Source organism: Mobula hypostoma, chromosome 26 (assembly GCF_963921235.1).
Source record: "Mobula hypostoma chromosome 26, sMobHyp1.1, whole genome shotgun sequence".
Lineage (NCBI taxonomy): Eukaryota > Metazoa > Chordata > Chondrichthyes > Myliobatiformes > Myliobatidae > Mobula > Mobula hypostoma.
Genome location: NC_086122.1, coordinates 32,200,329 through 32,687,915, shown reverse-complemented (window position 1 = coordinate 32,687,915; position 487,587 = coordinate 32,200,329). Strand labels below are relative to the sequence as shown.

The 487,587-nt window shown below is 42.5% G+C and overlaps 10 protein-coding genes and 1 non-coding gene across 23 annotated transcripts; 8 read left to right on the top strand and 3 right to left on the bottom strand.

Annotated features, from left to right (window-relative positions):
• Window positions 1-467: 467 nt before the first annotated feature.
• Window positions 468-21,990, top strand: pdia6 (protein disulfide isomerase family A, member 6). The gene is made up of 13 exons (XM_063033628.1): window positions 468-696; window positions 2,237-2,375; window positions 8,148-8,205; window positions 8,769-8,895; window positions 9,721-9,824; window positions 12,214-12,344; window positions 14,217-14,331; window positions 14,826-14,969; window positions 16,594-16,678; window positions 17,564-17,636; window positions 18,322-18,480; window positions 19,156-19,252; window positions 20,102-21,990. Exons 1-13 carry the CDS (start codon window positions 654-656, stop codon window positions 20,168-20,170), a joined length of 1,344 nt encoding a protein of 447 aa, XP_062889698.1. The 5' UTR covers window positions 468-653; the 3' UTR covers window positions 20,171-21,990.
• Window positions 21,991-27,388: 5,398 nt separating this feature from the next.
• pabpc4 (poly(A) binding protein, cytoplasmic 4 (inducible form)) lies at window positions 27,389-68,671 on the top strand. Of its 6 annotated transcripts, XM_063033898.1 has the most exons (17): window positions 27,861-27,999; window positions 30,475-30,654; window positions 36,606-36,667; window positions 37,106-37,299; window positions 37,754-37,869; window positions 40,480-40,619; window positions 42,331-42,425; window positions 47,072-47,209; window positions 53,022-53,117; window positions 53,621-53,893; window positions 59,976-60,066; window positions 62,988-63,104; window positions 63,714-63,856; window positions 65,112-65,205; window positions 65,546-65,676; window positions 66,070-66,179; window positions 68,086-68,671. In XM_063033898.1, exons 3-16 carry the CDS (start codon window positions 36,658-36,660, stop codon window positions 66,154-66,156), a joined length of 1,725 nt encoding a protein of 574 aa, XP_062889968.1. In that variant the 5' UTR covers window positions 27,861-27,999; window positions 30,475-30,654; window positions 36,606-36,657; the 3' UTR covers window positions 66,157-66,179; window positions 68,086-68,671. The 6 variants fall into 6 exon arrangements, 4 of the variants coding, with proteins under 4 accessions (XP_062889967.1, XP_062889968.1, XP_062889970.1 ...); XR_010016172.1 differs by lacking the exons at window positions 30,475-30,654; window positions 36,606-36,667 and adding an exon at window positions 66,733-66,838 and having other exon boundaries at window positions 27,389-27,999; XM_063033900.1 differs by lacking the exon at window positions 36,606-36,667.
• On the top strand, window positions 50,672-50,803 carry LOC134338307 (small nucleolar RNA SNORA55). The gene has a single exon (XR_010016204.1). It is a non-coding gene; the product is annotated as a small nucleolar RNA SNORA55 (small nucleolar RNA).
• Window positions 68,672-74,933: 6,262 nt separating the features above from the next.
• Window positions 74,934-91,188, top strand: ppie (peptidylprolyl isomerase E (cyclophilin E)). The gene is made up of 10 exons (XM_063033837.1): window positions 74,934-74,981; window positions 79,391-79,489; window positions 79,844-79,887; window positions 81,397-81,423; window positions 82,059-82,140; window positions 84,506-84,609; window positions 85,185-85,308; window positions 88,179-88,364; window positions 89,585-89,727; window positions 91,000-91,188. Exons 1-10 carry the CDS (start codon window positions 74,951-74,953, stop codon window positions 91,066-91,068), a joined length of 909 nt encoding a protein of 302 aa, XP_062889907.1. The 5' UTR covers window positions 74,934-74,950; the 3' UTR covers window positions 91,069-91,188.
• On the bottom strand, window positions 85,778-159,680 carry LOC134338189 (homeobox-containing protein 1-like). 6 transcript variants are annotated; one of them, XR_010016164.1, is made up of 12 exons: window positions 159,557-159,680; window positions 135,403-135,485; window positions 132,671-133,127; window positions 132,174-132,259; window positions 128,931-129,041; window positions 125,242-125,389; window positions 122,465-122,547; window positions 118,139-118,234; window positions 116,964-117,058; window positions 104,940-105,082; window positions 86,495-86,572; window positions 85,778-86,371 (listed from the first exon to the last, which is right to left on the bottom strand). XR_010016164.1 is itself a non-coding variant. In XM_063033831.1 (10 exons), exons 3-10 carry the CDS (start codon window positions 133,117-133,119, stop codon window positions 104,942-104,944), a joined length of 1,209 nt encoding a protein of 402 aa, XP_062889901.1. In that variant the 5' UTR covers window positions 133,120-133,127; window positions 135,403-135,485; window positions 159,557-159,680; the 3' UTR covers window positions 91,556-104,941. The 6 variants fall into 6 exon arrangements, 5 of the variants coding, with proteins under 5 accessions (XP_062889901.1, XP_062889902.1, XP_062889904.1 ...); XM_063033831.1 differs by lacking the exons at window positions 85,778-86,371; window positions 86,495-86,572 and having other exon boundaries at window positions 91,556-105,082; XM_063033832.1 differs by lacking the exons at window positions 85,778-86,371; window positions 86,495-86,572 and having other exon boundaries at window positions 91,556-105,082; window positions 116,964-117,055.
• An 8,199-nt stretch (window positions 159,681-167,879) lies between these two features.
• zgc:91910 (Zinc finger protein 706-like) lies at window positions 167,880-178,246 on the top strand. 2 transcript variants are annotated; one of them, XM_063033573.1, is made up of 4 exons: window positions 167,880-168,019; window positions 172,831-172,979; window positions 174,969-175,087; window positions 176,848-178,246. In XM_063033573.1, exons 2-3 carry the CDS (start codon window positions 172,848-172,850, stop codon window positions 175,062-175,064), a joined length of 228 nt encoding a protein of 75 aa, XP_062889643.1. In that variant the 5' UTR covers window positions 167,880-168,019; window positions 172,831-172,847; the 3' UTR covers window positions 175,065-175,087; window positions 176,848-178,246. The 2 variants fall into 2 exon arrangements, with proteins under 2 accessions (XP_062889643.1, XP_062889644.1); XM_063033574.1 differs by lacking the exon at window positions 167,880-168,019 and adding an exon at window positions 168,113-168,261.
• A 5,961-nt stretch (window positions 178,247-184,207) lies between these two features.
• LOC134338276 (14-3-3 protein beta/alpha-A-like) lies at window positions 184,208-210,138 on the top strand. Its single transcript, XM_063034000.1, has 5 exons — window positions 184,208-184,675; window positions 200,866-200,989; window positions 204,261-204,424; window positions 206,970-207,065; window positions 208,480-210,138. The coding sequence occupies exons 1-5, from the start codon at window positions 184,373-184,375 to the stop codon at window positions 208,537-208,539; spliced, it is 747 nt and encodes a 248-aa protein (XP_062890070.1). The 5' UTR covers window positions 184,208-184,372; the 3' UTR covers window positions 208,540-210,138.
• A 7,953-nt stretch (window positions 210,139-218,091) lies between these two features.
• On the top strand, window positions 218,092-230,417 carry pef1 (penta-EF-hand domain containing 1). Its single transcript, XM_063033577.1, has 5 exons — window positions 218,092-218,241; window positions 219,661-220,036; window positions 223,813-223,968; window positions 227,561-227,704; window positions 229,699-230,417. The coding sequence occupies exons 1-5, from the start codon at window positions 218,218-218,220 to the stop codon at window positions 229,926-229,928; spliced, it is 930 nt and encodes a 309-aa protein (XP_062889647.1). The 5' UTR covers window positions 218,092-218,217; the 3' UTR covers window positions 229,929-230,417.
• Window positions 230,418-249,577: 19,160 nt separating this feature from the next.
• Window positions 249,578-265,743, bottom strand: LOC134338156 (CD276 antigen-like). 2 transcript variants are annotated; one of them, XM_063033750.1, is made up of 5 exons: window positions 265,609-265,743; window positions 263,666-263,737; window positions 261,812-262,150; window positions 259,525-259,806; window positions 249,578-249,700 (listed from the first exon to the last, which is right to left on the bottom strand). In XM_063033750.1, exons 2-5 carry the CDS (start codon window positions 263,718-263,720, stop codon window positions 249,585-249,587), a joined length of 792 nt encoding a protein of 263 aa, XP_062889820.1. In that variant the 5' UTR covers window positions 263,721-263,737; window positions 265,609-265,743; the 3' UTR covers window positions 249,578-249,584. The 2 variants fall into 2 exon arrangements, with proteins under 2 accessions (XP_062889820.1, XP_062889819.1); XM_063033749.1 differs by lacking the exon at window positions 249,578-249,700 and adding an exon at window positions 257,817-259,234.
• A 22,576-nt stretch (window positions 265,744-288,319) lies between these two features.
• LOC134338076 (F-box only protein 39-like) lies at window positions 288,320-321,819 on the top strand. The gene is made up of 4 exons (XM_063033608.1): window positions 288,320-288,787; window positions 299,408-299,980; window positions 309,481-309,657; window positions 321,691-321,819. Exons 1-4 carry the CDS (start codon window positions 288,320-288,322, stop codon window positions 321,817-321,819), a joined length of 1,347 nt encoding a protein of 448 aa, XP_062889678.1.
• A 17,945-nt stretch (window positions 321,820-339,764) lies between these two features.
• Window positions 339,765-418,964, bottom strand: mfsd2ab (MFSD2 lysolipid transporter A, lysophospholipid b). Its single transcript, XM_063033914.1, has 14 exons — window positions 415,787-418,964; window positions 408,540-408,665; window positions 405,100-405,224; window positions 378,341-378,473; window positions 375,042-375,120; window positions 371,465-371,631; window positions 371,219-371,309; window positions 362,795-362,916; window positions 359,835-359,918; window positions 351,141-351,224; window positions 345,759-345,871; window positions 343,570-343,713; window positions 341,346-341,522; window positions 339,765-340,109 (listed from the first exon to the last, which is right to left on the bottom strand). Exons 1-14 carry the CDS (start codon window positions 415,877-415,879, stop codon window positions 340,055-340,057), a joined length of 1,593 nt encoding a protein of 530 aa, XP_062889984.1. The 5' UTR covers window positions 415,880-418,964; the 3' UTR covers window positions 339,765-340,054.
• Between the last annotated feature and the right edge of the window lie 68,623 nt (window positions 418,965-487,587).

Below are 487,587 nucleotides of genomic sequence, written 5' to 3'. Positions count from 1 at the left end.
CCCGTTCACTCGACAGGATAATAAATATTACACGGGAGACCACTCCTTGGGGCAGCACCAGCCCCGCTCACTCGGCACGACAGGATAATAAATATTACACGGGAGACCACTCCCTGAGGGAGCACCAGCCCCGCTCACTCGGCACGACAGGATAATAAATATTACACGGGAGACCACTCCTTGGGGCAGCACCAGCCCCGCTCACTCGGCACGACAGGATAATAAATATTACACGGGAGACCACTCCTTGGGGCAGCACCAGCCCCGCTCACTCGGCACGACAGGATAATAAATATTACACGGGAGACCACTCCCTGAGGGAGCACCAGTCCCGCTCACTCGGCAGCGAGTCTGCGCCGCTCGGCCCCACATGGTCGCGGCACCAGCTGCAGCTGACACGTGTCCGTCTCCTGATTGGCTGCCTCGATCCCTGACCCCGGCTTGAGGTCAGCGGGCGGGAAGCAGCCAATCGGCGGCGGCCACGGTACGGGTCAGGGGAGTGGGGCGCTTGTCCTGCGGCGGCGGCGGCGGGGCGAAGCCGAGTGTCACAGTGCCGGAACGGGCGACACGGCCTCGGACACGCGGTTGGCGCTAAGACCGCAGGGCTCCCTCCCTTCGCTCAGTTAAAGTGACACACGGCTGCGGCTGCTAACATGGGACCCGCCAGCGGAAGGACAGAGGTGCTGAGTGTGATTGGTGAGTGGCCCCGTGTGGAGCCTCGCAGCCCCTCCGAGCCTTGAGACGATAACGAGTTTCCCCCACGCTCGTTTGGTTCGGCATCGCGATAAGTATTTAATAATGGCTATCGTGTCCGTATCTTTGCTCCCAGGGTATTGTGAACACTAGCAGAGAAATCACCCTTTCTTCGTTATTTGTATATCCTCTTACCTGAATGTGTAATGATAATTCAAAATATAAAACTATAAATAATCAGATCTGTTAAAACTGGCTGGTAGTAAATATTTTAAGTCCTGAAGAAGGCTCCCGGCCCGAACCGTTGACTATCAGTTCATTTCCATAGATGCTGCCTGACTTGCTGAGTTCCTCCAGCAGTTTGTGTGTGTGTGTCTTGCTTTGGATTTCCAGCATCCGCAGACTTTCTCTTGTGGTTATTATTTATATATTTTGGTTGCACGTTGCATAATTTTTTTTTGTTTAGTCGAAGGAGGTGACAATGATTTAGTTTCCTGAACTTGGGCAGTTTGAGTAGAAACCAGGCAGTATTTTGTACGACATTGTGTGGCTTTGAAACCAATTTCTAATGAAAGGTGGTATGTTCTTAACTGGTGATTTTATTTTTTGTAAAGATAAAGTACATGGTAATTGGTTGTAGATTTGAATACAGCTACTTCCTTCGGTACTCTAAATCGGCTGCAGGTGTGCCATCGGTTTAGTAACTTGCATAGCAAAAGCAGTGTTCTGGCAAAGTTGATAATCCAAAAGGGAAATGTTGTAGTTATTTAATAATTGGTCACAAGGTACGGAAACAGATTCTTTGGTCCATTGTGTCCACACAGACCATCCATGCAAATCCCATGTATACAAATGTAGTCTTCTATGCCTTTTGGTGATTCAAGTGCTTGCCCAGATGCTCTTTAAGTGTTGTGAGAGTATCTTTCTCCATCTCTTTGAGTAGCATTTTTTTCAGATTCCAACTGTGTGTGTGTATAGATTGGAATTCAAATGGTTCACTTTAATATCAGAGAATGTATACAGTATACAACCTGACATTCCTACTCTTCACAGACATCCACGAAACATGAGCCCTATAGAATGCAATGATAGAAACATCAGAATCCCAAAGCCCCCTCCCACATGCAGAAGCATTGACCCTCTTTCTCTCCCCCCCCACGTGTCGACAGAAGCACTGACCCCCGTCATGCAAGCAATAGCAAAAACTCCCAAAGAGACCTTGATCTGGAGTCCATCAAAAACTACAGTCCATGACTCAAGATTCCCTCTTAAACTATTTATTTTACCCCTGAATACCATGCGTTCAACAAAAAATGCTAGAAATGCAGTGTCAATGGACAGATTTAATATTTTAGATCAACAGGGAAAATGTTAACTGTTTCTCCATGGGTCTTGTTTGACTTGAGGTATTTCAAGCACTCAATCGGCCATTGCAAACTTTTTATTTTGTGTGTGTGAGAATTAAAATTAACTCTAACCACTAACATTTGAAATGAACACAGGGTTTTTATTTCAGTTATGCAAATTCTGTTTTGCTTTGCAGGTGTCTTCGGCACGTTGTTAGTCACTGTCAGTGCTCTTTACTCAGCGAGTGATGATGTTGTGGAATTATCCTCAAGTAACTTCAATAGGGAAGTTATTCAAAGCGATGAACTGTGGCTGGTGGAGTTCTATGCACCATGGTGAGTTCAGAAAACAACTAGGTTTTGCTACAACTGGATGGGCAAGGTTCAGTTTTGTAATTCCGTTGTCAATCCACCCATTTGGATTTTAATTTAATAGGTTTCAATAAGTGCATTTAATGTCAGAGAAATGTATACAATACACATTCTTTTTCTTTGCAAACATCCATGAAAACAGAGGAGTGCCCCAAAGAATGACTCCAAATGTTAGAACTACAGAGTAACCCCCTCCCACGCACAAGCAGAAGTAAGGCAATGACCCCCCTCGCCCACCAGCAAAAAAGCATTGCCTCCCTCCACTGAGCACTCAATCATGCAGCAAAGCATCAATGAAGACACAGACTTGCAGTACCCCAAAGACCACTCGTTCACCTGGTTATTCGACATACCACAGGCTCTCTCTCCCTAATAAAGAAAAAAGAGGGGTCCTCGTTTCATAGCGAGAGGGGAAACAAAACAAACAACTCACTGATTTATAATGTTGTGTTGCTTTTTCCTAGCTCTGTGCCCAGAGAGTCCACCCTAGAGCTCATGTCTCTGGACACACAGCTCATAGCAGCTAACCCGCTGCTCCCGATGTTCTGTGTTCTCCCGCTATGCCTTAGTCAGGGGCACCAGCCTTGAATCAGACCATCTCCAGAGGCACGAAAATCCAGCACCCTGAAGGCATGCTAGTCTTCCAGGCCGCATCCTTGGGATATCAAAAAGCAGCCAATCAGGAGGCCCTGAGAGTGGGTCCCATTCCTGCAACGAATCGAAGTCAGAGTGTAACTCCAGGTCAGGGTCTTCAAAAGAAGCTTGGAAAGGGGGGGAAGAAGATATTAAAGACAGACGTGGACACGAAGAATTCTGCAGATGCTGGAAGAGCAACACACATCAAAGTTGCTGGTGAATGCAGCAGGCCAGGCAGCATCTCTAGGAAGAGGTACAGTCGACGTTTCAGGCTGAGACCCTTTGTCAACTGTACCTTTTCCTAGAGATGCTGCCTGGCCTCTCGGCCTGAAACGTCGACTATACCTCTTCCTCGGGATGCTGCCTGGCCTGCTGCGTTCACCAGCAACTTTGAAAGATAGACGTGGAGGTGTTTCTGAAGATGCAAGCAAAGGAGTCTCTGTTTAGCGCCATCGTTACTTTGCTCCACCCCGCCCCGCGATACAAATCTACTTGATGTTGATTTTTTTTTCAAATAAAATGCCTTTTTAAATGAGCCACATTTTTTTTCAAAGTTGTCTTTACAGTTACCTATTTTAAAATGTTGGCTTTAAGATGTTCCAGATTTCTTCATGTCTGACCATCAGCTGCATTTCACAAAAACCTAGAACTGCTGCATTAAAAATTGTATAAAGAGATTAAAATCTTAGTTGTATGATAACATTTAAACCTAGGAAACATGCTTGTTATTATAAGAACAAACTTAATATTTTAATAGGATGTGAAAGACAGCGGTGTTCCACCTGAAACTGGCATCAGTTAAACTGTTCCATTTGGAGAGGAAAGAGAACAGCTAAAAAGAATGTCTAAATCAAGCCAGAAGTAAAGAATTTAGTCATTATTATTGACTCGGAGCTAAATTTCAAAGCACACATTAACCATATTAATAAAACTGCATTCTTTCATTTAAGGAAGATTGCAAGAGTTAATTTCTTACAATATCTGAAGATGCAGAAAAATTGATAAGTGCTTTTGTTTTCAGCCGATTAGACAGCTGCAATGCACTCTTTCCAGGACTTCCTGAGAAAGATAATAAATCGCCTGCAGTTTGTACAAAATGCACTAGCAAGAATCTTAATGGAAAAAAGAAGAAAATCTGATTATATTTCATCAGCTTTGACATCATTATACTGGCTGCCTGTGTCCTTTGGGATCAATTTTTAAATGCTCTTAATTGTATATAAGGCTCTGAATAACCTAGCTGCTCCGTATATATTGAGATGTCTATCCCCTTACATCCTTAATCATAATCTTGGATCCATGAATACTGGTTTGCTTAGTGTTCCTAGAAACAAGGATTCAGAGAAGACTTTTATTATCAAAGTACGTATGCAGTTTACAGCTCTGAGATTCATCTTCCCACAGACAGCCACGAAACAAAGAAAACTATGGAACCCATTCAAAGAGATGCATGAACTCCCTGCGCGCAAAAGAAAACAAATTGCGCAAATGGCAACAAGATCAACCCCCCCATGCAAAAAAAAAGTAAATTGCGCAAACAGCAACAAGAACATCAACCCCTCACATGGGGGGGGAGGGGGAACAAATGGAGCATATAAGAACTTGTGATGTGGCCTTTTCCTCTTGTGCACCAAAAAAACTGGAATACTCTACCGACTGAGATACATCAGACTAGTATCGTGGAACACTTCAAAACACTTAAAATGACTACATTTTTAATGTGGCCTATTTATAGGATTACTTAATGCCTATTAAGTAACATATCATAATTCAGTATGTTTAATTATGTTTTATTCTATGTAATGTTTGTCTTATGATTTTTCATTTTGTCTTGCATTTTTATGACTATATTGATTTGTCTTTACAGTATTTGTAAAGCACCTTGAGCCTGCATCTTAATGTATGAAAGGTGCTGTACAAAAAAAAGTTATTATTACAGGGTAAATTGAGACTGGGAGGAAACTACCAAATTGATGCACCCTGCAGTACCTGTTTAATGTAAAGATGACATCTAAAGAGCAAATTAGATGACCAATGACTATTGTTGCATACTGACAGATGAAAATATCGTGTCATAAGAACATAAGAAATAGGAGCGGGGTCGGCCATCTGACTCATCAAGCCTGCTCTGCCATTCAATAAGATCATGACTGATCCGACCATGGTCTCATCTCCACCCATCTGCCATTTCCCCATAACCCTTAATTCCCCTAAATATGCAAAAATCTATCTGTCCTTGTCTTAAATATATTTACCGAGGTAGCTTACACTGCTTCATTGGGCAGAGAATTCCACAGATTCACCACTGTTTGGGAAAAGCAGATCTTCCTCATCTCCATCCTAAATTTACTCCCCAAATCTGAGGCTATGTCCCTAGTTCTAGTCTCAACTACTGGTGGAAACAATTTTCCTGCCTCTGTCTTATCCCTTTCTTAATTTTGTATGTTTCTATAAGATCTCTCATCCTTGTCTGTCAAGTATTAGTGTAAAAGACAAATTCAGTAATTTACTTTGTCTCATGGATCTGTGAAGGTAAAACTTTCTGTATTTTGTTCCTTATCATTTTCAGGAAGTCCCAATACCTTCTGCAGATGGACGGCGGATTGCTTTAATTATTTCCACTGCCAATCTGCTATTTTTTTTCTTGATTCGGCTGTAGTCTTACATTTTGAAGACTAAAGCCTCTATCTTCCCACAAGCTCCCTATCCTTTCAATCAGTACTCTTCTTATTGGTCACCAGTTTGAGCTGAAGCAATGTCAGCATTATTTTCATTCTTGAACTAAGGCTGGTTGTTTCCATCACAGCAACATACCATTCACCCCTGACCTAACTTTCACTGTTACTGCAACTGTTGTGTATGTTTTGATCACCTTAAAGCCCAGTTCATCTTTTGCCTGTTTGGCTGTCTACAAGCCTTGTTTCAGTATCTGTTCTCAATGATCCTGATCTATATGGAACTTCTTTAAAAACAAGATATTATACTTGTTAATTAATATTTTTTAATCAGAAATAGGTTGTTCACACATTCTAGATGTAGCAACACCACAGTAGCATTGTGGTTAGTGTGACATTATTATAGCTCGAGGTGTTGGAGTTCAATTCTGACATCATCTCCAAGGAGTCTGTACTGTGGAATGCGGGGGTTTTCTCCGGGTGCTCTGGTTCCCTCCCACAGTCCAGAGACATACTGGTTGGAGATTAGATTAATTGGTCATTGTAAATTGTCCTGTGATTAGGCTAGGATTAAATTTGGGATTGCTGGGCGGCACAGTTGGAAGGGCCTACTCTATGCTGTATTTTTTTAATGCAGGGCTGTCATTTCATTAATGCTCATGTATATTTAACATCTGAATGACAGGGAATACTTCAGATACTTTGTTTACATGGAGTAGGTTTTCACTGAGATGTTCATCATTGCTGGCCATGTGGTTTTATGTTGGAGGATGAAAATCTGCAGATCTTGTACTTCCACGTTTGATCGACTGGGGATTTATGTGATGTTTCTGAGCTTGGGTCTAGTGGGACCCATGGACCCCTCGGTTAACAGCAGGAGTCCATGGCATAAGAAGGGTTGGGTTTAAGGGTTACATACAATGAAGAGCATACAGAAATCTGCTCAAGCCTGTGATTATTTTAGGGGATCAGGAATCATCAAACCTGTTCTGTTCAGTAGGAGTGACTGATCTAGTATTAGCTTTCATCACTTTCCCACTTACTACCTCTGCTTAAGTGTTAGGGAATCTGAGAAATATCCCGCTCCCATTTATTGGACTCAATATGCTAAAGCAGATTGATTCATTGTGACAAAACTTGGTAAATTCAAGACTTGTGGATGTTGAATTTCCATTGACTTTATTTCTTGTATCCTTCACATACTGTACATGAGTAAAAATCTTTACGTCTCTGTCTAAATGTGCAATCATAGTAATTTATAGAAAAATAGAGCAGTCAATGTAACATAGAAACACACTCACATCAGTGTGAGTTAATCAGTCTGATGGTCTGGTGCAAGAAGCTGTCCTGGAGCCTGTTGGTCCTGGCTTTTATGCCATTTCCCGGATGGTAGCAGCTGGAATAGATTGTGATTGGGGTGACTCGGGTCCCCAATGATCCTACGGACACTTTTTACACACGTCTTTGTAAATGTCCTGAATCATGTGAAGTTCACAACTACAGATGCACAGGGCTGTCCACACTACTCTGCAGAGTCCTACGTTTGAGGGAGGTACAGTCCCCATACCAGGCAGTGATGCAGCCAGTCAGGATGCTCTCAATTGTGTCCCTGTAGAAAGTTCTTAAGATTTGGGGCCCATACCAAACTACTTCAACACTCTGAGGTGAAAGAGGCGCTGTTGTGCCTTTTTCACCACACAGCTGGTGTGTACAGATCATGTGAGGTCCTCGGTGATGTGTATGCTGAGGAATTTAAAGCTGTTTACCCTCTCAAACCCAGATCCATTGATGTCAATAGGGGTAAGCCTGTCTCTATTCCTCCTGTAATCCACAACCAGCTCCTTTGTTTTTGTGACATTGAGGGAGAGGTTGTTTTCTTGACACCACTGTGTCAGAGAGATGACTTCTTCCTTGTAGGTCACTTCATTATTATTTGAGATAAGGCCAATCAACGTAGTGTTCTCGGCAAATTTAATTGGCAGATTGGAGCTGTGGGTGGTGACACAGTCATGGGTATACAGGGAGTGAAGGAGGGGACTTAGTACGCAGCCCTGAGGGGCTGCTGTATTGGATGTTCTGGGCCTTGTTTCACTTGCATGTGTGTAGGAACTGCTGATGTATACTGGGAACATTCAAACCAAAAGCTAAATGTAGTTATTCCTACTGGTACATAGCTGCTGGAAAATGTGCAAAGTGCAATGATATATACAGGATGAAGAATGCAGTAAGTTTATGTTAATTTTTTTCTGAACACCTCTTTTCTGCCAAAAGTTGTCAAGCTTTATACATTAGGATGGATACATTCAAATTGTGTCAGAGAGTTCTCAGATGTTGCATTTAGGTGTCCTTTTCGAATATTGTAGTATTGGTATATTCTGCATTGTATATATGTAACAAAATTCTTAAAGAATACGTTCTCTTTCAGGTGTGGGCATTGTCAGAGTTTGGCCCCAGAGTGGAAAAAAGCCGCATCAGCTTTGAAGGTTATATTTTTAATTCAACTTTACTTATTTTATTCTTTATATAAAACACTTCTCACTGAGTTTTCCTAATTAAAGATGAATGCTATTTCATCTTTCTTTAAAAAAAACAACACTGCATATTTGGCTTTTTTTTGGAGTAATTGTTGTACATATCAACATGAGGAATTAATAAATTTGAGTAGCTTTAGTTTGACTTTGCTAAAATAAACTTTTCTATCCCCAGTTACTGCCTCTAAGATCATACATGAGTCCTAGTGGTGTGCTAAATATTGAGTATTTATGAATACTCTAGTTTATTTCCTCTGAACTCCATTCACTCTTCATTATCGGGGGAGCATGTTAAGTCGCAGCTCGGGAGATGAAATAAAATTGATTCGGTATGCTGTTGTGTTGTGACCAGCATATGGTGGTGCTTATTGAGGTTTATTAAATTTTGTCATTCATTGATACAAAGCTATTTGTGTTATAGATGAATAAGGATCTTTTCTGCACTGCAGTTTGGATTTTTATTTGCATCCATAATGGGGATTGGTAAAAGAAAACATATCTTTGCTTTACTGCAGGGAATAGTAAAAGTTGGAGGAGTAGATGCAGACAAGCATCAGTCTCTTGGTGGGCAGTATGGTGTTCAAGGATTTCCAACAATAAAGATCTTTGGATTAAACAAAAACAAACCCGATGATTATAATGGTAAGTCATGGGGAAGTCCCCTAGTTTTCATAGATTCTATTGTGCTTTCTCTGTAACTGCCTGCAAAAAAAATGAACCTGTGTGGTATATGGTAACATGTACATACTTTGATAATAAAGTTACTTTGAACTTTGAAATTGAACATACAATGTAGGACCACACATACCAGCAGCTTTGGGAGACCAGCACTGTGGATGAAAATAGACTTGTTAGCTGCTCTGGGTTGGCATGGGGCATTTCTGCATGGCTTTTCTCCCATAAGGGAACCCCCAACCCCCACCAGTCAGACTGGGATGGGGGGGGTTGTCCATTGTCCACCGAACTAGTGAGGCCTTTTTTCTTTTCAGCATCTGTTCACTATCCCATTAAAGCTGTTTCTGTGAACCTCTCCCTATTTTCATTCATTTTTGATCTATGAACAGTTTAGATTGCAAGAGGTTATCAGGAATGGAATCCTGTCAGAATCTGAGGGGTTGTCTGCATATAGAAATAATTTTGGCTTTTGATCGAAGCAAAATCCTATTAATAAAATGATGCAGAAATGGGTTTGTGGATGTACTTCTCCGTTGAATAGTCCACCTATACTGTAAAATTTACAGCTGTAACCAAATAGTTTATCATAAAAAATCAAGAAATGTTAATTTTAATGTCTTTTTAAAGTGATTTGATGAGTATAATTGATTTGACATTTTCTGTGATTTAGCTTGTGGGAAATTTGCAAAAGACCAAAAGATATTACAAAGGCATAAAATTAAAATCCCTTTGGTGAACTGGAATTTCGGATCTGAGAATATCTTCTTTTTCATATGCTGTCATTATGTGCAGGTGCTAGGTCTGCCCAAGGTATCACTGATGCAGCACTTAACACTTTGCGGTCAATTGTCCGGGATAGACTCGGAGGCAAGACTGACTCAAGTTCTGGCAAAAAGGTAAAACCTTTCACTCTTAGAAATGGTCGCAAGGTAGAAATTGAAAACTAGTAGCTAGACTAATGCAAATATGACATGATCTATCAACTATCAGTGGACCAACTGACAAGCATCATTTGTTTGATTTGGCATGTGAGGTGATAATGTAATTTGAAAGGCAGGGCAGATGTAGTGCTGTGATAACTATAGAATGAGCATCAGCGTCGTGTATGCAGTTGTCCTACACAAGCAATAAACAAATGCAAATCAACTTCTGTTGAAATTTGTTCTGCTTCAGGTCAGAAATCCTTTGTCAGAACAAGGATAGAGAAAGATTTAAATTGTAGAGAAGTGGGAAGATGCTAATGGATAGATCAAAGAGTATCTAGCAGGTTAGGGGGCAGTGGCTGTAGGAATAGATTGTTAATAGGGCATTTACAGTAACAAAAATAATCCCCTCCTGGTTTTCATGCAAGAAAACGTAGTCCTTCACTGAGAAGATGAAATACACATTTGTGTTTTATACCCTGTTCCTTCTCCAGCTATTTTCAAAATAATGTGGCATAAAAGGGAGAAAGTGATCTGCAATTAAATATAAAGTAATTGTCTTGGTGGACGAATCTTAACCATGTGTATTAATCATAAATGGTTTTGGTACGATATCAGTGTAGAAACTTGTGGATTTGGATGAAACCAATAAAAATATTTTGAGCAATTACTATTTGCAAAAAAATGCTGTGTCTGATGTGAATTTTTATCTTAAGATGTACAGTGTCACAAAAGAGACTGGAAAATGTTCTGACTTATCTTTAACATTTTGTTAACAAAACCAGATTGCACACAATACTCCAAAAGTGGCATAATCAAAGTTTTGCACGACTACGATATGACTTCTTGATCTATATATTCAACACATCAACCAATGAAGGCAAACACAGCAAACAGTATTCTGCCTTTACCATGCTACCTCCTTATGTTGTCACTTCCAGAGCACTATGGACCTGCACACAAAGATTCCTCTGTAGATCAATGCTCTTTATGATCTTGCTGTTTACTGGATACTTTCCTGTTACATTTCACCTCCCAAAGTGCACCTCACTTGTCCAGATGAAACTGGTCTGTATCCTGATGAATCCTTTGACAAGCTTCCTCACTATCATCAACTACTAATTTATATCTTCTGCAGGCTTTCTAATCAGAATACCTACATTTTTATCCATATATTGATACTGACACTGATCCTTGCTGAACATATCCGTTTATGGATGTCCAGTCAGAATTGAATCCCATCACTACTGCTCTTGCTGAGCCAGTTTTGATTTCAAGTCTCCATGGATCAGCCCAACATGAAGGACTTTGTCAAAAGTTTTAGTAAAGTCCATGGATATGAAATCCACTGCCCTAGCCTCAGCAATCATCTTAATTACTTCCCGGGGGGGGGGGGGGGAGCTCCAAGTTCGCAAGATGTGCCCTCCATGATAACTATCCCCAGTAAGTCTGGAGAAGAAAGTAAGTTCTATACCTAAAAATCTTCAACAATTTTCTTGCAATTGATGTAAAGCTCAAATGTTCTATAACTCCTGGTTTGTCTATTGTCCTTAAAGAGACAACTTTGGCTAATCTCCAGTCCTCTAGGACTAAAGCTGTGACAAAAGTGAATGCAAAGATCTTTGTCAAGGTCCCGGCAATCTCTTGCCCTACTCAATAACTTGGGATAGATTCCATCAGGCCCTGAGGCCTTAACCACCTTAATGCTCTTCGGGAGTCTCAACACGGACACCTTCTTGATATCAAGGTGTCATAGAGTATCAGCATATCAGAAAGCCTCCTTTCTTCCACATCACCCCTCCGTACACACAATTAAATCTTCCTATCTTCCATGTCTGTCTGTCTTGGTGAATACTGGTATGAAGTACTGACTTCGTACCTTGCCCACTTCTGGTTTCAGGCATAAATTTTCTTTGTCCTCGTGTGGTCTTGCCCTCTCCCTACTTGCCAAAGGCACTTCATGGTCCCTTTGAGCCCTCCAGCTTTTTCAAGTTCAAATTTACTGTTGTTCAGCACGATTACCACCGAGCGAGAGACTGTTTCTCAGAACCAAACACAATACATATAACTCACACACACAAAATATCACCGCAAATAATGAGCTGCATTTACAACACAAGGTTAAAAAATAAATTGTATATATAATGCTGCTGGTGCTTCATGCGTGATGAGGCCTGGGCAGTAGCAGGGAGTTCAGTAGTCTCAAGGCCTGCGGGAAGAAGCTAACAGTTCTTGTCCTAGTGCTACAATACTCATAGCCCAGCGTACACAGCACGCTGGATAAATATCTCTAGTAGGTGAAAGGGAGCACTCACTTATCAAGTTTTTGCATATATCAGTTTTAATTATTCTTTGGTTACAGAGCGGTGATAGCAAATCTGGTAAAAAGAATGTGATTACATTGACGGATGATAACTTTGATGAAAATGTGATCGGGAGCAGTGACATTTGGATGGTGGAGTTCTTTGCACCATGGTGTGGGCACTGTAAGAGGTAACTCAACAGCCATAATACACTTGGAAGAAATGCACTTGATGTACTCAGCTTTGAATACTGAATCAGTGAGATTTAATGGAGTTTGAGTTCAGGCGGTAGATTTGTTTTTGATCATTTAGAGTTGGTTGAAGGTGATATTAAAATGAAATCAGTAAGTTGTATGTTTTAAGACCTAATTATTTTAGGTTATTTGAGGCTTTTACTAATAATGTGGACAACTGTTCCATCATTATATATTACTGCCAAGGTCAAACTATTGCGAATTTTTTGTATTAGCTTAGTTCCTTGGGAAGACAGGATTGAGGAGGTGTTTGAGCATAAGAAAGCCAAATACCAGGAGCTGGGAGAACAGAGACAGGTGGAGGGCACGATGCGGGTCTATAGAGGTGGGGTGTAGAGGTTTTATTGGCAGTTCACTGGGTAGAACTGACTCTCTCCTTGGCATTACGGGGGCTACAAAGAAAAGAGCCATTAGGACTGTCCCAGAAGCTGCTGAGTGAGCCTCCAGATGGCTGTGGATCAAGAGCTGCTGGGATACAAGCCAAGGCCTGAATGGGCAAGAATGTCTGATATTGAAAGACCTGAAACACCCAATGACCCCCAGGTTACCTCACTGATGATGTATCCCAGCGCATTCTAGGATGTATCTCAGCTAAGATGTTCTATGCCAGTTGCTGAGCAAGTCTATAGATGACAACAATATTACTGGACAAAATTCTCCAGAGGTTGTTACTGATTTCTACATAATGTTTGTTAGATCGATTGAAGGTAGCCTTTTAATTCTCCTTCCAACTGAACAACCTTCATACAAGATTTTTATCCCAAAAAATATCCACAGGTTAATTATTACAGAGCAACTTGTGTCTATGCAACTAGATTTCAACAAAGAATCAATATACTGACTCAAAGCGATTGGTGAAATGTAAACACGAGGAATTCTGCAGATGCTGAAAATTCAAGCAACACACATCGAAGTTGCTGGTGAACGCAGCAGGCCAGGCAGCATCTCTAGGAAGAGGTACAGTCTTACCTCTTCCTAGAGCTGCTGCCTGGCCTGCTGCGTTCACCAGCAACTTTGATGTGTGTTGTGGTGAAGTGCTGCAGGATAAAAGATAGTTTTTTGTTTTGAAAACAAAGTTAGCAACCTGGCACATGGCAAAGTTAGGCCACTGTAATTTTTAAGTTTTTAAATTTAAAGAGGTCAGATGGCATCTTGTGAGGGAAATCTTGTGCTGGATTAATAGACATGAGAAAGTCTGCAGATGCTGGAAATCCAAAGCAACGCACACAAAATGCTGGAGGAACTCAGCAGGTCAGGTAGCATCTGTGAAAATGAATTGATAATCAATGTTTCGGGCTGAGGCCCTTCTTCAGGACTTAGAACCCATCTTCCCCTTTACTTTCTCAGTCCTGAAGAAAGATCTCGGGCCAAAACATTGTCTGTTTATTAATTTCCATAGTTGCTGCCTGACCTGCTGAATTTCTCCAGCACTTTGTGTTGTTCTGGATTAATATCTGTTCATCAAAATTGAGGAAAGGCTAGGATAAACAAGTTTTGAGATGCAGAAAGAGGATAGGAGGAAGAAAAGAATATAGGGAGAGTGTGAAATGGGGTGGAGGGCCCGAATGGACAAGTGCAATATTTTATATTTGCTAATTAAGTCAATTTTGCATGTACATTAGTGAAATAGATGTATGTGAATTTCTGAAAGATGCTCACTGGATGGTGAAGTACATTTGTATAATTAACACCTTATCACTAATTTTAAATTTGATGCAGTGTTACTTATTTGAATTACTACCTTGCATATCCATTCTGCTCATGGCATATTAGTGAATAATTAACAATATGTATTTTGAATTTCTAAGGTTAGAACCAGAGTGGGCAGAGGCAGCCACTGAGGTCAAAGAGCAGACAGGTGGAAAGGTCAAATTGGCTGCAGTGGATGCCACAACTAGTCAGATGTTGGCCAGTCGGTATGGGGTAAGTAGTTAGAAGCTTTGGATTTACATGCTGTAATACACTTACAAATAAAATTATGAGTGTTAAAATTTTGTTTGAATTTTTTTAAATGTCTTCTGATATCATGTGTATGTATTCCTGTTTACTATGTAATTGAAAATAAGTGATCAGCTGTTCATTATTATTCATATCAAGCATATTTATTATTAATCATATTCATGATTATTCATTGTTCAAGTTTAATTGTCATTATATAAATATAAATATATATATATATATCCATAAATATATATAAATATATATATATAAATATATATAAATATCCATGAATACATGAATTTTATTTGTGTTACAGTTTGCACAAATGTGTGGTCTTTGTAAATTCTCATAAATAAATAGGTACAATTCAAATGGTTTTCTAATCATTTATGCTTGACATGTTGACTTTAGTCTAAAGCAACAAATACTTGTAAGAAATACCATGCAGCAGAAAATATTTTGACATCTGCCTGTAGATTCGTGGATATCCCACCATCAAAATATTTCATAAAGATGAAGATACTCCTGTTGACTATGATGGTGGAAGATCTAAAAGTGATATTGTTGCTCGTGCTCTTGAGTTGTTTGCTGAAAATGCTCCCACTCCAGAAATGAAAGAGGTAAGGAGTGGATGGGAAAGTAAGTACAACCGTCTTTTGCACCTTTTCACACTATTGGTAAGATCTAGCATCTTCCCCTTTCCTTCTCAGTCCTGAAGAAGGTCTCGGCCCAAAACGCCGACTGGTTGCTCTTCTTCATAGATGCTGCCTGACTTGCTGAGTTCCTCCAGAGTATTCTGTATGTTGCTTTGGGTTTCGTGCATCAGCAGACTTCCTCACGTTTGGGACTTGAATTAAGAATGGATATGAAGGAACAATAGATATTTTTCTAATTTGAATGTAAACGCTAAGTGGTCAGAACAAAATGGCAGCAATTGTTCACTCTTGAAGAGAAAATTAAATAAAAACAACTATCTCCAGAGGCAGGGCTCTGATCAAAAGTGCTAATGTTCATTTTTATAGGCTTGTGCTGCTGAATAATTTGAGTTATGACGTGGCTACAAAATTAAATAACATGCTCTGAAATTGAAAGTGGAATTTTGCTTATCAATTCCATTTATTGGTCTGTTGTGCAACGGAAGTTGGATAAATTGCAGAACTAAGCAAAATTTTAAATGCAGACATTTTGGTTCCAAAATGACAGCAAGTCAACGATTTTCAGTGCATTAAGCAAAACTTGCTTTTTATTTAAAAAAAAGTAATCCAAGTACTTCCACAAACAAGAGAAAATCTGCAGATGCTGGAAATCCAAGCAACGCACACAAAATGCTGGAGGAACTTCAGCAGGCCAGGCAGCATCTATGGAAAAGAGTACAGTCGATGTTTTGGGCTGAGACCCTTCAGGACTGGAGAAAAAAAAGATGAGACAGAGTAAGAACGTGGGGGGGAGGGGAGGAAGAAACACAAGGTGACACATGAAACGGGGCGGGGGGGTTGGTGAAGTAAAGTTTGGGAAGTTGATTGGTGAAAGAGGTAAAGGACAGGAGAGGGGGGAATCTGATAGAGGACAGAAGGCCATGGAAGAAAGAAAAAGTGAGAAGCACCAGAGGGAGGTGATGGACAGGTAAGGAGATGAGGTGAGAGGGGGAAATGGGAATGGTGGTGGGGAGGGGGGGGTGAAATAGGCAAATACTGGAAGTTTAAGAAATCAGTGTTGATGTCATCACGTTGGAGGCTACCCAGATGGAATATAAGGTTTTGTTCGTCCAATTACTTACTGCACTGGTGGAAATTAGATCTCAGAATTAATTAGTGATACAGCACAGAATGGGCCCTTCTGGTCCTTTTGAGCCACGTTGTCCCAACAAACCCAGTTAACCTACCCAGTAAGTCTTTGGACTATGGAAGGAAACTGGAGCATCCACACATTCCATGGGGAGGATGTACCGAGATGCGTTACGAGAAGGTGCCAGAATTGAACTCTTGAGCACCCCTGTGCTGTAATAGTGTTGCACTAACTGCTTCGTTACCATGGTGACCTTGATGGTGAAAGCACTTCCTTTTTCTTTACAAGAAATTTTATATTCACCATTAATAACAACCCAAGATATTCTTGGAACAAGCAATTTCACAAGTGTTACCTGTTTTTTTCCCCACAATTATCTCCTGGTCAAAAGTTAGGCAAGGATAAAATCATGCTGAAATAAATTCATGTGGAACAGTGAATTTTCTACTTTTAAAATAGATTACCAATGAGGATGTACTAAAGAAGACATGCGATGACCATCAACTCTGCATTGTTGCTGTATTGCCACACATCTTGGACACTGGTGAGCTTGACTTAATTATACTAGTTCATGGAGTCATACAAAAGTACAGCTCAGAATCATGTCCTTCAGTCTATCTAGTCTGTACTGAGCCATTTAAACTGGCTACTCCCATCGACCTGTACTGGGACTGTAGCCTTCCATACCCCTACCATCCGTGTACCTATCCAAACTTTTAAATGTCGAAATTGAGCTCTCATACACCACTTGCGTTGGCAGCTCATTCCACACTCTCTCAACCCTCTGAGTGAAGTTTCCCCTCGTGTTCCCCTTAAACATTTCACCCTTAACTGATGACCACTAGCTGTAGTCCCACCCAGCCTCAGTGGAAAAAGCCTACTTGCATTTACCCTATCTATACCGCTCCTAATTTTGAATACCTCTGTCAAATCTCCTCTCCTACATTCCAGGGAATGAAGTCCTTAACCTAGTCTACCTTTCATGAAGGATAGGGTGGGGAAAAAAAAGAGTAGAGATGGTTAGTCGCTCTCTGTCATATTGCGATTTAGACACTTGAGTGCCAGCCAAAACTGACACATTACTGATAGGTAGCACCCTATTCTCTGTATCAGAAGATTTTGGGTTCATGTTAAGCATTTAAAAACTAGCTTGATGGCTCCATATAGAGCAACTGCTAAAGTGATAACATTCATTTAAGAAGCTAAGACTTCATAGCACTTTCAAAGAGCAAGGGAATTAGCCTGATATGGGAGCCAATGTTTATCCTTAAATCATATTGATATGTTTATTATCTAATACCATTTACCTCTAACATTTATCATCCATCTATTCATATATAAAAAACCTTTCACCCTTTATAAAACTTTCCAGCGTTGGAGTCCAATAATTGTTTTGTATGTGACTAATTTTTGTTTTATCTGTTCACAGGGGCTTCTGGGAGAAATGATTATTTGGATGTAATGAAGGCTATGGGCAACAAATATAAAAAGAAGTTCTGGGGGTATGTTTGAATTGTGCAGCAGCTATCTAGATAATGAATGCATTGGTATTGTGTAGGTTGGCATGCTAACATAATGCAATGATAGGGGTTCAGTTCCCACTACTGTCTGTCGCTGATGCTCCCCGTCCCCACTTCGATCTCCTCTGGGTCTTCTGATTTCCTTCCACATTTCAAATATGTACGCAGTAGGAAGGGTTGGTGTGTTGTGAGCATGCAATGTTGGTGCCAGAAGCATGATGACACTTGGCAGGCCACCCCCAAGTCAAATTTGCACTGTTGTTGATGCAAATGATGCACTTCACTAGCGGCAGAGTAGCATAGTGGTTAGCGCACCACTTTACAGTAGAGGCGACCTGGGTTCAGTGCCTGATGTCGCCTTTAAGGTGTTCGTATGTTTCTTCCAGCTGATCCAGCTTCCTCCCACAGGCAGAAGACGGCCTGGTTGGTAGGTTACTTGGTCACTGTAAATTGTCCCGTCATTATGCTAGGGTTAAATTGGGGATAGCTGGGTGGCTTTGCTCAAAGGGCTGGAAAGCGGATTCCGTGCGTATCTCGATTAAAAAAAATTTTTAAAAATGTTTTGATGTACAAACATTTGTACATGTGACAAAGCTATATGAATTGTTAAGTTGAACACTTAGTATACTATGATTTTTTTAATAATTAAATTCCTGTTTTTATTCAGTTGGCTATGGACTGAAGCAGGTGCACAGGCAGAGCTCGAAGATTCTTTAGGTATCGGTGGATTTGGTTATCCAGCTATGGCTGCAATTAATGCCAGGAAAATGAAATACGCTCTGCTGAAAGGCTCCTTTAGTGAACAGGGCATCAATGAGTTTTTGAGGTAAATGTTTAAAGTAGCTAAAACCATAATGAAAGTCAATAAATTTCTGTGTGTGTTGACCTGAACTAAATTTTACGGAAGGTTTTAACTATTAATTTGCCAGTCTAAGCAGGAAGGCTTTGATAAAGGGTGATCATTTGCACTTGTGCCAAATTTCTGCCACATTTTGTACAAAGCTGATGATGATACAAACACCCTTCCCTTCCAATATAAGATTCCTTCAGAAATGTTCATTATCATCATATTTAAATATTGGAGTGGTATTTCTTGTGATTTTCCTCAATAATCCATGTTGGTAATCAAGTGTTATCTAATATGTGCTAGTTCTTGGATAATTCTCTAAAGCCCTAAATCTGATCATTCTTAAAATTTGGGAACAGCTTCTTTCCAACTGTGATAAGACTGCTGAACGGATCCTGACCCGGATCTGGGCCGTACCCTCCAAATATCCGGACCTGCCTCTCGGTTTTTTTTACACTACCTTTTCTATTTTCTATTTATGATTTATAATTTAAATTTTTAATATTTACTATCAATTTGTACTCCAGGGAGCGGGAAGTGCAGAATCAAATATCGCTGTGATGATTGTACATTCTAGTATCGATTGTTTGGTGACAATAAAGTATAAATACTTAAGTCAAACAGCATCTGTTTCAACCTTTCTTTTTTCAACAGGGAGTTGTCAGTTGGGAGAGGTTCAACCTCTCTTGTCAAAGGTGCTGCATTCCCCAAAATTAACAATGTAGATCCCTGGGATGGTAAAGATGGTCAGGTAAGTTGATAACTTGGCAAACTGCTTTCAATGAAAGTTTGTTTAATTACTTGTGCTCTTGTGTTTAAAAAGCACATGCTGCACACGAGTAAGGGGCTTTGAGTGCTTTACAAACAAATAACACAGAGGAGTGAAAATCTTTGTGTACCATTGCAAAACAAAGTTTTATAAGACAGCATTAAACTGTAGGAAGTCTTTTTAACCTAGTCTTTCCTCCCCAGCTAAGATTTTGTTTTCGCATCTTTCCCTCTGGGATAATGATATATTCCTTCAAAGATTATGTCTTATTAATCAGTGCTTTTCAAATGGAACTTGTGTGAGAATATGATGGTATAGCAGTCATGATTTCACCTTGTGGGGGTGGCGGGGTGGTGAGTGCAGTGAGAAGGGATCTGACTGGTTTATTGGGATTATTGCATTGTTTGTGAGCAGAGTAGATATAAAAAGTTTCAATTCTCCATTAATATCTTGAATAACGAGAGATTTTAGATAATGGAGTGTTTAATTCTCTTTCTCGTCCATGGGTTTAAAATTGTGAGTGCATATTGAATGTTGTCGTTTTAGGAAGCAAACTTAACTTTTTTTTTTCCCCAAACTTTCATATGCGTTGAGTAAAAGTTCATTGAGGTTCCTGAATGCTGAAAAGTGCACAAGTAGGAGATGCAATTTATTTGGGACAAAGTTAAGTGGCTTGTTATTCTTTAGCTGTACAAGAATGATTTGCCTAGGCACAGTTTGCAAGGGTTCCTTTGGAACTGTTTTTAAAGAGTTATGGGTTTTATTGGAAAATTAGAAGAAATGAAATCTGAAGTAATGTCAAACCCTAAGAATGCATTTAATCTTCCACAGTTGCCAGTCGAAGAAGACATTGATTTAAGTGACGTAGATCTTGATGACTTGGGCAAGGATGAGCTGTGAACTAATGGCGTGGCAGACAGTATCTGAAGCGTTGGACTGATCATCTGTCTGCAGCAAAGCCTTATTTCATCCTTCTGGCTTGATGTATTTCTACTGTAACCTGTAAATAAGTTTCACTGGGTTTTTCTATTAAAAAAAGAAAATTGAATGTTATGTTTCAAATTTTTACATAAACTGATTTAATAGATCAGACAGGTTGCCATTTACTGTACATTGTTACATTTCACTATTTAAATGGTTTCTCAAGTCTCTTCTAGTGGGTGGGATGTGGTGCAAAGCTGCATAATGTATTTTTGACATCTCTGCATGTATTTGAACAATTCTTATTCCAAAGAAGGTGATCTGTCCTACATAGGACAAGTAAGATCTTGATGATTTAGCAATTAATTGGAAGTAAGCATCTGGAACTTTGGAATTTTGCATAGCTGATACATTTTGTTCAGGATGGAATTCACGAAATAAATCTATGTTTCAGCTCTTTGAAACAGGTTTGGTAGTAATGGAAGTATGGTTATTTGGTTTTTATTAATGCTGCATTCTAGAGGTTCGCATCTCCTTTGGAACACAACATGTTAAAACAATTTGCTTTGTTCCTGATACATTCGGTCCTCTTGCTAAACTACAAGTAATTTTAATCTATGTACAGATTAATTGCCACAGGATTTGCTTTGGTATTCAGTCATTGAATTAGTGGAATATTTGTCATTAAGTAGCACTAACTTTCATAGTTTTCAAAATTATGGAAATCTATTTTCTGTTTTGATTTTGAGAAATAACACCACGGTATTAGGTGACTGTGTGTGACATTGAGAGAAGACTGGCCTTGGTTCAGCTAAAACTTAAAATTTTTTTTGTATTGATCTGCATTAAAGGAAGGTTAATGTGCATAAACTGTTTACTACAAGTTCCCAAGATAAAGACCGAAAGAATTCTTGTCTTTGAAATGTGTCTGCTTAATATGACACCAGAGGCTACAATTAGGCTCTCATCCTCCTCCTTATCCCTGTAATTTGTTCTCCTGTCCTTCAACTCCCCTTAGACTCTTTGTCACTCACTTATACTTGGAGATTTGTAAAAGCCAGTTAACCTACCAGCTCACCTTTGTGATAAGACTGGTAGTTATCTGGCACAGACCCACACAGTCATGGGGAGAACATGCAAACTTGAACCATTCAAGGTAGCGACTGAACTGGAGTTTATGGATCTGTAGTGAGCTTTGCCTTGATAAGACATTACTTGTGTCTGCAGCTTTTGGAAAAGTACAAATTGCATTGCAGATTACTTGGGGCTGATCAATTTAAATGCTACAATAGATTCCTAATTTTAAGGATTATCATGGGAGATTTAGACCTTCAACATTCAACAAAATACAATGAATATAAATCATTTGTTTTTTTTTACATTATTTGTGTCTCACTGCACATGGGTACTGGAGCAGAAGCCCCATTTCTAACCTGCAGCTTTCTACTGTTCAAAAATTGCAAATGATGGTAGTAAGTAATTAAGTCAGTAGCATGCATCTATAATAAGGACATGCTCGTCTTATGGAGATGGTGTTGAGATTGATGTTAATGACAATCAAGACCTTAAAAGAAGAGGAATCTACAGCTTACAATAACAATTGGATGCAGATATCTTTGAACAATTCTGTTAGTTTCAAAAACATCTTTTCCAAAACAATTGTATTCACTTGAAAATTTACGTTTCTTTAAATTGCACGTTAACTAAAACCAGATGTATTATTAACGTTGATGCTTCCTGGTGGGGAAAGAATTGCAGGCTTCAGCTATTTCCTCTTAATAAAGTAATTATTTTCTTTAGCCGGACTACTTTGTTCTATTTTGTTGAAAAAAAATTCTCAGTTCATTTAATATTTATATTAACACAAAATGCAGCATCTATGGAGTGGAATAAACAGCTGGTGTTTCAAGCCGAAACCCTTCATCAGGACTGAGCCCGAAACAATATCCTGGTGAAGGGTATTGGCCTGAAACACTGTCTATTCCCCTCCGAAGATGCTGTCTGACTTGCTGAGTTCCTCTAGCGCCATATTTTTTGTTGAAGATTTCCCAGCATCTGCCGAACCTCATGTTTATGTTGGATGCACGTGCCTCCATATTGGGCAAGTTTATGATATAAAAATACTGATAAATAGACAAGTTCCTCAAGTCAAGGCTGCCTTGTCAATCAGTAGAGATTTTGGAAACTTTGCTGTCCTTGGCCTTCTGCAAAAGCATGAACTTTTAATCTCCAACAACTGACTTTTTTTTGCTTTGGCCATCTGTAAATTTTGTAATTGTTATAGAAAATAACATTTTCCTCTTAAAATGTAATTATTTTTAGTTGCTCGTAATCTGACTTACACAGTTGCACAATCATCCATTTAATTTTCCTTTAAGAAGAAATTATTACCAACACACAATCTTTAGCCCTAACGTGCACTCATTGGTGCCTTTTACAACCAGCACTACTTCGTATGCAATACTGGATGTCATTAAAAAGATCTGAAATTCCAAATTGAATGTGGGAAATGGAACTGCCTCCTATTATGACAATTAATGTAAGCACAAAGCTCTTCAAGTAATATTATTGACCCCAATGACAGGGCTGTTCTACCAGCAGAACAGTAACTTTTACTGCATTGATGTGACACCATCTACCCTTTTGTTTCCTGGAGAAGTACAAGCTCTAAATTAAAGATCCACACTGCATTGAGTTCCCACAAACCTCATCTGCCACATGAAACTCCCAAGTCCCAATCAATTAGAAATGACCAATTTTAAAGTAATATTTACTGACGGCTTCTTATGCCACTGGCATTTAGGGCAGGAATGACAGCCTCCCCATCTCTGTCCATACCATTGCATACATATAGGATCCTTTGTTGCTGTTTCTGTAGCAATTTTTTTTTGACTAGTCAGGGTTGTTAGCCCTGAGCTCAACCCGGAGGACCAGTGGACCACTCTTGGTCTGGCCTCTACCCTTTGACCTGTTTGGCAAAGGTGACCCTACTAAGAGCCAAAACCCAGCCAGCATAGCTCTCTGGGTCATCGAGGCATTCAAGCCTCCAAACCCTACTACAAGGTTGTGATCCTCTTGGAGGAAGTGGTATACATTGCACTCAAAAATATGAGTAGTAAAGAGAAACTTAATAACATGTACTAACTGTCCTCTTATAGTTAAATTGTTTTTATTTGCTCTTAATCTGACTGTTACATAGTTGAACAATCAACAGAAATGACATCCATTTAATTATCATTGAAGAAGAAATGATTACCAACACACAATCTTTAGTCCTAATGTGGGATCTTCTGCACACATTGGTGCATTCTACAATTAGCACTATCTTGTACACAATACTGGATCTCATAAAAAGATCTGAAATTGCAAATTGAATGTGGTGGCACTAAGCTGATGGTTAAAATGATGGATTTTGAATTGGTTTTCAAGAATAGAACATTTAAGCTTTTCTATATTCATTAGAATCTGAGATTGTGACAAATGCACTGTACATTTCTTAATAATGGAGAATCATTGTGGCATGCTAAAGATTTGGAATTGGCATATTTTTTCTAATACTCGTGGAGTTGAAACAAAAGAGCACACATGTTAACTAATAGATTAGCATTCCCCAAAGTTTACCACCTCACAAATAATGATACAGTACATAATCATTGACACATTTTTGCTGCATCACACCACTGTCTGTTGTAGAAGGAAGACATCTGAAGACTTATATTAAAGCCAAAGAATCCATTTTTAAAGCAGTTACCTTGCCACTTTCAAAGGTTTGGGTACATAGGTTCAGATCAGCCTCTGCAATTTATGACTTCAAGCTGTGTGATTTTTATACTTTAAGCACTGCCAGCCCTTTAAGTGTTTCTTGCCAATTTAACTGCATCCAATATCACTGTAGTTTCTTACCATGGTGGCAACATCCACTCCAATCCAAACATACTCAGAAGCTTAGGAATGTTCCCTGTCTCTTTCAGATTGCTTTAGTCCTTTTAATAAACTCTTGAATTTATATGTACTTTGTACATATACAAACTTCAATAAATTTATTTTGAACTTTAATGATTACTAAAAAATAGCAGGGTGTTTGCAGAGTCCCTTTAATTGATACTATCCATTCTTTTGCTTTCATTCCTGTTTTAGACTGGTACTGCATGTTCTATTTAATGTTTTGATATTCTGTTATGAACTTCAGCTATAAAGTGTGCCTCACTTTAATGTCTTTAATTTGCAGGATTTAATCTTGTGTTTGGGGGGTGGGAGGCTAATGATTCTTTAATGTGGTTGGGTTTTTTTAGTCCAATATACATGTTAGGGATAAATATTAATATTTACAGGGAATCCTTCCAAATGGGAAGTCAATGGGAATACTTTCAGGGGCTTCTTCCTAATACTTAATAATAAGTATTAATTGTTACAGGGACTTCTTCCTAATGGTAAATCAAGAGATTAGTCTTCAACTTACATTAACTAAAATTTGATCCTGAAATAAGGGGGAAAAAAAAGCATGCAAAGAACATTCTTTGTCAACACTCTATCCACAGAGGGATTGGATAGATCTGATTACATTGGCAGTAATATAATTCTCAATCTGTAAAATTGTCATTTGTGGAGTTTCTGTTTATGAATATATTCTGATAAGTATGATATTTCTCCACTCTCTTCATCATCATCCACTGTAGAATTTTAAGCTCTACTTCATTGTTTTAGCATTTTGATAATTATACTTTCTTTTACCCTTCTGACCCTCAATACAGGTGCCCCTCAGGGCTGTGTCCTAAGCCCCCTCCTTTACTCTCTGTACAGCCTTGACTGTGTGCCACCCACAGCTCCAATCTGCTAATTACTACGTTGACTGGCCTAATCTCAAATAATAATGAGGCAACCTACGGAGAAGAAGTCATCACCCTGACACAGTGGTGTCAAGGAAATAACCTCTCCCTCAATGTCACAAAAACAAAGGAGCTGGTTGTGGACTATGGGAAGAATGGAGTCAGGCTAACCCCTATTGACATCAATGGGTCTGGGGTTGAGAGGGTGAACAGCTTTAAATTCCTTGGCATAAACATAACCGAGGATCTCATGTGGTCTGTACATACCAGCTGTGTGGTGAAAAAAGCACAACAGCATTTCTTTCACCTCAGACGGTTGAAGAAGTTTGGCATAGGCCCCCAAATCCTAAGAATTTTCTATAGGAGCATGTTTGAGAGCATCCTGACCAGCTGCATCACTGCCTGGTATGGGAATTGTACTTCCCTCAATTGCAGGACTCTGCAGAGAGTGGTGTGGACAGCCCAGCACATCTGTAGATATGAACTTCTCACTATCAGGACATTTACAAAGACAAGTGTGTAAAAAGGGGCCCGAAGTATCATTGGGGAACCGAGTCACCCCAGCCACAAACTGTTCCAGCTGCTACCATCCGGGAAACAGCATAAAGCTGAGCCTACTGGGCCTGAACACCTCCCTCTGTGACTGGGTCCTAGACTTCCTGACTGGGAGACCTCAGTCAGTCTGGATTGGAAGCAGCATCTCCAACACCATCACACTGAGCACAGGGGCCCCCCAGGGCTGTGTGCTCAGTCCACTGCTGTTCACTCTGCTAACCCACGACTATGCAGCTCGAACCACATCATCAAGTTTGCCGATGACACAACCGTGGTGAGTCTCATTAGCAAGAGCGATGAGTCAGCATACAGAGAGGAGGTGTAGCGGCTAACAGACTGGTGCAGAGCCAACAACCTGTCTCTGAATGTGAACAAAAGAGATGGTTGTTAACTTCAGGAGGACATGGAGCGACCACTCTCTGCTGAACATTGATGACTCCTCCGTTGAGATCGTTAAGAGCACCAAATTTCTTGGTGTTCACCTGGCGAAGAATCTCACCTGGTCCCTCAACACCAGCTCCATAGCAAAGAAAGCCCAGCAGCGTCTCTACTTTCTGTGAAGGCTGAGAAAAGTCCATCTCCCACCCCCCATCCTCACCACATTCTACAGAGGTTGTATTGAGAGCATCCTGAGCAGCTGCATCACTGCAAACACGAAGAAATCTGCAGATGCTGGAAATTCAAGCAACACACATCAACATTGCTGGTGAACGCAGCAGGCCAGACGGCCCGAAAGGTCAACTGTACCTCTTCCTAGAGATGCTGCCTGCCCTGCTGCGTTCACCAGCAACTTTGATGTGTGCAGCTGCATCACTGCCTGGCTCGGATCGCAAGACCCTGCAGCGGATAGTGAGGTCAGCTGACAAGATCATCAGAGTCTCTCTTCCCGCCATTACAGACATTTACACCACACACTGCATCCGTAAAGCAAACGGCATTATGAAGGACCCCAGGTACCCCTCATATAAACTCTTCTCCCTCCTGCCATCTGGCAAAAGGAACAGAAGTATTCGGGCTCTCACAACCAGACTATGTAATAGTTTCCAGGGCGCAGGCCTGGAGATACTATTTATTGCAAATAACTATAAATTACACATTGCACATTTAGACGAAGAAGTGGTGAACCTGTAGAATTTGTTGTTAGAGGTGGTGGAGGTCAGGTCATTGGCTATGTTTGAGGCAGAGGTTGATAGATTAATCAGGACCTGAAGGGATATGTGGAAAAGGCAGGAGATTGGAGCTGAGATGGAAATGGATCTGTCGTGATGAAATGGCAGAGCAGACTCGATGGGCCAAATGGCCTAATTCTGCTCCTATACCTTATTAAGGCATTTTAACCCACCCTATCAGACATTTGCTTTGTTCTAACCCTTCCTCCCCTATTTAATTTTACTGAAAACACACACAAAATGCTGGAGGAATTCAGTAGTTCAGGCAGTACCAACCTCCACAGATGCTGCCTGACCGGCTGAGTTCCTCCAGCATTTTTGTGTGCAGCTTCAGATTTCCACCATCTGCAGAATCTCTTGTGTTTATGGTTTCCTACTGAAAACTAAGTTGCACCTCTCCGTTTTTCGCAGACTTTCTCTTTCCACAGATGTACACTGCATGAATGCCCTGAACATTTATCACCTTTGGCTCTTGCTTGACTTTCCCGTCTTTGTTTCAGATTTCCAGCGCCTGCGGGATTTTGCTTTGGTTTTGATTGGCCGGCGAGCTCGAGCGGCTTCCGGTCACGCTACCGGAAGTGACGGCGAAGCTAACGGCAGGTATAAAAGGCCGCCGCCGTCCGCCTTCTGCCTCCGTCTCCTGGCCACAGAGTTCAAGTAAAGTGTGAGTGTGGGGAAGCTGGAGCAGCGCACACTCACTTCAAAAAGCGTAAAAAAAACCTAAAAAATCAACAAACAATAAAAAAAGAACGCAACCAAGTTTTAGAAGAGGATAAAAGAATCTCATTAATTTTATTTTTTAAGAAACAGCTCTAGCCAGGCCTCAGCCACGCTCCGGGATTTGATTCGGACAAACCTTACGAAGTTTCTGGAACATAAGTATTGGAAACGGTTGTCTTTTTAAAAAACAAAACCTGGGATCCCACCTAGCTGACAAGTTTGAGCGTCTGATATCGGGGGGAGGGGGGGAGGAAAGCCTCGGCCGGCGCGACCGTTATCTGGAAGCCGCGGCGTTCCGTTGGTGAGAGAACCCTCCCGGTGTTTGAAAGCCGTCGGGTTCTGAAGATGAATCAGACCGGTGCCAGCTACCCTATGGCCTCGCTGTACGTCGGTGACCTCCACCCAGATGTAACGGAGGCCATGTTGTACGAGAAGTTCAGCCCGGCCGGGCCCGTGCTGTCCATCAGGGTGTGCAGGGACATGATAACCAGGAGATCGCTCGGCTACGCCTATGTCAACTTCCAACAGCCTGCCGATGGTGAGCTCCTTTTATTTAAACCCCTCTGCCATCCGGTAACTCCTTTGGTTTTAGGCTGTGAGCGCCGGCGTCTCTTTTAAATAACGGAGGCCTTCATCAACCCAGCGAAGAATTGATCACGTATCAATAACCAGATCAGTGCTCACTTGCAAACATGGGAGTTTTAAAAAAAAATCAATCGATTCCTGGTAACTTTCCACCCTTGGCAGCAACGGTTTTCCAAAAAAAAAATTCCTTGGTGGTGTCTCACCGTCCTAATTTCTCCGATGCAATAATTATCCAATGGAAGGCAGTAACGTGCTGTAGAATAGATCACAATTTAGAAAATGGATTAGTCAAGTCTGTTGAAGGGGTAGGAATCTGATGACCTTGAAGATCCCTGTATGAACATTAATATTGATTTGTCTTTTCAATGTGATAAGTGAATTGATAGTATTTTAGAAGATATTCTGATAAAAGTGCACAGAGGCATGCCAGCAGTTAATATTTAGTGGGTGCAGAAACAGGTAGCAATCTTTTGGGCCCATGGCTTCATTGAAATGTAGAGCAGTCCCATGGATCACTAGAAGGTTGCACCATCAGTTCTGCTACTTGATCAATCAAATTAACGAATTGGGTAGATACCATATGCCTCCCATAGCTTTGCATGAGCATTGTGTTGATCAATATTGTTCAACAAATAAGCATTTGTAAAGAACTGGCATTCCTTTATTGAGAAACAGCACAGAATAGGGCCTTGGAGCAAATCTCCCACCTTAATCCTAGCCTTATTGGAAAATCTACATTGACCTACTAACTGGTACATCTTTGGGCTGTGGAATGAAACCGGGGCACCCAGAGGAAACCCATGTGGTCACGGGGAGAACATACAAATTACTTATAGCAGTGGGAATTGAAGCTGGGTCGCTGGTACTGTAAAGCGTTGTGCTAACAGCTACACCATGCTGCCTCAACTCCGCACCGTTCACACTTAAGGACTGGTCATGAACCCAGGATTTTCATATGTTGTCACTGCTTCCCCATCCAACCCCCACTTCTGTTCATCATTTAAACACCTTCCCCCCCGCCCTCATCTTCGCACCCACCAGCCCTTTTAGTGCAACCAGTCAGTTTGACCTTGCTGCTTTCTGTGCATTGTCTCCAGACCATGTCGTTTTTGACTGCCAGTGCCACCTTTTATTGCCCGAGCAGCAATCCACCTCTGCCTGCCCAATTCTTGGTTGCATTTTCTTCGTCCCCACCCATATTCTGTCCCCATTCCTGCACAATCTCACTGAGCCCAACCCTGACATTGAATTCTCACTGCACTCCCCATTCTCCCCTCCTGGTGTGTTCTTCCTGCTGAGTTCATCCAGTGCATTGAGAGTGTTCTTTCTGCTCTCTTCCCTTTTGCTGTGTTCTCCTGTAGGTTCCCCCCATTCCCTATTCCAACAGCTCGCTCAAATCCCCACGTGATGCTTTGTTCCCTGACCAGCCAACAATCTCCTTCTCTCCTGCTCTTACACTCTCTTTTCCTCTAAACTGCTCAACCCATCTTTTAATCTCTTATTTTGACACCTCCTTGTTTACATGAACCATTATTCCTCCCCCTTCACTCTCTTGTCTCTTTGCCATGACAATGACCAATTTTTGACAATATTAATGGAACTTGAACTTGGGCCATTGATGATCTCCTTTCTCCGTTGTCCAAAGTCACTGGTATGGTTGGCGTTCATCAAAGTTCAACTGTACAGGGAATTGTTCTATACAGCTTCACTAGAGCCCTTGATGGCTGGCTTTGCCCATATCCACCTCTCATAATGAGGACAGAGGTTTAGACTTGAGAAGCAACAGTGTTAATTGAATAGGCTGAGATTTGTTGCTGATGAACATTGGGGGTTAGGTTACTGCTGTGATATTAAGCTTGCAGGTCTCTGGTGCATTTTTCAATCAGAAGTTTAAACTCCCATAAATAAGATTGAGGTTAATTATAGCATCCTCAAATTTACTGGTTGTTTAGTTAATCATTTCAGGTTGTCTATATTACATTAAATGCTTGGAAACATTTTGACCTTTGGTGACATAAACGGTCCATACTATACATTGATTGTAGTATATTATTTTTTTAAAAAAACTAATTCTGTGATCCACTTTAAATGTCTCCTTTTTCCTGGGTGAGTCATGTTTAATGTATTTACATTTATTTTAGGGAGTATGACATTCAGCCATTTCATATTCTACCTTATTTTCTGATAGTGAATTATGAAGGAATCAGCCTCCATCCACAAGAAAATCTAAATGATACTGAGTTTTGTCGTTGAGGTTTAGCCCACATAATAGGGTGAAAGAAGATACTAAACTTGATCAACATTACAAATTTCAACACAATAATGACCACTATGGTGAAATGTGGATAACTATATCCTTCTGATTTCATTGTTGCACTCAGATTATTTGTTTAAATGTTTGTTAAAATGTTTAAAAAATCTTTTTCAGTTGTTGTTCTGTGATCCTCCTGACATCACAGCACCAGCTCTAACACAAAACAATGAAAGGTTCTGATGCTGAGCGAAACTGTGCAACTGTCGTGGGCTTAACCACAGTTCTCAGCCAATCGGAATCCTCCTTTATCTTAATCAGAATTAAATGTTCAACCACCAGCAATCTACACGCATGGTAAGAAGCAACTCAAACATTTACACATTTTCCATAATGAAGTATGAAGCACTATTCTAATATGCTCAACCTCAATCTTCTGGTATCACGTAATTTTTCCCCTGTAGTGAAGACTTTCTTGTCACTTGATTTATGCAAGGTATTTTTTAATGAAATTTGTTTCTGACAAGTGCTATTTAAGGGAATGCTGTTGCCATCACGGATATTCAGCAGGATATTGTGTGCTTGGAAGCCATTTACCACTATTTTTGTTAACATTATTGAAGATTATATTTCTAATATTTTGGAAGTGCCACCGTACAGATTTTTAAAGTCACTGTTGCATTCATGCAATCGTAGTGACAGCAGTGCATATAAGAATCAAATGAGGTAGTGTTGGTGAATTACAGCAGTTTAAACATTGGTCTGATCACTTTAGCTTCATTCGTTTTCCCAATTGTGGCACATGCTTGCTATCAATTTATTACACCAAGCAACTCATCATAAAACTGAAGGACACCTAAAGGATAACTTTAAAATTTGTCCCTTTACACAAGTTATAATTACTGTCAAATTCTCCGGCTTTTTACTGTGGTTGATGTGGTGTGTTACTGATGGATTAGAAAGTTAATTGTTGACTTTGGTTATGACTTTGTACCTTCACTTACAGTTAACCTGCTTTGTTCTTCTCAATATCATTAAGCCATTTCTATTTAGGCATGCCACAGTAAAATGAAACTATGCTGTGTAGGTATTAAAAATAAGTTTGACCCATTGGCATTAAAATGTTTAAATATATAGTGAGTGGTTGAAACTGGATCTGGGCTTTATGCATAAATGAGAAAAAAATAATCAGGGAGTGGAAGAATATGCAGAAAGTAGCAGGAAACAGTGTAATTATCAGAAATTTAGTTAAATGAAATATGCTAGTCAAGTTTTTTTTGTTCAGGTGGGTTGTGGTTATTGTAAATTCTTATCTTATTCACTGTAAGATGACTTCTAGTCTGTTTCATAAAATGACTTTTTTTGGAAATATTATCTTTAAATCCATGTTATACTTCATTCCTGGGAATGATAATCATAATTCCCAATTATTCCTGAGAAAGTAACAATTAGCCAGCAACTTGAATTGCTACTGTCCTCAGTGAAGTATTCCTGTAATGTCATCAGGTCAAGTGTTTCAATATTGTAAAATAAGTGATGGGCAGTGCATTTTTCATAAAGTAAGGGTGGTGTGTGACTTGGAAGTTTGCAGGTAGTGAAATGTCCATGTACCTGTTGTTCTTGGGCTTTGAAGTGATTTAAAGTGTTTCGTTTGCAATTTGATTTTAACTGTAAGCTAACATTTTCTGACAATATGGTTGTGATACACTTAAAATCTTTGAGGCAAAATGTTATAAAGATTGAGGGTGGAGTTGAAACTCAGAAGATTGATGTGTTTCCCTGCACAGAACCATTAAAAATGAAAGTGCAAATTTAGAATGTTTCAAGAATCAGCGAAGTGCCAGAAAAATAAATTAGTGTACTGAATTTGAAAGTCAGAAGCTGATTAAAAGTAGCAATTTTAATAGGCACTTTAAAAAAACTCAATGTATGTGTGCAGGGATTTTAAAAATTGAACAGAATTAAAAGCCACATATTGTAATCATTAAGAAAAAAAGTGTCATTTTCTTTAGGTAAATGCCTCTTGTAAAGGCCAAAATGTCCAAGTGTCCCTGATTCAAAACCAGTTACTGAACTGGTCATCTGTACATTGAGATTTTATTTTGGTTAAACCCCAGGAAAGGAGATAGGCTCATGCCATGTGGCTTGTGTAATGTTGATTCAGCTTTATAGCCAGCACATGCCTTTAAAAGACTACTTGCTAAAAATAGCTGGCAATGAAGTACAAAAGAAGTTATGTGGCCTATTGATGGTGCTTTTGTAAAATGCCTGTGTATCATCCTGTAATGTGGCATTGTAACTTTCACTGGCTTTTAATTGTGTGTAAAATACTGCATAAACTTTACATGTCCCTAAAACTTTCAGAAAATCTACTAAGTTACATGACAGTTAATTAAGACTTTTCAATTGCTGAAAAATACAAGACTGATAATTCCTGAAATATGGAAAGTTGCTATCTGAAACAAAGTTTTGGGAGGTATGCACACAAATAGGAATAAACATTTAGGATTTTGCTTTCATAATTGTAAAATACTTGATAGGGGATGGATAGTACTGATTATCATGCAGGAAAATTATGTACCTGCTAATGGTTATTTGGTAGATTTTAAATATGAGAATTCCAAGGTGTAGAAATTTCAGGGGTCAAAAACTTGAATTCAAAATTTGAGTAGAAAGTCATCTTGATTGCTTGTGTTACACATATAATTTATAGCAGCACTGTGCTCTTGATTTCAAGATTAGGTTGCATTGATTTTTGTGAAGCAAAGTTGTGAATATAGATTCTAATGCATAATCACTATTACATCTCACACGTGCATAAATGAATGAGGAGATTTTTTATGTCTTTTTTGTTGAAGGGAAGCAAGACATCTGGGTCTGATTGAAGCATTTTCAAGGAGTGGAAGCCTCCTTTTATCTCTGCCTCTCTCTTGCCAATGGCAAGCAAATTTTCATGGAAATCTAAAAGTTATTAGCTGAAATTGATGTGGTTACCAAGGATAGCAATAAATGAACTTGATTAGAAGAGATGATTTTTCATCTGCTTAGATTGATTTTCATTGTAATTAATAGATCTTGTAACAAATCTGAAATGTATTTTCTTTGCAATCTTAAATTGTCAAGGCTAATCTGTTTCCTTATGTTGCCAATTCATTTGCAATATTGCATCAATTCCCAGTTGGTGACCTAATCCTATTCAATTAGGAACCTTTACAGAAAGGTGTTTCTGATTAAATATGAAGGTATAAATTAGGTGACTGGTTTCTACCTAACATCTGGAAAGAGTGAAAGTGCAAAGTATTTGATGTCATTCTACAGATAGAGTATTACTGTATTTGTGACTGCATGTTCCATAGTTGCTTTTGATTGTGGGGCACCTTGGCAAGATCGCTCTGGCAATGAATCTCAACAACATTTCTCTGAGCTTCTGGGAGCAGCAATGTACAGACATGAGTAAAACACTGATTTGAATGATTAAATGTAAACCAGCTCTATTTACCCTGCTTTGAAGGCTGCTATCCCCAAAAAACTACTAGGCAGGCTCCAATGGAGTACCTGGTAAGGCTCTGAAAACTTGTGTCAACCAACCGGTGGGAGTATTCAAGGACATTTACAACCTCTCATTGCTATGGGTGAAAGTTCCAAAAGATGCTTCAAGAAGGCCACGATTATACCAGTGCCTAAAGAGTAATGTGAGCTGCCTCAGTGACTATTGCCCAGTAGCACTCATATCTACGGTGAAGAAATGCTTTGAGAGGTTGGTCATGGCTGGAATGAACTCCTGCCTCAGCAAGGACCTGGACCCACTGCAATTTGCCTATTGCCACAATAGGTTCTATGGCTGAAACAATCTCAGTGGCTCTTCACACAGCCTTAGATCACCTGGACAATCCAAACACCTATGTCAGGATGCTGTTCATTGACTATAGCTCTGCATTTAACACCATAATTCCCACAGTCCTGATTGATAAGCTACAGAACCTGGGGCTCTACCTTCCTCTGCAATTGAATCCTTAACTTCCTAACCAGAAGATCACAGTCTATGTTAATTGGTGATAATATCTCCTCGCTGATCAACACTGGCGTGCCCTAAGAGTGTGTGCTTAGCTCACTGCTCTACTCCCTCTATGCCCATGACTGTGTGGCTAGGTATAGCTCAAATGGCATCTGTAAATTTGCTGACGATACAGCCATTGTGGGGAGAATCTCAGATGGAGATGAGAGGGTGTACAGGAGTGAGATGTACTGCTAGTTGAGTGTTGGAGCAACAACCTTGCGGTGTCAGTAAGATGAAAGAGCTGTTTATGGACTTCTGGAAGGGTAAGACAAGGGAACATGAACCAATCCTCATCGAGGGATTGGAAGTGGAGAGAGTGAACAGCTTCAAGTTCCTGTGTGTTAAGATCTCTAAGGATCTAATCTGGTCCCAACATATCGATGCAGTTATAAAGAATGCAAGACAGAGGCTAAATTTCATTCGGAGTTTAAAGAGATTTGGTTTGTCAACTGGTACACAAACTTCTGCAGATATATCATGGAGAGCATTCCGACAGGCTGCATCACTGTCTGGTATGGAGGGGGATGCTATTGCACAGGACTGAAAGAAGTTACAGAAAGTTGTAAAGTTAGTCAACTCCATCTTGGGTACCAGCCTCTGTAGTATGGAAGACATATTTAAGGAGCGGTGCCTCAGAAAGCAACATCCATTACTGGGGACTCCCATCATTCATGGTATGCCCTCTCCTCATTGTTATTGTCAGGAAGGAGGTATTGAAGCATGAAGACAGACATAAACAGCGATTCAGGAACAGCTTCTTCCTCTCTGCCATATGATTCCTAAATGGACATTGAACCCATGAACACCACTACACTTTTTTAATATATATTCTTTCTGTTTTTGCGCTATTTTAATATATTAAATATGTGTGTGTGTGTATATATATACTTACTATAATTGATTGACTTATTTTCTTTTTTTCTTTATACATTATCATGTATTGCAATGTACTGCTGCTGCTATGTTAACAAATTTCATGACACATGCCGGTGATAATGAATCTGATTCTGAAACATTATTAAATTTCCCAGTGTAATTTTTATTAATTCTGCTTTCCACTGAACTGATTGAAAATTTATTTGGTATCGCTGATAAATATTAGAATCAAAATCAGATTTAATACCACTAGCATAGTTATGAAATTTGTTGTTATGTGGCAGCAGTACATATAATATATAAAAACTGTAAATTACAGTAAGAAGTGAGTGTGTGTGTGTTTGTATATATATATGAATAATTGGTACAAAAAGAGAAAAGGCTTTTACAAATAAAGGTTAATGTGCTTTTTTATATATATATATATATATATATATATATATATACATACACACACACACACACAAAAACATATATATATATATATATATAAATAATTGGTACAAAAAGAGAAAAGGCTTTTACAAATAAAGGTTAATGTACTTTTATACACATTAAGCTTTATTTGTGAGGCTTCTACTGAGTATTGGGATAATAGTGTCATAGACAAAGACAGTAGTTCTGCCTACTGTGTCCATTTAAAATGTGTTTACACTAATCTTATTTTTAATTTTTTTATTTTCCCCACATTCTCGTCAACTCTACTCATCTCTCCCCATCCCTATTAAAATTTCTACTGCTCACCTGCACATGATGGGCAATATACAGTGGTCATTTAGTCCTTAACCCACACAGGACAGGAGGCTGGAGCACCTGGGAGGAAACCTCTGTGTATTCACAGAGAGAATGTTGAAACAATACCCAAAGGCAGGATTGAGCCCAGGTCTCTGCCCCACTATGCTGAGCAAAGTGTGGAAATATTTCTTCTGCTGAATTTCACTGACCTTTGATGATTGCAGGAACAGCCATACATATTGCAAATAGCATAGATGAATATTAGCAATGAAGTGATTTATATGAAATATTTTTGGAATATGTAATGTTCTGATTCCTTTTGAAATTTTACTCTACAATGGAATAGTAGAACCGGACCTACACCATGTGGCTTTAAAAATTTTTTTTCTTCCCATATTGATTTTTAGGTGTGAAATGGTATAGGAAAGACCAATATCATGAATGTTTTATATTCACGAAACTTAACATATTATTCTGCATTTTAATAATGTTCTCTAAACATTCTCTTAGATTTCATGTGACAACTAATTTGACAAAGGCAGAAGGTCTGTATGTTACAGAATAAAACTTCTGATTTCTACTTTATTACTCATCATAATTATCAGTTCTTGTCTAAACAGTAATTCCATCCCTTCTGTAGATATTTTCAAGAATAAGAATAAAGACTCAAGGATGGGATTCATTGAATCGTTATGGCATTAAGTAAGGCTATTCTGCTTACCATGTCTGTACTGGCTTTGTCAAGAAATCTTGTACCATAAAAAGATAAAATCTTAACACTTCTTTGTATTATTTTAATTTGGACCATTCAGTGATACTAGTCTGCTGAGAACCCTGTAACTTCTCTTTAGTCCAGATCATGACTAAATATTACTGTTTTTTGTACCCTTGTATAGCGAGCATGTTGTTCAAAGTTACTGAGAAGGAGAGACTTCCACAATTGAAATATGGTAGTTTATCAGTAAGATGCTTTAAATACACTTACTGGGCAGGATCATTCAGCCATCAAGAGAAAGGAGTTTGTCATGGAGGGAGCAGCACAGCACTTTATTAAGCAGTGTAACCAGTTTCTATTTTAAGAGAGACCCTGCTAAATTTAACTTCGATTGGAAAACTATTGAGGTGTTCTTCCTATTGTAGCTGAACGGGCCTTGGATACCATGAACTTTGATGTCATCAAGGGGAGGCCAATCCGCATCATGTGGTCACAGCGTGACCCATCTCTGAGAAAGTCAGGAGTTGGCAATGTATTCATCAAAAATCTGGACAAGTCCATTGACAACAAGGCTCTGTACGACACCTTCTCTGCATTTGGAAACATCTTGTCTTGTAAGGTGGGTTTGCTATCATGACAGTAAAATGTAATCTTATATCTTTCGCTTTCTTATCCGTCCCTGATTCAATACCCTTGCAGCTTTGTCTGTTTAGAAGGTTAGTGACATTGTGAGAAAGCCTCACCAGTCTAGAAGAATTTTGCCCTGGAATACACCAAGGGACTAGATCTTAGTATCAGTATTTTACCAGATCCCTGTTATTTGGTGTTCAGTCAATTAAGTATGAGAAGAAATCTGTGGGGAAAACATCAATCTACAAATCCACACTATGTCATATAATTCTCGGCAAGAAAAATTTTCATTCATCAAAAGCAGATAAACTTCATCAAAGCACTTAACACATCAATTAAGGACAGAACCTCTAGTAAGCCAGAGAATATTTTGTATGTGTTGCTTTGGATTTTTAGCATTGGCAGAATTTCTTGTGTTTGGCATTGGTATTTTGCCTTTTCAGGTGGTATGTGATGAAAATGGTTCCAAGGGATATGCTTTTGTTCACTTTGAAACTCAGGATGCTGCAGATCGAGCAATTGAGAAAATGAATGGCATGTTGCTAAATGATCGGAAAGTGTGAGTACCCTAGTAACATTAAAAAGCCAACTAATAGTTTTCATATCTAGACAAACAAAAATTGGAAAATTAATTGAAAAATATCGTAATATTTTATTGTGTTGATTTGGTCCATTCAGTGTTTATTTTTGTTGCTTTTTTCCCTTCTGTTCCCTACTGTAATCTTTTTAATTCCACTCTTGTTTTTTTTAAGTTTTATCCCCCCAGCTTAAGGTATTCTCTTAGATCTTAGTACCTATTTGATAATTGTGTCTAGCATTTCGTAAACTGAGATAAGTTAAAAAGTCACCATAAAATATTATTTTTGTCCATTCAAGACATAAAAGTAGAAATACAATTGCAAGAATAAGTTCGTGAACCTGGTTTTCTGCATTAATTACTCACGAAATATGGTCTGATCTTCATCTATGTCACAATAATAGGCAAACACAATCTTCCTGAACTAATAACACACAAACAATTGTATCTTTCATGTCTTTATTGAACACATTGTTTAATCATTTGCAGACTAGCCTGGAAAAAGTATGTGAACCCTTATATTTAATAACTGGCAGAACCTCCTTTAGCAGCAATAACCTCCGCCAAACGTTTCCTGTAGCTGCTGATCAGACATGGACAACGGTGAGGAGGAATTTTAGACCAATCCTCCATACAAAACTTCCAGTTCATCAATGTTTCTGGGATACCTTGCTTGAACAGCCCTCTTCAGGTCATGCCACAGCATCTCAATTGGGTTAAAGTCTGGAATCTGACTTGGCCATACCAAAACATGAATTTCCTTTTTAAGCCGTTTTGTTGTTGATTTTCTCTTGTTTCTCATCATTGTCTTGTTGAGTCATCCAACTTCTATTATACTTCAGATGATGGACTGCTACCCTGACATTCTCCCGTAAATTGTTTTGATACAGTTTTGAATTCATTGTTCTCTCAATGATTGCAAGCTGCCCCAAACCATGATGCTCCTTACACCATGCCTTACTATTGGGATGAGGTTTTGCTGTTGGTGCTTTCAGTGTCCTTTTCCCTCCAAACATAGCAGTGCGCATTTCTGCCAAAATGTTCAACTTTTCTCTCATCTGTCCACAGAACATTGTTCCTGAAGCATTGTGGAACATCCAGGTGGTCTTTTGCAAACTCGAGACATGCAGCAATGTTTGTTTTGGAGAGCAGTGGTTTTGTCTGTGGTGTCCTTCCATGAAAACCATTCTTGTTCTGTGTTTTTCATGTGGTGGACACATGAATGGAGACTTTAGCAACCTGTAGAGATTTCTGCGGGTCTTTTGCTGTTACCCTTGGGTTCTTTTTCACCTCCTTCAGCATTGCACATTGTGCTCTTGGTGTGATCTTAGCAGAATGCCTGCTCCTAGGGAGAGCAGTAGCAATACTGAAATTCCTCCATTCATAGGCAATGAACTGTGGACCGATGAACAATAGGCCTAAAGAAATGCTTGCAGCCTTTTCCAGCTTCATGCATCTCTACAATTCTTTAAAGGGTCCTCTGAAAGTTGTTTTGGTCAAGGCACCATGCACATTAACAGATCTTTTTTGAAAAGTGCAGGCTCTGTCAGTAACTTGACTTTGTGTGTCTTTTTTTTAACCACCTGTACAACCCGCACCTCCAATCTCATCTCATTGATTGGAATGCCTGACTCCAAATAGCTATGTAGAAGGCATTACTCCAGGGTTCACATACTTTTATGAACCTGGACTGTGATTGTTTAAATGGTGTGTTTGGTATTGAATAGAAGTAGTACAGTTATGTGTGTGTTATTAGTTTAGGCAGATTGTGTTTGTCTACTGTTGTGACTTAGATGAAGATCAAACCACATTTTATGAGTAATTGTTGCAGAAAACCAAGTAATTGCAAAGTGTTCACAAACTTTTTCTTGCAACTTTAAGTATTGTATTGGAATGTTTTGGAGGGATTGCAGACAAGAACTAGGTGTTGGTGTTTCATGCTGCTTTGCATTACCTGAAGAATCAAATAAGCTTTTAAATTATAATTTTATTAAGAAATTGAGTTAAGGTCATGTGATCAGCTTTAGGGACATAAATATCCATACTCGATGTGTGATACATGAGTCTGCTAAGCTGTTGGGAGAAAGCAAGCCATTCATGCCATGTAGGATTTATTTTTGGGGTACAAAATAGAGATGTAAAAACATTTCTTATTTTGCCCTTTTCATCAGTAAGATACTTCATTGTTTTGATGTTCCTACTGAATATGTGGAGTTTGTTAATATTGAATTGTCTGTTATAAAGACAGACAACTCTGAACTGAAAGTATCTCTAAGTATAAATGTCCATTCTACTAGCCCCTCATTTATTTTTAATCTTAACTGTTTGTTTCTGACTCTGTTTAGTTCTGTTATTAAAGTTTATAGATTACATGAAAAAACATGTAGAAGTGTTTTATCATGGAGAATGAGAAGTATTTACAAAGAAGTTCTGTTGTGATTTAACCTATTAAAATGTTGCATATTAAATTCTTAGTAATTATTACATAAATACTTCTAAAGCGGAAGTGTGACTTCATTTTAACTTTCAATGGATCATAGAACTTGCATGATGTTTGAGGGTCACTAAATACTGCGCAATTGTTTAATTTAGATTTGTTGGCCGTTTTAAGTCTCGTAAAGAGAGAGAGGCTGAACTGGGGGCAAAGGCTAAAGAATTTACTAATGTTTACATAAAGAACTTTGGAGATGATATGGATGATGAACGACTCAAAGAAATGTTTGACAAATTTGGTGAGTGGAATCTGACAGATCTGTGGCTCAAAGTATACTTTTCTAGGGTATGAGAAGGAGAATTCTGGCAACAACATTCTATGATGTTTGTATTGTGGGTACTATGTTCATATTTCCTTTAAACCTAAAGATTTCAGTATAGTACTTGACTATTCTTTCATGCTCTGCCATTTCATCATGGCTAATCCATTTTTCCTCTCAGTCCCAATTCTCTACCTCCTCCCTGTATCCTTTCATGCCCTGATTAATCAAGAATTTGTCAACCTCTGCCTTAAGTGTACTCAATGACCTGGCCTCCACAGCAGCCTGTGGCAAAGAATTCCACAGATTCACCACTCTTTGGCTTAAAAAATACCACCTCATCTCTGTTCTAAAAGTACGCCCTTCTATTCTGAGGCTGTGTCTCCTGATCGTAGACTTCCCCACCATAGGAACCATGCTCTCCACAGTTTAGTGAGAATGGTAAGTTTTTCTGGAAATGGAGAGCAAAGTAAATATTCTATTTATATCTGTAATAGCTCCAAATTTGAAGTGTGAAATATGATTGCCTTTCAGCTCAAATATTATTTTCTTTATTTTGCTCCTCTTATGGCATTCTTACTGTTCATATCTTTACCTGAAAAATAAGTGAAGGTAGATTTTTATCTATCTATTTATTTCTCTCTCTCTCCCTCTCTCCCCCCCATCTCTCTCTCTCCCCCTTCTCCCCCCTCCCTCCCTTCCCCCTCCCCACCCTCACAATAACTCCTTGCCTGCTCTCCATCTTCCTCTGATGCTCCCCTTCTCCATCCTTGTATCCCTTTTGCCAATCAACTTTCCAGCTCTTAGCTTCATCCCTCCCTCTCCTGTTTTTTCCTATCATTGCGGATCTCCCCCTCCCACTTGCAAATCTCTTACTATCTCTTCTTTCAGTTGGTCCTGACGAAGGGTCTCGGCCCGAAACGACGACTGTACTTCTTCCTATAGATGCTGCCTAACCTGCTGCGTTCCATCAGCGTTTTGTGTGTGTTGCTTGAATTTCCAACATCTGCAGATTTCCTCGTGTTTGCAGATTTTAAAAATCTTTCTAAAATATAATTTAAATGCAATTATATTACAGTTTTTCAGTGTACTTTGAAATATTAAAGCAGTTGACTTTCACAATCATGTTATTGCCATCAAAGCAATTATATTGATTCTCTACACACAGGGGTTGATAAATTTCGAAGTATTCAGAGAATTGAGATGTATGGATCAGTGCAGGGAAATGGTGTTGAGGTGAAAGATTGGCAATTATGTTATTGAATGGCAAAGAAGGTGCAACATATCAAATAGTCTGCTCCTTCTGTTTTCTATGTTGTCATGACTATAAAAGTGTTCTATATATATTACTGAAATGAATAGAGCCCATTTAAATTTGCCATAACAGAGGTATCCTACATTTGATAACACATTCAATTTTTTAAGGTGATAGAAATTCATGCTGCTTTTATTTTGAGCATTTCAAAAAAAATTGAATGTCCTTTGTAAGGAGTACAAACCTTGTGCACTCCTACATCATAAGAGAAAAAAAATACTGCAAAATAGAATGCGTGAGCAGAGCAAATTTCTTCCTAGCCCTTAAGGAAGCACTTGTATGCTTCTGTAAAGGAATACTATTTCTACTTGCTGCTTAATTTTTATATCTGCTGATGCTCAACTGTCCTTTCTCTGTTTCTCTCTGCCCTCTTAGGCAAAACTCTCAGTGTCAAAGTCATGACAGATCCAAACGGAAAGTGCAAGGGTTTTGGCTTTGTTAGCTATGAAAAACATGAAGATGCCTCCAAGGTGTGTATAGTCATTCACAGGAACATTTTACTTTTTGTTCCGACATGGATACAAACTTTTTTTGACGTGCACTTAATGTGTAGTTATTTAGAAATCAATTTAAGTCAAAAATTAAATTATTTATACACAGAAATTGATTATCACAAATTCTCAAAGTTTATTTGAGAATATTTAAGTATATTTATTCTATTTTTGATAGTTTTATTAAATATTTTATGATACAGATGAATTGAGAAAATCTTAGAATATATATAGTGAACTTTTATTTGTGTTTTTTTTTTCATTTTTACGGTGCTTTTCTTTTCTTTGATTCAATATTTTTTCCCCTAAAGCCTATAGCGCTTTTCTGCAAAATCTTACTATCCCTGTATACTGTCCTAATGGAGTGTTCTGCTTTTACAATGATGGTGGGTAAGGTGGGAGGCAGTGTATGGTTTGTGATAAGCTCATATTATATGGCTGTTGAACTAAAAGCATTATTCTGGATATTTTAATGCAGCAGTCCCCAACCACTGGGCCGTGAGGAAACGATACGAGTCAGCTGCAGCTTTCCTCATTTCCTGTCACGCACTGTTGAACTTGAACATAGGGTTGCCAACTGTTCCGTATTTGCCGGGACATCCCGTATACTGGGCTAAATTGGGTTGTCCCATACTGGACCGCCCTTGTCCCATATTTCCCTCCATAAGGTAGAGCGTTGCTATGAAACCGTTTGTAAGCCGAAATGGCGTGAAGTGAAGGAGTAAATACCATTAATTTATATGGGAAAAATTTTTGAGCGTTCCTAGACCCAAAGAATAACCTACCAAATCATACCAAATAACACATAAAACCTAAAATAACACTAAAATATAGTAAGAGCAGGAATGATATGATAAATACACAGCCTATATAAAGTAGAAGTAATGTATGTACAGTGTAGTCGGGAAGATTAAGCCAAAACAGATTTGTGGAAAAAAAAAGACACGTACGCGCATGCACACGTCACTCACGCATGCGCACACAGGCACCTGCGCAAGGCTTCATGGTTATGGTAGTCTTTCCCGGGGTAAACATAAGTGTCCTGGGATTTGACTGCTACTTTTGTCCCTTATTTGGGAGTGAGAAAGTTGGCAACCCTAACTGTAAAAGACATGTTGAGGGGAGTTTAACCTTACTTGAACATCCGGTCAGCCGGTCCGCAAGAATATTGTCAATATTAAACCGGTCCGTGGTGCAAAAAAGGTTGGGGACCCCTGTTTTAATGCACACTAAGTACTTCCTGCATTCCCTACCCCCTTCATGTCACTCTTCTTCACCCAAAGTTGATCTTCTATAAACCTGAGATTTCTCCTACTCTATCAAGTTACCGTAGACTAGATTTGCTTTGAACAAAACCATGCGAGCTTTATCCCACATTTGTCAAAGTGACTGGTTATTCTATCCCTGATACTGTTTTTTGAACTTCCCCCAACCAAGGTTAAACTGATTGATCTCTAGTTACTTGGTTTATCCTCACGTGTCTTTTAATTTATAAACAGAAATGTAACATTTCCAATTAATTGTACAGTCAAGAAGTTGTGGCAGAATCTTTATGATTTTTCCCTTCCTGTAGCAACCTGGGTGATTTTTCAAGTACTTCCATTATCAGTTTGTAACCCATCCCGAACCTAAACTTTATACATCTTCTCCCTTAAAGATTGATTCATCATTAACAAACCTTTTTTTTGTTTGTGTGCATTAACATATTTTAAATGTCAATAGACACAGTAACGAGATCTGCGATTATTGAGCTGGATAAGTAGAATAATGACATGAAGTTTTAATCACCTGATTTCTCCAAGCACTTTATTGCTAATGCGGTTGTTAGTGTACAGTCATAGAAATTAAGAAATGACAGACTCAGAATAATCAGGTTCCATCTGGTTCACCAAGTAAATTTTTGGTAGTCACATAATACAAGGCTGTTTGAGATATTGAATGATGAGAGTCATTAAAAAGTTATAAAATTAGGAGAAAACTTTAGATGTTTCCCATTCCAACAATGTGCACCCAAGGTGCTAATTTTCTGAGGGATATCCTGTGTAATTCAGATATTAATAAATCAATACCCGTTCCATTTCATAGAAAACCTGTTCCATTGATTGGCCAATTGCTGTTGAACTTTTTTTCTGCCAGGTGGTCTTAAATTTGCCTTCAAGTGGTTTATGTAATGAACTTGGTGAAATTGCTTGGCATGATCTGCATAATGTAGTCCTTTTAGTTCGTATCCGGAGAATAATAATTGTAACTGTTTTTTCTCTAGAAATGACATGTCCGATAAGTACTATTACATTGCAACGTATGGAGTTAGAACAAAATATAAGTCATTTGTTTTGGTTAGTGGTTAAATTGATGCTTAAAACACCGGGTAAACTTCCTAGCTATTGTTCAAATTGTGCTGGAAGACCTTTTTAAGTGGTAGGTAGATTTTTGGATTTTTTTTATCTGAAAGATTATTTACCTGTCACAGATTCTGCACTGATGTGCCATGCAAGATTGTGTTCTCATATTTCTGGTGATGAAGCTTGACTGGCGATCTCACTATTACAAATGTTACAACCAACAATGGTTGATTAATTGCCCTTCACATTAATTGCACTGTTGATATATGGTGGTGCTAGATTGTGAATCCTGTAGAATTTTCTCTATTTCTGCATAAACTGACCTAAAATGTGATTAGATCTTCATGCAAGTCATAAAACTGGATAGAGAACCCAATTAAATAAATAACCCAAAAATAATACTCATTTATTGAGGAAAAGTAATTCAATATTACATGTATTTGTTGGAAAAAGTTTTGTGAACCTTTGCTTTCAGTTTAACGATAACTGCAACTGATGTTTCCAGCATCTGTTGATCAGTTCTGCGCATCGGATTGGAGGAATTTTAGGCCATTCCTCCTTACAAAACTGCTTCAACTCTGGAATGTTGGTATGAACTGCTTGCTTCAGGTCCTTTCATAACAGTTCTACAGGATTACGATCAGGACTTCGACTTGGCAATTCTAAAACACAAAAATTCTTCTTTTTAAACTAATCTGTTGTTGATTTACTCTTGTTTTTCCGATCATTGTCTTGTTGCATTATCCAACTTCTATTAAGCTTCTGGTGACGGACTTCTATCCTGACATTCTCCTGTAAAATGTCTTGATACAATTTTTAATTTATTGTTCCCTCAATGATTGCAAACTGTCCAGGCGCTGAGACAGCAAAGCAGCCCCAAACCAGGATGCTGCTTCCACCGTGCTTCACAGCTGGGATGAGGTTTCAATGGTGGTGTTCTGTGCGGTGTGCATTTCTGCCAAAAAGTTCAACTTACGTGTTATCTGTCCACAGAACATTGTCCCTGAAGCATTGTAGAATATGCAGGTGTTACTTTGCATACTTGAGGTGTGTAATAATGTTTGTTTCGGAGAGTATGAAACCATTCTTGTTTGGTGTTTTTCTTATAGGGGACATGAACAGACACTAGCAAATTGTGAAGATTTCTGCAGGTCTTTTGCTTTAGGTTCTTTAACCTCAGCATTGCCTGTTCTGCTCTTGGTGTGATCTTTGCAGGATGTCCACTCCTAGGGAGATAAGCAACAGTACTGAGTTTCTTCCATTTGTAGACAGTTTCTCTTACTGTGGACTGATGAACACTCAGATCTTTAGAAATCTTCTGTAGTCTTTACCAGCTTCATGTATCTCTACAGTTCTTCTTCTGAGGTCCTCTGAAAGTTGTTTTGATTGAGGCATGATGCACATAAGAGATTTTTCCTAGAAGAGCAGGCTCTGTCAGTATCCTGACTTCTGTGTGTGTTTCTTTATAGGGCAGGGCACCTCTACAACTTGCACCTCCAATCTCATCTCATTGATTGGAACACCCGACTCCAAATAGCTTTTGTAGAAGGCATTACCCTGGAGATTCACATACTTTTTCCAACAAATACATGTAATATTGGATCATTTTTCTCAATAAATGAAGTATAATTGCTGAAGGGTTGCAGCCCAAAATGTGGACTGTACTTTTTCATAGATGCTGCCTGACGTGCTGAGTTCCTCCAACATTTTGTGTGTGTTGCTTGGATTTCCAGCATCTGCAGATTTTCTCTTGTTTGTAATATTTTTTGTGTTATTTATTTAATTGGGTTCTCTTTATCTAGTTTTAGGACTTGCATGAAGATCTGATCACATTTTAGGTCATATTTATGCAGCAAAAGAGACATCTACAGGGTTCACAAACTGTCTAGCATTGCTGTACCAACATTTTAATAAGAAGAAAGCAGAAAGTTAATGACATTAAATCCCTTCAATGTCACCAAGATCTGTGATTATATGGAAGTACATTTCTGAAAAAAAAAACTATTGATTGCTCTTTGAGTAATATTTTTAGGCTAGATAGTTTTTTTCTCACACAGAGTATAATTGCTAGGAATAAATAAGTTATTTTCTAAGAATGATAATATTTTGTTGTACACTGAAAGATTGTAGGTGCTCAGGTATTCTATGCCTCCAAAGAGCTGATCTGCCATTCTGTGGCATATGACCATAAGAATATTCCTGTCTCACCTGTCAGTGTCATCTGTGATAACCCATATTTATGTCATCTTCAATGTGATCATGTTCATGTATGTTTACATCTAGGCTGTGGAAGAAATGAATGGGAAGGAACTGAATGGAAAGATGCTCTTCGTTGGCCGTGCCCAAAAGAAAGTGGAGCGGCAGGCTGAACTTAAAAGAAAATTTGAACAGTTAAAACAGGAACGAATCAGCAGATACCAGGTGGATATAAAACTACTTTGCTTGGTCCTGAAAATGCGTAATTACTTTCTATAAAATATTTTCTATTACAGTGGTTTTACTATTGATTAATATCAAGCAAGACAAAAACTCGGTTCATACCGAGGTTCCCATCAGGAGATTACGTGTAGCTATTTTCCAGTTGGAAGATGATTAGGGCAATGGAGTGGCTTGCCAATCAAGATTGGTAAGCCACTCTATTACCCTAATTTTGCAAGCAAGATTGATCCCTCATGCTTTTGAGAAGTAAGATTTCGTGCACTTTGTGTTGGTGGCTCAGTGAGGCTGAGCCGGCTTTTCTGAAGAGCCCAGTACACCTGAACTGATGAGTCATGGGTTATCTCTGAATGAAATCCTAATTCTTCCAAGAGGAACTGCAGGCAGAATTTGGATGTGATTGTCCCAATATACACTTTGTGGCTACTTTTATCAGTTACACCTGTACACCCCGATTATGCAAATACCTAATTAGCCAATCGTGTAGCAGCAACTCAATGCATAAAAGCATGAGCCTAATCAAGGGATCCAATTGTTGTTCAGACCAAACGTTAGAATATAGAAGAAATGTGACCTCAGTGACTGGCTGAAATGATTGTGGGTGCTGTGCATTGTGGTTTGAGTGTCTGAGACACTGCTGATCTCCTTAGATTTTGCTCACCAGTCTAGAGTTTGCAGAGAATGATGTGATAAACAGGGAAAAAACATTCATGAGCGGCAGTTCTGTGGGTGAAAATGCCTTGTTAATGAGAGAAGTCAGAGGAGAATGGACAGACTAGGTCAACCTGACAAGACAAAAGTAGCTCAAATAACCAAGTGTTACAACAGTGCTGTGCAGAAGGGCATCTCTGAACACACAGCACACTGAACCGTGAACTGGATGGGCTGCAGCGGAGACCTTTGTACCTAATAAAGTGGCTGCTGAGTGTATTTTATTTCATCTCGTTGACCTTTTATTTGAATGAACATCAAATAATTCCTTAAATAAAACAGCTAATGAATTTCATGTGTACAGTTTAGAAACAAAAATAACCAATAAACTGGCAACTTCTTGGCTAACTTGCTTTGCTACGGTGTTCAGGAAACTAATTTCATTCCTTCATTTAAGAGAAACACTAAATTGTGGACACTAAAATGTAGGGCAAATTTTCTGTTTGTGGAAAGATGTGTGTAGTATAATCCTACACTGAATTTTCAGTTACACTCCAGCATTCATCTTCCCATCAATCCTGAGCAGATTCTCAGTCTCTGCTGCTGAAAAGCATTCCCATTGCATGATTATACCTCTGCCATACTTTACAGTAGGGATGGTGTTGCCTGGCTGATGCACAGTACAGTCGGCCCTCCTTAACCACAAGGGATTGGTTCCAGGACCCCTCGGGGATACCAAAAAACGTGGCTCAAGTCCCTTATTCAACCTGTCTAAATGACCCAGCGGAACCCCGGACCTTATTTAACCTGTCTCAGTGTGGTGGACATTATGACCCGGCGGCGGAGCTCTGAATCCGCAGTGTTTCTGTTCACGAAAATAATCACGATCGCGATTTAAAATAAAGTGGAGAGAATAAAGCGATCGGAAAGAGGTGAAATGCCATCGGTCATTGGAAAAGCGTTAGGCTACAGTCTGTCAACGATCGGAACAATTTTAAAGGATAAAGTGAGAAAAGCCCTGCCCCGATTAAAGCTACAATTGTTACTAAGCAACGCAGTGGTTTAATTATTGGGTTTTGGGTTTTTGATCCTTCACATCAACCCGGCAGGGATGGAGAGTGCGCTCGGGAGCAATCTGTCACCGGATCGAACTCTGGAATTTCCGTTCCCGAGTCCGGCGCTGAAACATACGTTTTATATGCATTAAAAGGTAAAATATATACTATATACTAAGTCAAACGTTTGACTAACTAACGCTAAATAATACCGGATGTACCTGTTCTGACTTACTTAGTAAGAGAACTTCCGGTATTTTTTCGATCCTGATCCACGATAACCTACGCACATCCTCCCGTATTCTTTAAATCATCTCTAGATTACTTATAATACCTAATACAATGTAAATGCTATGTAAAATAGTTGTTATACTGCATTGTTTAGGGAATTATGACAAGAAAAAAAGTCTGTACATGTTCGAACAACAAGTGCTGGAAGAGCACTTTGGGGTTTTCTCGATTCACGGTTGAATTCGCGCATGTGGAACTCGCGGATAAGGAGGGCGGACTGTATTAGATTTACACCACATGTACACTTAGTGTTGAGGCTATAAAGTTCCACTTTAGTCTGAGCACAAGACCATCTTCCACGTCTTTGCAGTATATTCTAAGTGACGCTTTGCAAAGTCTTTACAGGCAAGCATATGCTCTTTTTTTTTAGTTAGGGCTTCTTTCTTGCCACTCTTCCATAAACACCCTTTTTGTGCAAGGCCTTAGAGATGGTGAAGCCATGAACTTCATCTCCAGTTGTGGCCACTGACTTCTGCAGCACACTCAGAGTGACTGTTAGCATCACAGTAGCCTCCCTCAAGTGCCATTCTTCTCCGGCAATTAAATTTAGAGGGGCAGCTTGACCTAGGTAGTGTGGCTGTGGTTTCATAGTTTTTCCACTTCTTCACAATTGACTACATTGAGATCTGAGGTATGTTCAGTGCCTTTGAGATTGTTTTGTACCCTTCCTCAGATTTATGTTTCTCTATTATCATTCTCTGACTTGTCTTGAATGCTGTTTTGTCTTTATTTTGGTTTTGTCTGTTAAATCTACCATACTGTTGGACCTTACTGAGAGAGGGGGTATTCTTGGGAATTCATTGAAAACAGGTGATCCTCTAATTTTCCACATCAACGAATTGGGTGAGTAGGTAGGTAATACACAGTACTGTGCAAAGGGCACTTGTATATAGCTAGGGTGCCTAAGGCTTTTGCACAGTATTGTAGTAATTTTATGTATTGCACTGTACTCCTGCCGCAGAAAACAAATTTCATTAGCTAGTAATTCAAAGGGGATAAATACTTTTTCAGCCTTGCTAATTTGGTTTATAATTTTTAGTAAATTGTCAGGTTTTCAATTTTTTTATTTGACGATGCACAGTGTTTTGTATTTTAGCTCAAAAAATCCTTCAATATATTTTAAATTTTGAAAATGTAGCAGTAAAATGTGAAAATAGTTGTGGGTCTAAATACTTTTTCCAAGGCACTGTATATGTCTACTTGTGCAGTAATTCATGCCAAGATGTACACCAGATTGCCCATCACTGATGTTTTTCCAAAGAACCTCTGGTTACAGATAAGCATGAACCAACAGGAATTTACATGATATTCTGTACCTGCATTTTGGATAATTGCAGCCAAAGGAAATAGATTTCATTATCGTACTGTCATAGAAAGGGCAACAAGAATGAGGGCACAAAGTAAATCTGCTAGCACGTAGTACTGTGTATGTTAGTCTTTATGCAATCTCGCACCTAGTTCCGATAACCAGTCTGATTTTGCAGTGCAGACTCTGGTGGAGCTGTTGTGCCAAAACAATGCTGAGTAAATCCAGATGTGTCTCCTCTAAATTGAGACTTATCTCTACAACTTTGCAACATTACTTTTAAATAGTCTTAAGATATTTTTCTCCTCTTATTGATTAACATAATTGTTGGGCTCCATGTAATCCTGAAGCAGCATCAGGATGCCCTTTATATGTGGGATATTCTACACTTTTGTTGTGGATTGCACTTTGTTCTGACCTGCAAATCATACCAGGAGATATGCTGTTAAGTGCTGTATTTCAGAAGATTGACATGAGTGTCTCTTGAAAGAAGGTTTTATCAATTTTTAAATAAGTTTCTTGAATTTTCATCTGAATAGATAACACTCATTTCAAAAACAGATGAAAAATGTAATGTATTCAGGAATGTACTGAACTCAGGACTAAAACAGTGAAATTCATTTCATGATTTCACTTAGAGAGACTGGCAACTCTTTCTGTATTTAAGCAATGCCAATAAATTAATGCCAGATAACTACAAAAGTAAATGTCAGTTTAAGAGATAAATATACAGTTACAAGAAAAAGTTTGAATCCTTTGCAGTTGCCTGGTTTTCTGCATTAATTGTTCATAAAATGTGGTGTGATCTTCATTTAAGTCACAATAATAGACAGACACAATCTACCTGAACTAATAAACTGCAAAAAATTGTACTACTTCTCGTCAATACTGAGTACACCATTTAAACAATCACAGTCTAGGTTCAGAAGGGTATGTGACCCTTGGGATAATACCTTCTACAAAAGGTATTGGGAGTCAGGTGTTCCAATCAATGAGCTGAGATTGGAGGCGTGTGTTGTAGAGGTACCCTGCCCTATAAAAGGGACACAAAGTCAGGTTACTGATCAGAGTCTGCTCTTCTCAAGAAAGATCTGTTTATCTGCACTGTGCCTCAATCAAAACAACTTTCAGTGGTCCTCAGAAGAAGAATTGTAGAGATGCATGAAGTTGGAAAAAGCTACAAAAGCATTTCTAAAGACCTGAGTGTCCATCGGTCCACAGTAAGAGAAATTGTCTACAAATGGAGGAAATTAAGTGCTATTGTTACTCTCACTCTGAGTGGGTGTCCTACAAAGATCACACCAAGAGCACAACATGCTGAAGGAGGTGAAAAAGAGCCCAAGGGTAACAGTAAAAGAGATTGCTGCACATCTCAAGTTTGCAAAAGAACATCTGGATGTTCCACAATGCTTCTGGGACAATGTTGTTTGGACAGATGAGACAAAAGTTGAACTTTTGGCAGAAATGCACACTGCTATGTTTGGAGGAAAAAGGGCACAGCAGCATACCAACACCAAAGCCCCATCCCAACTGTGAAGCATGGTGCTGTCTCGGTGTGGAGAACTTGCAGTCGTTGAGGGAACAGTGAAATCAAAATTGTATCTAGGACATTTTACAGGAGAATGTCAGGGTAGTGGTCCATCACCTGAAGCTTAATAGAAGTTGGTTGATGTAACAAGACAATGATCCGAAATAAGAGTAAGTCAACAGCAGAATGGTTTAAAAAGAAGAAAATTCATGTTTTGGACAGGCCAAATCAGAGTCCAGACCTTAACCTAACTGAGATACTGTGGCTAACCTGAAGAGGTCATGCAAGGTATCCCAGATATATTGATGAACTGGAACAGTTTTGTATGGAGGAATAGTCTAAAATTCTTCCTTGATACTGTGCAAGTCTGATCAGCAGCTACAGGAAACATTTGGTGGAGGTTATTGCTGCTAAAGGAGGTGCAACCAATTACAAGGGTTCATATTTTTTTGCCAGCCTAGACTGTGAATGATTAAACGATGGGTTCAATAAAGACATGAGAAGTACAATTGTTTGTGTGTTATTAGTTTGGGCAGATTGCATTTATCTATTGTGAATTAGATGAAGATCAGAGCACATTCTCTGAATAATTAATGCAGAAAAGCAGGTAATTGTAAAGAGTTCACAAACTTTCTTGCAAGTGTACTTAATTTTGATTAAATGCTTATAAAAATAATATTTGGTTATTGCCTACTTGTGGACCATAATTTAATGCATATTTTAACATTAGATCTGTCATATTGTTAAATTCAGCATCTTGCACTATAAAAGCCACCCATTTATTTGTAGAGCACTTTTGAATTGGAAATTGCTTTTAGTTTGTGCTTTCTGCAACTATGATTTATTGGGTTAATTTGGAATTATGCATCATTTATATTAGTACATTTGGTAATTAGATGACATCTGTCAATTTTGAGAACATGAATTTGTAAAGAGCACTACTGACAATTATTAAAATGATTTTAGGGTGTGAATCTATACATCAAAAACTTGGATGACACCATCGATGATGAAAAGCTGAGAAAGGAGTTTGCTCCATTTGGTTCAATCACCAGTGCCAAGGTATGTTCATTAAGGTTTTGTCAATGAATTTGGTTGGTTAAAAAAAATAAATGGAGTAATTGCCTTTTAACTTTATCATTTTTGTTTTTAAGAAGTCATACTATCCAGGATTTCATGAAAGGTTGATATCCTTTAGTAAGCCATTCTCACTAGATCCCACTAGAGATGCACTAGAGATCCTACTAGACATTCAGGTACTCGACAGGGTAGATGTAAATTGATATTTTCCCTGGCTGATGTATCCAGAATCAGAGGATGGTGATTCTTTGGGCTCCCAAGAGAGCTCTGCAGGTTCAGATACTTAGTATATTCAAGATAGGGAATTTTTTTAATATATTGTGTTTAATTGAGGAATATACTGCAGATATAGTGCAGGAAAATGACCATGGTAGAAGATTGGCTTTAATATTATTGAATGCTGGAGCAAGCCTGCGAGCCCAAATGGCCTACTTATTTGCAAACTTTAAATGACTTAAATTTGTGATAATTTGTCTTTTTTAAAGGTAATGCTGGAGGATGGCCGAAGCAAAGGTTTTGGTTTTGTCTGCTTCTCCTCTCCCGAAGAAGCCACGAAAGCTGTAACAGAAATGAATGGGCGTATTGTTGGTTCCAAGCCGCTATATGTAGCCCTTGCTCAGAGAAAAGAGGAGCGCAAAGCTCACTTAACTAATCAATATATGCAGCGTATTGCAGGGATGCGTGCCATGCCAGCCAATACAATTATCAACCAGTTTCAGCCAGCCGCTGGAGGCTACTTTATGCCAGCGGTGCCTCAGGTGAGTTCTTGATGATTTGTCATTTGTCTGTGCATCCCAGAAGCAGTGAAAAATTACATGAGCTTTAAAGAGAAGCTGATAAATTAGAAGGAAATAAGTTCTGTCAGATTCTTGCAGTTTTTGACCCAGGTTATATATCACTTTCTAATCTGGATTGAAAGCAAATTCATTAACAATACAAGAAAGGAGAAAGATATCAGGTAATTTTCTAGTCCTGTCAAGCTGAGCAGCCAGCTGCTGGTGTGGCATCCACACCGGACTTCGAGGTGAGATGTCCCGCGGTCGAATCTGCCTGGCTCCTTGCACGTTTTACATCTGTGCTGGGTTGAGCGTCGAGACAGCAACTCGGCCTCGTAAAAAACAGCCAAAAATGCCAAAGAAACGGCAGGGTTGCTGCTTTATGCGTCACAAGGTGCGATAAGGAACAGCAACGTCAATGTCTATTTGGACAGGCGACCTTGATAAGTGATGCTGGCCAAACAGCAAAGTAAACTAATGTAGTTTTTTCAGCTGGAACTTGGGCTTCAGGAGTATTGTGTTCGTTTTTGCTGTTCCACTAAAATCACTATTTACTAGTTTGCTGTTATTTTATAGACCCAGCTCATCCTGAGTTTTGTCAAGGGTTCAGGTGGGAATTGCTGGTGTTCATACACTGTGTATTGAAGCAGGTTAGGTCATTGATTTCCACGTGTAAGCTGTAACAGATTACCAGATCCAGAAAATGAATGGATGCATTTTAAAAATTGTCATTATGTGACATTGAGGAATCTTTTAAAACTGAAGTCAATGGGAAACTGCTCTGCTGTTGGATTCGTACGCAGATTAAGGGAAAATGACTGTGATTATAGGCAATCAATAACTAGATAATAAGAGTTCCTCTGTGCCCAGCCACCTTTAATGTTCATCTATAAATTCTGTCCATCAGAAGGTAAGAAGATACACAATGTTCAATTCCAGCTACACATCCTCAGATAACGACCACATTTAATCGAGATTTGGACAACATTTTGTGAAGTGTCAGTTTGTTTTGTTCAGGTGCCAAGCAATGATGGTCTTTCACTTTCTATACCCAGTGTTCAGCTACCCGCTACTTGCCACTCTGAGGAAGCTACAGAGTACAAGTCATCCAACATTGTCATCACCTTCTCCCTGCCCACACCCTCTACCATCACTCAAGAGCCACGTACATCTGGATGAACGTAGTCCAACAACATATAACTGTTTGGGATGAAACAAATCATTTTCATTGATACCCACTGTAAGCATTCACACAATTGACCTTTAATGCAGAGTTATGCCATTGTCAATTGCCAAGATGTTTTGACAACACTTTCCAGTCTATCTGTAAGGATATTAGGACCAGGTTCATACCAGTTTTTCCCCATGTTGCAAACTATCATGACTTGGAAATATACATTAGCATTCCTTCAAGCCTGGGTCACATTTCCTTACAACGTAGAAAAGGCCATTCAGCCCATTGAGTTTGCTGGCTCATAGAGCAATCCCAATCCCTCACAATTTTCTCTAACTTATTCTCTCTGCATTCCCATTATACTCACCCATATCCTACCATTCACTTGCACACTAAGAGAAATTTGTAGTACCACTTAGTTCCCCTACTTGCTTTAGGGATGTGTGAGGAAATTAGGACACTAGGAATCTTACCACGTCACAGAGAGAGCATGCACACCTCACACACTCAGCACTGAGGTCAGGATTCCACCAGAATTGTTGGTGCTACAAGGTAGTAGCTTTCCTAGCTGCACCACTTGCTGCCCTCCTAACTCTTAAGAGCTCCCTACCTACCAGCTCTCAAATACTGAAGATCGTGAGTTGATCTAATAACTATAATACACACGGTATTGCATGTAAGTTTCTGTAACCTGGATTAAAAGGGGTTAAAATGGCTGGTACTCAACCAATTCAAGAGTGTTGTTCTTAGACAGTTGAACAGAAACCATTCTGACACAAAGCAGAAAAAAAAAACTTGATACCTGAAACCTGCAGACATCCAGTTGTCACAGTTGGGATATCTGGATAAGCAGAAGAAAGGAAGAGTCCTCCTTAATTGTTGTTCATTGCTAACATATTGAACTTTCTCTGAATACAGTCATTAATTGGAAGAAGTGATGTTTTGCAGAGCTGCTCAGGAACTGACACATAAGGGTCAAGGGGTAAACTCATAATAGCAATTATTAGTGCTTGGGTAGATCAATAGAATAATAAACTATCAGCCTTTAAATGGACAAATACATGCACTCAAATACTCTGTAGCTACCTCAAACTGAAAGAAAGTAGCTGAACACAGAGTATAGGTAAGGAGACACTTATTGTCCTTCGTTTCACCCATTAGGAGCCTCTGATAAGTGTATGCTGGCTCCACATATGACATGAATGTGAAAAACTGTATGATTAGAAGGTATAAAAGTCCTGATTCAGGTACCCACTTTGCTGACAAAACAAAGAAGATAGAACATCCCAGGGTAGATTCCATGTTAAATTTGTTTGAACTAACACACCAGAACCCAAATTGAACTGTAATTGTTTTAGTCTTGTTACCTGTCTCTGAAGGTAATGTTTGCTGATTAATCAGGGTTTTTGTGTAATTAGTCCTGGTATTCCAATAACAGAATAGCTATCTCGAGTTCTTTTGATGTTCTGTAATCCATACCTGGTAAAACCTTGCAGCTATTCATAAAGATGTTTTACCATCATCTTCTCAAAGTATATTAAGAATGGACAATTGGTTAACTTGCCCACAGTGCTCATATTTTATTTGTGACTTAATAAAATTATTGGAAATGTCTTCAATAAAACTTTTTTTATTTTAGTACAATATATGTCTTATTAAAGCTTGAAACAGCTTTAGATCAGCCATTCCTTGCAGCACTTGCTAAATTGTTTTAGTTATGAATGGTTCATAGCAGGAACAACAGAACAGTGCATCTACTTATTTTCCATATTTTCCTGTATTTCTGAATGATATTGATTGTACTTTATTGATCTATGCGGACTCTCAGAGCAATCCAGTTAAATCCATTACCCCCACTTATTTTTTTCCTGTGACCTTAGTTTTTCAAATATAGAGATCAACTCCCCTCAGTTCTCCCAACAGCCACCTGCATTGCTGGTAATTTACTGTAGCCAACTAACCTAACAGCCAGCATGTCTATAGCATGTGGAATGAAAGTGGAGCACTTGGGGGTGGGGGGAGGAATCCACTCATTCACAGAGAGTTTGCAACTATCTCACAACTCCAGTGACCAGTTATGTAGGACACCCCGCACTTCCCATTTCTACCTCCTACCCAAGATCCACAAACCTGCCTGTCCTGGCCGACCTATTGTCTCAGCTTGCTCCTGCCCCACCGAACTCGTTTCTGCATACCTCGACACTGTTTTATCACCCCTTGTTCAATCCCTTTCGACCTATGTTCGTGACACTTCTCACACTCTTAAACTTTTCGATGATTTTAAGTTCCCTGGCCCCCACCGCTTTATTTTCACTATGGATGTCCAGTCCTTATATACTTCCATTCCCCATCAGGAAGGTCTCAAAGCTCTACGCTTCTTTTTGGATTCCAGACCTAATCAGTTCCCCTCTACCACCACTCTGCTCCGTCTAGCGGAATTAGTCCTTACTCTTAATAATTTCTCCTTTGGCTCCTCCCATTTCCTCCAAACTAAAGGTGTAGCTATGGGCACCCATATGGGTCCTAGCTATGCCTGCCTTTTTGTTGGGTTTGTGGAACAATCTATGTTCCGTGCCTATTCTGGTATCTGTCCCCCACTTTTCCTTCGCTACATCGACGACTGCATTGGCGCTGCTTCCTGCACGCATGCAGAACTCGTTGACTTTATTAACTTTGCCTCCAACTTTCACCCTGCCCTCAAGTTTACCTGGTCCATTTCCGACACCTCCCTCCCCTTTCTAGATCTTTCTGTCTCTGTCTCTGGAGACACCTTATCCACTGATGTCTACTATAAGCCTACTGACTCTCACAGCTATCTGGACTATTCCTCTTCTCACCCTGTCTCTTGCAAAAAAAAACATCCCCTTCTCGCAATTCCTCCGTCTCCGCCGCATCTGCTCTCAGGATGAGACTTTTCATTCTAGGACGAGGGAGATGTCTTCATTTTTTAAAGAAAGGGGCTTCCCTTCCTCCACTATCAACTCTGCTCTTAAACGCATCTCCCCCATCTCACGTATGTCTGCTCTCACTCCATCCTCCCACCACCCCACTAGGAATAGGGTTCCCCTGGTCCTCACCTACCACTCCACCAGCCTCCGGGTCCAACATATTATTCTCCGTAACTTCCGCCACCTCCAACGGGATCCCACCACTAAGCACATCTTTCCCTCCCCCCCCCTCTGCATTCCGCAGGGATTGCTCCCTACACAACTCCCTTGTCCATTCGTCCCCCCCATCCCTCCCCACTGATCTCCCTCCTGGCACTTATCTGTGTAAGCGGAACAAGTGTTACACATGCCCTTACACTTCCTCCCTTACCACCATTCAGGGCCCCAAACAGTCCTTCCAGGTGAGGCATCACTTCACCTGTGAGTCGACTGGGGTGATATACTGCGTCCGGTGCTCCCGATGTGGCCTTTTATATATTGGTGAGACCCGACGCAGACTGGGAGACCGCTTTGCTGAACATCTACGCTCTGTATCTCAGAGAAAGCAGGATCTCCCAGTGGCCACACATTTTAATTCCACATCCCATTCCCATTCTGACATGTCTATCCACGGCCTCCTCTACTGTAAAGATGAAGCCACACTCGGGTTGGAGGAACAACACCTTATATTCCGTCTGGGTAGCCTCCAACCTGATGGCATGAACATCGACTTCTCTAACTTCCGCTAAGGCCCCACCTCCCCCTCGTACCCCATCTGTTACTCATTTTTATGCACACATTCTTTCTCTCACTCTCCTTTTTCTCCCTCTGTCCCTCTGAATATACCTCTTGCCCATCCTCTGGGTCACCCCTCCCCCCTTGTCTTTCTTCCCGGACCTCCTGTCCCATGATCCTCTCGTATCCCCTTTTGCCTATCACCTGTCCAGCTCTTGGCTCTATCCCTCCCCCTCCTGTCTTCTCCTATCATTTTGCATCTCCCCCTCCCCCTCCAGCTTTCAAATCCCTTACTCACTCTTCCTTCAGTTAGTCCTGACGAAGGGTCTCGGCCTGAAACGTCGACTGTGCCTCTTCCTATAGATGCGCCTGGCCTGCTGCGTTCACCAGCAACTTTGATGTATGTTGTATGTAGGACAGAATTGGCTTGAGTGGCTGGGCTTGTGAAGCAGCTGCAATATATGTTGCCCTTGAGCAGTTAAGTACTTCTTTTCTTTCCTAACTCCTTTCATCCTCAGCACTCACCTCCACGACTTAGACATTGTCATTCCCTGTAGTTTAAGAACATAAGAACACTAAGCATGTTACATGTATTACAGAGTTAATTTATATTCAGGGTACATTTTATATTTTATGCCTTCTCAGAAGGAATATTTTTCATATGTTTCCTTTAGCATTCCATCTGTCAAATTACACAAACTTGTCAATGTGTAAATTGAAACTAGAGGACATAATTTTAAGGTTAGAGATGAAAGGTTTGATAAGAACCTGAGGGGCATCTTGTTTTACACAGCAGGTGGTAGATGGAACTAACTGCCAGATTGAAGTAGGTACATTAGATGTATTTAAGACTGTAAGATATAGGAGCATCGAGCCTGCATACTTTTCAGAAGTATGTGGACAGGTATACGAATGATAGGAATGTAGAGGGAAATGAGATGAACATGAGAGGAACATGAATATACATGGACATATGGGTGAAAGGGTATTATTCTGTTCCTTACAACTGTGTGACTATGCAAGATTATTTTAGAAGGTTTATGTAGTCAAGTCAGCATATCCATTGAAAGTGTTGCACAGATTCAGTATCTGAGCAATTGTTGGAATAACATGTACAGTAATTAAAAGGAGAAACAATGATAGGATTCAATTTGTTAATAGTTATCTTTGAAAGGAATATGTTGCATTAGGGATTGCAAAGGCTAAAATAATCTTTGTTTTATGCTAGGCACAAAGCAGAGCTACCTATTATGCACCAAATCAGATGGCTCAGATGAGACCCAGTACCCGTTGGCAACAGCAACAAACCAGGCCCCAAGGTAGGTCTCATCATTATAGTTAAATGCCTTAAACTTTAACTTAAAAGGATGAGGTTTATGTAAAAAAAAAGATTTTGAATGTTTACAACTCTAAAATGACAAGTACTGATAGGAATGTTTCAAATTGATGTAGTCTACTTGTATTTCTGCAAGGTTTTTGACTGGTTTCCATCAGGTAGGCTTGTCAAAAAATGTACATGAAGTCTTAAGAATGGCAAAGTCAATCCCAAGCAGTCTTATTGGCTAGAAGGAAAGGGTTATTTGGTATTTCTGTGACTTAGAAGCTCCTTTGAGCTTCTATAATTGGGTCAACAGGAAGGGAAGTAGCATAGATGTATATAGATAAGTAGGATAGCTCATTGAGAAGGAGAGGAGAGCTTCGGTCTCTGAAGACACAGGTGGCTAGTCAGTTGGGAAGAAAGTGGCATTTGGAATTTTATCCAGATGTAAGGTCATGCATTTGGAGAAGTGTTACAAGGTAAAGGAATACTCAGTAAATAAGAGGATTTTGAGGGAAGTGGGGAACAAGAAACCTTGATGTGTATATCCACACATTTTAAAAAATATCTTGATAGGTTATTAAGGTAATTTAAAAAAGACAAATAGGATGTTCTTTCTTAATAATGAGGTAAAGAATGTAGGACTACGGAATTCATCCTAGAACTACATACACAACATTAGATAATCGGATTAGACAACAGAATTCTGTCCACCATGCAAAAGAGATGGGTTTTAAGAGATACTGTCAAGGCTGAAAATTTAGGTATGGGGAAAGATTTTAACTGGAACAGTGGAGACTGATTGAGATGTATAAAATGATGAGCATCCTAGCTAGACTAAATAGGAAGGATCTACTGTACATCTTTCTGTGGAGTAGATTTAAGGTAATTAATAAAATAACTAGAAGGTAAAGGAGGAAAGTTCAGTATTTTCCATCCATGAAATAGCAGAAGCTCATATCGCACATGGAGGAATACCTGAATTTATACTTGTAAATTCATGATCTGCTAGACTACTGAAAAGTACTGGTAGGTGGGTTTAAGATTACTCTTCAACCAACACAGTGGTTCATGCAGCTTACTTTTGTGTAGCAAACTTTTCTGTGATTCTATTCTACAGTTCCAGGGAATATAATTGTGGTTTGTGCAATCATTTTTTAACTCTTAAAGTATGGGTATCATCCAAGCTCTTCTCACAGTGATGCAGGTGTTTTAAAATCATTTCTTTGTGTAGCTATTAAATAAATTTTATTCTCTTGTGTTCTAACCTTTAGATGTAAAGACGTGTGTTCTAGCTTTTTAAAACAAAAATATTTCTAGTATCTGCACGGTGTTTAATGATTGATGTATGTAGGCACCTGGTCTCCTTACAAGCTGCTAGTGTTGCTTGTTTTTTTGATGTTTTGGAATAAGACTCTCAGTGGGGCCTAGGAAGATCCCAGGATTGATTTTTTTTTTAATGCCTTAATTCCCTTAATGAGGTCTCGTAGGTTAGCATTTTAGTTTGGAAACAGGAAGGTGTTTCCTGACCCAAGCGATCAATGTGCAAAGTTAAAAAAAGAATAGTTTACTGGTAGCATAACTAGTTAAAAATGTTGTATTGCTTATTGACTGGGGTCTGTCTCGAGTTGGAGTATTTCAAGTATTTATTCTATGTAGCTTCCCTGAGAGTGATTAAATCTGAGAGGAGATGGAAAGAAATATAAATTCATTATATTCATAGTTAAATCATTGGCCTATCCCAGTTATTAGTAAAGGGCATATACAATGAATTGTGCACTTCCCTGACATTTTGTTTTACAATCATTTGAGTTCCAATTATATACCTCTAGTTTGAAGTCATAGGAATGTTCTGAATATAATTGATAATTGCTGGTGTTCAGTAAAATGTCCACTTGAATAATGGATTAGGCTTGTTGAATTGTAATCTGGTTTTGGCACGGTGATAGATTGTGAGTAGAATATGAACTTGTGAATATTAGCTCTGCAACATGCAAGGTGGAGATACATTTTACTTCATTTTTCTAATTTAGTGGAAAACACCTAAGTCCTGACAACAGTCTGTAATATTGTTGCATGTTCACGTAGGTTTTTGACTTGCAAACCTGGAGATGTGACTTGTGCACAAGTACAATGGATCTGTTGACAGCTAATGAAAGTCATAAGTATAAATTTATACTGGTACAATTGCCCAGGTTGTAGGCTAATAAATCAATCATTTAATATCTGTTCCTACAGGTTCAACATTATAGACACCCAACAAATTTTAATATGTAATCTGTGAATTTATTAACAAGTTAGTTAGCTGGCACCATTAATAGTGTAGGTTACCTGTTGTGTGAAGAGAGGTGGCTTACAAACAGTAATGGAAGAAATGATTAAAATCATGGTTGAAACTAAGCTAGAGTATACTTCCGAACGCAGCAGGATGAGGCAGATGAGATATGGAGTTGTAAAGAGTAGGGCCATTAAGCTCTGCCATTGTTAATGGAGAAGGCTGAAAGAAGAGATGTACCAGAACTTGAAAAACTAAACTGCAACAGCAGTTTTGGTAGGGAGAGATATCACTTCTTAAAATAGGTAAATGCTTCTAAAGTAAATGGGAATGCATAGTTTGATGTGGTGTGAGATGATGGGCAAGGAGAATTTTATTTGCGAATGTGAGAGAAATGTTGACAGTGATGTTAAAGCACAGGAGGAGTCTGTTGGACAGGTGAGTCTGTGGGGAAGGAGAATGAATAACCTCATTTCCTACCAAAATTACAAGCTTAAAAAGTTATGAAAGGACATGAGCAGTTTTCTGTAAATTCTAATCTTTGTGCACGTTCCAGACGGTGCTGCGCTGAGCTTCAGAGCACTACGTGTATATATTCGTGGGATGTTAGTTTGATTGTTTTCATTGTCAGTTCTTTTCTTAAACAGGGTTTCAAGCCATGCCAAATACCCTTCGTCAGGGAGGACCTAGGCCTTCTCTTCGTCATCTTACCCCAACAGCAAATGCTCAGGGTTCTCGAGGTATTCCTGGTGCACAAAGAATGGGTGAGTTTAATCATTTTTCTAAACGTACTGTAATCCTTGTGCGGCTCCCATTAGCCTAACAGTGCATAAAGTAATTATACTGTTTACTTTCCAATTACGTGTAGTGGACTACTGATTTAATTACTGAGCTAGAATTTTCAACATTCCCATGGTGACTGTAATTACTTGATAGTGTCAGAAAATTTGGTTCTGATAATTTTCTCTTTCCCTGTTGAAATTTTCATTGGTAACAGTATCAGGCTCTTTAGCAGTATACTGTCAAGCAGCCTTCCTAATTTTAGGATGACGTGTAGCTCTGAGGATTTATTCTGAGAGAAGTTTCCAAACGTTACATGTACTAATCAGCTTGTGTTTGCATCACTGAGTACTTATTGCTTTCTCTATTTTAAAGAAAACCTTAAATTAAATCTTAAAATAACAAGTTTGTTTAATTGAACTTTTTACAAACCTTTTGCCAATTCTTACTTGGGCTTAGAGTGTATCTAAGAAAAGCCAAGGAATTATCCATTATGGACGTTGCTTACCGTTAGGAAGTGAAATGGACAATTCACAATAGATGCTGATCTTTTGTTCCAAGTTTATGGGTTGTAAATGGTTTTGTGATTTCAGGATTATCTGCAACTCAGAATCTGGCGGCACATCGCCCTGGAATAGCTGGCCCAACACCAAGGGCAGTTCCACCTTACAAGTATGCCTCCACAGTCCGGAACCCACAGCAGTCTGTCGTGCAAGCTCAAATGGGTGTACAGCAGGTACAAGAAGTTCATAATGCATCCATTCAAATATTGACTGTGAATATGATAAGAAATATCAATATGTACAATGAATTAATGCAATAGGAATTTGGCTGATCTAAACTTTTTTACATTAGTCACTGTAATATATTTCACCATTTTAGTTATAGAAAAAGCTAATAGATTATCTTTCTGTTTTCATTAAAATTCAGTGATTTTGTCTTAAGTATGAAAGGATCAAAATTCAGAATTAGATGTTGGTTTTACCTTATTGAAGGATATATAAGAAACCAGACCCAATACAGTGTTTCAGAACAAATTACTCTTCATTTTAATAATGAGTTTTAGTTGTAATCTGGAAGCTGTTTCTGATTGCTTGTAGAATCAGAAAAGTATCTGGTAAAGAAAGAGTCCTCCTTGTCTTGGCCAGCTGAATGAGAGTAGTCGAGCCCAATCCCACTTTCCTGGTCTTGGTGCATACCTTTGTTATGACACATTCATCGCTCATCCAAGTACCTTTCCAATTTGCTAAAGGTTTCCGTCTTAACCATCCTTTTAGGTAGATGGATCCTTTCATTACCTGTCTGGGCAAAAAGATTTAACTCAACATTCCACTAATCTTTCTGCCAAGTACTTCAATCTGTCTTCTTTTTGCTAAATTACATTGTTCCTTTCTGCTCACTCTTTGGAGGTCTTTGATCGTTTTATAGACCGAAGAAAATAACTCCAACTTAACTAATTATTGATTATAACTAAAATGTTCCAATTCATAACTATCCTCTATCAGGTTTCCAGCTTGGGATCCATGGACCCCTTGCTTAATGGTACTGGTCCGTGGCATAACAAAGGTTGGGATCCCCTGCTCTACATATTAATGCTGTCATATGGTCCCTGTAATGTGGTGAACTAAATTGTACACAGCACTGTAGTAATAACCCAATTAGTGTTTTATAGAATTCTAGCATGACCTCAATAGTCTTCATATTATTTAAAACACAAATGTGTCACCTGCCTTCAGGGACATGAACATGCTCTTCACAATCCGTCTATTCCTCAGTAACAAACTGTGATGTGTTATTCCAACCCCAATCTGAACTTCACTTTTTTTTTGTGTTCACTGGACCAGTCTTTTGATACAATCTTGTAACCTACATCTTTTCTCCTCGCCGTCAACCATTGTCAGTCTTTTGGGAATGAGTTGTCACTGATAGGTATAGAAGACAGTCACTTTAGTTAACTGGTGACCATAATTTTCCTGCTTTTTCTCTTAAAGCCCTCACAGTCAGCAGTGCTGGTGCAAGGACAAGAACCCCTGACCGCCTCCATGCTTGCTGCAGCTCCTCCTCAGGAACAGAAGCAGATGCTAGGTACATGAATGAAAAAGTACTTGTAATGTTTTTAAATTTAGATATCCTGCCCTTTGAGTAGCAGCAACCCACTGATTTAACCCCAGCCTAATCACGGAACAATTGACAATGACCAATTAACCTACTAACTGATGTATCTTTGTACTGTGGGAGTTCCGGGGAAGGAATGTAACGCTAAACTCTTGACGCCCCAAGTTACAATGGCGTCAATTTGAATTTGCAAATATATACTTTTGTTGGAAATTGTAGACATAGAACCAGATGTGTATATAGAAAGTAATCTTTAACATCTCACCCACTGTTCCTTGTATCATGAAACCTTTTCCTGTTTTTTTTCTAGGTGAACGCCTTTTTCCTTTGATCCAGAGTATGCATCCTTCCCTAGCTGGAAAAATCACCGGAATGCTTCTAGAGATAGATAATTCTGAGTTGCTACATATGTTGGAGTCTCCAGAATCACTACGGTCAAAGGTATGCTGACTCACCATGCTCATTTAATGCATATCCCCTTGTCACCCTCTGTGATTTTACCAACAACAGTGCTGTCATCTGCAAATTCTTGATGGGATTTGGCAAAATATTGTCAATCATATAGAGCCCTGGCAGTTGGACACGATTATGCTGGCGTTAGAAGAGGATCAAAACGTGCCAAAGTTTGCATTCTTGCTTGGGATTAATTGGGTTTGAAAATAATCAACCTGCTAAATACACACAACTGTATTAACTAGTTTGACTTCTGGTGACTTGGCTACTTCATTTGTGGCTTCCAGTAGTTCAACAAAACAAACCCTGTGAGTTTTAGTAAATATGGTGTTGAGACCAGTACAGTGCTTATTACATTTTGGTTCATGTTGAAATCTGTAGGTTGAAGAAGCTGTAGCTGTGCTGCAGGCTCATCAGGCTAAGAAAGAGGCTGCCCAGAAGGCAGCTGTCGTCGTAGCCACATCCTAAAGCAGGACAAAGATATGTTAACGGTGAGCACTTATATACTCACTTTTTCATACTATTAACTGCGTTTAATTAAGGCAGTGGAACCATTGTTTGATTATCCAAATTGACCTGGTAAGAAATTGCTATCAGAGTTCACTGCTGCTATTTGCAATTGGTACTGAAGTTCAATTAATAGTATACAAGCACAAGCATAATTAAGCTTTTCCTTCTAATACTGAGGTAACTGCTTTGTCCATCATTGATTAGAATAGAATAGTGTAGTGCTTCCCATCCTGTGGTGAAGCCAGAGTACTAGTTAGATGCTGGAGGTTGACAGAATTGTTGAGTTTACTTTAAAGGAAGCTATGATCAGCAAACCCTTTTAGCTATATTTTTATTTTCATTTTCAATGAATACCAGAGTTAGGAACTGGTGGGGGGGGGGGGGGGGCGGTAGCAAGACTAAAAATTCTGTAACTGTTATTCAAAGAAAATAGTTATACAAACTGGAACAGATAATTGTACTTTGATTATAGAAAATTGGCTTTCATTGCAGTTCCAAGAAAGGCTCATTATTGATCCCTGATTTGACTTCCAGCTTAGGGGAAGGGTTACTGAAAGCTCACCACAGCTTCCTGAAAAGAACATCATATCTTTTTAATCTGGTTGGATTTACTAAGCAGTTTTTAAGCATGATAATTAAGGTAGGTTGGTGAGATATTTGAATTTTCAAGGAACATTTAACAATATATGTGTGTTTCATGGACTAATCTTGGGTTCAGCAGGGAATTGATTACGTTAAGAATCATGTTTATTATCACTGTCATATGTTGTGCAATTTGTTTTGCAATGCAAGATACAAATAGTACTCTAAATTACAAAATAAAATGGTGTACAAGACAAATACTGAGGTATTCTTCATTCAGAAATGTGAGGGCTGAAGGGAAGAAATTGTTCTTAAAACATTAAGTGTGGGTCTTCAGGGTCCTGTAGCAGCTCTCTGCTGGTAGTAATGCAGAAAAGGCTTGTTCTGGATGGTGAGGGTCTTTAAGGACAGATACTGCCTTTTGAGACAGCACCTCTTGAAGGTGCCTTCAGTCACGGGGAGTTGAACCATGATGGAACTTGCTGAGTCTACAAGCCTCTTGCACACCAGGCTGTGATGTAACCAATCACAAAGCTCTCTGGAAATTTGGTGACGTGCCAATTCTCCTTGAACTCCCAATGAAATAGAGCCACTGGCGGTACCTTCTTTGTGTATGTTCCTGGACTACTAATTTCTTCTGGTAACCAGTGACTGACAAGGTTCTGTATGTTTGCAGTTAGAGTTACCATAAATGAAACTTGTCATAGTGAGAAAAATGTCCACGGTTTCACGGATGATATCTGTGTTAAGGATGTTGATGAGATTTTAATAGTGTTAAGAAAAATACTGTTTATAATACAGTGGCAGGGTGGAGATAGATCTCTACCAAAGGAGGTGTAAGGCACTCCTTCCCTCCACTAGATTTCAGGTCACCCTTTGGGCAAGGAGTAGCACCTACTTAGCACCACCTCCCTCCCCCAAGTGGGTTACGTGAAGCCTTGGGAACAGGTAGTGGATGGTCATATGAGCAGCTGATGCATATTACAAGCCCTCCTTATGCAACCACTGACGCCAAGCGGGCAAACCTTGAAGAGTATTGGTAATGGCTGGGGTCACCCGTCTTGTAAATTCACTGCCCAGAAGAAGGCAATGGCAAACCACTGCTTGCCAAGAACAGTCATGATCAGAGCAAGACCATGATCACCCATGTCATGCGACATGGCACATAATGAATGGATGAAAGAGAAACAATATGCATTTGGTTATGGTTGAAGTGTAACTCAAGTATACCATTCAGAATTCAAAGTAAATACTTTAGCATATGAATTTTTTTTTAAATCATGTTATTTTTTCTTTTCTTTGCAGATTGCCAAGAAACAACAAATCCACAAATTTGGTTCAGATATATTCAGGCTGGATGCGTGGATCGTGCTTAGCTTTAAGGGGAAAAAAAATAACAAAAAAACATTGCAAAATTTCAAATAACCAGATTCCAAAAGATTTTAATGTACTTTAAGTATTTAAAAGAAATATATTTTGATAGATCAAACTATAATATTACAAAGCAGAGCAATACTCTGATTTATAGCTTGCTTTGTTTTAAATATGAATATCTGTGGCCAGGATAGATTTACTCATAAAACCAAATATAGTGGATGCTGAACATGTGAAATAAACCGAAAATGACAGAAATGTTCAAGTCCAGCAGCATCTGCAAAGGGAGAAACAGCATTAGAGTTTTGGGTCGATGACCTATAATTTGGAATTATTTATATTTTTTCCTTCTTTTCGAAAGACAAAGTGAAAGGTACTAGATAAAAGAATGGAGTTAGATTTTAACTTTGCAGTTATATTTTATCAGTTGAGGTGTGTTTTCATTTTAAAACTCAAGTTTTGCCCAAATCTGGAAGTGTGTTTCTGATTGGGGAAGAAAAAAATAAAAATGCTTTGTCTAAAATGTGTCAGTTGTCTTGATTTATTTTGGAGTATAGTTTTGGAATTTAATTTATTAAGTTATGAGAGTAAAGCAAACTTTAATTAAGGATTAACTTTATTCACCACATACATTTAGGAATTTGCTGTGGTGTGTTGGTGTGACGTCCAAGAAAAACAACATTCAAAAATTGTAAGAATAAAGAATTATATGAAAAAAACTTAGAAATTAAAGTATGGGTATGGAATAAAATGTGCATAAATACCAAATATTTACAATGTAAGTGTTAAAAAGTGGCTTAAAGCATCTACAGTGCAGTGACAGGTAAGAGGTAGAGGGAGGTAGGTGTGACTAACTAGAATGATTGATCAACTGCCTGGGGGAAGAAAATTTTCAGATGGCAAAGTTTTTTTTGTTTTACAATCCCTATAGCACTTTGCAGGTGGGTAATGATTTGCAGGCCCGCAATGATTTTTCTTGTCTGCATCTTTGTCCTGGACACATTCCACAACGGTGGCCGACTGCAGCCAGTGGCTTTTTCAGCTGAGCTGACAGTTTGAGTTTGCTGTAGTTTTCATATATTGTGAGAGGATGCTGCACCAGCTCGAGAGGAATTATATGAAAAAAACTTAGAAATTAAAGGCTGATGTGAGGATGCTCTCTCTGATGGGTGTGTAGAATTGCACCAGTATGTTCTGTGTAAGATGGAAATTTACCAACTGCTGCAAGAAGTGCTCTTCTACTGAGTCTTTTTGTTGATGAGGGAGATATGGTCCTCCCACATGAGTTCCTGTGAAATAATGATGCCCAGGATCTTGGAGTTTTAACTGTAGAGTTGTATGAGGAGACACAATTCTCCTGAAGTCGATATGCCTCTCCACAGTTTTGAGGGCAGTCAGCTCCAAGTTGATGTGATTGCACCAGGACAGCAGCTTGTTTCCCTTCCCAGTAGTGCTTCGATTCATCACCTCTGGGGATTAGTCCAAAGACAGTGGTGTCATCTGTAGACTGTATCAGTTTAACAGATGGATCACTGGAGACACAGTCATTGGTGCATACAGAAAATAGGAGAGGCAAGAGAGATCCTCCACCCCCCACCCCCCAACTCATCAGTGCTGACTGAACGGGATGTGGAGATGTGCTTTCCTAGTCTCACATGCTCCCGCCTGTCAGAGAGGACTTTTGTGATTCACCTGCAGATGGGACCTGGTACTTTTTAAGTTTGGAAAGTTTCTCTTGCAGAAGCTCAGAGGTGATGGTGTTGAAGTCTGAAATGAAATCAACAAAGAGAATCCCGACATGTACCGGGGCGTCCAGGTGCTGCAGTATGAAGTTCAGATCAATGTTGACTGAATCATCTGAGGATCCGTCGGTTCTGTGGACAAGCTGCAGAGGTGTAGAAAATTTGGAGTTGTGGATTTGAGAAATGACGAGCTCCACCTTTCAAAAGTCTTCATTGTGACTCATGTGAGTGCAACCGGTCTGTAGTCATTGAGTCCAGTGATTTTTTTTTGAGGGGGGTGGGACTGGAAAAACAGATTTCTTGAAATCTGGAACAGTACATAATTTAAAAGCAAAAAAGAAATTGTCTTCTAAACTCACAAGAGAGCATAGGCCATCAACTTTGATGTTTTGTAGCAGACAATTTCTTTTTTACAAGGTCAAGTTGCTAGCTCGACGCTCGACCCAGCACGGATGGAAAGCGTGCCTGGGGAGCCGGCTGGGTTCGGACCCGGGAGCCTTCGCTCCGAAGTCTGGTGCTGATGCCACTACGCCACCAGCCAGCCAACTTAAAAGACTGAGTAATAATTTCTGTAAAAAAAAGACTGCAGAGAACTGGTTATCACAGTGCTTAAGGATGGCAGGGGCAACAGAGTCGGGGCTGGTAGCCATTTTGATATCTTGCTTCCTGAACAACTATCATGCTTCCTCTTCCTTGACAACAAAGTCTGTGGGACATTGGTGGTGTTCGAGCTGAATGCGCACGGGAGGGGAGATCTTTGAAGTGTGATCTGTGAGTCTAATCTACAGTAATTATCCAAATTGGGAGGAGTGAGTCATCAGGGCAGAGAAGTGCCTTCCTTTTGGACTGAAGGCCTTTCCAGACTGAAGAACTGTCAATTGCAGAAAACTGGTTCTACAGTTTGTCTTAATATTGGTATTTGGCAGCTCTGATTGCCTTCTTCGCGTTGTACCTGGTCTTCTGAATTCCCCTTTATCTCCACTCCTGAAGGCCTCCTCCAGGCGCAGCCATTTAAGCGCTTGTGTTGAAACGATGTTTATTATTGCTGAAGCTTGGTGATTGTTTTATTGAGGATGCAGGTATCTTCACAAAGGCTGGAATGGTATCCACCAATGAGTCCAGGTGCTGCAGTATGAAGTTCAGATCAATGTTAACTGAATCATCTACTGATCCATTGGTTCTGTAGACAAACTGCAGTGGTGTAGAAAATTTGGAGTTGTGGAGTTGAGAAACGACGAGATCCACCTTTCAAAAGTCTTCATTATGACTGATGTGACTGCAGCTACTAGTTCTAAAGATTCTTTAGGTCAAGATACCACCGAATGATTCCTCGGGAGACATCTTCCAGATAGTTTATTATTTCACTTTTTCTACATATTGATATAATATATTAATTCTGCATACATATTTTGATAATAAAGTGAACCACTGAACCAATCAGTGGTGTCAAAACATCTCTGAGGGTTTATCTGACTATATTTTTACAACTTTATTTGTGGGCTTCACCCTTTTCAGTCTTTGCCTTTATGCAAGGATGATCTGAATCATAAATTTGAGAGTAGATCCATAGTGAAAAAGAAAATTGCATAATTGAAAAAAGAACATTATGTTGTCATTAGGTGCTGACATTGTCTTCGCATTTGACTGCTTCATTGCCTTGCATTTTAATGGCAGTGGATTCCAATTAAGAACTCTAGGGTACCACCCTGGTAAAACTCATATAAGTCTTAATTCATTTTCCCTTGCAAAATTGCCATTTCATTCACAACTAGAAATTTATTTTAATTAAAACTTCTCCAAATCATTCCATGTAACATTCTGCAAATGTTCAAAGCTGATGCTTCAAAAGCAATATCCAGAGAGGCTAGTTCTGATCTTGCGCCTCAGGGAAGGTGGTAGGCTTGCTCAATAGAAGTAGTTATTGAATAACTGCACATCCTGGGAATGGCAGAGATTCATCTGGTGCCATCAGCCTGTGCTGTGGGAGATGCATTTGATTTAGCAGAAGAGGAGAACTTTCTGATGGCAGCAGGAAAGATAAAATTAATGTGAAAAAGATGTCTATCACTTTTGATAAGTTTCTAACTTGCTGGTTCGATTAAAAAATGTTTACACTGCTGTCTTTTGGTACATGGTTGGAATCAAATCACTGTCGGATTTTCAGTGTGTGCTTTTCAGCATGCTGCTGTTAGCTGGCTTGTTAAGGCATGCATGAGAAGTCCCCGAGAGAGGTTCAGAACAGTGTTTATCTCTTGATAGGCAGCACAGACAGAGAATTGCCCTATCATACTTGGTGTGCAACTGTAGAACTATCAGAGATATCTTATACAAAATGCTGGAGGGATGCAGCATCCATGTAGAAGAGCAAATAGTTGACGTATCTGGCCGAGATGCTGGGCCTGAAAAGTTGACTGTTTACTCTTTTCCAGAGATTCTGCCTGACCTGCTGAGTTCCTCCAGCATTTTGTATGTGTTGCTTTGGATTTTCAGCATCTGCAGATTTGCTTTTACATTATTGAGTACTTTCTTTACCTTGGCCGAGCCAATAAATGACAGAAAATCTACAGATGCTGGAAATCAATATGCAAAACATGCTGGAGGAACTCAGCAGGCCAGGTAGCATCTATGGAAAAGAGGAAACAGTCGACACTTCAGGCTGAGTCCTAATGAAGGGTCTCGGCCTGAAACACAGACTGTTTCCTCTCTTCCACAGATGTTGCCTGGCCTGCTGAGTTCCTCCAATGACACTATACACGTTTAAAGTTCAATTTAGTCTGAGAGAATGACGGCACAAAAAATTCTGCCTCGTCCCTTCGACCTGCACCTTGACCAGAGCCCTCCATAGTTATCCATTCAGTCCACTTGCCTGATGTTTCACTCAACACCCTAATCACACATTCCTCCTGAGAAATATTGTGACTGAAGGGTACCCATCCACAAAATACTGCAGCACTTTACAAACTTGGGACCTGTAGAGTAATGAAGAACGAGGGCAACAAATTAATGTGAGTGGCACTACTTGCAAATTCCCCTCCACATCGTCGTTATCCTATGAGAGTACTACAAACAGATAACAGCAGTTCAAGGCATTTTCCAATCAATGCTTTGCCATCAATGCCCACAGTCTATAAAATGAATGTCTTCATTATATAATGCAAAGTTTGAGATGTTTTGAATAACCGAAGGAAACAATCTCCCCACACTCATCAATGCTATCCTGAACTACAGAAACAAATCACTGCAGATATTGGGATTAATAAATACTAATTGGAAATACACAGCAAGTCAGACACAACTTGTGAAAATTGGAAGCAGATGTTTCAGGGAAATAATCTGCCATAACCAAACTAAAGAGATAAAATGCGATGGAGGAGGGGAGGAGGGGAGCAGGAAGGAAAAAATCAAGGGTGTGTGATGGTGTAGGAAGCAGGGGAGTTTGAGTAACGAGAGATGATGGTGCTGTGCAAAAGGTCTAACAGGAAAAACAAGCGTAGTGGTTGGCACAACGTTTCACAGCACAGGCAACCGGGGTTCAATTCCCACCGCTGCCTGTAAGGAGTTTGTATGTTGTCCCCACGACCACGTTTGGTAAATTGTAAATTGTCCTGTGATTAGTTTAGGATTAAATTGGGGAATTGCTGGGCAGCTTGGCTCAAAGGACCCATTCCACTCTGAATCTCAATAAATAAATACAATTGTAAAATTAACTAGTGAGTCCTAAAAACTATAGTGTTCTGTTGAAGACGAGTGCTTTTCTTTTACTAGTACTGTTGCGCTATACTGGAATAATGTAGGAAACAAAAGATGCATTCAGAAAGGGGATGAGATAGAGAATTGAAATGACAAGAGATCAGAAGATTGGGTGGCACTTTTGGAGCAGTGTTAACAGCTGGTCACCCGGTCTGTATTTAGTCACCTTGTGTGCAGTCAATATAGTAAGCAAAATTAATTTGTTCAGCTGGGGGTAAATGGAGCCCTGAACAGCACAAGGTGGGAAGTTGCAACATGTGTAGTTTCATTGAATGACATGTCCAAGGGAAGAATTGGTAGTGGTGGAGGAGTACTGATTGAACATGCCATGGATAAAACACAGCAGCAGTATCTGTGGACAGCACATCTGCAAGAAACTCTGCATCCACCATCAAGGGCCCCCAGCATCCAGGCCATGATCTCTCTACACCATTGCCAGCCAGAGGCAGGTACGGGTGCCTTTGGTCCCTCACCAGCGGGTTCAGGAACAGTTCTTACCCTTCATCCATCAGGCACCTGAACTTCACTCCCCTCAACACTGAACTTACTCTACAACCTACAGACTTACTTTCAAGGACTCTACCTCTCGAGTCCCATATTTTTTTTGTTAATTTGCAGTCAGACATTTGCACATTGTCTGTCTTTGCATGTAATTTTCATTGATTCTGTTGTTCTTTTTGTATCTACTGTGAATGCCCACAAGAAAATGAATCCCAAGGTAGTATACAGTGACATATATGTACGCTGATAATAAATTTGAACTTTGAGAGAAACAGTTACAATGCAAGTTGATGGTCTTTTACCATTCTATTATAATCTATGTGCTGTCAGAGATGCATGCAATACCATTGGGCTGATATTAGAGAAAAACCTTGTGGTTTACCCAGAGACAACTAGGATTCACTAATCTGGAGCTGCCAATCACTGCAAGAATGTGAGAGAAGGAGCCTAATACATGTCATTTACAAGGATGGGGAGAGAAGGAGAGAGACGTCATTTACAAGGAAGCTGCCGTTTCCCATCACAACAGTTCTTGTCCTGATGCTCTATGAGGTTTCAATGCAAGCGACAGGAAATTGTCACCCTCGCTTCTCCAACATTGCTCGTTCCAACCTCCGCCCGTCTCCACACACCAATTAAATGTTTTTTCCCCAGTGTTCACACTGGGGGAAAATGCGGATGGTTAAGGAATCCCTTTTCTCCGAGTTGTTACACAAGTGCAGGAGCCAATCAGCGACCTCGCTGTCCCTTTGGCACCGCCCCAGGTCGGAGGTTAGAGTTCAGAGGGGAAGCTCGACCCAAACATGGCGTCGACCAAGCGGGTGCTGTACGTGGGTGAGTGAAAAGAGGCTGAAGCTGCCCCTTCGGGGTAAAAGAGCGGCCGTAGGGGCAGCGGGTTTAACCTGGTGAACGCTCAGATGGGGCGTGAGGTGTCGGTTCCTGACGGGGGGTTTCCTGTTGCGGACGCGGGGGATCGGGAGCATCTCAACGGGGCGAGCAGCGGCTGTGGAGGGAAGCAGCCGAGACCTTTCACCTAGGCAGAGAGCTCGGCCTAACCGGTCTACGCCGACCAAGGTGCCCATCTAAGCCAGTCCCATTTGTCCGCGTTTGGCCCATATCCCGAATAAACCTTTCCTATCCATATCCCCATAAAACCGTAAGACATGGGAGCAGAATTAGGCCACTCGGCCCATCAAGTCTGTTCCATAGTGGCCGATTTGTTAACCCTCTCAACCCCTGGGCCGCAACAGCAACCTGTCACTCGATGTCAGCAAGGCCAAGGAGCTGATTGTTGACTTCTGGAGCAGGAAACCAGAGATCCATAAGCCAGTCCTCATCAAAGGATCAGAGCTGGGGAGGGTCAGCAACTTAAAATTCCTTGGTGCCGTAATTTCAGAGGATTTATCCAGGGCCCAGCACGTAGGCGCAATTACAAAGAAAGCACAGCAGCACTTCTACTTAGGAGTTTGTGAAGATTCAGCATGACATCTAAAACTTCGACAAACTTCTATAGATGTGTGATGGAGAGTGTATTGACTGGCTGCATCACAGCCTGGTATGCAAACACCAATGCCCTTGAATGGAAAGGCCTACAAAGAGTAGTGGATACAGCCCAGTCCATCATGCCCTCCCCAGCAGTGAGCACATCTACATGGAGTGTTGTCGCAGGAAAGCAGCATCCATCATCGGGGAACCCAGCACCCAGGTCATGCTCTCTTCTCACTGCTGCCATCAGGAAGAAGGTACAGGAGCCTCAGCACTCACACCACCAGGTTCAGGAACAGTTATTACCCCTCAACCATCAGGCCCTTATCCCCTTTGTGGATAACTTCACTCAACATCACTTACCCCATCAGTGTCCTCTTCCCACAACCAATGGACTCACTTTCAAGGACTCTTCATCTCATGTTCCCTATATTGTTTGCTTGCTTGCTTATTTATTTCTTTCTTTTTTATTTGCAAGGCGGGTTTTCTTTTGCATACTTGTGGAATGCTCAAGTTGGTGTGGTCTTTCATTGATTTTATTATTCTATTATGTATATATTGAGTATGCCCACCAGAAAATGAATCTCAGGGTTGTATATGGTGACATATATGTACTTTGATAATAAATTTACTTTGAACTTTAATAATAATAAAAAAAGTTGCCCCTAAGTTTTGTTAAATCTTTTCCTTACCGTAAACGTATGCCCTCTGGTTCCAGATTCCCCTCCCTGGGGAAAGGATTGAATGCTGGTTCTCAATTGTTGCATTAATGAAAGGTCGGATTTACACTAATGAAATTTTATAACTACCCCGTTCCCATCAAAACGCCCTGGATTCTGTCACTCACAGTTCAGATTGCTTTGTTTATCACATGTATGTTGGAACATAACAGTGAAATGCATTGATTATGTTAACAACCAGCACACCCAGCTGCCAATAGAGGGAGCTAGCTTCGGTCAGCATGGATCAGTTGGGCCAAATGACTCATTTTGATGCTCTGTGACTTTCTCAGTCTGACTGAACCTGGGGTCAGTTAATGGCAGGGGTCCATGGCATAAAAGAGGTTGGGAGCCCCCGATGGGGAATGGTGTCAACCTGAAATTTATGATAGAGGGGAATTAAACAGGTAAGAGGAAGTAGTTGAGTAAGAGCTGGTGAGCAGGGTGATTTGCAATTGGTGGAGAGGAGAGGAGTTGGGAGATAATGGATGGAAGATGATGGAATCTGACAGGAGAGGGACGTGGAGCATTGAGCTAAATAAGGGAGGAGGGGAAGGGTGATGGGTAGAAGGAGAAGGTGAAGGAGGGGAAGATGGGGAATGGAAAGAGGCAAGAGGAGAATGTGGGCTGGTGAGGGTGGGAAGCTGAGGAGGAGCAAGTAGAAGGACAGAGGTGGGAGCAGCTCGCCTGAAATTGGAGAATTTCCTGCCATAAGATTTTAGATGGCATAGTTCCACCCAGACAGGATATGAAGTGCTCTCTCTCTGTGATGCCCCACCTCCTTCCCTTTCTCCCATGGTTCATTCTCTTCTCATCTCAGATTACTACTTCTTCAGCATTTATCTTTCCCACCTATCACCTCCCAGCTTCTCACTTCATCTCCCCCTCCCCCAACCACCCGCCGTCCCGCTCACCTGGCTTCACCTATCACCTGTCAGCTGGTACTTCTTTCTGTCCCTCGCCGTCCTATTCCGGGTTTTTCCCCCTTCCTAACGAGTCCCGATGAAGGGTCTCGCGAAGCATGGACTGTTTATTCCTCTCCATAAATGCTGCCTGGCCTGCTGAGTTCCTCCCCAAAATGGTGTGTTGATTTGTGTGCTGTCCTGCTTTGTGTTTAACGCTGAGGGAGAGAGGTGGGTGGGGGAAATGGTGAGGTGAATTAAAATGGCTCGCCACTGGGTATTCCTGAAGGCCGTATCGGATGGAGCATAGGTGCTTGGCAAAGCATTTGCTTGTTCCATGCCCTTGGCCTCTTTGATGCAGAGGAGGCCACGTCGAGAGCACCAGATGCATTAAACAAGGTTGAAGGAGATGCAATGTGGGACAAAGCAAGAAGCCTCGCATTCCCAGGGTGAATGTGCAAACTCCATGCAAGTAGCACCAGTGTATCCAGGTCAGTGGTGATATGAGGAAACAGCTTTATTAATGTCCCCCAAAGCCATCCATAACTTGGAATTATTACTGTAATGATTATCAAAGGGCATCCAGATGATAGAATGTCTACCCCAAGAAGGTCTATCTGGTTTTAATGGATGATGCTTTGACCATAATCTTAACACGGTCATACAGCAGCAGCATCACTGCGCTGCTTTCACACTTGAAACTCTGGAGACTGTGAGTCTTGGTGACTTCGTGAATGGATTTCAAACTTTTTAACTGGACTGGGAAACTGGACATCTTGTTATAGAGAGATGTAATGGAGGTTTGTTCTTTAGTCTGAGCATTTGGCTTTAGACTGTTAGGACTCAAGGTTCAAAATACATTTATTATCAAATAATGTATAAATTATACAACCTTGAGAGTCCTGACGAAGGGTCTCAGCCTGAAACGTCGACTGTACCTCTTCCTAGAGATGCTGCCTGGCCTGCTGCGTTCACCAGCAACTTTGATGTGTCTTGCCAACAGCATCTGCAGAATTCCTCGTGTTTGCAACCTTGAAATTTGCCTGCTTGCAGGCAGCCACAAAGCAAGAAACCCGAATAACCCAATTTAAAGAAGAAAGACGATAACCAGATCAGCTTCCCACTTCCCGGAGTAGGCCCAAGCCTCGATCTCAGTTCATCCTATTAGTGGGCCAAAATGCTGCAAATCTGGCAGAGACGACTAAAGACGGAGCAGTTCACGGCCTCGGCACTTCCAGCCTCTCTGTGCTGCTGTTTAAATTGACCCAGCACCGGGTAGTGCCTCGCTCTAGGACCCGGACACTCTTGGGCCTCACGACCTGAAGCCGATCTTGATCTCACCAAATTGGCTCACACTTGGAGTGATATAATCTCGTATCCTGAGGCATCGAAACTCTTCCACCTCAACTCCGCTCCAAATCCCTCACCCCAGTGCCGCCCGCGACCCCTGTCTTGAACACGTTGTCTTTTGGCTTTGCGATGCACCCGCATGGCCCATCCTTTGAATTGGCTTTGCCTTCGCTTCCTTCCTCATTATTTGCGGTGATAGTTTACTGCATTTTACTTCAGAAGAGGTGTTATCACTGATTTTTTTGGTCAGATTCCTTGCCTTTTGAACGACCAGTGGGCTGTCACATGCATCCCGGAGGAAGCTGAGGCACTTCCACAAAAGGATGGAAGATTTTCAGTCATGAAAAAGGGTCTCGGCCTGAAATATCGACTGTTTATTCTTTTCCTTGGACGCTGCCTGACCTGCTGAGTTCCTCCAGCATTTTGTGTGTGTTGCTCTGGATTTCCAGCATTTGCAGGCTTTCTTATGTTTAAGATTTTCAGTCTTAAATGCATTCATCTTCTGTCTTGGCAGGTGAGTTGAAGGTCGTGAATCCTATAGGGGCTACACATGTGGACATTAACACATGCAGATGCTCATGCTCTTGAGAAGAAATAAAATACTGACAATGCAGTTTCCTATCGACGTCTCGGCGCGAAATGTCAACTCTTTATTCATTTCTAAAGATGCTGCCTGACCTGCCGAGTTCCTCCAGCATCTTGTGTGTGTTGCTCTGGATTTCCAGCATCTGCAGAACCTCTTGTGTTTATGCATAAGAAACTGAGGTATGTTTGTCATTTTAAATAGGTGGCCTTGCTGAAGAGGTGGACGAGAAGGTGCTTCATGCTGCTTTCATTCCATTTGGAGATGTCATGGACATTCAAATTCCGCTGGATTATGAGACAGGTAAATGCTCAGATTCACCTCACTGTGCTCTGGTCAGTATCAGAAATGCAACAAATTTAATAAGTATTACTTCCTTTGTAATTTAGAATTTTTTGCTACACTTGAACACTTCTAATGAATGAGTTCTGATGTCTCAGAATTCTTGTCCGAAAACTTAAACCTCTAAATTTAATTTTAAATATATAAAGATCTAAATTTAAAATTTGTAAAAGTAAATTAGCTCTAGATTTTACAGCACACTCTTGTATGTATGATGACAGCTGTTTTCTGTGATACCTGGTGTTCTATATTGGTAAATCTGGTAATAAAGATTGTAAAATAGTTAACAATCTAAATTATGTTATTCCTGTTTAGAGAAACACAGAGGTTTTGCATTTATTGAATTTGAGAATGCCGAGGTGAGTTAGTTATTTTTATATTTCTAATAGCCGAAATCAAACTAGTCTGCCAATCATCAGTATATGCATACTAGAAACTAATTTGAAGACCACTCCGTATTTTATTTTCTAAGTGTCCAGCTGGAAATATTATTGATATTCCATGGGTGAAAGCTATGGATTTCAGCGAGCAAATATTTTTTGACCAAGTTATATAAATTAACTCTTTCTCCATTTCCATGCTCTCAATCTGCCCATCACCCACCTTCTTTGCATGGTCCACGATCTTCTCCAGTCAGATTCCATCTTCTTCATCCTTTTGTCATTTCCACCTATCACCAGCTAAGAGACCATCCCCTCCCTCTCCCACTTTTCAACCCCCTCTCATTTGAACCCGTTGACCGCCTGTCAGTTCTTTCTTCACCCCTTCCCGCCCCCCCACCCCAATCTTTTTGTACTATCTCCCACCCTCCTTTCCAGTCCTGATGAAGGGTCTCAATCTGAAACATTGGACATTTCCCTCCATAGATGCTACCTGACCTGCTGAGTTCCTCCAGCATTTTGTGTTGTTGTAGATTTCCAGCATTTGTGTCAACATAAAAAATGTGTTTACTGTTTGTTTAAGATGGGTAATATTTGTGCATGTTTTCCCCCTAGTTTTCATCTGTAGTTGTGTTGAATGTTGAGACTTGTGCGAAAGTTCTGAGTAACAGGAGGTATGAATAACACTAAGATAACAATGGGAGGGAGGCGGAATAGCTGGAGGTACTGGATATTTGGTATAAAGATGACCTCTGCTTCCTAGTTTCATGTTCCAAGGACACCTGCTTGATATTGTAGATAAAAAAGATTGCAGATTCTGGAATCTAGAGCAGAAAAATAAACTGCTGGGAGAACTCAACAGGTCAAGCAGCCTCTGCAGAGGCAGAAAAATGGATGGCTTTTAAAAACACAAACACGAGGAAATCTGCAGATGCTGGAATTTCAAGCCACAAACATCAAAGTTGCTGGTGAACGCAGCAGGCCAGGCAGCATCTATAGGAAGAGGTACTGTTGACGTTTCGGGCCGAGACCCTTCGTCAGGATGGCTTTTCGGGTCGGCACCCTGCATGGCTCCAGACACTGCTTGACCTGCTGAGTTCCTCCTACAATTTGTCTTTTACTCCTGTGCGATATTGTTACCAGTGGGAACAGGTGTGAAGTGTGGATTGTGAATGAAGACATGGTTGTGTCACCCCACTCCCAAAGTCGTTTGCTCCATCTGTAACAGAAGTACTCTTGATTCAGGAAGAGAAAGACTTTTTATATTTCTAAAAATGTCTGTAAACAGTGAAATGGTCTAGTGCCTTACCGTCTATTGCTTCACATTTAGTTGTATTTTTAAGGCATTTATTTCATCCACCGATGTTATGATCAATAAAATCTTCTCCCTCCAATGCACTGCTGAAATATAATTTTCAGTTAATAAAAGAAAATAGGTTTGGAATGCTGCTTATTGATAGCTTACAACTTTCCACTTATTTTTTCTAGGATGCTGCAGCTGCCATTGATAACATGGTAGGTGGCAAATGGTGTACCTTCTTCGCATTCTTTTATTATAGAGAGCGATATTTTAAAATCATTGTTAATGTAGCGATTACTTGAAAACAAAGCCAAACCCTTTGGACTGATCGAGGGGCTCAACGCTGTGTGACGCGCTTCCAAATAACTCAGCTCCAGGTCAAAGAAAAAACCGTGCAATCCTTTGTTACTAAACCAGCAAAAACGAAAGACCTTACAGCGATATTAGAAATTAGCACATCCAAATTTAGCGAAATAACTAAATAAACGGAATAAGAGTAATTAGTGTTCTAATTAGCGGTCAACAAAAAATATCATCCATGCCCCGGCTGCCTCTAACTAAGCTAACTAACTAGGACAAAGTATGAATACATAACTATACTAATTTGCTTCTAGCACACCCCAACCCGTGCGACAAATTACCATAACCCATAAAACATGTACACAAAATATAATTCAGACAGAGCATAGGTATATAGCTCCTACAGTTAATAATGTAAAATGGTTGCGAACTGATACCCATTAAAGTATCAAGTAACAATGAATGAGGGATATGCCTGAAAGTGAAGAATATTCAAATACACCCTGCATAATATTAGCCTAATTGTCTTTATTTTCATGCCATTTACCAGAATGAGTCTGAACTTTTTGGAAGGACAATCCGAGTAAATCTGGCAAAACCTATGCGAATTAAAGAGGGATCCTCAAGAGCAGGTGAGGAATAAAACTGTATTTTTACATAGAATGAGTATTTTCCTTATTGACAGAACTTAAATAGCTACTACAGGATATACAGTGGATTCTGGTTAATTAGGTCACCTATTAATCGGGGCAGCTGCTTATTAGGGACAAATCTTATAGAGCAGAAACTATTTGCAAAAATAGCTGGGATTCCTTTCACTTATTTAAACTGAGGCAGGAGACTGTTGCCAAACAGCTTCTAACTAGCATACCAGTATGTGGCATTCGACACTACACTGTGCTTAGAGCAAACAGTCTTTAAATAGGGTCAGTTGCATGTACTTGTCTTCAAAAGCAGTGATAATCAGGCCTCAGCCCGAAACGTCGACTGTTTATCCCTCTCCTAGATGCTGCCTGCCTTGCTGAGTTCCTGCAGCATTTTGTGTGTGTTGCTTAGGATTTCCAGCATCGAAGAATCTGTGCTGCTGAGCTGTCCGGGGGGGAGGTGCTGAACTGCAAAGGCTGAGAGATTCAGAGACAGTAATACGCGGTTTATCGCGGTGAGATCCATCATCATTCACGACCTTGCTCAAGATTATTTTGTTGCTAAGAGCAAGCCCGAGCAGCCAGAAAAACAGCCTGGAGAGGTTCAAGCAGCAGCTAACAGGTTCGATGGGGAGAGATTTGGAAATAACTTTGGTAGAGCCTATGAATTGTCAATTAGCAGCTGAGGGAGGCCACTCATTCCTTTGAGCATCTTCTGTCATTCAGCAAGTTTGTGATTTATCTGATTGTAACTTCAACTCTGCATCCAGGCTGCCTGTGATAACCTTTACCTTTCACCCCCCCCAACTCTTTAGAATCTATCCACTTCTGCCTTGAAAATATGCAAAGACTCTGTTTCCACTGCCTTTTGAGTCTTTAAGCTCCAGACTTTCAACCCTCAGAGAAGAAAATTTGACCATAAGACATAGGAGCAGAATTAGGCCGTTTGGCTTATCAAGTCCTCCACGAGGACCACAACCTTGCAGTAGGGTTTGGAGGCTTGTGTGCCTCAATGACATGGAGAGCTGTGTTGTCTGGAGTCAGGGCTTTATGCTTTGGCTCTTGGTAGGGTCACCCCTGCCAAGCAGCTCAAAGGGTAGAGGTCAGACTAAGAGTGGTCCACCGGTCCTCCAGGTTCAGGGATTCAGCTCCGGGCTAACAACCCTGACTGGTAAAACAAAATTGTTATGGAAACAGCAAAGGAAAATCCTTCTGCATCTGAGTGCAATGGTATTCCTGAGTCTCCGTCCAGGACTCCCATGACTGACAGAAGTGAAAAGGAAGAGGAAGCTACTGACATGATGAAAGAAGCCCTGGACACCACCAGAGATGAAGGAGCCTCATTGCTAGCCTAAATTTCAGCGACATGATGGGTAGTAGGCAGTCAAAGGAAGGATATACTGGCATTGTAGAGAGCCCAGAGGAGGTTCACAAGGATGATCCCGGGAATGAAAGGGTTAATTTGTGAGCAGCGTTTGATGGTTCTGAGCCTATACTTGCTGGAGATTAGAAGAATGAGGGGATCTGATTGATATTGAAAGGCTTAGATCAGGGGTTCTCAGTCTGGGGTCCACAAACCCTTCGGTTAATGATAGGGGTACATGGCGTAAAAAAAGGCTGGGAGCCCTTGGCCTTGATAGAGTGGACGTTGAGAAGTTTCCAGTAGTGGGGGAAATCTAGGACCAGAGGGCACAGCCTCAGAATACAGGGATGTCCTTTTAGAAGAGAGAAGAGGAGGAATATCTTTAGTCAGGGGGTAATAAATCTGTAGAATTCATTGCCTGAGACGGCTGTGGAGGCATTGGATATATTTAAAGCAGAGGCTGATAAGTTCTTGATTAGTAAGAGGGTCAAAGGTTATGGGGAGAAAGCAGGAGAATGGGGTTAAAAGGGATAATAAATCAGCCGTGAGGGAATGGTAGAGCAGACTTGATGAGTCATCTGCTATCTATCTACTGCCCGTTACGCCGCTGGCGCTTACGGCAGCAATGAAGGTCCTGCATCTCTGGTGGTGTCCAAGGCTTCCTTCATTGCGTCAGTAGCTCAGTTGTTACTCCAATCAGTCATGCAGGTCTATCCTCTACCCTTTGACCTGTTTGGCATGGGTGACTCTACCAAGAGCCAAAGCATAGAGCCCTGACTCCAGCCAACGTAGCTGTCTGGGTCACTGAGGCACACAAGCCTCCAAATCCAATGACAAGACTGTGGTCCTCTTGGAGGCTTCTTTCTGAGATAAAGCGCTAAAACTGCTCACCATGCCCCAACTGCAATATAAAGCCTCACTGAACTAGAGGCATTAATATAATTGCTGCGCTTTGTAACTGAAATATAAGTGATATTCCTTTCAATCTAGTGTGGTCGGACGACGATTGGTTAAAGAAATTTGCTGGAAAGACGCTGGAGGAAACTGAAGGTGATGAGCGTGGAGGAGACAGTGGAGAAACACAGACGCAGGAGGTGAGGCTTAGTCACCGTGAAACACTTTGGCAAAATAATTCCACATAAAGGAGGTATTGCAGTTGGACCGGCACCATTTAACGGGTTATTTTAGTTCTGGCATGCCCTAATACAAAACTTGGCAAAGGCTGAAGTGGTATCTGGAGAGTGAGATGGATGCAGGCCTGTGGTAAATGACAGAGGAGTCTGTCTTATTGCATTGTATAAGCACCATGTTTAACCAGCTCAGTAATTCACAAACATCTGTGTTAAATGTGCATCTCGTAAGTTATGAAATCCAAGCATTAACTGCCTTCTCTTAAAAATCATGGAATGCTGCTAAGACACAAAGTAGAAATCCACGATTTCTTAGTAAAAATATGCAGATAACATTGATATTTTTGATTGGATTTTCTTAGATGTACAATACAATTAACACAAATGGTATGAAATCAATTGCGCACATGACTTTGGTGAGATCGGGAAAATAGTATTTGATTTTATTATTTTATACAAATGTATGTCAACACTTGAGTATTTGAAAGTACCTTTTTTGTTCATAATTATTTATTCATTAAAAATAATTATTTCTTAAGGGTGAGCCACCAGCCAAAAAATCAAGAGCCAATCCTCAAGTCTACATGGACATCAAAATAGGCAATAAACCTGTTGGTAGAATACGGTTTTTATTGCGAGCTGATGTTGTTCCAATGACTGTAGGTAAGCAGTTATATAACACACACACACACACACACACACACACACGTACGTGTGTCCTTATTATTTGTAACCACCTTGTTAGTTACACTTATTTCCTTTCACCCACCTTGTATCTGAGTCGCCCGAAGCTGCCTGCCAGACTACAGACCATGGGCTGCTCCTGCTAATGATATATTTATGCTCATAGTAGATACTCTCTTGAATTGCCCTTTTTGGAATATGATGGTTTTGGAGGATTTGCTTTCTATTGTATAAAAATCCGAACTGAAATTGCCAAGATCTGTGAATGTGCACAGCTTGAGGTAAAGCAAACATACTGTATGTTCAGTTTTTACACGTGAATCACCTGATTTCTGCCAAATGAGCCTACAAAGGCTGAAGCCTCAGCAGTTCTGCTTCTGAGTGAATTGATGGAAAGGATAGAAGTAGTTGGCAAAGGAGGTGTAAGGCGCTCCTTCCCTCCACTAGTCTGCAGGTCACCCTTGGGCAAGGTGTAGCACCTGCTTACCCTCCCAAACAGGATCATGTGAAGCCATGGGAGCAGGTGGTGGATGGTCGTATGAGCAGCCGGTGCAGATCACAAGTCCTGGTTATGTGACCACTGACGCCAGGCAGACAATCTCTGAAGAGTATTGATAATGGGCAGGGTCACCCATCTTGTAAAGACACTGCCCAGAAGAAGGCAATGGCAAACCACTTCTGTAGAACAATTTGCCAAGAACAATCATGGTCATGGAAAGACCATGATTGCCCATGTTACAAGACACGACACATAATGATGATGAGTTGGCAAAAACCCTGCGATGTTACTCATGGGTTTTAACTACGTAAATAATGAACAGACCAGCTTGTACTAGAGAGAGCAAGAGAGAGTGGGTTTCTTAACAGGATGTAGGATAGTTTTCTGCAAAATTGGCTTGGAATTTTCTGGAAGCCCTGAGTCACAAAGTCAGCATCAATATTGAATAAAAGCTCCGGGGCAATGTCTCTGGTGAGGCTGCGTGTTTGAAGACCTTCCACGTTGGCATCTGTGAAGTCACAGCCAAGGCTGATCCAGCGACCACTGAGTTTAAATGTTCATTATTGTTAAAAGTTAATGAAGAAAGAGAAAACAAATAAAACATGTAATATACTAGAAAAACACAAAAGATTTGAAATTAACTCAATTCAAAAAGATATAGATTACCTGATCCTCGTTAGTGTCTTGCAACCAGTCCTGTCCCCCTGAGTCAGAGCAGCTGTTGAGCCTACAAGTCCCTTGGACCTGTTGGATAAAGTGACAAGCTGAGGCTCCTGCAACCTGGGTCCTCGTCCCTGCTGAACCGCTGTCCAAATCCAGGCCACTCCCTCACCTGCCTCCTGGATCAAACCATCTGTATCTCCCTTCCCTAATGTAAAACAGGGGTTCCCAGCCTCTTTTATGCCATGGACCTCCTACCATTAACCGAGGGGTCTGGGACCCCCTTGTGTAATACAATGTCCGCAGTTGGCACTCCCACTCAACACCTCTTGGGTTGAAGCTTTTCAAGATGCAGAAGCGTTTGCTAGAAATCAGATCTCCAGCAATGCTCGGGTGTTGCAGTTACAACACATCACCTGTCTTGCCATCCCTGTCAAATGTTGTGATTTCATGGAATCAGTTCAAATTTCTGTTTATCTAATCTAGATTATTTTAACTGGTTTATCAGTTGAATGTAATGTGGACTCATGAGTTTTTATCTACACAAGTCTTTCTTAAGTTAAGTAAAACAGCCCAGTTAACATTAAGCATCAGACATCACTGCCTGAAACATCCATAAATCTATTGGAGGCTGTAAAGAGTTTTTCCTTTTCTCACTGATTTGCTGATCACCTTCATTCTGCATCCTGTGGTTCTTAACCACTCCATCAATGGGAACAATTTCCCTCACTTAACAATTAACTAAAACTATTGGGTCAATTTACAACCTCTCGGCTTCTGCAGAGGACAAACCGAGCTTCTCCACATAACTAGAAGTTCTCTGTCATAGAGTTAATACAGCATGGAGACAGGGCGTTCAACCCCAGTTAGCTACACTAATTAAACCATTCAAGGTGCTTGAAGCCATGAGGACAATCCCAGCTTCTCCACATAACTAAAAGTCCTCTCTCATGGAGTTAATACAGCATGGAAACAGGCCTTACAACCCCAGTTAGCCACACTATTTGAACCATACAAGGTTACTAAGTTAGCCCCATTTGTCTGCATTTGGTCCATATCCCTCTAAGCCAAAGGTTCCCAACCTGGAGTCCGCAGACCCCTCGGTTAATGGTATTTGTCCCTGGCATAAAAAAAGGTTGGGAACTCTGCTCTAATATTTTCTGGTCCATGTACTGTACCTGCCTAAATGTCTTTTACATGTTGTTATTGCGCCTGTTTCAAGCACTCCTTCTGGCAGTTCGTTCCATAAATACCTCACTCTCTGCGTAGAAGAAGTTGCCCCTTGGGTCCCAGATTCACACGTCATTAGACTGGAATCTGTCATATGTTTTCTCTTGCTGCATTACTTTGCTCGTTTTTTTCCCGTCATTTAGAGGTCTCTGTTAATTTCCCTACCATGAGGAGAATATACTTAGATTGTAGCTGAGACATCTCTAACTTAAAGGTTTCCAGTTGTTCAATTATGGCTGTGCCTGCCAAGTTTAGTCCCAGTGTTCTTTGGCTAAATCTCTCCTCGTCACATTGGATTTGGCCTTTCTCCAAATGACTGATTTTTATCGCTTGCAGTTATCACAAAGTGTACACAATGGGATGCTTAGGAATCTGATTTTGTAAATGACTAGCATAATTAATATAGAAAGATCTCACAGATTGTCCTTGTGTAAATATTTAAATAAAACATTTTTCCCAGAGAATTTCCGTTGCCTCTGTACACACGAGAAAGGATTTGGATTCAAGGGCAGCAGTTTCCATCGGATTATCCCCCAGTTCATGTGTCAAGCCGGTGACTTCACCAATCACAATGGCACAGGAGGGAAATCCATCTACGGCAGAAAGTTTGATGATGAAAACTTTATTCTGAAACACTCTGGGGCAGGTAATGTGATTTCTACTTTATTTTTGAAAAAACATAGGTAATTCTGTTGGCGTTGAAAGTGATTGATGTAAAGACTGAAGGTCTGACATTCTCTGTAGCTTTGTCATGGCCAGTTTTACTGGCAAACTAAGAGGCTTGCCTTTTGCTGCTGAAGAATAAAAGTAATTAAAAAAATGAACTCATTTAATTGACACGGTTTGTGGTTTGGACTCTGGTTAATGATATGTTCCTGGTTGCTCCATTGTTGCTATTTATTTTGGGAGATTTTAAATTGGGGCGGCCTACAGATAACGAACACTGAGCTAAACTGAATATGCCTGGACTCTTCTGATTTTTGTGTTTTTCGCTCATATTTTTTGTTTGCTGCTGCACGCGTTTTTTTTGTGCATTCTTTTTTGTGCATGGGGGGGGGTTGATGTCTTTCTTACAACGGGTTCCACAGCTCTGTTTGTTTCGTGGCTGTCTGTGGGAAAGATGTGTCAGGGTTGTATACCTCACACATATTTTGTCTAAGCTGCAGCGGGATTCCTTTGGTTCCTTTGCTGTGCCTGCTTGGAGAGAATTGTAGTTGATTTTAGATGAGGAATCTTGGCAGGCAGGTGTAGGGGCATCACAACAGAAGCTAATTCTTCCAGTACCAACTGGATTCAAGAGTAGAACTGTCATTTTCTTCCTTTCCTAATTTCAGAGAATACTGCAGTCACTTGCGACTTCTACCTTTATTCCCACTGAGCAGTTTGGGCAAGAATCCCCCTGGGTGCGCTGGGTGCCTCCACAGTCCAAAGACTGTACTGGTTAGAAGCTTAAATGGACATTGTAAATTCTCCTGTGGTTAGGTTAGTGTTAAATCAGGTTGTCGGGGGTTACCGGGCAGCACAGCTCGAAGGACCAGAGGGGCCTATTTAATAAAATAAAATCCAAGGATTTAACCTGCAAACAGTGTGGTAACGTGCCACATGGGCGCTCAGACATCATCTGGAATTTTTGAAGAAGCCTAAGATTTTGTTTTCAAAAGTAATTTTTTTTGGATGGAATTAATATTTAATTTAATGCCTTGTTGTATGCTGGTTTAATTTCTTGAAGGACATTGTCTTGACAGCTGCAAAAATCATGTAACATTATTTAAGCAGCTTAGGAATAATAGGATCTTGCTCTACTGGGTCAAAACCACTGAATTTTGTACTCTTTAGTTGAGCTGATGATCTCTGCATTTGGTTTAGGTTTACTCTCAATGGCAAACTCAGGAGTAAACACAAATGGATCTCAGTTTTTCATTACCCTCGAAAAGACGGACTGGCTGGATGGAAAGCACGTAGTATTTGGTGAAGTTCTGGAAGGAATGGATATTGTCAAACAGATGGAAGTGAGTATTAAACCCCAGTGTAATTCTACTTTTTATTTTTCCAATTCTATAATCTCTTGTCTTTGATCGTCTTCTAACCTTTATTTCTGCTGTGGACCAATACCATTAAGCAAGGGGTCCGTAAACCCTAGATTGGGAACCTCTGTTGTAACACGTTAGCTGTTGTTTTCTCCAGTACAGTCACAGTCAGTGGAATTGCATATATAGGTGAATAGTGCTGATATTCCCAGTAATTTCTTTTGCTGCAGTGATAGCCAGTGTCTCTTGGGTTGCCTTGAGGTGCACATGTTCACCAAATAAGTGAGAAATGTCGGCCTTGCAGATGGAAAGAAAACTTAAAGCTTAGTTTTTTTAAATGGCGTATTCCTTCTCAGTGAGAATTGATTAAGTTATAACAATGAGTAAATTATATTACTTAAGATGCATCAAGTAGTTGATTTTGTGCATGTTACAAATATAGTATATTTATAAAATTAACACAGATTCTGGTTTCTATGATTTTGAATTATTTTAAGGAAATATAATCATTCACTTGATATTGAAACTATTGAATAACCTCAACTAGTTCCCTCCAATAATTAAATGGCACAATAAAAGGGAGAGAGAGAGGCATTCATTGGTGGTGGGGAAAATCTAGAAAATAGCACCACTTAGACAAGATGGTGGAACAACAAGGTACTGGCACAGCAGTGATGCAAACGAACACAAAACACTTTTTGCAAAAGTCAGGAAAATAGAGACTTGCGTCATAGAGGGAGAGAGGGAGGGAATAATGTTCATTGGCATGTACATAGCAAGGATGGACTGGAGAGAATGTGAACCAAGAGACAGGTTTGACAAACAGCTGAAACTAAACCAAAAGAAAAGCTCATAAAAGTGAAATCTGGAAGAATGAGCTGTTTGAGGTTATTGGTTAACCATACATGGAATGCCTTTAATTTTTATGGTGGTTTTGGTGGTGGGTGGAAAAACCACAGTGACCACATTTTTAAAAGAATAATTGCTTTGAAAATTTAAATATAATTCGGCAGAAGTGAAATGTTGGAGAGGAACTGAAATTTATTCACATGAATGGAAAAAACATTCAATATATTGATTTATAGTCTGGCCGCAGCAAATTTTGTTAATCTTGTGGTCACTACTTCAAAAGGATCAAAATTAATGTGATTTGTCTTTGAAGTGAAATATTTGAATGAACAATTTAGTTTGTTAATAATGTTTAGTTCAAGATTGTTTTTCCTGAAATATCTATAACTGGTGTGTTATTTCCAGGCTCAAGGTACAAAGGATGGAAAGCCTAAACAGAAAGTGATAATTTCAGACTGTGGAGAATACGTGTGATGGCAGCGGCTGTTAGCATCTGTGGATTGCAGTGTTCCCCTGTTTTCACTGTTAATGTGAAAATTTATTGTAAATATATATCAACATTCATAATAAATTAATTTTTAAAAATACATCTTTCTCTTTGCGGAGACAATGAAAATTGTTTGTGTTTTCCCGTTCTTTGTGTGTAAAAACTATCAGGGCCACATTTCTCATTAATTGGAGATTTAAAAGCTTTTGCCACTGCAGGCCTTTTTACAACAGAATTCTACATTTGAACATTCGAGAATCATATGTAACTAGATTTAAACACTAGGCACATTTCTAATTGTCCATGAAAGAATTGTGCTCCATTCTAAATCATCCATTGTATCAAAATAAGCATATATGGAAAAATACTTCTGATTTCTTTCTATCAGTCTTTTTGATAAAGTCAGTGAAATTAACGACTGTACGGACATAATTAAGAATTTCTTTCCAAAGAAAAAGAGGAACTCCATTTGAACATATTTATTGCTTTATTGGGGTAAAGAAAATTTGAGCTAACCAAAAATTCAATAATGAAAATATACAAAAACTATAAATTGGGTTCTATAACAGTCTACTGTCAAAAGGCACTAATCCAGACCATTAACTACAAATTATATACATATGGAAGCATATGTATGAACACAGAATAAAGGATGGGATACACAAGCACAGATACAGCTAAACCAATTTCTTTTACTTTTCCCTTTTCCTTTTATTTCTCATCACTTTCCTGGGGCAGAATATATGGAAAGGCATTTGACTCCACTGATGTGCCACCATGCACTGCATGATCAGCAAGCACTGTGATCCTGTCCCTGTAGTGTCAGATGCTTGGTTTACAGTTCTGTGGTTTTGATCTTTCACCTTCGGTTTAAATTCTAGTGCTCAGCTTGCAGTCAAATCCACAGCCAAGCTGATGACCAACTTCAGTTCTCAGTTCAACCACTAGGTGCAATGCTTTACAGTTACATTAACAAAGGGTAATTAAACTGGTGCTGGCCAACCATGCCAAAAAAGTACACCTCATGGCCAAGTAGAGAGAAGCATAGGCATCATTATAGAAACCTGCTGTTGGCCAACCTACATTTCCAACTGAAGGAGGTAAAAGAACACTACAGGGTTGGGGAGTGTACTTTGAAAAAAAAAGTATGAAACAGAACATGATTACTTTTATAAATTCCACAATATATAGTCACATCAATAGCTGATAGTTCAGTAGGTCAATTTTTGTTGCATATTTTTGTACATATGTAGATACAGTTAACCTCTGGACATAATATTGACACTACCAAGTGCCCTTAAGTGAAAAATAACCTGAACTTTAACTAATATGGCAGTAGATTTGTCAACAAATTAGTAAATACACATTCATAGTTGGCATTGCTGAATTTTAGTACAAGCTTAACAGAAAAAAGTTTCCAAACGTGTTTTGCTACATTAGTTTAATGGTTACTACTAGGTCTATAATTAGAGTTTTTTTTGTAGAATCTTACGTTTAGTTAAACAGATACAAGATGTCCTGTATTTCCTTGGAACTAGATAAAGGAAAAGTTACTTAAATACAGTGCATAAAAATTATTTTTAACAGTAATGATATTACAGTGTACAGTATTTCAAAAAGTTACTTAAAAGTAACTTACATCAAAATTACATATAATGCTTGTAAACTATGCAGAAAAAAAAGATGCTCCCCTAGACATTTTCACAGAAGCCACAATTATACATTTTCTGTTTTGCTTCAAGCTGCACTGAGAAGCTGGTCTAATCCAGTCAATGAGGAGGTCTCCAAGGACATTGCTAATTGTGCTGTGGGCAGTGTAATTACATCCTTTGTATAATTCTCTTAAATATGCAACTGAGCTAGTTTTATACATTAAACATACTGGAGTACAAAAAGTAATTTCTTTTTAAAAAGTGCTTTAAAAAATATTTACAATAATTAGATGTATTTGGACCATTTTTATAGACCTTTAGAAATATGACATTTACACTGGCTAACTGATGAATCAACCCTTCAGACCAAGAAAATGATGTGGGCAGCATTGAGTTTGTATGTGTATATACATATTTATCTTGCTAAACTATAAATTCAAACCTGTCTTTGTTATACATTTAACTGAAGTCTTTCACAGAAATTACTTGCTGGGAGCAACCCAAGTTTGTCTTTTAAATAACTAGACAGTGAAATAGGATACAAAGTCACGTGCAAAACACTGCTCACAGTACAATGAGTTCTCTTAAAATCGGGTAGATTGGATAGAATAATACTGTACCTTTTCTATTGACCAATAGTGCAATTTTTAAAAAAAAATCATGGTTCAACGACTCCAAGTTAGATTTTTCTTAATTGGTTTTTATCTCCACATCAGCCTAATAAATTGTGAATTTTGATGTGGGTTCTATTGTAATCATCCATCTCAATTAGGCGGGACAAAGAAATGAATATGGTAATTATTTGTAAAAATTTCACCTAAAATTTAAAAAAAACTCATACATTAACAAAATAATGAAGCAATTTTGACTATTTGAGAAAAATTTAGATGATTAGCATTAAAATTTCACCACCATCCACAATTTCTTTAAATACATCCACATTGACAGAGCACTACAAACAATTGTCTCTATCTACATTGTTGGTAGTAATTTTACTTTGCCATCCACAGCACTAAAGCTCTTGATTTATTATGACTGGTTACACGAGTCTGGATAAAGATCACATTTTGGTGTCCACAATTTCTACTCCAAAGCATACTTTGTTAATTAATACTGGTAGATCTAAGTCTTGGTTTACATTTGTAAACCACAACTTTTGTTGTAGATACAACCTGCTCATGAATTTGCAATGTTAAAGTTTTATCAGGATCATGAACATTGAATGCATGTCAATAATGCAGTCATTCCACAATGTCTGGATAACTAATATAAAAAGCTATTCTGATAAATGGTAATGGGTATGTCTCTTAAATAAATTATATTCCTGGCTTAAAACTTTAAACCCACCTTTCAAGAAATATAAATGTGATCTTCAAATTACTGTATCCCAGATCTCAAAACAAAAACTTTACCAGAAACAGTCTTTCACAATCTCAGTAAATCCCGAAGTACTTTGGGTCCAAGTAGTAGTTTAGAGAGTTAACCTGGCCCCATTCTTCCTACAGTGCCATTCTGAATTTCTGATGTGACGATATGAAATAGACATACTGTAAAGACTCCCAAAGTGAAGTCAAGTCGTTCAGTCATCACTCCCCTCCTCTTTCCAACCGATCAGAGGTTTTAAATGGATTACTGCCGCCATCTACTATATACAGGTGTATTTCTACAAAGAATAAGTTGCATTTGAAAGAAGTTTCTTTAACTCCAAAACTGGTTTATTGTAACTGAACTGAAGAGTGGGAACAACTGCAGCTTAATAGACTGACAATCATTGTGGTCAACTGGGTAAAAGATCCAGTGTGTAAGTGAAGCACTTGCTCTCCAAAGTGAGCTTACGAGAATAAAGGAGGCACTTTTAGTGGAAAATGCATGTTTCCATTTTTAAGATTCTACCCATAAAGGCAATCCAAAACTCGATTATTTTATCTGTGAAAATCAATAAGCAATTCACAAATTATGGAATTTTTGAGAGGGTAGGGTGTATCAAAATGAACCCGACGGAGCAGCTAAGACAAGGTGCAAAGTCTCACTCACTTACTACAATAATATGCATTTGTCTGGTCACCTAGCCATAGAGAACAAGATGGCAGCAGCTGTAATCTGTATACTTTTGTGAATATATGTGTTTTGGGACAATGGACCGGGATTTGCAGGAAGTTTATAGAAATGAATATAATGAACATATCAACTACAAATAGGGGACCCTGAAGCCCTTTAAAACATTTATGATTACTTAAATGCAACAACTAGGGCTTCCCCAGCTGATCCATCAGAAGTAAAGAGGTATACAAAATTAAGAGGGGTACAGATAGGGTAAAGATGCAAGCAGGCTTTTTCCACTGAGATTGGGTGGGACTACAACCAGAGGTCATGGGTTAGGTGTGATAGGTGAAAAGTTTAAAGGGAACATGAAGGGAATCTTCTTCACTCAGAGGTTGATGGGAGTAGGCAATTCAAATGGTTTGGCACGAACTAGAAGGGCCAAAGAGCCCATTTCTGTGCTGTACTTTCCAATAATTCTAAGTACTGATTCGGAAGAATACTTGTCTCATAGAATCAGTGGACTGGATAGGTTGAGATGAAAGCTGGTTTGTGCTGGAAGGAAAGATATTTTGTTGTTGTCCACACTTGTGCCACAAGTGGAGCAGTAACATTATACTGATGCAAGTCTGATACAAGTTATCTGGGCACATTGAACTAGATGAAAATACCACTGAGGTGTATTTGCACATAGGTGATTATCTTGAGCCAAATATTAAAAGTCTGTGCTGCTGAAGAGCCTAAAGATCCATAAAAGTGTTTTTATTTGAGAGGGCAAGGTGGGGCAGTTGTGCACAATGGACGTATTAGCAAGCAGATTTCCCACAATGGTACAGAGATATTACTTCACCTATCCTAACATCGTCAACACTCAGAAAGGCAACATTTGGGAATGGAAAAAGTGAAGTTGAATTTTTCCTTAAGAAGTGATAAATAGAATAAAACTGAGTTGTTAAAATTGTTTTGCACTCTTCCCCTACAATTCACAAAGTGTAATTCTGTTATACAGTGTATTTATCCCAGTGAAATAAAGTGCCCAAAGCTGAACTGTTGGGGAGTGATAGTTGAAGTACACAGTAGTTTCACAGCGTTCCATCTTCTAAAAAGAGGAATTTTCAAACTTGAAGTTAAGAGTGCTGAGAACTTCTGAGAGAATTAAACCCAACAGAACAGTCAGCCTCCCTAATCTTCCCTGTACTTTCAAGATTTTTTCTTAAATATCTATCCAACCTTAATCAAAAAGAGCAAGACACTGACAATTTTATATCGTTATTTTCAAAATTATGCTGTGTTAAACTTATTTTCCACTTATTATTTAATTGTATCATTTTTCACCTTGTTGGAGTTGCTAAGCTTTTTCTTAGTGCTTGCTAATAATACAACATTGCATAGCAAGCAGAGGCAAGTACTTATACCTTGCAAACATGAAAAAAAAATCGGTAGATGCTGGAACTACAAAGCAACCCACAGAAAATGCTGGAAGAACTCAGCGGTCAGGCAGCATCTATGGAAATGAATAACAGTCAACGTTTTGGGCCGACTGCTTACTCTTTTCCACAGATGCTGCCTGGCCTGCTGAGTTCCCCCGGCATTTTGTGTGTGTTGCTTATACCTCACTCTTGCTGGTACAGGCCTTTAGCCTACTTCTACCAAACCTACTGTTACCCTGTATGAAATTAATTAACTGTACATACACTAATTTATTTCTGTTTTAACTAATTAACTTCACTTTTTAACAAAAACCATTTTCAACTCAACATCAAATATTCCGAGTTTAAAGAGAAGAGTATTTATGAACAGAAACACTATACAACCGTAATTTAGCTAAGTTTTCATGGTTCTGATTGTGCATCTAAATTATTTTAATCATTTAAATAGCATTTCACTGATGCATACAGAATCCTATTAATTTCAGGAAATGTAGAGAGGGCAACGTTAAAATTATCAGATTACGGTGTCATTTTTCTACTTCAACAGTGATGATGACTGGCAGTGTTTTGGAAAGGACTTACCAGCGTCCCTAAAACGTACATTAATTTGAAGAGTTCACTTTGCTTTGCAAGTTAAGGCTCGAAAACACCGATGTCTCAGGTAGTGGCCCTCGTGGAAGCGTCACTTTCACAGGCTACGCAGCCAAAGATTGGGATTAGTATAACAAACATGAGAAGGTCTGCAGACGCTGGAAATCCAAAGCAGCCCACACAGAATGCCGGAGGAACTCAGCAGGCCAGGAAAAGAGTAAACGGTCGACGTTTCAGGCCGAGACCCTTCATCAGGACATCGACTGTTTACCCTTTTCCAGAGATGCTGCCTGCCCTGCTAGGTTCCTTCAGCATTGTGTGTGTGTTGCTCGGGATTGGTAGAAATGTGTCAGCACAAACAGGGTTGGCTGAAGCGCCTGTTTCTGTGCTGTTACGACTCTGTGAAGATGTCGAACTAATAGTTCGCTAATCTAAATGAGATGAAGACCTCCAACTTGATACTTTCTCCTAGGAATGACTGAACTGTGTGTGTGTTTTTTTTAAAAAGAAGGAATGAATCAGGAAGTGGGGAAATGGGAAGATTAGTTTTGATGCTCTGGCAAAAAGCTGGCATAGATCCAACAATTAGTCATCAGTGTCAGATAATATATATGGTTGTTTAAAAGTTTTATATAAAGGTGCTATGAATAGCTCCATTAAGAAACATAACACAATTGCAAGGTGTAAGAATCCACACAAAAGGATGATTATATATGTACTTGCAGAACATACTCTAAGTTCCAGGGAGTGCTGCTGTTCCAGTACGTTTCTTCACTGGAAAGACGAGGTTTACCAGGACGCTGCCTGGATTAGAGGGTATGAGCTAAAAGGAAAGGTTGGACAACTTGGGTTGTTCCCTCTAGAGCAGGGGTTCCCAGCCTGGAGCCCACATAGCCGACGCTTAATGGTATTGGCCCACAGCGTAAAGAAGTTTGGGAACCCCTGCTCTAGAACATCAGAGGTTTAGAGGCAACCTGATAGTGGTTTTTTTAAAAGCATTTTGAGAGGCAAAGACTGTCAGAATCTCTTCCCCAGGGAAGAAATGTCAAACACTGGGGGGCATCTTTTAAGGTTAGAGGGCAGAAGTTTTGTACAGAGAGTGGTAGGTGCCCAGGGGCAGTCTGGTGGAGTTTAAGAGGCTTCTGGATAGACAGATGAATATAAGAAAATTATAAGGCTATGAATGCAACACAGGAGATACTCAGTATAAACTGGCATCACGATCGGCACAATGTGATTGCTGATTGGTCTGTCCAGTGCTGTACTGTTATGTGCAGCCCTGCTGTAGAAGATGCAAAGCTTGACAAAATCAGAGCTAGTGCTAGTGTGGTGCACTGTTGTGTACTGCCATACACCTATCTATATCACTGCAATTATTATCCACCCGACTGAGCAGTAACTCTTCCACTTTCACTCAATGTCACCACAGGCTCTCACTTCAGAGCCTTTAAACCAATCCTGCCCTGCCAGCTCACATAAAAGAACTCACCAGGGTACCTCAACGAAGAAAGTGATGTTATCTTGGTGTCCCTCAGTCAACACCATTAACAATAAATAAACTGGCCATTCATCTCCTCTTGCCTGTGGGATCTTTGCACAAATCTTATGTTTTTACTACTATACAATTGTGATTGCAATTTACTTATTTATTGAGATACAGTGTGGAATTAGCTCCTCCAGCCCTTCGAGCTGAGCCACCCAGCGACCCCAGCCTAATCACGGGACAATTTACAATGATCAATTACCTACTAACCAGTACATCTTTGGACTGTGGGAGGAAACCAGAGTACCTAGAGGAAACCCACACTTTCCTTGGAGAGTTCGCACAAACTCGTTATAGAGGGTGCTGGGACTGAACTCTAACGCCCCGAGTTGTACTAACTGCCACGCTACTGTGACGGCTAATTCAGTAATTATTAAGTCACCGCAACACACTAGGACAGGCCAGGCCAACGCAACTTCCTGAGCAAGAAACATTGACCATTGTCTGGTGCCTGAACAACTGGGTTCCCGTAGCAGTTTGGTTTTGGCTCCAGAATACAGCGTCCACAGTCAATTGCATCTCCTAAATACACTGTTTGTTTGTTTTGTCATTTATAACAGATGCCAGAAACAAAATAATAGTTTTGATATAAAGCTATTAATGCGGTTTCTGGTTCCTTAGTTTCTGCCTTCAGTTATTTCCTGATTTTATTACTGCAGTCGCGATGTCTGGAAATGATTTATTTTTCATTCTCAACATACGTATTATATTTACTAGTTAATAATACTGCATTTCACTCTTAACAGCCAGCTGTCTCATTGGTCCCTGACTAACTCCAATGCAGGGGTTCCCAGTCTGCGGACCCCTCCGTTAATGGTAGGAGCCCATGGCATAAAAAATGTTGGGAACCTCTGCTCTAATAGGTTACAAATTTTTTTTTAAAAAGGCATTTGTAGCTCCAATAACTCCTCCAGCAACCATTCCTAAATATTGGCCAATTTAAACATTCCTATATTCCTAAATGTGGAATCTTACACAATCAAATCTAATTCTAATTTTATATGACATTCCCTAGTAAGCACTTTTTTCATTTAAAGGTACCAACTTTATTTTTGAGGCTGAACTCAAATACTAGATAATCAGAACCCAAATGACTTAAGGGCCCCACGTGAATATGGCACCTTTAAGGATCTGTCCAGATCACATTTTTGTTTAAACATACTTGGACCTTCTCAAGACCAAATACTCTAAGTACACTTAATTCTCCACCCTCAGTCATTTGAGGCAATCTTTAACTTTCTTGTGCTCAGCCGGTAAGGTGATACCTCTAAACAAGTTTCAGTGGCATAAAGCTAATAATCTTGAGTGATTTTGTTGTTTCGTCTGCCTTTGAAAAAGTTGAAAAGAAAATGAATGCATTATTGTCAAGTTCTGTGCAATTACTACACAGCTGCTCACTGGAAAGTTATGGAAGCGTTATTAGTAATTTGTTGATTTTTGCGCATTAGTGTCAAGTAGCTCATGATTTTAAAGTCCCTTCCTGTTTTTGAATGCTGGGAACAGACAGTGACAGGTGAGAGAAAAAGAATTCCATCAGTGGGTCATCAGTAATGAGATCTGTATTAGTGCCAGGCACATGGCACGTAGCAGCACTTATTTAAAGAATACTTTGTTCAGTACTCTGCATTCAAAAACAAATTCTACAAGGTGCAATTCTGCTCAGTATATAATGCTTTAAATCAGAAAGGTATTTTGTCCTAAATTGGAGGAATGAACAGATTTATTCTGTGTGCTGTCTGGAGGTTTGTGTATTAATGAGCATTACAAAAATAACTCGAGTAGTTAATCTAGAAATAACCTTATAAAACTACTTGTACATTTTAACGATGAGCCAGATATTTTTACCCTTTCAGCTATTTTGATGTGGCTTGTTGGAACACAAGATTACAACTGATGTAGATGACTGATAATTCTGATTCAATCAAGAGAACAGTTAATAAAGACAACCATTCAGGTAGTCAACTGCTTCCACAGAATAAATAGCAAATTAAGTCTGAATTTACTCGGTGATCAAAATGCATTATTGCTTAATTTAGTGGTTCACTTAATTTTAAACCAAATACTTCAATAAAACTAAAAATTACTGGAAGTTACTATAGTTCATTGAAAAATCAGTTTTTCCTCATAAACCATCTCTCACCGGATACCGTTCATGGTTTGATATGAGACGTGGAGCTGATTATTGCAGGTTCTTGTTGGTAAATCTTTCAAACTGGTAATACCATTTGCAGCAAAAACTGCTGACTGTAATCACCATCTAGATTTAGAGTTAATACTTATGGTTTTATCACATTAAACAATGCAATAATCCTAAGATATTTTGATGAAAGTATACATGTTCTAGTTTTTAATTCAGAGAACTATAATGAACATTTAGATTTAACTCTGATCTTAATGCTGTTCATATCCCAAGGTACATGCTTCCAGTCTATAAAATATAATTCATGTTATATTTTAACTCTGGGCATTGTTGTCAATTAGTTATTAATGCTTTTGAAGTTATAGAGAAGCTAACTGTTTAAATTACAAATTGCAATTTTCATTAAACTCCATGAGTGAATTTGTATCTTATGAACTGCACAGTCAGAAGTTACAAATCACCCAATCACATTGTGTAAGTTACATCCCACAGATTGATGTGTAGGATTCTGTTTTCAAATATTTTTCTTTTCAATTCTATTTAAGGTGACTTCAAAATTTAGTGTCCCTGAAGATACAAAGTACAATTACAGGTTCTCTCAGCTTACCAACACCCAACTTATGAAGAGCCCAGCAGAATGGATTTTCCAGCTACTCTGGTGCTACAGGTGACGTCTTGACATGAGCTGGAATTTTGCCAATTCGAACCCATGAAAAGTACATTCTAGTCACTACACTGACGTCCATTTTGTGAATCCTATCTCGAGAAGCAACGCCCAGGCCAGCAACAATGTAATTTTTTTAAAACTGTTAGTGATTTGGAAAAGCTTGGCTGTGGTAAATTCTTTTAAGAGGATATCATGAGTAGCCCAAGAGAGGCTGGGGTTAGTACCAACTTTATTCAGTGAGATTTAAAATGGTTCTCTAGACTATCTATTCTGAAGGGGCAACCCGCCTCCAGAAGCATCTTCACCATGTAGGAACTTTGTTTGCCAGCCAGATTTCCAGCTTGTGAACTGTTCGAAAGCCGAACAATCCTCAGGAACAGAACCCTGCTGTAAGCTGTGAGGACCCGTATTAACATATGTATCTGACATCTTCATCCATTAAGACATGAGCTAGAAGCTCTTTTAAAACTTCATGCAAAAGAATGCCATTTGAAGGCATTATTTCTATTATAATAAGGCCAAAAATCATTGTGAGAGTTTGTTTGAAAAGCCAAAAAAAAACTGCAGATGCTGGAAATTTGAAATAAACCCAGAAAATATTGGAATTACTGGTTTAGGCAGGGAGTAATTGTAGAGGGAGAACGGATTCAGAAAACCTTTCTTCTGCAGCTCAAAATGTACTTGTTCACAAACTCCTCCCAGTTCTAATGGAAGGTAATCAATATGAATCAATTTCTCTCTCGCAATGCCCTCCGATGCGTAGATCCAGCATTTCCTGTCACTGTGCTTCAACTCTAAAGTATTAGTTAGAACATGGTAAAGGCAACATAACTAAGTGGTAACTAGATTAACCCATGGCAAACAGTAAACAAAATTGAGACAATCTATAACTGCAATAAATATCTGAAACTGAGTAGGGCCATCATAACAGATTGTCTACATAGTTAAAATTAGTTGAAGCTTTGTTCAGCATTATTCCAAAGGGCAGAAAATCTAGAATACTGACTCTGGTAATAATCAAAATAACACTTCTTTTTCAGTGTTGTAGGTATAACAACCAAGCAAATTCATTTATGCAACACTGAAGCCATTATCCTAGCAGTAACACAGGCTATGTTCGTTTCTCAAACCGGCATCATTATAGACTGGGACTAGACCAGCTTGTTTTGAGATTCCACGCTAACTTAGCAAACCCAAGGAGATAATATTTTTTTACTGAATCACTTCACAGGAAGCAGGATTCGTTTGATTAGCATCTAGAATTGAATCCATGGCTATGATACACATTTTTTAAAAATATCTGCTTCATTTTTCGGAAGCCTTCCTCCGCAACAGAAGCTTTAAAGTGGATAGCAGTTATCCCTTGGGGTGACATAAAGAGTACTGAACTTGAGGTAAGGAAACATTCACAAAACTATAAAAAAGAAACAAAATTTCCCTCAATTTCAACTTTGGAAGATGTGGAAAACCATCACAAACTAAATACAGTGGATTCTGGTTAATTAGGCCATCAGTTAATTAAGGCAGCTGCCTATTCATAAAGAACAAAAATTAATAAGGAAAATAGCCCGTTTTCCCTTCATTTCTTCGGGACACGATGCCACTTAATTGGGACAGGAGACTTGTTGAACAGATTCTAACTAGCATCAGTCATGTACATTTCTGTGGCCGTTAGACGCTATACTCTGCTTAGAGTGAATAGTTTTTTTGTCACCAATAGTTGGTGAGAAATAAGCAGTAAGACAATTCAGAACTGTTTTGTTCATTGCAGTTTCAAGCATTCAGGCTTGAAGATGCCAGAAACACAGGAGTGAAAATGAAACTATTTCACTGCTTCAACAAGTTAGAAGCTACCAAGAACTTGAAGGTATTGACAATCTTGAATGCTACAATGAAAATGGAGATTTAGAGGATATAATTGTTGATAGCATAGTATGAAGGCAGTCCATTATCTGCACTGATTTTGTCTATTGCATACAATGGATGAATTCCTCTGTTGATAAACTATTACGAATTAATGCACAGTTTTATAGTACTGTAGTAGTATTGGTAGAGATCTAATTTGTTCTGTATTTCATTTAAATACGTAATTTGTTACTCTGTTTGTCTTTTTTATACTGTTTTAACTATTTCCATGAGACTTGTCTAATTGGGTCAGCCACTTAATTGGGCCAACATGTACTGGTTCTGATGTGCCCCAAATAACTGGAATCCACTGTACCTGGTTAATCATGTTTTACAACACATTAAAAAGCCAGTCATGAAGTCACTTAGGTTGCTTGCACTGTGGGCAACTAGATTACAAATGAGCACAAAGTCTGAATCTGACAATCAGTATTCAGCTACCTAACCATCCCACTTGCTGTTAACCTCCTTACACCATAGTCCACCTGAGTACAGCAGGGTCACTGGGAACCTCCATTTCTTGGTCAGCATGCCTCAGTCAATGCAACAGAAGATACACTCGGTCTGCATGAACATTCCTGGTATGCTTGGCAATCAAATGTGGCCGCAGCCATCATCTTACTGACCACCAATTTCCAAAAAGCCAGAAGTCTAAGGCTTTAAAAAAGCAATGCTATTTTACATAGTCTTGTTGGATGGTGCTCTAGTATTAGATGTAGCAAAACCTCTATAGCACTGAGAAAAATCTTCTATCCTGGAGGGAGATGTTCAGCAAATAGGCTGTGAACTCATTGCTTAAGCTATCCCTGTGATAAATAAAGCAACATAACGTTTCCTTGCAACAAATTTGATACTGGATTAAAGCTTATAACCATCTATAAACAGAAAAATACTTAAAAATGGTACCGCAGTGATGGTCATTAATTACAGGGAAAATGACTGTTACATTCGAGATCACCACAACAGTGAATATCTTTTAATTGTCATTAATTAGAACCTTACTTCTGGGGAAGTGGAAATTGGCAAAGTTGTCTCTTTTAGGTCTGTCAGATGCAAACATTTTGTTCCTCTAAGTTCTGACGCAAATTCCAAAATGTAACATTTAGTTACTATAAAAACGATCATTTAATCGTGTGCACAAATAGACATGAAGAGGCGGTTGAAAGCTTATCCACTGGATCCAAAGGATGCCTGCAAGCTGAAGTACAACCAAACCTTCTACAGTTAAGTGAACTTTTATTCAAAATGAAAACAGAACGAAAAGGAAATTATTTGACCAAGGAATGGATATATAGCACTTGTCTTATTTTAAAACCAGGCTGAAAAGTAGGGGCCAACGAACAATTAGCAATCTGAAACAGCAGGTTTGAAATCCAGAATGGGAACATATGGAGCCGCACGCTTCTCAGTTTCCAGAAACTGGAGCCTCGAAGAAACTGCACTCTGTGTGTGTTCTGGGCCCTTATAACTTCTGACTGCAGGCCAGTTTAGTCTGGTTTGACTTTTTGTTCGTACCTCCCTAATAAAAAACTAGCTATGTAAAATTTAGAAAATAGAAAATGCTTTTATTTTGCCTTCAGCTAATAATTTCAACTGTATTGAGTAATGTGCAGTAATACATTAAAAAAGTTTCCTTTTTGAATTCACAGTCAGCCGTCAGCAAACCTTAGCTCTAGTCACACCTGACAACTTCTAGTCACTGATATGTTAATATGAGATGATCACATTGGCAGCTATAAAAAAATGAGAACTTTTCTTTCAATTTAACAGACAGCGACAAACAAATGATAAATATACATCTAATAGTCTGTTGCAGAACAGTACATATAACAGGGAAGAAGGTGGCTATAGTCTATAACATTATATAATCCTGATTGCCTTCAGCCTTACGTTCAATCATCGTCGACTGCTTCTGTCTTGATCTCACTTCCACCCTGGCCGGCCAAAGCTAGGACTGAATGATTGACAGCTGCCATTTCGACAGCCAATGAGATGGGATCTTGCTGATGGTCACTATGACAGGTATTTTCATCCTGAGAGGGAAAACACAAACTGCCATATAAGTAGCACAGGAACAAACACAAAAACACAGACACACAATGCTACAGCTAAGAATTAAGGTATGCTGGGTGAATGTATTACACAATGAAGTACCGATTATGCTCTCATCAGCAATCTAAATGACCCAGATACTACACAATCTGTCTAAAATACCCACAAAATAAGTGCTTTCCCCCAAATTATTTTACAAGCATTTCATCTTTTTTTTTTTATATAAGCTCTTGCAAGATGTGGGAGATCTGGGAGACCTCCAGTACATCTCCAGTATCGCTACATCTGTGTGAAGTGCATCTGGGTGCAGCTACTTACCAATAACATTCAGGAACTGGAGCCAAAGCTAGATGATCTTCAGCTCATATGGGAGAATGAGGAGGTGACAGATAGGAGCCACAGGGAAGTAGTCGCTACTACTGTTGGGTGGGGTGAGGCAGGGAAACGTCCTAGCTGGGGAAAGCTGCAGAGGTCTCTGGCGCTGAGTTTGGCTCTACGACTCGGATGGAAGTAGGGGAGAAGGGGAAAGCAGTAGTGATATGGGATTTAATAGTTAGGGGGACAGAGAGGAGATGTTGTGAACATGAAAGGGATTCCCGGATGGTATGTTATCTCCCAGGTGCTAGGGTCAGGGATGTCTCAGATCGGGTCCACCACATTCAAAAGTAGGAGTGTGAGCAGCAGGAGGTGACGCAAGTAGGAAAAGAGATGAGCTCCTGAAGAGTGAATACAGGGAGTTAGGTCGGAAGCTGAGAAGTAGGACCTCAAGGGTTGCTGACAGTGCCATGCAACAGTGAGGGCAAGAATAGGATGATATGGTAGGAAAATTGATGTAGGGGGCAGGGTTTCAGATTTCTGAATCACTGGGTTCTCTTTTGGAGAAGGTATGACCTGTACAAAAGGGACAGGGTACAGCTGAACTCAAGGGGGACCAATATCCTTGTGGGCAGGTTTGCGAAAGCTGTTGGGGAGAATTTAAACTAGATGGGAACTAGAATGATAGGTCAGAGGATGGAGCAATTGGTCTATAGACAGATACAAAGAGGAAGGATAGGCAGTGGATAGAGCTTAAATGTAGTCAGCTGGATGGGTTTAATGTGAGATGTATCAGGAAGAAGGACGATAAACTTAGAGTGTAGATCAGTACATGGAACTACAGTGTTGTGGCCATTACTGGGTCTTGGCTGTCAGAAGAGCAGGAATGGGTGCAGGATATTCCGGGGTCTAAATACTTCACAAGGGACAGGGAGGAAGGTAAAAGAGGTGGGGGTGTGGCATTGCTAATCAGGGATAATATCACAGCTGCAGAAAGGCAAGATATAGAGAGATTGACTACTGAGTCAGCGTGAGTGGAAGACAGAAACAGGAAGGGAGCAATCAGTCTTTTGAGAGTATTCTATAGACCCCTCCCACCAATAGCAGCAGAGACAACGAAGAGCAGATTGAGAAGCAGATTTTTGGAAAGCTGCAAAAATAACAGGGCTGTCGTCACTTACTAATATTGATTGGCTCTTTCTTAGTGCAAAAGGTTTCAAAGGGGTGGAATTTGTTCGGTGTGACCAGGAAGGCTTCCTGACGGGCTGACTATAGGAGAGGCCATACAGGATCTGGTGCTTGGGTCCTAAGTCAGATCTCTCGGTGAGTGAACATTTCAAAGACAGTGAGTGAAGTACCCTGGCTTTTCCCATATTGTCTGCCCCTATCCCTCTCCAAGGCTATGGTAAAGTATTTAATTGAGGGAGAGAGAATTATAATGCTATCAGGTAGGAACTTGGGAGATAAATTGGGAACAGATGTACTCAGGGAACTGCATAACGGAAATATGGATGTTGTTTTGAGGGTTCTGAATGGGTTTGTCCCATTTGTCCCATGGGAGGGATGGTAGGGTGAGCAATATCTAGTGACGAGGAAGGAGGGACCGTACATACGGTTTGGGAAGCAAAGATCAGACAGGGCTCTAGAGGGTTACAAGATAGCCAGGAAGGAGCTTAAGAATGGAGTTAGGAAAGCTGAAAGTGAGCAGGACAATGCCTTGGTGAGTAGGATTAAGGAAAAGCCCGATGTATTCTACACATAATGTGAAGAAGAGAAGGATGACTAGAGTGAGGATAGGTCTGATCAGGGATAAACGTGCTGGAGGTAGGGGAGGTCTGTAACGAATACTTTGCTTCAGTATTCACCAGTGAGAGGGACCTTGAGATTTGAGAGGACAGTGTGAAGCATGCTAAATATGCTGGAACACTTCAATGATGTCAAGAAAGAGGATGCGCTGTAACTTTTGAAAAACATTAGAATAGGCATGTCCCTAGGTTTACTCCAGGAAAAGACTGTGGGAAGTGAGGGAAGAGATTGTTGTGCTGTTTGCATGATCTTTGTGTCCTCACTAGCCATGGAAGCAGTATCAGGATATTGGATGGCAGCAAATGTTATTCCTTTGTTCAAAAAAGGTAGTAGGCACAATCTTGGGAATAATAAACCAGTGAACCTTACATCTGTGGTGGGCAACCATTGGAGAGGATACTTAGAGACAGGATTTATGAGCATTAGAGAAGTATAGTCTCTATCCCAGGGATAGTCAATATGGCTTTGTGAGGGTCAGGTCATGCCTCATGAGCCTGGTTGAATTCTTCAAGGGAGTGACAAAACAAATTGATGAAGGTAGAGCAGTGGATGTGGTGTATATGGATCTTGGTAAGCACCTAACTGCCGATACTGTGCTACACTGTTCTGCATTCATATCACTTCTTGTCATTTTTGAGGATAATTTTGGCTGTGAATACTCAAAGTTTTTTAACACAAATATAAATACTACCAATATTAAATACCTAATACTATTTAAATATTAATAATACCAATTCATAAATATATATACCACCTGGTCCTGAATATAAATACCACCAATTGCTAGTTGAATAAAGAAATGTTAAATATTAAAAATTTGGCTTATCAAAAATATTCTCTGGGTGCTTTGTAATGTTTTGTGGTTAAATCAATGAATGTGTTGTTTTAAAAGGAACAGAAAAATAATCAGCCAAAAGTCTTCTTATAAATGAAATAATACCGTGGGGCGGCAGGTAGCATAGCATTCTAGCACAATGCTTTACAGTTCCAGTGACTCAGGTTCAATTCCCACAGATGTCAGCAATGCATTTGTACGTTCTCCCTGTGACCCCGTGGGTTTCCTCCGGGTGCTGTGGTTTCCTCCCACAGTGCAAGGGTGTACTGATCAGTACGTTAATTGATCATTGTAAATTGTCCCATGATTAAGCTGGGATTAAATCGGGGGTTACTGGACAGTGTGGCTCGAAGGGCCTATTCCACACTGCACGTCAATGAATGAATGACTGAATGAACAAGCAAAAGAATAAATAAATATCTAACAACAGGAATTCTGCAGATGCTGGAAATTCAAGCAACACACATCAAAGTTGCTGGTGAACGCAGCAGGCCAGGCAGCATCTCTAGGAAGAGGTACAGTCGATGTTTCAGGCCGAGACCCTTCATCAGGACTAACTGAAGGATGAGTTAGTAAGAGATTTGAAAGTGGGAGGGGGAGGGGGAGGGGGAGATCCAAAATGATAGGAGGAATGGAATTACTGAAAGGCACCTGAAAATTACAGTTTTCTATGTTAGTAATTACATGTTGTGGGAGACAAGCTTATTTAAGAATGCCAACCAAACCTTAAATATGTTTTTTATATGCAATTTGAGTTTTCAGGCATCCTTGTGCAAATATCTTCATTGATGGCCAATCCGATTCATCAAAACCAAGTACCATGAAAATTGGTTTCTGGCGAGTACCCGGGAGTGGATGTTAAGTTGTAAACAAGTGTTGCAGATTTGATACATACTGTGGTGAAACCATTACAGCTTCCATTTTTTTTAATAATGCTTGCCAGGCGCCTTAAACTATCAAAAGCATACATATTGTTTTCATGCAACACAAATACCAGTGTCTATTGTTGACCCTGCTTTATAACATTTACTCTATTAGAAATCATATTCATAAATTTCTAATAATTTGTAAAAACACAAGTTTTCAAACTGTGCACCTGCAAGTCTCTAATCAGAATCAGGTTTAGTATCACCGACGTATGTCGTGAATTTATTAACTTTGTGGCAGCGGTACAGTGAAATACATAATAATAGAAGAAAAAAACTGAATTACAATATGAACATATATACTAAATAGTTTAATTAAATAAATAGTGCAAAAAAATCAATCTAGATTGATTTTCATTCCAGTATGGTTCTGAACTCCAATCTACTGTAATAGGCTTTGGCTACATCAACAGAAATTTATGAATGGAAAATCATGTTTAACAGATCTGCTAGAGACTGTTATGACTGTAACTAGCAGATTACATAAAGGAGATCCTAAAGGTGTGGATCAGGATTTTCTGAAGGCCTTTGATTTTTTTTGCTTTCTGACAGTATGTTTTTCTGAAATCATAACCATATATAATATTTGAGCTACAGTGTGTGCTATACGCTGTTGGTAATGCTCCTTGGCCCGGAGGAACACCGTCTTGGTTGACTATATTCATGTATGATTGAATCATAATTAAATTTGAACTTGAAAATGCCACACAAGAAGTTGTGAAACAAAATTAGACACATGGGATGGGGGTAACATACAGGCATGGACTGATGATTAGAGAACTGTCAGAAAACACAAAACGAGTCAATTTTGTTTAGAAAAGCAGTGAGTAGTCGGATGCTGGAGCACCAGATGCTCACCATCTCTATCAATGATTTGTACATTCAAAGTTCAAAAGTTCTAAGTAAATTTATTATCAAAGTACATACATGTCACCATACACAACCCTGAGATTCATTTTCAACAAACCCACAATAGAACAATTACCATAATAAGATCAATGAAAGACTGCCCCAACTTGGGCATTCAACCAGTGAGCAAAAGACAACAAACTGCAAATACAAAAAGAAAGAAATACAGACTGTGGACTGTGTATACGGACATCAAGTTGATGCTACAAAGCTGAGCATTGAAAGCTGTGAAATGGGAGGATGCCGAGAGGTTTCAGATGATATGGCCAGGTTAAGCGAATGGGTGGTGATGTGAGAGATGGAATATGATGTGGAAACATGAGAGTTCTCCCACACAATTAGGTAAGATAGAAATACTATTTTGTTTAAAATGGTGGTGTTGCCCGGGGGAGTTACTGAAAGTCAATGAGAAACACTGCAATTAAGACAGCAAATGGTTCATTCCAAGATGTCCTGACAAAGGGTCTCGGCCCGAAACGTCGACTGTACCTCTTCCTAGAGATGCTGCCTGGCCTGCTGCGTTCACCAGCAACTTTGATGTGTGTTGCTTGAAATTCCAGCATCTGCAGAATTCCTCGTGTTTACTCCTACTCTATAGTGTCCTTGAATATCCCATTCTCCCTCCCTAATATGTGATATTCTTAACACAGAGAGTGCAAAGACTTGGGAGTGTGTGTTGTTGGGAATGGTACGTTCACCCTACAAGGCAAGATTAAGCAGATTGGACATGCACTACAAAGTGCATGACAAGTGTTCTTATTGAGACAGTCAGAGGTCAGATGAAACTTGCCTGGGTAGATGCAAGGATAATATTTTCATTAAATGTCTTTCTTCTTCTTTTGACTTTTAATGGAGGTTGGCAGGTCAGCTTAAAGATGTATTACCACCGCCAACTGGAATTGTGGAAAAAAAAACCTTGCTACTTCTCTTTCAAATGAAAGCTAAATTACCCCAAAAAGCCCTGTGATTTTAAGTAAAAAAAGATGATGCTGTCAGTTAAAGACATCCACAATTTAACAAAATTTTAAAATGAAAACCATCAACACCACCTTCCCCCTAGGATTGTAATGAAGCCTGCATTTGATTTCTTTCAACTTTACATGCTTCACATCGTAATAGTATATGTTCAACTGTTTCATAATGATGACAAGACCTACACAACCCAGAGTGATGCTTTCCAACAAGATACAAGGAATAATTAAGCATAGTTGCCCAACGTTAAGTTGTGTCAAATTCCTTCCCTTCATATGGATGTCTTCAGTGAGGATTGCAGCTTCAAAATAAGGGGGTCAGCCTCTCACAGTCCCAAGGCCCCCACAACACCCCATCCCCTCTACCCACCAACAGGATAATGCCTCTTTCTAATTCTCTCCACAACCATGCTGTGGCTTTGTGATACAAGCAACTGTCATTAAAGCCAAACTGGTATGACAGTGGTGTCCACATGTTGACGAAAATTTCAAGGATTCAGGAGCTGATGGTTTTGACTTATTTTCTAAGTCTTCCAGTAAGGTCAGTGAAACTTAACAGCAAGTTGCATTTAACAAATTAGTCAATGTCATTAAACAAAATATTGGACTAAATCATTAAAATAATTATTCATACCATGTGGACAAATTGATATCAAATTAATGATCCATGTTAGCTAAACTGCACAAAAGATCAGGACTGAGAACCCAAAGTGTGAAAAGTGATACAAAAAATGCAGAGTATGACACACCAGCGTGATTAAAGAAATAAAAACATCGGTCAAAGCTGTTAATCACTCAATTAGCAACTCCCCACTTCTCAAAACCGCAAATATTAAATATAGATCTCAGCGAAGAAGTAATCAAGTAAGGTGTTTGTGATTCAACTACACAGATTGAATATAATTGATTTGCGAATGTGATTATCGTAGCAGACTTCAGACTTGGACAAAATCAGTTTACGTGATTATTAACCAAAAGGAGATATTAACATTATTCAAATTTCTAAGTAAACTTTATTATCAAAGTACATTTGTCACCATATACAACGCTGAGATTTGTTTTCTTGTGGGCATTCAGAGTAAATACAAGAATCAAACAGAAAATAAGAAAACCAAGCAAAATAATAATAATAATAAATAAATAAGCAATAAATATTGAGAACATGAGATGAAGAGACCTTGAAAGTGAGTCCATAGGTTGTGGAAATAGTTCAGTGTTGGGGAGAGTGAAGTTATACCCTCTGGTTCAAGAGCCTGATAGATGAGGGGTAATAACTGTTCCTGAACCTGGTGATGTGAGTACCGAGGCTCCTGAGGCTTCTGTACCTCCTTCCTGATGGCAGCAGTGAGAAGAGAACATGGCCTGGATGGAGGGGTCTCTCATGTTGGGTGCTGCTTTTCTGCAAAATGTAGATGTGCCCAATGATTGGGAGGGATTTATTTGTGATTTTGGAGGCTGCTCCATTCAAGGGCATTGGAATTTCATACCAGGCCATCATACAACCAGTCAATATACTCTGCACCGCACCACTGTCGAAGTTTTAGATGATCTGCCGAATCTTCACAAATTTCTGAGGAAGTAGAGGCACTGCCCTGCTTTCTTTGTAATGGCACTTCCGTGCTGGGCAAAGAACAGATCCTCTGAGATAACACTGAGGAAACTGAAGGTGCTGAACCTCTCCACCTCCGAGTCCCCAATGAGGACTGGCTCATGGACCTCTGGTTTCCTCCTCCTAGAGTCAATAATCAGCTCCTTGATCTTGTGACAGTGAGCGAGAGGTTGTTGATGTGGCAGGTTTTCAATCTCCCTCCTTAATGTTGATTTATCACCATCTTTGATGTGGCCAATGACAGTGGTGTCATCAGTAAACTCAAATATGGCATTGGAGCTGTGCTTAAATAGAGCTTTAGTAATACAAACCTCCTTGCCCTGGTGTTGAGAGTGCAAACACCAAAGAGCAAAATGTTCAAAAGAATCTCTGTCCAGAGTAGTAGGGATTATAGAAAAAGTGATTACATTAGATCTTTTATTCCAGTTTCTTTGAGAATTCTTTACAATTTGCAGCAGTGATTGCATATCATTAATGAGGCATATTAAAATATATTTTTAAATAAGTAAGGAGGCATGGGATCCAAGGGGACATTGCTTTGTGGATCCAGAACTAGTTTGCCCACAGAAGGCAAAGAGTGGTTGTAAACGGGTCATATTCTGCATGGAGGTCGGTCACCAGTGGTGTGCCTCAGGGATATGTTCTGGGACCCCTACTCTTTGTGATTTTTATAAATGACCTGGATGAGGAAGTGGAGGGATGGGTTAGCAAGTTTGCTGATGACACAAAGGTTGGGGGTGTTGTGGATAGTGTGGAGGGCTGTCAGAGTTTACAGCAGGACATTGATAGGATGCAAACTAGGCTGAGAAGTGGCAGACGGAGTTCAACCCAGATAAGTGTGAAGTGGTTCATTTTGGTAGGTCAAATATGATGGCAGAATATAGTATTAATGGTAAGACACTTGGCAGTGTGGAGGATCAGAGGGATCTTGGGGTCCAAGTCCATAGGACACTCAAAGCTGCTGCGCAGGTTGACTCTGTGGTTAAGAAGGCATACGGTGTATTGGCCTTCATTAATCATGGAATTAAATTTAGGAACCAAGAGGTAATGTTGCAGCTATATAGGACCCTGGTCAGACCCCACTTGGAGTACTGTGCTCAGTTCTGGTCGCCTCGCTACAGAAAGGATATAGAAGCCATAGAAAGGGTGCCGAGGAGATTTACAAGGATGTTGCCTGGATTGGGGAGCATGCCTTATGAGAATAGGTTGAGTGAACTCGGCCTTTTCTCCTTGGAGCGACGGAGGATAGGAGGTGGCCTGATAGAGGTGTATAAGCTGATGTGAGGCATTGATCGTGTGGATAGTCAGAGGCTTTTTCCCAGGGCTGAAATGGTTGCCACAAGAGGACACAGGTTTAAGGTGCTGGGGAGCAGGTACAGAGGAGATGTCAGGGATAAGTTTTTTACTCAGAGTGGTGAGTGCGTGGAATGGGCTGCCGGCAACGGTGCTGGAGGTGGATATGATAGGGTCTTTTAAGAGACTTTTGGATAGGTACATGCAGCTTAGAAAAATAGAGGGCTATAGGTAAGCCTAGTAATTTCTAAGGTAGGGACATGTTCAGCACAACTTTGTGGGCCGAAGGGCCTGTATTGTGCTGTAGGTTTTCTATGTTTCTGTGTTTCTAAATTGATGACTAATGGTGGCATGGAAGCATTCTACAATCGACTGGGCCTGATAATGACCGGACATACCTGGGCCACATTGCACATTGCCCAGTGGTGGTAACTGTTGCAGCTATACAGGAAGTGATTAGTTAGGCCATGGCCTGTTCAGGATTACAGGTTCTAATCTTATTCTGTAAATTACAGAACAGTTTGATCTATTAACATTGAACCAATCAATGGGTGAATCTTTCAATACAGCATTCGCAGCAACGCCAGTACACATCCATATTATTCCATGGGTGTTGTCGGCAACTCGGTTGCTCCTTCTGCACACCGCTTGTGCCAGTGAAATCCTCATAGAAGGGACATCAAAAAACATCCATAACTTCCCAACCCTCATGTTTAACCGTGTGCAATTACAGCAATCCCATCCGCTAATGGGAGGTTGTGCATGGTGTTTTAATTTAATTCGAATGTTTTAAATTGTCTTAAATATGTGTTAATTTCTTAACCACTTTCCCAATGTGTTTTAAGAGATTTTTCATGTTCATGTTCAATAAAAGTGTCAGTTTTGACGACAAGTGTGGTTGAGGGCAAGATCTCGCTGTTCTGTGATTGTCAAAGCCAACTACATGTGCTAAGAGAGTCCCTACGCTTCACACCACCACACTGAAGTGCTGACAGCTGACACCTCAGCTATGCTGGAAGAAACAGCATGGCCAGGTGAAATTCTGCTCCACTGTGTCAGGCCAGTTGCTAAACTAGTTCTTTCCAAAACATCATCTGATGGAAGTAATTTAAAATGTCATTCGCCAGGGAAGTGGTGCAATGTATTTGAGTTCTATTCCATAAAAGGTCAGGATCTAAATGGTCAGATTATATTTTCAAGGTCCTCCAAATTGAGTACTATTTTTGATTTAAAAGTACCAGCCTACAGGACCAGATCGTGAAGAGTATCTGCCACCTCTCATTGTTTCACGAGGACCATTATTGAACATATGCAAGCAAAAACGAACAGAAACAGCGAATTCCACTCTTCCAGGAATATCAACAAAGCTATTGAATTTTTTGAATAATCCAGTAACTCTCACATTTTTTCTTGTGTCCATCAAATTGAATTTCATAATTTCCATGGCTGGAGGAGCATACAGTACGTCATAGTCAGTCATAGAAAAGTACCGCACAGAAATGGGCCCTTCAGCCCATCTAATACATGCTGAACCGTTTAAACTGCCTACACTGGGACCATAGCCCTACTATCCATGTACCTATCCAAACTTCTCTTAAATGTTGAAATCGAGCTTGAATGCACCAGGCAGCTCATTTCACACTCTCATGACCCTCTGAGTGAAGAAGTTTCCCCTCATGTTCCCCTTAAATTTTTTTTACCTTTCACCCTTAACCCATGACCTCTAGTTGTAGACCCAACCAACCTTCCGGAATGTTCAACAGTTATGCATGAACATCAACTTTTTTTTAAATCATGAAAGACGACACATTCCTCCAGACCTTGTGTCTAATTTTTACCATTATTCACTGTGTCGAGATCAGGAACTACAATCTTGTGCTTCTTTGGCCCAAGTATCACAGTTGCCATTTCCAATCCAACATGTTTCTGAAGATGTTAACATATGACACCAACTACAAGAACTTCTTCACTATTTTCATTAAAAATACATTCTCTCAGGTTTCTTATTCAATCCAACATCACCTCAAAACCAAAAGTCACTAGTCTACAGATAACGCTCAGCTCTGAAAACTGACATCATACCAGCGTGTCTTAAGGTTTTAAAATTGTACCTTGCTGTATTTTTGCTGGTTAAAAATACACATTTCCACCTTACCCAAGTTATTTCAAAGGTTTGCAATAAAAAAATAAATTATTTTATTTCTCCTCTAATTACCCTTCAAGTGCCGTGAATGCCAGAAACTCCTTGAACTGAAGTGGTTACAAACATGAACTGGAAGAGGTGTCATCTACTCGGTCAGCAAGGCTGCACCACTGATTTGACTGCAAACTCACTCCAGGTTCCAATCCACTGTACATTTGGTCATCTTTTATCCACAGTTTATCAGGAATCTATCTGAATCTCCACCTTAAAACTACTCAATACTCTCCTACCCACCACCCTTTGAGGAACAGGGTTCCAAAACTCACTTTGGAGAGAAAAACATCCTTGCTTTAAGTGGTCAACCCCTTGCAATCTCATTTCTATATTCTTACAGATGAAACATGTCTAAACCCCTCAGGACTGTGTACGTTTTAAACAAGAGCCATTTCTTTCTTCTAAACACCAGCACATACAAGCCATAAGACTTAAAGATATAGGAGCAGAATTAGGTCCTTTGGCCCATCGAGTCTGCTCTGCCATTTCATTATGACTGATCCATTTTCCCTCTCAGCCTCAATCTACCTTCTCCTCATATCCCTTCATGCCCTGTCTAATCAAGAATCTATCAACTTCTGCCTTAAATATACCCAATGACTTGACCTCCAAAGCCGCCTGTGACAACAATGCCCAACCTTTCCTTACAGGATAACCTGTCTATTCCAGTGTTTAACTTAGTGCATCTTCTCTGATCTGCAATAACATACTTTATGATTTTGCAAGTAGCGTAACAGTAACAGTTAAACATCTCTAAGAATAGTGTGAAGAATCACAGAATTCCTGTGAACCAAGGAATGAATGATTCCAGCTTAACCTTTAAATGAGATCTAATCAAACACTTTAGTCTGTCATTATACAAAAGGCAGATAAGTGGCATAGAGTAAACATTGATAATAAATTAATTATAACATATATTTATTCAACATTCCTGGTTTTAAAAAAAGGAAGATTTAAAGAAGTAACTTTTGTCGTTCTAACCTCTAATAGTCGTGACTCACTTGCTCACAGTAGTCGTTGACTTCAATGTCGTCACTATTGGAATGTCCACCAGGACTCTGCACGTCAATCCCGTGACTCTCCAGGATTGCTGCTTCTTTGGAAAGAAGATTGATCAGAAACCAAACTTAACTTTTGAAACAAAGACCCTTTAAAAATAAAATCAAATTCTGAATCTGTTAGAGTATCTTTTCTGATTTCATATAAGTGATAACTAGAGCCCTAGAGGTTCAGAGACCAATAACTTGGCCCTTCCGGTCGTCTTGGCTAAAAGAAAGTGCATCAGTGCAGACTGAACTTGGAACTTACGATTATCTACTTAAGATTTTTTTTTATCAACTGAGTTATTGCCTACCTCAAGCTTTTGTCTACAACTTGTTTAAGTTTGAAAGAAATAAAATATGACTTTCACCAAGAAGCTGTTGCTACCATGCAGCCATTTTTAACAATGGAGTCAGTTCTCACTAGAACAGCAAGTCTCACTTCACATCTCATTGGTGCAGTTTTGATTTCAGCACTGAATTGAATCTCTGTCTGATTTTGTAATGTCACAGCCTATATTTCACCTGAACATCAGTGGAGAACTGCTGAAACTACAGTGCTGCGCAAAAGACTTAGGCTCATGTAAAAAAATTCTGTAAAGTGAAGATGCTTTCAAAAGTAATGACATTAAAAGTTTCGAAATATCAAAAAAAATTGCCATTAAACAGTAAAAAAAAAATCAGTATTTGGTGTGTCTATCCTTTGCCTATAAAACTGCATCAATTCTCTTAGGTACACTGTCATGCAGTTTTACAAGAAAATTGCCTGGTAGGTTGTTCCAAGCACCTTGCAGAATTTGCCACAGTTCCTCTGCAGACTTTGGCTGTCTCGCTTACTTCTGTCTCTCCAGGTAACCCCAGACAGCCTCGACGATATTGAGATCAGGGCTCTGTAGAGGCCAGACCCTCCAAAACCATATTAAAAAATCTAGGGTGCCTATGACTTTTGTGCAGCGCTGTAAATGAGACCAAAAACTGAATACCTACTCCAACATTCAAACCCACAGAAAGAGGTGTGAAACAAGTATCCTATCACAGTAAAGTTTTCAAATAATACTCTGGTTGAGGTTTCAACCATTACAAAAAGTATTTATAATAAGTTGTCTTTAAGACTAATTGTTCGCTAATTGCATTACCTATGTTTGCTCTTCTCTTCATCTCCTTTCGACGATTGGCAAACCAGTTATACACTTTCAGAGGAGTAACTCGTTCAAATTCTGAAAGCTTTTTACCTGAGTAAAGAATACAGGGAAAGACAGCTATCAAAAGAAACATCACAGAATAAATGTACAAATTTAATACTGCAATTATCCATTGTCATCAGCTCTCTATTTTGTTTCTGAGGAATCAAACGAAGATAAGAATAGACTCATTGATTATTCTAAGGCTCCTCATTCATTAAGTATGTAAAGGAACCCACACTGAAACCATGAATCATCTAAAATTTCTCCTAGCTTCATGCTGGTGTGCACCAAACAGTCCTTCCAGGTGAAGCAACACTCCACTTGTGAATCTACGGAGGTCGTCTATTGTGTCCGGTGCTCCCAATGCAACCTCTTCTAGACCTGTCATAAATTGGGGGACCACTTCGTCGAGTACCTCCACTCCAACTGCCACAAGCAGGACATCCCAGTGGCTAAACATTTTAATTCTGATGCCCATTTCAGTCCATAAGGTGAGGAGCATTACCTTGTGTTCCATCTGGGTAGCCTCCAACCTGATGGCATGAATATTGATTTCTTCTTCTGGTAAACAAATTTCCCTGCCCTTCTCCTCTGTTCCCCACTCTGACCTATTTTTTCTCACCTGCCTATTACTTCCCCCTGGGTCCCCTCCTCCTTCCCTTTCTCCTGTGGTCTACTCTCCTAACAGATTCCTTCTTCTCCAGCCCCTGACCTTTCCCACCCACCTGGCTTTCAGCTAGCTTCCTTCCTCCCCACCCCCCACCCCCGCCACCTTTATATTCTGTCGTCTTCCTCCTTTCCTTTCCAGTCCTGAAGAAACTATCTATTCATTTCCACACATGCTGCTTAACTGCCGAGTTCCTCCAGCATTTTGTGTGCATTACTCCTCATCCATTAAGTGTGTAAAGGAACCCACGCTGAAACCACGAACCATCTAAAATTTCTCCTAGTTCCCGTTTGTGTCCTGAATATTCCTGTTTGCTGCACCAGCAAAAGCTCAACTAAAACTAGAACACTGACAGATATGTATTCTTTTGTTTAATCCAAAGCATGTTTGCACATCAGAGCTCAAAGGAACTTTGTCATGAATATTTTAGGAAACTTAAGTGCACATTAGCAAGTAGATCGAATTTAATCTTCCATCTTATTACTTTCTTCTGTTTACGATTACCGTACATAAAATCTTCATTCTTCCATAAACTACCATTTAACATAAGGCAGTCCCCAGACTACACTAGGTTGTCCATAAGCCAACTGTCCATTTTCTATTGTAACCCATATTGTATTGCTCTTTTAGCTTATTGAAAAATCAGCTACCTGTAATTAAACTAATGGAATACAAACTGTATCCAATCATTAATGAATACGACAAAATATTTTATCTCTATTAGACTAAAAAATACTTTTCAAAATATATTGGAGAATTTGCATTAAGTTAGATTAACTATCAAGTCAGTCATAAAGGAGCTTCTCCTTTATATCATATCATTGAACTGAAGATAGCAGTGTTATTGAAATCCTCAGCCAATCTTTCCAGTTCTCAGCACCCAAGATAGCAGATTGCAGATGTTTGCCCACATTTAATCCTTTGTGATAATATACATTTTTTGGAGTATTATTAAAAAAAAACATTCAGTGGTTAAAGAAATTTAAATGCATCTTTTGTGTTGGGAGTTCACAGCATCATGGTGGTGTAGTGGTTAGAACAATGCTTTACAGTAGCAGCGACCCGGGCTCATTTCCTGCCGCTGCCCATACGGAGATAGCTTGTTCTCCCTGTGACTGCACGGGTTTCCTCCAGGTGCTCCTGTTTCCTCCCACAGTCCAAAGATGTTCCAGTTCGTAGGTTAATTGGTCATTGTAAACTGTCCTATGATTAGGCTAGATTAAATCGGGGGATTGCTGGATGGTACAGCTTGAAAGACCAGGAGGACCTATTCTGCACTGTTATCTCAATAAATTTTTTAAAATTACGTCGAAGTTTTATATAACTACAATTTAGAGAGACATAAAGTGTATCTATTTCAGATACATAAAGTGTAAAAGAGAGGTAAGAGTGAATATCGGACCGCAGGGAAACAATGCTGAAGAGGGAACAATAGGGGACAATGAATTGCGGATGAACTGAATAAGTATTTTGCATCAGTCTTCACTGTGAAGGACACTAGCAATATGGTGGAAGCTCCAGGTGTCAGGGGTCATGAAGTGTGTGAAGTTACCATTACTAGAGAGAAGGTTCTTGGGAAACTGAAAGGTCTGAAGGTAGATAAGTCACCTGGACCAGATGATGTACACCCCAGGGTTCTGAAAGAGGTGGCTGAAGAGATTGTGGATTGTGGAGCCATTAGTAATGATCTTTCAAAAATCACTAGACTCTAGACTGGAAAATTGCAAATGTCACTTCACTCTTCAAGAAAGGAAAGAGGAAGAAGAAAGGAAACTAGACAATTTGACTTAAGTGATTGGGAAGATGTTGGAGTCGATTGTTAAGGATGTGGTTTCGGGGTACCTGGAGGCACATCATAAAATAGGACATAGTTAGTATAGTTTCCTCAAGGGAAAATCTTGCCCGACAAATCTGTTGGAATTCTTTGAAGAAACAACAAGCAGAATGGACAAAGGAGAATGATGACGTTGTGTACTTGGATTTTCAGAATGCCTTTGACAAGGTGCCACACATGAGACTGCTTAGCAAGCTGTGAGTCCATGGTATTACAGGAAAAATTCTAGCAAGGATAAAGCAGTGGCTGATTGGCAGGACGCAAAGAGTGGGAATAAAGGGAGCCTTTTCTGGTTGGGTGCTGGTGACTACTAGCGGTGTTCCACAGGGGTTTGTGTTGGGACAGATCCTTTTTACGTTATATGTCAAAGATTTGGATGATGGAATTGATGGCTTTGTTGCAAAGTTTGTAGACAATATTAAGACAGGTGGCGAGGCAGGTAGTTTTGAGGAAGTGGACAGGCTACAAGAGGACTTAGACATCTGATTAGGAGAATGGGCAAAGAAATGGCAGATGGAATACAGTGTCAGGAAGTGTACGATCATGCACTTAGGTAGAATAAATGAAAGGGTTGACTATTTCCTAAATGGAGAGAAAATACAAAAAAACTGAGGTGTAAAGGGACTTGGGAGTCCTTATGCATGATCCCTTAAAGATTAATTTGCAAGTTGAGTTAGTGGCGAGGAAGGCAAATGCAATGTTAGCATTCATTTCAAGAGGACTAGAACATAAAAGCAAGGATATAATGTTGAGATTTTATAAAGCACTGGTGAGTCCTTACTTGGAGTATTGTGAGTAGTTTTGGGCCCCTTATCTTAGAAAGGATGTGCTGAAACTGGAGAGGGTTCAAAGGAGGTTCATGAAAATGATTCCAGGATTGAATGGCTTGTCAAATGAAGAGCATCTGATGGCTCTGGGCCTGTATTCATTAAAATTTAAAAGAATGAGGGGTCGTCGCCGTGGCTATCCCTTGAGGTCGAGGATGATAGTCATCGTTCTGTTGATCTACTTATGGGCTCTCAAGTGGCTCAGGAGCATTTGATGGCTCTGGGCCTGTATTCATTAAAATTTAAAAGAATGAAGGGTGACCTCAATGAAACCTATCAAACAGTGAAAGGTCTTGATAGAGTGGATGAGAGGGTGCTTCCTATGGTGGGAAGACCAGAGGACATAGACTCAGAATAGAGGGGCATCCTTTTAGAACAGAGATGTGGAGGAGTTTCTTTAGCCAGTGGGTGGTGAATCTTTGGAATTCTTTGCTACAGGTGGCTGTGGTGGCCAAGACCTTATGTATAGTCAAGGCAGAGGTTGATATATTCTTGATTGATCAGGACATGAAGGAATAAAAGGAGAAGGCAGGAGATTGGGAGATTGGGGCTGGGGAAGAAATTAGATCAGCTGTGATGAAAAGGCGGAGCAGACTCGATGGGCCAAATGGCCTTATTCTGCTCCTATATCTTATAGCCTTATATAATACCTTCCAGAAATCTTAATACATCATTGCTATAACATTCTCCCCTCATACTGGGAAGAAGAATAATTCATTTGGAAATGTACAATGTATGAACTTTAAATATTATACAGGTAATTTCTAAAGTGTTCAACATAAGTTGCCATACCACTAATCAAATTTTCATAAATAAGACTTACTGCTGTGTATTTTAATGACGTTTGCAACACCTCATAAATTAAATTAGGCACTTCATGAATTTTTCTCACCGACTTCCTACTTTTTCAAAGTAACAGCAAATGATGAATGGCTGCAGATGCTGCTTACCTGGTTTTTGTATGACTGTATTGCAAGCATTTGCAATTTCCTCACGCTTTGCCTCATCAGGATACTGATTTTCACCAAAATAACTGTAAAGCATTGAAATGAAAAAGTACAATGATGCACTTTTTGAAGCAGGAGTATTTTAATTATGATGTTTAGACCACTGTAATTAAATCAGAGGAATATTGTAATGCTTTGTGACTCTTATGCAAAATTGGTTATGCAGTATCCGTAAACATACCCCTGCTGGATAAAGCTCAGGCTAGGTTCAGTGAGTCTCCAACTGCGAAGTAAATTGAGTTCTCAAGTGTTTTATTTCTGGTAAGAATTCTGAGGCACTATTTCTGCATTGTCAGAGGCAGCCATGACACTTTGACCAAAAGCACATGATCAACACACAACTAGTCAACAATCTGGTATGCACAGCGTGACTAGAAATCATCGCATAAAGTAAGTTCACAATTGACTGAGCTCTATCATGTCATCAGCTCATTCTGACCAGCCGTCATCCAGGAAGCAGCACTTCATGCTTTTATGTAAATAATGCAGCGTTCTGCTGAAAGGCATCAAACCTGAAAGCATTGGCTCCATTTCTCTCAACAGATGCTTTCTGGCACGCTGAGCGTTTCCAGTAATTTCTGTTTTTGTTTCAGATTTCCAATATCTGTGTTTTTTAAAATTCTTATCCTGTGTAAGTAAGCTTTAGTGTTTCACAAGCAGCACTCTGATCATTTATTTTAAAATAAAATAAAAAGAATCTACCTGGTCTACAAAGCAAAACACCAGTATTATTAACATATCATTATCACTGTCTACACTTTAGAACAATGGCAGCTGACAGCAGATTTAATTTATGTCTATAAAATTAAGAGGCAGTGACCAAGGAGGCCCTAATTTTCTAATCCGGAACAGTAATTTCTAGAGGACAAAGGCATAAGATTTTATCTAGAAAGACTGCAAAGGATTTAAGGAAATCATTTTTCACCCAGGATGGGGGGTACTTGAAAGGATGGTAGAGGAGGAAATCAATATCACACTTTGAAAAATAGATTTGAGTTGTCTTACATTGACACAATTTACAAAACTATAGATCTGAAGTCAGTAAGTGGAATTAACCAAAATAGAACCAAGAACATGACAAGCAAGAGAAAATCTACAGATGCTGGAAATCCAAAGCAACACACACAAAATGCTGAAGGAACTCAGCAGGTCAGGCAGCATCAATGGAAAAGAGTAAACAGTCGACTCTTCAGGGGTCTTTTCCATAGAAGCTGCCAGACCTTCCGAGTTCAGTCTGACCCTGACCTTTCCGGTTCAGTCTGACCCTGACCTTCCGGGTTCAGTCTGACCCTGACGTATCGAGTTCAGTCTGACCCTGACCCTCCCGGTTCAGTCTGACTCTGACCTTCCCGGTTCAGTCTGACCCTGACCTTCCGGGTTCAGTCTGACCCTGACGTATCGAGTTCAGTCTGACCCTGACCCTCCCGGTTCAGTCTGACTCTGACCTTCCCGGTTCAGTCTGACCCTGACATACTGGGTTCAGTCTGACCCTGACGTACTGGGTTCAGTCTGACCCTGACCTTCCCGGTTCAGTCTGACCCTGACCTTCCCGGTTCAGTCTGACCCTGATCTTCCGAGTTCAGTCTGACCCTGATGTACTGAGTTCAGTCTGACCCTGACCCTCTGGGTTCAGTCTGACCCTGACGTACTGGGTTCAGTCTGACCCTGACCCTCTGGGTTCAGTCTGACCCTGACCCTCTGGGTTCAGTCTGACCCTGACCTGCTGAGTTCCTCCAGCATGGAACATCATAGCAGTACAGGCCCTTCAGGCCACAATGTTGCACCAACCCGTTAATCCACTCCAAGATCAGCCTATCCCTTCCCTCCCACATAATCCTCCATTTATCTTTCATCCATGTGCCTATCCAAGTCTCTTAAATATCTCTAAAATCCATTTGTCAGGTGGCATAGACATGATGGGTATGAATTGCCTCATTTTAAGCTAGATTTCATGCTATTGAGACACAAGCAGCATTAAGCTATTACACTGGTAATTAGCAACCACATTAACATGACAAGTTGTAATTTCTCCTTATATTTTTAATCGCTTAGCTCTGCTCTCTCGTTGCACAATACCATAAATGGAGCAAACCCATTAATATCATTCATCTTTTGCTCTTCTTATGAAAATCCGTAAACACAACCAACCTTTATCACCTTACACTGCTGGGGCAGCAGGCTGAGGGTAGCAGACACCAACAGAATCAACAAACTCATTCATAAGGCCAGTGATGTTGTGGGGATGGAACTGGACTCTCTGACGGTGGTGTCTGAAAAGAGGATGCTGTCCAAGTTGCATGCCATCTTGGTCAATGTCTCCCATCCACTACATAATGTACTGGGTGGGCACAGGAGTACATTCAGCCAGAGACTCATTCCACCGAGATGCAGCACAGAGCGTCATAGGAAGTCATTCCTGCCTGTGGCCATCAAACTTTACAACTCCTCCCTTGGAGGGTCAGACACCCTGAGCCACTAGGCTGGTCCTGGACTTATTTCCTGGCATAATTTACATATTACTATTTAACTATTTACAGTTTTATTACTATTTATTATTTATGGTGCAACTGTAACGAAAACCAATTTCCCAAGGGATGACTATGTAAAAGTATGACTATGACTATGACATGGCTTGCTGGCCAGCAGTTGGAAACTTATTACTCTTCATCCAACTATAGGAAAACAAATCCAAAATAACTACTGCCCTTCCTCCTACCAACCTTTCCATGACAGACAGGCACTCTTTGCGCCAGGTAAATCTACTTCCTCTTCTGAGACGAAAGTTTCCAGTCACTGGACTGACGTTTGATCGCCACTCAGGATCTTCTGTTGTTGTGGTTGAAACTGGCCTCATACTTAAAGTAGCACCTTAGTGGAGAAAAAGAAACAGCTTTGATGGAGGGTTATATTTATGTTGATTTTGTTAAATTATTTCAAACATTGTCCTAATGACAGAAAATAATTGAGTTCTATATAATAGGGAAAATCGACAAAGCACAAAAAGGAGGGGTTCCCAGCTTTCTTTTAATGCCATGGACCAATACTATTAAGCAAAGGGTCCGTGGAAACCCTGCCACAGAGGAAGATGTAAAGCATAACTATCTATTCTCTCTATACCTACGACTGTGTGACTAGGCATGTCTCAAACGCCACCTATAAATTTGCCGATGGCACAGTTATTTTTAGCAGTATTTCAGATGTTGACGAGGAGGTGGACAGGAACGAGATATATCAGCTGGTTGAGTGGTGTCACAGCCATAACCTTGCACTCAACGTCAGTAAGATCAAGGAATTAATTGTGGTCTTCAGGAAGGGGAAGTTGAAGGAGCACACACGTCCTAATTGAGGGAGTAGGAGTGGAAAGAGTGAGCAGTTTCAGGTTACTGGGCATCAACATCTCTGAAGATCTATCCTGGGCCCAATATATTGATGCAGTTACAAAGAAGACATGACAACGGCTACATTCTGTTAGGAGTTGGAGGAGATTTGGTACGTTAACAAAGACACTCGCTAGTTTCTACAGATATACCATGGGGAGCATTCTAACTGGTTGCTTCATCGTCTGGTACGGAGGGGCCACTGCACAGATTCAGAAAAGCTGCAGAAAGTTGTAAACTCAGTCAGCTCCATCATGGGCACTACCCAGCATCCAGGACATCTTCAAAAGGCCATACCCCCATCACCCTTTTCTCATTGCTACCATTAAGGAGGAGGTACAGGAGCCTGACAACACATACTTAATGTTTCGGGAACAGCTTCTTCCCCTCCCCCATCAGAGTTATGAATGGACAATAAGCCCATGATTTTGATGCTGATTCAGATTCTAATAAACTATGGTTATAGAGAAACAAGCAACACACATCAAAATTGCTGGTGAACGCAGCAGGCCAGGCAGCATCTCTAGGAAGAGGTACAGTTGATGTTTCGGGCCGAGACCTTTCAGTCAGTCCTGACGAAGGGTCTCGGCCCGAAACGTCGACTGTACCTCTTCCTAGAGATGCTGCCCGGCCTGCTGTGTTCACCAGCAATTTTGATGTGTGTTGCTTGAAATTCCAGCATCTGCAGATTTCCTCGTGTTTGCGTTATAGAGAAACTAGTTATTGATGAAATGTTTGTCTCTGACAGTTTTCTTTTATCTATTAAAATACCATCTTACACTATGAAGCATGATATGATTATGTTTACATGTATTTGTATTGTAATGGAAGACAACATGATCTTTAGCTGGATACGGCTATTCTAAGTTTTGCTCTCTGTTACTGTGTTCTAATAGTCTGAGGGGAACACTGACCACCAGGGGGCCTTGAATCCAGTGCTACACATACAGTATATGGGTTACTTCTGCACATCTGCAGTCAAAATAAAGCAGCTTGAAGGACGAGGAGTCAGAAATAACTCCAATTCTCCAATCCTTCCCTGTTGGAATTTAGATACTAGTTGCGTTATTCTCATGTTCCTTAACAATTTAATGCAAGTATTTTCCTCCAACATAGAGCGCAGAATTGTTAAAGCAAGGGAAGAAGTCAAGTCTATATTAGAAAAGAACATCAATATCATCCCTAGGCTGTCTAGTATTAATGGGAAAGTTAATACCCAGCTTCTAGCTATATCCGGCTATTCCACCGGTGGTCCAACAGCTCTATCAGCATTGTCCCAATTTCAGCCCAGGAGATCCATCAGTATTGTCCCAAAGTTGGGTCAGAATTTCTGCCATGATCCTCAATGACAGCCTAGAGCAGGGCTTCCCATGCCATACCATTAAGCAAGGGTTCCGTGGACCTCAGGTTGGGAACCCCTGGCCTAGAAGTTCTCATAGCATTACCCTGATATTGGCTCTGTCACAGAAGCACACCAGCTGCTCGATAACCCGGCCTTAACTGTTGTCAGTGAGAAGATTAGAGGGGAAATGAATAGTATCTTCACTCAGAGGCAGGAGGAATCTGAAAATTACTGCCAAGACAGGCAGTAGAGTCAGAAAGCTTCATCCAACTGTTGTGGTGTACAGCTGAAAAGTTGTGACTCTCAAGGGCTACTTACTGCCCTGGTGCTGTGAAAGAGGACTGCTCTTTCAACTGGTACAGACACAGTGGGTCAAATGCTCTCCTTCTGTTTGGTAATTTTCTAAATTTAGTTCTCAAATGAGCACAAGTTCATTTATTCTTCCAGTCTATTAATTAGTTATGATAGGAAAAGAAGAAACGGAAGCATTTTTCCCTTCGACAGGTTTGTGGCTGATCTATATCACTGCCACTTTCCTGCATTATTCCCAGTTTGCTCACTTCCCTTCATGTTCAGAAACCCATTTGGAATAAACTCAGTTATTGAGTCTCCAAAGCTCTCCAGGATAAGGAATTCCAAGATTTACCATTCTCTGTCCCAATTTCCAGTTTCCCACCCTCTCACCCAATGAAGTTTCCTCATTGAATACAAGCCTGCTTGCCCCAATCTATCCTCATATAGCAAACTCATTCCCTGGAACCAATCTAGGGAATCTTCACTGATTTCCCTCCATTGAAAGCCCCGATATTTAGATAAGCAGAATAAGACGGACACAGATTTCCAGTGACTAATACACCCATCCTACGTAACTGCACAGATTTCTTTAGTACTGTACACAAATCCTCTGATTGCTTCAATGAATTGAATACAAGCAAATCTAATCTCCACAGAAAGTACAGGAGCCTCAGGACCCTCACCACCAGGTTCAGAAGCAGATATTACCCCTCAAGCATCAGGCTCCTGAACCAAAGGAGATAACTTCACTCGCCCCATCATGGAAGTTCCCACAACCTACGGACTTTCAAGGACTCTTCAGCTCATATTCTCAATATTTATTGCTTATTTATTTATTATCATTATTCTTTTTTTTGTATTTGCAGTTTGTTGCCTTTTGAACATCAGTTGTTTGTCCATCGTGTTGGGTGCTGCCTTCCATTGATTCTATTATGTTTCTTGGATTTATTGAGCATGCCCGCAAGAAAATGTATCTGATGGTTGCATATGGTGACATACATGCACTTTGATAGTAAATTTACTCAGAACTTTGGTTTAATTAGTTTATATATTTTAGCTTTCCCCCTTCCTGGATTGACCATGGCACAGTTTACTTTGAACTTTAAGCATCAACTTTGCCCAGTTTCTCATTGTTCAAAAAGATTTTTCTTACTTTTATTCTACATTTTACTCCTCCTGCCATATTCTTTCATATTTGTCCATCTTATATGTATCCTTTGAAGCTTCTTCATATCCTCATCCCTACTCTAAAATCCCACCTGACACTGTATCATCTCATTTCTTGTATTTGAAGCCCAAAAAGAAAAAAATTGGGAAAATCTCACTGATTCTCTTTTACATTACTTAACCATTACAGCAACAAATCCAGAGGATAATAAATCTGAATATAACCCACCTGGACTATTTTTTTCTAGAAGATACCACCGATAAAATGCCCTCTTCTTGGGTTCACTCATATCAAGACCCTGCTGCAATAGCCACTGAGATATATAACTTTGGCTAATACCTGCAAAAGAAAAACACAATTATTAGAGATTTTGAAATAAATACTTATTATTTCTGTTCAACACACAAAAATTCTGGAGGAAGTCAGCAGGTTAGGCAGCAACTATGTGTCCTGATGAAGGGTCTCGGGCAAAAGCTTCAACTGCTTATTTCTCTCCATAGATGCTACCAGACCTGCTGAGTTCCTCCAGCATTTTTTGTCTGTCGCTCTGGATTTCCAACATCTGCAGAACCTCTTGTGTTTCTGTCTTTATGTACAAGAGCAAAATCAAAGTTTTAGTCCCTCTTGTCCTTACTTACCACCCCACGAGCCTCTGCATCCAACATGTCACTCTCTGCAACTTCCGCCATCTCCAAAGGGATCCTACCACCAAACATATCTTTACCTCCCCACCCCCAATCGCTTTCCACAGGGATTACTTCCTCTGTAATTCCCTTGTCCATTCACCTTCTCCCCAACCTCTTTTCAGGGCCCCAAACAGTCTTTCCAGGTGAGGCAACACTTCACCTGTGGATCTGCCGGGGTGGTCTATTGTGTCCGATGCTCCTGATGCAGTCTCATTTACATTAGTGAGATCCGTCATAAATTGGGGTCCATTTCATCGAGCATCTCTGCTCCATCTGCCAAAGGTGGAGCTTCTCGGTGGTCAAACATTTTAATTCAAATTGCCGTTCCTGTTCCGACACGTCGGTCCACGGCCTCCTCTTGTGCCAAGGTGAGGCCACCCTCAGAGTGGAGGAGCAATGCTTTCATTTCCATAGATGCTGCCTGACCTGCTGTTCCTCCATCACTTTGCGTGTGTTGTTTTAGTCTTTGGCAAGTTTTTCAGTGTAAATTATATCTCATCAGTCAATAACTCACTCATGTCCCAAATTATTAAAAGCTTAGGATTCCAAACAACTTGGGTTAATGCTGAAAAATTGTCACACTATTACTTTTTCCAAAGTTGCCACCCAGACCTTTTAAACTTGTAACCAATATCTACCGCAATTATTTTGCTGCATTTTTTAAACCCAGATTTGTAATAATCTTGGGAATCCCCAAAACTATGAGTTCAGTGTAGTAAACAAGGGAAAAGTGCCAGGAGCACTATAAAATAATAGGGCAAAGGGAGGTGAAGAGGAACAGGAAAGACAGTGAATGCAATGGGCTGGGAAGAAGCAGAAGGTGATCATGATGTGAAAGTAAGGAGGAACTCTTAGAAATCCAAGCTGTATCAGAGTTATCAGAGTCAGAATCATTTTATTGCCAGTATGTGAAACGTCAGAATCAATTGTGGTTTGGTGCCAAACATAAAATACAGGAGAATACCATAAGACAACACAATAGATTCCAACAATTTACACGACAATAGTACAAACATCTAGTGAACGGTACACAGTGAACGGTAGGGGACTGTGCGTGTGGTGGAACAAAGGGATCTGGGAATATAGGTCCATAATTCATCTAAAGTGGTGTCACAGGTAGATAGGGTCGTAAAAAATGCTTTTAGCGTATTGGCCTTCATAAATCAAAATGTTGCGTACAGGAGATGGGATGTTATGTTGAAATTGCATAAGACACTGGTGAGGTCTAATTTGGAGCATTGTGTGCAGTTTTGGCCACCTACCGACAGGAAGGATGTAAATAAGTTTGAAAGAGTACAAAGAAAATTTACGAGGATGTTGCCAAGACTGGAGAACCTGAGTTATAAAGAAAGACTGAGTAATTAGGACTTTATTCCTTGGAACGTAGAAGATTGAGGGGAGGTTTGGTAGAGGTATACAAAATTATGAGGGGTATAGATAGGGTAAATGCAAGTAGGCTTTTTCCAGTGAGGTTGGGTGGGACTACAACTTGAGGTCATGGGTTAAGGGTAAAAAGTGAGAAGTTTAAGGGGAACATGAGGGGAAATTTCTTCACTCAGAGGTTCATGAGAGTGTGGAACAAGCTGCCAGTGCAAGTGATGCATGTGAGCTCAATTTCAACGTTTAAGAAAGTTTAGATAGGTACAGTACATGGATAGTAGGGGTATGGAGGGCTGTGGTCCCAGTGCAGGTCAGTGGGAGTAGGCATTTTAAATGGTTTGGCACAACCTAGACAGGGCGAAGGGGTCTATTCCTGTGCTGTACTTTTCTATGACTCTAATCAACAATTAGCAGAAAGGTCACATGCCCAAATGTCAATAACCAAATAAATGTGAACATATGAACAGATTAAATAATTATCAACAGAGGAAGGAGAGCAGGAAGGACCATTTAATGGATCTTGTACGGGGACAGTTAGGGCATTACACCTGAGTGAGTCTTGTTGAGAAGCTGGATAGCCAGAGGAAAGCTACATCACCAATTAGTGCATTGTCGGTCGCCGAGTCGGGACACTTGCAGAAGCAATACAGAGGTTTGTAAAATCAGAACAGCAAGCAGCCAGCCTCTCACTCGCGTTGCAGGAGCAACCTCTCTTCCCCTCTCTGGTGAGAGGGAGCCTGTCTGAGATAGCGAAGTGCTGGGTTATGGACTGTAGTTTTGATGGAGCCTGGATCAAAGTCTCTTTTGGGCTTTTGCTATTGCTTGCATGGTGGTGGGGATGGGGGGGGGTGCTTCTGCAGATGCAAGTGGGTGGAGGGGAGGGGGAAGGTCAATGGTTCTGCTTGTGCATGGAATGGGGAGAGGGGCTTTGGGTTTCTGAAGTTGCTATCATTCATTCTTTGGGGTTTCTTGTTTCGCGGATGTCTCAGTGAAGAGTAAGAATTTCAGGCTGTGTACTGTATACATTATGTGACATTAAACTGAACCATCTGAACTTCTAACAGGCTTCCCAACAAACAAGATTTCCTCATTTACTGAGAGAAAAAAAAATGGTGGGGAAATGTTCTGTGAAGCCATGCTAATATAACACTATCTTATATCTTTTTGGCAAAAGGAAAAAAATAAGAATGCTCAGTATAGTATTCTATTAATGTTCAGTATAGTATTCTATTAATGTAGTGTAATGCTCGGTATAGTAGTATTCTACTAACATGTGGTAAAATACCTCACTCCCACGACACGCAGTTTACTTATTTTAACGTTAAGTCCATCTCCAGAGGAGTATAATCACAATTAATACAAAACTCTTAAAAATAACTCATTTCATTAGCACTTTCTGTCTTACCTGTGACTTGCCCAACTACAGCCTGAGAAATCCTCCGATTGGCTAAAAACGCTTTGATTTCTTCTTTTACTGCATTGCTGTCTCTCCTGGAAAAAGAAACATGCTCTTGTTTTTAAAGTTTATTTATCTCCTATTGTTCCACAAAGTACCCCCCCCCCAACCCACTCCCCATTTAAGACAGCTCATCCCCACCTGGTTCCTTGCAGCTGGCAAACAAGCCGACGCTGGGCATGGCTTCCACTTAATACACTGCCACCATCAATGCTGCCCCTTCACTGGCCAACAAGTGGCGCACTGCGGACGACATCTCCTTTTCTTTTCTCTCTCCCTAAAATGGAAACACCTCTTTCTGCATTGCAATTCCTCTAAAATAGGCTAGCCAAGAAATAATAAAACTCAGACTAAGATCAATGGATACAACCCTATCCACAATCTATTGGCATCTGGGGTATTATGAGATTATGTCATTATTTGCAACAATTATTAAACCACATTACCTCATGTACTCCTCCACCTTCTCTTCCAAGTCTGCATCATCATCTCCTGTGTCAAAACTATAAGACCTCTGACTGCCACTGTTCTGGTACCGCGGAGATAGTGTCCCACTGGCAACAAGTCTCTCACTTGCTATGCTTTCCCGTCCAGTGTGGCTTGTATTGTAGGGTGGAGGTGATGTGTCATAGCTATTGCTAGGCGAGGGAGATTGAGCAATACTTTGAGTCTGTGTAGCAGCAGAAGCCGTCGAAGAGGATGCAGAAACATTGTTTCCATAGTTACTACTGTAGTTAGGCCGCCTAACAAACTTTTCACTTTGCTCCTGGTCAAGCCGCTCCATTGTTTCAAGTGCATGAATTATTTCGTGTTTAGTCATTCCTGATCGGCGCAGGCGTTGGAGGAGATCAATTTGTTCAATGGTGTATCGAGGCTCGTCATTGTAGTAAGACATGATGTCATCTACAGAGAAAAACGCAATTAGAAGATTAAAACATTTTTGACAAGAACAGGCCATTTGGCCCAACAAAGCTTGCTAAATTCTTATTTACATAGTGTGCTTTTAGATTTGAAAGTTTCTCAGGTACACAACTGGGTTGCATGTGTCCACAACCCGCCGTGTAAAGAAAAGCCTCCTGATGCGAGTCTGAAATCTCCGGTTAACCAGTCTCCACCTATGGCCCTGAGTCCTTGTTGATGGATTAATTCTGAAGTAGCAGCTGGCATCCACCTTACTTGTACCCCTAATGATTTTGAACACTTCTATCATGTCTCAGATCAGCGTTCAGTAGACAACAAGTCTGGGTCTGTCCGTAAACTGTATTATATTCAGACTTCTAACCAAGCATTTTCATTAATTTTAGCTTTGCTGTTTCTTAAATTGCTGACCTCTATTACACTCTGTACAATTTAACTCGAAACATTGGAAAACAGCCAATTACGCCATCAGCTCTTCAGCTTAATGACTCTTGTATGAGAATGAGAATACAGAACTTGTGCTTTGCCCAGCCAAAATCCAACGCAGAGATGGATGTTTACTTCAGGTTTGTCAGCTCCATGTTTCTCAAGCAGATACTGTGGATGTTGCAATTCTAAATGAAAACAGAAAATGCCGGAAGCCTTCAGCATCCGCAATAAGACCAATAGAGTTAGCAGCTGATCTCCCGGACTGATCTGCTAACACAACAGGAAAAAATTTGGGTAGTTTCCCAATTCCTTGTGCATGGACATTTACAGGCAGTTTGCAGAAGATATGAAAGTATACTACTAGTTTCAGAGAAGGTGAAGTGCAACGAGACAAAAAGGTACAAGGACCACAACAGGACTGAGAGATGAAGGGGTCTTTTTCTTTGCACAAGAGGTCTGTTTGAGAGTATTCTAACAGATCCAGTTTCCTTCCACATTCCAAAGACACACGAATTTGTGGGCAAATAGGTCACATGGGTGTAATCAGGTTTGTTGGGCCAGAAGGATTGTTATCATGCTGTAACTTTGATTAAGAATACATAAACAAATAAACAAACAAGCTGTGTGCTTGACTGCAGTACTCTGAGTGTGCATCAACAAGGATGCAATTACTGGCACACATCTAAGGAGCCATAAATACGGAATCAGGAAATGAGATAGGAGAGAGAGCAAATTACAGTGACTAACCGATCAGCAAAATATTACTTGACCACATTCCCCCTAAATAGACTTTCTTAACATGTTCCCTTGTCGTGATTTTAATTGGTTTTATACTCAAAATTGTTAGCCCAATTATTTTGTTTTTCCCTATCCATAAAAAAATGTTTCAATTAGTATTTGGGTTGTATAAAAGTCAAAGGTGAAGGTAATTTATTCCACCTGCGAATGATCCACCTTGCAGAGAAAAACAAGTTTCAAAGAGGTGTTATCTGCAATTCAGTAAATCCAGAGAAGTACAGTTAAATCCAGCTTTTTAAACTTATTTTACTTTTTCAACTTCAATTTCTAAGTGAATTGCACAAATGACCACAGACAAGGAACTTAAGTGACATGTATCTATGTTTCTATCTGCCTTCTCCAACTTGAATACTAACAGGATCTTTCTGTTAACACCTGCAGAACTATCTTCACTATAGATTGTACTCATTCTTACTCTAAAATACAACAAGAGTCAAAAACAGGCCCTTCAGCCCATCTAGTCCATGCCAAACTGTATGAAGTACTTAGCCCCATCAAACTGCACCTGGACCATAGCCCTCCATACCCTTCCTATCCATGTACTTATTCAAATTTCTCTTGAGTGTTGAAATTGGGCCTACATTCACCACCTGTGGTGGCAGCTCGTTCCACACTCCCACCACCCTCAGAGTGAAGAAGTTTTCCCTTAAACATTTCACCTTTCATCCATAACCCTTGACCTCTGGTTGTAGTCCCACCCAACCTCAGTGGAAACTTCCATTTTAACTCTAAATTATAAAACCGTAATTTTTTTAAAAAGACTAGCTTGAAATGACTACCATGTCACAATTTCAGGTATCTGTGACTACACCACACAGGTGAAATCTTTGTTCAGTCAGGATTGTAGCCACTTTTCTACACTGCAGCAGTCTATTACAGAGGAAGTGACTTTCCAAGCAACATCGCATTAGTGTTATTACATTCTCACAAGGTACAGTACGAGTGAACAAAATGAACAAACCACACAGCAGCCCTTGCTGAGGCATCACCCACTGTAGATGGTTCTGTTTAAAGCTGAAAATGGGTAACTAACCTGAAGTACAGGAGGTCCAGTCACTATAGCTCTCCACATTGGGCCTCCTTCACCGTTAAACTGCTTCAGTCTTCTTGCCCCTTCTTGTGCCACATGGAAATCCATGAAAAGGAAGAAAACAAAGTAAATCCTACTAACATTTTCTCAACCGGTTCACAAATCCAAATAATTGAGCCCTAGCCATAAACCCAAAGTATTCTCTCCTTGACACCAGTCAGTAGCTTTGAAACGTGACCAAATTTCAAGCAGCAGACCAACGCAAGTAACTTCAAGAGACTTACAGGTTTATGTTCCTTATATTGCTGTTGTGGGGAAAATCATTTCATTAGATCTACAATATAATCTCTATAAACTAATAAAAAAAAGTATGGTGATTATTGTTCATTATAGTTGTTGATACCATTGTTAAGTAGCTTTCTAATTTTTATCTGTATAAAATGTGGCATTGCCACTGTAACATAGAATAAACAAATTTTGAGACAAGATCAAGACAAATCTTTGTTAAAAAAATTGGTTTGGCCTCAATTGGAAGGATGCATCCATTTCTTAGCACCATGTTTTAGGAAAAACAAGAAGGATTTAGAATGATTCCAGGGATAAGGATCTTTGATTTGTGTGTAGACTAAAGGCAAAATAGTTCTCCTACGAACAAGTAGGTTGAAAGGGCTTCAGACAAAGAGAAACTTTTCCTGTTACCAAGAACCAAAGAATGAAGGTGAACGGCAAAAGCATCAAAAGTAACTTAAACATAAGAAATCTTGCAGATGCTTTAAATCCAAAGCAACACACAAAAAAAAGTGCTGGAGGAACTCAGCAGGTCAGGCAGCATCCAGTCAACATTTTGGGCAGAGACCCTCCTTCTTAAAACTTTTTTTGCAAAATGATCTGGAAAACACTAGTGTTGGAGGTGTAGTGCTAATGGAGATGGGTTGTGAGACGGACTTAAACACGGTATTCAAATAGCATTGGGGGGAAAATGTTATCAAGTTATGAAGAGACAACAGGAAAGGAGAACACTGGATTTCTCTTGTTAGAAAACAGCATGGATCTGATTGACCAAACAGCATCCCTGCATGTAGTAACTTCCTTGTCATTCTACAAACAGGTTCTTACTAACTTTATATCATCCATGCTAATTTCTTTCTACCTTGGCATTCATTTTCTTTCAGTTTTACACAAAATAAGACAAAAATTGACCTCAAGAATATATGAAATACATCAACTTTCCTTTCTAAATAAGCTACAAGGTCATAAATTTGTCACAGATGGTGCATTTCGTAGGTCGTCAAACAATTTCACAATTTTCTGCTTGCGGTTTTCAACTTGAATCTGTAAAATGTGTTAAAGAAATCCCAAGGTTACTACTTCTAAAGGCATGTGGGTGAAGTGATATGGCAGTAACAGTGTGGGTGGGGGCGGGGGGGGAATAACAACTGCATCTTAAAGCATTTGTTTTCAAGACTGTGACCACAATGCTAAAAATATAGGTCACCATCTCTGCTCCTTAACACTCACAACGGTCAGCAGACCAGATAACCTACTATTGGGTAATATTTGTGAACCATTTGGGTAAAGTGAGTCAGTTGAACAAAGGTTTGAGAAGTACTATCTTAAAGAAACCAGTTAGAGTGGCAGAAACTGGAGGAAAAATTGATCACTCATGAACACAATAGTGGACTTTTCAGAAGTAGTTGAAGGTCACTCCAGCACTTAGATAGGTCATTGTCGTAGTTGGTACACTTCCAAGATCACACTATTGTACTGGGCATTTCAGCGTGAAACATTTGAGACACTCCTGGTGTATAACTAAAAATCTGAGAGAGAAAGCCTTACTAAAGTCAGAATTAAGCATGATATTCAATAACTAACTACCATTTCATTTTTTAGGCATTTTCAAAGCCAACATTGGAAAACCAAATACACCCTTCTGTTCCTGACCATTAACCAAATCTAATGTACCTCAGTTATGACTGCCTCCCTAAACGAAGTACAAGCAGTGCCCAGGTTACAAGAGGGTTCTGTTCCCAACAACTATCTATAAGCCAAATTCTCTGTAAGTTGGACATGTTAACTTTCTGTTGTAATATTTGATTATACACTTGCTAGAGATCTTTTGCTTCATTGGATAACACTGGACAATAAAGATTTTGTTTCCTGAATACTTTTGAGTGTACCTTATGGATTTTGGGGTGCTGATCATGAAAATCACCATGAAATGTCCCAATCATGCACCATTTTTTTGGAAATACCTATATTTGTTATTTCAATTCATAATTCAAGTCAGAATAATTAATGCCACGATTAAGGAAGGCATTTTTGTTGGCCCACAAATCAAACAGGTAATCAATGACAAGCAATTCAAAGAACTTCTAGTGGGACTGGAGAAAATTGCATGGAAGGCATTGTTGAAAATTTTCTTGGCAACTACAGAGCACCAAACTATGTGCAGATGGTTGACAACATGCTTCAATCATACAAACCAATTAGACCTCTTCCCTGCAAATCGTGGCACTGTCAGTGACGTGCATGATGAAAGGTTTCACCATGACATTGTGGTCATGGTGAAACTGTATCAGGGCAACTGAAATCCATCAATGCTGGCTGATTATTGTTGGACATTTAAGCGAGAAGCCTCAGACACTGAGTACAAACAAAAATCATCAACAAAATATTTTTAGCTTAGTTGAACTATTGCAAAGCAGCAGCGCTGTTATGCAATTAATTGCATTATATTCAATAAAAGTTAATTTCTTGTTTCTCCAAATTCCTACATGATACAAGTAGTCTGAAATTATATTTACGTTCAACTTCATGTGTTCTACCATAAACAGAATATTTCTGAGGAAGCAACAACTTTCGAAAAAATTTGTTGTCCAGTGTAGTCACACTAACACTATCCTCAACTAATGGAATATAAACTGTATTCAGTTGTAAATAAATACCATCAAATATTTTATTATTAGTATTGCTAACTTGAAAAATATTTTTAAAATATAAGACTCCTAGCTGACATTGAATCCACAAGTGGCGGGCTGCTTGCTAATAACTAACATTGTAAATAAAGCTAGAAGTTGCGACATTTTTACAACTTGGGCATTGGAGTTCAGAGTTCAATTCTGAAGTCATCTGTAAGGAGTCTGTACGTCCTCCCCGTGGAATGTGTGGGTTTTTTTCTGGATCCTCTGATTTCCTTCCACAGTCTAAAGATGTACTGGTTAGTATGTTAATTGATTATTGTAAATTGTTCCTTAATTAGTCTAGGGCAGGGGTTCCCAACCTTTTTTTAAAATGCCATAGACCCCTATCATTGACCGAGAGGGTCGTGGACCCCAGGTTGGGAATATCTGGTCTAGGATTAAATCAGGGGTTGCTGGGTGGTGTGGCTCGAAGGTCCGGAAGGGCCTATTCTGCACTGTATCTCTAAATAAAACTTAATTTGATAAAATCTAAAGGTTTGCGTTTACAATTTAGCTGTAACTTTATTTATTTTTAAGTTTTACACTCACTAAATTCATGGTGTTGGACTATATGGGTCAAATGATCTCTTCCAGCACTATTATGAGCTTGACCAGGTCTACGAAATTGCACTCTGAAGAAAATACACACATGCTACCAGATCCTGAACAGCAATGTGGGCAAGAAACCAAGGAAAAAAAATCTGACAAACTTGAGGATGGAGTCTATTCTGGCTGTGATAACCATTCTAGTCATAGTGCACTTTCTCAAACACAAGAGAATCTGCAGATGCTGGAAATCCAAAGCAACACACACAAAATACTGGAGGAACTCTGCGGGTCAGGCAGCATCTATGGAGAAGAACAACAGTCGACATTTACTCTTTTCCATAGATGCTGCCTGGTCTGCTGAGTTCCTCAAGCATCTTGTGGATAGGGCACTTTCTGTCTAGTCGCAACATGAATGTGCACCTGTGTAGTGGCCGAGAATACCAACAATGCCCAAATCTTTCAAGAGTCAGGAAAAGAGAAATAACGAACAGGTAAAGAACTTAAAACATCACTTATAACCACTAATTTTAACTAACCATGAGAACAGTAATTGGAAAAAGATAGTAACAGCTGACATTGATATAATGAAACTGAGAAGATATTGTGGACTAGCTTTCCATTTGAGGATGTGGCCAATGTATGCTGCAGCACCAGAATTCGAGTCCTCGACCTCATTACAATCCAATCTAACAACCACAGAATTACAATGGAAAAAGTAATCCAAATCTGTGGGATTCAATAATGTTTTGTCATCCAAATCTATTATACCCAACAGAATGCTGCAAAATTACAACAGAAAATTCACAGGGATCGAACGACTGAAGGAAAGTAACTCTAAACGTTTGTCTAAAACCTTCTGTTTCAACTTGGCAAAGGTATTTTAATGTCTAATGTGAATTATCCTAAACATACACAAAAGCAGAAAAGATGCTCCACGCCACTTTTTTTGGCCTAAAACAAGTTCAAGTTTATTGTCATTCACCCGTACACATTTATAACACCAAACGAGACGACGTTTCTCCAGAGCAAGGTGCACAACACAGTATATTTAGCGCAGACACCTAACACATGAAGTGCCTGTACAATACTAATTAGGAAGTAGACAGTGTAACACTAGTGGCACTTCAAACGTGATGAGACCTGGGTGGAGTAGTCGCACAGTCTGGGGGAAGAAGCTGTTTCCCATCTTAACAGTTTGTGTCCTAATGCTTCGGTACTTCCTGCCTGATAACGAGGAGGGGGGTCAAAGAGATTGTTGGACGGATAGGATGCTAAGGGCCCTGCATAAATATATCTGATGGGTGCGAGAGAGACCCCAATGATCATTATTTTAACACTGCTTCTTAAAGTTGCACAAAGAGTAACAACAGCAGATGAGACATACTATTTTATTTTATTTATCTGGAGATACAGTGTGGAACAAGCCCCTTCAGCCCAACAAGCCCGGCTGCCCAGCAACTCACCTCTTTATTCAAAATTGCTTAACGATTACCCATTACAATGACCATTTAACCTAAAAACCAGTACATCTTTGGACCCTGGGAAGAAACCAAAGCACCCAGAGGAAACCCACATCCTCTTTACATCTCGACATGCGGGACAGAAGCAAGGTCGCATTGTGTATTCCACGGACCAGCTAATACCAACCGGTTTAGCAAGCAGAGCGGCGGACACCCCTGCTGAAATCCGGAGGAAAACACACAGAGGATGCAGAGGGGGATCACAAAGTCGAGGAAAGAGGACCAGGTCGAGACAACGGAGACCTTTGGAGAAGAGGAGTTCGGTGGGTAATACCGTTCCGGCTGACCGGAAGTGTACCGAGAGCGGTAAGCATAAAGGAATGGGGTGCTTACTGATCTGGTTAACAACAGATGGTGCAATCTGGGGCATATTACGATCGAGGAACATGTTTGCAGACTGGATATTGAACTTTTTACTGTTGGACTTCAGCCACATTCCACCGTGATACAACACTTGGCGGCACGGGAGGTCGTTCCTGCCTGTGGCCATCGAACGGGCAGCTCCTCCCGTGGAGGGTCAGACACCCTGAGCCAATAGACTGGTCCTGGACTTATTTTCCATCTGGCATAGTTTGCATTTTGTTGTTTGATTGTTGGGGTTTTTTGTATTGCTATATTTAGGCTCTATTCTTGGTTGGTGCGGCTGTAATGAACCCAAATTTCCCTCGGGATTAATAAAGTATATCTATCTATCTATCTTATGGAGGATGCCAGAATTGAATTCAGAACTCTGACTGCCCGAACTGCAATAGCATCGCACAAAGTAAATGGCCGGATACTTGGTAGTGTGGAGGAGCAGAGGGATCTGGGGGTACATGTCCACAGATCCCTGAAAGTTGCCTCACAGGTGGATAGGGTAGTTAAGAAAGCTTATGGAGTGTTAGCTTTCATAAGTCGAGGGATAGAGTTTAAGAGTCGCGGGGTAATGATGTAGTTCTATAAAACTCTGGTTCGGCCACACTTGGAGTACTGTGTCCAGTTCTGGTCGCCTCACTATAGGAAGGATGTGGAAGCACTGGAAAGGGTACAGAGGAGATTTACCAGGATGCTGCCTGGTTTAGAGAGTATGCATTATGATCAGAGATTAAGAGAGCTAGGGCTTTACTCTCTGGAGAGAAGGAGGATGAGAGGAGACATGATAGAGGTATACAAGAAATTAAGAGGAATAGATAGAGTGGATAGCCAGTGCCTCTTCCCCAGGGCACCACTGCTCAATACAAGAGGACATAGCTTTAAGGTAAGGGGTGGGAAGTTCAAGGGGGATATTAGAGGAAGGTTTTTTACTCAGTTGGTGCGTGGAATACACTGCCTGAGTCAGTGATGGAGGCAGGTACACTAGTGAAATTTAAGAGACTACTAGACAGGTATATGGAGGAATTTAAGGTGGGGGCGTTATATGGGAGGCAGGGTTTACGGGTCGGCATAACATTGTGGGCCGAAGGGCCTGTACTGTGCTGTACTGTTCTATGTTCTAACTGCTACACTGCCATGGTGCCCCCTTCTTATTTATTTAGAGATACAATGTGGACCGTTGTGGCCCAGCAAGCTGTGCGGCCCAGTAACCCGCCTACTTAACTCTAGCCTAATCACAGGACATTCACAATGACCGATTGACTGACATGGTTCACCAGAATAACACACAAACTCTTCACAAATGGCACTGGAATTGAAGTACGAACGCTGCAATGCCCCGAGCCGTAACACTGTCGTGCTGACTGCAATGCTACCATTGTGATGTTCATGTAACAACATCATTGGTTTTCCCCGTTTAGCTGCACGACATTGTTGAGTGTTCTGTGAGTAAAGAGGAGCTGCCGTTTTTCAAATCAGTAATATTAAAACTCTCACTGCAGAAGAACTTCACATATTGCACTCCTTTTGACAATAATTTGGCAGGAGTTTTGCACTGCAAAAAGCATGCCGGAAGAATGAAAATGCAAAGTTCAAAGTACATTTATTATCAAAGTATGTATTCACTATACAACCTTGACATTGTCTGCTAACAGGCAGCCACAAAACAAAGAAACCTAAAAGAACCCATATAAAAAAGTCCAAATACCCAATGTAGAGAGGAACCCATAAAAAAACAGTCATATACCCAATGTGCAGAGAAAAAAAATCACAGTGCATTTTAAAGAAATAAAGTTCCTAACAGATGCTGAGACAATATTACTCTGCAATGGATTAACTGCATGTTCAACAAGTGTTTTATTTTAGTGTTTGGTGATAGGTTTCTCACCCAATTTGTGCGAGATTTCTTCTTTAATGCATTTTTAAAAATTGCCCTGAAAGAAGTTTTGTTTTGGAGAAAGTATGGTACAAAACAAACTTCCGTCACATGTTCGATTACTGAACTGCTAACTCCTCTGCAGAAGTTCCCGTTGTCAATAATAGCCATAAAAATATAACAGAATAGGGTTATACAAAACTTAATTAAAAATTATTGAATATTTGGTCTCATCATCCAGAAACTTCAGGACAAGATCGTTTAATTACTAGGCTATCCAGTACAATTCAAGTCAAGTTTATTGTCATTTCGACCATAAGCTGCTGGTACAGTACACAGTAAAAATGAAACAACATTCCTCCAGGACCATGGTGCTACATGAAACAACACAAAACTACACTAGACTATGTGAGACAGCACAAGGCAACACTAGACTACAGACCTACACAGGACTAGATAAAGTGCACAAAGCAGTGCAGGGCAGTACAATAGTTAATAAACAAGACAATAGACACAGTGGATGACTATTTACAATATAATAATAAATGATGTAGATGTCAGTCTAGACTCTGAGTATTGAGGAGTCTGATGGCTTGAGGGAAGAAACTGTTGCACGGTCTGGTCATGAGAGCCCGAATGCTTCGGTACCTTTTGTCAGATGGCAGGAGGGAGAAGAGTTTGTATGAGGGGTGCGTGGGGTCCTTCACAATACTGTTAGCTTTTGCAGGTGCAGCGTGTGGTGTAAATGTCTGCAATAGCGGGAAGAGAGACCCCGATGATCTTCTCAGCTGACCTCACTATCTGCTGCAGAGTCTTGCGATCTGAGACGGTGCAATTCCTGAACCAGGCAGTGATGCAGCTGCTCAGGATGCTCTCGATACAACCTCTGTAGAACGTGGTGAGGTTGGGGGTGGGAGACGGACTTTTCTCAGCCTTGGCAGAAAGTAGAGACGCTGCTGGGCTTTCTTGGCTATGGAGCTGGTGCTGAGGGACCAGGTGAGATTCTCTGCCAGGTGAACACCAAGAAATTTGGTGCTCTTCATGATCTCAACAGAGGAGCCGTCGATGTTCAGCGGCGAGTGGTCGCTCCGTGCTCTCCTGAAGTCAACAACCATTTCTTTTGTTTTGTTCACATTCAGAGACAGGTTGTTGGCTCTGCACCAGTCTGTTAGCCACTGCACCTCCTCTCTGTATGCTGATGAGACCCACCATGATCGTGTCATCAGCGAACTTGATGATGTGGTTTGAGCTGTGTGTTGCAGCACAGTGGGTCCGCAGAGTGAACAGCAGTGGACTGAGCACACAGCCCGGGGCGGGGGGGCCTGTACTCAGTGTGATGGTCTTATAGAGCTGCTTCCAATCCGGAGTGACTGAGGTCTCCCAGTCAGGAAGTCTAGGATCCAGTTGCAGAGGGAGGTGTTCCAGCCCAGCAGTTTCAGCTTTCCAATCAGGTGCTGAGGAATGATTGTGTTGAATGCTGAACTAAAGTCTAGGAACAGCATTCAAACGTATGTGCCTTTCAAAATTCAAGTGAGCCTGTCCAAAAGAACAGCTCCTTTCCCCAGTACTGGTTCCAGAGTCCCTTGAATCAAAACACCTTACCTCCATACTACACTTTGAGCCACAAGTACAACTCTCCTATCTGTGTGACACCCTTGCAATTTACAAACATTTCTGGTCAAAATACAGGCATTACCACCATTGTTCTCCAGCTTGCTAACTTACACCCTGGCTCCTTAAACTCTCTCAGCTAAACCCGTTTCTTAATTCTAATTATATTATTGGACCATGACACTGGATTCTAATGCTTTCCGGTCTCATGGATATGTCCTTATTCCTAGTTCTGAGAGGCAATACACCCTCTGAAGCACACTTTTGTGGCTGCAGAGAGTGGCTTGTATCTTCCCTATTCCACTAAGTCCACTGTCCTTGTGGTCAAGGAACAAAACTGAAAATTAATTTTATAGGCCATTAAGTGCTACATGCATTGCATATCACAGGCTCAGGCAGCCGCAGAATACCATGCAATATTTTCATAAATACAAAATATTAATTAAAAGTAATGGAATAAAAAGGACTCTGAAAGGATTTGTAGAAAAATCCCACAAAAAGTAGCAAATACGGCTCGGTCCTTCATGGGTAAAGGACCTCCACCATCTGGGTCGTGCTCTCTTCTTGCTGCTGCCATCAGGAAGGAGGTACAGGAGCCTCAGGACTCACACCACCAGCTTCAGGAGCAGATATTACCCCTCAACCATCAGGCTCTGAAACCAGTGGGGATAACAATACTGCTGTTTTGTTTGGCTGTGTTCATGTATGGTTGAATGACAATTAAACTTGAACTTAAATAATTTCACTCAACTTCACTTGCTCCATCACTGAACTGTTCCCATAACCTATGGACTCACTTTCAAGGACTCTTCATCTCATGTTCCTGATTTTTATTGCTTATTTATTTATTTATTTGTTTATATTATTATTTCTTTTTTTTTCTTTTCTATTTGCACAGTTTGGTGTCTTTTCTACATTGGTTGTTTGTCCATCTTGCTGGGTGCAGTCTTTCATCGATTCTATTACGTTTCTTGGATTTACTGAGTATGCCTGCAAGAAAACAAATCTCACGGATGTATATGGTGACATATATGCACTTTTCTCTAAGAGGACCTTAACCTCGTCATAGGGTTTGGAGGCTTGCGTGCCTCAATGACCTGAAGAGCCATGCTGGCTAGAGTCAGGGCCTTGTGCTTTGATTCTTCGTAGGGTCACCCATGCCAAGCAGATCAAAAGGCAGAGGCCAGACTGAGAGCGTCTACCTGTCCTCCAGGTTTGGGGGTTCAGCTCAGGACTCACAACCCTGACTGGTCAAAAGAAAATTGTTATGGAAGCAGCAATGAACACGGAGGGCCTTCATTGCTGCCTTAAGCACCAGCAGCGAGAAAGACAGTAGATAAGTAATATGTACTTTGATAATAAATTAACCTTGAACATGGAGGAACAACACCTTATATTCCGTCTGGGTAGCCTCCAACCTGATGGCATGAACATTGACTTCTCTAACTTCTGCTAATGCCCCACCTCCCCCTCGTACCCCATCCGTTATTTATTTATATACACACATTCTTTCTCTCTCTCTCCTTTTTCTCCCTCTGTCCCTCTCACTATACCCCTTGCCCATCCTCTGGGTTTCCCCCCTCCCCCTTTTCTTTCTCCCTGGACCTCCTGTCCCATGATCCTCTCATATCCCTTTTGCCAATCAACTGTCCAGCTCTTGGCTCCATCCCTCCCCCTCCTGTCTTCTCCTATCATTTTGGATCTCCCCCTCCCCTCCCACTTTCAAATCTCTTACTAGCTCTTCTTTCAGTTAGTCCTGACGAAGGGTCTCGGCCCGAAACATCGACTGTACCTCCTAGAGATGCTGCCTGGCCTGCTGCGTTCACCAGCAACTTTGATGTGTGTTGCTTGAAATTCCAGCACCTGCAGAATTCCTCGTGTTTACTTGAACATCCCTGGTAGTTTACCAAGAATGTAACATATGCACAACTTATTAATAGTGTCCCAATGCAGAATTTATTTAATTAAAATTCTGCAGAAAAATATATTCAGTAAAATGTTATACCAACTACCTAGTAGTTTTCGTGTTCTTCCTATTTTCTTGTGATATTACAGGGGTACTAGTGCTCTAAACAACTCATTGATGTAAATATAAACATTCACTGAATACTTTTTATATTTTACCTTTAATCTGATATAACTAATATTGCAGTTGTGAGGAATAAAGTAAGATACCAACTGCACACATTTTCAGTTTAATGAAATAGTCTTTCATCAGTATCCAGATCACACGACCAATATGTACCTTTTCTTTAGTACCAGTTTTTAGTTTTAAATTCAGTTGTACCAATGCATGTAAGAAAAATGCAGTTTTTAAAAAATTCATGAAATACTGGAGCACTGATATTTATTGCCAGGTTAACAATACAAAGTAGGGCTTGGACTGAATTTTATATGATAATGCAGTGGATTCCAGTTAGTTTGGTCCATCAGTTAAATGGTGTACCCACTCATTTGGGACAACTCTTAAAGAACAAAAACTGATCAATAAAATAGCTAGGATTCTCTTAGTTTATTTGGGACCCTATATTGCTTAATTGGGGCAGGAGATTGTTGCCGAACAGTTTCTAACTTGTAATAAACACAAAGAGCTGGAGGAACTCGGCAGGCCAGGCAGTGTTCACATTTTATGAGTAATTAATGCAGAAAGCCAGGCAATTGCAAAGGGTTCACAAACTTGTTCTTTCAACAGTATGGATAGCCACTGTATGATGAACCAGGCAGTTTACATTCAAGTTAAACTTTTAACTCCTTTCTTTTAAGAAAGCTAAAATCCCTCCTATACACCTTTGGGCATTTTACTACATTAAAGAAATCCAAGCTCAAATCAAACTTTCGTTTTTGGTGTGGCAGGTACTGATTTTATTTACCGCTTTCATTGGAGCAAAGCTGCTCCTACTGCTCCTCAACATCATCTCAATCACCAAACAAATTCCTTTTCGGAAAGATGTACTATTTTTCTATGCTGTAGGGTAACATTTTGCTTCTGATGAAATTTTCACACAGGACATTGTGGGATTAACCTAGATCTTCCCGCTTCATTGACGTAGGAACATTTCTGCCTCTGAACTAATTCCTTTGGTCCACACCAGCTAAATAACTGCACTAGTCCATAGAAAGTTACTTAGTCAATGATAGTAATCAAAAGGCTTAGTTCTTCTGATTGTTAAAATAAACCTTTATGTTAGTGAGCTGCTGATCTTATTGATTCAAAGGCATCTGTTGTCCTGCTTTTCTACAATGGGAATTTAAAATTCACCCATGCTCATTCCGAGGAAATTAAAGGCTCTATTTTCAATCTAATGTAAATTTGAAAGCTAACAGGTATAATATTAAAAATGAATGGATCATCTTTGTTTAGTGTTTAATAATTTGTGGTTTATACAGCAAGGATTCCTTGTATAAAATCCACAATGATTGCTTGAACTATAAATTAGAAGATCAAGTTTGGCTTTGTGGTCAGGTGCTACCTCATAATGCCAATTCAAAACATTGCTGTTATTCACATGTTTAACTGCACCCTTGGCTAACTTATGACCATGAGATATAAGAGCTGAATGAAGCCATTTGGCCCTTCAATTTTGCTCCACCATTTTATCAAGGCCTCACAACCCCATTCTCCTGCCTTCCGCCTGTAACATTTGACCTCCTCTTTAAATATACCCAATGACTTGGCCAACAAACACAGCCGTCTGTGCCAAGGAATTCCACAGATTCACCATCCTCTGGATGAAAAAAAATCTCCTACTCGTTTCTGTTCTCAAGGGACACTCTTCTATTGTGAGATTGTGCCCTCTGGTCCTACGCTCTCCCACTATTGGAAACAGCCTCTCATGTTCACTCTAGGTTTCAATAAGATCCCCCCCCACTTCAAGTGCCTTTGCAACTCTGATTTCTGAATTTGCTCTCGTTCAGAAAATAGTCTACACCTTTATCCCTTCTTCGACAGTGCATGACCATACACTTCCCTACACTGCACTGTCGGTATATTGATTCTTGTCCCAAGGATACTCTCAATAAATACACTGTCACTCTGAAATGTATTGTTTTATGCTGATACTTATATTTTAAATGTTTGCGTTAATTAATAAAAAATGAATTTTATAATACATGATCCATTGTTTTTGTATTAACTGGTCTTGCTCTCAAACTCTCATTGTCCTTACTGCTGATGCTGTCATTATCATTATCTTAATTTCAGTCAATTCCACGTTCGCTCGTTATGTGCCGTGTCGTATGATGTGGGTGACTGTTGTCTTTCCAAGACCATGACTATTCTTGGCAAATTTTTCCTACAGAAGTGGCTTGCCATTGTCTTCTTCTGGCCAGTACTTTCACAAGACAGGTGGCCCCAGCCATTATCAACACTCTTTCAGAGATTGTCTGCCTGGCATCAGTGGTTGCCTAACCAGGACTTGTGATGTGCACCAACTGCTCACCATGGCTTCATGTTACCCTGATCAGGGGCTAAACAGGTAGAACATCTTGCCCAAGGGTGACCTGTAGGTTAGCACAGGGAATGCGTGCTTTACACCTCCTTTGGTAGAGACTCATCTCCACCACTCAAGAGTCAATCTCCAGATTCTTCACATCACAAAATAAAACACCAAGCCATTAAATTTAGGTGTGTGGGCAGAAGGAAATATATTACACATTGACAGTGTAAGATGCAAATCTTTGGCTCAACTTAGATCAATTTAGCTTAACCACAATTCTTTAATTGTGGTATGGTTCCTGAAGTTTGGAAATGGCAAATGTAACTCCATTGTTTAAAAAGAAAGGGGAAAAAACAACAGGAATACACAGACTGGCTAGCCCACATTGGTAGAAGGAAAAATACTAGGATAAAGCATAAAGATGTGATAGCAGGACATTTTTTTCAAATGAAAAAGAGAAGACTAAATCAACATGAGATTCAGGAAAGGGAAAATATATGGGATAAACATACAGTAGTTCAAGAATATAACTGATAGGCTGGATAAGGAAGAGCCAGTGAAAATTGTAAGACCATAAGATATAGGAGCAGAATTAGGCCATTTGGCTCAATTGGCTTAGGTCAGTAAGATGAAAGAGCTGATTGTGGACTTCAGGAAGGGTAAGACAAAGGAACACAAACCAATCCTCATAGAGGGATCAGGAGTGGAGAGAGTGAGCAGCTTCAAGTTCCTGGGTGTCAAGATCTCTGAGAGTCTAACCTGGTCCCAACATATTGATGTAGTCATAAAGGCGGCAAGACAGCGGCTATACTTTATTAGGAGTTCGAAGAGATTTGGCCTGTCAACAAATACACTCAAAAACTTCTATAGTTGTACTGTGGAGAGCATTCTGATGGGCTACATCACTGTCTGGTATGGAGGGGCTACTGCACAGGACCGAAAGAAGCTGCAGAAGGTTGTAAATCTAGTCAGCTCCATCTTGGGCACTAGCCTACAACGTACCCAGGACATCTTTAGGGAGCAATGTCACAGAAAGACAGCAACCATTATTAAGGACCCCCAGCACCCAGGACATGCCCTTTTCTCACTGTTACCATCAGGTAGGAGGTACAGAAGCCTGAAGGCACACACTCAGCGATTCAGGAACAGCTTCTTCCCCTCTGCCATCCCATTCCTAAATTAGACATTGAAGCTTTGAACACTACCTCACTTTTTTTTTTAAATATACAGTATTTGTTTTTGCACATTTTTAAAATCTATTCAGTACACAATTGATTTACTTATTCATTAGGTTTTTTTAAAACTGCTGCTGCTAAGTTAACAAATGATGATGTGATTTTGATTCTGATTCGTGTCTGCTCCGCCATTTCATCATGGCTGATCCATTTTCCCACTCAGCCTCATTCTCCTGCCTTCTCCTCGTATCGCTTCATGCCCTAACTAATCAAGAATCTATCAACCTCTGCCTTAAATATACCCAATGACCTGGCCTCCACAGCTGCCTGTGGCAACAAATTCCACAGATTCAACACTGTCTGGCTAAAGAAATTCCTCCTCATCTCCGTTCTGAAAGGACATCCCGCTATTCTGAGGCTGTGTCCTCTGGTCTTAGACTCCCCCATCAGAGGAAACATCTCTTCCACATCCACTCTGTCGAGGCCTTTCAACATTCAATAGGTTTCAATGAGATCACCCCTCATTCTTCTGAACTCTCGTGAGCAAAAGCCCAGAACCATCAAATGCTCCTCTCATGACAAGCCTTTCAATCCCACAATTTTGCATTGGGATTTTGATAAAATATCACCCAAGAAATTAGCATGCAATTTAAAACACATGGAACTAGGGATAAATGACAGGAAACAGAAGTTATAAGTGAGGCTTTCTCAGTGACTCGAGGGTACTACAAGTAATCAGAATTTGGTGAGCCCCAGCTGATCACAATAGATATCAATAATCTGGACGAAGAAATCAAGTACTTCATTTTCCAAGACAATGATATAAAACTTAAATGAATTGGAAATTGTGAGGAGGATAAAAGAGACTTCAAAGAAATTTAGTAAAGTTATGTGAGTGGACCAATACATGGTGTAAAGACCCATGTAGGTCAGTAAATAGTATAATGTAGATTGGCTAATGGTAAGGCTCCATGGCATAAAAAAGGTCGCGAACTCCTGATGAAAATAAATAAATATAAGAGATTACAGATCTAACACAAAGACAGACTATTATTTCAAAAGAGAAGTGAATAAAGTGCAGAGCTAAGATGAAGTTGCTGGGAACTACTAAGATGCTCTGTAGAGAACCTGTATGGACACAATGGGCCTATAGCGGTAAAACTAATCCAAAATGAAAACAAAACAATTGCTGCGAGCCTGCGACCACCAAAGGGTTGTTAAACTTGCATTATGCACTTTCAGCTCCAATGAAATGATTGTCCCAAACAGTGCAAATACTTTATTTTGATCCTTTATTAGTAATTAACAAACATACAATCTTAAAACAATGAAGTTAAGCAAATCTAAATGTAAACTCAACATTATTCAGCAATATTAAGTGGACAGCGAAGATATGAGCTCCGCCAGTCCCAAGCTACAAATAAGCAAGAATACGTAACTTACTCCTTTTGCTTTAACCACACCCCCACTAATGTGATTAGTTACCACAATAAACGTGCATCACAGAATACAATGCAGATAGAGAACAAGTACATGCTCCTGCAGGGCCAAATAGCCTCCTTTGTGCTGTACTAATTACGTGAAACATACAAAATTCTGACAGGACTCGTCCGGACGGATACAGAAGGAGATTTTCCCTGACAGAGGAGTCCAGAACAGGAAAAATGATAAGTCATTGAGTACTGAGGTGAAGAGATCTTCTACCATATAGGGCCACAGAAGCCTAGACACTGAATACATTTAACACAAACACAAGGAAATCTGCAGATGCTAGAATTTCAAGCAACACACATTAAAAATTGCTGGTGAACACAACAGGCCAGGCAGCATCTATAGGAAGAGGTACAGTCGACGTTTCGGGCCGAGACCCTTCGTCAGGACTAACTGAAAGAAGTCTTACTATCTCTTCTTTCAGTTAGTCCTGTCAAATTATTTGCTTGAATACATTTAACATACGTTTTCAAATACAAAAGGCAAGAGTTTAGAAAGTGAGCAGTATGGTATTGAGACAGAGAATTAGCCACAATTGTATTAAATAATGAATGCTCTACCCCTGCCTCTACTTTCCATGCTTTCTAATGGATTAAAAGGATAGGCAAGCACACTTTGCAGCATTTCTGATGAAAAGCCATTGATTTGAAATGTTAACATTATCTGTCTTCACAGATCCCACCTTACCTTCTGGTATTTTCCCAGTATTTTCTGTTTTTATTTCAGATTTTCAATATCCATAGCAACCCGTTACTGTCCAAAGAATGTGTCTATTAAATAAAGACCATAAGATATAGGAGCAGAATTCGGCCACTTGGCCCATCAAAACTGCTCCACCATTTCATCATGGCTGATCCATTTTCTTCTCAGTCCCAATCTCCTACTTTCTCCCCATATCCCTTCATGCTCCAACTAATCAAGAATCCATCAACCTCTGCTTTAAGACTTGGCACCCCACAGCTGCCTATGGCAACAAATTCCCACAGATTCACCACTCTTTGGCTAAAGAACTTTCTCTTCATCTCTGTTCTGAGGCTGTGTCCTCTGGTCTTAGTCTCCCCAACCACAGGAAACATCCTGTCCACATCCCCTCCACTGAATCCTTTCAACATTCCATCAGTTTCAATGACATTACCCCTCATTCTTCTGAATTGCAGCGAGTAGAGGCTCAGAGCCAAATGAACCTCATATGACAAGCCTTTCAATCTCCAACTCATTTTCATGAACCTTCTCTGAACCCTCTCCAGTTTCAGCACATCCTTTCTAAGATAAGGGACCCAAAACTGCTCACAATACTCTGATAATAAAGCAAGGACTGATCCATCAAGTTCACACTATATTCAAAATAATTGGAGTATCATGACTAAAGAGAAAGGCTTTCTTCTTTCTACCTGCTTTCCAAACCTCCATCACTCTCCCACTCACATTCTACCAAACACAGATCTGAAACGTTGAACCTCCACAATTCAGGATAACCTGCATATACTCAATCTGCTTCAACTCCAGGGATCAAGGATCAACTTTATTTGCCGTATACATTTACATATATTGGGAATTCACTGTGGTGTGTTGGCACAACATGCAACAAAAAAAAAATTCAATTAGAAAGAATTTTTTTTAATATAGGTTTTGGTTATAGAATGGATATGGAATAAAATGTGCATAAATACCAACATGCATTTACAATATAAACAGCATTATAGAAGGTATTTTAAAGTGTTTACAGTGACCAAGTTAATATGTTAGAATGGTGATCAGATTAACTGCACGGGGGAAGGAACTTTGAAGATTTTTCAAGAGTTTAAAAAAATCATTACTTTAAAAAGAGTTAGATAGATATACTTTATTGATCCCAAGGGAAACTGGGTTTTGTTACAGTTGCACCAATCAAGAATAGAGTATAAATATAGCAATATAAAACCATAAATAATTAAATAATATGTAAATTATGCCAGATGGAAATAAGTCCAGGACCAGCCTATTGGCTCAGGGTGTCTGACCCTCCAAGGGAGGAGTTGTAAAGTTTGATAGCCACAGGCAGAAATGACTTCCTATGACGCTCTGTGTTGCATCTCGATGGAATGAGTCTCTGGCTGAATGTACTCCTGTGCCCAACCAGTACATTATGTAGTGGATGGGAGACATCGTCCAAGATGGCATGCAACTTGGACAGATCCTCTTTTCAGACACCACCATCACTGTTAGCATTCTCAAGGAGGAAGTTCAATACTTCCCTTCCAGGTTCTTGACCTAAATGGTCTTTAAGAATAATAGTTAGGAAGCATCTAATTGTCACTTAACAATATGAGCCAGAAGCTTGTCAATTAGTTATCAATATTTGGGTGTAACTTCCAGAGGAAGAGGTAATATCTCATGCTGCATTTTTGATCCTTTTGTATATTTTCGTACACTTCAAGATATGAATTCGGTGTAATTTTGATCCAATGATACGAAAGTCATCATATTAATTACCTAATAGTTCAGCTGGAAATTTTGTAGGTTCAAATCTAGATTTTAAGCCCAGCTGGAATAGTGTACCAATATTTTAAGCTACTTCTGCATTTGTAGGTGCTATACAGAATCAGAAAAAGGCTTAATATCAGTAGCATGTCATGAAATTTGTTGGTCTTTGTGGCAGCAGTACAATACATAATAGAAAAGAAACATGAATTACAGAATATATATATATATTAAATAGTTAAGTTAAATAAGTGCAGAAATAATAATTTTAAAAAGTAATAAGCTAGTATTCATGGGTTAAGCTAGTATTCATGGGTTCAGTATCCATTCAGAAATCAGTTGTCACTTACTTGGTCAAATGTCTTTACAGTAATTGTTGTGGCACTGTTGTGGGTTTCATCTGCAACACTAACGGTATATGATCATTTATATTTTGCAAAGTGAGAAGAGCCAATGGAAAGAAACGATAAGTAGGTCAAACTTCATTGTGAGTGCTCAGCATTCACCCCAGAATTATCTCGATACCCAAAATTAACCACAGAATTACATCCATTTATCAGGCAGCAGGGAATATCCAAAGGAACGATATGATAGCAGGCCATCTAATGAATGCAATAGGTGACATTTTAATGAGTTAAATCTGGGTATTATTCAAAGCATCAAAATTATAGCATTTCACTTTCTGAGATGTTACAGTATGATAAACTTTATGGAGGTTCAAAACATAAAAAGCATGATTGCCCATATTTGTATTTATAACCCACAATGATACATAGGGACTGAATTTAAGAGCAGGGAGGTCATGCTGCAACTGTGCAATGTACGGGTGACACCACACCTCGAGTACTGCATGAGTTCCAGTCTCCTTACTTGAGGAAAGACAAAAGCTTCAGGGGCAGTGCAGAAATTCAGCAGGTTGATTCTACAGATGAGGAGGCAAAGCCTATGAGGAGAGATTGAGCTGTCTGGGCCCCTACTCACTGTAATTCAGAATGAATGGGTTTCTTACAGAAAGACATAAAATTATGAAAGGAATAGATGAGACAGAAGCAGGAAAGTTGTTTCCACTGGTAGGAACACAGCCTCCAGTTACAGGAGAAAATTCTTTTCCCAGAGAAAGCAGGCTCAATGCTCCTATTTCTTATATTAAAAAATGTAGACTGCAGAAATTGTAAAAAAAAAAAAAAATTTATCCAGACTTCAAGACAGGTATCCCACAACAAATAAATGACAATAGTGACTACTTTGAATGTAAAATGGGGGAGAAAAAAATGACAGCAATTTTCACACACAAAGTGAAATAATAATCAGAAAAATCAATGCTTGCAGTGGTTATGACATTAGCAGAGGTCTGCACTTCTTTGCATAGACCAAATCAGTAACAAATCCAAAGCAAAACTATATTATTGTGATGCTAACAGATACAAGAAGGCTGGCACTGCCAGACCACAGTCTGCAACTTTCCAAACTTAAACACACTGCAAAACTACAAGATGTGTCTTAGAACACAAAAATAGGCCAATTTCCTTGTAACTACTTTATTCACACCACTCTTGATTCTCCTTCATAAAGTGGCTCTGATGCTTAACCTGTATATTCTGTACTGTGCATCCATACATACATTCTTTTACATGAACAGTGGATTCCAGTTTATTGGGACACCTCAGGACTAGTACATTTTGGCCCAATTAAGAAGCTGCCCCAATGAGCCGAAGTTTCTGGAAAATAGTTAAAAAGGTATTGGGAAAAAAAAGTCAAACTGAGTAAGAAATTGTGTATTTAAATAAATTACAGAACAAACTAGAACACTAGTGATAATACTACAGTACTATAAAACTGTATTAGTTCCTCATACTTATGGACAGAGGAATTCATCCACATTGTCTTTTGACTGTAAATGAATAAAATCAGCATAGACACCTATTAAAGCTAATGGACTGCCTTCATACAATGTTGTCAACAACCACATCCTTCAAATCTTCATTTTCATTGTAACATTCAAGACAGCTATCAATACCTTCAAATTCTTCATAGTTTCTAATATATAATGAAGTAGTGAAATTACTCATTTTCACTCCCAGCTATTTCTGCCATCTCCAAGCCTGAATTCTTGAAACCACAGTGAGTAAAACAGTTCTGAATTGTCTTGCTGCTTATCTCTTGCCAATTACCAGTGACAACATTTGCTGCTTTTTGAACACAAACATATGCAACTGATGCTATTTTAAAACTGTTTGGTCAAAGCACAGTATTGTGTTTAACAGCCATACAAGTGCACCCAACTGATGCTAGTTAAAAACTGTTCAACAACAGTCTCCTGCCCCAATTAAGCCACATAATGTTCCAAATAAATAAAGGAATTTCCAGCTATTTTCTCAATTAGATTTTGATCTTTAAGAGTTGTCCCAAATAAGCAGCTGCCCCGATTAACTGATAGCCCAATTAACCAGAATCCACAATATTATTTGTTTGTGAATTACTTTAATCAGGAGAAAGATACTAATGAATTAAATTGTCTCTAAAACTTTCCAAAGGGGTTTTAATCAATTTTTTGTCCTGAAGAATCCACTTTGATATCCCCAAATGCTAACTTATTACCAAGAATAGAACCCAACTTTTCTAACACAACACTATCTAAACAGAAGATATATTTCACTGACTACATGCAACTACACAGAACAACTGACAGATATTTTCTGATTTTCACAGCAAATCTATTTAAAGCAATTTCCATATCATTATTCAATGCTATTTCTGACAGAAAAGAACAAACTAGGAACTCCCTGTGTGCAAAAGCTCCAGCCCAAATCTACTACTTCTTCGTTTGCCTCTGACTCATCAAAAACACCTGATATTTTGCTGATAAAACATAGCAACTTCTACATAATGGCATTTAGATTGCACTTTTAACAGAGTAAAACATCCCATTAACATTTATGTAATACTAATCAAACAAAAATCCTAACGCTTAAAGAAATACTAAGATAGATGACCAAAAGTCATCTGAAAGAGGAATATTTTGAGGAGACAGTTGTAGAGGAGGTATTTAAGAAATTAATTCCAGAACTTTTTCAGTAATCTTATGAGCTAAATGTTAGCAATTTGACAATATATATATACACATACTCATTAGACTTGACTAATTCATTTTCTTGTGGATATGCAATAAATCCAATAACTATTTTTTTTGTTTTGTCGGTTTTCCCTCTCAACGTGTGATACTTCTCTGTCCCTTTATTAGGGAGAGTCTGTGGTATGTTGAATTGTTGGGTGAATGACTAGTTTGTGTTGTACTGCAGATCATGGTTTTTCTTGACGACTTTACTATTGCTTGATTGGTGGGTGCTGATGCTTTCTTTTTTTAGCTGAAATAAGTAGGGAGAGAGGGTTGATGCTTTGCTGCAGCTTGTGCATGGGAGGGGGGGAGTAGGGGGCTTTGGGCTTTAATGTTTTTACTGTCACTCATTCTTTGGGGCACTCTTCTGTTTTTGTGGATGCCCGAACAAGTATTTCAGGTTGTATATTGTATACATTCTCTGATATTAAATGGAAATATTGATTCTTTTATGGTTATTGGATTTATTGAGTATGAAAATGAATCTCAAGGTTGTATATAGTGACATATATGTACTCTGATAATAAACTTACTTTAAATTTTGACTATCTTCCAACAAAATATTAATCAATGCCCTTACACATGTGTTTTAAACTGTGTTATTCAGGTGTACAGGGTACAACATCTTAGAAACCAACTCCAGCACAATTTGTTTGTCCAGAATTCTGTTTTAAATTACAGCAAGTGTATTGAAAATCAGAAGTTAAGATTCACATTGGTCAAATATAATTTAAGGATTGTCCAAATTATGTTTGGGACCTTTCATGAGTCCTGATGAAGTGTCTCAGCCCAAAATGTCATCTTTGCATAGATGCTGTCTGCCCTGCTGAGTTCCTCCAGCATTTTGCATTTCTCACTCTGGATTTCCAGCATCTGCAGAATCTCGTGTCTAATTTATGTTTATTCTTATGCATTAGCTTTTGACATCTGTGACTCCACGGAGCAATACATCCAAACCCTGTCACCCGATCCAGACCACTCCACGTGCCTCCCTAACTTGTCAAGCTGCAAGGCAGATAGAGAAAGATTTCAATCATCTAACAATCCTCATTTGGAAATGACCCAGTGCAGTAGGCAAAAAGGAGTTATTAGCCATTCATTTCAAATTAGTTAATTATTTGGTAGCCTGACCATGAAAGCACTCACATTTGTTCTCTTTTCTCCACATTCCTGTAGGTTATCAACATTAAACACAAAGTTCTGACACCTTAATATTAACTTCCCTTTTGCTCTTTCCAACCAGAATCCATACTGTAATTATTTAACTTAACATAAAGCCATCATTCTCTCCCATCGCTAGTTATTTGAGAACAACTACTAAAATATTTATTCCTTCAAATATACTGAAGGAGACTTTTTTGTGTTTTATTGTTTAAATATTCTAACTTCATTTTGAGTATAAAAGCGATTAGATTTAGTCAATATCTAGTCCAATTCAATGTACTGTTTTATTGCAAAACGATAAGACCCAATTTCAACCTACTTATGAATGAAGGGTTTGAACATTCTTACAAAACTCAAGGAGAAAAACTAAAATCAACTTATTTTATGTAATATAAAGTTAACTGAAGTACTTAGATGAGTCTCCAAATCAGAATTTGTATAATTACTTAATTATTGTAATTGAGATGGCAACTGGCTTTAAATGGATTAGTAACATCATAGAAATAATTGTGAAAGCAGTTATTAAACTTAAGTAATATGAAAGAAATCCAAGTATTTAAATTAAAGATGCTTTTTGTGTACTCAAGAGCTAACTTTAATGAGTATTCATGATTGCTTTTAAAATGGTCTGAAACAACACAGTGATTTTATACGAGTGATAGAACCAACCTACTCAAATATTGCACACTGCAGATCTAAAGAATTGTATCTCAAAGATCTGAAACTCTGCTACAGCTTTTTCCATTTATGAGGAAAGGGGGAAGGATACTCCATCAACCACAATGGATTTCAACACTTCGTATTTTAATCTAGCCTCATTCATTTCGTGTCCCATCACCCATTTTGCTTCAAACGTGTAATCTCTTGAAACGGAGCCAAATGTTAATTAAAAATATGCAACAGACCATGTAACCTTTCGGGTATTCTTTAGCATCGTTGTGCGGAATATTCAGAAAAATCGCAACTCCGCACAAGACATCGAGATATTTAACTTTTATTCTGCCCTGTATCTTGTTGATGGCGAACACGATTTCAGGAATAAAAACAGTGAAGCAAAATAATTTTTAAAAACAATTGAAAGAGCCAGATGTTGAAAGGATAAAAACTGTAAACAAGACAGGCACACTATAAATCGTCAAGCGAGTAGAGGATCTAGGTTCTTACTGTAGAAAGATTGTTTTATTACAGTTCAGTACACAATAGTGTACAGTGAGAAAAATATCCCAACATTACACAAAAGATCTACTTACATTTAAAGTGCTTGTAAACTCCGCGCAGGGGAATCCCTTTGGATTCAATACAGAGTATTGTTATCCTGAAAACTAGCGACCAAAACACTGCAAATAACGTGGCTCCCGTCATTAAAAAGAACTCCCGTATCGGAAGAGCTATCGGTCAAGAAGCCTCCTCCTCCCCCGCCCGGATCCTGCAGTTTGGGTTGGGACTCACCGGTGTCCTGCCGCCTGGAGCTCGGCGATCCGCTCGTTACAGCCAGAGCTCCGAGTCACACGAAAGCCAGAATGCCTGCTCCATCATTCGCCATGACAGATCGTGAGGAGCTCTCACCTCTGACCTCTCACCTCCCTCCCCCTCCTCCTCCTCCTCCCCCCCACCCCCCCCCCCCCGCCACCCCCGCGCGCGCGCGTCCTCGCGAGGCCCGGGCGCGCGCCCGGCGGCCTCTGCCCGGCCCGCAGCCGCGCGCTCATTGATGTCACCTTCATTTTAAAGTACCTCACAGCCCGGGCGCCGGCGGTCTCTCGTCACCCAGCTTCGAGGCCTCAGTCGTCGATTAAAATTACTCGAACTGTTAATGTATTTACGCCGACTGCAATGTGTACGCATTCTCCAGGGTTTTCGATTGTGCATTTCATTTTAAAAAAATTTCTACGTGGACCAGTATTCTTAATATTTTCAGTTATGAAATCTTATTTTTAAAAAATCCCACTCGCTGCCACCCTCTCGATCACAAATTTCAATGTTGGAAGTTAGGATGAAAAATTATTTATGTAAACTTGCTAAGCTGCAATTGCTCCCTGTCGTCCACCGGAGGAGGTACAGCACCACCACTGGCTGGGAGGGTGCAACAACACGGTGACAAATTCACCTGATTTTCAAAGGTTTCAAAGATTTACTGTTCTTACTGTCAAAGTACAGTGTACAACTCTGAAGTTCTTCAGTTCTCCGGGTAACCATGAAACCAAGAAAGAAAAGAAAGCACAAACATCAAGCCCCAAATCCCACCTCCCCGCACAAAAAAATGATCAAAACATAATATTTCAAAGTATGAATAGTTTTCATGATAAATGGGAATACTACAATTGTGAACAAGAGAGAATCTGCAGACGCTAGAAATCAAGGCAACACACACAACATGCTGGAGGAACTGAGCAGGCCAGGCAGCAACTGTGGAAAAGATTTAAACAGTCAAAGTTTCGAGCTGAGACCCTTCATCAGAACTGGAAAAAGGAGATTTGCAGTCAGAGTAAGAAGGTGGGGAGAGGAAAGGAAGAAGTACAAGGTAGTAGGTGATAGGTGAAATCAGGAGAAGAGGAGGGTTGAAATAAAAATCTGGGAAGTCAAATGGTCCACTTTCCTATCAGGTTCCTTCCCTCTTCAGCCTCTTACCTTTCCCACCCACCTGGCTTCACCTATCACCTTCTAGCTAGTCCTCATTCCCCTCTCCCCAGTCTTTTATTCTGGCATCTTCCCCCTTCCTTTCTCGTCTTAAAGAAGAATCTCGTCCCAAAGCGCCGACTGTTTATTCATTTCCACAGATGCTGCCTGAGCTGCTGATTTCCCAAGCTTTGGATTTCCAGCACCTGCAGAATTTCTCATTTTATCTTTTCTCTTGTTCCTAGTTCTGTCAAAAAAATGTAAAACAGAAAGTTCAACTTTGTTACAGATGTTGCCTTGATTTCAGGTCCAACTATAAGCCATACACAAGGATTCGATGTTGTAGGAACAAACTGAAAGATCACACAGAGTTGGTGTTCAAAATAATGGCAATTTATTAAAAACCCGATCTCATTACCTGCCCCCTTTGTGGCTCCACCTCCTTCCCTTCCTTCCATGGTCTTCTAACCCCTCCTATCAGATTCCCCCTTCTCCAGCTCTTTATCTTTTTCACCAATTGACTTCTTGGCTCTTTGCTTCAACCCTCTCCCTCTCTTACCTACCAAATTGTACTTCTTCCTCCACTTCCCCCCCCCGCCCACCCTCTTACTCTGACTTCTTCTCCTCCTCCTTTCCAGTCCTGATGAAGGGACTCAGCCCAAAATGTCGACAGTTTACCCTTTTCCCAAGGTGGCCTGCTGAGTTCCTCCAGAATTTTGTGTGTGTGTGTTGCTCTGGATTTCCAGCTTCAGCAGATTTGCTCATGTTTATAAAAAAACTGGTGTGCACCAGGAGAATGGCCAAAGCTAATCAGCCTGAGCATGAATTTGGTACAGCTTTTACATTCATGGTTGATGAGATTACCAGTAAAACTACATTTTGATAGCAGAATGGTGGCTATAGGAAGACTGACAGAAGTGCCATGGGAGACTTAATTAAGTAAGTAACTAGGTCCTGATTACAAAGTAATATGATTGTCCTCAGGTCTAACAGTAAATCCAATATTCTATTTTAAAAAAACAGGTGCACGTTTCAACATAATTAATGAAACTCCTTAAACTTGGACGTCATCACTACTGTATTCTATGTTTCTACATCTGGGCTTTGTCTGTGGTTCTCTGTTACTATATTAGCACAAGCCACATCACTGTTTACTAGTTACTAGCCCTCACTATTCTTCCCTCTAAAACAGTTTTGAATACATTTATAGAACGATGCTGGCTGAGATACATCCTAGGATATGCTGGGACACATCAACAGAGATGTAACCTAGGGTCATCGGGTGTTTAAACGGTTTAGAGAGTGTATACAGTATACAACCTAAATTTCTTACATCAACTTAACAAGAAACCCTAAAGAGTGAATTGAATTGAATTGACTTTATTACTTACATCCCTCATATGCATGAGTAAAAATCTTTACATTACATCTCTGCCTAAATGTGCAATGTGCAATTTATCATAATTTATAATAAATAGTATGTACAATGGATAGTCAATATAACATAGAAATATAGTCGTGTCAGCATGAATTAATCAGTCTGATGGCCTGGTGGAAGAAGCTGTTCTGGAGCCTGTTGGACCTGGCTTTTATGCTGCGGTACCATTTCCCAGATGGTAGCAGCTGGAACAGTTTGTGGTTTGTGGTTGAGCAACACACACAAAATGCTGGAGGCTCAGCAGGCCTGGCAGCATCTTATGGAAAAGGGTATTGTCGATGTTTCGGGCCGAGACCCTTCATCGGGACTGGAGAAAAAAGAAAGATGAGGAGTCAGAGTGGGGAAAATAATACATTTAAGGAAAGATGATACACTTCCAAGTCAGGATGGGCTGTGACTTGGAGGGGAACCGGCAGGTTGCGGCAAAGAAACCCATAGCTGGAGTAACTCAGTGGGTTGAGCAGCATCTGTGGTGGTAGAGGGATAGTTGACCTTTCTGGTTGTGACCCTGACTCCTGATACAGAGTCCAGCCCAAAATGACAACTATCGCTTTGCCTCCTTAGATACAGTTCAACCCATTGACTTCCTCTGATACTTTGTTTGTGCTGCCAATCCCAGCGCCAGCAGTCTCCTGATTCCGGTATTCCTCTTAGTGTTTGGGAGCTACTTCCGAAATAGCCCTTGTGAGTAACCGGAGTGCAGTTTGTACCTGGCAAACACTGTAGTCACGTTGCTCTAGCGCGGAATGAGTAAATGTTTGGAGTTGAGAACGAATGAAATTCAGGATTGTGTAATTGTGGATGCTCTCAAGTGTTGCTGGAACCATATTCATTCAACCAACCAAACAGTTTCTGCCACACTCCTCAAAGTCCAAAGTACTTTATTTATTTATTTACTGAGGTAAAGTGCAGAATAGGCCCTTCCAGCCCTTCCAGCTGAGCTGCCTAGCAACTCCCAATTTAACCCTATCAATGACTGATTACCCTGCCAACCGGTACGTCTTTGGACTGTGGGAGGAAACCGGAGCACCTGGAGGAAACCCACACGGTCACAGGGGGAAGGTACAAACTCCTTATGGTCAGCAGCGGGAATTGAACCCGGGTCGCTGGTACTGTACAGCGTTGTGCTAACCACTACGCTGCCATGCCGCTTTCAAAGTATGTATACCATACGCAACCTTGAGATTCGTCTTCTTGCAGGCAGCCACAAAACAAAAAAAAACCACCATAGAACCCACTAAGAAAACCCACACAACAAAGACCGTCAAACACCCAATGTATGGCAAAAAAACAAGAAACAGTACAGAAGATAAAAGCAAGTAAACAAATAATACACAGAGCATGAATTACAGGGTCCCTGAAAGTGAGTTCACAGCTGCAAAGAGAGTTCGGTGCTACATCAGGTCCAGGAGCCTGACAGTGCAGGCCACAGCCGCACAGCCAAGTTCAGCACTGTAGCCAGTCCAGGAGCCTGATAGTGCAGGCTACAGCCATGAAGCTCTTGATTCATGCCTTACAAATCCTGGAAAAAAATCAAACAAATCCACATACGTGTAACTCACTGCAGAATACTCAGTTTATGATTCGTTCAAAGTACATTTATTATCGAAGTATGGTATGTATACTATATACAATCTTGAAATTCGTCTTCCTACGGGCAGCCACAAAGACTAATAAGGCCAGTAAAAACACATTAACAAAGGCCTTCAAACATCCAAGGTGCGAACAAATTGCGCAAACAATAAGAAATAGACACTCAGAACTAAAGTTCATGAAAGCGAATTCAGGGCCACGAAGCCAGTACATCACTGCAGCCGGTCCAGGAACCCGTTAGTTGCAGGCCACGGCCTCAGGTCAGTGCCGAGGTGAGTAAACCTCGCCGAGCAACGAGCTGAATGCTAGCCCGCCCCATTAACCTTCTGATTCATGGTGATGCCAGGATGCTGATGGTGGGGACTCAGCAATATTGAATATAAAGGGGGGAGATAATCATTGCTTTGCATTTGGGTGATGGTAATATTACTTGCTATTTGTTAGCCTATGCACATTTAGCATTTATTTTAGGTATTGCTTCACACTGACTACGAAAGCGTCCATCATTAAGGACCCCCATCGCCCAAGACATGCCCTCTTCTCAGTGCTACCACCAGGAAGGAGGTACAGAAGCCTGAAGGCACACACACTCAATGATTCATGAACAGCTTCATGAAAATCTGCCATCAGATTTCTGAATGGACACAAACCCATGAACATTACCTCACTCTTCTTTTGTTCTTTTTTTTGGACCTGGCTGGTGGCGTAGTAACATCAGTGTTGGACTTCGGGATGAAAGGTCCCAAGTTCGAATCCAGCTGGCTCCCCTGCACGCTTTCCATCCGCGCTGGGTTACGAGCTGGTGAAACTCACCCAGCAGAAGGCAATGGCAAACCACTGCTGTAACTTGCTTCGTACGCGATTCCCCACTACGTCAGAGAGGCGTGGAGGGAAATCGTCCGCTAACCGGAGAAACTCTGGATGCGACGTACCTTTCCTTTTTTGTACTAATTCTTAGATTTAATTTAATTTTATATATATGCTTCTAATTGTAAATACATACTAATATGTATTGCAGTGTACTACTGCTGCAAAACAACAAATTTCATGGCATATGCAGGTGATATTAAACCTGATTCTGAAACCTCTGCAGCAACATACAGGAGTTGAGATGATTGATGTCAAACAACCACAAGCACTGTGAGATATTACTCCAGACTGCAAAGACTTTCCCCTTTAGATCTTCCCCTGACCTCTTTAATACATGCACATCAAATATTCTTTCAATCAGTAATATAAACAAAGCTTGTAATGAAGAGATGATATTGTTTTATAGCATGTGTAACCCAATAACACTTACAAGTTTGTATTAAAATACTAATCATACATTTTGAAAACTAGAGTTCCAGAAAGAATAATGGAGAATTTTAAGTAGTTTTATGACTGTTTTGTGGTTTGGATAATTAACTCAGAATTGCAAAGAAAACCAAGTCTGCATTTAGGGTTGATCTGCCCGAGACAGGAGTCAACATCACCTCCATTATGTCCCGCATCCTATGACGTGGGCGATCATGGGCCCATGACCATGATTGTTCTTGGCAAATTTTTCTACAGAGGTGCTTTGCCATTGCCTTCTTCTGGGCAGCATCTTTAAAAGACAAATGACCCCAGCCATTATCAATACTCTTCAGAGATTGTCTGCCTGGCGTCAGTGGTTGCATAACCAGGACTTGTGATCTGCACCAGCTGCTCATACGACCATCCACCACCTGCTCCCATGCCTTCACGTAACCCTGATCTGATGCTACACCTTGCCCAAGGGTGACCTGCAGGCTAGTAGAGGGAAGGAGCGCCTTACACCTCCTTTGGTAGAGACGTATCTCCACCCTGCCACCCAAGACAGGGGTAAACTGCTCAAATTCAGTTTTACTCAATTTATTTGATGTTGTAACAAATGGGAAATGACAGTAGTGTCAGACAATGTGACCATTTTGCCAACATAAAACTTAAATATTTTCCAATCATGAATGTAGAATCCTTCACTATTAACAATTTGGAAATTACCCTTGGCATGAGATGGGTCAATCTATCTTACAAGGTTAAGGTACGAAGCGGATTGCCTAATGGGCCTGGATGGGTTCTGATGACAAGTTCTGTCACTCATAATACTCTGGGGTTAGTACTCACTGAGAGATGTTCAGCTGCTATAAGAATACTAACACCATGCTATGTTCTTCCAGTGGATATACTTCACTGGGAGTTTGAGGAGATTTGGTATGTCACCAAAGACTCAGAAATTTCAACAGATGTACCAAGGAGAGCATTCTAACTGGGAGTGAGGGAGCTACTGCACAGGATCAAAGTAAGCTGCAGAGAGTTGTAAACTCAGTCAGCTCCATCATGGGCACTAGCCTCCGTAGTATCCAGGACATCTTCAAGGAGTGATGCCTCAGAAATGTGCAGTCCATCATTAAGAACACCCATCACACAGGTCATGCCTTGTTCTCATTTCTACTGTCAGGAAGGAGGTACAGATATCTAAAGGCACACACTCAATAATTCAGGACTATTCATCCATCTAAACCCAGTTTCCATATCAGGTTGAGAACCTCCAATATGGACTCTAACTTTCTAAATTCTTTTTCTCCTTCTGTGAGAAAGACCAAGAGGATCATAGGGGTCTCCCTACCATCCAGCAGGGACATTTATCAGGAGAGCCCTTAGTATTAGTACTCCCCACCCATCCATCCAACATCCTCTTTGACTTTCTACCATCAGGCAGGAGACTCCGATGGATAAAGACAAGAACGGCCGGGATGGGGAACAGTTTCTCCCCTCAGGCTTTTGGATTCCCTTCTACATCACGTTTGATGTGTCACTAAATAATTTGTACCGTATCTCATAATACTTAATTTATGCACTTTACTTTGTTTATCTGTGCATTATTCAACTGTGGATTTAATTCTTACTTTCCTGCGTTATTGTGTGTTATGTACTTTACTCCCTGGTCCAGAGAAATATTGTCTCGTTTGACAGTATACATGTATATAGTTAAGCGACAATAAACAGGACTTAATTGACTTGACCTGACTGCATTATTTTAACCACATTCCCAACTCCCCGGATGTGAAAGTGTCCCTTAATCCTGTCAGGTTTAACTCGGACCACTTCCCAAGGTTAATCTCGGATGAAGTACTGTGTCCCAGACAAACGTTATCCTCAAGGAATATTGCTTGACAGGAAGAGAGCCTGATTTTTGAAGGATACGGCGATAATAGAGCAAACCATGACAGAATGTTTGGAGGACAATTAGAAGTGACACAAGAAATACTTGCTTTCACGCAAGTCTGCAGATTGTGAACATGAACTTGCTTCCCCTAAACTCCACTCCCCCCTCTTCCCTCCCTCCTTTAACCCCCCCCCCACACCCCCAATTTCCTCCGTAGTGACAGATTTCTTTTTTATCAGCTTACAGTCTATCTGCAGACTAAATCGGAGAGGTAACAGTATCTCTCGTGGGTGGGGAGGTAGATGTTTTCGGGGGGGGGGGAGAAAAGTGGAAAAAAACATATAACCAATGCATTGAATGGCCTCTTTAAACTGTTTACCACGCAGTCGTTGACAGTCCGAACCAGAGAAAACTAATAATAGCGAGCCCAAATTGTTACCGTATTATTTATAAATGGCGCCTGTTTGCCCTTCAATACTGTAACGTCACATGTTAAATGCACATTTTGTTTTGCACATGTAATATCCATGTGCGGCTTTTATATTGCGATGGTGCGCAACCTACATTTCCCGTTCTAGCTTCCTTGCAGTGGCACCTGAAGTCTTATCCTTGAAACAATTTCGTCACTTTCTTTTCAAAGCGTTCGAGAAGGATGCAGACTTAAAAGACGCTTTCTAAAATGTTTTCCAACTGATTGTACTGCGGCAGGGCTCTATACAAAATACCATTGATTGAAAACATGCGTTGAACGTCTTGGAGCGTAATTCCCAAAGGTTAAAAATGATACAGCAGCAATAAAAGTGACGATAAACCAGTTTATTGCTTTGGAATCTCTCGGTATAATTTTATTAGAAGAGGAGAATAAGATTGGATAAGACGACAAGATTTTGGTTATATCTTTTCCGCAGCCTTTAACGCCCACGTGATCCTCGGCTCTGTGGTGCCCACGTGATCCTCGGCGCGAGTCCCCGCATTTTTTTTCACCTCCCGGGCCTCGGGCTTGATGCCGTCACTTCCGGAGACGTCAGACCCCGCCTCTGCTGACCGAGTACGGGCGAGCGCCGTTAGCGGGCTGTGTGGTGTCTGTCGGTGCCAGCCGGTGAGTCTCGGCCGCTTGGCTAGTCAGTTCTTGGCGTGAAACTCGGGGTTGCTCTGTTGCGAGTCGCGGAGGTGGGGTGAGCACTATGCCCCCGGGTGGGCTGTAGCCCTGTTGCAGGCCACACACCGCGCCTCGGCCTGGGCGACCGGTAATCCGGCTTCACGTTGGCGTTGCTTGTTGCTCTTCACGCTCGTTGTTCAGCAGCCGCTTCGCAGTCTCTGGAGAGTTGCCGGTTCTTGAATGTTAGTACCGCAGGGCGGGAATTGAGGGGAGTATTGTCTTTTGTTGTGGTTGAGTTAAGAGGGTGCTAGTTCACCTCTTGGAAAGTAACGTGCCACACTGGAGCAGATGTTAAAGTTGATGTGTGTTGTTTGAATTTCCAGCATAAGCAGAATTCCTCTTGTCTGGAGCAGATGTTGTTAGTTTATTTCGTTTCCTTACGGAGCTCGCTTCTTTCAGATTCCCCGCGCAGTTATAGTGCGTGTAAAACGAAGTTAAATAGGACTTTGTCTTTGTTTTCTAAACAGATGGTGGAAATCTAAAATAAAAACAGAAAATGCAGGGAGTATTTAATAGGTCAAATATCATCCATTATTATTGTAATGGCCTTTCCTGTTCTTCCAGGCTTTCTGATGCCAAAGTTGTGCTACACCAAGTTGTGCTACACCAAAATGTCACCCTAAGTTATGAGCCTGTATCTGGCCTGTATTGAATCTACGGGCTTCTGTCTTGACCAATACCACAGAATACTTCCTAAGTCCTCAGACTGTCCACAGGTTTATAGCTTGCTGCTTTTTCTGTTAATTTAGAAAGATTATTTGTATGAGGGGAGTTGATACGATGAGGGTATTTTGTGCTTTACTCTGGCATGATGCTGAGGCACACACAAAGTTGCCTTCTCTTCTTGGACCCCGGTATCCCAGTGAAGCATAGGCCATTGATGACATCCCGTCTTCGCTGTCCGAAGTTGATGGTATGGTTGGAATTCGGTGTTTCTGTAATCCATTGCATCCACTCTACAGGAGATTGGCCTACACAGCTTCACCAGAGTTCTGTTGGCTGGCCTTTCTCGTTCCCTCCCCTCATTATGCGGACGTAGGTTGGACTTTGAGAGCTGCACTCACAAAATGCTGATAATAAAAATAAAGCGCAGTATGTATTTTTAGCAGAATAGACTTGTTTATAGTGGTTTAAGGTCACAGTACTTAACAGGATAAAAATCAACTCTATCTTGGCTCTGCTTTTTTTAACTGCTTAAGCTGGCTAGTTTTATCAAATTCTTCTAGTACTGCATGTTTCTTAGACCTGTTTTCCCACATCTTGGTAGAATCATGATACCTATATTTATTTGGACTCTTAGAAAATGTTTGTTAAAAATACCTATATACAAGCGTTTTCAGACCTTTAAGGATAAATTATTGACCTGAGTAGGAAAACATGTGGCAGGTGGATCCACTGAGAACTGTATTACAGCCGTAACTTTATTTGTTGGGCATTACCTAAAGATTGATCGGCATGCTTCCATTATAGTTCTGAGATGTTTGTGTGGGAAAGGCAGATTCATTCATAGTTGGGGCTAGGTATGCTGGTTGGGATGACTAGATTGCTTCTATTGAAGCAGGGGTTTGATGTACTCAATCCTTTCTGAAAGTAAAAGCATAATTTGGGCAGTCCCTAGCGAAAATTTGAGGTCAGTGGCGATGTTGCGTAATTTTCAAGGAGACTTTTGATTTGAAGGCAAATAACTGGTTGGTAGGTTAATTGGTCTATCAATCGTCCTGTGATTAGGCATGGGTTAAATTGCATTGCTGGGTGGTGCAGCTCAAAGGGCAGGAAGGGCCTATTCCATGTTGTATCCCAATAAATAAATAAGATGATTGTTCATTTATCATGTGAATTGCAGTTCAACCTTTCAACCAATTTAGTAATTTATATGTAATATATAAAATTGTACTTTGATTTCTACGTACAGTGGTTTTGTAACCTATCAATAGGGCCGTGGAAGGAAGCTGGAGCCGCTGGAAGAAACCCTGGTAGCCATAAGGAGATTATTAATCCCACACTGACAGGACTTGTGGCCAAAATCAAATCCATGGTGCTGAAGCTGTGGACCAGCAGCATTAACTGCTCTGCCTCTATGTTGCCATACCACTTTTATTAAACCTTTTATTCCATCCATGATATATTTGACCATGTGATGATAAGTAAGAATCTTCTGCATGCCTATTTTCCAATTTGCTGAAGTAGATTGTGACCCTGATTCAGATCATTTGCTGAAACATTTATCCAGGCCTCTTTTTGTTACCTCAACATTTAAGTCTGAATGGGTACATGGATGGTAGAGGCATGGAGGCAGTTGAAATGGTTCTGTATGGGCTAGATGGGTCGAAGGGCCTGCTATGCTGAGTACCTGTGGGGCTGTGTGTGCATAATCTCCATAAGCTTGAGGTAATTACAAAACTCAGTTTTGCTTCAATGTACAAAAACAATTCTCTTTTATAAGATAATGTTTATGATTTTATAATAATTTTCTTCCTATTACAAATTTTTTCCTGTCCTAAAATCATTAGCTTTGCTATTCTCCAATTTTGGTTTTTAGTAATATCTGAATTTCATTTCTCCAGCACAATAATATCTTCAGTTTCTAACTCTGGAATCTCACCTTCGTTAAATACTCCTTTAAAAATTGAACTCAGTGATCAAGTTTTTCTTTTGTTACTTATTATTTTCTTGTGGTTCAGTGTCAAATGTTATTTAGGGTCTCGGCCTGAAACGTCGACTGTACCTCTTCCTAGAGATGCTGCCTGGCCTGCTGCGTTCACCAGCAACTTTGATGTGTGTTATTTAAAACCCTTCTGTACAGAGGCTTGACATATAGCGGTATGCAAAAGTTTGGGCACCCCTGGTCAAAATTTCTGTTACTGTGAATAGCTAAGCGAGTAAAAGATGACCTGATTTCCAAAAGGTATAAAGTTAAAGATGACACATTTCTTTAATACTTCAAACAAGATTACTGTTTTATTTCTATCTTTTACAGTTTCAAAATAACAAAAAAGGAAAAGGGCCCGAAGCAAAAGTTTGGGCACCCTGCATGGCAGTACTTAGTAACACCCCCTTTGGCAAATATCACAGCTTGTAAACGCTTTCTGTAGCCAGCTAAGAGTTTCAATTCTTTGGGGGATTTTCACCCATTCTTCCTTGCAAAAGGCTTCTAGTGCTGTGAGATTCTTGGGCCATCTTGCATGCAGTGCTCTTTTGAGGTCTATCCACAGATTTTCGATGATGTTTAGGTTGGGGAACTATGAGGGCCATGGCAAAACTTTCAGCTTGCGCTTAAGGTAGTCCATTGTGGATGTTGAGGTGTGTTTAGAATCATTATCCTGTTGTAGAAGCCATCCCTTTTCATCTTCAGTTTTTTTTTTACAGACGGTGCGATGTTTGCTTCCAGAATGTGCTGGTATTTAATTGAATTCATTCTTCCCTCTACCAGTGAAATGTTCCCCGTGCCACTGGCTGCAACACAAGCCCAAAGCATGATTGATCCACCCCCTTGCTTAACAGTTGGAGAGGTGTTCTTCATGAAATTCTGCACCCTTTTTGCTCCAAACATACCTTTGCTCTTTGCGGCCAAAAAGTTCTATTTTAACTTCATCAGTCCACAGGACTTGTTTCCAAAATGCATCAGGCTTGTTTAGATGTTCCTTTGCAAACTTGACGCTGAATTTTGTGGTGAGGACACAGGAGAGGTTTTCTTCTGATTGCTCTTCCATGAAGGTCATATTTGTGCAGGTGTCACTGCACAGTAGAACAGTGCACCACCACTCCAGAGTCTGCTAAATCTTCCTGAAGGTCTTTAGAAGTCAAACGGGGGTTTTGATTTGCCTTTCTACCAATCCTACGAGCAGTTCTCTTGGAAAGTTTTCTTGGTCTTCCAGACCTCAACTTGACCTCCACCGTTCCTGTTAACTGCCATTTCTTAATTACATTATGAACTGAGGTAACGGCTACCTGAAAACGCTTTGCTATCTTCTTATAGCCTTTTCCTGCTTTGTGGGCATCATTTATTTTAATTTTCAGAGTGCTAGGCAGCTGCTTAGAGGAGCCCATGGCTGTTGATTGTTGGGACAAGGTTTGAGGAGTCAGGGTATTTATAAAGCTTTGAAATTTGCATTACCTGGCCTTTCCTAACAATGACTGAACAAGCCATAGCCCTAACAAACTAAGGTCTGAGACCTTGGTAAAAGTTATGAGGACTCAAATCTCTCGGGGTGCCCAAACTTTTGCACTCCTTCCCTTCCCCCCCCCACTCTAAAATTGTACAAAACAAAAACATTAATCTTAAAATGTTGAAAAGAATGTTTCATCTTTAACTTTATGACTTTTGGGGATCAGTTCATCTTCTACCAGTTAACTATTCACAGTAACAGAAATTTTGACCAGGGGTGCCCAAACTTTTGCATACCGCTGTATATTGACTGAAGATGCTGTGTAGTAAGAGTTGTATGAATTTCATTTTTTTAAAATTCTGCTTGCACTAACAACTTAATCAGTTTTGAATTTGTAATCTATGATGCACATGTTTTTCATTCCTAAAGTTATTGTTGTTTTTTCTTTCTATTGGACCTTGTTTATTGGGAACAGTCTGTGAAGATGTGCCTTTGATTCGCATGGAATATTTGTGATTTTTGTCTAGTTTGGGATTTTTCTATTTTAATGTTTTAAACAGTGGAGTACAAGTATTTTGCTAGTTTCTGTTGTATCTCTGTTGTTGCACTAGTATGAAGAGTAACTGAAGCTTTACTTTTTGGTAGATTTCCTGAATTTCATCATGGCTCGTGGACAGCAGAAGATCCAAGCCCAGCAGAAGAATGCTAAGAGACAAGCTGAAAAGAAGAAAGGGGGATCTGATCAAAAGGCGGCAGCAAAGGCAGCACTTGTGCACACGTGTCCAGTCTGCAAGGTGGGGAAGAGCAGGTTCACAAAACGATTTAAAATGTCTTTGAGAAGAACATCACTGCAGTACTCGTGTTGAAATTGTGATGAGTTTTGATTTTAAAATAACGTTGCCTGACTAATTCCAAGAGCGTAAGCTTAATAAAAATGAACCTGATTAATGTGGTTATATTCACAAATTGCACAACAAGTGAGTCTAGCCTTTGCCTCTTATTATTTAGTGGTGTTACCCCTTGTTAGTCTCCCATGTGATTGTCCTGCCAAAGACCACAACTGCACCAGTCAAGTAATGTGGCTCTAAGATCAGCTTGGAGACTGGTTGTGCTATGACAAATGCCTCTTCTCTTCACACCCTAGAGTAGAGGTTTTTAAACTTCGGACCCCTACCATTAACCGAGGTGTCCATGGAACCCCAAGTTGGGAACCCTGCCCTAGAAACTTTCCACCATCCACGATGAAATAGTTGATGCTAATGATGACCAATTCACTGCATGTTGCTGGCCAAGTTGCACACCGTCCAAACTTGTAAAGGCATTGTTCTTCCATCATTACCATTTACTCACCTTGTGCCACCTTTGATCAATAAAATTGGCTGATCTGATCTAACTCTATATGCTGTATTTTACCTAATTTCTATTTGTACCTTTGCTTACTATTCTTCAATTTAAGATTAGCATTTGATATGAGAATCTCCAACTATCTTTTAATAGAAGTAGTGGATTCTGGTTAATTGGGCCAGGAGACTGTTGTTGGACAGTTTGTAGCTAATGTCAGACACCTGCACTTGTGTGGCCATTAGATCCTACATTGCTTAAGTAGCATCTGTTATGCATGCTTGTATTCAAAAAAGTGATTTTTCTCAGTGGTTGATGAGAAATGAGTAGTAAGACAATCAGATCTGTTTTGCTCACTGCGGTTTTGAGGGTTGGAGATGCCAGAAACAACCAGGAGTATAATTGAAACAATTTCACTACTACAAGTTAGGAACTGCAAAGAATTTGAAGGTATCAACAATCATCTGGAATGTTATAATGAAAAAAGATTTGGAGATTGCAGTCATCAATAACAATGTATGAATGCAGTCCATTGTCTACACTAGGTGTCTGTGCTGATTTTGTTTGTTTACAGTCATTCAAATAAACATGGCAGAATACACTGCATTATTCCTGTCAATAACTATTAGGAACTAATACAGTTTTATAGTACTATAATAATATTGATGGTGTTCTAATTTATTCTATATTTCATTCAAATACATAATGTGTTACTCAGTTAAACAGTAGTTTATTTTTTAAACTTTTTAACTATTTCCATGGAACTGCAGCTAATTGGGCCAAAATATGCTGGTCCCAATATATTCTAATTAACCAGGATCTTTTGTTCCTAACTTCTGAAAGGGTTCGGCTATAATGTTTCCTAGTCTGAGATCTATGGAGCTATTCTCCCTATCAACATCAGTTACCATATTTTAAATTTAAATTGGGCTCTTGAATCAAAGGGGATAACTTCACTCGCCTATCATTGGAATGTTCCCACAACCTATGGATCCACTTTCAAGGACTCAATCTCTTTTTGATATTTATTGCTCTATTATTATTTCTTTTAGTATTGGGGGACTTTTGCACACTGAATGCCCAATTGGTGCAGTCTTTTATTGATTCTTTTATGTTTGTTATTCTATGAAGGATTTGTTGAGTATCGTCAAAAAAAATCTCATGGTTTATATGGTGATATGTATGTACTTTGATAATTTACTTTGAACTTTTAATCAATTTTGAACTATAATTTTAATGCATTATAATTTGGTCTGAATCGGTTTGTAATTTCACTTGAATGTGTTGCACTTCTTCCAAGATCAATGAGGTATGGTAAACAGCTATGACACAATATTTCAGATGTGGCCTTATCGAGAATGTGTATAACTGTAGCATTTTGTTGTATTTCAGTTTTGCTGGACATTGAGATATTATTTACTATCTATTTTCTGTTTTTTCAGACACAGATGCCAGATCCTAAAACCTTCAAACAGCATTTTGAGAGTAAACATCCCAAGTCTCCTTTGCCCCCTGAACTGGTAGATGTACAGGCATAAATAAAAGCACAACTTGGATATGGGTGAGAAGTTTTTCCAAAGTTCATCTGTTATTACTCTTTAGAAAAAGGAATCTGTCTGGCATTTTGGTTTCAGAATGCCTGAGATTACTCTCATTATGAGGAGACAGCTGAGTGATTAATTTAGTGTTGCAATTTTCAGGGGTTTGGATTAATAATCTGCCGACAGAAGTCATAAACCAAATTTGGAAGATGGGGAATCTTATTTCATTATGTACTAATGTCTTTGCTAATTTTGCATAATTAGATGAAGTTCTTCCAAGAATTTGTGCAATTGAATTGTTTAGTCATAAAATTGAGACATGAATCTTTTTATTTGGGTTAATTGGTTCTGATATTGAGCCCATGTTTTAGTATAGATTTTAATATTGATCTAAAGCAGAAATAGATTAAGCCAGTGAACTGCTTTAAATTTAAAACTTTAGAAATCAGCTGTCATCTTACATTTTATCAATCTCATGATTTGTGTTGTTTGAATCTCCTTGTACGCAACCTGATTAAGGTGCTGAAGGTGACTTTCTCCCAGGCACAAACTGTTAATACATCACTAAACCACGTGAATACATTCCTCCAATAGGAAGTGGTCAGCTATACAATTTGTCACCAGACTAAAAAAATTAGCACAAGTCTGCACAAGCTAGTTTTCATCTTTATTTATAAACAGGGTGCCCAGAATCAGCAACAATTAAGTAGCTTTCAACATAGCTGAGAATCTTGGGATGCAAATCCCATGGGATGTTTTGAAATTGGCATGGTGACACTGCAGATAGTGTAACTGGCCAGGGCTTGCATCTGATCTTCTGTGCTAACTGCAGAATTTGTTTTTCCTGAGTTGTGTGGCCTTCCCCAACTCTTGCAGTTCCTTCCCACATCACAAAGACACGCTAAATGCCTACTGTAAATCTCCCCGTATATTATTGGTTGGTGGGAGATCCATGAAAGGGGTGAGGGTGGTTAAACTTACCAATGGATGTGTATGAGTGTGAGAGAATAAGTTGGGAGAATGGGATCGCTCCAATCTGGGAATAAATACTCTTCGAAACAGTTTTAGATAGAAAAGCTTGTGCTTACAAATCAGATATACTGACGGGTTCATTTTAAACATAGTTTTCAGTTAATATCTCAGTAGCAAATACAACTTTTTCACCCAAGGACAACTGAAGTACAGCTTGCCAGACTTGTTTTGATCTTGGGTTTAATGTCCTGCACTGTATGGATTAAAGAGCCACACTCCTAAAAGTAGTGTTCAAATGCTATTCCAGTTCCAGAAAATTGAATTCCTAATGAAACAATTTATCTTGAGATGCAACACACATCAAAGTTGCTGGTAAAAGAATGTTTTCAACCATCTATACTTGTCTCAACATTCAAACTGAGACCTTCTGGAATTGGATTTTATTTGAAATGTGATCATTCAATACCAGAGTACCAGCCTTTGGAAAGCTAGCTAACAGGGCTAGGGTAAGGGGAAGGTTGATCCTTCATTGGTCGGGTTTAAGAATAATTATTCATTTAAAAAATGACTTCTGAACAATCTGTTTCTTTAGACTTTATTGATTCTATTGTGTTACTATAAAAATGTTTTGAATCCAAGTTTTTGTATTATAATACAATATGAATAATACAATACAATGTTTTTCTACTTTCTGTAAGTGGGATATTCTAATTGATTTGGATGGCTAGTAGCATCTGAAGAACAGCTTAATATTCAGGATGTTTTTAATGTGACAAGTTTTGAAAAGTTACTTTGTGCTTGTTTTTAGACTTGGATTTCTGCTGACACGGTGCACTGAAACCTACTACATAAGGCCTGGAAAAGATGAAGAGCATTTGATTCTTCAAACTTTTCAATTTCTACTTACTACTGAACTTTGATGTTTAATCTTTTCATGTTTTGGGACAAGGAAGCATTGAAGATTTTTTTTGTTTGGGCATTACAAAGGTGCCAATTCTTCAAGTGGGCTAAGTGGGAAAAGTGGTACAGATCTTGTGATAGATTAGTACTAATATTGTTTCTTCACTACTTTTAAGCACTGGCATCATTGTGATATTAGTACTGCTGGAGTCTGTTACAAATATACGGGAGTTTGATTCTGTGGCTTAAAGCTGTAGTGGTTAATGCGAGAGCCACTTTGGTTGGATACCATGTTCCTAGATTATGACTAAAAATTTCTTGATCTCCCTGAGTGCAGCTCAGTCAGCCATATTAGCATATGTATTCTTTGTTCAGCTTGTGTTCAGTACCTTCTTTGTAGAAGGGATGTTGCAATATATTAAAAATTATATCCCTGTTACAAACAGTAAGTTGTGATCAATCCATAAAGATAATCGGGTCTATCACACTGGATGTTTCCAAGTGATTGCAGGACAATTTATTCTCTTGACCACCCTTTCTAATTTTAAGCATTTACTGTTCTGTTTGATTTCCCAAAAATAACATTTGATCAGCTCCATGAATCATTGAGTAAGATTCCCCACCTATTTATCATGCAAATGTTGGATACTTTTGAAGGAACAGTCTCTTGAAACTTGCGTGCTTATTCAGAGCTTTACAGATAGTTTTGTAGCTATAATTTTTGGAATTAGTTTGATAACTAATCTATTAACTAGTTATAATTTCATGAATGAAATTTGAAGGGATTCCTCTATATAGAGAAAAAAAACAATTATCGCTGACTCAAATTCCTATTTCAAATTACAGTATTTAAGATTGCAATAGCTTTTATTTCACCCAGAATCTTGCCTAATCATACATGCAGTATTTTGTGATTTATCTGGAGCTCAATGTGATTTCAATAAATATCAAAAGCACATTTTCTTCTAGAATGTCTCAGAATTCCCTTATTTTAATGTTTAAATGTCATTTGTGACTATGCTAGACTCATTGTATTGTTTCTTACCACATGTAGCCCTTGATCATAGTCTTAATAGTTCTGTATTAAACTAAACCTACTCTAAGCTGCAGTCTAGCATTTGAGTCTCGTATAATTGCTTTGATTGGAAATATTGGGTATACTAAGCACATTGAAGAGGAAGCATATTTCCATTGATAATTACATGCTGTGAATTCAGTAGTCTTTGAAGATTGTAATTTTTCATCACTGTCTTGAGTTGCAGCTAACAAGAAATGAAATATTTTGTTTCAGAACACTATTAATACATCCAACACAACTAATATGGCAGGTTCAGTGCAAGAACTCCAGGTCAGAAGAGTTATAAAACAAATTGGGTAAAAAGATTGCCCTGTATCCATACAGATACTGAAATTACAGTTAGAGGTTTTTTTTATCTTTTCTGCTGATGTTTGCATTCAAATCATTATCAATTCTGTCTTGAGTCGGTCAAAACTGACCTTCAGTATGGTATCTGATCATCCAATTTTCAAAAACCACTAGAAATTTAGCCACAATTGCTGGTGACTTGTAGCTATTGGGGGCTTTAAAAGTCCAGTGGAAGGGTCTATGCTTGAAATAGCAGTTGCATATTCACTTCCATAGATGCTGCCCAACCTGATTCTTCCATTTTGTGTTGCTTTGGATTTCCGCCATCTGCAGACTTCCTCGTGTTTATAATGTGTTAAATATGTTACTGAAATTCTAAACTATATTTTTGACAACACAATGCTGGAGGAAGTCAGCAGGTCAAGGCAGCATCTACGGAAATGAAAAAACAGTTGACAGTTCAGGCCAAAATCCTTCAGGACTAGAAAGAAAGTGGAAAGATGCCAGAATAAGGAGGTTGGGGGGGGGGGAGGCAAAGGATGATAAACTAGAAAATGATAGATGAAACCGGGTGGTTTGGGAATAGGGGTAAGTTAAGAAGCTGTGAGGGTAAGTTAAGAATCCGTGGAAAAAGTAAAGGACTGGAGAAGAAGGAATCAGAAGAGTGGACTGGAGGGGGAGGTGATAGGTAACAAGAAGAGGTAAGAGGCCAGAGTGGGGGATTGAAGTTGGAAGGGGTAGGGGGAAAGAAATGACTGCAAATCAGAAAAATTGATTTCATGCCATCAGGTTGGAGGCTACTTAGATGGAATGAGATACTGTTTCTCCAACCTGAGATTGGCCTCATCATGGTAGAAGAGGAAGCCTCTTGCCTCTTCTCCCCCATCTTATTTCAGTGTCTTTCTCCCTTCCTTTCCAGTCCTGGTGAAAGGCCTGACCCAAAACATTGACTGATTTTCAATTTTCCAATTGCACTTTTCAAAATGTACCTTTTTGAATAATATTATTCCATTTACTTAAATGCCAAATGCTTAACAAAAATTTGTTTCATCTTGCTGAGTTTTGACAAAATGCATTGTTGCCTTTTGCCTGCATTCCTTGTTTCAGACAGTGGTTTACTTTCACAATAAAAGGAAATGTACTCCCTGAAAGTCTTCTAATTGATCAGTTGGACTGATGTTAGAAACAGCTAGCTTTTTATTAAACAATAAGGTTTATTCATTTGAATGTGTAATGCATTCTCAATTTCAAATTAGAAACAATATTAGATACTGTACAACATGTCACAACTTTCCTGAGACTCTAGAAGTACAGAATGATGAGAATTAAAATTATGGAGTGACTTAATTTAGTTCTTGAAATTTTGTGCTCTTGGCTATGAAAGTCTAGATCTTCAAATTTAATGTCATAATACAGGTAATCACAGCCCCAACAGTTTATCAAAAAGTAATGTCATTATGGGCAGTCACTCTATTTGAATGCATTTTTTAATTGAAGTGTTGTTGACATACCTTGAAGCTTAAGTATCACTCTAAGTTCTTTAATTAAATTTGTTGAAGAATGTGATTTGAAAATACAAGACACTTGGATGTACTGAATTCTTTAGTTATTTCAACAAATGAAGTCAGTGTTCAGGGGGCTCTTTCAATGTGCTTTTATTTGTTAGAACTTGTGAAGGACCTTATCACAAGATGTGAGCAACTGACAGCTGTCACTTGTAAAGATAAGTGGCCATCCTTCAACTTTTCTTCTGATCCTCCATTCTTTCCACACGGATAGTATCAATTGTTTTCACTGGATTCTACAATTCTTCAATTTCTGCCTTGATTATACTAAATAACCGAACATTCTTTACACTTAATCATGTATGTAATAGGTTTACAACTACAGTTTAAAGTTAAATCAATTTAATTCTATTGTACTGATTTTTAAAAATGTTATTAAATGAAATATTTGCAAAACCCATTATCCATCAGCATTTAGTTCTTTTCCAAGACCTTAAGAGAGACCATAATTGTGCTGCATATACAGGCTTCCAGTAATTGATCCATTAATTGAAATGTTTGAAGCCCAGATGAATGCTGAGTAATGCTTAAATTCTGGTAGGATCTGTAGAACCTCAAATGCTCAATTTTGAATTACAGTAAATTTTTGTATCACTTTCTATATTTCATCTCTCCTCACCATGTCTAGGTGAGGTGAGGACCTCTATCGGATAGAGTTGACCACGGATATTGCATCCTAGCTGTCTGGATACGCAAGCCTGGGCAGTACGCTGGAGAGCAAGCTATTGCCCATGTAGCAAGCTCTCCCTCTCCATGCATCTGATGAACCGAAAGAAAAGGCAGAGACCGATACAGTTTGGTATCAGCAGTGTTGCAAGAGTTGCCAGTCAACAGTCAACTCAATGTAGGACTGCCTTGGGACTCCATCTCTGGATTTTTCCAAGTTTACTCCTGAAGCCTTCCTCACCCTTTCAACCTAATTTTCAAAATAATTTAAAGTTCTAGCATATTGGTACTGAAGTTTCAAGAGTTAGGGATGTATTGGAATTTGTATATGAATGTGACATTGATTTATCTGTGTGAGTGTATTTTTGAATTTAAAAGTTGGAAACAAGGGTGAGGGGAAAAACTTGCAAGTCATGCTGAAGCTCTGAACAATTCTAAATTTAAACCAAACCCAGAGTCAAAGTAAATTTATTATCAAAGTAGGTATATGTCACCTTGAGATTCAATTCCTTGCAGCCATTTAAGGGAAAATAATGAAATACAATAGAATTTATGAAAAACTATAACTGACAATGTGCAAAAGACAAATGGTGCAAACAATAAACATTGCTATTATATCTGCTACTTCCACTTCCACTGGCAGCATATAGCTTGCTAGATAGGTACTCATAATTCTAATACCAGTGTAAATGTTCAGTAGGTCAGGCATTCTATTAAGAGTTCCGAAGGGTCTTCAACCTGAAATGCCAACTGTTTCTCCTCCCACAGCTGCCTGACCTGTGTTCCACTTAAATTATTTATATTTGGAAAAAAGTGGGTCTGTATAAATTTATCATCCAAATTATTACATTTTTATGGCCTTTTGGAAAATGGCCTGCTGGACTATCCATATTAGTTATGAAAGTAAATGATGCTTCCTCCTGACTGATGGCACCAGCAAGGTCCAGGAGCCTTGGGGCTCACACCTCCAGGTTCATGATCAGTTTGACCATCTCCTCAACCATCAGGCTCTTGAATCAAAGGGGTAACTTCACTTACCCCATCATTGAAATGTTCCCACAACCAATGGACTTATTTTAAGAACTCTATCTCATGTCCTCAATATTGTTTGTTATTATTTTGTGTTTGCAGTTTGTCTGCTGCAGACTGATTGAATGCCCTAGTTGGGTGGTCTCATGGATTCTGTTATGGTTGGGCTATAGATTTGAGAATACCCACTAGAAAATGAATCTCAGGGTTTTAAGCGGTGATGTATATGTACTCTGATAATATACTTACTTTGAACTTTGTATTTTCAAGATTAAAACCGAAATGACCAATGACCTTTTTGTTTAAAAATTTAATGTAACAATGTCTTAAATTGCCCTGAGTTTCAACAGCTGTAAGCGAGAGGAGAAAGTTTCAAATGCACTTTTGGGAATAATATGATATGTGCAAAACAATGGTGCAAAGGTTCAGTAAAAGTAATGCAAAACAATGTTATAAACAGAATAACCTTCCAGCTTTATACAAGTCAGGATTAATGCATGGTTAAGTTGAAAAGCTTCAAGTACCTTATTGTCAACATCTCAGAGGACTTTATTCTGAACCCAGCATATAGATGCAGTGATGAAGGTATGTCTCTGCTTTCTTAGATGTTTAAGGAGTTTTGATGTGTCACAGCAGACTAACAAACTTCTATAGTTGTATAGTGAAAAGACTGGTTGCATCACTACCCTTGCACAAAATCAGGTTTATTATCACACGCATGTGATGTGAAATTTGTAACTTAGCAACAGCAGTTCAATGAAATACATAACCTAGCAGAGAAAAATAATAAAATAAAACATAAGTAAAACAATTACATATGTATATTAGCAACACATCAAAGTTGCTGGTGAACGCAGCAGGCCAGGCAGCATCTCTAGGAAGAGGTACAGTCGACGTTTCAGGCCGAGACCCTTCGTCAGGACTAACTGAAGGAAGAGCTAGTAAGAGATTTGAAAGTGGGAGGGGGAGGGGGAGATCCGAAATGATAGGAGAAGACAGGAGGGGGAGGGATGGAGCCGAGAGCTGGACAGGTGATAGGCAAAAGGGATACGAGAGGATCATGGGACAGGAGGTCCAGGGAGAAAGACAAGGGGGGGGGGACCCAGAGGATGGGCAAGGGGTATAGTCAGAGGGACCAAGGGAGAAAAAGGAGAGAGAGAAAGAATGTTTGTATAAAAATAAATAACGGATGGGGTACGGGGGGAGGTGGGGCATTAGCGGAAGTTAGAGAAGTCGATGTTCATGCCATCAGGTTGGAGGCTACCCAGACGGAATATAAGGTGTTGTTCCTCCAACCTGAGTGTGGCTTCATCTTTACAGTAGAGGAGGCTGTGGATAAGACATGTTGTTTACATGTGTATATTAAATAGTTTTTTAAAATGTGCAAAAAAAACAAATACTGTATATTTTTTTAAAAAAGGAGGCAGAGTCCAAAGCTTCAATGTCCATTTAGGAATCAGATGGTAGAGGGGAATAAGCTGTTCCTGAATCGCTGCGTGTGTGCCTTCAGGCTTCTGTACCTCCTACCTGATGGTAACAGTGAGAAAAGGGTAGGCCCTGGGTGTTAGAGATCCTTAATAATGGACGCTGCCTTTCTGAGACACCACTCCCTAAAGATGTCCTGGGTACTTCGTAGGCTAGTGCCCAAGATGGAGCTGACTAGATTTACAACCTTCTGCAGCTTTTGGTCCCGTGCAGTAGCTGCTCCACACCAGACAGTGATGCAGCCTGTCAGAATGCTCTCCACGGTACAACTATGGATGTTTTTGAGTGTATTTGTTGACATGCCAAATCTCTTCAAACTGCTAATATGGTGGTTAGAGAAAGTGGATGGATCAAGTTAGTTTCAAAACAGGAACAGCTTTCTCCACCCCTGAGGGCATCAAGCTGTGATGTCTTAGGTATGCAAGAAACCCCTTCATTGAGAAGCCAAGCCCTCTGATTGTGCCGTTTATGCAGGAATTATCCAAGCCTGAAGGCCCACATCTCAAAAAGGTTCAACAGCTTCTTCCCCATGCTGCCAGCAGATTCTTGATTCGACCTGAAATATCTTACTACCAATTTGCACTATATTTTTTTGTCTCTATCATGCACCAGTATCATTGTTTATTTTGTTTAATTTACACATGTTTAAGTTATGCATAATCTGTTATTTGTTTGTTAAATTGTTTTCATTGTATTGTGCTATTGCAAAAAGCTGTCTATGACAATAGACGTAAAACCAGCTTGTTTGGTTGTCGTGCGCCTGATTTTGCTCCGCTCAGGTCGCATTCTGTTGTAATCTTCAATCATCCCTTGACAGCAAAGAATGAATAATAAACAGAGGGAGGACCTGGTCTGCCTGAATACCACCCACGGCCCCCTTTCCCCTTCTGCTCGCTATTGTGGAACATTTTTTTTGCAGCAATTGGCTGAGCACCCCGTAAACCCGACACCTTGCGTTAACTGCGGTAGGTAGAGCTTGCCCACGACGTTTTGCAATTAGGACATCGAGCTACTCTAGCAGAACCTCAGACGCACCAAATCACCACCGGCTCCGATGAGTCAGGTCAGTCCTCTGCAGACCTGGTCACTCGTGACGTCATCGCCAGGGCGGGGCGAGCGCCGGCCGCGCATGCGCGGGCCGGGTCTCCGGTGGGGGGGGGGGAGAGCGATCTCAACCGCCATTTGGTTTCGAGGACGGAGACGGAGGGAAAGAACGCGGCGGAGTGCTTCGCTCTTGACTGACCGTCGAACGCCTGAGCGAAACGTCCCGGGTGCGCTTCAGCTGGGAAGAGAGTGGGAAGAAGAAGAGAAAACGAAGGGCCATGGATAAGAACGAGCTAGTGCAGAAAGCCAAGCTGTCGGAGCAAGCGGAGCGTTATGAGGACATGGCGGCTGCCATGAAGGCGGTAACGGAGTGGGGCGAGGAGCTGTCAAACGAGGAGCGCAACCTGCTCTCGGTCGCTTACAAGAACGTGGTGGGGGCCCGCCGCTCGGCGTGGAGGGTCATCTCCAGCATCGAGCAGAAGACCGGCGAGGGCGGCGGCAGCGAGAAGAAGTTGCACATGGTGAAGGAGTACCGAGAGAAGGTGGAGGCTGAGCTCAGGGAGATCTGCAATGATGTGCTGGTGAGGAAAAAAAAGGGGGCTGGTTTACTGGCTGATCAAATTAATGCAGATTCCAATCACTTCCGCTACCTCTGCATCATTTTTTAAAACTAAAATGAGCTGTAGCTTGCTTGTCACTGACATGCACTGAAGCTCAAGCTGTGTGATACCCATCTGCCGCATTAAAGCGGCTCCTCGCCATCATCTCTGGGTATCAGACATGAGGAACCTGTAAGAAAATGGAGGAGGACAACCTCTTCTCTGCATTGAGCTGCGGGTATCGGGCGGGGTGGGCGGTTAATTAAAGGCAGCGTACGCCAAGCAAAAGAAAATCACCTTATTGCATTCACCTCGGTTTCCAAAAGAGAGAAAAATAAATTCCACGTTTGTCATTGCCAAGATGCACCTGGATGTCATTTATGTGAAATGAGATGTAATTTCAATTGCCTTTTCTCCAAGCGTAGCATTTCCATCATATTTAAACGTACTACTGTTGCATAAAATTGCAGCCTGTTCTTTTGTGTCTGTGATCTACATGATTTATTTAAAAAATGCAATTTTGGAGGATGATCTTTAGAATTTAATTAGATGTAATCTTTCTTAGGTGGAAAAGAACACCTTTCTGGGAATGGCTTGGAGCCAGTTCTGTTGGTTTTAAGAACGACAAGCAAATGAACATTTCCTTGTAAATTCTGGCAATCAATGTATGTAGGTGACCTGTACAGAGGTCAGTAGCAGGTGGTGCAGAAAAGTGGGGCTATTTCATTAAATATCAGTATTTCTGGAAAATGTTCTTCATTTATTAAAGTCATAATCAGCCATGAAATATACCTGATTTTTAAAATTTGAAACATTAACCATTTCTTTCTCTTTTACTGGCTGATCTGCTGAGCTTTACAAACGCTTCCAGTTGTTATACTGTTGCTTTTGCAGGAGATCCTGTATTGCGATAAACCAATGGTGTTTAATAATGCAGGAAATTTCCAACTGATTATTGGAAAATCTGAAGTCATTGTCTTCGGTCATTTTCACATCTCATTTCCTAGCGACCGTCTCCACTCCTTTCTGTTTAAATTGATTGAGGCTTTTCTCTTTCTAGGTGTTGTATTTAACCCTGAAGTGAATTCTGGGTCATGTATCCTAATTGACCCTATTTAAGTCTTTGTAATGTTACCTAACTCCATTCCTCCCTCAGCTCATCTGCCGATGAAACGAATCCACAATTTTGTTACCACCAGACTTGATTATTCTAATGCTACCTAGGCTGCTCCTTTTTTTAAACTTGTTTTTTTTAAACCTGTGGTCATCCAAAATGGAGATGTTTGTGTCCTAACATACATTTATTTTACCGACATTCTTGTATTTGCTGACCTACATTATGAGCTCTTGGTCAAATGTTGTCCCAAATTGAGAATTTTTAACGTATTCTTCAAATCTCACCATGACTTTGCACCCTTTATCTTTGTGATCTCTTCCAGACTTACAAGCCTCTAAGCTGTATGTATGTATCTAAACTAATTCTGCTTGCCTGCATTAATTCCATATGCCTCTATACCAGGGGTTTCCAACCTGGGATCCATGGAACTCTTGCTTAATGGTATTGATCCATGGCATAATTGCCCCTCAGATTCTGCTTTAAACCTCCTCCCTCACCTTAAACCAATGCCCTCTAGATTTATACATCCCTGCCTCGGGAAGCAGATTCTGATTAGTAACGTACCTATGTCTCTCATAGTTTTATTTACCTACATCGTGTCACCTCTCAATCTCCTTTGCTTCAGAGAATACAGACCCAACCTAGCTCATATCCCTTTGTACTCAAGGCCTCTATTCCAGACAGCATCCTCTGAGCTTCATTACATCTTTTCCTGTACTGTGGCGACCAGAGGTGTGCATTTTCCTCCAAGTGCAATCTAACAATGTTTCTTCCAACTGTAGTGTGATGTTCCAACACTTCTACTCAGTGCCTCAGCTCATAATGCATGCATGCTATATGCCTTCTAGCACCACCCTAAATTTCTTGTGTCACTACTTTTGGGGAACCATGTGCTTGGACCCTAAGATACCCATTCAGCAGCTCTTCCCACAATCCCACAATTCACTGTGCATGACCTGCTCTTGTTTAACTTCTCAAAATATATCTCTTTGCACTTGTCTATGTTAAATTTCCACCTATCCATGTGCAATAGAAATTCCATCTGCCATCTGATTGTTAGAAGTAGCTGTGTATACACAGTACCTTATTGAATGTCATATACAGCCCCTTGGTAAAACTAATTCGTATTTTATCTATTTAATATACTTAAATAACCAAGACTATGATTGTTGAATTATAAAGTTTTCATCATGTTCATTCTTTACATTGTATTGTTAAATTACACTAACAGCATGTCACTTAAATCTTTAAAGAGCAAAAAAAATTGCAGTCATTGGGAGTCTAAAAGAACAACAGAAAATGCTGAAAATTCTCAGCTAGTCAGGCAATATCTGTGGTGACAGAGATGAAATTAATATCTCCAAATGGATATTCTGCAGAAAATTCTTTCACCTAAAATGCTGTCTCCCTTTTACAAATGCTGCCTGAGCTGTAGTTTATTCCTAGTGTTTTCTGCTTCTACCTTACTACTTTGAATGCTTTTCGTAGATTGGCTGTTTGAAGATATGAAAATCTTGAATTACTTGAACACATTTTGTAGCTATACATAGCAAATTTAAATTCATTTTGCACTTATATAACCATTTGAGATGCTCCCTGTGAGAATCTTAAAACTGCTCTATGCATAATTTCTAGATAAAGCATACAGCAGTATGCAAAAGTTTGGGCACCCCTGATCAAAATTTCTGTTACTGTGAATAGTTAAATGAGTAGAAGATGAACTGATCCCCAAAAGTTAAAGATGAAACATTCTTTTCAACATTTTAAGCAAGATTAGTGTATTATTTTTGTTTTGTACAATTTTAGAGTGGAAAAAAAGGAAAGCACCATGAAAAAGTTTGGGCACCCCAAGAGATTTGAGCTCTCAGATAATTTTTACCGCGGTCTCAGACCTTAATTAGCTTGTTAGGGCTATGGCTTGTTCACAGTCATTGTTAGGAAAGGCCAGGTGATGCAAATTTCAAAGCTTTATAAATACCCTGACTCCTCAAACCTTGTCCCAACAATCAGCAGCCATGGGCTCCTCTAAGCAGCTGCCTAGCACTCTGAAAATTAAAATAAATGATGCCCACAAAGCAGGAGAAGGCTATAAGAAGGTAGCAAAGAGTTTTCAGGTAGCCGTTTCCTCAGTTCGTAACGTAATTAAGAAATGGCAGTTAACTGGAACGGTGGAGGTCAAGTTGAGGTCTGGAAGACCAAGAAAACTTTCGGAGAGAACTGCTCGTAGGATTGGTAGAAAGGCAAATCAAAACCCCCGTTTGACTGCAAAAGACCTTCAGGAAGATTTAGCAGACACTGGAAGTGGTGGTGCACTGTTCTACTGTGCAGTGACACCTGCATAAATATGACCTTCATGGAAGAGCCATTAGAAGAAAACCTTTCCTGTGTCCTCACCACAAAATTAAGCGTCAAGTTTGCAAAAGAACATCTAAACAAGACTGATGCATTTTGGAAAGAAGTCCTGTGGACTGATGAAGTTAAAATAGAACTTTTTGGCCGCAACGAGCAAAGGTATGTTTGGAGAAAAAAGGGTACAGAATTTCATGAAAAGAACACCTCTCCAACTGTTAAGCACGGGGGTGGATCAATCATGCTTTGGGCTTGTGTTGCAGCCAGTGGCACGGGGAACATTTCACTGGTAGAGGGAAGAATGAATTCAATTAAATACCAGCACATTCTGGAAGCAAACATCACACTGTCTGTAAAAAAAAAAAACTGAAAATGAAAAGAGGATGGCTTCTACAACAGAATAATGATCCCAAACACACCTCAAAATCTGCAGTGGACTACCTTAAGAGGTGCAAGCTGAAGGTTTTGCCATGTTCATAGTCTCCCGACCTAAACATCATCGAAAAATCTGTAGATAGACCTCAAAAGAGCAGTGCGTGCAAGACGGCCCAAGAATCTCTCAGAACTGGAAGCCTTTTGCAAGGAAGAATGGGCAAAAGTCCCCCAAACAAGAATTGAAAGACTCTTAGCTTGCTGGCTACAGAAAGCGTTTACAAGCTGTGATACTTGCCAAAGGGGGTGTTACTAAGTACTGACCCTGCAGGGTGCCCAAACTTTAGCTTTGGGCCCTTTTCCTTTTTTGTTATTTTGAAACTGTAAAAGATAGAAATATAAAAGTAATCTTGCTTTAAAATATTAAAGAAATCTGTCATCTTTAACTTTATGCCTTTTGGAAATCAGGTCATCGTTTACTCGCTTAGCTATTCACAGTAACAGAATGTTTGACCAGGGGTGCCCAAACATTTGCATACCACTGTATATAAAATGTCAATAATTAATAACAGCTAAGTGTAGCAGGCACAACAGCTTGTACTTGACTTTAGATTAAATTTGGTAGGAGATTATTAGCCACTATTAAGATTTATGGGTGGGGTGTGGGGGAATGAAGGCTGGGAGAGAGATATCATGATAAAAGTTCCCAGGAAGGAAGTTGTAGAATTTAAAATCTGGCCGAAGTCTGTGGAGATAACTGGCAGAGCAATTAAGCCCAATTTATTCTTCTGCGTCAAATGTACGCCATAGGTACGGCATAGCCGCGTACTCTACGCTGAACCCTTTGCCGTAGCCTAGCACGCACCTCTCCCAAAATGTAATTGTGCGTTGGGGCGACGCAGACCGCAACAACAGTTATTGGTCCGCTTGGTAGCATCGCATTTCCAGTTGCTGCTTCTCCACCATTTCAGAATTGAGAGAGAAGAAGAATCTGAGTTGAGCGTTCTTAACTCAACATGAGCTCCATCTCCAACATGATGCGCTCAGTTTCAATCGCCATTGTTTGAAGTACAGGAAGAAACTCAATACAGTGGCATAGAAACCCCACCGCCAACTAGCGTTTTGGTGGTGAATTGCAGAGCGATGCAGACACACCAACGCACAAGTATAAATGCTCACAACTGCATAGGCTACAGCGTAGCCCATACGCACAAGTATAAATCAGCCTTTAGAGTAGGGGAACTTGGTATTGTGCAGGATTGGAGGAGACAATACGGAGGAATTTGAGGAAGTTGAAATGGCAATGATGGGTAAATTAATGAAAAGTTTCAAAAGCTAAGTAGGATTGGATTAATTTTACTAAGCTTTTTTGGAGGAGATAAAGCAGTATGGGGCATGGATTGAGAAAGTCAGGAGGTGGAAACTTCAACATGATTACCTTGAAAGGCATCTGAAATGTTGGATATGTCCTTGCTATATAGAGTTAGAATATGTATTACAAAAAGAAGGGTAAAAAAAATGTTCATTCGTTATCAATGTAGGGAATAAATTACCTTGGCATTAGGGAACCCCTCTCTATCTGTGCCAGCAAATGGGAAAAACATTATGAATTTTCGAGGTTCTGTTCTTGCAATGTCCAGATAGTGTTCAGAGGCGAGGATTTGAGGCTGGTTGTAACTTCCCTGCTGCAATCCCGTCTAAAATTGGTTGATGAACCAGACACTGAGTTTGGCATTTCATCGACATTTATTATTTTTTAATGTTAATTCTTAAAGAAAATCGGTTGGTTCTAGTACCTTTCTTGATGAATTTGTGGATTCTTAAAATACTCCAGAACCCAGAAGTACTGTTTTGCCGCCATTTTGGGCTATTCCTCTGTTTTATTTCCACAGGTCCTGTATTATTGGTGGCAATGTTGGCAACAAGCATGGACATCTTCAGGGCTATTTTTTAAAAAATAATTTATGAGCTGTTTGCACTATCTGGACCATCATACTAAACTCAAGAGTTTAAATGTTAGCATTTAAATTTTAGTTTCCAAAAGGTAGACGTCAGCACACATATTGAATTATTAATTCAACTTGTTCTAAGATGTTGTGTAACATTAATCTTTAGTTTATCCCTTTTCATATTGATTATGTAATGGACTATGACCTATGCTTTTTAAAAAATTGAAACGTATATTGGTTGGTTCTGGAATAAAGTGCTGATCTGTCGGGAGAAAGTGAAGCATTTGATGATCAAAATCGCAGTAGCACTGCATTATGAAACACTTTACTACAGTGCATTAACAAAGTTTTAAATATCTTCTTATCTGTGTATATATCCGCTCTGAACCTTTTCTTACCAATTTACTGAACTTAATTTTTTGATATGTTTGAATTAAATCTGTTTCATGGTTAAAGATTAAATTTACTATCTTTGAAGATTAATTATCTTTTAAAAATAGTAAAATTCAGTTTTTATTAATGAAACTGATTCTATTACAGTTTAGTATTTTAAGGTGTTGGATTCAATGTAAACTAAACAAAAACACTAAAGAAATTCCTTTTCTTTATAAAATGTATAATGCCTGTGTTGTGTATGTGGCTGGGTTACACAACAAAACGATAAATAAAAACGCTAGAGACTGGAACTAAGTTAACAGGGCTTTTTACTTATGGAACCCGAACTGAACACATATATACAGATCAATACACGCCTAATAGCGCATGCTCAATAATGTGTTACTACGACATAAAATAGGTTATATGGTACACTCCTCCGCTTTTATTTTGGAAGTGTATTTATTGTCAGGTGTTTCTTTGATGCTTCCTCGATTTCCATTTGAAGGTAAGCCTGGGTGAAATAAATTTTTGTGAAATGTTCCCCTCCTGACAGGGAAGCAAAAATGTCCTCAATACGAGGTAGAGGATACTGTACAATGTGGAGGACTGGGTTAACAGTCACTTTAAAGTCACCACATATGCGCACCTTGCTTGGTTTTCCTGGTTTTGTGCTGGAGGTTTTCTTCATCACTGGAACAATAGGCGTGGCCCATTCACTCCAATCCACCTTTGACAAGACGCCAGTCTGCTCCAGATTTTTCAGCTCTGCCTCTATTGTAGGATGGATTGCATATGGCACTAGCCTGGCTTTGTGAAATTTTGGACATGCATTTTCCTCAATCTCAATCTTTGCTTTCATGCCCCGAAGTGTTCCTATTCCCTTCATGAACACTTCCTCAGAGTCAGCAAGTATTTGCGACAGTCTCTTAGATGTGGCCTTGCTGCCCTCCTTTGCTGACACATTTAGTGCCTTGATGTTGTGCCAATCCAACTGAATTTTCCTGAGCCATTCACATCCCAGCAATGGTGGTCATCCATTTTTCAGTACATAGAGGTTCTGTTGCTGTGTTTTACCTCCATGGGTCACTGTCACTTTAATTTTGCCTTCGGGATGCACTTTCTGTCCTGTGTAAGTCTTCAGCAGTAGTTTAGTTCGTTTCAGAGGTATGTGCGAAAACTGTCATTTGTAGTCGTGTACAGAGATCACTGTTAAGGCTGAGCCTGTGTCCAACTCCATTTTCAGTCTCATGCCTGCCACTTGTGGAGTGATCCATATTACTCTTCGAGCATCTGTCTACACGGTGAATTGGTAGACAAGACAATTCACTTCTGTCTGAGTCATTTTCATCAGAATTGCTTTCTTTCATTTTAGGCACATTGTTGTATTTTCCTTTCTGGGGTTTCTTGCTTCTCTGTATTTTGTCCTTTTCCTGCTGTTTACTAGCTTTGCATACTCTGCCAGTGTGGCCCTGTTTGCCACAGTTTTGGCATTCTTTATCTTTAAACCAACAACCATCAGGGTCATGTGACCTGTTCCCACAACGGTAACATTTCATTCCTTCATTTCTGTGCAGTGACATTTTATTCGTAGCATATTCCAGAGATTTTTGTTGTATCTGCGAAGCATCTCGTGCGGCTGTTTCTAATGATATTGAGATGTTTAGCACTTTCTTGAATGTGAGGTCTTTTTCACACAGGAACAACTTCTGTGCGGTTTCACAGTGCATGCCACACACTAACCTATCCCTAAATGCATCCGATAGACCAGCTCCAAATTGACAATGTTCTGATAATTTGCGCAATTCAGCACAATATTCAGAAATGCTTTCATCTTTGCCCTGTTTCAGTTTATGGAATTTAAATCTTTCAGCAGTGACCAGCGGTTTGGGGTTTAAATGCTGTTGGAGAGTGTCCGCTATTTGCTTAAACGTTTTGTCAGCTGGCTTTTCAGGGGTTAACAAGCTCCGTAGCAGGCCGTATGTTTTCACGCCCATTACACTTAAGTAAGATGGCTTTCTTTTCTTCATTAACATTGTTAGCATCACAATATAACTCTATTTTTTCAATATAAATTGCCCAGTCTTCAATGCCACTATCAAATGCTGTAATGGTTCCAATTAACGCCAGCCTTGTGTTAATTTATCCTTGTTATGTTAATTTAACCCCGGTCCCTTGTTTTCTTTTTGACACGTGACTTTTTATTTTGCTAGTGTCGCAAGCGTACTCTGGCTCGATGTGTGTGTTGCTCCTTTTTTCCCCCCTTCTGAGGCAGGCAGACTCTCAGCCCTGGGGTTCAGCGCCGGCTGTGGTCTCGCCTGGATGCGCTGGGGCTCCGACTGTGTCTTTCGGTTTTCTGACTCCAGTAGAATTCCCGCTTCTTTTCAGACTCGCGGCCTCACTCTGCCTCTTCTGAGTGCCGTTAATCAATTAAAACACAGCGTTCCGATACGATGCAGGTTCAGTAACCTCGTCGTCAATTTGTTGTGTATGTGGCCCGGTTATACAACAAAACTATAAATAAAAACGCTAGAGACTGGAGCTAAGTTAATAGGGCTTTTTACCTATGGAACCCGAACTGAACACATATATACAGATCAATACATGCCTAATACCGCATGCTCAATAACCTGTTACTACGACATAAAATAGGCCCATATTATACAGTAGGCTATATGGTACAGCCTCAATGGTGAGACATTGGGAAGAATAGCTTGCTTAATGGTGGATTTTCTTTCTGCACACAATATTTCAACAAGATTTTGGAAGTTGTTAGAAATGTTATGTACTCAAGGCCTGTTCAAATCTGGGCTTTAAAAGATAGGTCTGATGTACAATAATATAATGCAAAGCTAAGTGGATTGATTAACAGATCAAGGCTGTTGTACTACTTTTTCCACCAAAATTTAGTAGAGAGCAGACAAGGAAAACTAAGAGTAGAGTTCACTGTTCTTCATTTCTAGTATAAAGGTGAGATGTACCCAACTCCTAAATCTGCAATAATCATGTGCTGTGGATCAGATTATTATCTATGCTTTTTGACACCGGAACATTTAAAAAAAAAGCCCGCTGGTCTTGGCCTTGTAAACGTATGCTGGTAATACTAAGCTGCATGGCTTTCTCAGTAAGTGTAACTAGTACCAATCAACTACTTGTATTTATCCTTTAAACCTGTTTTCAAATGACTTGCTCAGCTCCTTAAATCACAAATGCAGTTCTGAGTGTCTGTAATACCAAACATAATCGGTTTTGGCTTAATTAAGCCAGGAACTGCTCCTTATCTAGCTCTAGTAAAAGCAACACTCCAACACTAATGCATTCTCATCACTCTTAATGGATTTGAGTACACCAGAATATGTCATATTTATTAATGCTTATTAGATTATTTTTGACAGTTCCTTGCAATGTGCATTTGCTTCAACTGCACTTCTGGCAGATAATTCTTGATAAATCAGTCACCTGAATGTTCCTGATGTTCTTGCTGCAGTAAAATTGAAGTACCAGTGAAGTGTCTATGGATATTATATCCTATTTGATAATCTCTCATTTAAACTAATTTCACCTGAAGACTAGTTTCTTGATTCCCATATGCAGGGTCAAAAAAGGTTAAGCACAATAGTTTAAACATCTGCAGCTGAAAATTATAAAATTGTAGAGGGCCGAATCTTGAAAAGGGTGGCAGGATGGAGATACCTACACCTCTAACAAAGGACGTGTAAGGCACTCCTTCCCTCCGCTAGCCTGCAGGTCACTCCTGGGCAAGGTGTAGCACCTGCTTAGCCCCCCCACCGATCAGGGTCATGTGAAGTCATGGGAGCAGGTAGTGGGTGGTCAAATGAGCAGCTGATGCATATCACAAGCCTTGGTTATGTGATCACTGATGCCAAGCAAGCTCTGAAGAGTATTGATAATGGCTGGAGTCACCTGTCTTATGAAGGCACTGCCCAGAAGAAGGCAATGGCAAACCACTTCTGTAGAAAAAAATTGCCAAGAATGATCATGGTAATGGAAAGACTATGATCTCCCAAGTCATGACACTACATTATGGACGAATCTTGTATAGTATTATCAAGACAGGTATTTATGCATGAGCTCCATTTCAGTTCCAAATTACTACACGTTCCATTTGCCTATTTTCCTACTCCAGCATTTCTAATGAACTGCTGTTATGAATGTTTTGACTTCAGATTTGGAATGTACCTAAAGAGAAGTATTTCAGTTGTGATTGTGAAGGAAGATGGGATACCTGTAAGAGAGCTGATGATAATTTTTGTTTAATTTCCTGGATGTTTTGCTTTTCTGTACCTCTTCACTTCCTTTCCTGGAGCAGTTGATCCTTTTGGGATCTTGTTTTACGTTACATCCTTCTGTTCCTCTGCTCATGTACTTAGTTCAAAAAAAAGTTAATAATTGTCTGTTTCAGTGATCACTCCTTTACTGCAGTCATTGCTAGAAATGCTCAGCAGGTGAGGCACCATTAGAGAAGAAAAGTTTGCCAAGGGAGGAAGGAACATGGACCTATCTATTTGTTTTTGCTCCTCCCAGTCTGCCTCGAAGATGACGCCTTCTGCTTTAGAGTTTACTCAGTTCCATAGTTGATGGAACCCTCCCTATTTCTTGCATTTCTGCTGTGACCCCCTCCCCTACTTCCTTCCTTGAGGTAGAATAGCTGTTGAGTTCCCTTGGTCTTTGCCTTTCACCCACCATCTTCTGTACACAATTTTCCACCAGCTCCATCCAATATCCCACCAGTCCCATCTTACTCGTCCGCCATCTGCTTTCAATGAGGAATGCTTTTTTTTTTGGATTTCCTGATCTGCTCAATCTTCCCTGTCCCCTCCAAAAGAAGGTGTAAAACTATTCTTCACCTCACCTACTACATCCCACCACCACAACCACTCTTGCTTTTCAGGGACCTAAATGACCTTTATGGATGAGGCAGGTATTTACCTGCACATTTTCCAACCTGTACACTCATTTTGACTGCATTGTTCATATCATGCTTCCCCCAGCCATCAACACCTTCCCATACTTAGTTCCATCTGTCCATTAGCTCCTCCCCATCTGGCTGCACCTATTACCAACCAGCAACTGTTCCTTCCCTCCCCCCTCCATTGTGGAATTATGAACTATACTGTTCCTGCTTCATTCTGCAGAGTCTTGGACGAAGGAACTTATACTCTATGGATGCTGCTGAGTTTACTTAATTATTCCAATGTTCTGTTTATATTGTATATCCCAGTATCTGCGGCCTCTATGCTCTTCCTCTACCTTACTTCATAGATACTGCTTGACAAGTATTGCATCCTTTCATTAGTTATTTTCAGCTGTTTCATCATGGGCATTTTGTTTATCATCAGTAAGGCATCATTATTAGAAGGGGGAGGGCGAAGTGGGGAGCCTTGTTTTTCTCTCGGTTACATTGCATGTGGATGCGGGAAATTTTCATCTAATCCTTATAGTGCTACTACCACAAGCCAATGCATTAGGTTCTGGGCTCAGAACTTCCTAATCTACGTGGCTTATTGCCTCACTTGAAACTGAATTCATTTATTGAATAGTTTAGCACTTTTAATTTTAGAGTACCTTGAATTCATTAGCATATTTCAATATATCTCCATAATTAATTTAAGTTATAATTAAGGCATATGTAACAGATATCCATAAAGATATGTAAAACAAATACTCTTTATTAGTTATACCTGTGGATTTGCTCGTTAATGCCAAACAGCTAATCGTGGCAGCAAATCAATGCATAAAAGCATGCAGTCATCGTCAGACCAAACATCAGAATGTGGGAAAAATGTAATCAAACTGCTTTGACTGCAAAATGATTGTTGGTGCCAGTCGGAGTGCCTTATCTCAAACTGCTGATCTGGGATTTTCATGCACAACCATCTCGAGTTTACAGAGAATGGAGTGAAAAACAGAAAAAAAAACATCCAGTGAGTGGCAGTTCTGTGGGCAAAAACACCTTGTTAATGAGAGAGTTCAGAGGAGAATGGCCAGACTGGTTCAAGCTGACAGAAAGGCGACAGTAACTCAAATGACCATACATTAAACAGTGGTGTGCAGAGGAGTATCTCTGAAAGTACATCACGTTAAACCTTGAAGTGGCTGGGCTACAGCAGCAGAAGACCATGAATGTACACTCCGAGGTACCTAGTATCTTTGTGCAATGCCAAATAAAACATACCAATAATGATGTTGACATAATGTCCATAGACACAGACATTTGTAGAACAACTCATTTCTTCGTCATTGACTTTGGTTCCAGAGGGTATGAAAATCAAGTATACCTATAGGTGATATTCTTTAAATGTTGCTATAGAATATTGGAGCAGACCTGATAGGTTGAATGGCCTGATACTATTCCTTGTTTTTTTTTTTCTCGGTTACATCCCTTGTGGATGCAGGAAAATATTCATATGTATTATGAATATGTATTCCTATTCCTATGTATTATGGTCATATGCCTTATGGAATCCTTTAAAAATATCAGGTTTTGTGTTTGCATTCAGAATTCAATGATCACTGTAAATTTGAAAACCCTTTCTTCAATGCCAGTATTACCCTTGACAAGATTTGATGTTTTATTTGACATTGCATAAACTTAGAAGTGAGTGGTTTTGTTTTAGCCTCTGATGCTACGTGGATCCATATTTGATTTTGAGAATTGTTGAATTAGCTCAAATGCTCCTGCATAGACGTTGAGACATTGTCATAGTCATACATGTTACCATCAAGACCATGATTAGTTTTGTTCTCTGATTGTAAAGGCTGCCACTGTTGACTATTGGTGCTCCTATGAAAGTTGATTACCTGTATTAGAAATTGGTGAATGAATTGCTACATAAACCGAAAATCTTCACTTGCATATTATCCATACAGAACAATTCATTACAACAGTGCATTGAAGTAGTACAGGATAAAACAGATTGCAGAGTAAAGTGTTACAGTACAGAGAAAGTGCAGTGCAGGTAGACATTAAAGTATAAGGTCACAAAGATCTAGATTGTGAGGTCAAGACTCTACCTTATCGTATTAGGGAAACATTCAGTAATCTTAGAATAGTGGGATAGAAGCTGTCCTTAAGCCTGCTGGTACATGCTTTCAGGTTTTTGCATCTTCTGTCCAGTGGGAGGGGAGAAAAGCGATAAAGTAGGTGGGATCTTTGACTTTGCTGGATACCTTACTGACACAGCAAGAAGTGAAGACAGAATCCATAGGTGTAGGCAGGTGTCCATGATGTACTCAGCTGTGTCCACAACTCTGCATTCTCTTGTGGCCATGGGCAGAGCAGTTGCCACACCAAACTCTGATGTATCTGAATAGAATGCTTTCTGTGGTGCACAGTTAAAATTAGTAAGGTCAAAAGATAAGCCAGCTTTTTTAAACTCCTGAGGAAGTAGAGACGCAGATGAGCTTTCTTGGCTGTGGTGATTGGACCAGGGCAGGCTATTGGTGATAGTGACTCTTAAGTTCTCTAGGAACTTGAAATTCTCCGTCCCCTATCTTAGCACAGCTGGTGTAACACAAGCACTTTCCTGAAGTCAATGTTTTGCTGATAATTGAAGGAAAAATTGTTACACCATGTCACAGGTCTCTATCTTTCTGTAATTGAAGGTGGATCTGTAGTCAATGAACAGTAACATGGGTGTCTACTGTTCAGATACTCCAGAGATGAGCTGCATGAAAATGATTCTGGGATATAATAGCATATACTGTTCAAAGTAACTGATAGGTTCAAAAAGCAGTGAGAAAAGGATATGGAATACCAGGCTTTAGAAATAGTTCGATGAATACAAGAGCAAGGAAGTCATAATGAAGCTTAATAAAATGCAGGTTTTTAACCTGGAGTATTGTGTCTGATTCTGGGCAATGAAGTATAGGAGACATGTGAAGACCTTAGAGGCTGTGAAAGATTCCTGTTACAAAGGATCTGTGTGGATAGACTGGAGGAGGAATTGTTTTCCTTGGAACAGAGAAGGTTACAAGAGGATCTTAGAGTATTAAATCATGATGTGATAACACAGAACAAGAAAAATTGTTTCCATTGATTGAGGGATCAAAAACTGGAGGACTTTGAGTGAAGTTAATTGGCAAAAGAACCAGCAAATGTCATAAGGAATATAAGGAAACAGAAGTAGCCATTTGGTCCTTCAGTCCTTGCACTTCCATTGAATGTTAGCACGCTGGTTTGCCCCAGGCCTCATCTTCCTCTGCTGATTTCTCATAGCTTTCAGTTCCCTGATCTTTCAAAAATGTACCTACCCACTCTTTAAACACCTCCATTGATCTGCACAAAATAATCTGCAGATGCTGGGATCAAAGCAACACTCACAGCATGCTGGAGGAACTCAGCAGGTCGGGCATCTATTGCATCCGGTGCTCCCGGTGCGGCCTTCTGTACATCAGTGAAACCCGACGCAGATTAGGGGACCGCTTCGTCGAGCACCTCCAATCCGTCCGCCACAACAGACAGGATCTCCCGGTAGCCACCCACTTCAACTCTGCTTCCCATTCCCATTCAGATATGTCCATACTACTGCCTACTGCCATGACAAGGCTAAACTCAGCTTGGAGGAGTAACACCTCATATACTGTCTAGGTAGTCTCCAGCCCCTTGGTATGAACATAGAATTCTCCAGCTTCCGGTAATTCCCTCCCCCTCCCTTCCTCTATCCCTATTTCACTCTGCCCCCTCCCCCAGCTGCCTATCACCTCCCTCACGGTTCTGCCTCCTCCTTCTACTACCCATTGTTTTCCTGCCTGTGACGTCCCTGCTTCCCCTCCCCCACCCCTTTGTCTTTCAAACTACTGGTCTTTCAACTGAACCTACGAGCATTCTTCAAATCCTTCCCCCTCCTTTGTTCAGTCCTGACGAAGGGTTCCAGCCCGAAATGTTGACTCATAGTTTCCACTGATGCTACCTGACCTGCTGAGTTCCTCCAGCGTGTTGTGAGTGTTGCTCCATAATCCTCTAGGTAGATAAATCCAGTGATTCGGTCTTCAATTTTAAATAACCACCCCGAATTTAGTAACTAAGTCCTCTTGTTCAAGAGTAAAAATTGAATAACGGGCTCAAAATGTGAAGGGTTCTGCCCACTGTTATCTTTTTGTTGCTAACAATTTGACCTTTTCAGTCTCAGTAGACTGTTGCTCGTTGGTGATCATGGCAACTATTAGAAGGATTATCAAGTGAATAGCAAATACATTCATATAGATATAGTTGCTGTTCTTTTGATGCTTTGCCTGTCTCCCCCCTCCTTATTCTAGTAGAAAGCTGCAGTTTATAACAACAGGATTCATCAGATCATGCCCTTGAGTACAACAACAAAAGTTTTAAGGTTTAGGTTTTATGATTTCTAACAAAAATAAATTTCCTTGGTGAATATGTTGTGGAAAAGTATATCTAGAAACCAGAATTGGTTATGGCAGCTACTCCACCTTTCTGAAAATCTGAAGTGATTTGGAAGGGAAGGTTGCAAGCACATGATGGGATGACATAATATGCTGTTTTTAAATAGTTTATGCTGGGATTTTTTTTCCCCTTTCTAGCATAGCTGAATACCACTAGTGATATGGAATACTTCATACATTGTTATATTTTAAAACATTCCTTTTAAAGTATCCTTTTTTTTCCAGACATGCATTTTGATGTATTGTGTTTTGTATAATAAACCTTTTAAAAATCTTATGACTGTTCAGAAGATTAACAGCATAGAGTTTAAAATTAATGTCTGACTTTTAACTTTTTACTAGATGTTTGATTTGCTTGTAACCCTGATATTAAGATTAATCTGTCATTTATATTGCAGATAAAATGTTTTACATAGTAAGACTTGTTTGTATATATACATAAGTTCCACATCAATATAAATAAATTTTGAATCAATATACTATATTGGTTCAGAAATTTATTGTTGTTTCAATACTTCCATGTCTTTTTTATTAATGTTGGGAAAGAATAACAACACAGCTCAAACCACTTTTATTTCTTCTTGCAGGGTTTACTGGATAAATATCTAATACCAAATTCCACCAATTCAGAGAGCAAAGTCTTCTATCTTAAGATGAAGGGAGATTATTACCGATATCTTGCAGAAGTAGCAGTAGCAGAAAACAAAAAACGTAAGTTTCCTGTTTTTGGTATACAGTGGATTACGGTTAATTGGGACTCATTGGGCCAGTACATTTTGGCCCAATTAAGGGGCTGTCCCAGTTAGCTGAAGTTTTATAGAAATATTTAAAAAGGTATAAAAAAAAATGACAAGCTACCGATTTATGTACCAAATTATGTATGTAAATGAACTAATACTACGGCAATACTATAAAACAAAGTTATTGACAGAGGAATTTATCTGATATACGTGCAGTGTATGGGATGTCCAGGGAGGGGTAGTACCTCTGGTGAAGGGGTTTGTTGTGTCTGTTTTGGGGCAGCTGACTCATATATGTTCTCATCTGTGGCTCTGAGTAGCTCCTTGCATGATACAGTGGCCACACACCAGTACGCTGCTTCAACAGGCGAGATAAACTAGGTAAGGGTAGCTGGCAGGCCTTATACTGCGGTGAAATAGGAACATGCCTGTCTTAGCATGTGAAGTCAGCTCCAGCGGACTGGGCGTATGAGATACAACTGCCAAAAAGGTGGTTTTGCAACAATGTTAAGAGTGAAGGGCATGATAAGGCACAGAAGTCCTGGTCATCCACTGCAACCAAGTGATGACTACTCATACCACTGGACCCAGACTTCCAAGGTCAGGAGAGAGGAACTGTCCTAGTGCAACTGTTTTTCCATTTTAAAAACTTTCTCACACAGGTTCTTTGTTATTGTTAGGTATGACAGAAAACCGATATGCTGCCATAAATGAACAAGATCAGTGCAGACACCAAATGGAGATAATGGACTACCTTCATATAGTGCTTTTGGCAATTGCGTCCTCCAAATCTTCATTCTCATTGTAACATTCAAGATAATTGTCGATACCTTCAACTTTTTCTTAGTTCATAACTTGTTGAAGTAGGGAAATAATTTCATTATCACTTCCGGCCGTCTCTGGCATCTCCAAGCCTGAATGCTTAAAACTGCAGTGAACAAAACAGTTCTGAACTGTCTTGCTGCTTATTTCTCAGCAACTATCAGTAACAAAAGTCACTCCTTTTTGAACACAAACACATGCAACTAACGCTATTTAAAAGTTGTTCGCTCTGAGTGGCGTGTATTGTCAAATGACCACACAGTCTCCTGTCCAAATGAGCAGTATACAGTCCCAAATAAATGAAGGGAATCTTGGCTATTTTTTTGATTAGTTTTTGTTCTTTAAGAGTTATCCCAAATAAGTGACTGCCCCAATTAACTGGAATCCACTGTATTTTATCTAAAATACAGTATTGTTTGTATTATTTTCGTCAATACAGAGAATTACGGTTCATTGGGACACATCGGGACTAATATGTGTTGGTCCAATTAAACAGCTGCTCCAATTATCTAAAGTTACATGGAAATAGTTATAAATGCATAACAAACACAAACTGCCGTTTAACTGAGTAACAAATAATTGGATTGGAGAGCATGCATTATGAGAATAGGTTGAGTGAACTTGGCCTTTTCTCCTTGGAGCAATGAAGGTGACCTGATGGAGTTGTATAAGATGATGAGAGGCATTGATTGTGTGGATAGCCAGAGGGTTTTTCCCTGGGCTGAAATGGCTAACTTGAGGGGGCACAGTTTTAGGGTGTTTGGAAGTAGGTACAATGGGATGTCAAAGGTAAGTTTTTCACATAGAGAGTGGTGGGTGCATGGAATGCACTGCTAGTGAAGGTGGTAGAGGCGGATACAATAGGGCCTTTTAAGAGACTCTTAGATAGGTACATGGAGCTTAGAAAAATAGAGGGCTATGCAGAAGGGAAATTGTAGGTTTCTACAGTAGGTTATATGGCCGGCACAACATTGGGGGCCAAAGGGCCTGTAGTATGTTCTAAATAAGGTATTTAAATGAAATACAGAACAAATTAGAACAGTATCAATATTACTAAAGTACTATAAAATTGTGCATTAGTTCGTAATAGTTTCTGATGGGGGAATTCATCTAGTATGCTCTGGCATAGTCCTTGATGGGTAAACTATGCATTCTCAGCCCCTTAAAGCATCGAGGTTTAACGCTTTTCCCAATAACCGACAATTTCTTTTGATCTATTCCTGACATATTTGAGCAACACAACACAGTTATGTGATGCATTGCTTTCTTTGAACCTGATAATATTGCATGTTTATAGCCAAGGGAACTGTCCGGCATGGCATGATCAAAAATGACCTGTTTCATTTGTGTTGTGGATATCATCTGCACCAAATTTTTGAAGCAAGTCGGGGAGTTTTGTAGATTTCCATGTTTCTGTACTTAGAGCATCAACAGTACATTTCTTACTGTGTGCTTTCTTGAATTTAATGTGGTTTTTACATTTCCATCGAGACAGCCTACCATCTGTTGCTTTAAAATCTTTGTGACCCAACTTCTTAGCTAGCTCCTCTGACTTGTTTTTTAACATTGGTTCAGTGATACGTATACCTTGTCCAGTTACAATAGAAAACCATTGACTGAGGACCTCTTCAACATCTGGATCTATGCTTTTGTTTTTGGGATGTTCCCTGTTGTCCCTCACATACTACCCATTCTTCTCACAGTTTATCTTGCTGGTGTATCAAGTGTGCAGTTGTACATTTCAGCACTCCAGTTATCTCTGCCAGCTGACAATGAGCGGTGTTTAGGTGATGACTTTAAACTTGGTCCAGAAGGGTAGTGTTTTCGGCTAGTGTCAAATCTTTTCATGCCAAGGGTCTCAAAAGTGTTTTTTAAAGTCATAACAAATCCCCAAAAATGATTGCTTTTTTGAACTGTTATCTGTCAGTCCAGATGGATAACATAACACAAGCACTGCAACTGGGCGCTCGAAGCACGCTGTAGTCTCTAATGGGCACACAAATGCACATGACTGACTGTCTCCTGTCCCAAATAAGCAGCTGCTCTGATTAACCAATGACCCAACTGACTAGAATCCACTGCATATCGTCTGCAAAATGGTAGAACAACATAATTGTACGATTTCCTTACATACTGAGTGTGGAACTCTGGTTGTTGGTGAAAAATCAAATATTGTGTACAGATACTGTAAGGAGTTTTGACTTGCATGCATTAACATGGATGATTGTGGATGAGACTTTTACTCGAAAGTACATTCTTATGTTAAAACAAATGATGAATAAGGTCAACTTTGGATTCAGAGAGTGGGTTGTGAGGAAAACCTATCGACTGCAATAGGATCGAACTAATAAAATTTGTATTTATTGCAGGTAATGCCGCAGATGCTCAGTTGCTAATTTCAGACTTCTGTCTTGTTTCAGAAACTGTTGAGAACTCCCAGGCATCATACCAAGCAGCATTTGAAATTAGTAAGACAGACATGCAACCAACACAACCCATCCGATTAGGACTTGCCCTGAATTTCTCAGTATTCTATTATGAAATTCTCAACTCTCCAGAGCAAGCCTGTGCACTTGCAAAAACGGTAAACAGTAAAGAAAGGACTTGTTTTCTTAAATATTCTTTGTTTTAATGTAACTTGCATGTAATATTTCTTGTTAGGTGAGTATTTGATTTTTTTAATAAGTTACATCAAAGCTGGACTAATTTTGGAGAAGACTTCTTTAGTATTTTTGTCAACTTAAAATGGTACACGATATTACTATTTCACTACAAATTGGAAATGTTCAAAGGGTCAGTGGTTCCGTTTAATATCAGAGAATGCATACGGTATACAACTTGGAATTCTTACTCTTCACTGATATCTACAAAACAGAAAAAAACCCAAAGAATGAATGGCAGAAAAACGTTGGAAACCCAAATATACATATAATTGTGTCGAATATGGCTCTGCAAAAGCAGTTAATTTCCTTCTTATGTTTTCTGCTGTAAATTTTTGCAATGATTCTTGTACACTTGCCCAAATAATTAAAGGAGCTGTGATCGCAATTGGATTTGGGAGATCATTCCATCCAATCCGAGAAACAGCTGTTCACTTTTATCTCTTGTGCCATGGCAATATTTAATCATACCTCTTTGTCCTTTTCCAGTGCCTGTTTTTCAGTGCTTTATTCATTGCTTTTTGGAAATCCCTGAACATGATACTAACTATATTACTCTCGTATTGCTTCAGCTGAGAACTTTGAACAGTTTCCCTTTTAATATCATTTTCAGGCTATATACGAGCCAGTTAATTTTCCTTGGTACTATTATTTCCTAAAAAAAATCTTTAGCATTAGTATTAAATAAGTTTTAAATAGCTTTATTTTCCTGTCTTCTCCTGTTTCTCCTCTACAATTTGAAATAGTCAACCATTAGCTGTCCACTTCTACCATTGCCACATTGTGAAGGGTTGAATTTAAGAGCAGAGTGATAACGCTGGGAACTGGTGAAGTCACACCTGTCTCTCTTGCTTCTGTCTTTCCAGGTAATCCCAGACAGCCTAAATGACATTGAGCTCAGGGCTCTGTAGGGGCATACCATCTGTTGCAGAGTTCTTTGTTCTTTTCGCTGAAGATGGTTCTTTATGACCCTGACATTGTGTTTCGGTTCATTGTCCTGCTATAGAATAAAGTTGGGACTGATCAGATGCCGCCCTGATGGTTTTGTGTAATGGATGAGATTCTGCTTGTACTGCTCAGCATTGAGGGTTCCATTAATTCTGACCAGATCATCAACTCCATTGGTAGAAATGCTGCCCCAAACCTGCAGGGTGCCTCTGCTGTGCTTCACTTTTTGCTGCCGGCACTCGTCTATGTAGCGCTGTCCGGCTCTTCTATGGACAAACTGCCTCCTGCTTGAGCCAAAAATTTCAAGATTTGACTCCTCAGTCTAGAGCATACTGCCATTGTTCAGCACCCCAGACATTGTGTTTTTGTGTATTGGTAAGTCTTTGGCTTTGTTTCCACTTTGGAGGAATGGATTTTTGGCAGCAACTCTTCATTGAAGACTTGTCAGAACAATAGAGGGATGTACATGTGTTCCAGTGGTTCAGAGCTGATAGCTGTGTGGCACTTACTACAATTTAGAAGTGTCATCAGTTTGAAGTATTTCTTGTCTTGAAACTCCTGTCTTGTCGCAAAATTTCTACTTGGGAAAGAGCTTTTTGATGCAGGATGATCACCTTGTGTCTTGTTGCTATGCTTACTCTTGCCATGGTGTAAGAATTGATAACTTGAAGGTTCAATTGTTTCATCTGCTACACCTTGACCTTTTAGTTTGGTTGTCCTTCACCCAATTTGGTTCCTTCTACACTCGTTTAACAAAATACAAAAAAAACCTGTAACATTTAATTTTTTTGAAAAATTAAAGTTGAAAATCAAAAATTTGCTCTTTTGTACTTACTAATACAAAAGACAAAAACTAAACATTTAAAATAAAATTATTTTTAAAAAGCGTAGGGTGGCGTAGACCTTTGCACATTTCATAGCTCCTCTATTATTCCATTTTTCAAACTATTGTATTCTGTCTGTGACTGCTCAGTCATCTCCTGAACTCTAATAAATCCTTTGATCAGCGATGTCAATCAATATACCCCTTCACCCTTTTCCCCTTCTTGAGTATTTTGTAGCTTGAGATATTGTCCCTCCGTGAAGCTTATTCTGTGATTATTCCTTCCAATGCTCAATTGACTGCCAAAAGTTTTAAGCCTTTGCAGTGAAATGAGGACGTTTGACCCATCCTACTGCCTTGCTTTCTTCCTCTTGCAATTTATTACATTACATTAAATTGTTTAGTTAAGTTACTTTGTGTATAACACTAGAAAGAGACTTTTGGAAGCCTGGTTAAAGGTTAGGACCTTAACCCTTTTCCTTTTGTTATTGGTACCATACATCTTATGATTTTGCCATTCCTGCTGGAATTCCTTGAAGTAATTTAAAAGTGGATGTCCAATGCTATCTAGTGTAATGGCATTTCACTCTAAATGGTTTATTCTTTTCACCTAATTGAGTCATAATTTCAAACATTTTTGCAAAGATGCATTAACTTAAAACAATTTTTGTTTTTTTTTTGTACTATGTTATCTTCAGGCATTTGATGAAGCCATTGCAGAGCTGGATTCATTGAATGAAGATTCCTACAAAGACAGCACACTGATAATGCAATTACTCAGGGATAACCTGACGGTGAGTCACAGCACCCAGTCCCTATAAGAAAGTCCCCAAATCCAAAACACTATCTATAGGCAAGAACTCCACCATTTCAACTTAAACTCCAGAATGGAGGTTAAAGAGGAGGAAGATCCCAATAAAGGCAAGTCGGGGACCAAGATGATGACAACGTGGGCCAAAAACAAAGTGGCAGGGTGAAGTGAAAGTTATGCAATAAAGCAGCTATATTTTAAAATATAGTTATTAATGAAGAAGAATGAGGCATATGAAATCAAACTTAAGCAAGCTGATAGTCAATTATATTGAAAAATTGTCTAAGAATTCAGAGTGGTTTAAAAGTTCATAAGAAATAGGAAAATCTCAAAAGGAATGACAAACTTATCTAATTACATAAATTTTGAATGTTGGATAAATTCTGAAAATATGCTTCAATTTGTTTGTTGCACTTTGAAGATCTATAACTGGAAGGAATTAACCTCTGATTTCAAAACTCTGCATCCATGCCTCTTACTCCCTAACAGGTTGTGGGCATTTTAATTTGGTTTTCTGTTTGATCCAAACTTTATCTCCTGTCTTGTATAATTGAAAATCTGGCCCAAACTCTCATCATTTAATCTTTAATTATCACCTTAATCATTTCCCTTAAAGCACTTTGAGAGCATGCTCTGTTATTGGTATTGTAGAATGCAGTCTGTAATAGAAATACACATTACTAAGATTTATTTTTTGTGTAAGTATTGGGATAGAATATACCCTTTTTAACTTTTTTTTCCTAGTATGAGCAGAATGAAATTAGGATATAGCACATGATTCATAATAAAAGATTAAACCTGTCTTTACCTGTATTTCTTGGGGGCTGTAGCAGCAAAAAAAAATTAATCCAAAATCAAAGCAAAATAATTGCTGCCAGTTTGTGAACTCATATGGAGTTGTTAAACTTGCAGGTCTCACCCTCAGCTCCAATAAAATGATTATTCTAAACAGTCGAGTGCTTTATTCAATCCTTTATTAGCAAACATACAATCTTGTAGCGATATTAAGTAGTCAGCAAAGATATGACCTTTGCAGTCCCAAGCCACATACTGCCATGAAATAAGCAAGAATACGAAACTTATTCCCTTAGCTTTGATCATATCCCCACTAATATGACTAATATATCTTAATAAACATTAGCCCACTAATGTACACATCATAAACACAGAGCACAGAATACATGGCTCCTACAGGGGCTATGAATTCACTTTGCAGTCTTGCAGATTCTTTCTCTTCCCTCCCCTCCCCCAAATTAAGAAGAGAAAAAAACCACAATTTTATTCAGGGCTAGGGACCTGGAACAGGGAAGTAGTTTGATTACCAAAATTGTGTCAGGATATAGTACAATGTAAAAGTGTTTATGTAAGCTAAAACATTTAACATTCTTTTCTTGCAGTTATGGACTTCAGATAATGCAGCAGATGACGCGGATGGTGGAGAAGGGGGAGAGAACTAACTGCACAGAGGGACCTGATATCCTCTTTTACATGTCTTCATTTCTTAGTGTTCCACTGACAATTCCAGAAAAGGAATTTCTCAATTCACCAATATTGAATAGATGCACATGTGAATGCCACAATTTAGCCTATGAAAATCTTCAGCTTGGAACAAATGCCATTCCTTAGCTTTCTTTTGCTAATTGTTCTGACTTTGTAGTGTGCATTTGAGCACTGGCTACACAAACAGCAGAGATTAAATTTGCTGCGCAGTTGTGAATAAGTTGACATAGGTCCTTTTTGGTTTACAAAGGATTGCCATGATTGCCAAGAGCAGCTATGTTTAATGAGTGGAGAGTAAAACAACAATAAAGATCCATAACACAATGAAAAGTGTTTGAGAATCACTTTTTATTTGTGACCACAAGCCATTGCTTATATTTTGGATTTGATTTGTGCGTACTTTGACATACATCAAATGGTGTCTGCCATATGTAAGCACATTTTTACCCAAAGAAATAGTACTTTCAGTTTTGAGTGTCATGGTTCTGAAGGTGAATCAATATTTATTAAAAGAACATTTTTTGAGCTGTTTGGTAATCTAGCATTTTACGTTTTGGGTTCTGAACTGGCTGATCCATGTTCAAGTCCTAGAGCTTCTGTTGCTCTGAACTCATCAAGTTTTCTGTATTATTCAGATGCCTTGTTGGAATCCCATTATGGTAAAATTTTGTACTGCTTTTCATTCCTACTGAAAAGAAATTGCATGGCAGCTACTAGTCTTGTTTTTGTTGGGAGGGATTAATTGGGGGAGGAGTTGTGGTAGTGAAGAATTGAAGTAGGGGGAAACATTTGTTAAAAGCAGTATCTGAAAAGCAAATATCAAATGAAATAGAATTCTAACTCCAACCCTACTTCCTGGTAATAGTGGGGGCTTATAATCCTAAATGTATAGGTTAATTCATTTCCATTCCAGTGCTTAAACCAGCCAAAACCTTTTTGCATTCAATTCTACTAAGTCTGTTGCCTGTCTTTTAGATTTGTCCACTAGCGAAAACTTGACCCTTGTAGGACAGAGAGGATAGACTAGATCAGAATAATGTAAGAAAGACATCTGATTTCAGCTGGGTGAATGAAAGAAACAATTACTGTTGGTACAGAATACCTGACTGTCAAATTCTACAGTGTTTTGTCAAAATTGCAAAATGTTGACTGAACCATTTCCTGTAGCTTACAGTAGTTTGGTGTATTTCTTATTGGCTCACGCAGTGTTAGATACTCCGTGCCCTTTGTTTTAAGGAATAATTTGTTTTCTTATTGATTCAATTCAAGATCTTGAATGTGCTGTTCTTTTCTACTATTAAATGTTTGGGAGGTGAAACTGACAAAACAAATTGAGTACTGATAACTTGAAGGGACCTATGCTATGTCAGGTTTGACAGTAGTTTTGTCATTGTGGAAATATTGGCAGTATTTAATCCAGCACTGTGCTGTATTTTAATATACAATTATATGTATGTAAAATTTTAATGAAGGATTTACCCTATTTTGTTTTTAAAGTTTGAAGCTGGTAACTGAAAGTAATATGCGATGCAAATAAAACATTCTTCACAAACTGATCTGATTTTTTGTTTCATTGTTTTGATTCTTGAAAATGTTAATCTGTCACAATTATTTACCTAAATGTAGATTTACATAGTGCTTTTGTATTACCACCCTTTATGAATATATGATTTGCCTTAATGTATTCCCCCCTCCATCCAGGCAAGAAATGTAACCCAGAAACATTGCCAATTGATGATCTATAACTTGTTATTTTGGCATCAAAAATTTCTACACCTATTTCTGCTTTGTTATTAGACATTTTATCACCACAGATCCTTAAAAATTTAATGCCGTGCCATTTCTTAAACATCTACAACCAGCCCGAATATTCACAATTACCTTAAATTTTCAGTTTGTCATGATAGATCTTTGCTTGTTTCATGATCAGCATACCATTAAGCAGCCTGTATTCCAACTCCGCTGATGAATCCACTCTTTCAACACATGATGAGATCTTCAGTTTTTGCTTTATGCAGTTTCTCTATTTTTCATTAACTTATGCTTATTGCATACGTGAGGTGACTTCTCAGAACTGTCTGTGGTGTGTACAGACCTGTACATCATGTGGGAACCTACCCAGCGCATTGTGAATTTTCAAATTGTGACATGTCAAAAATAAAAATTAATTTAAAAAAATTTGGATTTTGGATAAGGGGTGTACAACCTGTGCTCTGAAAATGGTATTTTTTTTCCTGTGCTTGCTCAAAATTTTCAGTCCCTTCTTAATACTTGAAGATTTAGTGAAAATTATTTATAAAAAATAGATTTAATGTTTGCTTAGATTTAATAATCAGAAGAAGTGACAATTGGACAAAATGCAGCAACATTGCTTAACCTTAATTTTGACCTTATTTCACATTCTATCTTTTCCAAATCTGTCAGTAATTGACTTAACATCAATGGTTCCTGTGGTCTGACACCACAAAGGAAAGTTGTAAACATTTTAAATCTGATTAATTTGGTCAATTTATGTCGGTTCGTTAAAACTGACATAAGATTTTAGCATCAAGCCAAATCTCTTGAGAAATTTTCAGCCTGGTTGAAGGGAAATGATAGTTGTATTAATGTAAAACTGAAAAAAGAAGCAATGTTAAAAACATAGTTAATTAAAATGCCAGTCTCCATTAAGAGAATAAACAGCATTTTAACTTTGAAGCCCATACATTCCCTATTTAACTCCTGCCCAAGATTTACAAACTGGACTATTTGAGGAGTACTGCATTTATATCTTCCCGTCTTGATTAGATAGTTTTTTTCCCTTTGTCCAGTTCTTTCCCACCCACATTCCTAACATCTCTGGTAGCCTCACCCATTTTAAGTTTCAAATTCCCTGTTCCCAATCAGTTCATCTTTACAATGAGCTGCAGTCTTTCAGTACCAACCCCTACCAGGATAATCTGATGGCCTCCTGCTTCCTGGAAGTGAAGCCCCAACCTATTTTCCTTCACTATACAGTTATTCACTTGGTAGGACTTAATTTCACACTGAACAAATGTTACTTCAATTTCACTCATTTTTCTCCAGATTAAAGATGTAACTGAACCTGGATGGGCTCCAAGCCACACCTGAATTGTGGGAAATGTGGAATATTTTTTATTTCAATGATGTTCGGCGTCCTCTTGAACTCTGATATATTGGTGCTGCACTGCTACAACTTCTGTCCTGCACTTGTGTTTGCGCAGTCCATCTCAAATTCTGCATATACCTCCCCTGGGGTTAAGTCAGTGGCAAACATCCATAACAACCTGTGGGCTCCCTTTGCTATCTCAACAATACTTCTACCCTGCCTGTTGGAGGAGCTCCACATCATTTTTCCAGCTCCTTTGTCATATTCTACAGAGGTGCCACAGACATACTTTCCTTCCTGAACTTTGTTCTCTTCTCTATCATTGTTGACAAAGCACCTTTCTAACCCTTTTCGGACAGATGAAGGAGAGTGCTGCCTTGGTCCCTGGCTTTTACTGTTAGACTGCATTCCATGAATCTGAACAATTTTTATCTGCTTCAGTAAGATTTCACCACCAAACGTGCCAATACCCAGCAATTTGAATGACCATTCTGTTAACAGGTTTCTGGTTTGTTCTTCCCCCAGCCATTCTACTCACTCCACTCCATCATGCATCTGCAGGAGATGAGACACTTCTACCGTAAGTGCGAAAGATGCTGGAAATCCAGTGCAACACTCAAAATGCTGGAGGAACTCAGCAGGTCAGGCAGCATCCATGGAGACAAATAAACCGTTGATGTTTTGGGCTGAGACCCCTCATCAGGGCTAATCTTAATATTATTAAGATTGTGAACAGGATGTTCTCTCTCCTTATGGGATTCAATCCAAAATTGAACCAATATTTATCTTAATGTAATTAAACCACAATTTTATCAGAGGAAATGGTTAACAATGGAAACAAAAATTTTAAGAATGGAAAAATACTGACATTTTTATGGTGCAATTCACATCATAGAGCATTCATTGTCAATGATCTATTTTTTACAACATCAGCTGGAGTAACTCAGCAGGTCACACAGCAACTGTAAGAAATAGTTGATGTTTACAATGTAGGCATCTTTGCTATATAGGAAAACTGCAGTAGATAATTAGCATACAAGGTCCCAGTAATAAATAGGCAGTTAAGTTATTTGAGTGGTGCAAGTTGAGAGATAAATAAATAACAGCCTAAATAAGGAAAAGATTAGCAAGGGTAAATGTGAATCCTTGTTTTACAAAAAAATAGGAGAATTTACATAGCCGGGCAAAGGAGATGGCCATAAAACTAAACAAATACTTCTGTGTTGAAAAAGGCACAAAAATCTCTTAGAAATACCACAGAACCAAACATCTAGTACACATTAGAGTGTAAAAGAAAGTACAAAATTTATTTATTATCAATATACATTATGTCACCAAATACAATCCTGAGATTCATTGTCTAGTGGGCAAACTCGATAAATCCATAGAATAGTAACTCTAACAGAATCTATGAACAACTGCACCAACTTGGGTGTTCAATCAGTGTACGAAAGACAATAAACTGTCCAAGTATACAAAGAAAGAAAGAATAATAATAAATATTGAGAACATGAGATGAAGAATCGTTGAAAGTAAGTCCATAGGTTGTGGGAACATTTCACTGACGGGGCAACTACAGTTGAGTGTAAGTTATCCCCTTTGGTTCAAGAGCCTGACGGTTAAGGGGCAACAGCCTGTTCCTGAACCTGCTGGTGTGAGTCCTAAGACTCCCATACCTTCTTCCTAATGGCAGCAATGAGAGAGGTGGTGGGGATCCCTGATGATGGATGCTGCTTTCCTACAACAGCGTATCATGTAGATGTGCTCAATGGTGGGGAGGGCTTTAGCTATGATGGACTGGGCAATTCCCAGTACTTTTTTGTAGGATTTTCCATTCAAGGTGCTTCCATTCCAAGTTGTGATGCAGGTAGTCAATATACCCTCCACCACTCATCTATAGAAGGAGATGTACTCTCCAACACACATTTATAGAAGGCAATAGAAGGATATTGTAGGAGATACTTATGAGCCTGATGATCTATGTCCCAGAGTTTTCATAGGGATAATTATATAATTAGATACTCCAGTAAACACTTTGTAACATTTGCTACCCATCCCCCCAATCAAAGAACAAGGTTTCTGCAGATTGAAAGACGGTAATAATGACCTCAAAGTTTTAGAAAACAGGGGAAAGAGAAAAGTAAAAATTACTGTCGCACTAGCTTGACATAGCAGTTAGGAATGTGCAGAATTATATAACATGAAAGTAATATCACATATAACACCTAACGCAATATCAAGATACTTAGAAAATAACAACCCGATTGAGCAGATTCAATGCAATTTAGAAAAGGACTGTCATATATGTGGAGTAGTTAGTAGTAGGAGCTTTCAATAGAAATGAATGTGCAAACATTTGAATCAAGAAGTTGGAGTAGTCTGCTCAGTCTATTAAACGCCACGCTAAATAAAATCATGATTGTATCCTCATTTAACCGTTCACCCTCCTGCTTTTCAATTACCTATGTCTGCCTGGACTTTGAGAAAGAGAGTTTTAAAGAGCCATAATCCTTTATTTTAAAAAAAAAGAGGTCCCTTGTTCTAGATTTTCACGCAAGAATCATCCTGTACATGTCTGCCTGGTCAGACCCCTCCAGATTTGTTTTAAACAAGTTTCCTCTCTCCAAATTCCACCAGGTACAAGCCTAGTTTATCAAGTTTTGCTCAGGACAACTTGCCCATTCCAGGTATCAATTGGAAAACATCAGAACTGCTTTCGATGCGTTAATGTACACTCAGTGGTCAGTATTTGGCACACAGACTCATTAATGCAAATATGTAATCAGCCAATCATGTGGCAGCAGAAAATGCATAAACACATGCAGACATGGCCAAGAGGTTCGGTTGTTGTTTTGTCACATACCCCGTGACGGGTTAAAGAACCAGCAGAAATGGAAAACACTTTGGAGTCCAGTATTGCTATTAACTAATGGAATTTATTAGTAACTACGCAATACAGTAATATAAATGCAGATAAATCAAACAGATTAGCAATGATTATATATAAGTAAGTATATCAGTAAGAGTGGAAATATATGAAAACCAAGCTTCTTCAAGTCTAGGGGTAAATAGATACAGTCTTACGATGATGAGTAAAGTTCAGTTCAGTTCGTGGTATTGAGTTGAGTAGTAATGGAGAGAGAGAGATTTGAGTCTTCAGGTGAGCTGACGCTGTCGATCTTCCCGTTGTCCTTTGAAATCCTTTAAAAGTCACTGACTGTGACCACAACGAAGGGGCTCGTTCTTCTGTGGTGGAGCTGTTAACCCAGGCGAGGGTTGGACATACAAATAACTCCCCACCGGTCACGCCCTGTTCACACTGCAAGAGCCACTGATCAATCCGCCTCATTGATCCTCCAAAACCCACTTTTTCTGTGGGCACAACAAAGCTCATTCAGTGTCCAAAACCATGTGTCTCAGGTCTATCATCTGACTTTCTATTTATCTCCCCGTGCTGAATACCAACGGTCACTCAAACAGCTCCTCCCTTCTCTGTCTGTAAGAATACAGAAGCTGAAACCACTGTCCTTGTAAAAATGTAAACATACTGAGAGCAGTCTTCACCTCTCTCTCTCTTAAAAACAAGATGTCGGTGTTAAATACCTCTCTCTCTCTCTTTTCAAAAGCACAGTTCATAGGGGTAATTCAGGACCCCGTCACAGTTCAAACTAAACATCAGAATAGGCAAGAAATATGATCTAAGTGACTTGACTGTGGAATGGCTGTTGGTGCCAGACAGGGTGGATTGAGTATTTTGGAAATTGCTGACCTGCTGGGAATTTTACGCACAACATTCTCTAGAGTTTACACGGGATGGTGCAAAAAACAAAGAAAAAATCCAGTGAGCGGCAGCTTTGTGGACAAAAGCGCCTTGTTAATGAGAGTGATCAAAGGAGAATAGCCAAACTGGGTCAGACTGACAGAAAGGCAACAGTAATGAAATAACCATGTGTTATGACAGTGGTGTGCTGAAAAGCATCTCTGAATGAATGAACAACACATCACTCTTTGATGTAGATGGGCCACAGCAGCAGAAGACCATGAACATACACCCAGTCATCATCATCGTTATGTGCCGTGTCATATGACATAGGCGATCATGGTCTATCCATGACTGTGATTGTTCTCGGCAAATTTTTCTACAGAAGTGGTCTGCCATTGCCTTCTTCTGGGCAGTGTCTTTACAAGATGGGTGACCCCAGCCATCGTCAATGCTCTTCAGAGATTGTCTGCCTGGCGTCAGTGGTCGCACAAGATGACTTGCTGGCTAGTGGAGGGAAAGGGTGCCTTACACCTCCTTTTGTAGAGACACATCTCCATCCCACCACCCAAATACACTCAGAGGCCATTTTATGAAGTAGAGGAGGTACCTAATGAAGTGGCCACTGAGTACATTTCCTTAAATAAGGAAGGCAATACTTTGGATGTGGTCTCACCAATAATAACTGAAGTATAACATCACTACATTTGCTTTAAAGTCCATTAGCAATAAATATTAGCATCCTGTTGTGTAATTAGCTATACTAATTAATTGTGGTGCCTGCCCAATAGCCTTTTGTGAATCATGCAATAGGACATCCAGATCTCTCTGCACCCCAGGATCAAGGATCAACTTTATTTGCCATATACATTTGCATTACATATTTTCAAAAAAGCCAAAAAAGTTTTAGGTTAAAGAATGGATATGGAATAAAAAAGTGCATAATAAATATCAGCATGTATTTACAATCCTTGGAATGCAGGATACTGAGGCAGACACACCCAGCCCCATCTCCTGCACCCGGCACTCCTTCTCTGCCACTTGTCCCACACCACTCCACCCTCGCCATTCCCAACATCCTTTGGTCCTGCCAGGTTTACAAACTTACTCTCCACTCCACCTTGACAAATACAGTTCTGTGCAAAAGTCTTAGGCACCTTAGCGATATATATGTGCCCAGGACTTTTGCCACAGTACTGAACATTTCACGTGAACTGCTTCAAGCCTGCTGTCGATGGTCCACCCAACCCACCTGAGCCAGCACCTCCCAAACCCAGGTGATCCAGTGCACACGGTTCACTGGTTGGTAGATTCATGTCAGTTCCTGGTCAACCGAGAAGGGTACGGTCTGGAGGCCCAGTTTCATCTTGGATCCATTGCTTACTGAAGTGTTCTACAGGACTCATTTAGATCATCCTGGGCATAGGGTGCTGGCTGTAGCAGGGGAAGGGGGTAGGGGGTCCTGTCAGGCCTGCACAGGCAGGAACCTTCCAGTCTCCACCAGGCTAACAGGAGTCACCTGCCACTCATTTCCAACTCATCACCTGCAGCCTATTTAAACCCAACTCTCATTCCACAGTACTTGTTTACCCATCGAACCAGGCAGCCTCAGCCACTTGTCTTAGCTTTCAGATAACTTGTGGCCTCGTGGTGTTAATTATCCGTTCTCTCTTATTTTGTGGCTTGGTATTTTGCAGTTTTTTATTAAAGTGATCACTACCTCTGAATTGTCTCTGCTGTTCTTCATTTGGGTCAAGCTCCTCTACATTTTCTGACATGCGAAGACACACACTCAATGTTTTAGGAACAACCAACCATCAGATTTCCAAATGGAGAATGAATGTATGTACTCAGTATTTTCTTTTATTTTTGCTCTCTTTTCAAAGTTCAAAGTACATTTATTTTCAAAGTCACCATTTGCAACCCTAAGATTCATTTTCTTGCGGGCGTGCATACTAAATCCAAGAAACACAATAGAATCAATGAAAGACCGCACCCAACAGGGCGGACGAACAACCGATGTGCGCAGGATAACAAACTGTGCAAACACAAAAGAGAAAAAGAAGATATTGAAAAACAAGTGAGCAATGAATATTGAAAACATAAGATGAAGAATCTTTGAAAAGGAGTCCATCTGTACTACCCATTTTATATATATATATATTTATTGTTGTGATTTATACTCTTTAAATTATGTATTGCAAATGTACTACTGCTGCAAAACATTAAGTTTTACGACATATTACATTGATATTAAACCTGATTCTGAACTAAAGCTGCGGATGGTGTCTGGCAAAAACAAAACTGGCCATAGGTGAGAATGTTATTCGTGAATAGAACTGCAGAAATATATTCCATCAATTTTCTGATGATTGAATTAATGGTTTTGTTTTTTGTGAATAACCGACATCTCTGGGCAGTCTTCCACATTGTCCAGTAGGTGCCACTATTGTAATAGCAGAGATATTTCTGGAGCTCAGGTCTTGGGGCGTTGTCTGATCTTGCAGTCTCTGCTCTATGCAGCATTACGTTGTTTCTTCATAGAAGTCACACAAAGTGAACTTCCCAGCCCCTCTCCTCCTGACCACAATAGACAAGCAGGATACGTCACATTGAGGGAACGTGACGTCACGACTTTTCCAAAGGGCACGGTTTGATTGACGGCTGCATTGCGCAATCAGAAACCGAGGCGGCGAGGCACCGTCGGGAAAGGGGACCAATCAGGTGGAGGGAGGCGCGGGTAGTTCAGCGCGGGCGGCCGAGGCGATGGCCAGTTTTCCTTACGATCCGGTGAGTGGACGCGGGGGGCGCGGCAGCGTTGGCGTTGCTGGGGGGACAGGCCGGGGGGGTTAGCACCCGTGGGTCGGCGGTCCCAACACCGTTTGGGTGGGTTGGTGGGGTTCGCTGGAAGTTGGGGGGGTTCAGACACGGGCCCGCGGAATGTGGGCAGCAGAGGGTCGGGGACAGGGCGGCTGCCAGGCAGTGGGCTCGGCCTAGCGCACCTTCGACCCGTGAGCTGCTCTTCGAGCACCCCATTCTGTCTGTGGGGCTGGAATCGGCCTCGATCCACAACTTCCGCCTTGGGATGAGTCCTGAACTACTCACACACCCTCGTGACAGTGTCTACCCCCTGCAGATGCTGCTCGGCCTGCTGAGTTCATGGTGCGTGTATTGCACCAACAGCAGTTAGCTAAAGACAGTGGGTGTGTGTGTGTGTGTGCTGGGAGGGTGGGGTGTTTCTACACCTTGGGACACAGACAGAAAACAATGGATTGGCATTTAGGACCAATTTCACCTAGGTGAGTGTTTTGTATTAGAACGTAGAACAGTACAGAACAGGAACAGACCCTTTGGCCATCCAGTCTGTGCCAAACTATTTAAACTGCCTACACCCATCAGCCTGCATCTAGTTCACAGCCCTCCATACCCCTCCCATTCATGTACCTATCCAAACTTCTCTTAAATGTTGAAATCGAGTTCACATGCACCACTTACACTGGCAGCTCGTTCCACACTCTTGCGACCCTCTGAGTGAAAAAGTTTCCCCTCATGTTCCCCTTAAACATTTCACCTTTGAGATGTTCACCAAACATCTGCAAACTTACTAACTCACTTATCTACATTTTCATTCAAGTCATTTATATACATCACAAACAGCAGAAGTCCAAGTATAGATTCCTGCAGAATGCCACTAATCATAGACCTCCAGTCACTTTGACCACCATCTTCTCTCTTCTATAGGTAAGCCAGTTCTGAATCCAAAAGGCCAATATGCCATTCATCCCTTGTATCTTAATCTTCTGGATGAGCCTCCCGTGAGGGACCTTAAACTAGCTTGTTCTCCCCGGCACTATACTCTGACCAAATGCTTTCTAGAAATACATTTCCTACCATAAAAATAAGATGTTTGAATTCACCAGGTAATATCGAAACTCCATAATTTTGCATTATGAATAATTTAAAACATGTACTTTGACTATTTTCCAATTGCACCTAAGAAGATTGATGTCATTGTTGTTCATGTTACTTGGGGTTTCACCAATGTATTGTGTGCCTCTATCTAACATTTAGTTTTAAAAACTTTAGTGATAGATTTTATTCATTGAAGATAATTAAATGTTGGCTGGACTTTTTAAGTTTTCAATAAATTGTATTAACATTAATATCTATTTGGTTTATTAGCTTTTTTTTTTGCTTTCCTCCCTGCAGAATTACCGTGGGTCACCTGGACCTGCACCAGGAGCTCCACCAGGAAGCTACTTTTCAAGGGCACACCAACCTGGGAGTCAGTATGGTACCCATTCTGGGGGCCAGTTTGGTGGGCCACCACCAGGCAGTCCTTATGGAGGCGCACAACCAAGTGCACCTTATGGGACAGCTGGGCAATATGGAAGCCAAGTGCCAGGAGCCCCGTATGGAGCCCCATCACCTGGCGGGTACTACGGAGACCCTGGACAGGGAGGTGGATATGGGCCTTCAGCACCAGGCGCTCCCTATGGAAATCCAGCACCAGGTGGTCCATATGGAGGACCGGCATATGGAGGTCCACATCCAGGGGGATATGGATCTGGTGCTCCCTCAGCTGGTAACTATATATTGAACTAAGTTAAAATATTTTGAGAGGTGAATGAGGGTCACATGCATTTGCAGATACTAGTGAGCAACCGAGTTTGATCAGCTTTTCTCTTCAGAGCCTATTACAAACAGTTTGGGTGGCCGAGTGGAGATGTGTCTCTACCAAAGTAGGTGTAAGGCTCTCCTTCCCTCTGCTGGCCTGCAGGTCACCCTTGGGCAAGGTGTAGCACCTGCTCAGCCCGCAGATCGGGGTCACGTGAAGCGATGGGTGTAGGTAGTGGATGGTCGTATGAACAGCTGGTGCACATCACAAGTCCTGGACACCAGACAGTCAGTCTCTGAAGACTATTGATAATGACTGGGGTCACCCGTCTGCTAAAGGCACTACCCAGAAGAAGGCAATGGCAAACCACTTCTGTAGAAACATTTGCCAAGAGCAATCACGGTCAAGACCATGATTGCCCATGTAATATGACACGGCACATAATGAATGAATGACACTCCATGGCCACTTCACATTAGGTATATTTGCACACCTGCTTGTTAAGGCAGATATCTAATCGGGTAATTATGTGGCAGCAACTCAGTGCGTAACAGCATGCAGACATGGTCAAGAGGTTCACTTGTTCAACCCAAACAGAGTGCGGAAGAAATGTAATCTAAGTGACTTTGACCATGGTTCCAGACGGGGTGCTTTCAGTATCTCAGAATCTGTTGATCTCCTTAATTTTTGCACACAACTGTCCTTAGAGTTTACAAGAGTGGCTCGAGAAACATAAACATACTGTGAGTGGAAATGCCTTGTTAATAAGAGACATCAGAGGAGAATGGCCAGACTGGTTCAGGCTAACAGGAAGGTGACAGTAACTCAAATAACCATGTGTTATGACAGCAACACATATCAAAGTTGCTGGTGAACGCAGCAGGCCAGGCAGCATCTCTAGGAAGAGGTACAGTCGACGTTTCAGGCCGAGATCCTTTGTCAGGACTAACTGAAGGAAGAGTTAGTAAGAGATTTAAAAGTGGGAGGGGGAGGAATGGAGCCAAGAGCTGGACGGATGATTGGCAAAGGGGATGTAAGAGGATCATGGCACAGGAGGCCCAGGGAGAAGGAAAAGGCGGGGGGGGGGGAGACCCAGAGGATGGGCAAGGGGTATAGTCAGAGGGACAGAGGGAGAAAAAGGAGAGTGAGAGAAAGAAAGCGTGTATAAAAAATAAATAACGGATGGGGTACGAGGGGGAGGTGGGGCATTAGCAGAAGTTAGAGAAGTCAGTGTTCATGCCATCAGGTTGGAGGCTACCCAGAAGGAATATAAGGTGTTGTTCCTCCAACCTGAGTGTGGCTTCATCTTTACAGTAGAGGAGGCCGTGGATAGACATGTCAGAATGGGAATGGGATGTGGAATTAAAATGTGTGGCCACTGGGAGATCCTGCTTTTTCTGGCGGACAGAGCGTAGGTGTTCAGCAAAACGGTCTCCCAGTCTGCGTCGGGTCTCGCCAATATGTAGAAGGCCACATCGGGAGCACTGGACGCAGTATATCTCCCCAGCCGACTCACAGGTGAAGTGTCGCCTCACCTGGAAGGACTGTTTGGGGCCCTGAATGGTGGTAAGGGAGGAAGTGCAAGGGCATGTGTAGCACTTGTTCCGCTTACAAGGGTAAGTGCCAGGAGGGAGATCATTTGGGAGGGATGGGGGGGACGAATGGACAAAGGAGTCGCATAGGGAGCGATCCCTGCGGAAAGCAGGGGGGGGAGGGAAAGATGTGCTTAGTGGTGGGATCCTGTTGGAGGTGGCAGAAGTTACGGAGAATAATATGTTGGACCCGGAGGCTGGTGGGGTGGTAGGTGAGGACCAGGGGAACCCTATTCCTTGTGGGATGGCAGGAGGATGGAGTGAGAGCAGATGTGCGTGAAATGGGGGAGATGCGTTTGAGAGCAGAGTTGATGGTGGAGGAAGGGAAGCCCCTTTCTTTAAAAAAGGAGGACATCTCCCTCGTCCTGGAATCAAAAAAACTGTGTTATGACAGTTGTGTGCAGAAGATCATCTCAAAGGATTCAAAGCACCTTTATCATCAAGCAACACACACAAAATGCTGGTAGAACACAGCAGGCCAGGCAGCATCTATAGGAAGAGGTACAGTCGACGTTTCAGGCCGAGACCCTTCGTCAGGACTAGAAACGTCGACTGTACCTCTTCCTATAGATGCTGCCTGGCCTGCTGTGTTCTACCAGCATTTTGTGTATGTTGCCTGAATTTCTGGCATCTGCAAATTACAGGCAGCCACAAAACAAAGAAACACAATTGTACTCATTTAAAAAAAAACCCATTCAATAAAGACCATCAAACACCCAAATGCACAACATATGGAATCTTGAAGTGGATGGGCTGTAGCACCATAAGACCACACCGGGTTCCACTCCTGTATCTAATACAGTGGCCACTGTGTTTGTTTACCCATATTATCCTTTTCCAGTTGAATGTGTGAGGTAGGAGACAATTCAATTTCCAAGCCAGAGTGGTAATGGGTTTAAGTGCAGCTTGTATGGGAAGCAAATAATCTATTTTTCTTTTGGTAGCATCCCAGGCTAGTTGAAGGTAGAACTCCTGTGTTCTGACAGGGGGACTTGGATGTCCAACTTTGGATGAACACTGGAACTTGAGTGGAAGGCATCTTGATTACTGCTGTTCTAATTAAGAATCATTGGCAATTACTGTAACTTCATCCTACACGTGTTCCTTTAATCTCTTTGTGTTCACGGTATCAACTCATTGCAAAATCTACATGTAATTTAGTCTACAAAGTGAAACCCAAGCCTGTGTTAGAAACCTTTATTTAAGAGATTTTGCCTGGACAGTATGCAGGTGTTCATTAGCTCTTAACATGAGGCTGTTATCAGCTCTTGGGGTTTGTTGATAATCATACTCTGGAATGCCTCAAACATGGTGAAGTGGAACAGATGTGCATGCAGTGCTCCAGTCTTTAGTTTGCATTGCTGAAATTGCTCAAAGGGTCAAATGGCCTACTCCTGCACCTATTGTCTATTGACTTCATTAAAATAACATATATTGTTTTATGCATTCCAAAATGTGTTTTTCCTTCAATGAAATTATTGGGACTGTCTGGAAATGAGGTTATCCAAAATATGAACCAGTCCTAAGGAGATGCTTCATAAATCACAAAAAAATCCGCCAGAATAAGACTTTCTTTTGTTTTATGTTAATCTTTTATGTAAAATATTATTTTCCTACAAAGTTGCATACACTATCTCGTGACATCTAATTGTCAGATTTTGATTGGGCTTTAATTTGCCTTCTGCCTATATTTTGGCAAAAATGAGACATTTTGTAATTTCAGGTATTCATGAAAGCATTAAATTAAAATGACTGCTACACATTTGTTCCATCTGGTAAAAGCTAAGTCTGTAGATTTTTAAGTAATATCTTTACTAAAGTATTGTGTTGACTACTTGTATCATTGGATCCAGACTTCAAAGTTGGAGAGACTGGAATTGCCCCATGCGATGGCTTTTCTACTTTAAAAACTCTCCCACACAGGTTTCCTGTTATTGTCGGATATGACGAGCCACCACCAATATCTTTACTATTTTGAAGTTTATAGGAATTTTGTATCTTTGTCTGTGTATCTGTCAGATGTTTTCAATGAGAGAACTTTCAGTTAAATAGAAATTTCTGACTGTTCATTACCGGTACTTTTTGTATAACCGCTTCTTGTAACACACGGAAGATTGTTACCCTTCAATGTAACATTGCTGTGTTGTGCAGGTGGTGCTCCTCCAGGCATTGATCCAGAAGCCTACTCCTGGTTCCAGTCAGTAGACGCAGATCGCAGTGGCTATATAACACTGAAGGAACTCAAGCAAGCACTTGTCAACAGCAACTGGTCAACTTTTAATGATGACACCTGCTACATGCTGCTGAGTGAGTTTGGAACACACTTTTGTTGTGGTTGCTTGAACACTTGAATCAATAGCATACAGATTTTATACCAATGAACTGTAATGATGAATAAATTATGACACTTATGGGCATTGAACACTATAGCACAGTACAGGTCCTTTGGTCCATGATGTTTTATCAGTCTTTTAACCTACTCCAAGATCAATGTAACCCTTCCCTCCCAAATAAGCCTCAATATTTCTTTCATCCATGTGCCTCTCTAAGAGCTTCTTAAACATGCCTAATGTGTCTGCCTCTACCACCATCCCTCACAGGGCATTTTACACATCCACCATTCTTAAAAATCTTACCTCTGACATCCCCCCAATGCTTTCCTCCAATTACCTTACAATTATGCCACCTTGTATTAACCATTTCAAAGTTTAAGGTAAATTTATTATCAAAGTACCTTTATCTTGCCATATACAATCCTGAGATTCGTTTTCTTGTGGGCATACTCAGTAAATCCAAGAAACACAATAGAATCAATGAAAGACCGCACCAACTAGGCATTCAACTTGTGTGCAAAAGAAAACTGCAAACACAAAAAGAAAGAAATAAAAAATAGGTGATAGATACTGAGAACGTGAGAGGAAAAGTCCTTGAAACTATGGGTTGTGGGAACAGTTCAGTGATGGGGCGAGTGAAGTTTCCCCACTGGTTCAAGAGCCTGATGGTTGAAGGGTAATAACTATTCCTGAATCTCGTGGTGCGGGTCCTGAGGCTTCTGTACCTTCTTCCGAATGGCAGCAGTGAGAAGAGAGCTTGGTGGTAGGAGTCCTTAATGATAGGTGTTGCTTTCCTGCGACAGTATTTGGTGTAGATGTGCTCAATGGTGGGGAGGGCTTTACTTGTGATGAACTGGGCTGTATCCACTACTTTTTGTTGGATTTTTGTTCTAGGGCATTGGTGTTTCCATAATAGGCTGCGATGCAGTGTCAGTATACTTTCCGTCACAGGTTTATAGAAGTTTGTCAGAGTTTTGGATGTTATGCAGAATCTTGGGAAACTCCTAAGGAAGTTGAGGTACTGCCATGCTTTCTTTGTAATTGTACTTATGTGCTAGGCCCAGAACAGATCCTCTGACAAATTTCTGCTCTGGGATAAAGTTTCTGGCTAATCACTTTATTTATGCCTCTTATCATCATTACAGCTCTTTCTGGCCTCCTTTGCCCCAAAGAGAAAAACCCTTTAGCTTTGCCAGCTAGGTTTTTGAGCACAGCTTACCGGATACTGGGCGAGATTGTGTTACCTGCTAGCTGGCTTTCCAGTGAGATGCTTGTTAGCCGCAGTGTGCGCCCATTGGAGTGGAATCTGAGACCCAGTGACTAGTTTTGGCATCTTGCTTTGTGGGTCAGCCAAGGCCCAGAGATTGCTCGGGCCTGAGGGGCTGCAAATGATACATGGGGCCACAGTAGAGAGCATGAAGTGGGAGGTTGGTGCTGGGGAAGCTGGGTTGAGTACTTGCAGATTCCTCAATATGCTTTCAGTTATCTGTTTAATTGATCTCTAGTGCTTCCCTCCCCCCCCCCCAATTATGACTTGTACCAACAGATCATTCCATAGTTCAACTGCTCCGAGAGAGATTGTGTTTGGAAGTGAATGGCCTTTCTTCTAGCTTGTGCCATGTTGCTGCCACCAGAATGGCTCCATCACTGAATGGAAAAAACCCCCTCCTTTTAGCATGGTCACTGCAAACTGTGCAGGAGATCCTGACCCAAATCCATGGCCTCTCCTGATGCGCGAAGCACGAGCCACATTATTTTAGATCTTTCGCCAAGTCTATGTTCAGGGTAGAATGCAGTGAAATGTGCCTGTGCTTATGGTACACAATCAAAATAATTTATCTAACTGAAATGCTCTTGTAATCACCAGGCAATAATTTTATTGTTTTATTATTTCCTATCAGTCAGTCTAGTGTCACTTTATCAACAGCCGATTAATCTATATATTATAAGCTATCTTTTGTATATTTTTTGTTTTTTACCCTTATTATAGACCTAGAGTAACAATTAGACGATAAGACCATAAGAGATAGGAGCAGAATTAGGCCATTTGGCCTGTTGAGTCTGTTTCACCATTTCCTTGTGGCTGATCCGTTTTCCCTGTCAGCCCCAGTCTTCTGCCTTCTCCCTGTATCTCTTCGGGCCCTGACTAATCAAGAATCTATGAACCTCTGCCTTAAATATATTCAATGACTTGGCTCCACAACCGCCTGTGGCAACGAATTCCAAAGATTCACTACTCTCTAGTTAATTATTTTATTCTCCTTAGATTTGTGTACTGGAAATGAGATTAAACAATGTTGAATCATGCTTTCTTCAGAAGTGACAGTAGAATTGTCTTATTTTGAGAAATTGAATAGAATATTTTTGCCAAAATGTCAGAAACTAATAAACTGTCCATTAATACTGTTAATTTCCATGTTTTTAAGTAATTAGACAGTTAAAAATCACTTATTAATCCTATATGTTTGCTTGTACTACAAAGTCTAGGAGCAGATTGCATTCAAATCACTTCTATTTAGTGACTCGAAGTTGTAATTTGCACTGCAAAATCAGCATAATTTATTTCATTGTGCCAAATCATGATCACTATGGAAAGGATAAGTTTCTTTGAATATCTCTTTTGTAATCATGGTTGGAAAGCAAGCAATATAGTTAGGGTGCCTAAGACTTTTACACAGTACTGTATTAATTTTATGTATTGCACTGTACTGCTGCCACAAAAAAAAACAAATTTCGTGAGTGATAATAAGCCTGATTCTGATGTGGGCCTCTGTTGTGGACTGAGAGTGGGAAGGGAGCAGGGAGAGGGGAATCATCTTTGGGAAAAGTGGAAGGGAGGGGAGAGGGGAGGGGAAGGGAAGCACCAGAGAGACATTCTGTAATGATAATAAACCAGTAGTTTGGAATCAAATGACCTTGCCTGGTGTGTCAGGGCTGGGTGTGTCTGCACCTGTGCCACCCCCACCCTGGCACTCCTTCTCTGCCACCTATCCCACACTCCCAGCATGCCCAACATGCTCCTGTCAGATTTACAAACGTGCTCTCCACTCCATGCTGACAAAATACAGTCCTGACTATATATATGCGCCCAAGACTTTTGCACACTACTGTATAATTTTATTTTGTTGTTTTATTTATAGATACAGCACAGAATTGGCCCTTCCGGTCCTTTGAGCTGCACTGACCAGCAACCCCCGATTTAACTATCGTAATCATGGGACAGTTTACAATGACCAATTAACCTAATTGGTGCATCTTTGGATTGTGAGATGAAGCTGGAGCACCTGGTGGAAATCTACACATTCCACATAGAGGATGTAGAGACCCCTTATAATTGAACTCTAAACTCCAATGCCCCAAGCTGTAATGTGTCACACTAACCGCTACAATACCGTGATGCCCACTCTGTGGGTCGTCTCCCACACTGGCTTACTGCTGGGTGTGCAAACACAGTAAGGCATAGTCCTCAGCCCAAAATGACTGTTGATCAATCATCTTACCGGGGTGCAATTATTTAGCGTACCTGTGGCAATTCATTTAAGGTTTGTTGACCTTTGTTTCTCCAGATATGTTTGATAGGAATAAAATCGGTAAGATCGATTTGCACGGCTTTTCAGCATTGTGGAGGTTTCTTCAGCAGTGGCGTACCATGTTCCAGCAGTTTGATCGAGACCGATCAGGGACCATAAACCCCCAGGAGCTGCAACAAGGTGAGCTGGTTAGGTTTGCTTTCTCTTCACCTCATTGTGATTCTATCGACCTGGAAAGAGTGACCGTTGCTCTGAATGCTAGTGTACTCAGTAAAGTGGGTAGGGGTGCTGGAGGGCCAAGAAAGAGATTGATTTCAAAAATGAGAATTGGAACGATGTAATAATTCTGGCTTGATGACCATCAGAAATAGTCATACCAGTTGACAAAGTTCAGTTTGGCTCAGGTGACGACACTTTGCATTGCCTGAACTGTGGTGCCACAGTAGTGCAGTGGTTAGTGCGATGGTGTTACAGCTTGGAGCATCAGTTCCAACATCACCTGTAACGAGTCTATGTCCTCCACATGGAATGTGTGGGTTTTCTCCAGGTGCTCCGGCTTCCTCCCACAGTCCAAAGACGTACCGGTTGGTAGGTTAATTGGTCATTGTAAATTGTCCTGTGATTAGGCTGGGATTAAACCAGGGGATTGCTGGGTGGTGGGGCTGGACCTATTCTGCGCTGTGTCTCAGTGAATAAATAAACCTGTTTTCAGATTGGTCCAGAATTGTAAATGAGTCACTTGGATGAGGTATTAAATGCTGTCAGCTTAATTTAATTTGGAGATGACAGAGAATTTGAATGACTGGAGGGCTTTAGTGATGCTGGTCCCTTCTCAACTCTCATCGTCAGATCAAAGTATTTATTGGATCTCACTGCAAATGGCTTCATAAAAAAACAATGATTGTAGCTCAGAACCTTTACCTTTTATAAAGTGCTTTAGGACAGCCTTTGCATTTTGATAAGGCTTTTAATAGTCGATCATTAGCGCTAGGTGGAAAAATTGTGCAGACTATTAATGTTTCAATTGTGATATTATCTGGTTATGATAATTTGAAGAAATGTTAACTTTTGCAATTATTTATTGAGATATATGCTTTGGGCAGATGGGGCTCATCAGCCATGGTTGGCGGCTCACCTAGGAGAAGGAAAACTCTGATTTTAAACCTCTGCTGCCTTGCAGTTATACCCACAGATGGGGAGGGTAATTGGAATAAACGCTGAGGGAAAAGTCCGGATCCGGAGTCCCTAAGGCTCTCCTACATTCAATTCAGTGCTGACTGGCTACTCCTGCGATGCTGCTGCTACCAAACCATATCTGTCTCTGCCGTTCCTTTGGGTTCATCAGATGTGTGGAGAGGAGGAGCTTGCTACATGGGCAATAGCTTGCTCTCCATATCGCACTGACCAGGCTTGCATATCTCAACAGCTAGGACCTAACATCCGTGGTCAACACTGACTGACAGGCCTCACATCACATCACACCTGGCCCTTTGAGTCACACTGCCCAGCAACCCCCAATTTAACCCTAGCCTAACCCTAGACAATTTACAATGACCAATTAAGGCATCCGTTAGTCTTGCGAGACCGTGGATCTGCACCTGGAAAGTCTTCACTCTCCAGGGTGCAGGCCTGGGCAAGGTTGTATGGAAGACCAGCAGTTGCCCATGCTGCAAGTCTCCCTTCTCCATGATACCAGTGTTGTCCAAGGGAAGGGCATTAGGACTCATACAGCTTGATACCAGTGTCGTCGCAGAGCAATGTGTGATTAAGTGCCTTGCTCAAGGACGCATCACGTTCCCTCGGCTGGGGCTCGAACTCACGACCTTCAGGTTGCTAGTCCAATGCCTTAACCACTTGGCCATGTGCCCACACAATGACCAATTAACATACTGACTAGTACATCTTTGGACTGTGGGAGGAAACTGGAGCACCCAGAGGAAACCCCTGCAGTCACGGGGAGAATGTAGAAACTCGTTACAGACAGCAGGGGAATTGTACCGGGGTCACTGGTACCGTGCTAACCACTATGCTACCATGCCGTGCTTTTGGGGTCATATATTTTGTCCTGCTTGATCTTAGTCGAGTTTATGTAAGCATTTTTATATAATGTATTTTTTAACTGTACACTGAAATTACTTTTCATTTCTAATAAGGTTTGTGTTTTTATTTTGTAGCGCTCTCTCAGATGGGTTACAACTTAAGTCCACAGTTTGTCCAGTTCCTTACATCCCGGTATGCACGGAAACCAGCTCAAACCACCATTCAATTAGACAGTTTCATCCAGATTTGTACCCAGTTGCAGAGCATAACTGATGCCTTCAAAGAGAAAGACACCAGCCATACCGGAAGTGCCCGTTTCAGCTACGAGGACTTCCTCATCCTTGCTGTATCACGCATGCTATGATTTGATGTAATGACTGGAATCCAAGAGAAGTTAACAGTTATGATAACTTTCCTTTCACCTACAATGGATTAATATAGAAATGTAAAACTATTGGGATGCAAATGAAAGGGTAATTTAAAGTGGCTGAGAGATCTGCACTCTCCTGAACAACCAGTTATGGACCAATGTACCAAAGCTGTACTTCCAAAATATTGCAAAATTAATTTTGTAAAATAATTCACTCACGTATTACAGAAACCCTCTGCTATGATAATGTATACGCTAACTTTAAGTGTTGCATATATTAAAACAGTTCAAAATGAAGCTAGGTCCTGCTGTAACACTGACCTGGGTAAAGAGATTTCATACAGTATATTCCAGACTTGAGGCCTGTGGTTTGGACTGCAAATCTTGTTTTTATATTTATATAGAATAGTGTGTAATAGGCTGCATTTTCCATGTAATGATCTATAATTATTTTGCCTCCTGACAATTAAAAGAATTTCAAATTCTGGTTTGATTTATTTTGAGAGAAATTATTAATGAGAGCATGGAACATTTTTTAAGATCCCATTAGATTGTGTGCTCACAAAATACTGATTTATAATGTGAAGTATTAAACAGGTATGGATAGAAGCTGATAAAAGCTTCAAATAGCTTAATAATTTTTGTCTCATCTATTTCCTGAAAAGAGTGGCTTCCCAGAAACTATCCTAAATTTAGCTAGTTTGACGTTTTTAATTCAAAGCATTTGCAAACAATGTGCATCTGTTTGAGCAGCATCTATGGACGAGTAAAATTCTGTCACCCTGTTACAGGAAGGGTGCTGAAGTGTAAAGGAGTGAGTGAACAAAGCTGGCTTGTTTTCTCTGGAACACACATCAAAGTTGCTGGTGAACGCAGCAGGCCAGGCAGCATCCCTAGGAAGAGGTACAGTCGACGTTTCGGGCCGAGACCCTTCATCAGGACTAACTGAAGGAAGAGCTAGTAAGAGATTTGAAAGTGGGAGGGGGAGGGGGAGATCCGAAATGATAGGAGAAGACAGGAGTGGGAGGGATGGAGCCAAGAGCTGGACAGTTGATTGGCCAAAGGGATATGAGAGGATCATGGGATGGGAGGCCCAGGGAGAAGGGGGGGGGGAAGAACCCAGAGGATGGGCAAGGGGTCTAGTGAGAGGGAGAAAAAGGAGAGCGAGAAAAAGAATATGTATATATATATATATATATATATATAAAATAATAAATAATGGATGGAGTACGAGGGGGAGGTGGGGCATTAGCGGAAGTTTGAGAAGTCAATGTTCATGCCATCAGGTTGGAGGCTACCCAGACGGAATATAAGGTGTTGTTCCTCCAACCTAAGTGTGGCTTCATCTTTACAGTATTGGAGGCCGTGGATAGACATAGCAGAATGAGAATGGGACGTGGAATTAAAATGTGTGGCCACTGGAAGATCCTGCTTTCTCTGGGTAGCCTCTAACCTGATGGCATGAATATTAACTTCTCAAACTTCCGCTAATGCCCCATCTCCCCCTCGTACCCCATCTGTTTTTTTAAATTATATACACACATTCTTTTTCTCCCTCTGTCCCTCTGACTATACCCCTTGCCCATCCTCTGGTTTTCCCCCCTCCCCCTTTCTCCCTAGGCCTCCCATCCCATGATCCTCTCATATCTCTTTTGCCAATCAACTGTCCAGCTCTTGGCTCCATCCCTCCCCCTCCTGTCTTCTATCATTTTGATCTCCCCTCCCCCTCCCACTTTCAAATCTTTTACTAGCTCTTCTTTCAGTTAGTCCTGATGAAGGGTCTTGGCCCGAAACGTCGACTGTACCTCTTCCTAGAGATGCTGCCTGGCCTGCTGCATTCACCAGCAACTTCTATGTGTGTTGCTTGAATTTTCCAGCATCTGCAGAATTCCTCGTGTTGTTGTTTTCTCTGGATTGGCAGAGGCAGAAGGGAGACCTGACAGAAATCCTTAACGTTATGAAAGGCAGACAACTGGTGTCTTTATTTCCTAGAGTTTAAATGTTCTGGAGGGCATTTACTTCAGATGAGAGGAGGCAAGTTCAAAGGAGATGCACAGGGTATTATTTTTACCTAGAGTGGTGGGTGCCTGGAATTTGCTGCTAGTGATGGAGGTGGAAGCAAGAATGATAGAGGTGTTTAAAAGGCTCTTATGCACATGAATGTGCAGAGAATGGATGGATATAGACATTGGGTAGGCAGAAGAGACGAGTTAGGTGTTTGTTTATTAGTTTGGCACAACATCATGGGCCAAAAGACCTCTTCTTGTGCTGTATTATAAATAGATATTTTTCTGGGTGTAGATTTGCTTTTATTTAAAATATCCAACACTTTTTACTAATGAAAGTTCATTAAAGAAATTCTAAGATTGATTTTAAAAATAGTATTTGAATGTATTTCCTGAAACCAATTTTAAAAGCTCGGCCAAGAAGGTATTTGGGAATTGGTAGCTTTTGGAGATCAGTAGTTGCAGTTATTGGTGGTTATATCAAATTGGTACATACACCAGTTGTACATATTTCCAAGTCATAAGTATGTTGATCTATTTCTCTTAGTATCTATCCCGTTTCCAAAGTCCCAACAGCATGTTCTGTAACCATGTACAGTTATCTCCAGTTTATGGAGGGAGGAAGGTGTTGAAGATTTTTACACCATCGTAAATTTTATGGAGAAGAGTGCAGGGATTGGATGTTTTGGCAGGAAAGCTTCAGTTGAGTGTAACATGTTGGAGTAAAGGTGGGCAATGTTACAAATGGGATATCGTAATGGAAATGAAATGGGATCATTAATTTAACTTGGGGCTGTGTAGGTATCTAACAGACTGGTCCAATTCTATTTCAGCCGGTCTTAAAGAATTCAGTGAATCTTAAATCTTGTTTGTGACAAAAGATGAAGGTGATGGCTTCAATTCCCCTCTAATATTTGCTCACATGCAAAATCAAGCTGTGAGGTAGAACATGGGTAGTGGTATAGTGGTAGAGGTGGCAGTGTGACTTTGGGGGTCATCAACAGACAAGTGGAAACCAGTTCTATGCTCCTGAGTGATGCTACCAAGGGATGGTGAACAGAATGACATGGTAGTGTAGCGGTTTGCACAACGGTTTTCAGTACAGGCGACCCAGTTCAGTTCTCACCCCTGCCTGTAAGGAGTTTGTCTGTTCAGTGTGAGCTTCCTCTTGGTACTCTGGTTTCCTCTCACAGTCCAAAGATCTACTGGTCATTGCTGGGCTATGCGCCGTTAAAGGGCCTAAAGGACCTATTTGGTGCTGTATCTCAACAAAACACAAAATAAGTAAAACGTAGGAACACTGTTACACTTGTGAATATCTAATAACTTGTCAAAAGCTAAGATTTTTCTTATCCTTTATTATCCTTTCAGCACACCCCCCCCCATAATTTACTGGCTGGAAAAGTATAAAATCTCCTCAGCCTTTCTCATTATTTGCATCTGTCAATGATCCTAATTTGTTGATCTCTGTGCTAAACGATATGGTCTTCATCTTTTGTATAAATTGCCCTGTAATTTTTTTTAAAGCTCTTGTACATCTTTAATCTCCTTTGTTCTGAAAGCATAGCAGTCTAGACAATGTTCCTATTAACATAGTCTATATCCCTTAGGACCAGTAACATGCGTAGTTCCAATTCCACGATAATAAGATCATTTTTATGGGAAATGGGCGTGATGATATTTAGGAAGTTGTCAGGGGACGAGACTTATTTTGCCACCAGAGGGCAGCCTAACCAACAAACCGCAAATGCCGGCGGCTGAGCCGGATAATTGGATACTACTTCTGTGCTTTGTTGTGTTTACCTCCGGTGCGGTGTCGTGTCGTGTCCTTGTGGAAAAAAAACAAGAATTTGATCAAAAGCAATTTAGGAGTTACACTGGGGTGTTTTGCAGGAGTTTTGAATTGTGATCTGCCCAATGAAGACGAAAGAGACTGCAGATGTCTGAACCTAACAAAGCAGAAAACCATAAAATCTCAGCAGGTCAATCAACATCTGCCGAGGAAAAGGGTGCAAGTCTGAGACTTGGGTTGAGACTCTGCATTGTGACTGAGAGGGAAGTGATTGCCCATATCTAGCAGGTGGGATGAGGCTGGTTAGTGATGGGTGGAACTAAGTATGGAGGCCATGATGGAACCAGGTGGCTGAGGGGCTGGGGATGAGTTCTGAAATTGGAATGCCCTCCAGTGTTTACACACACACACACACACACACACACACACACACACACACACACACACACACACACACACACACACACACACACACACACACACACGCCAATCCACCTAGTTTTCTCCTACCTACGATCTGCACAGTCGTTGACAGGATTCGGCACAGCTGCCAACATTTTCTGCTGGAGGAATTCGGCAGGTCATGCGGCATATATGGAGAGCAATAGTCAGTCAACGTTTTGGGCTGAGACCCTTCAACGGGTCTTAGCCTGAAATGTTGACTGTTTATTCCTCTGCCCAGATGCTGCCTGACTTGGTGTTTCCAGCATTTTGAGTGCCTTGCTCAAGATTTCCAGCGTTTGCAGGTTCTCTTGTGATGCTGGTATTTTTATTTCCCATTCGGTTGATGGAAGGTCCAGGTCATTGGTGAAAGACACCGTTGATGCAGAAGTGTAGTCAGTGGCAGCCTCACTTATGGGAAAAGTGGCAACAGTGGAAAATGGTGCCTCAGTAAAACCAAAATTCTGAAATCTCTGTGAGTGGAGAGCCTCGTGGACCTCTGTTGGGAGGTGGAACTTCGATTTAAAAATATATATTTAGATATGCAGCACAGTACAGGCCCAACAACACGCCTAATTAACTTTAGCCTAATCACAGGACAATTTACAATGACCGATTAACCTACTAACCGGTATGCCTTCGGACTGTGGGAGGAGAACAGGGCACCCAGAGAAAACCCATATGCACACAAAAAGAATGTGCAAACTTTCTTAATAGAAAACTTTCTGAAATTTAACTCCAAACTCCCTCCAATATTGCCTGGATTGGAGAGCATGTCTTGTGATAACAGGCTGAGTGAACTTGGCCTTTTCTCCTTGGAGCGACAGATGATGGGAGGTGACCTGACAGAGATGTATAAGATGATGAGAGGCATTGATCGTGTGGATAGTCAGAGGCTTTTTCCCAGGGCCGAAATGGCTAACATGAGGGGGCATAGTTTTAAGGTGCTTGGAAGTAGGTACAGAGGGGATGTCAGAGGTAAGTTTTTCACACAGAGAGTGGTGGGTGCGTGGAATGCACTGCAGGTGACAGTGGTACAGGTGGATACAATAGGGTCCCTTAAGAGACTTAGATAGGTTCATGGAGCTTAGAAGGATGGAGGGCTCTGCAGTAGGAAAATTCTAGGCAGTTTCTAGAGTAGGTTACATGGTCGGCACAACATTGTGGGCCGAAGGGCCTGTAATGTGCTGTAGTTTTCTATGTTTCAATGCCCCAGGCGGCAAGAGCGTCACACTAACCAGTATACTACGGAAGTGCCCTTATCTGCTGCTGCTGCTGGGGATAATGCAATAATGCAATAAAGCACTGAGGGGCAGAAAAGAGAGAGCAGCTCAAGTGTATGAACACGGCTGAAGATTTTAACAAGCCTGTAAATGCATTGTGCATCATACTGATCCAGAAAGGCTGTGACAACTGAACACGCTGGTTATGAGGAGGGACTGGAGAAGCTGGGCTTGTTTTCCTTGGAGTGGGGAGGGCTGAACGGGAACGGTTTGAAGAACACACCATGTTATGAGGGGTGTTGACAGTGAGAAACTATTCTTCGGGGCAGAGATATCAGAGACCAGAGGGCACGGGCTTCACAGCGATAATAAGTTTAGAGGCGACCTCTTATTTTTATTTATTGTGATATCGCCCGGAATCAGCCCTTTGAGCCGCGTCGCCCTGGAAACCCCCTGATTTAATCCTACCCTAATCACGTGACAGTTTACAATGACCAATTAACCTGCCAACGGGTATGTCTTTGGACTGTGGGAGGAAACGCGGTCACAGGTAGAACGTACAAACTCCTTACAGGCCGTGGTGGGAATTGAACCCTGATCGCCTGTACTGTAAAGCGTTTTGCTAACCACTACACTACGGGAAAGGACTTCTTTATCATCCAGTGAGTGGTTGCAATCTGGTGCTGAGGGTCGGTACGTTCACAATTTTTAAAGAAGGTTAGTGTTTGAATCACCAAGGCATTGTTGTCTATGAACATCAATTAAGTAAATGGGATTAGTGTAGATGGGTGCTTGATGGGCTAGCATGAACATGATGGACTGAAGAGCCTGTTTGTGTGCTATGTGACTTTGAAGTAGAAACCCCAGCATTTGTCATTTACCAGATTCAGATTCAGGTTTAACATCACTTGGTGGCCAGTGCTATCATGTTTGCTGTTGTGTGCTGGGGCAGCAGGCTGAGGTTTGCAGACACCAACAGAATCAACAGACTCATTCGGAAGGCCAGTGATGTTGTGGGGATGGAACTGGATTCTCTCACGGTGGTGTCTGAAAAGAGGATGCTGTCCAAGTTGCATGCCATCTTGGACAATGTCTCCCATCCACTACATAATGTACTGGGTGGGCACAGGAGTACATTCAGCCAGAGACTCATTCCACCGAGATGCAGCACAGAGCGTCATAGGAAGTCATTCCTGCCTGTGGCCATCAAACTTTACAACTCCTCCCTTGGAGGGTCAGACACCCTGAGCCGATAGGCTGGTCCTGGACTTATTTCATAATTTACTGGCATAATTTACGTATTACTATTTAACTATTTACAGTTTTATTACTATTTATTATTTATGGTGCAACTGTAATGAAAACCAATTTCCCCTGGGATCAATAAAGTATGACTATGACTATGACTATAACTTGCAAATGTCATAGAGTCATAGAGAAGTACAACACAGAAACAGGCCCTTTGGCCCATCTAGTCCATGCTGAGCCATTTAGACTACCTATTCCCATTGTCCTGCACCAGGACCATTGCCCTCCATACCCCGACCATCCATGTACCTATCCAAACTTCTCTTAAACGTTGAAATCGTGCTCATGTGCGCCACTTGTGCTGGCAGCTCCATCATCCTCTGAGTGAAGAAGTTTTCCCTCATGTTCCCCCTAAACTTTTCACCTTTCACCCTTAGCCCATGACCTCTCGTTGTAGTCCCACCCAACCTCAGTGGAAAGAGCCCGCTTACGATTACCCTGTCTATACCCCTTCGCAATTTTGTTGGTCTCTATCAAATCTTCTCTCAATGGTCTACGTTCCAAGGAATAAAGTCCTCACCCATTCAATCTTTCCTTATAACTCAGGTCATGGCATTTATTATTTTGTGGCAGCAGTACATTGCAATACATGATAACAAAAACTATAAATTACAATAAAAAGTGTATCTAAAATTAAATGAGTAGTGCAAAAAGACAGGGAATGAAGAGTAAGGTCGAGTTCGTGGGTTCATTGTCCGTTCAGGACTCTGATGGCGGAGGGGAAGAAGCTGTTCATGAAACGTTGAGTGTATTTTGATGACCTCCAGATAAGTAACTGAGACATAGGCAGCGTTACCTTGGGAACGTAATCAGGAATTATTTCATTTATGTCAAAAAAGAGCCGTGTGGGAACTGCTGTCGGGATAAAATTATCAAGACTGCTCTGAGTTTCACACGGGATTGATGTGCTAATTGTAACTATGGCAACTGCTGATTATTAATTGCTCTCTCGCGCGCCACTCATGAATTAATGCCACTCCATAAAATCATAATTCTATTTATTTAGAGATACCCTGCAAATGTGGCCTTCCGGTCCAACGAGCCGCGACACCCATTGACTCAATTATCTAACCCAAGCCTAATTGATCATAGGCAAATTTACAATGACCAATTGACCTACTAACCCATACGTCTTTGGACTGTGGGAGGAAACTGGAGCACCTGGAGGAAACCCTCGCAGTTATGGGGAGAACGTATAATCTCCTTACAGACAGCGCCAGAGTTGAACTCTGACTTCCTGCGCCCTGAGCTGTATTAGCATTGAGCTAAGTTCTATGTGACTGTGGCACCCTCGCTACGGTGATGCTGATAAATTATTACACTGTGATTCATCTTTGCAATGCTTAAATACGATGCCGAATGGTATTTAATGTCTTCTTGCTCAATGCCCGTACAACCTGCCCCATCCATCACTTTCTATTTATAGTGTTTGTTAGGTAGCCCTGTGCACCTGCTCACTATTGCAAATATCTAATCAGCCGATCATGTGGCAGCATGATTATTGACTATGTATTGTCTGGCTGCGTCACAGCCTGGTTGTGGAAACACCAATGCCTTCCAACAGCAAGTCCCACACACGGTAGTGGATTTGGCCCAGTACGTCGCAGGTAAAGCCCTCCCAACCATTGAGCACATCTGAATGAAACGCTGTCACAGGAAAGCAGCATCCATCGTCAAAGATCCTCACCACCCGGGCCACGCTCTCTTCTTGCTGCTGCCATGAGGTAGAAGGTGTTAAAGCCTCAGGGCTTGTACCACCAGGTTCAAGAACAGTTACTACCCCTCAATCATCAGGCTCTTGAACAAAAGGGGATAACTACACTCACTCGCCCACCCATTGAAATGTTCCCACAACTAATGATCTCACTTTAAGGACTCTTTAACTCATTATCTCATGTTCTCATTACTAATTGCTATTTATTTATATTTGCATTTGCACAGTTTGTTGTCTTCTGCACTCTGGTTATTCATTCATCTTGTTACAGTTACTATTCTATAGATTTGCTGAGTATGCCCGCAGGAAAATGAATCTCAGGGTTGTATATGGTGATCTATATGTACATTCAGCTTTGAACTCAATGCATAAAAGCATGCAGACGTGGTCAAGAGGTTCAGTTGTTGTTCAGACCAAACATTGGAGTGGGAACAACTGTGATCAAAGTGACTTTGACCACGGAATGATTGTTGCTGCCAGGCGATCTCAGAAACTGCTGATCTCCTGGGATTTTCACGCACAACAGTCTCTAGAGTTGACAGAGAATGGTGTGGGGAAACAAAAAAACATCCAGTGAGCAGCAGTTTTGTGGATGAAAACGCCTTGTTAATGAGAGGGGTCGGAGGAGAATGGCCAGACTGGTTCAAGCTGACTGGAAGGCAACTGTGACTGAGATGACCTCAAGTTACGATAGCGGTGTGCAGAAGAGCGTCTCTGAAAACACAACGTGTCGAGCCTTGAAGTGGACGGGCTACAGCAGCAGAAGACCATGAACGTGCACTCAGAGTCATTCACCTATTCTCTCTGTTACTGCAAACATGAAGCAATCTCTTTCAAACGACAAGAATCTGGAAACCAACGTGTTCTCCAAAATTAGCTAAATTATCTAGTTTACTGAAGATTTATGTGAGATGTGGGATTTCAGGGTAGCTGGCAGTCTTCCCGATGACTACATCTCCAGGAAGCACACCCAACTTCAGCTCCTGACAAGGTCGAGGAACTGGAGGTGGTGCTGGATGCACTCGGGGTGATGTGGGAGGCTTAAAACCTCATCGATGTGTCTGTCACTGAGGTGATCACACCCAAAGTGCAGGATACAGATAATAGGTGGGTGACCATAAGGAGAAGTAAGGGGAACGGGCAGTCAGTGCCATTCCCCTCAGCAACATACTCCTTTGGCTATTGCTGGGGGGTGAGAGGAATTACCTATCAGGGTAGGGGCTCTGTGCTCGGCTGTGAGGCTCAGCAAGGAAGGGTAAAGCCAGGAATAGTGATAGTGATAGGAGACTTGATAGCTCGGGGTACAGACAGGAGATTCTGAAAGGGAAGATAGGATGGTGTGTTGCCTCTCAGGTCCGAGGATGCAGGGCGCCTCAGAGCGGTTGCAGTACATTCTTAAGAGGGGGAGCGAGGAGCCAGAGATCGCGGGACACATTGGCACTGATGACACAGGTGGGACAGGGGGAAGAGGTCCGGTACGGTGAGTTTAGGGAGAAGTCTGGAGAATGGGACCTTCATAACAGTCATCTCTGGATTCCTTCCAGTGCCAGGTGCTAGTCAGGGCAGGAATACGACGACAGTCCAGATGAATGCGTGGCTGAGGAACTGGGGCATGACCTGTACAAAAGGATGGGTTGCACACGAACCCGAGGTTGGGTTACGGTTATTCTCGGATCTTGGCAATTTACTTGGAAACGTTTCGCCGGCTCCCGAAGAGCCACCGTCAGCGCGCTCGCTGATCGCGGTGAGTCCTCCGAATGTGGCCTCGATATTCTTTTCAGTCGCCATCGCGGAAACCCTGTTGTGGTGTTGGCAGCAAATGTTGTCACTGTTTGGCTGCGTGGCAAACTTCGTGCGTTGTGGTCTGGAATCTTGCTCACATTTGTCTCATGAATAGGATCCAGCTGTACGTGTTTGTTTAAGAATTGTTCGCAGAAAACTGCGCTTCCCTTCCATGCCGCGCATTTGATTGCGACGTGTCTTTCACTGATGCTCGGTCGAATTTGTGCCTCTCTCGATCTTCGTGGGTGGAGACCAGGGAGAGCTGGTCGCGACGCTTTCCAGCCAGTTGATAGTGGATCCTGGCGGATAGTTTTCTCCCAGTCTGGTCGGTGTAATAAATACTGGATTAGCTGGCAAAGCCCACATCCCATAAATGAATAAATAGAACATATAGAACATAGAACAGTACAGCACAGTACAGGCCCTTCGGCCCACAAATTTGTGCCAACCCTCAAACCCTGCCTCCCATATAACCCCCCACCTTAAATTCCTCCATATACCTGTCTAGTAGTCTCTTAAACTTCACTAGTGTATCTGCCTCCACCACTGACTCAGGCAGTGCATTCCACGCACCAACCACTCTCTGAGTAAAAAACCTTCCTCTAATATCCCCCTTGAACTTCCCACCCCTTACCTTAAAGCCATGTCCTCTTGTATTGAGCAGTGGTGCCCTGGGGAAGAGGCGCTGGCTATCCACTCTATCTATTCCTCTTATTATCTTGTACACCTCTATCATGTCTCCTCTCATCCTCCTTCTCTCCAAAGAGTAAAGCCCTAGCTCCCTTAATCTCTGATCATAATGCATACTTTCTAAACCAGGCAGCACCCTGGTAAATCTCCTCTGTACCCTTTCCAATGCTTCCACATCCTTCCTATAGTGAGGTGACCAGAACTGGACACAATACTCCAAATGTGGCCTAACCAGTGTTTTATAGAGCTGTATCATTACATCGCGACTCTTAAACTCTATCCCTCGACTTATGAAAGCTAACACCCCATAAGCTTTCTTAACTACCCTATCCACCTGTGAGGCAACTTTCAGGGATCTGTGGACATGTACCCCCAGATCCCTCTGCTCCTCCACACTACCTGCTACAGTCCCTGGCAATGTATTTTGTAGACCACGTTGGTCTTGTCCTATAGTTCGTTCTTCTGGTCTGCAAAATTGCTATCGGTTTACCTGTGACCAAAATTCTATGTTCTTGGAGCAGCTGGACCCGGCCGTTTCTGAGATAATTCTAATATACGGAAGTTCAACCCGGATAGTCGCTTCTTGGTTGTTGCGTTGTCGACCCTGTACGCATCTTGGTGTGACGTTCCGCGGGGATATGGGAATACTTTAAAGAAATGTTTCTCCTTTCTCCTTTAGTTTGGCGGTGCTGCAGTGTGTCTCCGCTCTTCGGAACAAACTTTTGATACAGTGTGCATTTGGACTAATATCCTTACTGGAGCTGTCGGGGAGGGTTTAAACTAAGTGGGCTGGGGAGAATGGGAACCGGAGTGATAAGGCTGAGGACGGGGCAGTTGGTATACAAGTCGACGCGTGTAGTGAGACTGTGAGGAAGGACAGGCGGGCAACAGGACAACATTGCAGTCAGTAGGGTGAGGTGAGCTGTAGCCTGCGGGCAAGATTGAAAACACGACTGGAGATGTTATATTTGAATACACGCAGTGTACGGAATGAAGCAGACGATCTTGTAGCGCGTTTAGGGGTTGGCAGGTATGACGTGGGCATTACTGAGACGCGGTTGAAAGGAGATCATAGTTGGGACCTTAACGTCCAAGGATTGGATACACTTTGTATCAAAGGGACAGGCAGGTAGGCAGAGGGGGTGGGGAGGCTGTATTTGTAAAAAATGAAATCAAATCCTTAAAAAGAGGTGACATAGTACTGTTAGATGTAGCATCCTTGTGGGTAGAGTTAAGAAATTTCAAGGGTTAAAGGACCTTGAATGTGTACAGGCCCCCGGACAGTAGCCAGGAAGAGGGATATAAATTTCAAAGGGACATAGATAAGGCATGTGATGGGAGAGCCATTTAGAACAGAGATGGGAAGGAATTTCTTTAGCCAGAGGGTAGAGAATCTGTGGAATTCATTGTCACAGGCAGCTATGCAGGCCAAGTCACTGGGTATATTTAAATCGAAGTTGCTGGTGAACGCAGCAGGCCAGGCAGCATCTCTAGGAAGAGGTACAGTCGACGTTTCAGGCCGAGACCCTAGAGATGCTGCCTGGCCTGCTGCGTTCACCAGCAACTTTGATGTGTGTTGCTTGAATTTCCAGCGTCTGCAGAATTCCTGTTGTTTGGGTATATTTAAAGCAGAGTTTGAGAGGTTCTTGATATAGGCATCGGGATATGGGGAGGCGGCGGGAGAATGGGGTTGAGAGTAATCATAAATCAACTATCGTGTCATGCCGGTGCAGACTCGATGAACCGGGTGTCTTAATTCTGCTCCTGTGTCTTATGGTTTAATGAAGTTCACCTAACAGCCAAATTCCATGCACCAAAGCAGTGTTAGAGCTCTGAAGTGGATAGAAATCTCTGAGGTGTCAATAGCAGTGGTGTGCTTTGCGGGGATATTACAGAACGAGCAAATGGATAAACCTTAAATTCTTCCGTTTTTCATTACACTTAAAGCGAACATTGTACAGTCAGGAGTGAGCATGTATATTTAAGGCGGAGGTTGATAGATTCTTGATTGGTCAGGGCACGAAGGGATACAGGGAGAAAGCAGGAGATCGGGGCTGAGAGGAACATTGTATCAGTCATGATGAAATGGTGGAGCAGACTCGATGGGCCAAATGGCCTACTTCTGTTCCTCTATCTTATGGTCTTGTGGTCTAAGGTTTAATCACTGCGGAGGATTTCTTACTCTTGTGGGATAATGCCTTTCCTGACAAGGGGGGGATCACTCTGCTTGGCAGGTGAGACTTGTGGCTGGGAAACAGTCTCAGGTTCTGGGGCCTCCTCTGTAGTGGTTGTGGGAGTTGAGTCTGGGACTGCAGGAAGTGGTTCTGACAGCTTGGGCACCTTTCTTTTCTAATAATCAAGTCTGCTCTCCTCAACTGATGGATGTGTTGTCTCCAGGTGAACATCAAACACAACCTCTGCTGTGTAGGGGAGTGGTCCAGTTCTGTCCCTCCTCCTGCCAGGTACCCACTTTTGATCACCTCCGTAGTCCCTCAACAGGACGGCTTGTCCAGGAGTGAAACATCAAACCTTCTTGTTGGGGGTTGGGGGTCCCTCAGTTTGTCTCAGCTGTTTGTCCTGCGTACCCCAAGATTGGGTTTGAGGAGATCCAGGGGACGGCCCAGGAACAGCACAGCTGGAGAGTCGTTGGCTGTGGGGTGTGCCGCATTGCGGTACCTGAGGAGGAAATTGGCGAGCTTGGATCCCGTGTCAGTGCCATGTGTCCTGCTGACATTGCTCACAGCGTGTTCTTTAGACTCCGGACAAACCTTTCCGCCAAGCCATTTGTAACTGGATGGTAATAAGTCTTATTCCATTCACCTTCAGGAATGATTGAAACTGTACTGCAACAAACAATGGTGGTCCATTGTCACCGACTAAGTGTTCTGGAACACCAGTCCTCGCAAAGAGGCTTCTCAACACACTAGTTGTGTGCAAGGCCGTGCTGGGAATATGTCTGGCCACTTTGTAGTTGCATCTGCTACTGTCATTCTTGTGTCCACATACACTATGTACTTCAAGATTCAAAAAACTTTATTGTCGTTCTAACCGTACATCAGCTCTGCAGGGCAGAACGAGACTGTGTTTCCCAGGAGCAGTGCAATCATAACATAACAAACGCAACACTAAATAATAAATATAACAGTAAATAGTAAAACACAACAGCCACATGTCATTCTTACATATAACTCATAAGGAATTATGTAATCAATGAAGAATGCTTTTTCAAACAATATATTTCCAATATTACTCAAATATTAAATACACATCAATCCTCTCCACTCTATCTAGGCCTTTCAATATTTGACGAGTTTCAATGAGATCACCCTCATTCTTCTAAACTCCAGTGAGTACACTTCCAGGGCCACTTAAATGCTCGTCATATGTTTACCCTTTCATTCCCGGAGTAACTTTCCTGAACCTCTGTGAGCCCTCTCCAATGCCATCATATCTTTTCGTAGATAAGGAGCCCAGAACTGTTCACAATACTCCAAGTGCGGTCTGACCAATGCCCGAGAAAGCCCCAGCATTGCATCCTTGCTCTTATATTCCAGACCTCTTGAAATGAACGTTGACATTACATTTGCCTTCCTTATCGGTCCAGTAGTGCTCTGACCGGCATCTTGGTCCAGTTATATACTGACCAATCTCCCAGTTACATAGAACATAGAACAATACAGCACAGTACAGGCCCTTCGGCCCACAATGTTGTGCCGACCCTTAAACCCTGCCTCCCATATAACCCCCCACCTTAAATTCCTCCATATACTTGTCTAGTAGTCTCTTAAACTTCACTAGTGTATCTGCCTCCACCACTGACTCAGGCAGTGCATTCCACGCACCAACCACTCTCTGAGTAAAAAACCTTCCTCTAATATCCCCTTGAATTTTCCACCCCTTACCTTAAAGCCATATCCTTTTGTATTGAGCAGTTGTGCCCTGGGGAAGAGGCACTGGCTATCCACTCTATCTATTCCTCTTAATATCTTGTATACCTCTATCATGTCTCCTCTCTTTCTCCTTCTCTCCAAAGAGTAAAGCCCTAGTTCCCTTAATCTCTGATCATAATTCATACTCTCTAAACCAGGCAGCATCCTGGTAAATCTCCTCTGTACCCTTTCCAATGCTTCTACATCCTTCCTATAGTGAGGCGACCAGAACTGGACACAGTACTCCAAGTGTGGCCTAACCAGAGTTTTATAGAGCTGCAACATTACCCCGCGACTCTTAAACTTTATCCCTCGACTTATGAAAGCTAACGCTTCATAAGCTTTCTTAACTACCCTATCCACCTGTGAGGCAACTTTCAGGGATCTGTGGACATGTACCCCCAGATCCCTCTGCTCCTCCACACTACCAAGTATCCTGCCATTTACTTTGTACTCTGCCTTGGCGTACCACCTCACACTTCTCCGGGTTGGCCTCCAGTTCAGATGGACTTTGATCAATATCCCAGCCCAACAACCAGAGCTGTGCAGAGAACTCTAAATATGGCCCAAGCAAAGTTTTATACAGCTACAACACAAATTGCCTTCTTTCATAACCAGTGCTCTGTGCGATGAAGACAAATAAGCTATGTGTCTTTTGCATCAGCCAGTCTGATTGTGTTGTGAACTGTTGGATCTGGAGATGATATTGTCCAGAAAGTTCTTTGGAAGCCAAGAATCAGGCACATTTTTTATGGTTACAGCAAGTTTATTGGATGTTCAACACACTGTAAGTCAGATAGAGTCACACGGACCCACCAAGGCAAGGCAAGTGACGAAGGACTGGAATCTTTGTGTTCCTCATTTGCACTGCACACAAGTTTATATTAGTTAGATAAGGGGCTGCCATCACATCTCAGGCCTACAGGGGTAAAGAAACTTAAAAATCTACTAAAAATTTACAAACAGGTGATCATGCAAATGCGTAAGCAAACATAAAGCAAGTTAAACTGCAAGGAAAGTAACCATTTAAACAGCAGCTCAGACCCTAATCTAATAAAGCTATGGAAGTGCACCATGGTAGTGTCATGGTTAGCACAATGCTCTGACAGCTCAGGGCGTCGGAGTCTGGAGTTCAATTCTGACATCATTTGTAAGGAATCTGTACGTCCTTCCTGTGGAATGTGTGGGTTTCCTCTGGGTGCTCTGGTTTCCTCCCACAGTCCAAAAATGTCCCGGTTGGTAGGTTAATTGGTCATTGTAAATTGTCCTGTGATTAGGCTAGGGTTGACTAAGGGATTGCTGGGGTGGTGCGGCTCGAGGTGCTGGAAGAACCTATTTTGCGCTGTATTTCTAAACAAATAAACGTCTCTCTGTATATGAATACTCCTCCAAGAGGACCACAGCCTTGTCATGGTTTGGAGGCTTGCATGCCTCGATGATTTGGAGAGCTATGTTGGCTGGAGTCAGGGCTTTATGCTTTGGCTCTTGGTAGGGTCACCCAGGCCAAACAGGTCAAAGAGTAGAGGCCAGACTAAGAGTGGTCCACCGGTCCTCCAGGTTCGGGGGTTCAGCCGTGACTGGTCAAAAGAAAACTGTTGCAGAAGCAGCAACGTGGAATCCTTCTACGTCTGATTGCGGCAATATTCCTGAGTCTCCACCCGGGACTGACAGTAGTGAAAACTGAGAGGAAACTACTGACAGGATGAAGGAAACCCTGAACATCACCAGAGATGGAGGACCTTCATTGCTGCCCGAAACGCCAGCGGCGTAGCGAGCAATAAGTAACTATATCAATGCGTTAAGAATACTACCATTTACTCTACATGTTCCTCTTGCTCTTGACCTTACAAAATGCACCACCCCTACACTCGACCAGGTTAAATTCCATCTGCCGCTCCTCCACCCAAATCTCCAATTTATCTATACACCCTGCTGTATCCCATGACAACCTTCCTTACAACTCCACTGATTTTAGTGATCATCAGCAAACTTATTAATCAGATCGTTCTACCTCAAGCATTCAAAGAATTCATTTGTGCTTGTAATGCTTTCTGGTTGTTTCATTTTTTAAAAGATAGAAGCTTCATTCACAATGTGCATTAAATTTCCACATCTGGTCCAGCCGAACTAAGTGTAATTTATTAAAGATGTCAGTCTATATAAATAACAAATATGTCTCATTAGTCTTCCAGCAAACTCAAATCAAAAATAACATCAACTAAATAGTGATACAGGGCCACAAACATTTGATATACTCAGCAGTACTTTTGACAAGTTTAGCAGAAGGTTTGTATCTGATCTACAATTCAGGTACAATATTTCATTGAGTGACTTCAAAACTCTCCACTCAATGTTAATCAGTTCTGCATCAAGTAAATCAGTTTTGATTACACCTTTTAGCTGTAACCAAGAAAATGGTCTGAGTCTTATTATTGCAATGGCAAATACAAAATAATTCGAAGCAGCTGACTCATGGAGCTGTCATTGCTTGATGTCAATAGTAATCTTACACTTAACTGCTAGACAATAAGTTCTGTGCAACCACTGTGGTGTTTGTTGTCCTCTGGCTGTGACTGAGCTTTGAAATTGGAGCAGGGTAGCCCTGGGACAGGAAAATGAGACGGCTCTATAAGAAAGAGAACAGCAACTATCTATGCCTTGTCTTGTCTATGTAGTCCACGCAAGTCTCACTGCATTCCCAGCCTTTTTGAAATTCCAAGAACCTCCAGGACTTGATGAAGAAGGGAACAAATAATTTATTTTTATTTAGTGATACAGCGAGGATCGGTCCTTCCGGCCTTCTGATCCATGCTGCCCCACCAACCCCACATCCCCGATTAGCCCACACCTAACCACGGGACAATTGACAATGACCAATTCACCCGCCCGGTATGTCTTTGGACTGTGGGAGAAAACCGGAGCACCCGGAGAAAACCCACACATTCCACAGGGGGGATGAACCGAGACTCCTTACAGAGGACTCCGCGGGTGAACTCCAAGCTCCGATGCCCCGAGCTGTCATAGCGTTGAAAGTTCAAGGTAAAATTTATTATCAGAGCACATTCATGTCACCACATACAACCCTGAGATTATTTTTCTGCGGGCATACTTAGCAAATCTATAGAACAGTAACTGTAAACAGGATCGATGAACAACAAGCTGTGCAAATGCAGTTATAAATAAATAGCAATAAATAACGAGCATAAAATAACAAGATAGAGAGCCCATTGGTTGTGGGAGCACTAGAAATAGAATGAGTGTAGTTATCCCCTTTTGTTCAAGAGCCTGATGGTTGAGGGGTAGTAACAGTTCGTCAACCTGGTGGTGCGAGTCCTGAGGAGTTTGTACCTTCTACCTGATGGCAGCAGCAAGAAAAGAGCATGGCCTGGGTGGTGAGGATCTTTGGTGATGGATGCCGCTTTTCTACAGCAACATTTCATGTAGATGTGCTCAATAGTTGGGAGGGCTTTACCCTTGATGTACTGGGCCACTGCCACTACCTTTTGTGGGATTTTCTGCTCAAAGGCATTGGTATTCCCATACCAGGCCACAATGCAGCCAGTCAGCACACTTTCCACCACACATCTCTAGAAGTTTGCCAAGATTTTTAATGACACGCTGAACCTCCACAGACTCCTGATGAAGCAGAGGCGCTGCTGTGCTTTCTTTGCAAATACGTTTATATGATGGGTCCAGGACAAGGTCCTCTGAGATCATGACACCCAGGAATTTAAAGTTACTGACCCTCTCCACCTCTGATCCTCCAATGAGGACTGGCTCATGGACCTCTGGTATCCATCTCCTGAAGTCTACTATCAGATCCTTGCTCCTGTTGGCATTGGGTGAGAGGTTACTGTGGAGTTCCCATCATTGGATCATTTGGATTAATTGCCAAAGAGCATGGCCTTACTCTTGCTGGGAATCGCTCTGCGCTCCCCCCAACCCCTAAAGTCAGATGAAGCATTTGTTCATCAATCCATGTATGGACAACAATGCTGAGCAAAGATAGCGGCATTCGTAGACACAGGAAAGTCTGCAGATCTTGGAAATCCGAAGCAACACACACAAAATGCTGGAGGAATACTCAGCAGGCCTGGCAGCATCTACGGAAGAGAGTAGACAGTCGGCGGCTTGGGCCAAGACCCTCCTTCAGGACTGGTGGCATTGTTCGTGCACAGGTAGACTTTGACCTACGTGCCTTCTCTGTCTGAGATCATTACCTCCATGTCCTTTGTGATGGCTTTGGTGAAAAGTTCTGAAACCCCACAAACGAGGCAGAGATGAAAGTAGGAGAGTGAGAAATGGCAGATGGAACTGTTCGAAAGAACAAAATAGTAACCGTTGGTTGACATCTTTCTCTCATTGCCTGTGCATTGTTCTAGGAGCATTTGAGACAGTCAGTAGAGATGGACCCTCCTCCACCACAAGCTGAGGCACTTGATTTTTTAACCTCTTGTCTGATGGTCCTCTTCTCTGCAGCTTCTGGAAGTGCAGGGGTGCTGCGTCACAACTCCAGGGTCACTGCAGGCGCAGCACGTTCTGGGCTTTCCTGTCTTCCCCATATGGCCACAATTACTTCCCACGATAAAGGTTCTCTGTCCGAGTAGACTGCAGGGTCAGGACACCATCAGTTCTCCCCTGGGAAGATCACTGATTCACCAGTGCGGTTCGTTCCTAATGGAGGCAGGCACCTAAAGAAGCTTTCCTTCAACCATGATCAAACGGCGGAGCAGACTCCCGCTCCCTATGTCTTATGGTCTTCTCCTCAACCCTTCCAGAAGAAGGTAGATCCACTGACTTTTTCTTCGGAAAGCAAAACACCGCAGATGCTGCAAGTCTGAGATGAAAGCTTCTGGGAATACTCAGCAGGCTGGACAGCATCTGTGGAGAGAAACACAGTTAAAATGTTACAGTGTGAAGGAATGTCAGCAGAATGTGGAGAGGCTGACGATGTCAAGTCATTGCATTGTTGAGACCTGTTGAGATTGTGAACGAAGTCACCAGAGAGACATGGAAGCTGGTGGATACAGAAGTCTATATTTAGCAAAACGAGCAGCAGGCATCATATCTGAGACAGTTTTGGAAGAAGAGGCCTGCCTGACCCAATATTAAATGACATTTTTATATGCTAAAGATCAAAGGAAACAGCAGGACAATTCTATAGTTACACTGTATCTACAATGCTTCCTTTGAATTACATATAATATTCAAACACCGCTTACTTCACATTCATACATCAGACACCCAAAATAAATACTAATTCCCACTGACTCTTGGTCACAATCATGCAGATGCAGGCATCTGAGGTCAAATGGAATGGTTCTTTGTTTGGAATCAACCCCAGTCGGCAGCTCCAGGAAGACCATTGTTCAGAGCTGCATTTTAAATTCAATCTACAATCCACATTCAGGTCTGAAGACTGGCTGCTGTTGAAATTAGTATTTGCTATATACCATAACTCCAGAATATGCCCTAATACCCAAGTGCAGTAGTAAGTTTAGTGGGAAGATGAAATACGTCACTTTGAGGCTACATTGGGCTTCAGTGGAACAGTAAAAGAGGCTAAAGACAGAACTCAGAGTGGGAGTGACATGGAGAATGGAAGTGCAGTTGCCTGCGGCTCGGAGTCACAGTTACAGACTACAGATAACAGTCACCCAATTTGTGATTGGCTTCTCTTCAGAGACCTCATTCCACTGTGGCCAGTTTTAACTGACCATTGTGTGCATTTCAGGGTGACGTCATTATAGGAAGCATGTGAATGCTCTCGAGAGGGAGCAGAGGAGACTTACCAGGACGCTGCCTAGATTACAGAGGAAGTCCTAGGAGGATAGGCGAGCAAGCTGGAGCATTTCTCTTTGGAGCAAAGAAGGGTGAGAGGTGACGTGATAAAGGCGTACAAGAAATAATAGAAAAATCTGGAAATCCAAGCAACACACACAAAATGCTGGATGATCTCAGCAGGCCAGGCAGCATCTATGGGAAAAAGTACTGTTGTCATTTCGGGCCAAGACTCTTCTGGAGAAAAAAAAACCTGAGGAGTAGAGTTTAAAGGTGGGGGAGTGGAAAGAGAAACACAAGGCGGTAGGTGAAACCGGGAGGGGGAGGGATGAAGTAAAGAGCTGGGAAGTAGATTGGTGAAAGAGATGCAGGGCTGGAGAAGGGGGAATCTGATAGGAGAAGACATGGAGGTATATAAGATGATAGGAGGCATAGATAGTGTGGACAGCCAATGCCTTTTTTCCCGGGGTGAAAATGGTTACTAAGAGAGTGCATAATTCTAAGGTGATTGAGGTAGGGTATTTACACAGAGTGGTGGGTGGGTGGAACACTCTGCCAGGGGTGGTGGTAGAGGCAGATACATTAGAGATTTTTCAGAGGCTCTTAGACAGGGACACGGGTGATAAGAGTGTTATGTGGGAGGGAAGGGTTAGACTGATTGTGGAGTGGGTTGAAAGGCTGCACAACATCATGAGCCAGGGGCCCGTACTGCACTGTACTCTTCTGCACTCTACCAGGCACAGCAAATGCAGGTCAACCGCGAGTTCTCCTGCAGGGACAGTTTGGGACCCTGGTGGGTTCAAAAGGATGAGGTTAAAGAGCAGCCGATGAATTTCCTGTGTCCAATCAGAAATGATGTCATAGCTGAGGGAGAGAGATAGTTGTATGGATAGAAACAGCCCTTTGGCCTGTCACATATGCTAGCTATCATGCTTATCTAGACCAATCCCAATTGTCTACATTAATTCCAGTTCTCCTAAGCTTTGCTCACTCAAGTATCTGCCAAGGCTTGTCTTAAATGTTCCTGCTTCCACCATTTCCTCTGGCCACTCCTTCTAGATACCAACTACACCCTATATGAAAGATTTACTCCTCAGATCCCCTGGTCCTGATGGAACGCATCCCAGGCTACTGAAAGAAATGGCAGAGGCTTCGGTGATAATTTACCAAAGTTCTCTGGACTCTGGGCAGGTCCCAGCGGATTGGAAGGTGGCGAATGTCACATCACTGTTAAAAAAAAGGATGTAGGGAAAAGACGGGTATCTATAGGCCAGTTAGTTCAACATCTGTAGTTGGGAAAATACTTGAAGCTCTCTTTAAAGAAGAAATAATGAGGCAGCTGGAAAGAAATGGATCCATCAGGCAGACGCAGCATGGATTCAGCAAAGGCAGGTCCTGTTTGACAAACTTACTGGAGTTCTTTGAAGATATAACAAGCACAGTGGATAGAGGGGAACAGATGGACGTTATTTACTTGGTTTTCCAGAAGGTGTTCGATAAGATGCCACATAAAAGACTTATCCGTAAGATAAGGATGCATAGAGTTGGGGATAATGTATTCGCATGGATAGTGAATTTGGTTAACCAATAGAAAGCAGAGAATTGGAATATATGGGTGTTACTCTGCTTGGCGATCAGTGGAGAGCGGTGTGCCACAGGGGTCGATGCTGGGCCCACAACTGTTCATGATATACGATATATAATGTTCTTGTACATTAACAATCTGGAAGAGGGGACTGAGTGTAGTGTATCTAAGTTTGCTGATGATACTAAATTGAGTGGAAAAGCAAATTGTGCAGAGGATATGGAAAGTCTGCAGAGAGATAGAGATAGGTTCAGTGAGTGGGCAAGGGTCTGGCAGATGGGAGTATGATGTTGGTAAATGTGAGGTTATCCACTTTGGAAGCAAAGTTGGAATATCAGATTATTATTTAAATGGTAAAAGATTGCAGCAAGCTGCTGTGCAGAAGGACTTGGGAGTGCTTGTGCATGAGTCGCAAAAGGTTAGTTTGCAGGTGCAGCAGGCTATCAAGAAGGCAAATGAGATGTTGGCCTTCATTGCTAGGAGGATTTAATTTAAGAGCAGGGAGGTTATGCTGCAACTGTACAGGGTACCGGTGAGGCTACACCTGGAGTACTGCATGCAGTTCTGATCTCCTTACTTGAGGAAGGATAAACTGGTTTTGGAGGTGGTGCAGAGGAGGTTCACCAGGTTGATTCCAGAAATGAGGGGGTTAGACTATGAGGAGAGGTTGAGTCACCTGGAACTGTACTTACTGGAATTCAGAAGAATGAGAGAAGGTCTTATAGAAACATATAAAATTGTGAAAGGGATAGATAAGATAGAGATAGGAAAGTTGTTTCTGCTGGTAAGGTGGGAGGAGAAGATGGCAGCGCGCCGGCGCGTGTGCAGCCCTCCAGTGAAAAATGATGTCGTATCTGTTAAATAGGGGCCGTGGACAATTCTGATTTGATGGAGAATGAATGTGAAAGCACAGAGGAACATCTGGAGAAATTTCTGAAACGCCCGTTCGCTGCTGTCGTTACTGTGTGGTTGGGAATCTTTCGGAGAGTAGGCCTCAAAATCCCCGGCCTTGCCTGCTTTTGGTGACCGGGAAGGAGGTTGAATCATTTCGACAGAGATGGCGCTCAGTACTCAGTGTCGGAGAGCTGATCAGAGCTCGAAGTTTTCGGATGACTCAGAGTCGGATTGTGGTCGGCATGGCAGGGAGAGTTTTTCTTCCTTCTCCCGTCTGTGTGAGATGTGGGACATTTGAGAGACTTTGAACTTTACTGTGCTCATGGACTTCTTCATCAAGTTATGGTATTGTTGCACTGTTTGTAACTATATGTTATAATTATGTGGTTTTGTCAGTTTTTTCAGTCTTGGTCTGTCCTGTGTTTTGTGATATCACACCGGAGGAAATAATGTATCATTTCTTAATGCATACATTACTAAGTGACAATAAAAGAGGACTGCGTGTCTTCATAATCATAATAATAATAATAATAATAATAAGTGAGGCTAGAACTAGAGGACATAGCCTCAAGATTCGGGGGAGTAGATTTAGGATGGAGATGAGGAGGAAGTGCTTTTTCCAGAGAGTGGTGAATCTGTGGAATTCTCTGCCCAATGAAGCAGTGGAGGCTTTCTCAGTAAATATATTTAAGATAAGGTTGGATAGATTTTTACATAGTAACAGGAATTGAGGGTTATGGAGGAAAGGCAGGTAGATGGAGCTGAGTTTACGGACAGATCAGCCATGATCTTATTGAATGGCGGGTCAGGCTCGATGGGCTGGATGGCCTACTCCTGCTCCTATTTCTTACGTTCTTATACTTCCTTCCTTTAATCTTAAACCTATGCCTTCTAGTTTTGGACCCTCTTAACATGGGAAATAGTCACCAACTATCTATGCCTCTCAAAACGTTATGCCTCTTATTGTGTCACTCCTTAACCTTCTTCACTCCAGGGAAAACTCTCCAATTTCTCCTAAGCAATCTAGCACTGCAACCCAGGCAACATCCTTGTGAATATGTTTCTGTACCCCTTCTAGTTTAATTAGTGTAGTTACACACCGATACTCTAAAGTGTAGCCTAACCACCATCTTGAACAGCTGTAACATGGCATCTCAACATTTAAGCTACACACACAAAATGCTGGAGGAACTCAGCAGGCCTGGCAGCATCCATGGGAAAAAGTACAGTCGACGTTTCGGGCCGAAACCCTTCGGCAGGACTGGAGAAAAAAAGCTGAGGAGTAGATTTAAAAGGTGGGGGTGGGGGGAGGAAGGGAGAGAGAATCACCAGGCGATGGGTGAAACTGGGAGGGGGAGGGATGAAGTAAAGAGCTGGGAAGGTGATTTGTGAAAGGGACAGAAGGCCATGGAAGAAAGAAAAGGGGGGAGGAGCACCAGGGGGAGGCGATGGGCAGGCAAGGAGGTAAGGTGAGAGAGGGCCTCGGCTGGTGAAGGTAATCATGCCATTTGCCTCCTCTACTACTCTGTCCATCTGTATCCTCATTTTCAGGGAAGATTGCACGAGGTCTCTGTTCTACATTGCTCCCCATCTCATTATCATTGACCGCGATTTAACTTCACAAAACGCATCACCTGCGACAAGGTCCATGTGCCATCCCCTTGCTCACTTCTCCAGCTGATCCAGGTCCCGTTGTAACCTCGGACAAACTTACTCACTGTCCACCACACCACCGACTTTGGTGTCATCAGCAAACTTACTGATCAGGCTTTTCAGATTCCCATCCAAATTGTTAATATCTATGACAAATAACAGAGAGCCCAGTGCTGGTCCCTGTGGCACACTACTGGCCACAGGCCTCCACTCTGTAAAGCTCCACTCAGTTTGCTAACTCACCCCGGATTACTTGTGTCCTAATCTCCTGGATCAGCCTCACATGTGGGACATTGTCAAAGGTCTTTCTGAGATCTGTGTGGACAGCCTCTACCATCCTGCTCTCGTACACCTCCTCAGAAAAACACTATCAAATTCTTGAGTCATGATCGCCCACCACAAAACTCAGGTACCTCTAATCAGTCCTTGCTTTTCCCAAAGCAAGTAAATCCTGTTCCTCAGAGTCCTTTCCAAAAACTTCTTGCTACTTAAGGCTCACCAGCAGAGTTTCCTAGCTGCCCCTCTTAATGGAAGGCACAATAGCTAACCTCTAATCCTCCTGTCTTTCACAAGGGGCTGATGAAGAAACAGAAATCTCTGCCAATGTACCAGCAATTTGCTTTCTTGCTTCCCTTAAGACAGAGGCCACAGGACATGGGAACAGAATTAGTCCATTCAGCCCATAGTGTCTGCCCTTGTGATATAACTGATCAGATTCTGGGGATTCATATGTTTCTAGGACTATGCCCCGGATGGCCCAAGCCTGGCTGTAAAAGGAGGAGGGTTAGGCAGAGGCTAGCAGCCCCATCCTGTAAAACCCAGAGCTCCAGAAACCCCAACATAAGCTCCAAAGACCTCACCTCTGGGAGAGAAGAATCTGCCAAGAAGAGGGAGACAAGGTGAAAGATTTACCCAGGACAGAGGACTCGAGCAAGATACTGTCAGCAGCCTATGTCCCAGTAGGGGAGTTGGGCTTAAAAGAGTACTGTGTTTGCAGATCACAGCACCTCCTTCTTCATAAGGTGGTGAGTCAGACAGAGTGGTTTTGAGCTGTCTGTCCCCTGCCTGTTGTGTATCACTCAGTGAGCTATGGCAGTGCCAATGTATCAGATTCTGTGAGCAACACTCATTCCTGTGGCGGTTTGGGTTGTGCATAAGGGTGCTGGGTTTCCTGGTACCAGTCTCCACATCGTGGAGTCGAGGCTGCCCGCGTGTGGTTTTGTTTTAACAGGCACGTGGGTTAGTCGTTGGCCAGGTCTCAATCCGGAGATGGAGAGGTCCAAGACAGCAGGAGACCAGGCTCTGCTCGGAGATGAAAGTCAATCTGCATAGTGTACTGGTATGAAAATGCTCGATGCAACCAGTGAAGTTAGTGACGTTATCATTCTTGTGAGAACTTTGATTTAGTTTTGCCCCTGGTTCTACTGCATGCTCATGGATGTGTGCTAACCACAAACACACACATGCACACGCAAACGCACACACATGCACACGCAAACGTACACACACACGCAAACGTACACACACATGCAAATGCACACACACACACACACACACACACACACACACACATACTTCCCCCTCACATCTTTCTATCTATTACACACTCCTTCCCCTCTCATGGTTCCTACAGAGAGCCATCCATCTCTGTAATGAGGATATTTGCTCACACAACACCCCCCACCACCTTGCACCATCAGCACCCCCCCCAGGCTGGCTCTGCGCCCTACCTCACTCTCCAGCCCTGAGAGACTCCTGTCCTTGCAGTTAGATCAGTGTTACACTGGCAGTGGCTGTGCCTGGGCCACGGGGTGGCTGACGTTGTTAAACTGAGATCAGGAGCTCCAGGCACACTCCTCCCTCTGTGTCCGGCTGGGCTCCCGCCGAGTCGTCTGACTGATGTCTGCCCATCGCTCCCCTTACTCGCATTCACATTCCCGCCCACCGCTCCCCTGACTGCTGGTGACACGGATCCCTGCAGTGTTATAAATAAGAATGGATGCCATAGGCATTTCTAATTTATTAAACCACTTTATTATATTATTAAATATCACATAAAAGCATTAAATGACAATAGTAAGATTAAACACAAAAGACAGAGCAGCACTTTCAAAATACAATAGAAACAGGATCCAGCAAACATTGAATACAGTTGCTTTTTCTTAGGTTAAACTGTTTTTGAAATGTTTAAAGACAGTTTTTGAACATTATTCCTCACACTGTTGTGAATAATTCTCTCAATCTGCTCACCTCGCAATCTACGACTATTATCAAACTCGTGCGGATCGTTCAGTGCCATCACACCCAGGTTCCTTGCATCCATCAGCTCTCAGTCACTCATCAAGAATAAGTTAACGACTTTCATGATCATAGGTGACCGCAATTTCATGACTACAGAGCAACCTTTATTTAATTAGGGATACCGCGCGGAATAGGCCCTCTCAGTCCTTTGAGTCGCGCCGCCGATTTAACCCTGGCCTAATCACGGGAGAAATTACAATGACCAGTTAACCTACTAACCAGTGTGTGTTTGGAGTGCAGGAGGAAACCGGAGGCCGCCGGATAAACCCAAGCACTCCGTGGGGAGGACGATGGGATTGAACTATGGCGCCCTGAGCGGTAAGCCTGGCGCCCATATAATCAATAAACGTTGGTTGCTCAGGATACAGGAAGCCAGAATTAGGTTTACTCTCACTGATGTGTCATGAACTTTGTCCGCCAGAGAAAGCAGGATCTCCCAGTGGCCACACATTTTAATTCCACGTCCCTTTCCCATTCTGATATGTCTATCCACGGCCTCCTCTACTGTCAAGATGAAGCCACACTCAGATTGGAAGAACAACACCTTATATTCCATCTGGGTAGCCTTCAACCTGATGGAATGAACATTGACTTCTGTAACTTCCGTTAATGCCCCTCCTCCCCTTCATACCCCATCCGTTATCTATTTATTATTATCATATATGTATTTTTTTCTCTGTCTTTTTCTCCCTCTGTCCCTCTCACTATACCCCTTGCCCATTCTCTGGGTTCCCCCCCCCTTCCCCTTTTCTTTCTCCCTTGGCCTCCTGTCCCATGATCCTTTCATATCCCTTTTGCCAATCACCTGTCCAGCTCTTGGCTCCATCCCTCCCCCTCCTGTCTTCTCCTATCATTTCAGATCTCCTCCTCCCCCTCCCACTTTCAAATCTCTTACTAACTCTTCCTTCAGTTAGTCCTGACGAAGGGTCTCGGCCCGAAATGTCGACTGTACCTCTTCCTAGAGATGCTGCCTGGCCTGCTGCGTTCACCAGCAATTTTTATATGTGTTTCATGAACTTTGTTGTTTTGTGACAATGGTACAGTGGGAGATAATAAAAAAATCGGTGGACACCCCAATAAGAGTGGGAAGTCATTGTGTCCCGGCAGACCTTTCGATCCCATTACACATGGAATATTTAGAGTCATAGAAAAGAACAGCTCAGAAAAAGACTTCGTCTCATCTAGTCCTTGACAAACTATTTAAACTGCCTAGTCCCAATGACCTGCACTGGGACCATAGCCCTCCATACCCCTACCATCCATGTACCTATCCAAACGTCTCTTAAATGTTGAAATTGAGCCCGTATCTGCTGACCACTTATGCTGGCAGCTCGTTCTACAGTCTCTCGACCCTCTGAGCAAAGAAGTTTCCCCTCACGTTCCCCTTAAACTTTTCACCTTTCACCCTTAACCCATGATCGTAAAACAACGGAGGGACCCGCCTGCACGATTGTTCCTATTTCCTGAATCCTAGTAAGACCAGATCTCTCAGTATGAATGTCTCCATTGTGCATGCAACTCACGATAATGGGCAGATTTACCAAGCCCACTGCACGATTTTGTAAACAGACACCTCAATCTCATGCTGGAGGGCTTGCCAGTCTAATTCCAGGTGGATCTCTCAATCCCATTACTGTATATGGGGAGCACTTAATAAGGTTGGTGGTTTCCTCAATCCCATTGCACATGTAACTCTTTGTTTTGTTTTCAGAGTAGATCTTACAGCTCCGTTATACATGGAGCCATTAACGTGATCGTCGACAGATCTGTTTGTCCTAAGTCTTGAGTCATCCTGAGACTGCTCGTGGGGCAATCAGCTCGAGCTCCAAACCCCAATGCCATGTGAAACCATACAACCACAGAATCACAGTCACTCAGTCAGAATACAGATGATTTCCATGATTCCATTACATCCACGTCACTCAGACCAGCTCCGGCTTGTTGTCGGCTCACTCATCGACATCCCAACCATTCAGACACTTCACCAGATTTAAGTTCACTCAGAACATACGTATCGTCAATGAGAACATGCCACCATCATACAGGAGCAAGACCACTTAATTCAATATGATCTTTCTCTATTTTATCTAATTTAGTACAGGTGTAACTAAATAATAAAACAAATAGAAGCCCCAGCAAAAGAATGCAGCTTATGAAGAAAACATAATTTCTGGTAAATTCATGGGGTCTTGTGGGATTTTCTGAAAGAAACAGGAGAAAGTCTTTAATTAATTAAAGAAAAAAAGCTAAAAAAATATATACAGCCGTATTAAAAATGTAGACAGAAGTTTATTCAGTGGCTATTGGAGATGGGTCTACCTAATAGACAGGAATCGGCAGATCGGAGGGAGATTGGAAGTCTGCTGGGTGGTGCCACAGGGTAGGACAGGGTTAGTAGTTTTAAAATCCTTATCATCTCCTCAGATAATGATCTACAAAGGTAGTTAGCGAAGAAAGGAAATGAACGTGAAGAAGAGAACAAAAGGCTTACCTGAAGTACAACTTAGTGTCCTCAAAATGGTTTGATTGAGAGCAGCATTTCTGAGCACAAATGTATAGTTCGTTTTTCCTCTGATATCAACTTCCGTTGAGCTTTGGACTGTGTATAGACCATCATCAGATGTCCGGTACACGTATTCAGCTGAAAGGGAACGATTCAGACTATCTCCGTTGTACCAAGAAACGTCAGCAATTGGAAGACCATGCGACTCGAACATTAGAAGGCAGCTGGAAAACTTCTGCCTGATTGACAAAACTGGCTCATCGTAATATGCTGTAAATGTAAAATGGTTAATCAATTCCAGCTTCTTAACTCGTGAACTTCACAATGCTTTTGCTGATGGCCTTTGGCACAGATATGATTAACCAGAACTGTACATAATCCAAGACAGCCTCTTGCTGGACATCAATTGGCTTATGTTTCTATAGATTTCTCTACAAGTCAAAAGTAAACTAAAAACACAATGTGTTGCTATATCTTTACTGGTGTAAAATGAATAACATCAAATTCACATAAGGCTGATAAAGAAAGAATTATTATAAGTGCAGAGAGGGGGAAACACTTCTGTTGTTCATGGGAATTAACATACAGTACTGTGCAAATATCTTAAGACATTCGGACAGAATTAGGCCATTTGGCCCATCAAGTCTGCTCCGCCATTCAATCATGGCTCCCCAACCTCAGCCCCACTCCCTGACCTTCACCCCGTAACCTTTGTTGCCATGGCCAATCAAAAACCTATCCATCACCGGCTTAAATATACCCAATGACCTGCCCTCCACAGCTGCCTGTGGTAACAAGTCACACAAATTCACCACCTTCTGGCTAAAGAAATTTCTCCGCCTCTCTGTTTTAAATGGACGCCCCTCTATCCTGAGGCAATGGAGCAGTACAATGCAATACAGTTTTGTGCAAAAGTCTTATGCTCCATAGCTATATACACACCTAAGATAGGAAACATCATCTCTACATCCACTCTCTCGAGGCCTTTCACCATTCTATAGGTTTCAATGAGGTCACCCCTCATTCTTCCGAATTCTAGTGAATACGGACCCAGAGCCATCACTCTTCAGAAGACAAACCAATCAATCCTGGAATCATTTTTGTGAACCGTCTCCGGTTTCAACACATCCTTTCTGAGATAAGGGGCCCAAACCTGCTCACAGTACTCCAAGTGAGGTCTCACCAGGGCTTTATAAAGCTTTAACATTACACCCTGGCTTTCATATTCCAGTCCTCTTGAAATGAATGCTAACGTTCCATTTGCCTTCCTCACCACAGACTCAACCTGCAAATTAACCTTTAGGGAGTCCTGGAGTTCCAGTGCACCCCAAAGTTTTTTGTATTTTCTTTCCATTTAAAAAAATAGACAACTCTTTCATTTCTTCTATCAAAGTGCATGACCATACACTTCCCAACAATGTAATCCACTTACCATTTCTTTGCCCATTCTACTAATCTAAGTCCATCTGTAGCCTCTCTACTTCCTCAAAACTCTCTGCCTCGCCACCTATCTTCATTTTGCCTGCAAACTTTGCAACAAAGCCATAAATTCCGTCATCTAAATCATTGACATATAATGTAAAAAGAATCAGTCCCAACACAGACCCCTGTGGACCACCACCACCAGTCACTAGTAGCCAGTCAGAAAAGGCTTCCTTTATTCCCACTCTCTGCCTCCTGCCAATCAGCCACTGCTTTATCCTTGCTAGAATCTTCCCTGTAATTCCACGGGCTCACAGCTTGTTAAGCAGCCTCATGTGTGGCACCTTGTCAAAGGCTTTCTGAAAATCCAAGTACACAACATCAACCAATTCTCCTTTGTCTATCCTGCTTGTTACTTCTTCAAAGAATTCCAACAGATTTGTCAGGCAAGATTTTCCCTTGAGGAAACCATGCTGACTACAGCCTATTTTATCATGTGCATCCAAGTACCCCCAAACCACATCCTCAACAATTGACTCCAACATCTTCCCAATCACTGAAGTCAGACTAACTGGCCTATAGTTTCCTTTTCTTTGCCTCTCTCCCTTCTTGAAGAGTGGAGCAACGTTTGCAATTTTCCAGTCCTCTGGAACCATTTGAGAATCTAGTGATTCTTGAAAGATCGTTACTAATACCTCCATGATCTCTTCAGCCACCACTTTCAGAACTCTGGGGTGTACACCAATAGTGCAATCAAGCAATACACTTGCTCAATGCACATTCCTGGTCATGTGAATCTGGTGTGAGGGGGCGTCTTTGAAGAAGAGTGAAAGATGTAACCAGAAAAATATACCTGCTACAGTGACATTCAGAAGACTTTCATGCCTGGAGTTGCATGAAGTGTGACACTGATATAATCCAGAATCCAGTGAATCCACTCTGTCGAGTTTCAGGGAAGCATTCCCATTTTTAAACTCCTCAGGGAATAGTGTCGTCCTGCCTGCATATCGTGAATCCTGCCTTTCATTCTGAACTTGGTCATAATAGTAGCTGTGGACAATCTGACCAGTCTCCTTCCGTTGCCAGTTGATGAAGCAATGCTCCAGTGGTGCCTCGACACTGCATTCCAGCACGACAGACTGGCCATGGATGGCTATAACATTATTAGGTACCATGTCGGGTTTAGGATGACCTGGAAATTAAAGCAGGAAAAATAAAATATCAGAGATCTAAAGCAAAGATAGAAAAATGTTTCAAGAACTCATGCGCTTCCGTAACTGCAGAAAAAGCCAAATGTAAAGCTTGTTTGCACACAACTTCATTAGGTATCTCCTGTACCAGACAACCTCCACGAGGACCGCAACATTGTTGTACTTTGGAGGCTTGTGTGTCCCAATGAGCTCAGAGGGCTATGGTGGCTGGAGTTGGGGTGTTATGCTTTGGCTCATGGTAGGGTCACCAGTACCAAAAAGGTCAAAGGGTAGAGTGGTCCACCAGCCCTCCATGTTTGAGGGTTCAGCTCAGGGCTAACAACCCTGATTGGTGAAACAAAACTGTTATGGAAACAGCAATGAAGAGTCCTTCTGCATCTGAGTGCGACGGTATTCCCGAGTCTCCTCCCGGGACTTGCATGGCTGACAGTGAACTGAGAGGAAACTATTGATAAAGGAAACCCTGAATACCGCCAGAGATGGAGGACCTTCATTGCTGCCCTAAACGCCAGTGGCGTAACGGGCAGTAGGAAGGTATACCTAATAAAGTGGCCATGGAGTGTACGTGCGGGGTCGTACACATCTGCTGCTGTAGCCCATCCACTTCTAGGTTCAACGTGTTGTGCATTTAGAGATGCTCTCCTGCACACTACTGTTGTGACATGTGGTTGAGTTACTGTCGCCTTCCTGTCAGCTTAAACCAGTCTGGCTATTCTCCTCTGACCTCTCTCACTAACAAGATGTTTTCACCCACAGAAGTGCCACTCGCCGGATTTTCTTTGCTTTGTTTTTCCCACCATACTCTGTATACTCTACAGACCTTTGGGCGTGAAAATCCCAGGACATCAGCGGTTTCTGAGATACTCAAACCACCCCATCTGGCACCAATGACCATTCTGCAGTCAAACTCACTTAGATCACATTTCTTCCCCATTCTGATGTCTGGTCCTGAATGACAACTGTACCTCTTGACCGGGTCTGCATGCTTTTATGCATCGAGTTGCTGCCCACATGTTTGAGAGGTGAGGCGATGCAGATTTGAGAAACAATATCCTAGCATTGGAGGCAGTCCGAAAATAATGCTTGAGGCCAGAGAATTCTTCTTGGATTAGAAGAACAAGGGACTATCTTATTAAAAAGGACACTGCAGGGTAGATATTGAAGCATTTTCAAGAGTGGGGCAGCCTTGTACTGAGAAACATTCTACATGATAAGGGGCAGCCATTTAAGACTGAGGTGTGTAGAAATACCTTCATGCTGGTGTGTCTCTGGAAACCTCAATGCCAGATGTCGACGGAGGCCAGATCACAGGAGGTACTTCAACAGGGGTTGATAAAATTTCGAAAGATCAGGGAATGGTGGGCCAAGGGAAAGTTAGGGTTGAGGCCTGCGGTAGATGGCCCACCGTGATCACAGGGAAGGGGAGCTGGCTCACAGGCTCACTTCTGGTCTCAGTTTCTTTTATTGTTAGAAACACTCAGTTAGTTGTAACTTACCGCCAGCTCCGTGGTGTATCAATACAGCAATAAGATTAAAGATAATTTTCACCATTGTTCTTCAAAATAAGCCTGAAAGAAAGAGGACAGATGATGCATAATGAGCGGCAAACAATTCCAATCAGCGCACAGGAATGGGGGAGCTCAGCAGGTCAGGCTGCATCTATGGAGGGAGGCCAACAGTCGACGTTTGGGCCCAAGAACCTCCTACCAGGACTGGAAAGGAAGAGGGCAGAAGCCAGAATACCAGGGTGGTGGGTAGAACAGGTGTGACAGGTGAATCCAGCGGGGATAATGTGAGAAGCTGGGAAGCAATAGGTGGGAGATACAAAGGGCTGAAGAAGGAATCTGATAGGAGAAGACAGGAGACAGTGGAATGAAGGAACGAAGGGAAGGAGGTAGAGAACCTGAGGGAGGAAGGTGACGGTGTTACGGGCAGGTTGTGAGGACAGAGGAGCGGAAAGGTGGGATAATGGGGTCACAGGGATATGGGAAATGGGGGGGGGCAGGGGTGGGTGTGAGAATGGGGCAAGGTTTCATGAAATTTCTTGCACTTTAGTAAATAAATGCTTGCACTAGATGGCCCTTCATATGATTAAGGATGTGCTACCTTTGGAGCAGAGGAGGTTCACGAGAATGGTCTGGGAATGGAAGGGTTAACATATGACGAGCATTTCATGTCTCTAGACTTGTAGAAGAATGGGAGGAGGGGATAATCTCACCAAAACCTATTAAATATTGAAAGGCGTAGACAAGGTGGATGTGGGGAGGATGTTTCTCACAGTGGGAGAGTCTAGGCCCAGAAGGCACCTCCATGCCGCTTTAGAACAGAGGTGAGGAACTTCTTCAGCCAAAGAGTAATGAATCTGTGGAATTCATTGCCACAGACAAGTCACTGGGGATATTTAAAGCAAGAGGTTCATGGGTTTTTGATTAGCAAGGTTGTCAGAAGTTACGGGGAGAGCGCAGGAGAATGGGGTTGAGAATAACACCGCCACGATAGAATGGTGGAGCAGGCTCAATGGGCCAAATGGCCTCATTCTGCTCCTGTATCTCGGGGTTTCAGTTGTATTCGGCGCTACAATGGGGGGCATTCCGGCAATGAGAGGCGCCACATCGCAGTACGCGACCCTTCCCCGCAGAGCCCAATTTTCCTTTGAAGCAGCAGCCTGACATCTCTTACGACGGTTTTGCATTAAATTGCGACCCTCCAGCCAACCAGCGGGCATCTGGGCACGGGCGCATCTCTGACAGAAGCCCCGCCGCTTGGACTAATGGATGGCAGCTCCGGCCAACCCCAGGGGCAGACAACCGAGGAGATCCTCCAACCAACCCCCAGCCCTGCACACCAGGTACTGTACCCAACGATCAGGACCGGGGGCCGCCAAGAGCTGCCTCAGACCGGTAAAACGATTCTCAGGGCTGTACTTCGAACCTCGGTCGGTGCAGCATCCTCCAATTTCGACGCGGAGGAGGAGGGATCCCGTGTGGAGAGACTTCCACCGGGAACATGGACTCACTACTAGACCACTGTGGTGTGTCTGCATGGGAAGTGTGCGGGATACTGACTACCCGCCGCGCAAAGTGAGACACTTTCCACCCCCACCGTCCGAGCAGCCCCTGCAGGGAAACAGTCCAGCCATGTCTCACTCTCTGTGAAATAAAATCCCAGTACCCCGGGAATTAAGACCACAACCCTCCGGTCTCCCACCGCTTTAGATCGGGTCTGCAAAGTGGCTCGATCCGGCACAGAAAACCCTGCCAACCGCCCCCCCCCCCACCGCTCTCTGGTGATTTCAAACTCGGGAACACTTCTGCAAAGTTGCAAGCCCGAGGAGTCCCATCTCCCTCCCCTCAGCCCTCTCAACCGCCCCACCGCCGCCCGTGGAGTTTCGGAGTTCGGGCACCGAAGAAAAAGATTTAAAAAAAAGTTAATTCGTTACCTGCTGCCGAGCGCTTCTGATCCAGGACAGACTGACTCGGCAGGCCAACGTCTTAACGTTTTTAAATATTTGGCACGTAGATCCTGTTGTCAGGGAAGAGAAATAAACACAACACGCAGTTGTCAGCGCCCTCCCACTATCCCCGAAATCTAGTGGCTCACCAGAAATTCCGGCCGAAGTTTCTCTCCCATTATTGTGCTTTATTGTCAATGTGTAACCAATTCAGTATCGATCCCGGAATCTCGTAGAAGACCCGAAACCACCAAATGAATATATAATAAATATTAATATTCCACCCACCAAATGAATATATAATAAATATTAATATTCCACTCAGGTAGCTATTGCCCACGATGGCGCAAACTTCATTCGTTAAGCATTTTTTTTTATCCGGGGAGTATTGCAATGGCTCCCAGTTCCGGAAAGCAAGGGCCTTCGACTATTTGCAACCCCCCCCCCCACACCCAGAGACACCATGTTTGTGATGCACTGTGCAGTTGTTATAAAATAAAGACAATTTTCATGACGATTGCACCCTGTCTGTGTGAACGGTCTGTAAAAACAAACTGGAACAGAGGGTGCCCGACCCGCTAGGTTCTCCAGCAACACACATCAAACTTTGCTCTAGTTTCTACCTCCCGTGGTCTTCTGTACCTCCAGGAACGGGGTTGTTCAGCTGTGGAGGGAAGAAACTAGATTTTTTTTTAAACAACAAACGGCTTTGTTTTGAACAGACATGAGAATATCTGCAGATGCACACCACACAGAATGCTGGAGGAACTCAGGCAGGATCTACAGAAAGGGGTCCCGAAGGTGGGTCTCAGACCGAGACGCCGTCTGCTCACTCTTTGTCGCAGATGCTGCCTGGCCAGCCGAGTTCCTCCAGCGTTTTGTTTGTGTTGCTTCATCTTGAATGATACCGCTTAAACTGATTGTGGTAAAATAAGTTTTACAACAACTGGGTGGCCGGGTGGAGATGTCTCTACCGAGGCAGGTGTGAGGTTCTCCTTCCCTCCACCAGCCTACAGGTCACCCTTGGGCAAAGTGTAGCGCCTGCTCAGGTCCCCCCGATCAGGGTCACGTGAAGCCATGGGAGCAGGTGGTGGATGGTCGTACGAGCAGCTGGTGCACATCACAAGTCCTGGTTATGCGACCACTGATGCCAGGCAGACAATCTCTGAAGAGTATTGATAATGTTGCAAGGACGTGGCTGGGGATGAACCCAAGAGCAGGATACAGGCACGGAGACAGAGTTGTGAGGTGTTAGCGCAGCTGCGAACGTGGAGCAGGTATTCAGGAGAATTTTTACACGGAGACAAGGTTTACGTAGATTATCCAGGGAATGGTGCGGAACTTAGAACTGACAGTCCTAAGGGACCAGGAAACAAGGTTTACACGCATTACAATAGACCAACGAACTGGTGAAGCACCACCGTGACACCAGAGTTCTTATCCTCAGTTCGTAGATAGAAAGCAGGTGTGCTGTGATTAACGAAAACTGGGAATAACTGGAAATCAGATGAGCGGATTAAGACCTAATCAAGGAGATAATAGCAAGATGGGGCATTGCCGGATGGGACCATGACAGATAATGGCTGGGGTCACCCGTCTTGTAAAGACACTGCCCAGAAGAAGGCAATGGCAAAGCACTTCCTCAGGCAAATTTGCCAAGAACAATCATGGTCATGGAAAGACCACGACCGCCCATGTCTTACGACACAACACACAATGGTGATGATGGTGATTTGAACAAATCCTCATTACTGATCAATACACAAAACTGTAATTAAAACATAAAACAACACATCACAGGAACAGACCTATGATGTTGTGTTAAACTAATTAGCCAATGACATCTAATCCCTTTATCCTACACGTTCACGTGCCTCTTAAACACATCAATCACATCTGTCTTCGCAGCGATCACCGGGAGCCACATTCCAGGCGCCTCTGCTCCCCATGTAAAAACTCACCCCCGCCCCCACACAGCTCCTTTGAACTCTCCTCCTCTCGCGCCCTTTAAGGTGGCAACTTAGTAAACTTCTGCAGCCTCTCCACAGCCTCCCCATTCTTTTTCTAACAGGGAGACCAGGACTGAAGGCAAAAGGCCAGCTGTGGCCTGACCAGACTTTAGTAATACTATGGCTTCATGTCCAAACCACTAAGCTTGGAGGTCAGCCAAAAAAAACAAGAATCAGCAGACACTTCGACATTTTACCTCTAACCTTACAAAAAGAGAAATAACTCATAGAGTTACCAAACAAGAAATTATCCTGGTCACTTTTTTTTAATCGTTGCCTGTCACATCGCTGGTGTTTAGGGCAGCAATGAAGGTCCTCCATCTCTGGCGGTGTTCGCGGCGTCCTTCATCGCCGCCGGCAGCTTCCTCTCAGTTTTCACCACTGTCGGTCACACAGTTCCTGGGTGGAGACTCAGGAATACTGTCACACTCAGATCTAGAGGAATTCTTCATTGCTGTTCCCATAACACTTTTGTTTTGACCGTCAGGGTTGTTAGCCTTGAGCTGAACCCTTGAACTTGGAGGACCAGTGGAGCACTCTTAGTCTGACCTCTACCCTTTGATCTGTTTGGCATGGGGGACCTGACCAAGAGTCAAAACAGAAAACGCTAACTCTAACCAATATAGCTCTCCCTCATGCCAGCCTCCAAATCCTGTGACAAGGTCATGGTCCCCTTGGAGGACGGTGGTCATCACTCTAGGAAGGGTCAGAGCCGTCTCTATTTCCTGAGGAGACTGAGGTCTTTTAACATCCGCCGGACGATGCTGAGGATGTTCTATGAGTCTGTGGTGGCCAGTGCGATCAGCTGTTGTGTGCTGGGGCAGCAGGCTGAGGGTAGCAGACACCAGCAGAATCAACAAACTCACTCGTAAGGCCAGTGTGTCACAATGGTGGAGGCATTGGGAGCAAGGGTGGACCCAAATGCAAGACACGTCTTGTGAGGTTACTTAAATTTAGTTTATTGTTTGATACCAGGAGAGCTAGGCAGGAGTACGAATAGCGAACTGGACAAGGACTGAGGACTACGACTAGGCTTGGACCAAGGGTCTGGGCTAGGACTTGGAATCGGCTCCCAGAACTAGAGGAGACAGGAAGAGGCTAGGGTATGGATTCCGAGCCAGAGACTGGGCAAGGACCCAGTACCTGGGTCTTGCCTTGGGCTCGGACCCCAGAACCAGGCATGGACATGACATGGGCTAGAGAGAGGAGGAACATGGAAAAACAGAGCCTTGGTCTCGGGAGAGCAGGTACATGGAACCATAGACACATACACAGAACACAGAGTCGGGACCCCTCCTTGGGTAGAGGACATAGGGCTGGGACTCATGACCCCCCGCGGGGCAACGGCAAGACGGTCTGAGTTACCCCACGGAGGCAAGGACAAGACAAGACAAGGCATGACCCCCCGCGAAGCAACAGCAAGACGGCTTGACTTACCCCACGGAGACGAGGACAAGACAAGACAAGACCAACACGAATGAACACCAGACAGTACCTACATAGCTCTGGTGATAGAACTACACTGAAGTGCAGGCGGGGGCTGCAGACGAGGGCTAGAGGCGAGAGGGGCAGAGAAGGGATTCAGACAAGGGGGTAGGACAGGAATCACAGACCGCCAGGGCCAGGACTTGACTTGGTGCTGGAACGCCGCCAGGGTCAGGGCTTGACTTGGAGCCTCCGGGTAGTGCCCAGCTCTCGACTCAGCCCGGGAACAGTAGACAGCAGCTCCTGATTCTCTCCGGTGGGTTAACCGACGGACCCACCTTGATGAGGAAACTTTGCAGGCTCGCTTCGGCGAGGTAACTGGACAGGGTTGCTCCGATGAGGAAGGGTGAATTACCAGCACTCGCTTCGGCAGAGACTAGGCTTGCTCCAGCCAGATGACATCGGCACACCGTACTTTAGATGACTTTGCAGACGCTCTCTCTCCCCCCGCCCCCTGAACGGCTGAAAGCCGGAGACTATAAACTACCGGTTCAGCCGAGCGTTAGTTGCCTCTAATCACCAAAGCGGAGGGACAAGGGAAAACAGGGAATCAACGGTCCGGATCGTAACATAAACAAGGTAAATTTAAAGGGACCCCGATCCGGACCATGACACAGTGATGTTGTGGGGATGGAACTGGACTCTCTGACGGTGGTCTCTGAAAAGAGGATGCTGTCCAAGTTGCATGCCATCTTGTACAATGTCTCCCATCCACTACATAATGTACTGGTTGGGCACAGGAGTACATTCAGCCAGAGACTCATTCCACCGAGATGCAACACAGAGCATCATAGGAAGTCATTCCTGCCTGTGGCCATCAAACTTTACAACTCCTCCCTTGGAGGGTCAGACACCCTGAACCAATAGGCTGGTCCTAGACTTATTTCCTGGCATAATTTACATATTACTATTTAACTATTTATGGTTTTATTACTATTTAATTATTTATGGTGCAACTGTAATGAAAACCAATTTCCCCTGGGATCAATAAAGTATGACTATGACTATGACTAATATAATTGGCTATGAATGATGGGGATATTCTGGAAAGCACAATATCCAAGTCTTGCTAAGCTTCTAGAAACAAAACTCCAGCAAGATTACTATGCAGACAACAGAATTTGCTGCATTATTTAATGCAGAGAAGTTTCACATTTATGATGTAGCAAGAAACTTCTAAACAAATCATTTTCGAGTCATTGTCCACTCCTGATTGTCCTTCAGAAGGTGCTAGCAAGCCATTTTCTTGAACGGCTGCAGGGTTTTGCTGAAGATACTCCCATGTGCTGTTGGGAAGGGAGATCCAGTACTGAGGCCAAGTGACAATGATGGATCAGTGTTTGCAAATGATGGATTTGCAAGTCTGGCCTCGAAGGCTATCTGCAACTGCTTGTGGTATTCCCATGGCCCTTCTCAGTGGTGGGGGCCATGGGTTTGGGGAGTGCTGTTAGAGTAGCCTAGGTGAATAAACAATGTGAGTTTTGTAGGTGGTGCACACTTCAGTTACTGGTCACCGGTGATGGCTGGATGGACAGGTGTAGAGGATAGTTGATGGGTGAAGTCATGTAGCCTGCTTTGCCCATCCTGATGCAGGGCGTCGTGAGAGATTTTGGTGCTGCATTCATCCAAAGAAGGGGAGAAGATCTCATTTTGCTTCAGATTGGTGCCTTGTAGATGGGCAATTGACCCTAGGGTGTCTGGAGGTCTGACATTTGCTGCACGATACCCAGTGACTGAACTGCTCTTGGAGCCACAGTATTAATATGGTTGATTTTTTGGGTCCACAAACATATAGTCAGTGGCCATTTTATTAGACACAGGAGGTACCTAATAAAGTGGCCGCTGAGAGTAGGTGTAAAGTAGGAAGCTGGAGTGGGGGTGGGGGGAGTGGGGAGATTGAGAGAGAGAGAGATATCACAGGAAGAAAATCTGTAGTTAATTGAAGAAAGGACAAGGAACAGAGTGCAGAGAATGAGCTTCTAAGGTTTGAGGGTAAAAAACTATAATTAATGTTTTTTGTTAAGTTAGATGGTTTGATGCTTGAATGTACTGGTTGCAACTTACCGAATAAATTTGTTGCACAGTATAGAGCAAAGTCTTGGGTGCCTAAGATTTGCACTGTCCTGCATTTGTTAATGTGGAGCAGAGAGCAAGTTTGTTGGGAATGATGATGGTGGAATGCCAGGGGACAGGTGTGGGATAGGAGGCAGAGAAGGAATGCCAGGGTGGGGACGGTAGCCTGGTTGCAGACGCATCCGGCCGTGTAACACCAGACAAGGGTCATTTGATTCCAAACAATTGATTTATTGATCATTACAGAATGTCTCCCTGGTGCTTCCTGCTCCCTTCCCCTTTTCCCGACCATAAATCCCCTCTCCCTGCCCCCTCCCCGCTCCCAGTCCACGATAGAGACCCATATAAGAATCAGGTTGATCATCATTCACGTATGTCATGAAATTTGTTTTTTTTGTGTGGTATCATTACAGTGCAATATATAAAGTTACTGTGCAAAAGTCATAGGCACCCCAGCTATATATATGTGTGCCTAAGACTTTGGCAGAGTACTGTGCATAGAACCAACATAGATGTAGCTTGAGCAATTTGTCATAGTTGCAAGTAAACCTCTTGAGTTAGGCGAAGTTCAATACAAATTAGCAACTTTTAATTAGAACAGTACAGCACAGGAAAAGACCTTCCAATCCACAATGCTTTGCCAAATTAATTAATTTAATAATAAGATGCCCAACTAGACTAATCTCTTCTGCCTACACAATGCCCATATCCTTCATGTACCGGTCCGGGATCCTCTTGATTGCCTCCGCCGTGTTTGTTTCCAGCACCCCCACCCCTGTGTACCCTGTTCATATTCCATAGTCTTTCAATTTCCTCTTCTAATTCAGCATATTTCTGGTGTTTTCCACTTATTGATTTCTGCATGTCCTGTGTGTTTGGATGGCTGTGTCTATTAAGTAAGTTGCTTTGTTTACCCTGTAATATTATATCAGGACGGTTATTCTGGACTCCCCTATCTGTAATCATGGGTCAGTCGTAATATAATTTGTAGGGTAGGACACTGGTTCTGACTCAATCTGGTTTTTATTTATAGTAAAGTATGGTGTCAGTCCCCCTTTGGGCGCGCCCCTGGTGACAGATTGGGGAAGGCTCCGCGAATATGTAGGAGGAGGTGGGGAATAAAAGTGCCACAGGCGATTGAAACGGAAATAACTCCAAGCACATCTGTACCCAGATCGGGTGGTGCTCTGGTCTGTTCTCCATGTTAGGGCCGGCTGAAACGGAAACCTAGCCGTAGGTACAAAAAGCAATACCCCTTTGCTTTAGCAATGGAGAGATGTCCACGGAACAGAGTGATATGGCCGCTGCCAGGGCATGCTGGAACTAGCGCTGGGCGGGACAGTAAGTGAATCACTGCTGAGCAGGTGAACAGGCATCGGGAAACCCAGGAAAGATACAGTCAATGCTCAAAGTAGCCCACCCGTACCACAGGCTGCGGCTGCTGCAAGTATTTCTCAGGGGAGCAGTCCGCTTACAACAGGGACCACTCACGCCCCGTCGTCGTCATGGCTCTCCCTCGAGGTCGAGGATGATTGTCTTTGTTCTGAAGAAGTGGCCCACAGAGTGAAGACGCCTTTGCGTGTATTTGTTTAACGTGTACTTGATGTTGCACTCCAAGGAGCACACGATACTTCACAAATCAACCAACTGATTCCAATGGCATGGAAACCACGACAATTGGAGCTGATGGATTTGTTGCAGCCTTCATCCGTCTTCACAGCCATTGAGTTCGAAGTAACTTCGTCCGTCTGTTCCACCGTTGAGCTCTTGGTTGGATTGTTCTTTGTCAGGGACCTCACCCTCGACCTTACCGCCATGGGTGACCCTACCAGGAGCATAGCTCCAGACGGCATTGCTCTCGGGATCACAGGACCACACAAGCTTCTCCACCACGACAAGGTGACAATCCATGGAGAAGTACCACTCCACTCAAGCAGCTAGGAGAAAAAAGACAAGCATGAATTGGTCATTAGAAGTACAGTAAACACGCTGATAATGCGTGTATATCATTGAGTACCCAGAACTTGAGACTGATGTGACAGTGTACAGGGACAAACTTCAACAGTATTCCTCCTTGCGAGTCGCAGACCAATGCAGAGCAATGATAACAAATAACTTAATCCCTTTAGACATGCAGGGAATAAAACATGAAGTTGCACAAGAGCTCGAATGAAACCGACCTAAAACCACAACAATGCAAAACGAGTAAATAATAAAGAAGCCACTTCTTGAAGTGCTGATGAGTATAGAATCACTTCAACCATTGATGGCAAAAGCAACAACATAGGTATTCAAAGTTCACAACTTCAAAAAGTTTCAAAGTAAATTATTCTCAAAGTACATATATGTCACCATATACAACCCTGAGGTTCATTTTCTTGTGGGCATACTCAATAAATTCTAGAGTAATAAATATAACAGAATCAATAAAAGACCAGCCAACTAGAATGCTCACTCAGAGTGCAGAAGACACCAAACAGCACAAATACAAAAAGAACAATAATAATAAATAAATAAACAATAAGTATCGAGACCATGAGATGAAGAGTCCTTGAAAGTGAGCCCATTGGTCACGGGAACATTTCAATGATGGGGTAAGGGAAGTTGAGTGAAATTAACTCCTTTGACCCAATAGAGGTGTATAAGATGATGAGGAGCATTGGTCGTGTGGATAGCCAGAGGCTTTTTCCCAGGGCTGAAATGGCTAACACGAGGGGGAATAGTTTTAAGGTGGTTGGAAGTAGGTACAGAGGAGATGTCAGGGTAAATTTTTCACACAGAGAGTGGTGGGTGTGTGGAATGCACTGCCAGCAACGGTGGTGGAGGCGGGTACAGTAGAATTTTTTAGAAGCTTCTTAGATAGGTACGTGGAGCTTAGAAAATTAGAGGATTATGTGCTAGGGAAATTTTAGGCAGTCTCAAGGCAGAAATCTAGGAAATTCTAGGTCAGCACAATGTTTCGGTCCAAAGGGCCTGTAATGTGCTGTAAATTTCCATGTTATATGTTCTTTTGCTCAAGAGCCTGATGGTTGAGGGGTAGTAACTGTTCCTGAATCTGGTGTGGTGAGTACTGAGGCTCCTGTTCCTTCTTCCTGATGGCAGCAGTGAGGAGAGAGCTTGACCCGGGTGCTGGGGGTCCCTGATGATGGATGCTGCTTCCCTGTGACAACGTTTCTGGCAAGATGGTGGTGTGGATACATGCAGTGGCCTCTTGGGGGCTAACCAAAGGTGCTTCTTTCCTTGTTAAGTGTGTTTTTACAATAGTAAGTCTATTCCTGATGTCAATAACTACCTGTACAGCGGGTCCACCGCATCAGTGATGTCTCTTTTATGATCATAAGACCCTGTTGGACATTAATTGCCGCAGGCCTGCTTCCCTTGTTTAGAACATAGAATAGTACAGAGTACAGGCCTTTCGGCCCACATTGTTGTACCGACCCTGAAACCCTGCCTCCCATATAACCCCCCCACCTTAAATTCCTCCATATACCTGTCCAGTAGTCTCTTAAATTTCACTAGTGTATCTGCCTCCACCACTGACTCAGACAGTGTATTCCACGCACCAACCAGTCTCTGAGTAAAAAACCTTCCTCTACTATCCCCCTTGAACTTCCCACCCCTTACCTTAAAGCCATGTCCCCTTGTATTGAGCAGTGGTGCCCTGGGGAAGAGGCGCTGGCTATCCACTCTATCTATTCCTCTTAATATCTTGTATATCTCTATCATGTCTCCTCTCATCCTCCTTCTCTCCAAAGAGTAAAGCCCTAGCTCTCTTAATCTCTGATCATAATGCATACTCTCTAAACCAGGCAGCATCCTGGTAAATCTCCTCTGCACTCTTTCCAATGCTTCCACATCCTTCCTATAGTGAGGTGACCAGAACTGGACACAGTACTCCAAGCGTGGCCTAACCAGAGTTTTATAGAGCTGCATCATTACCTCACAACTCTTAAACTCTATCCCTCTACTTATGAAAGCTAACACCCCATTAGCTTTCTTAACTACCCTATCCACCTGTGAGGCAACTTTCAGGGATCTGTAGACATGTACCCCCAGATCCCTCTGCTCCTCCACACTATCAACTATCCTGCCATTTACTTTGTACTCTGCCTTGGAGTTTGTCCTTCCAAAGTGTACCACCTCACACTTCTCCGGGTTGAACTCCATCTGCCACTTCTCAGCCCACTTCTGCATCCTATCAATGTCTCTCTGCAATCTTTGACAATCCTCTACACCATCTACACCACCACCAATCTTTGCGTCATCTGCAAACTTGCCAACCTACCCTTCTACCCCTACATCCAGGTCATTAATAAAAATCACGAAAAGTAGAGGTCCCAGAACAGATACTTGTGGGACACCACTAGTTACAACCCTCCAATTCGAATGTACTCCCTCCACCATGACCCTCTGCCTTCTGCAGGCAAGCCAATTCCGAATCCACCTGGCCAAACTTCCCTGGATCCCATGCCTTCTGACTTACTGAATAAGCCTACCGTGTGGAAACTTGTCAAATGCCTTACTAAAATCCATGTAGATCACATCCACTGCACTACCCTCATCTATATGCCTGGTCACCTCCTCAAAGAACTCTATCAGGCTTGTTAGACACGATTTGCCCTCACAAAGCCATGCTGACTGTCCCTGAATAGACCATGATTCTCTAAATACCCATAGATCCTATCTCTATTAATCTTTTCCAACAGCTTTCCCACCACAGACGTAAGGCTCACTGGTCTATAATTACCTGGACTATCCCTACTACCTTTTTTGAAAAAGGGGACAACATTTGCCTCCCTTCAATCCTCCGGTACCATTCCCGTGGACAACGAGGACATAAAGATCCTAGCCAGAGGCTCAGCAATCTCTTCCCTCGCCTCGTGGAGCAGCCTGGGGAATATTCCATCAGGTGAGGCAGGCGGTGAGGCAGCACTGTTGCCTCGGATGTGGCTAGGACTAGGCCTCAGTCCTTGGGCTTGTGTTGTAGCGTGGCATCCAGGCTCGGATGGGGGTGGCATGATGTTTGAGCTTCTCTTTCCTCAGTACATGTCCCAGGAATTCTATTTGCTGTTTCCTGATTGATGATATAATCTCTCTTCTTATTCTGGCTTTTCACAACACTTCCTCATTTGTTACTCTGTCCTTCCATGATATTGTCATCATTCTTCTCAAAAACCACAGTTCTGCAGCTTTGAGCCTTCCCCCATTTTGCTTTGATATTGTCCAACATTCGTTTCCGTATGTTAGTGTGGAACCACAACACTCTGAGTTCCATACCCACAGAAATGATGCTATTCTTTAGTATCTTGCTCAAATGCTCAAACGTGCACTTATCCTTCTTCTAATTTCAACCTCAGCCCTACTGTCAGATGCTATTGTGCTCCCTAAGTAATTGAACTTCCATCTTTATTTAATTGTTTCGTTGCCCACATTGAGTTCACATTTCTGTATTCTTTTCTTCTTTGTGCCAGCCATGCATTCAGTCTTCTTACAGTTGATGGTTAATCCTGTCGTGGCACTTTCCTCGATGACTTTATCCAGTATTTCTTGGAGCTTCTCTTTAGAAGTAGCTATCTGCACAGTGTCATCTGCAGATCGTAGGTTGTTCAAGCTGCATCCACCAATTACCATGCCTGGAATACTGCTAATTTCTCTTGGAATCTTCTTGAATAGGTTGGGCGAGAGAACACAGCCCAGTCTGACTCCCACCCCTCTTAATCTGGACAAAACTCTCATTCCTGCTCCTGGTTCCCAATACAAATTTCTGATGATTCTGACATCTTTCCCATCAGTGTCCAAGCGCTGAAAGATTTTTATAAGCTCTCCATGTCTCACCTTATGGAAAGCTTTGGTATAATTGATGAAACATAGGTGTAGGTCTTTCTGGACCTCACAAACCATTCTAAGGAAGCAGATTGCACTCTACGTTCCACCATCTTCAATCAAGCCACACTGCTCTTGTGCGATCTCCAGTTTTGTGCATTTTCTTGCTGTGATCATGGTGGTTCGTAGTAGGGCTGCCACAACGTGACTCATCAAGCCATTTGTTCAGTGTACCCCGCGTTCAATTTCTCGAGGTTATTTTGGCAGTGCAGTAAAAACTGACACGCTTCAGGTCTTTCCCTACGATCATATATTTTGGCCAGAAAACCTGTCGACTTTTCAGTCTCAAAATCTTCGAGCGTTTGAATCATTGCTATCACAACGCCACCTGCTCCCAATGCCTTCTCTCCTCTCGCATCCTCAAGCAAATTGGCAACGTATTCAGACCATCTGCTTTTTTCAAGAGTATCGATCCATCTTTCACCTTCAAGTGCCCACTAGACCAGGGGTTCCCAACTGTTTTTATGCCATGGACCAATCCGTGGACCCTGTCTTGGGAACCCCTGCTCTAGACCCAGTGATTAGAGTGGGTCTATAGTGTGTATCTTCTTTGCCTCAGTCACAAGAGGGCCTTTGGTGGTGTAAACTACAGTCAAAACAGATTGAGTTGATTCCAAACGCCTGCTTCTTGTGAGGTTGTTGGTAAGCATGGATTTTCTTGAGGAAATGGAATTGGGAAAGTGCTCAGCATTGTGGTAGCAGCAATGATACGTAGCACAAAGGACAGATCAGTTCACTGAGACAGGGGCTAGGATGTCACAAATAATATCTGCTGAGCATGCAGTGGGTCAACCATAGTTGGTCAAGAGGGGACTGTTTTGTTGAGCACCTCATCTCCATCCCAGTAGCCAAAGATTTTGATTCCCATTCTGACATGTTGGCCCATGGTCTCACCTTGCCACTCTCAGGAAGGAGGAGCAACTTCTTATATTTCGTTTGGGCAGCCTCCAACCTGACGGCATGAATTTCGATTTCTCCTTCTAGTAAAAATATTCCCTCCCCCCTTCCTCTATTCCCCACTCTGACCTTTTACCTCTTCTCACCTGCCTATCACCTTCCTCTGGTGCTCCTTCTCCTTCCCTTTCTCCTATAGGCCACTCTCCTCTCCTATCAGATTCCTCCTTCTCCAGCCCTTGACCTTTCACACCCATCTGGCTTCACCTATCAACTTCCAGCTAGCCTCCTTCCCCTCCCCACCCCCAACCCTTTTATTCTGGGGCCTTTCCCCTTCCTTCCCAGTCCTGAAGAAGGGTCTCGGCCTGAAACGTCGACTGTTCATTCATTCCCATTGATGCTGCCTGACCTGCTGAGCGCCTCCTGCATTTTGTGTGTGTTGCTCTGGATTTCCAGCATCTGCACACTTTCCTGTGTTTCATTTTAAAGTGTTCTAATAGGACAGAGTCCACAGGAAAAGCTTGACAATAGTTTTAATTGGGCAAGAGGGGTAAAGTCTGGTACTTAGCCCATGAAAGGGGGAAACAGTTCAAAATTTCAGTGATAAAAATTAAAAATCATGACAGAAGTGAATTTCTCAATAATTCATTCATTCATTCAGGTGCCTTGCCGTTCGGCGTGGGCGACCATGTTTCTCCATCCATCACGGTCCCTGACCCTCCGAATTGTAGTTGTTGCCTCCCCTGTTTCTAACCACGATGTTATTCCATCTGTCATTTTCATTCTTTGTCTTTGTCGTTTTTTTCCTTCCAGCTTTCCAGTTGTAACTAAAAGTTCTAATGTTCTAAATGTTCTTGTGTGGTCCTGTGATCCCGAGAGCAATGCCGTCTGGAGCTATGCTCCTGGTAGGGTCACCCATGGTGGTAAGGTCGAGGGTGAGGTCCCTGACAAAGAACAATCCAACCAAGAGCTCAACTGTGGAACAGGCAGACAAAGTTACTTCAAACTCAACGGCTGTGAAGGCGGATGAAGGCTGCAACAAATCCATCAGCTCCAATCGTCGTGGTTTCCGTGCCATTGGAATCAGTTGGTTGATTTGTGAAGTATCGTGTGCTTCTTAGAGTGCAACATCAAGTACACGTTAAACAAATACACGCAAAGGCTTCTTCGCTCTGTGGGCCACTTCTTCAGAACGAAGACCATCATCCTCGACCTCGAGGGATAGCCACGACGACGACGACGAAATGTTCTAATGTCTCTCAATAAGGAATGCTTTAAATACACAGGAGTTTGTAAAGGAGTCAAAATAAATAATTATAATTGCAAATAATAATTTTTTACAATGAGGAAAGGAACCACAATCAGAATCAGAACCGGGTTTAATATCACCAGCATATGTCATGAAATTTATTGACTTTACGACTTAATAATAGAAAAAAGCCTGTGAATTACAGTAAGTATACATGTATGTAAAGTAGTTAAATTTAATAAGTAGTGCAAAAATAAAAATGTGAAAAACAAGTAGTGAGGTAGTGTTCATGGGTTCAATGTCCATTCAGAAATCTGATGGCCGAGGGGAAGAAGCTGTTCCTGAATCGTTGAGTGTGTGTCTTCAGGCTCCTGTACCTCCTCCCTGATGGTAGCGATGAGAAGAGGACATGTCCTGGGTAGTGGAGCTTCTTAATGATGGACGCTGTCTTTCTGAGGAACCGCCCCTTGAAGATGTCCTGGATACTCCGGAGGCTGGTGCCCATGATGGAGCTGACTGAGTCACAACTCTCTCCGCAGCTTCCTTCGATCTTGTGTAGCGCCCTCTCCCCCGACTCCCCACACCAGATGGTGATGCAGCCAGTTAGAATGCTCTCCACGGTAATTTGCGAGAGTCTTATGGCGACGTACCAAATCTCCTCAAACTCCGAACGAAATATAGCCAGGGTCAGTGAGAAATAGAAAATAAATAAACAGTCTAACTTATAACATATACTTGAGTTTGAATGTTAAGTAATCTTACATGACTTGGCCTGCTTTCAGCGTTCTGTGTCATAAACTTTTGGTTTTAAAAATGAACACACTCATCGGCATTCACTCCAGGGCCGGGAGTGTTGCGAGCTCGGTCTGTTCGTGAGCCTTGGAAATTCCTTCCACGAAACTTTCTTTCAGGCAGACTTGGAGCCCTCTTCAGCGTTGAACTGTTCGTCATTCAGTTCCTGTGCGTGGCAGCCCGACTGCCTGCGGCGCTGTGCCCACGGTTGATGCAACTCATAGGCCGGACTCTGTCCGCGCTCGGGCGGAGGCTGAAGCTGAGTGTTCACTTTCTCTTCAGCTGGTATCAGAGAGGAGCCAAACCCTCCCTCCTTCGCAGGGCTGGTTTGTTTCGTTCTCTGTCAGTAGGCATGGCAACAAGCTTTGAACCAGGGCCAACGATGACAAAATCACAACCATTATCTGAAGGTTGTAAAGGTATTTCCCAAGGTATTCCAGTTTTAAGTCTGTGGTGTTCTCCCGCCCCCAGCCACAGCTCTCTTATGCTGCCGTTCACTCAAGTGCTGGGCTGAATTGGGAAGGTCGGGTATAGCCGAATCAGGGCCCCGGAACATACTGAAACGACTGAACCCGATGTTTGGATGGTGATCTAGGCACCGAGCTGGGGCCAGTTGAAACGGTCAGGGTCTCGGGGCCTGAGGTGATGGTCGGACAGGTTCAATCGCTGCTCCACTCTGCTCTGTGTTGAACTACATACCCGTGGGCGGGCTCTATGTGGACTTCAGTTCAAAACGCTACTTGCTTGAGTTTATTGTTTGCACGATTTGATTTTTTTTTTACATTGGGTGTTTGATGCTCTTTTAAAAATGTTTGTGTTTGGGTTTCTTCGCTTCGTGGCTGCCTGTTAGGAGACAAATCTCAAGGTTGTATAATGCATGCATACTTCCATAATAAATGTACTTTGAACAATGAAAAGCTGAGCCTAGACATTCTTTATTGAAGAAAGAAAGCATTGAAACAGCTGTGGCTGATTAAGGTACATAGATTTCCTTCATCCATTGTCCTAATGAAGGTCTCGGCCTGAAACGTCGATCATTTATTCCTCCCCCCCCCCCCCAGAGATGCTGCCTGACTTAATTAGTTAGTTAGTTAATTAATTAGTTAAGGATACCACACAGATCAGGCCCTCCACCCCCTGCCCAGCAAGCCACCAATTTAACCCTGGTCTATTCACAGGACCATTTACAATGACTAACTAACCCATGGACCTGTACGCCTTTAGACTGTGGGAGGAAACTGGAGCACCTGGACAAAACCCATGTGGTTCATGGGGAGAACGTACAGACTCCAGAGCTGAACTCTGAACTCTGAACTCTGACGCCCCGAGCCGTAATAGTGCTGTGCTAGCCACCATACTACCATGGTGCCCCCTGCTGAGTCCCTCCAGCATTTAGAAACTTAGAAAACCTACAGCACAATACAGGCCCTTCAGTGCTGTGCCAAACATGTACTTACTTTAGAAATTACCTAGGGTTACCCGTAGCCCTCTATTTTTCTAAGCTCCAGGTACCTATCCAGGAGTCTCTTAAAAGACCCTATGGTACCCCCCTCCAGCACAGTACTCCAAGTGGGGTCTGACCAGGGTCCTATAAAGCAGTAACATTATCTCTCGGCTCTTAAACTCAATCCCACAATTGATGAAGGCCAATGCACCAAATGCCTTCTTAACCATGGAGTCAACCTGCGCAGCAGCTTTGAGTGTCCTACGGACTCGGACCCCAAGATCCCTCTGATCCTCCACACTGTCTTATCATTAATACTATATTCTGCCATCATAGTTGCCCTACCAAAGTGAACCACCTCGCACTTATCTGAGTTGAACTTCATCTGCCACTTCTCAGCCCAGTTTGCATCCTATCAATGTCCTGCTGTAAACTCTGAAAGCCCTCCACACTATCCACAACACCCCCAACCTTTGTGTCATCAGCAAATTTACTAACCCATCCCTCCACCTCCTCATCCAGGTCATATATAAAAGTCACAAAGAGAAGGGGTCCCAGAACAGATCCCTGAGGCACACCACTGGTCACTGACTTCCATGCAGAATATGACCCGTCTACAACCACTCTTTGCATTCTGTGGGCAAGCCAGTTCTGGATCCACAAAGCAAAGTCCCCTTGGATACCATGCCTCCTTACTTTCTCAAAAAGCCTTGCATGGGGTACCTTATCAAATGCCTTGCTGAAATCCATATACACTACATCTACTGCTCTACCTCCTTCACTGTGGGAGGCGAGGGAGGAGATTGCTGATCCTCTGGCAATAATCTTTGCATAATCAATGAGGACAGGAGAGGTTCTGGAGGATTGGAGGGTTGCAAGTGGAGTAGAGATAGCCCAGGAAATTATAAACCAGTGAGTCTTACTTCAGTGGTTGGTAAGTTGATGGAGAAGATCCAGAGAGGCAGGATTTATGAACATTTGGAGAGGTATAATATGATTAGGAATAGTCAGCATGGCTTTGTGAAAGGCAGGGCATGCCTTATGAGCCTGATTGAATATTTTGAGGATGTGATTTACAAGGATGTTGCCTGGATTGGGGAGCATGCCCTATGAAAATTGGTTGAGTGAACTTGGCCTTTTCTCCTTGGAGGGACGGAGGATGAGAGGTGACCTGATAGAGGTGTACAAGATGATGAGAGGCATTGATCGTGTGGATAGTCAGAGGCTTTTTTCCCAGGGCTGAAATGGCTAACAGGAGAGGGCACAGTTTTAAGGTGCTTTGAAGTAGGTACAGAGGAGATGTCAGGGGTGAGTTTTTTTTACACAGAGTGGTGAGTGAGTAAAATGGGTTACTGGCGACGGTGGTGGAGGCGGATATGATAGGGTCTTTTAAGAGATTCCTGGATAGGTACATGGAGCTTAGAAAAATAGAGGACTATGGCTAAGCCTAGGTAATTTCTAAAGTAAGTACATGTTTGGCACAGCATTGTGGGCTGAATGGCCTGTATTGTGCTTTAGCTTTTCAATGTTTCTATGACATTTTTACACGGCCTGAAAACTGTGCAGGACTTTAAACTTTTTTTTGTATTATGAATACAATGAATATTGAGAATGAAAATTGAAAAATCACATACTTTTGATTTTAATTCTTAATTGAAGGGTATAATGAAATACAGTTCCCATCGTGGTTATCTACTGTGTCAATGAAATACAACAAGTAACGGCGTGGAGATACGTCTCTACCAAAGGAGGTGGAAGGTGCTCTTTCCCTCTGCTGGCCTGCAGGTCCCCCTTGGGCAGGGTGTAGCACCTGCTTAGCCCCCAGTCAGTCTCAGGTAAAGCTATGGGAGCAGGTGGTGGATGGTCATAGCAGCGGCCGATGCACATCACAAGTCCTGGTTATGTGACCACTGACGCCAGGCAGACAATCTCTGAAGGGTATTGATAAAGGCTGGGGTCACCTGTCTTGTAGAGACACTGCCCAGAAGAAGACAATGGCAAAGCACTTCTGTAGAAAAATTTGCCAAGAGCAGTCAAGGTCATGGGACCTACAATAGGTCATTGAAATATGGTACAACAAAGAAAACCTTTCACGTTTCCTAAACCTTTTCTCGCCTGCCTTTGTCCCAGCTGCACGGCAACCGAGGCCACGAGCACAGGAGCATTTCAGTTTCCGCACGGCTTGGAGGTGCCATGGCAACACGACGCTATTACAGCTCAGGGAGTCGCGGAGTTCGAAGTTCAAACCCGGTCCGCTCCTGTAAGGAGTGGGTTTTTTCCGTTTCCTCGCACAGCCCAAAGACCTTCCGGGGAGGTTAACTGGTCTTTGTAACTTGTCCCGTGATTAGGTTAGGGTTAATCGAGTTTGTCCGTGATGGCTCAAAGGGTCAGAAGGGCCTACGCTGCACTGTATAGATAAATAAGTAAATGAATTAAATAAAGATTATGCCTGAGTGTGAATTGATCTAATCCCTTTGTAATTATACTTCTATGTTGCCGCCACAGTTCTAATACTTGAAGGATTTAAATTAGCATTATAACCATTGTAATAACAACACAGCTGCAAATACTACCAGAGCACAGTTCCAAATCTCTGTAAATATATCTGCATCTAATTACAGGAGAGTGAAGAATTTAATATAAACAAGAAAGCTCTTTATGTGTGTAGTTGTATAAGGAGGACTGATTTCAATATGGGAATTTTACAGTGACAGCAGGAAAATGAACCAGATCATGATGTCACAGAGGTTGCTATGATGTCACAGAGGTTGCTATGGTGTCACTGAGATTGCTAAGATATGGCAATACTGAGGGCAATAGCTAGATCATTTTTAATGGCAGCGCAGTGCAGAAACCTTGATTCTTGGTTAACTTGAAAGAGATCTTGACTGACAGTAAAATTAGTGTTTGTTGGCAAGTCCAGTTTGATGATAAATAATTGAACACAATTAGTTATTAACCCGTGCATAAAACAGTGCCTATAGCATACATTGACATTTGACAGGATCAAGTCTTTGACTTGGAGTTTCACTAACAATCCATTATTGATGTATACCTTCATTCAGAAACTGGTAAGTTACCTGTCAATAGCAGATAGATTTATTTTTATTTATTTTTATTGAGCGTGGAATAGGCTCTTTTGGCCCTTCAAACCCCCCCCCCCCATTTAATCTGAGCCTAACCACGGGACAATTTATAGTGATCAACTAATCTACCAACTGGTACCTGTTTGGACTGTGGGAGGAAATCCAGGCAGTCACGGGGAGAACGTACAAACTCCTTACAGGCAGAGGTGGGAATTGAACCCTGGTCGTTGGTACCGGACAGTGCTGTGCTAACCACAACGCTACCGTGCCTCCCTGTGAATTGATAACTAGTTGTGTCCTTTGTCAGATGGACAGTTGGCAGAGCTATTGCACATAAATTACTGATCAATAATTAATTTCTCAATCAATAATTAATTTAGAGTCAGCTCAAGGGGGGCAAAAACGTTCCCAATGTCGCCCTCACCCTGATGGCCAGCTTCCTGTGTGGCTGCATCAGGTTGTGCGTGGATCCCAGATACGTGGGCACTAAGTACCTCTGTGTGCCCAGGTTCTACCTGTCGCCCTGGCCCCTTTACCGCACAGCACCCCCGTCATACCTGTCCTTTGTAGAAAAGTCCTTCCAGGTCAACGCCTTTGACCACAGGGCCATCAGGCAGTGGTCGGCACGTAATGCCCTGCAGGCACTGCAGGAGAAGGACGTGATGGACCCAGTGGGGTGGTTCCCTGAGCAGACTGTCCAGTACATCTGGCAAATTGCCTCATTGCCAGACCTCACCAACAGGCACAAAGACCTCGCCTGGCTGGCGGTGAGAGGGACCCTCCCAGTCAGATCCCTCCTGTACGCCCGGAACGTTGCCTCCGCACCCCGCTGCCCACGGGAGGACTGCAGTGAGGAGGAGTCTGTGACCCACCTCTTTGCACACTGTGGGTTTGTGAAGAAGGTGTGGAGGAGGATGGAAAGGACAGTGTCAAGATTCATGCCCAGCAGCTGCGTAACCGAGGACTCCGTGATCTATGGGCTGTTCCCGGGGACGCACACGGAGACCAACATCCGGTGCTGCTGGCAGATCATCAACTCGGAGAAGGACGCTCTTTGGTCAGCCCGAAACTTGGTGGTCTTCCAGCACATGGAGATGTCGGTGGGAGAATGCTGCCGGCTGGCGCATTCTCGCCTGCAGGAGTACGTGCTGAGGGACGCAGTCAAGCTTGGTGCGGCCACCGCAAAGGCCCGGTGGGGAAGGACCACAGTTTAAGGTTCATCACCCGCGGGAGTGGGAGGGGTCGGGTGGGGAGGAGTATACCCGTCATCAACTGTGTAGATAGATGAATCTACATAGTGCCACAGGAGTGGCTGGAAATGTAAAAAGGTAAAGGAACTTCGGTAAAGAAAGGAGAGTCAATGTCTGGCCTTTTATTGTAAGTAAGTTTTTATTCTTGACTAAGGCTTGAGAGTCAACAAATGCTTTATTGTAAACATCTTAAATTTGAATAAGGACTGAGAGTCAACGCATGATTTATTGTTTAAAAGTTTATTTATTGAATAAGGACTCAGTCAATGAATGGTTTTTATGTAAATAATTTTATTTTGTAATATTTCTGAATAAAGTATATTTTTGGAAAAAAAATTTAAGTAATTACCTCATCATCTGATAAGACTACTTTTATATCATCATTTTCATTATGATCCGTATTGTTTGATCTGGGCAATCATGGTGTAACTTTGACCATGATTGCTCTTGACAAATGTTTCTTCTGGGCAGTGCCTTCACAGCACACACAAAATGCAGGAGGAACTTGGCAGTCCAGGCGGCGTCTATGGAAAAGAGTAAACAGTCGATGTTTTGGTTCACAAGGACTGGGGAAGCCTCTCGGAGCGAGACGTTGACTGATAACTCTTTTCCATAGATGCTGCCTGACCTGCTGAGTTCCTCCAGCATTTTGTGTGTGTTGCTTTGGATTTCCAGCATCTGCAGATTTAATCATGTTAGTGTCTTTATGAGACGGGGGACCCCAGCCATTATCAATACCCTTCAGAGATTGTCTACCTGGCGCCAGTGGTCGCATAACCCGGACTTGTGATATTCACCGGCTGCTCATAGGACCATCCACCACCTAGTCCCATGGCTTCGCGTGACCCTGATCTGGAGTTAAACAGGTGCTACATCTTGCCTAAGGGTGACTTGCAGGCTAGTGGAGTGAAGGAACATCTCACATCTCCTTTGGTAGAGACATATCTCCACCCAGCCACCAAAACTTTTATATACAAGTCAACAATGGAGAAGGGTACTCCAGAAACTCACTTCACACAACAAATTACAGACTAGAGCCTACCATTACATGAGGATAGAAAGTGGGAATGGGGACAAGCTCCCACTACCTATTAAATGTTCCCAGTGACGAGCGTCTCAAATAGCCTGTGACAACCAAGTCCAGCTACTGACCTTCACAAGTCTGGCGGAACCGTTTCCACTGACAGGAGAAGGGGCAAAGGCAGGTTACGGGCACCTTAAAACCAGTTGCTTTGGGCAGACGGGGCTCATCAGCTGTAGTTGGCAGCCCGTCAATGAGAAGGAAAGCTCTGATCTCAAACCTCCCTGCCTTGCGTCTGTACCCACTCACGGGGAAGGCTTCGGGAGTAAACCCCGAGGGAAAAATCTGGAGCCGCGGTCCCTAAGGCAGTCCCACATTGAGTTCAGCACAGACTGGCAACTCCTGTGACACTGCAGGTGCCAAACTGTGTCGGTCTTTGGGCTCATCAGATGCGTGGTGGAGGAGAGCTTGTTACATGGTCTCCATATTGTGCTGTCCAGGCCTGTGCATCCAGACAGCCAGGATGCAAAATCCATGGTCAACCCTGACCAGGTGGAGGCCTCACATGGAGGAAACCTAGGCGGTCATGGGGACTCATTGGAAAGAGAGGTATAATGGGAAAAATGGCATTAAAACTTTTAGATGCGTGCACAAACATAAAAATACTTATGTTTATATAATCCCTTCCGGCCCTTTGAGTCGTGCCTCCAGCAACCCCCGATTTAACCCTAGTCTAATCGCGGGACGATTTACAATGACCAATTAACCCACCAACCGGTACGTCTTTGGACTGTGGGAGGAAACCAGAGCACCCGGAGGAAACCCATGTGGCCATGGGGAGAACGAACAGGCAGTGGGCAGGAACTGAACCTGTGTCGCTGATACTGTAAAGCGCTGAGCTAGCCACTACGTTGCCGCGACGCCCTACCGTAGCTTCCAAGCTGAGAGATTGGTATCGGACAAAGGAGGTGAGGGAAACGCTGAGGAGCTGAGAAAGTGTAGCGGAAGTGCAGATCAGCCAGTCTTTTTTTTAAAGTAACATGCTTTTGAATGGCAGGGCAGGTGGGCTGAAATGCTTAGTTGCCACAGGAGTACATGGGACCGATACTAGAAAGATTCATTTAAGTACTTCTTGTAAAAGTGTAAGTGACTACGTAAAGATGATGTGGAACGTCAAGCTAAGCTCGAACATATCAGACATGATGTGACATACAGTGGAAATTCAGGCATTAAAAATAATACCTTGACTCAGGAATAAGACCCACTTGAAAGTTTGAAATGCAGTGTGTGTCATGCTTAGATCCATTTAGAATTAAGCAGTTGTTACTTGTCTGACACTTTGTGTAGCAATTAATAATGCAGTTATGACTGACTTTTCTCTGTTTCTTTTCTGGCCTCAACAGTGTCATAATTAATAATCAGGTCATACCCGATACTTCATTGGTTCTTATTCTAGCCTCAAGCTATTGACTAAACTTTGTCCTTTTAATTACTGTCACCCTCAGAATTCAACATGACCGATGGGATGGAGGAGATGGAGGTAACCTATGATCAGTGTGCAGATGTAGGAAATTGGAGCGAGCTGCCAGAATTATCCCTGAGACACGTGTTCCAGTGGCTTGGAGATCAGGACCGAGTCCGGGCAGCGCTGGTGTGTAAATGCTGGAACCAAGTGATGCATTCGCCAGCCCTCTGGCGATCCAGGATCTTCACTTTCAGCGGGAGACCGTCCAAGTATCGGCGGGTTGAATACGAGTCTGCCATCTGGTATGCCAAGAAGTTTGGAAGGTACCTGGTGAACTGTGAGATCAGGTTCATGAATCCGTACAATTCCCTGCTGACCCGGAGATTCCAGGTTACAATGAGGAGCTTCTTGGCACGCCTAGGGAATGAGAACAATCGGCTACAATCTTTCACCATGCAACATTTGGAGTTGGACCGACTGGTGTGGAGGCCTTCTGTCAGGAACGCTTTCCTAAAGGTACCACTTCAAGGGAGGAATACACATTTCAATCTTCTGATTTACGCTTTCCAATAGCTTTGTTCATAATCTGACAGTATAATGACCCGGTTGTGCTCAACCTTTTCAAGAGGGGGTTGAATGAACCTACAGCCCCCTTCCCTCACGATGTCAGAGGCATCCCATGCTGCTACGCCTCTGACTCGCACAGCCTGGTTTCCCCACACGCGCGACATTCTAATCCTTCCGGTTTGCAAATGTGTCACCTTCCTCTGGCACCTTCTCATTTTCCAGCCTCTTCTGATTTTCTCCTTACCCTCCACCTCCTTTGACGTGCCTTTGTTGATCTCTGTGACAGTCGCCCGATGTCTGCGGCGTGGCCTTCTGTGCCTGGGCCCTGGCATTACCGTTCCTCTTCTCCTCTCTGTCTCTGAGTAAAACCCTCTTCTGTCCAGGGATTCCCACACCTCACCCACCTTTGGCTCAGTATCAGTTTTATTTTGAAACTGTTAAGAACACTAATGTGATATAAATGCAAGTAATATTTTTATTTATTGAGATACAGCCCGGAATAGGCCCTTCTGACCCTTTGAGCCGTGATGCCCAGCAACCCCCAATTTAACCCTAGCCTAATCACAGGATAATTTACAATGACCAATTAATGTACTAACCAGTGCAGCTTTGGACTGTGGGAAGAGACCAGAGCACCTGGAGGAAACCCACACAGTCTTGTGGAGAACTTACAAACTCCTCACAGACAGCATCGGAAATTGAACCCCGGTCGCTGGTACTGTAACGAGATGAGCTTGTCGTGACTCTGATCGAAGTCACCAGAGAGACTGAAGCTGGTGATATAGAAGTCCTTAATCAGCACATAAGCAGGCATCATACTGGATACACTCTTTGAAGAGGCCTCCCAACCCAATATTACATGACATTTTTATATGCTAAAGATCAAAGGTAACGGCAGGACAATTCTATAGATACAATGTATCTACAATGCTTCCTTTGAGTTACATATAATTTTCAAACATGTCCAAATCTTCAGACGCCAAAAGTGAATGTTAATCACCATTGTCTCTAAGTTGCATTCATACATACTGTATGCAGACATTGCACATCAATGGGGGGTTTCTTGGTTTGCAATTAACCCCAGTCTGTAGCTCCAAGAGCACCATTGTTCTGAGTTGTGTTCCAAATTCAATCTACAATCCACATTCAGATCTGAAGACTGGTTGCTGTTGGAATTAATATTTGCTATATTCTGTAACTCCGGAATACGTGGAAGAGTTGCTAACCATTACATAGAAAATAGGTGCAGGAGTAGGCCATTCGGCCCTTCGAGCCTGCATCGCCATTATTATGATCATAGTTGATCATCCAACTCAGAACCCCGCCCCAGCCTTCCCTCCATACCCCCTGACCCCCGTAGCCACAAGGGCCATATCTAACTCCCTCTTAAATATAGCCAATGAACTGGCCTCAACTGTTTCCTGTGGCAGAGAATTCCACAGATTCACCACTCTCTGTGTGAAGAAGTTTTTCCTAATCTCGGTCCTAAAAGGCTTCCCCTCTATCCTCAAACTGTGACCCCTCGTTCTGGACTTCCCCAACATCGGGAACAATCTTCCTGCACCTAGCCTGTCCAATCCCTTTAGGATTTTATACGTTTCAATCAGATCCCCCCTCAATCTTTTAAACTCTAACGAGTATAAGCCTAGTTCATCCAGTCTTTCATCATATGAAAGCCCTGCCATCCCAGGAATCAATCTGGTGAACCTTCTTTGTACTCCCTCTATGGCAAAGATGTCTTTCCTCAGATTAGGGGACCAAAACTGCACACAATACTCCAGGTGTGGTCTCACCAAGGCCTTGTACAACTGCAGTAGTACCTCCCTGCTCCTGTACTCGAACCCTCTCGCTATAAATGCCAGCATACCATTCGCCTTTTTCACCGCCTGCTGTACCTGTATGCCCACTTTCAATGACTGGTGTATAATGACACCCAGGTCTCGTTGCACCTCCCCTTTTCCTAATCGGCCAACATTCAGATAATAATCTGTTTTCCTATTTTTGCCACCAAAGTGGATAACTTCACATTTATCCACATTAAATTGCATCTGCCATGAATTTGCCCACTCACCCAACCTATCCAAGTCACCCTGCATCCTCTTAGCATCCTCCTCACTGCTAACACTGCCACCCAGCTTCGTGTCATCTGCAAACTTGGAGATGCTGCATTTAATTTCCTCATCCAAGTCATTAATATATATTGTAAACAACTGGGGTCCCAGCACTGAGCCTTGCGGTACCCCACTAGTCACCGCCTGCCATTCTGAAAAGGTCCCGTTTATTCCCACTCTTTGCTTCCTGCCTGCTAACCAATTCTCCACCCACACCAATACCTTACCCCCAATACCATGTGCTTTAAGTTTGCACACTAATCTCCTGTGTGGGACCTTGTCAAAAGCCTTTTGAAAATCCAAATATACCACATCCACTGGTTCTCCCCTATCCACTCTACTAGTTACATCCTCAAAAAATTCTATGAGATTCGTCAGACATGATTTTCCTTTCACAAATCCATGCTGACTTTGTCCGATCATTTCACTGCTTTCCAAATGTGCTGTTATCACATCCTTGATAACTGACTCCAGCAGTTTCCCCACCACCGACGTTAGGCTAACCGGTCTATAATTCCCCGGTTTCTCTCTCCCTCCTTTTTTAAAAAGCGGGGTTACATTAGCCACCCTCCAATCCTCAGGAACTAGTCCAGAATCTAACGAGTTTTGAAAAATTATCACTAATGCATCCACTATTTCTTGGGCAACTTCCTTAAGCACTCTAGGATGCAGACCATCTGGCCCTGGGGATTTATCTGCCTTCAATCCCTTCAATTTACCTAACACCACTTCCCTATTAACATGTATTTCGCTCAGTTCCTCCATCTCACTGGACCCTCTGCCCCTTACTATTTCTGGGAGATTATTTATGTCCTCCTTAGTGAAGACAGAACCAAAGTAATTATTCAATTGGTCTGCCATGTCCTTGCTCCCCATAATCAATTCACCTGTTTCTGTCTGCAGGGGACCTACATTTGTCTTTACCAGTCTTTTCCTTTTTACATATCTATAAAAGCTTTTACAGTCCGTTTTTATGTTCCCTGCCAGTTTTCTCTCATAATCTTTTTTCCCCTTCCTAATTAAGCCCTTTGTCCTCCTCTGCTGAACTCTGAATTTCTCCCAGTCCTCAGGTGAGCCACTTTCTCTGGCTAATTTGTATGCTTCTTCTTTGGAATTGATACTATCCCTAATTTCTCTTGTCAGCCACGGGTGCACTACCTTCCTTGATTTATTCTTTTGCCAAACTGGGATGAACAATTGTTGTAGTTCATCCATGCAACCTTTAAATGCTTGCCATTGCATATCCACCGTCAATCCTTTAAGTGTCATTTGCCAGTCTATCTTAGCTAATTCACATCTCATACCTTCAAAGTTACCCCTCTTTAAGTTCAGAACCTTTGGTTCTGAATTAACTATGTCACTCTCCATCTTAATGAAGAATTCCACCATATTATGGTCACTCTTACCCAAGGGGCCTCTCACGACAAGATTGCTAATTAACCCTTCCTCATTGCTCAAAACCCAGTCCATAATAGCCTGCTCTCTAGTTGGTTCCTCAACATGTTGGTTCAAAAAACCATCCCGCATACATTCCAAGAAATCCTCTTCCTCAGCACCTTTACCAATTTGGTTCACCCAGTCTACATGTAGATTGAAGTCACCCATTATAACTGCTGTTCCTTTATTGCACACATTTCTAATTTCCTGTTTAATACCATCTCCGACCTCACTACTACTGTTAGATGGCCTGTACACAACTCCCACCAGCGTCTTCTGCCCCTTAGTGTTACGCAGCTCTACCCATATCGATTCCACATCTTCCCGGCTTATGTCTTTCCTTTCTATTGCGTTAATCTCTTCTTTAACCAGCAACGCCACCCCACCTCCCCTTCCTTCATGTCTATCCCTCCTGAATACTGAATATCCCTGAACGTTGAGCTCCCATCCCTGGTCACCCTGGAGCCATGTCTCTGTGATCCCAACTATATCATAATCATTAATAACAATCTGCACTTTCAATTCATCCACCTTATTACGAATGCTCCTTGCATTGACACATAAAGCCTTCAGGCGCTCTTTTACAACTCTCTTAGCCCTTGTACAATTATGTTGAAAAGTGGCCCTTTTTAATGCTTGCCCTGGATTTGTCGGCCTGCCACTTTTACTTTTCTCCTTTGTACTTTTTGCTTCTACCCTCACTTTACACCCCTGTCTCTCTGCACTGGTTCCCATCCCTCTGTTGTGAACTAACCTCCTCACGCCTAGCCTCTTTAATTTGATTCCCACCCCCCAACCATTCTAGTTTAAAGTCACCTCAGTAGCCCCCGCTAATCTCCCTGCCAGGATATTGGTCCTCCTACGATTCAAGTGCTACTGTGCCACCCCCCTGTAGCCGTTACCATAGCAGTAGTGAGGTTAGACACTTGTAGGCTATCCCAGCCTGGGATGGTTCCTTGAGAGCTGACCAGAACAATTCTCTGTTCTCTGATATGCAGCATTCTCTATTCAGTTTCTGGTTTACATTGAGCTGGAAGGAAAATTGCATCAGGTGTGCTGATGCAATAAGCAAGTTAATTAAATCTGATAGCCACAAGAATTATTGTCATCAGATTCTTAGCCTGACATAATCTTCTAAATATTGTTGCCTACTAATTTACTTCAGTGAAATTATTAGTTGATTTCTCCGGACCTTAGAATCAGAATCATGTTTAATATCACCACCGTATGTCATGAAATTTGTTGTCTTTGTGGCTGCAGCAGAATGCAATACATCATAATAAAAACTATAAGTTACAATTAGATTAGATTAGATTATTTAAAAGTATATTTAAAAAATTAAATTAAATAAGCAGTGCAAAAAGCGAGGTGAAATGCTGAGGTCGTATTCAGGGGTGTTACCCGGGGCGACTGAGGAGAACCCATGTGCAGGACACCGGCACGTTGACTGAGTTGGGAACGCTGGCGTAGACGTGAACGTAGAACAGCAAACCGGAGGAGTCTTGACAAAGGGACGGGATCTACAGGGACTATCTCGAAACTAGAGCAGAACTTGGAACTAAACTTAGAACTAACGGTTCTAAGCGGACGAGAGAACGAAGCATCACACAAGAATAGACCAACAAACTGGCGACCTGTGTAGTGACGCCATCGTGCTTATTTCACGGTCTCTGATGCAAACCAGATGTACCGTAATTAAGTAAACTAGCAGCAATTGGAAATCTAATAGCTGAAATTAGGGCATAAACAGGGAGAAAGGAGCGTTAAAGGGGGACAACCAAACGGAACCATGACAAGAGGTTCATTGACCACTCGGAGATCTGATGATGGAGGGGGAGAAGCTGTTTCTGAAACGCTGAATGTGTGTCTTCAGGCCCCCGTACCTCCTTCTCGATGAGGAGAAGACGAATTCTGGGTCAGAGAGACATAAATGACGGACGCTGCCTTTTTGAGGCGTTGCCATCTGAAGGTGTCCTGGATGCTGCGGAGGCTGGTGCCGATGACGGAACTGGCTGAGCTCACAACTTTCTGCAGCTTTTTCTGATCCCGTGCTGTGGCACGGCCCCACCCTCCCCACACCGCCATACCAGACGCAGACGCAACCAGTTAGAATGCTCTGCATGGTACATCCGTAGAGATTTCCAAGTGTCTTATCTTTGGCTCTGTAAATCTAGACGAAAAACTGTCAAATCAGCTGAAAATAGTGTTCCGGTTTAAACAGGTTCCGTGGTTTCTGTGTTTCATAGCTGCCTGGGGGAGATGAGTTTCAGGGTTGTACACTATATACAATCTTTGATAATAAATGCACTTTGAATACTTGAATATATACTTCCATGCCATTATTTGCCTATTCACATTAGATGATTGAGGTCTCGCACTAGGTATCAATAGAAGATCGGCATGTTTATTTACGTTGTTATTGAATAAAGAGTACAACACAGGAAAAGGGCCTTCAGCCAAGAACTACGTAAACTAATAACACATAATCTCTTCTGCTGTTCATGGTCCATTACCCTCCATTCTCTGCACATTCATGTGTCCATCTAAAAGCCTCTTAAATGTCTCCACCATCACTTACTTACTTACTGTCTGCCATGCTGCTGGCCTTTAGGACAGCAATGAAGGTCCTCCGTCTCTGCTGGTGTTCAGTGCTTCCTTCATCGTGTCAGTAGCTTCTAATTCCCGGGTGGAGACTCAGGAATACCGTCGCACTCAGTTGTAGAAGGATTCTTCATTGCTGCTTCTGTAACGGTTTTGTTTTACCAGTCAGGGTCGTTCACCCTGCGCTGACCCCCGAACCTGTTGAACCAGTGGACCACCTTTAGTCTGGCCTCTACCTTTTCGCCTGTTTGGCCTGGGTGACCCTACCAAGAGCCAAAGCATAAAGCCCCGACCCCAGCCAACGCAGCTCTCTGGGTCACTGAGGCACACAAACCTCCAAACCACAAGCACCAACATTGGCAGCATATTCCAAGCACCCACCACTCTGTGCGCGTCTACCTGGACACTTCCCCTCTCGGCTTAAATGCATGCCCTCTAGATTTAGGCATGTTGACTCTGGATACTGTTCAGACATGGTTATAATTGCACCTGGTTTAACAAATGTGTCCAGGTAGGGCAATCAAATGTGTATCTGAATAGAAGCAGTAAAGTAATATAAAAACAACAGGAAGAGATGGAGTCCTGACGAAGGGTCTCGGCCAGAAACGTCGACTGTACCTCTTCCTAGAGATGCTGCCTGGCCTGCTGCGTTCACCAGCAACTTTGATGTGTGTTGCTTGAAGGAATATAAAATCTGTCATTGGTTACGTATTTACTGCCCATTATGCCTCTGGTGTTTAGGGCAGCAATGAAGCTCCTCCATCTCTGTTGGTGTTCAGGGCTTCCTTCATCGTGTCAGTAGCTTCCTCTCCATTTTCACGACTGTCAGTCATGCAAGTCCCGGGTGGAGACTCAGGAATACCATCACACTCAGATGCAGAAGGATTCCCCCGAACTTGGAGGACTGGTGGACCACTCTCAGTCTGGCCTCTACCCTTGGCCTATTTCACATGAGCAACCCTACTGAGAGCCAAAGCATAAAGTCCTGACTCCAGCCAACATAGCTCTCTGGGTCATTGAGGTACACAAGCCTCTAAACCCTACGGCAAGCATGTGGTCCTTGGAGGTCATCAGTTGTGGTCACCATGAAATTGTCAGATTGTCGTAAAATCCCATCTCATGAAATCTATAATTCTTACTTTCTCCGGCCTATCTATCTGCCCCATCAACTCACCTAGCAAGCAAGTTTCAACCACAAAATGCAACTGATTGACCTGTTGAGTCCGTATCAGGTTAATCCAAGCAATTCAGTTTGTCTTATTCCCTGTCTTCCCACCACCCCCACGGCCATGTAAGTTCTTTCATATATTTATCCAGCCTCGGTTTGAATACGACAGTCAGCCTGCACAACAACGCTTGCATTCCAATTACATCTATTCTTCTATCCCTCCATTATCCTTGAATGCTATGTTGTATTTCCCCACTGCCTCCCCACAGTGAATTCCAGATTTTGATGACACTGTAAAAATATATTGCTCCTGACGTTAGTTTAGCTTACTTTTATCTTTTTGTGGTTCTTGACCTTTCCCCCAATAGTCTCAGTCTCTCTATGTACTCTGGCTAGATCCATAAAGATTAAATACCTTTGTCAAACCTCCTGTATTGCAAGGGGAACTATATCTTCTCCAATCCCATGTGAATTATCAACCCTGGAATCGTTTGGTATATCTGGGCATTTTGGGCGCCATGGTAACGTAGTAGTTAGCATGTTGTGATTACAGCTTGGAGTGTTATGGAGATCAGAGTCCAGATCTGGAGCTGCCTGCGGGAAGTTCGCACACTTTCCCTCTGACCGCTGCAGTTTCTTCCCATATCCCAAAGATGTACCGGTTAGTAGGTTAATTGGTCATTGTTCATTCTCATTCATTCACTATGTGCCATGTTGTATGACTATGGTCTCTCCATGGCTGTTCTTGACAAACTTTTTACAGAAGTGGTCTCCCCATTGGCTTCTTCTGGGCAGTGTCTTTACAAGACGGGTGACCCCAGCCATTGCCAATACTCTTCAGAGATTGTCTGCCTGGCGTCAGTGGTCGCATAACCAGGACTTGTGATGTGCACCAGCTGCTCATACGACCTTCCACCACCTGCTCCCGTGGTTTTATGTAACCCTGATCGGGGGGCTAAGCGGGTGCTACACCCTGCCCAAGGGTGACCTGCAGGCTAGCGGAGGAAAGGAGAACCTTACACCTCCTCTGGTGGCGACGTACCTCCACCCCGCCACCCTGTCCTGTCATTAGGCTGGTGTTAAAGAAGTGGGGTTCTGGGTGGTATAGCCTGTTGTGCTGGAAGGGCATTTCAAATAAATAATTAAATCTCTTCAAAACCTTGATATCCTTCCTACTCTGTGGTAGTCAGAACTGGAGGCTGATGTTCTTACTCGCTGCCTGTTACACCGCTGGCATTCAGGGCGGCAATGAAGGTCCTTCATCTCTGTCGGTGTTCAGGGCTTCCTTCATCGTGTCAGTAGCTTCCTCTCAGTTTTCACTACTGTCAGTCATGCAAGTCCCGGGTGGAGACTCAGGAATACCGTCACACTCAGATGTAGGATTCTTCATTGCTGTTTCCGTAACAGTTTTGTTCTAGCACTCAGGGTTGTTAACTCTGAGCTGAACCCCCAATCCCTGGAGGACAGAACCCTGTGGCAAATCAAAGTGATAAGATTCATCATGACCTCCTGGGGCGTTGCACACCTCTTTTCAAATGCAGTATTAACTGGGGTCCACTTTTAACAAACCATGCTTGTGTACCCACAGTCATTCCAGTCTTTTACCCCTTTTCAGAGTTCTGCCCTCTAACTTAGATTGCCTCTACTCATTTTTCCTATCCAGATGCAACACTTCCCATCTCTTCATTAAAGGTCATCTTTCTCCTGTCCCGCCATTCCACCAGCCTGAGTATATCTGAGCCTCTGCACCATGGTTGATCTCCAGCGCCACAGTAACGTAGTGGTTAGTGCAACTCTGTTAGAGGTCGAGATGTCAGAGTTCAGAGTTCAATTCCCACGTCAACTGTAAGAAGGGTGTACATCGAGGGTTTTCTTGGGGTGCTTCAGTTTTCTTTCCCAGTCCAAAGACCTACTGGTTAGTCGGTTAATTGGTCATTGTAAATTGTCCAAAGTTCAAAGTTCAAAGTAAACTTTATGATCAGAGGACATGTATGTTACCATAGGCAACCCTGAGGTTCACTGTTCCGTGGGTAACTATAACAGGATCAATGAAAGATCAACCAGAGTGCAGACGATACCAAACCGTGCAAATGCAAATAGAAATAAATAGCAATAAGCAACGAGAGCATGAAATAATAAGGCAAAGACTCCTTAAAGTGAAGTCTTTGCTTGTGTGTATATCTCAATGAAGGAGTAAGTGAGTGCAGTTGTCCCCTTTTTACTGAGGGGGTTGAAAGTTCTTGAACCTGGTGCGGTGAGTCCTGAGGCTCCTGTACCTTCTACCTGATGGCAGCAGCGAGAAGAGAGCAGGGCCTGGGTGCTGGGAAGTCCCTGATGATGGATACCGCATTCCCATATCAGTGTTTCATGCAGATGTGCTCAGCGGTAAACTCGTTATCAGGTTAGGATTAAATCAGGGATTGTTAGGCAGTGTGGCTCGAGGGTACATGCTGTATCTCAAAACAAAAGTAATCAAAGTAAATGTCTACCCTCAATACATTTCATTGAACATCAATTTTGCGCTATGTGCGAATTTATGACTTTATCCTCTAAACCCAAGTTAATCATTAGTAAAGAATTTCACTTGCAATCAGAATGGACAATAAATACCAGCAATTCCAATGATGGGCACACCTTGCAAACTCTGTACAAATCGGGATAATCTCACTTCAGGTATTTGTATACATGCCATTGAAGTGATGTAAAGTAGTTTTGCATAACAACAAAACATAGTAACGACTTAATACTGATGATTCTCAGTACTAACTGAGGGGTAATTACCAATAAAGACAAAACTTGGATCACCTGCCTCCAAGAGGACCATAACCTTGTTGTTGGGCTTGGGGGCTTGTGTGCCTTAATGACCCGGAGAGCTGTGCTGGCTGGGGTCAGGGCTTCATGTTTCGGCTCTTAGTAGGGTCACCTATACCAGGTCAAAGGATAGAGGCCCAACTAGGAGCGGTCCACCTGGTTTGGGGGTTCAGTTCAGGGCTAACGACCTTGACTGGTAAAAAAAAATTGTTACAGAATCAGCAATGCATAATCCTTTTATATCTGTGTGTGATGGTACAGTCAGACGGAGATGGAGACCCTTCATTGCTGACCTAAATGCCGGAGGCCTAATGGGCAGTAAGTTAGATCACAGGCCAAGTTTGGAAATTTGCAAAGTTTTCAATAGTATTGTAGGATTTATCATATTGTTATGCAATTGAAGAGCCTATATGCTGTAATCGAGATTTCCTTCTGTTAAAGAGCCTGAACTTTTTCCTTCGCCGTGAGTGCAGCCACCTGCAGTCATTCAACCTGAGAGGAGCTCGGCTGGATATGGAGCAGGGCTTCACCATCTTGAACTCGCTCATCCACCAGAGGACCGGGAGCTCCATTTCTGAGCTCAACATTGAAGACTTCTTCAGCCACCACCTCGCCATCTACGCGAACCCCACCTTCCCAAAAATCATTCGCAACTTCTGTGAGCTGACGCACATTTCAATCAATTACAACTGTATCTCGGACGACCTCCTGGACACCTTGTGTGAAAGTTGCTATCAGACCCTGCGGACCATGAACATCAAGTGCCACATCCACGACCCTCACAACCAGGTTATATGGGGGCTCTCCTGGTCTAAACTTGCCAGGCGCGCCTGCAACCTGAAAGTGAACTTTTATTTTGAGCTTGTAATGAAGAATGATCGCCTGACTCGAATCCTGGTGCCAGAAATCCCCGTGAGGAGCTTAAACTTCAGGAGCTGTTACTTTAGTGACCCAGACTGGGCCATGAAGCCCACTCTGTCCAATCTGATTCCACACTACAGGAATACCCTGCAGGTAGGAACTTGTTTGTGGGTACGATAAAGATTCGTGTTGAGACATTGCAATGTGATGTTGACAAACCAGAAACTCTCCTTCCTCAACAGGCAAGATTTCCCGGTGGCCAGCCATTTTAATTCCAGTCCCCATTCTCATTCCAACATGTCGGTCCGTGGCCACCTCTGCGGCCATGATGAGGCCACTCTCAGGTTGAAAGATCAACACCTCGCGTTTTGTCTGGGTAGCATCCGGTCTGATGGCATGCCCATTGCCATGTCTAAGTTCTGTTAAATGTTGGCCCTCCTCCTCCCATTCTGGTCCCCCTCCTACCTCTTCTCACCTATCACCCCCCCCCGGTGGTGCCCCTCCTCTTTCCCTTCCTCCCATGGTCCCCTCTCCTCCCTTATCAGATTCCTTCTTCTCCAGCCCTTTACCTTTGCTACCGATCACCTCTCAGCTTCTTACCTCATCACCTCCCACCCACCCGGCTTCACCTATCACCTTCTAGCTTGCCCTCCTTCCCCTCTTCCCACCTCCTCATTCTGGCTTTCCCCCACACCCCGCTTTCCTTTCCAGTCCTGACGAAGGATCTCAGCCTGAAACATTGACTGTTTATTCCTTTCTGTAGATGCTCCCTGACCTGCTGAGATCCCCAGCATTTTGAGTGTGTAGCTCTTATGAACTTCAGTGGGAGTAAGCAGATCCCACCCAGACACACCATAAAGTTTAGACCCGAGGAAGGGTCCTGACCCGACATGTTGCCTGTTTGTTCCTCTCCACAGATGCTCCTGATCTGATTTCCTCCAGTGCGCGTTACACTGGATCTCCAGCATCTTTCCAGAATCTCTTGTGTTTACTTTGTAACGTTTGTTGTATACATTAAGTGCAGGAAAACTCTGAGGATATTTATGTTTATTTATTTAGAGATAGAGCGTGGAATAGGCCCTTCTGGGCACCTGAGTCACGACGCCCTGGTAACCACCAACAACTCTGATTTAACCCTATCCTAATTACGGGACGATTTACAATGACCAATTAACCTAACTGGTACGTCTTTGGACTGTGGGAGGAAACTGGAGCACCTGGGGAAAAGGCACACTTTCCACGGGGAGGACGTGCAGAGAGCCCTCAGGGAGGGCGCTGGAATTGAACTCTGAACTCCTGACGCCCCGAGTGGGTATAATGTCCTGGTAATATCTATGCTACCCTGCTGGCCCCACATGTCTGAAGTTTACAATAACCTTCACGCTGTGGCCGACGGGCTACAGAGTGGGGAGCTGGTAAAAGGGATGAGCCGGCAGCATCAGAAAGACAGCCTGGGCTAGTGACCCTGGCCTTAAACTGACAGGAGAGAAACCGGGGCTCCTGCCGCTGATTACAATCGAGTCACCCCTCATGGGCAGTGAGCATGAGGTGATACTGGGTGACCACTCGGACGCCAGGTCCTCTCCGGTGAAATTCCTTACAAGTACTGTACAGCTCCACACGTGATTGGCCACGTAGAAAGCGCCCGGCAGAGAGACTATCCTTTTTAAAAAAATTAAAATCTTGGAAATATTACACAATGTCATTTCCATTGAGAAGAATATATCTTGAAGGAAGCTTTATTTGCTAATACCATAGTCTTCTAATAAACAAAAATTGATTAAGTGCCATGCCACAAAGTTAATTGAAGATACAGTACTATGCAAAAGTCTTGGGCGTATATATATATATGTACACACACACGTTGCAGCCTGGGCTCCGTCCCTGCCCTCCATAGCAGTCTGTAAAGCTTTCTTTTAAAATATAAATTTTCAAGACGTGAGTGTCACTAGCACAAGAACACAACTGAACGAGAGCAAGTAAAGACTCAAGATTCAATGTGACTGTGGCTGAACTATACTGGCCTCTATTCTTCTTCCTTACTACTTCCCTGTAACCCTCAGTTCCTCAATCTTCAAAATATTTATATATCTATTTATCTTATAGCTTTGTCTCCCACTGGTGAAATCATATCAACTTCTACCCTGTCTTGGTCTGCTCTTGGTATTCCTACAGCTGGTTCACCTGTTTCTGGGCAACACTGCTCCCTTGGGTGTTAATCATGGGGTCTTGATGATATTTGAGTCAAGAGAAGGGGCTCAGACCCTTCATTTGAAGATGGTTATTTGTGGGGAAGTGTTTTGCATGTTTGGACTAAGTTGGAGGAAATGTTCCTGGTGAAACCCCACAAGACCACTGGGGACCAGCTTAAGGGGTGGTGGGGGGGGGTGGATCTACTGAAATTGCTTGCGTTTCCTTTCTAAACGCTGATGGAATTGATTAAAAAGGCACAAAGGAGGAGCCTCAGTGTTCAGGGAGCATCTTCCCCCCGTGCAATGCAGAAAGTGGTCACAGAGGTTCTGATTTGGTGAGGGAATGAGCTTTGCATATTTGGAAGCTCTTTAGGTTTGACTACAAGCATTCAGTTGTGTTTGTGAGTTGCCTGGAGTCCTCCTTGCAACTTCTGGCTCAGTTTGACCTGTGCATGCACACCCTAAATGCTGGAGTCACTACGATACTCTCAGTGCTGGGGGACAGCTGGAGACAAGTATTGTTTCCTTGGAAATATTCGCTGATGTGGAGATGAGTCACTTACAAGGCCTCGTAAACACCACAGTTGTTCCTGTCTGTGCCTTGTGATGCCCTGGGTAGCAACCTTGCCATTTCCTTAGCATTTGTCTGTTTTTTTATGAGCGAGCTCAACACTCAACCCAGCACAGATGAAAAGTTCAAGGAGCTGCCCAGATTTGAACCTGGGACCATTCACCTCAAAGTCTGGTGCTAATTTCACTACACCACCAGCTGCCTATAAACACCATGGTGACTGCTTTTATAAAGGTGACTGGCTGCCTCAGTTTCTGTTTTTTTTTGAGGAGGAGGGGGAAATTTTTCCAAGCAGACTGAAGAAGCCTTGATGTGAGGTGCTGGGGGCAAGGGAGTCTCTCTTCTAAAAGGCAGAGGAAGTCCTTTCCCATTCTCTGGAACACATTCTCAAAAACATTGCGGGCTGATAACAACTAGACTCACCTCGCTTCACATTTCCCCATCTCAAGTCAGAATCAGAAGTCCCCACCTGGGGCACCGTGCTCTCGTCACAGTTAGCACGATGCTGTTACAGCCCGGGGCGTCGGAGTCTGAAGTTCAAATCCTGTGTTCTCTGTAAGGAGTTTGTACGTTCTTCCCGTGTACATGTGGGTTTCCTCCGGATGCCCTGGTCTCCTCCCACAGTCCAAAGACGTATCGGTCGGTGGGTTAATTGGTCATTGTAAATTGTCCTGTGATTAGGCTAGGATTTAGTTAGGGGGTTACTGGGCAGTGCAGCTCAGTAAGCCAGAGGAGTCTGTTCCACAGAGTATCTCTAAATAACTACATAGAACATAGAGCAGTACAGCATGGACAGGACCTTCGGCCCACAATGTTGTGCTAGCCAGCTGACAAACAAATCAAAAAAACCCAATAACTAATCTTTCCTACCTATACCATGTCCATATCCCTCCATCTTCCTTACATCCATGACATTATCCAAATGTCTCTTAAAAGCCTCCAATGTATTTGCCTCGACCACCGTCCCAGGCATCCACCACTCTCTAAAAAACTTCCCCCTCACTTCCCCCTTGAACCCATGCCCTCTCACCTTCAATGAATGCCCTCTGGTATTAGACGTTCCTACCCTGGGAAACAGATACCCCCTGTGCACTCTATCTGTGCCTCTCACAATCTTATAAACCTCAATCAGATCTCCCGTCAGCTTTCACCGCTCCAGAGAAAACAACCCGTTTGTCCAGCCTCTCGTGACGCACATGCCCTCTAAACCAGGCAGCATCCTGGTACACCTCTTCTGCCCCCTCTCCAAAGCCTCAACATCCTTCCTATAGTGGGACGACCAGAACGCTAAGTAATAATTAAGTAAACAGTGTTGGCGCGTGGCCAAGTGGTTAAGGCGTTCGTCTAGTGATCTGAAGGTCGCTAGTTCGAGCCTTGGCTGCGACAGCGTGTTGTGTCCTTCAGCAAGGCACTTAACCACACATTGCTCTGCGACGACACCGGTGCCAAGCTGTATGGGTCCTAATGCCCTTCCCTTGGACAACATCGGTGACGTGGAGAGGGGAGACTTGCAGCATGGGCAACTGCTGGTCTTCCATACAACCTTGCTCAGGCCTGCGCCCTGGAAACCTTCCAAGGCGCAAATCCATGGTCTCATGAAGCTAATGGATGCCTATATATTATGTAAATAAATAAAAATCCAGAATTGCCCTCAATCAGAAGGGGCTGATGTATGATTGATTTGGCCATTTATAGAGGGTGTGATTGGTCAATGCCGGGGATCTCTCTTGGTGCCGTCAGCTTATGACATAAGCACAGAAAATACTAGAAAAATTCAGTAGGTGAGGCGGTGTCCGTGGAGAGAGAAACAGAGTTTTCACTTCGGGTTCAGAACCCTTGGAAGGAACTGGAAAAGAAATAAATCGAAGTTTTTTTTCCTCTTCTATTTTCTCTTCCCCAGTTCTGAGGAAGGGTCGTCACCCTGGAACGGCCACTGTTTCTCTTTCCACAGTTGCTGCCGTGAACTTTCTGACTATTTGCTGTACTTCAGAGGCACAAGAGATTCTGCAGATGCTGGAAATACGGAGCAGCGCATGCAGAATAAAAGCCAGCCAGTGGTGTAGTTGCATCCACACCGGACTTTGGAGCAGGTGGTCCTGGGTTCGAATCCGGCCGGCTCCTTGCACGCTTTCCGTCCATGCTGGGCTGAGTGTCGAGCTAGCAACTCACCCTCGTAAAAAAACAGACAAAAATGCGAACGGAATGGCAAGGTTGCTGCCTGATGCCGAAAGGAACAGCAACACACACACAAAGTGATGGAGGAACTCAGCAGGTCCAGGCAACAATAAACAGTTGACGCTTTGGGCCAAGACCCTTTTTCAGGACTGGAAAGGAAGGGCACAGGCCCTGCAGGACCTTTTCCATTTTGTGCTGCCTTAATTTGACTTCATATGGCTACAGAGGATACAGTAATTGGGACACATTTGGACCAGTACATTTTAGCCCAATTGAACTTCTGCCCCCATCAGCCTAAGTTCTATGGAAATAGTTAAAAAGGTATAAAAAGACAAACTGAGTAACAAATTATGTATTTAAGTAAAATACAGAGCAAATTAGAACACTATAAACTCAAGGAAATCTGCAGATACTGGAAATCCAGAGCAACGCTCACAAAATGCTGGAGGTTCTCAGCAGGCAAGGCAGCACCCGAGGAAATGGACAGTCAACGTCTCGGGCCGAGACCCTTCATCAGGACTGGAAAGAAAGTGGGCAGAGGCCGGAACAAGGAGTGCGGAGGGAGGGAATAGAGCACGAAAAGGCAGATGGTGGGTGAACCCATGGGTAAGGAAGGAAGGTGGGGAAAAAAGGGACTGATGTAAGAAGGTGATAGGTGATAGGTAGAAGAGGCAAAGGGCTGTAGAAGGAGGAATCTGATTGGAGAGGTCAGTAGATTATTGAAGAAAGAGAAAGAGGTGTGGAAAATGAACACATGTACATGGGAACCTTGCAAGGAACAAACTGGGAGGATTGGAAATGGAATTGGAAGCCATGCTGCACAAGATGGTGATGGAGTCAAATGCTCAGGAGGGGTGCACCACCCCCCACCTCCAGAAGAAATACGGGAGGAGAAGATGGCAGCGCGCTGCGTGTGCGCAGCTCTCTGGTGAAAAATGATGTCGTATCTGTTAAATAGGGGCCGTGGACAATTCTGATTTGATGGAGAATGGACGTGAAAGTACAGAGGAACATCTGGGGAAATTTCTGAAACACCCGTTCGCTGCTGTCGTTACTGTGCGGTCGGGAATCTTTCGGAGGGTAGGCCTCTAAATCCCCGGTCTTGCCTGCTTTTGGTGACCGAGAAGGAGGTCAAATCGTTCGGACAGAGATGGCGCTCAGTACTTGGTGTCGGAGAGCTGATCAGAGCTCGAAGTTTCCGGATGACTCAGAGTTGGATTGTGGTCGGCATGGCAGGGAGAGTTTTTCTTCCCTCTCCCGTCTGCGTGAGATGTGGGACATTTGAGAAACTTTGAACTTTACTGTGCTCATGGACTTCTTCATCAAGTTATGGTATTCCAATACCCAGGCGGTTCTTTTCTTTTTTTTCTTTTTCTTTCTTTTTAGGTAGGACTATATATGGGGGGGGGGAGGGTTAAGGGGAGGGGGGAGGGTAGATTCTTTTTTTTCATGTATTCTTTTTGAAAATTCAATAAAAATTATATTACAAAAAAGTTATGGTATTGTGCACTGTTGTAACTATATGTTATAATTATGTGGTTTTGTCAGTTTTTTCAGTCTTGGTTTGTCTTGTGTCTTGTGATATCACACCGGAGGAAATAAGGTATCATTTCTCAATGCATGCATTACTAAATGACAATAAAAGAGGACTATGTGTCTTCATAATCTAAAAAAAGATGCTTTGTCAAACATTAGTAGGGAAACAAAGTTCATGGTGTGGGGAAATGTATTGGCATGGGTAGGAGATCGGTTGTGTAAGGAGAGCTGGAGAACAGAGTGTGAATGGGCCCTCACTGAGAAACGCAATATGTAATGTATTTTGCCACAGGGTCTGTTCTGGGCCACAGCTCCACATAATTTAAGTGAATGACGTGATCTAAGTCCTGAAGACATATTGTTAAATGTGCTGTGTTTGGAAAACAAATAACTTGAGAGTAAGACGTGAATGTAAAATCATCCAGCTATGCAAGGAGCCGGCTGGTGGTGTACTGGCATCAGCACCGGACTTCGAGGCGAGTGGTACGCAGTTCGAATCCGGCCGACTCCTTGCACGCTTTCCACCCATGTTGAGTGTCAAGCTAGTGACTTGGCTTCATAAAACAAAACAGTCAATTGCTACAGAAATGGCAAAAAATGTCGCCTGATGCGACACAAGGTCTGAAAAGGATCAACTACTTCTAACTACACGTGAATTAATCCAGGGCCAAGGCAGAAAACACAGTACAACACTGTGGTATAACACAATCATAGTTCAACAGTTCAATTTAATGTCAGAGGAATGTATGCAATATCCATCCTGAAATTCTTTGTCGTCACAGACAGCCACCTTTCCCAGCAAGAGGGGAGACATAAAACAACTCGCTGATTTACGGTGTTAAAAGTCTGTGGTGCTGCTTTTTTTCTCCCCCCGAGTTCTGTGGCTTGAGAATCGGCAACAATCTCTCACGAGAGAAATTATCGACTTTGCGGGAAGAGGCTAATATAAGAATCATGTTACAACACACATCAAAGTTGCTGGTGAACGCAGCAGGCCAGGCAGCATCTATAGGAAGAGGTGCAGTCGACGTTTCAGGCCGAGACCCTTCGTCAGGACTAACTTAATAAGAATCATGTTATTTGCATGGCGAAGCGTTGGCGGGCTTTGAGAAGCAGAGATATCTAGGTGCTCCCATGCACCATTGCAAATGACTAGTTTGCGATTGTTTTGAAGAGTAAGGACATCTAGCAGAATAAACGCCAGAGACTGTGCAGATGCTGGAAGTGTTCAGCCAGCACACGGAAAGTACTGGAGGAACCCAGCTGGTCAGGCAGCATCTACGGAGAGGAATAAACAGTTGACATTTTGGGGCTGAAACCCTTCTTCAGGAGTATATATACATACATGCAAGATTGCTCAAATATTACTGAACTATTAAATACACAATAGTGTGGTGGGGGGAGGGGAAGGATTACAAGCTAGCAGGTGATATAGGTGAGTCCAGGTGATGTTAGTGAGTCCAGGTGAGGGGTGAAGGCTTCTAGTTTCTTCTCTCTTTCCAGTCTCAGCACAAAACGTCGACTGCCTACCTCCCTCCACAGATCGCTGTCTGACTTGCTGAGCTTCCTCCAGCAGGTTCTGTGTGCAAATCTAAAAGAATGTTCTCATCTCTTCTGAGGGGAACTGGGCAGAAAATTACCGCACGTTACAAAATTGAGATCACATCTGCATTACTAGGTCCTGTACTGGTTATTTTTGAGAAATGTAAATATACTGTAGGCGGTTCTGAGATATTTTACTAGTCTCTTACTTGGAAAAGTTTCATGAGATAGTTTGACAAGCTAAGGATTGTATCAACTGGGGACTAGAAGACTGAATAGAGCAAAGGAAGGGTTACAAGATAAACAGTCCTGAGGGGTTTTAAACAACGTCAACATGGAGAGAGTATTTCCTCATCTGGAAGAACCTAGAAACAGAAATTACAGTTTAAAATTGAAATGTCATCAACTTAAGGTAGAGATGGTGATTTTTTTTTTTAATTTGGAGAGGCCTGTGAGTTCTTGGAATGCAGAAGGGTGAGGAAAGTAGAGTGAATATTTATATGTTGAAATGCTGCCAGAACTCCATGGCCACTTAATTAGGTACAGGAGTGGAATCCACTGTGGTCTTCTGCTGCTGTAGCCCATCTTATTCAACGTTCGATTGTTGTGCATTCGGTGATGCTTTTCTAGATACCACCGTTGTAACGTGTGGTTATTTGAGTTATTGTCGCCTTCCGGTCAGCCTGAACCAGTCTGGCCATTCTCCTCTGATCTCTCTCATTAGCAAGGTGTTTTCACCCACAGAACTGCCGCTCACTGGATGTTTTGTTACTCGCACTGGTCTCCGGAAACTCTAGAGACTGGAAATAATTTGGAAAATGTATAGCTCAGGTGGTTGATAGTTGGGTTGAGTTATTCTTCAGTCTTGGCCATTTACCACACGAGGAGACATCACCGGTGCACTGTTGATTGTGCTGAGACCTCTATTTCCAAGTGCTCAGAGGACACAGCACAATTTAACAGCGCACTGATGATGTCTCCTTGTATGGCAATGAAACTTTTACAAGTGAATTGCCAAGATCGGCAAGCAACTCAACCCACTGCTAAAGACTGTTGGGTGTGGAGATCCTAGGAGACCTGCAGTTTCTGAGATACTCAAACCACCCCGTCTGGCACCGACAATCAAAGCCGCTGAGATCACATTTCTTTCCCAATCTGAATAACAACTGAACCTCTTGACCATGTGTACATGCTTTTATGTATTGAGTTGCTGATACATGAATGGCTGATTAGATATTTACATTAATGAGCACGTGTGCAAGTGTAACTAATAAAGTGGCATCTGAGTGTAGTTCTGATTCAGTAGAAATTACAATGTTCTAGTTGCCAAGTTGATAGCCCTTTCACCCTGCAATGAACATAGGGAGAAGCAAGGAAAAATGCTGGTGACCTTAAGCCAAAAATTCGCATCGCAAGCCAATCAAGTTTTGAGAGAGAAGCCAATTTTACATATGCAGCACTAGATGTGAACGACTTTGTTGGTTTCGGTACATCTTGTTTCCTTTTGGTCTTGTAATCCGGTAGAACAACCACCGATGATGTTAATCACATACAAACTACCTCTCTCGTTCATATGTAACATGCATATTTGTGTATAAGCGCACGGCCCTAATGTGATGTGTGATTTTTCTCACCAGAAGCTGACATTGGAATTTAATAACAGTCATGAACGAATTGATGATGAACTAATTCAGCTGGTGTTAACCTGTGAGCAGCTGTACTACATAAGGGTCTGGGCTTTCCTTAGCATTAAATTTATTGAGACCCTTCTACAATATCGTCAGGAGGGAAAATCCAAATTCCACACTCTCAAGGTAGGAGCAATTAATAGGATTATAATATAGTAGGCTCTGTTAGTTTTTTTGTGTGCGGGAGAGGAAGTCAGGGGTTTGATGTTAATGTTGCGTTTATTTTCTTTCTGTGTGAGCGATATGCTAGTTTTTTGCGAGGGAGGGGTTGAGGGTTTGGGGTTTCCGAGTTTTTGTTTCTTTTTCTTTTTTTTTGTGCGGGGGAGGAGTTGTTTTTTCTTTGTTTTGTGGCTGTCTGGAGAAGACAAGTCTCAGGGTTCTATCCTGCATACATACTCTGAATATGCAATGAACCTTTGAAACCTTTGAACCTTTATAAACACAAAGGAGTTTCTGCAGATGCCGGAGATCCAGAGTAACACACACAAAATGTTTTAGGAACTCAGCAGGTCAGGCAGCATCCATGGAAAGGGATAAAAAGTTGATGTTTCAGGCCAACACAGTGTCTGTTAATGAACAGGGTTATTGGGTTACTTAAAAATGGGTGGAAATCAGATCACTGAGAAAATACATTCTTGCCTCAGACTCACCTATTTCTGCAGCACCTCCTGTGAATCATACCAGTCGCTTAAGTTTCAGGACACCAAAAAAAAAATATATATATTGAAGAAGATAAACGATAGTTCCCAAGGTGGGCACAACCCACCGTTGAATATATCTAAACAAAGTGTTATTGCAGGAAAGTAGCATCAGTGATCTCCACCACCCGGCTGTGCTCTCTTCTTGCTGCCGCCATCAGAAAGAAGATACAGGAGCCTCAGGACCCACACCATCAGGTTCAGGAAGTTACTACCCCTCAACCATCAGGCTCTTGAACCAGTGGGGATAACTTCACTCACCTATCACTGAACTGTTCCTACAACCTACGAACTCTCTTTCAAGGACTCTTCATCTCACGTTCTCTATATTTATTGCCTTTTTATTTATTACTATTATTTTTTTTTGTATTTGCGCAGTTAGTTGTCTTTTAGTAGACAATAGGTACAGGAGTAGGCCATTCATTCCTTTGAGCCAGCACCACCGTTCACTGTGATCATGGCTGATCATCCACAATCAGTACCCTTTTTCTGCCTTCTCCCCATATCCCTTCACTCTGCTATCTTTAAGAGCTCTATCTAACTCTTTCTTGAAAGAATCCAGAGAATTGGCCTCTACTGCATTCCACAGAACCACAACCCTCTGTGTGAAAAAATTTTTCCTCAACTCTGTTCTAAATTGTCTGCCCCTTTTTCTTAAACTGTGGCCTCTTGTTCTGGACTCCCCCAACATCGGGAACATATTTCCTGCCTCTAGTGTGTCCAATCCCTTAATAATCTTATATGTTTCAATCAGATCCCCTCTCATTCTTCTAAATTCCAGTGTATACAAGCCCAGTCGCTCCAATCTTTCAACATATGACAGTCCCGCCATCCCAGGAATTAACCTTGTGAACCTACGCTGCACTCCCTCAATAGCTAGAATGTCCTTCCTCAAATTTGGAGACCAAAACTATACACAATACTCCAGGTGTTGTCTCACCAGGGCCCTGTACAACTGCAGAAGGACCTCTTTGCTCCTATACTCAACTCCCCTTGTTATGAAGGCCAACATGCCATTAGCTTTCTTCACTGCCTGCTGTACCTGCATGCTTACTTTCAGTGACTGATGAACAAGGACACCTAGATCTCGTTGTACTTCCCCTTTTCCTACTTGACACCATTCAGATAGTAGTCTGCCTTCCTGTTCTTGCCACCAAAGTGGATAACCTCACATTTATCCACATTAAACTGCATCTGCCCACTCACCCAACCTGTCCACTCATAACATCCTCCTCATGTTTCACACTGCCGCCCAGCTTTGTGTCATCTGCAAATGTGCACACTAACCTCCTATGTGGGACCTTATCAAAGGCTTTCTGAAAGTCCAGGTACACTACATCCACTGGCTTTCCCATGTCCAGTTTCATAGTCACATTCTCAAAAAATTCCAGAAGATTAGTCAAACATGATTTCCCCTTCGTAAATCCATGCTGACTCAGATACTGTCATTTGCACGGTAGTCGTTTGTCCGCCCTGTTGGGTGTGGTCTTTCATCGATTCTATGATAGTTTTTGGATTTACTGAGTGTGCTCACAAGAAAACGAATCTGAGTCGTATATCATCTCGCATATTTACTTTGATAATAAATTTAATTTGAACCTTGAACTTTAAATGCTTAAAAAAAGGTAGATGTTAAAGTACTGATCTCTGGCTGTTGTATTTAATTGGGCTTAGTAACTAATATCTCTTGAAGCCATGTGTCGACTGCAATGGTTCAGGACAAAGTGAAGATTTCGCTTTCACTCACCTTTCTTTCGCTTTCAACAAAAGTGAAATATTGCTTTGTGATGGGCAAGCCTTTGCATGCATGAAGATATTTTTAACAAGCTACCCAAGTCAGTCCACACATGCAGTGTTTATTTTAAAAAGTTCAGCAGATCTGATGAAACTTGTTAGAAAGATTGCAAAAGACCCATGCAGAGGGAGTACTCATGTTCGACGATGAGAAATACCTATCTAGCAGATGAAAACAGTGTGTCAGTTACTAAATTCACCTACTAAATTATAGTAGGCGAATTTATGTTAGAGCAGGTTGTATTGTTCCAAGTGTGAGGGAAAATTCAATGCAGAAGTTATGCATGGATGAATAATGCCAAGCAATTACCTTCTATTTAAAGTGTTCCAGAGCGTAGATAAACAGGACAGGGTTTCACTGTTGCAACCTATGTGCAAAGGGAGAGAGAATTTAAAAGAGATCGGGGGCAGTGGGCCCATTTTGCGCGGCATGGATTGCAAGGAGACATTGGTTTGTGTAAAGGGGGAGAGAGAATTTAAAAGGAACGAGCGGGGGCAGTCAGCACATTTTGCGCCTAAGTAACCGCTCCACAGCTCCCATTGTGCATTGTGGATTGTGCATTATTAGGTACTTGGCAAGATCCAATAAAAAGAGATTAGAGACAAGAAAATCTGCAGATGCTAGAAATCCAAGCAAAGATGGGTACTTCTTATCGTCAAACTTGAGTACCGCTTTTGCATGGCTCTCTCGCAGTCTTTCTAACGTGATTCTTCAGACCCGCTGGAGGAACTCATCGGGTCAAGCAGCGTTCATGGAAAATAGTAAACAGAAGATGTTTTGCGCCGAGTCCCTTCATCAGGACTGGAAAAAAAAGATGAGAATTTAGAACAAGAAGGTGGGTGAGGAGAAGAAGATGTACAAAGTGGTAGGTGATAGGTGGAACTGGGAGAGAGGGGAGTGGTGAAGTAGAGAGCTGGGAAGCTGGTAGGTGAAAGCGATGAAGGGCTGGAGAAAGGTGAATCTGATAAGAGAGGGCAGAAGAACCAGGGGAAGTGGGAGGAGCACCAGAGGGAGGCGATGGGCAGGTAAAAGCAAAAGGTGAGAGAGGGAAATGGGAATGGGAATGCTGAAGGTGGGTGGGTGGGTGGGGGGGGGGGGGCAATTACCGGAAGTTTGGGAAATCAATGTTCATGCCATCAGGTTGGAGGATACCCAGACAGAATATAAGGTGTTGCTCCTCCAACCTCAGTGTGGCCTCATCACAGCAGTAGAGCAGGCCATGGACTGACATGTCAGAATGGGAATGGGAAGTAGAATTGAAATGGTGACCTCCAGAAGACACTGCTTTTTCTGGCGGGTGGAGTGTAGATGCTCGGCAAAATGGTCTCCCAATCTATGCTGGGTCTTACCGATATACAGGAGGCCAGACTGGGAGCACCAGATACAGTAGATGATTCACAGGTGAAGTGTTGCCTCACGTGGAAGGACTGTTTGGAGCCCTGGACAGTAGTGAGGGAGGAAGTGTAGGGGCAGGTATGGCTCTTGTTCCGTTTGCAAGGATAAGTACCAGGAGGGAGATCAGTGGGGAAGAGCGTCATGTCGGGAGTGATCCTTACGGAAAGCAGAAAGATATGCTTGATGATGGGACTCTGTTGGAGATGGCGGCAATTACAGAGAATGATGTGCTGGATGTTGACGCTACTGGGACGTAGGTGAGGACAAGTTTCCTGGTGTGGTGGCGGGAGGATGGGTTGAGGGTAGATGTGTGCAAAATGGAAGAGATGCGGGTGAGGGCAGTGTTAATGGTGGAGGAAGGAAAGCCCCTTTTTTTGAAGGACATCTCATTAGTTCTGGAATGCAAAGCCTCATCCTGAGAGAAGATGCAGTGAAGACAGAGGAACTGAGAGAGGAGGAGGACAAGTGACAGGGTAGGAAGACGTTTAGTCCAGGCTGCTGTGAGAATCAGTGGGTTTATAAAAGATATCCATGCATAAACTGTCTCCAGAGATAGAAACAGAGAGATTGAGAAAGGGGAGGGAGATGTCAGAAATGGACCAGGTGAAGTTGAGGGCTAGGTGGAACTTGGAGGCAAAGCTGATGAAGTCTATGAGCTCAGCATGGGTGCAGAAAGCAGCCCCAATGTAGTCATCGATGTAGTGTAGGAAAGGTTGAGAAGTGACACCAGTGTAGGCTTGGAACATCGACTCTTCCATGTAGCCAACAAAAAGGCAGGCATAGCTGGGACACATGTGCGTGCCCGTGGCTACACCTTTGGTTTGGAGGCAGTGGGAGGAGCAGAAGGAGAAATTATTGAGAGTGAGGACCAATTTCACCAGGTGGAAGAGAGTGGTGGTGGAGGGAAACAGGTTGGGTCTGTTATCTAGAAAGAAGTGGAGGGAATTAAGGCCCCCTGTTGGGGGATGCAAGTGTATAGGGACTGGACATCCATAGTGAAAATGAGACCATCGGGGCCAGGGAACTTGAAGTTGTTGAGAAGATCCAGATCACATGAAATGTCACAGATGTAGGTAGAAGGGACTGAAACAGGGGGGATAAAACTGAAACACGAGGAAATCTGCAGGTGCTGGAATTTCAAGCAACACACATAAAAGTTGCTGGTGAACGCAGCAGGCCAGGCAGCATCTATAGGAAGAGGTACAGTCGACGTTTCGGGACGAGACCCTTCGTCAGGGATAAAACTGAGACAATGGATCTACTTGGACAGGCAGGTTTGTGGATCTTGGGTAGGAGGGAGAAATGGGAGGTCTGAGGTAAGGGGACTATAAGGTTGCTGGCAATGGATGGGAGATGCCCAGAGTTAATAAGGTCAGTGATGGTGCAGATGACAATGGCCTGGTGCTCATTAGTGGGCTCCTGTTTGAGGGGTGAGCTCATCTGAGAGTGAAACATCACAGCTATTCACGGTGTTAGGTTTAGCTTTGTAGGAAGTAATGGCCTGCAAATACTGCCAGAGCTGATGTGCATCTGATTCCATCTCTAACCTCAACTGGAATTGTTCTTTGCTCTTAAAATAGCCTTCCATAGTTTGTATCTGGACTTCTTGTATAGTTCTGGATCACTGGTCTTGAATACCACAGATCTAGCCCTCAGCAGACTACGGAATCCCCTGGCTCATCGATGGCTTTTGGTTTGGGTATGTTGGTATGTTCTTGAAGGCACACACTCTTCCACACAGGTCCTGGTGACAGTTATGGAATATTCATTCAGATTCGAAGATGAATCCCTGAAGATTGTCCAGTCAACCAACTCAAAACAGTCCTGTAAGCACTCCACCACCTCCATTGACCAATCTTCTTCATCTTCAACACTGCTGCTGCAGTCTTTAGTCTCTGCCTATACACTGGGAATAGAAGTACAGCCAGGTGATCTGACTTTCCAAGGTGTCGGTATGGGATGGCATGGCAGGCGTTCTTTATGGTGGTATAACAGTTGTCAAGTGTTTTGGCTCCCCTGGTTCCACAGGTGGTATGTTGGTGGTAGCTGTTCAGAGACTTCTTCAAGCTAGCCTGGTTGAAATCACCTGCAATAATAGAGAAGGCATCTGGGTGCGCTGTTTCGTGACTGTTGATCATGGTGCTTAGCTCCTCCAGTGCTTGCCTGATGTTGGCCTGAGGTGGAAGGTACACCGCTACCAGGATGATGGCCATTTGATTGTCAGGTGTTCCAGGTTGGGTGAGCAGGACTGAAAGAGAACCCACCACATCTCTGCACCACGATGAGCTAATCATAAAGCGTACTCCACCTCCTCTGCCTTCAAAACCTGAGCTGTCCAGTCTTTGCAGAGAATGGCCATGCCCTTGCATCCAAAGTGGCAGCGGTGAGCCATGTTTCCATAAAGCAAAGTACACAACAGTCCCAGGTGTCTCTCTGGTACTGAAATCTTGCTCTGATGTCTTCAATTTTATTTTCCAGAGACTGTACATTGGAGGAAGCGTCCCTTTTTGTCATCCTTTCCAAAGCCTCCAAATCCTGAGGTAACAGGGTAACTAGTAAACACAGGAATGATATCTATGATGGAACAGATTGTCAAAATTTGCATACATGGTAAATTCACAGATGAGGAATTTCTCAATACAGGAAATGCTTGGGAAGGTGTGACAATGAATCAGCGGAGAGAAGGGAAGAGACAGAAGGGGAACACAAGGAAACAAAAACATTTTACGTTAAGGAAGACAAAGCATACCCAAACCTCATTTGTACTCAGGCATTATGTTTTACTTTAACGTTACGCTAATGCATGTTTCACTCTAATGTTTACTCTATTTTGATAGGAAAGTATAATAACTACGTCCTGATAAAGGTTCTCGGCCCAAAACATTGACTGTTTACTTACTTTTGTGCATTGCTATGGAGCTCCAGCAGCTGCAGAATCACTTGTGTTTATCATATTATCCAGCCATCCATGAAGATGAAATATGATCTTCAGAAGTGATGCCTGTAATATTTCAGACTATGTTCTGTGCTGGTGGTTGCCCGCCGTGTCCGGAAAACTGTGCGGGAAAGTTTTTAAAGGGGAAAAGCCTTTGTACTGGGGCAGTTCCACTCCCTTGACCTCAGAAATCCAGGGCCAGTGGTACGAGCAAACTGGGAGCTTCCTTGGTTGCAGTGGATGACCATGACGTCTTCTGTGTCTTGTCACACCCTTCACACTCCACGAAGCATTACAGTGCTGCCTTCCTGGCCATTGTATCTCACTGTAGGTCTCAACCGGCCAGACTTTGCGCGCTAGGACAGGCATGTCTCTCTCACTGGGGTATCAGGCCCTCCAGCTACCCTCACCTGGTTCAGCCCGCCTGTCAGAGCCGTGTACCGAGGTGTGGCCGCTGTCACACGCAAACGGCTACCTGGAGCCACAGGTGAGAGCTGCGTGTCCGGTGGGGACCAAACTTGAGAGAGCTGCCCCAGAATGGACACGGCAAGCTAACTGTATACTTCCAACTGTACACTTTGCTTAAAATGGTTTGTCTTCGCTTATTTTAATTCTAATTCAGGAATCGACAAGCCTGTCTCAGTTGCACTTTAAAATGATGGCTAACAACATTAACCCGCCGCCGTCCGTAAGAGGTTTGTACGTTCTCCTCGTGACCGCGTGGGTTTCCTCCGGGTGCTCCAGTCTTCTCCCACAGTCCAAAGACGAACTGGTTGGTAGTTAAATTGGTTAGACCATTGGTCCATAAGACAAAAGAATTAGGCCATTCAGCCCATCGAGTCTGCTCCGCCATTCCATCATGGCTGAGAAATAGAGAAAATTGTACAGGGTTCCTAAACGTTCTAGGTGAAAAGGGATTGAATTTACTGAGGATGGGGGATGCTTTTGAGGGGCTGAGCAGGCAGTCGTGGCATCAGGAACGAAATCCCCGGCACTCGGAATGGCTGTCCGTGTACCAACTCAGAAGCAGATGTCTGGACATCCTCGCTTGAAGCAGGATCCACTGGAGCTGATCGCACCAACGCTCATTGGTGAGGGAAGCCTTCGGAGCTGCCTTTAAGGAGCAGTGAAACCGCTTGCTTAGGCCATTGGACTATGGATGATACGCCGTGGTTTGATGTAGCGTAATGTCGAGGTCTGAGCCACTGTATTATGGAGGTCTGAAATGAACTGGGGACCACAGTCAGAAAAAATACCAGATGGGGCGCCCAACCGAGCAGCCCAGGTGCTGATGGACGCCCGAGACACGTCTGCGGCCATTGTTGATGCGAGAGGGACGGCCTCTGGCCACTTGGTGGTACGGTCCACCATGGTAAGAAAGTGTGTGAAACCTTGGGTGGAGGGGAAAGAGATCAACAATGTCCACATTGACATGGTCAACCTGTCGCTCAGGGACCTCAAAAGCTGCCAACGGCGCCTGAACATGATGGGTTAGTTCTTGCCCACTGGCTGCAGCCCAATCACGCACGTCCGTTCTGAGGCTGTGCAAAACAGACTTCGGTGGAACCAGTTTCTGCGAGGCCTTCCGGCCATGTATGGAGGTGAAAACAGTGCCTCCAGTTTGAGGGCACGATGCAGCGAAGGTGACCAGTTGAGAAGTTGGACAGGAGGGAAAGCCCAGCTTCCCCAGATTAATGTCAGTCAGCTGCAGGCCTGTGACTGGTGCTCAGTAAGCCTGGACCTCTGGGCCAGTCGCTGCTATGCCGGCATAATCAACCCCTATGTGTACAGCCTCAATGGCTGGCCGGAAGAGGCAAAGAGCCTCTCACAGCAATACTTCTCCTCTTGACGTGTTGTATATCTGTTGTGAACTCTAACATGTAGACCAGTTGCTGCCATGCAGACCAAGGGTCTCATATTTTGGCCATCTTGTGCACAAGGGGTTTGTGGTCAACAAACACTGTGAAGCGACCATCTAGGAGAGAACAAAAATGGTGTACAGCCAGATAGAGACCGAGAAGCTCACAGTCAAACGTGCTGGTACTTCCTTTCGGGGGAACGGAGTTGCCAGCTGAAGAAGATGAACAGCTGACAGATGGCTCTGACCAGCCGCTCATGCACAACACCCACAGCATAGTCTGAAGCATCAGTTGTAATGACTATGGGCACACTGGGGAGCGGGTGTGTTAGGAAGAACTCACTTGGTATCATCAAATGCCTTGGTCATGTCTGCTGACCAGTCAATCACCTGATTAGCAGTATTGCCTTTAAGCACACAATACAGGGGAAGCATTGTGCTGGCGTGTGGTTAAGGCGTTCGTCTAGTGATTTGAAGGTCACTAGTTCGAGCCTTGCCTGAGGCAGCGTGTTGTGTCCTTGAGCAAGGCACTTAATCACACATTGCTCTGCGACAACACCGGTGCCAAGCTGTATGGGTCCTAATGCCCTTCCCTTGGACAACATTGGTGTCGTGGAGAGGGGAGACTTGCAGCATGGGCAACTGCCAGTCAACCTTGCCTGGGCCTGCGCCCTGGGAACCTTCCAAGGCGCAAATCCATGGTCTCATGAGACTAACGGATGCCTATATAAAAAAAACAAGGGAAGCACAAGTTCAGCAGCTCGCGGAGTGAACCAGTGATAGAAATTCACCATGGCTGAAAGCCCCTGTTGTTTTTCAGTCGTGTGGGACGGTGAGAAATCCAAAATAGCAGCTACCTTTGATGGGAGGGGTTTTGTGCCTTCTGCAGAGATATAATGGCTGAGAAAGTCAATGCTTAATAACCCAAACGGGCATTTAGCAGGTTAATAATCACCCCATGTTAGGTTAAGCACCCGAACAGTGTGCGGAGACGAGACACATGTTTGGATTTGGGTGCCCTGGTGACAAATGTGTCACCCAGGTAAACAGAAAGAAAACCCAAGTGTTTTTAATACAGAGTCCATCAGCTGTTGGAAAGTCTCTGCTGCATTTTTTAGTCTAAACGCCATGTGCAGAAACTCATAGTCCACCAGCCATTTTGAGAATGTCCTTCGAGCACACAGGTACTTGATGGTAGCCACTAACTAGATCGACTTTGGAAAAGAAACACTTTCCGGCTGAATGTGCCAGAAAGTCTTGAGTGTGTGGGACTGGTAACAAACGGGGGTGGTTAAGGCAACACTGATCACCACATGGGCAGCAAACCACCACTGGACTTGGGCTCCATACAGAGGGGTCGAGCCCAGAGGCGACTTGACCGGTGCACAATTCCGAATCTTTTAATGTTGGTTGCCAGCTTTTATCCAATCTATGCGCATGGGCATGGACTGGCGGGCCAGTTATGGGAATGTGGAGCTTGGCCCCATGTCGTGGAGAACGTGGGCTTGGTTAGGTCTGGGAATTCACCCAGCAGTCACATGCAGTGGTGCATGTGCTTGAGAGAGTCGTTGTGAGGAACCTACTGGGGGAGCAGGGTAACCACCCAAAGTCCTTGACATCCACAAGCCAGCAGTTCTTAAGTTTGACCAGCAGTCCTTGGGCTCACAGGAAATCTGCACTGAGCAGGATGAAGTCCCATGTGTAACACTGCCCACTGAAGTAGAGCATTATCCATCGTGTCCCGTTCGTTTGGATCCTGCTGTCATTGGCGGCCTCCAGCGAGGTTTTGTTGCTCATCAATAGGCGATGCTGGCAGCACACTCACTTGATCACCCATGTCACACAGGAAACGTCGCCCTGAAAGGGTGTCTGTACTGAACAGTGGCCAACCCTGGCGGCTGGAACCCATGATATTCACAGACCTCTGATGTCCTGATGTGCTGGCATTGTCAAAACCACAAGGTAGTTGGCACTTCCTTGTGCTCCCACCGAAGTGAGCTTGGTAAAGGCACAGGCCCGACGTCATCTGTTTCACAGGCATGGGCGTCCTTATGCTGTGGGGGCCTTGCTGTCCGGGCTTATTGAGGTAGAGAAAGGAGGACGAATGATGCGTTGCTACCTGGCTGAGTGTAGACGATCAGCCATTTTAGCAAACTCCCTATAGTCCATCAAGGGTGCATTAGCGAGGGCTATGTGAACTTGATCGGGCATTTGCTTCATGAAGAGTTCTTTAAAAATAAAACAAGGATGGTGATTTCCCAGGAGAGACAGCCCGTGTTCCATTAGCTCTGAAGGCCTAACATTGCCCAGACCGGGTAAGGAGAGTGACTGTTTGACGTGCTCAGAATCCAGTAACCTAAAAGTCTGTGAAAGGTGAGTTTTCAGCAGTCAGTATTTATTGTGTTCAGGTGGGTGTTTAAGCAGACGCATCACTCTCACAGCTGTAGAATTGTTGAGTGACCCCACCATGTAGAAACATTTGGTGTTGGCGGCAGAGATTTCTCATAGGGCGAACCGGGCCTCAGCTAGTACGAACCAAGCGTTGGCATTTTGCTCCCAAATCTCCAGCAGTTTCAAAGCAACTGTGTTGGCTGACGTGTTCAATAACTCCGGAATCGTCCGAGAGCATCGGGATCAGCATTGTCGGTTTCCGTAAATAAAACAAAGTGGGGCGTCTCGGGTTTAACGAAACCCATAACACATTTTATTGAATTCCAAAACCTACACAATACGCGCTAATAGACCTTTTATGTAATAACGTCACCACGTCAGACCAGCCACTTAAAGCAAAACCCCAACTCAATGCTGATGGTTGTGAATTATGTACAGTTCTCCCAATTACGTTGCCCTACTGAAGGGCGTATTCCGCGTTGTATCTCAACCAATCGTTCAATAAACAAATAAACAAACGCAAGTGATTCTGCAGATGCTGGAAGTCCAGAGTAACACACACAAAGTACTGAGTCCCAATGGCCTGAAAAGTTGACTCTTTATTCCTCTCTACAGTTGCTGCTTGACCTGCTGACTTCCTCCTGCACCTTGTGTGTGTTAAGCCCGGTTTATACCTCTGCGTCAACGTGTTGCCGCAAACCCTACGCAAAGCCGATGCGGAACCCTACGCAAGAGCCTGCGTTGCTGCGACGCGCACCTCTCCCAAAATGTAACCGCGCGTCGCGGCAACGCAGACCGCAACAGCTGTGATTGGTCTGCTTGGTAGCATCGCATGTCATCCTACGCTGCAATAGGTTCCCATTGGGCGACTGAAGGGCCCGGAAGGAACTCTGGCTGCAATGCTTTCCATAAAGCTTTATAGACCTCCGAAATTATGGAGGACACATTGCACTTTCACGAAAAAAGACGTTTGCGTCTTGTTTACCCCGAGAAAGACTACCATGACCATGAAGCCTATTGTTACACTGCTAACAATATTCTAACCTTTAAGACTCTTAATGTGATGGATATTCTGTTTAATCTGCAGGTGAGAATTTACATGCACAAGTATGAAACGAATGAAGAAGATAAGCAGCTACGAAACTTGTACACAAAGTACAGAGATCTAATCGACACAGAACTCAATTATTTTGCAATTACTTACCCCTTGATGTAAAGAAGAACTCAACTGAATGGACAGCCCAACTATAATACATTTAAGCAGTTATGGGTCCAATAAGTGTATTTGTCTGCCAGTCAAATAAAATCTTCCGAAGCTATGATGTTATCAGATGTAACTAATGCAAAAGATCGAAACATCAGTGTCATGGGGAGCTTGGACAAGTGGTGTGACAGATTATAACATCGAAACAGTGGGCTGTTGGTCTCCCCTCTCGTTGTTGCAGATGTGATATTTCTCTCTCTCCCTTGCTAGAGAGAGAAAACCTGTCTGAGGTGTTGAAGTGTTGGGGTGGACGTTAGATTTTGATGGACTCTAGATCATGGTCTCTGGGGGGCGTTGCTATTGCTTGCAGGGTGGGTGGTGGTGCTGGGGGGGGGGGGTGGTTGATTCTTTCAGTGCTGCTTGTGCACAAGACAGGTCTTTGGGGTTCTAACATTTTCTGTTGTTCATTCTTTGGAGTTCTTTTTCCTGTTTCGCGGATGTTTGTGAAGAGTAAGAATTTCAGGTTGTATACTGCATACGTTCTCTGATATTAAGTGGAACCTTTGAAAGAATAACCGGGAATGACTTTGTACCATTGTCAGCGGTTGTGCATTGCAGTCTTTCCAAGTCCTAACTGATGATATTGGGAAGCTGGATGGAGTCTCAAGATTCAAGACTCAAATTACATTTATAATCAAAGAATGTGACCATTATACAACCGTGAGATTTGTCTGCTTACAGGCAACCACAAAGCAAGAAACCAGAAAGAACCCAATTAAAAAAAGAAAGACCAACACCCAAAGAGAGAAAAAAAAACAAATCATGCAAACAATAGGAGCAAGCAAATTTAAGGTAGGAAGAATTGATGGCATTGAATTCACTGACTGTGATGATTGGGCTCATTAGTTTATGTCGCAGGTGGTTTGTGAAGGGTTACCGCAGACTGTGTAATTCTGATCGCTGAGGTCAGATTGAAGTTTCACTGATCTTCCTTTCCTTTCCAGTGAAAGGGAAACACTGGTTTGTGAAATACAAGCCTCCATTATCTATCATTAGCCCAAAGACAAGCCTATTACCTACCTGCAGACATTCTTAATATGCATCGAGACAGTTCACCCATATTAACACCTTCAACTGAGCTGATGTTGCCTTCGGGAATGATGAGGAAACAGCAACAAATGACAGTGCTAATCACAAACACGAGAAAAATCCAAAGCGACGCACAAAGGTGCTGGAGGAACTCAGCAGGTCAGGCAGCATCTATGGAAAAGAATAACCAGTCGACGTTTTGGGCTGAGACCCTTCTTCAGGACTGAGAGGGAAGGGGGAAGAGACCAGAATAAAAAGGTGGGAGGAGGGAAGAGGCTAGCCGGAAGGCGATTGGTGAGTCAGGTGGGTGGGAAAGATTAAGGGCTGGAGAAGAAGGAATCTGATAGGAGAGGAGAGTGGACAATAGGGGAAGGGGACTCAGGGAAATTGTCACAATGGTGGGGCATTGGGAGCAAGGGTGGACCCAAATGCAAGACACTTCTTGTGAGGTTAATTAAATTGAGTTTATTGTTCGATACCAGGAGAGCAAAGCAGAAGCAGGAATAGCGAACTGGACAAGGAATCAGGACTACGACTGGGCTGGGACAAGGGTCTGGGCTAGGACTCGGAACAGGATCCCAGAACAAGAGGTGACATGAAGAGGCTACGGTATGGACTCCGAGCCAGGGACTGGGCAAGGACCCAGTACCTGGGTCTTGCCTCGGGCTCAGACCTCAGAACCAGGCATGGACATGACATGGGCTAGGGAGAGGAGGAACATGGAATACAGAGCCTCGGTCTCAGGAGAGCAGGTACATGGAACCATGAACACATACACAGAACACAGAGTCAGGACCCCTCCTTGGGTACAGGACATAGGGCCGGGACTCACACACAGAACAAAGAGCCGGGACCCCTCCTTGGGTACAGGACATAGGGCCGGGACTCACACACAGAACAAAGAGCCAGGACCCCTCCTTGGGTACAGGACATAGGGCCAGGACTCATGACCCCCTGCAGGGCAACAGCAAAATGGCCTGACTTACCCCACAGGCAAGGACAAGACAAGACATGACCCCCCCATGGGGCAACAGCAAGACAGCCTGACTTACCCCACGGAGGCAAGGACAAGACAAGATCAACACGAATGAACACCAGACAGTACCTATCTAGCTCCGGTGATGGAACTAGACCAAAGTGCAGGCGGGAGTTGCAGACGAGGGCTAGAGGCGAGAGGGGCAGAGAAGGGATTCAGACAGGGGGGTAGGACAGGAATCACAGACCGCCAGGGACAGGACTTGGCTTTGTACTTGAATGCAGCCGGAGCCAGGACTTGACTTGGAGCCTCCGGGTAGTGGCGAGCTCTCGACTCGGCCCGGGAACAGTAGACAGCGGTTCTTGGTTCCCTCCGGCGTGTTAACTGACGGACCCACCACGGTGAGGAAACTTTGCAGGCTCGCTTTGGCGAGGTAACTTGACGGGATTGCTCTGGTGAGGAAAGGCGAATTACTGGCACTCGCTTCGGGCGGAGACTAGCTTGCTCCGGCCAGACGACATTGGCACGCCGTACCTTTAGTGACTTTGCAGACGCTCTTGCGCCGAATGGCTGAAAGCCGGAGACTATAAACCACCGGTTCAACTGAGAGTAAATTACCTCCAATCACCAAGGCCGAGGGACACGGGAAGACAGGGAACCAAAGGGAAACAGGGAGTCAACGGTCCGGATCGTAACATAAACAAAGTAAATTTAAAGAGACCCCGATCCGGACCATGACAGAAATAATAGGCATGTGAGAAGAAGTAAAAGGTCAGAGTGGGGAATAGAGCAAGAGGGATGGAATATATTTACTGGAGGGAGAGATCAATATTCATGCCATCAAGTTGGAGGCTACCCAGAAGGTGTTGGTTCTCCACCTCGAGGGTGGCCACACCTTGGCACAAGAGGAGGCCAAGGACTAACATGCCAGAACGTGAATGTGAATTGGAATTAGAATGTTTGGCTCACACCCAAAACGCTGGAGGAGCTCATCAAGTCTGGCAGCATCTACGGAGAAGAATAAACAGTCAGTGTTTCAGTACAAATACCTGATGACAAAATGCTCATGAAGAGGGTTTGACACTTGAAAACAATGCCTTAATGCTTAAATTCACCAGATGAACTTATGATTACTTGTCAAGCCAATTCGCTCAGAAAGCGGGATCTCCCGGTGGCCACCCATTTCAATTCTACTTCCCATTCCCATTCCGACATGCCAGTCCATGGTCGCCTCTACAGCCACGATGAGGCCAAACTCAGGTTGGAGGAGCAACACCTCGTATTCCGCCTGGGTAGCCTCCATCCTGATGGCATGAATATCGATTTCTCTAACTTCTGGCAATCTGCTCTTTTTCCATACCCCACTTTGGTTATCCTTTCATCCCTTCTCTTCCCCCTCAACTGCCCCTCCTTCCATTTCACTCATTGTCTTCTATACTCTCCCGTTCTTTGTTCTTCAGCCCTTTACCACTTCTACCTTTCTGCTCCCCGCTTCTTACTTTGTCGCCCCTGCCCCACCATCCCATCTGCCCCCTCACCGAGACGCACGAGCCATCTTGTCCTCCTTCCCCCTCACTTTCTTATTCCATCTTCTGCCCCCATCATTTCCAGTCCCGATGAAGATTCTCGGCCCGAAACATTGACTGTTTATTCCCTTCCATAGAAGCTGTCTGACCTGCTGTGTACAACCAGCACCGTCTGTGCGTGTGTGTATGTGTGTGTATAGTTTCAGCAACTGCCCAATCTCTTGTTTATGGCAGCTGCTCCACAGTATTCTCATCCTGGACGAGGCTCTCACAGTGAGGGCAAAATATACACAGAGACACTAACCAGTTTAGGTTCAAGGAAATTGACTCGGTGATATTGTAGCAGAGTGTGAGATTGGCAGGATGAGAGTGCTTGGTAAAAAAATGGCTGCAAGATTCCCAGGAACAGTTGTTTCACCTTAGAAAGTCATAGAATGGGAACCTCTTACTTGGATGGAGTCATTACGTCAAAAAGCTCTTACATTATCCTCGACAAAAAATAATTTTGTAGGGTTCGGAAAATGTCATTTATCAGTATCTAAGTTAGAGTTTTCTGCAAATACAGATAGAAATTGGAGAAATTCAGTATGGTATTTGGAGAAAAATCAAATAAAGAATGAATAATTCAGAGCCAAATACCAGGCATGCCTTGCTGATGATATAATCCAATCCACTTGAGTACGATGGAAGTGTGTGTGGTAGAATTTTTGCATTTATCATGTTTGTAAATGAAATATTTCTGATATAGTGAAATCAATTCTCTTCCACCTCACATACTCAAAATAAATTAAATGTATTTGTGTCAAAGTACCAATAGGATGGCAAACTTCAAAGAATTTCTGGTATAAGGCGGAAGTGAGTGTGTAAAAAGTATTTGACTGTGTAAATTGTTGCTAATGTTTTCTGCTGAGAACAGATTTTTATCTGATGTCCTTTTCCCCGTCTACAAATCAAAACAATAAACACACTTGATGACTTAAGTTTTCCTCCTTTTATGCCCAGCGCCACAGCAAATTCTCTTCAAGCTGACTAACTTGCTGTTCTCCCTACTGTATACCAACCTACCGAATCCAGATTTCTCCCAGACTCTCTGACAGTTAATGAGTGTTACTGTGACTCCGGGGTCTTTGAAGATGGAAATTTGGTTGTGAAGGAGGTTACTGGAATGGAACCATGCCGCCTGGGGCTTAGGAGAACAAGCGATGACCTTATCACTACTTTTACTTTCTTAGAAGTTTGGGTGGATTCGGTATGTCACCAGAAACTACCAAACCCCTAGAACGCACGGTGGAGAGTATCGTAAGATAAAACTTTATTTATCCTGAAGGAAATTGTTGCTCAGTCAGAAATATGTACTTTAAAATACAAAATGGAAGCATCGAGATGAGAAAAAAATACAAGATGTGCGTTATAAGGTAATAGTGCAAAATAGAGATGCGCAGTGAAACCATATACTTAAGGAGGAGGGGTTTGTAGAGTCTGATAGCCACAGGGAGACAGGGTCTCCTGTGGTGCACCTCGGTAGAATTAGTCTGTTACTAAAGGTGCTCCTCCGTCTGTCCAGTCTGTCACGGAGGGGTGAGAGGGATTGTCCATAACGCTCTGTAGCTTCTGCAGCGTTCTCCTCTCAGACACAACCACCAGGGAATCCAGTCCCACCCCCAGAACCGAACCAGCCTTCATTAGCAAATTTCACCTCGCATGCCGGTGATAATAAACCTGATTCTGATAGCTTATCGATTTTCTTGGCATCAGCTGCTCTCACCCTGCTGCCCCAGCAAACTACAGCGTAGAATAGATTGCTGGCGACCGCTGGGTTGTGGAATATCCGCAGCAGGGTACCGCAGACGCTGAATGACCACAGCCTCCTCAGGAAGTACGGTCGACTGTGTCCCCTCTTGTACAGAGCCCCTGGATTTTTAGTCCGGTCAGTTTATTGCCCAGGTGAGTTCCCAGGTATCTGTAGCTGCATCACAGCCTGATATAGAAACACTAATGCCCAGGAATGGGAAAATCTACGGAAAGTGGTGGACATGACCCGGTCCATCACGGGCAAATCCCTCCCTGTCACTGAGCACATTTACAAGGAGCGCTGCCGCAAGAAAACAGCATCCATTATCATGTCCCCCAACACCCTCCCCCGTCCATCCAGGTCATTCTACCTTTGGGAAGGAGGTACTGGAGCCTTCGGTCCCACACCACCAGGCTCAGGAGCTACCAGACTCCTGAGCTGGCGTGGGTAACGTCATTCACCACCACTCTGAACTGGTCCTACAACCTACAGACTCAGTTCTAAGGACTTTTTAACAACTCCTGTTCTCAGCACCTTTTTATATTCGCACAATGGTCGCTGGCCAGTCTTTGTTTAGGCATAACTTTTCATAAATTCGGTTCTATTTTATTTTCCCGTAAGTGTACACAAGGAAAGGGAATCTCCGGGGACATCTATCTCAGGTAATGTATATGTAGTTTGATAATAAATTTGATTTTGACAGCCTGGAGGTTGCTTGGCTGAATCAATGTGGTGGCGAAGCTCCCCCTAGAGGACGAATGGAGAAAAAACCATTACCGTTTCAGGTTGGGCACGTGTGTGTGGTTTGGGATTCACTGAAGTTCATTGTCACAGACGTTACTGGGACGAGGTATCATTAATGATCCATTTAAGAGTGAGGTCCTGCTGTCACCGCAAGGAGACCTCATTGCACGGATCCAAACTGGCTACGAGTTGGCCTGGGATTAGAAGCACAATAGCTCTGGGGACTCTTCTTCAAACATTATAATCAGGATGTTCAAGCACACGAAGCACATCACGGAATCCAATAATTGACTGGGTGTACCCACGTAAAACAAATAAGTTCATTTAATTATTTACAGGAGTGCACTAGAGCTTCACCAAAGTCAGTGAAATGAATCAACAGGAAGAAGATACAAGCTGCTCTACAAATAAAGCAATCTGATTGATGATTCATTCTGGATTAAGTAAAGAAAATCAGTCTGCTGTTCTTCAGACAGTATTACATAATTGCGAATGAAGCCCTGTGTTGTGAAATGAAATGTTGCTGTGGTAAATAAATGCAATAGAAATAAACATTCATTAGGATAGCATACTAGTGTGGTGGTTAGCGCAACACTTTACAGTATAGATCACCCGGGTTCGATTCCCGCTGCTGCCTGTAAGGTATTTTGTACGTTCTCCCCGTGGCTGTGTGGGTTTCCTCCGGGTGCTCTGGTTTCCTCCCACAGTCCAAAGACAAACCGTTTGGTAGGTAATATGGTCACTGTAAATTGTCCTGTGGTTAGGCTTGGGTAAATTGGGAATTTCTTGGTGGCACAGCTTGAAGGGCCAGAAGGGCCTAATCCCCTTTGTATCCCTCTAAATAAATAGGAGGGAACGTCCACTCAGGCCACGAGAGGCCTGCGTCAGGCATTTTTTTTCATGCCTTACAAGGCGCAGATTGGAAGTCTGTGTGGGGCGCCACTCCTCACACAGACACTAGAGCAATGTGTGATTAAGTGCCTTGCTCAAGGACACAAACACGCTGCCACAGCTGAGGCTCGAACTAGCGACCTTCAGATCACTAGACGAACGCCTTAACCACTTGGCCATGCACCAACACAAATAAATAAGTAATCAGGATAATGGAGATCAGACAGGAAACTGGAGAGGAAGCTAAAAATTTATCATGGGGGGGCAGGCTAAAGTGGCAGGTTGATCTATTCTTGTGCCCGTTCCTCATGCATGCCACGTTATTGCACACCAAGCTCTCAATACCCACTTTCTCAATGACAGAAATGCTCACCTGACCTTGTGTTGGAGCTTATGGCCCTACTGCAGAACTTGCCATGGGGTGATGAACCGATTCAGGGCAGGATGGCTGCATCCATTAAACAAAGTCCCAGAGAGGGTTAACAACGGGGCTCATCACAAGACTAGCAGGCTGGTACCCCCTCCATTAAGAGTCAGGTACTCAGCTACAGTCTAACATGAAACATAGAAAAGCCCAACACAGTGTTGTGCCAACTCCTTAACCTACTTGAAGATCACACTTCCTTTACGCCCTCCATTTTTCTATCATTCATGTGTCTGTCTAAGAGTTCCTTAAACGTTCCTGATGTATCTGCCTCTACCACCACCCCTGGTGGTGCGTTCCACACACCCACCACTCTCTGTGTAAAATGCCTACTTCTGACATCCCTTCTATGTTTTCCTGCAATCATCTTAAAATTATACCTCCTCATACCAGCCATTTCCATCCTGGGAAAAAGGTACTCACTGTCCACTCTAACAGTGCCTCTAATGATATTGTACACCTCTGTCTAGTCATCGCTCATCCTCATTCACTCCAAAAAGAAAAGCCCGAGCTCGCTCAACCTGTCCAATACATATGCTCTCTAATCCAGGCAGCATCCTGGTAAATCTCCTCTGTACCCTATCTAAAGCTTCCACATCCTTTCTATTAAGAGGCAACCAGAACTGAACACAATAAAATTCAAAATTCAAAGTAGACTTATTATCAAAGTACATATTTGTCCCCACATACAACCCTGAGGTTCATTTTCTTGCGGGCATACTCATTAAATCCACAATAGAGCCATTACCAGAATAAGATCAATGAAAGACTGTCCCGACTTGGGCATTCAGCCAGCGAGCAAAAGACAACACACTATGCAAATACAAAAAGAAAGAAATCATAATAATAAATAAATATAGAGAACATGAGATGAAGAGTCCTTGAAGGGGAGTCCATAGGTTGTGGGAACAGCTCAGTGATGGGGTGAGTGAAGTTACCCCTTTGGTTCAAGAGCCTGATGGTTGGGGGGTAATAACTGTTCCTGAACCTGGTGGTGTGAGTCCTCATCAGAGGATCAGAGGTGGAGAGGAATAGCAACTTTAAATTCCTTGGTGTTTATCGGGGTGTATGGGGTGGTTGGTCCTGACTAAATATCAGGAAATGCCAATAGCGATTATATAGCTTCTCCCACCCAAGACAACTCCGCCTTCACGTCGGGCTTAGGTCCCGCGTGCACCCTGTCTCGCTGAAGGAGCTCTGTCGATGGCGAGTGTTTGGCGCCAGAAAAATAACCAGACCAATGGTGGTGATGTCACCCAAAATCACTGAACTCTCCGGCAGCAGGGAGATGGATTCCAAGCTTTGGTGGAGGATTGTCTTTGTACAGGAACAGCAAAGTTTGGGCGACGTCTAGTGTATGATTCCCAATTGGGAACACCAGTGGAGGTCAAATGCTCTAGTTAGATGAGCATTGCGGCAACAGAAGGCAGCGGCAAACCACTGTTGAAATTTCCGTCTAGTCAATCATGGAAAGAAACAAAAGAAGGAAACCAGACAACAGCAAGAATGGGGTTGATTCTAATCAACAGAACAACACCTCGCTCGGTAGGGGTAGGGGTCGTCATCTATCTTCCCTCTAAACTGTGCACGTGTGCGCGCGCACACACATTTTTCAACCCGCGCGCAAGGAAATTAATGTGCGCACAAAAGGTTAGTTACCTAAAATAATGTAGTAATTAATAATTATACTTATTGAAATGCCAAAGACAGGAGAGAGGAAAATAACTGAGTGACTTAAATATGTATGTTATTTTGTTGTTATTCTATGCAGTTTTATGTCAAATATTTTGTAAACCTACATAAACTGTGTTATGTGTGCATTCAGCGCGCACATACTTTTGTCACAGGAAAAAAATTTGCACAACATAAGATTTTTGTGTACACTGACTACTAAAAATTAGAGGCAACGTTGGTAGTCATGAGCTGCAGGTGACACCAGACCGTCATTCAGAGACTGTAAGCAATAGGGAAAGGCTAAGAGTAGCAACATGGAACATCCATACACTTTACCAGAAAGTAAGGTTGGACATCACATTAAATGAAATGAAAAGGTTGGACGTTGATATCTTAGACCTGTCAGAAATTAGATGGACCAACAGTGGCAAATTCACTGAGAATAGTTCTCTGATAATGTATTCTGGAGGTCAACGGCATATGTATGGAGTTGGAATTATTTTAAACAAACAAGTATCAAAATGTCTTATGGGATTTTGGGTGATATCTGACCGGCTGCTTTTAGTTAAATTAAGGGGTAACCCTTTTAACATTAGCATAATCCAAGCCTATGCATCAACAAATGATGCGGATGAAGAAGATATCAACAAGTTTTATGAAGATCTCAACAACAATGTAAATCTCAGGATATAAAACTAGTCATGGGAGATTTTAACTCCAAAGTTGGACAGGAAAGGGTTGATCATATCATAGGACCTTTTGGATTGGGGGAGAGAAATGAAAATGGAGAAAGGTTTACTGATTGGTGTGTCAGAAACAACCAAGTGATCACCAATACTTGGTATAAAAACCATCCACGTAGATGGTGTACTTGGATTAGCCCTGGAGATAGAACAAGGAATCAATAGATTTCATTACCATCAGTGAACGCTTTAGAAATAATATCACAAATTCTAAAGCCTACCCAGGAGCAGACTGTGGTTCAGATCACCATCCAGTAATAGCTACCATCAAAACAAAATTAAAGAAACTGAAACGTGGTAAAAAGAGAAAGAAGTATATGTTGGAAGAACTTAAAAATGATAGCTTACTTAAGCAACAATTCAAGACAGCTGTAGAAGAACACCTCAATGAAAACGTAACAACACCTATTTGGGACAGATTTAAATATGCTATACAGCAATCAGCAGAGGAGATAATCCCAGTACAAGAAATCCAACACACCAGCAAGGGGTGGATAACCCAAGAGATTCTAGATCTGATGGAAAAAAGGTTAGTGAAGAATAATGAAGGGCAATACAGAGAGCCAGACAGACGGACCAGACAGTTGTGCAATATTGCAAAGGAAGAATGGCTGAATCAAAAATGCAATGAAGTAGAAGGCCATATTAACAACAGCAAAGAAATGCACAAGAAAATTATGGAAATTACTGGAATTAAGAAAACCTCCTCTACAGGATGCATAAGATCAGCAGATGGATCTATACTAACAGACCCAGATAAAGTATGTGAGAGGTGGATTCAGTATATAGAGCAGCTTTTTGAAGATAATAGAGGGGAACCCCAGATATTAAACACCCTAATTCTGGCCCACCTATTACCAAAGAAGAAATAACTAAAGCAATGAAAAGCACGAAACATGGTAAGGTCACTGGACCTGATGAAATTTCAGTGGAAATGATACAAGCCCTAGAAGATCTGGGCATAGATATTCTTTTTGAACTGTTTAATGGAATATATGAGTTTGGTGTATTGCCCGATGATCTCTCGAAATCAGTATTTATAACTCTGCCAAAAATTCCTGGAGCTGTTGACTGTGAAGATTATAGAATAATCAGTCTTATGAATCACATAATAAAGATTTTGTTGAGAATTGTTCTGAGTCGAATTAAAAACAAGTTAAGCCCAGAAACTTCTAAACTGCAATATGGGTTTATTGATGATAGAGGAACTAGTAACGCAGTTTTCATACTACGAATGCTTCCAGAAAGGGCAATTGAATATCAAAATGGTGTCCTTTTATGTTCTATTGATTTCATTAAAGCATTTGACAAAGTGCTACATGAAAAATTATTTCAAATTCTCGTTAAACTAAACATAGATGGAAGGGACCAACAACTGCTTCGAAACTTATCTTGGAATCAAATGGCGGCGGTATAAATTGATGGTAATATAAGCAGTTGGACTAAAATTCAAAGAGGAGTTAGACAGGGATGCGTTGCCTCACCAGAATTATTTAATATCTATAGTGAAATGATTCTCAGAGAAACAGAAGACCTAGATGGGATAAAAATTGGAGGTGTTAAAATCAACAATATAAGATATGCAGATAACACTACCCAAATAGCAGGTGCTGCAGAAGACCTACAAATCCTCCTAGTCAAGGTATTACAAACAAGAGGAAGGGTCTCAGCCTGAAACGTCGACTATACCTCTTCCCAGAGATGCTGCCTGGCCTGCTGCGTTCACCAGCAACTTTGATGTGTGTTGCTATTACAAACAAGTGCAGATTTTGGTCTAACCATCAACTGTAAAAAAATCAAATGTATGGTAATATCAAAACAGCAGGATACTCCCAATTGCCAATTGTTCGTCGGTAACCAAGAGATTGAACTAAAGACCAGCTTTAATTACCTCGGTAGTTTTATATCACAAGGTACTAGAAGTAAAGTAGAAACAAAAAAAAAAGAATTGCCATTGCCAAAAACCAGCTTCCAAAAAATGAAACCTATTTTTACCAGCAGACACATTTCTATGACAACAAGGCTTAGGCTACTAAAATATTACATCTAGTTAATCCTGCTGTATGTTTCCGAAACATGGACTATAACACCAGAACTCCAAAGAAACTTAGAAGCAACAGAAATGTGGTTTCTTAGAAGAATGCTGAAAATATTATATAGAGATAGGGTAACTAATGAGACAGTACTCCAATGTGCCCATACAAAAAGATCTTTAATGAGAACATTAAATGAGAGGAAACTTAAATTCCTGGGCCATGTCATCAGAAAGGGAGAAATAGAATGCTTTACATTACAAGGCCGTATGCCTGGGAAATGCGGAAGAGGAAGGCAAAGAAGAAAATATATGGATTTTGTGAAAGAACTAACCGATCTAAGTGTGCGAAATATCAATGATGCTCTGAGGGATCATTCGATGCGGAGAGCCATGATCGCCCAAGCGTGTAATGCGGAAGGCAAATGAAGAAGAAGGTGTTTATCATTTTGGAGGACCTGACCTGGGTCCAGCACATAAACGCAATTACGAACAGAGCAGTCAGCGCTACTTCCTTAGGAGTTTGCAAAGATTTGGCATGACGTCTAAAACTTTGACAAACTTCTATAGACGTGTAGTGGAGAGTATACTGACTGGCTGCATCACGGCTGTGGTATGGAAGCACCAATGCCCTTGAACTGAAAATCCTACAAAAAGTAGTGGATACAGCCCAGTCTATCATGGGTAAACTCCCCCACCGCCACCACCATTGAGCAGATCTACACAAAACGTTGTCATAGGAAAGCAGCATCTAACAGCCGGGACCCCCACCACCCAGGTTCAGCTCTCTTCTTGCTGCTGCCATCAGGAAGAACGTAAAAGAACCTCAGGGCTCACACCGCCAGGTTCAGGAACAGTTAATACAGGAACCCCTCACCTCCACTCCTCTGACTCTCAACACAGGAGCCCCTCAGGGCTGCGTACTGAGTCCCCTCCTTTACTCTCTGTATACCCATGACTGTATCGTCACCCACAGCTCCAATCTGCTAATTAAATTTGCCGACGACACTACATTGATTGGCCTAATCTTAAACAATAATGAGGTGGCCTACAGGGAAGAAGTCATCTCTCTGACACAGTAGTGTCAAGAAAACAATCTCTCAATGTCGCAAAAACAAAGGAGCTGGTTGTAGATTACAGGAGGAATTGAAATGGGCTAACCCCAATTGACATCAATGGATCTGGGGTTGAGAGGGTAAACAGCTTCAAGTTCCACAGCATCCACATCACCGAGGACCTCACGTGGTCTGTACACACCAGCTGTGTGGTGAAAAAGACACAACAGTGCCTCTTTCATCTCAGAGTGTTGAAGAAGTTTGGTGTGGGCCCCCAAATCCTAAGAACTTTCTACAGTGGCACAGTTGAGAGCATCCTGACTGGCTGCATCACTGCCTGGTATGGGAACTGTACCTCCCTCAATCGCAAGTCTCTGCAGAGAGTGGTGCGGACAGCCCAGTGCATCTGTAGTTGTGGACTTCCCATTATTCAGGACGTTTACAAGGACAGGTGTGTAGAAAGGGCCTGTAGGATCATTGGGTACTCAAGCCATCCCAACCACAATCTATTCCAGCTGCTACCATCCGGGAAGTGGTACCACAGCATAAACGCCAGGACCGACAGGCTCCGGGACAGCTTCTTCCACCAGGCCATCAGACTGATGAACTCACACTGACTTGAGTGTATTCTATATTACACTGACTGTTCTATTTATTATAAATTACTATGATTGCACATTTCACATTTAGATGGAGATGTAACGTAAAGATTTTTACCCCTCATGTATGTGAAGGATGTAAGAAATAAAGTCAATTCAATTCAATTCAATACCCCTCAACCATCAGGCTCTTGAACTAAAGGAGATAACTTCACTCAACTTCACTTGCCCCATCATTTAAATGTTTCCACAACCAATGCACTCACTTTCCAAGGACTCTTCATCTCATGTTCTCAATATTCATTGCTTATTTATTTATATTATTATTTCTTCTTTTTGCATTTGCACATTTTGTTGTCTTCTGCAATCTAGTTGAACGCCCTAGATGGGTGGTCTTTCATTGATTCTATTATAGTTACTATTCAGAGGTTGAGAAACTCAGTTACAGAGAAAGGTTGAATAGGTGAGGACTTTATTCCCTGGAGCGTAGAAGAATGAGGGGAGATTTGATAGAGGAATATAAAATTATGAGGGGTATAGATAGAGTGAATGCAAGCAGGCTTTTTCCACTGAGGCAAGGGGAGAAAAAAACCAGAGGACATGGGTTAAGGGTGAGGGGGGAAAAGTTTAAAGGGAACATTAGGGGGAGCTTCTTCACACAGAGAGCGGTGGGAGTATGGAATGAGCTGCCAGATGAGGTGGTAAATGCGGGTTCTTTTTTAACATTTAAGAATAAATTGGACAGATACATGGATGGGAGGTGTATGGAGGGATATGGTCCGTGTGCAGGTCAGTGGGACTAGGCAGGAAATGGTTCGGCACAGCCAAGAAGGGCCAAAGGGCCTGTTTCTGTGCTGTAGTTTCTATGGTTCTATGGTTCTGTAGACTTGTTCAGCATGCCCACAAGGAAAATGAACCTCAGGGTCAAATATGGTGTCAAATATGTATTTTGATAATAAATTTACTTTAGCAAAGAAGGCCCAGCAGCGTCTCTACTTTCTGCGAAGGCTGAGAAAAGTCCATCTCCCACCCCCCCATCCTCGCCACATTCTACAGAGGTTGTATCGAGAGCATCCTGAGCAGCTGCATCACTGCCTGGTTCGGGAATTGCACTGTCTCGGATCACAAGACCCTGCAGCGGATAGTGAGGTCAGCTGAGAAGATCATCGAGGTCTCTCTTTCTGCCATTAGAGACAATTACACCATAAGCTGCACCCGCAAAGCAAACAGTATTATGAAGGACCCCACGCACCTCTCATACAAACTCTTCTCCCTCCTGCCATCTGGCAAAAGGCACCGAAGCATTCAGGCTCTCACGACCAGACTGTGTAACAGTTTCTTCCCCCAAGCCATCAGAATCCTCAATACCCAGAGCCTGGACTGACACCAACCTACTGCCCTCTACTGTGCCTATTGTCTTGTTTATTATTTATTGTAATGCCTGCACTGTTTTGTGCACTTTATGCAGTCCTGGGTAGGTCTGTAGTCTAGTGTAGTTTTGTGTTTTTTTATGTAGTTCAGTGTAGTTTTTGTATTGTTCATGTAGCACCATGATCCTGAAAAACATTGTCTCATTTTTACTGCGTACTGTACCAGCGGTTACAGTCGAAATGACAATAAAAGGTGACTTCACTTGACTTGGGATGCATTGGGAATAAAGTTGATGGGCCGGTACGACGTTGTGGGCATTACAGAGGCTTGGTTGTTACAGTGCCAGAAATGGCTGCTGAGTGTGCAGGGTTTAGGCATTTCAACAGGGAGTGGGAGGGAGGTAAAAGAGGTGGGGGGTGGCATTGATAAATCAGGAATAGTGTCAAGCTGTAAAAGGGAGGACCTTGTGGAGGGATTGTCTACTGAGTCCGTGTAGGCAGAAGACAGAAACAGGACGGGAGAAATCACTATTGGGAGTATTCTATAGACACACCAATAGCAACAGAGATACCGAGGAGCAGATCAGGAGGCAGATTTTGGAAAGGTGCAAAAATAACAGGGTTGTTTTCAGGGGTGACTTCAATTTCCCTAATATTGATTGACACCTCCTCAATGCAAAGGGTTTAGATGGGGCAGCATTTGTTAGATGTGTCCAGGAAGGATTTCTGGCACAATATGTAGAGACATGCCAACTAGAGGAGAGGACATACTGGATCCAGAACTAGGTAAGGATTTAGACCCAATGGTGATGAAGGACCAGTAAGATATTTCTAAGTCAGGAGGGAGTGACATGCTCTGTTCCTACGCAGTTGTTGCAGTTTTACTTCCAGCTGATAGAAGTTGCAGGCTTGTTACTGTAACCTTACAGACATAGAACACTACAGCACAGAAACAGGCCCTTTGGCCCATCTAGTCTGTGCCAAACTATTAATCTGCTCTCAGTTCCATCAGCCTGCACCTGGACCGTAACTCTCCATACCCCTGCCATCCATATTTCTCTTAAATGTTGAAGTTGAACCTGCATACACCACTTGCTCTGGCAGCTTGTCCCACCCTCCGAGTGAGGAAGTTTACCTTTATGCATTTCACATTTCACCCTTGACCCATGACCTCTAGTTGTAGTCTCACCCAACCTCAGTGGGCAAAGCTTACTGAACAAACCCTACTTACTGTAAACTCTTGAGAATTTTGTATACTTCTGTCAAATCTCCCCTCAATCTTTGTGTTCGAGGGGATAAAGTCCTAACCTACTCAACCTTTCCCGAAAGCTCAGTTGTTTAAGTACCGGCAATATCCTTGTTAATTTTCTCTTAACTCCTTCAATTTTACTTACATCTTTCCTGTACGTAGGTGACCAGCATTGCACATAATACTCCAAATTAGACCTCACCAACGTCTTATACAACTCCAATGTAAAACCCCTACTTCTGTACTCAATACATTGATTTATGAAGGCCAATGTGCCAAAAGCTTTCTATATGACCGTACCTACCTGTGATGACCCTTTCAAGGTATTATGGATCTGTATTCCCAGATCTCTTTGTTCTACCGCACTCCTCAGTGCCCTACCGTTCACTGTGTGAGACCTAACCTTGTCAGTCCTCCCAAAGAGCAACACCTCACACCTGTCCGCATTAAATTCTGTCTGCCATTTTTCCAGCTGGTCCAGATCCCACTGCAAGCTTTGATAGTCTCCCCCACTGTCCACTACATCCCCAGTCTTGCTGTCACCCGCGAATTAGCTGATCTTTACCACATTATCATCCAGATCATTGACATGGATGACAATCAGCAATGGGCTCAGCACTGATCTCTACAGAACACCTCTAGTCACAGGCCTCCAGTCAGAGAGGCAACCACCTACAACCAGTCTCTGGCTTCTTCCACGGGGCCAATGAAGCAGAGCAGTAACCTAGAGTTATAGAAAACTACGGCATTCAAATAGGTCCTTCAGCTCATCCAGCCTGTGCTGAACCAATCTGTCTAGTCCCATCGAATCGCCAGCATATATCTTGAAGTTTTTTAACTTAGTGGCCACAGTACATGATAATCTAAAAAAATAATTACAAGTATATATATATGTATATTAAATAGTTAAATTAAAAATAGTGCAAACACAGAAATAATTTAAAAAAAAACAACAGGAATTCTGCAGATGCTGGAAATTCAAGCAACATACATCAAAGTTGCTGGTGAACGCAGCAGGCCAGGCAGCATCTATAGGAAGAAGCGCAGTCGACGTTTCAGGCCGAGACCCTTCGTCAGGACTAACTGAAGGAAGAGTGATAATTTTAAAAATGTGCATTAGTGTTAGCGGGTTCAATGTCCATTTAAGAATTGGATGGCAGAGGGGAAGAAGCTGTTGCTGAATTGCTGAGTGTGTGCCTTCAGGCTTCTGTACCTCCTTCCTGACAGTAACAATGATAAAAGAGCATGTCCTGGGTGACGGGGGTCCTTAATAATGGACGGCTCCTTTCTGAGGCACTTGTCCTTGAAGGTGTCCTGGATGCTATGGAGGCTGGTGCCCATGATGGAGCCGACTAATGGCCCTCCGAAGCTTCTTTCGATCCTGTGTAGCGGACGACCCCCCTGCCCCCATATCAGAAGGTGATGCAGCCGGTCAGAATGCTCTCCATGGCAGGCCTGTAGAAGTTTTTGAGTGCTTTAGGTGACAAACCAAGAGGAGAAGCCGAGGGTTTATAGATGGTGCACATTGTGCCGTGGTGGAGGAGCGAGTCAATGTTTGCGATTGTGGACCGTGTGACAATCACGCAGGCTGCAGAGGGCAGGTAGACCTGAGTGGACCAGTGGATTTAGAAAGGGTAAGCAGGTTCATACTCGAAATTTTAATTGCCAGGGTAGGGTTCTATCATGACTGGAATAAACAATATGCAAAGAATGGGAGTAACAGAATAATTTTTAGGATGTCAGTCCAAGTCAGTGAGACTGTGTATTTATGAATAACTAGAGATCTATGTGATGTAGCATTTTATTGACAACTAATAGTTTAATTCAAATATATACAGTACAGATTTATATAAATTTACATTAGACCAAGCTATCTGTACAGCTTACTTGTAAGCGAGAGCAATACACCCTGTACAAACTCAGAATGGATAGATGTAAACATATTAAACAGTGGAAAAAGTTTGCTTGAATCCATTTACTGTATATCTGGACGTCAGTCTTATTCAGGCAATGTACTGCTTTCACATTTTAAAACTATGTACACTGTACACAAATATGGGATTTTTAAACCTGGAAATTTTTGTTATACAACACTGCAAACTTCATTTCCATTTGCTCGAGAGTGTTGGTCATTATCTCTGCAAAAGAAGGTGAAACAGCCATTATTGCAAATGTTCACACAGCATCTGCTGTAGCTAGAGAATCTTTTATTGCATAACAGACTAAGAAATACAGATCTGCCATAGTGAAAGACCCTTTGGTTCTTGTGCAAATCCTGTCTCCCTCCCCATCGTCCCTGTTTGCAGAAAAGTTTCGGGACTTGCCCTTCTACAGAAAACCAGGCCAGCTCTCAGCTGCTGAAGGGCGGGTCAGGGAAAGTGCGGGATATGAGGGACACACCAAGTGGGGCTGCGGCTAGCCAAGTCAGTGCATCGTCCGTGTGTGGAACCCCTGACTTGAGACATCCATATGTGGCGTCAGCTTGACCATTCGCTCTGCCTCAGCTAAAGTTGCTGTCAAGATGACCGATCTGTTCAGCGTTCTATGACCTTTGCCCCAGCTATATGGTGTGTCTGTGTAGCACGTCATGTCAAAATACTATGAAATATTATTCCATTTTACTGCTTTTAAAATCTGTGCTAATATTTGCTGGCATATTTAGTGGGTATCTAATGTGTATATAGTTGAGTGACAGGGTGAAGAAATGGCTCTACCAAAGGAGGTGTAAGGTGCTCCTTCCCTCCGCTATCCTGCAGGTCACCCTTGGGCAAGGTGTAGCACCTACTTAGCCCCCACACCCCCACCCCTGATTAAGGCCAAGTGAAGCCATGGGAGCAGGTCATATGAGCAGCCGGTGCATATCACAAGTCCTGGTTATGCGACCACTGACACCAGGCAGACAATCTCTGAAGAGTATTTATAATGGCTGGGGTCACCGGTCTTGTAAAGACACTGCCCAGAAGAAGGCAATGGCAAAGTAGAAAAATTTGCCAAGAGCATTCATCGCCCACATCATACGATTTGGCACATAATGAATGAATTAAATGTCACAACTTCACACCCCCTCAACGTGTTTTTAATGCCAAATCTTTTTGGTCAGTTCTCAAGTAACAGGGATATTCCTACAGCAATTTCTCAAATGCTTTGTCTAACTCTTAGGTGCTAACATTGGAAGCTTCCACCCAATTTGCTTTTTTTATAATGGTGAATGCTGATGGCCCCAGTTATTTATACTGCAGAGACCTAGTCTTCATCTCATGGGCGATGGCACGGGGAAACCAGGACTTTGCTGTCCTACGTTTAGGGGAGACTGAAGCCTTCAGTCAAGAAGGCTTAAAAGCAAGGGTGAAAATGAGCTGCCTTCATAAACTCACCGCAGATCTTCAAGTGCTTTCCTGTTCTTCATCCTGACTTCCTCATCGATTGGGTACAATTTAAAAAGAATCAGTCCAAATATAATTAGGGAAATAGGTGCTGGTGCAACCAACATCTTCAGGGTAAGGTGTACTGCATCAGGTTGAACGCATCCCCGGGTCAGGTAACCTGCAAAACTGGAGGAGGAGAATTTAATGAGAAAACTGTTCACGTAACTGCTGACGACAGCTGCAGGTCGAATATTGCAGGAAGCACCTTATTTGCAAAAATTGAGTGGATTTGCTGTTACAGAGTCATAGGCCCTTCAGTACGTCTGGTTTCTGCTGGTGTTCCATCAACCTGCACCCCTCCCATCCAAGAACTTATCCAAACTTCCCTTAAACGTTACAACTGAACCTGTGCCCACCACTTCCACACTTACACCGCCCTCTGAGTGAAGCAGCTTTCCCCTCGTGTTTCCTTTCAACATTTCACCTTTCACCCATGACCTCTAGTTGTAGTCCCACCCAGCTTCAATGGCAAACACCTACTTGGATTTACCCTGTCTATACCCCTCATGATTTTGTATACCTCTATCAAATCTCCCCTCATTCTCCTATGCACCAGGGAATAAAGTTCTAACCTATTCAATCTTTTGTTAAGCACCAAATTTCTGGAATAGCACAATCCAAGCAAAAGATTGTTGTAAAACAGTGGCGTCTGAAAAGAGGATGCTGTCCAAGTTGCATGCTATCTTGTACAATGTCTCCCATCCACTACATAATGTACTGGTTGGGCACAGGAGTACATTCAGCCAGAGACTCATTCCACCGAGATGCAACACAGAGCGTCATAGGAAGTCATTCCTGCCTGTGGCCATCAAACTTTACAACTCTTCCCTTGGAGGGTCAGACACCCTGAGCCAATAGGCTGGTCCTGGACTTATTTCCTGGCATAATTTACATATTACTATTTAACTATTTATGGTTTTATTACTATTTAATTATTTATGGTGCAACTGTAACGAAAAACAATTTCCCCCGGGATCAATAAAGTATGACTAGGGACTAATCATATTCCATTTTAGGGTAGTGGTGGAGAATCTATTTCATGCAGATAGCACCAAGGGTAAAACAAAAAGCTCGACTCTATAGAATTTCTAGGCTGTAGAGCAGGGGTACCCAACCCTTTTTATGCCTTGGACCCCTACCATTAACCCAGGAGTGCAGGACCCCAGGTTGGGAACTGCTATTGTAGAATAAAATCAAGAGGACTTGTTCAATGTCAAGTCACCCAGAGAAACTGAAATAAATGGGAATACAATTAAAAGGGTGATTCTGTTATATTGCTTAATTATATGATGGAACCAGAACTTGCCTGGAAACACATAGCTTTGTCTTTAAACCAGAACAAGTTAGAATAGGGCTAGGTTTTTCTTTATTGTGTAATTGGTTTTGCATAAATTAAAACACAAAATGCAGTGTCAAAGACAACGTATTCAAGGGTGATTAAAAATAAGTTAAATGAAATTATGTATCTGATTCTATATAGAACATTTACTTTAATGAGAAGGGGCTTTAAATTATCGTGAAGTGGCTAATTTTATCATCATATCCCCCACAGTGAATGGTACAATGACACAAGGGATATTGAAACATTATAAATACATTTCATAATGACTCATTTGCAATCTTTCCACAATACATTTCAGATTCTTCAGAATTACCCCCGGTAATATTAAATTGACCCAAGTCAGGCTCTAAATCGCACTTAACTGTATGTCCGTGTACTAACTATTATGTCAGTCTGCTATTTAAAAAAAATTTGGGATGCAAGCACTTCCCTCTTAGCTGCGCAGGTGCGTGGCCACGCAGTTACTGAAGTGCTCCCGTGCACATAGCCTTCGTTGCCACGCACCTGACATTGTCTTTTAAATAATATTAATATAATTTTTAAATTATGGACGGTTTGCTCAGGGAACCACCCACACTATCCATTGAGCCTCTGTCCCACTGTGTCTGTAGGACAATTCATCCTGAGCACTGCTTGTGGTATAAGGTGCTTGCATGGAAGAACTCTTCAACAAAGGACGGATGATGCAGCAATGTCCAAATTAGAGGGAACATTGGGTGCAAGTTAATCTAGCAGAACCTACATCCTCAGAGACTCATCTAATGCTGTTATCTAGTTTCCTTCAGCTCCCCATCATATTGTTAATTAGGAAAGTAAATCAGAGCTACACACTCGAGGCTCAGCGTGGAGATTCCAAGGGACACCCCGGATGCAAACTTGGTGAAGAAGACATAGAAAGAATAAAATATCGCTTCATGTCCTACGGACTCTGGATTCTTCAGTTTGAAGTCATCAACAACATCAGGTAACATGGACCTGTTAAGAGAGCAAATAGGGAGTATTTACTGATACCACAGGTTTTCAATTCTGCAGGATATCATAGCATTTGTAGATGGTGAAATCCTTCTTGCTTGACTATGAATTGAAAAACAGACAATAAAAAAGGGTGGCACAGTAGAGTAGTGGTTAGCACGACGTTTTACAGTACCAGCAACCCGGGTTCAATTCCCGCCACTGCCTGTAAGGAGTTTGTACGTTCTCCCCGTGACCGTGTGGGTTTCCTCCAGGTGCTCTGGTTTCCTCCCACAGTCCAAAGATGTATGGGTTGGGAGGTTAATTGTTCATTGTAAATTGTCCCATCATTAGGTTAGGATTAAATTGGGGGGTTGCTGGGCAGCGGGGCTCGAAGGGCTGTATCTCAATCAGTCAATCAATAAATAAAAATGATATTTTGCACATTCACTCAATCAGATTTATCACATTGAAACATACAGTATCTTGTTAGTGCTAACAACCTACACACTCAAGTATGTGCTGGGGACAACCCGCAGATGTTGCTACACATTCCAGGGCCAACCTAGAAGGTTTCCTTATTCATTTTCCAATATATATCACGAGGAAAGGCAGACACACATTAAACAATTAAGACTGATCAACGGCTGTTGCGTGTGTCTGTATTTTTTTTCCCAATTCCTGTGCAAGTAGACGTCCTTCCAACGTGGAATGAAATCTGCACTTCTGATTGAGTGTTTGATTACAGTCAGGCACAGTAACGATACTTTCCCGGAAGAAGACAGGAATCACTTGCATGAATCTGATACTTTGTGATTAGGCTAGGGTTAAATCAGGAGTTGCTGGCAGTGTGGCTCGAAGGACCAGAAGTCTTATTCCGCGCTGTATCTCGAAATAAAAATAAGAAAGTACATTTTTTAATTTGCCATTATGCATGAACCGTTAGGTTTTTTTTAGAATTTATGTGGAGTATCCTCTAATTTCTCACCATAAATATAGGGGCAAATTATTTTTTTTTTATATATATATATATAAACTTAATTCATAATAAAAATATTCTATGCAAGGATAAACCACGCAATTCCTTTCACTCTTACATTCATAGTTAATGCGTTACATAATGTTCTATTACATTTCTGAAAACCAGTAAGATTGTTGCCACTCATGTGGCCCCCGGGGTGGGGAACTACTACAATAATTGAGGGGCTTCCTCCCCAGCAGGAGAAGGACCCCACACCGAGTCCTTGTGGGGGCTGCACCAAGCTAGAATGCGTCCCATGGCACGTCCTCCTGCAGCCTGCAATGCGCCAATTGGCAGCCTTCCCTGACGGACACATGGGAGAAACAGGAGCGGGAGTAGGTGATCCGGCCGGTCGGGCCTGCTCCACCGTTCAATAAGATCGTGACCTGATCTGGCCATGGACTCATCTCCACCTACCTGCCTTTTCCCCCCATAATCCTTAACTCCCCTACTATGCAAACAACTATCCAAATCTATCTTGATGTGCTGGCAGACTAACAAGTCTGGGGCAGGCCAAGGGCGTCTTTCCCCAAGTTTATGATCTGCCGGCAGCAGCTGATGTTGGTCTCCGTAGATCGGAGAGCTGCTTTGGGTGAACTGTGGCATGGCTTCAGCCTTCTCCACACCCTCTTCGAGAAAACAGTCTGCAGAGAGCAGATTGGCGAGAACTTGGAAGAGATTGCACTAAATGCTGTTTCCTAGGAGCAAAATTACTGCCACCTGCTCTCCCATGTACCCATTCTTCTGTGAGTCACTGTTTAACAGCAGAATCCCCTTGAGAACAGAGAACGTGACAGCACCTGTTCTGTCACTGGTCAAGAGCCTGCCAGTCATTGACAGAAAATGAATTAACCTCACATCCCATAACGCAGTCTGTTCCACCTGGTGTCTTCACTACTCAGCTCTGCCGCAATTCTTTCCCCCCTCACAGACTTCAATGTGGCAGGGCCCCCCCCTTCCTGAAAAGCTGCGCAACCTGTTTCGCAAGACACTCAGAACTGCAGAGCCGGCAAGGACGGTTGGGCGTTGTTGAGAAATCCTGACTTACCATGGCAACAGGAAAGCAGCGGCCACACTCATTCCAGAGGCAAACGACACAATGTAGGCCACAATTAGGTTCCCCTTCACCAGAACGTTCAAAATAAGAAACGGCACTGCTGACTGCAAAAAAAAAAAAGAGGGGGGCAACATGCTCAAATTAAAATTCTGCTGGCGATTGAAACAATACAATGAAAATTAACTGAGATCACAGCCATAGAGCCAAGATCCCAAATCAACTGGAGTACTACATGACAAGTTCCCACATGGGGAGGCTGATCAAGATGGTTCAGTCGCTGTGCATTCAGGATGAGGTAGTAAATTGGATTAGACATTGGCTTTGTGGAAGAAGCCAGAGAGTGGTAGTAGAGGGTTGCCTCTCTGACTGGGGGCCTGTGACTAGTGGAGTACCACAGGAATCGATGCTGGGTCCATTGTTGCTTGTTTATATATCAATGATCTGGATGATAATGTGGTTAAGCTTGCGGGTGACACTAAGATTCAGGGTGCAGTGGACAACGAGGAAGGCTATCATGGCTTGCAGAGAGATCTGCATCAGCTGGAAAAATGGCAGGTGGAATTTAATGCAGTCAAGTGCAAGGTTTTGCACTTCAGTAGGACCAACCAGGAAAGATCTTACACAGTGAACGGTAGGGCACTGAGGAGTGCTGTAGATCAAAGGGATCTGGGAATACAGATCCATAATTCATTGAAAGTGGCACCACAGGTAGATAGGGTTGTGCATTGGCCTTCATAAATCAAAGGATTGAGTACAGGAGATGAGATGCTTTGTTGAAGTTGTACAAGATGTTGGTGAGGCCTAATTTGGAGCATCGTGTGCAGTTTTGGTCACCTATCTACGGGAAAGCTGTAAATAAGCTTGAAAGAATACAGGGAAAATCTACAATGATGTTGACGGGACCGGAAAACTTGAGGAAAAAGGAAAGATTGAAAAAGTTAGGACTTTATTCTTTAGAACAAGAAAATTGAGGGGAGGTTTGATAGAGGTATACAAAATTATGAGGGGTATAGATAGGCTAAATGCAAGCAGGCTTTTTCCACTGAGGTTGGGTGGGACTGCAACCAGAGGTCATGGGTTAAGGGTTAAGGGTGAAAGGTGAAAAGTTTAAGGGTTCATGAGGGGAAACTTCTTCACTCAGAGGGTCGTGGAATGAGCTACCAGGGCAAGTAAGTGGTCTATGCGAGCTCAATTTCAACATTTAAGAGAAGTTTGGATAGGTACATGGATAGTATGGAGGGCTATGGTCCAGGTGCAAGTTGTTGGGAGTAAGCAGTTTAAATGGTTTCGGCATAGACTAGATGGGCCTAGTGGCTGTCTCAAAGCTGTACTTCTCTTCCTTTTAGTCTCGAAAACAGACACAACTGCGCAAATTTTAAAAAATATTCATGAAGGGACATATTGGACAGGCTGAGGCAGCATTTAATTGCACATTCTCTAGTCGCCCTTAAGGTGGCAGTGAACTTTTTCCTTAACTTCTGCAATGGTAAAAATGCCACAATGCTGACTGTGTGTCCTTTACCATTCATCAAGCTGAACTGATCTGATTATCACCATCACGTGCCAAGCTTGGGCTGTTATCCTAGAGCCCAAATGAATTGTGCAATCACAATATAAACAATTCGTCTTTCACAGTGATAAGAAAAAACGTTGATTCAGATCATTTCTGGGATTTGAAATTGAAAAAAAAGTTTGACCTGGCAGTTAAACACTGACTCAGTGACTGACGGGTTAAGGCTGGGGTCATAACATTGAAGAGTACAGCACAGAAACAGGCCATTCGGCCCACAACATTCTACTGAACCAGCTAAAAAGTAAATCAAAAACACTCAAACACTAATCCCTCTGACCTACTCAATGCGCATATCCCTCCATCTTCCTCACATCCATGTGCCTATCCAAACGTCTCTTAAAAGCCTCTAATGTATTTGCCCCTACCACTATACCAGGCAGTGCAGGCTAGGGTTATAAGCTCTAGTTAAATTTAGCTACACTGCAGCTGGAAATGCTGGAGGAACTCAGCAGGTCAGGCAGCATCCATGGAGGGGAATAAGCGTTGACGTTTCCGGCTGAGTCCCTCCGTCAGGACACCGTCCCAGCTGGGTTATACACCTTTAAGGCAAAGTCACTACCAAGCCAATGAGGCAACTTCAAAACCAGCAAACTGATCTGATAAGATTTTGAAAGAGGGCTATGCGGAAAATCGATGCTTTCAGAACACTGACCGCCATGTGGGCAACCTTGAATTGCTGATGGAACAGAACACAATTCAGATCATTGACTGCGGAGTGCAACCACTCTGTGAAGACGATACGTTTTTGGCTCTGTATTGCTGTTTATCTTGATGAATACCAGGGCCAATGGCCCTGTTATTGATATTTTGACCAATGTCACGATTGGGCAATTGTAGATTTGCTCAAAGTACATTAGAAAAGGGAGCTAATTTAATTTCTCATCGACGTCTCATCACTGTGCTTAACCCAAGAGTGAGAATAACAAAATTAGATAGGGCTTCAAAGGGGAATCACGTAACTCATTTGCTACATGCAATAATCACTGTTTCCCGGAGCAGCTCAAAGTTTAGAAGAAAAGAAAGATTCGAGTTGTTGCTTCGATCAGGTGTTGGATATTTATTATTTACTCTTTTAGGGAAACAGTTCGGAGTTGGCTCTTCCGGCCTTTCGAGCTGCACTGCTCCGACAACGCCCGACCAATTCGATGAACCCTAACCTAGTCACGGGACAGTCTGCATCGACCAGTTAGCCTACCCCGTACATCTTTGGGCTGTGGGAGGAGACCGAACTCCCAGGGGAAGCCTCACACACTCCACGGGGAGGACGTACAGAGACTCCCCACAGACGGCGCCGGAACTGAACTCCCAACTGTGGCGCAAATATCTGTGCTGATAGCTCATAAAGAAATGTAATAGAATCCATAAATAGCAATGCAGAGCCAGAGATGTATTACTGTTGCCAAGTGGCTACTCTGTCAACACAGCTGGTATCTTGTGCTGTTGTTAAGCTCAGTAATCAAACATGCCAATTGCACTCTGTCAACATTTGATCAGACTTTTATCAGTAAACTATTCTGTTTCAGACTTATCAGATAACCTGCTTTCGGACAAAGGTTCAAGAGTGAGAACGATGGAGGGGACAGTCTGAAAAGCAGCTTTCTATTGCCTTCAATGAGGGATGAAGGGAAACGGTGCCATCGGCTAGGTTGGGCTGAGGACAGAAGACGGCAGTAACTGGGAGACGGCACGACTGTGTGACCTTGAAAGGTGTTTTTTTTTTCCGGGAAAAGGACGGGATGATAATCACCACATGAGAAGAAGAAATCCTGGGCAAAATGAGAAGGCCCAAAACTGATCGGATAGTGGGTGTCTGAGCTCATATGACTGGCTGCTCCCTCACAGGAGTGAAAGGGCACCATTACTGGCCATCCTCAGCTGGTCCTCTTTCGGGTCTGGTCAGTGAGAAACAATAGCCAATATTGTTTAGGCTTCGGGGCCTGCACTCACTGGAATTCAGAAAAATGAGCGGTGACCTCATTGAAACCTACGAGACAGTCTCAAAATAGAGGGGCGTCCTTTCAGAGATGAGGAGGAATTTCTTTAGCCAGAGAGTGGTGAATCTGTGGAATTCATTGCCACAGGTGGCTGTGGAGGCCAGGTCATTTGGTATATTTAAGGCAAAGCTTGGTAGGTTTTTGATTAGTCAGGGCATAAAGGGATATGGGGAAAGAGACTGGGGCTGAGAGGGAAAATGGATCAGCCATGATGAAATGGCCTGATGGCCTGATTCTGCTCCTATATCTTAAGGTCTTATATTAATTTAGCAGGAGGTGCAGAAGCCTTGGGTCCCACACCACCAGGCCCAGGGTCAGTTGCTGCCTAACAACCATCAGGCTTCTGGCCTGGTGTGGATGCCTTCACTCACCCTGCCTCAGTGCTGAAGTGACTCCATGGCCTGTGGACTCTGCAGTATTTTCTCAGTATTATTCATTTACATTTTTATTATCTGCACAATATGTCCTCTTTTGCACGTTGAATGTTTGTTTATGTTTGGCTTTTCATGGATTCTATTGTATTTCTTTATTTTTCTGTGGGTGCCTGAAAGAAAGTGAATCTCAAGGGGTGCACAGTACTGTGCCAAAGTCTTAGGCACATATAGGCAGCTAGGGTGCCTAACACATTTGCACAGTACTGTATTTGTCAACGTGGACTGGAGAGCGAATTTGTAAACCTGGTAGGAGCAAAGGATGTTGGGAAAGGCGAGGGTGTGGGACACGTGGCAGAGAAGGAGTGCCTGGGGCAGGGATTGGCATGGTTGCAGACACACCCAGCCCTGAGACACCAGGCAAGATCATTTGTTTCCAAATAATTGGTTTATTGATCATGACAGAATGTCTCTCTGGTGCCTCCCGCTCCCTCCCCTTTTCCCAACCATGATTCCCCTCTCCCTGCCCCTTTCCCCAACCATGATCCCCCCTCCCTGCCCCTTTTCCCAACCATGATCCCCGCTCCCTCCCCTTTTCCCAACCATGATCCCCCCTCCCTGCCCCTTTTCCCAACCATGATCCCCGCTCCCTCCCCTTTTCCCAACCATGATCCCCGCTCCTTCCCCTTTTCCCAACCATGATTCCCCTCTCCCTGCCCCTTTTCCCAACTATGATTCCCCTCTCCCTGCCCCTTTTCCCAACCATGATTCCCCCCCCGCCCCTTTTCCCAACCATGATTCCCCTCTCCCTACCATGATTCCCCTCTCCCTGTCCCTTTCCCACTTTCAGTCCACAATAGACACCCATATCAGAATCAGGTGTATCATCACTCACATGTCATGAAATTTGTTTTTTTTGTGGCAGTAGCAATACAGTGTAATACACAAAATCGCTATAGTACTGTGCAAGAACCTTAGGCATCTTAGCTATATATGTGTGGCTAAGTCTTTTGCACAGTACTGTAACTAGTATTCGTACCTTGATAAAAATTTTACTTTGAACTTTTTCACCCAGCCTGATCTGGTTTATAGAAACACCTGCCAGCAGGGGGTGATAGTCAACAGTGCTGAGCAGGAAGATGGCCAACTTGTCCCACTTGATATACTGTTGCTGTCTGATGCAGCAGTCTTGACTATCTATATTTTCCTGTCTGGATTTTATTTTCCTTTGGATAACTATTTTGGGAAGAGACAATTGTCACCCAGGTTTTTAGCCAGTAGTCTAAACATTTCTCCCCTTACCAAATTTGTTTACCCATTTTCTAATTTCAGCCGTTGTGGCTTTTATTAATAACCCTCTTCTGAACCTGCAGAAGCAAACATACTGACATTTCTCACCAGCCCATTCCACATTAACCACCGTGGTTAAACTTACTGACATGCCGACATACACAGCAGTCTTCTTGCCAAATCTGGTCAAAAACCATTGCCAAAAAGGGATGGTCAAGGTCGCAGAGAGCTGAAAAAAGAATGAAGTTATTTCTTATTGCATTGCAAGACTGGATACATGGACCCTGAAGTTGCTAGCCGGTCAAATGTAAAATAACTCAGCAGGCTTTAAATGACTAATTCAGTTGAAGAGCACATTCTTCAGAAAGTGCCAAAGTGCTTGCAAAAATGGCAAATGAATAGAGTTCTTTCTGCACTATTGTCTTGTAAATTCTTGGATGTCATTGCGTTGCCTGTTATGGTGTTGTCTTGTGCTTTATGATTGGCAACGATCCACAATCGATTCTGGGAACTACGTCTGTGTGAGGTGCATCCAGCTGCAGCTCCTTGGAGACCGTGTTAGGGATCAGGAGCAGCAGCTGAACGACCTTCGGCCTGTACGGGACAGGAAGGAGATCATCGATCAGAGTTACAGGGAAGTAGTCGCCCCGAAGTTGCAGGAGGTGAGTAGTTGGGTGAGTGTCAGGAGAAATGGAAAAGTGAACAGGCAGCTGGCGCAGAGCACCCCCGTGGCCATTCCTCTCAATAATAAGCATACCGTCTTGGATCATATTGTGGAGGTTGACCGCTCATGGGAATACCATGGAGATCAGGTTACTGGTATGGGTCCGTGGTGCGGAAGGAAAGAGGGAGAAGAGGGGAGTGGTAGTGATAGGGGACTCCATAGTCAGAGGAACAGATAGGAGATTCGGTGGATGGGATGCCCGAATGGTATGTTGCCTTCCAGATGCCAGGATCAGGAACATCTCAGATGGTGTTCACAGCATTTTGGAGGTGGAGGGAGAGCAGCTGGGTGTCTTGGTATATATTGGTACCAATAACATAGGAAGGACAAGCAATGAGGTCCTGAAGAGATAGTTTAGAGAACTAGGCAGAAAGCCGAGAAGTAGGACCTTCCGGGTAGTAATTTCTGGATTGCTGCCTGTGCCGCGCGCCAGGGAGCAGGGCTTCAGGTTGTTGGATCACTGCTGGGGGAGGTATGACCTGTTCAAAAGTGACGGGTTGCACCTGAACCCCAGGGGAACCAATATTCTCGTGGGCAGGTTTGTTAGAGCTATTGGGGAGGGTTTAAACTAACTTGGCAGGGGAGTGGGAACTGGAGTGAAGGGACTCAAGATAGACAGATAGCATGCAGTCAGACTGTCAGGACGGGCAGGCCGATGATAGGACAAAATTGCAGCCGGAAGGGTGAGTATCAGTGCATTAGGGATGCCGAATCAAAAAAGGTAACAAATACAGTACTCAAAGTGTTATATCTCAATGCATGGAGTATACGGAATAAGGTGGTTGATCTTGTTGCACAATTATAGATTGTCAGGCATGATGGTGCAGCCATCACTAAATCACGGCTGAAGGATGGTTGTAGTTGGGATCCGAATGTCCAAGGTTACACGTTGTATCGGAGGGATGGGAAGGTAGGCAGAGGGGGTGGCCTGCCTCTGCTGGTAAAGAATGGCATTAAATCAGTACAAAGGTGTGACATAGGATCGGAAGGTGTTGAATCCTTTTGGGTTGAGTTAAGAAACTGCAAGGGTAAAAGGACCCTGATGGCAGTTAAATACAGGTCCCCCAACAGCAGCTGGGATGTGGACCATAGATTACAACGGGAAATAGAAAACGTGTGTCAAAAGGGCAATGTTACGATAATCATGGGAGATTTCAACATGCAGTTCAGTTGCGAAAATCAGGTTGGTAATGGAGTTTGCTGAATGCCTACGAGATGGCTTTTTAGAACAGTTTGTCGTTGAGCCTACCAGGGGATCAGCTGTACTGAATTGGGTGTTACGTAATGAACCAAAGGTGATTATGGAGCTTGAGGTAAAAGAACCCTTAGGAGACAGTGATTACAATATGAATGAGTTCAACATGAAATTTGATAGGGAGAAAGTGAAGTCTAACTTAGCAGTATTTCAGTGAAGTAAAGGAAATTACAGTGGTATGAGAGAGGAGTTGGCCAGAGTAAATTGGAAGGAAATGTTGGCAGGGATGACAGCAGAGCAGCAATGGCATGAGTTTCTGGGAAAATTGAGGAAGGTGCAGGATGTATGTATTCCAAAAATGAAGAAATACTCAAAGCTAATGTAAAAGTCAAAGAGACGGCATACAACAAACCAAAAATTAGAGGGATTGGGAAGCTTTTAAAAACCTACAGCGAGCAACTAAAAGAATCATTAGAAGGGAAAAGATGAAATATGAAAGCAGGCTAGCAAACAATATCGAAGTGGATAGTAAAAGCTTTTTCAAGTATGTAAAAAATAAAAGAGAGATGAGAATGGACATAGGACTGCTAGCAAATGAGGCGGAGAAATAATAATGGGGGACAAGGAGATGGCGGATGAACTAAATGAGTATTTTGCATCAGACTTCACTGTGGAAGACACTAGCAGTGTGCCAGATGTTGAAGGGTGTGAGGAAAAAGAAGTGAGTGCAGTTACTATTACAAGGGAGAAGATGCTCAAAAAGCTGAAAAGCGTAAGGGTACATAAGTCACCCGGACCAGATGAACTGCACTCCAGGGGTTTGGAACAGATAGTGGTAGAGACCTTGGAGGCATTAGTAACGATCTTTCAAAAATCACTGGACTCGGGCATGGTGCCAGAGGACTGGAAAATTGTAAATGTCACTTCACTCTTTAAGAAAGGAAGAAGTCAGCAGAAAGGAAATTATAGACTAGTTAGCCTGACCTCAGTGGTTGGGAAGATGTTGGAGTCAATTTTTAAGGATGAGGTGATAGAGTACTTCGTGACACAGGCCAAGATGGGACAAAGTCAGCATGGCTTCCTTAAAGGAAAATCTAGCCTGACAAACCTGTTGGAATTCTTTGAGATTACACATAGGATGGATAAAGCGGATGCAGTGGATGTTGTATATTTGGACTTTCAGAAGGCCTTTGACAAGGTGCCACACATGAGGCTGCTTACCAAGTTAAGAGCCAATGGTATTACAGGAAAGTTACTGGCATGGTTAGAGCATTGGCGAATGGGAATAAAAGGATCCTTTTCTGGTTGGCTGTCAGTGACTAGTGGTGTTCCACAGGAGTTGGTGTTGGGACCATTTCTTCTTTTTATACTGTCTATCAATGATTTAAGATGATAGAATAGATGGCTTTGTTGCCAAGTTTGCATATGATTCAAAGATTGGTGGAAGGGCAGGTAGTGTTGAGGAAACAGATAGGCTGCAGAAGGACTTAGACAGATTAGGAGAATGGGCAAGAAAATGGCAAATGAAATACAATATTGGAAAATGCATGGTCATGCACTTTGGTATTAGAAATAAATATGCAGACTATTTTCTAAGTGGGGAGAAATCAAAAAATCTGAGATGTAAAGGCCCACAACATGCTGGAGGAACTCAGCAGGTTGGGCAGCATCCGTGGAAACCATCAGTCAACGTTTCGGGCCAGAACCCTTCATCAGGACGGATGCTGCCCAGCCTGCTGAGTTCCTCCAGCGTGTTGTGAGTGTTGCTTTGACCACAGCATTTGCAGAGTATTTTGTGTCTGAGATGTAAAGGGACTTGGGAATCCTTGTGCAGAACACCCTAAAGGTTAACTTGCAAGTTGAATCGGTGGTGGGGAAGGCAAATGTAATGTTAGCATTTATTTCAAGAGGTCTAGAATACAACAGAAGGGATGTGATGCTGAGATTTATAAGGCACTGGTGAGGCCTCTCCTTGAGTATTGTGAACAGTTCTGGGCTCCTCATCTAAGATGAGATAATCTGGCATTGGAGAGGGTCCAGAGGCGGTTCACAAGGATGATTCCAGGAATGAAAGGGTTATCATTCGAGGAACATTTGATGGCTCTGGGTCTATACTCGCTGGAATTTAGAAGGATGAGGAAACCTTTCAAATGTTGAAAGGCCAAGACAGAGTAGATATGGAAAAGATGTTTCCCATGATGGGAGGATCAAGGACAAGAGGGCACAGCCTCAGGATAGAAGGGCGACCACTTAAAACAGAGATGTGGAGAAATTTCTTCAGCCAGAGAGTGGTGAATTTGTAGAATTTATTATCACAGGCAGCTGTGGAGGCCAGGTCACTGGATGTATTTAAGGCAGAGATTGGACACGGCATCCAAGGTTACAGGGAGAAGACCGGGGGAGTGGGGCTGAGGAAGGTAAAAACGGATCAGCCATGACTAAATGGTGGAGTGGACTTGATGGGCCCAGATGGCCTAATTCTGCTCCTGTGTCTGCTGGTCTTATGCTTCACATGCTGGCAGTAAAGTGACTCTGATTCTGATGTGCAAGAGCACTATTCTCACACTCAGCTCAAAAGTGAAATGGCTTTCTCCGAATAGATAAAGGGCTCTTTTATTTCTATTTTTGACCAAATTATCATTGGAGAAAACAAAATGTCAGGATGTATAAATGTAATATGTCAATTCTGGCTTTTGAAAATAACACACTCCATTCAGGGCTATGATTATATTTAGTGGGAATACTTGACATTCTATATCATCTGAACTCGTCACATGCTGCCAACACAACCTCCAGTCAAGCTGTTTGTGTATTTGACAGAGTAACCATAACTGGATTATTTAAACTGTCCTTAGCACCGTTAGGAAAGATTGTGCCCATAATAACTTGCTATAAACCTATCTAAAAATGTAGAGGTCTCAGTAGTTTTAATATTCTGTGCCTGCTAATATGAAGAACTGATAAGCAAAGTTTTGGGCCTACTCTGGGGTTCGGACCGGAGGACTCAATTTTGGTTCGGAATGTTGTTGCCTGCTTCAATTTTTTGCATGATTTATATACATTTTTTTCTTTCTCTTGAGCATTGAGTAATTTTTTCTTTAATTGGGTTCTTTCAGGTTCCTTGCTTTGTGACTACCTGTGAGCAAGCAAACGTCAAGGCTGAGTAATTCATACATTCTTTGAAGATTAATGAATCTTGAATTGATTGAATAAATATGGCTCTGTTTAAAATAAAAACCTAATTTTCTCTTCAGCCTGGTGATCATTTGAACAGCAAAACCTCAATCAGTTCACTACAATTTCCTCCTCTTTCCCATGACCAATGTCTTTGCATCATGTCTTAGTACAATCACGGCCAGAATCACAATCCTTGGTTTCAGTGAAATGCGTTTTAAAAAGGGACAAACCCGCTGTATTCAAAAGGGGGGCACAGCCTCCTCCCCACCAGTCTCCCAATCCTCCCACAACCCGCAGCAATCCTGGTCTGACAATTACGTTGTGGGTTTAAGCAAATGCACACTTATCTGTAAAAGGCCCTTTGAGAAATAGCTTCCCTTTCCAAAATGCGTTGCGTGTGAACTGACCCATTATAAAACCTCTGCTTCTGAGAAGTGATAATGAAGATTAGAATACTGGAGGAAGGCTGAAAAGGGAAGGTCTCCAATACTTCCCCCAAAGAGCACAGGCACAAATATTCATGCGCTCCGAGAGCAAGCGACTCCCCCCAACTCAGTGTCCCTTGCTCTGAATTTGAATGAACTCCAGGGACCTTTTATTCAATTTGGAATTTCATCAGACACTTTTGAAACCTTTATGTTTACTGAAGAAAGTGTCTCTCGCTCAGTGGGGTTTGTATAACAAAATACATATGCATCTCTATATCACGCTGCCTGAGAAACAGCTGAACAAAGACATCACTGTTCAGCTCAAGAACACCCACATGCTCCCTACTATCTGCTAGGTACAGATGCTTCTAGTTTTGACCAAAAGGAATGGGTTTTGCCAATGCAAAGTTGCTCAGTATGATCTTATAGTACTCAAACACGTTTAGTAATTATAGACATTTGCTTAGCCCTGTGGGTTAAAAGACTAATGAAGCAATGCTTGGTGTCTATGCATTTTTCTCTGCTATGCAAGTAACGGTGATGCAGTAGCTGGCAGCTGCTTTTAACAAAAAAAAACTGGATAAAGCACCTCTTGTGTTGAGGATATTTTTCTCCTTTCAATTCTGTGCATCAACCCTGGAGTAATTCATGTTCACAGGAAGGGGCTCCAAAAGCAGGGGCCAGGTTCCCTGAATGGAGCACCTCCTGCAGCCTTTCTTGGCCCTCCTACCATATAACCATATAACCATTACAGCACGGAAACAGGCCATCTCGGCCCTTCTAGTCCGTGCCGAACTCTTACTCTCACCTAGTCCCACCGACCTGCACTCAGCCCATAACCCTCCATTCCTTTCCTCTCCATATATCTATCCAATTTAACTTTAAATGACAACATTGAATCTGCCTCAACCACTTCTGCTGGAAGCTCGTTCCACACAGCTACCACTCCCTTATGTTACCCCTAAACTTTTGCTCTTTAACTCTCAACTCATGCCCTCTTGTTTGAATCTCCCCCACTCTCAATGGAAAAAGCCTATCCGTGTCAACTCTATCTATTCCCCTCATAATTTTAGATACCGCTATCAAATCCCCCCTCAACCTTCTACGCTCCAAAGAATAAAGATCCAACTTGCTCAACCTTTCTCTGTAACTTAGGAGATAAAACCCAGGCAACATTCTAGTAAATCTCCTCTCAATTTTATTGACATCTTTCCTATAATTCAGTGACCAGAACTGTACACAATACTTCAAATTTGGCCTTACCAATGCCTTATACAATTTCAACATTACATCCCAACTCCTATACTCAATGCTCTGATTACCATTTTGAACTTTTCTGATCTCACACCCTGCTTCCTCTGAGTTGCAGGGCCTGGCTCCAAATGAGTCAACACTGGCCGTGTGCTCCCTACACCCTGTCCTAATGCTTCGATGAGTTTTCGTGCAGGGTTTGGAAGGAGGCATTCTTCCTACAGGAGATTCACCACCTCACACAACAAAAAACTGATGGAAGCACAGTATACCAAGGGACCCTTCAGAGAACAAATGCACAGATTGTTAAAGCCTTCCCAAACAATGTTGCTTGCCACATCTGAGGGACGGTTTCCACTTTAAACAATAACTCTAACAGGCGATTCCCTCCAGTGCAAACCACTCTCTGAAAAACATTTTATTATTTTTACTTACTTGATGGGCAAAAATCAGAATAAATCTGTTTCTCTTCCTTTATTTGGTGGGTGGGTGGGTGGGAGGGATGGGAAAGGGGTTGTTTTGTAGTTGTTGACTTGTTTTGTTTTTCTGTTGTTGCTCTGCTGACCATTATCGGCATGCTCTGTTGTGTGGCCCCCAGCACATCGTCGTGTGTTCCGGTTGTTCGCCCAAACAACCATTTCACTACATCTTTCAGTGCACAGTGGACTCTGGTTAATTGGGCCATCAGTTAATCAGGGGCAGCCACTTATTTGGGATGATTCTTAAGGAACAGCTTTTCGTTTATTTGGGATATTATACCAATTAATTGGGGCAGCAGACTGTTGATGAACAGTTTCTAACTAGCATCAGTCGTGTGCACTTGCAGGGCCATTAGACGCAACACCATTTTTACAGCAAAGTCAGTTGCATGAGTTTGTGTTCAAAAAGCAGCAATTTTTTTTGTCACGATAGTTGGTGAGAAATAAGCAGAAAGACAATTCAGTTTTGCTCACGCTGGTTTTGAGCGTTCCAGCTTGGAGATGCCAGAAGTGGCCGGGAGTGGAAATGAAATGATTTCACTACTTCAACAAGTTAGGAACTACGAAGAATTTGAAGGTTTTGATAATCATTTTGAATGTTACAATGAAAATGAAGATTTGGAGGACGCGATCATTGACAGCACTTTACAAAGGCAGTCTATTATCTACACTAGGTGTCTGCACTGATTTTGTTCATTTACAGTCAAAAGAATGCAATACGGATGAATTCCTCTGTCGATAACTATTAGGAACTAATACAGCAGTAGTATTGGTGGTGTTCTAATTAGTTCGTTTTTTCATTAAATACATAATTTGCTATTCAGATTGTCTTTTTTATACCTTTTTAACTATTTCCATGAAACCTCAGCTAATTGGAGCAGCTGCTTAATTGGGCCAAAATGTACTGGTCCCAACGTGTCCCAGTTAACCGGAATCCACTGTACATTCGAATCTGAATCTTTCCTACAGGTGGTGCTGGTGAGCCGCTTTCCTGAAGCATTGCTGAGCCAAGATGGTTGCCGTGCCACGGGGTTGCGATTTTGACGCTGCAATGGAGGAGTAATGGAGATGCATTTCCAGCTGGGGATGGCATGAGAGCTTGGAGGGGAACCTGCATGCACAGTGGAAGGAGAAATCAATCTTCATGCCATCAGGTTAGAGGCTACCCAGACGAACACAAGGTGTGGCTCCCCTGCACGGAGGGTGTCCTCATCGTGGCACAAGAGGAGGCCACGGACCGACATGTCAGAATGGGAATCGGATTTAAAATGTGTGGCCACTGGGAAGTTATTTGTTCTTTTCATTTTGGTTCCAGCTAAGATATAATTTAGCTACCTTGTGATTTTCACTGACCACAAGTACTGCGGGATAGTCACCATCTATATTATGCTAAGGTGATTGAAATTCCCTGGAGGAAAGAAGCTCGCTGTTGGATACAACTCAAAAAAAATTGTGACGTGACTGTACCTCTGACATAGTTTCCATTAAAAAATTTGCATCTGGGATTAGTGTATTATAGTAGTTAACTGCTTACATTACATCATTCATTTCCTTCCTGCACATAACTGTAGGCTGTAACTCTTACCATGATAACCAGCAGAATATTTTGGAAGTCATTTGGGAATCCCAGTGTGTAGGAACAGTACAGCGCATAATTTCCTTCCAGCAACTAAAAGAAGAACATTTTCTGGTAAAACAATAGCTTGCTACAAATTATGATATAGAACCTTAAAACAAGACTCTTAAGCAGTATATTCCTTTGAGGAGGATCAGACATTGGCAGAAACTGTAATTTAAAATCTCCCATTTTCCTCTCACTTTCCCTTCCGCAACGAAACACCACACCATCATTTGCCAGGCAAAACCTAGATATCCTTGCTTCTCGTACAGTTTTTGAGAGGATCTACCTCCTCATTTCAATGAAGAGTTATTGTGATTACAGATCAGTTAAAACTGAACAGCCAAGAATGGTCATAATTCGTCTATATATAACAGTTCGTGCTACTGAAGATGGGTACTTACAGTTTCCGGAATATTCTACAAAATCAGAACAAATGGTGTGTCAAACTTATTGCCACTAATCCATCTGCATCTTCTGATCATTGAGGTTCTGGAACCAATTATCACAATAGTCCAAACTGGACATCTCTCCTAATGGGTGCCATGATAGTGTAGCCGTTGGCACAACACTATGACAGCTTAGAACATTCTGGAGTTTGGAATTCAATTCCTGTGTCCTATGCAAGCAGTCTTGGTACATCCACCCCACGAAAAGCATGGATTTTCTCAGGGGCCTCTGGTTTCCTCCCACAGTCCAAAGACGTAAAGGGGTTGGCTAATTGGTTATTGTAAAATTGTCCCCTGATTAGGTTAGGGCAGTGGTCCCCAACCTCCGGGCCATGGACCGATACCAGGCCGCGAAGCATGCAGGGGTGCAGCGGTAGCCGGAGTGCACCCAGCACATCTTTAAGAAAAAAGCCGAAATAAACAAGCTAATTAATTAGGTGCCGCCCAGAAGCCAGTCTTCATTAGAGGAACAGAGGTGGAGAGGGTCAATAACTTTAAATTCTTCGGCATTAAGTATCGACGTTTCTCTCTCTGAAAGGTGTCAGAGGATCTGTCCTGGGACCAGCATGTAACTGTCATTACAAAGAAAGCACGGCAGCGCCTATACGTTATTAGAAGTTTGTGTAGATTCAAAATGTCACCTCGATCCTGACAGCCCTGTCTTCTCAGCCTGTCTGGGCTGGCGTTTAAATTGACCAAACAATGGAACAGCTAAAAGCTCCAGCACCCTAGAAAGAGAACACCGCGTAGAGCAAGTGAAATCGGCAATCGCCTCTGATCTGGGCCAACATTTACGTGCCGGGTGGCACCTAATTAATTAGCCTGTTTATTTCGGCCTTTTTCTTAAAGATGTACTAGGTGCACTCCGGCTACCGCTGCACCCCTGCATGCTTCGCGGCCCGGTATCAGTCCATGGCCTGGAGGTTGCGGACCGCTGGGTTAGGGGATGCTGGGGTGGTGTGTCTCAAAGGGCTGGAGGGGTCTATTCAGTGCTGCATTGCTAAGAAATAGTGAATCAAATTGCTAAAATTGTGTATCCACATGTCTGTAAGGTTTGATATACAGTAAGTGATAGGCTGTTTGACTGTTGTGTTATCACAGCGCATCTTCAGACCAGTTTTTTCCTCTCCCTCTCTCTTACTTGCCTCAAACCTACCAGACTCCTTGTGTGACATGGAGCCCTGGATGAGCTAAGCAGTAAGGAATTCTGATCTACAGTCTTTGCTTCTCCCTGCCCCCAGCCAGGAATAAGTCCCACATCTGACTCCATTCCACTTCTCACATCTGACCGGGATATTTACAACCACTGTTCCCTCTAAGTTGTGTGGGTGCATGGCCACACAGCAACTGAAATGCTCCCGTGCACATAGCCTTTGTTACAACGCAGCTGGAATTTTCTTTTATATCATTTTGAAATGATGCATTTAAAATTTTGAAATCAATGTTAATCTAATTGTGAAATATCCTGTAATTAATTCTGTGTTAAAGAATATTATCCATAAATTTTCTAAATAATAAACATACCATAACCTTTATTTTCAAACAATTTAGAGCTTCAATGTATTTACATTGCTAGTGTTTCAAGTTGCAACACTGCTTATCGTTAGTAAACCGCTGGCCTGCTAGAAGCCAACGCCGTCTAGTCAAAACATTTTACTTTTGCCATTGTGACTGTCAGTTGTTCTGACTGCCTGACATTGTTTGCTTGTGTTGTGAGTTGCGTTTTGTGTTTGTTGGATGTGCATGTTACATATAAAAAACATTTGCTGTGCCGTGTGATTTTCAGGTCATGTAAAAATTTCCAGCTCAGAGCAATGGTTGGCCCATACAACTGTAAAAAAAAATTAGAGGTAATATGGTTTACAACCCCTGCACTTGCTGAGCACAGAGCTCAGCTGTCAAGCTCAAACGTGGCCTTCACTTAAAAAGGCCTAGATTCTGTTTATTACACATCTGAATACTGTTTCATAATGTAACGTCCAGCTGCCACTGAAAATTTATGACCTGAAGTCCAATTCCTTAAGATTTTGATTTTCTTTATTGATTCATTGCTTAAATCTCTCCTTGGGTTTCCCCCCAGGTTCCCTGGTTTCTTCCCACATTCCAAAGTTGTACAAATTAGTAAGGGCTAATAAGTTGCGGGCGTGCTTTGTTGGTGTCGAAGGTGTGGTGACACTTGTCAGCTGCCCCCAGCACATACTTGGACTGTGTTGGTCACTGACACAAAATATTACGCACTTCACTGTATATTTTGATGTTCTGATATACATACATGGGACAAATAAAGTTGATATTTTTAGATCAGGGGTTCCCAACTGGGGGTCCATGTACCCGTTGGTTAACGGTAAGGGTCCATGGCATTAAAAAAGGTTGGGATCTTTAAGGCTTTGGTCTGTACTGAGAGTGTTGAATACAATCTGTACTGAATGACATTAGAAAGACATTTGAGGACATTTCATTCAAAAATAATATTCTTACCATAAAAGCTAATGAGGTAAACAGGAAACCGATGATCAATTTCACATAAGGCCCATAGCTCATGACAAGTTTCAGTCCTTTCCAAAAGGAGAATGGTTTCTGTGCCTTTTTGTTATGCAGATCTAGGTACGATAGAAAAAAGTGAAAACGAGTCAGAACTAACTTGAAGGAACCATGTTCCTCCTTTATTCAGGCCCCACTGCAACTTCACTTTCTTTACTTCACGCTCCAGATTCTCACTTGATCTAAAGTTTGGATTCCTCACTAACATGGCTTGCTCCTTTGTCTTTGCCATCTTCAACTCAGTGCTATCTATTTGACAGATCTTCAGAATATAACATTAAGGGTGTAATGTTGGGGCTTTTACAAGGCGCAGGTGAGGCCTCACTTGGGGTATTGTGAGCAGTTTTGGGCCCCTTATCTAAGAAAGGATGTGATGACTTTTGCACTACCTATTTAATTTAGCTATTTTATATATATATATATATATATATACTTACTGTAATTCAGTTTTTCTGTATTATTATATATTGCATTGTACTGCTGCCACAAAGACAACAAATTTCATGACATACGCTGCTGACATTAAACCTGGTTCTGATTTTGATTTTGAATTAACCCATTACAAATCAGCCCCCCGAAAAATTTGGAACATATTCAAAGTGAAAAATTTAATTTCTATCCTAATGCAAATTACTACCATATTTATTCTGATTAAAAAGTAATGTCTCAGGTCTATGAAACTATTCCAGAATATAGACAGATTCCTGTTGGGGATTGACATTACACAGAGAAAAGAGCTTGACATTCTGGAATGCCATCATTGGGATAAGAGCACAAGGCTTATGGAAATTAGCTGCTTGTTTCATCTCTTCCTTTCCCCAGAAGAACGATTTGTTTATCTAAACAATAGCTGAAGCGATTGTAATCTGTGACATACGACATGTTGTAAGAATCTTATCGACATGTTTCTCAGTAGCCCACCAACACACTTGGCTAACATGCTGTCATGAAGCCAGTGCCTGTCACTTGCCCTGCTACTATCCTGTACTTAGTCAGAGAGTGGTGAATCGGTGGAATTCACCGCCACAGATGGCTGCGGAGGCCACGCCATTGGGTATATTTAAAGTGCAGGTTGTTGGGTTATTGATCAGTGAGTTTAATTGTCATTCAGACATACACGAATACAGCCAAATGAAACAGCGTTACTACGGGGTCAAGGTACAAAACACAACACCAGCAGTCACACACAGTATCACAATCACGGAATAAAAGATACCCAACACGCGCGCCCCCCCCACACCAACAACCCTGCAGCTTGAGGCCCAGTCCTCGCACATACAAGACAACAAACCCATTCTGAATATCAGTAAAATACAATGATGCAGGATATGCATGAATATAGTCCAGACCCCACAGCCCACTGAGATTATCTGTTGGCCACAGCAGAGCGCACTGGTCCTACCCTCTGACAGGCGACACTGCAGCTTGAGGCCCAGTCCTTGTGCATACAGGCACATATAGAATATTAGTTAAAACACAACCACACAAATACATATGTATACAGTCCAGACCCTTCAGTCTGTGTGAAATCTTCAGTAGACCAAACTACGCCATGTCTCCCCGCACCACCCCCCTCCGGTGGTGTGCACCGGCTCAGACGCCTCTCCCCTGGCGGCTGTAAAGCAGGAAACTCCGCGGCTTGAGGCCCTGAGCCCGTTGAGTGCAGCCAAAAAAAAAAATTCTGCAGTCGCCCCCAACTGAAAGGCTGAGCAGACTAGATGGGCTGGATGATCTGATTCTGCTCCTATGTCCTGTTCGACATTTTGACATTCAGTACAGGGCACAGAGGAAGTGGAACTATTTAACCATCTGCTGAGTCCTGTCTCGACAGCCAAGGTCAGTTGCGAGGGCAGAACAATTACATCATATTTTTGTTTCAGATAGAATTAGCAACAATCTGTACAGTAACAGTGCGGCAGTCATAACCTTCATTGACCGTGTTCTACAGTGTCACACTTTTAATAAATAATACCTAGCCAAATAAGGTGTAGAATCTATGCTTTATTTGATTAGCTCTTCTTTATTAAAAGTATTAATATATAAGTGTTCTTGGAGCCGATCACGGCAAGTACTTTCTCAGATTAAATTATGCCATGGATACCAATTCAGGAACTGCCAGGTTGAGCCTAATGAATCACAGTGTGGGCCCACAGGTTCTGCTGTGGGTCCCCATGCAGTTCCAATATCACTGAACTGAATCAGACCCCAAATAGCCACTCCAACCGCATCACCTGCTGCTGTATCTGGTATGGAAACGCCAATGCCTTTGAATGGAAAATCCCACAGGAAAGTAGTGGATAGAGCCGAGTCTATCACGGGTAAAGTCCTTCCCAGCAAGGATCCCATCTACATGAAGCACTGTCACAGAAGAGTAGCATCCATTATCAGGGACTCCCATCACCCAGGCCATGCTCTCTCCTCGCTGCTGCCCTCAGGAAGAAGGTACAGAAGCCTCAGGACTCACACCACCAGGTTTAGAAACAGTTAATACCCCACAACTATCGGGCTCCCGAACCAGAGGGGACAACTTCACTTGTCCCACCACTGGACGGTTCCCACAACCTATGGATCACTTTCAAGGACTCTTCATCTCATGTTCTTGATGTCTCCTGCTTATTTATTTACTACTGTTGCCCTTTTTTCTTTCCTTTTGCATTTGCACAGTTTGTTGATATTTGCACACTGGTCGCCCACCCTGTTGGATGTGGTCTTTCGCCAATTTTACTATGGTTAATGGATTTATTGAGTATGCCCGCAGGAAAGTGAATCTCAGGGTTGTATATGGTGACATATATGACCTTTGATAATAAATGTACTTTGAACTTTGTGCCAAGTACACAGTAGCAGCTACAGAAAAGTCTTTCATGAATTTCGATGTGAACAAACTATAAGGCAGGAAAAATAAACTGTCAGTGCTTTGGACCGAGACCCTTCATCAGTCCTCAAAAAGGGCCTCGGCCCAAAATGTCAGCTGTTTATTAACTTCCATAGATGCTATCTGACCTTCTGAGTTCCTCCAACAATTTTGTGTGTGTTGTTCTAGGTTTCGGTAATCTGCAGAATCTCTTGTGTTCAGATTTTCCTCATGCCATTAACTCAGGAAATTGGGCCGTCTGGAAGCAATGCTGACAGGATCACGTCCAACAGCATCCATTTTGTTGTCAATAAAGAAGGGGAGCTTCTTTAGCTCAGTGTACATCCCAGACTTTGCAGTGGGTACCAAGACTCAATGGGCTTGCTCTCTTTCAGGAGTGGATCTGAATGCCGAAGAAGTTGTACTCTCTCTGCTTGTTCGATCTTTTGCACAAGACAGTGTCACATTTTTATATGAACAGCTACCTTGCAATTTTCCTTGAAAGCCAAGTCTGTTGACCAATTGAAGTGAGAATTAAAGAGAACCCTGTGAGGAGAAATGTTTTATGTTGCCTTGATCGACGCTGCTCAAGTATCAGGAGGTAAACAGTCTGTGTTCATTTTGGAAGGAAATGGAACTCCATGTTCTTTACCAAAGAATTCAAAAGGACTGTCTTGTCCGGTCACACGTTCAGGAACCAAAGTTACTGAATTAAAACTACTGCAGTCTCATTTTCAACCTTGCAGAATGTCACAGATGTCATTACACAAGGGTTGGATTCACTCCTGAAGCAGGAGGGGGAATAGCAAGTGACTGGGATGTTTCCAACCTCTTTCAAAGTACTAAAGTTCCAAGTAAGTTCTATTATCAAAGATCACATATGTCACCATATACAACACCAAGATTCATTTTCTTGTGGGCGTACTCAGCAAATCTATAGAATAGTAATTATAACAGGATCAATGAAAGATCAACGAGAGTGCAGAAGGCAACAAACTGCAAATACAAATAGCAATAAATAATGAGAACATGAAATAATGAGATAAAGAGTCCTTGAAATGAGATCGTTGATTGTGGGAACATTTCAGTGATGGGAAAAGTGAGTGTAGTTATTGCCTTTTGCTTAAGAGCCTGCTGGTTGAGGGGTAGTAACTGTTCTCGAACCTGGTGGTTTAAGCATGATGTTCTAGCATGGACACGATGGGCTGAATGGTCCTATTCAGGAATGCATCCTTCACTGTCACCAGCCAGCAACTGAGATCGGAGCACTCCACTCCAATTATCATGCTGACGGACCTAGAATTGGGAAGTTATGTTTAACCAATCCTCATTTTTACTCATTGTGAAAACAATTTCACCACAGGCTACAGCTGGGCAGCAACGTCGGGCATGTTTGAAAATAATCCAAATCTTTCTATCTTAGCACCTCTGCATTGGAGATACAAGAGACTGCAGACGCTGGAGTCCCCCTCTACCCCGTGGGGTGGTACGGTAGTGTGGTGGCTGGCACCACACTTGACAGTGCCAGCTATAAGATTGGGATTCACTTCCTGCTGCTGTCTGTAAGGAGTGTCTCCCCGTGATCATGTGGGTTTCCTCTGGGTGATCTGGTTTCCTCCCACATTCCAGCAACTTGTGAGTTAGAGCTAGAAGGTTGTGGACATGCTGTGTTGACACCGGGAGCGTGGTGATGCTGGCAGGAAGTCCAGCAGATCCTTGGCACTAAATGACACGTCACTGTACCTTTTTCAATGTTTTGATGCCAGCATCGTCATCTTTATGTGACGCAGGTGAACATGTTCTCATAACCATGGCAGTTCTTGGCAAGTTTTACGACAGAAGTGCTTTGCCATTGCCTTCTTCTGGGCAGTGTCTTCACAATATGGGTGACCACAACAATTATCAATATTCTTCAGAGATTATCTGCCTGGTGTCAGTGATCACATAACCAGGACTTGTGATGTGCACCGGTTTCTCATACCACCTTCCACCACCTGCTCCTATGGCTTCACATGACCCTGATCGGGGGGCTAAGCAGGTGCTACACCTTGCCCAAGGGTGACCCGCAGGCTAGCGGAGGGAAGGACATATCTCCAAACTGTCACCCAGTTTTGACGTACGTGTGACAAATAAAATCAATCTTTGAGAAGATCTTTACCTTTAGCTATTTTCTCTCTTCCTGAGCCACCAAGTTTCTCCCCCAAGGGCCCCAGCTCTCATCACTCCGTCTCTTTCCCCTTCTTTGACCATCACCCACACTGGGCCCATCCGCCCATGCCATCTCCAGTATTTGATTCCATGTTCCAGCTTCCTTCCTGTCAGATTCCATCATCTGCAGGTTTTGGTACCTCCACCTATCATCTCCCAGTCTCTGTCACCACCTCCAGTGTTCCCCCTCCATCTGTCTATCACATCCATTCATCCCTCCTCCATCAGCCTATCACATCCATTCATCCCTCTTCCATCTGTCTATCACACCCACTCTTCCCTCCTCCATCAGCCTATCACATCCATTCATCCCTCCTCCATCAGCCTATCACATCCATTCATCCCTCTTCCATCTGTCTATCACATCCACTCTTCCCTCCTCCATCAGCCTATCACATCCATTCATCCCTCCTCCATCAGCCTATCACATCCATTCATCCCTCTTCCATCTGTCTATCACATCCATTCATCCCTCCTCCATCAGCCTATCACATCCACTCTTCCCTCTTCCATCAGACTATCATATTCACTCTTCCCTCCTCCATCTGCCTATCACCTCCACTCATTTCTCCTCCATCTGTCTATCACAGCCACTCTCCTTCCTCCATTTACCCATCACATCCACTCATCTCTCTTTCATCAGCCTATCACATCCACTCATCCCTCTTTCATCAGCCTATCATAACCACTCTTCTCTCCTCCATCTGTTTATCACATCCACTCTTTCTTCCTCCATCAGCCTATCACATCCACTCTTCCCTCCTCCATTGGCCTATCAATTCCACTCTTCCCTCCTCCATCAGCCTATCATCTCCACTCTTTGCTCCTCCATCTCTTTATCACATCCACTCTTCCCTCTTCCATCGGCCTATCACCTGCAGAGTCTTTCCAGCGATCCGCTTGTTGCTTTAACCTCATTGGGGATTTTCACTCCGAGGAGTGTTATGAGAGACGGAGTGAGAACTAGCTGCGATGGCTCTCTGTGCCCAATGAACTGAACTCAAGATTCTTCCCCTGAATCACTGAAGTTTACAGCAATGGAGGCAGCCATATGGCAGGTCATGACTGCGTCAGGGGCAAGCCTACATGCTTATCATCCCTGTTACTTCTGCTAGCCATTCATTCCAACTGTCAATGAACCAGGAATGTTAACACTGCACAGATGCAGCCAGCTTGTCTGAATATTTATCTTTCTTTGATGCACCTGCTACTTTTACGTTCTTGCACAAGAGGCCTCTGAAGCAGCATTTGCACATCTTTAATCATGTTCTGCTGACTTATACAAACGTGCCATGGAGATTTCAGAACACCTTTTCGATATTCTGGATTATGGTTGAACGGAGCCAGCAGGGCAGTGGTGGTGGAACACGAATACCCAACAGAAGGGAGTTGATTGGTGAAGGATGGTGGAGGGGAGAGAGGAGCGATTAACGGGGGCTGGGGGATGAGTAGGGGGGTGGTCAGAGGAGTGGACAGGCAGAAAGAAAGAAAAATCATAATTGCAAAGAAAATTAGAAAGGAAGAAAAAAAAAACAAGCCTTTAAATCAGGGGTTCCCAACCTTTTTTATGCCATGGACCAACACCATTACACAAGGGGTACATGGACCACAGGTTGGGAACTCCTGCTTTAAATAACCATTGGGTCCACCACCTATTCCTGGAAGCTTACAAATCTATAAATAGTTCATAAGAACACAAGAAATAGAAAGAGGAGTCGGCCTTCTGGCTCATCGAGCCTGCGCAGACATTGAATGACACCATGACTGGTCTGGCTGTGGACTCGAGTCCACCTACCTGCCTTTTCCCAGTCCCTGAACTTCCCTGCTATGTAACAATCTATCTAACCGTGTCTTAAATATATTTAACAAGGAAGCCTCTAATGCTCCCTAGGGTAAAGAATTCCACAGATTCCCTACACTCTGGGAAAAGCAGTCTCCCCATCATCACTATCACCACCTCTCCTCCATTCACTAGTATTCTTCTATATAAGAGCACTAGACACTAGACACTAGAATACTACAGCACAGTACAGACCCTTCGGCCCTCGATGTTGTGCTGACCCGTATATTCCTTAAAGTACTAAACCCACACTACCCTGTAACCCTCTATTTTTCTTTCATCCATGTGCCTGTCCAAGAGGGTCTTAAATACCCCTAATGTTTTAGCCTCCACCACCATCCCTGGCAAGTCATTCCAGGCACCCACAACCCTCTGTGTAAAAAAAACTTACCCCTGATGTCTCCCCTAAACTTCCCTACCTTGACTTTGTATATATGCCCTCTGGTGTTTGCAATTCGTTCCCTGGGAAACAGGTACTGGCTATCCACCCTATCTATGCCTCTCATAATCTTGTAGACCTCTATCAAGTCCCCTCCCATCCTTCTACGCTCCAAAGAGAAAAGTCCCAGCTCTGCTAATCTTGCCTCGTAAGACTTGTTTACCAATCCAGGCACAGTGATAGTGTAGCGTCTTTAACGACTGCAGCCCATTGTAAGCACCTTACAGTTAGTAAAATACTTTTGTAGTTGGTGTTGTGAGATAGTTGGTCTTGCGGGCTGCCCACAGTGAGATTCCACACTAAATAGGAAGGCTGGAGATCTGAGATGATTACCCTGCCCTTGGTTAACACACACAAAATGCTGGAGGAACTCAGCAGCTCAGGCAGCATCTATGGAGAGGATTAAACAGTCGACATTTCAGGCCAAGACCATGCATCAGGGCTGGAAAGGATGGCAACTAAAGCCAGAGAGGACCCCCTTCCTTTCCAGTCCTGATGAAGGGTCTTGGCCTGAAACGTTGACTGTATACTCCCCTCCATAGATGCTCCTGACATGATGAAGGAAGCCCTGAACACCACCAGAGATGGAGGACCTTCATTGCTGCCCTAAAGGCCAGCTGTTGATAGATGCTGCCTGACCTGCTGAAATCTCCCAGCATTTTGTGTGTGTTGCTCAAGTTTTCCAGTATTTGCATAATCTCGTGTTTATCATTTCCAATCCTTTATTAAATTTGCTTATGGGTTCTCCATTTGCATACGGAAATGAGGAGGGCTGCGGTCTAATGTCATCTGAAAATCGCAGCTCCAAGTGATTCAGTCCACACGGCAGGCAGGAAAGTCCATCCAGAGCTTTGGTCAAATTCCCTGCAGTGCACTTAAACCCACAGCTGTTGATGGAATGTAAAGTGTTCGTCGCTGAGTGTAGTGGAATTTCACTTTGAAATACAAATGGAAAAATCTACTTCTTCTGTTTCACTATAGTGATGATATGTTTATTATTTATAAACAGGCAATAATTACCATCTTTTTCCTGGACTCCAGCAAACAAGATAATGGCACACAGAACGTATGCACCACTAATGACTCCAGCTGCCATCATGTAGGCTCTTTTCTGCACAAGGGATAAAGTGTACACATCAGTCATGGAATATTCCAGAACGGTAATCAGAAACACAATTCAAATTTCTGCTTTCTGCACATACAAATTTGAAACACAATGGCATCAACTTCAACTGGACTTTGAAAACCAAAACCCTGAGTACATACCAGTTGGGTGACAGAAGTGTTGGAGTTGTACTGAGTGCTGTTGATGTCAATTCTAGATATTGAGCTGTTAATATCATTTTTATGAATACATGGAGCATCTGCTCCGCCAACAATCTGGCCTTGTATTGCTGTTCCCAAGACCGTGCCCAGCACCTCCACTGTCATACCTGCAACATAAGATGCACCAATCACTAACTTTACAGCATCACCCTCCCACTCTGAATACAAGACCTAATCGGTTGCAAACTCACAATTAATTCTCTAGAGTACCCTGTCAGGTCGTATTATAGAGTTAGGATATATAGCAAAATATTTACTTCAGCAACCAGTCTTTAGACCTGAATGTGGATTGTAGATTAAATTTAAAATGCAGCTCTGGACAATAGTTTCCTTAAGCTGTGCACACCAGTTAATTGACAATGCTGATTAACATTCATTTTGTGTGTCCAGAGAGTAAGGGCGAAGAAGGAGGTGTGAAAGTTATATGTGATTCAAAGGAAGCATTGTAGAAATATTGTAACTCTAGAATTGTCCTTTGATCTTCAGCATATAAAATGTCATGCAATATTGGATTGATCAGGCCTCTACCTCCAAGAGTGCCTCATTGTGGTTGAATAAAACACTTCTGTATCCACTAGCTTTAGTGTCTCTCCAGTGACTTCGTTCACGTTACAACATTCACTATCGCCAGTTTGTTTGCAATGTATGGCGTTGATGATCGTTCCACGACTGTGATTGTTCTTGGCAAATTTTTTCGCAAAAGTGGTTTGGCATTGCCTTTTTCTGGGCAATGTCTTACAAGACGGGTAATCCCAGCCATTATCAATACTCTTCAGAGATTGCCCGCCTGGTGTCAGTGGTCACATAACCAGGACTTGTGATGTGCACCAGCTGCTTGTACGACCATCCACCACCTGCTCCCATGACCCTGATCGGGGGTCTAAGCAGGTGCTACACCTTGCCCAAGGGTGACCTGCAGGTTAGCAGAGGGAAGGAGTGCCTTCCACCTCCTTTGGTAGAGACGTATCTCCACCTCGCTATCCTTACCTCCACCATCAGCAACGGCCTTTAAAAACCCGGAACTGTACTTTAGCCTTAGAAATAAATGCATCACAAAAACCACTGAGCATTAAAACAGAAAAACTGAATGGAAAATGTTTCCACATCGCACGGAGGAAGTGAAAGCACTTCTACGAGAACAACCAGAATTTAAAAATAATTGGGTCACACCCTGGTGGAGTCTGCTGGCTTTTAATTTCTCCATTCTTACTTTTTCTGTGAAGTACATTGTTTTATTTAGTTGTTGAACCGGCAGGCTACTCAAAGTGATAGAAGACTGTATCCATGTGGTTAGAGATAAAGGCAAACTACAGAAGTCCTCACACTACAGGCTACGGACTGAGTGTAGAACGGGGAACATGGGTGAATTACATTCTAGATTGTTTATTGTCATGTCCTGTTCACAAGTGTAAAGAGAACAAAATAAAATACAAAAATAAAGAACACAGTAACACACACAATAAATATAAATGCATAAAATGGTTTATATATATCAATTGATTGTATGTCCATAAAGTGAGGCTGGGCTGTACGCAAGGTGATTGATGGGAAATAATATAGTGGTTGAGTTAGTGGGTGGAGGTGTTGATCAGCCTTACTGCTTGGGGAAAGCAACTGTTTTTGAGTCTGGTGGTCCTGGCATGAATGCTACGTAGCCTCCTCCCTGATGGGAGTGGGACAGGCAGTTCATGAGCAGGGTGGGTGGGATCCTTCCTGATGTCCTTGGCCCTTTTCCGGCACCTTTCTGTTTTCGTATGTCCTTGATGACGAAAGTAATTTATTTATCAACAGAGCCTTAATGAACACCTGGTGACTTTTATCATTGGAATTTTGATGCTGAAATAGCATCTATGACCTAACGGACAAAATTACAAACAAAGATGAACTAACGTGACAGAGAGGTGGCACTGTAGTGCAGTGGTTAGCACAACGCTTTACAGTACTGGTAATGCAGGTTCAATTCCCGCCGCTGTCTGTATGGAGTTTGTACGCCTTCGTGGAATGCGTGGGTTTCCTCCCACAGTCCAAGGACGTACCAGTTAGTAGGTTAGTTGGTCATTGTAAATTGTCCCGTGATTAGTCCAAGATTAAATCGGAGGATTGTTGAGTGGTGTGAGTTGAAAGGCCAGAAAGGCCTATTCCATGTTGTATCTCAGTCAATCAATCAATTAAAAAACCAGGAGAACCATGTCATAGATCTTCAGGAAAATAACTGAGGTCTACAGTGCAGTGATAATTGTATCCTTATCTCAAAATTAACTATTAAGGATAAATATGTTCTGGAATAGTATATTTTTGCTAAAATTAATTACGAACATTGTTGGATTACAGACTCAAAATCAGAGGAAGTGTCATTTTGGTCAGAAAAAGATAAAAGGACAATATAGTCCACAGGACGAAATTCTAAAGAGGGTTCAGGTACCAAGAAAGCTGAGGATACGAGTCCTTGCAGAACGGGCTGAAACAGTGGCTCATAATACAGGTGGGAATCTGATGTTGATATAGGGCAAGTACAACCAGTTTTAGCCACAACTTATTTTCTCAACCAATTATGCAAAAAGCAACAGAGAGATTTACCACGAGGACCCCAGACAGAATGGTATCTGGTTAAATCAATGCCATGAAGAGAATAAATACTGAGAGGAAGTTCGACAGTATCATTCAAAATCATGGTTCAATAGTATGTAAGGTTAGGCTGTTCAAGTTGGTGGGAAGGTTTAGTGATCGACAAGAGCACCATCTATGTAAAAAAAACAGGTTTTTCTTTACCTGTACAGCAGATTGGCTCATCCAGAACATACTATATACAAAGAGGAAATTAGATTAGATTAAAATGGAGTCTCTCAAAAAGGACCTGAAAATGATATTCAGTGAAAGGGTGCTAAACAGATGCAAAATTCAAAATTAATATATTATCAAATTACAGATAGGTCACTGTCTAAGACTCATTTTCTTGTGGGCATACTCTATAAATCTATGGAACAATAACCATAACAGAATCTATGAAAGACCGCACTGACTTGGGCAAAAGACAACAAACTTTGCAAATACCCAAAAAGAAAGAAATCATAATAATCAATTCGAGTTCTTGAAAGTGAGTCCATTGGTTGTGGGAACATTTTAATGATGGGGCAAGTGAAGTTGAGTGAAGTTCTCTCCTTTGGTTCAAGAGCCTGATAGTTTGATAGTTCTAGTGAGGATTGTGTGGAGGCTTGTGTGCTTCGAGGGCTCCATCAGGCGATGCCAACTCAGAGCTACCCATGTTGGAACAGCTGTGGACGAAGACTGAGCCAACCCTGGCTGACGGCATATGAAACAACAAAACTAAAAGACAGAATGGACTCAACGTACCAGATCCCTGCCTTCCACACTGTAATGATTCAGTGATTACTAACTTGTCTTGTGGGTATTAATAGCTGCAGTTACAAACACATGCTCCAATGAATCAGGCTCCTGTTAGGAAAGCCAGCAGGCGTCTGACTCAACAACCAAAAACCCACAGGAACGGTTTACTCACGATAGGCAGTTGCAGAATCCCTTTCCTTCTGGTCTGTGCTTATGAACATCGTAAGTGCAGAGTAAGGAACGTGGAAGCACTAGGAAAGAAAGTGAGTAACTTATTTGCAAGCAGAAGCCTATGATACATATGGTGATTTTTATCATTGGAATTTTGATGTCACATTTTGAAATACAGTGCAGAAAAGGGCCTTCTGGCCCTTTGAGATGCGTCGTCCAGCAATCACCTATTTAACTCTAGCCTAATCATGGGACCCTCCAAGAGAACCACAACCTTGTCATGGTTAGGAGGCTTGTGTGCCTCGATGACCTGGAGAGCTATGTTGGCTGGAGTCAGGGACTTATGTTTTGGCTCTTGGTAGGGTCGTCCATGCCAAACAGGTCAAAGGGTAGCGGCCAGACAAAGAGTGGTCAACTGGTCCTCCAGGTTCGGGGGTCCAGCTCAGGGCTAACGACCCTGACTGGTCAAGCAGAACTGCTACTGAAACAGCAATGAAGAATCCTTCTACGTCTGGATGGCCAAGGATGGGCAGAGATGGAGGACCTACATTGCTGCCCTAAATGCCCGCAGCGTAATGGGCAGTAAGTAATCATGGGACAATTTACAAAGACCAATTAACCTTCAGTGTGCGGCAGGAAACTGGAGCACCCAGAGGAAACCCACACATTCCACAGAGAGGGCGTACAGGCTCCTTCATAGATGATGTCACAATTGAACTCTGAACTCTGACACATTGAGCTGTAATAGCATTGTGCTACACTACGACGCCCTACGCCACTGTGGCGCCCAACTCATCAACAACCAGGAGACAAAAATACAAATAAAGATGAACTAAAGTGATAGAACCACATCATGGGAAAACTGTCAACTGTCAGTGATTTTTATCACTGTCAAAAATACTTAGGGGAGCACTAACCTTCAGCATTCGCAAAAGGTGAAAGTTCAAAGTTCAAATTTATTACCAAAGTATGCATGTGTCGTCATGTGCTATCATGTGATTCATTTTCTTGCAGGCATTCACGGTCGATACAGAGAAATACAACAGAATCAATGAAAAACTGCAATGTGCAGAAGACAAACAGTGCAAATATATTAAAAATATAATAATTAATATTGAGAACATGTGTTGTAGAGTCCTTAAAATTGAGTCCATAGGTTGTGAAATCTATTCAGTGTTGAAGTGAATGAAGTTATCCACGCTGGTTCAGTTGCCTGATGATTGAAGGGTAATAACTGTTCCTGAACCCGGTGGTGTGGGATCTAAGGCCCTTCTTCCCGATGGCAACAGCAGGAAGAGAACGTGGCAGAGACTGGCACAGAGGGCACAGCCTCAGGATAGAGGGGCGTCCTTTTAGAAAGGAGATGAGGAGGAGTTTGGTCAACCAAAGAGTGGTGAACCTGTGGAATTCGTTGCCACAGGCGGCTGGCTGTATTGTGTACACTTAAAACAGAGGTTGATATTTCCTTGATTAGTCAGGGCATGAAGTGACACGGGGAGCAGGCAGGAGACAGGGGGCTGAGAGAGAAAGTGCTCAGCCATGATGAAATGGCAGAGCAAAATCAATGGGCCAAATTTTGCTCCTATGTCTTACGGTCTTATGGAGGGAGTCTGAAGCTGTGGTTTTGGGCTATGGGGGCAATCAAATGAGACTTGAACAATACTCATTAAAAGTCATAAATTATTTGAAGAGCGAACTTACTACATGCAAAATACACTGCACTGCAGTTTATGTTTCTGCTGGTGAGGCGCCCTTCTAGCTGTTTTTAATTGGGGTGAGTGTCTGTACTCAAGGTCAATGCATTTGGTATACAGTATAGAAAGACTGATATATGACCGAAAACTGCTGAGCTGGGCCCTGCCATCAGTGAGTCACTATACTAAATATCAAACAGAGAACCCACATGAAGTATCCAGAGGACATGCATGGAAGGTGAGAAGGGGTAGGATCATTTGCTAAGTACGCCTGCAGAAAAAGAATCTCAGGATTGTATGTGCTGTCATGTATGTACTCTGATAATAAATTTTACTACGAACTTGAACTTTGGATAAGTTTTTTTACTCAGAGAGTGTTGGATGCCTGGAACGTACGATGGTGGTAGAGGCAAATACATTAGAGGCTTATAAGAGACATTTGGATAGGTACATGGATGTAAGGAGGATGGAGGGATATGGACATGGTGTAGACAGGAGGAATTAGTGTTTGGGTGTTTTTGATTTGTTTTTTACCTGGTTTAGTACAACACTGTGGGCCGAGTGGCCTGCTCCTGTGCTGTACTGATCCATGTCAGAAAGAAATTGAGCAGGGGGAGGGGTAATGCAAACAAAATTCTTGATAGCTGGGACAGGCACGAATTTTGCGCTTACTAAAGATGTTGCCGTTAAAGAACCAGTGAGATATTCCCGCAAATGAAACCAATGTGCCCAACCCACATAAAGAGAGCCATTTCTGGACAAGACACTCTAATAGGCTTTTTCACTGTCTGGACAAGGCTGTTTTCTTACAATAGGAAACGTTGTTCACGCGGAAGCACCGAATCACATGTTTTCCCATCAAAATGGGCGTAATTTTCCCAAAAGTTGCATGGTAGCGATCCAAGGATAATAAATGGCCAGCCAGACCAAGCAGCTGGGAAAATGAGGTCTGGAGACATACCCATGTCAAAAATTATGATGTTGCACATTCTGAGTTTTCAGATCCAGACTGGCATTTCTGGAATTAGCCATGGAAGAACTCTGACGCTGAATGACGGATTAAACTGGATCGGTTTCAGCTTCATATATGGCATTGGTCACCCTGTCTGTCATCTCTCCCCCTTACTCCCCTAAATAACAGACACCAGTATATATCAAGTTACTTTTATGGATGAAAGCTGAGATTTTTTTTTCTTTTGCAGCGTGTTCTGCAGTTTAAAGAAAAACCTTACCCCAGCCTGATTATCAGAGGAGCTGCAATAACATTCCACTTGGGGTGCGTAGTGGCTAGCACGATGCTTTACAGCATTGGCGACAAGGGTTCAATTCCTGCCGCGACCCGCAAGGAGTGTGTACGTTCTCCTCGTGACCGTGTGGGTTTCTCCCCACAATGCAAAGATGTACCAGTTGCTAGGTTAGTTTGTCATTGTAAATTGTCCCGTGATTAGGTTAGGATTAAACCGGGGTCTTGCTGGGTGCAGCTCAAAGGCTGGAAGGGGCTATTTTGCACTGTAACTCAATAAATAAATCATGTTCAAATTAATACTTTTGATTCATGTGTCACTGAATGATTGAGTTAAAGCAGCCTCCATAGTTAGGTACTTACCGTCTGCAGACTTTGGAACATGCAATAGAAGATCAAGTACCAAAAGATTTTTCCAACCTCTGTTACGTTTCCATCTGGCACATACCATAGCAGGAAGTAAGAGACTACTGCAAATGGTGTAGAGCAAACAATCCTGGAAAAAGAACAGTGGAAAAAAAAAACAATTTTATTTAAATTAAAACTTAATTCCTGTTCTATTAAACTAATATTTTATGCTGGCTCAGGTCCTGAGTGGTACTTTTACCAATGTTTGTTCATTTTGTGCTGTGTCGTACGATGTGGGCGATCGTGGTCTTTCCATGACTGTGATTGTACTTGGCAAATTTTTCTGCAGAAGTGCTTTGCCATTGCCTTCTTCTGGGCAGTGTCTTTACAAGATGGGTGACCCCAGCCATTATCAGTACTCTTCAGAGATTCTGCCTGGAGTCAGTGGTCGCATAACCAGGACTTGTGACATGCAGCAGCTGTACGACCATCCACCACCTGCTCCCATGGCTCCACGTGGCCCTGATATGATGGTGGGGGTGGGGGTGCCCAAGGCAGACCTGCAGGCTAACGGGGGGAAGGCACCTTAATTCTCCTTTGGTAGAGACGTATCTCCACCCTGTCATCCTACAAAACAGCCACACTGCCTTCCATGACTATTGTAACTCTCTGCAGCAATAGTCAAGAGGATTGGGGAACAACTCAGCCTAACTATCTACCAACCTCTGCCTTAAATACACCCGATGACTTGGCCTCTACAGCTGCCTGTTGCAATGAATACCACAGAGTCGCTACTCTCTGGCCTAAAGAAATTCCTCCTCATCTCCATTCTAAGTAGACGTCCTTCCATTCTGAGGGTGTGTCCTCTGGTCTTAGGCTCCCCACTACAATTTCCCACTCTGGATCAATAAAGTACTTATTCTTCTTCTTAGGAAACATCCTCTCTACCTTCACTCTCTCTAGGGCTTTCAACATTCGATAGGTTTCAATGAGATCCCCCCCCGCCCCTCATTCTTCTGAATTCCAGTGAGTACAGGCCCAGAGTCATCAAACACTCAATTAGCAGCTCCGTGACCACTTTACACTACAATGGACTTGTTTATTTATTCTGATTGTGTTCTTTCTTGTAAAAATTATGCTTAATTCATATTTTATCTTGTAGATGTTGTGTTCCTGATGCCAAGTGGTGATGACGCTGCTGTAAGAAAGCTTTTTTTTTGCACCTGTGCACACATCTAGCTGTGCGTATGCCAATAAACTTAACTTTAATGGTACGAGTTACCAGCTGTATGTCAAATGCTCTGCTTCCCAGCGGGTGTGTACCGGTGACAGCATAACCAGTGGCCGGGCTGCAAGGAGCTGACTTTCCGCTGAGTGAGACTCACAGCCACGACTGCCATGCTTAATCCAGTGCCAAATAGGGTTCATGTTTTTAGCCAGTAGATCAGAGAAGGATCTTCAATTAATAATGCAAGAGGTTCTGCAGATGCTGGAAACCTAGAACAACCCACACAAAGTGCTGGAGGAACTCAGCAGCTCAGGCAGCACCTATACAGGGGAATAAGCAGTTGATGGCTCAGGCACTGGTATTTCCATACCAGGCCATGATGCAACCAGGCAGTATACTCTCCAAGATGCATCTACAGAAACTTGTCAATGTTTTAGAAAGACATGCTGAATCTTCGCAAACTTCTAAGAAAGTGGGGGCACTTCTTTGTAATTGCCTTACATGCTGAGCTCAGGACAGATCTTTGAAATGACAGCACTGAGGAATTTTAAAGTTGCTGATCCTCTCCACCTCTGATCTCCCGATGAGGACTGGCTCATGGCCCTCTGGTTTCCTCCTCCAGTCTTCCTCCGAAGAGCGACAATCAGCTCTTAGGTTGAGTGAGAGGCTGTCAATGTGGCATCATTCAGCCAGATTTTCGATCCCCCCTCTGATAAGAAAAAAGAACAAGTTTCTTTAGAATCCCCCGTCCTTTCTAGTCAGCTTGTCTGCATCGATGAAACATCTGGCACGGTGCTGGGACAGGAGTCTGGAGCTGACCACATGCCAGGTCTTGGTGGACTGGTATTCTGCATTCCAAAGATGAAGGAGCAGCATTGCACTGCTCCTCTTCCAACAAAGAGCTTCTTTGTTTTCACCCTTCTGCTTCACCCTGTGACCAAAAGGATATTGAAGGCACTCGAGAAAATTAATTGTGAAAGCAAGCGTCAAATCCAAAAAAATAAAAGCAGCTTTACTGGCAAATTTCAGCTCAGCCACGTTGCCATCGCTGTTCACTGCTCTGCCAGGACTTGAGGGCCTGACTTACGAGTCAAAGTTGGTTAGGTTAAGTCTTTATTCCCTGGAGTGCGCAGTAGGAGAATGAGGGGAGCTGTATACAGAATTATGAGGGGTATAGATAGGGTAAATGCAAGCAGACTTTTTCCACTGAGGCTGGGTAAGACTAGGACTAGAAGACTGAAAGGGGAAATACTCAAACGGAACCTGAGGAGGAACTTTTTCACTCAGAGGGTGCCGCTCGCTTGGATTGAGGTGTCAGCAGAAGTGAAGGATGCAGGTTTAACATTTGGATAAGTACATGGATAGGAGGGGTATGGAGGGTTTATGGTCCCGGCGTGGGTCAATGGGACTAGGCAGGTTAATGGTTTGGCACAGACCAGATGGGCTGATGGGTCTGCTTCTCCGCTCCCGCACCAGCAGGCACAAGAAAAACTTCTTCCCTGAGGCTGTGACCCTGCTGAACCTCTCATCACAGTGCTAAGCAGTATTGCACCCGTATTGTACTGTCTCAGTACTTTTATATCTGTGTGCTGTAGCACTTTTTTTATTCGCAGTTATTTTGTAAACAACACTATCCTTTGCATTTCTGGTCAGATGCTAAATGCATTTTATTGGCTTTGTATCTGTACTCAGCACAATGACGATAAAGTTGAATCTAATCTAACCTTCTGTGCTTTAGTGCTCTACGTCTATCCATATACAGATCTATAATGGTCAGCAATTGCTGCTCCACATGCTGCACATTCACAGCCTCTGCCAGGTTAATCTGTAGAAACCTGAGGATTCGAACCAAGTACAAATGACCCCTTTCTGGGGAGAAAAAAAGACATTACCATTGCTAGCTGAGGTGCAACTTAGATTTGAGTGATACAGCAAGCCATGTCACCTGACCCTGAATGGGCAGTGCAAACCACACCTCAGTTTGCTCAGTCCACAGGTTCAACATTCTTCCCGTCAACAGCACTTCACTATGAACTCTGATCTGCCCAGAATGTGGATCTCAGTAACAAAACACAGGACCTGGCTAAAACAGGCTTGGAGCAGTTGCTTGTGGTAGAACATCACCCAACAGACGGGAGTCGTGAAAAACAAAATGAGTGTGCAAGGCCAGGACTACTTTGTTCCTGCAAGGTTGAAAGGCAAGGATTAGGAACCCTTAATGACAATGGAAGTTGAGGTTTATTAAAAAAATAATAAATCAACATACGGGGATAGACCTTTCTAAGGCCTTCCAGCAATCCCCAGTTTAACCCTAGCCTGATCACAGGACAATTTACACTGACCTATTAACCTACCAATCGGTACGCCTTTGGACTGTGGGAGGAAACCGGAGCACCCGGAGGAAGCCCACATGATCACTGGGAGAACGCCCCACGCTCTAATAGTTTTGTGCGAACTGCTACAGTACTGTAGCGCCTTGCACAATCATGAGGCTCCTCAGAGGCTAGCGAATTGCTGCAACTCTGTCTCCAAGGGTAGTGGATGCAGGTTATTGGGTAGATTTAAGGTGGAGAGAGACAAATATTTGAAAGACTGAAGAACTAAAGGTTATTGGGAACAGGCACAAAAAAAGGAGTTGAGGTCAGTGTAGAATGAGTCATGGTCCAGATCTCAATGACAAAGACCGGCTAATGAAACATCCATGCCTCTGTCCCATCTCCAGCAGCTCAGTCCCTAGAATCGTGTAGATGGAGTGTTGATGAGTATTGATGCTATGGAAGTGCAACTGCTGTAAAGGGAACAAAGTTACCAGAGAAATACTGAAGCTAATAGATATAGAAGTGTTTTATTCAACCAAATGAGACCCTGTTGGAGGAAGAGGCCTGTTCGGCCCAATATAGCGACAATGTATCTACAATGCTTCCTTTGAATTGCATATAGTTTTCACACCCACACTCCAGACACCTGAAATGAATGTTAATTAGCATTGTTTGGTTTTTAAATCAACTCCAGTTAAACTATTGTTCAGAGCTGCATTTTAAGTTTAATTTACAATCCACATTCAGGTCTGAAGAATGACTGCTGTTGAACTTAAATGTTTGTTATATACCCTAACTCCAGAATATGCCCTAAAATGTTCTGACAATGCAAAGCCATGATGGATTCCTTGATTCACCCACTAATCTTCCCACCCCAACCTCATTTCTAAACCAACAACCCAATAACTAACCATAAACACAAGAGATTCTGCAGATGCTGGAAATCCAAAGCAACACACACAAGATGCTGGAGGAGCACAGCAGCATCTATGGAAATGAATTAACAGTTGACGTTTCAGGCCAAGACCCTTCTTCAAGACTGGAAAGGAAAGGGGAAGACACCAGGATAAAAAGGTAAGGAGGAAAGGCTAGAAGGTGATAGGTGAAGTCAGGTGGGTGGGAAAGGTAAAGGACTGGAGAGGAAGGAATCTGATAGGCGAGGAGAGTGGACTATAGGAGAAAAGGAAGAAGGAGGGGACCCACAGGGAGATGATGGGCAGGTGGGAAGTGTAAGAGGCCAGATTGGGGAATAGAAGAAGAAGGGAGAGGGAGGGAAAGCCAGATAACTAATCTCCCTCTAGTCAGTTTGATTAGAAGTCAATTTATTTTTCCATCACATTTGTAGGGTTCACGGCCACTACTTGCGCATTCTGTTACCATAGACGATGACTCTTATCACAGTGTAGTGTTAGCATGCTGCTTTACCATTCCCTGCGATCAGGGTTCAATTCCCGCCACTGTCTGTAAACCATGACATGTTCTCACCGTGACCCTGTGGGTTTTCTCTGGGTGGTCTGGCTCCCTCCAACGTACATTCCAAAGGCGTGCAGGTAGCAAGTTGTGGGCATACTATGTTGGTGCTGGGAGAATGAAGACACTTGCGGGCTAACCTCAGCACCTCCTTGGAATGTGTTGGTCATTGACGGAAATGACAGATTTCACTGTGTGTTTTGGGGTACATGTGACAAATGGGGGGGGAGGAGGGAACGTTGACTCAGACCACGAGAGGCCTGCGTCGGGCATTTTCATGCCTTACAAAGTGCAGATTGGAAGTCTGTGTGGGGCGCCACTCCTCGCACAGACTAGAGCAATGTGTGGTTAAGTGCCTTGCTCAAGGGCACAAACACGCTCCCACAGCTGAGGCTCGAACTAGTGACCTTCAGATCACTAGACAAACGCCTTAACCACTTGGCCACGACAAATAAGGCTAACCTTTTCAGTTATTGATAAAACCAGTTTTGCAATGTCAATAAATTTCTCTCTTTTCCATGTGCAAAGCCCTTGTCCCTCGGGAGAAATTCAGAGTTCAGCAGAGGAGGAGAAAGGGCCCTCGTCCCTCGGGAGAAATTCAGAGTTCAGCAGAGGAGGACAAAGGGCTTAATTAGGAAGGGGAAAAAAGATTATGAGAGAAAACTGGCAGGGAACATAAAAACGGACTGTAAAAGCTTTTACAGATATGTAAAAAGGAAAAGACTGGTAAAGACAAATGTAGGTCCCCTGCAGACAGAAACAGGTGAATTGATTATGGGGAGCAAGGACATGGCAGACCAATTGAATAATTACTTTGGTTCTGTCTTCACTAAGGAGGACATAAATAATCTTCCAGAAGTAGTAAGGGACAGAGGGTCCAGTGAGATGAAGGAACTGAGCGAAATACATGTTAGTAGGGAAGCGGTGTTAGGTAAATTGAAGGGATTGAAGGCAGATAAATCCCCAGGGCCAGATGGTCTGCATCCTAGAGTGCTTAAGGAAGTAGCCCAAGAAATAGTGGATGCATTAGTGATAATTTTTCAAAACTCGTTAGATTCTGGGCTAGTTCCTGAGGATTGGAGGGTGGCTAATGTAACCCCACTTTTTAAAAAAGGAGGGAGAGAGAAACCGGGGAATTATAGACCGGTTAGCCTAACGTCGGTGGTGGGGAAACTGCTGGAGTCAGTTATCAAAGATGTGATAACAGCACATTTGGAAAGCGGTGAAATGATCGGACAAAGTCAGCATGGATTTGTGAAAGGAAAATCATGTCTGACGAATCTCATAGAATTTTTTGAGGATGTAACTAGTAGAGTGGATGGGGAGAACCAGTGGATGTGGTATATTTGGATTTTCAAAAGGCTTTTGACAAGGTCCCACACAGGAGATTAGTGTGCAAACTTAAAGCACACGGTATTGGGGGTAAGGTATTGGTGTGGGTGGAGAATTGGTTAGCAGACAGGAAGCAAAGAGTGGGAATAAACAGGACCTTTTCAGAATGGCAAGCGGTGACTAGTGGGGTACCGCAAGGCTTGGTGCTGGGACCCCAGTTGTTTATAATATATGTTAATGACTTGGATGAGGGAATTAAATGCAGCATCTCCAAGTTTGCGGATGACACGAAGCTGGGTGGCAGTGTTAGCAGCGAGGAGGATGCTAAGAGGATGCAGGGTGACTTGGATAGGTTGGGTGAGTGGGCAAATTCATGGCAGATGCAATTTAATGTGGATAAATGTGAAGTTATCCACTTTGGTGGCAAAAACAGGAAAACTGATTATTATCTGAATGGTGGCCGATTAGGAGAAGGGGAGGTGCAACGAGACCTGGGTGTCATTATACACCAGTCATTGAAAGTGGGCATGCAGGTACAGCAGGCGGTGAAAAAGGCGAATGGTATGCTGGCATTTATAGCGAGAGGATTCGAGTACAGGAGCAGGGAGGTACTACTGCAGTTGTACACGGCCTTGGTGAGACCACACCTGGAGTATTGTGTGCAGTTTTGGTCCCCTAATCTGAGGAAAGACATCTTTGCCGTAGAGGGAGTACAAAGAAGGTTCACCAGATTGATTCCTGGGATGGCAGGACTTTCATATGAAGAAAGACTGGATGAACTGGGCTTGTACTCGTTGGAATTTAGAAGATTGAGGGGGGATCTGATTGAAACGTATAAGATCCTAAAGGGATTGGACAGGCTAGATGCAGGAAGATTGTTCCCGATGTTGGGGAAGTCCAGAACGAGGGGCCACCGTTTGAGGATAGAGGGGAAGCCTTTTAGGACCGAAATTAGGAAAAACTTCTTCACACAGAGAGTGGTGAATCTGTGGAATTCTCTGCCACAGGAAACTGTTGAGGCCAGTTCATTGGCTATATTTAAGAGGGAGTTAGATATGGCCCTTGTGGCTATGGGGGTCAGGGGGTATGGAGGGAAGGCTGGGGCGGGGTTCTGAGTTGGATGATCAGCCATGATCATAATAAATGGCAGTGCAGGCTCGAAGGGCCGAATGGCCTACTCCTGCACCTATTTTCTATGTTTCTATGTTTCTATGTCCTGTGCTTAGTCCAGAGCCTCTGTTTCAGATTTTAAAGTAAGTTCTATCCCAATGATTAAAATCAGAGGCAGTAATAAAATTTAGCTTTTGTGTATACTGGCCTTTTCCCAGTCCCCTCCCATGCTGAAAATATGGCTCTTACTCTAAGTAGACGAATTTTAAAAAAAGCTGTACCACATGCATTGTAATATTTGTTCTGCGCACACTGCAATCTCATTGCCTTGAGCAATGACAAGTTATCATCCACTTATTGAGACACAGCACAGATCAGACCCTTAGGCCCTTTGGCCCTTTGAGCCATGCTGTCCAGCAACACACCTACACTAATCACAGAACAATTCACCTATTAACCGGTACATTCTTGCACTGTGGGAGGAAACCAGAGCTCCAGGAGGAAACCCACACACTCACGGGGAGAACGTACAAACGCCTTAAGACAGCGGCGGGAATTGAACCCGAGTTGTTGGCTCTGTAAAGCGTCGTGCTAAGCACTACCTCACTGTTTCAATGTTACTTGGAAAAAGAAAAATCAAGATTTTTGAAAACAAAATCCCAAGCTTTTTTTTCCTGTTTACAATCTCAGTCTCACTGTGTTTCTGATATCACAATCTGCCACAAGTTCACAGATTGCAAAATCTGAAGTTCTGATGGGTCCAGGCAGAAGGAAAATGAGGAGGATGGGTGGGTGGGGATGGGGAGGCTGCGAGGGACACAGAAGGGCAAGATATTTAGAACTGAGACAAGGAGAAATTACTTTGGGAGGGGGAGAAGCGTAGCAATGTCAGTTCAAAGGTTCATTTATTATCAAAGTATACAAATCTGAAAGTCTTCAATCCTCCGGGTCTCCACGAAACCAAGAAAGAAAAGAAAGGCAGCACTATGATCAACCCCCAAATCCCCTCTCCCCCACAAGAAAAAAAATGAACAAAAATGGAACAGACACATTGACGCACCCCCCCCACCAAATCCCTCCTCCCGCACAAAAAAAAACCGGGATCAGGCACACCGAGCCCCAAATCCCTCCTCCCGCACAAAAAAAAACCGGGATCAGGCACACCGAGCCCCAAATCCCTCCTCCCGCACAAAAAAACCGGGATCAGGCTCATCAAACCCCAATTCCCTCCTCCCACACGAAAACCGAACTAAAGAGAACACCCAAAAGCCCCAAACCCATTTTATCTGTACTCGTCAAAAGTATGTTTTTTTTTCACTGTACATATTCTGTCACTAAGCTGTGGTCACACCAAGAATATGCTTCTAAATTCACCCATACTTTGCATATCACAGCTATCGTCGTGTTTGACCGAAAGTAACCCCTGGCTGCTGCAGCACATTCTGGGAGCAGCCCACAACTGGGACCACTTGCCGTTGGCCGAGACTGATAGCGTGTTGACACACCTCTCTTCTCCTCCTCCCCCACCCCACCCTTTCCCACTTTCCCTCTAACCAGCCGTGCCAGAGACCAGACTCCAGGACAAAATCACGTGGAGAGAACTGGGCACTACGGGGGTTTGTTGCTCTCAAGAGATCCCGGTGAAGCAACACGTTTAGGAACACAGGCTGATTTAAATAGCTTCAAATGTGTATTATGCTTTGTTAGTAAAACTCTCAGTCCCTATATCACTCTGAATTGCAGCAATAAAAAGCTGTAGACAGAGGAACAAAATGAACTGAAATCACGTTATGTTGTGTTACGTACCCCGTAACTGGGTTGCCAAACCAGCAGAAATGGATCACTCAGTTGGAGTCTGGATTACTAGATCTAAGGAAGTTTTATTAAAGAAACAAGCAACACAGTAATCAAAAGGATAATAAATGCAACAGTTCAGCAATGATAAACACGCATGTGCACAGAATTAAGATAACAGGATCAATCAAGCTCTATCGTTGTCTAGGGGTAAATGACTAATTTCAAAGTGACACAAAGTCCAGTTCAATTTAGTTCAGTTTGCAGTAATCGTTGCCATGGCGATGGACAATGTGGGGGGAGGGAGAGAGAGAACGAGAACGACTGATCATTCAAAACGGCTTCCACTCACAGACCTGCGATATTGCTCACAAGCAGCTTTTGGGCGGGTCCTTGGTGATGTCACCTGAGGTCACCGACTGTGACCCCTCCTCCAGATGCGGTCGATCCTCTGCAGTGAACCTGGCACCCAAGCAAGGGTGGACACACACCGGGTTCCCGCTGATCGTACCTTTCCACCCTGCGCGTTTGTGGCCCGGTACTTCCCACCGACTCATGAGAGACGCACCGCTTCTCGTTACCTTGGGTGTCGTGTGTGTTGCCTTAGCGAACCTGCCCCTTTTTATCCCCCTGCTGGGGTATCGCCTGTCCATCACTTCAAACAGTTCAGGGTTCAAAGGGGGAGCTGCTCTTGACAATACCCAGACTGATGGCTCCTTCATTAACATCTCCAAATGCTGCCTCATTGTGTGCCTTATCTCTCCCTCCCCTGAGGACAGGTGGCAGACCAACTGCTGATGCCACTGGTGCTAGCCCAGGCCAGCAAACATCTTAATTTATGTGTATTCTCGTCACAGTTGAAATACATGAGTCATCTCTATGTAGCTATCAACTCATTTTGATGAAGTCAAAAGTTCAAAGTAAATTTATTATCTAAGTGCACATACTATCACCATATACAACCCTATGATTCATTTCCACGTGGGCATATTCAGTAAAAATGAAGAAACACTATAGAATAATGATAGATCACACCCCAACAGGATGGACAACTAATGTGCACAAGACAACAAATTGTGCAATACAAAAATAAAATAATACTAATAATAAATAAGCAATAAATATCCAGAACATGAGACAAAGAGTCCTTGAAAGTGACTCCATGGGTTGTGGGAACAGTTCAGTGATGGGGTGAATGAAATTACCCTTCTGGTTCAAGAGCCTGATGGTTGAGGATTAATAATTGGTCCTGAACCTGGTGGTGTGGGTCCTGAAGCCCCTGCACCTTCTTCCTGATGGCAGCAGTGAGAAGAGAGCACGGCTGGGATGGTAGGGATCCTCAATGATAGATTCTGCTTTCCAGCATCTGCGCTCCATGTAGATGTGCTCAATGGTGGGAAGGTTTAATCTATGATGATCTGGGTGGTATCCACTACTTTTTGTAGGCTTTCCCATTCAAGGGCATTGGTGTTTCCATACCAGGCTGTGATTCAACCAGTCAATACACTCTCCACCACAAATCTATAGAAGTTTGTCAAAGTTTCAGGTGACATACTGAATCTTTGCAAACTTTTAAGAAAGTAGAGGTGCTGCTGTACTTTCTTTGTAATGAACCCAGGACAGATCCTCTGAAATGAAAATACCGAGGAATTTAAAGTTGTTGATTTTCTCTCCACCTCTGATACCCTTATGAGGACTGATGACAGGAAATAAAAAGATAGAATATTTCCTAAATGGAGAGAAAATTCAAAAATATGAGTTGCAAAGGGACTTGGAAGTCCTCGTGCAGAATTCCCTAAAAGTAATTTGCAGGTTGAGTTGGTGGTGGGGAGGGCAAATGCAATGTTAGCATTCATTTTGAGAGAACTAGAATATAAAAAGCGAGGATGTAATGTTGAGGCTTTATAAGGCACTGGTGAGGCCTCACGAGCAGCTTTGGGCCCCTTTATCTAAGAAGGGATGTGCTGACATTGGAGAGGGGTCAAAGGAGGCTCGTGAAAATGATTCCAGGATTGAAAGGAGTGTTTGATGGCTCTGGGCCTGTACTCACTGGAATTCAGAAGAATGAGGGGGTGGGGAATCTTTCAGAAACCTATCCAGTTTGAAAGGCCTTCTAGAGTAGATGTGGAGAGGATGTTTCCTATGGTGGGAGGACTAAGACCAGAGGACACAGCCGCAGAATAGAGGGGCGTCCATTTGGAATGGGGATGAGGAGGAATTTCTTCAGCCAGAGAGTGGTGAATCTGCGGAATTTGTTGCCACAGGCATCTGTGTCATTGGGTATACTTACAGCAGAAGTTGATAGATTCTTGGTTAGTCAGAGCATGAAGGGATACAGAGAGAAGGCAGGAGATTGGGGCTGAGAAGGAAAATGGATCAGCCATGATGAAATAGTGGAGCAGACTCAATGGGCCAAATGGCCCAATTCTGCTTCTATATCTTATGGTCTTATATCTTATGACTGGTACTGATGTAAACAAAAATCTCCCCGTTTACAGTGTAGGCAATCAGATCCCCAGGTGCACGGCATTTGTGATGCACATTTGACCTCGAAATCCAATGAACAAAATTCTGACAGGGCAGGACATACTAGACGCAGGAAGCATATTTCTCTTGGCTGTGAGGGTGAGGATCTAGACCAAGGGTTCCCAACTTTTTTTTATGCCATGGAGCCTTACCATTAACCAAGGGGTCATGGAGCCCAGGTTGGGAAGGGGATGGGACGGTGTTACAGGAATCAGGGTAAGACATTTAGGGCTGAGATGAAGAGATTTTCTTCACTCTGAAGCTGATGAAGCTGTGGAATTCTCTAATAAGGAAAGGCATAAAGGTCAAATTGCTGAATATGCTTAATAAGGAGGTAGATAAACTTCTAGGCACAAAAGGCATTAGGTATGTGGGCAAAAGAGGTGGATTACAATGAAGAGACAGATGATCGGCCATGATCACATGGAGTAGTGCAGTAGACTCAGAGGGCAGAATGGCCTTATTTTGCTGCCATTTTCTACGTTTCTAACAGCTGGAGTGAATTTTGAATATAACAATGATTGTTCCATTGTGGAGGCTGTCATTTTTCTGGCAACACACACCAAAGTTGCTGGTGAACGCAGCAGGCCAGGCAGCATCTCTAGGAAGAGGTACGGTCGACGTTTCTGTCGCGTTCACCAGCAACTTTGGTGTGTGTGGCTTGAATTTTCAGCATCTGCAGATTTCCTTGTGTTTGCGCTGTCATTTTTCTATCCTGTTTGCTGGACTGCAAAGAAGAAAGTCGGGAATTTTGCCTACTGCTCCCTAAGCACACTGACCAAGACAATGGATTGCAGAGCAATTAGTCACCGAGGAATTTTAATTCTTATGTCCACTGCAATCGAGCCAGGTGTGCGAATGGCGGCCAAACATCACAGCGTTGTCAAGGAACTCAAGTTTAGTAAATTCCAAAATTAAAAATTGCAACTTGTTACTTCGCTTACTTGAGCCTCCTTTAATCTACTTGGCTGGAGATTTCGCAATGTGCCAAGTAACTTTTAACTGACTAATTCCACATTTGAGTGCATTTTGGAGCCACAGCCCTTCCTCTGCCTTGCTTTGCAAAATTAAAAGCTAAACAAAAATTTTTAAAACTGCACCAAAATGTGAATCCAAAGATACTTACAATACTCTGAAGACCTACGAGATAAGAAGGTTGTGCTTAGTCAATACTTAAAACAAAGATTAGAGCTCTGACTTTGATCTGCTCCTTGCTCCTAGAAACAGACAGCATTTTGGCTTTCTTATACTTAATCTCAAACACACAATGGTAATTATCTTCTGTAGTTATAATTGGTTTCAGTTCTAAGACCACGCCAGGCTGTTAGGCCACGTTTACATTTGCAGAAGGTGCAGTTAGATTCTAATCTCGCCTGCTGCAGTCCACTCCTCACTGCCACATCGACTGAAACGTACACAGAAACATGACTGCAACTTGCTAATTAGGCATTGAGTTTCCTTTCGAATTGCATTCACTGAGTTTATTTAGAGATACCACACGGTAACAGACCCTTCTGGCACAATGAGCCCCCGCTGCCTAATTATACACGTGACCAATTAAACTATTAACTATTTGGATGGAGAGAGGAAATCCACGCGGTCACCGGGAGAATGTACAAACTCCTTTCGGACAGTGGCAGGAATTGAAGCTGGATCTCTAGCACTGTGATAGCTTTATGCTAACCAGCCAGCTGCCGTGAATTCAGAGTCAGATTTATTGATTACGTGTGCATTGAAACCTACAGTGACGTGCGTTGCTTGCGCTAACAACCAGTACACCAAAGGATGCGCCGGGGGCAGACCGCAAGTATGGCCACAGACTGCGGCACCACGTAGCATGCCCGCAATGGTCAACACAAAACAGAACAACAAAAACTGCGACGACAACAACAACAGAGCAACGGCAGGACAAGAAACCCTTCGGGCCTCGACCGACCCAACTTAATTGACACAACTGAGGATTTGACACCAGATTTGAAACATATTGATGATATTTATCTCCGGTCCAAGCATTCCTAAATGGAGCCCCGTTAAGAATTAATTGGTCCATTTGAATAGGACTGGATGTGAGAGTGCTTTTCCCCTGAGGAACTGGAGCCTCAGCTACACACATTTGGAATTGTTGGAGACAGTAGGCCTCACCCCCAAAATTTACCTCAAAACTATTTCAAATTTAAATAAAGCAAATTTTTTTGGAATTCAATGAGAAATATTCAGTGATCGCTTATTATCAGTATATGAATACAATGATGCTCTATTTTTGTTCTCCAACTCAGAGAGTATTTCCAGAACAGAAAACCGTCTCAGGATTTTGCAGAATTGATGATAAGGAATCCAGAATCAAGTTTCAATTCATACACTTCATCAGTAAGCACAAATCACTGATACTGAAATAACTGAAGCAAAAGACCTATGGTAGCCAAAATACAGTTGCTAGATTGTATTCCTTGCTGTTCAGAATCAGAATCAGGTTTAATATCACTGGTAGCTGTCGTGCATGAAATTTGTTGTTTTGCAGAAGCAGTACATTGCAATACATAATAAAAAAACTATAAATAAATATAATTATACACACACACACATTAAACAAGTTGTGTGAAATGAGAGCAAATGAAAAAGAAAAAGGATAGTGAGGTAGTGTTCATGGGTTTATTGTCCATTCAGAAATCTGATGGCTCAGGGGAAGTTGTTCCAAAAAAATGTTCAATGTACGTCTTCAGGCTCCTGCACCGCTTCCCCGATGGTAGCAATGAGAAGAAGGCATGTCCTGGGTGATGAGGGTGGGGGGATGTCCTTAATGACGGATGCTGCCTTTTTGATGCATTATCTTTTGATGCTCAATGTTGGGAAGTTATAATTTGCCTTTGGAGAAACACCGAAAGGAAATACCCAGCACACATTGCACATCTGATCAAAAAGCCAAAAACAAATCAGCTATTTCAATTCCAACCAAGTCCTCAAAACTAAACCCGTTTAAAGCGAAAGTCCAGACAAGACCATCAGATGTGCTGAAAAACAAGTCACGCAAACTGTAAAACGTGAACAAATAACGCACAAAACTAGTTGTTTAATATTTTAGACGGAAATTACTGTATAGCATTAAGAGCCAGTTCCAGCGACCCAGAAACTGGGTTAATTTTGATCCTGCATTGAGTTGTGAAATGTTTACATATTAAGATTGTTTTCTGTGAAACAGAGGCTTCTACAATGCACAAGAACGGAACCACAACAGCCTCTCTTTAAACTCTGTGGATGGAGGGAATACAGCGCTGGTTTTGTTGTTGATCTCAGTCAGTGACTGTCATTTCACACCAAATGCCTGGAGCATGTCAACAATCAAGTCAGCAGTGAGATTAGTCTGTCTTCTTCCTATCTAATTGTGAGGTAGGGAGAGAGATTAGAGTTTCCATAAATACATATTTGATTGCTCCAAGTTCTACCTTGATCTGGGCTATCATGAACTGTTGTAGCATCCTTGAATTCAATTTTTAAATTGCATGGCTAAATGAAGTAGCAACATTCATTCTAATTGGCTCAAGGTCTGCAAATTGGACAGAACTTCAACACATATTTAAAGTTAAAATTAAATTTATTATCAAAGTGTATGTTAACATATACTACCTTGAGATTCGTTTTCTTACAGGCATTTACAGAAAAATAAAGAAATACAACTGAATTTACAAACTCTGACAAAGACCAATGTGCAAAAGACAAATTGTACAAGTAAATAAATACTGGGAACACGTGTTTTAGAGCGCCTTTGAAAGCAGTTCTGTAGGTGGTAGAATCAGTTCAGAGTTGAGATGAGTGACGTACACTCACCTTAGTTTCAGGAGCCTAATGGTTGTAGGGTAATAAATGTTCCTGAACCTGGTGGTGTGGAACCCAAGGCTCCTGTACCTCCTGCCCAATGGTAATAGTAAGAAGACCATGGCCTGGATGGCGGGGTCTTCGATGATGGATGCTGCTTTCCTCTGGCAGCGCTTCATGCAAGTGTGCTCAATGATGGAGAGGGCTTTGCCTGTGATGGACTGGGCTGCACCCCCCACTTTCTAAAGTCTTTTCTGTTCCTGGGCACTGGTGTTTCCATAGCAGACCATTTGGTGTATAGGTCCAAGTGTATATACGGAGGAACTTTTCCACAGATGCTGCCTGGCCTGCTGAGTTCCTCCAGGTGTGTGTGTGTGTGTGTGTGTGTGTATGCGTGTATGTGTGTGTATGCGTGTATGTGTGTGTATGCGTGCGCTTGTCTCAAAGCCAAGGCTCCCTATAAATCACCCCACTCTATATAATATTAATAGAATATAATATTAATGGTACGACTCTTGGCAGTGTGGAGGATCAGTGAAACCTTGGGGTCCATGTCCATTGGACACTCAAAGCTGCTGCGCAGGTTGACAGTGTTATTAAGAAGGTGTATGGTGTATTGGCATTCATCAACCGTGGGACTGAGTTCAAGAGACGTGAGGTAATGTTACAGCTATACAAGACCTTAGTTAGACCCGACTTGGAGTACTGTGTTCAGTTCTGGTCACCTCACTACAGGAAGCATGTGAATACTATAGAAAGATTGCAGAGGAGATTTACAAGGATGTTGCCTGGATTGGAGAGCATGCCCTATGAGAATAGGTTGAGTGAAGTTGGCCTTTTTCCCTTGGAGTGACAGAGGATGAAAGGTGACCCTATAGAGGTGTATAAGATGATGAGAGGTATTGATTGTGTGGATAGTCAGAGGCTTTTTCCCAGGGCTGAAATGGCTAACACGAGGGGGCATAGTTCTAAGATGCTTGGAAGTAGGTACAAGGGGAATGTCAGAGGTAAGTTGTTCACACAGTGCGTGGAATGCACTGCCAGTGACAGTGGTGGAGATGGATACAATAGGGTCTTTTAAGAGTCTCTTAGATAGGTACATGGAGCTTAGAAAAATAGAGGGCTATGCGCGAGGGAAATTCTAGGCAGCTTCTAGACTAGGTTACATAGTCGGCGCAACATTGTAATGTAATGTGCTGTAGATTCCTATGTTTCTACAGTTAGCCGAGAATGCCCAACATCAACTGACCTTCAGAAGCACGTGGTCCAAATTACCCTGACAATGTATAAGCATCAGGATATAATCACAAGTATGTCCAATGCAGAAGCCATGTCAATGATGCACATGTGATCTGTGACTGAAGCTATCCAGCTGAGTTCAAGTGGTGCAGTTGAACTATTGTCATCGCACCCCACACAAAAAAGAATAGATGCAACACAGTGAAGAACTACTCAAATCAAATTTCTAAACTTGTGACTGATAATGGATGTGGCCAATCCACATGGAATTCTAGGAGAAAAATTAACCCAGTAGGAAGTAGTTGATTATAAAATGAAACAATTGTACATCCTAATTATAAAATAACTTTCACATCATAAACAAATAAAAACAGTTTGCCCAAGGGAAATTCCTCTAAAGTGTTTCTAACTAAAGATTGCCAGGAGGAAAGCCTCTATTACACTATCAGTACAATACTGAGTTTCTGAAGCAGTAGAATTTTATTCAGGGAAGAGGTGAAGTAGGAGGGGGACTATTTCAACATGGGATAGATGTTTTTTTTCCAGAATCTGCTGTATCTACTTGGAGATTTAGTACAGCTTCATCTTCACCTTCCATCCTACCAGCCTCCTCAACGTGAAGTCACCATCAGAAATATCTTTCCTTCCACGTTTTGAAGATTCGGAAGGACCATTTCCTCCTTATCATTGAGGGCCACCCCTCCACCTCCAACACTCAATCCCCTTTGCACATCAACAGCTGGGGTATGCAACTCTTGCCCAGGTATCATCCCCTTTCTTGTAGCCCAGGACTCTAAACGTTCCTTCCAGATGAGGCAGTTATGAATCTACAATTCACCCCATGTTGTGCAGTGCCTTCAGTTCTCACCGGGTGATCTGAGCTACACTTGTGGCCACTTTGAAGAACGCCTCCATTCACCTACACCAACTTCCAGTGACTCTGATTCTCAGATCTACTCCAATTCCAGCCTCTGCCTTTGGCTCCCTATCTGTTCCAGGGAATCTCAATCACAAGCAGTAGGACCTGCACCTCATCTTCTGACTCAGACCACAAGACATAGAACAGAATTAGGCCAATCAGCTTATCGAGTCTTCTCCCACCATTTCATTACAGCTGATTATTAACCCGCGAAGTGGTGACGGTGAGTCACTTTCTTGAATCATTGTAGACACTTTGATGAAAGCATTCACACGGTCCGTTTAGATCAAGTGACAACAAAGGAACGAGAAGATTTTTCCAAGTCAGGTTGGTGTATGACCTGGAGGAGAACTTGCAGAAGTTGAAAGTACATTTATTACCAGAGTTATGTATACAGTATACAGTCTTGAGATCATCTTCTTGCAGGCAGCCACAAGAGAAGCACCGTAGAACCCATTTAAAGAAAAAGCCCACACAACAGGACCATCAGGCGTGCTAAAGAAAACAAATCACGCAAACAGCAAAATGTGAACAAATAATGCACAAAATATTAAAACATCAAGCTGCAGAATCACCAAAAGTGAGTCCACAGCCATGAGCTGCTGAGGGGAGTGAAGATGGCCCAGGAGCCGATGGCCACGGCCACAGCCACTGGGTCACTCACTTCAGCGCTGTGTCAATGGCTGCAGGCCACAGCCGCAGATCCAGCTCCACGCTGAAGCGCCTCGAACAAATCGCGCAAATAGTAGAGCGCGATTGAACCTTGCAGCACGGGATCCAAGACTCCGGTACATTCTGCCATGCCTGATCCCATGTGTCTGAGGACCTCATCCTTTGTTGCTGCTACAGGTCGCAGGGTTTGGGGGAGATGCTGTTGGAAGACGCCTTGGTGAGTAACCACACTTACGTTAGGCGAAGCCGCATCTTATGGACAACAACCAATCAACCCAAGCAAAGGCAAAAAAGAAATTGACTCTGAATACTCTATGGTCTAGGAGCAGAGAGATGGCCCTTCTGCCCATAATCTCTGTTCTAGCTTTGTTTCTGTTCTATTCTTCAAGGGCTGGGTATCTGCGGATTGAAAGAAATCTTGCAGGCAACATTGGCCAGTGGATACAATAGTTCTAGTGTTTCAGCAGCTGCTGCTTTGCTGCCCTGGTCTGTTACCAGTACCCAACGGCGCTGAAACGTTTCCAGTTTAACATTCCAATTATAGAATTTCGTAAAGAATGAAATACATACGTGATTTCAGCAGTATACAAATGAACTGGGGAAAAGCTAGCTTTATGGACAGAACTAGCACGCGAATGGTTTGCTGGCAGAGGTTCAATTACTTTCAGCATATCAAACAGCCTGCCGCACATTTCAAATAAACCATGGTATTTCCTTGGGGATACAAATCTTTGAGCTGCTGCATGATCACTTAATTCTGTAATGATTTGCCATTTCAAAAATAAATGATCGTGTCAAGCAGGAAAGCAAAAGGGGTGGGGAAAATAGTGAACAGTGTTCTCTCTGGTGAAGTTCCTTTATTTAGCAGGGAAGCACTTATTTTTGCCTTTGACGCAATTCGGTGAGATTCAACCCCAACTTTAGAACCTTGCAGTCCATCATTATAGCGAACTGTAAGCACCCAGGAAAGATCTTGCACCTCCATCCTAATACATGCTCATGTAATGCTTCCTCACGAAGATCCAAGAGCATTTTACCATGGTAACAGAGGGTGAGGTGATCAAGTACAACCTGAAGGGACTTATTTGGAGGTGGAGGAACGTTTCAAAGATTAGCCCCTTGTAGGGTTTCAACAAGTAGAAGGAAAGACAGCAAGGCACAATGACATTGAAGCGATATTCCTGAGTAGTAATATTATTCCTCAGGTTTTTTACTCAGAGAGTGGTTGGTGCGTGGAATGCACTGCCTGAGTCAGTGGTGGAGGCAGATACACTAGTGAAGTTTAAGAGACTACTAGACAGGTATATGGAGGAATCTAAGGTGGGGGCTTATTGGGAGGCAGGGTTTGAGGGTCAGCACAACATTGTGGGCCAAAGGGCCTGTACTGTGCTGTACTATTCTATGTTCTATGTAATCCATCTGCAACAGTGTAAGAATAAGTTTGAGCAGTGAAAAAGAAAATGACAACTCAGAGGCAGAGCAAAGGATGTTGCCCCTAAGGTCATTTGGAAAGCAATTTCAACAGGTAGCCTGACGTTTAAAGGGTGCTGAACTTTACTCAATGTTGGAATAGGTTTGGGCGGATAGATCAGAATCTGAAAGCTCTTCAAGTTAGTGAAAGACGGAGGTGAGGAAATAAACTGGACATCTTGGAGAATACAGACACTCAATGTTTACTACCCCCTCCGCCATCACATTTCTGAATGGACAGTGAACCAACCCATGGCACGTTGGCGTGGTGGTTAGCACAACGCTTTATGGTACCGGTGGACCCGGGTTCAATTCCCGTCACTGCCTGGAAGGAGTTTGTACGTTCTCCCCGTGACCGCTTGGGTTTCCTCCAGGTGCTCCGGTTTCCTCCCACAGTCCACAGACTAACTGATTGGTAGGTTAATTGGTCATTGTAAATTGTCCCGTTATCAGGCCAGTGTTAAATTGGGGGGGGGGAGGGGGGTTGCTGGGCGACGTGGCTCGCAGGACCAGAAGGGCCTTTGTCACGTTGCATCTCAATGAAAAATAAAAGACTACTATTTTTGCACTTTTTAATTAAATATTTCTTATTGTAATTTCCAGTATTGTTTATGTATTGCACTGTACTGCCGCCACAAAACAACAGATTTCACGATGTACGTCAGTGTTAAATGAATGAGGATTTTAAGCAGACAGGGAAACCTTAGAACATCACATGAGCCAAGAGATCCTTTGGGCCATCAGACCTGTGCTAGCTCCCTGCAGAACAACTTATTCAGTCCCTGCAACCAATTCTCACTAGTGCCCATCAAGTTCTCTTTTCAGAGCCAAGATTGACTCAGCTTCCAGCACCCCTACAAGCACCAGGTTCCTGAATGTCATCATTCCTTGCCTAGAAGCATGAACACAAACCAAGCAATGTTTCTGGTGAGTAGATAGAGACTGGAACCTCATTCAAGGTAGAACAGAAAGCATGGGTGGTGCGAATTTTGCCTCGACTTGATTTAAATGCACAAATTCCCAATAAAATACAGGGGAAGCCTTTGTGCTTCCGAGCCTCTGTCACTCAAGCATACAATCTTTTATTACCATATCTACGGCCAATATACTTCCTGGCTCCTCCAATCTCCAGCATCTCTGATAACTTACAGAAGATATGTCACCAAATATAATCATGATATTACATTCAGTGCTTTAAGGGCAAATGTACCCAACAGTGGAATGGTAAACAAGGGACAGAAAAAGATTCACAGTTTGCAAATGAGGCTGTAATATTTTAATAGATGTAAAAGGTAGATACAGTATGCCACAGTGGCCACTTCATTAGGTACACCTGTTTGTTAATGCAAATATCTGATCAACCAATCATATGGGAGCAACTCAATGCTTCTAAGCCTGAAGGTATAGTCAAGAGGTTCAGTTGTTGCTCAGATCAAACGTCAAAATGAGGAAGAAATATGGTCTAAGTGACTTTGACTGTGGAATGACTGTTGGTGCCAAATGGCGTGGTTTGAGTATCTCAGAAATCACTCATCTTTTCACACGTTACAGATTTTACAGGGAATTGTGTGATTTAAAAAAAACATCCAGTGACCGGCAGTTCTGTGGGTGAAAACACCTAGTTAATGCAAGAAGGCCAGAGGAGTCTGGTTCAAGCTGACGGGAGGAGGCCGACTAACTCAAGTAACCATGTGCTACAACAGCGGTGTGCAGATGAGGATCTCTGACTGCGCAACACGTCGAACCTTGAGGTGGATGGTCTGCAGCAGAAGACCATGAACATAAACTCAGCCAACACACACAAAATGCTGGTGGAACGCAGCAGGCCAGGCAGCATCTAGAGGAAGAGGTACAGTCGATGTTTCGGGCCAGGACCCTTCAGTGGTCACTTTATTAGATATGAGAGGTACCTGCAGTGGCCCACTAGGTGTATGTTTACTTACGTACAACTGCTGCTGTTTTACCAGGTCGGAGGAAAGGTGAAAGAGCTGAGCACGTTTCACAGCGAGGCAGCCAGGACAGCCACTAACATAAATCAAAAGCTGCAACTTCCGATATACGCAAGGAGAGAAGGCCCAGTCCCAACACCTCTGAAAGGATCACATTGGAGGCACCATAACTGCACCACATGACCCATCTTTTACAAATGGACAACTCAAATTTAAAGCAAACACGGAAGGGAAAGTGCTGGTTGTTAGATCCTGTCGTCAAACGTGCCAAGATTCCACTGGCTGCATTAGCAACGGCTGATAAAGCTTTTACTTTATTCAGTCCAGCAAACCTAATTGGGCAGAATAAACAGCGGCTTTAATGTTCTGGCAGGATTTAAAGTTCATTCCTTGATATCAAGAGTATCAGGAAGAATATGGGAATGAGCGTTCATTTAATCTTCAGCCAGCACAGCACTGAAAGGCTGCTTTTGCTGCCCTCATACCGAGTTGCTATTGGCATCAGTTACAAAGCCACCAGCCAGGATGTGAGATGGGTACAATTATCCTTTAATTATTTTTGTCAGGAAGCGGAAACTGGGAGCGCTGTGCACTCCCACAAACATTGATGGATGAACCTGATAGAAGAGCCTGGAAAATGGCTCTCATGTGGGCACCGCTTCACAGCTGGCCAGTCAGAACCTGGCCCTCCCTCAGAAGCTCTGCAAGGCTCCCTACGCTGTAGGAAGCCTCTGCATGCTGCAACCAAGCCCATTTGTATCGGAGGAATCCGATGCAGACTGGGGGATTTCCCTAGCTACACATACACAAGAAAATCTGCATGTGTGGGAAATCCAAAGCTGTTGACTCTTTTCCATAGATGCTGCCTGGCCTGTTGAGTTCCTCCAGCATTTTGTGTGTGTGTGTGTGTGTGTGTGTGTGTGTGTGTGTGTGGCTTAAATGAAAAACCAAGATGGCGGCCAGCGGCCAACGGTGACATCCTGCAGACAGCTCACAAAACTTCTTTTAAATAGGCTTCTTCTCCTCAACTGCTTTTGATTGCAGCCTGTAAATTTCCACCTGGGACTTTGTATTTTTCGGCCGACTGAGTGACCGGCCGCTTCTGCTACCTGCTGGGAAATTGGGCGAGGTTGAGAGTGGCCATTGCTTCCCAAGGGCAGGGCGTGAGGCCGCGGGTGGCACCACTGCTCCTCGCTGATTGAAGTCGACGGGGATGAGCGGGTGTTCAGCACCGTCATCCTGTGTTTGACCGGTTACCCTCTTGCTGCTGCGGGAGGAAGGGGCGGGCTCGATCACCTCAGCGTGACTCGTGGCTGTGGGACTCTTTGGTTTGACGTTTAATATCCTCAGCGCAGAACGAGCTCCACAGCCGGGGGACTCTGCAGTTCACGTTCCAGGTATTTCTGGTTACTTTTTTTTTTGCTATTTCCGCAATTTGATTGAGGCTCTTCGGTGCGAAACTGTCTCCGCGGCCGAGGCCTGCAGTCATTGACACAGCGCGAAAGTGAACTGACTCTCCGCGGCCGAGGCCTGCAGTCACCGACACAGCGCGAAAGTGAACTGTCTCTCCGCGGCCGAGGTCTGCAGTCATCGACACAGCGCGAAAGTGAACTGTCTCCGCGGCCGAGGCCTGCAGTCACCGACACAGCGCTAAAGTGAACTGTCTCCGCGGCCGAGGCCTGCAGTCACCGACACAGCGCTAAAGTGAACTGTCTCCGCGGCCGAGGCCTGCAGTCACCGACACAGCGCTAAAGTGAACTGACTCTCCGCGGCCGAGGCCTGCAGTCACCGACACAGCGCTAAAGTGAACTGTCTCCGCGGCCGAGGCCTGCAGTCACCGACACAGCGCTAAAGTGAACTGTCTCCGCGGCCGAGGCCTGCAGTCACCGACACAGCGCTAAAGTGAACTGTCTCCGCGGCCGAGGCCTGCAGTCACCGACACAGCGCTAAAGTGAACTGACTCTCCGCGGCCGAGGCCTGCAGTCACCGACACAGCGCTAAAGTGAACTGACTCTCCGCGGCCGAGGCCTGCAGTCACCGACACAGCGCTAAAGTGAACTGACTCTCCGCGGCCGAGGCCTGCAGTCACCGACACAGCGCGAAAGTGAACTGTCTCCGCGGCCGAGGCCTGCAGTCACCGACACAGCGCTAAAGTGAACTGTCTCCGCGGCCGAGGCCTGCAGTCACCGACACAGCGCTAAAGTGAACTGACTCTCCGCGGCCGAGGCCTGCAGTCACCGACACAGCGCGAAAGTGAACTGTCTCCGCGGCCGAGGCCTGCAGTCACCGACACAGCGCTAAAGTGAACTGACTCTCCGCGGCCAAGGCCTGCAGTCACCGACACAGCGCTAAAGTGAACTGTCTCTGCGGCCGAGGCCTGCAGTCACCGACACAGCGCTAAAGTGAACTGTCTCCGCGGCCGAGGCCTGCAGTCACCGACACAGCGCGAAAGTGAACTGTCTCCGCGGCCGAGGCCTGCAGTCACCGACACAGCGCTAAAGTGAACTGACTCTCCGCGGCCGAGGCCTGCAGTCATCGACACAGCACGAAAGTGAACTGACTCGATGGCTGTGGCTCCTGGACCGGTTTGGGAATTCTGCGGTTTGATGTGTATAATTTTTGCTGTTTGCACGATTTGTTCTTTTTTTCCCCACATATTGGGTATTTGCTCATCATATCCCAAGGGACCTCTCCTTGTCCAAGCAGGTCTGGAGGTCACAGCTAGGTGCGATCAGTACAGTGTGTGATCACACTAAGAGTTCACCAGGAAACGTTGAATTCTTAACCAATTCCCCCCGGGATCAAGTATGACTATAACTATGACTTCCTTCCACATGCAAATTTCTACAGATGTACTGTGGACGTACCATGCATCTCCAAAGACATACCAGGTAGGTTAACTGGTCATTGTAAATTGTCCTGTGATTAAGTTAGGGTTAAAGAGGGGTTGTTGGGGTTTGCTGAAATGGCTGGGGAGGGTGTCAAAGGGCTGGAAGGGCCTATTCTGCACTGTATCGCCAAATAAAAAATAAATCTAAGTAAGAATAACTCTGGGATTTCTCTTCACGTATATGCAAACGCAGAATCCAACTGTCATTTTTAGTACAAACAGCAGAAAATCTGCAGATGCCGGACACACACACACACACACACACACACACACACACACAAATGCTCAGCAGGTCAGGCAGCATCTGTGAAACGGAATAAGCAGCCGACGTTTTGGGCCCAGACCCTTCTCCACATAAATCTGCCTTGCAACTACCCGAGTATAGTGTATCATATCTGAAGGGACACAAAGGGATGTTCCCTCAGCTTGTACAGAGGGAGTGGCTTCTAGAACATTGGGTGAGAGTTTGCTAGTTTAATCAAATAAATACTTAAAAGTGAGTCTTTAAAAGAAAGAGCTTGGAAATATTTTAAAAATATTTGAAAAATATAAGAAATTTTTTGTTCTTTTTAAGTTTGGTTAACTTTTATTTACCAAATATTTTTTGGAATTTTGTTTTAGTATCTGGGAAAATGTTCAGTGTCATGGAATGATTTAAGTATTGAACAGCTCTGGTTAATTCTGTGGGCAGGACTTAGCTGTTGTCAAATTGTTAATTATTTGAGGCCTGGCACATCCTGCACCTCCTCGATGCAAAGTAATGAAAATAAGTTTCTTTTGCTGAGCAGATCCATGCTAGAGAGAACCCTGCTAGTGGTGGCTTGCAAAGTGTTACAGGGATGGTTGCCAGTAGTTTTTTTTATATACTGAAAGAAACCAAGGTCACTGGCAGACAGCAGAATTTACTTCTTTGAACGCATTTTAACCGACCCAGGATTAGAACGGTAGTAAAATTTGTTGCTTTGTGTAGCGGAAATATGGGGAAATATTGGCGAGGAAATGACCAGCCGGTCTATCAACCTTCCCTCTCTAGGTCATGGTGACTAAGCATCCTGATACAGAACACTTTGGACTATAAACTCACACCATTAAATCACCTGCGAAGGATGGTTAAAAAGACATTCTACAATCACGAAAGAGGGTCTCTCGTAATCAGTGGCAAGGCTCAAACATTAAAGAAAACGCTGGATGTCACAGCTTTGTCAGTTCTTACATGAATTTATCTTGGGTAGCCACGTTTAAGATATTTATTATTTCCTTATGCACTGCCTGGCGTCTCTACCAAAGGAGGTGTAAGGTGCTGCTTCCATCCGCTGGCCTGCAGGTCACCCTTGGGCAAGGTTGTACCACTGGCTTAGCTCCCCACTTGATCATGGGAGCAGGTGGTGGATGGTCATATCAGCAGCCGGTGCATATCACAAGTCCCGGTTATGCGACCACTGACAGCAAGCAGTCAATCTCTGAAGAGTATTGATAATGGCTGAGGGGGTCACCCGTCTTGTAAAGACACCACCCAGAAGGCGGCAATGGCAAACCATTTCTGTGGAGAAAATTGCCAAGAACAATCATAGTCATGAGACCACGATCACCCACGTCATATGACATGGCACATAATGATGATGTCATAGAACATGGCAATTAATGATGATGATGATGTGTCACTCTGAACATACAATCAATGTTTATATATCTAAAATATTTATATTTGTTGTATTTGTTTTATTATTATGTTCTTTATCTTTTGTGTTTTTTCGTGCTGCATCATATCCAGAGTAACAATTATTTTGTCCTCTTTATACTTCTGTACAGGAAATGACAGTAAACAATCTAAAATCTTGAAATCATCCTATTTTGTTATAACGTGTGATTATTGAGACAATATTACATAAAAATGCAAAGTTTAGGCATACACGCAGGCTTTAATAGTTCTCTCGTTTTTGATATAGTGAATAATGTTTCACGGGTAAAGTTTTTACCTGCCTGGCTGGTTCACAAGAGCAAAGTACAAGTGAAGCAGTGAATCCCAGAGAGAAAAAAAACTTCTTACCATGGCAGCAGCCTTCCAAACTTGGTCCATTTGCTTCTGCTTATGAAAAACCCGACAGCTGGGTCAGTGATTGCATCCCAGGCTCGGCCAATGAAAAGGATGAGGGACGCGGATGACGGGTCAAGCTGTGATTAAGGGAAATGTAGGTACATGATTATCCAAAAAGGACTATATTAAAGGACTCAAACTGCACCAGAGGAAGTTCAGCTTAATGTACTGCTTGCCTTAACTCTAGAGTTTGTGCTCTGGACCTTTGAACACTATCCAAATGTACCTAGTTCACAAGTAAATTTATTATCAAGGCACGTATACATCATACGACCTTGAGCTTTGTCTCCTTACAGGCAGCCACAATACAAGAAGCCCAAAAGAACCCATTAAAAAAAAAATCCAACTAACAACCAAAGTGGGGAGGGAGAGGGGGAGAGGGGGAGAGGGGGAGAGGGGGAGAGGGGGAGAGGGGGAGAGGGGGAGAGGGGGAGGGGGAGAGGGGAGGGGGAGAGGGGAGAGGGGGAGAGGGGGAGAGGGGGAGAGGGGGAGAGGGGGAGAGGGGGAGAGGGGGAGAGGGGAGAGAGGAGAGAGGGAGAGAGGGAGAGAGAACAAATTGTGCAAACAATAAAAGCGGGCAAACAGCATTCAGAACGAAAGCGAGCCCATGGTCAGGGAATTGGAGCAGCTGAAGGAAACCCACGCGTAAACGGGAAGCAGTGTGCAAACTTGCTGTTGGAGGATTCCGGAACTGAACTCTGAACTCCGATGTTCCGTGCTGTAATAGTGTTGCACTAACTGCTAGGCTACCATGGCGCCTGATGAATGGGTCTTGCCTGAAATGTTGACTTTTACCCCTTTCCGCAGATGCTGCCTGACCTGCTGAGCTCCTCCAGCATTTTTGTATGTGCTCCTCACCGTAAAGTTAACTTGACACTTTTCTCTACTTCTCTTCACTAATATTTTCTAATGCAATTTTCTTTTGTCGGGCATCTTCTGATGAGGTTTGTTTATCTGAATTCCTTGAAACCAAGTGTCAAGAAGCTGTTACTAGCAAGCCCCAGCCAGTCTCAGCCTGTTTCTACTTGGCTAAGTGTGCCTCCAGCAGAGATTCCTGGACAGTAATCAGGAAAAACCTGCTCTTTAGATTGGACCATTCGCGAATGACCGTAACACTCCCAGTAAGTGGCCAGTTATAACTAGTACGAACTGAAGATTAAACTTGGCATCTTCTTCATTGGGTGACGTGGCTGCTTAGTGTGGCAGAGGTGTGAGGGGAGTGGCATTGAGTGGCAGGAGGAGAAAATCTAGATCACATGGCCGACACATGGAAAAGACTGGAAACGCTCAGCAAGTCAGTAATATCTATAGAGAGAAAAATGGTTAATCTTCCCGGTCTGAGATCCTTCTTCAGAACTAGGAAATTGGGGGAAAAAAGGTTAATACAGTAGATTTATTATCAAAGTACATACATGTCACCACATACAACCCCGAGATTCATTTAAGGCGGTAGCACCTTAACACCAGCTTCAACACACCCACACACACACAGACACACAAAGTGCTGGAGGAACTCAGCAGGCCAGGCAGCACCTACAGAGGGAAATGAATAGTCAGTGTTTCGGGCTGCCACCCTTCGTCAGCACGATTACTGATGCAGGAGATTCTGACGCTATCCCATTGAAAATATACGGAGGAAGAGAATAGATAAACATTTATGATAATTAGAGATCAGGGAAGGCGTTAGGTGGCCATCTCCTATATTAACTATATTAGCTACATCCTGGCTGTCAATATCTCAGAAAATCTATCCTGGGCCCAACATATCAATGCAGCTACAAAGAAGGCACGGCAGCGGCTACACTTCATTAGCAGTTTGAGGAGATTGATATGCCATCAAAGACACTCGCAAATTTCTACACATGTAACATGCATCACCGTCTGGCATGGGGTGGGGTGGGCTACTGCACGGGATCGAAAGAAACTGCAGGGGGTTGTAAAGTTAGCTCCATCATGGGCACTAGCCTCCGTAGTATCCTCGGCATCTTCAAGGAGCGATGTCTCAAAAAGGTGGCATCCATCATTAAGGACCCCCAGCACCCAGGACATGCCCTCTCCTCATCGCTACCATCAGGGAGGAGGTACAGGAGTCTGAAGGCACACACTCAATGATTCAGGACCAGCTTCTTCCCCTCTGCCATCAGGTTTCTGAATGGACATTGACCCATGAACACAACCTCACTACTTTTTAAATTTCTATTTTTGCTCTACTTATTTAATGTAACTACCTAATACAGATATACTTATTGCAATTCAGAGATCTTCTCCCCCTCTATTATCAGGTATTTCATTGTACTGCTGCCACAAAGACAACAAATTTCACGACATATGCTGGTGATATCAAACCTAATTCTGCTTCTAAATGAACTATTCAGATCAGGTCTGTTTTGCCATTTAGTACCCTGGCTAGCTGGACAATCATTTCCCTCCATAGACGCTGCCTGACCTGCTGGATTCCTGCAGCAGTTTCTGTGTGTTAATCCAGTTTTCCAGCATCTGCAAAATCTCTTGTCTCGGTTAAAAAGCAAATCTGTCGTCCTGCTTTTCCAGTTTCGACCTGAGACGTTAACTATTACTCTCTTCAGAAACACTGGCTGAGTTTTGCTGGTGAGCTCTGGATTTCAGATTATCAGCATCTGCAGTTTGTTTTTGATTTTCAGATACATACTGAGTGGCCAAGAGCCAATGAGTCTTGATAATTACTCCTTTCACTGAAATACCTTTAAATTTTCCAGTGTGGAAGTATTCAGTGGGAGGTAAGTATTTCTTAATTGTAGAGTTCTTTGTAACATGATAAACTCATGGGAATAGGTCACACAGGCAACTTTACTCTGCACGACCTGCAATACCTTTTCAGTACAAGCATCTCAGAATTTTGCACATTAACGTTACAAGTACTGGATATAATGAATTCCATATGCGTCCCAAAATCCAGCACAATCCGTCCAGTATTTACCATCAGCTCATTTTCCATTTCCTTAGCGATGAAGAATACTGGAAGAGGAAGCCCTTAAAAACTGTGTGTGTGGAGCAAATCTTGCGAGGAAAATAACATCCGTTAAAAACTCTGCCACCGGCGATCCCAAAGCCCAGCTGCAAAAGGAGATGCATTGGGCACAGGGCTAGCAACTCCCTCTCGTAAAAACCCAGTGCTACAGAAGTGCCAACAGGAGCTCCAAAGACCCCAGTCCTGGGAGAGGAAGGATCTACACCTAGAGGATGTATGAAGTCCTGTGGTGAAAACAGAAGCCACAGGGTCAATCAACCTGCAGCTCACGACTGAGGTCTCCCAGAAGCTGCTGTTGGTGGCCTATGCCACAGAAGGGTGAGGGGCATGACAAGAACATACATACATTAATTAATTAATATATTATTGAATGGGCTGGACTCACCTGTGCGACATCCAACAGGTAAATTTGTAGGAAAAATCCAATTGCACATCCCGTTATCTGGTAGGGTGCTCCACCAATAGCATAACACAACTTACTGCACACCGACAGGTCCTTTTTCATTTCTCTCTGAAAACAAACAGTGAAATACTTTAGAACAACAATTTTTGCTGACGTGTATTGTCCGCTCTGTAATAGTAGGCAGCCTTCAACTCGTTCGCTGACAATATCAGAAACTAACTTATTTCTTTCTTTTCAACTCTTTTTATTAGAAACTAACTTATTTCAACACCCGGGTCAGAATCAGGTTTAATATCACTGGCATACGTGGTGAAATTTATTGTTTTGCAGCTGTAGTACAAAGCAATACATAATAATACAAACTATAAATTACAGTAAGAAAATTATATAATCAAATTAAATGAACAGTGCATAAAGTGAGCAAAAAATGAAAATAGTGGAGGAAGTGTAGATGGATTCATCGTCCATTCAGAAATCTGCTAGGGGCGGAAGAAGCTGGTCCAGAAATATTGAGTATGTGTCTTCAGGCTCCTGTACCACCTCCTTGCTGTTAGCAATGAGAAAGGGGCACGTCCTGGGCGATGGGGGTCCTTAATGATGGATGCCCCCTTTTTGAGGCATCGCCTTTTGAAGGTGTCCTCATTGCTTACAACTTCCTGCAGCTTTTTCCGATCCTGCGCAGCGACCCCTCCGTACCAGCTGGTGACGCAACCAGTTAGAATGGTCTGCACAGCACAGCTGTTCAAATCTTTGAGAGTCTTTGGTGACATACCAAGTCTCCTCAAAATCATAATGAAATATAGTCAATGTTGTAGTTTCTTTCTAATTGCATCGATACGTTGGGCCCAGGATAGATCTTCAGAGATGTTGACAACTAGGAACTTGAAGCTGCTCACCCCTCGATAAGGACTGGTATGTGTTCCCTCGGCTACCCTTCCTGAAGTCCTCAATCGGTTTCCGGGCTGTTGTTGCGACACCACTCGACCAGCTGATCTAGCTATTTCCTGTATGCCTCCATGTCACTATCTGAAATTCTGCTAACAATAGTTGAGTCATCAGCAAATTTACGGATGTTGTCTGAGCTGTGCCTAGCCACGCAATTGTGGGCATAGAGTTAGAACAGAGCAATGGGCTGAGCACACATCCTCAACATGAGTCAGAGAGGAGGAGATGTTATTTCTGATCCACACTGACTGTGGTCCCTGGCGACGAAGGCAAGGACACTGTTGCAGAGAGGAGGTACAGAGGCCCAAGTTTTGGAGCTTGTTGATTGGAACCGAGGGCATGATTGTGTTGAATGCTGAGATGTAATCAATAAACAGCAACCTGATGTAGGTAATGCTTTTGTCCGGGCGATCAAAGGCTGAGTGGAGATTGCATCTGCTGTAGACCTATTGAGGCCATAGGCAAATTGCATCCAGTCCAGGTCCTCGCTTAGGCCGGAGTTGAATCTGGCCATGATTAACCTCTCAAAGCACTTCATCACAGAAGATGAGAGTGCGACTGGGCGGTAGTCTTTGAAGCAGCTCACCTGCTCTTCTAGGGCACTGGTATGTTTTGAAGCAGATGGGAGCCTCCGATTGCAACAGTGAGAGATTAAAAATGGCCTTGAACATTCCCGCTGGTGGGTTGGCACATATTTTCATTGCCCTACCAGGTTCACCATCAGGGCCTGTCACCTTGCAGGGGCTCATCCTTGAAAGATATTCTGACATTGGCCTCCGAGGCAAAGGTCACAGGGTCATCAGATGTTGCAGGGATACGCACAGGTGGAGTTTTATTCTCCCTTTCAAAGTGTGCATGAAACCTTCGAACCTTTTTGTTTAAAAAAGGCATTGAGCTCATCTGAGAGTGAAGCATTGCAACCATTCATGACGCTAGGCTTTGCTTTATAGGAAGTAATGGCCTGCAAACTCTGCCAGAACTGACATGCATCCGATTCTATCTTTAACCTCAATCAGAATTGTTTTTCATTTTTAAAATAGCCTTCCGTAGGTTGTATCTGGACTTTATGTCTGTTTGAAATAACCATAATCTTTTCATATTTTAACAGAATATACACAAGAACAATTACTGCTAAAAAATGCCCAGTTATAGCCTCTACTCCCCAAAGCAATTCATGCTTTACTATTTAAGGCAACCAGGAATTAGTTTCATCTGTCATCGATGATGCCCTCACCCGCGTCTCCTCCATTTCCCGCACTTCGGCTCTCACCCCATCCTCCCGCCACCACAACAGGGATAGAGTTCCCCTTGTCCTCACCTACCACCCCACCAGCCTCTGAATCCAGCACATTATCCTCCGCAACTTCCGCCACCTTCAACAGGACCCCACCGCTAAGCACATCTTTCCCTCTCCGCCCCTCTCCGCTTTCCGCAGGGATCGTTCCCTCCGTGACTCCCTGGTCCACACGTCCCTCCCCACGGATCTTCCACCTGGCACTTATCCCTGTAAGCGTAAGTGCTACACCTGTCCCTACACCTCCCCTCTTGCCACCATTTAGGGCCCCAAACAGTCCTTCCAGGTGAGGCAACACTTCACTTGTGAGTCTGTTGGGGTCATCTATTGCATCCGGTGCTCCCGGTGCGGCCTCCTCTACATCGGTGAAACCCGACGCAGATTGGGGGACCGCTTCGTCGAGCACCTCCACTCAGTCCGCCACAACAGACAGAATCTCCCGGTTGCCACCCACTTCCCTCTGCTTCACATTCCCATTCGGATATATCCATACATGGCCTCCTCTACTGCCATGATGAGGCTAAACTCAGGTTGGAGGAGCAACACCTCATCTACTGTCTAGGTAGTCTCCACCCCCTTGTTATGAACACTGAATTCTCCAACTTTCGGTAATTCCCTCCCCCTCCCTTCCCCTATCCCTATTTCACTCTGCCCCCTCCCCCAGCTGCCTATCACCTCCCTCATGGTTCCGCCTCCTTCTACTACCCATTGTGCTTTCCCCTATTCCTTCTTCACCTTTCCTGCCTATCCCCTCCCCCACCCCTTTATCTTTCCCCTTACTGGTTTTTCCAGCTGGAACCTACCAGCCTTCTCCTTCCCACCCTCCCCCAACCTTCTTTATAGGGCCTCTGCCCCTTCCCCCTACAGTCCTGATGAAGGGTTCCGGCCCGAAACGTTGACTGACCGTTTCCACGGATGCTGCCCGACCTGCTGAGTTCCTCCAGCGTGTTGTGAGTGCTGCTTTGGCCCCAGCATCTGCAGGTTATTTTGTGTTCAGGAATTAGTTTAATAATCCAATAACAAACTGTTAAAATGAAGTATTTCCTTGTAACGTGTTGATAATGGTCCTGTGCAGTGGGACCACATGGATCATGAGGTTCTCTGGGTTTGATTCTCATTGTGTTCCAAGCCAGGACAGCAGTGCTGGATTGACTATTGATCTCAGCAGCCACATAGAGAATCGGATAGAGAACTATTGACACAAGAAATTCTGCAGATACTGGAAGTCCAAAGTAACACACACAAAATGCTGGAGGAACTCAGCAGGTCAGGCAGCATCGATACATATACATGCTGCCTGTTACACCGCTTGTGTTTAGGAGAGCAATGAAGGTCCTCCATCTCTGGTGGTGTTCAGTAGGGTCAGTAGGCTTCCTCTTGGTTTTCACTACTGTAAGTCATGCAAGTCTCCAGTGGAGACTCAGGAATACCATCACACTCAGTTGTAGAAGAATTCTTCATTGCTGTTTCTGTAACAATTACCGGCCAGGTTTGTTAGCCCTGAGTTGAACCCCTGAGCCTGGAGGACCGGTGGACCACTCTTAGTCTGACCTCTTCCCTTTGACCTGTTTGGCATGGGTGACCCTACCAATAGCCAAAGCAAAAAGCCCTGACCCCAGCCAACATAGCTCTCCTGGTCATTAAGGCACGCAAGCCTCTAAACCATGACTAGGTTGTGGGCCTCCGAGAGGAGGCAGCATCTATGGAAATGAATAAACAGTTGACATTTCAGGCCAAGACCCTGCTTCCCGAAATTTCGACCGTTTATTCTCTTCCATAGACGGTGCCTACCCTGCTGAGTTCCTCTAACATTTTGTGTGCGTTGCTTTGGATGGAGAACTAGCTTTGTTGGTGAGGGGAGTGGGGACTGGGTGGAGGAAAGCTTTCTGCTCCCAGCCACCACTTAATCATCCGTCTAGGCATGTTTACTTGGATGAATGAGTTTGATGTCTACAATGAGGTTCCCGTGACTGAGTAGCTTGCTAACATATATATAAAAAAAATTGGCAGAGGTGAAGTATTAGAGGGTGTATGGATTTGGCAAAGTGCTTTTGGAAGACACAAATAATACAAGTACCAAATGGCATTCTCTCTCTCTCTCTCTCACACACACACACACACACACACACACACACACACACACACACACACAGAAAATTGTCAGCATCCTAGTATCAGATAGAACTACCACTCAGTGAGATAGACAAATCACTTACGTTGATGAACTTTCCATTTTTAAGAGAAATGCTCCAGGAAAAAAAATATGTAAAAAGAGGGATTACGCAACTCAAAATAGTCACATGAAAAATATGCAATCCTCACTCACAGTAAGTGACATAGCCAATGAATTTTGAAAATGTGCAACTTTAAATTTGGAATTGAATGGTCTTTTGGAATATCATAGGCAATATTGGCCCCACACACAGCATTAATTAGAAAATATTCTAATCATAGTCTAATGCTCTCACTAAAGTTCATGATTATGTATATCTTCAGATCACATTACATGCCCTCTTCTCACTGCTACCATTAAGGAGGTGATACAGGAGCCTGAAGGCACACACTCAACATTCAACACCATCATCACCTCAGATTCTGCATGGAGAACGAATACATGACCACTACCTCACTACTTTTGTTTTGTTCTCTTTTTTGCACTAATTTATTTTCTCCATACTTAGTTTTTATGATTATGTATTGCAATGTATTGCTGCTGCAAATTTCACAACGTGCGCCAATGATATTAAACCTGGTTCTGAATGACCTGAAGATTGCCGACTCAATTCTCAGTTTGTTTTTCTTATAATGAAAGAATAAATTGTATCAGTGAGTCTGGATAGCAAGATTTACAGGCTAGAACTTGTAATGGAATGCAGAAAAATAGGAGAATTTCAGCACCCATTTGGTAGCACTTGCTGAAAAAACAACACATCTCCCAATATTCACAGACTCCATTTCATGATCAAATGATCAAAGCACTGTATCAAGTCAAGTTAATTATTGTCACTTAACTACGTACATGCATACTGTCAAATGAGACAACGTTTCTCCGGGCCAGGATGTAAAGCACAGTGATACACATAACACACAATAATTTAGGAAAGTAAGCTTTAAATCTGCAAATGATTTACGCAGAGATACACAAAGTAATGTGCATAAATGAAATACTGTAGGGTACAGTACAAGTTATCCAGTGACACTTTCAAATGCGGTGCGGCAGGGGGTTCAGAAGCGTTATGGCCCGAGGGAAGAAGCTGTTTCCCACCCTGACTGCGGGAGTCTTAAGGATCAGCGATCAACGTCACAGTAATGCGCCACAGCGCAGAGCAATCGATGGGCCGAATGGCCTACTATGTTTTATGACCCAATCCAGCACAATGACGGTGAATTATGAAGTGAACAAAAATAACAGGGATCCCGTCCCTTGCCTCGTTAAATTGCACTGAGGCTAGAATCCTACAGTTGTAGATCCGTGAACCCTCGCTGCAGGAGGCAGACTAAAACTTTCTGAATTTAGGCAGTCATATTGTAAATTATTTTTTTTAAAAAAGGTGCATACAGAACATTCCAGGAAACGAAATGGTATAACTGCCTTGGGGGTTTAACCACAAATACAACTTTGTGCTCTGGTTCTGATCAACGCAAGTCTCCAACAGTGGTAGCCTGAACTACTGAAAGTAAATAATGAGTTACTCCAAGGCGTTGAATTCCAAATTGCCCAGACTCTGGAATAGACAGACCCCCACCCCCCCCAAACCTGCCCATAGCCAATAGACTGGAAGGAAGTGCCTGCCTTGAAGCCAACATTATACTGTCGGTCAAAATCCCTTTTTTGCTACCTCGGATCCGGAAACAAAACAATCGCTGATTTATAGCGTTTCCCGGAGCTTTTCAATAACTTAGCAACTTTTAACTTTTGAAGGGCTCAGAGAATCTGTATCCGGTTCTGAAGACGTGTCTCTATCGCATTCTGCGCAGCTGTTTCTACTTAAGGCTGACAATTTCGCTCACACTTCCCTTGCGCGGGTTGATACCACTCGCCAGTTCCTTTCTAAATCATACATGAGCGAGAGGGCCGAGTGAAGTGTCCTGGATGGTTACACAAGGTGAGGGTGACCTGGGTGGGCAAGTTGGAGGGAGGGGGTAGGTATTCCAGCTCGGTGGTTTGGGGGGGGGGCAAGTGAGGGAGATGTGGAGGGTGTTCTCAGCTTGTGTCTGAGGGGAGAACGGAGGGGGCAGACTGAAGAAAGAGGACAGGTGCGTGAACTGAGGGTATTCCGACACAGACTCGGGGGAGGAGGGCGAGATGGGGGTGGGGGCAAGAGAGTCAGGGGTAGACCTCGGTGGGTTGGCGAAGATCTGGGAACGAGAAGGGGGGGGCGGGTTGTCCAGGCTGGGTGAGGATCGCGCTAGAGGGTGCCCCCGGCTGTCCCGGTGGGGTGAGAGTTGGAGCAGAGTTGGGTGTGGGGTGGGGTTGTGGGGAACCCTGGATGGGTGATGAACGGGGTCGAGACGTCCCCACTCCGACCTCAAGCGACCGGTCAGTGAGCAGTCAGCCCTCGGCCGGGCAATCTCTCTGTGGGCATTTCCTCAAGTAAAAGAACCAGATCCCGAGACTTCCACCAGCAGCCGGGTGGGTGGGGGAGACTTTGGACAAACAGAGCCAAAGAAACGCAGCTCAGGCTGCCGTGAGGTGTTCAACCACTCAGCTCGGCCTCCCTAACCCACTCCGTCTGTCTCTCTTCTCCCGCAGCCCCGCTCTGCGATCACAATCCCCACCGGACAAACTCTGTGACCGGTACTCGGAGAGGAAACCATTCCGCGTGGAACGCGGACCAAATGACACTCCCCTTATTTTCAATGCAAATAATCTATCAGGAGAAAAGTTATTCTCAGCACGGTTTGTTTTTTGGTTTTAAATGGGGAATTGGCCTCACGCTGCGGGTCAGTGATTAAGACTGCCTACGTTGTGGAAGTCGGCTCCAGTTACCTGTTTCAGCGTCCGGTCTTCGGGCGTTATTGCCCGGGGCTGGAGGAAGCCCGCTGCCGTGCTGTAAGTGTCGCCGCCTTCTCCCCTGGCCATAGTCAGCGTGTCCAACTCCTCATGGTAAACTCGGTGAATGAACGAGTTATGACTTTCCCTTTCCCGCCCATCGATTTCGTGGAGAGGCCGCGTAGCAATGTGGGTGTGACCATCACCCGTCGGTTGCTCGGGAGCTGAGATGGCAGCATTTTGCTGGGTGGGGGAAATGCGTGTCTGGCTGGAGATAGAGTTTTGTTCGCAGCCGATAAACGTGGTAAAGTCGTAAACGGCAGTCCCGAGGGACAATTGCAATGGCTGGGAGCCGGTGTCCCGATTTCAAAACTATTTTAAAAATGAATCGGTGTGGGAAGAGAGTGAACTTGTGAATGCGCTTATCTCCAGTCTCATCGTGTGGTCTAGCATTTTTTTTTCCTAGAATTTCAGAAGGCTGCCTGACGCAGAAGATTGTTTGGCAATGGCTCGTTTTAAACAACGTTGCCGTAAAGGCAAGAAGCTAAAATCTGAATTGGAACACATGCTATCGATGTTCAGCAGCAGCTGTGAAACGGCTCGGGCCGATCACCCCCTTGCTTTGCGCAAGGAATTATCAATGAGTAGAGTCTTGGGGTTCAAAGTCTATTGTTCACTAAACATGACATCACGGGTCAACAAGGTGTCCGACAAGGCATATGGCATTGATCAGAGCACAGAATAGAAAGTACTGGCTTAGCGCTTGTTATATTGTGTACGACTCTTAAACTGGGAAGGAGGTGATTGCACTGGAGAGAGTGCAGAAGAGATTAATTCGGGCACTGCCTGGCCTAATGGACTTTAGTTATGGGGAGAAATTGGCTAGGCTCCCCCCCCCCCGGGAAAAGGAGGTTGAAAGGTGACCTCGAACACAAGGAAGTCTGCAGAAGCTGGAAATCCGAAGCAACACACAGAAAACGCTGGAGGAAATCACCAAGTCGGGCAGCATCTATGGAAAAGAGTAATCAGTCGACGTTTTGGGTTGAGACCCTTCAGGATTGAGAAGGGGGAAGATGCCAGAATAAAAAAAGGTTGGGAGGGGGAGGATGCTAGCTGGAAGGTGATGGGGTAGGGAGGGTAAAGGGCTGGAGAAAATGGGCATTTAGGCGGGCACTGAAATGGGCAAAGCATAGAAGGACATGGGAAAATGTGATTAGTGTGGGTGAGGGTAAAGGTCAGCATGGAAACTGTGGGCTGAAGGGCCTGTTTGTGTTCTGTACAATTCTGTGACTGATTCTAGCCTCTATAATGGTGCAACTCTATGCAGCAGAACACAGTACAGGCTCTATAGCTCACAGTGTTGTGCTGACCTCTTAACCCACACTAAGATCAAATGCAACCCTACCCTCCTAACATAGCCCCCCATTTTGCTATCATTCATGTGCCTAACCAAGAGTTTCTTAAATGTCCTTAATGTGTCTTCAAGACATCTTCAAACAGTGGTGGTGTCCATCATTAAGGACCCCCATCACCCAGGTCATGCCTTGTTCTCATTGCTACCATCAGGAAGGAGGTACAGAAGCCTGAAGGCACACACTCAATGATTCTGGAACAGCTTCTTCCCCTCTGCCATCCAATTAGGCATTTCTACTCCAGGAAAAACTCTCTGGCTAGCCACTCAATCTATGCATCTTACCTTATCCACCTCTTTCAAGTCGCCTGTCATCCTCCTTCACTCCAAAGGGAAAAGCCCTAGCTCACTCATCCCATCCTCATAAGATATGCCCCCCTAATCTAGGCAGCATCCTGGTAAATCTCCTCTACACCCCCTCCAAAGCTTCTACATCTTTCCTATAATGAGGCGGCCAGAACTGAAAACAATGCTCAAAGTGTGGTCTAACCAGGGTTTTATAGAACAATTTAGGGTGTTTACACAGCAAAGTCTGCACAAACAGCAGGACAGGTCAGAACTAAAGGTGGGTCACTGGAGCATTACCGAGTGGCTCTTGACTTCAACCTGAAGTTCTGAAACATTTATTGACCTCCTGAATGATTCCAGCATTTTCTTTTCTATAAATCATGTTCATCTGTATTTAAGTAGAAATACCAAGATTTTCAAAATTAGAAGTTTGCAAAGAATCACAGACATTCGTGCTTGCCTTATTTGTTCTGGATTCAAGGCCAATTTTTATGGCTTGCATAAAATTACATGTTATAAATGAAGAAAAATCAACTGTTTGTCTAATAGCTTACAAAGACCATAGAAAATAAGTTTAATTTTGTAGTCTGGATAAGCACACCAGAAATATTGCTTAAGTAGAAAAAACTTACCAATTTTACTTGGTTAATGGAAACAAACCTGTATATAAGTCATTTTGGCCAGCATATTAATAAATATTATTTTGATGCTTACAGATTCTATAAGGTTAAGGTTTATAGGCATAGCATTTAAAAAAAAAATACTGGATGCCCTTCAGAAAGAAATGCACAAACTTTAGATCTGTTCGATCAAAAATGATTAATTATGATTGAATGTGTTGAGTCACAGATATAAGGAGGGGACAGAGTCAGGTAAAAGGATTTAAGCAAAAGGCATGCAGGGACAATGAGCCCAAATAATATTTCCAATTCTGGTGAATTTGGAGAGCTACTGTAGGTCATGAATTGTGATGTAGTTTACTCCCTTTTTTTAAACAATGTACTAAAACTTTAAAAATCTCAGCAGAAAATAGTTATGCAAATTATATAGTGCAGCTATTGAAGATGCTGCCTCAAAGCTCCAGCAACCCACGTTTAATTCTGACCTCTCCTCCTGTTTGTGCAGATTTTGCACATTTTTGCTGAGACTCCATACATTTTCCTTGGGTGCTCCAGTTACATCCCGCTTCCCAAAATCATGTAGATTATCAGGTTAAATGGCCTCTAAATTATCCCTAGCACACTGGTGAGTGGTGGAATCTGGGAGAGACTTGATGGGATTCGGGGAAGGATAGGATGTTGTGAAAATTAGAGGGGATTGGGATTGCTGTGTAAACAGCGTAAATTGTTCTATGCTGTTAGGAAATACAGAACCATAGGCCTTTTTTAAAAGAAATACTCTCAAATGAAGGTTGTTCTGATCTAGCAACACACATCAAAGTTGCTGGTGAACGCAGCAGGCCAGGCAGCATCTATGGGAAGAGGTACAGTTGACGTTTCAGGGCGAGACCCTTCGTCAGGACTAACTGAAGGAAGAGTTAGTAAGAGATTTGCTGTCTTACTAACTCTTCCTTCAATTAGTCCTGACGAAGGGTCTCGGCCTGAAACGTCGACTGTACCTCTTCCTAGAGATGCTGCCTGACCTGCTGCGTTCACCAGTAACTTTGATGTGTGTTGCTTGAATTTCCAGCATCTGCAGTATTCCTGTTGTTTTTGTTCTGAACTATACAGAATTCAAATGTATTTCTTAATATTTTGTTACTAATCAAGTCTGACCTGAATAAAGTGCATTTTTTATTAGAATTGTCTTCTACACCCAACATGCTGCTAAACAATAGGTTTTTATATATGTAGTGGGTGGGTTCCCTGTGCAAACTGTCCAGATCATCTGGCAGAATGTCGCATTGCCTGAACCCGCCAACAGGCCACCAAGACCTCGCTTGGCTGGTGGTGATTCTTGATTCAAGTTCTTCCTGTACAGAGGAAATATCATCCCTGATGCATGCTGCCCTTGGGATGGCTGTGGAGGAGAAGAGATGATTGTCCACCAATTTACAGACCAACCTTCCCCCGAATCTTTTTTCCACAGTTGTGCAGACCAAACATGAAATTTTTACATGGCTCAAAAACTGCGAGGCACTTTAAATGTTCTTTTTTTGGTAATATGCATACTATGAATATTTAAAATGAAAATGGTGTCAGTGTTCAATGGACGAGCAGTTTATTAACACTGAGCTACCGACTTCCATGCTATGTTTATTGTTACAAATTGTAACAGCATTGTAACTTGAAACATTGACAATGTAAATACATTGAAGTTCTAAAATGTTTCAAGGTAAAAGTTGTATGTTTTTATTTAGAAAATTTATGGATTATATTCATCAATACAATTAATTATGGCATATTTCATAATTATATAACATAGATTTAAAAATTATACCAGCATAATTTCAAAATTATATTAACATTATAAAAAATAAAATTCCATTTCCATGGCAACAAAGGCTATGTGCGTGGGAGCATTTCAGTAACTGCATGGCTGTGCACCCGCGCAGCTTAGAGGGAACAGCGTTGCAGACTGTGGATTTGCTGAAAGGGTATGAAGAAGGAGGCAAGAATCCTTGTCTCGGTTCACCTCCAGCAACTGTATGGTAGAGGGCTCTCTGATCTACGAGCTGTCGCCAGGGGCGCGATCCAGTCTGTAGGAGTACGTGCTGAGGGTTGGTGCAGCCAATGCAAAGCCTCTGTGGGGAAGGTCCGCAGTGTTGTTTCCTTCAGCTACTAGTATGGAGGTGCTGAGTTAGGTGGGAAAGCCTCCTGATTATTCAAATGGTATATCATCCCTGGGGGTGGGGGTTGGCACAGCAATAGTGCTATGTTTTTTTAAAATAAATGTTCTATGGATTTTAATTAGCACAATCTTGTCTTTGCTGGAGGATAATCAAGACTTGCCTCCTAAATTGCTGCATTTCTTAAATATATGTGTGGTCTTGCATTCATCATCAGGAAAAGTTGCATATATTGTATGATCTTGTATTGACGCATTTTCCTTGGTCTCTTTGGGACAATAAAAGAAAATTAAGGGGGGGGGAGCGAATAGTTATTGCAGATGGTTTCCAGTTGGAGAACATTGTGTAGTGTAGTGGTTAGTGCCATTGCATTACAGCGAATGGGCTTCAATTCCCACCACTGATGAGCTTGTACAATCTCCCCGTCACTGCATGGGTTTCCTCCGGGTGCTCTGGTTTCCTCCCACATTGCAAAGACGTACTGGTTAGGGTTAGTGAGTTACATGCATGCCATATGGGTGCTGGAAGCTGGCGATACTGCTGGACTTCCCCCAGCAGAATTCTCGGACTTACTGTGGTGGTGGTTGACACAAAATGATGCGTTTCACTGCATATTTCAATGTAGATATGACAAATCTCTGTATTGTTTAATTATATCCATTGTAGCTGATCTACAATCATGGGTAATGCAAGGATGACAGACATAGCTTGTGCTGTCGATTAATCTCTGGACAAGGTATTCAACATTAGCTGCCTCCTTTTTTTTGACATCTTCAAATCAAATCAAATTCAAGTTTAATTATCATTCAACCATACATGAATTCAGCCGAACAAACAGTGTTCCCTCTGGGGCCAAGGAGTAAAAAATAAACACAGCACCTGAATCAAGATAGCAAGTCAAAAAAAAAACAAAACACATAGTCACACAAAAAAAGGTAACATAAAAACATTACTGGTTTTCTCCAAATGAATTATTGTCTTGTGCCTTTGTCACTGAGAGGTATTAGTGTCATTTACATTTGAACAGGAATAAGAAGGGTTACGTTATCCAGATTTCCATTATTTCTCCAGAATGAGCCAGTAAGTTCAAGTTCAAACTCGTTTAATTGTCAGTCAACTATACATGAATACCCATGAATAACAGCTAAATGAAACAGTGTTTCTCTTGGGACAAGATGCAAAACACAGTACCAACAGTCTTACACAGCACAAGGCACATAGAGTATATAATACCAGCAAAATACAGTCACACAACAAAATATAATCTAAGACCCTGAGTCCAGCAGTCTGGTTGAAGTCTGAAATTGTACTGGGAAGTTCCCAGTGCCAAGATGTACGTGGATGCATTTTGTAGGAATATGGAAGTCTCAATCACTGGAGTTCAACATCTTGTGTACCTGGATTTCCGAGTGAGGGTCTGACTAATCCTCATTCTGCCTATTTTATGTCCCTTCTGATTGTTTCAAATGTGCTGTGGTTGATGGAAGGTGCTTCTGGTTGTGATAGATAAACTGTAAATAAGCAAGAAACTGGTAAGTCAAGTAAAGTTTATTGTCATTTAACTATTTACATGTATACCATCAATCAAGGCAATGTTTCTCCGACCCAGCTGTAAAACAGTAGTACACATAACACACAATAACTTAGGAAAGTAAGAGTTAAATCTACAAATGTATTATGCATAGATACACAAAGTAAAGTGCAGAAATTAAATCTTGTAGGGTACAGTACAATTGTCTGGTGTCACCTTGGATGTGATGTGTCAGGGAGTTCAGAAGACTGATGGCCCAGGGAAAGAGACTGTTTCCCATCCTGACTGTTCTTGTCTTTATGCATCAGAGTCACCTGCCTGATGGTAGAAAGTCAACGAGGATGCTGGATGGATGGGTAGGATCCTTGATAATGCCAAGAGCCCTGCATATGCAGCTCTCCTGGTGTATGTTCCCGATGGTTGGAAGGGAGACTTCTTTGATCCTCTCGGTCGCTCTCACAGTCCTTTGTTGGGACTTCCTGTCCGATGCTCGGCTGCTCCCGTACCCGATGGAGATGCAACCTGTCAGGATGCTCTCAATGTTGCTCCTGTAAAATCCAGTTAAGATGAGAGGGGAGAGAGCCTCGTGTGCCTCAATCTCCTCAGGAAGTGGAGGCACTGCTGTGTCGCCTTTTTCAGGGAGGAGATCTGAAGGACCAGGTGAGGTCATCTTGTTAAGTCAGACAGTGACTGAATCCGCAGATGTGTTATTTCAATCCTGGCCTCACCAAACATCTTAAGGCCGCTTTTTGAATTAGTTCCCATGGTCCTGTTAGAGACCATTGGTTCGGAATTCTGTCACTTGGAAAAATGACTGCAGCGTTTGTACCTGCAAATTTGAATTGGTTTCATCATCTGTCTTAAAGTTATTGATCAGGAGGAATATCTAACATTTTTCACAGAGGGATTTTCATTTTTATTAGTTCATAACTTCCAATAACTCTTCTAAACTTTTGGTTAAAAATGGACTTCTGGGTGGCCTGACAAGGCAGAGTGAATGTCTATGATGCTTGTTAGAACATAGAAACATGGAACACAGCACAGTACACTCCCTTTGGTCCAGGATGTTGTGCCGATCTATTAACCTACTCTAAGATCAATCTAATACTTCCCTCCTACATAGCTCTCTTGGGGTGTCTAGGGAGAGGTAGCACCTCTGGTAAAGGGGCTTGTCATGTCCATTCCAGGTCAGTTCACTCACCTTTGGTCCCCACGGGACACCTAGCTCTCACCTGTGTCTGCAAGTAGCTGTTTGCACACCACAGAGGCCACACCCCATAATACCGCTTCGACAGGTAAGGGTAGCTGGTGAGTTAAGGGCAAGCCTAAGTCAGTGTGCGAAGTCGGCTTTGGCGGGCTAGGCGGATGAGGGCTACAGCGAGATCCAACGGCCAGGTGGGCAGCACTGCAGCGCCTTGTGAAGGGCATGACAGGGCACAGAAGATGTCATGGTCATCCACTGCCACCAGGGAAGACCCCGGTTTGTTATGCACGTTCATACCCCTGGACCCGGACTTCTGAGGTTGAGAGAGAGGAACTGCCCCAGGGCAACAGCTTTTCCACTTTAAAAACTCTCCCACACAGGTATACTGTCATCGTCAGACACAATGGATGACCACCACATAGCCCGCCATTTTTAAACAATCATTGATGTGCCAAATAAACCTGATTAAGATCCAGTTAAGTGAGAAGTTAACAAATTTCACGTCACATGCCAGTGATAATAAACCTGATTCTGAGAACTTGTCCATTGCCCGAAGTCATTTGAATTATCTCAGGCTCCACGCACACACACAAATACAGACAGACAGACAGACGCACACACACACACACACACAGACACGCACACACACACAGGCACACAGACACACAAACACACATACACACACACACACACAGACACGCACACAGACACACACACATACACACACACACACAGACACACACACACACAGGCAGATGTACACACACACAGACACACAAGCGCGCGTGCGCACACACACACACACAAATACACACACACACACAGAGACACACACACAGATGTACACACACACAGACAGACGCAAAAACACACACACAAAAACACACACAAGCACACACACACACACACACAAGCATGTAAGGGAAGTTATCATGTTCACCTGGGCAAAGATTCAAACTTCCCTCAATTACTTCACTATATCAGAATCAGGTTTAATATCACTGGCATACGTTGTGAAATTTGTTAACTTAGCTGCAGCAGTACAATGCAAAAATGATAATAGAGAAAAAACATTTTGGATTACTGTAAGTATATATATGTACATTAAAAAGTTAAATACGTAGTGCAAAAACAGAAATTTTTAAAAAAGTGGTGAGGTTGTGTTCATGGGTTTGATGTCCATTGAGGAACCGGATGGCAGAGGGGAAGAAGCTGTTCCTGAATCACTGAGTGTGTGCCTTCAGGCTTCTGTACCTCCTCCCTGATGGTAATAGTGAGAAGAGGGCTTGTCCTGGGTGGTGGGGGTCCTTAATAATGGATGTCGCCTTCTTGAGGCATCACTGCTTGACGACGTCTTGGATAGTACCCATGACTAATTTTACAAGCTTCTGCTGCTTTCTTCAACCCTGGTCAGCAATGACCCTTCAGTATGAGTCCAATTCTTCACCAAGAAGCATTGACTCGGCTCTTCTCAGGAGACGACCCACAGTTAATAAATCCCTCAATGTAACCTTCACCTCCACTCAGTCCACCACCAACCCTCCGTGCCACTGAGTTTTGTGCATTCTATAATATTCAGGCCATTTTATTGTGAAGTGGAGAAACTTGGCAGGTCAGGCAGCATCTGTGGAGATGAATAGATAGTCGATGTTTCTTCAAGACTGGGAAGGTAGGGGGAAAATCCCAGAATAAAAAGGTGGGGAGAGGGGAAAGGGACTAGCTGGAAAGTGGTATTTGAAGCCTGATGGGTGGGAACGGTCAAGGGCTGGAGAAGAAGGATGCTGATAGGGGAGGAGAGTGGACCATAGGAGACAGAGAAGGAGGAGGGGACCCAGGGGGAAGTAATAGGCAGGGGAGAAGAGGTAAGAGGTTAGAATGGGGAATGGGGGGGGGGAGGAATTTGTTTATCGGAAGGAGAAATCAATATTCATACCATCAGGTTGGAGTTTAATTAGCAGGAATATAAGGTGTTGCTCCTCCATCCTGAAGATGGCCTCATCTTGGCTCAAGTCAGAATGGGAATGGGAATGGGAATTAGAATTAAAATGTTTAGCCACTGGGAAAGTGTGAAGTTAGAAGGGTAAACTTTTTTGTTTAGGCTGGCAGGATTATCATTATCTTAAAGAACTATATCACATGATTAGCCATTGCAACATTTCTATGTGCCTCGTTTCATTCTCAATTAAATGTGAATTAACACTAAAGTATGTTTCACTTAGTAATTATGGTTCAATGAGTAATGTAATAGATTTACTGGAATGTAACCTGGGTTTCATCACCTAAGTTACAGAGAAAGTTTGAACAAGTTGGGTCTTTATTCTTTGGAATGTAGAAGGTTGAGGGGGGACTTGATAGAGGTATTTAAAATTATGAGGGGGATTGATAGAGTTGACGGGGATAGGATTTTTCCATTGAGAGTGGGGGAGATTCAACCAAGAGGATATGAGTTGAGAGTTAAAGGGCAAAAGTTTAGGGGTAACATGAGGGGGAACTTCTTTACTCAGAGAGTGGTAGCTGTGTGGAACGAGCCTCCAGCAGAAGTGGTAGAGGCAGGATCGATGTTGGCATTTAAAGTTAAATTGGATAGCTATATGGACAGGAAAGGAATGGAGGGTTATGGGCTGAGTGCAGGTCGGTGGGACTAGGTGAGAGTAAGCGTTTGGCATGGACTAGAAGGGCCGAGATGGCCTGTTTCTGTGCTGTAATTGTTATATGATTACTCCGCAATACAATACAAAGTAAACCTGAAGTCATACAATGCTGTACTCAGTAAGCAATGCCTTGTTAGTCTTTCCTAAACAGCCTGGAATTACAATACAGTAAAGGTCAGTAGAATAAATGAGAAGCAAATAATGGCATAGCTGGGCTGGTGGTGTAGTGGCATCTGCACCAGACTTCGAGGTGAGCGGTCCCAGGTTCGAATCTGGCCGGCTCCCTGTGCTGGGTTGAGCATCGAGCTAGCCACTCTGCTGCATAAAAAACAGACAAAAATGCTAAAGAGACATCAAGATTGCTGCTCGATGCACCACCGGGCGTGGAGAGGAACAGCAACAACAACAAATAACAAGGTAAAATGAAAAGACAAAATGCTGTAGATGGCTTAAAATATCAACCTCTTGTATCAAAGGGGATAACTTCACTTGCCCCATCATTGAAACGTTCCCACAGCCAATGGACTCACTTTCAAGGACTCTTCCTCTTACTTCTCCATATTTATTTCTTATTATTATTTCTTTCTTTTTGTATTTGCATAGTTTGTTGTCTTCTGCACAATGGTTGAACATCCAAATTGGGCGGTCTTTCTTTGACTCTATTGTGGTTATTATTCTATTATGCATCTAATGAGCATGCCCGCAAAAAAATGAATCTCAGGGCTGTGCATTGTGACTTATACTGTATGTACTTTGACAATAACTTTGAATGTGGGTAGGAAGTATAGGAAGAACAACAGAAGATAAGTGGGACAAGAATAATACGACCTGTAGGTATTGGTGGTCAGATCTTTGAGGCTTAGCAAACCTATTAATAAGGCATTAACCGAAGTTCCAAAGGCTAAGACTTTGTGCAACCACTTCAGCCCCCCCCCGTGGAATATTGCCACCAGTTCAGGGCAATGTACTTGCAGAAGGTTTTGGCGAGGATACGAGAATGATTCCAGGGTTAGAAGTTTCAATTATGTAGTTAAACTGGAGAAGCTGGAATGTTATCTGTAAAAACAAATGTAACTTCAGTTCTCAAACTAGACAATGATGCTCCCATTCTCACAGTGATATGGTACTGAGCCATAATTATACTGCAGAATTGAGATAAAGGTTTTTTTTTCCTCTTTATAAAAATTCAGCATATTTGGTAGTTGTTTTCAAACAAGGAAAATATACTCTGGTTCTCATAAATGCTGAAAAATATTATCATTGATGATTTGGAGAAAGCTTTAATTCGTCTTTGCACAACAATTCGAATGTTTCACCTGTGCAGTTCTGTGCACAGCTGAATCGAGATGTCGGAGAGATAATGAGCTGGTTTTGGGTTGAACAACTTCATTTGCAAGCTTGGGAACCAGGGCTGGTGTTTACTCCCAGTGGCACACATCCAGGTTATTTGAAGAATTTGTTCCTTTTTTTGATTCTTCAAGTGACACATCTCTTTGTTCTGAAAATGTTGTTTTAGGTTTGCCTTTGTACTTTCTTGTTTTAATCTCAACTCATATCAGATACATTGGGCCCTTGATATTAACCCTCTGATAAACATGTATAATTGCAATATCTCAAAGGTGAGCCACGTAAGGGGAACACAAGAGGAAACTTCTTCACTCAGAGGGTGGTGAGAGTGTGAAACGAGCTGCCAGTGTAAGTGGTGCATGCAAGTTCGATTTCAGCATTTAAGAGAAGTTTGGATAGGTTCGTGGAGGGTAGGGGTATGGAGTGCTATGGTCCTGGTGCAGGTTGATGGGAGTAGACAGTTTAAATGGCTCAGACAACAGGAATTCTGCAGATGCTGGAAATTCAAGCAACATACATCAAAGTTGCTGGTGAACGCAGTAGGCCAGGCAGCATCTGTAGGAAGAGGTGCAGTCGACGTTTCAGGCCGAGACCCTTCGTCAGGACTAACTGAAGGAAGAGTGAGTAAGGGATTTGAAAGCTGGAGGGGGAGGGGGAGATGCAAAATGATAGGAGAAGACAGGAGGGGGAGGGATGGAGCCGAGAGCTGGACAGGTGATTGGCAAAAGGGGATACGAGAGGATCATGGGACAGGAGGTCTGGGAAGAAAGACAAGGGGGGGGTGACCCAGAGGATGAGCAAGAGGTATATTCAGAGGGACAGAGGGAGAAAAAGGAGAGTGAGAGAAAGAATGTGTGCATAAAAATGAGTAACAGATGGGGTACGAGGGGGAGGTGGGGCCTTAGCGGAAGTTAGAGAAGTCGATGTTCATGCCATTAGGTTGGAGGCTACCCAGACGGAATATAAGGTGTTGTTCCTCCAACCTGAGTGTGGCTTCATCTTTACAGTAGAGGAGGCCGTGGATAGACATGTCAGAATGGGAATGGGATGTGGAATTAAAATGTGTGGCCACTGGGAGATCCTGCTTTCTCTGGCGGACAGAGCGTAGATGTTCAGCAAAGCGGTCTCCCAGTCTGCGTCGGGTCTCGCCAATATATAAAAGGCCACATCGGGAGTACCGGACGCAGTATATCACCCCAGTCGACTCACAGGTGAAGTGATGCCTCACCTGGAAGGACTGTTTGGGGCCCTGAATGGTGGTAAGGGAGGAAGTGTAAGGGCATGTGTAGCACTTGTTCCACTTACACGGATAAGTGCCAGGAGGGAGATCAGTGTGGAGGGATGGGGGGGACGAATGGACAAGGGAGTTGTGTAGGGAGCGATCCCTGCGGAATGCAGAGGGGGGGGGAGGGAAAGACGTGCTTAGTAGTGGGATCCTGTTGGAGGTGGCGGAAGTTACGGAGAATAATATGTTGGACCCGGAGGCTACGGAGAATAATATGTTGGACCCGGAGGCTTACGGAGAATAATATGTTGGACCCGGAGGCTTACGGAGAATAATATGTTGGACCCGGAGGCTCAGCATGGACTAGATGGGCCAAAGGGCCTGTTTCTGTGTTGCACTCTTCTATGACTTAACAAACCACTAAAACCCAATAGTGCCTTGAATGTGTGTCCTCTGATATCCAGTTCAGAGTACTCATTTTTCACATTTCACCCAGCCAAGTGAGCTGTCTTGTTGCAACAACCATTTGCTTTGAATAGTAAAATTTATACACCGTAAACAGCTACAAAGTGAATAATGCGTGTTCTTAACAAGATGTCTCGAGGCGAGAGATTTGGACAGTAGGCTAACATGAGATGTTACAGCAGCTGCCACATTATTCAAACTCAATGAAGTTTGCAGTCGGTTGTTTAATGGTTCTTATTTCATATATCTGATTAAGTAACAGCAAGTTACGTGTCTGAGGCAGTTAGTTCCCGGTAGAGGAAAAACACTAAACTGTAAACTGTAACGGGAAAGAGAGTCTCAGTTTCACATTGTTCAAAGTTCAAGGTACATTTATTAACAAAGTATGTATATACCACCTGATACGATCCTGAGACCCATTTTCTTGCAGACATTCACAGTAGAACAAATAAGTGGAATAGAATCAATGAAAAACTAACCTTGATCATATGAGTTATAGATTATTATTTACTCATAAAGTGTGGTCTCCGTATTCACTAAGCAAAGTTTTATAATTGCCCTTTGCGTTAATGACTGGATGTGAAATATGAACAAATAATTAGACTTTACAAACTGATAGTTAGGAATGGTGATAAAATATAATTTAAATCGATATAAATGTTAATTCCAAGGTAATATTATACCTTCTTATTTTATGGCACAAGTGGGTGGAGGATTGATGCTTCCACTGTTGCTTGTACTTGGGAGCGGGGAGGGAGGCTTTTGGGTTCGGATGTATCTATCATTCATACTTCGGGGTTTCTTGTTTTGTGGATATCTGTGAAGAGTAAGGAATGAAGGTTGCATACTGTATACATTCTCTGATATTAAATTGAACCATTTGAATGAATTGAAGAACAAAGTGATTTATTTTTAAGCCTTTCCCATGTTTGAGTCCTTATGTTTTTAATCAACATTCCCTCCAATTTATTTTACAGCTGAACGGATCAACGATTGCTCTGAACAGGAAATCTTTAAACGGCCAGAAAACTATGTGGCATTTTGTATGTTTTATTTTGCATATGAATTCTATTAATATTTAGAATGAAAATTGAAAAATCACATACTATTGATTTTATTTATTAATTGAACGGTGTAATTAAACACAGTACGACAAAGTCAATCTTCCATGTTTTGCAAACTTTTTCTCGTCTGTCTTTATTCCAGCTGCACGGGAGCATTTCAGTTACTGTGAGGCCACACACCCGAACGGTTTAGGGGAACAGGGTTTCTAATAGTACCTACTTCAACCTCCTTGTTATTTATAATATGTGTTTATGTTCTATCTTTTGCTTCTGAAAGGCAGGATTGAAGTTGTGGAGGATGACACACTTATGTTGATCAATATCAGGAAAAGAGACTTTCAGGTTCAATGCTCTGAACTGCAGGTGTGACTTAAAACTCCAGTTATGCTCAATGCACTTTAATTTTTATTGAGATAAGTATTACATCAGCCTGAATACTTCCATTTTCTTATGAAATTACCAAAGCACAGTAAAAGCTGTCCGAGCCAGATTTTCGTTTTCCTGGACTGTTTCTGCTCAGCTAAACCCCCATATATCCAACGCCAGGGACCCGCACCATTCGAGACATGTTCTCTTCTCGCTGCTGCCATCAGGCAGAAAGCACAGGAGCCTCAGAACCAACACCACCGGGTTCAGGAACAGTTTTAACCCATAACCATCAGGCTCTTGAACCGGAAGGGATAACTTCACTCAACTTCACTTACCCCAATCACTGAACTCTTCCCACAACCTATGGACTTACTTTCGAGGATTCTTCATTTCATGTTCCCAACATTATTGCTTTTTTATTTATTATTATTATTCCTTTCTTTTTGTATTTGAACGGTTTGTTGTTTTATCCACACTGGTTGAACACCCAAGTCAGTGTGGTCTTTCATTGATTATATTATGGTTTATTCCATTTTGGATTTATTGAGTATGCCTGCAAGAAAATGAATCTCAGGGTTGTGCATCATGACATATATCTACTTTGATAATAAATTTACTTTGAGCTTTGAACTTTAAAAGCTGCTTGAGCTAGATTTTCATTTTCTTGAACTGTTTTCTTCTTAGCTCATCATCATCACTATCATCATCACCATCATCATCACTATCATCATCACCATCATCATCATCACTATCATCACCATCATCATCATCACTATCATCACCATCATCATCATCACTATCACTATCATCACCATCATCATCATCACTATCATCACCATCATCATCATCACTATCAGCATCATCATCATCATCGTTGTCGTTATCTGCCATGTCATATGACGTAGGTGATCATGATCTTGTGACCATGATTGTTCTTGGCAAATTTTTCAACAGAAGTGCTTTGCCATTGCCCTCTTCTGGGCAGCGTCTTTACAAGACGAATAACCCCAGCCGTTATCAATGCACTTCAGATGCAACGGAAAAACCTAGCCGGAAGCAAAAGATATACTGGGAAACTAAACCTTCAGATCAGATCAGATCAGACTTCAGATCAATGCACTGCCTGGCGTCAGTCGTCGAATAATCAGGACTTGTGATCTGCACCAGCTGCTCACATGAACCATCCACCACCTGCTCCCATGGCTTCACGTGACCCTGATCGGGGGGGGGGGCGGGGGGGGTGCTAAGCAGGTGCTGCACTTTTTTTAAAAACAGAACCATAAAAGTTGATTTACACAAATACAAAAAGTACAAGACAGTGAATAAATTCAAATTAAAATATGATTACTGCTGCCTATAAAACAGTCAGCTCCCTGGGTGCCCACCACTCCACGAACTCCCCCACTGTACCCATTGTGACCGCAAGCTCCCTCTTCAAGGTATGAATGTATCCTCAGGAGAGGGGCAGGCAGTCGGCCCTGACAGAACCCTCGACCTCCTGCTGCCTAGACCTGTGAATAGCTATCTTGGCCAGGCTCAGGAGCAAGCCCACCAGTAGATCCTCCTTGCCACCTACCCCATTCTGTACTGGGTGTCCGTATACGAGGAGCGCGGGGCTGAAGTGTAACCAGAACCCCAGCAGCAGCCCCTTCAGATACTCAAACAGGGGCTGCAACCTCTCACACTCCATATAAACGTAATACAATGACTCCTCCCGGCCACAGGTGCTTAAAAACCTGTTGCACGGTACTGCCCTAAGCAACACCTCCTAGCGCCGGTCCCCAGACCCCTGCATAAAGAGATTTCCACTGGGGACCTCCTCCGCTGCCAGATGGTAAAACAGATCGCCAAGGTGAGTCTGGTCAGCAGACGAAGGCAAGGGAGTGAAAGGTGTGCGAGCACAGCCTGTGACCTGCAGGCTAGCGGAGGGAGGAGCTTCTTACACATCCCCCTTGCTAGAGACAGAACACCACCCTGACACCCAATTTCTCAGCTAGATCCCCAAGTATAGAATTCCCCATACCTTTACTCAACTGAAAAATTTGCAATTAAAATAATTTTTGGAATTGGCCCTAGATTTAATGCCCATAATTCAGAAAGTAAAATTTTCAGCTCTAACAATGATAACCAATACAATTCCAATGAAAATTTAATACTTTCAAATTAGATTTCTGATAGCTGTATTTTCATAGAAAATTAATACATTTTCATTAGGATAGTGCAGTGTGGGTTTTCATACGTATAGGAAGCCTGCTTTTCAAGACATCGGTGATGTTATTCTTCACCTTAAGGATTCAAAATAGTTTAATGTCATGTCCTGTACACAACTGTATGGAGAATGAAATAATTGTTACTCTGGATCCGATGCAGCACAAAAAAAAAGATGAGGAACACAATAATAATACTTAAAAATACTTAATAAATGTAAATACATAAGATAGCTTGCAGTATATGTTAATATTTCATCAGCAGAAAGTGTCAACATGTTGAAACATAGCTTTGTCACATCAGAGTTGGAATTGACTATTTTCTGCCATTCTAGATATTGTTCTCGATATAGTTCCAGTGTGTTTAACTGCATTTAGCAGTTTGCCCACCTTATGTACATCTGTTGTCTTTATATTCATAACCTGAGCATTTGACCTCTCCAAGATATTGGCAACAGTAAATCCAGTTAGAAAAGTTTGTAGTTAACTTGTTTGCAGTAGATAAAATTCAAATGACATGAAGGGGATAACTTTTATCAAACTCCGTTGTGTTGCATTGCAAATCTTGCAAATACAGATCAGATAAACACAACTGTGCACTTGGGGTTTAGTTTCCCAATATATCTTTTGCTTCTGGCTAGGTTTTTCCGTTGCTTAGAAACCGGCAGGTGGGAACTTATCTTCTTCATGTCAAACAAAATCATAACTTGTCCTCCTTGGATAGATATCTGTGATTGTAGCATAAACAGAGACTGGTAAAATCTATCCTCTGTAGATTCAAAGTATCATGCGTAATTGCTTTTGATGTCACTGATTCTTGGCAATATGACATTTCTTGTTATTTAAGCGGAAGGACTTCCTGTTGACCTCAGTTGTGCTTCTTCTTTTCGCACTGAAGTGACGTATTACAAATCTTGAGTTAGTTGGTTAGTTGCACCCTGTTATGCCACTTGCTCTTAGGGCAGCATGAAGGTCCCCCGTCTCTGTCTGTTCCTGGCCATCTTACAAATCTTGAGTGCTTCTAGTAAAGTCCGTGAATGGAGAAACAAAATGGGATGAGCATGCAACTCGTCATCATCAGATATACATTGTATGTTCCTTTGAAATTAGAATTTGACTATTGCGACTTGAATCTCCTTACAGTTTTAATGCACAGGTGGCAGATACAGCCAGCAAATGCAAGAAGAATGTGTTGGATCCAAATGCTTTTGCAATCCGAAGGTTCTTCTGAAGTCAAGAATGAGGCATAAAACTTGTTGCTTATGGCGGTTTTATTAAATGTTACAAGAACAGAAAAAAATACAAAAGAAGAAAAGACAGTGGAAAAAGCTGTCATCTCATACTCAGACTCAAGATAACAAAAATTTCGTAGCCAGATTGAAGTAGTGTGACACTTGCTACTGAAAAATGAAGCAATTGTACCTTAATTATGGGGAAATTCACATGTTCGGTGATTATATAAAAATACAAGCATTTTAAAGTTAAGCTACAAGAAAAGTAGAATTCTACACCCTAATCGAACAGATCCTTTTTGGTCATCTACCTATCGAAAAGATGTAAATAAGGTTGAAAGAGGACACAGAAAATTTACAATGATGTTGCCGGGTCTGGGGGACCTAAGTTATGAGGAAAGATTGAATAGGCTAGACTTCATTCCTTGGAATGTAGAAGATAGAGAGAAGATTTGATAGAGGTATACAAAATTATGAAGGGTATAGATAGGATAAATACAAACAGGGTTTTTCCACTGCAGTTGGGTTGTCCTGTGACTGGAGGTCATGGGTTAAGGATGAAAGGTGAAAAGTTTAAGAGGGACATGAGGGGAAATTTCTTCATTCAGATTGTTGTGAGAGTGTAGAACAAGCTGCTGGCTCAAGTGATGCATGCGAGATCCATTCCAACATTTAAGAGAAGTTTGGGTAAGTACATGGATGGTAGAGGTATGGAGGGCTACAATCCCAGTGCGGGTCGAAGGGAGCAGACAGTTTAAATGGTTTGGAACAGACTAGATGGGCCAAAGGGCCAACTCTTTGCTGTACTTTTCTATGACTCTAAAATCAAGATGGGCTCCAGTCATCTGATTGCCTTTTTACCTGAGCAAGGAAACTGATGTGGCCAGGAATTCCATTGAAAGCCAGGAGTGGTTTCCTTGTTAGTCATGATGGGGGGACCTAAGCTTTTGATTCCTATAAAGAGACATCGGGGTGGTCTTTCTATCCTGAACCAAGTAGCAGTTTTCTTTCTTAACTCAAATTCATTGGCGGTGACAGGTTGCTTTGAGAGCTCTGGAATAATTAAAGTTGGAGGTAATAATAATGAATAAGTGTTCTTGGCAGTGGATGAGTTCAACAGGGTTGGAGTTGGGCCATGCTTCACGCAGTACACATGTCAGCTCTGATGGTGGGAGGCATACACAAATTACAAGCAGAGGTAGACAGCCAGATCTGCTCTGCCATTTAATATGATTACTGATTTGATCACAGTCTCAACTACACAGCACCGCCTGCTTGAAGTGATTTTTTTTACCCCCTTGTTTGCCAAAAATCTATCTCTGCTGAAAAGTTATTAAAGAACCAGATTGTACTCCCCTTTGAGGAAGAGTTGGAAATGCTTACAATCCTCTGAAAGAAATAATGTGGCCTTACCTCTATTGTAACTGGGTGACACCTTTAATGTTAAATATTGGTCGTCCATTTTTATGGATATCCATAAGCTGATTTTGTCCATAAAGTGAAAAATACACACTTGATATGATAACCACATCTCCATCATTTTGAAGTCAATTGCATCAAAAGCATGTCAGACCAATAAAAAAAATGCAACTACAAAATGTGGGGAGAGATGGAGGAGACTAGTAGGAATGAATTTGTCAGATTTTAGATTTAATAATATTATTGTAAGTATTTAATATTTAATATTTGAGTAATCTTGTGTGTACACATATATAGTCTGAATAAGCATTTTTGTTCATTTAAATAATTCACTATGGGTTATATGTATAAATATGTGAATTTCATACATCACCACGCTACCACGTGATACGTGTGCACCTCACATAAAGTAAACTCAAAGTTAGACAAGCATTTCAGGATTCCTGTGTCTTCCTTTGAATTGGTTTAATGCTTTGAAGTTGCAAAGCATAACAATTATGGAAGCCTGTTGACGTGCAGGATATCCAAGCTTTGTAACCCGAGGACATCCTGTAGAGAGAAATGGTGGCGAGGAAGTCTTTCTGCATGATCTTTTAAAATAATTCCCATGAATACAGGTTGAGTATTTATTAACTGAGGTCTGGACAGCAAAGCCCAACTGTTTGACCGGTGACCTTCTGATCATTTTGATTCAACACTACCCTCGCTTGGTTCCTGCCCAGAAGACAACGCCTTTGTGCTCTTTTACAAATCCAGTCTGTCATCTATGTTTAAAAAGAGGGGCAGTATGCGAAAGAACACCACCGTGATTTCTGAGACTTTAAACTAACTTTAAAAAAAATCTTGGTTGGAATTAAGTATCAGGAGGTTTAGCAGGAGTCCTGAATTTACCTCTGCATTTGGTTGGCTAGCTCACCTTTGGTAATTGTGGTTGGATTGCAAATATTTGCTGTCCATCTCTGAACTCAAAGCACACTGTCTCCAAAGCCAGGCAAACTTCAGTCAGTCTGTGTCAGCAGTTGGATGTCAGGGAGAACGTGACATCTTTCTCTACTTGGCCTCAAACTGACAAGCAACTCCTGTCTTCTCAGGGCAATGATCATCTGGGTGCCTGTGTGTACACTTAAAAATAAATATGATATACCAATGCCATTGATTGCTATTTTCAGTCTCAAACTCCACAGAATATCAATAATATCACATTTATTCATTGGTATCATTGTCCTTACATATTCTGAAGCAGGGATCTGCCCAGTATGGCTAATTATCAGTGTCCCAGATGATGAAGTTCTTCAATCTATTTTGAAAGCTTGACAACACTGTCTTTACTCAGCTGTTTTATGTAAGTAAACATACACCCAATGGCCACTTCCGGTACCTCCTGTACCTAATAAAGTGGCCACTGAGTTTATGGTCATGATTTTCTGCTGCTGTAGCCTGTCCACTTCAAATTTCGACATGATCTGCATTCAGAGATGCTCTTTGTGCACCACTGTTCTAATGCATGAGTTACTGTCACCCTCCCGTCAGCTTGAACCAGTCTAGCCACTTTCCTCTGACCTCACTCATTGACAAGGCATTTTTTTTTAGATTATGAGGACACTCAGTCCTCGTTTATTGTCATTTAGAAATGCATGCATTAAAAAATGATGCAATGTTCCTCCAGTATGATATCACAGAAACACAAGACAGAACAAGACTAAAACTGACAAAGACCATATAATTATAACATATAGTTACAACAGTGCAAAGCAATACCGTAATTTGATAAGAGCAGACCATGGGCACGGTAAAAAAAAGTCTCAAAGTCCCGATAGCCCCAACATCTCACGCGGACGGTAGAAGGAAGAAACTCTCCATGAGCTTCCAGCACCGCAAACTTGCCGATGCAGCACCCGACCACAGTCTGACTCTGAGTCCGTCTGAAAACTCTGAGCCTCCGACCAGCTCTCCAACACCGAGCACCGAGCACCATCTCTGCCGAGCGCTTTGACCCCGGCCCCGGCCGCCAAGCAACAGGCAAAGCCGAGGATTTGGGGCCTTCCCCTCCGGAGATTTCGGATCATACAGTAGCAGCAGCAGCGAAGCGGGCATTTCAGAAATTTCACCAGATATTCCTCTGTTCTCTCACGTCTGCCTCCATCAAATCAGGATTGTGCACGGCCTCCTACTTGACAGATTACAGATATTCATCACCGGAGAGGCCGTGTGTGCTGCGTCGCACCGCCATCTTCTCCCTCTCCTTCACCCACAGAACTGACACTCACTGGTGGATGTTCTTTTATTGTATTTAACACCATTCTCTGTAATCTCCAAAGACTGTTGTACATGAAAATCCCAGGAGATCAACAGTTTCTCAGCTACTCAAACCACCCTCTCTGGCACCAACAATCAATCCAGAGTCAAAGTCACTTAGAGGAGAGCTAAGGTACCGGTGACCCCTGTTTCCATCCAGGGGGTCAGGGTGGACATGGTGGAGGATTACAAATACCTGGGAATACGAATTGACAATAAACTGGACTGATCAAAGAACACTGAGGCTGTCTACAAGAAGGGTCAGAGCCGTCTCTATTTCCTGAGGAGACTGAGGTCCTCTAACATCTGCCGGATGATGCTGAGGATGTTCTACGAGTCTGTGGTGGCCAGTGCGATCATGTTTGCTGTTGTGTGCTGGGGCAGCAGGCTGAGGGTAGCAGACACCAACAGAATCAACAAACTCATTCGTGAGGCCAGTGATGTGGTGGGGATGGAACTGGACTCTCTGACGTGGTGTCTGAAAAGAGGATGCTGTCCAAGTTGCATGCCATCTTGGACAAAGTCTCCCATCCACTACATAATGTACTGGTTGGGCACAGGAGTACATTCAGCCAGAGACTCATTCCACCGAGATGCAGCACAGAGCGTCATAGGAAGTCATTCCTGCCTGTGGCCATCAAACTTTACAACTCCTCCCTTGGAGGGTCAGACACCCTGAGCCAATAGGCTGGTCCTGGACTTATTTCATAACTTACTGGCTCAATTTACATATTACTATTTAACTATTTATGGTTTTATTACTATTTATTATTTATGGTGCAACTTAACATAAACCAATTTCCCCCGGGATCAATAAAGGATGACTATGACTACGACTATTACACTTTTCCCCATTGTGACATTTTGTTTGGACAACGAGTGAACCTCTTGGCCATGCCTGCATGCTTTTGTGCATTGAATCATGACCACACGATTGGCTAATTAGATATGTGCATTAATGAGCAGGTGTACATGTGTAACTAATAAAGTGGCTCCTGATTCTATTAATACTGGCAATGCAGCGGGTTTTCTCAAAAGTAGCTACAAAAACTTTTAACAGAATCAGAACCAGGTTTATGATTACCAATATATGAAGTGAAATTTGACGTTTTGCAGCAGTGTAATGCATAAAATAGTTACTATAAGTTACAATAAGAAATGTTAAAAATTAAGTAGTGCAAAACGAGAGTAAAACAATCAGATGCTGTTCATGGACTGTTCAGAAATCTGTCTGGGAGAGGAAGAAGCTGTTCTGAAAGCATTGAGTGGGTGTCTTCAGGCTCTGTACCTCCTCGCTGATGGCAGTACTGAGAAGAGAGCAGGTCCTGGATGGTGGGGTCCCCAGGGACAGATGCAGCCTTCCTGAGGCATTGAGTTTTGAAGGTTTCCTCGATAGTGGGGAGGGGGGGCCCATGACAGAGCTTACAAACACCTAGAGCAGGGGTTCCTAAGCCACGGTCCGCAGACCCCTCGGTTAATGGTAAGGCTCCACGGCAGTAGGAAGGTTGGCAACCCCTGGTCTTTAGGTTTTTCTGATCCTTTGCTTTGGTGCCTCCATTCCTGATGGTGAAGTAACCAGTCAGGATGCTCTTCATGGTACATCCTTAGAAATTTACCGGCGTCTTTGGTGACATACTGAGTCTCAGAATCAGAATTAGATTTAATATCACCGGCATATGTAGTGAAATTTGTTCACTTAATGTCAGCAGTTCAATGCAATACATGACAAATAGAGAAAAAAGATCAATTACAGCAAGTATATACAGTATACTCCCCCTCCCTTCCCCTATCTCTATTTCACTCTGCCCCTCCCCAGCTGCCTATCACCTCCCTCACGTTTCCACCTCCTTCTACTACCCAGTGTGCTTTCCCCTATTCCTTCTTCACCTTTCCTGCCTATCACCTCCCTGCTTCCCCTCCCCACCCCTTTACCTTTCCCCTTACTGGTTTTTCACCTGGAACCTACCAGCCTTCTCTTTCTCACCCTCCCCCCACCTTCTTTATAGGGCCTCTGCCCCTTCCCCCTACAGTCCTGATGAAGGGTTCCGGCCCGAAACGTGGACTCATCGTTTCCACGGATGCTGCCCGACCAGCTGAGTTCCTCCAGCGTGTTGTAAGTGTTTACAGTACAGTGTATGTATATTAAATAGTTAAATTAAAAATAGTGCAAAACGGAAAAAAGTGGGATAGTGTCCATGGCTTCAATGTCCATTTAGAAATTTAGGAATAGGATAGCAGAGGAGAAGAAGCTGTTCCTGAATCACTGAGTGTGTGCTTTCAGGCTTCTGTACCTCCTTCCTGATGGTAGCAATGGGAAGAGGGCATGTCCTGGGTGAAGAGGGTCTTTAGTAATCGACTCTGCCTTTCTGAGGCACCGCTCCTTGAGGATTTCTTGGATACTACAGAGGTTAGTACACACGATGGAGCTGATTAATTTTACAACTTTCTGTCGCTTCTTTGGATCCTGTGTAGTAGCGACCCCTCCCCCCCAATACTAGACAGTGATGCAATGTGTTAGAATGTTCTCCATGGTACATCTGTAGAGATTTTCCAGAGTTTTAGGTGACAATCCAAATCTCCTCAAACTCCTGATGAAATATAGCTGCTGTCTTGCTTTCTTTATAGCTGCATCAGTATATTGGGACCAGGTTAGGCCCTCAGAGATCCAGGAATTTGAAATTGCTCATTCTCTCCACTATTGATTCACTCCTGTACTCAGTGCTAATCTGCCCAAACTCTTACTAAATATAATTGCTGGCACACTTTCTTCATAACTGCATCAGTATGTTGGGCCCAGGATTGATCTTCAGAGACGTTGACACCCAGAAACTTGAAATTGCTCACGCTTTCCACTGCTGATTCATCGATGAGGACCGGTGCGTGTTCCTTCGATTTCCCCTTCCAGAAGTCCACAATCAATTCCTTGGTCTTACTGACATTGAGCGCAAGATTGTTGCTGGACCAGCTGATATCTCACTCCTGTACACCCCCTCGTCACCATCTGAGATCCTGCCAGCAACTGTTCTGTCATCAGCGAACTTATAGATGGCGTTTGAGCTAAGCTTCGCCACACAGTCCTTGATATAGAAAGAGCAGCGGGCTAAGCACGCACCCTGACGTGCACTAGTGTTGATTGTTAGCGAAGAGGAGATGCTATTTCTGATCTACACCACTGTGGTCTCCCAATGAGGAAGTCAAATATGCAGATGTAGAAAGAGGTACAGAGGTCCAGGTTCTGAAGCTTGTTGTTTAGTACTGAGGGGATGATGGTGTTGAATGCTGGTCTGTTAACAATGAACAGCAGCCTGACACAGGTATTGCAGAGTTAATGAGGCACAGATTTTACATATGGTGTTACAAAAATAATTTACTTTGTGTATAATTATTGAGAACCTATGGAATTCGATGCCACAGTTGTGGAGGCCAAGTCACTGCGTAGATTTAAAACAGAGGTTGATAGGTTCTTGATTTGTAACAGCATGAAAGGTTACAGGGAGAAGGCAGGAAAATGGCGTTGAGAGGGAAATTAGCCATGATTGAATGGCGAAGCAGACTTGGTAGGCTGACAGGTCTAATTCTGTCTTATAATGTATTCGGCAAATAACCTGATATAGTTAAGTAAGTTTAGATTGCAAAGAGTTGGTGATCTTCTTATGTGTCCTCTCTGTTTAATGATTTATTGCAAGCCAATATGTAAACTATTATAGGACAGATGGTGTTATATTTGAATACACATAGTATATGGAATAAGGTAGATGACTTTGTAGCGCAGTTAGAGATTGGCCAGTGTGACATTGTGGGCATCACTGAGGTGTGGCTGAAATAAGATTATTGTTGGGAGCATAACACCCAAGGATACACATTATATTAAAAAGACAGGCAGGTAAGCCAAAGGGGTGGTGTGGTTCTGTTGGTAAAATAATGAAATCAAATCTTTAGAAAGAGGTGACAAACGGCTTTATCGCTATAATAGGCTTATTTTTGTAGCAGCACCTGCACCTGCACTCTGGCTGAAAACTATGGACCAGCAGCTGCAAGTTTGTCCAGACCCTCAGCTTTAGCTGGATGACATCATTGTTACTGGTAAGGATGACAAGGAACATCTTCAAAATCGCAAGACAGTGTTAAAAAGATTAGATGAATTGGGCTTGGTGTACAACGCAACGTGTAAGATCTTTAAACCAAGCATGAAATGAAAATGAAATATCTTTATTGTCATTGCATAGTACAATTTGTCATGCACCAGTACAGCGAAAATGAGTTTGCAACTCTCATACTCAATGCTATAAAACAACAAATAAAATAAATAAACAATAAATAAAATCAAGTAACCAGCCAGTATAAGCAACGTCCAGCAGTACAAAAGCACAACTCAGTTGCATGACAGCCATAAAACCAGTATTAAAGTAGCAATATAGCAATTTATGGATTATGCTTGATCGATTGGTTCAGAGCAATTATAGCTCTGGGGAAAAGGTTATTTTTCAGTCTGGAAGTGAGGGCATAGAAAATCTTATAACGTCTGCCGGATGGAAGAAGTTCAAGCAGATGATTGCATGGGTGTGTATTGTCCTTACAGATGCTTGTAGCTTTCCTTAGGCAGCGAGAGCTGTAGGTGTCCTCCAGGGCTGGGAGCTGTGTCCCGATGATCTTCTGTGCGCTAGAGACGACCCGCTGAAGTGCTTTCCTATCAGCTGCTGTACAACTGAGATACCACACAGAGATGCAGTATGTTAAGATGCTCTCTATGGTGCAGCGGTAAAAGGTCACCAGCATCTGTTCAAGTAGACCAGCTCTCTTCAGCGTCCTGAGGAAAAACAAGCGTTGTTGTGCTTTCTTAACTATTGTTGTGGTGTTAGGGACCATGTAAGGTTCTGAGATATGTATTCCCAGAAACCTGAAACTGGACACTCTCTCCATTATGTCTCCGTTAATGTAGACTGGAGCGTACTCGTCATCCCGTGACTTTCTGAAATTGATAATTAGATCCTTAGTCTTTGCTGTATTCAGAGACAAGTTGTTCCCTGCGCACCCGCTCACTAAATTCGGTACCTCTGCTCTGTACACTGATTCGTCTCTGTTGGAGATCAACCCGATCACTGTTGTGTTGTCTGCGAATCTGACAATGGTATTGGTGTTAAATGGAGGTACACAGTCGTAAGTGAAAAGGGAGTAGAGTATGGGACTCAATACACGACCCTGTGGTGTACCTGTGTCTCACTGTGGTCACACCCGTCTTACGTAATGCACATTGAAAGTCTCCCAGTTACAGTAGATGTGATCCAAAGGGAAACCAAGAAAGACCCCACACTATCTCAGGTCTACATGGCACCTCAATAGCTGAAATGCGCAGCAGAAATTTGCCCTTTTTTACCAGAGCCGAGATGAACTTGCCCTTGACGGAGGTTGCTTATGTGGGGATTGAGAGCTGGTGTACCTTACAAGCTGTGAGCCTAACTGCTGGAGAAGCTACATTCAGGCATTGTCAAAATGAAAGCATTGGCTTGAAGCTTTGTCTGGTGGCTTGCGATAGATCAGCAGATCGAGCAGTTTGCTACACACTGTTTTAGATGGCAACACTTCCAGAAGGTGCCAAGAGCAGTGACTTTCCATCTCTTGGAATGGTTTGCATTGCCCTGGCAGAGGATTCCTGTGGAATTTGACAGACCATTCATGGGCCCAAATTTCTTGGTGGTAGTGGAGGCAACTACAAAGTGGCCAAAAGGGCTCATAATAGGAAGGAGGCAGAAGAAGGAAAATTATTGGCCAGTTAGCCTGACCTCAGTGGTTGGGAAGATGCTGGAGTCGCCTGGTAAGGAGGAATTCTCGGGTACTTGGAGGCAAATGATAAAACAGGCCAAAGCCATAATGGTTTCTTTAAGGGAAAATCTTGCATTACAAACCTGTTGGAATTCTTTGAGGAAATAACGAGCAGTATAGACCAAGAAGAATTGGTGGATGTTGTGTACTTGGATTTTCAGAAGGACTTTGACAAGGTGCCACACATGAGGTTGCTAAACAAGATAAGAGTCCATAGCATTACAGGAAAGACACTAGCATGGACAGAGGAGTGGCTGATTGGCAGGAGGCAAAGAGTGGGAGTAATGTAAGCCTTTTCTGGTTGGCTACCAGTGACTAGTGGTATTCTGCAAGAGTCAGTGTCGGGACCTCATCTTTTTGCATTATATGTCAATGATTTGGATGGCAAGATTGATGGCTTTGTGGCCAGGTTTGCAGATGATATGAAGATAGCTGGAGGGCAAATAGTGTTGAGAGGGCAGGATGGATGCAGAACAACAGACAGATCAGGAGAATGGGCAAACAAATGGCAGATGGAATACAGCGTTAGGAAATGTACGATCACGCACTTTGGTAGAAGGAATGAAAGCATTGATTATTTTCTAAACAGGAAGAAAACTGAAAATTTTGAGGTGCAAAGGGACTCTCGTACAAGATTCCCTAAAGGTTACCTTGCAGGCTGAGTCAGTGGGGAGATTAGATTATGAGAACACTCAGTCCTCTTTTATTGTCATTTAGAAATGCATACATGCATTAAGAAATGATACAATGTTTCTCCGGAGTGATATCACAGAAAACAAGACAGACCAAAGACTAACACTGACAGAACCACATAATTATAACATATAGTTACAGCAATGCAAAGCAATACCTTAATTTGATGAAGAACAGTCCATAGGCACAGTAAAAAAAAGTCTCCAAGTCCCAAGTTGATCAACTCCTGAGTCCCCGACAGCGGCAGCAAAAGGGAGAAACTCCCTGCCATAAACCTCCAGGCACTGTCAACTTGCCGGTACCTTGAAAGCAGCCGACCCCAGCCGACACTGAGTCCATCCATCCGAAAACTCCGAGCTTCCGAGCAGCCTCTCCGATACAGCCTCCTGAGAACCATCCTCTGCCGAGCGCCTTCGACCTCTCCCCGGCCGCTGAAACACGCAAAGCCGAGGATTTTGAGGCCTTCAGCTCCAGAGATTCCGGTTACCACACAGTAGCAGCAGTAGCAAAGCAGAAGTTTTCCAATTGTTCCGCTGTGCTCTCACATCTGTCTCCATCAAATCAAGATTGTGCACGATCCCCTACTTGACAAATAACAGATATTCATCACTGAAGTGGCCGCGCACGCTGTCATCGCGCCGCCATCTTCTCCCCCCTCCCGGGAGGAAGGCAATTGTAATATTAGCATACATTTCAAGAGAACGAGAATATAAAAACAAGGATGTAATGCTGAGGCTTTATAAGGCACAGATGAGGCCTCACTTTGAGAACTGTGTGCCACTTATCTAAGGAAGGATATACTGACATGGGTGACATTGGAGAGGGGTCGGATAAAGTTCACGAGAATGATTTTGGGAATGAAAGGGTTATCGTAGGAGGAGCTTCTGATGATTTTGCGTCAGTACTTGAAGAATGGGGGGGCAGGATTTCATTGAAACCTATCAAATGTTGAAAGACCCAGATAGAGTGGATATGGAAAGGATAGTTCCTATAGTGGGGGAGTGCAGGACCAGAGGGCACAGTCTCAGAATATAGGGATGATCATTTAGAACGGAGTCAAGGAGGAATTTTTTTAGCCAGAGGGTGCTGAATCTGTGGAATTTGTTGCCACAGATGGCTGTGAAGGTGAGGTCATTGGGTGTATTTAAGGCTGAAGTTAATAGGTTCTTGATTAGTCAGGGCATGGAAAATTACAGGGAGAAGAGGGAAATGGATCAGCCATGATGAAATAGCAGGGCAGACTCGATGGGCCAAATGGCCTAATTCTGCTTCTATGTCTTATAGTCTAATGAAATGGCATGGAGAAAAGCTATTTCCTCTGGTTGGAGTGATATGGAATAGGAGTATGGTTTAAAGATTAAAACCAGACCTTTCAAAACTATTTTCAGACAATCTTTATGTATACAGAGAGTGTAGAAATTTGGAAAACTTCTGGTTTATTAGCAAGATTGATGGCAGGGGAGCTGTGTGGATGCGGCTGTAGTGAGCACTAGGCCTCACGCTCCGGGCTTGCCCATGCAGCAGTCCAGGAGGGGAGATGCCGGAGGCGGTGTGATACGTTGTCCATGTTGGATTGGGGCTGGTGCTCCTGCGTTTGCTTGGTAGAAGACAAGCTGGATTGCGTGTGTGCGTTCCTTCATCTGCAGACTGTTGAGAACAGCTTTTCTTTGCAGAAAGCACCCATGCACCATCAATCTGCAGGTCATGTCACTCAGAGTATTGGGCTAAATTATATAGATCTTGTGTGTGTGACTGTATGTTTACTGCTGTCTCATACGTGCTATATGTGCCTTGTGCTGTGTATGACTGTTGGTACTGTGTTTTGTACCTTGGCCCCAGAGAAACACTGTTTTATTTGGCTGTATTCATGGGTATTCGTAACCAACTTGAACTTGACTTGACGTACAAGCAGCAAGTGGTTCTGGATTAATGATTAATCTTAAATTTGGAATGCTTTGATTGAATTTTGTTAAGGAAAAGAAGTAGAAAAAATTTAAATGGAGTTTGTTAATGACTAAGCTGGCAGATCAATTTTTTTGTAACTCTAAATGATCTGTTTTGTTCCTATCTCCTTATATTCTATAATATTTGCCTTTTGGAATGTTAATTGATACTTGTTGAACTTTGATTGGTTAACTCCCAAAGTGTATCATGATGAAGGATCTCAGCTCGATAAATCAACTGTTTATTCCCTTGCATTGACACTCCTGGACCTACAGGGTTCCTCCAGCATTTTGTTTTGTGTAATCCCAAAATTCCTATTTTTTTGCTCTTTCTATTTTCAAATTTCTGTTTGTTTTTGAAACAGGTATTAATGAGCTCAAGGCTGATGCATTCCCAATGAACAGAGTTGAGAGTTACAGCAGATAACAACCCTGTTTGCTTTGATTGCATTATTCAATTTGGCAAAATGTCAGTTTACTGCTGTTCAAAATTACACAGCAGATGAAAAGCCTTAAATTACCCTTCACTAGATTCCTCTATTCATCCTTTTAGTTGGAAAATGTCACCTAAATTAAGAATTTGTTTGTTGATCAAAGATTTATACTTTGTTGGTGTTCAAACCTTTAATTTCAATCTTTCTTATTACATCATAAACTCCTTACATCGATTAAATACTTGACATAGAAGTTGTACAGTGTTGAAATATAATTAAAAAGAGCTAAGAGGACGATGCTTTAAAATAGACATGCAATGTGAACTGGTTAGGATTCAAAATGGAGAAAATATACTTTATTGTCGCCAAACAATTGATACTAGAGCATACAATCATCACAGCGATATTTGATTCTGCTCTTCGTGCTCCCTGGAGTACAAATTGATAGTAAATATTAAAAAATTAAATTATAAATCATAAACAGAAAATAGAAAAGGGAAAGTAAGGTAGTGCGAAAAAATCGAGAGGCATGTCCGGATATTTGGAGGGTACGGCCCAGATCCGGGTCAGGATCTGTTCAGCAGTCTTATCACAGTTGGAAAGAAGCTGTTCCCAAATCTGGCCGTACGAGTCTTCAAGCTCCTGAGCCTTCTCCCGGAGGGAAGAGGGACGAAAAGTGTGTTGGCTGGGTGGATCGTGTCCTTGATTATCCTGGCAGCACTGCTCCGACAGCGTGTGGTGTAAAGTGAGTCCAAGGACGGAAGATTGGTTTGTGTGATGTGCTGGGCTGTGTTCACTATCTTCTGCAGCTTCTTCCGGTCTTGGACAGGACAACTTAAAAACCAGGTTGTGATGCACCCCAGAAGAATGCTTTCTACGGTGCATCTATAAAAATTAGTGAGGGTTTTAGGGGACAGGCCAAATTTCCTTAGCTTCCTCAGGATGTAAAGGTGCTGGTGGGCCTTCTTGGCAGTGGACTCTGCTTGGTTGGACCAAGTCAGGTCATTTGTGATATTGACCCTGAGGAACTTAAAGCTTTTGACCTGTTCCACTTGCGCACCACCGATGTAAATGGGGTCATGCGGTCTGCTACTCCTTCTGAAGTCAACAACCAATTCCTTCACCTTGCTGACATTGAGGGATAGGTTATTGTCTTCGCACCATGCCACCAGGTTCTTAATTTCCTCTCTGTACTCAAACTCATCATTACCTGGGATACGGCCTACAATTGTTGTGTCATCAGCAAACTTATATATTGAGTTTGATGGAAACTTGGCTACACAATCATGGGTGTACAGTGAGTACATCAGGGGGCTGAGTACACAGCCTTGTGGGGCACCGGTGCTCAGAGAGATTGTAGAGGTGAGCTTGTCCCCTATTTTAACAGCCTGGGTCCTGTCTGTGAGGAAGTTGAAGATCCAGCTTCCTGTTCTGACTCAGTCCAGCTATCATTGGGATTAGTGCACCTCTTCCCTCAAAATATTCACTGATGCAAGTTGAGTATCCCTTATTTGAAATGCTTGGGGCCAGAAGTGCTTTGGATTTCAGATTTTTTTTGGATTTTGGAATATATAATGAGATGGGTTGGGATTGTCATAATTTCTGACACTGAACTTATGTGCTACCAGTAAGCAGTCTTTGTCTTACCCTCGTTCATCACACATCTGTACTGATGTAGCCATTCAGTGTGTTAGATTTTCATCAGCAACAGTCTTGGCAAACTCATCAATGAATTTCTCTGCTGCTTGAGATCAGCAGATGCTTTATCACCACTAATCTTTAAATATTTAATGCCGTGCCTTTTCTTAAATTTCTGCAACCAGCCTGCTGAATATTCACAACTACCTTCAATTTTCAGTTTGTCGTGATACATCTTTGCCTGTTTCATGATCAGCACACCGTTAAGCAGCAGATGTTCACTCTGAAGCTGACGAATCCACTCTTCCAGTACAATCTCGAGATCTTCATTTTTGGCTATATTCAGTCTTTTTTCTATTTTTCATGAACTTCTGTTCATTACATAAGTGAGGTCACTCCTCCGAACTGCCTGTGGTGTTCAGAGACCTGTGTATCGTCTGGGAACCTTCCCACTGCGTTGTGGGATTTTCCATTAGTGACATCATGCCAGCGCTCAAAAAATCTTCGGATTTGGGATTTTGGAATTTTGGATACTGCAGCTTAGCCTACTGGAGCCTTTTCAACTTTCGCTATTGAGTACCTGAGCTCCTTGGGCATCAGGTTCACTGCGGCACTGTGGTTATTTCTCACACCACACTTAGAATACTCCTTAACATCTAACCCTTCAACCAAGTTTTCGATTTACTACCTTTTCATCAGTTTTGTTTGTCAATGCTCTTTTTTAAGCACTTTGGAATGTTTTGCTATGTTCAAGACACTGTGTAAATAGAAGTTGTTGATGTTGCTGTGGAAGCCAGGAAAGAAAGCAAAACCCTGTCGATTATCATTAAACATTAGTGCTGGTCCTGCGTGTTCATTCAGAAGGGAGCTGATAATCTTACTGGAAAATTCAAAGGATATAATCAAATTCTTCCTCTTTTCTGGCCAATGTAATTTTGCAGAAGCCACCACAAACTAGCTACGTCTGATTCAGATTTATGTATCGCATGTACATGGAAATACACAGTGAAATGCACCATTTGTGTTAACAGCTGACACACCCAAGGATGTGCCGGGGGCAGACCACAAGCGTTGGAACGCTTCCAGGTGCCAAGGTAGCACACCGAGAATGTTCAGCAGAAAGCAGTACAAAGCAACACAAGAACCTACAATACCAATAAATCAAAACAAGACCACAACAGGAAAGAAACACACACACACACACGCACTTTTAACTCTAGGAAAGGCTACCTCCACACCTCCAGTCCTTAGTCGCAGACTCTCAGGCTCACGGACATCAGGTCTCTAACTTCCAGCAGGACCCCCACTGGGCAAGATAACACCAGCGACCAACGCAACTAATGGCGACCTCCTGCAGACAGTTTGCAAAACTACTTTTTCTTTTAAATATACTTCTGCTTCTTCATTCGTGAGGCCAGTGATGTTGTGGGGATGGAACTGGACTCTCTGACGGTGGTGTCTGAAAAGAGGATGCTGTCCAAGTTGCATGCCATCTTGGACAATGTCTCCCATCCACTACATAATGGACTGGGTGGGCACAGGAGTACATTCAGCCAGAGACTCATTCCACCGAGATGCAGCACAGAGCGTCATAGGAAGTCATTCCTGCCTGTGGCCATCAAACTTTACAACTCCTCCCTTGGAGGGTCAGACGCCCTGAGCCAATAGGCTGGTCCTGGACTTATTTCCATCTGGCATAATTTACATATTATTATTTAATTATTTATGGTTTTATATTGCTATATTTATACTCTATTCTTGGTTGGTGCAACTGTAACAAAGCCCAATTTCCCTCGGGATCAATAAAGTATGACTATGACTATACTAATCTGTGTGTGATTGGAGCCTGCAATTCACATTTTAGGGCTGAGTGGGCATTTGCTGTCCACGTGGTTGATAGCAACGTTGAGAACGGAGTGTGCGGCCTCATGGCAGAGCGCGAACCCACGATCAGCTCCAATTCTTGACCAGTTGAAGCATCGAGCAAGATGGACATCAGCGAGGATGAGAGTGCCTACATTTGGCTAGTCCCCCTCTCCCTCTTGCTAACTGCTACTGGAGGAAGATGCAGGAGTCTTGATTCTTAGATGTGGGGCAAGGTTTGATCACTGTGGTTTGTGGATTGGACTCATTTTTAGAGGACTCTGCAGTTTCTGGTTCCTCCTTTCTTTATTGCTATTTCATGTGATTGGGGCGGACTGGCTCTACGGCCGGCAGTCAATGAACAGCACGGCGCAAAATTGAACTGAACTGATCTAAACTGAACATTCCTAGACAGTGTCGAGGACTCTGTGGTTTGATGTTTTATATCTGTGTTGTTCGCTCGTTTTCTGCCGTTGTGCAACTTGTTCTTTTTTCTTTGCTAGTTGGGTGTTTGATGTTTTCTTTGAACGGTGTTTCTTTGTTTTGCGGCTGTCTGTGGGAAGACAGATCTCAGGGTTGTATACTGCATACATACACTGGATGGCATCCGTTAGTCTCGCGAGACCATGGATCTGCGCCTGGAAAGTCTTGCTTCAGTCTCTCCAGGGCGCAAAGGTTGTATGGAAGACCGGCAGTTGCCCATGCTGCAAGTCTCCCCTCTCCACGCCACCGATGTTGTCCAAGGGAAGGGCACTAGGGCCGATACAGCTTGGCACCAGTGTCATCGCAGGAGTTGCCAGAACGAGGTTGAAGGCAACGTCGGACTGCCTTAGGGACTCCAGCCCTGGATTTGTCCTCAGGGTTTACTCCCGAAGCCTTTCCCATGAGTGAGTATGGCTGCAAGGCAGTGGAGGTTTGAAATCAGAATTTTCCCTCTCTTAGATGGACTGCCTTCCCAGGCTGACGAGCTCCATCTATCCGAAGCACTGGTTTTAAGGCGCCAGGACCTGCCTTCGCCCCTTCTCCTGTCAGTAAAAACAGTTCCGCTGGGCTGAGAGGCTAAGCCACATGAGAAGGCCAGGAGTTGGACTTTGTTGTCAGGGGCTATTTGAGGTGTATGCCGTGAGGAGAATTTTTAGTAGTGGGAGCTTGTCCCCACTACCACTCCTCAGCTTGACAACCTTGGAACAAATGTACTTTGAACTTTGAACTTTGACTCACAGACTTAACCTCTGGAATCACCAACTTGGGTCTTCAATCTTTCTAGCTTTCTACCTCTGGACCTGCTGAGCTCTGAACTTCAATCTTTAGCTTTACGCCCCACCCCCTGCCAGACTTTGCTAACCTCTGGTTATTAACCCTAGAACTTGCTGATCACGGGTTTGACTTTCGAGACTCGACCCCAGGACTTGCCAAACATGGATGCTTACATGTTGTGTATGGGATTTTTTAAAACAGTTGCTGGAATAAGGCAGTCACTCTACCTTAATGTGCTACATTAACTGCCTACTCCCACTGACCAGCTCTGGGACCGTAGCCCTCCATATCCCTACCATCCATGTACCAATGCAAACTTCTCTTAAACGTTGAAATTGAGTTTCCATGCACCACTTGCATTGGCAGCTCGTTCCACACTCTCATGACCTTCTGAGTGAAGAAGTTTCCCTGCATGTTCCCCTTAAAACTTTTCACCTTGCACCCTTAACCCATGACCTCTAGATATAGTTTCACCCAACCTCGGTGGAAAAAGCCCGCTTGCATTTACCCGATCGATACCCCGAGAAAACTAGAGGGCTATGGGTAACCCTAGTTAATTTCTGAAGTAAATACATGTTTGGCACAGCATTGTAGGCCAAAGGGCCTGTATTGTGCTGTAGGTTTTCTATGTTTCTATAATTTTGTATATCTCTATTAAATCTCTCCTCAATTTTCTACGTTCCAAGGAATAAAGTCCTAACCGACTCTACCTTTCCTTGTAACTCAGGTCCTTCAGACCCAGTAACATCCTTGTAAATTTTCTCTGTGCTCTTTCAACCTTGTTTACATCTTTCCTGTAGGTAAACAAGACTGCACACAACACTCCAAATTAGGCCTCACCAATGTCTTATACAACTTCAACATAACATCCCATCTCCTGTACTCAATACTTTAATTTATGTAGGCCAATGTGTCATTTTGTTCTGGATGCAGAGCAGATTTAGATGTGGAGGTGGATATGATAGGGTCTTTTAAGAGACTCTTGGACAGGTACATGGAGCTTAGAAAAAGAGAGGGCTATGGGTAACCGTAGGTAATTTCTAAGGTAAGGACATGTTCAGCACAGCTTTGTGGGCCGAAGGGCCTGTATCGTGCTGCAGGTTTTCTATATTTCTATATTGCCTTTAAATATGCTTCTTAACAATTTTCTGTGCTGAGGCCCTGTTTGCTCTTGGCTTCGTTTCATGTTTTGTTCATTTCATCAAGGGTTTTATTCATCATCTACGTTTACATGTGTTAGGAATTTGCTGTTGGCAGGACATGCATTGAAAAAAGACCCAACATTCAACAATTATAAAGAATAAATAATTAAATAAAATAATGTTAGAAGTATGGATATGGAATAAAATGTGTATCAGTGTATAAATGCCAGAATATAGTATATTTACAATGTAAACTATTATGAAAAGTGGTTGGAAATTGAATAGAGTCCTGTGCAGTGACTGAGGCAATAAAGGGGGTGGGGGAAAGGGCTAACTAGAATGGTTGATGGTTTGCACAGGGGAAGAAACTTTTAAGATAGTGTGAATTTTTTGCTTAAATAGCCCTATAGTGCTTTCCCGAAGGGAGCTTTCGGAAAAGGCAGTTTGCTGGTTGGATAGTGTCCACAATGACTTTTTTTAAAATGCCACTCACACTAACCTTTAACTTTCTGCTTCGTTTCCCTCCTGATTTGGGACAAACCATCAATAAACTTTCATGACGAAATATAAATATTCCAAAGCTGACTCTAATCAGATACTTACAGATAAAAGAAGTGTGTTTGAGTGTTTTATTTTTAATTGATGTTGACTATCAAAGAACCTTGCAATTCTTTAGATTACAGAGCAATCTAAATACTGAACAATCACCAAATGCCAGTGTTGATAATGCTTCAATGGTTGTCCTTGCTAGCCAATATCAGTAATTCAGTCACTGGATAGTAATCTGGCTGTTGCAAGCCTCTAGTGAACCAGTGATATCTTGCTCAGATAGCTGGGTGATAACTGTCATTACAAACAATGGCGATTGCTTATCTGAACTGCAGAACTGCAAAGTATTTAGGTTATAGTAGGGTAGTACTTTCTTCAAACAGAAAGAATTGTAGAATGCTTTAAAGTTTCCCTTTATACAGTGGATTCCAGCTAATTGGGCCATTGGTTAATCAGGACAGTCACTTATATGGGAAAAAAATTAAAGAACAAAAACTAATCAAGAAAATTGCCAGGATTCCCTTTGTTTAGTTAGGGTACTATGCTGCTTAACTGGGACAGGAGACTGCTGCTGAACAAGTTCTGACTAGTGTCAGTGGTGTGCGCTTGTGTGGCCAGTAGTCACAACACCGTGCTTAGAGTGAACAGCTTTTTAAAACAGCATCAGTTGCGAGCGTTTGTACTCAAAAAGCAGTGATTTTTGTCATTGATAGTTGGCGAGAAATAAGCAGTAAGACAACTTGGAACTGTTTTGCTCACTGCGGTTTCAAGCATTCAGGCTTAGAGATGCCAGAAATGACCGGGAGTGAAAATGAAATGATTTCACTACTTCAACAAGTCAGAAACTACCAAGAATTTGATGGTATTGACAGTCATTTTGAATGAAAATGAAGGTTTGGAGGATGCAAATATTGATAGCATTGTATGAAGGTACTAGGTGTCCATGTTGACTTTGTTCATTGGATTAATTCCTCTGTCGATAACTATTAGGAACTAATACACAGTTTTATAGTTTTGTAGTAGTATTGGTAGTGTTCTAATTTGTTCTGTATTTCACTTAAATACATTATTTGTTACTCATTTTGTCTTTTTCACTCTATATCTTTTAACTATTTCCATGAAACTTCAGCTAAATGGGGCAGCTGCTTAATTGGGCCAAAATGTACCCAATGTGTCCCAATTAACTCAAATCCATTGTATTTCTCAGACACTGAATGAGCACAAGTTTGGAAAATGTTGATGGGTCATTTTGTGCTCTTATTCCACTTGCTCAATGTCCATTCAAAACCCTTGACAGTAGAAAACAAGACTGGAGACTTGGAAACTATTTTAAATCAGAAGTGGCAGGTCTTGATCTATTCCTAAGAGCTTATAATCCTTTTGGTAATTAATTTCACTGTACAGTATGTGATGTCAGGAAATGCCGAAGTTATGAAACCTGATAAAGTATCACATGCAGTATGCTGGACCAGTGCTGCAGAGTTCATCTTGCCTCTGGCCAGACTGCTCCAGCTCAGTTGCAGAATGACAATATCTCGTCAAAGCCAGCCGGAGGTGTAGTGGCATCCGCACCGGACTTCGAAGTGAGTGGTCCCTGGTTCGAATCCGGCCGGCTCCTTGCATGCTTTCCATCCGTGCTGGGTTGAGCATCGAGCTAGTGACTCAGCCTTGTTAAAAACAGACAAATGCTAAAGAAACGGCCAGTAGCCGCCCGATGCGCCACAAGGCACGGAGAGGAATGAAAAGAAATATATCGTCAGGGTGAAAATTAGCTCAGGTGCATCCAGCACAAATAAACATTATTTTATTTGATAATTACATTTTATCATTTGTCAATAAACTGATGTAAAATGGGATTGACAGTGCTTTCTATCGGGATTGGTTTGCCAATATTGGCATGGTGGCACATTAGCGAAACGCTATTATGGCGCCAGTGATCACCAATTGGCGCTCAATTCCCACCACTGGCTGTAAGAAACTTGCATGCTCTTCCCGTGAGTGCGTGGTTTTCCACTGGCTGGTCTCATGGTTTCCTCTCACCTTCCAACGATATACGGATAGGGCTGGTGAGCTGAGGGCATACCATGTTGGCACCAGAGCCTGGCGTCACTTGCTCAATACCCGCTTATTCGGTTTGAAGTAAATGACACCTTTCTCTCTATGTTTTGATGTCTTCATTGTCATGTGACAAATAAAGCTACTCTTTTAAAAAAAAAGCTGGTCACTAATGCTGTGTATAGATTCTGCCGGGAACACTTAGCCCAGAGCTCGTGATGGGCTTAGTCCAAACTGAACATCAAGAGAACTGCATTCCAGGTGCAGAGAGAGGGTGACCACCATGGTTGGCATGGTAACAGTCAAGTCAATAGGAAACACGGTGGAAAAGCTCCTCAGATACTCAATCTTCTGTCTTAGATGCACTGAGACCCAGATAACATTCAGGGATGCTCTTAAATGGCAAACGATCCACAGACTAAAAATTATAATAATCTCCAACAAAAAAAAAGAGTCCAATCACCAATTCTTGACATTCCACAGCCTCCGCCAAAGGTCAAAGGCAGCAGGTACACAGGAGCACCTCGCGGAAATTCCTCACCAGGTTACTCTGACATCTGCACTAGAGGCTATATTGTTATTCCATTGCTGTTGCTTGGTTATAATCCTCAAATTTTCTCTTCAGAATCAGAATCAGGTTTAATATTATTGGCACATGTCATGAAATTTGTTGTTATGTGAAAGCAGTACATTGCAATACATAATAATAAAAACAGTAAATTACAGTATATATATATCTATATATATATATCTACATCTATACAGTTAAATTAAATAGGTAGTGCAAAATGAGAGAAAAAAAGCAGTGAGGTAGTGACATGGGTTCAATGTCCATTCAGAAATCTGAAGGCAGAAGGAAGGAAGCTTTGTCAATGGCATGTCGTGCCTTACAAACCTGATTGAATTCTTTGAGGGTGTAACAAAACACATTGATGAAGGTAGAGCAGTGGATGTAGTGTATATGGATTTCAGTAAGGCAATGCAAGGCTCATTCAGAAAGTAAGGAGGCATGGGATCCAAGGAGACCTTGCTTTGTGGATCCAGAATTGGCTTGCCCACAGTAGGCAAAGAGTGGTTGTAGATGGTTTGTATTCTGCAGGAAGGTCGGTGACCAGTGGTGTTCCGCAGGGATCTGTTCTGGGACCCCTCCTCTTTGTGATTTTTATAAATGACCTAGATGAGGAAGTAGAACGGTGGGTTAGTAAGTTTGCTGATGACACAAAAGTTGGGGGTGTTGTGGATAGTCTGGAGGGTTGTCAGAGGTTACAGAGGGATATTGGTAGGATGCAGAACTGGGCTGAGAAGTGGCAGATGGAGTTCAACTGAGATAAGTGTAAAGTTGTTCATTTCAATAGGTCAAATTTGAAGACAGAAGATAATATTAATGGTAAGACTCTTGACAGTGTGGAGGATCAGAAAGATCTTGAGGTCCATGTCCATAGGACACTCAAAGCTGCTGCACAGGTTGACAGTGTTGTTAAGATAGTACATGGTGCGTTGGCCTTCAATAACCATGAGATTGAGTTCAAGAGCCATGAGGTAATGTTACAGCTATATAAGACCTTGGTCAGACCCCACTTGGCGTACTGTGTTCAGTTCTGGTCACCTCATTACAGGAAGGATGTGGATGGTATAGAGAGAGCGCAGAGGAGATTTACAAGAATGTTGCCTGGATTGGAGAGCATGCCCTATGAGAAAAGGTTGAATGAACTTGGCCTTTTCTTGTTGGAGTGACGGAGGATGAGAGGTGACCCTATAGAGGTGTATAAGATGATGAGAGGCATTGAACGTGTGGATAGCCAGAGGCTTTTTCCCAGGGCTGAAATGGCTAACACGATGAGTCATAGTTTTAAGGTGCTTGGAAGCAGGTACAAGGGGGATGTCAGGGGTAAGTTTTTCACACAGAGTGTAGTGGCACTGCCAGTGATGGTGGTAGAGATGGATACAATAGGGTCTTTTAAGAGACTCTTAGATAGGTACATGAAGCTTAGAAAAATAGTGGGTTATGCAGTAGGAAAATTTTAGGCAGTTTCTAGAATGGGTTATATGGCCAGCACAACACTGTGGGCCAAAGGGCCTGTAATGTGCTGTAGATTTCTGTGTAAGCTATTCCTGAAGTGTTGAGTGTGTGCCTTCAATCTCCTGTACCTCCTTCATGATGGTAGCAATGAGAAGAGGACACGTCCCGGCTGATGGGAATCCTTAATGATGGATGCCACCTTTTTGAGTCATCACTCCTTGAAAGTGTCCTGGATGCTGGGGAGGCTGGCACCCATGATGGAGCTGACTGAGTTCACAACTTTCTGCAGATTACTTCAATCCTGTGCATTGGCCCCCCCCCCCGATACCGGATGGTGATGCAGCCAATTAGAATGCTCTGAACAGTACATCTGCAGAAATTTGTGAGCGTCCTTGGTGACGTACAAAATCTCCTCAAACTGTTGTGCCTTCTTTGTAACTGCATCAATGTATGGGGCCCAGGATAGATCCTAAAAGATGTTGACACTCAGAAGCTTTAGACCACCTGGGCAACACAAACACCTACGTCAGGATGCTGTTCATCGACTGTAGCTCAGCAGTTAATACCATCATTCCCACAATCCTGATGGAGAAGTTGCAGGACCTGGGGCTCTGTACCCACCTCTGCAATTGGATCCTGGACTTCCCAAACAGAAGACCACAATCTGTGCAGATTGGTGATAACATATCCTCGTCGCTGATGATCAACGCTGGTGCACCTCAGGTGTGTGTGCTTAGCCCACTGCTCTACTCTCTCTATACACATAACTGTGTGGCTAGGCATACCTCAAATACCATCTATAAATTTGCTGACGATACAACCATTGTTGGTAGAATCTCAGGTGGTGACAAGAGGGTGTACAGGAGAGAGATATGCCAACTAGTGGAATGGTGCCACAGCAACAACCTGGCACTCAACGTCAGTAAGATGAAAGAGCTGATTGTGGACTTCATAGAGGGATCAGAAGTGGAGAGAGTGAGCAGCTTCAAGTTCCTGGGTGTCAAGATCTCTGAGGATCTAACCTGATCCCAACATATCAATGTAGTTATAAAGAAGACAAGACAGCGGCTATACTTCATTAGGAGTTTGAAGAGATTTGGCATGTCAACAAATACACTCAAAAACTTCTATAGTTGTACCGTGAAGAGCATTCTGACAGGCTGCATCACTGTCCGGTATGGGGGGGCTACTGCACAGGACTGAAAGAAGCTGCAGAAGGTTGTAAATCTAGTCAGCTCCATCTTGGGTACTAGCCTACCAAGTACCCAGGCAACTTCAGGGAGCGGTATCTCAGAAAGGCAGCGTCCATTATTAAGGACCCCCAGCACCCAGGGAATGCCCTTTTCTCACTGTTACCATCAGGTAGGAGGTTGTTGTGGATAACTACATGACAGGAGCAGCAGACAGAATAGATCAGGCCGACTCAGAGAGTTGTTTCAGACTGAAGAGTTTTATTACATGATATCATGGAGAGTTCAGACTCCTAAAGCAGCATTCCGCAGCTCTGCTCAACAATGGATTACACTCTTATTTATAGTCAAAATACACGTGACGAAAAGCACTTTCTCACACAAAACAGAATAGAGACGTTTCACAGCACGTTCTAGATGATAACCTGAAAGACCGATCAGTTTAAAAGTTACTCTGCCTGCAGTGTTAGGGCAGATTACGGAACAATGATTCCTGAGAGAAACAAGTTACCACTTCTTTCTCAAAGTACAAGCGAGTATGCGAGTCAGTTACTTGTAGTTAGGTATGGTTAGTTCTCAGGACAGTCTATCAGGCTTTCCCAAGTGCAGACGTGTGATGATTCTTAGAACAAGGAAGAACAGACATAGTTATTTTCCCACCCCATCTACAAAGCACATCTCACTCACACAGTGTACATTAGCTGCAGATAAGTGACTACAGCCTTCGAATTCACATCTAGAAGAAGGTCATTAACCCCTTAACGTTCATCACAATGTCTTACTATTTTTCTTCCACAGAGGTGCAGAAGCCTGAAGACACACACTCAGCGATTCAGGAACAGCTTCTTCCCCTCTGCCATCCGATTCCTAAATGGACTTTGAACCCTTGGACACTACCTCACTTTTTTAATATACAGTATTTCTGTTTTTTGTGCATTAAAAAAAACTATTCAATATATGTATACTGTAATTGATTTACTTACTTAATATTATTATTTTATTTTATCTATTTTTTTTTCTCTTCTGTATTATGTTAACTGCTGCTGCTGAGTTAACAAATTTCACGACACATGCCGGTGATAATAAACCTGATTCTGATTCTGAAATTACTTAGCATTTCCACTTCTGATCTTTCGATGAGGACTGGTGTGTGTTAATATGAATCGAGGGATAGCTTGAATGCACAAACCGTAGTGGTTAAAGACCTGCAACCATCTTTCCAAAGGTAATTTTGCCAATAATGGCCAGATTTGTAAATAATAGAAACACGTTATCAATGTACGTACATTGCACAGTGAACAGAGAAGTCCTTTGACTGGACGGTGAGTTAGTCTTGACTTTTCTGTTGAAATATACAGTTTATTTTCATTCTCCCATATTGCAAAAAGATATATGTATATAATTCTAAGAAGGTAAGAATGTAATACTGCCACAGTAACCATTTTTAAACCTATCTTCATTGGTGTGTGCCTCTTTGTAGTGAGTAATTTGACATTGAAAGAAGAGCTCTTTATTTCTGGTGGTAGTCAGATAAATGATGATGAAATTTGCCCACACATTGAGTTTCATTCAACCAAGAAAATACCTGGGAGGATGAATTTGTTATCTAAACATTAAATGCATTTATACTCTTGAGGATTTCCTATGTTGGAAAGCTGTTCCTCTTTATCTTACTGGAAAGTGCAGGTCCATGCAGGTAAGTGCAGGATTAGATCAAAACATATTGCAGAACTTGGGAGGTAGAAACGCCAAGCCGTTCGATATAGGGCTACACCCTCCAGATAGGCATCAGATGTTAGATTTTATATGTAGCCTGCAATCTAAATACTTCACTTATACAAAAAAGATCACTGAATGCAGTGGCACGGTAGCGTAGTGGTTAGCACAACACTTTACACTACAGGTGACACGGGTTCGATTCCCGCCATTAGCTCTCCCTGTGACCGCGCGGGTTTCCACCGGGTGCTCCGGTTTCCTCCCACAGTCCAAAGACATACCGGGTTGGTAGGTTAGTTGGTCATTGTAAACCGTCTTGTGATTTGGACTAAGTCAGGGGGTTGCTGGGTGGCGTGGCTCGAAGGGCTGGAAGGGCCTATTCCACTTTGTTTCCTAATAAATAAATAAAAGTAAGACTGGTTTTATCCATTCGGTGCATTCAGGGTCTTGCAAATGGTCGTCACGTTTCTCAAGGTTTCTCTCTGTTGATAGACTAGTTTAGTGAGGAAACTTACTTACTGCCTGTTATGCCACTGTTGCTTAGGACAGCATTGGAGGTCCTCCGTCTCTGTCCATACCGTCGCACACAGATGTAGAAGAATTCTTCATTGCTGTTTCCATATCAGTTTTGTTTGACCAGTCAGAGTTGTCAAGCCGCAGTTGAACCCCCGAACCTGGAGGACCGGTGGACCACTCTCAGTCTGACCTCTACCCTGTGACTTGTTTGTCATGGGTGACCCCACCAAGAGCCAAAGCATGAAGACCCTGACTCCAGCCAACACAGCTCTCCGGGTCATTGAGGCACACAGGCCTCCAAACCCCAACAAGGTTGTGGTCCTCTCGGAGGTTAATGACGAAAACTTTAAAGATAATTCATGATGTTAAGAGAAAAAGAGGCTATTCTCCATTTCTATCCTACATCAAAACCTCATCACTCTTTGACACTTCCTCTACTAGTCTGGGGATTGAACATCCAATGAGTTAATTGATCTGAGGTCAGAAGGATATTTGCCATGTTCTTCACAGGACAGGTATAACTTAAAACTATTACTCACCTGAAAAAACAAATATCAGAAGGTAGGTAAATTGAAAGAAAAAAATCCAGGAAGCTGGAAAACCAGGGCATTGGAAGCTTTATCCATTGTAAGCAATGTGAGTTTACTAGTGGAAGAGTGAGTTTTTCCATTAGAATAAGCTTCATTAGAATAGGGATGGTCCAGTGTCCAAGTAAATTGGCTATCTTTTGGGGAAGCAAATCATAAACACAAGGAAGACTGCAGATGCTGGAAATCCAAAACAACACAAACAAAATGCTGGAGGAACTCGGCAGGTCAGGCAGCATCTATGGAAATAAACAGTCGACGTTTCGGACCGAGATCATTCTTCAGGGCTGGAAGAAGATGCTGCCTGACCTGCTGAGTTCTTCCAGCAGCTTTAGGTGTAGGTACGGTTTCAACTAAATAATTGTGGGGAGGTTGGGGGTAGATTGTACCGAGGAGGGGAAAGTTAAAGTGAAAGGGCTAAGCAATAGTGCAGGGTGGAAAATGGATAATAACAGTGAGAGTCTGTCTGGGGGGGGGGCGGGGGACTGTGCGTACACATACGAGCATTTATGTTTTGTTAGAAGACACGTCCTTTATCTGAATGTACAAGATAGGCTAGGTGAATTAGCAAGGTAGGTTGAAATAAATGAATATAATCTAGTTGCCATTTCAGAAAAGTGGTTTCAGTGTGAGCAAGTGTGGGATTGAAATATTCCAGGACACTTAACTTTTACAAGATGTAGGCAAAATGGAGAAGAAGCTGGGGTGGTATTGATATTAATGAATGGGACAGAAGGAGGATCTTATAAAATACAGAATTAGTTTGAGTGGATCTAAAAAACAGTAAGAGGAAAACAAATATATGTGGGAATCTAACAGGCCTCCAAACACTAGTGCCATTATAGGGAAAGTAGATATAATTATACATAAATTCCAATTATGGGTGATATTAATCTATACATTGACTGGGTAAAACAAGATCAACAGCAGTGGAGTGGAGACTGGTTTACCGAGTACTGTATATAGGAGATGGTTTCCCAGATCAATGAGGAATCTGGGTATTTTAACGAATTTTTGTATAATGAAAGAAGTTAACTGAGGTCTAATAGTCAAGAAGATTTAGAGAATTTTCATCATTGTAGGAGCCATGTATCTATTTTCTGTCCATTGGAGTCATGTATTGATTTTCTGTCTGTATTTTAGTTTGTGATGCGTTTATTATGGTAATTTGTCACGTGGGTTGGGGCGCGACAGTAGCAAATGAGTATAGCTACATATTCACACTTAGTTGTTTAGTGGAGAGGGGTTGAGCTATGGAAAACTATATTTTTTTTGTTGACTGCTAATTTAGTTTGATTGCTTACTATGCTAATTGGGTTGTTATTGGGATACTTAAATACTCTGATTTGAACGCTAAGATCAGTATACCGCTAACTTAGTTTTGTTAGTTTTTTATCACTACTGCCTCATTTGTCTTTGCTGGTTTTGTAATAAAGGATTGAAAATACCTTGTTTGACTTGGGAACTTGGTTATTTTGGAAGCGCGTCATACAGGGTTGATCTGCTGGCTTAGTCTTTCAAAGGTTTTCGTTAGTTTTCAAGTAACCGCTATAATCATATTACTGTAACTTTGGAACAGCGAGCTGCTGCTCTCTGGCCTCGTTGTTGCAGGAGTGACCTCCCTCTCCCTCACTGGTGAGGGAGTCTGTCTGAGATACCGAAGTGCTGGGCTATGGACTGTAGTTTTGATGGACTCTGGATCAAGGTCTCTATGGGTGGCTTTCTGTTATCGCTTGCAAGGTGGAGGCGTGGGGGGTGCGGTCAATTCTTTTGATGCTGCTTGTGCAAAGGGTGGGGGGAAGGTGGGCTTTGGGGCTTTGATATTTCTATCATTCATTCCATGTGGTTTCTAGTTTCTTGGATGTCTGTGAAGAGTAAGAATTTCAGGTTGTATACTGTATACATTCTCTGATATTAAATTAAAGTTTGAAAGAGTTTTACATAATGATGGAATTGCTCAGTTCAATATGAAACCAAGGGTCTAAAATCTGAATAAGGAAAACTACAAAGGGAAGAGGCATGGATTTCCAGCATCTAAGGTCAGGTATGAGTTTGCTATAATACATTGGGAAATTGCAATGTGTCAGAACACCAGAAATGGTTAAACTTTAAATAATTAATGCAAAGTTTACAAGAAATATATACAGCATGTATCCCATTGTGGCAAAGTAAAACGAACAGCTGAAGTGACGATCAGAAGTTACAGGTCATTTTAAATCAAAGGAAAAGCTTTATTGTCAATAAAGCAGTATACTTGAGGATTCAAAAATGTCAGAATTTGGGAATGGAGAACGAAGGCACTGATAAGGAAATGGAAAGTAAAATATGGAAGAAAACAGACTGTAATAGTTTCTTCAGAAATGCAGAAAAAGACAGGATTAGCAACAGCTAATTTCAGTCCAGAGGCAGGCAAACTTATATTGCCCTTCATGGGACACAGCACAGTCTCATGATAATTTTGGTCCATCCAGGTGATTCATTGTGTTGCCTTTCCTGTCAAAGTGACCTAGAGTCATGAAGTCATCTCCCTGTGACTGCGAGGGTTTCTTCTGGGTACTTTTGTTTCCTGCCTTGGTCTGCAGATGTACCAATTGGTCGGTTAATTAGTCATTGTAAATTGTCCCGTGATTAGGCCAGGACTAAAACAAGGGTTGCTGGGCAGCGCGGCTTGAAGGGCTGGAAGAGCCTATTCTGCACCGTCATCGTCGTCGTGGCTATCCCTCGAGGTCGAGGATGATGGTCTTCGTTCTGAAGAAGTGGCCCACAGAGTGAAGACGCCTGTGCGTGTATTTGTTTAACGTGTATTTGATGTTGCACTCCAAGAAGCACACGATACTTCACAAATCAACCAGCTGATTCCAATGGCATGGAAACCACGACGAGTGGAGCTGATGGATTTGTTGCAGCCTTCATCCGCCTTCACAGCCGTTGAGTTCGAAGTAACTTCGTCCGCCTGTTCCACCATTGAGGTCTTGGTTGGATTGTTCTTTGTCAGGGACCTCACCCTCGACCTTACCGCCATGGGTGACCCTACCAGGAGCATAGCTCCAGACGGCATTGCTCTCGGGATCTCAGGATCACACAAGCTTCTCCACCACGACAAGGTGACAATCCACAGAGAAGTCTGCACTGTATCTCAATAAACAAACAAACAAACAAATAATTAAATAAAATACGTTCCTGGACTGCTCTCCGCAATGCCTCAAGGGCAAAGCAACAGCTTCGCTGACTCCTGAAGGCCACGTTCTCTCAGGAAATTGATGACCTTTAGGACAGAAGATGGGTGGAAAGTGCAGGAGGCCCTTCAGCTTAATGACAGTCACAACATTTGTAGACTCTTCAATGAGGCCAAGATGATCGATAGCCCAAAGCATCCAGTGGTCAGCTTCACCTTCTGACGTGAGCACCCTGCATCCATTGGAGCCGGTTGACTTCCATCTCTAATTGGGTTCCAATTTTAACTAACTCCTCCTCTGCCACGATGAGGCCACTTTAAGGCTGGTGGAGCAATACTTCATATTCTGTCTTGGTAGTCTCCAACCTAATGACATGAGCATCGATTTCTCTAACTTCTGGTAATTTCTTCCCTCCTCCCCGTGCACCAGTGGGGGAATAAACATCTTTCTCTGTGCGATTGTTGTTATTAACTATGACAATGTGACACAATGAGATATAGTAGGCTTGCGATAGATCTGATACAGTAAGTTGGGTGATGTAATGCTCCTTGAGGACAGCAAAGTTTCACCATGCATTCTGTTTTCCCTGGTACGTTTGCGTTGTCTAGCTTTAGAGTTACAAAGTCCAATTGTTAAGTAAATCAAGACTAATCCACTGCGGTTGAAAAATAAATCTTTATGTAATAGCTAGTCTTTCTTTTCCCTGAGTGCCAGTGTAAGCAAGACAAAGATTTGGTGCTGTAATCATTTAGCTCTTTCTGACTGGCCCTAAACTGGCTTCTCATAGAGAAGCACACAATAATTCTTTCCCTGTGAATGACCCTAAAACTTATCCTTGAGCATGTTTTCAGGGTATTGTTGAAAAATCATCTGGATTTGTAACTGAGCATTCCAGAGTATAGAATCTTCCGTTGTGATACTGGCAGGGTGTGAATTTCAAGGTTCAAATTTCAAAATAAATTTATCATCAAAGTACATATATGTCACCATATACAGCCCTGTGATTCATTTTCTTCTGGGCATTCACAGTAAATGCTAGAAACACAACAGAACCTATGAAAGACAGCCCCTAACAGGGCGGACAGATCATCAATGAGCAAAAGTCAACCAACTGTGCAAATACAAAAAAAGACACAGTAATAATAATATTAAATAGATGAGAAATGAATATTGAGAACATGAGATGAATAGTCCTTGAAAGTGAGTCCATAGGATATGGGAACAGTTCAGTGATGGGGCAATAGTAGTTAACTGAAGTTACTTATTTATTATTATTATTTTATGTTTTTCTTCTAGATTATGTATTGCATTGAACTGCTGCTGCTAAGTTAACAAATGTCACGACACGTGCCGGCGATGATAAACCTGATTCTGATTTTGATTATCCTCTTTGGTCAAAGAGCCTGAAGGTTGAGGGGTAGTAACTGTCCCTGAACCGGGTGGTGTGAGTCCTGAGGCTTTCTGAAGGCATGAGCTGGTTGGTGGGGGTCCCTGATGATGGATCAACCAGGGTGTTGAATGTTTGGATGGTAACAGCAGGAACAGAGCACGGCCTGGACGGTGGGTGTCCCTGATGATGGATGCTGCTTTCCTGCGATAGCGCTTTAAAAGAGGACATTGAATTGCGATATTGATGATGTCATTCATCACAGCAGTAATGAGGGGGGATATTCAAGAAGGCTCTTCAACTGAAACCATATGGGTAGAACACTGGTACAAAGAGAGGGCAATTAGCTTTATAGAGAAATACTGCAGAGCCCTAATAGTCAGCAGAAGACAGAGATATGTAGGCAAACCACACAGATGTGTGAGAGTAATAGGGTTACTCTGGCAAGCAGTTTCGACTTCCTTTGGATAAACTGTTATGTTTTTAGCATGAAAAGTTCAGAGCGGGTGGAAGTTTTAAACACACAAAATCATGCAGAGTCTATGGACGGAAATGAGCAGCCAAGTTCGACTTCATGGCCATCTGACTGTACATAGAAACACTGAGCAAAGCAGCGTGCCTCTGGACCACGGTGCACGCACAGAGCATCTATCACGCACAGCACATAAAACGAAATATCATCATAAATACAGTAGGTTAATAAAATATAGTTCAAAAGGCATGTCGTGGACACCACAGATAAAGAGTAAACCGTAAGCAGCGGTCTGTCGTAGTGATGAGACCTTGGCGGTGGCAGGGTATTCATTAGTCTCACAGCCTGGGGGAAGAAGCTGTTACCCAGTCTGACAGTCCTAGTCCTGGTGCTCCTGTACCTCCTTCCTGACGGGAGTGGGTCAAGAAGATTGTGGGATGGGTGGTAGGGATCCTCAACAGTACTTCAGGCCGTTCGTCTGCAACGCTCCCGGTAAATGTCACAAATTGTGGGGGAGGGAGATCCTTTTGGCAGCTTTTACTGTCCTCTCGCTGTCTGATGCCTTGAAGCTCCTGTACCACACAATGATGAGAGTGTCCAGACAGGACACTCTCGACAGCACGCCCGTAGAAAGTTGTTGGAATGGGGGTGGGGAGCCTTACATACCTCAATTTCCTCAGAAAGTATAGATGTTGCTGTGCCTACTTGACTAATGAGGGGGTGTTGAGGGAACAGATCACTGTTATGTGAGCACCAAGGGTCTTAGTTGGCTTCACTCTCTCCTCAGCAGAGCCATTGGTGTGCAATGGAGAGTGGTCGACCTGTGCCTTCCTGAAGCCCACAATGACCTCTTCAGTCTTGTCCCTGCTGCAAGGCTCAGTTGTTGTTCTCACACCTTTTGACAAGCCTCTCTCTCTCTTCTCTGTATGCCACAGTTATATTATCGGTGAACTTGATGACGCGGTTTGAGCTGGATCAGCAGTCGTGAGACAGCAGTGTGAACGCCAGTCCTGGGCGGCTCCGGTGCTCAGCGTGATGGAGCTTGAGATGTTGCTGCCACCTCGGACTGACTGGGGTCTTTCCGTCAAGAAGTCCAAGGTCCAGTTACAGAGAATGGTGTTGAGTCACAGAGAGGGCAGACTTCCCCACTCGTCTCTGAGGACGATTGCGCCGAGCTGAAGTTGATGGACAACATTGTGGCGTATAAGGCAATATTTTCTAGGTGGGATTGGACAGAATGGAAGACTGAAAATGGAGCATGAGAGCAATGTATTGGTTCATGTTTAAGTCCACTAAAAACTGGTCTGGATGCAAAAGACACTTGAAAATTTACAAACTGGAACTGCTAATTTTTTGTTAGTCGAGAAATCTTTGTTAATTTGTGTGTCAATCTGTTACCTGTCGTGATTCCATATTGTTAATGGGATATGGAACCATGGTGGGTAACAGTTTGACACACAGATTAACCAAGAACTAACTGAGAGACAGAAGGACAATGTGTCCTATCCCAGTGACTATGCATCCTAAGCATATCTGACAAGTTTACATTGGAGGGTTGTGCCCGCTGTGAAGTGCTTCTATATCAGAAACCTGACTCTCATATTCTGCTCTTATTTGTTATAAAATCAGAGGACAAGTTGTAACATTGTTTATCAGAAGGAGAGGTTTTAATGCTCTGCATGGTTAAACAAAAACTGACCAAAACCTGAAATCTAAGGAATAATTGAGAAGAGGAAATGAAAGAAGAATACTTCCTCAGGAGTTTGCAAAGATTCAGCATAACCATATAACAGTCACAGCACGGAAACAGGCCATCTCGACCCTTCTAGTCCGTGCCGAACGCTTACTCTCACCTAGTTCCATCTACCTGCACCCAGCCCATAACCCTCTATTCCTTTCCTGTCCATGTACCTATCCAATTTTTTTTTAATGACAAAATCATGATGCCTAAAACTTCTACAAACTTCTATAGGTGCATAGTGGAGAGTATATTGACTGCTTGTATCATGGCCTGATATGAAAACACCAATGACCTTGAATGGAAAGTCCTACAAAAATATTGGATACGGTCCAGTTCATCATGGGTACCCATCGTTGAGCACATCTACATGAAATGCTGTCATGGGAAAGCAGCATCTATCATCATGAACCCCTGCCACACCATGACACACTCTCTTCTCACTGGTGCCGTCAGAAAGAAGGTACAGGAGCCTCGGGACTCTCACCACCAGGCTCAGGAACAGTTATTACTCCTCAAGAATCTTGCTCTTGAATCAAACTTCACTCAGTTTCATTTGTCCCATCATTGAAATGTTCCCACAACATACAGACTCACTTTCAAGGACTCTTCATCTCATGTTCTCGATATTTATTGCTTATTTATGTATTATTATTATTTCTTTCTGTGTTTGCATGTTGTGTTGTGTTTTGTACATGGTTGGATGCTCAGATATAGTCTCTCATTGTCCAGTTATGGTTATTATACTATGAATTTATTGAGTATGCCCACAAGAAAATGCATCTCAGGGTTGTATAAGGTGACCTATAAGTACTTTGATAATAAACTTGCTTTGAACTTTTAATAATAGACAGACCATGAGGAAAATAGAGAGGGCTGAATTCTGAATGGAGCCTTTCTTTATTAAAAGGCAAGAGTTGGACAATAAGAACCAAACATATCACTTTCTAATGCAGCTATAAAGATAGTTTTGAGGTTGATACTTTGTATTTACTGGAACCTGTCTTACAGGGAAGATATATAATTTAGTTGTAGACCTTGGGGGAAGATAAGCAAAATAAAAGGCAAATACTTTGGCTGATCGCCTAGTGTCATGCAAATGTTTCAGAAATAATCTCTGGCCATGAATGCACATTTCTGTTCACATCCAGAATATTATTATATTACAGTAGATATAATTCACAATGTATTCTCCTGAAAATTTGTGCTTTGAAAATTATGATCCTTCACTGCCTGAGCAAAATAAAATATGATGCTGATAACAACATCTCAGGCTTGGTATCATTTGTTCTATAAAACCTTAAAATATTACCATCTTAGTGCAGATTTTCCAGAACATGCATGGCTACTGCAACAAATTTGAAAAGTTTAATCATGAATTATGAAACATATTTGTAAATCCCACTTTGCTGTTGCCATCCGTAGAGTTGGAATTTTACCTCAAATAACTTATTGAGTATGTTTGTAAGAAAATAAAAATGAACCTATAATGGTTATTATTCTATTAAATATTTATTGAGTATATCCTATTATAGATAGAACAATATTCTGTTATTCTATTATGAATTTATTGAGTATGATTGCAAGTAAATGAATCTCAGGGTTGTATATGTTGACATATACTGTACGTACTTTGATAATAAATTTACTTTTGAACTTTGAAATGTAGTAAGAATGGAGGTCATCTGACAGCACACACAGGAAGAGCTTTTCTGTCTTGAGTGTTATCAGATGAAACATAGAACATTAGAGCACACTACAGATCCTTCTGCCCACAATGTTGTGCCAACATTTCAACCTGTTCTAAGATCAATCGAATCCATCTCTTTTACATAGCCATCCATTTTTCTACCATCCACATGCCTATCTAAGAGTTTTTTAAATGTCCCTAATGTATCTGCCTCTACCACCACTCCAGCAGTGTGTCCTATAATTTACCCATCTCTGTGAAAAAAACCTGCTTCTGAGACACTTAAACCACCCCCGTCTGACAACTAAAATCATTCAACAATTGATGTCACTTAGATCACATTCCTTCCCTATTCTATGTTTGGTCTGAACAACAAATGAACCTCTTGACCAGGCCCACATGCTTTTATGTATTGAGTTGCTGCCAGCTGATTGGCTGATGAGATATTTGCATTAACGTGTATAGGTGTACCTAATAAAGTGGCCACACAGTGTGTATTTAACATGCTACAAGGCCCAGCTGGATAGTATGGCAGTTGTGTTTGGTCAGGGCTTTGTTACACTGAAGAAACTGAGACTGAACAAGAGTGCATTGAGATTTAGGTTTGGTCCTTCTGAAGTTATTAGGCTCCGGCTAATGGATTATCATGGGGCACAAACCCGAATATTCACAATCCTTATAGCCTGGGGGAACCACTTCGTCTGGAATCTTTACTCTGTCCACTACAAAAGGTGAGGTTTCCTGCTGGCCACTTGTTTTAATTCAACTTACCTTTCCCATTCTGACAGGTCAGTCGACGGCCTCCTCTATGGTCGTGATGAGGCCACCCTCGGGCTGGAGGAGCAGACAATCATATTCCGATTGGGTAGCCCCCAACCTAATGGTGTGGGTACCAATTTCTCAAACTTCTGGTAGTTTCTCCCCCTCTTATACCCCTCCTCCCTCCCTTTCACCCGTGGTGAACGGTCCTATTTGATCAGGTTCCTCTCTTTACCTCTAACAGGAAATGTAGAGGAGGCTTGACCCAAACACAGAGCAATGGGATGATCTAGCTGTGGTTGATCATTTTAATAATAAACTGCAAAGTAACAAGTCACGAGGGGCCACGAGAGAACAGATACTTAACACAACGAGGCAAGAAGGTAACTGAAGGCAAGGAGCAACTGGCTGAGACTGAGTGGTTCATGGGTGAACAAGGACTGTGAGTAAGAGCTGGGTTTAAATAGGCTGCAGGTGGTGAGTTGGATACAAGTGGCAGGTGGCTCCTGTTAGCTGGGTGGAGACTGAGAAGGCCTGTCAATCTCCTCCCAGCTTTTCACCTCATCCTCCCTCTCCTACCCATCCACCTTCCTCCTCACTTGATATCACTTATCGCCTGCCAGGTTGTATTCCTTCTCCTCTGCCCCCACCTTCTTATTCTGGTTTATTCCCCTTTCCTCTCCAGTCCTGATGAGGGGTCTCAGCCTGAAATGTTGACTGTGTATTCCCCTGCATAGATGATGCCTGACTTGCTGAGTTCCTCCAGCATAAACGTTGCCTGGGCAGGGCGAAAAGCATTATCAGGGATGCATCTCGCCCTAACCATGGACTTTTTACTCTCCTCCCACCTGGTAGGCACTACAGGAGCCTCTGCTCCTGCACCAGCAGGCACAGGAAGAGCTTCTTCCCCGAGGCTGTGACACTGCTGAACCTCTCATCACAGCGCTAAGCAGTATTGCACCCATATTGTACTGTCTCAGTACTTTTATATTTGTGTGCTGTAGCACTTACTTTTTATTCACAGTTATTTTGTAAATAACACTATTCTTTGCATTTCTGGTTAGATGCTAACTGCATTTCATTGGCTTTGTATCTGTACTCGGCACAATGACAATGAAGTTGAATCTAATCTAATCTAATCTGATCTAATGTTGTGTGTGTCTCACAATCCATAATAATGTCTTGACTGAGGGCACCAAAAGTTTGCCGAATTGTGGGAATGAGAGAGCAGTGATGAAGATACAAAGAGGAATCAAAGGGACATGGGCGAGCTAAGTAGATGAGCGACTATGTGTCAAATATGTAGCAAATATGTGAGGTTATAAACTTTGACGGAGAAAAGAGAAGTGGTGAGTTTTTTTAATGGTGGGGGATTGAGAAATATTAACGTCTTATAGGAACTTGCTGCAGACACGTCACTGAAAACTAACACACACATGTAAAAGGGCATGAGGAAGGTAAGTGGTTTGATGGCTTTCAGTGCTAGAGGATTTGACTACTGCAGTATAGCCATCTTACTACAGTTATATGAGGCCCCGGTGAGACACATCTGGGGAATGTGACCAACTTCGTCTCCTTACTTTAGAAAGGAGTATATGAGATCCCTTGGGAGGGGCAGCACCCCGGAAAAGGGGCTTGGTGTGTCCGTAATGGGGCGGTTTACTCACCTTTGCTCCCTACTGGACCCTCTCAGCAGCGCCCACACCCTGGTACACTGCTTCGACAGGCGGGCGAAACCAGCTGAGGGCAGACGACAGGCCTCGCATCCCGGTGAGACAGGGGCGTGCCTGTCCCCGGCACGTGACGTCAGTTCTGTCGGACCAGGTGGATGAGATCAACAGTGAGAGCCAACGGCCAGAAAGGTGCTCCTCGGAGGGCGAAGGTCACGACAAGGCACAGAAAGAAGTCATGGTCACCCACTCCAAGCAAGAAAGACCCCAGCTGTGATGACTACTCTTACCACTGGGCCCAAAGTTCTGAGGTAAAGAGAATGGAACTGTCCCAGAGTCATGCCTTATCCATTTTATAAAACTTTCCTACACAGATTTCACCATCATTGTCCGATATGATAGACAGCCAATCACAATCACTTAAAAAAGAACATACCTTCTTTAGGGAGTGTATGTCCTTTCATTTTTTTTTGGCGTGTGCCTGCGTGTGTGCGCGTCTGCATGTCCGTGCGTGCGTCCGTGATGATGGATTTTTCATGGCTTTTTCCAAGGCGCAGATGGAGAGTGAGACCGTGTGGCGCACCACTCCTCACACGGGCGTTTTCGCAGTATTTTCCCTTTGTTTTACGAGGTCGAGCTGCGGTCTCGACACTCAACCTGTCACGGATGGAAAGCGTACTCGGGAGTGGACCCGACTGGTTTTGAACCTGGGAACCTCCGCTCCCGGGTCCAGCGCCGATGTCCTTGCACCACCAGCCGGCCCGTGTGTATGTCCTTTCAAGGACAGTTTGAACAGACCAGACCTCTGTTCTCCAGAGTTCTGAAGAATGGAAGTTGATCAATGTTCAAAATTCTAAGAGGGCTCAACGGAAATTGGTCCCTTGACTAATGATTGTGAAAATGAGGTCCAATCTCATAACAACAAGTCAGTCATTTAGGACAAAGATGAGGATTCCTTCACGAGGAGGTTGGAGGATGTTTGGGATGCTCTGCCTTAGAGGGCATTACCTGGGGCACAGTCAGCTACTACCTTGCCCTTCCTCTCCAGGCCTGAGGAAGGGTTTCAGCCCGAAATGCCAGCTGTTTATTCCTCTCCATAGATACTGTCTGACCTGCTAAGTTCCTCCAGTTCTAAATATTTACAGCATCTGTGTCTATGATTACACTTGTACATTTGCTTTATTTATTTAGCATGACTGTGTGTGGGGGGGGGGTTGTTTCTCTATTGGGGAGCAGCATAGGACAGATGGGTGGAATGGCCTCCTTATTTATTATAGCACAGCAGGACATCCTGGCCATCCCATTCCCTCTGCAGATTTATCTGTCAGCCTGTAGCTTATTCTCCTTCACAAACGCTGATGATCTTATCCAAAGCTAATTAATCAACCGCGTCTTTCCAGCATAGAATAAAATCCATGCTGTTGTAGGGAGAGCATGCAAACTCCACTTAGACAGCACTCAAGGTGAACCCGGCTTCCTTGAGCTGTGAGGGAGCAATGCATATATGGATCATCATCATCATCATCATTATGTGCCATGTCACATGACATCATCATTATGTGCCGGGCCATATGACATAGGCGATCATGGTCTTTCCATGACCATGAGCGTACTTGGCAAATGTTTCTGCAGAAGTGGTTTGCCGTTGCCTTCTTCTGGGCAGTGTCTTTACAAGACGGGTGACCCCAGCCATTATCAATACTCTTCAGAGATTGTCTGCCTGGCGTCAGTGGTCACATAACCAGGACTTGTGATATTCACCGGCTGCTCATACGACCATCCACCACCTGTTCCCATGGCTTCACGTCACCCTGATCGGTGGGGCTAAGCAGGTGTTACACCTTGCCCAAGGGTGACCTGCAGGTGAGTGGAGGGAAGGATCGTCTTACACCCCCTTTTGGTAGAAACATATCTCCGCCCCACCACCCAAACAGGAATAGGGCTGATAAATAGAGCTGAGGCAGAAGATCGGCCATGATCTTTCTGGATGGCGGAGAATGCTGAAGGAGCCAAATGGCCTTCTCCTCCTCTTGTTTCCTACATCCTAGACTTCCTTTTTAAAATGGCCCACATTGATAACGACATCCCGGATATTTTTACCGCCGTCTCATGAGAGGGTTTGGCGGCTATCGCTAGAACAAAATGACTTAATTTTGACCATCAGACATGTTCCATTCATACATAAATGTCCCAGCATAGCATGTCTAGCAGGGGCCATGTGACTTACCTTCAGGGCTTATCACACCAGGCTAGTGGAGTTCTCCGAAACCCAGCTAGAAATACTACTTGCAGTCAAATTGGAAATAAACATGCGTCACATTTATTTTAGACAAATCCTGAACTTTGTCTTAATAACAGATAAAACAAATTATTTGTTAGGTTAACTTCCTGTATTCCCCACCTTCCCCTTCTCCTGTTGTCCACTCTCCTCTCCCTTCAGATTCTTTCTTCTCCACCCCTTGACGTTTCCCACCTGCCTGGCTTCACCTGCCACCTTCCAGCAAGCCTCCTTCCCTTCCCCCACCTTTTTATTTGGGCATCTTCTCCCTTCCTTCTCAAGATGGGCGCTGGCCTGAGACGTTGACTGTTTATTCATTTCCAGAGATGCCGCCTGGCCTGCTGAGTTCCTCCAGCATTTTGCGCGTGCTGCTTTGGATTTCCAGCATCTGCAGAATCTCTTCTGCTTTTATTGCAGTTGTTTGTGGTGGTCCAAACTTTGGTGATACCTTTGGGGTTAATTAATAGGTCTGGAGAACATAAAGAAATACAGAAGTTCTGTCGAATGTCATTAATGAATTAGTCGTGTTTTGCTAAAATACATGGCCCATTTTGAAGCAAGGCTCTTTTCCTAATACAACCACTTCCCATAACTGAAGGAGGTTGTGAAAGACTGAGAGGAAGGTACTCCAGTATAATATATCGACAACCAAAGTGATGTTACTTGAACTCAAATCTCCAACGCCACATTCCGGGGCAGCGTGTCAATGCTCAAGGTGACTTCATCCACTCTGCGCACTTCCTCATTTTACTGGACTTTGGCCTGTCTCTTGATATGGTGCAATGAGATTGCAAGGAAGGGAAGTGAATAAAAACTAACTGAAACAGAGAAAAATAATTTCCTTTACAGGCACATCACCCTCCGAGAGAGAGAATTATGAAGGGACTATGCTGGAACCTTGGCTTAGAGAGAAATTCAAAGTTCAACGTAAATTTGTTATCGAAGTACACATATGTCACCATATACAACCCTGAGATTCAATTACTTGCGGGCATTCACAGTAAATATAAAGAAACACAACAGAACTGGAATGAGCTGCCGGCAACGGTGGTGGAGGCGGATACGATAGGGTCTTTTAAGAGACTTTTGGATAGGTACATGGAACTTAAAAAAACAGACGGCTATGGGTAACCCTAGTAATTTCTAAGGTAGGAACATGTTCGGCACAATTTTGTGGGCCAAAGGGCCTGTATTGTGCTGTAGGTTTTGAATATTTCTATGTTTCTAGAACCAGTGAAAAACTGCACACAACAAGGATGGAAAAACAATCAGTGTGCAAAAGACAACAAATAGTGCAAATAAAAAAAGAGAAACAAAATGATAATAGTAATAAATATTGAGAATAGGAGTTGTAGAGTTCTTGAAATTGAGCCCATAGAGTGCTTGAAGTGAGTTCAGTGTTGGGGTGAGTGAAGTTATCCACACTGGTTCAGGAGCCTGATGGTTGAGGGGTAATAACTGTTCCTGATCCTGGTGGGGTGGGACCCGAGGCTCCTGTACCTCCTTCCGGATGGCAGCAGTGAGAAGAGGGCATGGCCTGGATGGTGGGGGTCCTTGATGATGGATGCCTTTCTGCGACGGCACTCCGTGTAGATGTGCTCAGTGGTGGGGAGGGTTGTACCAGTGACGGATTGGGCCGTATCCATCACTGTTTGTAGGCTTTTGCATTCATGGGCTTTGGCGTTTTCATACCAGTCTGTGATGCAACCAAGCTGATGTGAATCACGGGATAACGATAAATCTCCATCTGAAATAATAGTTTCACTGCTAATAATGAAGCAAATTTGGAGCATGGTAAATGTTAAGGGCCATTAAAAAGAGAAATTCATTTGCATCAGAATGTTTGAAAAACCAGGAAGCAATCTGGAAATCAAAAATATTAAAGTATACTTTATACTTTTATTGTCACCAAACAATTAGTACTAGAATGTACAATCATCACAGCGATATTTAAATCTGCGCTTCACACTCCCTGGATTACAAATATTAAATATTAAAAATATTTAAAATTAGTAAATATTAAAACTTTAAATTATAAATCATAAATAGAAAATAGAAAAATAGGAAGTAAGGTAGTGCAAAAAAACCGAGAGGCAGGTCCGGATATTTGGAGGGTACGGCCCAGATCCAGGTCAGGATTCGTCCAGCAGTCTTATCACAGTTGGAAAGAAGCTGTTCCCAAATCTGGCCGCACACATCAAAGTTGCTGGTGAATGCAGCAGGCCAGGCAGCATCTCTAGGAAGAGGTGCAGTCGACGTTTCAGGCCGAGACCCTTCGTCAGGACTAACTGAAGGAAGAGTCAGTAAGGGATTAGAAAGTTGGAGGGGGAGGGGGAGATCCAAAATGATAGGAGAAGACAGGAGGGGGAGGGATGGAGCCAAGAGCTGGACAGGTGATTGGCAAAAGGGGATACGAGAGGATCATGGGACAGGAGGCCGGGAAGAAAGACGAGGGGGGGGTGACCCAGAGGATGGGCAAAAGGTATATTCAGAGGGACAGAGGGAGAAAAAGGAGAGTGAGAGAAAGAATGTGTGCATAAAAAGGAGTAACAGATGGGGTACGAGGGGAGGTGGCACCTAGCGGAAGTTGGAGAAGTCGATGTTCATGCCATCAGGTTGGAGGCTACCCAGACAGAATATAAGGTGTTGTTCCTCCAACCTGAGTGTGGCTTCATCTTTACAGTAGAGGAGGCCGTGGATAGACATGTCAGAATGGGAATGGGATGTGGAATTAAAATGTGTGGCCACTGGGAGATCCTGCTTTCTCTGGCGGACAGAGCGTAGATGTTCAGCAAAGTGGTCTCCCAGTCTGCGTCGGGTCTCGCCAATATATAAAAGGCCACATCGGGAGCACCGGACGCAGTATATCACCCCAGTCGACTCACAGGTGAAGCGTTGCCTCACCTGGAAGGACTGTTTGGGGCCCTGAATGGTGGTAAGGGAGGAAGTGTAAGGGCATGTGTAGCACTTGTTCCGCTTACACGGATAAGTGCCAGGAGGGAGATCAGTGGGGAGGGATGGGGGGGACGAATGGACAAGGGAGTTGTGTAGGGAGCAAGCCCTGCAGAATGCAGAGAGAGGGGTGGGGGGGGGGGAAGGAAAGATGTGCTTACCAGCAACTTTGATGTGTGTTGCTTGAATTTCCAGCATCTGCAGAATTCCTGTTGTTTGCCCAAATCTGGCCGTATGAGTCTTCAAGCTCCTGAACCTTCTCCTGGAGGGAAGAGGGACAAAAAGTCTGTTGGCTGGGTGGGTCGTGGATTCAAGGAATTACTAGATTCCCAATAGACAAAGAAAGTTCAGGAAATACTCAGCATATAAGGTAGCATTTCACTACCGAGAATTTTCATCATTTTCGACTTTAATTATAGATTACCAGCATGTTAGCATGGCAGATAGTGTTAACAATGTGAGACGGGGTTCAATACCCAATGTTGTCTGTAAGGGGTTTGTACCTTCTCCCACGTAGGTTTGTGGGTTTCCTCTGGGAGCTCTAGTTTCCTCCCACATTCCAAAAACGTGCAAGTTAGAATTAGTAAGTTGTAGGCATACTTTGTTGCACTGGAAGCTTGGTGACACTTGCCCCCAACACACCCTCAATGGGAACGCTGCATTTCGCTGTATGTTTCTATTAGACTGTAAGATAATTAGGCCATTTGGCCCATCGAGTCTGCTCCGCCATTTCATCCTAGTTGATCCATTTTCCCTCTCAGCCCCAATCTCCTGCCTTCTCCCCGTATCCTTTCATGCCCTGACTAATCAAGAACCTATCACCTTCTGCCTTAAATATACCCAATGATATGGCCTCCACAGCCACCTGTGGCAACAAGTTCTACAGATTCAGTTCTCTCTGGCTGAAGAAATTCCTCCTCATCTTCACTCTAAAAAGCTGTCCCTCTCTTTGAGGCTGTGTCCTCTGGTCTTAGACTCCTCCACCATAGAATCTATTGTCTCCACATCCACTCTATCAAGGCCTTTCAACATTCAATAGGTTTGAATGAGGTCACTCTTCATTCTTCTGAATTCCAGTGAGTAAAGGCCCAGAGCCATCAAATGCTGCTCATTTGATAAATCTTTCAATCCCAGAATTATTTTAGTGAGCCTCCTTTGAATCCTCTTCAATGTCAGCACATCCTTTCTGAGATAAGGGACCCAACACTGCTCACAATACTCCAAGTGAGGCGTCACAGTGTATTATAAAGTCTCAACATTACATCCTTCCTTTTATATTTTATTCCTCTCGAAATGATTGCTAATGTTGCATTTGCCTTCCCCACCACATGCTCAACCTGTAAATTAACCTTTAGGGAATCCTGCACAAGAACTCCCAAGTCTCTTTGCCCCACAGATTTTTGAACTTTCTCTCCATTTAGAAAATAGTCAACCGTTTTATTTCTGTATTCCATCTGCCAGCTCTTTGCTCATTCTCCTAATCTGTGTAAGTCCTTCTGTAGCCTGTCTGTTTCCTCAAAACTGCTGCCTCTCCACCTGCCTTCGTATCGTCTGCAAACTTGGTCACAAAGCCATGATATTCCATCGTCCAAATCATTGACCTACAACGTAAAAAGAGGCAGTCCCAACACAGACCCCAAAGTTTTGATGTTTCGATGTACGTGTGACAAATAGACCTAATCTTACAGCAACACACTCAAAAAGCTGGAGGAAGCATCTACGGAAAAGAATAAAGAGTCGATGTTGTTGGCCAAGACCCTGCTTCAGGACTGGATAGGAAAAGGAGAAGTCAGTGTAAGGAGGCGGCGGGGGGGGGGGGCAGAAAACTAATCTTACAGTTTTGTTTGCAGTGATTTTATTTTATTTATTCCTTGCATTATTGACAGGAGATAAAGAAATTGCGATGAAAGTGGAAGCAACCAGACTGCAAGATGATCTAATCAATCCGGTCAATGATGAACAAGCGTAAAAATGATTTTTCATCAGAGGTTGCCGTCAGTTCTGATGTTGACATTTGTTAGCGTGAAGGGTCACTGACTTGAACCATTGACTCTATTTCTCTATTTCTCTTGATGACGTCAGATGTTCCGGATACCTTCAACACTTCCTGTTTTTTTTTGCTCTCAATCTTCGGCACCTCTGCTTTTTCAATCCAATGAAAATTTTTCTCATCAACAGCATATGGATATAACTTACTGTTACTGGGGGAATCGGTGGTAACAGAACACTGCATTCGCAATGGCTATTGGATTGACTTCAACCGCACAAGTCTACAGTGCCACGCCAATGGTTCTTGGGACCCACCAGGGAAAAGAAGCCATTGAAATAAAACTAGAGGAAAAGAATTTTTACAAAGATGAGGTCTCACTCTCAGTAAGAACTGGAATTCAATGGTAAGGAGGAGGGAGGAGAAGATGGCAACGCGACGCAGCGCGCACGGCCATTCCGAATGATATCGATATGTATTAACTAGGGGGCCGTGCACAATCCTGATTTGATGGAGACAGCGGTGAGAAGCACGGAGGAACACCTGGAGAAACTTCTGAAATGCCCGCTTCGCTGCCACTGCTAATGCGTGATCGAGAATCTCTGGAGGGGAAGGCCCCAAATCCTCGGCCTGTTGCCGGGGCCAGGGTCGAAGCACTCGGCAGAGAGGGTGCTCGGTGCTCGGTGTCGGGGAGTTGGTCGGAGGCTCAGAGTTTTCAGACGGACTTGGAGTCGGACTGTGGTCGGATGCTTCCAGGATGCTGCATCGGCGAGTTTGCGTCGCTGGAGGTTCACCATCTGCGTGAGATGACGGGACTTTCGAGAGACTTTGAGACTTTTTACCGTGCCATGGTCTGTTCTTTATCAAATTACGGTATTGCTTTGCACTGTTGTAACTAAATGTTATAATTCTGTGGTTTTTGTCAGTTTTTCAGTCGGTTTGTCATGTGTTTCTGTGATATCACTCTGGAAAAACATTGTATCATTTCTTAATGCATGCATTACTAAATGACAATAAAAGAGGATTGCAGGTTCTCATAACCTTAAGAAAAAAGGGTGGGAGAGCAGAAACCTGATTGGATGAGGACTAACCAAGCAGGAGTGACAGACTACGGGTGTATAAATACCACAAGACCAGACATGGTCCCTCTATCTTGTAAAGTTGATGAAAACAGAAACAGTATTCAAAATATGGCAAACTATTAAGAATAAATAAAAAATGAAAAAAAAACAGTATAAGTTTTTAAAAGCAATACACGCACAATGCGGGAGGAATTCAGCAGGTCAGGTAGCTTCTATGGAAATGAATGAACAGTTAACGTTTTGGGCTGAGACTCTTCATATTTACTGGTACTTACTTTTGACGTGAGCTTGTTCTTCCACCAAACAACCCTGGCAAAAATCAGAAGGGCTGCACGTGAAATGAACCAGGATTTACCTCTCTAGCACACTAGTACTGCACTGCTGGGTTCAAGTGAGTCCAGTGGCAGAATGAGAGGTTCACCCCTGACCTTTGCATTTGATCACAAACACGAGATGGTCTGAAACATGCCAAGCTGGCTCTGTATGAGCTGTCAGTCAGCCCAGTTTAGTCCATTTCGTTCTCCCCAAGAGGGGACCTCTTGGTGGGCCAGGGAGGCGGAGATCAGCAAGTTTCTGCAGAGGTACTGGAATAGGAGTTACCTAGTTTCTGCAAAGTCCGTACTAATGATGCATTTCAAACCCATGATACTCTAGATCACAGCGACGAAGACTGAAAATGAAGGTACCTCTACAGTGGCAACTACAAGAGGTCAGGTGGATATTGTCCCCAGGATCTCATTATCTGCATTTCAGAGTATTAAACGAGACACCCATGGAAATTTGTCACAAAGAAGAAAGAAATACAGACATGCAAACTGAAAGTGGGCAACAAAACAATTAAACAAAGGTGGGAGTTCAATTACTTAGGGGGCATGATAATGTCTGACGGTAGGACTGATGGTAAAATTAGAAGAAAGATTGGGATTGCTAGATACATGTATGAGTGTTTGAGCAAGATACTGAAGAATAACGTCATTTCTCTGGGTACAAAACTCAGTGCTGCTACGTTCATTCCACACTGACACATGGAAGCAAACGCTGGACAATATCAAGGCAAAGTGAGGGAAGACTCGAAGCTGCAGAAATGTGGTTTTTGAGAAGAATGATGAAAATATCGTGGAAGGACAGAGTGACAAATGAAGTGTGGTGAAAAGCCAGAATGAGAAGAGAGCTGGTATCGTCAATCAGGAAACGACAGCTGGATTTCTGGGACATGGACTGAGGAAAGAGAAGCTCAAATGTCTTGCAGTGACGGGAAAAATCGACGGAAGAAGGAGTCGAGGTCGACAATGCATGATATTCATGACTTACATCAAGGGATAGACAGGCACAAGTTTTGAAGATCTTATTGGAACTTCTCAGATTTAAGACCATGATCGCCTCCATCTATGATCCAGCTGCCTCCCAACTCCATTCCAACCCCGCCTTGCTCCAACTATCATTCTTCACACACGCTCATCAGCCCACCATTTACCTCTAGCTCCTCTATCAGGGTCCTGGTGGAGGGCTTCAACCCCAAACACCGACAATTCCTCTCTCCCATAGAAGCTGCTCAACCTGCTGAGTTCCTCTAGCAGATTGCTTGTTGTTCTCAATTCCAGCGGCTACCGTCTCTTCTGCCTTCTATGAAATCCTGCACCAGAGAAGCTGGTGGAAGTCAATTCTTTGGATATATTTAAGAAGTAGATACATTCTAAACACTAAAAGCATGCAGGAAAAAGTGGTGAAGTAATACACGTTCAAAGGATCAAACGAGCGAGTCTGTTTCTATTTTGATGTTTTTATGCAACATATATTTCATAGGAACAAAATAAAATCTTGTTCAGATTGCTGATCCCATTTTTTAATGTATTAAAGTATATTCTAATGCCGAGCTAGTAGGGTTCAGTGGAATGACGCCGAAACCCTTTCCTTCTCATTCCCACTCAAGACCCAGGCTCTTGTTCTAATTAATCTCATGTGACTATTAAAGGCTTTCGAAAGTCCGTGTGCATCGGAATCAACTGGTTTACCTAATCTATTCTGCTTGTTACTGTTAAAAAAAATCCAAGCCTGTCAAACCCAATTTCATAAATCCTTCCCTCCTCTGCCCAAACCTATCACTACTTCCTTACTTCTGATGCAGAGGTCACCAATTCATAGATTCCTCCTGTTGGATTGGGGTGTAGATTTATTATTTATCTTGTAGTTGTGTTTTTATATAGTCACCTATTTACATGGAATTGTTCAGTGAATTTTGCAGTAAGTACAATATAGTTTGTTATGTCTTGTAACTTCCAAACATTAAACTCATTCAAAGGAAGACATGGGAGTCTAAAATGCGAGTCTAAATTTGTGTTCACTTTAAATGAGGTGCTCACGTATCACATGGTAGTGTGATGATGTAGGCAATTTACATCATTTATACATATAACCCATAATGAATTATTTAAAGGAACAAGAATGAACAAGAATGCTTAATCACATACACACACACACACACACACACACACACACACACACACACACACAAGATTACTCAAATGCCACTGAAATATCAAATGCACAATGCAGTTACTTCTGTACTTTTCTGGGAGATTGTTAGTTTTCAGTAAATGTCACGCCACATGAATCTGGCTATTTCATAGGTTAATCTCTAGTCTGAATATGAGACGACCACAACTACTTTTTAGTCTGGTCTTTGCTCTCTCGACACTTCTTCAAGTCAAGTTTATTGTTACCCATATTTACTGTATACATGTAAAAGTAAAGGCATCCGTTAGTCTTGTGGGACCATGAATCTGTGCCTTGAAAGTCTTCACTCTCCAGGGCGCAGGCCTGGGCAAGGTTGTATGGAAGACCAGCAGTTGCCCATGCTGCAAGTCTCCCCTCGCCACGACACCAATGTTGTCCAAGGGAAGGGCATTAGGACCCATACAGCTTGGCACCGGTTTCATCGCAGACCACTGTGTGATTAAGTGCCTTGCTCAAGGACACAACAAGCTGGCTCGGCTGGGGCTCGAACTCACGACCTTCAGATCGCTAGTTGAACGCCTTAACCACTTGGCCACTTGCCCACACAGTATACGTGTATATGCCATATAATGTATATAAAAATGAGACGTTTCTCTGAACCAGGATGTAAAGCATAGTAGTACACATAACCCACATTACTCACGATTACTTATGAAGGTGAGGATAAAATCTGCAGATGGATCGCACATAAATAACAAAATATAATTGTAATGTATGGAACAGGTTAAGCAGTGACACTTCGAATATGACGCAGCAGGGAGTTCAGAAGCCTAATGGCCTGAGGGATGAAACTGTTTCCCATCCTGGCCGTTCTTGTTTTTATGCATCAGAGCCTCCTGCCTGATGGTAGAAAGTCCAAGAGGATACAGGATGGATCGGAGGGATCCTTAATAATACTAAGGGCCCTGCGCTCTTCTTTGTTCTTGCAACACTTAACAAAACGGCTGTAAGCAACATGTTTTATGCCTCATTCTTGACTTACAAAGAACGTTTGAATCGTAAAATATCAGGATCCAACAGTTCCCATTGAATTAAGGGCACTAGTCTTATTTTAGACACTATTCTTTAGAAGCAGCATCATAAAAGATTCAATTGAGAACAAATATCAGGAACGTGATATTAACGTACAGGAACAATGTAGTTGCAACAATGCCATTGATTTTTCTGGTGAAATACTACCCTCGATATCATAGCACTATGCAGAAGTGATTGGTTTTTAATCTGTTATATCCTATGGGAAGAACCACAAATAAAGTACCGTAATCTTTTGCAACTGCCATTCTTTCATAAGTCTGTGGTAAATGGGTTAGTTAATTCTTTGTGTACCTTATTAGATTAGAGAAAATCATTGCAAAAGCATCTAGGTTAGCAAATCAACTTGTGACATAGACATGAGGGGAAATTAATCAGCGGCTTAGTGAATCATTGATATGATATCATGAGATTGTTATATTTTAACCGTTTGACAGAGCAAATACCATGGAAGTGATTAATTAAATCTTGCATTCCAGGACTCGAAAATGTTGTCACCATCCTATCCACCCCTTCTGCACTGACAGCTTGCCACCATTTTGGTTTGAGCCTTTAGGCCAGGGCACATCCACCTGAAATTGAAGATTATTTGTTTAATTGTGAGACTTTCAAAGTTCAAAGTAAATATTATTATCAAAGTACATATACGTCACCATATGCAACGCTGAGATTAATTTTCTTGCAGATATTCACAGTGAATACAAGAAACACAACAGAAGCAATGAAAGATTGTACCCAACAGGATGGACAAATAACCAATGTGTAACAAACAACAAACTATTTTACACAAATAAAGTAATAATAATAATAATAATACACAATAAATATAAAGAATATGAGATGAAGGTTCCTTGAAAATGAGTTCATAGTTTGTGGGAACAGTTTAATGTTGGGGTGTGCGAAGTTGAATGACGTATCTCCTCTGGTTCAAAAGCCTGATGCTTTAAGGAGTGAAGTTATCTTCTCCTCTGGTTCAAGAGCCTGATGGTTGACATAGTGAAGCTGTCTCCTCTGACTGAAGATCCTGATGGTTGAGTTCCTCCAGGATTTGTGTGTTGCTCTACTGTATAGCAGTTGAATTTTTCCAGTCTCTCTTCACTTGATAGTCTTGCCATTCTGGGAGTAAACCTGGCCAATATGAATGAAATGATCCCTTCTGGTTCAAGAGTCTGATAGCTGAGGGGTAATAACTGTTCCTGAACCTGGTGGTGTTAGTCCTGAGGTTCCTGAACCTTCTTGATGGCAGCAGTGAGAAGAAAGCATGGCCTGGGTTTTGGGGGTCATCAATTTTATGGCCATAATGTCATTAAGAACTACTTGCGATTTGCCTGCTGAAAAAGGATGGTTAGTACAGTCTGGATTGTGCAATTTCCACTGATACTCAGAGTTCATAAGACTATAAGACATGGGAGCAAAATTAGGTCATTTGGCCCATCAAGTCTGCTCTGCCATTCAATCATGGATGATCCCCTTTTCCCGCTCCTCAACCCCACTCCCTGGCCTTCTCCCCATAACCTTTGATGTCGGGTCCAATCAAGAACCTATCAAGCTCTACCTTAAATACACCCAATGACCCGGCCTCCACAGCTGCCTGTGGCAATAACTTCAACAAATTCACCACCCTCCGGCTAAAGAAATTTCTCCGCATCTCTGTTTTGAAAGGGCGCCCCTTTATCCTGAGGCTGTGCCCTCTTGTCCTAGACTCCCCCACCATGGGAAACATCCTTTCCACATTTACCCTGTCTAGGCCTTTCAACATTCGAAAGATTTCAATGAGATTCCCTCCCTCCATCCTTCTAAATTCCAGCGAGTATAGACCCAGAAATATCAAATGTTCCTCATGTAATAACCCTTTCATTCCCGGAATCATCCTTGTGAACCTCCTCTGAACCCTCTCCAATGCCAGCACATCTTTTCTTAGATGAGGAGTCCAAATCTGTTCACAACACTCAAGGTGAGGCCTCACCAGTGCCTTATAAAGCCTCAGCATCACATCCCTGCTCTTGTATTCCAGACCTCTTGAAATGAAAGCTAACATTGCATCTGCCTTCCTCACCACTGACTCTACCTGCAAGTTAACCTTTCAGGTATTCTGCACAAGAACTCCCACGTCCCTTTGTATCTCAGATTTTTGGATTTTCTCCCCGTTTAGAAAATAGTCTTCACATTTATTTCAACTACCGAAGTGCATGACCATGGATTTTCCAACATTGTATTTCATTTGCCACTCTCTTGCCCATTCCCCTAATCAGTCTAATTCCTTCTGCAGCCTACCTGTTTCCTCAACACCACCTGCCCCTCCACCAATCTTCCTATCATCGGCAAACTTGGCAACAAAACCACCTACTCCATCACCAGCTGCTCTCAGGTAATGTTAGCCCAGTCATTTTTGATGGCTGTTTTATCGTGTTTTATTTTTTGGCTCCTGTAGTTGATATTAAACTTTTAAACAAGTTACCTAGCTGATGATATGTGAATTTTGTCACAAGGCTTCGGGAAAACTGCTTGGCATTCTTGACTCTCAGTTGGAAGCTACTGAGACAGAAAGATTTAAGGGCCAAGGTTGTTTATTCTCGTTCTTCAGTAGACGAGCATAGAGAACGGAATTAATCTTCGGATCTGACGCAGCACAAAAAAAAATACACAATAAGCATAAAGAATGCAATAAAAACAAAAAAAGGCTATAAATATAAAAGCAATTCTATCAAACACAACGTAAAAGTAACTCTTTCAGTAAGGCTGCATATATGTAAGATTAGCTTGTACAGCTTTGTGGAACAGTCAGAGACACACATATATAGCTTGAGTGCCTTGGAGCTTTGCACGGTACCGTATGTGTCGATGTGGAGCAGAGAGAGAGTTCGTAAACTGCTGGGAGCAAAGGAAGAGGGTGGAGTACCGTGGGGGGGGGCGTAGGACAAATGGCGGAGGAGTGCTGGGGTGTACGGTGGTACAAGGACAGACACCCCCAGCCCTGAGGCACCAGGCAAGGTCACTTGATTCCAAACAATTGGTTTATTGATCATTACAGAATGTCTCTCTGGTGCTTCCCACTCCCTCCCCTCTCCCTTCCCATTTTCCCAACCATGTCCAGAACGAGGGGTCACAGTTTGAGGATAGAGGGGAAGCCTTTTAGGACCGAGATTAGGAAAAACTTCTTCACACAGAGAGTGGTGAATCTGTGGAATTCTCTGCCACAGGAAACAGTTGAGGCCAGTTCATTGGCTATATTTAAGAGGGAGTTAGATATGGCCCTTGTGGCTACGGGGGTCAGGGGGTATGGAGGGAAGGCTGGTGCAGGGTTCTGAGTTGGATGATCAACCATGATCATAATAAATGGCGGTGCAGGCTCGAAGGGCCGAATAGCCTACTCCTGCACCTATTTTCTATGTTTCTATGTTTCTATGTTTCCCACTCCCAGCCCACAGTAGAGTCCCATATCAGAATCAGGTTTATCATCACTCGCATTATGTCATGAAATTTGTTTTTTTGTGTAGCAGCAGTGCAGTGCAATACAGAAAATTACTACAGTACTGTGCAAATGTCTTAGGCACCCTAGCTCTAGGGTTGCACAGTGCTGTATACGTGGACTGACTGTATGTATTTAAAGTGACTCTAGATACAGGAGCGGCTGCTGTGTATGTGGTGGTGGGGTGGGTAAATGGGTAGAATTGTCAGTCAGCCTGAAGGCTGGGGGGAAGTGATTGATTTAGTGGAGTAACTCCTGCACTGCAGCGGCAGGGAGAAGAGGCTGGAAAGAGGAATGCATTCCGGATGCTCTTTTCTGCAGGCGTGCACAGGCCAAGAGCAGCACGGGCAAGAGGGGATCACGAGCGAGACGGGATGGGGAGGCTGCCGTTTGCCGGACTGCTGATGTACTGCTCTGTGACCTCTTAGAGCACCGATCAGAGCCCAGCACTAGCTATGTCTGCCCTTCCAGGAGCAGCTGATGATGGTACCTCCTGATAATCCCAGTAGGTGACCGTAACACTATCAGCCAATATCACTTTGGATATTTAAGCTGCAGCCGTTCTCGTATCCAACAGGTGGCAAGCCTGCCTACCGCTATCGGCATTAGACTTCTCCCTTCCTTTGGAGGTGGTGATACATCAGGACAGGAAAAGCACGAGTCACCCTGTCAG

Bases quoted from the DNA above. Each gene is read 5' to 3' on its own strand.
- pdia6 (XM_063033628.1), top strand. From the start codon at position 654: ATGGGACCCGCCAGCGGAAGGACAGAGGTGCTGAGTGTGATTG. The intron at 14,970-16,593 runs GTAAGGAGTGGA...CTTTTAAAATAG, and splicing joins CCACTCCAGAAATGAAAGAG to ATTACCAATGAGGATGTACT. The intron at 16,679-17,563 runs GTGAGCTTGACT...ATCTGTTCACAG, and splicing joins GCCACACATCTTGGACACTG to GGGCTTCTGGGAGAAATGAT.
- pabpc4 (XM_063033897.1), top strand. From the start codon at position 27,807: ATGAATCAGACCGGTGCCAGCTACCCTATGGCCTCGCTGTACGTCGGT. The intron at 37,300-37,753 runs GTGGGTTTGCTA...TTGCCTTTTCAG, and splicing joins GAAACATCTTGTCTTGTAAG to GTGGTATGTGATGAAAATGG. The intron at 63,857-65,111 runs GTACAAGAAGTT...TTTCTCTTAAAG, and splicing joins CTCAAATGGGTGTACAGCAG to CCCTCACAGTCAGCAGTGCT.
- ppie (XM_063033837.1), top strand. From the start codon at position 74,951: ATGGCGTCGACCAAGCGGGTGCTGTACGTGG. The intron at 79,888-81,396 runs GTGAGTTAGTTA...TATTTTTTCTAG, and splicing joins TTGAATTTGAGAATGCCGAG to GATGCTGCAGCTGCCATTGA. The intron at 85,309-88,178 runs GTAAGCAGTTAT...CATTTTTCCCAG, and splicing joins TGTTGTTCCAATGACTGTAG to AGAATTTCCGTTGCCTCTGT.
- LOC134338189 (XM_063033831.1), bottom strand. From the start codon at position 133,119: ATGTCTTACTACAATGACGAGCCTCGATACACCATTGAACAAATTGAT. The intron at 117,059-118,138 runs GTAATGCAATTA...TTCTTTCCAAAG, and splicing joins GAAGAGAAGAGCAAACATAG to AAGCAGCAATCCTGGAGAGT. The intron at 105,083-116,963 runs GTGAGTCACGAC...TTTCCCTCTCAG, and splicing joins TCAACGACTACTGTGAGCAA to GATGAAAATACCTGTCATAG.
- zgc:91910 (XM_063033573.1), top strand. From the start codon at position 172,848: ATGGCTCGTGGACAGCAGAAGATCCAAGCCCAGCAGAAGAATGCTAAG. The intron at 172,980-174,968 runs GTGGGGAAGAGC...CTGTTTTTTCAG, and splicing joins ACACGTGTCCAGTCTGCAAG to ACACAGATGCCAGATCCTAA.
- LOC134338276 (XM_063034000.1), top strand. From the start codon at position 184,373: ATGGATAAGAACGAGCTAGTGCAGAAAGCCAAGCTGTCGGAGCAAGCG. The intron at 200,990-204,260 runs GTAAGTTTCCTG...GTCTTGTTTCAG, and splicing joins AGTAGCAGAAAACAAAAAAC to AAACTGTTGAGAACTCCCAG. The intron at 204,425-206,969 runs GTAAACAGTAAA...TGTTATCTTCAG, and splicing joins CCTGTGCACTTGCAAAAACG to GCATTTGATGAAGCCATTGC.
- pef1 (XM_063033577.1), top strand. From the start codon at position 218,218: ATGGCCAGTTTTCCTTACGATCCG. The intron at 220,037-223,812 runs GTAACTATATAT...TGTGTTGTGCAG, and splicing joins ATCTGGTGCTCCCTCAGCTG to GTGGTGCTCCTCCAGGCATT. The intron at 223,969-227,560 runs GTGAGTTTGGAA...TTGTTTCTCCAG, and splicing joins CACCTGCTACATGCTGCTGA to ATATGTTTGATAGGAATAAA.
- LOC134338156 (XM_063033749.1), bottom strand. From the start codon at position 263,720: ATGGTGAAAATTATCTTTAATCTTATTGCTGTATTGATACACCACGGA. The intron at 262,151-263,665 runs GTAAGTTACAAC...TTTAATTTCCAG, and splicing joins GATACACCACGGAGCTGGCG to GTCATCCTAAACCCGACATG. The intron at 259,807-261,811 runs GTATATTTTTCT...TTACATTTACAG, and splicing joins TCTGAATGTCACTGTAGCAG to CATATTACGATGAGCCAGTT.
- LOC134338076 (XM_063033608.1), top strand. From the start codon at position 288,320: ATGACCGATGGGATGGAGGAGATGGAGGTAACCTATGATCAGTGTGCA. The intron at 288,788-299,407 runs GTACCACTTCAA...CTTCTGTTAAAG, and splicing joins TCAGGAACGCTTTCCTAAAG to AGCCTGAACTTTTTCCTTCG. The intron at 299,981-309,480 runs GTAGGAACTTGT...TTTTCTCACCAG, and splicing joins ACTACAGGAATACCCTGCAG to AAGCTGACATTGGAATTTAA.
- mfsd2ab (XM_063033914.1), bottom strand. From the start codon at position 415,879: ATGGCCAGGGGAGAAGGCGGCGACACTTACAGCACGGCAGCGGGCTTC. The intron at 375,121-378,340 runs GTAAGTACCTAA...TTTCTTTCCTAG, and splicing joins TGTTCCAAAGTCTGCAGACG to TGCTTCCACGTTCCTTACTC. The intron at 362,917-371,218 runs GTAATTATTGCC...TATCGTACCTAG, and splicing joins TGGAGTCCAGGAAAAAGATG to ATCTGCATAACAAAAAGGCA.